The sequence below is a fragment of the Capricornis sumatraensis genome, chromosome 4 (genome assembly GCF_032405125.1).
Source record: "Capricornis sumatraensis isolate serow.1 chromosome 4, serow.2, whole genome shotgun sequence".
In the NCBI taxonomy this organism is placed as follows: domain Eukaryota; kingdom Metazoa; phylum Chordata; class Mammalia; order Artiodactyla; family Bovidae; genus Capricornis; species Capricornis sumatraensis.
Genome location: NC_091072.1, coordinates 91,405,873 through 91,961,965, shown reverse-complemented (window position 1 = coordinate 91,961,965; position 556,093 = coordinate 91,405,873). Strand labels below are relative to the sequence as shown.

General features: G+C 40.5%; 2 protein-coding genes and 1 non-coding gene across 6 annotated transcripts; 1 reads left to right on the top strand and 2 right to left on the bottom strand.

The window, feature by feature from the left end:
• The first annotated feature begins 38,445 nt into the window (after nucleotides 1-38,445).
• HELB (DNA helicase B) lies at nucleotides 38,446-74,125 on the top strand. The gene is made up of 13 exons (XM_068972091.1): nucleotides 38,446-38,632; nucleotides 41,140-41,547; nucleotides 42,570-42,739; nucleotides 44,811-45,689; nucleotides 48,145-48,322; nucleotides 49,717-49,858; nucleotides 52,420-52,574; nucleotides 59,766-59,847; nucleotides 60,376-60,435; nucleotides 61,902-62,130; nucleotides 62,944-63,087; nucleotides 66,257-66,751; nucleotides 73,982-74,125. The coding sequence occupies exons 1-13, from the start codon at nucleotides 38,446-38,448 to the stop codon at nucleotides 74,084-74,086; spliced, it is 3,234 nt and encodes a 1,077-aa protein (XP_068828192.1). The 3' UTR covers nucleotides 74,087-74,125.
• A 7,990-nt stretch (nucleotides 74,126-82,115) lies between these two features.
• GRIP1 (glutamate receptor interacting protein 1) lies at nucleotides 82,116-548,580 on the bottom strand. 4 transcript variants are annotated; one of them, XM_068969892.1, is made up of 25 exons: nucleotides 548,448-548,580; nucleotides 301,491-301,571; nucleotides 255,179-255,314; nucleotides 251,665-251,810; nucleotides 244,203-244,286; nucleotides 237,595-237,670; nucleotides 235,122-235,267; nucleotides 202,098-202,245; nucleotides 200,145-200,314; nucleotides 192,207-192,362; nucleotides 191,376-191,531; nucleotides 182,037-182,223; nucleotides 181,216-181,361; nucleotides 169,691-169,771; nucleotides 157,883-157,952; nucleotides 156,120-156,265; nucleotides 141,622-141,766; nucleotides 138,932-139,071; nucleotides 138,572-138,763; nucleotides 115,277-115,433; nucleotides 113,399-113,510; nucleotides 113,241-113,285; nucleotides 108,017-108,250; nucleotides 84,800-84,946; nucleotides 82,116-82,343 (listed from the first exon to the last, which is right to left on the bottom strand). In XM_068969892.1, exons 1-25 carry the CDS (start codon nucleotides 548,578-548,580, stop codon nucleotides 82,116-82,118), a joined length of 3,462 nt encoding a protein of 1,153 aa, XP_068825993.1. The 4 variants fall into 4 exon arrangements, with proteins under 4 accessions (XP_068825993.1, XP_068825994.1, XP_068825995.1 ...); XM_068969893.1 differs by lacking the exon at nucleotides 192,207-192,362; XM_068969894.1 differs by lacking the exons at nucleotides 113,241-113,285; nucleotides 192,207-192,362.
• LOC138079451 (U1 spliceosomal RNA) lies at nucleotides 184,757-184,921 on the bottom strand. Its single transcript, XR_011144917.1, has one exon. It is a non-coding gene; the product is annotated as a U1 spliceosomal RNA (small nuclear RNA).
• Nucleotides 548,581-556,093: the final 7,513 nt, after the last annotated feature.

Below are 556,093 nucleotides of genomic sequence, written 5' to 3'. Positions count from 1 at the left end.
AGAGTCATCATTTTATACTAGCTGTCACTGAGCTTGCGGATCTATGAAGGCCTTGACGTGTTTTTCTCATAAACTACTGACAGCACACTTCTCCTTCATCCTTTCCCTGTGTAATTGATTTTTATGAAATAAAACCCAAAGTGTATTACGTTTGTATTTTTATAACACTCTCCAGCCATTTGTAAATGACTTCATAGCATCGTGCTTCAGTGCCATCTTCTTTGTTTGATTTATTGATTTCACCTTTTGAAGAAGCTCCTGACTAACGTTCCATTGCTTCTCACTCTCAGTTCTCATCACGCCCCCTTTCAGCATTGACTCCAGCCTTTCTAGCCTTTTCACACGCAAGGCTCATTCCCCCGCAGGACTTTTACCCTAGTAGTTCCCCTGCCTGGAACTCTCTCCCCAGAATTTCTCCCTCTGTAACTACTTTCTATTGCCTTTTACGTTGTGTCTGTTTTCTTCAATATATTTGTCAGTGCATGGCACTATATTATATATTTATTTGTTTATCATCAGGTTTCTCCAGTGTATAAAATCCAGGAAGTCAGAGACTTTCACTTGTTCACACCTAGATTCCTACCGACTTAGAAAACTTCCTATAACATTGCAGATGCTCCATAAACATTTCTTAAATACAAGAATTGTCTTTAAAGAAATTGATTGATTTACAATATTGTGTTAGTTTCAGGTATACAGCAAAGTGACTCAGTTATATATACATATATATATACACACACATATTCTTTTCCATTATAGTTTATTTCAAGATACTGACTATAGTTTCATGTGCTATACAGCAGGACCTTGTTGTTTAAGCTATATATAGTAATCTGTATTTGCTAATCCCACTAATTTGTTCCTACCTCCATCAGTAGCCACAAATTTGTTTTTTATGTCTGTGCGTCTGTTTTTATTTTGTAAATAAATTCATTTGCCTTATTTCTTCAGTTCAGTTCATTTCAGTCACTCAGTCGTGTCTGACTCTTTGCGACCCCATGAACTGCAGTACGCCAGGCCTCCTGTCCAACACGAACTCCCGGAGTCCACCCAAACCCATGTCCATTGTGTGGGTGATGCCATCCAGCCATCTCATCCTCTCCTCCCGCCCTCAATCTTACCCAGCATCATGGTCTTTTCTAATGAGTCAGCTCTCTGCATCATGTGGCCAAAGTATTGGAGTTTCAGCTTCAACATCAGTCCCTCCAATAAACATCCAGGACTGATCTCCTTTAGGATGAACTGATTGGATCTCCTTGCAGTCCAAGGAACTCTCAAGAGTCTTCTCCAACACTACCATTAAAAAGCATCAATTCTTCTGCACTCAGCTTTCTTTATAGTCCAACTCTCACATCTATACATGACTACTGGAAAAACCATAGCCTTGACTAGATGGACCTTTGTTGGCAAAGTAATGTCTCTGCTTTTTAATATGCTGTCTAGGTTGGTCATAACTACTTCCAAGGAGTAAGCGTCTTTTAATTTCTTGGCTGCAATCACCATTCACCGTGATTTTGGAGCCCAGAAAAATAAAGTCAGCCACAGTTTCCACTGTTTTCCCATCTATTTGTCATGAAGTGATGGGACCGGATGCCATGATCTTAGTTTTCTGAACATTGAGCTTTAAGCCAACTTTTTCACTCTCCTCTTTCACTTTCATCTTTAGTTCTTCACTTTCTGCCATAAGGGTGGTGTCATCTGCATATCTGAGGTTATTGATATTTCTCCTGGCAATCTTGATTCCAGCTTGTGCTTCCTCCAGCCTAGCGTTTCTCATGATGTACTCTGCATATAAGTTAAATAAGCAGGGTGACAATATACAGCCTTGACGTACTCCTTTTCCTATTTGGAACCAGTCTGTTGTTCCATGTCCAGTTCTAACTGTTGCTTCCTGACCTGCAGACAGATTTCTCAAGAGGCAGGTTAGGTGGTCTGGTATTCCCATCTCTTTAAGAATTTTCCACAGTTTATTGTGATCCACACAGTCAAAGGCTTTGGCATAGTCAATAAAGCAGAAATAGATGTTTTTCTGGAACTCTCTTGCTTTTTCCATGATCCAGCAGATGTTGGCAATTTGATCTCTGGTTCCTCTGCCTTTTCTAAAACCAGCTTGAACATCTGGAAGTTCACGGTTCACCTGTTGCTGAAACCTGGCTTGGAGAATTTTGAGCATTACTTTACTAGTGTGTGAGATGAGTGCAATTGTGTGGTAGTTTGAGCATTTTTTGGCATTACTTTTCTTTGGGATTGGAATGAAAACTAACCTTTTCCAGTCCTGTGGCCACTGCTGAGTTTTCCAAATTTGCTGACATATTGAGTGCAGCACTTTCACAACATCATCTTTTAAAATTTGAAATAGCTTAACTGGAATTTCATCATCTCCACTAGCTTTGTTCATAGTGATGCTTCCTAAGGCCCACCTGACTTCACAGTCCACAGGTGAGTGGGAATAATCACACCTTTGTGATTATCTGGGTCATGAAGATCTTTTTTGTACAGTTCTTCTGTGTATTCTTGCCACCTCTTCTTAATATCTTCTGCTTCTGTTAGGTCCATACAATTTCTGTCCTTTATTGAGCCCATCTTTGCATGAAGTGTTCCCTTGGTATCTCTGACTTTCTTGGAGATCTCTAGTCTTTCCCATTCTATTGTTTTCCTCTATTTCTTTGCATTGATTGCTGAGGAAGATTCCACATAGTAGTTGTCTTATAATTTTTAGTTTGATTATCCAACCTTTAAGTTCCTTTCAGACTTGTATCATTGGCCAGTTTGATGAGATTGCTTTCTCTTTTCAAAAACTGTTGATAAAAAGTGCTCTACAGGATAAGACCAATTTCAGAACCACGTGGCACTCCACCAAGTACTTTCTTTGAGGTTAATGGCTTTAAACTCAACATCCAAAAAGATCATGGCATCTGGTCCCATCACTTCATGGCAAATAGATATGAAAACAGTGACAGACTTTATTTTCTTGGGCTCCAAAATCACTGCAGATGGTTACTGAAGCCATGAAATTAAAAGATGCTTGCTTCTTGGAAGAAAAGCTATGATAAACCTAGTGTGTTAGTCACTTAGTTGTGTCTGACTCTTTTTGACCCCATGGACTGTAGCCTGCCAGGCTCCTCTGTCCATGGAATTCTCCAGGCAAGAATACTGGAGTGGGTTGCCATTCCCTTCCCCAGGTGATATTCCCAACTCTGGAATCGAACTGGTGTCTCTTGCATTGGCTGACAGATTCTTCACCACTTAACCACCTAGGGGAGTGTCTCCTTCATTGCAGTCAGATTCTTTACTGTCTGAACCACCAAATCTAGACAGTGTATTAAAAAGCAGTGACGTTACTTTGCTGACAAAGGTCTGTAGAGTCAAAGCTATGGTTTTTCCAGTAGTCGTGTATGGATGTGAGAGTTGGACCATAAAGAAGGCTGAGTGCCGAAGAATTGGTGCTTTTTAACGGTGGTGTTTGAGAAGACTGTTTAGAGTCACTTGGACTACAAGGAGATCAAAGCAGTCAATCCTAAAGGAAATCAACCCTAAATATTCATTGGAGGGACTGATGCTGAAGCTGAAGCTCCAATTCTTTGGGCACCGGATGCGAAGAGCTGATTCATTAGAAAAGACCCTGACGCTGGGAAAGATTGAGCGCAGGAGGAGAAGGGAATGACAGAGGATGAGATGGCTGGATGGCATCACCTACTTGATGGACATGAGTTTGAGCAAGCTCTGGGAGATGGTGAAGGACAGGGAAGCCTAGGGTGCTGCAGTCCATGGGGTCGCAGAGAGTCAGACACGACTGAACAGCAACAAATGTCTTTCCAGTATTTTTTTTTTTTTTTTTGCCACACCACATGGCAAGCAGAACTTCTCTGACCAGGGATCAAATCCATGCTCCCTGCAATGGAAGCATGGGGTCTTAAACTGTGGACCACCAAGAAAGTCCATCTGTCCATAATTTTTAAAAACTAGGAATAAAGTCAACCAACTCTGATTTCATGTCATATTTAAAAATACTTCATCTTGAATGCAAGATACGATCCAAAATTCTTTAAATAGAACAAGAGGAACTTACAAACTTGTCCCAAACTGTTTTTCCATCATTTATATCTCATCACTACCTGCTTGCTATCTCCTTTCTATAGACTTTGTATCTTTTGTTCTAGTCCCACTAAATTTGTTATGATTCCTGAAGCATACCACATCCCTTCTCATCTCCATGTCTGAGCACATGCATTCCAGCTATCTGGAATGCCCTCCTCTCTCCACCCCACCTCCAGCTTGGCGCATCTTTAGATACCATTCATAACTTAGCTAAGTCACTTTCCCATGAATTGTTCTCAAAGTGTCCCGAGTGATTAATTACCTACTCCTCTGGTCTCCTTCAGTAATTTAGATGTTTCCACTTTCATCTTTTGCTATTGTTTATAATCATAGCCACTTTTTTCAGTGTTAAGATGGTGACCTCCTCCAGGTATGAAGTTAGGTGCTCATTGCTATTTACTGAATAAATTAAAAACATAATGAAATATTTAGTTCAGTATTTGTTGCAGTTTAAAGAAAGCAGGTCACCCTCAATAGGACTGACTTCAGCAAGGTTGGCACTGACCATGGTGAGTTTTTTGGGATTTATCTTAGCCTTGACATCTCAGAGACCTGAATTCATCAGTCTCTTTGGACTGGACTTACTCTCAGTGGCAGAACTGCATTGACCAGGTTCATGGAGGTTTATAAAAATCAGCATAATCCTTCTCTACTTTCTAATGAAAAAATATAACTGTACAGAGAACTGAAATTCTCAAGGCAACCTATTAGTGCATTGTGCCCCTACAGGCGAGTTATATTTGCAGCAATATGATATGGCCCAGGGGAATTTGTTGATCTTAAGTGTTTCTCAATGAAGCAAGCTTGAGACTATCTCATGCACTAGAGAAATAGTCTCGCCAACGAAACTTCATGCTTAACCAAGACTGCCACCCCCTGGGCAGGGCCTGGGTGAGCCCCTTCAACTTGTCTGCTAACTCTTATTTCCTGTGCAGCTGTGGTCAACCAACATTTCTTGGCCCAGACAGGTCTTAAAGAAATTTCATTAAATGTCTGATGACAAGGTTCTGTTTGTATTTGCGTTTCCATTCTTCCCATTTATATAATCATGGGTACTCTCTTGGTTTGTTCCTGTTCTTATTTATTGTATACAGAATTAACTAATTTAACTCTGTGGACAACTATATTTTCACCTCATTGGCAACCCTGTTTAATGACAGCAAGACCTAAAAAGGCTGAGTGACTAATCAAGGTCTTAGAACTTGCCAGTGGACGAGGCAGACATTCACCCCTGGTATTGTGGCTCTAATCTTTATGCTTTCTATTATTCTTTTAATGTGGAAATTCCCAGTAATTATGCAAGCAGGCCTAGTTCTTAGCCTTTTTTTACCTGATTAAACACATAGTTTTTTGAAAGGCTAACACATGATTGACACTTCTGTGATTTCTCTGGAAATCATATCCCATGGAGGTGCAAGAATTGTAACTAGAAGGATGTTCATTGCCACGTGGTTTACAGTAGTAAGCAGCTGAAAAGAACCTAAATGTTCAACGACAGGAAATTTGTGAAATAAATTATAAAAGACCCTGATGCCGGGAAAGATTGAAGCCAGGCAGAGAAGGGGACGACAGAGGATGAGATGGTTGGATGGCATCACTGACTCAACGGAGGTGAGTTTGAGCAAGCTCCAGGAGATGGTGAAGGACAGGAAAAGCCGGGGGTTCTGCAGTTCATGGGGTCGCAAAGAATCAGACATGACTGAGCAACTGAGCAACAATAGTTACTAACATTTTTATAAAGAATGTTCATTTTACAATGTTAAGTGGGAAAAGGCAGATTACTCAATACTATATAAAACAGGATCCTACTTTAAAATAAATAAATAAATAAATGTTTTGACTGTGCCCTGCAGCATGTGGGCTCTTAGTTCTCCAACCAGGGATTGAACCCATACCCTCTGCACGGGAAGCATGGAGTCCTAACCACTGGACTGTCAGGAAAGTCTCAGGATCCTATTTTTTGCAAAAAGCAACTATATGGATACATAAATGTAGAAAAAGGACTAGAAGAAAACTAACAAAAGTACTAAAAGAACATGGGTAGGATTATAATGATGGTTCTCCGTATTTATTTTTTCTACAATGCATATGTATTACTTTAATTTTTAAAATGATTGCCATTATTAAGTAGTTGAAAATTAATTTTTATAATCTTATTTGATGGGATTTGAACAGAAAAGAAAACCATATGCAATAATATATCAGTATTTTTATTATGTAGCTTTCTGTGTAAGAAAGCTGCTTTTATCTTTCTATTTCACATATTATTAATTTCCTGTAGTGACGTTCCACTGGTGAAGCCCTTTAAACTTATTAATTGCCTGTATTTCTATCTGTATAAATGCAGACAAGTCTTTTGTTGTTGTTGTTCTTTAGGAAAAACTATTAAAAGATAGTGAGGATAATGACCCCCAAGCAAATAGTCAAGGGACTCAGCTGAATTTGTTACAGTACCACAGTGATGTGATAACATTTTGTTTCTAATGTGGAGATAGTAGATTGTCTATGAAAGCTGCAGAATGTACTTCTTCCTAGACCATCCCCCGCAGATATTGCTTGATTGGAAGGGAGACCACAGGAGAACACAGGATAGACCAGCATGAAATATCCTCCCACTGATCCATCAGTCATGCTCTGTTTGTAGGTGAAGTGCAGCAGCAGTTGGATCAAGGAATGTTAATATTTCATCATCATTCAATTAAAATTTAATTCAATTTCTGAATTCAGAGGATTTAAAACCAGCATAATTAAAAGTAATAAAATGTACAGTCCTCTGATTCTCTTCTCTCTCATCCTCCTATACTCATCTTCCCTCCAGGCTTTGTTTGCTCACTGCCCACCTCCCTCCCAGACAGCCCCACTTCTTTCTGATGGAATGTTCATTTGCTTGCAAAGAAACATCTTTTTATTTTCAGCCTGCTCAAGATATTGTCACCCTTCCCATTATCTTCACAAAAGCTGGCTCTCACAAAGAATACTGCTATGCTTCTTTTACAGTTTGGTCCAGGGAAGGGTGCTCGTTCTTCCATGAACCAGACACCTCCAGGGCTGGGAGGAGGAGGTCCCACCCTTCCAGCTGCTCACTGCGGCTCTCAGCCCAAGGAGTCTTCATAGCTCTGTGTGCAGTGTGATCTGATTGGGCCCCTATGCACAGAAATGTCCCAGGCTTGGGGTCATTTTGAAATTCTAAACAATTGTTATGAGCGAATTATACTTCCTTCCAATTTATATTTTGAAATCCTAATCCTTAGTATCTCAACAATGTGCCTGCGTTTGAAAATAGGACCCTTTAATGAGGTCATTGGGGTAGGCCCTAATCCAGTATGATTGGCGTGAAAAGGAGATGCCTAATCTTATAAGATTCATTAAAAGAAGAGATAAGGACACAGGCACAAAGACTTCATAAAGACACAGGGAGAAAATAGCCATCTCCAAGCCAAGAAGAGGGGCTTCAAGATAAACTAAACCTGCCGGTATCTTGATCTCAAACATCTAGCCCCCAGAAACATGATAATATGTCAGTTGTTCAAGCCATTCAGTCTATAGTTCTCTGTTATAGCAACCTTAGCAAACTAACTGAACAGTCTCACCTTTTAATTTGTATTTTGTAAGTGAGGTCTGATGGAACAGGGGAGCCTCCATCAGGGGCTCGGAACCTTGGCTCACGTGGGGTTCCACCTCCCGCTGCCCCCACACCCCTGGTTAGCTTCTGGCCTCCCAGTCTCCCCTCCCGTGACTGCCAGCACCCTGGGCCCCACCTTCCCTTCTCTGTCCTCTCCCCAGGGCAGTGGCTGGGTCATGTCAGCAGAACAAACCCACCTGTGCCCCCCTGCTGCCCTCTGCCCATGGTGAGGGACAGGATGCAGGCACAGGCAGGGTGGGGCTGGGGGAACATTGCCTTGTGCCATCTTCAAGGAGGGCGGAAACACACCTCTCTCTAGACTGGAGGGGCCACAGTGTGTGTTTGAATCTCTTGCCCATGCAAACCCAGGCACCAAGGATGGGGTTGTCCTTCTGCTCTGGGGTGGGGTGTTGGGCTGAGGGAAAGTGAAAGAGTAAAGTGAAAGTGTTAGTCCCTCAGTTGTGTCCAACTCTTTGTAACTCCATGGACTGTAGTCCACCACGGTTAGGAAGATCCCCTGGAGAAGGAAATGGCTACCCCCTCCAGTATCTTGCCTGGAGAATCCCATGGACAGGGGGCTGAGGGAAGGGGAGACTGATTTTTTTTTTTTTTTTTTTTGCCTCCAGCTGGAATGCAGCATCTCAAGTGGAATTCCAAAGCTAGTGGACCATGCCCTGAGTCATGGGACAGAGCAGCCACTGGGCATCTGTGAGGGTCTGCTCCCACTCTGCAGGTATTCCCTGTGGCCAAGGGAGCAAGGCATGAAACAGTAAATAAAAGCAACATGACTGGTCAAGAGAGAGCGACTACAGAAAGGAGAGAGTTTTTAATATTTTGGCACTCAACACGACTGAGCGACTGAACTGAACTGAACTGAACTGAACATCACTGTATTTGAACAAAAGCTCCTACATTTTCATTTTGTACTGGCCCCTGCATACAAAATGATCAGCACTTTTAGGGCATGTACAGTCTGGCTATTTCACCCTTCTCCTCAGTACTCTGACTTCTATTCACACAGTTCGCTTCCTTGGCTAGCGTCTTTATCCCCACTGCTAGCCATCACGGTGTGGCAATCCATTACTAATGTGTGGACCCATCTACACGCTGAAGTCTGGTCCAGGAGAGGGATTTGCTCCTGCAGTCCATTCTCCTTTGCGTTATCCAACTGCTTCATGTCTCAACCTCGGAGTCCTGATTTAATCCATAAACTCTGGGGCAGATCAGTCAGCTGCATGACATTGAACACGTTAGCTGCTGTATTTGAGCCCCAGTGGCCTCACCTGTAAAATAAGGAGAATGCTATTAACTTCATAGTTTTGCTGTGAGGTTAAATTAAAACAACACACACGATGCACTTAGCATGGTGCCTTGGTCATGGGTGTTCACATGGAATGGCTAGCATCTTCCTCTGGGATCACGCCTTCCTATCCTTCTGGCTCTCACCCATCAAACCGGCCTCCAACACTAAGAATTCCTGACTCTCAACTTCTCCCTTTTCTGTCAGGTTTCTTATGATACCTGCGCTCATCCCCAGGCTTCACTTCTCTTAAAAAATCTTGGCAGCACTTTCATTCTTTTCTGCCATAGTTGATCTGCAAAGTGTCTGGTCTGTGACACACTGCCCAGCTCCTCAGCAGTTCCCTGTGATGGGCTTTCTCTGCACCTGGACCCAGGTGTGCAGGGGACGGTCCAGGGCAGCACCGCGCAGGCCGCCGCCGCTCCCGCTGCTTTGCTGTAGCTCCGCCCGGTTTCGGAGTCTCAGGTCTACCTAGCAGCACTTGTTAGAAGGCTTTTCTCCAGGCTCCCTTTCCTTTCTGTCCTCTGACTCTGAGCCACTGTCCTCAGTTCCTACTTCAGAAGGAAAAAGCCGACAGCGGGCTTGCCTCTGCCTCCGTCCTCTGACGGACAGCCCGCGTACCCTCTGCTCTCCATGGATCTTCTTGGCCTCTTCTTTCTGGGCTCTAGACCTCCTGCCTCTCCTGCGTTTGGTCAGCTAGTCTTTACCATCAGGCTCTTATTTCCCATGTCTGCTTCTCCTCAACATAGAAACTTGATTATGTAGTTTTCCCCGTGTTTAGGAGGGAAACCCCTTCTTGATCATGTCTTATCTAACTTCCTCTTTTTCTCAGCCGGGCTCTTTAATAAAGGAGATAGCACTGGCTCACTCCCCTCCTTTACTTCCTGTCTGTTCCTCAGCTCCTTGAAGAAAGGGTTTGCCCTCCATTGCATGAAAATTTCTCTCTCTGAGACAGTTACCTTCTAAGGGCAATCCACAGTTAGTCTTCACCACTCCTCTGATTCCTCTGCAGCGTCCGACATTGCCAAATTCTGCTTCCTTCTGGAAGGGCTCACTCTCTCACTCTCCATCTCTCTCCCCTTCTCTCCTGGTTATATTTCTACCGTTTTGACTCATCCCTCTCTTCTTTCCTTCCTTCTTCTCTTTCCCCCTCCTCCCTACTTCAGAAGGAAAACTAAAAAGACACTCTCCTTTCCCTCAGGTTTCCCATCCTCTGGGCTTCCACCTCCACCCTTCTTTTCTCCTGTCACAGCCTCCCTTGATGAATTCACTTGCTCTCCTGGCTGTAACCGCTCTGCATTTTCTGGTGAGCCCACAGGGCCAGGCTCCAGGCCCACTGCACCGAAGTAGCACAGCGGATTCAACATTGATCAGTCACTCCTCGGACCAGCTGAACGGACTGGGAGCAAATCGGTTAACCTCTGTAAGTCTCAGCTTCCTCGTTTGTACGATAAAATGAGTAATGTATTTCTTGAAGGGCTTATTGTGAGGATTCAAATAATGCAGAAACAGCACAGTTCCTGGCACATAAAAATGACTCAGTAAATGCCAGTGACGCTGCTGTTGCTAATGGTGATGCTATTTAAGGGTAACTGTTATTCAAGCCTTGCTGGGTGTTTGTAAGATTCACCCACACCTGCTCTCTCCCACTGAAGAGACCGTGGACACTTCTTTTGCCCAATGGCACCTCTTTTTGTCTCTAATCACAACATCTGGAGCTGCTGCCTGCTCTCTGCTTCTTCTCATGTCTAACCCACAAAGAGAGGGGTGCTCTATCTTGACTTCCTGACTTGAATAATCTCCTGTCTGACTTGGTCTTTCTGTGGGCTGCAGAATTTAAAAAGCCTGTTTTTAAAACCCCATAGTCTCCCATACTATGTAAGGCCTAGTTAATACTGACATGCTCGATGTTTTTTGGTATGTTATTTGTTACAGCTCTGTTTGTACACATCAAACACAGTGTGGGGGACCCTATCCAACAGGATAAAGGCCTGGTCCTGGCCTACTTTTCTACTTTATCCACTCTGCTATAAGAGCTCATGCTTCACCGAATGGAACCACTGACAGTTTCCAGAAGCTACCATACTGCTCCAGCTTCTCCATTCGAGTAGCTTGTCTCCGTTTCTACACTCCTTTGTACAACCACCCCTGACTCTCTCCCCAGCCCCTTGCCAAATTAGCTGTTTCCACTTTGTCTATCTGGACACAGCTCTGGTTGGTTCTAGGAATGTCTGCCTCTCTCAGCCACACTGAACTTCACTTTCGATCATGTTTTTTCCCCAGAGCCTAGCTTGATGCCCGGCACACAGCACCAGAACATCTATGCTGTGTTATGCTTAGTCGCTCAGTCCTGTCTGACTCTTTGTGACCCCATGGACTTGTAGCTTGCCAGGCTCCTCTGTCCATGGGGATTCTCCAGGCAAGAGTACTGGAGTGGATTGCCCTGCCCTCCTCCAGAGAATCTTCCCAGTCCAGGGAATGAACCCAGGTCTCCCTCATTGCAGATGGATTCTTTACCATCTGAGTATACAGAGATCAAAGAGATCCATGAAAAACACTGGAGAAATGCTTCCTCAAAATCCCACTAGGGGTCACTTTCTGTACGTTTTAGAAAGAAACAGGGCAGGCACTTAGTAAATCAATTCTCTATGAAAAATTCAGCTTTGTGTTTAAATTTTAAAAGTCATTTGTTGTTTATTTAATGGAAACTGAAGCTCTGCCATGTACAAGCCTTGAAGCACTGTACGAAGGCCAGCTCTTTCTGGTTGTATGGATAATGTCAATATTCATGTTTGTATAAAAAACAAAATTGAACATGGCATTTAATTTTGCATATTAAAAATTCAGATCACTGAATTTATATGAGAGTTTCTTTCATATTTTTAGGTTGATATCCTTGGACAAGGTTAATATTTAGATAGTTCATTTCAAATATTTTTTTTATAGATTATCTCAAAAGCCTGATCTTCTAAACCTTTATTTCTTTACTAGACTTATTCTCATCTGATCTCAGTTGCAAAATTAATGGCATATTCCTACTGATTATCTTGATCTGCTTCATACCACAGAGATTTTAATAAGGGAAGCAAAAGAGGGGGAAACTGATTTTACTAGCAGTTAAGAGCCACTTGAATACAGTGCAAATACACTTATCATAGATATAATGCTTTAATATTTTAGTTACTCTCAAATATATTAATATTATACTTGACTGGCCTCCAAAGAGCCCTGGTATCAAGATTTTGTTCTTAATGGAAAATATTGTTCTTAGCAACTCTGCAAATGTAATATCACAGCTCTTGGTCAAACATTGAATTTGTATTGACTGTCAACCTTCTAGTACACAGAAGCATCAACAAATGATTACCATGAGGTGGTTGTATTGACCACAAGCACTGATGGATCACAGGGGAGGAATTAGCGGAAGGATGGTTGCTTAATATAACAGGAAGGACTGCAAGGAGTATTTCTGGTTAGCTTGGGGAAATTTCATGAAATGTCTTCATCTGCTAACAGAAGTTTCCTTCTCTAATGACTACATATGGATGTGGGTTATTTCTCCATACTGTCAGGGAAACTATCCTCTCAATACATTAAGTAAACATAACATGTAGTATAAGTACATTTCATAGGGTGTGCTTATTCATTTCGGGAATGGTCATATCAATTTGTTTATATATATATACACATACAATTTCCTTCATTTATTTCTTTTTGGCTGTGTGCTGGGTCTTTGTTACTATGCAGGCTTTTCTCTAGTTGAGCCAAGCAGGGACTCCTCTTGGTTGCAGTTCACAGACTTCTCATCGTGGTGGCTTCTCTTATTGTGGGGCACAGCCTCTAGGTGCCCGGGCTTCAGTAGTTGCATTTTCTGGGCTCTAGAGCACAGGTTCTGCAACTGGCACACTAAGCGCGGCCGAGAGGAGCTGCTCCACGTCCGAGGTCAGGGGCAGAAGCTGGGAGGACCCCATGCCCGAAGGGCGGTGGCCAAGAGGAGTTACCCCACGTCTGAGGTCAGGGGCAGCAGCCGAGAATGCCAGGCTACTATGGCGCAGGAACGCCCGAGAGGAGCTGCCCTGTGTCCAGGTCAGGGGCGGCCAGGAGGAGAAACCCCACGTCCAAGGAGCGGTGGTTGCGTGGGCACAGGAGGGCCTAGAGGATCCATCCCACGTTGAAGGTCAGGAAGGGCAGTGGTGAGGGGATACCCTTCGTCCAAGGTAAGGAGCAGCAGCTGCGCTTTGCTGGAGCAGCCATGAAGAGATACCCCACGCCCAAGGTAAGAGAACCCAAGTAAGATGGTAGGTGTTGCAAGAGGGCATCAGAGGGCAGACACACTGAAACCATACTCACAGAAAACTAGTCAATCTAATCACACTAGGACCACAGCCTTGTCTAACTCAGTGAAACTAAGCCATGCCCACCAGGCAACCCAAGATGGGCAGGTCATGGTGGAGAGGTCTGACAGAATGTGGTCCACTGGAGAAGGGAAAGGCAAACCACTTCAATATTCTTGCCTTGAGAACCCCACGAACAGTATGAAAAGGCAAAATGATAGGCTACTGAAAGAGGAACTCCCCAGGTCATTAGGTGCCCAACACGCTACTGGAGATCAGTGGAGAAATAACTCCAGAAAAAACGAAGGGATGGAGCCAAAGCAAAAACAATACCCAGCTGTGGATGTGACTGGTGATAGAAGCAAGGTCCGGTGCTATAAAGAGCAATATTGCATAGGAACCTGGAATGTCAGGTCCATGAATCAAGGCAAATTGGAAGTGGTCAAACAAGAGATGGCAAGATTGAATGTCAACATTCTGGGAATCAGCGAACTAAAATGGACTGGAATGGGTGAATTTAACTCAGATGACCATTATATCTACTACTGCGGGCAGGAATCCCTCAGAAGAAATGGAGTAGCCATCATGGTCAACAAAAGAGTCCAAAATGCAGTACTTGGATGCAATCTCAAAAACGACAGAATGATCTCTGTTCATTTCCAAGGCTAACCATTCAATATCTTTTTGAAAGTGCTGCACTCAATATGCCAGCAAATTTGGAAAACTCAGCAGTGGCCACAGGACTGGAAAAGGTCAGTTTTTATTCCAATCCCTAAGAAAGGCAATGCCAAGCATGCTCAAACTACCGCACAATTGCATTCATCTCACGTGCTAGTAAAGTAATGCTCAAAATTCTCCAAGCCAGGCTTCAGCCATATGTGAACCGTGAACTTCCTGATGTACAAGCTGGTTTAGAAAAGGCAGAGGAACCAGGGATCAAATTGCCAACATCTGCTGAATCATGGAAAAAGCAAGAGAGCTCCAGAAAAACATATATTTCTGCTTTATTGACTATGCCAAAGCCTTTGACTGTGTGGATGACAATAAACTGTGGAAAATTCTGAAAGAGATGGGAATACCAGACCACCTGATCTGCCTCTTGAGAAACCTGTATGCAGGTCAGGAAGCAACAGTTAGAACTGGACATGGAACAACAGACTGGTTCCAAATAGGAAAAGGAGTACGTCAAGGCTGTATATTGTCACCCTGCTTATTTAACTTCTATGCAGAGTACATCATGAGAAACACTGGACTGGAAGAAGCACAAGCTGGAATCAAGATTGCCAGGAGAAATATCAGTAACCTCAGATATGCAGATGACACCACCCTTATGGCAGAAAGTGAAGAGGAACTAAAAAGCCTCTTGATGAAAGTGAAAGTGGAGAGCGAAAAAGTTGGCTTAAAGCTCAACATTCAGAAAACGAAGATCATGGCATCCGGTCCCATCACTTCATGGGTAATAGATGGGGAAACAGTGAAAACAGTGTCAGACTTTATTTTTTTGGGCTCCAAAATCATTGTAGATGGTGACTTCAGCCATGAAATTAAGACACTTACTCCTTGGAAGAAAAGTTATGACCAACCTAGATAGCATATTCAAAAGCAGAGACATTACTTTGCCGACTAAGTTCCGTCTAGTCAAGGCTATGGCTTTTCCTGTGGTCATGTATGGATGTGAGAGTTGGACTGTGAAGAAGGCTGAGCGCCAAAGAATTGATGCTTTTGACCTGTGGTGTTGGAGAAGACTCTTGAGAGTCCCTTGAACTGCAAGGAGATCCAACCAGTCCATTCTGAAGGAGATCAGCCCTGGGTGTTCTTTGGAAGGAATGATGCTAAAGCTGAAACTCCAGTACTTTGGCCACCTCATGTGAAGAGTTGACTCACTGGAAAAGACTCTGATGCTGGGAGGGATTGGGGGCAGGAGGAGAAGGGGAGGAAGAGGATGAGATGGCTGGATGGCATCATCTACTCGATGGACGTGAGTCTGAGTGAACTCCTGGAGTTGGTGATGGACAGGGAGGCCTGGTGTGCTGCGATTCATGGAGTTGCAAAGAGTTGGACGTGACTGAGCGACTGAACTGAATTGAGAGTGCAGGTTTAGTAGTTGTGGTGCACAGGCTCAGCCGCTTCGCTAGCACATGGGATCTTCCCAGACCCCATGTCTCCTGCATTGGCAGGCAGATTCCTTACTGCTGAACCACCAGGAAGCCCAGTCATGAGCTGATTTTGGAAAGAATTCTTGGAGTACCCTGACCTGCACGAATGCTTCTGGCAAGCTCTACTCCAGTTCCCCAATCCATGCGTTTTCTGAAATAATGGGAAGACATTGCTGTGTCCTTTGCCTGGAACGCCCTACCTGCTCACAATGAAATGGACTCTTCTTCCTCTGAACATTAACAGAAGGGTTGACCCCTTGGATTAGGTCCGGCTTCTGTTTTCAAACGTTCTCTGTTAGCTCTAAATACTTCTTTTTTGCAGCCCTTATCACTGTTGAAGTTTTGCATTACTTTTCTCATGTTCAAAGATAAACTGAAGCATATTAAACATTTTAAGAGTTTCCTCAAGGAAAAATTGGTTAGAATCAGGCAGCCACAAACTGGAAGTGGCTAGGAGAGCTCCACCTACAGGAGGTAGAGATTTTTTAAGAGAAAAGGTGGAAGCAAAGTATGGGCTGGAAGAAGCACAAGCTGGAATCAAGATCGCCACAAGAAATATCAGTCACCTCAGATATGCAGATGACACCACCCTTATGAAAGAAAGTGAAGAGGAACTAAAAAGCCTCTTGATGAAAGTGAAAGAGGAGAGTGAAAAAGTTGGCTTAAAGCTCAACATTCAGAAAACAAAGGTCATGGCATCTGGTCCCATCACTTCATGGCAAATAGATGGGGGGAAACAGTGGCAACAGTGTCAGACTTTATTTTTTGGGGCTCCAAAATCACTGCAGATGGTGATTGCAGCCATGAAATTAAAAGACGCTTACTCCTTGGAAGAAAAGTTATGACCAATCTAGACATCATATTGTAATGCAGAGACATTACATTGCCAACAAAGGTCTGTCTAGTCAAGGCAATGGTTTTTCCAGTGGTCATGTATGGATGTGAGAGTTGGACTGTGAAGAAAGCTGAGCACCGAAGAATTGATCCTTTGAACTGTGGTGTTGGAGAAGACTCTTGAGAGTCCCTTGGACTGAAAGGAGATCCAACCAGTCCATCGTAAAGGAAATCAGTCCTGAATATTCATTGGAAGGACTGATGCTGAAGCTGAAACTCCAGTACTTTGGCCACCTCATGTGAAGAGTTGACTCATTGGAAAAGACTCTGATGCTGGGAGGGATTGGGGGCAGGAGGAGAAGGCGACGACAGAGGATGAGATGGCTGGATGGCACCACCGACTCGATGGACGTGAGTTTGAGTGAACTCTAGGAGATGGTGATGGACAGGGAGGCCTGGTGTGCTGCGATTCATGGGATCGCAAAGAGTTGGACACGACTGAGCAGCTTAACTGAACTGAAAGTATGGAAGTTATCGATTAGCTATAGCGTACAGAGTCGGACACGACTGAAGTGACTTAGCAGCAGCAGCAGCAAGGCCTAGTTGGCTATTTGTGTTGGTTTGTCATTATGTTTCAATCTTTTATACTGAGGCATTTCTAGCCTAGATTTTTGTTTTTGTAGTCTGCCATGGCATGAGAATCCCCTCAATCTAATGTTTCCCTTGTTTAACTAAACACTGGTAATTATTTGATTAATCACTGACGTTCAGACTCAGCTGGCGTTCCAGGTATAACTTTACTCACCATTATCCAGCCATGTCTGGTGCAAAATAAGCATTCAATAAATATTTGTTAAGTAAACAAATGCACTTCGTTTCAATTTGGCTACACAACCCCAGATTTCTATTTCTAAGACCCTACGAGCCTAGCACTGTTGTCTGCAACTTCCTTTATTAAGGACTGAAGGATATAGAGCAGATTTACTCAGCAAAATAAAAAACTTCAGGTTTAGAAAACCAGACATTTCCTTCACACTGTTGGCCTTACAGGTGCACCTCCAGGGCCTTGCCAGCTGCCATATTCCTACTGTGCTCTCATGTACAATGCATCTCCCATCTTGTCCCCATTCTTTAGGAACCCAACCCTTTATTCCCAGCCCCTTTCCAAACCACTTATTCAAAGAAGGCCTCCCAAGGACGATGCCCTTTTCCAAATGATCTACAGCAGTTTTATCAACTTAGGTTTAATACTTCTGATTCTTGCTAAGCTTTGCTTAGCCAAGAATTTCCCCAAAGCTGTTCACTCTCCCAGATGAAGTCTGCTACACTTTTCAAACAGTAAAAATTTTCCTTCCTACTGTCTACATTCTATTTTGATGAGAAAACAGAAGCCTCCAAATCCTCAGTGAATTCAGAGTTGCATAGCTTGTCAGTGATAGATTTTAAATCAGATTTTTTTTCTTTTTTGAGACTTCTGACTTTGAACCCAGTATACTCTCTATACAGATCACTTTCATCTTCTAGCCTGGGAGTTCCTTGGGGGTGTGGAATTGTTACCTAGCTTAGCACAGTACCTGGAATAAAGTAAGATTATGCTCCATGACTGTTTGCTGAATGAACAAGCTGATCCACTGTCCCTCAGCCTTCTTTTAGACTTAAGCTCCTTGGCTTATCCCTCTGGTGCCAGTGACCAACGGTGACCATTAGAGGTACAAAAAGCCCCCTAGAGGGGATGGTTGAAGTGTTGCAACCAAGTCAGAGTCAGAAACCTCAGAAACAGAAACGTTAAGGAGTACAAAGTGCAGCATTGTTAGATTTAGCAAATAAAAATACAAGACCTCTGAGAATACTTATATTTTAAAAGTATTCATATTCATTGTTCATGTGAAATTCAGTTTATCTGGGTGTTCTGTATTTCATCTGGCAACTCTGTTAAGTGCCATTGAACATGAACTAAACTGATGCTCAAGAAATGACCTTGGTCCTTAGTAGGAATCTTTGGGGAGGAATTGGATGGGAAAAGTGTTGGTGAGCTTACCAAGGTCAAATGGACATGCTCATCACACGGGGATTGGCTAATTCGAGGTCAGCCAGTATTAAAAAAAGACTTTGTACCTGGAGTGATCAGGGTGACAGGCCTTTCCTCTGTCCCTGCCTGCTTTGTGATGGAAACAGATGGTAACAGTTGAAAGAGGATGTGCAACATCTTGATTTGTGGGCATAGACTGAGTAATAATTGTTTAACCCCGCATAGTGTGACGGTGGTAACTTGTATCCATTCACCTTCCCTTTTGACCTGTGGTCTCTTACCCTGCATAACTATCCAATTCTCTTATATTTCAGAATCTGCCATTTTCCACATATTTTTTCCTATGACATTTCCTCTCCCCTAAGACTCATTTTCTTTTTTTTGGCCTCTCCTGAAATTTGACTTCTTAAGTGTATCTTTCTCTAATTAAAGTGGAGACATCCATTCTTAATCCAATTGTTAAACATGAGAACATTGAATAATTCAAGATGTTCATTTCAATACACATTTATTGAGAGCTTACTGTGTAGCAAAAGTTTCATCATTAAGAACCTCATAATCTAGTTAAGGAAATATAACATTAGAAACCAGAGGGGAAACCCTCGCTCTGAGAAGTGATTGATCCAGGTTGCCAGAGAACAACTGGCCCCTTTGAAAATCACTGTTCCCATGTTCCTATAAATTTACTTTTGGAAGTGTAACCTCAGAGTAAGAGAATTCATGAGTATGTTACAAGTGATCCATGAAATTGGGCAAGTTAACAGTAGGGTCTTCTTTAAGTTCCTTCATTTCTCAGAGAGCAGTTGTTTGCTTCTTCTTTTGATGTAGGAAGAACTAACAAAATCTAGCCTAGTTATTATTCTGGATATAGAAGTGATAGAAATACATCCCCCCCCACCTCCATACACACACTGCTGCATGGTTTCAGGAAGAATGGGCAATAGTGATAACCCGCTGGAGGAGGCGGCTTTTAAGAATCCTAGGATGTCAGTACTTCAAAGGGATCAATCATGTGATCCAACCTTCTTACTTACAAATATGATACCCAAGGCCCAGAGTTTAAAGACTTGTATAAGATGGTACACTAAGCTTGTGCCAGGGTTGGGATGTGAGTCCAAGTCTCCTGAATATGTCTAAGATTAGGTTCTGAAGGACTAGATATGATGCTCTGAGATGTTTCACTAGTAACTACATTTTCCCTAGGAGACTCTTGTAGGTCTTGTCTTCTGTGACCATTTCCCCCCTAAACTGTCTCCTCCCTTTCCTGATACTCTTCCTCTGCTGCTGCTAAGTTGTTCAGTCGTGTCCGACTCTGTGCGACCCCATAGGTGGCAGCTCACCAGGCTCCCCGCTCCCTGGGATTCTCCAGGCAAGAACACTGGAGTGGGTTGCCATTTCCTTCTCCAATGCATGAAAGTGAAAAGTGAAAGTGAAGTCGCTCAGTTGTGTCTGACTCTTAGCAACCCCATGGACTGCAGTCTTCCAGGCTCCTCCATCCATGGGATTTTCCAGGCAAGAGTACTGGAGTGGGGTGCCATTGCCTTCTCCAAAAAGGAATGTTCCTAAGAGTTCACTCCCTCACCTTCCCTCCCTGAACAGTCAATCAACTACCAGTGTTGCAGTTACCTTAAAAACCACCTCTTTGATTCACAAATATTTATCTTTAGTTCTGATCATCTTCCTGGAATCTATGTTTTCAACTGTTATCAGAATATCTTTTCCCAGATGGTCTACAGATAATTAATCCAAAACTGAAACCTCATCTCTTCCATCATTCCCCCACAAACTGGGTTCTCTCTTCCTGTGTTTCATGTCTTAGGTAGTGACATCATCATACTTACCAGTCTCCTGGTCCCTCTCCCCCTCACTAATTGGTCACCAAGCCCTCTCATATCTGCCCCCTTAACGTTTCTTTACTCATCACATCCTCTCAGCCACACGACCCCAGCCTTAGGTTAAAATGTCTCCAGGAGAGAAGCCCATGAGATAGGACACGTGCCAGTAACAGGACAGTGAGGACTGGGATCCGCTGGAGACAATAGGCCTCATTTAAAGAAGGCCACGGAAAACAGTATAAGCAGATTTTCACCATAAGGGAATACAGTCCCAGTGTTGACATATGTTCTCAATTTAGGAGAGGTCAACACTTGTAAATGAAATATTCTGATTTTTAAATTGGAGCAAATAACTTAGTTTTTTAAGAAATCCCAAATATTGGATGGAAAACAAGCACTCCCTGTCCCCCGCCCTCATCCTTTATTCTTCCTGTGGCTCTGCATGCAGCTTGGTGCCTGACACACAGCAAGTGATCAGCTGTTACTTAAGTGAGTGGAAATGGAGAGAGTGGTCCTGGTAAGCAAGGTATTACTGAGTGGTTTGCAGTTTAAAATTTCTCATTGTAATTACTGAATTGTTATGTGCCCATTTTATTGAATGAAACAATGTGGAAATGTCTCAAGAAAAGGTCAGTTTTTTTCATACTCCATCCCTATATCCTTTAGGTAACTGATGCTAACAGCTTCATGTGTATTCAGCTACACTTTTCCCATGGTCTTAAAGCAGGTACTTAGATTTTTGTTTCTGTTTTTCAAAAACGTAGTAATACTTTACATGTTACTCTGCAACATGCTGCTTTGGCTTAATTATGCAGCATTGCCATCCTTCAGCTTAGTAACAATATATCAAACTTCATTCTTTTTAATAGCTGCATAATGTTCTTTAATATGATTTACCATAATTAATTCAACCATTTTTCTATTGATGAGCAATTAGATTGCTCCAGCTGCTTTTTAGCCTATGAAAAATGGTGCAATAACTATCCTTATAAATGGATACTTACACAGTGGTGCTTCTGTGCTTTCTGTTTCAATGGGAGAGATTCTCCCAGTGGAATGGCTGTACTAAAGGATGCAGCTATGGATTTTAATAGGCACTCTGCAGTTACTTTCAATTCACATTTCCATGAAAGGCCTCTGGCAGGGTGGACAGGGAAAGTCCCATTGAGAAGATGTTAAATGAGCAAAAACTTAAAGATGGTAAAGGAATTTGTCACACAGATCCCTGGGAAAGACAACTCCAGACAGAGAGAAGAGACAGTTCAAGGACTCTAAGGCTAAAACTCATCTGATGTGTTCAAGGAACAAGGATCATTCTCTGAGGCAGAATGATCAGAGGGGAGCCTAAGAGGAGAGAATGTCAGCAAGATTGATGGGCAGGGCATGGAGGAACTTCCAGGGTTTCACTGTCATCATGAGGGTGACGTGGAGCCATTCCAGGTTTTTAAGCAAAGGAGTGATACACCAAGACCTTTTATAAAAGGATCTCTGTGGCTGCTGTGTTGCTCCTACAGGGAGCAAAACCGGAAGCAGGAGGCCAGTTAGAGGTGTTTGCAATAAGGTTGGGCAGAGAAGGGAGCAGGATGAAAGCAGTGGCAATGTGCTGGATTTTAGGTGTGTGTTGTAAGTGGAGCCAATGGGATTTGCTGATGGGTGGGGTGTGGGGTATTTGGAGACAGAGAAGAGTTGGAGATGAATCCAAAGAGTTTGGCTAGAGCAACCAAAGGACGCAGCTGCCAACAACCAAGGTGGGAAAGTCTGAAGGTGGAACAGATTCAAGCAGGGAGAAAGATCAGGAATTCACATTTGGCCATGTTAAGTTACAAATGCCCATTAGAGACCTAAATGGAGGTGCTGAGATTTAATCACAGCTTATAGATGATATTTAAAGACTTGGATGAAGTCTAAACAGAGAGAAGACCAAAGACCAAGTGGTCAGGGAGAATAGGGGAGACCAGCAAGGGAGACAACTCAGAAGCAGCAGCCACAGCAGAGGGAGATACTCAAGAGGCTGTGATGTCCCCAGAACCAAAGGACAAAAATTTATCAAGGCAGGAGAGATCAAGTGCACCTAATAGGTCAGGTGAAAAGGCAACTGAGAACTGAGTGGAAAAGACCCTGATGCTGGAAAAGATTGAGGCCAGGAGGAAAAGGGGACGACAGAGGATGAGGTGGTTGGATGGCATCACTGACTCAATGGACACGAGTTTGAGTAAACTCTGGGAGATAGTGACGGGCAAGGAAGCCTGGTGTGCTGCAGTTCATGGGGTCACAAAGAGTCAGACACGACTTAACAACTAAACAACAAGAAGACTGAGAAATAGCACTGCCACCGCACCCTACCCCCACCTCCCTGTAAGGATATTCACATCCTAATCCCAGAACCCTGAATATGTTACCTTACATGTTGATGTGATTTTGTTAAGGACTTTGAAATGGAAAGATGGGCTTAGTGTAATCACAGTGTCCTTGTAAAAGGAGGCAGAGGGTCAGAGATGGAGGCAGAGAAGCATACGTGATGATGGAGGCAAAGGTTGGAGTGATGTGTAAGAAATGAGCTGTCCCCTCGAGTCTCCCAAAGGAAATCAGTCCTGATCACCCATTTTGGACTTCAGTTCAGTTGCTCAGTTGTATCCAACTCTGACTCCATGGACTGCAGCATGCCAGGCTTCCCTGTCCATCACTGACTTTAGAAGCTTACTCAAACTCGTGTCCATGGAGTCGGTGATGCCATTTAACCATCTTATCCTCTGTTGTCCCCTTCTCTTCCTGCCTTCAATCTTTCCCAGCATCAGGGTCTTTTCCAATGAGTCACTTTTTCGCATTGGGTGGCCAGAGCATTGGAGCTTCAGCTAAAATGAGTGAGACTCAATTGTGCTGTTTTTAAGCCTCTAGTTTTGTGCTTACCCCCATCATTTCACAGTTGTATGGTTTAGCAAAGAAATAACAGGTGGAGATTCCTGAAGACCATTGTGCGAGATGTAAGAAAGTCGTTTTTCTCAAAATGTGAGGTCATGGTCAACTATTATGGGGAAGGTGTCAGCCAACAATGATCTCTCCAAAACAAAGCCATCCAGAAAAGCAATAAGGAGGCATTTACTTTCTCCCACATGTACTATTAATCTTAGACCCCTGAGTATAGAGTTCTTACAGCTTAATCCAGTAAGCTATGTGAAAAATAAGTAACCTCCATACAATTTGAGTTATTTATCACTTACCGATGACATCAGGCTGTAGGTATCTATTATAAAGTTTTAAATCTACTCTGAAATCTCAGAGAAGTATGTGTACATTTTACAAATCTCAAACAAACAAAAGAGAGGGAACAAATCAAGGAGTTTTATCCTGCTGCACTGTGAGTCTGCATACAATCCCAGAGCATCCTGGGTACATGCACAGAAGTTGAGAACCCAGAGCTGTGCCTGAACACATAGCAGCAAAGAGCATGAGCACTAGAGTCCCTGGGTCCAATCCTGGCTTGGCCACTTTTGACTTTAGTCAAGTCATTTTACCTCTCAGGAGCACTTTCCTCATAATTCATATGGTCTATTTGAGATTTTCAATGCAAGATTTTAAATCCTAGTACAACTACAAAATGAAATGGACATTTTCACGTTACCACTTCATAGGGCTGTCGTGAAGAGTAAATGAGCTAATTCACAGAAAGCACTTTGTGGCTGACACATCATAAACACTCAGGATTAGCCATTGTTATTGTTTATCATTAAAGAAAGATAAAAATACATAAGTGTTCTGCTTTTTAAGTTTGAAAGAATTTTCTTTGCATTCTCCACATTCTGTTTTTTTTTTTCCATCAAAAATGGTCTTTTGGAGATTTTATATCCTTTATGAAATCTGCCATTGAGAAAATGAGGTGGTATTACAATAGTATGACTTGCTCTGCTTCCTAAAGGTGACTATTCTGGCTGCGTGGAGCCTTGTTGCCACGTGTAGGCTTTCTCTAGTTTCAGCGAGTGGGGACCACTCTTCGCTGCAGTGCTTGGGCCTCTCATCGTTGCCTTCTCTTGTTGCGGAGCATGGGCTCTATAGTGCCCAGGCTTCAGTAGCCATGGTGTACAGGCTTAGTTGCCCCAGGGCATGGGGGATCTTAGTTCCTCCACTGGGAATCAAACCAGTGTCCCCTGTATTGGCAGGCAGTTCATAACAACTGGACCACTAGGGAAGTCCCCATGACTTGTTCTTAAAGGAGAATTTGAAAATTCTTTTCTTTCCTGTTCTGCATCTGCTTCCTTTATCCTGAGTTTGGTCTGTCTAGTCAAAGTTATGGTTTTCCAGTTGTCACATATGGATGTGAGAGTTGGACTATAAAGAAAGCTGAGCGCAGAAGAATTGATGCTTTTGAACTATGGTGTTGGAGAAGACTCTTGAGAGTCCCTGGGACTGCAAGGAGATCCAACCAGTCCATACTAAAGGAAACCAGTCCTGAATATTCATTGGAAGCGCTGATGCTAAAGCTCAAGCTCCAAAACTTTGGCCACCTGATGCGAAGATGACTCATTGAAAAAGACCCTGATGCTGGGAAAGATCGAAGGCAGGAGGAGAAGGGGATGACAGAAGATGAGTTGGTTGGATGGCATCACCGACTCAATGGACAAGACTTTGAGAAAGCTCCAAGTGTTGGTGATAGACAGGGAAGCCTAGCTTGCTGCAGTCCATGGGGTTGCAAAGAGTTGAACATGACCGAGCAACTGACCTGAATTCCCTTTCTGCATCTTACTCCTTGTCTGTCTTTCAGACATTCCTTCCTTTTTTGTGCCCTATCATTGCAACCTATTTCTTTATATCTAACTTTTCTCTTGTGCTTTATAAGCTTATGGGTTTTTTGTCCTTGGGCAGAGGTACATGTTGTATGTGAATTCACCTCACAAATGGAGGAAATTTTCTAGCCATTTAAAATAAACCCAGGAAAACACACCTGCTAATCTGAAGGCAGCTTGATTTCTTAAACAAGGTGGCACCTATGGAATATTCAAATATGTTTCTATCCTGTGAAGTCAATCTTCTATTGCTGATTATGAGTTGCATGGGCATAGTCCTTTTTACTTGTTCTCTGATTTGCTTTCATTTTGTTCGGTAATTCATCCCATAGCCAATATAACATTGTCTTATCAATGTCAATTTAATATTTGTGCCTCTATTTCTGTCAATCCATGTCTGAAACAACAAGCCTCCACGCTAATCTTTATTTATCTATTTGGCTGTGCTGGGTCTTAGATGTAGCATGTGGGACCTTGAGTTGCACCATGTGGGAACTAGTTCCCGGGCTAGAAATTGAACCCAGGCCTTCTGCATTGGGAACATGTAGCCTTAGCCACCAGGGAAGTACCACTCGAGACATTCTCTATCCTCTTACTCTTATTTTGCTCCTGGTTCTCATCATCTCTTGATATTTATATTCACTTACTCTTGGACTGTCTCCTCTCACTAGAATATAGAGGCTTGGTCTGTTTCATTCACTGTTCTTTTCTAGTACCCAGAACAGTGCACGTGTGCATGCTCAGTTGCGTCTGACTCTTTGTCAGACTGTAGTCCGCCTGGCTCCTCTATCCATGAAATTCTCCAGGCAGGAATACTAGAATGGGTTGCCATGCCCTCCTCCAGGGGATCTCCCTGACCCAGGGATCGAACCTGTGTCTCCTGCATTGGCAGGCAGATTCTTTACACTGAGTCACGGGGGAGCCCACCCAGAACAATAACTGTCCTGAAATCTATATCTACTGAATAAATGAGTTGTAATCTTTTTACAAATACTTCCCCAAATTTGCTGTTTTTATTTCACTTATTGTACAAGATTAGATCCATAGTTTTCATAAAAAGGCTCACAAATGAAGACCAATATAGCTGGCTAGGGCTGGACTCCCAGCAGCACCTCCCTGTGGTAACAGAGCTGAACGCTTTTGCTTTGGTGCTTACCTTACTCAGTGTGTGTTAGTTTGGAAAGAAGCATCTAAGGAGGCAATAACTTTTTACCAACATTTTCTCCTACAACTTAAAATCTCATATACTGAAACAGAAATAGAAGGGTATAGATTTAGCCCTACAAATATTTTAGCTTCAGCAAAAGCTTATATAATAATACAAACAAAATTGAATTGCAACTGGGGTGACTGGGGCCATTTCTTTGTAGAGTTTAGAGACAAGGGTTTAATGTCAAATTCAGTTAACTTCATCAGCATTTCTACTGAAATGCCCATATGGCAAAGAAGAGGGTTTAGATACCTTATGGGATCTTGAGGTATTGCACAATCTGTCCCCAAAAGGTGACGTTACTCTTAAGTTTTATCTTTTACCTCAAAAATTGATGCCAAATTTTCATTCTATATAATGCATCATTACTTTTAAAAAATATTAGAACAGTGTATCAAATAATATTTTGTGAGACAATTGGACATGTCAAAAAGACTTTTTCCCCCAGAGCTTTTTCTCTTGAGTCTTTTTGTCCATTTCTGGCATATCACCACTTACCTACCAGAAGTCTGGATTTCTGATCAGAGAACTATGGAACTAGATGTCAGCTCACTGTGAGTCTTTTTTTTTGTTTATTAAAGTGTAGCTGATTTACAACATTGTGGTTGTTTCAAGTGTACAGAAAAGTGATTCATACACACACTCGTGGGCTTCCTTGATGGCTCAGCGGGTAAAGAATCAACCTGCAAAGCAGGAGACACATGTTCAATCCCTAGGTTGGGAAGATCCCCTGGAGGAGGAAAATGGAATCCCACTCCAGTATTCTTACCTGAAGAATCCTACAGACAGAGGAGCCTGGTGGGCAGCAGTCCATAGGGTCGCAAAGAACTGGACATGCCTGAGTGACTAAGCATGCATGCATACTTTTTCACATTCTTTTCCCTTACAGGTTATTATAAAATATTGAGTATGATTTCCCTTTTGGCTTCTTTAAATACATTTTGGGACTGCACAACACCATCACAATGCTTCAGCTTTCCAAACTCCTTTGAATCCATCTCCCAAAATGGTGTTCCAGCTCTGTGTCCCATTAACTGCAAATCTGCATACCTGAATTAAATAATAGAAGCTTTTGGTAAGGACCATTATTATTTTCTTATGGCTCTTGCTTTATTTGCCAAACACATCATCTAGTATGTGATGGGTATCATGTCAGGAAGGATAGGCTAGGTTCTGCTGACTTAAGAAAGAGCTCTATTGTCTTAGGGGATTAACACAACAAAGATTTCTTCTCATTTATTCAGGCCCTACAGCAGGTCCATGGAACTGTCCAGAGCAGCTGTCCATTAGATAATGGCTCTTTGTTGACTTCACACCCTCACGATCACCAAAGCAAGGAGAGTTGAGACCTAAAGTTAAATGCTTCCACCCTAAAGTGCACATTGCTATCATTTTATTGGTCAAAGCAAGTTAGATGGTTTCAATCAACTCCAAATAGGTGAAGTACAGCCCTGCTGAGGGCCTGGAGAGAGAGGGGAAGGAGGTATCAGTGGACAGTAATACTTCCTGCCACACAGATACATTTCTCATTTTGTTTTGTTTTGGCTGCACCCAGGAGCTTGCAGGATCTTAGTTTCCCAAGCAGGGATTGAACCCACACCCTTGGCATTGAAAGAACAGAGTCCTAACCACTGGACCACCAGGGAGGTCCCTGCATATCTCCTGACTGAATGAAATCTAGCACATTTTAAATTAGGATTTCTGCTCTGTATATAATTGTCAATCTCTTTGGTAATCCTATTATTTAATTCATTTCTTAATTCTGCTCTTCCCCTTTGGGCCCCAATTTAATAAACAAAACAGACGAAATGCTAATTTAAACATTCACCTGGATAAATTAATTTGAAGTGCTTTCCCATAACTGCGAAACCATCATTATCATGACTACATCTTAACTGCATGCTTTACCTCATCATGTTAATTAAACAGGTCACTAAACCTTATTCCCTCCCTACTCTCCTAGTAAAATGTTTAGGTTTTATTAATGACAACTTCACAGTGTGTTAGCTGCCTTAATACCATCCAGGCACACTAAAACAAATGGATTTCCAATGTAACCAGAAAACACATCGTGGGTAACTTAAAAGAAAAAAGCCTTGCACGTGAGAAGTGATATGAATCACATGCCGAAATCCTTTGCTTGATGATGCAGGTTAATTGATTTTTTAACAAGCATTGCCTGGATTTCAAGGGGATATTGGAATGAAAGCTGGGTTTTTGTGAGACGAGTAGCCATGTTTTCAGAAGAAAATGGTTAAATTTCTCACTATGGCCTCCCAAAGTGCTTCAAGTCCTAGCTCCAGCCCAGCTCTCTCTGGCCTCATCTCCTACCCTCTCCCCCTACTCTTGACTTCAGCTAACAGTCCCTGTTAATCCTGGATCCATTTAGCTCTTTCCTGCCCTTTTCCCACTGATTTTTTTGAAAATCCAAGTCAGTTGTCTTGTAAAATGTCCCAGATGCCAGACTGACTGTGTGCATGTTATGGCCTGTTGTTGTGCAGCCCTAGAGCTAAGAATAGTTTTTACATTTAAAAAGGTTTTTTTTTAAAGAAGAAAATAAAGAAAAAAGGAAGGGGAGGGGATGAGAGGGAAGAAGGGGAAAAGGGGAACTATGTGATGGAGACGCTATGTGCCCTTGAAAAGCTGATGCCTGACAGAATGAAAATCACAATCACAGAAAACTAACCAGTTTGATCACACAGACCACAGACTTGTCTAACTCAGTGAAGCTATGAGCCATGCCATGTAGGGCCACCTAAGACGGACAGGTCATGGTGGAGAGTTCTGACAAAATGTGGTCCACTGGAGACCACTGGAGAAGGGAACAGCAAACAACTTTAGTATTCTTGCCTTGAGAAACCCATGAACAGTATAAAAAGGCAAAAAGATAGGACACTGAAAGATGAACTCTCCAGGTCAGTGGGTGCCCAATATGCTACTGGAGAACAGTGGAGAAATAACACCGGAAAGAATGAAGAGACGGACCCAAAGCAAAAACAACATCCAGTTGTGGATGTGACTGGTGATGGAAGTAAAGTCTGATGCAATATTATAAAAAGCAATATTGCATAGGAACCTGGAATATTAGGTCCATGAATGAAGGCAAATTGGAAGTGGTCGAACAGGAGATGAAAAGAGTGAACGTTGACATTTTAGGAATCAGCAAACTAAAATGGACAGGAATGGGTGAATTTAACTCAGGTGACCATTATATCTACTACTGTGGGCAAGAAATCCCTTAGAAGAAATGGAATCGCCCTCGTAGTCAACCAAAGAGTCCGAAATGTAGTACTTGGATGAAATCTCAAAAATGACAGAATGATCTCTGTTCGTTTCCAAGGCAACCCAGTCAATATCACAGTAATCCAAGTCTATGCTCCAAGCAGGAATGGTTCTATGAAGACCTCCTAGAACTAACACCCAAAAAAGATGTCCTTTTCATTATAGGAGACTGGAATGCAAAAGTTGGAAGTCAAGAGATACCTGTAGTAACAGGCAAATTTGACCTTGGAGTACAAAATGAAGCAGGTCAAAGGCTAACAGAGTTTTGCCAAGAGAATGCTCTGGTCATAGCAAACACCGTCTTCCAACAACACAAGAGAAGATTCTACATATGGACATCACCAGATGGTCAATACTGAAAGCAGATTGATTATATTCTTTGCAGCCAAAGATGGAGAAGCTCTATACAGTCAGCAAAAACAAGACCGGGAGCTGACTGTGGCTCAGATCATGAATTCCTTATTGGCAAATTCAGACTTAAATGGAAAAGAGGAGGGAAAACCACTAGACCATTCAGGTATGACCTAAATCAAATCCCTTACAATTATACAGTGGGAGTGAGAACTAGATTCAAGGGATTAGTTCTGATAGACAGAGTGCCCAGTGAACTATGGACGGAGTTTCATGACATTGTACAGGAGGCAGTGATCAAGACTATCCCCAAGAGAAAGAAATGCCAACGGCAAAGTGGTTGTCTGAGGAGGCCTTACACACAGCAATGAAAATAAGAGAAGCTAAAGGCAAAGGAGAAAATGAAAGATATACCCATTTGAATCTAGAGTTCCAAATAATAGCAAGGAGAAATAGGAAAGCCTTCCTTAGTGATCAATGCAAAGAAATAGAGGAAAGCAATAGAATGGGAAAGACTAGAGATCTCTTCAAGAAAATTAGAAATACCAAGAGGACATTTCATGCAAAGATGAGCACAATAAAGGAAAGAAATGGTATGGACCTAACAGAAGCAGAAGATATTAAGAAGGGGTGGCAACAATACACAAAAGAGCTGTACAAAAAAAGATCTTCATGATCCAGATAATCACGATGGTGTGATCACTCACCTAGAGATAGACATCCTGAAATGTGAAGTCAAGTGGGCCTTAGGAAGCATCACTATGAACAAAGTTACTGGAGGCGATGGAATTCCAGTTGAGCTATTTCAAATCCTAAAAGATGATGCTGTGAAAGTGCTGCACTCAATATGCCAGCAAATTTGGAAAACTCAGCCGTGGCCACAGGACTGGAAAAGCTCAGTTTTTATTCCAGTCCCAAAGAAAGGCAATGCCAAAGAATGCTCAAACTACTGCACAATTGCATTCATCTCACACACTAGCAAAGTAGTGCTCAAAATTCTCCAAGCCAGACTTCAACAGTACGTGAAGCGTGAACTTCCAAATGCTCAAGCTGGATTTAGAAAAGGCAGAGGAATGAGAGATCGAACTGCCAACATCTGTTGGATCATGGAAAAAGCGAGAGAGTTCCAGAAAAACATCTGCTTTATTGACTATGCCAAAGCCTTTGACTGTGTGGGTCACAACAAACTGTGGAAAATTCTGAAAGAGATGGGAATACCAGACCACCTGACCTGCCTCTTGAGAAACCTGTATGCAGGTCAGGAAGCAACAGTTAGAACTGGACATGGAACAACAGACTGGTTCCAAATTGGGAAAGGAGTATGTCAAGGCTATATATTGTCACCCTGCTTATTTGACTTATATGCAGAGTACATCATGAGAAATGCTGCACTGGAGGAAGCACAAGCTGGAATCAAGATTGCCAGGAGAAATATCAATAACCTCAGATATGCAGATGACACCACCCTTATGGCAGAAAGTGAGGAAGAACTAAAGAGCCTCTTGATGAAATTGAAAGAGGAGAGTGAAAAAGTTGACTTAAAAGTCAACATTCAGAAAACTAAGATCATGACATCTGGTTCCATCACTTCATGGCAAATAGATGGAGAAACAATGGAAACAGTAACAGACTTTATTTTGGGGGGCTCCAAAATCACTGCAGATGGTGACTGCAGCCATGAAATTAAAAGATGCTTGCTCCTTGGAAAAAAAGTTATAACCAACCTAGACAGCATATTAAAAAGCAGAGACATTACTTTACCAAAGAAGGTCCATCTAGACTAAGCTATGGTTTTTCCAGTAGTCATGTATGGATGTGAGAGTTGGACTATAAAGAAAGCTGAGCACAGAAGAATTGATGCTTTTGAACTGTGGTGTTGGAGAAGACTCTTGAGTCCCTTGGACTGAAAGGAGATCCAACCAGTCCATTGTAAAGGAAATCAGTCCTCAATATTCACTGGACTCAGGTTGAAGCTGAAACTCCAATACTTTGGCCACCTGATGTGAATAACTGACTCACTGGAAAAGACCCTGATGCTGGGAAAGATTGAAGGTGGGAGGAGAAGGGGACCACAGAGGATGAGACGGTTGGATGGCATAACCGACTCAATGGACATGAGTTTGAGTAAACCCTGGGAGTTGGTGATGGATGGGGAGGCCAGGTGTGCTGCAGTCCATGGGGTCGCAAAGAGTCGGACACAACTGAGTGACTGAACTGAACTGAACTGAGAGGTATTTACTTTCTCGCCTTTGTTCTAGATCTTTTTGTTTCCACCTGGTATTATTCAGTTTGTACCTCAGTTCCTTGGATTTGGGGCAAATGGAAAATTAGTTCTAGAACTGTGGTGCCCAGTATGACAGTTGCCACCCACATGTGGCTATTGCGCACTTGAAATGTGGCTCTGTTAAACTGAGGTGTGCTGTAAGGGTAAAATACATATCACATTTCAAGGATTTGTGATAAAGAGTGTGAAATATTTCATTAACAATCTTTATGTTGATTGCCACATTGAAAAAATAATATTCTGGATATATTGGATTAGATAAAAGACATCATTAAAATTAATATCACCTATTTCTTTTTTTAATGTGGCCACCAAAAGCTCCTACATTGCCTATGTGCTTCACATTATATTTGCATTGGACAGTGCTGGTCTAGAGACTTGATTAAAGTAAGGTTAAGTATTTTTGACAAGAATACTTATAGCTGATCTTATGTACTTCATATTGCATCACAGCATGAGACACACACCGTTCGTCCCATTATTATTGACACTAAGTTTGATAGCTTGATTAAGGGGTGACTGACAAGCATCTCCACTGTAAAGGTCGATTTTCCCCTTCACAATTTGTAATTTCTTACAGTCATTGGGCAATCAGTTTCCTAGTGGATTTGCACATAGTGGTTTTAGTATTCTTGGGTGATCTTTGCTTGAGTTAGTTATTACACTAAAGGTTGCAACATCATGTTTTGTATTTTTGGAATTTCTTCTTACATTTCTTTTATTTTTTATTACTTTTTCAAAACAAATGGCCTTTTTACTGAAGTATGGTTGTCTTAGTTTCTGGTGCACAGCAGAGTGATTCATATATATATATATATTCTTTTTCAAAGTCTTTCCCATTATAGATTATTACAAGATAGTGAATATTCTTCCCTCTGCCATATAGTAGGTCCTTCTTGTTTATTTTATTTGTTTTATATATAATACTGTGTATCCGTTAATTCCAAACTCCTAGTTTATCCCTCCCCCTCCCCTTTCCCCTTTGGAAACCATAAATTTGTTTTCTCTGTCTATATTTCTCTTTTGTAAAAAGTTCCTTTGTATCATTTTTAAAAGGTTCTATATATAAGTGATATCATATGGTATTTGTTTTTCTCTATCTGAGTTCAGTTCAGTTCAGCTGCTTAGTCGTGTCCGACTCTTTGCAACCCCATGAATCGCAGCACGCCAGGCCTCCCTGTCCATCACCATCTCCCGGAGTTCACTCAGACTCACGTCCATCGAGCCGGTGATGCCATCCAGCCATCTCATCCTCTGTCGTCCCCTTCTCCTCCTGCCCCCAATCCCTCCCAGCATCAGAGTCTTTTCCAGTGAGTCAACTCTTTGCAGGTTCATCATGTTGCTGCAAATGTCATTATTTCATTCTTTTTCATGGTAGAGTAATATTCCATCCATATGGGGATGTCCATATATATGGATATATATTTTTTGAGTGGTTCCTTGCCTTCTGGTACAGGAAATACTAGGGCCACCTTGTACTTCCCTGTCCCAGAGATGGAATCAGTCACTTCTCAAGAAGCCTCCACTTCTTTTAGTAAGAAATGGTATTCCAAAATCAAGATGAGGGTGGTAGATGTGATCAGAGTCACTGGGATGACATTACTTTCAGACCCTTTCAGAAGACAGAGCTAGGAAATACATTGAAGAATCACAAGGTCATATTGATATTTCTAGCTCAGGTATAATGCTGTAGTTTTCTTAACTTTTTTTTATTCTATGTTTCTACTTCTTTTCACGTACACTAAAAACCTTCATTTGATAACACTGAGGACATTTACTTGTTTGCTTTATCATACAATGCATATTGTATCACTTAAAAACAATATTAAAATTAGCTACGTGTGTGGTAAAGTTTTATGTTACTTTGCAGGTCTTTTGTCCTCAGAACATAACCTACTATGGGGATATAGTCATGATAACTTAAAGTATTTATTCCAAGTATTCAAAAGTATATATTCTTGAGGTAACTTTTTCCCTGAGAGGTTATGTTATACAACTGATAGTTTCCTTTGTTTCTGTTTGTGTTCAATTTTAGGTTTTGATTTTGTTTATTTTTGAATATGTGAAACATTTACATGATTCAGAAGTCAAAACCATTACAAATAGTTAGAGATCTTGTTCCCATCTTTTTCTCCTTTACCCTGTTTCCACTCTATCTGTGGGTAACTATTTTCATTAAATTCTGGTTTATGTTTCCTGTCTTTGTTTGCTTGTTTTTGCAAAAACAAGCCTATGCAAATGCAGAAAACTATTTGCCTTGTTTTATGTCTTGTTTTTTTCTTACTGAACATAATATCCTGGGAAATCTCCCTATCAGTTCAAAAAGGTATTCCTCATTCTTTCTTTTGTGATATTACTAAAGAATACTCCATTGTGCGGATGTACCATAGTTTATTCACAGGTCTTTTACTGATGCACATTTCTGCTCTTTCCTGTCCTTTGCTGCTACAGAAGTTATACAGTGAATGACCTTATGCCTATATTGTCTTATATTTGAGGAAATGTAGCTTCATGGTACATTTGGAGAAGGAAATGGCAATCCACTCCAGTACTATTGCCTGGAAAATCCCATGGACAGAGGAGCCTGGTAGGCTACAGTCCATGGGGTTGCCAAGAGTAAGACACGACTGAGCGACTTCAGAGAGAGAGAGAGCTTCATGGTATATTCAGGAGTCATTATTGTAGAAACATCCCAGTGATTCTGATACACAGAGAGGTTTAAGTATTGTTACTTACTGTAGTTCAGTTGGTAAAGAATCTGCCTGCAGTGCAGGAGACCCAGGTTCGATTCCTGGGTTGGGAAGATCCCCTGGAGAAGGAAATAGCAACCCACTCCAGTATCCTTGCCCGGAAAATCTCATGGACAGAGGGCTGCAGTCCATGGGGTCGCAAAGAGTCGGGCATGACTGAGCAACTAACACTTACTGTATACTGTAAAAATGGTTTCCAGGAGTCTAGAATTGTTAACATTTTAAAAATGAGGAATCAACAGGTAAAGAAGTCTTGACTTAAGAAAAAAAAAAGCACAACATGAGAGTTGCAAGTTTAGTATTATTTGGGGCAAAATGAGGACTGCAGCCCAAGAGACAGCACCTCAAATAGCTCTGAGAAACTGCTCCAGAGAGGCAGGGGAGAAGGTCAGTATGTGTGTGATAAGGTAAAGGGGGAGTATATGCAAGCAAGCACATATTTTCCCAGAAGGTTTCTGTGAGTCTCATGAAGCTTTCTGCTAGTCACGATGAATAGTCGTCACCATGAAGGATTTAGTACTTTCCTAGATATGAGAAGGTACAAGAATTGGGCTCATAAAATAGGCTCCTGATAACATCTAACCAGCTGAAGACTTGGCTGCCAGTTTTCCCCTGAACCCACGTCTCCTGCACTGGCAAGAGCATTCTTTACTGCCTGAGCCATCAGGGAAGCCCACTTAAAACCTGTTTTGCCAATTTTTCCCTGAGCACAGAGTGCCTCATTTTTGCTCTAACTCCGTTCATGGGGAGTTGAAAATCAGCAGCTGCAGATTGTAGCTTGTAGCAGTATATCTACAAGTGTCAATTTATAGCTGACAGAAGTAAAGTTCTCATCATCCTGAATCCTAACCTACACTGCCTGCTGCTGCTGCTGCTAAGTCGCTTCAGTCGTGTCTGACTCTGTGTGACCGCATAGACGGCAGCCCACCAGGCTCCCCCGTCCCTGGGATTCTCCAGGCAAGAACACTGGAGTGGGTTGCCATTTCCTTTTCCAATGCATCAAAGTGAAAAGTGAAAGTGAAGTCGCTCAGTCGTTCTGACCTTCAGCGACCCCATGGACTGCAGCCTTCCAGGCTCCTCAATCCATGGGATTTTCCAGGCAAGAGTACTGGAGTGGGGTGCCACTGCCTTCTCCCTATACTGCCTAGTAGAATGCAATTGAGTTATAGAAACAGAAGCTTAGTATCTGGAGTCTTGTGCCCAAATCATCGTGTTGGTAAAAAAGTTATCTTATGAATACACACATATGTGACCCACATTTGGGCAGTGGATACCTTTCAGTTTGGATACCTGAGTCAGGGGAGCCACGGGGCATCCAATCCTGGCATCTAATATGCAGTTGTTTGCACAGGTTTGCAGGTTAGACTAGGGGTCATTAGCATGGAGGTGACAGTAGGTGAAAGATGACTGAGGGAAGGATTACAGAATGAGAAGGTGCTTAGGATGGAACCCTGGGGAACACCGTTACTTCAGAGGCCAGTAGAGAAACCCAAAGAAGCTATAAATGGCCAGAGAAATAGTAGGAAAACCTGAGAAGATGAGTTACAAAAGCCTAGGAAGCAGAGTGTTACAAGAATAGTTGAAAAGTTATCTATGTTAAATACTGTTGAGAGGTGAGGCAAGACAAAGGCAGCACTGTATCCACTGGATTTAGCAACAAAGAGATGAGTGGTAAAACGTTTGTCAGGACAGATTCCATGTTGTGGTGTAGCTATCCTGAGTATTAAGGAAGGCATTCAGCCTCATACAGACATCCTTGGAAACACTGATGCAATAGGGTGTGTTTCTAAAAGCAACAAAAGTTGACACTTATACCCAAAGGAAAAGAAAATCAATTCTAGCATTTTCTCCCATAAGTTTTTTTTAAAGAACAAAATAACCTTATTGAAGTATAAAGTATATTTGATTTACAAAGCTGTGTTAGTTTCATGTGTATGGTCCTATAAATTAAAAACTTTGGAGGGGGCAATGATTTATCTATATTCGAATCTATACAATAAGATGCTTTTGGATTTAGCAAATAATGTATGCTTACTTTAGGTTTACTAATGAGTAATTTCATAATAGTATCAAAATAGTAATGTAGTCGTATATTTTATGCTGTTCGTCAAAAAGTACCATGACTTTCAAACATATGGGAACCACGGCTCCAGAATAACTTTTAAATCACCTCTTTCTCTTCTACTTGCCTTCCCCTATTCTTGTCTATACCCTGGGCTATAACTTCTTTTGCTCCACTGTGAGCCTTCCCCGGTAGCTCAGCGGTAAAGAGGTTCTTTACCTCTTTGCCTGCAATGGAGGTTCTTTGCCTTCAATGAGGGTTCGATTCCTGGGTCAGGAAGATCCCCTGGAGGCGGGCATGGCAGTCCACTCCAGTATTCTTGCCTGGAGTACAGTCCTTAGGGTCGCACAGAGTCGACACCACTGAAGCGACTTAGCACGCACTAGCAGATGGCAGCTCAGCCTAAAGTTTGGGAGGCCAGGGTATACTCACAGAGGAAATGAGGAGCATTGTGAAAGTTATTGAATCCACTGCTTTCCAAATCTGGAAGCATCAAAACGAACAACTTGAGACGTGCGTTAAAAAGAATCCTGGGTCTCAGCCCTAGATCCCGATACAATGGGTATGGAATGAGGCCTAGAGATCTGTACCTTGAATAAAGTGCCTTTGATCTTACAAATTCAACTTCTGAATAAAAAACAAGAGGCCCAAAGCAGTCACGCCTAGGCGGGTCTCCTGGCTGGAGATTCACGGCTTTGAGCTTTGGGTGTTGGCGGAAGGGCATTTGGATTTTTGTTTTCGAGTCGTTGGGGAGGGCTTGCTTTTCCTAGCTCTTTAGGCTTCCTTGGTGGCTCAGAGGTTAAAGCATCTGCCTCCAATGCGGGAGACCTGGGTTCGATCCCTGGGTCGGGAAGATCCTTTGGAGAAGGAAATGGCAACCCAATCCAGTATTCTTGCCTGGAGCATCCCCTGGACGGAGGAGCCTGGTAGGCTACAGTCCACGGGGAGGCAAAGAGTCGGACACGACTGAGCGACTTCACCTTCACCTTAGGTTCAGTAGATTGACCTTCCCTCGAGTTTCTCTCTAGGCAGGAGACGCGCTGAGTTAGCGGCTCTGCAGGTGCTATTTATGCCGCGGCCCAACCAGCTAGCTTCCTCCCAGCACCCGGCGGAGCCTGGAGTTGGACTGTGCAGCGGGGGCGGGAGAGTGCCCCGCCCCCTGCCCCGCCCCCTCAGAATTTCGGCGTTCCATCCTATCCCGTTCCCGCTGGGAACTTGAGGCGGAGCTTCGCGCAAACTAGCTTCCGGGGGAGGAGGTACATTTGTGAAAGCGCATGGCCTTTGTCTTTTAAAACAAGTTTCAGGCGTACAGCATTATAGCTCAGTGTCTGTGTATACTAAAGCATGATCATCACCACAAGTTTAGTTGCCATCCATCTCCATACGGTTAACTCAAGTCGCACATTTCGCCCACCCCCGGGAAGCCGAAGGTCCTACAGTCGCGGAGCTGATTGGCTGACCATAGGCGTCTCGCAGCCCGGGGTTTTCCGGAATTGGGGTCGAGCTCGGGACAATGGACTATGGCCTCGTCGAGTCAGCCCTTGCTGGAGCTGCAGGGACCACTGCTCCCACCCAAGGACATGGTGGAGGAGGAAGACGAATATTTAAGGGAGGACGCGGAGGAGGACGAAGACACGGTGTTTCTAGACGCAGAGGAGCTTTGCAGTGGGGGCGTAAATGCTGGTAGCCTCCCTGGGCTGCTCCGTGGTGAGGAAATAACTCGCTCCTCGGGGGTGGGATCGGCGGATTAATGAATTGTTTCTATTATGGCCTCCTCCAAAGTACTGCACTCCATCGCTGCTAACAGACTTCCTTTGGAATCGCCTAAGTGCCTCGTCCTGTTTAGAATAAAATAACAATAATAGCAGAGACTTGAGCAAATACTTTTTGTTAAGCTTGGGCTTCACGTGAATCTCATTAATGTTCACAACTTTTTGAGGTAGTTTTATAAACAAGGAAACAGTGGGTGTCCAGCCAGTATTAACACCCCGAATCAGGGCTTTTAACTATTTCTTTCCTGGAGTCGAATATGTGGTTGCTGTTCAGCTGCTTAAACACACATACACGTGAAACACCACAAGCACTGTTGACTCATTAACCTGTTAATCTTGTGATCTGTATTTATCTTGTCTAGTTTCCTGTCCTAAGAATTACACCTATTGTGTGTTCCTGGTGACTGATGTTTAACAATGTTTGAATGTTCAGACCAGTTGCTGTCCAGTAGAATTTTCTGTGATGGGATTGGTGTATATTCGCACTGTCCTATACAATAGCTGCTAGCCATGAGTGGTTATTGAAAACTTCAAATGCAGCTAGGGCACCAGAGGAGCTGAATCTAAAGTTTTAATTTTAATTAAATAGTCACAGGTGAGTAGGCAGCGCAAGTTTAGACAGAAAATGTTTAAGTTTTTGTGGAGGGTTTAGTTATTCATCCTGCAAGTGTTAGCGACTGGCTAAGGTGTTCCGAGCGAGATAAGTTTGTTGTTGGGGTACCCTGGAGAGATTAGATGATGAGGTTGCTGTCTTAATGGAGCTTCCCCTCTAAGTGCATTAAATAGGTATTTTACAAATAATCGCAGCTGTGTATGCTATGTGTGCTAAGTTGCTTCAGTCATGTCCGACTCTTTGCAACCCTATGGATCATAGCCCACCAGACACCTCTGTCCATGGGATTCTCCAGGCAAGAATACTGGAGTGGGTTGCCACGCCATCCTCCAGGGGATCTTCCCCATGATCCAGGGATTGAACCATTGTCTCTTGTGTCTCTTGCATTGGCAGGCAGGTTCTTTACCACTGGCACCACCTGGGAAGTAACTATAATATCAGTGCTTAATAGAAATTGTATGAAGTGCCATGAGGTTATATTTATGAGTTCAGGGAAGGTTTTCTGAGGAAGTGACAGTTAATCTGAGTTCTGTAGTAAATGTAAACAGTAAGGAAGAAAATATTTAAGGCAGATGCAACAGCTTTTGCAAAGACTGGTAGGAGGGACCTTGACTTTTTTTTTGATTGGAGGATAATTGCTGTACAGAATTTTGTGGTTTTCTGTCATACATCTACAAGAATCAGCCATAGGTACACCCATATCTCCTCCCTCCCAAACCTCCCTCTCGTCTCCCTCTGGATCCCACGCTTCCAGGTTGTCACAGAGTCCTGTTTGAGCCACACAGCAAATTCCCACTAGCTATCTATTTTACATATGGTATTGTAAATTTCCATGTTACTCTCCCCATACATCTCATACTCTTCCTCCTCCCCTGCCCACATGTCCATAGGTCTGTTCTCTATGTCTGGTTCTCCGTTGCTGCCCTGAAAATAAATTCATGAGTACCATCTTTTTAGATTCCACATATATGCATCAGTATATGATATTTATTTTTCTCTTTCTGACTTCACTCTGAAAAATAGGCTCTAACTTCATCCGTCTCATTAGAACTGACTCAAATGCGTTCCTTTTTACGGCTGAGTAGTATTCCATTGTATTTATGTAATGTACCACAGCTTCGTTATCCATTCATCTGTCGATGGACATCTAGGTTGCTTCCATGTTCTAGCTATTGTAAATAGTGCTGCAGTGAACACTGGGGTACATGTGTCTTTTTGACCCTGACATTTTTTTAAGATACTCCTTGGAGGTCAGTATTGGCTGAGATCAGAGTAGCAGAGAGGGAACCTCTTTTAGGAGAGGAACAACAGACTTGCCAGGTACCAGGCCTCCCTCCTGGAATACAAAGACAAATAAGAGATTATCTTATTCTAGAAAGCTTACAGTGTAGTAGCTGCTGCTGCTAAGTCGCTTTAGTTGTGTCCAACTCTGTGGGACCCCACAGACGGCAGCCCACCAGGCTCCTCCATCCCTGGGATTCTCCAGGCAAGAATACTGGAGTGGGTTGCCATTTCCTTCTCCAGTGCATGCATGCATGCTAAGTAGCTTCAGTCGTGTCCAACTCTGTGCAACCCCATGGACATGAGCCCACCAGGCTCCTCTGTCCACAGGATTCTCTAGGCAGGAATACTGCAGTGGGTTGCCATGTCCTTTTCCAACAGTGTAGTAGAGGAAGACAGATAAACAGGTAAGTGGAATATAGACACTGCAATAGACACCTGTACGGGGAACTGTCCCGGGATTAAAGAGAGTAGTGGAGTTGACAAAACATTGGGAAAGATTTTAAATTATCCTAAATTAACATTTCCTTTTTCTTTTTTTTTTTAAGTTTCTGTGTTTGATGAAAACACTCAGGAGAAATGTGACGTGTTTGGACGTTTTCCATTAACTGATGCTTGGTGGCGAGTGAAGGTACAGGTAAAGCCAGGAGGATCAAGGAACTATCGGGTTCAAGGATTTCCATCTTACTTTTTACAGTCAGATATGTCACCACCAAATCAAATCCACATCTGTTCCCTCTTTCTTAAAGAGTGTAATGTCTCCAGTGAGCAAAGAATTAAGTTTTTTACATGGTTAAATAAGAAATCAAGGTATAAAGACCTCAATTTTGAAAATCTTATGGAAAACTTAAGAACATGGCAAGAGGAAATTAAAGGGAATAGTCAAAAACAGTCTACGCAGAAAACACAAGAGTCACCACCAGGTCATGAGATGCTGCTTCCTCTGGAATTCACATGTAAGTGATTTTATCATGGAGTTTTAGTGTAATTGAGATACTGGATGACTAGTATGTTTTAAATATCACCACTACAGTACCTTACTGTAGTATTCTTTTTTAAAATCAGGTTTGATGAAAATGTATTTGTATTGCTTTTGGAGTATGTTATTAACATTGCTGGTTTCTCATCTATAATCTGAAGATATGGGGTGAGATGGGAGAAGGAAATGGCAACCCACTCCAGTATTCTTGCCTGGAGAGTTCATGGTCAGAGGAACCCGGTGGGGTACAGTCCATGGGGTCACAAAAAGTTGGACACGACTGAGTGACTAACGTGGGGTGAGATGATCTTGAAATACCTTTCAGTTACTGTCTTGCTCTAAAAGTGTGATTCTAGGTGTCTCTCTCTAACTTTTGTGTCCATAGGATTACCTTGAGTTGTTAAGAAAAAGTTCAGTTGTCGATTATTCTGTTTAAAAAGGCGGAGAAGAAAGGCAGGAAAAGAACAATCCATTTTGGAAAGATTTCAGTTCAAAATGATTTAAAATAACTTTTAAATATGGTTTGTTATCTGGACATTCACATATATGGAATGTTTTATTTCTTAATTCTATCAAATGAATTTGGCAGTAAGTACATCATTGAATGACTTCCAGGATGAAAGAATCATGACTATAGTAAGAAAAAAGATTATAAAGTTTAATATGTAAATAGTTTTTAATGCTTAACTTTGAATTTATCTATATATCATTTAGTCGGAAATTTTATTCTGTTGCAAGTAGGAGGAAACAAAAGTCTAAGAGGTAGTTATCTAAGCATTTGAAGAACATAAATTTTGATGTTAAACACAAGGAAAGCCATCTTGGTACAAAAACAGTTGTTATAATACAGTCAGTTTTCTCCTGCTTAAAGTAAATGTGTTACTCTCTTTTTGATTGGAATTTCTTTAACTAGTTGTGCTAAATGAGAAAGTCCATCAAATCAGTTGTTTTATGAGCTCATTTGTTAGCTTGGATTTGTTCTTTTCTGATATCCTGTAGTTCCATTTAAAACGGTGATGAGAGCTTTGCAGTTTCCAAAAATAATGGAATTCCTTCCAGTTCTTCTGCCCCGACACTTCAAACAGCTCATAACCTCAAATTCTATAGAGGTGTTGGAAGAGATAGAAGAGATTTTAGGTACACAGCCATGGAAACTTGGATTTCGTAAAGTAAGTAAGACTTTTGCTTAGCTTTTTGTAATCTTATACAAGGATATCTCAAACTTGACAATTTTACATCTTCTTCAAAGGAAAGAAATTTGTATGACCTCAATGTTGATGTATTCTCCTTTCAGTGTTACAACTAAATGTAAACTTTTTATACCTATCCTCTTATTATACAATAAATTTTCAAAGGAAAACAAAATAACAAAATAAATGATATTCATATCATCAGTACTTTAGTTACATAATTTAATTTCATGACTTTTTTGGTAACTAAGTTGCTGTTGCACCTTGAGTATAGATCTCACTGAAGACCCAAGTTCTTAAAGAGTTTGGCAAGTCCATTCTGCTATGTAGCACAATTCCTCACTTTCTTATTTGAACTTTCAAAAGCCTTCATTATTCATATGGTACATCGTGATGTCATTTGATTTTTTTCTTTGGCACAATAATGTCATTTACAATTTCTTTGGCACTTCTGTTTTTGTTATTAGATGCCAGGAGTAGTAAAGCGATACTGTGAAGCTCCAGAGGTGTTGAAAACCAAATGTGGCACTTAAATCAGTACTTGGTTATGAGTGGTTTTCCAAATGAAAATACAGTTTAAAGATTCTGATATAATTCGTGGGTTTCCCAAGAATGTTTACAGATTCCATCCCTCTTGAGAAATACTGGAATAATGAATTTATTCCCTCTGTAAAATGACTATGATTTCAATATGCTTGGAAAAAAAAAGGACTCTGGAGCACTATTATCTATATTTATTCAGGACAGAGGCAGAGCAGTGAACCTTCTGGGGTCAGGTGGGAAAAGGAGGCTTGGAGTCCCCTGTTCAGCAGGTAAACCACCACCCAGAGTAAAGATTTTTGTTGAGGTTTGATGTTCGTTTGCTAGGACTGCTGTAACAAGTAGCATAGACTGGGTGGTGTAAACCACAGAACTTCTATTTTCTCACAGTTCTGGAGTCTGTAAATCCAAATCCAATCAAGATGTTAGCAGGGTTGGTTTCTTCTGAGGCCTCTCTCCTTAGCTCATGAGCAGCTATCTTCCTGTGTCTTCACACCACCTTCCCTCTGTGCTTGTCTGGGTCCTAAAGTCTTATAAAGACACCTGTCATCTTGGATTAGGGCCTATGCCATGTCTCATTTTAACTTAATTATCTTTTTAAAGACCCTGTCTCCAAATAGGGTCACATTCAGGGTTCTGGGTGTTAGAATTTCAACATATGAATTTTGTGGGGTACACATTTCAGCTTTGTATGGAGGGCTCCAGGGGTGATGTCTCCATGAAAAAAAAAAAAAAAATGGAGCTAGTAGATGACCTACTGAGTGGGTCATGATGAGGAAGTTCTACACCTTTTCAGTAGAGTTTGGGCAGAATTGTTGATAGGCACACGGAGAACTAAACAAGTCAAGAAAACGAGGCCGTCATTAACTCCACAGCACACACAAGAGTTCCATACAAAATTTATGTAATCACAGCACATTATGTCACTCAATCGTGGATCCCATTTATACTGATTTAACCAAAATCAGTTTTCAAAATGGTACTGTAACTTTTTCAAAGATGGGAGACGTGTGTGTTTAGGTGATAGTATAAAAGAGCAAGTTCCATGAAGAAAGACTTTCCAAAGTAAGGAGTTAACACGAATTATCTAATTTTTTTTAAAAAATTAAAGAATAGTGTAAACAGTACGTAGAGGAGAGATAAATTTTGGAAGAAATAGCTAAAAGTGTTGGAGGTGTTTCCTTTAGAAGTCATGGAAAGGGTAAGTCAAAGGATTCATATATTTTGTGATAAGGCTTTTAGTGTTATTTGACTTTTAAAACTGTATATGTATTGCTTTGAGAAAATATAATTTTAAATAGAGCATTATATAGATCTCTAATCACAGTAAAATTAATTTAAAAAATAGTGATGTGTCAGGTACACAGATTTTCTCCTCCAAATTTCATTGAAACACATCTTCTGGAACTTAGAAATTATTAATAAATGGCATAGTTTTCACTGTAATTCTCATAATAGTTATCAGTCTTTATCACTCTTATAAAACAACATGACCTTTATTTTCTTAAAGATAACCTACAGAGAACTGAAGCTTTTGCGATGTGAAGCAAGTTGGACGTCGTTTAGTCAATGCAAGTCTCTTTTCCAGTTGATGACGGATTTGGAGAAGAATGCATTAATAATATATTCTCAACTGAAGCAGATATGTAGAGAGCAGGGGCACACGTGTGTTGAAGAAGCTGACTTAACTTTTCAACTATCAGACCTCATGTCTTTTCACGATGCTTGGCAGTCTCTGAAGTTCTTGAAGGATATTGGTGTGGTGACGTATGAGAAGGGCTGTGTCTTTCTTGATGACCTTTACCAGGCTGAGAGAGGCATTGCCTCTTCAGTCTGTGACTTGATGACCAGGCCCCCATGGCAATTACAGGTCGATGTCAAAAAGGTGCTTGCATCTATTCGCACCCCAAGACCTGAGAATTCAGGAAGTGATGATACACTGAATAAAAGTAAACCCAATGAAACAAGATTAGAAGATCTTGTGGATATTTTGGACATGCAAGACAGCGGTGACCATATTTGGGATGATAGTGAAAATGAAGTGAATGCAGAAATGAGTGAGGGTCAGCTGGATCAAGACCAGATGACTGCTCTGGACATGATTTGCTCCAATGCTGTGACAGTCATAAGTGGGAAAGGTGGCTGTGGGAAGACCACAATTGTTAGCCAGCTTTTTAAGCATATAGAGTTGTTGGAAGAAAGAGAAGTGAAAAAAGCTTGTGAAGATTTTGAACAAGACTGGAATGTACCAGAAGAATGGATCACCTTCACCGAGCAAAGTCAGCAGAAACAGGACAAGGCTATAGAAGTTTTACTTACGGCACCTACAGGGAAAGCAGCTGGCTTACTGAGACAGAAAACTGGTTTTAACGCTTATACGCTTTGTCAGGTAAAACCTTTTACATTTGACTTAATGATTTAATTTTTCATTTCTTCCTGAAAACAATTAGTGGGCATTTACAGAATGTTTTCTAGACCCTTGCCTTGTGGTAGCTAATCATGAGATCAGAGATTCCCCAACCTCCAGGCCATGGACTGGTACCTCCTATCTGATCAGCCACAGCATTTGATTAGAAGTAAAGTGAGAGGTAAATGTAATGCCCTTGAATCTTGGATCATCTTGAAACCATCACAACCTCCTCCTGCCCCCATCTGTCCATGAAAAAATTGTCTTCCATGAAAACAGTCCCTGGTGCCAAAAAGGGTGGAGAACGCTAATTTAACTCAATGCTACTCAAACAGCCAGTCTATAAACTGTTACTGTTTACAGGGAAATAGGTGTTCATGCTATCACTGCGCTGCTTCCTTCTTTAAGAAAGTCTTATTATGAAAAAAAAAGTCAACTAAAGTGTATGCTTAATGCTGTAGTTGGTTTTGATTTTGGCATATGGCCCCGTTTCTCCCTGGGACTGATTACAAACATGTCAGAGTCCACATTTTGTGGAATGAAAGCTCTGTAAAAGTGAAAAAACTTGGGTCATCTGGTTTAGTGCTTTATCTCCTCTGCCTACAACAGTGCCTGGGAAATAGCAGTTGCATAATCAGCATTTCAAATGAATTAAGATGCTTGAAAAAAATAGCTGTGACTGTAGTTGAGAGTTGTGAAGTTTCAAAGTTATAAAGAGTTGGAGAGTTTCCTTTAGCCCTGACCTGGCATTTTATAGATCAAGGAACTTAGTCCTTGGAAGATTTCTGAAGGAAAAAAGAATTGGAGTCTAATGGATGATGAAGCTCAGGTAAGAAGAAGGTTTTATTTAAGGGAAAGGCCTTCCCAGAGGCATTGAGGTAAATCATCAAGTGGGTGTAGAGATTTTGAGGGGACTTTGTTGAATGGAATGAAGTGTGTGTAAAATAATGGAAATTGCACTTGGTTTATACTGGGAATTTGAGCTTTAAAGCTTGTATTTTCTTGTTTCATAAAGTCCTTGACAAAGGAGTAAAGTGGGAAGATGATGTTATCTGCATTTTACAGAAGAGCCAGTAGAAATTTGAGGGTGTTAAACAGTTGGCCCCAAACTTAACCAAGGGCAGAGCTCACCCTGGGATTCACATGTGTAACCTCCCAGCTTGCTACTCTTTCCACTGTGCGGTGATTCCCTTATTTACTACAGACTTTGAACACCTAACAAACAAGCCTGGACTTGATTACTGGGGAGTCATTTAGGTTCCCAGGCAAAAGAGTGGAATGAAGAAAGCAGTTCTGAGGAAGGCTACCTAGAATCATGGGATTCCCTGCTGGCTCAGATGGTAAAGAATCCACCTGCAATGCAGGAGACCCGGTTGTGATCCCTGGGTCAAGAAGATCCCTTCGTAGACCCACACGCCATCTCAGAAATGACTTTTGCATTACATTTATCACATGAGTGAGCACAGTGCTCGAGGAGTTCAGTGTAGCTCATTGGTGGGAGAATCTTCTGATCAGTTTATGACCTCCTAGAAGAGGGGAGGCCAGAGAAGGATCGTTACTGAATTTCCTCTTATATTCCAACTCTGATCAATTAGTAGTATCTTAATATTGGGTTGGAATGCTGGGAGGACATTTCTGAAGCTATGTTTAGGCTCAGGAGGGCCCTGAGGTGGTTGTTATATCATTTATTTATCATTCTTGGGCCGGGGTACCACCAGATAATGCAGGTAATTTTTTAGTGACAGTGAGCACACACACACACACACACATACATTGCACATATATATATAAACAACATAGAAACATTTTTTGAATGATATACACCAAAATATTTAACATTCTCTGGTTGTAAATTTTTTTTAATAGTAAATATTTTTACCTCTGTAATAGGGTTGGTTTTTTTTTTTTCAGTTGTCTTGTTGCTTGTAGTGGTGGTAGTTTTTCAGTGTTGGGGAAGTACTTGAAGAAAAATAATATTTTTATAGGTAGTTCAGGCAGGCAGCCCTTTATTTCCAGAATGGAGTATTCTAGTTGCGAGAAGAGTGAGGCTTAAGTGTTTGGGCTATCTCAGAAGGCCAAGAGAAGGTTTAATTGTGGTTGGAAAGAACAGGGAGCTCACTCTGGTCAGGAGTGGTAAGAAAACCGTTGGGACTCTGGTGGTGGAAGAGTGCTGTTTGTTGAATTAAACACATTAAGTGCTTCCTAGTGAGTACTAAGAAGCAATTTTTTTGAACTATTTCCTCTATCTTTCCATTCTATAACTTTTGTGTTCTCTATTTCTTTCATCTTTTCCCCCATGTTATTGTACCTATATCCTCCCCATCCCTTCCCCATTTAAGAGTTTTATTTTAAAAGATCATGTTGAAATTTTTTGATTTTTTTTTTTTTTTGGTGAATTTTTTAACCTGAATTTAGAAATGTCATACTTTGCTTGTAGGTCAATTATAGTTTCTATTTATGGAAGGAAAAAATAAAGACCAAGAACAGGCCATGGAAATTTTCTTCGGTTAGAGTTCTGGTTGTGGATGAAGGGAGTTTGGTATCTGTAGCAATCTTCAAGTCGGTTTTAAATTTATTGTGTAAGCACTCCAAACTTTCTAAACTTATTGTCCTTGGTAAGTTAAAATATTGTTGGAATCCTAATTGTTTGGTTCAAATCATTGTGATTAGTAGGTTGTTCTGGGGTTTTCCAGGTGGTTCATTGGTAAAGAATCCACCTGCCAGTGTAGGACTCTCACCAGAGACATGAGTTCAATCCCTGGGTTGGGAAGATCCCCTGGAGAAGGAAATGGCAACCCACTCTGGTATTCTTGCCTGGAAAATCCCATAGACAGAGGAGTCTGGCAGGCTACTGTCCATAGGGTCGCAAAAAGAGTCGGACACGACTGAGCATGCATACGCACACCAGACACACACACAGTAGCTTGTTTATACCATTTCACTGTTTTAATATCCATATCCTACAGGCGAGAAGGCATTTCTCAGAGCCCACACTAAAGGCACACTGAGTTCAATTTGACCACCTCCATCAGCTCAGTGGCTTCTTGTTTTGGTTAATTATTAGCAAGCTAGGTTGTGAATGAAATAGAGTTGTGAGGGGTTACAGTAATTACCTAAATGATGACTATTAAAGTAGTAAAATTGTCACAGACTCAGAGTAAATCAGGACGTAGATCATTTGGAAATAAGTCTGAACGATAGACCACTTAAAAGTAATTTTATGATTTTAAGCTAATAGTGCAAATGAAACCTCACTAGCTTAAGTCCTTTCCAATTCTGGTGAGATTTAGTTAGATTCTATTGGGTAGTACTGATGTGTAGACTATATGATTTAATGGAGGAGAAAATAAAATTGCAATGAGAGAATCAATATATTTATAAGTAATTGTTTTAGGTATTTGAGAATATTGTATAAGCAGTTGATTCCATTAATAGTTAAAGCATTCTCTCAGTTTCCCAGAAAATAGTTTCTCTTTTCTCTAGGATTTGCTTGTTTGTTTAAAGTAAAAAGATGCGTAATAGAGCAGAACATTATCATTACATTACTGAAATTTATCTATTATCAAATGCACTGGATTTATTTCACATTTTAATGTTAATTTTATTTATTTGAGGCCATAGATTTTTCTATGTTTAGAAAGACATTGAACAGGATTGAATAAATGACTAAATTATAGATACCTAAGACCTGTTTTTTTCTGTACATGTTGGTGAAAATATATACCCCAACACATATCTGTAAACATGAAAAAAGTTCAATTCACATTTTACCTTACCATGTTATCACTGTTTTTATACTTTATATTGTTTAATTGGAATGGCTTTTGTTGTTGAATATTTTTGAAGACTTGATATTCTTAAGTAATTTTAAACAAAGATTTTTTTTCTTTTTTTCTCATAGTAAGTCTTTATAGCATTTATCAGCAGGGAGAAATAAAAGTAATTTCTAAATTTCAAGATCCTAGTTACTTAAAACCTACTGACTGTATCTACTTTTCCCCGTCTTCAGGTGATGTTAGACAGTTACCCAGCATTGAACCTGGTAACTTGCTGAAAGATCTTTTTGAAACTCTTAAATCAAGGAATTGTGCTATTGAACTAAAGACAAACCATAGAGCAGAATCTGAATTAATTGTGGACAATGCTACCAGGTATATTATGGCTAAAATTCTGCGTTTTCTTTCTGTTGTATTGGAAATAAAGGAAAAATACAGGCTTTTGAATTAAGGTGATTTGGTGCAGTGTGTTTACTATACTCTTTTAGCAAAACTTTTCTATCCTTCAGTATATGTATATCTTTTGTCCCACAGTTAGAAAAGCAAAATTAATATTTTTCATTATTGAAAACAACATAAAGTGTTGTTGAAGTTTAAGAATAAATATGTTTTCTTAATTTTAAAAGTCTATTTGTGAAATAAAATTGCATCAAGCTTAGATACCAGAATAAACCCAAGCGGAACAGAGAATTGGAAATGAGTTCATTAGAGTTCAAGGGCCAACTGGGGAATACATTCCCTGTAATTTTTATAAGGGGAGAGCCCAAAGCATAAAAAGATGTTTTACTCCTTGATGAATCCTGGTGGTACCTGTGGCATATGACTTTAAGAGTAGGAAAGAATCCTTCTGTTCTTGTAATCTTTGCATAAGCCTTTAGAGTGATCCTCTGTAATAGTTGTGATGGGGCTACAGAATATTAAGAAACTGTTTTATTCTGTGGGCCACAATTTATCTTTGTTTCTGACTCTTTCAAGGTGCTATTTTTCTCTATGTTTGGTGTTTTTTATTATTTTTTTTCCAGGTTTCATTTCCCTTTTATTGGCTGTAGTGCATCCTTTATTTCTGTATCTGCGTGGCATTATTTTCGGTTCTACTTTATTACTAGCCATTGCTTAGGAAATTCTTGAGATCATGGGGCAATCTACTGAATGGCAGAGGATGATAGTTGATTGGCGTAAAAATACAGCATGGGTCCTGAACTGTTGCTATGATCACAAATTTAGCATGAAACTTCATTGTCTTAGGTCTTCTTTGTGCAACATTTTTTGGACCTCTGTCCTGCCATTGGACCTGGTATGTATCCATCTGGGGCTTAGGATCGGGAACTAAATTTTTGACTGTACCTGAGGACCAAAAATGACTTACTAATTAATGTAGAATTAAATTGAAAGGTAGAGTTTGCTCAAAGAAGTCCTTTTTTTTTTTAAAAGAGTACTTTCTTTATGATGATTTGTTTTCTGTCAGAAGAATTCCTATCTTTTTAAATGATAGATTGAAAACTTGATAGCTTATATGGAGGTCTTTGCAGCTATCTGGTTCAGATATTCAGCAGGACAGGATATTGCATTAGACTACAAGGTGCTGTTTTTGTTGTCTAAACATTTTCTTGCTTGGATGTCAGCAAAAACCATCTCCCTGTCCCTGTCTACCGTGGAGAGAACAGAGAGGAAGAGAAAGAATGGATAGGAATAGTGTAGATGATACAGATGCATATTGAGACAGTAAGAAAAATAATGTAGTTGAGGTGTAATATTCTTTACCTATCACTCTTCTGCCCCTACATAAAGGCAACCTCAGTTTTGGAATATTGGTAGATGATTGGTTATTGTAAAGTCTAGAAATCTTTGGGAGAATACGAAGCACATTAGATGTCTTAGAACTCAATTTTCTCTGAAATTTAGGAATTCCTTTTAGTAACTTTTTCAATATCTTTTGGGCTGTGCTCCTTTCATCATTTCCTCTTGGTCATCATCACCCTGTGATTAATGACAGATGAGTCCCAGTGATACCATGAACAGAGATACAAGTGTTACATGTCCTGGATCAGAAGCAGAACAGGAAATCCATGGTGATTCTCAGCACCCCAAATTAAACCTGGGATAGTACAGCAGGGCCAGCCTTCTCCTCTCTCCTTTCTTCTCTTTCCACCATTTTGGGAAGGGTTGAAGATGACACACAGTAGGGTTCTAGACCTTTGATAGCTAGGCTGAGGTTGGTCTTTACGGGGAGTCAGTTTTCTAACGGATAGCCAAGGAGGGACTCTAGTGTGATAATGCCACTGGCCCTTACTATGTTTTCTGTTATGGCTTGCTAATCTTGGGGTGTACAAGAATAAAAAAATGATTGAGAAGGGAACAGAAGCAAAGAGAAGATGTGGATACTTGGTTCAGTTGAGAAGATGAGCCCATAGGTATGATATATAATAGAAGGAAGGAGAAAAGAAGGAGTGTGATGTATATGTATGGAAAAGCCCCTGAAGAGTCTAAATTAATTTAAACAGAAATATGGAGCCCATTGGGTCCAAATTTCCATCCTAGCTCTTCTGCTTTCTACCTCTGTGGTCTTGGACATCCCCGCTGTAGTTAACTAGGCATCACGCTGCTTTATCTATGAAATGAGGATAATACCTACCTTGTGTGGTTCTTTTGTGGTTTGGAGAAAAGTAGATCAAGTTCTCAGAATGTTGCTTGGTAAATTTTTTCTAATACTTTAAATGTGCTAGGAGTAGGGGACTGATGGATAAATGTAACATTGTGGTCTTGGCTAAGTCTGTTTTGAAACTCCTTTAGTATTTATAATGCATGTATGGGTGGCCTTTTCACCCTGTTTATGACCTATTCACAGATATTATTATAATGACATTATCTCTGCTCGTATATGAAGACACATTTTTGGATGCTAATATTCTTGGTGTATTATTTTATCTTTATTTAAGAATCTCAAGATGCCAGTTTCCAACATTTGATGCAGAGTTGAATATCTCTGATAATGTGACATTCTCTGTCTCAGTACAAGATAAATCATTTATTTTTGTCAGACTCCCAGAAGAAGATGCCAGTTCTCCGTCCTCAAAAAGTAACCATCAGTCTTGTAAGTATAAACTTTTATGTTTATAGGGTTAAATATTTCAGTTTTATAATTCAGTTATTAAATAACTACTTGTAATTTTATTTGATAGTAGTAAATTGCTAGTAAAACATTAGGCACTAAAAATAAATTTATTTAATGTATTAATTTAATAAATTTATTAATCATCAAAAGCAGATTACTTTTGAATTTTGTAAAGAAGTAAGCTCATGCATACTAAAGGACTTAGTAAATATTTGTTGAGTACATAAGTGGATGTAGATGATTAGTTTGGTGTGCTCAGTTACTCAGTCATGTCTGACTCTTTGTGACCCCGTGGACTGTAGCCTGCCAGGCTTCCTCTGCCCATGGGATTCTCTAGGCAAGAATACTGGAGTGGGTTGCCATTTCCTTCTCCAGGGGATCTTCCTGACCCAGGGCCGAAGATGATTAGTTTACAATAAAGCAAGAGCCCCAGTAATCGCAAGTTTATTCTTAATGAATGAAGCTTTTTTTTTAACAGCAATTGGAAACATTTGTTGTTTTGAGGACATTTGTGAAACAAAAGTGATGGCTGTCAAACTGTTGCTAAGCTGAGTTCCTAACAGTTCTGTTTCTAATAAAGTGGACAAACGTCACTTCTAATTAGGGGTATTAGGATAACAGCATGATAGGATTGAGAAAATGCATGGGACAAGGGACTCTTCTCCCTGTGTGTATGAGTCGTGTCTCATCACTCCACCATTGGTAAAATGGGGGTCACAGTGACAGTATGGAACAGTTGTGAAAGTTGAGGGCATTTGTCAGTTTTGAGGAGCTATGTAAATGTTATTTTTTTGTAAATCAGTTCAGTCCAACTCTTTGTATCCGACTCTTTTCGACCCCATGGACTGCAGCACGCCAGGCCTCCCTGTCTATCACCAACTCCCGGAGTTTACTCAGACTCATGTCCATTGAGTCGGTGATGCCATCCAACTGTCTCATCCTCTGTCGTCACCTTCTTCTCCTGCCCTCAATCTTTCCCAGCATCAGGGTCTTTTCCAGGGAGTCAGGTCTTCACATCAGGTGGCCAAAGTTGGAGTTTCAGCTTCAACATCTGTCCTTCCAATGAACATTCAGGACTGATTTCCTTTAGGATGGACTGGTTGGATCATGTAAATGTTATTTTTTTGTAAATAATAGATATTAAGTTATTACTCCAAATGAATTTATTTAAATAGATTATACCTTTGAATCTTTATATTATAAACTTGCTTAGCAAGCTTTTAAAAATAGTGTAGTGGTTTACTCAAAATTGAATTGGCGAAGATGTAAATGGTTATTATTGAGAATTTCTTGTAGTTGCCACAGTTCTTCAAATTATGTGCTTCTTACTTAGCAGCTTTCACTCGACATGTGACATTAATTGACATCCAACTTTGTATGTAAGCCTCTCCTCTTCTGTGTGTGTCCCATCTTAGTTCCCTTGGGTTAGTGTTCATTCACACGTTACAGTATTCTTTTTTTAAATGAGATCATGTAATAATGGCATTCTATGTATGTGTTTTTGGTGATGGTTTTTTTTTTTTAATTATAGAAATCATTTATATTCCTTAACAGAAGTCAACTGATACAGAAGTGTTTGAAATAAAAATTAATATTTCCTTTAATCATTCCCACTCCTCTTCCCCAGAGTCAACTCCCATAAAAGTTACATCCATAGGAAGAGCTTGGTGTTTATCTTTATAAAACTTAATTATATCCATGTGTACATGCTAAGTCACTTCAGTCATGTCTGACTCTGTGCAACCCTATGGACTGTAGCCTGCCAGGCTGCCCTGTCCATGGGATTCTCCTGGCAAGAATAGTGGAGTGGGTTGCCATGCATACACAGACCAATTTAGTTTTATATAAATTGGATTATAAGCTGTGTATTGTTTTTTGGCTTGTTTTTTATTCCACATGTTGTGAATAATTGCCTGGAAAATCCCATGGGTGAAGGAGCCTGGTAGGCTGCAGTCCATGAGGTCGCTAAGAGTTGGACACAACTGAGCGACTTCCCTTTCACTTTTCACTTTCACGCATTGGAGAAGGAAATGGCAACCCACTCCAGTGTTCTTGCCTGGAGAATCCCAGGACAGAGGAGCCTGGTAGGAGGCCGTCTATGGGGTCGCACAGCGTCAGACACGACTGAAGCGACTTAGCGGCAGCAGCAACAGTGAATAATTTAGATAATGTTTATCCTCACCAGAACTTAGTTCATAGTAGATATTAGTACAGTCGAAGAAAATGAGACAGCTATCGTTAAGAACTTTCTTTCTCTGCTGTTCCATTTAGATCTACCTGAAATAAGTTTAGTTTTATTTCTGGCACCCATTCTTTACATTAATGAGAATGTACTTTAAAAAGTTTCAGAATGGTAGCAGAGCTTAGCTGATGCTGTTTCTCTATCTTAATTATATCTTAATTATAAACTTCAGCTGGAAAATGAGTCTCTTCTTTAAGAGAATTGAATAAATACTCCTTAGAGAGGCATATAGTACTTTTTCATGAATAATTAAGTATTATTACTTAACACTTAAGTAATAAGTATTTCTTAATAAATTACCCAGTTATTCCCATTATTGCAAGATACAAAGCCCTGAGACAGGCTTCGTAGCTGGGCTGGAAGTCCAATGATGTTAAAATGAGAAAAAATGCACATCTTAGAATCAAGGAAATACAGTGTGTATATTGATCTGGAAGATGTAGGGAGAGTGAACAAATCAGGGAGCAGAACAGCATGATTTGTACGTGTGAAACCTTTGCAAGCAGGGCTTGGCTGGAGGTGAGCTGAGTGTTGGCCATGTTTTACTGATAACCCTTTCTTCATATGAAAAATGAAGGGCTCCGTGAGCAACTAATTTGGTTTTCCTAGAGCAAGGCTTACAAGTACTGGGCTTTTTCATTCCCTTTTCATTTATCTATGAGGGAAAGACCTAAAAGCCTGAGATGTTTTTCCCCCAATTTTTATATCTTGTCCCTTTCTTGAGAAATGTTCCCTGATTTGTAGCATTGCTAAGAGAGATGAGAGGAAGCCAGCTTCTCAGGCTGTGAGGAAGGACAAGTTGTAAGTGGGCATTATCACTGTCAGTGATCTGAGTGCTAAAAGAGGGAGGCTGGCTACCCTACCCTGTTGGAAAACTTCTTTTACTTTCAAGGGCCTCAGTTTCACTTTCGTAGCAAGGATGTAATCAGTGGTGAGAGTTAAACTATTTAATAGCTGCCAGAGTCTGGTCACTATTGGAATAGATGCCCTTCCTGTGTCAGGGTTAACCTATTAGTTGTTGAATCATGGGGAGATCTGGGGATTCTGGAGGAGGGAAAGACATGGGTGGGGTTTGAGGGAGGGCTTTGTGGTGTTTGGGGAGTAGCTGTTTTCTAGTCTAGATATTATAAAAACATCTCCCTATTTTATACAGGTCTGTGTCAGCTAAATGTCAGCTCTGGGTATAATAATACATGCATTATATGCATATTGTGATGATTAAATTAAAGATGAAATCACAGATGCGAAGCATATAGATTCTCAAACTACAACTGATGACCACTAGTGCCACCAGAGCTTAAAACAGAAGTCGTACATTAGTAATTCTGTTACATATTTTGTCCTAGAAACCATCAATAAATATGCAGTGATGATACTACAAATTAGGAGCTGTCTGGGCTAGTGACTGAGAAAGAATGGCTGGAAGACATGCCTTCATTCTGGTTTCTTTTCTTCTGGCTGATGAAGCAAATAAGGTTGATGCTCCTGTGGTGAACCTGTATCCTGTTTGATGAGACCCCTTAGCAGGAATTCTGAATTAGTTTCCCCTCAGTCAGTCTCTCCCATCAGGAAGCTTCCATAAGCCTGTTATTCGTACCCACCAGAGGGCAGACAGAATGAAAACCACACTCATAGAAAACTAATCAAACTGATCACATGGACCACAGACTTGTCTAACTCAATGAAACTGTGAGCCATGCCGTGTAGGGCAGCCCAAGACAGACAAGGGTGGAGAGTTCTGACAAAAAGTGGTCCACTGGAGAAGGGAATGGCAAACCACTTCAGTATTCTTGCCTGGAGAACCCCATGAACAGTATGAAAAGGCAAAAACATAGGACACTGAAAGAGGAACTCCCCAGGCTGGTGGGTGTCCAGTATGCTACTGGAGATCAGTGGAGAAATAACTCCAGAAAGAATGAGGGGATGGCGCCAAAGCAAAAACAATACCCAGTTGTGGATGTGACTGGTGATAGATGTAAAGTCCAATGCTGTAAAGAGAAATATGCATAGTACTCTGGAATGTTAGGTCCATGAATCAAAGCAGATTGGAAGTGGTTAAATAGGAGATGGCAAAAGTGAACATTGACATTTTAGGAATCAGCGAACTAAAATGGACTGGAATGGGTGAATTTAAGTCAGATGACCATTATATCTACTACTGTGGGCAAGAATCCCTTAGAAGAATTGGAATAGCCCTCACAGTCAACCAAAGAGTCCGAAATGTTGTACTTGGATGCAATCTCAAAAATGACAGAATGATCTCTGTTTGTTTCCAAGGCAAGCCATTCAAGTCTATGCCCCAACCAGGAATGATTCTATGAAGACCTTCTAGAACTAACACCCAAAAAAGATGTCCTTTTCATTATAGGAGACTGGAATGCAAAAGTCGGAAGTCAAGAGATACCTGTAATAACAGGCAAATTTGACCTTGGAGTACAAAATGAAGCAGGTCAAAGGCTAACCGTTTTGCCAAGAAAACGCTCTGGTCATAGTAAACACCATCTTCCAACAACACAAGAGAAGATTCTACATGTGGACATCACCAGATGGTCAATACTGAAATCAGATTGATTATATTCTTTGCAGCCAAAGATGGAGAAGCTCTATACAGTCAGCAAAAACAAGACCGGGAGCTGACTGTGGCTCAGATCATGAATTCCTTATTGGCAAATTCAGACTTAAATGGAAGAAAGTAGGGAAAACCACTAGACCATTCAGGTATGACCTAAATCAAATCCCTTATGATTATACAGTGGAAGTGACAAATAGATTTAAGGGACTAGATCTGATAGACAGAGTGCCCAGTGAACTGTGCACGGAGTTTCATGACATTGTATAGGAGGCAGTGATCAAGACTATCCCCAAGAAAAAGAAATGCAAAAAGGCAAAATGGTTGTCTGAGGAGGGTTTACAAATAGCTGAGAAAAGAGAAGCAAAAGGTAAAGGAGAAAAGGAAAGATATACCCATTTGGATGCAGAGTTCCAAAAAATTGCAAGGAGAGATAAGAAAGCCTTCCTCAGTGATCAATGCAAAGAAATAGAGGAAAACAATAGAATGGGAAAGACTAGAAATCTCTTCAAGAAAATTATAGATACCAAGGGAACATTTCATGCAAAGATGGGCAGAATAAAGGACAGAAATGGTATGGACCTAACAGAAGCAGAAGATATTAACAAGTGGTGGCAAGAATACATGGAAGAACTATACAAAAAAGATCTTCATGACCCAGATAACCATGATGGTGTGATCACTCACCTAGAGCCAGACATCCTGGAATGTGAAGTCAAGTGGGCCTTAGGAAGCGTCACTACGAACAAAGCTAGTGGAAGCAGTGGAATTCCAGTTGAGCTATTTCAAATCCTAAAAGATGATGCTGTGAAAGTGCTGCACTCAATATGCCAGCAAATTTGGAAAACTCAGCAGTGGCCACAAGACTGAAAAAGGTCAGTTTTCATTCCAATCCCAAAAAAGGGCAAGGCCAAAAAATGTTCAAACTACTGCACAATTGCACTCATCTCATACACTAGCAAAGTAATGCTCAAAATTCTCAAAGCAAGGCTTCAACAGTATGTGAACCGTGAACATCCAAATGTTCAAGCTGGATTTAGTGAAGGCAGAGGAACCAGAGATCAAATTGCCAACATCCGCCAGATCATCAAAAAAAGCAAGAGAGTTCCAGAAAAACATCTACTCCTACTTCATTGACTATGAAGGTCGCTTCTTTGCGACCCCATGAATCTCAGCACGCCAGGCCTCCCTGTCCATCACCAAATCCTGGAGTCCTGGAGTTCACCCAAACCCATGTCCATCAAGTTTGTCATGCCATCCAACCTCACAACAAATTATGGAAAATTCTTAAAGAGACCACCTAACCTGCCTCCTGAGAAATCTGAATGCAAGTCAAGAAGTAACAGTTAGAACTGGACATGAAACAACAGACTGGTTCCAAATAGGGAAAGGAGTACGTCAAGGCTGTATGTTGTCACCCGGCTTATTTAACTTGTATGCAGAGTACATCATTCAAAATGCGGGGTGGATGAAGCACAAGCTGGAATCAAGATTGCCAGGAGAAATATGAATAACCTCAAATATGCAGATGATACCACCCTTATGGCAGAAAGCGAAGAAGAGCTAAAGAGCCTCTTGATGAAAGTAAAAGAGGAGAGTGAGAAAGTTGGATTAAAACTCAACATTCAGAAAACTAAGATCATGGCATCTGGTCCCATCACTTCATGGCAAATAGATGGGGAAACAATGGAAACAGTGACAGATTTTATTTTCTTGGGCTCCAAAATCACTGTAGATGGTGAGTGCAGTCATGAAATTCAAAGACGCTTGCTCTTTGGAAGAAAAGTTATGACCAACCTAGACAGCATATTAAAAAGCAGAGATACTACTTTGCCAACAAAGGTCTGTCTAGTCAAAGCTATGGTTTTTCCAGTTGTCATGTATGGATGTGAGAGTTGGACTATAAAGAAAGCTGAGTGCTGAAGAATTGATGCTTTTGAACTGTGGTGTTGAAGAAGACTCTTTAGTCCCTTGGACTGAAAGGAGATCCAACCAGTCCATCGTAAAGGAAATCAGTCCTGAATATTCATTGGAAGGACTGATGCTGAAGCTGAAACTCCAATACTTTGGCCACCTGATGGGAAGTACTGACTCACTGGAAAAGACCCTGATGCTGGGAAAGATTGAAGGCGGGAGGAGAAGGGGACGACAGAGGATAAGATGGTTGGATTGCATTACTGACTCAATGGACATGAGTTTGAGTAAGCTCCGGGAGTTGGTGATGGACAGGGAGGCCTGGTGTGCTGCAGTCCATGGGGTCACAAAGAGTCAGACACAACTCAGGGACTGAACTGACTGATTGAAATAGTGTTATAATTCAGTGCTTTTCTGTGTTAACCTTTTTCTCTTGAATTATCAGATTTATATTCTGCAGTTAGTACTTTACTCCAAGAAAAGGACCTAGAAGATGTGAAAACATCACAATTTATTGCCTTTAGAAGGTAAAGCATTTACAATATTTTATTGTTTTTAAAAGTGGAACTTTTAAATTTCATACCTTATTAATCTAGATGCTGTTGAAATGGGAGACTCTAGTAGTTCATCACTGTGAATCCTCTCTTATTTTGAGGTACTTCTTTGGTAGACCCAGTGGAAGGCAGCTTTTAAAGAGGGCTGTTCATTCATATGTTCATTCATTTATTGGTCACACTGCACAGTTTGTGGGATATTAAATCCCTGACTAGAGATAGAACCCAGGCCCATGGCAGTGAGAGTACTGAGTCCCAACCAATGGACCACCAGAGAATTCCCTAAAGAGGGCTCTTTCTACCAAATATTATATTTGGTAACTAATAGGAAATCTGAATGGAAGAAATACTTCTATATTTAAATCAAAATTACCAAATACCTTTTCCTGAGGAAAGTTCTGGAAACTTTTGATAGAACCCCATATATCATAATTGTTGGTAATAGAAATCTACACAAAAGAGATTCCATTAAAGTGACCCTTGCATTTTCCTGTGTTGTAGGCAGGACTGTGACGTGATCAACGCCTGCTGTTGCAAGCACTACACAGGACGTCTAATCAAGTAAGGACAGTGCTTCCTGGATTCACTGTACTTTTGTTTGTTTATCATTGTAGTTGCATATTTAAAAATCTTTATTCTCCATTGTTAAGTCAGCTGATTTCTTCAATTAAGTATGATATAGATCCTTAGGAATTTTTGGTAATCAGCGTAATGAGAAAAATAAGGAATAAAATTATCCTTGTAGTTTCCTACTTCTAGCCTCTGCAGATTGAGCTTTGAGAATTTATGGCAATTTTTCAAATCAGATATGTGTGGAATGTATTCAAGAACCTTAGCAACAGGATGCCTGCAGAGAGCACCTTAGGTGAACATCTGTCGGGGAAATAAGCGAATAGAAAAGCCATGCTGTTCACACGTAGGACAGGCTACATAACTTCTCTTGCATGTATCAACAGGGCTTCCCTTGTGGCTCAGCTGGTAAAGAATCCACCTGCAATGCAGGAGACCCCAGTTTGATTCCTGGGTTGGGAAGATCTCCTGGAGAAGGGAAAGGCTACCCACTCCAGTATTCTGGCCTTGAGAATTCCATGGATTGTGTTAATCCTGCTGCTGCTGCTAAGTTGCTTCAGTCGTGTCTGACTCTGTGCGACTCCATAGACAGCAGCCCACCAGGCTCCCCCGGCCCTGGGATTCTCCAGGCAAGAACACTGGAGTGGGTTGCCATTTCCTTCTCCAACGCGTGAAAGTGAAAAGGGAAAGTGAAGTTGCTCAGTCGTGTCCGACTCGTAGCGACCCCATGGGATCACAAAGAGTTGGACACAACTGAGCGACTTTCACTTAATAATAATAATACCATTTATGAAGTGTAGAGAATCCAGAAATGTGTAAGTTACTAGAGGATCTCCTTGTCTATTGAGGGAAGACAGAAAATACCATGATAGGTACCCCAACACCATCGAGTCTGGGTCTCAGTCTTGAGCAGGCAGTTTCACCCTTCCATGTACGTAAGAGCATACTTACTTAGAATCTCCCTCATAAGTTGTAGTAAGGATGAAATGAAATAACATGCCTAAAGCACTTACCAATTTGCTGCTATTATTCTGATATAGTGTCATAATTATTATACTAGAAATATGTATAAATGTGTGAGACTTGAATTGGAGTAGTGGTAACAGAAATTGAAGAGGAGAGGATGAATTTAAAAGGGAGAGTCGATAAGATTTTTGGTAACTTTTGGAATGTGAAGGGAAAGACAGACATCAGCCTTTATGCCAAAATTTCTAGCTTGAAAAAAGTCAGCTGGGAAATGTCGTTGAGTTTGAGGGGTTGCAGTGAGTATAGGTAATCAGACCACAACCGTGGGAGCCTCCTCATTTCTTGGTGACCTTTGGAGAACAAAAGTGATATAAAGAGTCTGTGGAAATTATTTTGAGAATTGGATCAGATCTGAGTGGGAGTCAGTGCCTAAAGACAATGAAATTGTGGTTTTCCAAATTCTCATACTGTATTCTTATTTTCTATCTCAGAAACCATCAGAATAGGCTTGAATTTGGAGTTGGTGATAAAATTTGTTGTACCAAGAATGCATATCTCTCAGAGTTACTCCCTGAAAATACCTTCAACAGTCAACAAAATAATGAATTAAAAGCTAGTGGTGAAGACTTTAATGGTGGTACTCCTGGTTTTGCCAAAAATAAGCATGACTTTGAAAGTGGTACTCGACTCTGCAATGGAGAAATATTTTTTATAACAGCGGTAGGTAATAACAGAAAAATAGTACCTTTTTACCTATGAGGGATAGATTTGGTTTTCTTTTTATTGCCTGAGGATTGATTCAGAATCTAATCATATGAGAGCTGACATTTTTCTTCCATAATTTTTTGTTAAGAACTTTTGGCTTTGTATCCATGAGGAATCTTGATTTGTAGTTTTCCAGTGACATCTTTTCTGATTTTATGAGGCCAACTAATTCTGGCCTCATAAAATTAGTTGGGAAATGTTCCTTTCTCTTACATTTTCTGGGAGACGTTGTGAAGAAACACATTTTTTAATAAGTTTGAAGTGCTCAAGTAACAAAACCAAGGGACAAGTGACACACTTATTATGTTTTACAAAGCAGCATTTCCTTGGTTGCTGCTTAAGTACAGAAGCTATAGAAGTGGTCTCCTTGAATTTGCCCTCATTGTATAAACACCTTTGTAAACTTAAAGTTTATTCTTAAAATTTGTAAAGAAAAGTGAACTCTTTGCCAGAAATATATGCAGACTTATACAGTCACTGCAAGAAGTAAAATGTATAGTCTTCAGAGCAAGAACAGCAATACAGACTGTTCTCCAAAGAGTCAAATGAAGGTTAAATTTCAATGACCAAAAACTTCCACTTATGTTTATTAAAATATTTGGGTGTGTCTGTATTCAGTTGGTGCTCAAGCATAGATTTTAAACTCTTTGAAATTCTTAACAATGATTCATGCTATTTATAAGGTGGCATTTTATGTTCAACCCCAAATAGACCTTTGCAGAGTACGTATTTGAAAACATAAAGAGCAGTTATTTGTTTTGGTGACAGGATAAAACTGATGTAACTTTTGGAAAGAAGAGATTTTTGACCATTAATAATATGGCTGGCCTGGAAGTAACTGTGGATTTTGGGAAACTAATGCAATATTGTCACATAAAACATGCATGGGCAAGAACGATTCATACTTTTCAGGTAAGAGTGGACTTTTATAAAGTGATTTAAATAGCTTGCCAAGATGGAGTACATTGCATTGTTTTCTTCCTAATTTTTATTGCTTTTATTATTTTTTAAATTAGTAAACAAAATACACAGTAGCACAGAAACTACTGTATAGACGCTAACGTTTTGCTCGTTCTGCTTCAGCGCTATCTATATTTTCCAGATCTAAGACACTGTAGTAAAGCCTCATTCTGCAGGTGTTCCTCCTCCTTCTCCCAGGGGGAGGGATCAGGACTGGGAGGACTGAATTTCCCCCTTGCTCTGTCTCCAGTGTCACTTGGCATGGCACTCTTACTTCAGTTCAGTTCAGTCGCTCAGTCGTGTCCAACTCTTTGCGACCCCATGAATCGCAGCATGCTAGGCCTCCCTGTCCATCACCAACTCCTGGAGTTCACTCAGACTCACGTCCATCGAGTCGGTGATGCCATCCAACCATCTCATCCTCTGTCGTCCCCTTCTCCTCCTGCTCCCAATCCCTCCCAGCATCAGGGTCTTTTCCATTGAGTCAACTCTTCGCATGAGGTGGCCAAAGTACTGGAGTTTCAGCTTCGGCATCAATCCTTCCAGTGAACACCCAGGACTGATCTCCTGTAGAATGGACTGGTTGGATCTCCTTGCAGTCCAAGGGACTCTCAAGAGTCTTCTCCAACACCACAGTTCAAAAGCTTCAATTCTTCGGCGCTCAGCTTTCTTCACAATCCAACTCTCACATCCATACATGACCACTGGAAAAACCATAGCCTTGACTAGATGGACCTTTGTTGGCAAAATGATGTCTCTGCTTTTTAGTATGTTGTCTAGGTTGGTCATAATTTTCCTTCCAAGGAGTAAGCGTCTTTCAATTTCATGGCTGCAGTCACCATCTGCACTGATTTTGGAGCCCAGAAATACAAAGTCAGCCACTGTTTCCACTGTTTCCCCATCTATCTGCCATGAAGTGATGGGACCAGATGCCATGATCTTAGTTTTCTGAAGGTTGAGCTTTAAGCCAACTTTTTCACTCTCCACTTTCACTTTCATCAAGAGGCTTTTTAGTTCCTCTTCACTTTCTGCCATAAGGGTGGTGTCATCTGCATATCTGAGGTGATTGATATTTCTCCTGGCAACCTTGATTCCAGCTAGTGCTTCTTCTAGCCCAGCATTTCTCATGATGTACTCTGCATATAAGTTAAATAAGCAGGGTGACAGTATACAGCCTTGACATACTCTTTTTCCTATTTGGAACCAGTCTGTTGTTCCATGTCCAGTTCTAACTGTTGCTTCCTGACCGGCATACAGGTTTCTCAAGAGACAGGTCAGGTCGTTTGGTATTCCCATCTCTTTCAGAATTTTCCACAGTTTATTGTGATCCACACAGTCAAAGGCTTTGGCATAGTCAATAAAGCAGAAATAGATGTTTTTCTGGAACTCTCTTGTTTTTTTGATGATCCAGCGGATGTTGGCAATTTGATCTCTGGTTCCTCTGCCTTTTCTAAAACCAGCTTGAACATCTGGAAGTTCTGTAGGAGCCATATTAAGGAGTTAGGACTTTTTTGAGAGCCCAGGGAGCCATTAATGGGTGTTAAGCAAAATCTGATGTGGCTGGGTTTGCATTTAACAGATGTGACTGCTTGGAGGACAGTGTGTTGCAGTAATGTGGGTACGGGGAGACTGATTACAAAGCTGTTAAATTTTTCTCAGTGAGACTTACAGGATACTTAAGAACTCAGCTAAGTTTAGGTAGACATTTACCTGTTTAGGAAAACACAATATAAAGTACAAGGGCAGGGTGTTGGTTCTGTATATCTGGCAAATGTATTTAGTTTTCGTAGAAATAAGGATCATTTAAATTCATTTCTGAGATTCAGCAGCATTAGAAGGAAATGTTTATCAAACTTTTGGGCTTCCCTTGTAGCTCAGTCGGTAAAGAATCTGCCTGCAGTGCAGGAGACCTGGGTTCGATCCCTAAATTGGGAAGATCCCCTGGAGAAGGAAATGGCAGCCCACTCCAGTATTCTTGCCTGGAAAATCTCATGGACACAGGAACCTGGTAGGCTGCAGTCCAGGGGGTCGCGAAGGCACAACTGAGCAACTAACACTAAGCCATGATCTGAAGTGTTGATTCAAACTCTCTGTGTCCAGGAAGGTGGAAGTGTTTGGTGTATACAGGGTTTGTTTTTAAGTGCAAATGTGTATTTTCTACATGCTTCATCTTGTTCTTTGTCTTTCCACAATTCCTCTTTCAGCAGAGGAATGTGGGAGCATTGGGAGAGAGAATGGTTCCAACCCTTTCTTAGTCTACATTGGCACTGAAAACATAGGGATTAAGGATAGCCACAGTTTGATATTGTTTTCTTGAAATTGTTTTCTCACAGTTACTTGGTGACATTGGGCATTTTTCTGGCCTATACAGTTCTTGGTTGGCTAAACCCCCACATCAAAGGTTTGTTGTTCTAGTTTGTTTATTTTGATAAACATATCAATAATAAATGGTTCAACATCAGAAAAATACGGAAAATGGAAGGAAAAAAAAAATCCATAGGTTTAACAGACTGGTTACATTTTTGGTAGAATTTCCTTCCTGTTTCATTTATCTTGTTTTTGTTACATATTTATGTTCACTTTGTATTTTTTAGATCAGAATAATTTTATTTTGTGTTACATGGTTGATCATTTTTATACATGTCTCTAGTTTTTAAAAATCTTGTTATATTGTAAAGCATCTTTGATATTTGCAACATATATAGATACTTGATGTAGAAAAATATGTTCACCTATATTTATTTATCTGTTGTCCTGTTACTGGATATTTCAGGTGTGTGCTTTTGTTGTGTAAGTAACATACATAAAGCCCATACGGCCATTCCAAATCCTTTTCTTAGGGAAGCTTTAGCACTGCATGCATTTTGAAGTGTATTGCTGGGTTTCTGTAAACCAGTTGTGGGTCTCTGACACCTAAACTTAGCAGCATAGTTGGAAAATGGGAGTTCTGGGATAATTAATAAAATGGAACACCTCAGGGGGATTCATCTGAGCACTCTGGCCGGGTTGAATGTGCTTGAGAGCACTTGGAGGACTTGTCTCCTTTCTACCTTTGTCGACTGTCCGGGAAGTAAACCCACTGTGCAGTAGTAAGACTGCCCCATGCATTCTTTCCTCTCAGGGGTCGGAGGAGAAGACAGTTGTGTACGTGGTGGGGAAGGCGGGCCGCCAGCACTGGCAGCACGTGTATACCGCCGTGACCCGGGGCCGCTGCAGAGTGTACGTCATCGCAGAGGAGTCTCAGCTTCGGAGTGCCATCACGAGAAAGAGCGTTCCTAGGAAAACTCGTTTAAAACATTTTCTGCAAAACAAACTTTCCAGGAGCTGTACGTCTCCAGCAGAGTTTGCTTCCTCATCAAAGAATCCTGAAGATAGCAGGGGACCCGGCACACAGCCGCCAGCATCTCCACTCTCTACAGTCACAGCTGACACGGTGACAAATGACAGCCCCGGAAGCGGGGACCCTGTGGCTGATGACACGCTGCTTGCCTTTGCTGAAGGATGGGAATTATCTTCACATGATGAAGTGGATGCAACTAAGGATCCGTCACAACTGAGAGGGTCCAAAAGAACATGTTGCTTGCATGATGCTGAAAGTCCAAGCAAAATTCTTATGGTAGGACTGATATTCAGGTTTTATTTAAATATTGCTGGCCTCAGTGTGCTTATAAATGACTGTGTGTTCTTACTACTGCTACACAGTGCTGCAGGACTTACAGAGCAACTGTTGCTCTCATGTCTGTCAGATTCCTATTCTGCTTCTATATCCAGTTGAATCTTAGTTTGATCTTGGTTGGATGTTGCTCCCTCTGCTTGAGGCTGGCACTCTGGATAGTGTTGATGGATTGATGAGTGGGGCTGGCACGCCAGGAGGATCTTCCTAATCTTCCGTCACCTTCTTTGCTCATCTTCCTCATCACCTTCCCCTCCCTTCCGTAGGTGTGGTCTCACTTTGTTCCCCACAGCTCCATTGAAGTGGCTGGTCCCAGTCATCTTGCCAACTTCAGAGGTCTTTCCTTAGGTCTCATTCTGGACTTTTCCCCCTGACAGTCCATATTTTTAACTGCAATAGCTATTTCCATGTTTCCTTCTCTTGGTTTCAGTGTTCCCTGATTTAATACTTCCCCTCTGTCTCTGGCTCATCTTCCCTTCATTTCTTCACTCCTTCTCTTTTCCTTCTCGGACCAGAGACATCTTTCCAAGGTTCAGTTCTCTTTTCCCTTGAGAGCTGATCTTGTTCTCAGTTTTAGCTGTTTAGCTTCTGCATTAGTGATTTGTTCAGCAAATAGTTTTCAGCTGTCAGCTACATTCCAGGCACTGGGAATTCATGCCTAGGTGGTCCGTGGTGGAGATGGACAGGCTGTGTAAGAAACTTGGTGTTTCAGTAAGTGTTTCACCAAGTTAAGTGTTTCACTGAGTGCTGTTAATGCTGAAAGTGAAAGTGAAGTCACTCAGTCATGCCCGACTCTTTGCAACCCCATGAACTGCAGCCTACCAGGCTTCTCCGTCCATGGGATTCTCCAGGCAAGAGTACTGAAGTGGGTTAATGAACCACCCTCCTAACCACCCCCCGCCCTCAAAATCTATGTATTTGTTCCTAGAGATTGACTTTCTGGAGCCTCAGCCCAGCCTCTTCCTCTCTTTCCTAACGTCTCCATTTTAAACATTTTTCCGTTTTCCCAGTTGAAATCTTGGAGTCTCTAGATTTGCATTACTTTCACCCTTTACCTCCAGAGAGTTGCTGGGTTTATTGCAAAATATGTCTCTTGGGGATTTCTTCCATCTCATTAAGTCTGTGCTGTTTTAGATCTTGACCTTCTTGGATGATTGCTGACCTGCTGCCTTCCCTTCTCTTGTTCCCATTCTGCTGATGTACCCTGCACCTTGTTACCAGATGCACCCCCTAAGTGCTGAGCTCATCCCTTTGTTCAGAAGCCTTCAGTGGCTCCTTAGGACCTGCTGTGTAAATTCCACGTGCTGTAGCTCAGCATTTGAGGCTTTTCTCTGTTTGATTCCATCTTTCCCAACATCATTTCTTTTCCCACTATTCCTTTTTTACTTTTGTTTTTGTCACTCTAATCTCTACCACATTCAACCAAACTTATTCATGTCTCTTCCTTTTGGATTTTGTTCTGCAGCTTGGCTTGGATGCCTCCTTCTCTCTGCATCCCCTCATTCAGCATTTAGAAAAAAAACGGTAGCTCTTCTGTTGGTCACTGATCTAAGTGATCTAGAGGGGAAAAAAGCAGGTTCTTGGCTTCATGGCCATTACGTTGTGCCCTTTGTTCAAAGGCAACCCATACCAGAGAAAATAAAATTTCCAGAGTAAGAAAGATCCTATAAAGAAGATACAGGTGATGAGGTAGGCAGTGGTCAGGAGGGGTTAAAGGGGCAGGAGGTGGTCCTGGGCTATGATGGTCTGGTAAGTCCTCTCTGAGGAGGTGATGTTTGAGCTGAGCACTAAAAGATGCAAATAAGCCAGCCAGGTGGGGCTCCAAGGAAGAGTGTCCCAGGCAGAGGGTGTAGAAGATGCAAGGCCTGAAAAGGAATGACTTCATTAGAAGAGGAAGAGAGACCTGTGTGCCTAGTGAGTGAGAAAGAGAGAGTATGTGATGTTAAAGAGAGAGGCAGAACCACGGAAGGCAGCTAGGATTTCATTCTACTTGCAGTGGGAATCCATTGCTGGGCTTTTAGCAAAGGTGTAATACCATCTAATGTATGGTTGACAACCACCCCTCCAGCTGCTGTGGAGAGTGACCTGGGGAAAGGAAGGTGGAAGCGAGAAGGCCAGTCATCCCAGGGAGAACAGTGAAAGAGCAGGGAGGGGGATGGAAAGTGGTTGGATTTTTTTTCCCTTTAATTTGGCTGTACTGTGCAGTATGTGGGATCTCAGTTCCCACAGGGAGCAGAGAACAGGCTCGTGGCCCCTGCATTGGAAGTGCTGAGTCTTAACCACTGGACTGCTTGGGAAGTCCCCAGTGGTTGGAGTCTTGATACCCATTGAAGATGGGGTCTGTCTGATTTGTTGATTGGATGTGAGGGAGTAAAACGAACAGTAACCCAGGATGATTCCTCGATTTCTGCCTGAAGCAACTTGGTGAATTGTATTGCCGTTTCTTGAGATAGGAAAGACATGAGGACAACTGGGTTTGGGGAAATGAAGAGATCTCTTTTGACATGTTGTGTTTAGGTTATCAATTAGACGTATATGTGGATTCATTGAGAACGGCAGTGGCTGGTAGAGAAGTTTAGAGCCTCAGGGTGGGTTAGGAAGTTGTTCAGTCGTTAAGTCACGTCTGACTCTTTGGTAAGCCCATAGACTGTAGCCCGCCAGGCTCCTCTGTCCATGGAATTTCCCAGGCAAGAATACTGGAGTGGGTTGCTATTTCCTTCTCCAGGCGACCTTTCTCACCCAGGGATTGAACCCATGTCTCCTGCATTGGCAGGTGGATTCTTGACCACCGAACCACTGGGAAAGCCCAGAATGTCCAGTTAGGAGTCATTAGCATATAATGGTGGACTAACTTGAGACACCAGAGGTAGAAGAGACTTTAAAGCTTTTTTTGGTTGGATACTCCTGACTTTCAGAGAGCTGGCGGAGGAGACTGAAAAGAAGTGTGAGTGAGAGAGAAGGGAGACTGGTCGTGGGGAGGGGACGAAAGCCTGCCCAGAGCGGCTTGGTCAGGGACTAGGAGGTGAGGAGCAAAGGGCAAGTAGGGGCAGGGCTCTAGAGGGAGGCTGCTGTGGCGAGGAGCAGAGAGGTGGGTGGTGTGTGGATGGAGGACTCATGGCCAAGGAAGGATTTATTGGCTGATTTGTTTTGGGAGGATCCTGGGGTATTAACGGAATGGTTCAACGGAAGACAGGAAATTTGTGATTGAGAGAGAGGGGATCATTGCAGGCATGGAGCCCTGACGTGGGTGAGATGGGGACAGTCCAGAGCATGAGCAGGTAGGGCTGGCAACAGGGGCTCCTGCTTCCATTGCACTTGAAGGGAAGGAGTGCAGTGCGTTGTTGGGTTGTGTGGAGGGAAGGTGAAGCAGTTCTTGTCGGGTTGCCTTCTCCCATCCTTCCTCTTTCCCTCACAGAGTCCAGCTCAGTTTCTGGTTTGTTCCTGAAGTGGCTGCGGCACAGTGTGTCTCCTGTGCTGCGCTGGGAGCCGCCGTCTGCTTGACTCTTGAGGACAGCGTCTGTATCACATGATTGCTCGTCACATGATAACACTTTAAAAATGCACAGCGATTAAAATATAAACTGATTATGGCAGGGAAGCCTCATTTAAAAAAAAGAAATCAGACCTCCAGCGTCTTCTTTCAGGTTCAGGCTCAAAGCCGTACTTGTTCTGGTAGTGCTCCCTCCTTGCTTTAAGAATTCCTTTGAGAATCACTTTTAGAGACAGTAAAAGATCCTTTTGAATGTTTATAAGGGAAGCAAACTTCTACTGAGACCTCTTTTGGTTTTTAGAAATAATCCAAAATCATTGTTTCCTAGTTTTAGAAGTTAGACGATCCAAGTCGGTGATGCTGTTTTGTGTAAAAAAGATGGGATTCTAAATTAGCTCCAAGTGTAGTTCTTACACAAGCGTTAAGAATTGCTTTATGTGCCAGCAGCAGACTTGTTAAGGGTGAATCTTTAGGCTTCCAGCATGGTGACAGTTATAAGAAGGGGCTGCTGTGGGAACTCAGAGGAGAAAGTGTTAATGTAACCTGCCTTTACCAGGCTGAGCTCTAAAGGAAACTTCTCTACTTGTGAGCCCACATGGATGTGAGATCTTCAAAAATTCTCAAACAGGGTGCCCCACAAAAGGGTCTCTAAGGCATATTAGACAACAACAGGTATGGAATAGCGTGGGTGGAACACGGCATACAAATGAGAAGTTGAGCTGAGGACACTTGGGAAAGAGACCAAGGCTCTTCTGAAAACATTGTATATTCTACTGATTGCAGTGGAGAGCACTGGAAGCATTTTAAAAGCTCTGTGAATTGAAATTTATGAAGCTGACTTTGCAGTTCAGTGGATATGGTTAGGGAGAGACTAGGGGCTGAGTTCCCAGCAAAAAGATGATTTCAGTAGGTTGGGCAAAATGACTAGGTTCTAAAGAGATAGTAGAGATGCTAAGGGATAGAGTCAGTGGACATAATGGATAGTTGTATGTAAGGTTGAGCCTCAGGATGATTCCTAGGCTTCGGCCTTGGACATCTGGGTGGCTCCAAATAACATTAACCAGAATTGGGAAAGGGGGCCAAAGGACAGGTTTTGTGTGGAAAGTGATGAAAGTGGACATAGCAGAAAAAATATTTTTTTCTTCTTCTTCAAAGTAGTAAGATCACTGCTGATACTTTCATTTGGTGCGCATGCTCAGTCGCTAAGTTGTGTCCAACTCTTCGCGGCCCCATGGACTGTATCCTGCCAGGCTCCTCTGTCCCTGGGATTTTCCAGGCAAGACTACTGGAGTGGGTTGCCATTTCCTCTTCCAGGGAGTCTTCCTGACCCAGGGATCGAACCCAAGCCTCCTCGGTCTCCTGCTTTGGCAGGTGGATTCATCACCACTGAGCCACCTGGGAAGCCTTTGTTTCATTCTGTACTCGAGATCAACTCGGCTGAGATTGAATTTCCGTCTCAGCTAAAAATACTTAAGAAAACAAAACAAAACTGTGTTACCTCATACAGAGACCCTGGGATAAATAAAGCTTTTGACCTGGAGCAGAAAGCAGGCAATTCCAAGGAAAGAAAGAATCTTTTTCTACAAGTTTCTGCTTTTTATTTCTTAGCACCAATGTTGGAGGGAGGAATTACGGTTTGTATGATGGTGCAAAGAGAAACTGGCAGCACTATTTATCTTCAGTTTTGAGCTTGCCAAGGCTTCTAAGCTGCGGGGGAGGGTAGCGTCGCAAAAGGTGTGTGAACACAGAGAGTGACGGTAGGGGCTGCCCAGCGCTGGCTGTTAGCACTGCATGATGGCCGCAGCATCAACAAAGTTGTCTCCGTGAAAAGGATCAGTTTCTCACATGCTTTGCCAGACGTATGTGGCATTTGCAAGAATCCCTAGAAACAAGGAAACTAGAATTCAAGCATCAGGACTGATAAATTAAGGACTTCTCATGTTTTATAATAATATACTTTCAGGTGCATCGAGATGTGTCATTTGTAAAAGATCGAATTCAATGACAAGGGCTGCCCACATTCTCATCCTTCATATTCACATTGCTGCCTGAGAGCCAAGTCTTTAAATTCTACATATACCAATGACTGAAATGCCCAAGCCCCTCCCTTCTAGATGAAAACGTTTGCTTTTTCATCGATTCATAGCTCTGAGTTTTTAAAAGAATCTTCAAAGAAAATTTGACCTGTTTTTTTCTTCTTTTTTTTTTGCCTAACCTCCCACCACTGAACAAAAAAAGTGGGGGGACAAAAATGAACCTTAAAAACATATATGTAAAATACTGCTAAATTTTATCTGTTTAAAGCATTGCTTTCCAGATTTTTCTGAAAGCAAATGACATTTTCACTTTAAAAAAAAGTTAGGAAAGATGTCCTGTAGTCCCTGAATAAAGATAGTCCTTGTATTCCTCAGGGTTCCTTAGAGAAACAGAACCAATAGGGTGTGTGTCTATATCTGTCTATCTAATCTGTCTAATCTATCTTTTGGGATTTATTTTAAGGAGTTGGCTCATGCCATTGTGAGGGCTGGTGATGGTAGAGTCCAAAATGCGCAGGTAGGCTGGCTGAGAGGACACTCAGAGAAGAGTTAATTTCATGGTGCTCTACAGCAGAATCCCATCTTCCTTGGCGGAGATCAATTTTTTCTGTTTAGGCTTTGATTGGATAAAGCCCACCTAGGCATACTTTGGAGAGTAACCCATTTTACTTAGTCTACTGATTTAACTGTCAGTCTCAAGTAAAAAATACTTCCCCAGAAACATGTAGAACAGTATTTGGCCAAATATTCGGGTACTGTGGCTTAGCCACATTGACACATAAAATTAACTACCACAGTTTTCTAAACTGAACAGATTTAGCAAGATGAATGAATTTAATTTTATTTTTCTCTTTCTCTGCGGTGAAGCTTTTTTGTGACTGTACTGGTCCATTGACTAGTGCTTGGGAATCCTAATAGTGCCAAGAGTTGCAGCGTTTCAACTTAACCACGCCTATGGCTGGCATCATGGACGGGCATCCTGGGCAGTTGGTCATACAGGGCTTCCTGCTTAGAAGGAACCCTATGCTTGCAATGTTCTCTGCTTGTCATCTTGAAATTCCTAATTTTTGAACAAGGGGCCCACATTTTAATATTTTTTAAATTATGTATGTATTTGGCTGTGTCAGGTCTTTGTTGCTGTGTGCGAGCTTTCTCTAGCTGTGGCAAGCGGGGGCTACTCCATGTTGCCATCCCTGGGCTTCTCGTGTTCTCTGGTTGCAGACCACAGGCTCTAGGCACGTGGGCTTCAGTAGCTGTGGCTCACAGGCATAGTTGCCCTGTGGCATCTTCCCAGACCATAGCTCGAACCCGTGTCCTCTGCACTGGTGGGTGGATTCCCATCCACTATACTACCAGGGAAGTCCACCCACATTTTACTTCTCCACTGCACTGTGGACCCTGTCCACACTTTTAGAAGTTAGATATATGTACTTATTCAGCAAAAAGTCACTTCTGTATGCCAGTCCTGGAGGTGGGGACTGGGGTTTTCACAGTAAGCCTAAGCTGAATGACCACTGATTGTTCTGGTGTGCTCAAGAAGTGGGAAAATGTATGAAGTTCCTGCGAAGCAGTCAGAGGGAATAGAAGTACATAGGGTAGGCCAACTACATTTCTATAAAACTAATGGTATTTTTATTGTTCCAACAGGTGGAAGAATCATCTCCACAAGTGTCTTCTAAGCTTCAGAATCTGAGACTAAATAGTTTAACCCCCAGGCAACTTTTCAAATCCACAAATAATCAAGAAAGTTAGTTTTACTTCAGATTGCTCAAAGTAATTGTCTGTTTTTTCCATTCAATACAAAATGAAATCATGGCTTCAAAGGATTAAGACAAAAGAGGACGTCTGTTAATGAGTTCTATTTTAAGGTATTTGTATTAGCAACTGTTTTCAATTTATTCATCAAAGAAAATCTTAATGATACTGACCTCTGTCATCAGGAGAACTGGTAGCACTGGTCATATATGACGGAAAGATACGTTATATATATATTTTTAAAAGCTCTGTACTTCCGTGTTCAGTTGCTCAGTTGTGTCTGACTCTTTGCAGCCCCATGGACTGTATATCCTGCTAGGCTCTTCTGCCCGTGGAATTTTAAAAGTGTTTTAAAATTGTTTTATTTTTAGAATAATGCCTTATTAACTTCCATCATCATTGTGGGTGATCTTTGCTAATGGGTTGAAGCAATGGTAAAGATAAACTAATTACATCTCTTAAATTGTTAGCACAGATTCTAGGGTATTTTGCGTAAACTGGTCACCTCACAAGGTTGCCACTTGCTCTATCACTGCTGCCTGGTTCTCGTAGGTACACTTTCCTAGAAATTCCTTCTGAGCAGGAATTTCGTTGGTTTTTGTGTAATTTAAGATATAATATGCATCATGTTGGTTTAATACTTCTATATTGCAATATTACCACTGTAGCATTAACATGTCTATCATGTCACACAGTTATTATTATTGTTTTAAAAATATTCCACTTTGAAGATATTTTTTCTCGCAGAGAGTGATTCAAATTTTTTTTGAGAGTTTTCTATATTTCCCTTCTCCAATGGAATTATACAATATATGGTCCCTTGTTACTGACTTCTTTGACTTAGAATAATGTTTTCAGACTTCATCCACATTTTAACATGTAACAGTGCTTCATCTCTCTCTCAAGATTAAAAAAAAATGATGTGCAAAGAACTAGCATTATTTCTTTTATTGGCTATGTATGTCTTGGATAATCCATTCAAGAAGTATCACTCCATCCAACTTGATGAAGCCTATATCCCTTGTGTACTGAAGGAAAAACTGGTGGTGTGTATTGATGCCGTATATCCAGGTGAGACCGTGCTGGTTTGAGCTGATGTTGTGAGATCAGGAACCATGGCTGAATTTTTGCAAGTGGCTCTAGTAGAGCTGCTAATAACCCTTCTTGCTTTCAGTAGTGCAGTGAGGCAAATCCTTTCATTTCTTTTTATTACCAAATATTCCATTGTTTGGATGTGGTACATTGAATTTATCCATTCATTAGTGGATGGACATTTGGGTTGTTTCCTCTGTTTGGCTATCATAAATAACGCTGAGTACAAGGTTTTGTACAGGTATATATGTTCACTTCTTTTAAGTATATACCTTGGTGTGGAATTGCTGGGTCATATGGTAACTCTGTTTAGCTTTTTGAGGAACTGCTAGACTTTTTCAAAGCAGCTGTACCGTTTTATGTTGACACCAGCCGGGTGTGAGGGTTCCAGTTTCTTCATTCTGTCCAACATTCACTGTTACCTGACTTTAATTGGAGCCATCCTAGTGGATGTGAAGTGACGTATCACTGTGGTTTTGATTTGCATTTCCCTTACGACTAATGATGTTGATCATCTTTCCATGTGCTCACTGGCCGTGTGTATGTCTTCTTCCGGGATGTGTCTGTTCAGGTCCTTTGTCCACTTACAAATGGGGTTATTTTTCTTTTTATTATCGAGTATGAGTTCTTTATATATTCTGTATACCAGTATCTTATTAGAAACATTATTTGCCAAAAATTCCCCATTTTGTAGATCTTATTTTCACTTTATGGTATCCTTTGAGACACAAGTTTTTAACTGTGATATTGTCTAATGTATGTATTTTTGTTGTCGTTATTTGTGCTTTTGGAGCTATATCTGGGAAACCATTGCTTATCCATTATGAAGACTTCTGTTTTTTTCTTCTATGAGTTAAATAGTTTTAGGTCTTACATTTAACTCTGATTCATTTTGAGTTAATTTTTTATACGGTGGAGTAAGAGCCCACCATAAAAAAAAAAGTCTTTTTTAAAAGTCTGTTTTGTCTGATACAAGTATTGCTACTCTTTTTCTTCCTTTTCCATTTGCGTGGCGTGTCTTTTTCCACCCTCTCACTGCCAGCCTGTATGTGACTTCTGATCTAAAGTGCGTCTCTTGTAGGCAGCATATATTCAGGTCTTGTTTTTGTAGCCATTCGGGCAGTCTGTGTCTTCTGATGGAGCACTTAGTCCCATTACCCTTGATAAGTGTTGATGTGTGTATTTTGTTAGTTGTTTCAGATGTTTTAGGAGGTCTTTTTTTCCCTCCTTCTTTTGTTTTCTTATGATTTGATGGCTATTTTTAGCGTTATTATGGACTGCTTTTTCTTTTTTGCGTGTATATCTAGTATTCAGTTTGGGTTTGCTGTTACCATAAGATTTCCATAGAGCAGTGTGTATATAAGTGTGATTGTTTTAAGTGGCTGATCTCTTCATTTCAAATGCATTTTAAATACTCCTCCCTGCATTTGCACTCCTCCCCTCATGATTACTGTTTTTTGAGACCATAATTTACACCTAATTGTTTTTTGTGTCCTTTACCTGTTTATTATAGACACAGGTGCTATTACTGTTTCTCTCTTTTAATCTCTCTACTGGCTTTGTGTGTGGATACTTTCCTACCTTTACTGTATCTTTGCCTTTACTGGTAGATTGTTTCCTTCCATAATTTTCTTGTTTCTGGTTCTGGCCTTTTCTTTTTTGCCTAGAGAAGTTCCATCAACATTTGTAGTGAAGCTAGTTTCGTTGGTGCTGAATTCTTTTAGCTTTTGCTTGTCTGTGAAGTTTTTGATTTGTCCATCAAATCTCGATGAAAATCTTGCTGGGTAGGATATTCTTGGTTGTAGCGTCTTCCCTTTTATCACTTCACATATATTGTACCACTCCCGTCCAGCCTGTAGTTGCTGCTGAAAAATCAGCTTATGGGCTTATGGGAATTCCCCTGTATAATATTTGTTGCTTTTCCCTTGCTGCTTTTAGTATTCACTCTTTCATTTTTGGCATTTTGATTGCAATGTGTCTTGGTGGGTTTGGTTCTCTTTGGGTTAATCCTGTATGAAGCTTTGTGTTTCCTGGATATGGGTTGACTGTTTCCTTCTCCAGGTTAGGAAGGTTTTCAGCTTTCATCTCTTCAAATATTTTGTTCAAGTCCTTTCTCTCTTCTCCTTCTGGCACCCCTATAATGCAAATATTGTGTTTAATGTTTTCCCAGAGCTGTCTTAAACTGTCCTTGCTTTTTTTCTTTTTTCTGATCAGCAGCAGTATTTCTACTGCTGTCTTCCAGCTCTCTCATACACTCTGCTGTGTCGTTTAGCCTAGTATTGATTCTTTCTAGTGTGTTTTTCATGTTAGTTGTTATATTCATCTCTGGTTGTTCATTATATTTTCCAATTCTTAGTTAAAAAGTAACTTCTTGCTCTGTGCATCCATTCTTCTCCCAAGTTCTTGGATCATCTTTACAATCATGACTCTTTACTGTTTCTTGAGTAGATCATGTATCTCTTCTTCTGGAGTTTTATCTTGTTACTTTGTCTTGAATGTAGTCCTCTGATGCCTTGTTTTGTCTGTTGCTATTTATATTTTTATGCATGTGGTAGGTTAGTTATATTCCTCAGCCTGGGAGAAGTGGCACTGTGTAGATGTCCTGTGTGTCCCAGCAGTGAACTCCCCTTGTCACTGAAGCAGTATTCTCTTGGAGTTCCCTTAGAGGGTTGCCTGAATCTTTCTTTTGTGGCTGGCTATGTGGGTGGTATGGTAGGCTTGGTTGGTTCCTAGTCTGGTTGTTTGCCTGGCCTTGCCTTGTGTATATGCTGCTGGCTGCTCTTTAGCTGGGCTTGGTCACAGAGTGGCTGGTCTTGGAACCCTAGGGGACCCTGAGGCTAGTGCTGGCTCACTGGTGAGCTGAGTCAGGGTCCCAAAGACTCTGGGGCTATAGGTGCCCACTGACAGGTGAAGCCAGATCCTGGGAGTAGTGCCAAGCTACTAGCAGTTAAGAGATGTTTTCTGGAGTTTGGCTGCAGGACCCAGAGATCCTAGAATGCATTTTAGATTGTTGTTGTTGGCGGGTCCATTCCAGACTATTGATCATGGGGTCCAGACTGGAGGGTTGCGTTCACCTGCTAGTGAGCAGGACAAGGGCCCAGCTAGTCCCAGGGTGGAGTCTGGCCTGTGTTGCAGGATCATAGTTGTCTTCTTTCTGGTGTCTGCACCCTGGTGGGAGAGGCTGGTCTAGAGCACCAATTTGTGCTCTATGGACCAGCACCAGTTTGTGGCCTGAAGGAATAGGGCCACACAGCAGGAGGTGAGTGGTGGGTGAGCAAGCAAAGCTTCACCTGTATTTATAGCTGCTCCTCATCAGTTGAATTACTGCCTGGGCTCCACTTCCAGTCAGATCAGCAGCAGCATAATAAATGTAATGTGCTTGAGTCATCTCAAACCTGCCCCCATCTGTGGAAAAACTGTCTTCCGTGAAACCTGTCCCTGGTGAGAGAAAGACTGGGGACCGCCGCTCTAGGGGCTTGTGTGGGCTTCCTGTCAGGTTGGGCTGATGCCTGCCCACTGGTGTGTGGAGGTGAATCCTGGCCCTTGGTGTGCAGGGCCATGCCTAGCTATATGTCTAGAGGTGGAGTCAGGTTGTCTTTAGGCAGACTGTGCTGTGTCCCTGCCCAGCTGGTTTCTTGGCCTGAGGTGTCCCCAGCACTGGAGCCTGTAGTCTGTTGGGTAGGGCCAAGTCTTGGTGCTGCTGACCCAGAACATCAGCCACCAGGAGTGTTCATGCAGTTGAATGCTCCCCAACGTCTGACACCAGTGTCCGTGTCCACAGCTCTCCTCTCCAGGAGTCTGCAGAACCAGCAGGTAGGTCTGGCTCAGGCTCCTGTCAGATTACTGCTTTCAGTCTAGATCCTGGTGTGTGTGAGATTTTGCGTGTGCCCTTTGAGAGTGAAGTCTCTATTTTCCAGTCCTGTGAGGCTTCTGCAGTTCCAGCCTTGTTGTTTAGTCGCTAAGTCGTGTCTGACTCTTGGACTCCATGGACTGTAGCCTGCCAGGTTCTTCTGTTCATGGGATTTCCAAGGCAAGAATACTGGAGTGGGTTGCCATTTCCTTCTCCAGGGGGGTCTTTCTGACCCAGGGATTGAAACCGTGTCTCTTGACTAGGCAGGCGGATTCTTTACCCACTAACCCTCAGCACCAGCCTGCTGGCCTTCAAAGCCAAATGCTCTGGGGGCTTGTCTTCCCGGTGCTGGACCCCCGGGCTGGGGAGCCTTATGTAGGGGATTAGAACTCTCATTCTTGTGGGAGAACCTCTGCATTATAATTACTCTCCAGTTCATGAGTCACCCAGCAGGGGGATATGTGATTTGATCATATTGCCGAGCCTCTCCTCCTTTCTTGTTACGGTCCCTTCTGATCTCTTCTGGTAGGTTCTAGTCTTTTCCGTCAGTGGTTGTTCTGCAGATAGTTGTAACTTTGGTGCTTGTGAGAGAAGGTGAGTGCAGGGTCTTCTACTCTGCCATCTTCCACACCTACTCTGTACTTTCATTACATTTATTCCTAAGTATTTTATTTTTGATCCTTTGAGAATATAATTATTTTCTTAATTTGTTTTTGTTCATTAATATATATAGAAATTCAGTTGATTTTTATATATTGATCTTGTATCTTGCAACCTTGCTAAAACATTTATTTGAATAGGTTTTTTTAGCAGATTCCTTAAGATTTTGGTATATACAAGATTGTATCATCTGCAAGTAGAGTTTGTTTTACTTCCTTTCCAATTTAGTTGCCTTTTATTTCGTTTCCTGGTTATGGTGCCCTGGCTAGAACCTCTGGTACCCTGTTAAGTAGAAGTGGCAAGAATGGACATCCTGCCTTGTTCCTGTGAATTTACAAAGCCTGCTAGGCAACTTGCAAAAATGAAAACGTTGGGACTATAAGGTATAGTTTTCTTTTTTTTTAATTTATAAATTTTAATCCTGCTACTAGTTTTTGAAAATATATTTTATGGAGTACATACAGTGTTCTCAGGGGGTAGATATGATCCTTAAGTTAGATTCAAGATCAAGCTTTGTTACCTAATATAAATGTATCATTAGTCTTAGAGGTGTTACCTGTTTGCCAACTGTTTCAGCATTTTTACATATGTGTCCCACTTCTCATGAAAGTATTGGAATGTAGATATGACCCTCAGTATCACAGGAGGGAAGACTGACTCAAGAAAGTAAGTTTCATACTCCCAGTGAGTATCAGAGCTGGAATTCAAACCCAGATCAAATATCAAAACCATAGTTCTTCTCTTCCATGATGCTTTTCAAGTTTATGGCAAAACCTTCCTCCTTTAGAAAATTGTGCAACCATTAGTGTTGTGTAGGGCTCAGTATAGAACACTAAAATATATCCAAAGCACCAAAAAAGAAGGTCATTTTTTTTTTTTTTTGGCTTTTTAAAATCACTGTTTATTCCATTTGGTAGAGGGTTTTTTTTATTCCCATACAAATATTTGCAACAATTTTGAATTCCCCAAAACCATACATAGACGATAAATACCATGCTATTAAAGTATTAAATTTGTACAAAAATACTTTACAGTTTAATACTTGTTTGTTACAAATAAAAATACATATTTAAGTGACTCATGATCTTTTTCGTAACATGATTCTGCTTTATACTTTCTTGCCCTGGCGGTTCTGAAATATGATTGAAATAATATATTTCTTTGCACAGAAACAAAAGGTGAACTTTTTCCTTAAACAAAGGACACAGTGTTCAGTTTACTTAAGCAGTTGTTTTAATTATTGACCAAAATAAAAATGTTTGGAAAATAATTTTTCAGTATGGAGATTCTACAATCAATATACAGATCTATTTTTTTTAAATATTCACCAAATAACAGTTATTAGTGTAACTATTCAAAATAGCTGAACAAATGAAAACAGTTGCTGACAGACATTAAAAGCAACTGTCACAGTTTATTGCTTTGGGGGATGGTAATAATTGGCAATGCATTTTGTGAAAATGTATTTACAATTTCAGTCAGTGGCATGGCTCAGCACAAAAGACAGTCCAGAGTCATTTACGTACATGTGCTGTACACCCCTCAGTATGACCAGTGTTCAAAACATGTCAAGCAGTATGAGTTTCATTTGCCTATCCTTAAGATAAACCTCATTTTAATAGACTCTTCATTTTCTCTTAAATTCTTAGTCTTGAATTTTAAAAATAAGATAATTTAACTAATTCTCAGTGTTACTAAACACCCTAATTCATTGCCAGAGAGTTTTCAGCTATTAAAAAATGTGTCCTTAAAAAAAAACAAACCCCAAAACAGGTCACAAGACATATCCTGTTTGATGATTTGTTGCATAGGGAATAACTTACATCTTAGTTAAAATCATTCCTATACGCGGGCAAAACATGTACCACCACCTATTATGGTCTCCTACGTGCACCGTTGCTGAAACGTCGTAAGATAATTTTATACCTGTACCCCTCCCATAGCAGCAGTCCCAGCAGCTCACCAGACTAGTTCTAGCAGAGCCAGCTTTATGAAAAGCCTTGTCAGTTAAATTCTTCCATGAATAACTTTGTAGTAAGAAACTGATTTCAAAGTGAATTAAGGAAATTAGAGAATATTTTCAAACAGACATTTCTCTTTTTAAAAAGGAACAGGAAGATGGACTTGTGAACAAATGTCCTCTGATGTTAACTGTAGAGAGGGGTGGCCTGTTTTTCTTTTTTTCCACCATTGGGTTTGGCAGGGGATTGCCTGGCATTTACCAGAGTGATCACCAACAAAGAAACCTCTTCAACTTGAAAAGGGAAGTGAACATGAGCCATGAGAGATTTAAAAGACCCCTGTGCTTGCAGTTAATGCCACGTGATTATCTGTGCTTCAGCTGTCACAGAAATCTTAACGGGATTTTTTTTTTTTTAGCACCATGTAGATATCGTCTTTTGTCCCGCTTTATAAAAAGCGTTGCTATAATGTATTAGTGGGTTCTCGTATCTCCAAATTACCACCGTGGCTCGGCTGCTGGAAAAAAGCACTGTTCTGCTCGCTCCATTCTCCTCCTGGTAGAGTGTGTTCTAAGGACTTCTGTGAAGCCAGGGGGTTTCTACTAATCACCAGGTCCAGCTTATTACCAGATTCCGCTATGAGGGGTACAACAAGGCAGCAGTCAAAGTCTCTCGTTCGGACATGGTTAACCTGAAATGGCAAGAAGCACCATGGTGAATTACTGTTATAATTCCCAAAACCCAGAGTAACATTTCAGATATAACAGGTTGATAAAGAGTCTCGAAAGTGCTTAAATGAGCACTCTGTACAGAAAGTCTATCCCAGCCCTGAGCACACTGTAAGAGGGGCATAAGCTTACTTATTCTCTGCTACTAAACTGTAAGGCCCTTGATGGCAGGGAGCAGGGACACATGTAACATCCCCCAGCTGAGCAAATAGCCTTACTCATGGCAGGTGCTCCAAAGTGCTGTCATCCCCAATTTACGGACGAGGAAAGTGAGGCACATAATGGTTAGGAGAAGTGCCTAAGACCAGCAGTTGGTAAGTGGTCCAGAGAGGATGTTGGTGAGCGGTCCAGCAAAGATGTGACCTCAGGCAGTCTGGCTGATTCCGAAGTTTGTGCTGTGCTTTGTTTTTTGTTTTCTTTCTTTTTAAACATTTTTGGCTGCACCCTGCAGCATGTGGGAGCTTAGCTCCCAGACCAGGCACTGAACCCATGCTCCCTGCATTGCAAGGCAGAGTCTTAACCAGTGGGTTGCTGGGGAAGTCCCCCACAACTCGTGCTCTTGATGATACTGAACCACCTCTCTCCGCAGTTCTTATGATCCCAGCCCCTTCTGAGCTTGTACGTGTGCTCATCTTTCACGTTTCCTTATTCTTCCCACCCCCACTGCAAGTTTAAAAACCATCTCCATGCTGCTTCCTCCCAGTCCTTGACTTTTCATTCTCTCTCCCATCTTCTCAGTTTGGGACCTGACCATTATATTGTATTGTTGTTGTTTAGTTGGTAAGTCATGTCCGACTCTCTTGTGACCCCATGGACTGTAGCTTGCCAGGCTCCTCTGTCTATGAGATTTCCCAGGTAAGAATACTGGGGTGGCTTGCCATTTTCTTCTCCAGGGGATCTTCCCGACCCAGGGATTGAACCTGTGTCTCTTGCATTGGCAGGCAGATTCTTTACCGCTGAGCAACCAGGGAAGCCTTATATTGTATAAATGACCCCAGTTGTTCAACATAGGAATGGTGTTTTGAGTGCTCATCCCCTTTAGCCACTCTTGACACCTACTCATCCTGAAAACTCCTTCCTTGGCTCTGATGACACCACATTGCTCTGACCTTCATACCATTTTAACTGCTCACTTTCAGTCCTTTCCCGCCTTTACTTCATCCTATCCTTTAAATTTTGTTTTCCTTAGAGTTCTATCTTCAGTTCTCTTTCTTACTAGAAATCCACCCTAGGCAACTTTATCCAAATCCATGTGTTCAGTATTCCTAATCTTTAGTTTTGGCTCTAACATCTCTCTTAAGCAACAAATGCAAACTGTAAGCTGCCTTACAGACTGCTCCACCAGGATGCACAGAAGGCATTAAAGGGTCAGGTCTGGTACAAACATCTTACCCTTACCCCCCTGGTCTCCTTTCTTGTGGTCCTCCCCTTCTTCACCCTACAGCAGTCCACCTATGACATAATTGTATTGTCTTTCTGAATTATGAACTATGTCATTCTGCTTAAGAAATTAATATACCTCCAGAATAAAGTCTTAAAAGCTTGGCATTCAGTGCCCGTCACAATTCTGAGTCCAGTCTGCTTCTATAGCCTCAGCTTCCACAAAAGTAGGTATGTCTCTAATTTACAGACGTCAAATCATTTGTCCATCATTATTTACTCAACAAATAATGGAGTATCTATGAAAAATCAGAGTGTCCCATAGTCTTAGAACAAGTCTAATTGTTATATTGCCATGGTAAAAAGATCATCCGAATTGGTTTTAAAACTGTCTAATGAATCAGTGTAAACTTGCTTCGGTGAACACGTGTCTAAAAGCCAACCATCAGAGCAGCCTCATGCTTTGAAAATCAGCTATTTAGGGACAAACTCATTCTATTTGAATACATGTTCAAGACTGATGGCGACGCTTCTCCTGTTCCTGCAAAATGCTCTTCCTGAAAACTGGACGTAAGATTTAGGAATTTGCTTTCCTCAGTAAAACCAAACCTGATCATGATATTACTCCATTAAGTAAATATGGTTCAGCTTTTGGATTTTAGATGCTGTGTGAGATGAGCTATCAAACACTGCAAAATGGGAAATGGGAGAATAAGGTAACAGCACGGCAGTGCACCCCAGTTTTCTTGCCTGGAGGACCCCATGGACAGAGGAGCCTGGTGGGCTGTAGTCCACAGGGTTGCAGAGAGACTGACATGAAGCAAGAGCATGCACACATGCCTGTTCTCAAGTTTAGAATCTGCTGGGGAATGTATTCAGGGAAACACACTGTTTCGGTAACTGGTAAATTCTACTAAGGGAAAAAGTGTCTATCCTCTCTAGGAGGGCCTCTGATCTGGTCTTGAGGCAAAGGAGGATGTGTGAGCACTGGTCAAATAAGACTTTAAAGAGTTAGATAAAATTTCATCTGAGGTCTTACCTGTAAGAGCCTATCGTAGGGCTTTAGGCCACCAAGATCTCCTGGCCCAGCTGGGCGAATGTTTTTGACATAGACTCCTTTCTCCAGCAAGCCATCTGCTACACTGAATCCGAAGTCCTCCATGTCAGAGCCCTTGTACAGGGTCACCTGGAAGGTGAGAAAATGGGGGGGGGGTATTTAGGTAGGTTGAGGACTTTTGCCTGTGAAACTTCTTGACGAACCATCTTTTCAAACTAATTTCAGTAACATAATAGATTTGTAACAGATTAGGCAGCTCCCCCAAGTCTTGGCTAGTGGTAAAGAATCCACCTGCCAATGCAGGAGACTTGAGTTCAATCCCTGGGTCAGGAAGGTCCCCGGTGGAGGAAATGGCAACCCACTCTATTGCCTGGAAAACCGCATGGACAGAGGAGCCTGGTGGGCTATAGTCCATGGGGTCGCAAAGAAGCAGCCATGACTGAGCATACCACACACACACACACCAATCGTGAAGATTTTTCTATTCTTCAAGAACATCCTTGGAATTTCCAAAGTCCCACTCAGAACTGGAAAAGGAGGTGTTTGTGTTTTTTTTAACTTGCAATCATCAGGTGTATATAGGTGAGAATTTCCCAGGGGCACGTTCATGTCTCTGTTCCGGAGCAACCCCAGGTGTTGGGAGAAGCCAGAGTTAGCCCTTTGCAGCTGGATATTAGGACTAAGCCAAAGACCTTTCCTTCCTGCTCACCATGCCTGGTGCTGTGCTGGGTACAGTGCTCAGCATATTCTCTGCCTCTAAGCAAGAGCCAGGAAGCCCATCACTGTATTTTCTCTGCTATATCAGTGCTTCAGTACTGTAGGCAAAAAATATTGCGAAAGGGAGAGAGGCAAAGATGGCAGAGTAGAAAGACCCTGAGCTCACTTCCTCTCATGAGCACACCAAAATCACACCTATCTGGGGAACAACCATCGACGAAAAAGACTAGAACCTACCAGGAAATACCTACAACTAAAGGCAAAGAAGGAACCAGAATGAGATGGGGGGGGGCGGGTAGGGTGGACTGGTGATATAATCAAATCCCATCCCCCCCTGGGTGGGCAACCCACAAACGAGAATAATTATACTGCAGAGGTTCTTCTACAGGAGTGAGCGTTCTGAGCCCCACAGTCTGGCTCCCCAGCCCAAAGTTCAACATCAGAAAGATAAGCCCCAGAGCATTTGGCTTTGAAACCAAGTGGGGCTTAACTGCAGGAGCCCCACTGGATTGAGGGGGACACAGACTTCACTGTCATGCACACAAAAATCTCATGCACACCAAGGGTGCCCACAAAATCTCATGCATACCAAGACCCAGGGCAAAAGCATCCATTTGACAGAAGGCTAAGCCAGACCTGCCTGCTGGTCTTGGAAGGTTTCCTGGAGAGGCAGGAGCTTGGCTCACTCTGGGTACATAGACATGGATGGCAGACACACTGGGGAATATTCAGCCACATGAACACTCCTGGCGGCTGCCGTACTGAGTCATTAGCACCAAGACCTGGCCTCACCCACAGGCTATGGGCTCCAGGGCTGGGACACGTGCATGCTTGGTCACTCAGTCATGGCCAGTTCTTTGCAACCTGATGGACTGTAGCAGCCAGGTTCCTCTCTCCATGGAGTTTTCCAGGCAAGAACTCTGAAGTGGGTTGCCGTTTTCTCCTCCAGATCTTCCCGATCCAGGGATCGAACCCATGTCTCCTGTGTCTTGCATAGGCAGGTGGATTCTTTACCACTAGTGCCACCTGGGAAGTCCCCAGACTGGGATGCTTCGGGGCAAACATCCCCGAAGGGCCCTTCCCACTGGAGAGCCAAGACCCAGGTCCACTCACCAGTGGACAGGCTTATGCCTTTCTCTTCAGGAAGCCTGCACAAGCCTCCAGATCAGCCTCACCCACCAGGGGACAGACACTAGAAGCCTGAAAACTATGATCCCACAACGCAAGATGGACCCTACCCTGGTGCCAGCTGAGCCCTGGCCCTGCCCACCAGCAGGCCAATGCACCCTTCTGGATACCACGAACTTCATACCCAACTGTATTGGGAAACTCCCCACCCTCCCTCTGACCCCCTAAATCACTGATCTGAAATGAGCTCTGAGACCCCTGGGCCCTCCAGCCAGACTCTAGGAACCAGCTCTGCCTGCTAGTAGTCCAGCACTAACCCCAGTATCTGATTTCACCTGTCAGTAGGTGGGCAACAGCCCGAGTCTTTGGGACTCTGTGTCTGCCCACCAGTGAGCCAGCACCACCTCCAAGCCCTCCCAGGGTTGCACAACCAACCAACTGGTAACCTGGCCCGACTAAACAGTACTAGCAGCATCTGCATAGAGCAGGGCATGTCAACCAACCAAGCCTACTAGACTGCCTGCATAATCAGCCCACCACAAAGAAGGACCCTTGCAGCCCTCTTAGGGGAACCCCTAGAGCATTTAGCTTCAGTGATGAAAGGGGAGTACACAGCTGGGACGCATAGGACATCTCCTACAGAGGGCCACTTGTCCAAGGTTGAGAAATATAACTAATCTACAATAGACATAAAAATAGAAACAGCAACTGAGACAAAATGAGGTAGCAGAAGATTGTGTTCTAGATCAAGGAATAAAATTCCAGGAGAAGAACTAAATGAAGTGGAGAAAGATGATCCATCTGAGAAAGAGTTCAGAGTAATGATCTTAAAGATGATCAAAGAACTTGGGAGCAGAATAGCTGCAGAGTGAGAAGTTAGAAGTTTTAAATAAACAATTAGAGAATACAGAGAACCACCCAGCAGATGAAGTATACAATAACTAGAATGAAAAATACACTAGAAGGGATTAATAACAGACATTTAAAGAATAGGTAACACCTATTCTTCTGAAACTATTCCAAAAAATTACAGAAATTCCAAAATTTCTGTATTCCAAATTCCTAATTCCAAAAATTCTGTGAGGCCTCCATCACCCTGATACCAAAACCAGACAAAGATATCACACAAAAAAGAAAAATACAGGCAGATATCACTGGTGAACATAGATGCAAAAACTTATCAACAAAATATTGGCAAACTCAATACACTAAAAGGATCATACACCATGATCAAGTGGGACTTGAAGGATTTTTCAGTATCCACAAATCAATCAGTGTGACATATTACATTAACAGGATAAAAAGCATATGATTATCTCAGCAGGTGCAGAAAACACTTTTGATAAAAATTCAACATTCAAAGAAAAAAAACTTAGAAATAAAAATCAACATCCATTTATGATTTTAAAAGTCTTCAGAAAATGGGCATAGATGGACTCTACCTCAACATAATAAAAGCAGTATATGACAAACCCATGGCTAACATCATTTTCAATGGTGAAAAGCTAACAGCATTCCCTCTAAGAACAGGAAAAAAACAAGAATGCCTACTCTTGCCACTTTTCTTCAACATAGTTTTGGAAGTCCTAGCAATCAGAGAAGAAAAACAAAGGGAATCCCAATTGGAAAGGAAAAAGTAAAACTCACTGTCTGCATGTAACATGATATTATACATAGAAAAATCCTAAAAGTGACATTAGAAAAGTACTAGAGCTCATCAATGACTTTGATAAAGTTGCAGGATTCAAAATTAACATACAGAAATCTGTTTTATTTCTGTATACTAACAACTATCAGATATTAAGGAAACAATCCCATTTACCATCACATCAAAAAGGAATAAAATACCTAGGAATAAACTTACCCATGGAGGCAAAAAACCTGTACTCTGAAAACTACAAGACATTGCTCAGAGAAACTGAGGAGGACACAAATAGATGGAAAGTGGGCCATGTTCTTGGCTTGGAGGAATCAATACTGTGAAAATGACCACAGTACCCAAGGCAATCTGCCAATTTAATACGATTCCTATCGAATTACCAATGGCACTTTTCACAGAACCAGAAGAAAACAATTTAAATTTGTATGGGAACACAAAAGACCAAAAATAGTTAAAACAAGCTTGGGAGGAAAACACAGGCAAAACACTAACATAAATCACAGCAGGATCCTCTATGACCCACCTCCCAGAGTAATGGAAATAAAAGCAAACATAAACAAATGGGACCTAATTAAAAGCTTTTGCACAACGAAGGAAACTATAAGCAAGGTGAAAAGACAGCCTTCAGAATGGGAGAAAATAATAGCAAATGAAGCAACTGACAAAGAATCTCAAAAATATACAAGCAGCTCATGTAGCTCAATTCCAGAAAAATAAATGACCCAATCAAAAAATGGATCAAAGAACTAAACAGACATTTTTCCAAAGAAGACATACAGATGGCTAACAAACACATGAAAAGATGCTCAACATCACTCATTATCAGAGAAATGCAAATCAAAACCACAACAAGGTACCATCTCATGCCTGTCAGAATGGCTGCGATCCAAAAGTCTACAAGCAATAAATGCTGGAGAGGGTGTGGAGAAAAGGGAACCCTCTTACACTGTTGGTGGGAATGCAAACTAGTACAGCCACTATGGAGAACAGTGTGGAGATTCCTTAAAAAACTGAAATAGAACTGCCATACAACCCAGCAATCCCACTGCTGGGCATACACACCGAGGAAACCAGAACTGAAAGAGACACGTGTACCCCAATGTTCATCACAGCACTGTTTACAATAGCCAGGACAGGGAAGCAACCTAGATGCCCATCGGCAGATGAATGGATAAGAAAGCTGTGGTACATATACATAATGGAATATTACTCAGCCATTAAAAAGAGTGCATTTGAATCAGTTCTGATGAGGTGGATGAAACGAGCCTATTATACAGAGTGAAGTAAGTCAGAAAAACACCAGTACAGTATACTAAAGGATATATATGGAATTTAGAAAGATGGTAATGATGACCCTTATATGCGAGACAGCAAAAGAGACACAGATGTAAAGAACAGTCTTTGGGACTCTGTAGGAGAAGGCGAGGGTGGGATGATTTGAGAGGGTAGTGTTGAAACGTGTATATTATCATATGTGAAGCGGATCACCAGTCCAGGTTCGATGCATGAGACAGGGTGCTCAGGGCTGGTGCACAGGGATGACCCTTGGGGATGGAATGGGGAGGGAGGTAAGAGGGGGTTTCAGGATGGGGAACACATGTGCGCCCATGGCTGATTCATGTCGATGTATGGCAAAAATCACTACAATACTGTAAAGTAATTAGCCTCCAATTAAAATAAATAATTAAAAAAACAAGCTTGGGAAAGAAGAATGGAATTGGAAGAATCATGCTCCCTGGCTTCAGACTACACTGTCAAAACAGTTTAGTACTGGCACAAAAACAGACAGATATATCAATGGAATGGGATAGAATGCCCCAAGATAAACCCATGCACTTATGGTAATCTATGACAAAGGAGGCCAGAACAATGGAGAAAAGACCATCTCTTCAATAAGTGGTGCTGGGAAAAGAATGAAATTAGAACGTTTTCTAACACCATATACAAAAACAAACTCAAAATTAATTAAAGGCCTAAATGTAAGACTGGATACTATAAAACTCCTCGAGGAAAACAGGCAGAACATGCTTTGATATATAAATCACAGCAATATTTTTTTTGATATGTCTCTTAGAGTAGAAACAAAAGCAAAAATAAACAAATAGAACATAATTAAACCTCAAAGCTTTTGCACAGCAAAGGAAACCATAAACAAAATGAGAAGAAAACCTACAGGAGAAAATATTTGCAAACAATGCAACCAACAAGAGATTAATTTCCAAAATATATAAACAGCTTATAGAGCTCAATATCAAAAAGAAACAACCCAATCAAAAACCAGGCAGAAAACCTAAATAGACATCTCTCCAAAGGCAATATACAGATGGCCTACAGGCACATGAAAAGAAGTTCGATATTGCTTATTTTTAAGAAATGCAAATTGAAGCTACAATGAGGTATCGCCTCACACCAGTCAGAATGGCCATGATCAGAAAGTCTGCAAATAACAAAAGCTGGAAAACACTATGGAGTTTCCTCAGAAAACTAAAGACAGAATTACCATATGATCCTGCAATCCTACTCCTGGGCATGTATCTGGACAAAGCTATAATTCGAAAAGATACACGCACCCCAGAGTTCACAGGAGCACTACAATGGCCAAGACATGGGAGCAATCTCAATGTCTGTTGAAAGATGAATGGATAAAGAAGTGGCACGTATATACAATGGAGTATCACTCAGCCGTTAAAATGAATGAAATAAGGCCATTTGTAGCAATATGGATGGACCTAGAGATGATCATATTAAGTAAGTCAGAAAAAAACAAATGCCATGTGATAGCACTTAATGTGGAATCCAGAAAAACTGAAACAAATGAACTTATTTATGAAACAGATAAGACTCACAGACACAGAAAACAAACTTGTGGTCACCAAAGGGGAAGTCACTGTAAGAAGAGGCGATAAATTAGGAGTTTGGGATTAACAGATACATACTACTATATATAAAATAGCTCAACAACAAGGACCTATTTTATAGCACAGAAATTATATTCAGTATTTTATAGTAGCCTATAATGGAAAAGAATCCAAAAGAGAATATATATATATATACATATAACTGAATCACCTGGCTGAACACTTGAAACATTGTAAGTGAACTACAGTTCATTTTTTAAAGAAGTCTTAGAAGACCTAGAAGTACTCCTTTAAGGAACACCCGCCCCTGGGGCCCGGCTTGAGTAGCTCCCTCACTCCTCTTGGGTTTGGTTTCGCAATTCCAGCCATTCACCCTTCTCAGCTATGGGCCTCAGCCTGTTCTCTCTGCATTAAGGCCAGTGCCACCAGCTGAAGTTTTCCCCAACCCCCAGGCCTCCTCCTGACCACCCACAAGAGATAGTCTGAGGTTCACACGTTCATCAAATGTATACTGAGTCTTTCCATGTTCTGAGCACGGTTCCAAGTGCTGAGAAACAGCAGTGAAAGAGAGAGGGGGGCAGAGAGAAGAGGTTGCCTTCCAGAGGGAAACACATTCATGTGCCATGTCCACCGAGACCCACTGTGCTGGACACCAGCCAGTGTGCTCAGCAAGTCACACTCATTTAACAATGTGACTGCTTTTTTCAGTAAGGTTTGCGGCACACCCTCTGCAACAACCAGTGCACATATCAAGCAATGATTGTGGTTTGCTTTTTAACTCTGATTATTTTAAAATGCTCTGGAAGAGGAAATAGCAACCCACTCCAGGCGTCTTGTCAGTCCATGGGATTGCAAAGAATTTGGCATGCCTGAGCGACTGAGCACATTTTAAAATGTATATTTCTTTTAACACACATCATACCCGAAATACATTCTTGCAAAGGAGTAAAACAGTTTAGAGGTATATAGGGCAAAATGTGAAGATTAATACTCTCTAAGCAGGAGAGTATTATTATTCTATACCCAGTTATTTCACTTCAGAGAAGTATGGAATGATGAAGGAAATACAAAGTGGTCATTTGTGGATTTTCATGTCACTGGGCAGAGAACTAATATATCAAGCTGGCGGGGTCAAGTCTAATCACAGGCAGCCTTGGTGGTTTCTGCCGTGTTGGAGGTGAGGAAATTCAAGCTCGCCCACAGTTACAGGGGTACTGAATAGCGGGGGCACCTCTGTCTGACTCCAGTCACTCAACTATTATATTCTAATGCCACGCAAGTGCCTCATTTCATAGATTCTAAGATGTAGTTTTTTTTCCTTCATGTTTTCAGTTCTCTGAAATCAGGCTGTGTTTTATAGGCAGAGGTATATTCAGTTCAGTTCAGTCGCTCAGTCGTGTCCGACTCTTTGCGACCCCATGAATCGCAGCACGCCCTACGAAATAGGGTATAGCAACATCTCACCCCACCTGCCTATTTCCCACAATACACTAGAAGGGAAGGGGCCAGAATTTTGTTACATCTTTGCTTTATGAGGAAAAAAAAAACCAGCCCTGTCCTGAACAGATGCATCGCCATCTCTTAGACTGGTGAAACTGCAGTGTCTTGAACCCCACTCTGAACTGACATCTGCCAAGTTCTGAGCACACTGAAATTTGCTCTCCGTGGTACTTCACACACCAGAGGGGCTAGTACATGTTCTGAAAAGGAAATGAGGGGACTAATACTACTTCATTTAACATTGTGTTTCTTACCCATCTTGCAGGATTGTTAGGGTCAAGTCAGATATCATCACTGGTAAACTCATGATGGCTGTGCTTTATTGCTGTATTGTTTTTTCACTGCTATATCCTCAGTCCTTCAAATAGTACCTAGCACACCGTAAGGTTCACCTGGCCCTTACGATGTGCTAGATGGGTAAGAAACACAATTTTAAATGAAGTAGTGTATGTGAAGTTTTAAGACCTGAAATAACCTGACATATGTGGAAAGATCACGTTCGTGGCACTCACTCACACAATCAGAAAGTCCTACCTGACTACAGAAGAGGTGCGCGAGTGTGTTAGCAAAATCCAGTCCCCACATTTGACATGTACCTTCATGATGCATGCGTGCTCAGTTGCCAAGTCATGTCCTGATTCTTGTGACCCCGTGGACTGTAGCTCATGAGGCTCCTCTGTCTGTGGGATTACCCAGGCAGGAATACAGGAGAGGGTCAGGTGATCCATGGGGAGAGAATGAATCCATGAACGAGAGAATATCCATGAATGAAAGAATGATCCATGAGTGAGAAAACATCCCCTCACCCAAAGCGAAAGTCATCAGGAGGGGAGGATGTGTTTTTGTTGGTAACCTGGGCTCAGATAAAGGCCTGACGGGAGATGTGGGAGGTGTCCACTTCCCGAGTCCCTTGAGGGGGGCAAGGATCCTTGGTTTATTCACTGATATATCCCAAACGCCTTAAATGGTACCTGCTACATTGTAGAGCTAGTATTTTGTTGAACAGATGAAGTGACTGGTTCTGACATACCACGTGGTTGAGTTTGGAGACTAGTCAGAACTGGCCATGATGTGCTCTGTGTGTGAACGGAGAGGGATTTAATTCTGAGGGTCAGGCCACATCCTGCCTCCGTGGTCCCAGGGCCATGCTGGAAATGAGCAAAGGCAAAAAGCTGCAGGGTGGCTGGGACTGGGCAGGACAAAGCTCCACAGTGACATCATGTGACCTATGACATTGGAGCCAGGTCTGTCTGCCCTCCCTTTGAGCAGAGGAAGCCCCAGTCTTGTACAGGGAGTAGGGTGGGACGTGTGTGCTAAGTCGCTTCAGTCGTGTCTGACTCTCTGCACCCTCATGGCCCATAGCCCACCAGGCTCCTCTGACCACGGGATTCTCCAGGCAAGAATACTGGAGTGGGTTGCCATGCCCTCCTCCAGGGGATCTTCCCCATCCAGTGACTGAACCTCCATCTCTGACGTCTCCTGCATTGGTAGGTGGGTTCTTTACTATGAGCACCATCAGGGAAGCTCCAGGGTGGGATGTAGGGTTCTCCAACTTGAGATGCAGGATTTCTTGCTAATAAAGCTGTGGGACTTGTGTGAGTACATTGAAAAGCAAACCAGATGCTACTTTTTCTACCAAGTTTGTGGAACAGATCATACGGTTTGTACAAGAAAGGCAAAATGAATGCCAATTCTTTCCTTTCATTTTTAAAATAGAGAATTAGTGGACTAAATATTTCCAGTGGTGGCCCAAGGAGGTTTTTTCCAGTGGGGAGGGGAGTGACCTTTTAAAAGTACATTATCAATATGAATCTATGGGTCTTTTTATATATAATGTGTTACAATCAACTGCAACATTCTTTTGTAGCTCAAGTTTCCTCATTTTTGGCCAAGTGGAGTCCTTCATGTTGATGTCATGTTGATATCATGATATGACCCACTTGCTCTGATAACGTCTCTGCTTTTTGGCACAAGATATCACAGACTAATAGAAGCAACAGTTAGAACACCAGACATGGAACAACAGGCTGGTTCCAAATTGAGAAAGGAGTACATCAAGGCTGTATATTGTCATCCTGCTTATTTAACTTATATGCAGAGTACCTCATGCAAAATGCTGGCTGGCTGAACCACAAGCTGGTATCAAGATTGACCATAAAGAAACCTGAGTGCTGAAGAATTGATGCTTTTGAACTATGTTGTTGGAGAAGACTCTTGAGAGTCCCTTGGACTGCAAGGAGCTCAAACCAGTCAATCCTTAAAGAAATAAGTCCTAAATATTCATTGGAAGGACTGATGCTGAAGCTGAAACTCCACTACTTCGGCCACGTTTTATGAAGAACTGACTCAATGGAATAGACCCTGATGCTGGGAAAGATTGAGAACATGAGGAGAAGGGGGTGACAGAGGATGAGATGGTTGGATGGCATCACTGACTCAATGGACATGGAGTCCACTGAGTTTGAGCAAACTCAAACAGTGGAGTTTGAGCAAGCTCATGGAAGCCTGGCATGCTGGAGTCTATGGGGTCACAAAGAGCCAGGCACGACTGTGCGATGAACTGAACTGATCATAGACTCGAGCTTCCTGGTGGCTCAGCAATAAAGAATCCACCTGCAATGCAGGAGACGGGGGTTCAGTCCCTTTGTAGGGAAGATCCCCTGGAGGAGGGCATGGCAACTCACTCCAGTATTCCTTCCTGGAGAATCCCATGAACAGAAGAGCCTGGTAGGCTACAGTCCAGAGGATCGCCAAGAGTCAGACACAACTGAAGCAACCGAACACACACGCACCTCATAGACTCGCCATGGATATTTCCTACCTCGAAACACTTCAGGTTTATTTCTAGGCCCTTCCATCTTTCATGTTCTTTCATCGAAGGTAGGAAGAGGAGGAGTAGGGGGAGATGGGTGCAAAGGAGGAGGGGGTGGAGGTGACAAACAGCTAACATGCTTGGTGACCATCTGTTACTCTTGGGACTGGTTTACTAGTGTATGAAGTGTCTCTACCCAAGGCCCCAGCTTTTGCACTGCTCTTTGGCTCTGTCTCTGGGATCTCTCGTCCTTCTGCTCCCTTTCCACGTTTGTTCCGAGTCATGGTCTCTCCACTGACAAGCAGCTCACCCATAGGGGATGGTGGCACATCATAGTTATCTCTGTTGTATTAGTAATTAAGTATAGGCTTGGAGAGCAGTCCCGTGGACCCTCTGGCTGGTTGCTAAGTGGGCTGGCGTTTTCTCTGCAAGCCTAGCCACGCTCTTCAGTCATATCTGACTATGAGAGTCACAAAGCCTATGTTTGCAATGGACATCAGGAAGCCCACTTCAGTCTTAGCTCTGAGACATGTTTCTCAACACAGTGAACTAGAATCCCTGCAAGGGGGAAACATTTGTTGCAGACCTAGAATAACAGTAAAGTTCTTCATTGCTCAACTGGCCTGTGATTCTCGGGTGTTTCCTCCACAGTATGGAACCCAGAAGGGGCAAAAGGGTAAGTGTCACTAAACACTGCCAACACCAGGCAGTGGGGATACACTAACCGCAACAGTAGAGATGGATGTCGACTAGTGCCAGGCTAGCAGATTAGCTCATTAACTGTAAAGTCACAGTTGCTGGCTAAGAGGCTTGGCTCTCCTGAACCTTAGACTTGATGTATCTCTATGGCAAACTCCTCAGGATGAGAGACTAATATATGGTTTAAATATGAAAGTAATCTGTTTCTCTAGAAAGATTTCCTAAGGTTAGAGGAGACTGAATTTTAATAGCCAGTTCTATGATTCTCTTCGAAGTAGCAAACAACAAAATGAAGCTTTAAAATGATACAGACGTAAGACTCCAGGAATCAATAATTCACAGAAATAGGACACACAGCTGGCTGGTCTCAAAATCAGCTGCAATAAATTGTGCCATGTGGCTGCTGCTCTCCTGCTTAGCTGCAGACAGGTAGCGGTTACTTCTGATGTATTTCCTGTCCAAAAATAATTCTAAGGATTGCAAGGTTTAAGTTGCATTTCCCGCCCCCCACAGATGAACCCCTTAACCAGGCACTTTCCGATATATGATTGCTTTGATCTCCCAGCAACTCTGTGTGGCAGAAGCATGCCTTTCCCACTAATGAGGACACTGACTTTTGAACTTGACGAATGGACTTGTCCAGGTGGAATACAATAAGCCTGAGGATTTCAGTATTAGAGTATCTGACCTCATCTGCTATGTTCCTTCCACTGAATCATGATTTTTTTTTTTTTTCTTGACACATACTCTCCTAGCTGGTCAGGCAGTTCTTATCCATTTCCAACTGCCCAAGAAACTAAAGATGAATCGTTTATCATGTCTGCTGTATTTCTTCTCATCAGAGCTCTTCTGTGGTTTTCCCCCAGCATCTGTGCACACTGCTCCCAGCTGCGCTAGCTCTTCACGCTCCAGCTCTTTGTGCTCCACCCTCACCCAGGAAAATCAAGATTTTTCTTGTAAGGTCTCTATTCTGTGCCAGGCTACCTTGGGGGAATCTGGATTATGAACACAATGCTAGATTTTTCTGTTCCAAAAGGGCCAACGAGCCTCATGAAACAACACTCTGGGTAAGGATACAGTTCTACAAAACTCACTTCAGTTTTAACCACTTGTCAATACATGCTGCAACTGCCTCTAACCCTCCTGAGAACGGAAGCCTTAACAGAAGGTGCAGGACTTCACCATAATTCAAGTTGAGCTTTCATTGGTATTTCTAAGCAAGTTCATCCGCAGGTCTGAATAACGTCCTTGAGGCAAAGATCAGAAACTTAATGCTGTGTTTTCAGTTTTGAGTCCCATGAAAAGCCTTGGCAGCAGAGCCAGGTCTCTGCACTTGGATTTTAAGGGCAAGTGTGTCTAGTGTCTTGGCCATGTCATGGTGAGTGATCGCCACCCCAGAAGCAGTTCCTATGCCCTGGCAGCCTCCCTGTGACTCAGCCCTTTGCTTGATGGCCTTTAAGGACCAAACCAACACCTACTTCAGAGACGGTTCCAGTTTGCCCACAAACCACCGGGTACTTGGGTTTATTCTTCCAGACACCACTGGGGTAGCCCTGTTCCTTTAAACTTGACAATTCAAGGCATGAATTGACTTTGAGGACAATCCTATACTACCAGTGGGGCTGGAAGAAAATAATAAGGTATGGATTTTCTAGTTAGTTACCATCAGCTCTGCCCCTGGGCCTTCCCACTTGCCCAGCCAGCACCAAGTCAGCCCAGCTTGACCAAAGACCGTTCCTGCATGTCAACTCAGGATGGCCTGCTGGCCTCCCCACACCCGCCCCTGCTCTCTGGCTCCTGCGCCCTCTCTAGCTTGGCTCCCCGCCAGGTCTCAACTCAAGCCCCCAGTTCTCAGTTCCACCAGGAGCCCACCGACCTCCATAACCTACAGACCCATGTGGGCAAAATGTCGTTGCATATGTCGAGGGTAGGGAGTTCCCCACACCACCAAACAACTCTGCAACATTAGATGGCTGTCCTACAGTTCAACTCAATTCTGAAATTATCCACACAGCGGCCGTGTCAGATCCCACAGGTTAAGGGTTCCATCCTACATTACCTGACCCCTACTCCACCATTTCAGACAATGGTCTTCAGACCCAGGTCATCACTCATACCTTTGCCCAACCGGCTGTATCTCAGAGGTTCCAGCAGCCTCCTCCTTGGGTTTGAGTAACCTACCAGAGTGGCTCACAGAACTTACCAGATCACCAGTTTATTACAAAATGGTATAATTCAGGAATGCCAGATGGAAGAGATACCTTGGGGGCAGGTTTTGTGGAAAGGCTGTAGAACCTCTATGTTCTCTTCAGGCCCTGATTGCAACCCTCCCCAACCCCATCCCTACATCCCATGTGCTCACCAACCTGGACGCTCCTGGAGACCCATCCTTTTGGGGCTTTACAGAGGCTTCACTACACAGGAATGACTGTTTAAGCCATTGGCCATTGGTGACTGATTTCACCTGTAAACTCTCTCCCTGGAGGTCAGCCGTGGGACTGAAGCCTCCAAACCTCTAATCACAGGGCTGGCTCCACTGGCAATCAACCCCCACCCTTAAGTGCATCTAAAAAGCAACTCATTCAGTTCAGTTCAGTAGCTCAGTCATGTCCCACTCTTTGAGACCCCATGGACTGCAGCACACCAGGCCTCCCTGTCCATCACCAACTTCCAGAGTTTACTCAAACTTATGTCCATTGAGTCGGTAATGCCATTCAACCATCTTATCCTCTGTCGTCCTCTTCTCCTTCCACCTTCAATCGTTTCCAGAGTCAGGGTCTTTTCCAGTGAGTCAGTTCTTCACATCAGGTGGCCAAAGTATTGGAGTTTCAGCTTCAGTGTCAGTGCTTCCAATGAATATTCAGGACTGATTTCCTTTAGGATGGACTGGTTGGATCCCCTTGCAGTCCAAGGGACCCTCAAGAGTCTTCTCCAACACCATGGTTCAAAAGCATCAATTATTTGGCGCTCAGCTTTCTTTATAGTCCAACTCTCAGCAGTGACCACAGGACTGGAAAAGGTCAGTTTTCACTCCAATCCCAAAAAAGTCAATGCCAAAGAATGCTCAAACTACCGCACAATTGCACTCATCTCACACACTAGTAAAAAAATGCTCAAAATTCTCCAAGCCACACTTCAGCAATACGTAAACTGTGAACTTCCAGATGTTCAAGCTGGTTTTAGAAAAGGCAGAGGAACCAGAAATCAAATTGCCAAGATCCGCTGGATCACTGAAAAAGCAAGAGAGTTCCAGAAAAACATCTATTTCTGCTTTATTGACTATGCCAAAGCCTTTGACTGTATGGATCACAATAAACTGTGGAAAATTCTGAAAGAGATGGGAATACCAGACCACCTGACCTGCCTCTTGAGAAACCTGTATGCAGGTCAGGAAGCAACAGTTAGAACTGAATATGGAACAACAGACTGGTTCCAAATAGGAAAAAGAGTAGGTCAAGGCTGTATATTGTCACCTTGCTTACTTAAGTTATATGCAGAGTACATCATGAGAAACTCTGGACTGGAAGAAGCACAGGCTGGAATCAAGATTTCCGGGAGAAATATCAATAACCTCAGATATGCAGATGACACCACCCTTATGGCAGAAAGTGAAAAAAGAACTAAAGAGCCTCTTGATGAAAGTGAAAGAGGAGAATGAAAAAGTAGGCTTAAAATTCCACATTCAGAAAACTAAGATCATGGCATCTGGTCCCATCATTTCATGGCAAATAGATGGGGAAACAGTGGAAACGGTGGCTGACTTTGTTTTTGGGGGCTCCAAAATCACTGCAGATGGTGACTGCAGCCATGAAATTAAAAGACACTTACTTCTTGGAACGAAAATTATGACCAACCTCAGTTCAGTTCCGTCGCTCAGTCGTGTCCGACTCTTTGTGACCCCATGAATCACAGCATGCCAGGCCTCCCTGTCCATCACCAACTCCCGGAGGTCACTCAAACTCACGTCCATCGAGTCAGTGATGCCATCCAGCCATCTCATCCTCTGTCGTCCCCTTCTCTTCCTGCCCCCAATCCCTCCCAGCATCAGAGTCTTTTCCAATGAATCAACTCTTCGCATGAGGTGGCCAAAGTACTGTAGTTTCAGCTTTAGCATCATTCCTTCCAAAGAAATCCTAGGGCTGATCTCCTTCAGAATGGACTGGTTGGATCTCCTTGCAGTCCAAGGGACTCTCAAGAGTCTTCTCCAATACCACAGCATCAATTCTTCGGCACTCAGCCTTCTTCACAGTCCAACTCTCACAGCCATACATGACCACAGGAAAAACCATAGCCTTGACTAGACGGACCTTAGTTGGCAAAGTAATGTCTCTGCTTTTGTCAGCAAAGATCCATTTAGTCAAGGCTATGGTTTTTCCAGTGGTCATGTATGGATGTGAGTGCTGGACTATAAAGAAAGCTGAGTGCTGATGCTTTTGAACCGTGGTGTTGGAAAAGACTCTTGAGGGTCCCTTGGACTGCAAGGAGATCCAACCAGTCCATCCTAAAGGAGATCAGTCCTGGGTGTTCATTGGAAGGACTGATGCTAAAGTTAAAACTCCAATACTTTGGCCACCTCATGCGAAGAGCTGACTCATTTGAAAAGACCCTGATGCTGGGAAAGATTGAGGGCAGGAGGAGAAGGGGACGACAGAGGATGAGATGATTGGATGGCATTACTGACTCAATGGACATGAATTTGGGTAAACTCTGGAAGTTGGTGATGGACAGGGAAGCCTGGCATGCTGGGGTTCATGGGGTCGCAAAGAGTCGGGCATGACTGAGCGACTGAACTGAACTGAACTCACATCCATACGTGACTCCTGGAAAAACCATAGCTCCGACTAGATGGACCTTTGTTGGCCAAGTTACCACCTACCAAACTTTCACTGCGCTGAGCACTAACAGTGCTGGTTTAATTTCCTCATTCCAAGCAATGCTGTGGTATGGCACTACACAGGTCCTCAAATAAGAATGAACTTCGTGCTTCATCTAAGGGGAAGAAAGAAAGCAGCTCTAGGCTAAACCGCTATCAATGTGATCCTCACTGCAGCCCTGTCAGATGCTCAATAGACATGCAATGGAGCAGAAGGATGTTGGAAGAAGAGCTTCAGCAGGCTTCTTTCCAAGGGCCTGGAGAGAAACACAATGACCCTCAGGGAGTCACCCTATTTGTAAGTGAACATTCCGTAGATAACAGAATACAAACTATTAATAAATGCATTTGATCACAAAAGAGACAAGCAAAGCCATCAGAAGAAGAAGAATGATCCCCAAGCCAGGGCTAGACTTAAGGGAAATTATTTCTGAAGAGGGATGGTGGTGGGTCCTTGACAGAAACGAGAGATCAAAGACTGGGAAATCAGGCACACTGCAACACTGCCTAACAAGCCCGCCTAAGGGTCATCTGAGTCTAAGGTACTGCATCTCTGTTTGACTTAGCATTTCTATGGCTCAGAGCTCAGCCTCTGTAAAAGTGGATGGCAACTTGAAGAGAAGTGATAGGATGCAAATAGAGTTCTGTCCCTTAGAAGAGAGAAGTTCAAAGGCTTTGCTTTCATTTCACTGTAAGTCACTGAGCAGCTTTCATTTTAACTAGGAAATCTTATTCTGACATTCTTTTTCTCCTCCTCCTTGGACTGATAAATATATATTATTTTCTTTATCTTCCCTTTGAACAAATGTTTTTATCCTGCTGTCATTCCTCATTAATGAGCTAAAAAACTTTTCTTTTTTCCCCCAAGAGCCAATCATTTGTATATAATTTTGTTCTTTACATTTTTGAGAAGTATGTCTTAGAATTTCAGACAAGGGAACCTGATGGAAACAATCCATTTTAAGGGCTGTCAGGGCTGGATGGCATTGCTCACATAAAATGTACAACCTAAATTCCAACCCTTATTCTACAATTCCACATTGATTGTCAGCTGCCCCTGGTTTTACAGGGAGAGAATATGCTTGTCACACTGACATAATACACGTCCACTTCTCTTTGTAAAGAGCATGTTATTCCAGTGGACAGCTCCATCTGTGGAGGCTCTAAGACGGCTGCCTGAATCATCTTTAAGGCTAGGATTCTGAGGAGCTCTCATTCCCTGGGTTTCTGTCACTGCAGAGTTGAGGTAAGACTGAAAGTGACTTCGCCTGGGAAATGCTATTTGTGAACTCTCTCGTGATAATGAGTGATCCAGCCCCTTTCTTGGTAAGGGAGCAAACTGAGGTTCAGAAAAGTGACGTGACTCATGACTGGCAGGTTGTGGCCAAACCTTGGCCTGACAGTTCATTTAATCTTAAGTACCAACTGCAAATATTTGGTGAAGAGTCACATTCAAAATAAGATATGTATTTCCATTTCATATTTCCTCCTAGGGTTCAGCTTGTTCCTGACTTGAGAATATTGAAAAAGACATGGGTACTAAACACCCAAAACGACACTACTTCCAAGAAGTAAAACAACTCTATCATATAAAGAAGAACAAAAGTACACTCTCAAAACACTCCGATATATTGGAATTGCAAAGTGAACTTGGCTGGGAGGAAAGCTGATGGTAGCAAATGCAGCCATAAGAATAAAGGTTCCTTGTGAGTGACTCAAATGTTCAAGAGTCGAGCCATCCGCAGCTATAAATAGATTCTGGAAAATAATTTTTAAAAACTTTCTGTAAAAAACAAAACAGTTGCATACAATAAAGGAATACAGTCTTATTGAAAAACACAAACAATAGGACAAAAGGAAATGATTTTTTAAAGTTCAAATGCTCTGAATGTGAATCTACAGAAAAAAGATTTTTTTTTGCCTTAAAATATGCAAAGAGAAGTGAAGCTAGAATTTATCTCAGAAATATATTAAGCAGACACTAAAGAATATTTAAGCTTCAGAAGGAAAAGAGGGGTTATCAATGAACTGCAGCTAAGATCACAGGCTCCTTATCTGCAAAGAGAAAAAAAAAATCTATGATAAGCTATAATAGTGATACAAAGCAGAATTAATTTTAAAGATAAAATTTAGAAGCTCCAGGGTTAACAATGGAAACTCATTTCCTCTTTGCTCAGCCACTCAGCTGTTGCCTTCGATCTCCCTGACACAAAATAACCACCTCCTGCTAGCAAAACCTACAGGAGTGATTCCCAATCTTTAGGTGCAAAAGAATCCACTAAGAGGTTGCTAAAATGTTGATTTTTTGCCTCAACTCCCAGAAAATGCTGACCAGGTACATCTGGGTTGGGCTTAGGAACCCACATTTTAACAGGCACCCCATGTGATGATGGTAAATGTCATCAGAGGCTCACATGCCAAACTCTTCTCTAAGGCTAGAGTCTCTAAACTTGTAGTTACTACCCATTAATAAGTCTTGAAATCAGCTCAATATGACAGCATTTGAAAAGAAACAAAAGAGAAAATATTAGTGTATACTGTGCAGTCAATTTTTGGATTCATTTACAATACCTATTAGGGTGGCCAAAAAGTTTGTTGAATTTTTACATAAGATCTTACAGAAAAACCCAAATGAACTTTTTGGCCAACCCAATATGTAAGTGTGAGTGTATGTGTATACTGAGTTGTGAGGTAAGATGTATTTTGGATAACATCTCAGCCAAAAAAGTCTGAGAGACACCAGGATCACTTCCCTGTGACGCCCTCACTGTCCCTCCCCTGCAATCTAAGCACCAGATCATCACTCCAGCTCCAATGTCTTCCTCCAACCACAGGGCCAAAAGGGGAAGTGAGGCTTTGTTCTATGTTTATTCTCAAGTGTCAGGAAGGATAACTAGTCTTTGGGGTTCAGGAATGAAGGACAGAAGACTTGTTAGGATATGGAAGACCCTTGGACGCAGTAGATGCTGTGAAATTTTAAAAAATGTAGCCTCTCACCTGAGCTCAGCATTTTCGGAAGGTCTGAAGGAAGAAAAGAGATTGGCAAGGAGGACTGGGTGGAAAATGAGGGGCAGATAATAGTTGAAACTCAAGAAACCGCAAGATTAAGCCCATACTTTATTCTTTTTGTATGAGGATTATGCTAGTAACCCATCGTCAGGAGGTGGTGTGGCTTTTGTGTTTCGTTTGTTCTCCCCAGGAATGGGGATGGATACTGGCCCATTCATTCCTATCCTCTTGATGCAGCTTCTAGTGACAGTAAGAGTTTGAAGGTACCGGCTTGGACACAGACAGAGCCACAACTTGTTCTCATGGAGACAGCTTTCACCAAGTGGCACACAGCCCCGAGAAAGATGGCAACTGGAAAATAACACCACATGTTTTCAGAATGGGGTGCTATTGACCCTGCCCAGCCTCTTTACTCTGGTCCTGCAGTCCACCCAAGGGGCTCAATGAGAATCAGCCTTCATTCCGCTCGGCAAGCTATGCATGCGGTCTGACTTCGGGTTATTTTCAACTTGAGGAAGGGATGCTTTTCCCTTTCTCTGGCCCCATCTCCACACCACCCCCCAGAGAGTGCCTTTTCCTACTTCTATGAAGGTTTGGTCCAGGCTAATAGCACCCTGGGCTTCCCTGGTGGCTCAGAGGTAAAGACTCTGCCTATCAATGTAGGAGACGCAGGTTCGATTCCTGGGTCGGGAAGATCCCCTGGAGAAGGAAATGGCAATGGACTCCAGTATTCTTGCCTGGGGAAATCCCATGGACAGAGCAGCCTGGCTTGCTATAGTCCAAGCACCCCAGTGGGAAGATAATTCAATTCAATCAACAAGGCACTTGCTTTTTCATGTGTCAGGTAATCTTCACTCAAAGGGAGCCCACAGTCAAGACACAAATACAATTACCAGTCTCTGCTCTGAGGAAAGTAACTCTTCTAATCACCATTTCTCCTTTCAAGTGTTTTGAAACTGGAGTGTGGGTTTAGCAGCAAACGTGAATGGAGTATCAGGGTAACTGAATTCACACACACACACGCACACACGCACACACACATGCACACATGCACACACACACACACACACACACACGGTACCTGAGATGTGAGCACCCACCACTCCCGCAATTCCATACCGTCAGGCTGCAGGCTCCTCTGCTACAGTCTCACTTCACAAGCTCATTTCAGGTGTCTTATAATGCCCAGGACACCGTCTACTTCTGAGCACCTTATTTTGTTTGGCACCAATTTGGAAGAAGAGTGAAGCCACATGGGAAATGCACTTAGTGCCACGATAGAGGGAAATGACTAAAGAGAAGGAAAAAAGCAGCAACCCATTCACTAGGTCAAGTGAAATGTTCCAACCAGTCCATCCACTGCCACTCACTGTGCTAAGTGCATGATGCCTTTAAAAAGAGAGCTCTATTTTCAGCACATTTTTTAAAATGTCAGCTATAACAACTTGCATAGCCAATTTCCTGTCATGATCTTTGCTGACTGCTTTCAGTACAGGAGGGATGGGGAGACAAGCCTTCTGCATTGCTGGGCTACCAAGGAATCTTCCTTTGAAGAGACTGCTTCACTCCAGAAGGAAAAGCGGCTCTCTTCTACACTTGCTATTTCTCTAGCCTGTTGTTTAATCACTCAGTCATGTCTGACTCTTTGCAGCCCCATGGACTGTAGCCTGCCAGGGCCCTTTATCCATGGGGATTCTCCAGGCAAGAATGCTAGAGTGGGTTGTCATTTCCTCCTCCAGGGGATCTTCCTGACCCAGGGATTGAATCTTCTTCCTTGGCAGGAGGGTTCTTCACCACTGAGCCACCTAGGAAGCCCTTCCCTATCCTGTAGATGGGGAAAATAAATGCTAAGACATGCTATTGTGAGGGGCTAAAAAAGAGAAAAAATACAGCACGCAGCAGGCACTGATTGTTGCCCTTTCCCTTTGGTGCTGAAGGAAGGTGAGTTACCAGAACACTTGTTTTCCTGGGCAGCAGACTTTTAGAGAAGACGGGAAGGCAGTGTTCCTAAATAACTGAGGGAATCAGGAGGGCAGCCCTCCTCACGGTACAGCAGAATTAGCAGTGACTATGCAGCTTCTGCAATTTAATCACCAAGGGAGTCCTTACAGCCTCCTAATGGTGTCTGTCAATTAGCCAATTAGGATATGTGACAGGTGGTGAAGCCTGATGTTTACCAGACAGACACATCAATTCAGGGTAACTGGATAAACTAACTTGTGGCAACAGGCTAAAGCTGGGTCCCCACCCTAAAATACCAGAAATGTCTTGACTTTTCTGTAAAGTCTGTAATGCCTGTTAATGCCCAAGGCTCTAATCATGCTGGCATATTTGCACTCTCTCAGTACACTGCAATCTTCAACATCCTTCTGTGTATGTCTCTTTCTGTGCTTTGGAATGCTTTCCCATCCTCCACCTTCCTGCAGAGTCAACACCTACATCTAGGAAGCATTTCTCATTCCTCTGTAGTGGGTTAGTGTCAGTCACTCAGTCGTGTCCAACTCTGCGGCCCCAAGGACTGTAACTCATACAGTTCCCCTGTCTGTGGAATTCTCCAGGCAAGAACACTGGAGCAGGCTGCCATTTCCTTCTCCAGAGGATCTTCCCAATGCAGGATCGAATCTGGGTCTCTTGCACTGCAGGCAGATTCTTTACTGTCTGAGCTACCAGGGAAGCCCTTAGTGGGTTAGGGTGCCCCCCATCTCCAAAGACAGTCTAGTCTTGTGTCTGTCATTGTACTAATCCCACTTTCTTCCCACTATTTCCTGGACTGTCTTCCCATTAGACAATGTGCTCCTTGGAGATTTACAATACATTCTGTAAGTAAAGAAATGCACAATCTATGTACTGAATGAATGAATCAATGAGTAATGAAAGAATGAACCCAGGAATGGAACATGAATTCAGAATCCAACCTCCCACACAATCCTTTCTTTCACCATATCCTTTGTCAGCAGCAAAACAGCTACTTTCAATAGGTGGGTAGGGAGATGAGTTGGTGATGGACAGGGAGGCGTGGTGTGCTGCAATTCATGGGGTCGCAAAGAGTCGGACACGACTGAGCGACTGAACTGAACTGAGGAAGACTAAAGTCTTTAGAGGAAAAGGAGAGTAGTTGGCCTGTTACCCCTTCTTAACCTGACATTTATTTGCTCTTCTGGGTAAGACAAATAACTTATCTCTAGTTAACAGATTATTAACGACAGATTTTCTCTGTGAGAAGAATGGAGTGAGACTGTTACTAACTATACCTCCTTATGTATTAACTACAACAAAAAGCGAGTTCTACAAAAGAAAACCAGAGAAACCTCCCTTCCATTGATTTCACTGGCCCTGGGCTCCACAGATACTGTCACCTACACCTGCCTTGTTTAAACTCTGCCAGCAGGTTGAATTCAGTTATGTTTGCAACTGTGAGTTTTCATCCATGAAGCAAAGTGAGGCAACCGCCTTAGCAGAGATGAAACATAACCAGGCCTTATCTTGTCCTGACCAGGACATCTAAATTATGTCTTAAAGAGAAGTTTATACTCCCTGAATAACATAACCGTCTACTGAGAAGTCTGTAATTGATGATTAATCCTTCCAACATCACCTCGGAAACCCCTTTTCAGTGTAGCTAGGAGTGTACAGCATTTAGAAAATCTTTCCCCCTTCTAATCAAGTTGAAATAATAGAGCTTCTGCAGGAAGATTTTGGCCATAAATACATTTGTGATCAATTCACTACTTGAAAGCCAAAGTTCTCTGTTTTATGAGATCACCTCTTAAAGATCATGTTTTGAGAACCATCCATCTCTGATGATCTGCCCTCAAGCTCTGGTTTCTTTCCTCGGCTGAGCCCACATTTAGAGTGTCATGATCATGCTCAAATCAGGGCACTCGGGCTGAGCAGAACGGCTATGAAACATAACCCCCAAGGGAAGAGAAGAGAGTTTCCTGACCTTGTGCAGCTCCACAGGAGTTGGGGACATGATCTCCTTTATTTCCTGCTTCATTTTTCTCAGGGTGACAGATTTCCTGCCCACATCTGAGGGCAGAGTGTTGCTGCGAGTGGTCTGGCTATAGTGTGGCCGGGAGCTGCTCCGTTCCTGGAAGCTGGCCTGTCGCCCCAGCTGACTGCGAGATGAAGGGGCCTCGTGATTCAAACTCATCGTGCTCCCCGACATGATCGTTGCCTGCGGCAGTGACAATTTTCAGAAACAATTAAGCCATCGAGTAAGAGGAAGGTTTGGCTGCTCAACATGAAGCACATTTCTCCTTCTGCTCAGTCAAAATACAGTCTCTTCAGGGCATAGCCAAAGGCTGGAGAATGGAGGTACTGACTGCACCATGAAAGTCTGGGAAAATGCTTCGCAAGTGACATTTACAATGCACATAACAAATCCAATTTAAGTACTTAAGCCATTGAGTTTATTTAAGCAAATACCACCCCTGGCAGTTTGGAGGCACACTGAAGAGCTCTACCATCTGCTTACTGCAAACTACATTTTTAAGCAGAAACTTTCCACTGAGTGGGCTCTAAAGATGGGATTTATCAGGCAACCTTCAATTTATCTTACAGAAATGAACTAAGAACTTCTTATTGGAGATCAGGCAGCCCCTATTGGCAATGGCACCTCCAGCCCCACCTGCAGGTAACAACGGGCTGAAATGAGGCTACTGTACAAAAGCGAGGGCTCCTACTCAATGCTGCCTTCTTAGCTTTGGTGTACTGTCTTCCCTTTGGCCACGTGGCCAGCCCGGGAACTAAGCAGATGAGTTAGGTCTCCACATCACTTGGTGTAGGTCATTGTTTCTTAGAAATGACCCATGTGTAAGATCCTCAAAGAGGTTAAGGAATAATCATATAACGTGCTACTGGAATCAACACTTTGCCCCAAAACAATGGGACTTGAATTTTACCAGTGAATTGAGAAGTGTTCAAATATATTGTCCCTGTATAACACACAACAAATGGCAAGATTAGCTCTCAAAAATGACTGAGTCTCAGCAGTGGAACAAGAAAAAAAGCATTTGAAAACAATATCATGTTGGGAATGTTCATTTCTCATGGTTGGAGGATGCTAAAATTCTGCAACTATGCCTGTAGCCAGCTCTGTATTCTTCCATATAACGGTTATATAATGGTATACCAGCATCAGTGAATCTGCCCCCAAATAAATTCCACATGCCATATGACTGGTGGTGATCTAGTGGTTTATATTGATACTGATGCTAAAGGTGACAGAAGTGTAATGTGAGTCCTTTGAATGTATGCACACATTTAACAACTTTATGAGTTAAGTGCTGTAATTCCTCCTAGTTTACAGGAGAGGAATCTAAGGCACAAAGAGACTGACCTACTTGAGGTCCCATAGGTAGTAAATGAGCCAAGTGCACCATCTAAAATTACTGATCAGGAGGGAACCCTGCAACGTGAGTAGAGTTTTTATTTGTTACCTCACTGCTGCTGCCAAGTCGCTTCAGTCGTGTCCGACTCTGTGCGACCCCACAGACGGCAGCCCACCAGGCTCCCCCGTCCCTGGGATTCTCCAGGCAAGGACACTGGAGTGGGTTGCCATTTCCTTCTGCAATGCATGAAAGTGAAAAGTGAAAGTGAAGTTGCTCAGTCGTGTCCGACTCTTAGCGACCCCATGGACTGCAGCCCACCAGGCTCCTCTGTCCATGGGATTTTCCAGGCAAGAGTACTGGAGTGGGGTGCCATTGCCTTCTCCATGTTACCTCACTAAGATGTTATAATTCCAAGCTTCACCTGGTGTTCGGCAATATACATGACACTAACAAGATTTCTAAATGACAGCCAAGTACTGGCACACAGATATGTAGAAAAGAAACAAAATGTGAACTTACCAATATCTTGACTACAGGTTATCTTACTGATAATTTTGAAAAAAAGAAGTTAGAGTGTTAATATGTGCTAAGTACCATATATGTGTGTGTATATGTAGAATACCATTAAATACTTACAATAAGTCTATATGATAAAGTATTATACTTATTATACCTCCTCATTTCACTTAGGAAGGGGATGCCTGGATCAACGAAGCAACTTGCCCAAGAGTCTGGGATTGCAACCCTACCAATGTCTCCAAAACCTTTAATCTTGCCTACTAGGCTATATTCGGAGAAGGCAATGGCACCCCACTCCAGTACTCTTGCCTGGAAAATCCATGGACGGAGGAGCCTGGTAGGCTGCAGTCCATGGGGTTGCTAAGAGTCGGATACGACTGAGCGACTTCACTTTCACTTTTCACTTTCATGCACTGGAGAAGGAAATGGCAACCCAACTCCAGTGTTCTTGCCTGAAGAATCCCAGGGACATGGGAGCCTGGTGGGCTGCCGTCTATGGGGTCGCACAGAGTTGGACATGACTGAAGTGACTTAGCAGCAGCAGCAGCAGGCTATATTGATTCTCAGTCAAGTATGAAGTTGAAACATTTAAAATTGGCTTTTTTAGTAAATAAAAAAAGCTTAGTATTTATCCAGTGTGAATTATCCATATTATGGTTTATTTCAGATAAATTTCTTTTAATTGAAAGCTTTTTATTACTAGCTTGTTGGTAACAAGGGCCATCCTTTTATTTTATGGTACTTAACTCACATATATCATTCCTTGTTTAATCTGCTGTTACTGAAAGCATTCAACGATTATTTTCTTGCTGTGGTGAGCATCCACCTACTGTTTTTACCTACTTAGACTAGTTATTTGCTTTGTTAACATTTATTTTTTATACTCATTTTTCATTAGACTGGCAGGAAGCACATTGGAAATCAAATAATCACTACAGCGGGAGACAACTGTTCTACTTTGATAAGCCTTAGCCATAACAGAAGTTATAATCTGATCTAGAAATGGTTCTGATGGAAGCAAAGACACAGTATCAAAAGGTCTTCAGATAAAATTTTCAAAGGATGAATTGATTGCTTTGTTTAAAGTGAATATCAACTGAATTAGCGACACCCCTACAGGAATATTAAAATTAAAACACAAACACAAAACTAAAAAAAAGTAATTATTTAAAGTTTCTTAAGACTTGTTTTTGCTTCACGAGTATGTACCACCGATTTTCATTTTGCACAATTTGTAATTTATACATTTTCAAAATCATCAGTGAGATTACTGATATGCATACAGCTTAGAAGGAGTATGTCCAAAAGTTCTTTATTTGACATTTAGTTAAACCTTCTTCTTATGTTATACTAAGGAAAAAATAGTTAAGACAGTATTCATCACTGAAAGAAGTAGCAAAAAAATAATTTCTATTGAGCATTTATGAAGTGCCATGTTCTGTGTTGTGTCATATAAGCATTAGTCATTATAATCCCTGTATTTTAAAGAAGAAATAACTGATAAAAGAGATTAAGTAACTTGTCTAAAATCTTAGTTTGAACTTCTCTCTCTTGTTAAAACTGTACATTTTTCAGTACTAAAGCTGAACCTAAATTATTGCTAGCAATGGGGAAAGTGACTAGTATAATTTTCATTTTCATTTCAATTGTAATCATTTTTTATCTTAGCTAATCTACACTTGTTACATTTATAGTGTGCTTTAACTTTTAATGCTAGATATAAATTTCATATGCAGGAACCTAGCTCCAATAATATTTTTTGCATAGTAGCACTTGAAATCAAGGGATCAGAGTTCATTCAAACTAATAAGTGAATATTCCTTGTGCTAAGTGTGAATAAGACTCTAATTTATGGATCTGTCAATCATTCTTTCTAGTTGAAAATGTTATTTCTCTTTGACTATTAAATTCAACCCATTTTTTTTTTCCTGGATATATAATTTCAAGGGCCATACCTGTCTGAAGTGATGTTAGAAAAAAATCTATTGGCTGTTGCAACATAAATTCTATACTGATGGATGTTGTTTTCATCAGGTAACTCAATTTCTAGGTGAAAACACAACCTGACTGTATTACTTTTTACATCATCTTCACTTTGTTAAGACCTAATGTAGAAGAGGCTATGAGAAGAAAAATGGGTTCTTCAAATGAGATTTCAAAATGAAAAATGCAAAAGGCATATAAGCCAAAAATGCTTTTAAAAGCAGTACTATGTTAAAAAGAAATGTGAACTGAGATCTTTATTCAATTTGGTACAGTGCTGATCATTCTCCATACAGGAAGTGGTAAAAGTTTAAATAAGCTACCTGATACTTAAGCATTCTATATTTTTTGAAAGTTGCATGAAAACGAATCAATTGCTAACATCTTAATTTATTTACATTTTGTAGGATTATCCATCTCCAGGTCCTTTAACTGTGCTCTGAAATAGAAATTCATGCCAGGTAATACCATGATGTTTACAAATTCAAACTAATATTTTTCTTTATAATTCTCTTTGCAGATTCACAAACATTAGAGTCACATAAAATATCCACACATGCAACTGAGAAGCAAAATAATATAAAGATGAGTCATCATTTTAGAACTGCAAGAGTTCCACCCAGTTAGGCCATTCACATTCCTTATGGTGACTTGGGGACCTCATATGACATCAAAATAAAAATGAGACTTTTGCCACTTTCTTTTTTACAGCTCAGAAAATTTAAAAGAACATAAAAGGAAACAGTCCAGGACTTCCCAGACCAAAGTGTGAATACTGTCAGCAAATTTACGGCTTTGATTAAAGAACTCACCAGGAGTTCTGCTATTATACCCCATCTCTCTTGAAAGTCCTTGAATTCACACTAAGTTAGCACAGAAGCAGGATTTGCAATTAACAGCAACATACTCTGTAATATTTTGGCTGCTGATCAAACAGACTGGCCTTTTTTACCAGCCGCATTGTCATCTACTTTAAGGGCAAAATGAAGTAAAATCAAATTTCCTCTTATGTTCCTCTTCACGATCAAATTAATGTCTCTACCAGGTACAAATGAAAACATGCCAAAGAAACCTTTCTAAAGCAAATCAGAGAATGAGAGACGCCACTGCTGAGACTGAGCTCGCCTGAGCGATCCGGTGGCAAACAGAGACAGTCAGGGTTAGCAAGGAGCAATGGCAGAGAAGCCACAGGTCAGTAAGCTCAGGGTGGGGGCAGAAATGGGGAAAGAAATACTTTTAACTGCATTGGATAAAATCAAATCACTGTCCGAAAGGCAAGGGGGCAGGGAAGGCAGCTTCACAAGCAAAAATATAAACAGAAAGGGTAGCTACCAAGAGATTCATGTTTCTCAAAGACACACGCCTGTCAGCTTTCTCCTGTGGAAAGGGGTTAAAGCTTTTAAATGAACTGGTGTGACCAATGCCAACTCAAAAGGACCAAAAAAAATGAATGTCGAAACAATGAGAGTAAGTGGCAGGACCAAGGCTACCTCGAGTTCTCTCAGAATCCCAGATTGTCCACAGGTTTCCAGATCCTCCAGCGCTTGGGACCAGAAGTTCTCCTCTTGCTCGGCCTCGGTACTGTCGGGAGCCCCTGTGAAGCTGCTGTCCAAAAGCACAGTCTTAGTTAAGAACTTGCCAGATATATATGTATATATCCATTTATATACGTGTGTGTGTGTGTTCAGTCACTCAGTCATATCCAACTCTTTGCAATCCTATGGACTGTAGCCTGCCAGGCTCCTCTGTCCATGGGATTCTCCAGGCAAGAATACTGCAGTGGGTTACCATTTTCTTTTCTAGGGCATCTTCCCAACCACAGGAATTGAACCTGAATCTCCTGTGGGCAGATTCTTTACCACTGCACCATTTGGGAAGTCCAAATACATACGTGTGTGTGTGTGTGCACATGTGTGTCATGCTGTGCTAAATTGCTTCAGTTGTGTCCAATTCTTTGAGACCCCATGGGCTGTAGACTGCCAGGCTCCTCTGTCCATGGGATTCTCTAGGCACGAATACCAGAGGGGGTGACCATGCCCTCCTCCAGGGGATCTTCCTGACCAGGGACTGAACCTTCGTCTCTTATGTCTTCTGCGTTGGCAGGTGGGTTCTTTACCCTAGCACCACCTGGGAAGCCTATATATATATATATATTTGGGTCCAGAATCTCCCTCCCCTTCATCTCACACACAAAATAGAGTTTCATTTTGGATCTGGCTTTCTTTCAGTTGTGGCCTCCAAGTCAGGCCAGTTCTAACAGAAAGACACTGTAGGAAATTCAAAATGTCTCAAAGACTGGAAGGACCATGGTCTTACTAACTGAATTCACAGATATTGCTGAGTGAGCTGCGTCAACATGGCACTGGTGGGGATATCTTTCAGCCACTCTATCTGAAGGGAACGAGAAATCAAACTTTTCCTTGAGAGAGAAAAACATGTTTTCCCTATTCATTATAAACATCAGTATAGATCAGTTAAATGCTATCAGATTTATGAGTTTCCTTAAAATATTTTGGTAAGGAGCACACTGCTAAAATAGATTCTCAGTTAAAAATATCGGGGAGGGAGGAGGGAGGGAGGTTCAGGATGGGGAACATGTGTATATCTGTGGCGGATTCATGTTGATGTATGGCAAAACCAATACAATATTGTAAAGTAATTAACCTCCAATTAAAATAAATAAATTTATATTAAAAGAGATATTTTAATGCAGAAGTATTGTCCTCCTAATAAAGTATTTAAGACTTCAGTTTGCAAAAAAAAAAAACAAACAAATCGAATCCTCAGTTAAAAAAAATTTTTTTTTCATGTAATTTTATGTGAAGCTGGGCTTCTGTGGTGGCTCAGATGGTAAAGAATCCACCTGCAATGCGTGAGATCCGAGTTCGATCCCTCAGTCGGGAAGATCCCCTGAAGAAGGAAATGGCAAACCCACCCCAGTATTCTTGCCTGGAGAATCCCATGGAGAGAAGAGCCTGGCAGGCTACAGTCCATGGGGTTGCAAAGAGTCGGATACAACTGAGCGACTAACACACACACACAGTTACACACACACACAGTGTGAAACCACCTTCTAAATGAAAGGAGAGGGAACCAGGCACAGAGTGAGGATATGGCTTATAGAAGCAGATTTTCCCCATGTGCTACTGTCGTTCTCATTTGGGGAAACTTGTGTGTGGTAGAGCCCAGATTCCTGCTGGGCAGGCTCAAGTCTTTGAATCAGCCATGTGGCCAGCATGGACGGTGACAGTGGCTTCATGAATCCTTCCAACGCGAGCAGGAGTTGCTACAGGAAGTACAGAAGTTCACATCTGGCCCAAATGACCCGGAAGCAGTTGGGACAGGGCAGCACTTTGTGAAAACCTTACCCACTGATGGTGGACCGGTCCCACTCTTCGTTACTTAGTCCCACATCTGGGTAAGTCTGGCTTCGAGGCTTAGTGACTGGGGACAAACTGCCTCTTGGTTTGGGACTTCTCCAGTCATAGGTGTTGAAGTTGTAGCCTGAGGCCTGAAAGCCAGTGCCTGCAACAAAAACAAGGCATTCATTATCTAGTAACTTGTCTTTTTTCTGTAGTTTCCATTTGTTTATTCAAGGGGTCAGACTTTAACTGAATTTGGGATCATTAAGGCCATCAAGGCAACACTTAATTCTTACATTAAGGACACACTCATGTCTAATCCCAACTGATTATATACAGGGCTCCTGCCCTCCCCTGTCCAGCTGAGAAATCTGCTAGGAGGGGGGATATATAAAAATCTGTATCCAGCCCTTTCTAGAGCAAGCTCCAGGAGGTCAGAACCCTGATTTGCCTGCCCAGATACCCTGTGTCCACCTGCAGGGTGCAAGAGGGCTTCTTACCCAAGTCTGTCTTTCTGGGAGTGGAATCTGCCACCAGAGGTGGGGTCTAGGTCCAAGGAGTCACCAAGGGGTGCTGGTTGCAGGGTGTGGACCGAGCACAGAAAAACTGGCTGGGGCCCACAGATGTTAGGCATGAGCCTGAGGATTACTTCATCTGCATTGTTAATAGAGGGGTCAATTACCTACAGCAACAGCAATGATACTAAACCCAGAGCAGGAGTTAACTATGCACCCAGAGCTTCATTAAGTCCTTTACTTGGGGCTTCCCTGGTGGCTCAGTGGTAAAGAATCTGCCTGCCAGTGCAGGAGACGTGGGTTCGATCCCTGATCTGGGAAGATCCCACATGCCTTAGCGCAAATGATCTTGTGCACCATAACTACTGTGCTTTGCCCTAGAGCCCGTGCTCTGCAACAAGAGAAGCTACCACAATGAGAAGCCTGTGTACCGCAGCTAGAGTGTAGCCCCTATTTTGCCACAACTAGAGAAGAGTCTGTGCAGCAATGAAAACCCAGCACAGCCAAAAATAAATAAACAAACAAAATGATTCAAAATCCTTTATTTGTATCACCTTATTGATTCTGCATAATTAATTATCTTTGAAGGTAGGTACTGTAATTATTTTCATTTGAGGACCTAGTTGGTACTTGCAAACCTTCCCAGGGGTTCCAGTCCTAATTCCACAGGCAGGTCTTCCTAAAATGACCTCGCTGAGAAAGCTCTGGTGGGAGAGGGTAGATGTCTAAGATCAGTCAAGGCTCCCTTCTCACTTCCCAATTCACAATTGTTTTCCTGTCCCTTTACAAATGAGAGGCATATTTCTCATCCATATCAAATCTTTGAACGAGCTTGACCCTGGGATATAAAAGCTCCCAGCCATCAGTCAAGAGATAGATAATTACGGAAAGGCTCGGTCCTGAGGGAAGGTCTTGGAGCGGAGCCTTATTTCAACCAGGCACCGACTCAGTGCAAAGCTTTTAACTCCTCTCATCCATCTATCTCCCTGTGTCTCAGAATTAGAATTCAGAAGGACAGTTGTCAGAGTAAGGAGGTGCGCACATTCTGATGTTTATTTGGCCTGCAAAACAAAGACTGACTTCCTTTCTGACAGGGAGTTAAGTCTGATTAGCTTGATGAGAAAGTGAGGAATGGCTTTGACAATCAGGTTACATAATAGACAATTTCCCACAAATCTGAGCTAAATCTGTGGCTTCATATTTTGATAAGAATATATTTAAAGCGTATTTACCATAGACTAGAAATTACGTTTTTTTGTTAAGTATCATAATTTGGGGAGGGAAAAGTTAGGATGACAACCTTTAAGTGTGAGGTAGGGTCTGCAGTGTTTCAAAAATTTTCAGGGGGCTTCAAATGGAAGAGCAGGGGCTGATTGGCAGGTCTGAGTCTACGTTAGTGCTATAATCACCATATGTGACTTCAGACATCACATCAGGTTGTGACTCATTACATGTGTGTTTGCTTACGTGTGTGTGTGTGTGCTCTGTGTTCAGCCGCCAAGTCATGTCTGACTCTTTGTGATCCCATGGACTGTAGCCTGCCAGGCTCCTCTGTCCATGGCATTTTCCAGAAAAGAATACTGGAGTGGGTTGCCATTTCCTCCTCCAGGGGATCTTCCTGACCCAGGGACTGAACTCGCATCTCCTGTGTTTCCTGCACTGGCAGGTGGATTCTTTACCACTGAGCCACATGGGAAGCCCACATATGTGTAGTGGGTTGCAATATAATACTTATTTCTTACTGTGGTTAAAGCACATCATCTAGCAAACAGGCCTAGAGCCACAATTTCACATTCATTTAAATGACCCAACAACCTGAGGGCACTATCTCCCTGCCATTCCTATGCTTCACCTTCCCCCTTCACTTTCCCTCTACTTGTTTAGTACTATAATGCTATCCTTACTATTAGTTAGAGCCCAGAGAGAGCGGGACGTCCCAGGATAATGCTTTTTGATCAAGAAGATTTAACCTCCATCATACAGGGGAAAGCCCACAGCCGCATCATGGAAATACCCGATGCATCTCCTGTTTTAGGACACCAGGCATCAGAACTCCTCAGTGCAGAGGCAATATTTACAGTTCCATACCTCATTTGCTTTCTTGGGTAACTGCAAGTGTGGCTAGACATTCGGGGAGAAGTTTTGCATGATGAATGTTCAGTTTTCTGTCCAAAGTGTTGAATTATGGGAACCCTTGAGTCTCTTCTTAAAGGGGAGTGATAGGGCAACACTACATTTCACCTGGCTCCCTCTGCCAGGCTATCCATCTTCTGAAGCAAATAAACCAACGCCCAAATATGTGACATCTCTTAAAAAGAGTTAGAGGGAAGTAAGTCCACACCTCACTTCCCCTAAAGGCTTTAAATTTGCTAAGAGCAAAATGCTAAATGGTGGTGTCCTCCCAGGGGCATCCTTCTCTGATAGGCATTAACCTGTAACGACCATTCAGTCCCCAAGGGAAATTCCAACCTGTTTTAAACTGAGCAGATTAACTTTCTGATTTTTCTTCCGATTGATGTAAGTAGTTCTTGGTGACTTGAGCAAGACTGTAAGGATGGGCTTGAGCAGATATGAAGCATCATTACTAGGAAAATGCCTCTCCCCACAAAAAGGCATGTCTGTCTATATCAAGGAAGACTTGTCTTAAGAAGTACTATTAAAGGATTATCTGTTACAATGAAGCAGGGCATGAAAAGAGGATATACAATTCAAGTATTTGGGGCTTGGGTATAAACTTAGAAGACCTGGTCTTGTCCATGCGATGCTAGCACAAAGAATGAAGTAAGAAAAACCCAGGTTCAAATCCCAGCTTTGCCACTTGCTTGCTCTGCAGTCTTGGCCAATTTGCCTTCGTGTAAAACACGGATAGTGCCACATGCTTCACCAGGTTGATATGAAAATTAAAGAGAATAATACGCATAAACATTTATGGACATGCCTGGAACACAATGAGGTTTTAATGAAACCTCATTCAATGTCCATTGCTTTTATTATTTACTAGGCAACTCAATTTGTCAAGATCTCAGTCTCATTATAAAACAGGTAAAGAAGGAAATTAGCATTTTTGACTTAGTAAATGTTCCAGGGGCTTCCCAGGTAGACTAGGGGTAAAGAACTCATCTGCTAATGCAGGAGACATAAGAGACATGGGTTCAATCCCTGGGTCAGGAAGAACCCCTGGAGGAGGACATGGCAACCCACTCCAGTATTCTTGCCTGGAGAATTCCATGGACAGAGGAGCTTGGCGGGCTACAGTCCATGGGGTTGCAAAGAGTTGGACATGACTGGAGTGACTTAGCCAGCATGCATGCACCAGCACCTCTAAGGCTTGTCAGGTGCTGCAGGAGGAGCTGAAATACGAAGATAATAAAACCAGGTTCTTGTCTTCAAAAAAATGCACAGTTTAGTATAGCTTTGGGAGAAAGAGGAAGAGAAACAGGCAGAGATAGAAAGTGAGAGTTCTATTAGCATGTAAGAAGTGTTACCCTTTCCATCTGAACACACTGATAGAAAAGAACAGAGATCTGTCTGGGGATCAGAAAGCAGGTCATGAAGGGGGCCAGTGGAAAGGTGACATACGAGCTGGGACTTAAGAGGCTAAGCAGGCATTCACCAGTGGAAGCACAGGGGAAGCTGAGCAGGAGGAGAAGCTGAGCAGGAGGACTGAGGAGGTGCCCTCACGGCAAACCTCGCTGCCTAGCCTTATGTTCCGCCAGTGGCTGCCTGTTTCACTCTCAAGGCGTGAGCAGTAGTCCAGGGATCTTCTGGTCCCTCTAACCATCTGTACTTATTCCTCCCCAGAGGATGAGCATCGATTTACCCAGTTGGCCCAGCTCTGGAAAAGAGCCCTGGGAATGTGACCTTGGGCCCTTTCCGGCTCTCCTCGGACTCATTCTCTCCCACTGCTGTAGCACCATGAGGTAAGTCAACCTGAATTCCACTCCTGAGGCTCACTGAGCTCAAAGGTGGCAGGAGGCCAAGACTGCAGCTATGGCTGTGGCAGACGACTAGTTGCCTGTCAAACTTCCACTCTTCCTTTCATCTTTTTACCAGTTTTGAGGGGGCATATTTTGGGGGTGCTCAGGGAAAGACTTATTTCTTAGCCTCTCTTGAAGTTAAGTGTTCATTTAACTATGTAAAAAGTTCTGGCCAATGACCTGTAAATGAAACTTCTGGAAGGGCTCCTTACAGCCCTCTTTTCTGCTGCCCAGAATGTAGATGGAATGTAGATGAAACAGCTGCAGCCCCAACAACTATCTTGGGCCATGGAGTGAACCCAGGGATGGAAACCAAGTGCTCGGCATATTAGAGAAGAAATATTTAAGAGCATGGGTCCTTCATGACACTGTGGAGTTATATACTAGCTCTGAAATGCCTATTTCTTTATGATTTAAGTCACTCTGATATCAGGGTTTTTAGTTCTATTCAACTAAGTCAAATCCAACTGACAAGCTGGGGTTACAGTTTGCTTCATAGATCCGAAAAGTGAAAGTGTTAGTCAATCAGTTGTGTCCAACTCTTTGTGACCCTGTGACCCTGTGACTCACAAAGAGTCACCCTTTGTGACTCTTGTCTATGGGATTTCCCAGGCAGGAATACAGGAATGGGTAGTCATTCCTGTCTCAAGGGGATCTTCCCGACCAAGGGATTGAACCCGGGTCTCCTGCATTGCAAACAGATTCTTTACTGTCTGAGTCCCCGGGGAAGCACTCGTAGATCTGACTTCCCCCTTATTAAAGTCCCAGCATCAGACTCGGGGTGGGGTAGAGAAATAGGAATCCTGAGTCTGGCTGTATGTTCAATCCAGCTTTTCTAACAACTCCCGACTCTGCCAAAAAATAAAAGTAAAAAGTTGATACTTTAATCCACTGCTGACTCCAGTTTTTATTTCCCAACAGATTTATAACTGATAAAGGCATCAAATACCTTATGATTATACAGTGGAAGTGAGAAATAGATTTAAGGGCCTAGATCTGATAGATAGAGTGCCTGATGAACTATGGAATGAGCTTCGTGACATTGTACAGGAGACAGGGATAAGACTATCCCCATGGATAAGAAATGCAAAAAGCAAAATGGCTCGCTGGGGAGGCCTTACAAATAGCTGTGAAAACAAGAGAAGCGAAAAGCAAAGGAGAAAATGAAAGATATAAGCATCTGAATGCAGAGTTCCAAAGAGTAGCAAGAAGAGATAAGAAAGGCTTCTTCAGTAATCAATGCAAAGAAATAGAGGAAAAGAACAGAATGGGAAAGACTAGAGATCACTTAAAGAAAATTAGAGATGCCAAGGGAACATTTCATGCAAAGATGGGCTCGATAAAGGACAGAAATGGTATGGACTGAACAGAAGCAGAAGATATTAAGAAGAGGTGGCAAGAATACACGGAAGAACTGTACAAAAAACATCTTCACGACCTGGATAATTACGATGGTGTGATCACTCATCTAGAGCCAGACATCCTGGAATGTAAAGTCAAGTGGACCTTAGAAAGCATTACTACGAACAAAGCTAGTGGAGGTGATGGAATTCCAACTGAGCTGTTTCAAATCCTGAAAGATGATATTGTGAAAGTGCTGCATTCAGTAGGCCAACAAATTTGGAAAACTCAGCAGTGGCCACAGGACTGGAAAAGGTCAGTTTTGATTCCAGTCCCAAAGAAAGGCAATGCCAAAGAATGTTCAAACTACCACACAATTGCACTCATCTCACATGCTAGTAAAGGAATGCTCAAAATTCTCCAAGCTAGGCTTCAGCAATATGTGAACTGTGAACTCCCTGACGTTCAAGCTGGTTTTAGAAAAGGCAGAGGAACCAGAGATCAAATTGCCAACATCCACTGGATCATGGATAAAGCAAGAGAGTTCCAGAAAAACATCTATTTCTGCTTATTGACTATGCCAAAGCCTTTGACTGTGTGGGTCACAATAAACTGTGGAAAATTCTGAGAGAGATGGGAATACCAGACCGCCTGACCTGCCTCTTGAGAAATCTGTATGCAGGTCAGGAAGCAACAGTTAGAACTGGACATGGAACAACAGACTGGTTCCAAATAGGAAAAGGAGTACGTCAAGGATGTATACTGTCACCCTGTTTATTTAACTTATATGCAGAGTCCATCATGAGAAACGCTGGACTGCAAGAAACACAAGCTGGAATCAAGATTGCCGGGAGAAGTATCAATAACCTCAGATATGCAGATGACACCACCCTTATGGCAGAAAGCGAAGAGGAGCTAAAAAGCCTCTTGATGAAAGTGAAAGAGGAGAGTGAAAAAGTTGGCCTAAAGCTCAACATTCAGAAAACGAAGATCATGGCATCTGGTCCCATCACTTCATGGGAAATAGATGGGGAAACAGTGGAAACAGTGTCAGACTTTATTTTGGGGGGCTCCAGAATCATTGCAGATGGTGACTGCAGCCATGAAGTTAAAAGACGCTTATTTCTTGGAAGAAAAGTTATGACCAACCTAGATAGCATATTCAAAAGCAGAGACATTACTTTGCTGACTAAGGTCCGTCTAGTCAAGGCTATAGTTTTTCCAGTGGTCATGTATGGATGTGAGAGTTGGACTGTGAAGAAGGCTGAGAATTGATGGTTTTGAACTGTGGTGTTGGAGAAGACTCTTGAGAGTCCCTTGGACTGCAAGGAGATCCAACCAGTCCATTCTGAAGGAGATCAACCCTGGGATTTCTTTGGAAGGAATGATGCTAAAGCTGAAACTCCAGTACTTTGGCCACCTCATGCGAAGAGTTGACTCATTGGAAAAGACTCTGATGCTGGGAGGGATTGGGGGCAGGAGAAGAAGGGGATGACCGAGGATGAGATGGCTGGATGGCATCACTGACTCGATGGACGAGAGTCTGAGTGAACTCCGGGAGTTGGTGATGGACAGGGAGGCCTGGTGTGCTGCGATTGATGGGGTCGCAAAGAGTCGGACACGACTGAGTGACTGAACTGAACTGTTTAACATTGAAATATCTAGTGCTGTCAAGGTACTAAAAACCAAAGCTTGCTTAGAGAAGAGTGAAAAATTCAAGATGTAGAGTACAAGATACTGCAAGGGACTATCAGGAGACGAAATCCATAAAACAGTTGGGGACTAGACTGAAAGAAACTCTGTGTTTTAAACTAAGGATTTTTGGTGTCATCTAAAACAGGGAATCATCAAAAGGTGGTGTTTTTTTTTTGTTTGTTTGTTTCTTTGTTTTTAGAGAGGGACATTGTTTGAGCGGTGGCTGCGCGGGTGCAGGAAGGCCGAGAGGAGCTACTCCACGTTCAGGTCAGGAGGGGCGGCAGTGAGGAGATACACCTCGTCCAAGGTAAGGAGCAGCGGTTGCACTTTGCTGGAGCAGCCGTGAAGAGATACCCTACGTCCAAGGTAAGAGAAACCCAAGTAAGACTAAGTGTTGAGAGAGGGCATCAGAGGGCAGACACACTGAAACCATAATCACAGAAAACTAGTCAATCTGATCACATGGACCACAGCCTTGTCGAACTCAATGAAACTAAGCCATGCCCTGTGGGGCACTCAAAATGGGCGGGTCATGGTGGAGAGGTCTGACAGAATGTGGTCCACTGGAGAAGGGAATGGCAAACCACTTCAGTATTCTTGCCTTGAGAACCCCATGAACACTATGAGAAGGCAAAATGATAGGATACTGAAAGAGGAACTCCCAGGTTGGTAGGTGCCCAAAATGCTACTGGAGATCAGTGGAGAAATAACTCCAGAAAGAATGGAGGGATGGAGCCAAGGCAAAAACAATACCTAGTTATGGATGTGACTGGTGATAGAAGCAAGGTCTGAGGCTGTAAAGAGCAATATTGCATAGGAACCTGGAATGTTAGGTCCATCAGTTCAGTTCAGTCGCTCAGTCGTGTCCGACTCTTTGCGACCCCATCAATCGCAGCACGCCAGGCCTCCCTGTTCATCACCATCTCCCGGAGTTCACTCAGACTCACGTCCATCGAGTCCATCCAGTCATCTCATCCTCGGTCGTCCCCTTCTCCTCCTGCCCCCAATCCCTCCCAGCATCAGAGTCTTTTCCAATGAGTCAACTCTTTGCGTGAGGTGGCCAAAGTACTGGAGTTTCAGCTTTAGCATCATTCCTTCCAAAGAAATCCCAGGGTTGATCTCCTTCAGAATGGACTGGCTGGGTCTCCTTGCAGTCCAAGGGACTCTCCAGAGTCTTCTCCAACACCACAGTTCAAAAGCATCAATTCTTCGGCACTCAGCCTTCTTCACAGTCCAACTCTCACATCCATACATGACTACTAGAAAAACTATAGCCTTGACTAGATGGACCTTAGTTGGCAAAGTAATGTCTCTGCTTATGAGTATGCTATCTAGGTTGGTCATAACTTTTCTTCCAAGGAGTAAGCGTCTTTTAATTTCATGGCTGCAATCACCATCTGCGGTGATTCTGGAGCCCCCAAAAGTAAAGTCTGACACTGTTTCCACTGTTTCCCCATCTATTTGCCATGGAGTGATGGGACCGGATGCCATGATCTTCGTTTTCTGAATGTTGAGCTTTAGGCCAACTCTTTTGCTCTCCTCTTTCACTTTCATCAAGAGGCTTTTTAGTTCCTCTTCACTTTCTGCCATAAGGGTGGGGTCATCTGCATATCTGAGGTTATTGATACTTCTCCCGGCAATCTTGATTCCAGCTTGTGTTTCTTCCAGTCCAGCGTTTCTCATGATGGACTCTGCATATAAGTTAAATAAGCAGGGTGACAATATACATCCTTGACGTACTCCTTTTCCTATTTGGAACCAGTCTGTTGTTCCATGTTCAGTTCTAACTGTTGCTTCCTGACCTGCATACAGATTTCGCAAGAGGCAGGTCAGGTGGTCTGGTATTCCCATCTCTTTCAGAATTTTCCACAGTTTATTGTGACCCACACAGTCAAAGGCTTTGGCATAGTCAAGAAAGCAGAAATAGATGTTTTTCTGGAACTCTCTTGCTTCTTTGATGATCCAGCGGATGTTGGCAATTTGATCTCTGGTTCCTCTGCCTTTTCTAAAACCAGTTTGAACGTCAGGGAGTTCACAGTTCATGTATTGCTGAAGCCTGGCTTGGAGAATTTTGAACATTACTTTACTAGCGTGTGAGATGAGTGCAACTGTGTGGTAGTTTGAGCATTCTTTGGCATTGCCTTTCTTTGGGATTGGAATGAAAACTGACCTTTTCCAGTCCTGTGGCCACTGCTGAGTTTTCCAAATTTGCGGGCATATTGAGTGTAGCACTTTCACAATATCATCTTTCAGGATTTGAAACAGCTCAATTGGAATTCCATCACCTCCACTAGCTTTGTTCGTAGTGATGCTTTCTAAGGCCCACTTGACTTCACATTCCAACATGTCTGGTTCTAGATTAGTGATCACATCATCATGACTATCTGGGTCATGAAGATGTTTTTTGTACAGTTCTTCTATGTATTCTTGCCACCTCTTCTTAATATCTTCTGCTTCTCTTAGGTCCATACCATTTCTGTCCTTTATCGAGCCCATCTTTGCATGAAATGTTCCCTTGGCATCTCTAATTTTCTTGAAGAGATCTCTAGTCTTTACCAATCTGTTCTTTTCCTCTATTTCATGAAGGTCCATGAATCAAGGCAAATTGGAAGTGGTCAAGCAGGAGATGGCAAGAGTGAACGTCGACACTCTAGGAATCAACGAACTAAAATGGACTGGAGTGGGTGAATTTAACTCAGATGACCATTATATCTACTACTATGGGCAGGAATCCCTTAGAAGAAATGGAGTAGCCATCATGGTCAACAAAAGAGTCTGAAATGCAGTACTTGGATGCAATCTCAAAAATGACAGAATGATCTCTGTTCGTCTCCAAGGCAAATCATTCAATATCACAGTAATCCAAGTCTATGCCCCAACCAGTAATGCTGAAGAAGCTGAAATTGAACAGTTCTACGAAGACCTACAAGACCTTTTAGAACTAACAGCCAAAAAAGATGTCCTTTTCCTTATAGGGGACTGGAATGCAGAAGTAGGAAGTCAAGAAACACCTGGAGTAACAGGCAAATTTGGCCTTGGAATATGGAATGAAGCAGGGCAAAGTCTAATAGAGTTTTGGCAAGAGAATGCACTGGTCATAGCAAACACCCTCTTCCAACAACACAAGAGAAGACCCTACACATGGACATCACCAGATGGTCAACACTGAAATCAGATTGATTATATTCTTTGCAGCCAAAGATGGAGAAGCTCTATATAGTCAGCAAAAACAAGACCAGGAGCTGACTGTGGCTCAGATCATGAACTTCTTATTGCCAAATTCAGACTTAAATTGAAGAAAGTAGGGAAAACCACTAGACCATTCAGGTATGACCAAAATCAAATCCCTTATGATTATACAGTGGAAGTGAGAAATAGATTTAAGGGCCTAGATCTGATAGATAGAGTGCCTGATGAACTATGGAATGAGCTTCGTGACACTGTACAGGAGACAGGGATCAAGACCATCCCCATGGATAAGAAATGCAAAAAAGCAAAATGGCTGTCTGGGGAAGCCTTACAAATAGCTGTGAAAGGAAAAGAAGCGAAAAGCAAAGGAGAAAAGGAAAGATATAAGCATCTGAATGCAGAGTTCCAAAAATAGCAAGGAGAGATAAGAAAGCCTTCCTCAGCGATCAATGCAAAGAAACAGAATGGGAAAGACTAGAGATTTCTTCAAGAAAATTAGAGATGCCAAGGGAATATTTCATGCAAAGATGGGCAGAATAAAGGACAGAAATGGTATGGACCTAACAGAAGCAGAAGATATTAAGAAGAGGTGGCAAGAATACACAGAAGAACTGTACAAAAAACATCTTCATGACCAAGATAATCACGATGGTCTGATCACTCACCTAGAGCCATAGATCCTGGAATGTGAAGTCAAATGGACCTTAGAAAGCATCACTACGAACAAAGCTAGTGGAGGTGATGGAATTCCAGTTAAGCTATTTCAAATCCTGAAAGATGATATTGTGAAAGTGCTGTACTCAGTAGGCCAACAAGTTTGGAAAACTCAGCAGTGGCCACAGGACTGGAAAAGGTCAGTTTTCATTCCAATCCCAAAGAAAGGCAATGCCAAAGAATGCTCAAACTACCACACAGTTGCACTCATCTCACACGCTAGTAAAGTAATGCTCAAAATTCTCCAAGCCACGCTTCAGCAATACATGAACCATGACCTTCCAGATGTTCAAGCTGGTTTCAGAAAAGGCAGAGGAACCAGAGATCAAATTGCCAACATCCACTGGATCATGGAAAAAGCAAGAGAGTTCCAGAAAAACATCTACTTCTGCTTATTGACTGTGCCAAAGTCTTTGACTGTATGGGTCACAATAAACTGTGGAAAATTCTGAGAGAGATGGGAATACCAGACCACCTGACCTGCCTCTTGCGAAATCTGTATGCAGGTCAGGAAGCAACAGTTAGAACTGGACATGGAACAACAGACTGGTTCCAAATAGGAAAAGGAGTACATCAAGGCTGTATACTGTCACCCTGTTTATTTAACTTATGTGCAGAGTCCATCATGAGAAACGCTGGGCTGGAAGAAGCACAGGATGGAATCAAGATTGCCGGGAGAAGTATCAATAACCTCAGATATGCAGATGACACCACCCTTATGGCAGAAAGTGAAGAGGAACTAAAAAGCCTCTTGATGAAAGTGAAAGAGGAGAGTGAAAATGTTGGCTTAAAGCTCAACATTCAGAAAACTAAGATCATGGCATCTGGTCCCATCACTTCATGGGAAATAGATGGGGAAACAGTGGAAACAGTGTCAGACTTTATTTTTGGGGGCTCCAGAATCACTGCAGATGGTGACTGCAGCCATGAAATTAAAAGACTCCTTGGAAGAAAAGTTATGACCAACTCAGACAACATATTCAAAAGCAGAGACATTACTTTGCCAAGAAAGGTCCGTCTAGTCAAGGCTATGGTTTTTCCAGTGGTCATGTATGGATGTGTGAGTTGGACTGTGAAGAAAGCTGAGTGCCGAAGAATTGATGCTTTTGAACTGTGGTGTTGGAGAAGACTCTTAAGAGTCCCCTGGACTGCAAGGAGATCCAACCAGTCCATTCTAAAGATCAGTCTTGGGTGTTCTTTTGAAGGAATGATGCTAAAGCTGAAACTCCAGTACTTTGGCCACCTCATGCAAAGAGTTGACTCATTGGAAAAGACTCTGATGCTGGGAGGGATTGGGGGCAGGAGGAGAAGGGGACGACCGAGGATAAGATGGCTAGATGGCATCACCGACTCGATGGACGTGAGTTTGCGTGTATTCCGGGTGTTAGTGATGGACAGGGAGGCCTGGCGTGCTGTAATTCACGGGGTGGCAAACAGTCCGACACGACTGAGCGACTGAACTAACTGAACTTATTGATTTAGTTTTTCTAAAGCTCACTGATAGTAATACAGAATGGTAAGATGCTCAAAGTAAGATGATCGAGGAAATAACTGTTCAAGCCTGATGAAGGCTTTATAACAAAGGCAATGGCAGTGAACGGAGAGACGAATGAAACAGAGCAGGACCCTATGGTTTTTGGCGCACCCCTCCCACCTCACTCCCATGTCCTCTGCCTGTCTTTTATCTGTGGAAATCTGTAGTCAAAGAATAAGTTTAATCAGAGAAATGAGAATCTGCAGAAACAAAGGAAAACAGTCAAAGGAGACCAAACAATAATAATGTAGTCATTAAGCATCAATCATTGGCCCTCATTCTTCTTTATGGTCCAACTCTCATATCCATACATGGTTACTGGATTTGAACTGCCGTGCTGGAGAAGACTCTTGAGAGCCCCTTGGACAGCGAGGAGATCAAATCAGTCAATACTAAAGGAAATCAACCCTGAATATTCCTTGGAAGGACTGCTGCTGCAGTTGAAGCTCCAATACTTTGGCTATCTGACACAAACCCAACTCACTGGAAAAGACCCTGATGCTGGGAAAGATTGAGGGCAAGAGGAGAAGGGGACAACAGAGGATGAGATGGTTGGATGGCATCACTGACGCAATAAACATGAGCTTGAGCAAACTCCGGGAGACACTGAAGGATAGGAAAGCCTGCCATGTTGCAGTCCACAGGGTCGCAAAGAGTCAGATGTGACTAAGTGACTGAGCAACAACATTAAGCATAGTCGAGGGCCTTTAGTTTCTTCTCAAGGGCTATAGATCATACTCTGAGCCATATCCTGTGAGCTGTCTTATAGATACTGAAACCCTCATCAGATGGAAGAAGTTAACTACATGACAACCAGACTATACCCATGACATAAGCTGCCACAATTCTGAGAATTGGCCTCAAAGAAATGGAAACAATCTGAGCCTGGAACTGAAGCCTGACCACCTAAAACAACCAAGGGGACACTGGTCAGATGGCCGACGACCAACCTGAAGATGACAGTCAGAGCCGACTGTGCCGCTTCTGCATGTAGCAGCCTCCCTCTGCCTAAAAGTTTTGGTCCCACTGGCTGTCAGTGGAGGGGAGTCGGCCTTTGGACAGATGCTCACCCTCACCCCCTCTAGTTGCCAGCATCTGACATAAAGCAAACTTTCCTTTCCACCAACCCGGCCTGTTTATTGGCTTTGGAGTGGTGAGCAGCCGGACCCCACATTTGTGATAACAGTAAGAGATGTCAAGATAGTAGAAAGCAGGAAGATGTGGGGCTCCCTGCCTTCCCACGCTGTTTCCAACAGTGCGAGAAAAATAACCCTCTATCTTGTTTAGACACTGTCCTTCTGTTTTCTTTTCTATGTAAGTGAATCTACTCCTTAACTGATGCAGGCAGATGATGACAGCATAATTTAAACTAGAGACTATCTCAGGGAAATTAGGTTTGGGTAAAGGCAGGCTGGTTTCCATAGCTGAGAAGATGTTAATAGGCTCTGAGGAATACACCTTTACACCGGACGCCAAACTTAAAAGCCATGACAAGAATAAAATAAATGAGGCGGCCCAAGTGTCAGAAAAATCAATTGCCAGAAGTATAATTAGCCCTTGTTTTTATTGAGTGATGATGTAAGCACATAAAATTAACAGGGATGATACTGCAAACTAGTTTTAAACTGCAAAATCACTTAAACAATTGAAAGATAGAAGTAATTAAGAATGCATTTCCTAAGTAATTATTCTTTTTATTTAGAACTGGAAACCGTTTTCATTTTTCTTTTTTCCCCTCCTCTCCCTTTGGCCCTTCCTTCTTTGTTTCTTTCACACCCAGGTTTCAGTATCTGATCTTATACTTGGTATTGTAATATGAAGGATGTTATGGACTGAATTGTGTCCCCCCAACTCATAAGTTGATGCCCTAATGGGACTTTATTTGGAAACTGGGCCTTTACAGTGGTAAGTAAGGTTAAATGAGACCCTGAGGGTGGGACCATGGTCCCATGGGATGCGTGTCCTTATGAGGAAACGTGGACACACACAGGAATGCACGGACACACAGGAAAGGCCATGTGAGGGCTCAGTGAGAAGGTGGCCATCTGCAGACCAAGGACAGAGGGGCCCTAGGAGAGAGCAAACCTGCCAACACCTGATCAAGGATTTAAAAAAATGAACTGCTGTTGCTCAAGCCACCAGTGTGTGGTGCTTTGTTATAGGAGCCCAAGCAAAGTAACACAAGGTATAAAATTCAATTTGGGCAGCAGTCCCCAATCTTTTTGGCACCAAGGACCAGTTTCATGGTAGACAGTTTTGGCGTGGATGGGGAGGGGGGCAGGGATGGTTTCCTGATGATTCAAGCACATTATATTTATTGTGCACTTTATTTCTATTATTATTGTATTAGCTCCACCTCAGATCATTAGGCATTAGATCCTGGAGGTCAGGGACCCCTGTGGTCTAGCAGATAAGACTCCATGCTTTCAGTACAGAGGGCACTGGTTTGATCCCTGGTCAGGGAACCAAGATCTTGCCTGCTTTGAGGTGTGGCCAAAAGACAAAAAAAATCAGTCTAGATTTTTTTCATTAAGAGTTTAATTTTAGTGTTTTAAGAGTTTAATTTTATTCACTTGCATGACGAAAAGTAGGTCTTCACAAATGTAGGTACTTTTGAATGTTGATGGAATTTTGGTATAATAGTTTTTATTTTTGGGCTTCCCTGGCAGCTCAGAGGTTAAAGCGTCTGCCTCCAATGCGGGAGACCTGGGTTCGATCCCTGGGTTGGGAAGATCCCCTGGAGAAGGAAATGACAGCCCACTCCAGTATTCTTGCCTGGAGAATCCCATGGACGGAGGAGCCTGGTGGGCTACAGTCCACAGGGTTGCAAAGAGTTGGACACGACTGAGTTTTTATTTTTAGTGCAACTACACCTCAGAGAAATTTGTAAAGTTTGGATACTCCAATATTATACAACTTTGTTTTTAATACCACAATACTGTGCAGATAAATATCTTCAATTTGTAGCTATTAATTCACATTCCTATTAATTTAGGAAAGTGAACTAAGCAATGTTGGTTCTTATTCATAAAGTTTAAAATCCGAAAAAGGTTTTGAGGATCAGTCTTCAACTACAATTTTGTGATTGTAGCTCCTGCCATTAATTTGATTTTTGGAAGCCAATTTTAGCATAGGAGAGTCAGCCAGATAATTTCCTGCCAAATTTATTTCCTACAGCCCCCATTTTGTTAAAAATGAGAAAATCCAATCATACTTTTGTGTAACTATTTGCAACTGCACGTGCCAAGAAATGTTCAAAGTGTTTAGACGAAACTGGAGTGAACTCTGGCTTGCTCTCCAATGCTAGAAAGGCAGGGCAAGAATAGTTCTACCTTCTCTTAGAAATCACCTCAAAACAAAAATGGATGGCAAGTAACAGAATGTAAACTCTATCTTCAGCAAACCTAGAATACTGAACCATAATACATAGGGAAACTTAACTAAGTTCAGTGAAAGGCAAATGAGCGGTGGTGTTGAGAAGCCAAGTTTCTCTGACCAGAAACTTTTTTTTTTTGGCCACACTACACACAGCATGTGGGATCTTACTTCTCAGACCAGGGACTGAACCCGCAGAACGTGCGGTGGAAGCACGGAGTCCTAACCACTGAACTGCCAGGGAGGTCCCTGTCCAGAGATGTTGGAGAAAGTCCAGTCCTCCAAAGCAGGGGCCCCGGCATGAGGCAAAACAATGTTTTGTTTGGAACACTAGAATGGTTGCAATGACTGGTGGACAGAAAGTGCCCTAGAGCCCATTTGGCACCAAGGAAAAGCCAGGAAGGTGGGCTGAGAGTACCTCCAGACGAGCCAGACTGCAGGAGGCGATCTTAGTGAGGCAGGGTGGCAGAGAGAAATTCTGCATTGTGATTGGCCTGAAGGTGCTGCCCTCTGCTGGCAGAGAAAGAATGCACTCATCACAGGAACTGTGAACGGGGTAAATTTTGCATCCTTCCAGTTCATGAAGGAGACCTTCATGTAGGAGACCTGGGTTCGATCCCTGGGTTGGGAAGATTCCCTGGAGAAGGGAAAGGCTACCCACTCCAGTATTATGGTCTGGAGAATTCCATGGGCTTGCAAAGAGTCGGACACGAGTGAACGACTTTCACTTTCACTTTTCACTTTCAATTCATAAAGAAGTCACTGCATTTAAAGATAAGCAATAATTTAAAGGGAACTACTATAAGGCGGTAAAGCGTCTGTCTACAATGAGGGAGACCCGGGTTCGATCCCTGGGTCAGTAAGATCCACTGGAGAAGGAAATGGCAATCCACTCCAGTACTATTGCCTGGAAAATCCCATGGACAGAGGAGCCTGGTAGGCTACAGTCCATGGGGTTGGACATGACTGAGCGACTTCACTTACTTACTTACTTACTATAAGACATATACTAAGTTAATATTGCAAAAAGAGAGGGAATAGAAAAACAAAGAAATAACAGATGAAGGATACTTGTGAGAAAAAGACTGTTATAGAGCAAATGATAAATATGACCAAATATATTATCACAAAATTTAAAAAATACATGTCTCTGTAAAACAAGAGATGATAGACATGAGAGCTTAAGAAAAACTGGGTGTATTGGATTCATGTCAATGTATGGCAAAACCTATACAGTATTGTAAAGTAAAATAAAGTAAAAATAAAAAGAAAGAAAAAAAATAAGAAAAACTGGGCAAGGCAAGATCACTGAAGGAGATGAAACATGAGTTCATAGAGATAAGGAAACAAATGGAAAAGAAAAATGCCCCTTCTCTTCCCACAATGGAGAAAATCCTGCTGAGTTTCCTGCTCTGTGCTACTCAAGTACCATTTTGTGTTCCCTGACTAAACAGCATATTCAAAAGCAGAGACATTACTTTGCCAACAAAGGTCCGTCTAGTCAAGGCTATGGTTTTTCCAGTGGTCATGTATGGATGTGAGAGTTGGATTGTGAAGAAGGCTGAGCACCAAAGAATTGATGCTTTTGAACTGTGGTGTTGGAGAAGACTCTTGAGGGTCCCTTGGACTGCAAGGAGATCCAACCAGTCCATTCTGAAGGAGATCAACCCTGGGATTTCTTTGGAAGGAATGATGCTGAAGCTGAAACTCCAGTACTTTGGCCACCTCATGTGAAGAGTTGACTCACTGGAAAAGACTCTGATGCTGGGAGGGATTGGGGGCAGGAGGAGAAGGGGACGACAGAGGATGAGATGGCTGGATGGCATCACTGACTCGATGGACGTGAGTATGAGAGAACTCCGGGAGTTGGTGATGGACAGGGAGGCCTGGAGTGCTGCGATTCATGGGGTCGCGAAGAGTCAGACACGACTGAGCGACTGAACTGAACTGAACTGAACTACATTCAAGGAAAGTTGGACTCTGTACATATTGGTGTTTTTTTCTGACAAATCACCATCATCTTTTATGAAAACTATAAGACAGTATGGAGATAAATGAATCATAAGCAGAACAAAATCTGCTTAAGAAGAACAGAATAAAGTTAATCAAATTAAAAGCAAAGACTTATTTTTAAAAAATCAGAGTGAAATTAAATAAATGCAAGAGCCAGTTCCTTGTACGAAAGAAAAGCTAAATAAAAATAAACCACTACCAATATAATCATGGGGAAAAAGAATAAAAGGACAGATACACTGGATACAGAACCATATTGGGAATATAATTATAGAAACCAAGAAAAAATGACAAGACCCAAACAAGAGATTATGTAATTATAAGCAAATACATTTGAAAAACTGGATGAAATGGAGTTGCTTTCTTTTTTCTGAGAGAATACAAATGATCAAAATGACCTCAAAAAGGATCTAGCAATCCCACTTCTGGGTATATATCAGAAGGAAACAGAATCTGTATAGAAGAAATGGCTTTACTCCTATGTCCTTGGATTCTTATTCACAATAGCCACGATATGGAAACAACCAAAGTGCCTGCCAATGACTGAATGGATAAAATGTGGGATATATGTATATATGCAAGGGAAATTCCTTAGCCATGACAAAGAAGAAAATCCTGCCATTTGCGACAACATGGATGAACTTGGAGGAAATTATGCCAGTGAAATAAGCCAGAGAGAAAAAGACAAATACTGTATGAGCTCACTTATCTGTGAAATCAAAAAATAAAGCCAAACTCACAGAAACAGAGAGTAGAATGTGGTTGCCAGGGATTGGGGGGGGGCGGGTGGGAGAAATGGAGAGATATAGGTCTAAGGATGAAAACTTTCATTTAAAAGATGGATAATTTCTGGGGATCAGAACTGGCATAGTGCTATATTGTATATGTGATGCAAAGAAAGTAAACCTTAAGCCTCTCACCAAACACACACACACACACACACACACACACACACACACACGGGAACTATGTGAGGTGAGAGATGTGGTAGTCAACTTGGTGGTAATCATTTCAGAATATACATAGATATCAAGTCATTATATTGCATATCTTAAATACATATAATTTTGTCAATTATACCTCATTAAAGCTAAAAAAAAATGAACTCAAATGACAGAACTATCTAAAGAATATGTACAACAGGATAAGACTGCCTGACTTAAGCATCAAGAAATACAGACATCACAAGAGTCTCACTATCTAGGAGTATGACAGAGCCCAGGTTCCACCTTTTTGTCAGTCTCCTCTTGTATTGATTGACCTTTGCAAATTCTAAGGAAAGCAATTATAGGCTTTTCTTAGAGTTTGAAGGAAGAGTAAAGGGCTATAAGGGGCCCATAAGCATAAACTCTTGATAAGGCAAAAGGACATGAATATAAGGGTCAAGAGAATGGGGTGTGAAAGAAGCTGGTCCCCAGAGGCAGGTCAGAAACAGTCTGCATCAATAGAATTGAGAGTCATCCCACTGTGAGACTTCTTTAAACTCACTCTTTTCTCTACCAGCTTTGATTATGCCATCCTTTTTCCCTTTTCATTAATTAAGTAAAAATTCACACTGTTGGTACTTGTTAACTGTCTGGTCCTTCAGCTGGGTAACGTCTTCCACAAGAATCAGGAAGCTGTCTCTTTGTGCGACCTTATACCCATCATGTACCTTCTATTATACCAGTCATTACATATTTGCTGAATGAATGCATGCGGCAAGCTTGCCATTTTTGGACTAGAAGCAGAGACCAATAAGAAAGGTGCCCACAGAGAAAAGAATTCCTGGCCTGTGGAGGAAGATGTGTGTGATGGAGGTACAATATCCTATTGGTAATGGGACAACCGTTATAGACTTGAAGGTAAAAGTCTTCCTGAGATATGGTCTGCCGAGAGGCTGCGCAGACAGGATGGAGAGAGAACATCTCACAATATGATATATCACGGGGGGAAAAGGTCTGCTTCTATACCTTCCTTTAAAAAGTCAGTTTCACAAGCATTATCTGGAGAGATCAGGTTTCAGCTCAATATCACGAGGAAAGGGGGAAAAAGACAGACTTTGAGATCTTGGTAAACAACAAGCTCAAGATGAGCAACAAACAGGGGACTTCCCTGGGGGTCCAGTGGTTAAGACTCTGCACTCCCAGTGCAGGGGCACAGCTTTGATCCCTGGGCAGGGAACTAAGATCCCACATGCTACAAGGGGTGGCCCCCCAAAAATGAGTGACAGGAAGTGATCGCCAGAATTCTTATGCTGAGGTAGACTGCGCTGATGGGTTCTACAGTCTCCAGGGATGAAGCTGACAGACTTGAGTTACTTGAGTGGCTCTGGACTGCCAGACCGTAGTATGACTTTCCTTTCTGAGCACTACACTTGTACAGAGTTAAACTTGAACATCGTCAGAAGAGAGGCTCCCAGGATGATAAAGATGTTCAAAAGTAAGTCACGTGAGGAACAGTGAAAGGAACCGGGGCTATTTTGCTCCGAGAAGGAAAAGTTCTAAAGAGGCACGAGGGCTGTCTTTGAGCAGCTGAGGGGCTGTCAAGTGGAGAAGGCTTTAGTTCGGAATGACCTTGAGGGCAGAACTGGAACTAATAGGCCGAAGCTACATGCTGACACATTTCAGCTCAATACAAGTGAGAACGCAAGCCGTCAGCTCTTGGTACAGGGAGCTGGGAGAGCTGCCTTAGCAGTTAGGGAGCAAGCTGTCACTGCAGGCCCTGCAGCCCACGCCGTGTAACGGTGGGCAGCCAGGCTGCATAGACCATCAAGGGCTGCCCGGGTGTCAGACCAGCTGACTTCAAATTCGCTCCTAACATCGAAATCCTGTGGTTTCAGCTTCCATGGTCCTTACGAGAATCACTTGAAATGAGTGACGTAAAAGTGCTTTATAAACTCTAAAGCATTATTATTAATTTTTCATCATCTTGTAAGATGTCAGTTCTGTTCCAGTTGCCATTTTCTCTATATATCTGTTCTCTCGCCTCAAACCTGTAGTGATTTTTAACTTATAAATGCCAAATTTCTTATTATGATGACTACTATTCCCCATCTAGGATTTCAAATTTTCAAAATCTCTCCTAAATAATAAATGGTTCTTCATCTTTTATAAATGAGGGAAAAGCCTTACATTCCACATGCTAAACCTGGGCCTGATCTTATTGTGTATAAGTATAGAGTAGCTAAGTTCTCACACATCACTTAGAGGCAGAGCTCCTTATAATCAATAGCTCACTGAAATCTGTGCAACAAAAAGTTTCCACATTAGTAAATAAACAATAAACAAACACATTAATAAATAAACTTCAGTCTACACTGACAGAATTTGAGTTGGGTCCTTTATCCAGAGTGCTCTCTGGGATCTCATGAACTCACCGGGAGTAATAATATCTGTTATTTGGTGGCATAGCTAACTTTTCACAAGGTATTTGGACTTGGAAAAATTACTTGCCAGATAAATGAAAGCCCCAATCCTCTTTTGGGTCTTCACAATATTTTTTCCACCAAGCTCCAATATCATCTCTAACAAGTAATGACTTGAAAACTTTGAAATATCATTTCTTTTCTTTCTTCTCCACCCTTCAAAGGATTTAATAGAAAGTGACACAAGCAGAAGTGGGCTGAGAGGAAAAAACTAGAACCAGGAAGACAGCAAACTGGATACAGATTCTCCTCAAAAGTAGTTACCTAATGTACAAAGCAACTCTCTCATCCACACATGTGTTCTCCAAACCATTTATCTATTTGATTCTTTGACTGAAACCTAGAGCAGAAAAGGAGGCTGGAATTTATACAGAGCATTAGAGAGACGGTAAGGTCGCAGAGTCGGACAGCACTGAATGATCAGCGCAACACACACACAAAGCTTAGATGAGAATACAGAGAGGTTTTGACTCACTTATCTTTGGATGGTAAATATCATTGAGAAGGAAACATATTTTTAAAAGAAGCCTTTACGGACTTCCCTGGTGGTCCAGTGGCTACGGCTCTGAGCTCCCAAAGGAAGTAGCAAGGGTTCAACCCCTGGTGAGATAACTAGATCCCACATGCCGCAACTACAGATCCCGTGTGCCATCACTAAGACCCGGCACAGCCAAATAAATACATAAATATTAAAAAAATAAATTAAATAAGTGTTTATATTCTGTCTCCTAACGCTTTTTGGTACTCAGAATCTGTTCTGAGGTTTAAATTTTCATACAGGTTACACTTCATCACATGAAGATGAGGTTTGTGAAGAAAAACGACTATATATCTTTGCATACTATGATTAGGGCTTCCCTCGTGGCTCAGCTGGTAAAGAATCTGCCTGCAATGCAGGAGACCTGGGTTCACTCCCTGCGTTGGGAAGATTCCCCTTGAGAAAGGAATGGCTACCCACTCCAGTATTCTGGCCTGGAGAAACCCATGGACTGTATAGTCCATGGGGTTGCAAAGAGTTGGACACGACTGAGCAACTTTCACTTTTCATACTATGATTAACAGTATAGAAAACTCTAAGGATGAGTATTGGAGGAAACCCCTACAAGTTGCTATGAAAAGTCAGGAAGAGGCAGGAATAAATGGGGTCACAAATCTTTGGCTCATCTCCTTGCATGCCTCCAGCATTCTCTATTCCATCTTTGTGCAGAGGTTGCTGAAAAAGTAAGAAAATGCAGCTGGTCTTCATTGACCCAACATATCGTGTCGTTTGCCTCATATTAATCTATGCTTGAAGAACAAGCCCTGGATCGAACACTTGGACAGCAGTAGATCTAATGGGGGTCTCCTAGCGTTGAATAGATGTTCATAACCATTTAGCATTAAAGAGGAGGAAATTCAAGGCCACGATATTCAATGTGTTTGCTATGTTTGCATTCATGTAGACACAAGTAGAATATTCTTTTCTTGGAGCAAAAGGTAGATCTTTGAGAAACATGAGCTTCACCAATGATAAATCTCCGGTTCCCGATGGCTAGGACATACCTTGATTCCCATAGCTGCTTTCTATTCCAGAGCCATCCCATGAATCCACGGCACTGTCCACGCTGGGCACAGTGGAGGGGTATGTGTCGCTGAGTTTGCTTGGCTTCTGTGCTGGAGATGGGTCCTCCACATCTCCCAGGTCACTCAAGTGGCTGGCAACAGGGAATTTCTTGGGACTTGATGCTGATTGGGCTTTAAGGAAAAGAGCTTAAGTATCAGAGTAAATATAAATACAAAGATATGCCAACACCCCCTGGCTGAAGAGTCATTTCCCCAGAAATACACGTGTAGATATTTGTACATTCTTTTAGGGAAGGAAATGCACTGGAAATCCTTAATTGTGGCTCTTGATCCACTCACCATCTGTCTGCTTCTTAATTTTCAAGGTGACAGTCTCTCCCGCCATCTGTAACAAATGGATGGCTTCACTCAGAGGCTTCCCCTTTAAGCTGCTGCTGTTGATGGCTAGGATCCGGTCTCCTATGTGGATCGCACCAGTTCTGAAACACCAAATAACAATAGGAAAGGCAGAAATAATCCCTGAATGCTACTGAATGCAAATTCCCTGACATGCTTCAAATATTCACAACAGTAAAGACTTGGCAAGGGTCTTTCGACGTCACTCCTTGCTGTCTCCTGGGCAATGTTATAAGATGACTGCTTCCGTTGTGAATTACTTTTCAGTTTCAAACACAGTTTAAAAAAATGTTTTAATTAGTTTTTTAAAAAGACTTGTGTGTTTTTAAATTCCAAGAAAGTAGAGTTAGCTGATAACACTCTGCAAAACCCCAAGGAAACAAACAATATTGGTCAATCAACATAGTGATGTTTAACATGGAGCAGTCCTTCTTTCTACAGACTTAGAAATGTTGAACACAATCAGTGTCCCAGCTTACTGGAAGCAAGGCTTAGACAAAAGACCCTGGTGGCGATTCCAAGGATTGAAAAGGTTGAACTCAGGAATCAATACATTTTTTTCTTTCTGTGGCCATGTCACGTGGCTTGCAGGATCTTAGATCCCAGTTCGCAGGGATCGAAACTGTGCCCCCGGTAGTGAAAGTGCAGAGTCCTAACCACTGAACTCCCAGAAAGGTCCCAGGAACCAATTTGTTTGATGACAATTCTGTCACCTACCAGCCGTGTGACTTGGGCACTTTATTTTCACCTGTCTAGGTGTCAGTTTCCTCATCACTACAATGAAGAAAATCATCTCACAGGGAAGCTCTGAGGACTAAATAGGAAAACACATGTAAAGGCATTAATGTTCTGCTTGAAATGTGGAAAAAGAAAATTAATTTACTGATCAGCAGAGAAACCTTTAATGTTTCCCCTTCTCTTCCCATCCTCACTCAATTCTGAACTAGCAGACTGGAAGCTATAATTCTGATGTTCACTATATCTATCTTTGTTTGGAAGCACAGGGAGGGAAGGAACAGACTCGAAGCAGTCAAACTCAGGAAAGGTTCAGTTTTATTTTTTGGCCACCATGCGGCATGTGGGATCCTAGTTCCCCAATCAGGGATTAAACCCACGTCCCTTGCAGTTGGAGCTTGAAGTCTTAACCACTGGACTACCAGGGAAGTCCCCTAGGAAAGGTTTACGCTTTCAGATCTCTTGGGCTGAAGGACATACAGTGGGAATCCCATGTGCTAGCCTCTGTGGTGCTGGTTCACTTGAAACACACGAGTGAAGGAAGCCAACTCACAGGCTGCTCGTGCCTGAGTGATCTGACCCCAGCCTGCTCTGGGGGTGGTGGGCATCGCTGGTGACACTGGGTCACACAGATTATAAGGGGCTGCCTAACAAGTCTACTGATGCATCTACTCTTGAGAAATATCTTTTTCCTGAAAAAAAAAAAATCAATTCATTCTTTCATAAAGAGTCTCCAGGGAGTTCCCTGGCAGTCCAATGGTAGGACTCACACTTTCACTGCTGTAGCCTGGGTTCAACCCCTGGTTAGGGAAGTAAGATCTGACCAAAACAAATCTCCAGGTTATGGAAGAGCCATACTGTAAGCCATAGAACACTTGACTAGGAGGTTGCCAAACCAGGTCAATATTAATCATTCCCTCTTGTCTCTCTTAACAGATGAAACCTAGGACGGGGGGATGGCTGGAGGGTACCATGTCACAGGTGTCTCTGTCAACATCAGAATGCAAAATTTCATCAGACCAAATGGCAACCCACTCCAGTATTTTTGCCTGGAGAATCCCAGGGACAGAGGAGCGTAGTGGGCTGCCGTCTGTGGGGTCGCACAGAGTCGGACACGACTGAAGTGACTTAGCAGCAGCGGCAGCAGCAGTGCCCTCACCTACCAGATGAGGATGCTGGATGAGCTGATTTCCGAGGTGCCTTGCAGCTCCAAAATTCTGTGCTGCTGCACCTCTATTTTGCAAACCACTGTCTTCACGTGTCAGCAGGAGCAACGTATGTGTACACCTGAGCTAGGTTACTGGAGGATAGATCTGGTTATGGCGTTTGGAATTATGTCCCTCAACATTGTCTTGGAAAGAAAGAAGTGTGAGAGGTGGTGGTGGGACGCATGCAGACAGAAGCAAACTGCCAAAGGGACAAATGGGCATTCCAAACTTCAAGATCTTCTTAGGTCCCCACACTGCTGTCTGAAATCTTTGAAGACGAAGCTTATGCCAGTCATTCTCTCAGCAGCTAAGCCGAGTACCTGTCAGGTAACAGAGGCTCTGTAAACACTGGCTGAATTGAATCAGACAAGCCTTTTAACCTCCTTGAACTTTAGTCTCCTCTTCAAAATGGACACAAGATAAATTTACCTCTAGTCGATTGTGGTTAGTTTATAAGTTTCTGGAGACTAATATCAAGGCTAAGCCCAGGACACTTTTTAACTGCTTACAAGATGCCCTTCAAGTCAGAGCTCTGCCTGAGAGTTCTCAAACTCTAAAATCAATCCTTTGTGCCGATTTTAAAAAGTCAACAGATAAACAAGCAGGAGAGGGAAGCATGCTTTTATGCGGCGGTGAGGAAGGAAACCCATTTCAGACACAAGTAATTGTAGCAGTTGATTCAAACGGTACCTTTCAGCTAATCCCCCTTTAGTGAGGCTTGAAATGATTATAGGATCAAACGGCTCTTCAGTTCCTGAAATTGTGATGCCAAGAGGCCCCCCGTAGCGCTTCAGCTCCACGGTGTAAATAATTGCTCCGGAACTTTCTTGTTCATCTGCAATAAATGCCAATGAATCATAATTGGTTTCTTTGGAAGAAGCACAGTAAAAAGACACATATCTTCATACATGAAATAAGAAATTCAAAACATCATCATCAAAGCATTATGTCTCAGAAAATAATTATTTTGGGAAGTAGCATTTCCTTAGTTGGCTGTAAATTCTAATATAGGGGTGCTGCTGTCATCAAGGGTCTAGGAAGGGGTTCTCTGCCTAATGACTTATGTTTTAAACCTGTGAGAGAGCTACCCAGCTGGCACTGCAGGCCTTTTAATATGGTGCTCCTGCCTTGCACAGTGCTTGCCTAGTGTTTTGTGAGTGTGTCATAAATATCTGGGCACTGAACACATAGCTAAGGAGGCAACATGGGTGGAGAGAGTCATGCAGTAAACAGAGATTGGGCCATGCAATCCCTGTTTTCAGGCTTTACAAGCAAGCTAACTCTCAATAGAGGAAAGTTGATTTTACTCATGGTTAGAGCAAACTTTAATATATGCATGGCTAAGTGGGGCTTGGAAATCTGCAGCCCCTTATCTATCTTTTCATTGATTGTGTCTTAAAATGTGAATATTCACAAATACACAGATATTCAAACAGAGGGTTTTTTAAAAATTGTTTGTTGTAGCTGATTCACAATGTTGTGTTCATCTCAGTTGTACAGCAGTGATTCAGTTAAACATATATCCACTCTTCTTTAGATTCTTTTCCCAAAATACAGGTTTGAATGATTTTTCTCCCCTCTGTTCTTGAGACTAGGAGTCATGTAAATAACATTTCAGTAGTATATACCATGTTACCACACTGTAGTGACCTAATTTTTACCATTTAATGTTAGTATGAAGGAAAATATTTGTGAGTATGGTCTGCTTGAAGCCTTGGCTTGAAAGATATCATGGGACACCTTCAACATGGCTGGGTGTTTTGACAGCGTCAAGGTTGCAAATATGAAGTCTCAGAATTCAGAGGGTTTTATTTGCTGATGACATGCTGAAACAAGACATTCTTGAGTGTTTCTTGTTTTATTCCTTGGGCCTGGGAGCTGTGAATGGTTAAGGAGTTGTTCATTGCTGTACCAAAGGATACAATGAAATGGTTCAGTAGATACTTTAACAAAATAGTCAGCTTTTATAGTCAGGCTGTATCCCAGTGAAGCATTAACACAGTCACATTTCTGCAATGAGCAGCTGTTCACTTATGATATGAGGCCCTAAAATAGGAGGAATAGAAAAGCTTGAATTAACAATTCAATTATCTGTGTGTGCAGTGAAGAATTACAATGAATATAAAATAGAAAGGTCTGTAGAAAAATGTAGGAAGCGATGTGGACTCTCCAGCCAGCACTGTCTTCACTTCTGGCCAGTTTAGGAGTTTGGGGATGTACCCATCACCTCTACTTCCTCACTGCTCCATCTACTCAGAAGAAACTCTATACCAAGAGAATAAAAACCATCTCCCACACTGCAATGCTTAAATCAACATCTAGGGTATGAACATCTTCAACATTAGACTCAAATTTATACTGGCAGCTGAGAATCCTCCACATCAAGCCTTCAACAGCTCTATTTGGTGGTTTACACACTTCTTCCAGGGTTCTATTTCACTTGTGGTCTATAGGCTGGTGATGGCCTGCCGAGCAGCTGCTGAGAGAAACACCAGGATACAGAGTAACCAAAAACGGAGGCAGAGTCACAGGTCTAACTTTTTCTACACTGTGACATATCATTACCCATCAGAGCTGGGTTTTACATAAACGATTAGGGTATTACTGGAAGAGTACACATACTTTGCTGTCTCTGCCAACAACTATATTCTGCATAAAATTCTAGGTGAGTCATTTGATTAGTAAACCTTGGTACAATAAATGCTACCGAGGAGGCACTCTGATGTGCCTGCCAGTGGGAAGATCTGGCCGTTTTACTCCCCTTCTTCCTTATAGGGTAAGCATGAACACTGGCATGTCAATGGGCACCAAGCATTCTGGATCTCAGCTCTTTACGGGAGTTGTGGGAAATGCCAGTTACCAAGTACATGGAACCCAGCTGCCCAGAGCCCAGCAATCTGTGTGAAGTTTCCACTGAAACTTCAGTCCAGATGAAACCAACTGCTGGCCTGTAGGAAGCTGAGCTGGGTGCAGTCCCACTCTCTAGGAGGTTGGAGAGAAACTGACTCCAGTTAGCTTGTTCTTCAGGTAACCCAGTTATCTGAACCCACGTAATAGCGAGTGCCCTGTGTTATTTCTGGACAGTTTTGCAACTTGTATCACTCAGATGACAAACTAACACCAGGAAAGGAGTAAACATGTTTAGGACAGTTTCAGGCCACTTTATGTAGGGGGACACTTTTAATCAGGCAGCTGAGGTGTTTCAATAACAAAAGGCACTTATTAGGGTACTCAATGAGTTTAAATAGTGATGAGATGCAAGTCAAGAAAATGGCAGTATATTAATGAAGATGGGATGCTATATTTAGACAATGTCAAGAATGTAGCTGATTTCTGATTTATTCAACAAATAAACCCTTGGAAACAAAAGCTTGAAAGATTTAAGAAACATTACAACCAAACGCAATGAATACATCTTTTTGGATTCTAATTTAGACAACTGTTTTTAGAAAAACTTATCTATCCATGTATATGAAAATCAGGGAGACAGGAACATTGAGTAAAGACTGGCTCCAAATTGGGAAAGGAGTACGTCAAGGCTGTATATTGTCACCCTGCTTATTTAACTTATATGCAGAGTACACCATGCAAAATGCTGGGCTGGATGAAGCACAAGCTGGAATCAAGATGGCTGGGAGAAACATCAATTATGCAGATGATACCACATTCACGGCAGAAAGCAAAGAACTCAAGAGCCTTTTGATGAAGCCTCTTGATGAAGGTGAAAGAGGAGAGTGAAAAACTTGGCTTAAAACTCAGCATTAAAAAAACTAAGATCATGGCATCCGGTCCCATCACTTCATGGCAAATAGATGGGGAAACAATGGAAACAATGAGAGACTTTTATTTTGGAGGTCTCCAAAATCACTGCAGATGGTGACTGCAGCCATGAAATTCAAAGACACTTGCTCCATGGAAGAAAAGCTATGATCAACTTAGAGAGCATATTAAAAAGCTGAGACATTAGTTTGCTGACAAAGGTGTGGCTAGTCAAATCTATGGTTTTTCCAGTGGTCATGTATGGATGTGAGAGTCAAACTATAAAGAAAGCTGAGCATCGAAGAATTGATGCTTTTGAACTGTGGTGTTGTAGAAGACTTTTGAGAGTCGCTTGGACTAAAAAGGAGCTCCAACCCAGTCAATCCTAAAGGAAATCAGTCCTGAATATTCATTGGAAGGACTGATGCTGAAGCTGAAACTCCAATACTTTGGCTACCTGATGCGAAGAATTGACTCATTGGAAAAGACCTCGATGCTGGGAAAGATTGAAGGCAGGAGGAGAAGGGGATGACAGAGGATGAGATGGTTGGGTGGCATCACTGATGCAATGGACATGAGTTTGAGTAAGCCCCAGGAGTTGGTGATGGACAGGGAAGCCTGGAATGCTGCAGTCCATGGGGTCACAAAGAGTCGGACATGACTGAGCAACTGAACTGAAAAATTATTGCTATTGTGATGATACTAAGTTATGAATTTTAGAAGTCTTTTACAAGAGTATTGTTTAGGCATACATTAATAATATTTGCAACATGCAATGATATGATGTCTAAAATTTCTTCAAAATAATTCAGTGTATGGGTGGGATGAGGAAATTAGGGTGGGAGTAGATCTAAAGCAAGGTTGATTCCAAGTTAATAGCTATTAATGCTACGTGATGTAGGATGGTTCATTACACAGTCTTTATTTTTAAAATACATTTTCATATTAATTTTTAATTTACTTTTAAAACTTTTTATTTTATATTGAATTATAGCTTATTAACAATGCTGTGATAGTTTCAGACGGACAACAAATTGGATTCAGGCATACATATACATGTATCCATTCTCCCCGAAACTCCCCTCCCATCCAGGCCCATCCAATTAAGGTTTTGGTGGCACAACAGTAAAGAATCTGCCTGCCAATGTAGGAGACACTGGTTCGATCCCTGGGGAAGGAAGATCTCCTGGAGAAGGAAATGACAATCCACTCCGGTATTCCTGCCTGGAAAATCCTATGGACAGAGGAACCTGGTGGACTACAGTCCCCAGGGTCACAAAGAGTCAGACACAACCTAGTGACTAAACAATAGCAACCAGATCCTATGAGCCACCTGCCCACCAAGCAGGGTGCCACGTGCTCTTCAGGAGGCCCCATCTCAGCTCTGCCCAGTTGCTGATAGCAATGGCTTTTCCCTAAATTGTTTTCCTACCTAAGATCCAGTCTTTGTCCTTCTCTGCCACATCTATTTTCACCAGCCCTGTCAACACTGAATTCTTTCTTTTTCCTTCTCAGAATATTCTGAAAGCGATAAATCTGAATATGTGGCTCTCTCTTCCTTAAAGCTTTCCATTAGTTCCCCGATTACTGAAGAATAAAATGCAACCTCTTGGCATGAACAGGGCTGAAGCCTCTATGTCTTCTGCCATCCTTTCCCATTCCAATCCAATCTAATTCTCTCCCCAATGGTCCCTTTGAAAAGCACTTGTCTTGCATCTTTAATCTTGCACATGTTACTCCTTGGGCACAGACATCTTCCTTCCTCTGGAGAATTTTATTCTCACTTTCTACAAACTTTTAGGCTTTTTATTTTGTATTCGGGTATAGCTGATTAACAATGTTATGACAGTTTCAGGTGAACAACAAAGGGACTCAACCATACGTATACATGTATCTATTCTCCCCCAAATCTCCCTCCCGTCCAGGCAGCCACAAACATTGAACAGAGTTCCATGTGCTATACAGTAGGTCCTTGTTGGCTATCCATTTTAAACATAACAGTGTGTACATGTCCATTCCAAACTCCCCAATTATCCTTTCTTTCCATCCCCCCCACCCCTAGCAACCATAAGTTAAGTTCTCGTAAGTCCGTGAGTCTCTTTGTTTTGTGAGTAAGTTCATTAGTATCATCTCTTTTTAGACTGCACATATAAGGGGTGTCATATGATATTTCTCCTTTCCTGACTCACTTCACTCAGTGTGACAGTCTCTAGGTCCATCCCGTGTTGCTGCAAATGGCATTATTTCATTCCTTTTAATAGCTGCCTACCCTCACTTTAGAACATGGCGTAGCTGTCTTATCTTTCTGCAAACCTTCCAGGCTCTTTAGCTGAGACTAGAGACCTTTTCCATGAGATCCTACAGCCCTTAAGTATTCTTGCAGTGTTCCCATACTTCTTTATAATTTTTTTTTGCCTCCTCTCTTCCCACTGAGAAGAAAAATTGAATTTAAATTCTTCCTAATTAAAGAACTTAAACAGAAAGGAATAAGGTTCATTCAGGTTGAGCTTTGGAGGGTCACACACCATTGTAATGTAATATTTAAGATTCTTTGCTCCCTGAAAACCAATTTAAAAAAAATCAAATATAGCTCATTTACAATGTTATGTTAGTTTCAGGTGTATAGCAAAGTGATTCAGTTATACATACATATATATCTTTTTTGTTCAGATTCTTTTCCTTTCTACCTGAGAACCAATTTTTGCCCCCATTGGGAACTCATGGTCTAGTATATACTTTCCACTCTGGGTTGTAATTCTCTCTCTACATGTCTCCTTCATCAGAATAGGATCACCTTAAAAATTCATGTTTGCTTTTTTTTTTACTGGAATATAATTGTTTCACAATGTTGTGTTAGTTTCTGCTGTACAACGAAGTGGATCAGCTATATGTATACATATAGCCCCTCTCTCTTGTGCTTCCCTCCCACCCTCACCTCCCCACCCACCTAGGTCCTCACAGAGCACTGAGCTGAGCTATCTGTGCTACACAGCAGGTTCCCACGAGCCATCTATTTTACACATGGAAGCAACCTAAATGTCTACTGACAGACGAATGGATAAAGACGATGTGGTACATATATGTGATGGAATATTACTTAGCCATAGAAAGGAAAGAAACTGGGTCACTTGTAGAGACATGGATGGACCCAGAGTCTGTCATGCAGAGCGAAGGAAAGCTGAAAGAGAAGACCAAGTATCCTATGTTAACATATACGTGCTGGATCTAGAGACCCACTGCAGAAGAACCCACAGGCAGGACAGGAATAACGACACAGATGAAGAGGACACAGCAGGGGAAGGAAGGATGGGCTGAGCTGGGAGATTAGGACTGACATATACACTAGCATGTGTAAAGTATTTTTCATCCTCACGTGCCCAGAGCCTAGAACTATGCTTAGCATCACAGAGACTCCAGTAAGTGCCTGAACAAATGAGCAAAAGGACAAATACCCGTTAGCAGCCAGTTACAGGTTCCTAGCCTTGTGAGTCACCCTTCTGGCTGCTCCAAGGTCTAGTTTCCTTCTCCAAGGTGATGCAAATGCAATCAAGCTCATTCAAAGAGTGAGAATAAAGCCTGAGCTGCTGGAGTTAGCTGCAGGCTGCACTTCCAAATCCATCTGCCTTCTCGGGCAGCGGCCCAACTGGCAGCTGTTCAGCCCTGCAGCTTGCGAAGAGGGTGATAACTGCCATTTATGCTCAGACCATTTTGGAGGTGGAAACCCTCCAAGATACTCTCTCCTTGAGGCTGTTCCAGCTAAGAAAGGAGCAACTGGAGTGTTAAACCAGAACAGAAACTTTCTGAGAAGGAAGAATGTGGATCACCAGGAAGTTGCAAAGAGAGCCTAAACAGATGTTAATGATATTATAAACGGCTTCTATATCACAACAGAAGGTTTACCACTATTAATGAAAGACGTGAAAGAGGGCCAGCCAACTTGTTTGTTCTGCTCAGCTCCCTAGTTAAGGAAATTAATGGGACCATGGAACAGATGCAAAATTGCAGCATTACTTATCTGCAGTGTTATTCCCAGGCTTCTTGAGTGCCGTCTGTTTAACAAAACGAGCACTATCTAGCTTGAATTCATCATGGCATCTGCTTATGTGGCCAAACAGGAGTCTTGGATTTGGGAGAGGGCCTTTGGAATGCATAAGTATACAGGTCAAGCAAAGTTCACTTCAACTAAAAATGATGGAATTCATGTCATCGAGCATGGCTATATTTCTTGGAGGGGGACAGACCTGAGAAAATGAAGCATTTAAAAAATATCCTCTACAGCTGCCTGTACTGGTTTTTCTAGTAGTCATTTATGGATGGGAGAGCTGGACCATTAAGAAGGCTGAGTGCTGAAGAATTGATGCTTTTGAATTTGGTGCTTGGGAAGAATGTTGAGAGTCCTTTGGATAGTAAGGAGATCAAACCAGCAAATCCTAAAGGAAATCACCTTTGAATATTCATTGGAAGGACTGATGCAGAAGCTGAAGCTCCAATCCTTTGGCTGGTTGATACAAAGAGCCGATTCATTAGAAAAGACCCTAGTGCTGGAAAAGATTTAGGGCAGGAGGAGAAGGGGATGACAGAGGATGAGATGGTTGGATGGCATCACCAACTCAATGGACATGAGTCTGAGCAAGCTCCAGGAGATGGTGATGGACAGGGAAGCCTGGCGTGCTGCAGTCTATGGTGCTGCAAAGAGCTGGACATGACTGAGCGACTGAACGACAACAACAATCGTGGAATTAAATGACGAAATCTGAAAAAGATTCATTTGTGAAACAACAGATTATGACAAGATTGCCATTGAATGCAATGAGAAAAGGTCAATCTTTTCCATAAATAGTGCTGGTTAACTTAGAGATTCACATGAAAAAGAAACATTGTTCCAGGATAGGGAAACCTGGCGTCCATGAGGTCACAAAAAGTCGGACATGACTTAGCCACTGAACAACAGCTGCCTGACTATTGTGTAGTCATGTGACCTGGCCTTATCAAAATAACGTTCCAAGGAATTGGTGAGTGTTTAAGAGTAGAATTTTAATTTTTTTTTTGTTTGTTTGTTTATTTGGCTGTGACTGGTCTTAGTTGTGGCATGTGAGCTCTAGAGCACGTGGGCTCAGGAGTTAGGGTATGTGAGCTTAGCTGCTCTGTTGCACGTGGGATCTTAGTTCCCCAACCAGGGATTGAAACTGCATCCCCTGCAAGGCAAGGCATATTCTTAGCCACTGGACTATGAGGGGAGTTTGCTAAATTTCTTTATGTAAGTGATCATTTATAAGTCTCCAAATTAGGTTGTCTCATGACAGTGCTTCTCAAAGTATAGTTCTGGGACCAGTAATTTCAGCATTATTTGAGAATTTGTTAGCAATACCAATTCTCAGCTTTATCCCAGACCTGTAGGAATCTGAAACTTTGAGAGAGTGGACCCAGTCACCGGTATTTCAGCAAGTCCTCTGGGTGATTGTGATGTTGACTTCAGTTTGAAAGCCATTACTGCTTTGAGATAAAGCAGAAACAAGGGGAAGAGTATTAAAAAAAAAAAATCTATCAGGAGTTTTTTTCCTGCAGCCAGACTCTTGCCCTACCACTGTTCCTTGCACAGCCAGGATCATTCTTGGTTGCTTATGATGGGGCATTCTGTTATTTCAATCTACACTTGATGGGAAAAAAGCTGCTGAAAATTACTTAGCTGGCTTAACACTGATGAACTGAAAAAGTGAAAAATGAAAGGCCAAATCTTTGAAAGGCAGATTTAACTGGTACTAAGGCTATATTTGCATAAGACTCTATTTGGAAATGTGAAAAAGTCATTTGCTTTGGATAGGACAAGTTGCAGCCTGGAAATGTTTCTCTATGCAGATTAGAGCTGGTGAAGGGAAAATACTGAATTTATGGTCTCTAGAAACATGCTGTATGTTAGAAGTGAGGTGCTTTACATCAAGAGAGATATCATTAGCAGCTATGAGTTTGACTGGCACAAAGGCAGTGACACAAAGCAGACCCTTATAAATTATCTGGGAGGGATTTGGAAGCCCCCATCTATTTCTTGCTACAATTTCCCCCAAATTCTCTCTCAGAGCTCTAAACTCTCCCCTCTTCATACACATTTGGATCTAGATGCAGACAAGGCTATAGATTTTCTTTCAAAGGGGTTATTGCATCTTTGAGGTCTTGGTAATTAGGTAACAGCCGTTGTTTTAATGCTCAGACCCAGAAAAGCACCCATTGGCTCTGTGTTCCATCGCTTAGTTGTGTCTGCGTCTTTGTGACCTCACTGACTATATCTTGCCAGGCTTCTCTGTCCATAAGATTTTCTAGGCAAGAATACTGGAGTGGGTTGCCATTTCCTATTGTGCTTAAATATATCACCTCCTTTGATCCCTAGAACAGTCATGTGAAGGAGACATTCAATAGATGTTATGGATGAGGACACTAATACTCAGAGAAATTAATTTTCCCAAGTTCGCCAGCTTGTCACTTGTGAAGTCAGTCTAGTGTTCTTAGTCATTATATTCTACAGCTTCCCCCAGCCTGGGCTAGAAACAGAGTTAATCCGGACTCTCCTAAATGCATCTTCAATACTTCAGTAAGTGATTGCAACCACTGGTCACTGACAAAATACTATGGCCTCATTCCTCTGCTCTTTTGTCTTTTAATAGCTTCCCATTGGCTTCTGGGGTAAAATTCAAATTCCTTTTTTAAAAAAATTAATCTTAATAATTAACCCAATGTAGCAAAGTACTACTTCAACATATAATCTATCTAAATAAATTATTACTGATATATTCTATATTTTTTGTACTAAGTCTTGAAAAATTCAGTATGGAATTCTCCAGGCAAGAATAGTGGAGTGAGTGTCCATTTCCTCCTTCAGGGGATCTTCCTGATCCAGGTACTGAATCCACAACTCCTGTGTCGGCAGGTGGATTCTTTACCAGTGAGCCACCTGGGAAGCCCATTTTATATTTACAGTGTCTCAATTTGGATGCTAAATTTTCCACACTTAATAGGTGAAATGTAGTCCAATGGGAAAAAAAATTGTGTTTAATGGAATAATATTTTATCTTGCTTTCATTTTAAAATTTAAACTAGGTTAGAAGGACCATAATGATCTGGCTTCAGTGTATCTGTCTCCTCGCCTACTACTGAGTCCTTACACAAACTTTCTGCTTTTGGTGTATGTGCTACTAGGATGTGCCATGCTCTCTGGACTTCCTTTGGTTCCTACTCTTCCTCTTGTTAATTGTTAATAACACGTCCCAAATACCTTCGAGATCAGGACTGCTAGAAACATTTACGTGAGCTCCCCAGTCTCAAATGGGTGCCTTCATATTCTCTTACCATTTTGTACACACAAGTAGAACATTCATCATATTGCTAATTACTTTCTTTTGTTTCTCTATAAGGTGGTAACTGATTTAAGGGCAGAGATTGTGTCCTTTTTAATCTAAGGACTGCCAGTCCCTAGTACCTTACAGACACTAAATAAATGCCAATGGCATGACTGAATGAGAAATGAACACTTTAACAATGTTTGAAAATAGCTCTGCCATCTCCCTGGGTAAAGTGCAAGGCAGAACAATGAAACTGGTGCAGCTGGAAGACACTCTTACATTTTGAAGCAACATCTGTTAAACTCAAGTGCAGTATTACTAGTTTAGGAAACCAAGTTATATCAAGTACGATTATAAATCTTCTGTAACTGATGACAGAACCAAGGATGGAGAGGAGCAGACAGTTAAGGAAAGAACTGGGGACTTCCTTGGTGTACAGTGGATAGAAATCTGCCTGCCAGTGCAGGGGAAGTGTGTTCGATCCCTGGTCTGGGAAGATCGCATGTCGTGGGCAACTAAAGCCTGTATACCACAACTACTGGAGGCCTTGAGCTCTAGGACCCCCGAGAGCTACAACTAATGAGCCCCTGTGCCACAGCTACTGAAGTCCATGCCCCAGAGCCTGTGCTTTGCAACAAGAGAAGCCACTGGCATGAGCAGCTTGTGCACCACAACCAAGAGTAGCCCCCGATCACTGCACCTAGAGAAAGCCCACATGCAGCAACGAAGATCCTGCTCAACCGAATAAGACAAGATAAACAAACAAACAAAAAGAGAATTGGAAGACTCTGGAAGTCCACGGGTATAGAAAGTCCAATATTCGTGTAAGTAATATTTTAGAGAGTGAAGAATATATACTGTATATTACCATTCTGATTCTAATTCAAATATTGAGACAAAGGATTGAGACAAATATTGAGACAATTTAAATCACCAGCTTAATTTCAATTAAGCACAGTGTCAAACTTTCAAAATCAGTGACTATTGTCATGAACAGTGCTTATTTTCCACTCATTTATATCTTGACCTAGGATCAGAACTAATGTGGGGAAACGCATTTCAGAATATAATAATAATAAAAAAATAGTCCCAAGTTATTGAATACTGACTGTGCCAGTAAGTCTCTCAACAAGCCAGAGCAGCATCCCGAGGGGGGTATTATTTTGCACATATTACTGAAAGTACAACCAAATCTCAGGCAGGTTAAGTAATTTGCCCAGACTCATGCAGCTCAAATGCAGTAGAACTGAACTTTAAACACAGGTCTGATTTAAAAGTGTGCTCTTTATGACTACGTAGTCGGCCTTGAACTAGTCGACATCCAAGTTTTGCATTGAATAATCCCCTCCTTGCTTTGCTCTGAATAAAAAAGAACTTGGTTACTCAAATTATACTTGTATTCTCATGGTGGAAAAGGATATGGAAACACTCAAATTCTTCCAAATCAATGATCAGATGATAATGTTCAGTTAGTGGTCTGTTGTAAAAATGTGAGCATAGGTTTCAGTATGCTGACTTGAGAAAATCTAGTTTGGGTAAATATCTCTTAACACCTATATTTACAGTCTTATTTTGGTTAGATGAATGGTTTTCAATGAAAGATTTTAAGATTTAAAAAATTGAAAACACTTATAAATTTTTAAAAAGTACCTAACAAGCATGATCCTTACCATAGTATTAGGCATAAGGATTGTAGGGGGAAAGAGCTAAAAGGGGGGAAAATGAGCCAAAGGAAAGAAGCAACTGAAGTAAGATGCGGATCTCCAAGTGCTCAGCTGTCTCTGAAACTTCTCAGCGTGTGTCTGCACTGCCTGGCTTTGAAACTGGGAACACTGCCAGCCACAAACATCATACATATTCATCTCTGGCTTGGCTTCTGCACTCTGCAAGGAACGTAGCTAAGATCTGCTTAGCTTGGCAAATCATGCGAAATGGGTTTCTCCACAGGGTTTTGCCTCTTCACTAGGACAGAACCCAGCCTGATGCTGAAGGCTTCATCCTTCTTTTAAAACAAATCCTCCCCCAAAAGTACCATTGAGGTATGCTTGTTAGGAAAGAAATGCAAATGGTGGTGAGGAAAATCAATTGCTTGTGAAATAACTAGAAGAAATCTGTGCATCTTTTTAAAGGTTCATTATAAAATATATTTGGATATAATTATCCTTACCAGTGGTACCGATGGATGTAACTACCAACTTGTTTTGGCTCTAAATAGTAATCACAAACACATGGCCTGACGTGACCGTGAACTCTGGATCTAGAGAATTAGATTCCAGGAGATTGCAGGACATTGACAACTGCTCATTATTGGTTGGGATGAAATTATTCAGTAGAAACTCTCTTAACCATCTCCCTTTAACCAATTTACTGCATTCATTGTGACTCTCCATCCTCTTTGTAAAATATACTGACCAATGCCATTTAATGATTCAGAATAATGTTTCCCTTTGTATCAATAGCACCCCATGTACCTCTGTTTCTGCTACCAATGGAATCAAAGTGAAATGAAGTGAAGTCGCACAGTCGTGTCCGACTCTTTGCGACCCCAAGCTTCTCCCATGGGATTTTCCATGCAAGAGTACTGGAGTGGGTTGCCATTTCCTTCTCCAGAGGATTTTCTCCACCCAGGAAGATCGAACCTGGGTCTTCCGCACTGTAGGCAGACACTTTACCATCTGAGCCATATATGTATACAACTGAGTCAAAAGCTTAACATTCAGAGTCAATTAGGTTTATTCCCAAGCCTGTTTCTGCCGGTTTCACTTGTTATTTTAACTGTATAATTTGATGAATCTTATATAACCTATGAAATATGAGTATATTGGAACTATGAAAAAGTCAAATGCTTTGGAAAGATTCAATAAGGGGGATTATTAGGCAAAATAATAATTAAATAGAGGGAAAACTTGAAAACATTAGGGAGATAAAAATCTAGTTGGAGTAAGCATTCAGATTGCTTTAAGTTCTTTAAATTCTCACCGTATTAAAGCAAAATAACACAACCCCCCCTCCAAACCTAGAAATCTTAAACTGTGTATTGTAGGTATGACCTAGGTAAACAAGTTGAAAGATTTATGACTATAGTCAGCAGAAAGTGTTGGCTTCACCCATAAGATTGGTACATTTTTAAATCAAATGTTTATGTTATAGATATATGTCACTTTTTAGAAATCCCCATGTTAGTTGGCTCTTGTTTTGATTAGCTTGGGTTCTTATCCAAATCAGATAAAAGGACATCTGCAGGCGGCTACTCAGATTACTGAGTCTTGGCCACAGCAGCATCAAAATGAAGTTTGCTAGAAATGATAGTCTCAGTCCCCACCTGGGGTTAGCGCTCAGGGACTGCATTTTAACAAGGTCTTCAGGTGATCTGAGGCCTTCTCAAGTTTGAGAAGCACTGCACCTCTGTATTCACACATTACTCGAAGCACTAAAATGGATATAGCCCTTTAAGAAAGCAACATGGCACAAGACTCATCAGGAATCATAAAAATTCCCTTTTTATTTTGACTCAGCCATCCTACTATTTAGGAATATTTCCTAAAGAAATAATTCAAAAGAAGAAAAGTTGAATAAAGATATCTACACATGAAAATATCCATTATTGTGCCACCTACAGTAATGAAACAAATGGGAGCAATCTAAGTGAGAAGAAAAGAAAGGCAAATAAATTATGGGCAGTAAATTAAAATAATAGCTGTTAAGGATTTGTAAAGTGGTACCATGTATATATAGCTACATAAAAAATAGAACATGCACTGAAGTTATTATTATGTAATATTACATCAACTAGCAAATGACTACTTCTATTCTATCAGGGTGGTATCAGGTGATGATTTACTTTTCATCTTTAAAAATTATTTTAATACAGCTGTAACATTTATATAATGTAAATATCTTAATTATATCATTAAAAAGCCCTATTATTTAAAATTCAAACTACACTCTTAACGCCCAATTTAAAGACTCTCTTAACTATAGAAAACACTGCTGCAATGTCACTAGCCAGCTGTTGTATGTAAAACACCAAGATCTAATATCTTTGGTGACAGATGGGCAGTTAGAGAGATCAGTCTTAACTGCGGCGGTGATCAATACCTGAATTATCTTCATCTTTGCGGATTTTGAGCTTCACCAGGTCTTCACACTGCTGGAGGATCTGAACTGCATCTTCCATGGAACAGTTGTCCAGTCGGATGTTATCTATGGCGAGTAACTTATCCCCAAGTTCCAAGGTTCCTGTTCTGTTAGTAAAGGCATAGCAAATGCATGCTTAATGATGAACACTTAACTAGGTTATTTAAAAGGCATTCAACATAAAGTAGCATTATGGTAGTCTTTAGGGGAAATATGATTCTTCAACTTCGAAAAAATGCATTTTATTGATATATCCCCTTTCTGCAGTCTTATTTTGGATGGCTGCTGTGACATTCAATTGCAGATTATTAAGAAACATTTTTATTTACTTTCTTTAATTAGATCAGGACAACCATTTAAGTGTCACTCAGGAATTCTGAGGTTCCCAGGAAGGTGTGTAATGAGCCTGGGTTTACACGGCCCAGGTGTCCTTACGCTTCTTTGCGTTGTTGCACCACCTTTGGTCCTTGGCAGTCCAGATATAGGAGAGGGTAGAGGGAGTGGGGGGAGTCAGGTGGGATGGACTTAGGGGAGGTCAGGGTTTTGGTGTCTCTGCATTTCCACCTGCACCAGGGAACTCACTGTGGCTGCAGTGGGGAGAAAAGGTGAACTGGAAAATGGCCAGGGGGTCTCATACTGGTTAGGGACTGCTGCAGGTCTTAAAGTTTTTAAGGCCATCATGAGATAAGAAAAAACAATGAGAATGTATATTTGCTTATAGGTGCTTCTATATGTATATGCACACATATTTGTAAGGAAGGTTATGTTTAAGAACCATCCTTTATGCATTATATCTATGATTCTGATTGCTAACTGCTTCCTAGTCTCCATTCATCCTTTCCTTCTTCTGGGTCATCCCCTAAAGATGCACATGCCAGACTCTCTGGGCACTAGCCCTGCTCCCCTCTAGGGTTGGAAAATCACAACAACCAGAGGAAGCTGGAAAGGGCTGGACAGGCAGATGTGCTTCTCCAGCCCTGTGTTGCCTGCCTACCTGCCAACTGCTGTATGAGAAACAAACTATTTATGAGTTTCCTTATCACAGTATCTGAACCTATACCTATATACCTAAAGAAATGCCCTTCCTACTTTTTGAGTACTAAAATTTTCCTCTAATGAAATGACTGTAACAATAGATGAGATCTGTAAAATCCTTAACTGATAAACAAAAAGAAAGTTAATAGTCTTACATCAATATTTCTAATCAATTAAAAATATTTTGATCTGTGAAATTGCAAGTTTGAGAGTCCTTGATTTTCAAGGTCAATGGATCAAATAGGAGACATACACATTGTTTGAGGCTCAATGGAGGATGTTGGCTTGACTAGGGAGGACCTTATAGGATCTAGTAAAACTCTCCCCAAATCTATTATTTGCATTGAGGTGACTCTCATAATTGGGGCCACTTTCATTTTTTTAGCTGGAAAAGTGAAGGGTGGAAGATGATCAGTGAAGGAATGTCTATGTTGGACTCATGAAAGACCCTAAAAAGCATCTTTAGGTGATGGTTATCTGCACTAGGTGCAAAAATAAAGTGACACTGAGGAAAAGCTCTACATGCCATTGACATTAGGGATGTCAAATATGATCAATTAGTTGTGGCTGCCTGGAAAATACTGAGAATACCATGGCCCATTAACAAGGTTGTCCCTTGTGTGGAAGAAGTCATTCCTGCTGTAATTAAGAAATACCCTGGGATGAACCAGTAAACCCACCTTTCTTACCTGTGTGCCACACTGCCTTTCTTGATATCTGATATAACCAGGGGGTCTCCTGGTTTTCTACTGGATGGTGCTGTAATAATGAGGATAGAACAGTCACACCTTTATATTCATGATTCACCCATTACTGTACAAGTCTCATTTTATAGCAACCGTTAGTGCAAGCTCAATTTGTATGCAAAGCAAAGAGAATCAGTAAATGAATTTAAAAATGTGCACATTATCCCTTCTTGATATAAAAATATGTTTGTGTTAAAGTACTTAGAAACTTGAAAATGCAAGCAAAGTTATTTTAAATTTGCAACTGGAGAAAGCAAGTGAAAAGCTGTCCATCAGGATTAAATCCGTTTCATTCTGTGATTCTCAGCAGAGTGAAGAGTGAAGAGTCCAACAGTATAGTATTAAAAGCAATTTGGGGGTCCCCATGGACAAGGGAGCCTGGCGGGCTGCAGTCCATGGGGTTGCGAAGAGTCGGACACAACTGAGCGACTTCACTTTCACTTTTCACTTTCACGCATTGGAGAAGGAAATGGCAACCCACTCCAGTGTTCTTGCCTGGAGAATCCCAGGGACGAGGGAGCCTGGTGGGCTGCCGTCCATGGGGTCACACAGAGTCGGACACGACTGAAGTGACTTAGCAGCAGCAGCAGCTTGATGATACTTACATGTAACCCCTTCTCCTACCACTTTTTTCACTCCTCACCAGTGAGGAGATGCCACTCTTTTATGGGACCCTGTCATACTACTCAAGTGTACTGTGTGGAAAGTGGGTGAGAATCAATGATGTAAATTTTTTTTTTTCCCCAGAAGGAAATCTTCTGCTAGACAGACTGTAAATCCTAAAGTTTTGTTCACAAATTCATACCTAGAGTGCTCCAAAAATGTTCAGAAATGTGAACTGATTCTACATATTTTTATATACATTCATAGTCTAAACATGTACTTTTATTGAGTTTAAAACTATTATTCTGCATGGGGTCAGTTATGGGCTTATAACCTTTCTTATGAATATTTCCACTTGGTGATAATGAAATAATAATAATGAAAGTAATTAGGAATTAATCTTAGAATTAATCCTCAAAATGAATTATAGTACATGTAAGAACAAAAGTATCATCTTGACCTAGAAAATTTACATTTAATTTAGGAATTCTATGATTAAAATGAACCATACCAACATTTGTAAACAACAATATGCCTCCAAGAGGAGATGTTTTGCCAACATTGAAGCCTGGAGTGATTTCCTTTTAAGGATCATTAAAAGGCCCCTAAAGTAAAATTTTATTATAAACAGTCTGATCACCCCATAATAATCATAGAACCATATTATATCCCATAATCCCCTATGAATCCCAGGAAAACGTTTATGCACAAGAACAGATGGTTTAATATCTCAACACATCATTGCAAGAAAAAGCAAACACATATACCAATACCTTACCCACTGTCTGAGTTAGTCCACAGTAAATGTTAATGGGACTTCATCCAATCATTATTCTTAGCTTCTAGCAAAGAATGCAAAACATTCTGTTCACTATAATTAATTCATGATTTAAACCTCTACTCAACGATTTGCTATAATTTCACCAGAGAAATATAAACACTCAGCAGTTTTACTCATGTTATATTTCAGAACAGCAAATTGTTCTGGGCATAGAGCACAAAAACAAAAACTTTGACCAGTAAATACAGCTTTCCTACCATCTGCCAATGAATTTATACAGTATTTTCCCAAGCTTTAGTGACCATCAAAGAGCATCTGATATTTCCTTTGGTTTTTTAAAAAATTCATGGTCCATTGAAATGGGCTAAAACAAAACAATAGTATAGGCAACAAAATACATCAAACTCATCTCTGTCATCGTTCTAACAGAGGAAAATAACACTGACCTCTGGACAAACCCACACAGCTTTGCAGAGAGGTTTGAAACTTCAAATGATCTACAGACATTGGAGAAGGCAATGGCACCCCCTCCAGTACTCTTGCCTGGAAAATCCCATGGACGGAGGAGCCTGGCAGGCTGCAGTCCATGGGGTCGCTAGGAGTCAGACATGACTGAGCGACTTCACTTTCACTTTTTACTTTCATGCATTGGAGAAGGAAACGGCAACCCACTCCAGTGTTCTTGCCTAGAGAATCCCAGGGACGGCAGAGCCTGGTGGGCTGCTGTCTCTGGGCAAAGCGACTTAGCAGCAGCAGCATGTATGGCGGCCATTTCATGTTTACTACCTTCTTCTGTTTCTCTTTTAATCAAGTTCCAACTTGAGGTTTGAAAGGTTCATCAGAGTGGATGGCCACCGGAGTGATGAAACTGAACCCAGAAGTGGGTCCAAATCTGTAAGAGCCCCTGACACTGTCACTCCCATGCTTACTGTGCCCGTTTAAAGGTGGCCATGGATTTGGGCTTTGAGGGCTCAGCCATGGTTTGCACACCCTAGCATCATGTTTTTCCTTTTTAAAAACTTTTATTGAAGTACAGTTGATTTACAATGTTGTATTAATTTCTGCTATACAGCAAAGTGATTCAGTTATACATATATGCACATTTTTTCTTAATATTCCTTTCCATATGGCTTATCACAGGTTGTTGAATATTGTTCCCTGGGCTATACGGTAGGACCTAGTTTATTCATCCTATATATGAAAGCTTACATCTGCTAACCCCAACCTCCCATTCCATCCCTTCCCCAGCCCTCTCCTCACTCAGCAACGACCAGTCTGTTCTCTATGTCCATGAGTCTGTTTCTGTTTCATAATAGGTTCATTTGTATCATACTCTAGATTCTATATATAAAGTGATATTGGGCTTTCCAGGTGGCACTAGTGTTAAAGAACCTGCCTGCCAAAGTGGGTTAGGCTTAAGACATGCTGGTTCGATCTCTGGGTGGGGAAGGTTCCCTGGAGAAGGGAATGGCAATCAATTCCAGTATTCTTGCCTGGAGAATCCCATGGACAGAGGAGCCTGGCGGGGTACAGTTCATAAGGTCACACAGAGTCGGACATGACTGAAGCGACTTAGCATGGCACATAAAGTGATATCATATCAGTTCAGTTCAGTCCCTCAGTTGTGTCCAACTCTTTGTGATCCCATGGACTGCAGCATGCCAAGCTTCCCTGTCCATCACCAACTCCCAGAACTTGCTCAAACTCATGTCCATTGAGTCAGTGACACCATCCAACAATCTCATCTGTCTTTCTTGGCCCATGGAAGCCAACCAAAATCTAAGCTTTTACAAGGTTATGAATCAAAATACTAAGGACAACCAGTCACAAGCAGCCAACTAGGTTTTATAGCCGATCAAATCATTTCCTTTCTTTGCCTCCATTCTTCCTGTATATGTCTATCTCCGGACTCCTGTTCGGAAAGCATTTCTAACTACTTCTGGTTTGACACTGTAAGATATGAATTAAGTTTTTGCTCAAATAGACTTTAAAAATTTTAATATGCCTTATTTTATCTTTTAACACTTCCCTCTTGTATCCTTGAAGCCCTTGCCTCCTGAATCCAGGTCTCCCACCTTCTGGCTTTACTCTTTTGGTGATTGGTACACAGAGGAGCCCGGAGGGCTACAGTCCACGGGGTCACAGAACAGTCAGACATGGCTTAGGGACTAAACAACAACAACGCATTCTCTAATAGCTTCCCGAGGAAGAGCGCAGGGGAGGAGAGTATTTTGAATCCTTCATAGTTGTCTTTGTTGTATTTTCAAATTTGCTAGATGGTGAATTCTAGGCTATAAATTCCTTTTCTGCAGAACTTTGAAGGCACTCTTCCATTGGTTTCTAGATTCCAGAATTGCTATGGGTTGAGAGGCCTGTCATTTTGGTTGTTGTTGTTCAGTCGCTCAGTTGTGTCCAACTCTTTGTAACCCATGGACTGAAGCACGCCAGGCTGGACAATAAAAAAGGCTGAGCACCAGGCTTTCCTGTCCTTCATTATCTCCCAGAGTGTGCTCAACCTTTATTACTGTCCAGCTCTCACGTCCCTACATAACTACTGGAAAAACCATCAGTTCAGTTCAGTCGCTCAGTCATGTCAGACTCTTTGCGACCCTATAAACTGCAGTATGCCAGGCCTCCCTGTCCATCACCAACACCCAGAGTTCACCCAAACCCATGTCCATTGAGTCGGTGATGCCATCCAGCCATCTCATCTTCTGTCAGCCCCTTCTCTTCCTGCCCTCAATCTTTCCCAGCATCAGGGTCTTTTCAAATGAGTCAGCTCTTCACATGAGGTGGCCAAAGTATTGGAGTTTCAGCTTCAGCATCAGTCCTTCCAATGAAAACCCAGGACTGATTTCCTTTAGGATGGACTGGTTGGATCTCCTTGTAGTCCAAGGGACTCTCAAGAGTCTTCTCCAACACCACAGTTCAAAAGCATTGATTCTTCGGTGCTCAGCTTTCTTTATAGTGCAACTCTCACATCCATACATGAGCACTGGAAAAACCATAGCCTTGACTAGACGGACCTTTGTTGACAAAGTAATGTCTCTGCTTTTCAATATGCTATCCAGGTTGGTCATAACTTTCCTTCCAAGGAGTACGTGTCTTTTAATTTCATGGCTGCAGTCACCATCTGCAGTGATTTTGGAGCCCAGAAAAACAAAGTCAGCCACTGCTTCCACTGTCTCCCCATCTATTTGCCCTGAAATCATGGGGTTGGATGCCGTGATCTTCGTTTTCTGAATGTTGAGCTTTAAGCCAACTTTTTCACTCTCCACTTTCACTTTCATCAAGAGGCTCTTTAGTTCTTCTTCACTTTCTGCCATAAGGGTGGTGTCATCTGCATATCTGAGGTTATTGATATTTCTCCCGGCAATCTTGATTCCAGCTTGTGCTTCTTCCAGCCCAGCGTTTCTCATGATGTACTCTGCATATAAGTTAAATAAGCTGGGTGACAATATACAGCTTTGACGTACTCCTTTCCAAGTTTGGAACCACTCCATTGTTCCATGTCCAGTTCTAACTGTTACTTCTTGACCTACATACAGGTTTCCCAGGAGGCAGGTAAGGTGGTTTGGTATTCCCATCTCTTTATTTATTGTATTCTGATACACTGTGCGAAAACATCCCCCCACCCTCAACCCCTGACCCTGGAAGCCTGTAGGATTGTCTTTTTCTCCCAGTGTTTTCAAATCTCATGATGATGTGCCTTGGTTGTGGGTCTGTTTTCATCCATCTTTTTGGAAACTTGTATCCACCAATTCTAGAAAACTTATGATAATATTTCCTTTTTTTTTCCTTCAATTTTTGGCCACATCACTGGGTATATGGGATCTTAGCTCCCTGACCAGGGATCAAACCTACACTCCCTACAGTGAAAGTGCAGAATCTGAACCACTAGACCGCCAGGGTAGTCTCTGACAGTATATCCTTGTACTTTTGTCTCCTCTTTCTTTTCGTAATGCCCATTATTTGCATATTGTGTTATTTGGGCTCATTTTGTATAATTCTCCTGTCTCTAGTCTTCATTATTTGTTGTTTCATTCTAATTTCTAGAAATCTTCGGCATTACTATCCAATATTTCTGTTGAACTTCATTATCTCTGCCATATTCTTACTTTTCAAGAGCTGTTTGTTCCCTGTCTAGTGGCTACTGACTAACAGTATTCAGTGCCACCCATCCATCGATACAGATGATGTTAATGAGTGTTTTTTTTGTTTTCTTTTTTAAAGTTTTTTTCTTCTTGCATGTGCTGTTTCTGTGTTTTCTCTTTGTTTTTGGTGATGGTCTTGCATCTTAGATTCTTTCTTCCAAGTGTTTGTGTTTTTCTTAGCTGTCTGCTCACATTACAGATGGCCCTGCACAGTGGCTGTTTGAAAGCCTGGTGCTCCAGAGTGGGGCTCCTGGAGTAACGGCAGTCACTCTAGAGTCCTGGCCAGATTGTCTCTTTGGGTCAGATGGCCTTGGTTCTTCCTTCTGCTCAGAGGGGATTAAGCCTGGCTACCTGGCTTCTTAGAGCTTCAGGGAGAAGAATAGCAGCCTCCGCATTCAGTGTTTCACTGGGTCTCTGCTTTCAGAGCAGGACTGGGACACTCAGCTATGCCTCCCCATCCAGAGACCCTCCCGTTCACATTTTCAAGAGGATAAAACTGGGCTTGCCAGGAATGGGAGGGATGGTTGGTGGTTCTGAGTCGGGGAAGGCATCTAAGGGACTCATTCATTCTGTTCATTTTTTAAGACTTTTTTTTTTTTTTGATGTGGACCATTTTAAAAGTCTTTATTGAATTTGTTACCATACGGTTTCTGTTTTATGCTTTGGTTTTTTGGCTGCAAGGCATGTGGAATCTTAGCTCCCTGACCAGGGACTCGACCTGCACCCCTTGCACTGGAAGGAGACGTCTTAACCACTGGACCACCAGGGAAGTCCTGGGACTCACTGATTCTTGACAGAGGTTCAGTCAGTCCCCTTGTCTTCTTAGCTCTCGCATCCTGATTCCACCACTCAGACTTGTCGGGAGTTCAGAACGCAAATCAGGTGCATTGTCAGCTTTTCCTTCTGCTTCTTTAATCTTTTTCCATCTTCTTTGCCACTTTCAAATTTGGTTGTTGTTATCTATTTTTTCACTTCCTCTCCACCTTATGGGTTTTTGCCTCTTGAAAAAGCTTACAGTGCCATTTTAAAATGAAGATATGGGGTAGGAACACAGCTAAATGCATGTGGTCAAGCTCTCATCTATTGACTCCTCAAGTTTTAAAATCACTGGTTGTCTGTCACTGTCAGAAAGAAACTGGTTTTTACAGTGACTGTGGCTTCTTTTCTTCTCAAACAGTTGTTGGAAGAGGTAGAAAATGATAGTTCCTATCTTTTGTTTAAAATACTTTTTCTGTATCTGAAGATAGGTGAAATATCTTGAAGTCCGAAGCTAATTAAACGTGAATCATTCCAAGAGCATTCTATAATGTCTAGTCATTCATGGGACTTACTCTGCTAGTCAAAGGACTTCGCTCAAAGGGCCTGATAAACTGTCCAAACTACATTGGAGATGTAATCACACACACACACATACTCACACAATCATTCAGTTTTAGTTTCATTATAATCATATATACAAATACATTAAAATATATACTACCTAACAAGAAAAACAAGTTATTTGATTCGAGATGGAGCAGTGAGGAGAGTTTTTAGCAAAATTGGCCAAAAAACATGAACTTTCTCTTCTAAATACATTTGAAATTTAAGGCAAAAATGACAGATTTATTGTGCTTGTAAGAAAAGCCGCTTTATGATTTTACAAAAAATAAAGCAAGCCTTTGCTCCTACAAACACTCTAGTCAACTAAAAAGGAAAGTTGACAAATTAACTGTGCTCCCCAAATGCTGTCTTTTGCTTTTGTGATTTAGGATCCAGGAAGATTCATCAATCAGAGGGCGACAGGGATGGGTGGTAGTCTGACAGCACAGCCAACGTGAAGTCAGACAGAAAGGGTTTAAATCCCTGTTTGGCCTTTTATTAGCTCTGGGTCTTTGGGCAGGTTATCCGGCCGAGTCTTACTTTCCTCTTTGTAAAATGGGCACAGATGTTATAAGGCCACTTTCAGGATGAAATGAGAAAACACACATAAACTATTTACTGCCGTGCCTGGTACAAAGCAGATAAAACTCTTATGTAATAAAACCTCAAAAGAAAACATCCATACCAAAAGGTCTTTACTGACAACCAGACGTGGCAGAGACAACCAGAGATCTCTGACTTGAAGGGCAGGTGAGCTGTGTTGAAAGGTATGGGCTCTGGTTTCTGATTGGCTGAGGTGTCAGAGCTTTGGGATGCTGCTTTGGGTCCCAAACTGCACCCTTCTGCTAAGCTGTTCTGCTTTATTTGCCATTATAAATGACTCCATATTATAGCAATAACATCAATAAAAGTAATGCCTGATGCTAATGTGCTATGAATGGCTCATCAGGAACTTAAGAAAATTAGTCTAAAACTGCTCACCACATCCAAACTCAGAGGGACTCATTTCTCAGTCAATTAGGTATGAAGAGTGAGCCTTAAGCCAAGTGAGAAGGGTCTGAAGGCATGTCTCCCAAGAAGGAGTCCTGCTTCCCACTACTCAGAGCTTTCACAAGATGCAGATACAGAAAGAGGACTTTGTATAAAGATAGTGAGAAACACCCATGAACCCCTGTAGTGCCTTAGTTTTCCTACCATGCCTACGTAACTGTATGACAGGAGGGTCCTTTGATTTCCTATTCAGGTAGGATAATTATGATCAGCACTAAATTTTGTGAGGTAGTGATTTGTTTAAAATATTTCATGAGGTTCTATGAGGAAAAGAAAAATTGATTATTATAATAAGTAACATTCATTACGGTTCACAATGTATTCTGGGTACCTTACATGTAGCAACTTATTTAATCTTCACAATAATGCTACAGAGAATGTACCGAGTACTCCCTGTTATAGACAAAGAAACTCAGTACAGAGAGGTCAAGAGGGCTGGAAAGTGGGGCACTTGGGGCTCTGAGTCCTTGCTAGTGGTCATTTTCTACATTCTCGCCTCTTCGGTTCATGCAGTAGCCTCGGCATATACGTCTGCATTCCTCATCTCCGTCAGAGGCTCATGTCCTGGAGTGCACACGGGTTAGAACAACACTGTGTCCAGACAGACTCCTCATTCACCCCCTCAACAAAGACAGGAGTTAAACAAGCACCTTGTGTGTGCCAGGAACTGTGCTAGACCTCAGGAATTTGCTATTCCATAACAAGGAAATGGATCCCGTGTTTTTCCTTTAGCAAATTCTGCTTTCTCAACTGGCAAAATCTGAGTATTTTCTACAGGAAGACACAAACTCAGGATGGTGACGATTAGCTGTGTAAATGGAGCTGGAGCTCTGGAAGGGCTGATAGGCATGTGCGACAAACTTATGTATCATTTCTCCATCCAGGAACAGCACAGGACTTTAGCTTCCATGAATAGCTTTAGTTCACCACTGTTAACCGTGAACAGCTTTAGCTCACAGCTGCTAAAATTCAGGAAGTTCTTGTCTGGGTTTTGGGTTTTTTTTCATGACGTATTAAAATCAGTTTTAGAAGAAGTAGTAATTAGTACATATATAACATCATCATAAAGTATAATTTTATATGATTCTCTATGTGAAAAAAATATTTTGTAGTTGTGTGTACATGGCCACACCTGAAACAAACTGAGCATGAAAAATACTGACTTAAAAAAAGAACTTATCACAGGATTAGTTTTTAAAGGGATACTCTCCTTTATAGTTAAATTATATTTTTACGTATATTAATTTTTAAGAATAAATCTACTGTAAGTTGCCACATGATCCTGCAGTCCTACTCCTGGGCATGTATCTGGGCAAAACTCTAATTCGAAAAGATACATCCCTATGTTCATAGCAGCACTAATAACCAAGACATGGAAACAACCTCAATGACCATTGATGGATGAATGGATAAAGAGGATGTGGTGTATATACACAATGGGATATTGCTGCTGCTGCTAAGTCGCTTGGGTCGTGTCTGACTCTGTGCGACCCCATAGATGGCAGCCCACCAGGCTCCCCCATCCCTGGGATTCTCCAGGCAAGAACTCTGGAGTGGGTTGCCATTTCCTTCTCCAGTGCAGGAAAGTGAAAAGTGAAAGTGAAGTCGCTCAGTTGTGTCCGACTCTTCGCGATCCCATGGACTGCAGCCTACCAGGCTCCCCTGCCCATGACTACTACTCAACCATAAATAAGAACAAAATAATGCCATTTGCAGCTACATGGATGGACCTAGACCTTATCATATTAAGTGCAGTAAGTCAGAAAGAGAAAGCAAATACCACATGATATCTTTCATATGTAGAATCTAAAATACGACACGAACTTATCAATGAAACAGACTTAAAGATGTGGAGAACATACTTGTGCTTGCCAAGGGCAATGGGGGCTGGGGGAGGGGTAGATGGGGAGTTTGGGATTAGCAGGTGCAGATATTACATACAGAATGGATAAACAACAACAAGGCACTGCAGTATAGCACTGGACACTATATTCAATACCCTGTGATAAACCATAATGGAAAAGAAAAATAAAGTTGCTCTTCAGAAAAAGAATACATCTATTGCATTAAAAAAGACCATTCTCTTAAGTAAAATTTGAGAGTGAAATCGAGAGTAAAATAAGTGTGTCAAAACATGTGGTAACAGCAGCTTCCGAGGAGTAGGTGTCTTCTGTATGTGCACCAGTAGTGAGCACTTTTAAGACTCGAAACAGCCTGGGCCTCAGCACTCAGTATCTTTGCTGAATGATGGAGGGGAGGAAAGACCGTGGTGAAGGCAGGGCCTCAGCATGCAGCCAGCAAGCTATGCACTGCCCAGCTCCCAGGAGTACCACTTGCATGGCTAATTAGATGGACTGAACGAATGGAATGGAATAAACACAGTAAATGAGAGCAGGGTTAAAGTTACATGGGGGGTTGCAGAAGCCACCCACAGCCCCAAGTATTTTTAGAGTAGTAAGTTCTGATGAACTCTCTCTCATTCTCAGCAAGCACAGCTGTTGACAGAACAACGGCACACCATCTTTGCTTCGTAATGAATAAACTGAGGGGTTACTGACCCAAGGAAAAGCACAAATGACTTTAGCGGCACCTAGAACAGGTCTGGAGTCTCCGAAATCCTCTTTCATCTTTCTGCTTATGCTACAGAGACACACCACATACATCAGTCCTCCTTTTCTCTCCATTTAAGGGCACTGGGGGAGATATAGGCTCCCATATATATGGCTTATTGGTCTTAACATTGATTCTGTATTACAGTAGTGCTATTTCTGGTGCTGCATGCATTAGGTATGTGTGATTTATCACTTATTAGGAAGGCTTCCTTTTCAGTGTTAAATTTATACTGTTAGCATTGACTTGGACAGATCCCATTTCATGCGGCCATTTGAGAGCTCTTTGTTTTTGCCTTAGCCACTGATGTAAACGCTATCTGACAGAGCACAGTGAGGTGCCTTTATTGAGCCCCATCACGCTCTCCGGTGCGGACACCCCTTGGTCACATATGTTGCTTCTAAGTCTCCTTTGGTCTTCATGACTTAATCATTCCCTTCATTTTCTTGGAGCATTTATGGATGGACTTAGCTTATGGATATTAAAAGCACAGAAACCTCAATTTCCATTCTATAGAATTCCAGTGGGGCTGAAATTTTTGAAGTTGTTTTACCAAAGCAGTTATAAATCTAGAGTCTGAGAAAAAGAGGGAATTAAACACATTTATATGTTCTGCTTTTCTTTTTGGCTTGGTTACCCAGGCACCTTGTGCCATGGAGGAATTCAGGAAGTTACTGAAGAAAATGACATGATTTTATTCTTGCGAATGGATTACAGATGCATAGTGGACAGATGGAAAGAGAGTCTCAATAGATTATTGTGAAAACAATCTGCAATATACTAAAATATAGAGAGCCTCTATGCCTTCATATGCTCATGTAATTATTCATGTGGTGTGTGTGAGTCACATATTATTGGGTACTTACTGTTTGCCGGGGGCTATATCAGGTATATAAATATGTTATTTTATTTAATACTTTGAATAATTTACAAAATTAGGATATTTTGCAGATATCCTTATTTCCATTCAACAGGGGAAGAAATCTAAGACTGAAGAAACCTAGTAACTTGCCCCATTCACACGGCTATTAAGTTTTGGTGAGTGAGTGACTGGCTCCACACTTTTGCATCATTAGGTGAAACTTGGCAATGATGCTTAAGATGCTGGCCACACCTGTAAACCATTTGACAAGACAACTTTCTAATGTCTCCTTAAAATTCTAAATTAAAAAAAAAGTCACTTCTACTTACAGCTTATGGTTATTCCAAGTTCCACACTGTGTTTCTTAGGGAGCTTTACGTGAAATGTTCCACTACTGGGGATGACAGACTCTGTAATTTCAAAATAAGAAAGAAGGTGTTTATAGAAGATGAGGAAGAATGGAGCCGCAATCAATGATAAGGCATCAGGAATACTTGTATCGTCATCATCTGTAGTTAAAGCTGTGAGAACCGATGTAAAATCCTGATAAACTAAGCTTCTGGTAAAGAACAGACATCCTACCCACAGGCAACAGTGTGTAATTCACAGTAACAATCGAGTTTGGTATCTCTTAAGTGTGATTCGGATAGCATCTCATCAAATTTACCTAGGAAGCAAGTTAAAAATATAGATTTCTGAAACATCCCAGATCTATGGAGTCAGAATTGCTGAAGATAAAGACTAGAAATCTACATTTCAGACATATTCTCCAGGTAATTCTTAGGTATAGTAAAGTTGAAGGATCTCTTTTTTCCCCAACTTTATTTTTTTCCAGAGTTTATTATTCAGCAGATTTTATTCTCTGGGCTCCAAAATCACTGCAGATAGTGACGGCAGCCATGAAATTAAGACACGCTTGCTCCTGGGAAGAAAAGCCATGACAAACCTAGGCAGCATATCACAAAGCAGAGACATCATTTTGCGACAAAGGTCACTATAGTCAAAACTGTGGTTTTTCTAGCAGTTCATGCACGGATGTGAGAGCTGGACCATAGAAAAGGTGGAGCGCCGAAGAATTGATGCTTTTGAATTGTGGTGTTGGTGAAGACTATTGAGAATCCCTTGGACAGCAAGGAGATCAAACCAGTCAATCAGTCCTAAAGGAAATCAACCCTGAATATTCATTGGAAGGACTGGCGCTAAAGCTGAAGCTCCAATACTTTGGTTGCCTGATGCGAATAGCCAACTTGTTGGAAAAGACCTTGATCCTGGGAAAGATTGAGGGCAAGAGGAGAAGGGGGTGACAGAAGATGAGATAGTTGTATAGCATCACTGACTCAATGGACATGAGTTTGAGCAAACTCTGAGAGATAGTGAAGGACAGGGAAGCCTGATGTGCTGCAGTTTATGGGGCTGCAAAGAGTTGGACATGACTTAGTGACTGAATGACAACAATTATTCAGCAGGTTTTTTGTTTTTCCATTCATGGCTGGCAGTAATAGATTTCAGGAAAGACTTCAGTTAGCTGTGATGGCTGTTGACATGGAGGAGGTGGCAGGTACCTTAATTTGTAAGGTCAGTGGGTAAAAAGAACACTTAAAGGCGCAGTAGTAGGATTGATATGCAAAATATCTCACAACCAGAATGGTCTTGACCACAACCAACTGGACTGAATGCTGAGCACAGAGTTGAAACAGGGGGACCCAAGAGGTCCCAGCTGCACCAAAGATGACTCTACTTTCTGGATCATGTGGCGGATTCAGAGAAGAGGAGGAGAATAGGGAGTGCTGGAACAGAGAGAAGGTGGGTTCAGATGTTGGCCAAGCAACAGAGAAGTGAGCTAGCCTAGCAGTAGAGAGGAAAGCACTGTGTACTACTTGACTCTCAACCCTGTAAAGAGCTGTGATTTGACTAGGACTGACTAATTTTTGAAAAGCAAAGAATCGCTATTTGTTCTTAAATATATTCTTAAAATTCCTTCAACAGTCTGGGAAGCCTTCAGTTAGAGATGAGGTTAAAATGGAAATAGCCTCTGAAGAGATAGTATCTATTCATACTAAGTAGCTAATGACTATAATCCTTTCTGGAAGTTTTAGAAAAAGGTGGGAAGGGCTAGCTAGGAGCAAAGAAAACATAAGCATTAGGGGAAGTTTGTGGGATGGCTCAGTGAAGTCACTTTTTTCTGCTTGATTCTGCCCCACGGTGGCTCCCCAGCCTGCACACACACAATTAGCTACAGCTGCTGTGATGTGGGTAGAACTACAAGGTCCTCAGGCCCGAGTCCAATTTGTTAATCACATATTTAACACATTTTGAGTCTCTGTAGAGCTGAAAGTTGGGATGGCCCCATAGAAACCCAGTAATTCCTTCCTGGTTCTGCCTTAACTTGATCTTCCTGGTCTTCTCTACTTTCCCAAGAGGAATCTGGGCAGTAAACCTTTTACAAAAACTTGATCTTCCAACTCAGAATAATCACCATAGACAATCTGGAGAAGACAGTAAAATTTTGATTTCTCTGGGCCCTCTGGGCTTCTAGAAATTCATGTGTGAAGAAGGTTCCCCAAACAGCCCTGGTCAGTTTCAGCTGGGGCCACTTGATAAAGGCAAGCCTGCCCTTTCTGGGCCCTTCCTCTCCTCCCAGCTCTTTCCACACGTCCCAGGCAGCACCGGAGGAAATCTGGTGCCTTGTCCCACTTCCTCCCTCTCTTCTTAATGCTCCTGGTGGGTCAGCTGTGGCTCAGGCAGTGTCATAGACCCTGAGCTCCTATCTTTGGCCTTGCTGTTGTCCTCAGTGAAGACTCAACTAAGAGGTCCCAGGAAGGAACAACATCCATTTATTTGCTTATTTATTCAAGAGGAATCTGTATCCTTCCCATTTCCCATTTGAGGTAGAGAAAATGATTTAGGTGTGTCCAGCTCTTTGCGACCCCATGGACTGTACAGTCCATGGAGTTCTCCAGGCCAGAACACTGGAGTGGGTAGCTGTTCCGTTCTCCAGCGATTCTTCCCAACCCAGGGACTGAACCCAGGTCTCCTGCACTGCAGGTGGATTCTTTACTACCTGAGCCACCAGGGAAGCCTGTAGATTTCGAGATGACCAGCCAGTTTGAATATACTGGGGCAGATAAAGAGAAATGCAGTTAAGTATCAATAGCAACCATTGAGGTGTGCTTTACTCTCTTACTTTGGGTGCTACAAGTATCACCAATATTTATTTCTAAAAGATTTCTCAATCTCTTCCTCTCATCACTTTCCTGAGTGTCTGTGAAGGCTAATTGTTATCTTCTTCCCACCACTAAAGGAGAAAGTTTAAGAATCTAGAATTAGCATGCAGACTGGGGGCAAAGAGGGCATTTGGAAGAAGCTCATTTAGAAGAAGCTCAAATGCCCCAACAGCCAGGCTGCTATTGGAAGAAGAAAGAAACAAATGTACTTGAGGAGATGTGTAAGGTCTTGGAGACAGTCAGTGATTGGCCTTGACAGCTCCTGGTTCTAGCCCTCTTGGGGACTGCCTACATTCCTTGTCCTCAAAGGCTGTGAAATACCTGTATGCGTCTAGGAAACACCTTTTCCCGTCTAAATTAGCTTGTGTGCATTTTCTGTGGCTTGCAACTGGAAGATCTCTTATGAACACGTTGACCCAGTAGAGGAAATAGGATGGGAGCCAAACAGACAGCCCCTACCTAAGTGTTCATGAGTGCAACAGGAACAGATTAATCTATTACTTGGATAAAGTACACCAAGTGGTTCATAAGTAAATGTCCTAGAAGCTTTAGAAGAACAAACAGCTTCACTATTTATAAAACTCATTTCATGTATGTTTGTTTTAGTGTTGCTGGTTTTATGAAAACATTCTCTGTGAAAGGAGTTGTTGTTCAGTCGCTAAGTAGTATCTGACTCCTTGCAACCCCACGGACTGCAGCACACCGGGCTTCCCATCTTTCACTGTCTCCCAGAGTTTGCTCAGATTCATGTCCACTGAGATAGTGAAGCTATCTAACCATCTCATCCTCTGCCGCCCCCCTCTCCTTTTGCCCTCAATCCTTCCCAGCATCAGGATCTTTTCCAGTGAGTTGGCTCTTTGCATCAGGTGACCAAAGTATTGGAGCTCCAGCATCAATCTTTCCAATGAATATTCAGGGTTGATTTCTTTTAGGATTGTCTGGTTTGATCTCCTTGCAGTCCAAGGGACTTTCAAGAGTCTTCTCCAGCACCACAGTTCAAAAGCATCAATTCTTTGCCACTCAGTCTTCTTTACGGTCCAACTCTCATGTACATCCATACATGACTACTGGAAAAACCACAGCTTTGACTGCATGGACCTTTGCTGGCAAAGTGATGTCTCTGTTCTGTGAAAGGGGTGGGGAATATAATGTTTGTATATATGTGTCCATGCATGTCTACAACATCTTGCCCAAGATGCTATACAGTGAGTCTTTAATTCATAAGGGTGGAAAACACAGATCTAAATTAGTTACTATAGCAACATTTTGCTTTAAATTTTTAATGCAGGGAATCTTGACCAAGATTAATATTGTTAATGACATGGGAGGAGACGTTATCACTTCCTGGAAAACAGTAATAGATGACTTTTGACTACATAAGATTTGAAATATTTATAATGATGAACAAATATCAACAAATGAATCTCTTTGATCAAGCTGTGGCTTCATTTTAATCTTTAAATGTCAACATGATTTATTTTCTATTTAGTAATTTTTCCCCCCATACAATTATTTGGCTGTTAAAGTGAAGGCACATTTAATTTGGGGTTTCTTAAGGAAACACTAATAAAGAAGAAAAAGAGCCAATATTTAGAGAAACAATAGGTTTAGAATAAGTAAACAGGATGTTTATTTTCTTAGACTCCCATGTGGTTATTTTGTGCTTCCCTGGTTTTGCTTTATCTTTGTTAATACTATAATTAAAAACACATTTGGGTAAACAAAGACCTCCTTCTTTCCAATTGGTCTGCTTTTTCTGCCTGAAGCATTGATTATTGGCACAGTAAGATAACTACCACATCATAATTCATCAACCAAGACACCTTGTGAGATTCAAAAAAATAAAGGGACTATAAGGTGGGTAAATGTGAATGTTTAAGTCCCACTCACTCAGAGAAAAACACTGGGGACTCTAGTAATGATGGCAAACATCATTTGATAGAATTTTTCGTTGAGGCTTCTTTCAAAGACAAAACTGTATTTTCTTCAACAAAATAATTTCAGCATTAAAGTAGAAACTTCAAGAATTCATGATAGTGTACACTGGCATTTAAAAGATAGTACTGAAAAAGGCAAACTGTAAATTGTGCATATGATTATAGCTTCACAAAATTATATGTATGGTAAAGGACTTTTGTAAAGACATATAAAAATTTTTGTTTATTAGAGTGATGGGATTATAAGCATCTTTAGCATAAGAAAAATTCCTTTAATGTTACTACAATTTTTTTGGATGGTGGTGCCCATGTAAAGAGATAGATTTAGGCAAAAGTGTAGTCACAATCAAGTTTTTTAACCACTGTCTGCATCACTTAGGATGTTTATAAAACAGACATAGGTAGTCTCTGAGATCTACTAGTTTGGGAATTAGTATCTGGGTATATATCTGAGGAAGAACTGGAAATGGATGGTGGTTCACATCCAGACAATCAGAAGTGAATCCAAAAGGGCAGGGCAGTCTTGAAATAGCTCATATCTCATGCAGTGATATCTTACAAATATTCAAGTTCTTAAATGGCTAAAAAAGATTATCTGGATTTCAGCAATTTCAATACATACCAGTAGATTGGTAATGAGTAATTAGAGTGTTTTATTGCGGTTCTGATGCTGTATCTAGGCTCAACAGAAATCAACTAGTGATGTCTGCCATGAGCAATGGATAGAAAAATATTTTTCCTGGCCCTGTTTTATATCATTTCTATTCATTTGAAATGGGTTGATTTCTGGGACAATGGAAGACAGGGGAGATGGCCTTAGGTCCATTTTTCCAGTCCCCTATTTAGCTAGCTGGAATTAAGCAGAGTGGGTTTAATAGTTGTTCAGTCACTGTCAGACTCTTTGCCACTCCAAGGACTGCAGCACATTAGGTTCCTCTGTCCTCCATTGTCTCCTGGAGTTTGCTCAAACTCATGTCCACTGAGTTGGTGATGCCATCCAACCATCTCATCTTCTGCCACTCCCTTCTCCTTTTGCCTTCAATCTTTCCCAGCATCAGGGTCTTTTCCAATGAGTTGGCTCTTTGTACCAGGTGGCCAAAGTACTGGAGCTTCAGCTTCAGCATCAGTCCTTCCAATGAATATTCATAGTTCCTGTTTTTTAGGAGCTTAAACCTAAGACCTAAATACTTTAATTAACATATATATACTTATATTTGTATATACATTACATATATAATGGATTAGACATATATAATGGATTAAATAAATAATGAACAAATATTGAGGATACACATAAAATAAAGACACACGTATAGCACAAGTAAATACTTAGTGGATATTGCTATGGAGAAAGTCAGTTGTGCTGGCCATTCCACTACTGGAATGTAGTGAGTAGATGCTGCTTAACATCCCACAGTGTGCAGGATAAGCATCTCCATTCAACAAACAATGTCAGCAGGGCAGAAGCTCAGAAATCCTGCTCTTTCATGCTGGGAACCTTAATATCTCTTTGAAGAGGCAGTGTAATATGATATAGAAAAAGACAAGTGCAAGTCAACAGACCCAGGATCTACCTAACATTCACTTTGCTCTATGACCTTGAGTTTCCGCCCTTGAGTCTCAATTTTCCCTTCACAAATATATGAAGGTAGTGGACTATAATAGTTTTCCCATCATAAATGTTCTATGATTATAGTAAATACATTTTGGGGCCACTGGACAGCCTTATTTGAAAACTGGACCCTCAGTGTATCTGACTGATCCTTACAAGGTCTTTTACTGACTGTTGGCCACTATGGACAAGAAAGGGAAGATGCTACACCTAGGCTGTGCCAATAGATGCTCTCTCTTGGGAATTAGAAATTAAAACTGGCTGGTCCTGGCTGGGCACGTTAGCAAGGATGAGGCAATTACATACAATCAGAAAAACTTGAGAAAATCAGAGAAAACTTGTACAAAGGGAGCAGACATGAAGAAACAGAGAGCACAGGAACGTCAGAGATGCAACGGGTATGAAATCAATCTTGGTGCAAATTGAAGTTTCTGATCCTAGTCCCTCAGGAGAGCCAACTGTACTTCATTCATTCATCAACCAAATATTGGCCGAGAGCTTCCTAATTCCAAGCACTATTCTGCATGCTGTGGTATATTCTTGAACAAAAGGCACAAAGTCTCAGACATCACAGATATTTCTACTGGAGAAGACAAGACAATAATAATACTTGTATACAACATAACAATAAGTATGTTATGTATACGACATAACATCAGGGTATGAGAAGGGCTAAGAAGAGCTACAAATCTGGGCAAGGGGACTGAGTGTGATAAATGTGGAAGGCTTCTTTGAGCAACTGATGTTTCAGCAAAGATCTAAGTGAAGTGAACAAACCACCCAAACATGCTGGGGAAGAGCTGCCCAGGCAGAGGAACAGCAGCTGCAGAGATTCTTTGATGGGATTGTGCTTGGATGTCAGGGGCAGCCAGTTCACACGCCTTCCTCATCCCAAGTCCTGCCCCCCTTCTGAGAGATTTCACCAAGTAGTGCTCCTCCCATCACACTGCATGCCCAACACCCAGACCTCTGGGTTGAATAACTGCCTCCATTCTGCTTTGCTTTAGCAACTCACTACCCTGGAACTTTGCTTTACACTGAAATCCTAAACTCTAATATGCCATTTGATCTCAGTCTCCCAGCTGTTAGCTCTCACATCCCCTTTCTCTCACTCCCCCACTTTCTTCTCCCTGAAGACTCCTAATTCCTTAACTGCGCCCTTTCCGTCTGGTCTTTCATGCTGATCCTATATTGATTTCCATGTCTCCCTAACCTATTATACATTCTCTCAAGCACAAGCTGTATATGTAGTGCTTAGAATGTGGTCTTTGGAGCTGCACTGCCTGTGTTAAAATCCCAGCCCCACCATTAATGTAAACCTCTGTTTACTGGGGATGTAGGAATATTTGTGTGGCCAAAAAGTTCATTCGGATTTTTCTACTATAATATGGAACAAAAACTCAAATTTTTTGGCCGGCCCAATAGTAACCTTCTCCATTGCTGTTTTAAGGACTATGAGCTAATGCACACACAGGAAAGTAACAAACCATAGAGTAAGCATTTGATAAATATCATGATAAATTTTCATGTGATTACCAAAATTATCTCTCTGCTCTTTCTGCGATGATTTGAAACTCTGTGACTTACGTGCTCCTTCTTTGAAACTTCCCTGGAAATAGTCTCTGGATCAATATAATCATCTACTATCTCTGTTTTTATTCTTGAGCAGCTGAGGTCTCCTGACAAAAAACTACTTGACCACAAAGACCGATGTTGCTATAGACTGAGAGCTTCTGGATTCTGCTTGGTCTACCACCCAGCTTGAAAATCCCTTTACATGAACCCTGGTTGGTTATCTCATTCATTTCCCCATTAGCTATTCTGAACCTTCATTGTTCTTTTTAACTCCCCAAGGTGCTGACCCTTTCACCCTTGCTTGACAGTTCTTACATGATCTTCCTAAGCACAGCTAAAATGTAATTATATTCTCACATCCTTCTCTTCACATTCCTAGGCAAAGGTCTTCTACTTTCTGCCTTAGACGAATTACCTACTTATGCTCTGGATAACTTCCCTTCTCATCCCTTTGGAAACTCATAACTATCACTTATCTCTTTTTTCTCTCACTTATTTTGGGCCCCAAACATGCTCAAATCTCTCCAATCATAACAAAACAAAATAACACCCATCTGAATTTGGAATCCCCTCTATCTCCTTTCATCTACAGCTAAATGTCTTCTTTTTTTTCCTTTAATTTATTTTTTACTTTTTGGCTGCACTGCATGGCCTGTAGGATCTCAGGCCCCCGACCAGGACTGAACCCATGCCCTTTGCAATGGAAGTGTAGATTCTTAACCACCGACTGACAGGGAAGTAGTGAAGTGAAAGTCGCTCAGTCGTGTTTGACTCTTTGTGACTCCACGGACTATACAAGTCTCCAGGCCAGAATACTGGAGTGGGTAGCCTTTCCCTTCTCCAGGGGATCTTCCCAACCCAGGGATCAAACCCAGCTCTCCTGCATTTCAGGCAGATTCTTTGCCAGCTGAGCCATAAGGGAAGCCCAGTCCCTACAGCTAAATCCCTTGATGTGGCCAAATGTCCCCTGGGGCAAAACTGATCTTGATTGAGAGCCACTGATTAGAAGATAAGACAGTATAAACTAGAGCACAAAGTATGTAACTAAACGCTGCAGAAGTTCTCCAAAGATGAGCCCACAATGGCCTCCTGCCCTTTTCCTCTATTCACTGCATCTGTCCTGCCAATCCGTCTTCTAAAACCCACTTTCTCGGCAGACAACAAGCATAGCTTGTCTGTACTTCCCTACCCTTTCTTTCCTCACCCCTCAGCTCCCTGCAATCTGACTTCTGTCCCCTAATTCCTTGAAACTTCTCTGCCATGACTTTCTTCCTAATTGCCGAAGCCGGTGGACATTTTCTTTCTTGCCTCTGTTGCGTGAATTCTCCATAGCCTTTTTATGCTATCGACCATGACTTTTGCCTTGAAACTCTTGCTTTGGTTTCCAAAATGCCAGCATTTTTGGTTCTCTTCTTACTTCTCCTATATCATTTTCATCACCTCCTTTACTAGCATCCTTTCCCTTTAAATCTCAGTATTCCTCAGACAGAATTCCCACCTCAGTCCCCCTCTTATCGCTACTCTTTCCTTAGTGTTGTCCTTTATTCCAATGACTTTAACCATCACCACTGTGTTGGTCACTCCCTCAGTCCTGCTCTTTAGCACAGACCCCAGTCCTAGGCTCTGGGAGGTACAGCCTGCAGTCTCTGGGCACTTCCTTCTGCACCCCAGTGGCAAAACGCTTCTAGCAAGTCTGTTCTTACCTTCTGCAGTTCTTTCTCATGTCTAACTGGCTACAAGGTCCTTGAATATGTCGAGCCTTTCAATTGTTTCTTTCAATGATCTGAACATGGCACAGTGCCTAGCACTTAGTACTGGTTTATGGGAACTGTCTTTTGAGTAAGCAACGGATGTGCTTGTTCTCTTTTCCCCACTAGGATGAGTAGGATTTGTCTACTCGTGTTTAAAATAGAACTCTCTTTGTAATCCCCAGATTTCTATGCTTCAAGTCTTCTCAGTTTAAAAAAGATCATCATCTACTCAACCGTTCACACCCTCATAACTCAGAATCATTAGGATCTTCTCTGATCTGTTATGCAAGCTCTGCTTCAAGCCATGTCCTAAATGCCACTCTCTATCACCATATCTAGCACTACCACTTTGGATGCTGTCCAAGCCATCATCATTCCTTACCTGTTCAATGGCTAAACCTTTTGTTTGTTCTGATTTTGCTACTGTCCCCCCTGCACTTCATAAAGATCTCTCCAAAACATCCATCAGGTTATCTCACTCCTCTCCATAAAACGCTCCACGACTTTATTACGCTTGGACTATAATCTAAAAGTTTACCAAGGCACTACATCATTACTTGGCCCCTTCTGACCTCTCCTAACCCATCTCCAAAACCAAATCCGATTCCTATCCCCAACTCCTTTATATGCTCCAGCATGAGCCTTTTTTTGCCTTTTGCTGTCGCTCCTATCCACCAAGGTTATTATTCTGGCTCAGGTTTTTACACTGGCCGCTCCTTCTGCCTGCAATGTTCTTGTTGCACCTTCTCAACCTTCAAATCTCTGCTCAAATGTCTCTTCCTTAGAGAGTCACCCTATGAAAATAAACCCCCTACCGTCATTCTCTAACTCCTGTTCTGCTTTATTTCGCTCAGAGTATGACCGCCAACTAAATTTATATTAAAAAAATGAACTTCTGTCCTGCTGTTTGCCGTCCCTGTCTTCTGCTGCATCTCTGTTGTACAGTAGAATAACTGGCCTATGATAACCATTCAGCAAATACTTGTTGGCATAATGCGATCCCTACGCCCAAAGGCATATCTTTATTGACTGCTAATGTTATTAGGTCTGTGAGATGGTATTAACACTTCACTAAGAGAAGACAACTTTCTTAAATGAGAACTAGCACCTACCTCTAAAACCCGTATACCTATTAGCTACTGACAAACACCTCCTCCACGACTAAACATAAACACCCTTGCTGTTTTTGATGTTAAGTTCACCCTCTCTTTCCTATGGCAAGTTCTGATGACTATGGAAATAGTCTTGAATAGAGTCTTCTTTGTCATTTTTAACAAGTGTCTGGTGGCAACATCTCTTTAACACCAGAGACCAAATATTTACCTACTTGGCCTACATAAATTCATCTAATGAATTTTCATTGTTCCCTACAGAACTTTCTTTTTTTTTTTTTGCAGTAGGAAGAGTCAAAGAGAGGCATTTCCTGTCCTCATGACTGAAGACTATGGTTTCTCTAGCATATATGGGAAATGTCAGGAAGAATACAGCCTACATGATTTTTTTTTTATCACCTTTACAGAAGCTATTACTTATTCATTTTGTCACATTTATTTTCAATTGTTCTTGTGGTGACATTTTAATGAATAATACAAAAGCAATGCACAACTCAAAATGACACCCCAAGCCTCCTAAACAAAAACACATTCAGTATATAAAAAATGATCATTCCTCCCACATTCTGTGCCAGATAGTCCACTTAATTCACATGCAGTCCACTCCCAGCTATGCAGCTGACTTGAGATTATATGATCATACCTGCAACATCAAATTCAATTTCCAGCGTGACCTTGCTTGTGATTGAAGAGTCTCGGAGGAGCTGATTGGCTTCCTCAAAGGTGCTGTCTTCAGTTGGGATTCCATTAATGGCCAGCACTCTGTCTCCAATTTGAAGCACCCCACACCTAAATTTAGAACCAGACATTACAGGCTGTAGACAGAGTGAATGATTTTCAAGTTGACATTGCCAAGATCCTTTCAATATAGCATTTGTTCTTATTCATTCAATGCTGTGGGGCATCCTCTTAGGTCAACTGCAATGTCCTACATTCTTTTTTTCTATATAAAAATATAGTTGATTTATTATCCTGTGTTACTTTCAGGTATACAGCAAAGTGACTCAGTTATATGCAAGTCCTACATTCTTGTATTTCATGGCTACCAATGTGAACAAAGGAATCTTGAACTATCCCAGAGAAGTAATGAATAATTTAGCACCATGATATTATTATAATCTGATGTGAACCAATATACAGTAATGATGAATGTGCATTGCCCCATGGCAGAGAAATTATCATGAAGTTTTGACTTCAGAGAATTTTTTTTTGTAATGGATTTTTTTCCTTTTTAATTAATTTAGCCTCTAGTCCCTGATGGACAAAAATCTGCTAAAGGCACCACCAAGGCTCGCTATCTTTCTCAAACGTGATCAAGAACATAAAATTTTATTGTCAGAACAGGGAGTTCATCCCGTCTTGCATTTCCTGCATTGAGCACTGTTCCATAATTTATTAGCCAGTCAAAGATAGCCAGCAAGAAATGCAGGGCAGAAAATGATGCCGTGAAAGAAAGGATCTCACCTCTCGGCTGGGCTGTCAGCTTCAATATAGGAAATCAGAGGTGGAGAAGAGAGGGTCTCTGTAGCAAACACACTGCCCTGCAGTTGAATCCCAAATCCTGTGACAGGATCCGCGGTCAGCACAACCTCTGTGGTTTCTGTGTGAACAACCTGCCCAGCCAAGCCCACGGTGCTAGAGGCTAATGACACTAGAGGAACAAACACACACACAGCAGAAATGACTTTAAACTGGAACAGGCACCAGGAAGGCCAGTGTTTCTGAAACAGATCATGTCTCTGAAAAAAAGAAAGCTCACTGTTAATGGTGGGACATGAGGTTTTGGCCTTTAAGCAAAAGTTTAACTAGAGCTGAATGGGGTAAATGAATCTCCCAATACCTGTCACATCTAAGTCATAGCATCAGTGTAGCCCCCTCCTCACACCCACCCCTAATATCAAGGACAGCTGGGCAATTGTAGGAAGAGCATGGTCTTGGGGTCAGGGTACCTGGGATCGAGTCCTGGCTCAACCACTAAGAAACCAGCTGGGTGACCTTGGGACTAAGTCGTTAATCTCTTTCCTATCTAGGAGAAAGGGGGTTGGGCTAACTGATCTAACTTTCCCCCTCTACTTTAGATATTTGTACCTAAGTTGCTAACTTTTTACAAAAAACTTGACCTTCAGCTTTGAAGAAACAATTGATCTAAGTCTGGCTCCTGAGGGGGTAAGGATGTACTGGTCATCAAGCTTCATCTATCATTAGCTTGGTGTGATGGAGTCATTTAAATGACTTTCTACATTTCCACTTTTCTAATACATGGTCCTATTTCAGCATTTATCAGTTTTTTATTTTCCTTCTTGTCTCTTCCCTAGACTCTTGAGTTCCTTAAAGATCGGAACCAGATCTTTTCCCCTCAATTCCAGTGCCTGGAATTTCCATGGCTAAAGCCATGTGGGATGAATCCAGTTCTATAACATCAATATTTTCCTTTTTGGAATCAGCCCTTAGTCTGCTGAGTTAAGGAACGCGATGCTGGTCCTTCAGGACCCCGATTTTTCTATCATGTGGATCATTCCAGCATTCAGGCTGACACTGCAGAGGATGGTGAGATGGATCCTTTTCCCATTAGGAGTAAGGACCATCTACTTCTTCTTAAGAGGCACTGTCAGTGTTCTTTCCCAGCAGGATTAATGTCACTGAGGTTAAAGTGGCCTGCTTTAGGGGGTGAAAGTAGCCTCCAACCCTCATCTTTCTACAGACGGTGGCTTACAATCCCAAGATCTGACACGCAAACTATCAAATGTCAATTCAGATCGTGATTTCCAGTGTGGCTTTGTTAATACCAACTGTACTCTGAGTGCTCTCCAGATCACACATTTTGTTTATTGGTGGCACAAAACCAGTAGAAGATACCATTTCATGTCAGTAAAAATCTAGAGGGTTGCATTTCTTTCTGGTTAGTACTCATAGCAGGTGGGAATAAAATATTAGAACAGCACCCTTGGGCAGATGACCGGCACTCCGTCTTCTGAGTGAAGATTTTTGGATTTCAACAAGTATACTTTATTTTATATGGAACTTTCTATAGGTCCACATTAATATTTTTCCCATTTACCATCCCAATTTGGCATAGGTTTTTGGACTACTCAACTGGAGTTAAAAGTCATTTTTGAATTGTTAAGTCAACTGATTACCATTTCCACTAAGAAAGAATCATGAAGGAATAGGTCAATTTAATAGTAATGGGGGGATTAGTTTAGATATAGCAAAGACTTTCTGAGGGAAAAGACATGCTATATTTTTCTAAAACAGAAGATAGTTGAGGAATTTCATTTTCTAGAAGGTTTTGAAAACAGAAATAAGTATTAATTCATATGGGTATCATTAAATCTATAACCTCTACCTGGAGGCAAGCTGAGATGATAGAAATTATGAGGACATTTAATTTAGAATTAAAAATGTGTTAAACATTGGTTTTATAATTTTATGAAGAGTATATTAAATAACCTAGGATTTTACCATTAACTCTGAAAGTCCTCTGACATACTAGAATCTGTTCTTTGAAATAGTACAATTTCATTGGAAATTGCATGTACTGATTACTCACACATATTAAAGTCTTGAAAATGACCAACAGAGATAAAGAAGATAAACTACCAATTTAAAGATGATAGGCCAAAAAAAAAAAAAAAACCAACTAATATTACTTGGAGGAGAAAAAGATGTTTGATTATCCTGCTTCATTAATGTGGTCAAAAAGCAAGAGAAAATAAAAGTTATTTATGAGTTATAACCTGGTAGTTTAAACTTCTGTATAATGCATTCTCTCCCTCCAGCAGCAAAGCAGCAAATACTCCTGCCAGGCACTGGCTCTGGTCTGTGGTGTGCCCGCTCCTACTCACAAGTGAAGACGGAAATGACCACACTGCTGACATGCTGTGTTTGAACACTGCTAACGCCTGTGTGCCAAGGCTGTGTTCAGGATTTACATCTGTTCTGTCCTCTTCTCACTCCTTTCTGGAGGGTTCTGCAGGAGTTCACCCTGTGTTTTTGTCAATCCTTGTTTTTCCGACTGTAAAGGAAAGGTCAAGTAATGGGAGGCCAAAGATGACTTCTTAGCTCTGAAGTTTAAAAATCTGCCAAATGTCTCCTTAATTTAGACAGCTGTGAAATTTGTTGTCAGATACAAAAAGCATCTGAAAAGTACAAAGAGAAATGGACCTCAAAGATTCTCTTTTTAAAAAGGGAAAGCACAAACACAGTCCCCCTACTATCACAAATTATGTAGTAGAATTTCCCTCATTTGGGGAAGTTGCAGGGGTCAGTGTATGTGAACTACAATGGTTAAGCCCCACCCTGGGAAGGCCACCTTCATGATCATGATATCTCCCCTGCCAGGTAATTATCAAAGGTCTATTCATATACTGTGCTTACAATTACTGGATTTTGTAATTGAAGACCTATATCTCACTAAGTGTTCCACATTAGCGTCCACATTGTACATCACATGATCTAGTTGAGCAGACAGTCGGAGTGGTCAACAGCTCCCTCCTCCAAATAGGGGTGGGCAGCTCTTAAGCTGACCCCTTCGAGAGCTCTGTGCATGGTCATTTTAAAAGCTTACCATGAGCTGCCTTTGAATTCCGGTTGTTTTTCGGGGGCTGGTGGCAGGCACAAAAATTATTAGGTTGTTTCATTCTCTTCCTTTCAGCTCTTTTCAGTGGTGCCCTCCCTAGTAGTAAGTGATGACCACAGAAGAGGCAAGGGTCATTCTGAGAGCGTGTTCTAAGGTCTACCCTTTGCTGCAGTTCAGGCAGACTGGAAACAGGAAAGCGTCTACACTGGCCCTGTGTACCGGAGCAGGAAGCTGGGGGGAATAGCCAGATCCACTCCTCAGTCATGCCCCGCCATCACAGGGGGTGATGGGCTTCTGGGAGGGGCCTTGATCCTCTGTGGCAGAACAAGGGGCAGCTCACAGCTGTGGGGGAAAGGTCAGGAAGAATAGGAAGAGGTGACAAGCGGGTTCCCTCTGTGACATGGCTCTGCCACCCTCCCAGGGCTTTGTGACACTGCTGGAGGCCGATGTGGGGGGTACATTTTCCCTGTGACACAAACATGACTTTCCTCTTTTAATGCTTGTAACAGGATGTAACAGGCTTCCTGTATTTTCCTCCTTGGTCAGTAACAGAGAATGTTTTAATATTTATGTGAGAAAATGTCATTCTTTTCTGGCCATGACCTTCCTTTGTATTAGAAACATAAGTAAGAATTTTTTTTTTCTTTCTGTTTTGCTCTGGCCTCAACTGATCACCAATACAGCTAAGAGATTTTTATTATATTTGTTGTGACGTTACCATGATTCACCATCCATACAAATGGCCTGGTTGCTATAGGAACGTTAAGTATTAGAAAAGGGGCAATAAATGGTGGCACCAAATAAAGACATAAATAAAGTGGTGGAAATAAACCTTAGTGTAGTGAGAGCACAATAAAACTTTTATTATCTGTTATTTGGGAAAAACCTTTACCTCTAACGTGACCATACCAAGATCAAGCAAAAAATAAAGAGAGAGACAGAGAAAGAAAACCAAAACAACTAAATCCTCAGTTTTCTTCTGATTTTGGAAAATTAACATTAGTTTTGTAGGTCTTTCTGAAGTGGGAATAAAAGCTTATAGCTTTCTGAATCTCCTTGTTTGATTAAAATATAAAATGTATGATTTCCTGAGATATACATGAATTCTGGTAGATATATGGTCAGGGGTGCTCTAGTGGCTAATGTCTTCAGCGACTGCTAAGAACAGATTTCTAGAACCAGGTTTCTGCTGATACTTCTATTATGTTGGAGAATAACGTGCTGTTTTAAGAGAGAATTTATCACTAGCTTACGGGTACTGGTGACAGTGTGGCCTTGGCCTTGTTTCCTCCTACAAAATTCAAGATGTATAAATATCAACCTGCAATAGCCAAACAGATTATCATTTATTTGTCATCACTAATGTCCTTAATCAACCTAGCAGTCTTACCTAATACAAACAAATGTTTAGCCATTAAAGCAGAAGTGCAAACATGAATGCATTTGTTTTAATTGCTCTTCCTGTTGAGGGCTGTTAGCCTGCTTTCTCAGTAAGCGGTGCTGCACATGAAGCCACTTTATGTAAAAATTTCATCTACAAATATCCACTACAAATCGTGATTCATTACATGGGAAGATTCAACTTATATATTATGCCTAAATGGAAATGCGGTGAAATATGCCTGTCTTGGAGCAGTGTTAATATTTCAAATTTAGGCATCATAATAGCAAACACGTAAACTATTCAAAATAGCTAACAATTAAATAGTGCTTACTATTTACTACATATTATTGTAGCATATATATATATCATATTATATATTGCATATATATAATTATAATACTTATTTCATTGGGTAATTGTGAATATTATATGAGAATATATCATTATTCATACATACACATGAACATATCATATATATATGAATATACAGTCTAGAACTTCCAGATGTTCAAGCTGGTTTAGAAAAGGCAGAGGAACCAGAGATGATATTGCCAACATCCTCTGGATCATCGAAAAAGCAATAGAGTTTCAGAAAAACATCTATTTCTGCTTTATTGACTATGCCAATGCCTTTGACTATGTGGATCACAATAAACTGTGGAAAATTCTGGAAGAGATGGGAATACCAGACCACCTGACCTGCCTCTTGAGAAATCTGTATGCAGGTCAGGAAGCAACAGTTAGAACTGGATATGGAACAACAGACTGGTTCCAAATAGGAAAAGGAGTATGTCAAGGCTGTATATTGTCACCCTGCTTATTTAACTTATATGTAGAGTACATCATGAGAAACGCTGGGCTGAATGAAGCACATGCTAGAATCAAGATTGCCAGGAGAAATATCAATCACCTCAGATATGCAGATGACACCACCCTTACGGCAGAAAGTGAAGCAGAATTAAAGAGCCTTTTGATGAAAGTGAAAGAGGAGAGCAAAAACATTGGCTTAAAGCTCAACATTCAGAAAAGTAAGATCACGGCATCCGGTCCCATCACTTCATGGCAAATAGATGGAGAAACAGTGGAAACAGTTGCTGACTTTATTTTTGGGCTCCAAAATCACTGCAGATGGTGACTGCAGTCATGAAATTAAAAGACGCTTACTCCTTGGAAGAAAAGTTATGACCAACCTATACAGCATATGAAAAAGCAGAGACAGTACTTGGCCAACAAAAGTCTGTCTAGTCAAGGCTATGGTTTTTCCAGTGCTCATGTATGGATGTGAGAGTTGGACTATAAAGAAAGCTGACCACTGAAGAATTGATGCTTTTAAACTGTGGTGTTGGAGAAGACTCTTGAGAGTCCTAGGACTATAAGGAGATCCAACCAGTCCATTCTAAAGGAGATCAGCCCTGAGTGTTCATTGGAAGGATTGATGTTGAAGCTGAAACTCCAATACTTTGGCCACCTGATGCGAAGAGCTGACTCATTTGAAAAGACCGTGATGCTGGGAAAGATTGAGGGCAGGAGAGGGGGACGACAGAGGATGAGATGGTTGGATGGCATCATTGACTCAATGGACATGAGTGTTTGGACTCCGGGAGTTGGTGAGGGACAGGAGGCCTGGCGTGCTGTGGTCCATGGGGTCACAAGAGTCAGACATGACTGAGTGACTGAACTGAACTGGACTGAGAATATATTTCCTGTCCTATATGTCTCTTTTGGTGGCAAGAATATGTATATATATATATATATATATATATATATATATATATATATATATATATATACACACACACATAAACATTTTCATATAATCTTCACAGTTACCCAATGGGGTATGTACTATAGTTAGCCTCACTTTGTTGCTAAGAAAGCCAAGGTACGGAAAGCTTAAAACTCTTGCTCAAGGTCCTACTGCTACGAAGTAATGACACCGGGATGAGAAGAATCTGGGCTCATCACCAGTTCACTATGCTGCCTTCAACTTGTCTCCTTCAAGAGTAAATAATTTACCCTCTAGTGTTAGCTAAGAAACATCTAGAAGCTCCTTGTTTGCATTTTGACCAAACTCAATCTTCCTTCCATTTACCTATATTAAAGATGATAAATCTTATATTTGAAGGGATATGCACATCAAAACCAGGAATACACCACAGCAGTGGTTAGCCATGGTTTCCTTTGTAAGGAAACCTTTGCGTTCCTGTAACATGAAGAGACCATTTCCCAGTATGGGTGATGGCCGGTCTCCCACACTGCTGGTGGTGCTCGGAGGCCTCGCCACAGACCCACTTTTGAAGATGACTCTCTGGCAAATAAGCTGAAGAACCAATAGATCCAACCACCTCTCTTCACAGGAATGTTTTCTCTTTAACACCAGTCTTGAAGAACTTGGGTTTAGCTGTCTTTAGGTAGCTACAGAGTGTTCCTTACTTTATCTCTATAGTAAACACAAGAAGGGATCCCATCTTCTTTGAGTTGTTTTATGGGATCACAATCATGGCCACCAGAAAAAAAAAATACAAGAAACACTTACCTCTCTCTACACTGGTTAGACCTGGCTGGAAAACTAGGTGTTCTCTTTCTTTAAAACTTACACGATTATGATGAGAGATTATGTTCTGCCCTCCCACTCCCACAAAAGAAAAATTCAGGAGTGATGTGTTTCTTCCCTTTTCGCCTAAGGCATTAGATCACCCTTTCTTCTCTACATGGACAAGCAGCTATCCAGAAGCAGGCTGCCAACCACATCTTCCTAGTTTTGCCTAGCCTATAACACGCTTGGCTGTCCCAGAAGATCATGGTTCTAAGAGCTGTAGTTGAAATTCCTAGTCTTTAGGATACCTGTTGTAAAGATAAGCATCCTTTCCATCTTCCTGACACTTGAGTGGGTAACAGATATCTGTTAGGGCAGTGCTTATCAGTGGAGCAGGTTCCTTCGGAAAGTATTAGAATAATGAGGTGTGAAATACAGATTGAAAAGGCACATTTAAGGGGAATAAGCTATAGTTTGAAAGGCATGTTTTAATCTCAAAAATATACAAGCAACTTATGCAGCTCAATTCCAGAAAAATAAAAGACCCAATCAAAAAATGGGCCAAAGAACTAAATAGACATTTCTCCAAAGAAGACATACGGATGGCTAACAAACACATGAAAAGATGCTCAACATCACTCATTATCAGAGAAATGCAAATCAAAACCACAATGAGGTACCACTTCACACCAGTCAGAATGGCTGCGATCCAAAAATCTGCAAGCAATAAATGCTGGAGAGGGTGTGGAGAAAAGGGAACCCTCCTACACTGTTGGTGGGAATGCAAACTAGTACAGCCACTATGGAGAACAGTGTGGAGATTCCTTAAAAAACTGCAAATAGAACTACCTTGTGACCCAGCAATCCCACTGCTCAGCATACACACCAAGGAAACCAGAATTGAAAGAGACACATGTACCCCAATGTTCATCGCAGCACTGTTTATAATAGCCAGGACATGGAAACAACCTAGATGTCCATCAGCAGATGAATGGATAAGAAAGCTGTGGTACATATACACAATGGAATATTACTCAGCTGTTAAAAAGAATTCATTTGAATCAGTTCTGATGAGATGGATGAAACTGGAGCCGATTATACAGAGTGAAGTAAGCCAGAAAGAAAAACACCAATACAGTATACTAACACATATATATGGAATTTAGAAAGATGGCAATGACGACCCTGTATGCAAGACAGGAAAAGAGACACAGCTGTGTATAACGGACTTTTGGACTCAGAGGGAGAGGGAGAGGGTGGGATGATTTGGGAGAATGGCATTCTATCATGTATACTATCATGTAAGAATTGAATCGCCAGTCTATGTCTGACGCAGGATACAGCATGCTTGGGGCTTGTGCATGGGGATGACCCACAGAGATGTTATGGGGAGGGAGGTGGGAGGGGGGTTCATGTTTGGGAACACATGTAAGAATTAAAGATTTTAAAATTAAAAAAAAAAAATAAAGCAAATGCAGGCCACCTCCAAAAAAAAAAAACAAAAAAACAAACAACAACAAAAAATAAACTTATTATCGTCTTTTTTTGCAGGGGTGGTTCATGAAATATGATTTATAATGCTGCCGCTGCTGCTAAGTCACTTCAGTCATGTCTGACTCTGTATGACCCCATAGATGGCAGCCCACCAGGCTTCCCCGTCCCTGGCATTCTCCAGGCAAGAACACTGGAGTGGGTTGCCATTTCCTTCTCCAAAGCATGAAAGTGAAAAGCGAAAGTGAAGTCGCTCAGTCATGTCCGACTCTTAACGACCCCAAGGACTGCAGCTTACCAGGCTCCTCCATCCATGGAATTTTCCAGGCTAGAGTACTGGAGTGGGTTGCCATTGCCTTCTCTGGAAATTTATAATAATCCTACACAAATATATGGGACTCATATTTACCCAAAGGGGATACAGTTTTCAAAGTGAATAGGTGGACCCAGCTTTAGTCAATTAGAAACAAAGAACAATGGCTTCATGTTCAAATGTACCCAGAATATAAGGAAGGAGTCTTAAAGAAAAAAATTATATCTTTGATTTTATCAGATCAAAAGAGCAAGAAAAAAAATTCAAATAAAACGTTGTAGGCAAAAGTAGTACAAACTAACTAACCCAGTCTGAAATTGTATTTGGTGCAATTGCTATGTCGATAAGGGATAGATATCATTTCAATGGTCTTTGGTACAGGGCAGTGAGCTACTTATCTCCTTGTAAAACACTCCTCCTATAGGCTTCCTTCCATTCAAGATGCCAATGGACCCACGGGTGTTTTCAGGCCAAAAGACACTGGTTAACATTTCACTTACGTGAGCTTTTGAAGTCTTTCTTCTTCAGTCTCCTCCTCATCATGGTCCCACGTGGGCTAGTGGAGTAGAGGCTTCGAGGCAAAGTCCCCATGTTCAGGGAACTCAGGCTGTATGCGCTCATGGAGGTGGGAGAGAAGGATGAAGACACCAAAGCTGCTGTAAGAGAGTGAAGACTTGGCATAGAGCATTCTCAGGGGGCGTGTGAGCCTGCCACACCTGTCAACCAGTAACGCTCCAGAGAGACACACAAGGTGCACAGCAATGGCTAGTAGGTAGCTCCAACCAACCAGAGACCAAGTCTCAGGAGCCATGGAGACAGTGCTTTAGAATGAATCTGTGCTATAAGAGCCCAGAAGTGCCTGAGGAGCAGCATCGATCCCCGTAAGTACAATGCAACACAGAGAGGCTCTACGAGTTTTGCTTTAGACAAAAAAAGAAAACATTAAAGCAAGTTTCTCCATAAACAACAACTCAATGCTTTGGATACATAATCTCATTTTCATAGACAGCTTCTGGCATGAATTTCACAAGTGGTTCCATATACACAAATAAGGTCTGAGAACATTTTCTTCTATGTAATATTTTGCATTGCTATTTCCCGACCACACATAAAGCATTCTGAACATTTACATCCTCTCTTAACAACAAATGCTTTCTGATGGAAAAGACAGACTTAAGAGATGACAGAAATGAGAAGTTGCTACTACAAAAAAAAAAAAAAAAAAAGGACACCACACCCATGAAACCAAATATGGTATGAATCAGATGAAGAAGGCATGAGAAGAGTATAATTTAAGTAAAAGACCAGGAGGAGAAAGCCTGGAACATTACGAGGGCTGTTTGGAGGAGGCGCTTTCATGAATGCCAGGGCCGGCGCTCTGCAATGGTCAGGGTGGTACGAATTATAGTGATGGTACGTGTGAAGGCTGCAGTGGTTGCTGGCCCAGGAGTCCCAGGGAAGTTGCCTGTCGCTCCTCTGAATTTTCACTGCCCACATGAAGTGATGATGAGAAATAAGAAAAAACAAACAAAGAACCAAAAAAGAGGAAAAAGTAACTGAACTGCACAAATAAAAAGTAACAACAACAAAAAAATGAAGGCTGCTTGCACAAAAAAAAGGGAAAAAAAAAAAAACTGGCTTTGCCATTTTCTCAGTGGTCAGCAAAACCTATGATTAACACCAGGGATGGTAACTTTTCATCTTCCCAACAATAATGCATGTCTTTCCCCAGCCCATTTTTTTTCTCCTTTTAAGATGACTACTGAATCAATTTCTAATCTCCCCCTGTGCTTCAAAGCAGAGATTAAAACATTTTTTTTTTTAAACTTAAAAGTCAACCCCACAAGATCTATGGCACAAGATTAGTAATTAGAGATTTGCAAATCTTGGCCAGTTAGTAGCTCTTGTTTTGAGAAAAAGAAAAGAATGAAAGATAAATCATACTGGCTCCTGATTCAAAGGATGTACTAGTCACACATCACAATTTACTGCTCTGACATTTTAATTACACTACTATTCATCACTTGAACTACAATAAACTACTCTATCAGGATCTTATCCATACCCTAATAAGAAGATGCAAGTGTCAATATACTTTACAAATTGGGGGGTATTTTTAAAAGCTGTGTTTATATTTGAAAGAAGGCATTTACTTATTAAAAATATTTCAAATATTCTTGTATTCTTTAAGATGCCACAAAATTTTAATAAAGCCAATTTCAAAATTCTGGTGTCCTCTTTATGGTTTAAAAAATGTATATCATACTTCCATTCTAACTTCAATATTGTTTAGATTTGATTTTCTACTCAGGGGTCTGAAAATATGAGCACTTTTATGTTTGTTACTATATTGATCTGAAAATTTTCATTTAAATTAAAGAATGAAAAATTAAATATGGACATTTATCTCTATTGTCATTATTGTAAGATTAGGTGCCTTACATATGAATGAATTTGCAGTATTTATTCATGGAGTGAGGTCAGACACTCTGTAAGTATTTAAAGGAGAGCTCTTTGGGTAAGAGCTTAAATTACACCAGTGACATCAGCCTCATTGACCACATCTCAGCCTTTCTGGAATGAGACAGATCATGGAACAAAAGCACTAACATGAACAGGTCACCACGGGCTGAGGCCACCTGTATTTCTGTCCCGGTTCCAACCCATCTTCTCTATCTGACCTTGACCGGTTACTCAACCTCTCTAAGCCACAGTTTCCTCATTATGTCAAGTAGAGATCACAAAAGCATCTATCCCAGAGGCCAACTGCTGAGAATATGTACCTCAGGTGCTTAGCATGGTGCTGGCACACAGAATAAAAACTAGTGACAGTTTATTTAATAACATTGATACCATCTACTATCTATCTACTTGCCAATGAATACTTTTTCTTTTTTTTTTAAGGAAACAGGTATATCTCTCACTCGACAAATTTCATTCTCTGGACACAAGTTAAGAGACTGAGAAATCTGCGGCACACTTGCATGTCCACCATCGTTTTGTGGTCCTGAACACACGGTCCTTTGCTTCTATATACTTCAGTTTCTAGCTTTGGGGCTTATCTCCCTCTCCACTCGTCTACTTTCAAGCTACCAAGCTACCACCTCCTTTGCCTCGACCACTGCCAAATCTTCAGACTTGGCTCCCTGGTTCATCTCTTACATACCTATCTTCCAGGATGCATAGTACAGAATAATATTTTAAATACATAAATCAGATGATGCAACTCCCATTTAAGGTATTTCAGTGGGTTACAATAACAAAGACAATCAAATGTGAGCCCTACTTATCTCTCTAGCTTCACCCCTTCTCACACTTTCTACTTCTAATATTCATCTCCTATTTGTTTACATGGCTGGCTCAGGTGCCAAGTCATTCTGACCTCCCTGGATGAAGTAGTTGTCTCTCCTATGTTATCCCATTGCTTTTTTATTAATATATTCTTCATAGTTGAAAGGGCTTTATTTGTTTAATATACTTTTAATGCTTGTCTCTCTATACTGGAATGTAAATTCCATGAGAATAGGAATCTACTTTGCTTGCCTTGCTCACTAGATGCACTGTGGCAACTGAACAGAGCCTGGCATATGATGACTGATGAATGAATGAATGAATGAGTGAATGGACACATGCATGAGTGAATAAGAATATCAGCCAGAGGGTTCATGTACACACTGTAGCAGCATTTCCCTTGTGATAAAGAGCATTTCGAGGCAAGTCTCTATCGCCATCCTCATTTTACTTTTGGGTGTACTAGAAGACTTTTTAGCAAGATGCAGTCAGTGCTGGGTCTGGCTAATCTACAGCCATAGCCACTTATTGAGCTCTGTAAAGTATCATGTGTTTCAAATGATGTACAGTGAGTAATGGTTAGACAGCATCACTGATTCAATGGACATGAATCTGAGAAAACTCTGAGAGATAGTGGAGAACAGAGGAGCCTTGCATGCTACAGTCCATGGGGTTGCAAACTGTCTGACATGAGTTAGTGACTGAACAACATAGTGTGTGAACTTCACAATCCTCCTGGGTCATTTTTTGACCCAGTTCTTTACGGAGTGCTGTTAAAATTACTGGGCAGTTTTGAGTGCTGTCAAACCAAACTGATAACTCAGTAAGGAAGATTCTGACCACCTATGTATGTCTGGCTCTGTGACATCTGTGGCAGGTTACATGTAAGTCATTTAATTCAAGGGATTAGATCTGAAAGACAGAGTGCCTGAAGAACTATGGACGGAGGTTCGTGACATTGTACAGGAAGCAACAATCAAGACCATCCCTAAGAAAAAGAATTGCAAAAAGGTGAAATGGTTGTCTGAGGAGGCTTTACAAGTAGCTGAGGAAAGAAGAGAAGCTAAAGGCAAAGGAGAAAAGGAACAATATACCTATTTGAATGCAGAGTTCCAAAGAATAGCAAGGAGAGATAAGAAAGCCTTCCTCATGATCAGTGCAAAGAAATAGAGGATAACAATAGAATGGGAAAGACTAGAGATCTCTTCAAGAAAATTAGAGATACCAATATTTCATGCAAAGATGGGCATAGTAAAGGATGGAAATGGTATGGATCTAACAGAAGCAGAAGATATTAAGAAGAAGTAGCAAGAATACACAGAAGAACTGTACAAAAAAGATCTTCATGACCCAGATAATCACGATGGTGTGATCACTCACCTAGAGCCAGACATCCTGGAACGTGAAGTCAAGTGGGCCTTAGAAAGCATCACTATCAACAAAGCTAGCGCAGGTGATGGAATTCCAGTTGAGCTATTTCAAATCTTAAAAGACAATGCTGTTAAAGTGATGCACTCAATATGACAGCAAACATGGGAATCTCAGCAGTGGCCACAGGACTGGAAAAGGTCAGTTTTCATTCCAATCCCAAAGAAAGGCAATGCTGAAGAATGTTCAAACTACTGCACAACTGCACTCATCTCACATGCTAGCAAAGTAATGCTCAAAATCCTCCAAGTCATGTGTCAACAGTATGTGAACTGTGAACTTCCCGATATTCAAGCTGGATTTAGAAAAGGCAGAGGAACCAGAGATCAAATTGCCAACATCCGTTGGATCATCAAAAAAGCAAGAGAGTTCCAGAAAAATATCTACTTTTTCTTTATTGACTATGCCAAAGCCTTTGACTGTGTGAATCACAACAAACTGTGGAAAATTCTGGAAAAGATGGGAATACCAGATCACCTGACCTGCCTCTTGATAAATCTGTATGCAGGTCAGGAAGCAACAGTTAGAACTGGACATGGAACAACAGACTGGTTCCAAGTCAGAAAAGAAGTACATCAAGGCTGTATATTGTCACCTTACTTGTTTAATTTAAATGCAGAGTACATCATGCTAAATGCCGGGTTGGATGAAGCACAAACTGGAATCAAGATTGCTGGGAGAAATACTGAAAACCTCAGGTACGCAGATGACACCACACTTATGGCAGAAAGTGAAGAAGAAAAGAGCCTCTTGATGAAAGTGAAAGAGGAGGGTGAAAAAGTTGGCTTAAAGCTCAACATTCAGGAAACTAAGATCATGGCATCCAGCCCCATTACTTCGTGGCAAACAGATGGGGAAACAATGAAAACAGTGAGAGACTTTATATTTTTTGGCTCCAAAATCACTACAGATGGTGACTGAAGCCATGAAATTAAAAGATGCTTGCTCTTTGGAAGAAAAGCTATGACCAACCTAGACAGCATATTGAAAAGCAGAAACATTACTTTGCCAACCAAGGTCCATCTAGTGAAAACTATTGTTTTTCCAGTAGTCATGTACGGATGTGAGAGTTGGACTATAATGAAAGCTGAGCACCAAAGAATTAATGCTTTTGAACTGTGGTGTTGGAGAAGACTCTTGAGAGTCCCTTGGACAGATAGGAGATCCAACCAGTCCACCCTAAAGGAAATCAGTCCTGAATATTCCTTGGCAGGACTGATGCGGAAGCTGAAACTCCAATACTTTGGCTATCTGATGTGAAGAATTGAATCATTTGAAAAGACCCTGATGCTGGGAAAGATTGAAGGCAGGAGAAGGGGATGACAGAGGGTGAGATGGTTGGATGGCATCACTGACTTCATCAGTTTGACTGAGCTCTGGGTATTGGTGATGGACAGGTAAGCCTGGCATGCTGCAGTCCATGGGGTTGCAAAGAGTCATACACGAATGAGCGACTGAACTGACCTGAACTGAAATGTAGATCATAATACTTACTTTGACTTGAACTATTATTGGGGACTAAATCTTCATATACATAAAATAATTAAGAGACAAAAATTATATAATTAATGCACAAAACTGCCTGCCATGTATAATTAATTTAAAGGGCATTCACCAAACAATGTAGGCCAGAGAAGATAGCTGTAGCCTATTTTGAACGTGCACTCTAAATCTATTCTGTTTTATGGTGATGTATTTTATACTCATATGTTAGGCAAGGATTTCAGTTTAAAAATAAGATGTCACATTTTGGACATACTCTTTCATTTTGAAAAAAAATTCATTTACATTCTCCCCCTTAATGGTCCCCATAATATTAATTACAGTCAACTTTCACTGAGTCCTCACTATATACCAGGCACTGTGCTAAGTGACTTTTACATGGACTATCTCAGATAATATTCATAATACATCTATGAGGTATGTACTATAATAACACCCATTTTACAGATGAAGAAACTGAGGCATAGAAAAGTTGAGTAACTTGCTAAGTTCCCAAGTGGTGGAGCCAGAATTAAAGTTCTGAGAGTCTGACTCTGAGTCCCTGCCCTCAGCCACCACACTGTTCTTGCCTCTTCCTATGGATGTTCCTAAGTCCTTTGTCACAGATAAATAAACAGTAAGGAAAATATAACGTTTTTTCTATCATTCCATGGTGACATTGCTGTTGAAATCTTGAGGTATCTGACACGGGAGGTACTTTTGTTCTCTTCTCTAACTATACCCTCTTATCTAGTCCAGGAGTTCAAAGGTATAGGCAATAGGTACGCTGTTGGTTGCTCAGAAATGGTGGTTCTCCTGGTACTGAATTATAGAACCTCAAGACTCTGCTCACATTTTGTTTTCCAAAGTCTTTTCCAAACTTTCCTCCAAGCAAGACTGTCTCCCAAAGACCCTCAGGGGCACAATTTCTGACCTTAAAAACTCATTCTTATGGATTTTTGAATGCTGCTATTTCCCAGCAAAAGGCATAGCAAGTCTATTCCTGGTTGATGTGTCCATTTCTATATTTCCCTGAAAATACTATTGTGAATGCTTTCTCCCTCAGCAAAATCTGTGAAATGTTTTATTTCCATCTACCCATGGGATGAGAGACACGCTGTTTAAGCATCAGAAATCTTGAAAACAAAAGAAACAACTAGAACTTTCTTATGGAAAAAGGTGAAACTATATAACAATTCTACTGCATCTCAAAACAGAAGTTTGAGAATCATAAACATTATAACAATTTTGGGGTATATTTTCTCTTCTTAATTGGGATTTAATTATGTTTAAGACCCATTATTTATTTCCTTTTGGAAATACAAGTCTGATTTTAATATAAAATGTAGGGAGATACTTGCATGTTAGATAAAGAAGGTGGTGAACAATTTTCAACAATAGTGGATGACAGGGTCAGAAGCGGGAGTTAGAACTACTAAAATTACCAGCCCTTCACTCCTCTGCAAAACCACAAATGACATCAGCTTTTCCGCAGTGAAGAAAAAAAAAGTTAGTTCTTGGTCTCCATCCCCTTTATATATAAATTCATCTTCTCGGACTGTCTTGGCAGATAAAAATATTTAATATTTCATGAGTGGAAACTATTTGAACTAGGATTTGTTTACATGGCAAATAAAAGGCAGGGAAAATGAGGTTGCTAAAAACAATGACATTTTTATAGGGTCTGTTCACATTTCTGATTCTGATACTAGAATTTACCAAGCAGAATCTCATGCTGAAAAAGCACTAGGCAGTGTGTACTGTTATGCCTGTTGGGCTCCAAATCCAGTGGCACCTTCAGATTAATTTAGAAGAAACTTAACAGCTTTGGAAATCTCCCTTCTCAGTCAGTGAGCAGGGAAGGCCCGCACATCCTCCTGACAGGAACGGAACAGTCCCATGAATCGTACCCCCTTATCATTTCTATTCAAACGAGGCAGAATTTCTGTTCATAACCTGCCTCAGCTGCCTCATTTCTCCAACTCCAATGTGTAAAATTAAAATCTGATAAAGGGAATGCTGTACTGGAGATTTTCATTAGCTCCAGAGCTGTCTAAGCTCCATTTAATTAAAAAAGGTTGCATCCAGCTGACTCATTCAATATGAAAATTATTTCGTGCCTGTTTTTTTCAAACTGTGGGAAAGTGCAGTGTGTTTTAGAAGGTTGGAGACATAGGAAACAACCTCCTCAGAAGAAAAATTTTGGTTCCAGAGAAAATTCTGTCTCTCTAAACATAAAGAAATGTGTTCCTCACCTCTAGGGAGCCTGATAGTACTAGTGGGGCTTCAGAAGTTGGTTTCAAGGAATAAAAAAGGAGAGTGCTTGATTTAAGGAAGAGGAGCAAGGGACAGGTTAGAACAAAGACCCCACTGGAGAGTTGTTCTTCATTTGATTTTGGGCTCAAAGTCCTTTTTCTTGCACTGGGTTTTATTTAAGGATGCCTAGGTGGGACAGTGTATAAACACTCCGCAAAAGATCTGTAAGCTTCAAGACAGTGAAAATTCAGGTTCCCTCAGGTGAAACTTGTGACTGCATAATCCTAGTCAAATATTCTGACACTCTTAGGAGAAATATTTGGTCAGAAGTTTGTTTTCCACCCTAAGGAAAACAACTACTCTGAAAAACAGACAAAATCTCTCATGAAACTGTTTTCCCCCTGAAATATTTGAAGGATCTGGCATGAATGCCCACTTCATAACTATTTTTAAACAATGGGAGTTTTAGTATTTGCCTTTAAGGAAGTTCAATGCAAATCACAGGAAGTCAAATTATTTCCTTTCTTTCCACACTCAATTTGTCCCAAAGGCTTAAAAAAAACCCAACAGTACAAACATGAAAATTCTATTTCAAACAGTGTTTCCTCAATTTGGGGATTTCAGGTAAAACACCTGTGGCTTGATCAAAGGGATTGGGAAGATGGAGCGGAGTAAACAAAGATTGCCTGTTGTTTGAAAAGAAATGATAGAGGCAGAATTAAACTTGGCCTCTCTCTGCTTTCTAACTCTGCTGGAGAAGCAATCATTGCAAGGGGAAGACAACAGAGGTTTATCTGGACGGATCCTCTCACCATGGTCCGGTCCCTTCAGGGCCAGGCGGGTCTGATGATGGGGAAGAATCTCAAGCTTGACCTGGTCGGTGGTGTTGGCTAGGAATTGGGTTGCTTCTGCAAGCGTGCAGTACTCCATGCTGGTGCCGTCGATGGACAGGATGTGATCACCCACGTGCAGAGCACCACACCTATGAAAAGGAGAAGATGATGGCGCACCTTCCTCTTTGCATTATGACTTTCACGTCCTCATACTTAAAACTTCACAGTTTTCATTTACTTAAGGGAAAAAGGAAACGCTTGAATGTCATGGGAAACACTACCTGTCAAATATTAACTATCTTGGGTATGAAAAGAAATGTAAAACCTTGTAGAAAATGCAGAAAAACTCAAGGAAAGTTTTTCCCTTGTCCTTTATAAAAAATATATTATTTTGGGGGTGGCAGTGCTGAAAGTTGAGGGGAAGTGAGCAAGCGAGGAGAGGATAGGAAAATGTTTTCTTTTGACTTTTTTTCTGTGACTTTTTTTTCCCCTGAGTTTTTATATCTATAAATACGAGTTGGTAAATATTCAGAATGTAAAGATGGGACTCGCAGGATGGGAATTGGGCCATTTACAACTATTTTCTTGGGAGAATAACTTGGGAGAAAGATTCAGCTAGTGCTTGCTCGCAATCATCTCACACATGCTCCCAGATCACCAGTTCTTGATTATTTTGTTATTCTGGAGATAAACATTTATTAGTGCAAAAGCTCTCAAAGATGATGGAAATGAGGCAGGCGTCAAAGAGTAATCAAAGGAAGCCTCTGTGGTGAGTGAGGAGGAAGCTGGGGAGGCGGAGGGGCGGGCTGCTGCACCTTGCTGAACTCAAGAGGCTGAGTGAGTGGAGAACAGCACACACAGCAGTCAGCATCTCGAGGTGCCAGTCAAGTGGACTGCTGCTTAAACTGCTTACCCTCTGCAGCAGGAGAGAAACAGAGGGAGAACGTGAAAGCATCCTGCACCACTGAACGGGAGGGCATCCCTGAATCCATTACCATCGCTGTCAATGGCCTGAATGGAGCTACGAGCACAGTGGAGCTGTAGACTGGCCAGTACAGGGGTGGCTGCAGAGCATCAGAGTCAGTTCTTCAGGAAGGGGAGAAGAGGGCTGGAGACATGCAGGGAGACGGCGTTGCGGTAGATCTAAACACTTGCATGATGACCGCAGTCTACTTCTCAGGACAAAAGCATTCCAAGTCATCCCTCCCATCTAAAAATAAAATTCCACTTGGGTGCACCTGAAGTGCTTCAGCCACGGGAGGTGGGGTTTCTTACCAGGAGCGGTTAAATAATTTATTAGGTGGTAAGGTAGTCTCCCTCCCCTCCATTTGTAAATCTATCAGAAGAATTCTGAATAAAAGACTGGCATTATGTCATGAGAATGAATGATGTTTTGGGGGACCCTTGAATATAATGAATCTCTAAGATTAACATACGACAGTGGAGGGCCTTTCTTTAAAGACTGTATGATTTTTCAAATGTTGTTTTACTTCCTGAAGAAAAAAGGAGTAAGATTGTATGGTGGCAGGATTTAATTGTTCACAATTCAAGAAACCACAGGACTTCTCTGCATGGAGCATAATAAAGATCTGCTTAGCTCCCCTCAACCAAAAATGGGCTATTACTCTAGGACACAGTAGGTGAATGAACATAGTTGCTTGACTTTTTCTCATTTCTAAAGGCCACACCAAACATTTGGGTGAAGCAACATTACTTCACGGGGTGGCTGATAAGGAAGGTACAATTTTAAGCTCTAGAATACTAACTTGTTTTGTATATGAAGCTTGTATAAACTGGCAGAAGAGCTGTTTTGCTTCACCTGTGTGTGCATGTGTGTAGGTATTATGTATGTATGTTTCATATATGAATATATCTCTACATAGTTTAACACGCATACAATTTGGGAAAGTAGGCACTTTCTATGACACTCACCTGTCTGCAATACTTGCAGATTTGATTTTGTCTATGATAATGACCTGCTTGTTACAGCACATTGAGGTAGTTAGGGCCACCCCAAGGCTGGCACCCGGAGTTTTGGCAACTTCAACTAGTAGTGGTCCGGATGCTGTTGCCACAGAATCTATGGAAGAAAATTTCAGAAAACAAAACAGAATAAATAAGCAAACAGACACAGAAAAAAGGTGGAGAAGGTTCAGTCTGGTGTTGATCTGTTAATGTTATTGTGAAAACTTTAGATTTCCCTCCATTTAACGTCTCCACGTCCAGTGAGTGGTAACTTCTTAGGGCATCTTTTAGGATGCCTGTTCTATCCAGCTTGTATTATAGCAATATGTGCATGGGTTTACCTCTTCAATTAAAATTTAAGCTTCACATCAGTTGGGATAATGTCTTATGGTTCTTTATGCCGTCTACATTGATATGTGTGTGCATGCTAAATTGCTTGATACAGTGCCTGACAAATACTGGGTCTCTGAAGAAAGGTATTAAAAATTAATTAACTCAACAAATATCTTAGCACCTTCTATGGATGGATGGATAGATGGATGGATGGATGGATGGGTGGGAAGGAAGGGTGAATAGACAATGTCTCTAAGTAGGCAAGTAGTAGGAAGGCATATGCTTCCCAAGTGGCGCAGTGGCAAAGAGTCCGCCTGTCAATGCAGGAGACACAGAGATGCAGATTTGACCCCTGGGTGGAAAGATCTCCTGGAGTAGGAAATGCCAAACTGCTCCAGTATTCTTGTCTGGAAAATTCCATGGACAGAGGAGCTTGGCGGGCTATAGTCCATGGAGCTGCAAAGAGTCGGACACAACTGAGTGACTAAGCACACACATACGAAGGAAGACATACACCAAGTTAAATTCGTGAATCCTCTGGGATGTCCTTATTCTGGATCTGATATAGGGTCGTCTCTCCCTCAGGTGCATGCTTTATTTTTAGCTTGGAATGCTCTTCATTCCTTCAACTGGTCCTCACCCTTGGGGGTATAAACTTCAATTCCCCTGGGAAGCCTCTCCTGACTTATGATCTGGTGAGAACCTTTTCTCCTGCTATTTTCCTGCTTTGTTGCACAAACCTCATTCTTTCTTAATGGCTAGTGTGGATGGCATTCCTCTGATCTCTGCCGGACAGCAAGCTTGCTGTAAGGACAGAGCCTGTGTTCTGTCCACCATAGCCTCCTCAGTGCCTGGCATAGAGACTTGGGCATATATAGTTGTTGAATGAATGTATGGATAAATGAGACAATGCATGATGCTAGTTAGAGCTCAGAGGAGGAAGAGATCATATGGGAAAGAGCCTTGGATGTGGATGTATAATACCTGTACTTCTTTTCACAATATTTTTGTCATGGTAACATAGACCAGTTATGAACACTAAGTCTGCTCGCTTACCTAGAAAGTGTTATCTTTACCTCAGCGTTTACTACAATGGGAATCAATGTGTAGTTAAAGCATTTTACAAAGTGCTGTACACACAGAATATTATTATTGCATATTATGACCGCAAGCCTTTGAATCATCTCATTTTTTAAGACTGTATATTTTCAGTAGTATTTTTATGACTTTCTCCTACTCTGGTGTTTGGTACTAATACAATTTTGTCTTCCTGAAAGTATATCTTCATATCAACAAGCCAGCACTCAGATACGGTGAACTAGAAAATGTATTCCTATAGTGAAGCTCAGACAGTATGTGCTGACTCTGGAAGCTGAAGGACCCCTGGGACTGAGTCATCTTCAGTCCCAGATGAAGCAAGATAGTTGTTAAGTAAGGTGAAGATGAGAACAGTCATGCCAACCACATTCATACTCCAGGCCTAAGGATTCTTGTATGCGCTGTGTTTCTTAAATATCTAGTCCTAGAAAAAGTTAAGAGGCCATTTGGGCTTATATTTCTTGCTGTCAATTCCAGGGGAGAGTCTCACTAATAATAGCTGGGAGGAGCCAAGGGTCTTAGTCCGCTAAGAAGACTTTGTGATTCTGAGGTGTGCTGGCTATAATTTTCCCATGAATCTAACTCTATGGTGGGGGCTACTCTGTGGTTCTGCTCACCCTGCTGTGTTAACAGCCTGACCTCGGGCCATTGATAGCATCTGGCTTCTCTTCTCCCTTGTTTCCCAGTTCGTTTCTCTCCAGTGCCTCTCTTAGTCATATGCTCCCCAGGGTTCTGCCTTCCTCTCACCTTGGAGTTTATAGAGAGCAGTCCCCAGGCCAATCTGAAACAGTGGTTTGCACCTCTCCTGCCTCACTGGGACCTCCTAGTAAAGAATTCTGGTCAGTCCTTGTCGCCCCTGTTTGAGTTATCCTTCCATCATGAATACAGGTGGTTCTTCTACTTCTCAGCTCTACTAGTCAAAGTGCTATTGCTAAAACAAGGGCACATAATCTGATGCCTGTGGCTCCACTCCCAGGATTGTCGTTCTGCTCTTCTTGGAGTTTGCCCCGTCGCAATGCCTCTTCCTGTTCAGGCTGAACCTCACATGAGCTCTGGCCTAGTGGACTCTTTTCCCACATTATCTTTACAGAGGAGGATTAACCTTTGGGAGGACGAACTTTAGAAGGACAGATATCCCAAAGACTTGATGGATTTTAACAGATAGGTTTGTAAGGAGACAATCACTTATATTCTTCCACACGCTTTTCTGTCTAAATATAAATTCATGGGGCTTCCCAGATGAAAGTAATACACTTTTCTGTTACTTATAACCTAACCTCTAACAAATGACAGAAACTGAGAACTGTTTCTTGGTATCCCATTTTTCCTTCTTTCTTAGTAATAAGCTCTCTAAGTTTTAGCTGACTGGATGGCTGCCCAGCTAAGGACAACACTTCCCAGCCTCCTTTCTGGTGAGGCGCAGCCATGTGACAAAGTTCCAGCCAACAGGAAGTAAGCAGAAGTGAGACCTGATACATTCTTAAAAAGAATGGTGGTGCCCTCCTCTGTTTCATTTTCCCCTTCTTCACATTGCATTGTGGGCCCAGAACTGGTGACCATCTTCCACCATCAGACATGGGCATGGTGCCACCAGAGAGAGGACCTTAGATTCCTGAAATCATATCTCCAGAGACTATTTACTCTCCCGAGAAATAAACTATCACATTTAAGCTCGTAGGGTAAGTGAGAATTTTTGTTGCCAGCTGAATCTTTATTCTGACAGGCCTTTTCACTTGAGTCTATCCCCCCAAAAATACCTTTCTTGAATTTTTATTCTAAGAAGCTACTATTAATAGCTATTTGCAGACATAAATTTTATAAAGCCACAATCAACCATGACCCAGTACACACACGAGGTTTTCATGTTTCTTAAAAGTATTATATCAGGATTAAAGATCAGTTTGTAAAGAGGTTTTCAGCAGAGGTAAAAGTTTTTTAAATATAAACTCTTACAGTGCTATTCTTTTTTCCTGGCCTACATATTTGTCAAGGTGTTAAAAATTATATTTTTGTAAGGTTCTAATGCTGAAGCTGAAACTCCAGTACTTTGGCCACCTCACGCGAAGAGTTGGCTCATTGGAAAAGACTCTGATGCTGGGAGGGATTGGGGGCAGGAGGAGAAGGGGATGACAGAGGATGGGATGGCTGGATGGCATCACTGACTCGATGGACGCGAGTCTGAGTGAACTCCAGGAGTTGGTGATGGACAAGGAGGCCTGGCGTGCTGTGATTCATGGGGTTGCAAACAGTCGGACACGACTGAGTGACTGAACTGAACTGAACTGAACTGAATGTTTCAGTTACACTGAAGAATTAATATTAATTTTTTTCTCATAGGAAGAAATGATAGGAATGGGAACATTAAGAAACATAGCAAAAGGGTATCATATTCTCTGCCATCATTAATTTAGAGGGGGAGAGAGACTGTACTCACAGCTGTTCTGGTGCACCTCTGGAATGGAAACTATTAGTAGAAATAAGTCTCTCTTTACGTAGTACTTGCCCCATTAAGGCTTTGAAGGAACAATAAATGAAATATTTCCATTTAGGGCAGCCTAGTGTGCAACGAATTATTATTTTTTAAAATTTAAAATGGGACGCTTCAGAACTCTGAAAAGAGAACCATAAACTCATGGTTAAAGGAAGAAGCAGTGTGATTCTAAGCTGGGCTCAGGTCTGGGGGCCTGCAGGTGTGGTCCTAGTTATGCCACCAACTTACCATGTGGTCCAAGCCATCATCTCCCCTGGACCTCATTTTCTTCTGTAAAATTAGGGGACTTCAGTAAAAGCTCCTTAATCCTGACAATCTATGTCTCTTCAGAGAAATAGCAATGTTAGGCAAGGAATAGCCTACTGGGAATCAAAAATTAAAGAAACTTAATAAACTTTATGAAAATATACAATCAGTTCAGTTCAGTTCAGTTCAGTTCAGTTACTCAGTCATGTCCAACTCTTTGCGACCCCATGAGTTGCAGCACACCAGGCCTCCCTGTCCATACCAACTCCCGGAGTTCACTCAGACTCACGTCCATTGAGTCAGTAATGCCATTCAGCCATCCCATCCTCTGTCGTCCCCTTCTCCTCCTGCCCCCAATCCCTCCCAGCATCAGAGTCTTTTCCAATGTGTCAACTCTTCCCATGAGGTGGCCAAACTATTGGAGTTTCAGCTTCAGCATCATTCCCTCCAAAGAAATCCCAGAGCTGATCTTCAGAATGGACTGGTTGGATCTCCTTGCAGTCCAAGGGACTCTCAAGAGTCTTCTCCAACACCACACTTGAAAAGCATCAATTCTTCAGCACTCAGCTTTCTTCACAGTCCAACTCTCACATCCATACATGACCTCTGGAAAAACCACAGCCTTGACTAGATGGACCTTTGTTGGCAAAGTAACATCTCTGCTTTTCAATATGCTATCTAGGTTGGTCATAACTTTTCTTCCAAGGAGTAAGCATCTTTTAATTTCATGGCTGCAGTCACCATCTGCACTGATTTTGGAGCTCCAAAAAATAAAGTCTGATACTGTTTCCACTGTTTCCCCATCTATTTCCCATGAAGTGATGGGACCAGATGCCATGATCTTCATTTTCTGAATGTTGAGCTTTAAGCCAACTTTTTCACTCTCCACTTTCACTTTCATCAAGAGGCTTTTGAGTTCCTCTTCACTTTCTGCCATAAGGGTGGTAGCTAAATTTCAATTCCAGTATCTTACTAATGAGACTTCCCAGGTAGTGCTAGTGGTAATGAGCCTGTCTGCCAATGCAGGAGATGCAAGTGACACGGGTTCGATCCCTGCTTTGGGAAGATCCCCTGGAGGAGGGCATGGCAATCCACTCCAGTATTCTTGTCTGGAGAATCCCATGGACAGAGAAGCCTGGCAGGCTACAATCCATGGGGTCACTAAGAGTCGGACATGACAGAGGAGACTTAGCACAGCACATCCTACTAATGGGTAGAAGAGGGGAGCTACAAGATATGAACGTGATTCCAGATAATTATTGTTTATCAAGATGGGATGCAAAATCTCAGACCCTTAAATATTTTGATGACAGTGATAACATCCTTTAAAGACCAAGTTCGAGGGATTGTCTCTCATTGCATAGTATGAAGGACTTCTTAGGGCACAACTTTTAACTTTCTATCAAAACTGTGTCATACTGAGTTCTTAACTTATGCAGATAAAAAAAATGATGAGGGAAAGAAAGTGCTTATCTTATGTAAAGATGATCATAGATTGTTGATAACAGTTTAAGGAAAATGAGCTCAGCCCTCTGGTCTCTGTCTTTAGCAGCCCAGAATTTTACTTCACCATGATCACTCTCAAATTCATGTGTCCAGCACACATTCGGGCTTCCTTTGTGGCTCAGATGGTAAAGAATCTGCCTGCAATGTGGGAGACCTGGGTTTGATCCTTGGGTTGGGAAGATCCCCTGGAAAAGGGAAAGGCTACCCACTCCAGTATTCTGGCCTGGAGAATTCCATGGACTGTATAGTCCATGGGGTTGCAAAGAGTCGGACACGACTGAACAACTTTCATTCACTAGTTCACATCCTTCACTGACACCTTGAACAATTCCCGAATGTCTCATAAGCCCATCAGACACAACATACCCAAACTGGCTGGCAAGTCCACCCCACTCCACTGGTTCTTCTCCAGGTCCCCTCCTAGTGAATGGCTCATATTCTATTCCATTATGGAAACCAGAAATTCAGGAGTTGTCCCCAACTCCATCTTGTCCTCACTCTCACAGATCTCTCTTGATTCTAGTTCCTAAACAGATCTCAATTTCATTCTTTCTTTCCATCTCCACAATCACCATTTCCATCCAAGTGCCATTGTCGAATATATCCCAACCCTCCCATGGCTCCCACCTTCCCCAATCCAGATTCAGTTTTTAAAAAAAGTGCAGATCTCATCATGCTAGTCTATGCTTTAAAACCCCTCAACAGCTGTTTTTATAACAGGGTAAAATATATTATCATCATCTTCAAGGACCTACAGGACCTGGCTCCTGCTTACCTCGCCTGTTTTCTTTACCGCCATGCTGTTCTTGTTCTCTCTGCTCCACCTTCCTACTCCTCTTGCAATTCTTCAAAAACATTGCGTACTTTCCTGCCTCTCATCCCTTAGATATACTATTCCATCTGGAATTCTCCAACTCCTGGTCCCTGCATCACCTGCTTCTTTACCACTGCTCTGCTCAAATGTCACTTGTGCAGGAAGCCTGCCCCGCCCTGCAAACCATGTCAACCTGCCTGCTATATGCTTTAATAGCATCCCTATGCTTTCCCTTCACTGCACATCTAATAAATGTGACTCAATAATTAGTCGTTCAATTACCTCTTTGCTCTTTGATGAATAATGTAAGCTCCATGCTGTAGGGGTTGTGTATGTCTTGCTTATGACTGTGACTCTCTACAGTATCTATATAGCATCTATGTACACAGTAGGTGGTCAATGTGATCTGTGGATGGAATGAGTGAAAGAATGAAGGCCTATTATTTTATTCAAGAAGCAATGCTAGCAATAGTCATGATTCAGACATTTAAGTCACATTCTTGTGCTTGAGAGTTCTTAGTGTGGTTGAAATCATGTTAACCCCATGATTAAATCCTTTGAATGGCTGTTTTTGTAACAGAGTGCCTATGCATACCCGGATGATGTTGATGAGGAGGGATATTTTTCTTTTGTCTAAATTCTAACCTGCATAATGATCTGTATTCAATGCCTCATAATATTGGACTGAGAAGTGTTTGAATTTATCTGATAGCAAAAGAATTAGAGAACAGCCTACTGGAAGAAAGGTAACCCACCTTCTTCCAGATGGAACTTGAACGTATTGGTCATTTCCCATCTGTAAGTGCGTAGTATAGCAAACTCTGGGAGTTGGTGATGTACAGGGAAGCCTGGAGTGCTGCAGTCCATGGGGCTGCCAAGAGTTGGACATGACTGAGCGACTGAACAGCAACATAGCAGCTAGAAATGGCCAAGTAAATGAGCTACCCCTAGGATTATGAGCTCTTAAAAGAGACTGGTGTCACTCAGGGATGAATGGTTCTAGAGGTTCAAAGGAGGGTATCCTTATTTGTACATATCTCCACTCAACTTCTTTCCACAAAAGTCTGGAGGCTGGTTGCTTTAAACAAACAAAAAAACAAATGTAATATAAAGGAGCAATCAGGAAGAGTAAAAAGACCTATGAACACCTTGCCCACAAGGGTTAATAGAGATGCTTTGACTGAATTACAAAAATGACTTTAAATTACAGGGAAATCCACAGAGACAGAAAGTAGACTGGTAGCTGCCAGGGATTGGGGGCAGACAGGACTAGAGAGTGACTGTTTAGAACCAGGCAGAGCTGACAGTAGCATGACACTGTGAACGTACTAAACGCTACTGAATTTTAGACTTTAAAGTGCTTAATTATACATTATATGAATTTTGTTACAATTAAAAAATATGATTAAACTTCCTGGGAACCACGGTCAATCCTGCACTGCTGGTAAAGAGGAAGTCTTCTAGTCCCAACAGTGGAAATAAAGATTATTGTAGCAGGGAGCTCTAAGAGAATCTTTCCTGTGGAGTTTTGTAAGTGTCAGTTGCTCAGTCATTTCTGATTCTTTGAGACCCCATGGACTGTAGCTTGCCAGTCTCCTGTGTAGATGGAATTCTCCAGGCAAGCATACTGAAGTGGGTAGCCATTCCCTTCTCCAGGGGATCCTCCCCACCCAAGGACTGACCCTGGGTCTCCTGCATTGCAGGCAGATTCTTTGCCACAGAGCCACCAGGGAAGCCCATATGTGTTAATAGGTGGTGCTGATATAATAGGGTGATATCCTCAATGTATTTTCATAATGGCTGTTTCTTGAGGCACATGATTAAAAAGCAAATCAGTGATGCTGTCTCTATTACGAGACAAGATAATGTGATGGTCCGCTTGATCAAAAGACAGACCCCAGGGCAGACAGATTGGCTGTCTCTCTAGGGACCTACCTAAATAGCAATCTTTTATCTTACTTCAGGTTTCCAGCAAAAGCTGGATACTAGATAATTCAAATGGTCCTCTGTGAGAAGACCCTAGTATGCTGGCTTTCATATAAATGACTTAGACCAGATCCAAATGCTCTGGCCATTGGATGAGTCAGAGGAAGGATTCATGTAGTCTCAGGAGGCTGGGGAAACCTAACTAACTCTTGCCAAGATAGAAGATCACCCACGTCATATTCTCACACAAATGGGCTTTCTAAGTCTGCAGGTTACATCATCATTCCTGCAACAACATGAATTTTAAAATACATTTATTGAGTATATTTATATATTCCAGGAACCTCAGAAGGCACTGGGGACTCAAACATGAAAATATATTATCCCTTCTTTCACATAACCCCTTAGGGTCCATGCCAGTAAGACAGAGGGGTGGGCTAGAACTTTTGGATTCCACTATGGAAATTTATTCTGATGAACCTCATGAAGTTTCTACTTTTTCTTAAACTACAGGACACATAATGTTTGAAATTCTCCCAAGCCCTATGAAAACTTTAATACAGTAAGAGTCAAAATGCTTATAAAATACTGGGTTATCTAATAGGATATGGTTTCCAGCTTTCTAGGAAGATTTACTCAAGTATGTCAACAAGTATATCAGGTATGACACCACTCACAGAAGGTGGTTGAAGCTTCCTGTCCATAGAAAGGCAATTATTACCAAGGATCTGTGGTACAGGGCTTCCCTGGTGGCTCAGATAATAAAAAATCTGCCTGCTGTGTGGGAGACCTGGGTTCAGTCCCTATGTTGGGAAGATACCCTGGAGAAGGAATTGGCAAGCCACTCCAGTATTCTTGCCTGGAGAATCCCATGGAGAGAAGAACCTGGTGGGCAAGAGTCCACGGGGTTGAAAAGAGCTGGACATGACTGGGTCACACACACGCATTTATGGTACAAGTCAAAGGAATGGCGATGGTATGAGACCTATGGGGGTCTGAGGAGACTGCGCGTGGTGAGCTGGAATGCTCAAGATGAGCTTCTTAGTTGAGAAGCTGAATGCTTCTCAGCTGCCTTCATCTTAATGGGCTCTAGGAAAACAAAACCATTTTAAGTGAGTACTGCTTTCCAGAATTACCCACGTGGCAGTTACTCTCCGCATCACAGAAGAGGATCTACAAATGCTCACGTTTAATTGATCATTAGCCTTTTCTAGCAATTGCTTTCCATAATACATATTTCCACACAGCAACGTCAGGAAGCTCATACTGCCTTGTGGTATTAAGCCTTGTTTCCTAGCTGCCATCCTGTTCCATCCACAGACGGTCTGATGAAAAGCTGGAGTCCAAAAGCCCTGGCTTTATTCCAAGATGTCTAATAAGATGCATAGGAAGAATAAAAGCGTGCAGACAGGGTAGATGAATGGGGCACCCTTATTAAAGAAAGTGCAAGAGAAAAAAATGGACTGTGTCAAAATGAGAAAAACTAACAGAAGAAAAATCAGGAAGAAATAATCAAGAGCCCATCCCCTGACAGAAGATTAGTTTATTCTGCTGAAGTGAAGCATGGCTGAGAAAAATGGATCATGTAGATATAAATTATTCATGGTTAAAGACGTCTCAGTCATTAAGATATTTACACCCTGAGTGAAGCCCTGGCACGCTGTGTTGATTTATGGGCTACATAATTACATAAGATACGCTGATGACTGTTTGCACGGGAAACACTTTGGATTTTTTATTTTGTTAATCAGTTTTCCCACTTTGAGCCCAGCATTTCAATCAGAGCTCCAGGCTTGATTAGAACCTCCCAGGGGTGACAGAAAGACTGTGCTTGGTAACAGTAGTTTTGTCGGCTGTACATTCCTTCAGATAAAAAGTACCTTTGGGGGGCTTTTCAAATTACCCATTAGTTAAAAGTATTTTTTATCAGTGATATCCTCTTCAAATAATGCTACTAATAATTTCAACCCTTTTCAGATGAGCAAAACTCTAACAAATATTTCTTAACTTAAAAAATTGCTGGTTTAGTTTTGTCAATTGAAATTCACTATTCAGAAAATACACCCATACAACAAAAAGTATACCTTCTGTATTCAAATGAGCTTTATCTGAAATCCTAAGTTTTTCTGGGGAAGTTAAAGGGACCATCTTGAATGCAGTTATTGTACTGAAAGAAGAGTCCAAACAACGCAAGTGGAATTCAATAATATACCCATGTTAACCTGAGTTTGACTAAGCATGGTTGATGATTACTTTCATTCTCTGCAGCAGCCTCTCCCTAGTAATTTTATTAACTTTGGAATATCTTGACACTGCCCCTTCCATTTTATGGGACTCATCTTTCTTTTGCACCTTGATTATTGGCCTATACTGCTTTTAAATTTTTTACTGAAGTATAATAAACATAGGGCTTCCCAGGTGGCACTGTGGTAAAAGATCTGCCTGCCAATGCAGGAGATGCAAGAGAAGTGGGTTTGATCCCTGGGTTGAGAAGATTCCCTAGAGGAGAAAATGGCAACCTGCTCCAGTATTCTTGCCTTGGAGATTTCATGGAAAGAGAAGCTGGGTGGACTAGAGGCCATGGGGTTGCAAAGAGTCGGACACGACTGAGGGTCTGAACACACAGCACACATGACAAACGTATGGAGAAATTCATCAATCTTAAGTTTGAAGCCTGATAGATTTTCATAAACTGAACAGATCTGTGTAATCAGACCTAGAAATAGAATAATACCAGCATCAAAGACTCCCTGCATCACATGTTCCTTTAAATCACCTCCCTGACCCACAGGTAGCCACCATCTTGACATCTAGCAGCATAGGTTAGTGTGTATATGTGTTAGTTGCTCAGTTGTGTCCGATGCTTTGCGACACCATGGACCCTGCCAGGCTCCTCTGTCCCTGGGATTCTCCAGGCAAGAATACTGGAGTGGTTGCCATGCTCTCCTCCAGGGGATCTTCCCAACCCAGGGATCGAACCCACAGCTCTTAATGGCTCCTGCACTGGCTGGTGGATTCTTTACCACTAGCGCCACCTGGGAAGCCTTCTTTTACAAATTGCACAAATCTCTCTGTTTCCAACTTTCTATTAGGTTGTCTGGCTTATTGGTTTGTGGGAATTAAAAAAACAAACAAACAAACATAATCTGATATGAGTCTTTTTCTGGATATTTGTTGTACAAATATATCTTCCCTCTCTATAACTTACCATTTCAGATTCTTAATGGAGTCTTTTCATGAAGAAAAGTTCTTATTCTTTTTTTTCCTTATGGTTAGTACTTTGTGTTCTCTTTAAGAAATCTTTGCTTGTTGTAAAGTCATGATGATGTTCTCCTAGACTTTTTTTTTTTTTACCAGAATTACTATTTAATTTTCACATTTAGATCAGCAATCTATCTGGAATTGATTTCTGTGTATGGTGTGGGATAAGGAGAGTCACCATATATTTTTTCCACCTGGATATAGCTTACCCATCATCATTTTTTGAAAAGATTGCTTTTCCTCAGTGTGTTACAAAGTCACTTGTGTCATAAATTAGATGACTACGTACCTACAGTGCTGTTTCTGCTCTGTTTCATTGATCAATCTATCTGTCCTTATGGCAGGATGATGCTGTCTTAATTACTTCAGCTTGTTAATAGATCTTGGTACCTTGTAGTATAAGCTCTCTGGTTATTTTTCTTTAAGACTGTCTTGGCTTTTCTTGGTCTTTTATAGAGTGATGTATTATTATGTATTTAGTTCAAGGGAAAATAGAACACATTAGTTAAATAAGTGAGAGAGTTAAGGCTCCTGGCTAAGTGAGTAATAACATATGAAATAATCACATTAGAATTTACATGGTGGGTTTCAGTATTAAAATTGATAGTCTGACTTAGTTTTTATAGATATTTAAGAATACTAACAACATCTTTTTTTTTTTTTTTTAAGAATACTAACAACATCTTCCAATTTAAATTTCTAGGGCTCAGTACTTCCCTGGTGGGCCAGTGGCTAAGATTCCATGCTCCCAATGCAGAGGGCCCAGGTTTGATCCCTGCTCAGGGAACTAGATCCCACATGCAACTAAGACACCCAGTGCAGCCAAATAAATAAATAACTATTTAAAAAAACTTCCTAGGGCTCTAATTTTATCCTACAGAGAAAAATGATAAAGAGTTTTTATACTTTTAAAAAGAGGGTGAGAAAAATCAGGTCACACAATTCCTTACAGAGATTTTTGAGCTTAGGCTCAGTGACCTGGGCACTCCTTGTAAACAAGGTTGTACCCCTTTCCTGCACAAGCTCTGGACATTTCCATTGTCAGTACCAATGTGAGGCTTTTTTTTTTTAAGAGCATAATTCTGTCTACCAGGAGCAACCTTTCAGGAAACTCAAAAGGTTTACATCCTACTTGCTGTAAAAAGCATAAACAGCCAGGCATTTAAGCGACTGATACCAATGGGAAAATAGAAACATCAGTCACAAAGTGAAAAATCCTTTGGCCTGGTTATTTAAATGATTTGGCATATATACATGGCTACTGCACAATCATCATATTCCATATCATCGTTTTCCAGAAAAGCCTGATTCCTCCTCCATCTAAAAATAGCCAGTGTCAGGTTTTTCTGAGTTGGATAAGTGATCCTCACAGAAAATGGGATGAGCCTCCACTAGGCTGTGCTGAGGTAGAGAAACTACTTAAGCAGGAGTAAGTGCCTGCAAGATAAATAAAGAATTCTTACTACTAAGGGTTCTTAATCTCCCAAGACTGGGAGGGAACTGTCAGTCAGGAAGAGTTAATGGCTTAATGACAAGACTCAGGGTCTCCTTGGCATCCTGTGCTAGGTTTGGCTTTATGGTTACATTTGAAAAAAGCATTCTAGTTCTCTAGGAACAGATCTGAAATAGACAAATGAATACAAAGTATGCAGACATCCTAAAAGCCAATTTACTTGTAAGGTGCCAAAAATAATGGACTATACAGTCCATGGAATTCTCCAGGCCAGAATACTGGAGTGGATAGCCTTTCCCTTCTCCAGGGGATCTTCCCAACCCAGGGATCAAACCCAGGTCTCCCTCATTACAGGTGAATTCTCTACCAGCTGAACCAAAAGGAAGCCCAGAAATATTTAAAGCATCTGTATTTCTTGACTGACCTTGAGCTTGACAGGAAGGAAATGCAATATTAAAAAAAAACAAAACCCAACATGGGTAAATGTACAGGTCTAAAGAAATGGCTAGATTTAAAAAATGAAAAATAATTTGATTACTGTGTATTAAAATGACCAATGCCATGTCAATGAAGAAGCAAAGTAAGCCCGATCAGGGCATCAACAGAGCAGAGGCACTAAGAGGGTCCCCAGCTTGGGCCAACGTGACCACTGGATGGAAATATTAGTCTCACTGTCCAGTGTCTTGAATCCTGTAGGTCCTCAATAATACTCATTTATTAGTCATAAAGTAAATGAAATTCTAAATAGAAAATGTGACATATGGTTGGAAGGGATACAAAATAAGTAGGATGTCAGAATCAGGATCTAAAAAAGTTTAGACGGGTTGGAATGATGGGTGGATATTTAGAAATTATTTTTAACAGGATGTATGATGATGTGCCTTATGTTTTTATGGTAAGTTATAGTTGACAAGGTGATTTCACGTATCTCATCTTGTTTTGTTTGTCACAACAGCTCTCTGGTACAGGCCTGGGCATTTTAAATACTCTCCAAGTGATTCCATCATGCAGTGAGGGTGCGGGGCTCTTGTTTGGGGATATAGGCTTCATGGTCAGGAAGATATTGGTTATCAGAGGTGTTCAAGCAGAGCTTGGCAAGCAAAGTCCTGAAGAAATTCTAGCATTAGATAGGTGTTCAAACACATGATGCTGAGATTCAATTACTGTGGGGTTGTCACCTTTAAAGAACAGTGTCTCCTGGGAGCCTTACATGCCTTCAGAAGCATGTTTTGAACATTATTTTTTACCTTTTGGGTTACATAGTATCTTCTGTAGGCATGCCTTTCTTGACAAAGGATGGCATTTGAAAGTTATAAATAGCACTTCACACTACTATAAGACATACTCTTATTAACAGAAATTGAAACAACTCCTGAAATATTTTGAAATGTGAGAGTAGAAAACTTCCCTAAACCAGTACAAACAGCAGGATGGGGAGCTCACTCTTTTTGTGGGAAATTAAGGATTTAATGGAGCCCAAGTAGTTTCTGGACACATCTATAGAATCAGGGAAGGTGAGAGTTTTTGCCAAAGGCAAGAGCTAACAGACTGCTCCATTTTAAACCTTTCATCATGGAACCCCAACTTTGACGATGGCGCCACATCATTCATGGTATCTTTGTTATATTAAAAAGTGAACACAGACCCTGCTTTGGGAGGACACTTGTGGCCTTTCCCTGGACTGTCTATTCCTCCTCTCACTTGGGAGACAAGCTAGAGCCTAACACTTCTGCTTCTCTGCAGAAATCTGGGCTGCCGATGTAGCACCCAGGAATCTCTGATGATGTCTGTCAATATACTCAAGATATTAAGATAGTAAAGAAAAAAGATGTAGGAGTGGACTGTGAAAAAAATGGGACAAATGAACTGACTTACAAAACAGAAACAGAGTCACTGATGTAGAAAACAAATCTGTTCCCAGGGGAAGAGTCGGGGGAAGGATAAATTGGAAGATTGAGACCGACACTTACACACTCTTGTATATGAAATAGATAACTAATGAGAACCTACTGTATAGCACAGGGAATTCTTTTCCATACTCTATAATGACCTATAAGGGAAAAGAATATTTAAAAAGTGGATATGTATAACTGATTCACTTTTTCATACACCTGAAACTAACACAAAATTGTAAATAAATTATATTCCAATAAAAAAACAAAAACAAGAAAATAAACACTGTGTTTCAAATGAAAAAAGTAGGAGCATTTCTGAAACATTATGTCTCACTCCTTTAGTCTGAGTAACTTTACCTGAATTCAAATCAATAAAAATGCCTGAATGATTAAACACCAGTAGATAATTAATTCAGGGTCTCACTTTCTTCTTTCATATTCAGAACTCTCTTAGGTACCTACTGTTAAATATTTGATGTTCTGGGATTTTTAGTGGAGGGGGTTCAATTATGAATTTGGGCCTAAAACAATTTATAATTTAAATGGTAAGATTTCATCTTTAAAGTATTCCCTGTGAAACTTTTATTTTTGAAAGAATATTAACTCAGTCTTACATTTCAATTTCAGAATCTTAAGTTTAGAATAAAACAAAGACATGTTCCATTAGTTTTTCTGCTGCTTTCAGAACTTGCATTCATTCTTAAACCATTTATTGTTTCATAGATTGGCTATAATTAACCTCAATCCTCTGTGGGTACACTATCAGACTTAAGAGGTTGATCCTAGATTTGGGATGGATGGGCGTGTTCTCTTAGTCATGTTGACTCTTTGCGACCCCATGAACCACAGCGTGCCAGGCTCCTCTGTCCATGGGATTTTCCAGTCGAGAATACTGGAGTGGGTTGCCATGCCCTCCTCCAGGGGATCTTCTTAACCCAGGGATTGAACCTAAGTATCCCGCACCGCAGGCAGACTTTAACGTCTGATCCATCCTAGGTTTAACATGATATTATCTGTGTTATTTGGAGCAATTACTGTAATCTCTTCGAGACATTACTTCATTTATGAAAAATAAGGATAATAGTGTACATGTCACAGAGTTGCTATGACAGAGTTAACAAAATATACAAAGTACCTTGTACAACTTTTGGCAGAAACTAACCACATGAATTGTTAGTTCTCTCCTCCTCTACAATTTCTTGGGTTAAATCCAGGACATGCTGATGTCATTAGTATCTATGCTGACTAATTAATTTCCTGGTAGATGTTGAGAAAATTACTTTTTTTATTTGACCAGAAAAACATAGACAAAAACTCTTAAATCAAAAAAAATTAAATGATGATTAACATGCCTCCAAAACGTTTAGTATTTGCATCTATGTAAGATACAGTGATGTCATCAAGAGAATGTTCTAACAGAAAGAGGAAGGAGGACAGGATGAGGGAGCTAGACATCTGTGTAGTGTATCCCTAGTTAGATTTTCATGTGTTGTTCCACTTGCTTAGCTTTAAGTGTTGTAAATGATTTCAATATTAACTCTCTTTGCAATTTCAGATTATCCACACTACACTACTTATGGATTGAGTTTTATAATCTATAACTAATGAATCTATATCTTGGACAGGGTACTAAAAAAACTATACATGGAGGCTTTCAATGACACAAATTATAAAAATTCAATGAATTTTCATTTTTTTCACAGGTGGCATATATAATATTCCTGCCAAATGACATCTTCAACTTGATTGACCAGCCTCAAACCTATCTTAGACCGCCCCCCCAACCACCACCATATGCTTTCCCAAGTGTGAGAATTCTGCTGGCAAGTCTGCCAAGCCTTTACTAAAATTCTGTTTGGATAAAAAGGCTTAAGTGAAGCCGATTCCACAGGTGAATGCAGCACTCAGCACAAAACTGTCTTTTAAGGAGCTCAAAAGATGTGTTCAAGTTATGGAAATCACCTCTGAGGAGGAGGAGGTCCTAGGGTCACCCATTGCACATGTCCACAGGGTGAGACATCTCAAATAATCTGTCTGAAGTAGATCCTCAGAGGGTCCTAAGAAGTAGGCAACCAACAGCAATGAACCAAATCATATAAGGCAAAAGGGCTGGTAGGACTTTACATGGGTGCAGCTGAAATATTACTTGAGTTCTTGTGAATTAATGATAACCACTCTTTCCCACTCTCCGAGAGAATGTGTGTGTGGCTTAGTAGGCTTTTTTTTTTTTAACCTCTTGAGAGGCACAAACTTAAGCCAGAATGAAAGTCTCCAGAGAGTCAGGTCTCAGTACTCTGCTGGTTCAAACATATGATGCTTATGCTTATCTGAAACCATGCCCTTGTTTTGAAGAGAATTTTCCTTGTACCAGTGTTTACAAGGATGAGCCTCTGTGAATGGTCTAGGAATGACAGGGTTTGGACAATGAGTCTGGATGATATAATTGACTTACACTTCCAACTAGGAACAACAGTTGTAACTAAAGAGAAGCTGCAGGTCCTCAAATGAGCTACAAAATACCAAGCTTTCAACCAACCACCATACCATAGCAGGGCAGCTTTCAAAATCCATATATTAGGGACTTTAGTCATGAAGTTGCATATTTGCTGCTTGGTGAAAACAAGGGTTTTCTAAAATAGAGAAGAGCTGGGCACACGATGATAAAGGCCACTTTGTGCTCTGATCCCAGTATTTCCTAAGCATCAAAGACTGGAGAGAAATAATTTGTTTCTTGTACACCAGTGCACCTTCTTTGAGGGAGTCTGGTAAATTCCCTAACAGTCTGGATCTCCAGACTAATGTTTACTGTTAGACTCTACAGTGGTGGTATTCTGGAATCACTGAAAATGGCTAATGAAACTCTGGGCAAGAAAATTAACTTTGACTACGGGCCAGTGATTCATAGAAAGCCCTTCCATGTAGCTCTGTGGGACTCAGGCACCCTGATGCTTTTACTGATAACTGGAGGAAATACTTCTTGAAGGGAAGAGAAAGGAAGGGAAGAGGGTGGGGAGGGGAGGGGAGAGGAGAGAGAAGAGAAGGGGAGGAAAGAAATAAGATGAACAGAAGAGCACTGCAAATTGGTTGCTTAAGGCTTTATTGCATCTTTTACTACTACTTTTGGAGTTCTGCAGAGCAGAGTAAATATTTACCATCAACTTAGTGAACTCAGTGGACATACCAGTTTTAAGCTGTCTGCCTTTCATTCCATCAGCAAATATTTAATGTGCACTTTTCTGTGCCTCCGATGCTGAAGCTGAAACTCCAGTACTCTGGCCACCTCATGCGAAGAGCTGACTCATTTGAAAACACCCTGATGCTGGGAAAGATTGAGAGCAGGAGGAGAAGGGGACGACAGAGGATGAGATGGCTGGATGGCATCACTGACTCAATGGACGTGAGTCTGAGTGAACTCCTGGAGTTGGTGATGGACAGGGAGGCCTGGCGTGCTGCGGTTCATGGGGTCACAAACAGTCGGACACGACTGAGCGACTGAACTGAACTGAACTTTCTGTGCCTCATGCATATACGGTACATACAGTGGTTAAAATATATACATTATCTCCCTTTCCCTGCTGCCCTTATAGTTTAGTGAAGGAGATAGCGGATTAGCTCACCAACAAATTAGCATTTTAATAGTGATAACTACTGTGAAAGGAAAGTAAGAATTCCCTGGGTAAGTGAAACAGGGCGACCTAATTTAGAGAGACTGTCAGAGAAGTTTTCTCTGAGGTAGTGACGTTAAAGGATATGTACAAAATAGCTGGGTAAAGAATGTGTGTTTGTTCATGTGTTGGGGTTGGAGAATCACTTCTGAGGCAGAGAGAACAGAACTTGAAAAGTCCCTGAGGGCAGGAGCTTGGTAGGTGGGAGGAGCTAGGAAAGAAAAAATAAGAGTCTTGGGAATGAGAGAAGGGAGCTCCTAAGAACCCATGGAGAATGGAGATGGGGGAGGCAGCTCTGGAAACAGCAGGTAGGGCTTCATGGGCACTGTATAGAGTTTAATTTTATCTGAGATTTAGTGGATGACATGGGATGAGAGTGATATGATTCCATGAGTGCTATGTAAAGGTCTCTTGGGCTTCTATGTGAGCATGGAGAATGGAATGGGAGTGAGGGGTGGAGCCAGGCATATGCTGGGAGGTGGCTGGGAGAGAGGGTGGCTCTGGGTGTGAGAAGTGAGGACAAGTGCAGAGAAAGTAAAAATGCAGACAAGGAGGGTGGCTGGAAAGAGGAGAGGTGCGCTCTGTAGAAGAGCTAGGTATAAGCGGGGTGAGGAAAAACAAAGGATGACCTAGTCTCTTGATTTGAGAGCTGCTCCAGTAGAGGCACTAATGCCTGAGATGAGGAAGAGGGGATGGGAACAGGCTAAGGGGAGAAGTCAAGGTCAGTTCTAAACATTTAGCTTTAAGAATTATCATATAAATGTTGCATTAGGACTGCTCTGATGGAACAGACTTGTGGTTGCCAAGGGGGAGGCAGGGAGGGAAGGACTGGGAGTTTGGAATTAGGAGATGCAAACTATGATGTATAGAATGGATAAGCAACAGGTCCTACTGTATAGCACAGATAATTATATTCAATATCCTATGATAAACCATAATGGAAAAGAATATGGAAAAGAATATATATAATATAATGTATATATATATGTCTTAATCACTGCCATACAGCAGAAATCAACACAGCACTGTAAATCAACCATTGTTTTAGTTTAGTCACTAAGTTGTGTCTGACTCTTTGCAACCCTCTGGACTGCAGTCCTCCAGGCTCCCCTGTCCATGGGATTTTCCAGGCAAGAATACTAGAGTGAGTTGCCATTTCCTTCTCCAGGAGATCTTCCTGACCCAGGGATCACACTGGTGTCTCCTGCATTGGCAGTCAGAGATTTTACCACTGAGCCAACAGGGATACTTCAATTGAAAGAAAAAAAGAAAAGAAAAGACTGTTCTGGTTCAGTTGCTTTCAGCAAAGCTTCTAGAATCATTCATAACAGTTTGAATTCTGGCTCTCTTCTTTTCTACCTGGGCAAGTTCTTTTATTTTCTGATTGCTGAAATAGGGATACCTACGCCTATCTTTTATGGTAAGAATACAATGAAATAATGTTTATAAAGTTGCCTTGCACATAATAGGTACTTAGACAATGGCAGTTACTATTAATGCAGTTTGCTAATAGCATCATATTATGTTAGAGAAAAGGATGAATTTTGACTCTGACATTTATAAACTCTGTCTCCAGGCCAATAAGGAACCTTACATTTCTAATTTTTAAAACAGCCTTTTATTCTCTTCTCCTACAACATAGCAAATATAAAAACAACAATTTCTACTCTAACATCTTTGATTTAGTCTTGATCTTATAGTTCCACTCACAGGTGATAAGAAGCTTTGGAATCAAAGATTCTTTTTTTTGGTACCATGAGGAAGAGAAGATCAGGAATGTTTGCAGTCTGTGACCACAGGAGCTCTGTGAAAAAACAGCACTGTCTGTGTAGGAAGAATCAATATTGTGAAAATGACTATACTACCAAACACAATCTACAGATTCAATGTAATTCCTATCAAATTACCAATGGCATTTTGCACAGAACTAAAACAAAAAATTTCACAGTTCATATGGAGGCACAAAACACCCTGAATAGCCAAAGCAAGACTGAGAAAGAATGAAACTGGAGGAATCAACCTTCCTGACTTAAGACTATACTACAAAGCTAGTCATCTAGACAGTATGGTACTGGCACAAAAACAGAAACACAGACCAAGGTAACAAAATAGAAAGCCCAGAAATAAACCCATGCACCTATGGGTACCTTATTTTTGATAATGGAGGCAAGAATATACAATGGGGCAAAGACAGTCTCTTCAATAAATGGTGCTGGGGAAACTGGACAGCTACATGCAAAAGAATGAAATTAGGACCCTTCCTAACACCATACACAAAGATAAACTCAAAATGGATTAAAGACCTAAATGTAAGACCAGAAACTATAAAACAGTTAGAGAAAAACATAGGCAGAAGACTTGATGACATCAATCAAAGCAAGATCCTTTATGACCCACTTCCTAGAGTAATGGAAATAAAAACAAAAGTAAACAAGTGGGACCTAATCAAACTTAAAAACTTTTGCACAGCAAATGAAACTGTAAGCAAGGTGAAAAGACAACCCTCAGAATGGGAGAAATAATAGCAAATGAAACAACTGACAAAGGATTAATTTCCAAAATATACAAGCAGCTCATACAACTCAATGCCAGAAAAACAAACAACCCAATCAAAAAGTGGGGAAAAGGACCTAAACAGACATTTCTCCAACGAAGATATACAGATGGCTAACAAACACATGAAAAGATGTTCAACATCACTCATTATTAGAGAAATGCAAATCAAAACTACAGTGAGATATCACCTCACACTGATCACAAAGGCCATCATCAAAAAGTATACAAACAATAAATGCTGGAGAGGGTGTGGAGAAAAGGGAACACTCTTGCACTGTTGGTGGGAATGTAAATTGATACAGCCACTATGGAAGATGGTACGGAGATTCCTTAAAAACCTAGGAATAAAAACACCATATGACCCAGTAATCCCACGCCTAGGCATATACCCTGAGGAAAACAAAAATTGAAAAAGACACATGTATCTCATTGTTCATTGCAGCACTATTTACAATAGCTAGAACATGGAAGCAGCCTAGATGTCCATCAACAGATAAATGGATAAAGAAGTTATGGTACATATTAGTCAGTACATATTAGTGGAATATTAGTCAGCCATAAAAAGGAATGCATTTGAGTCAGTTCTAATGAGTGTGGATGAACCTAGAACCTGTTATACAGAGTGAAGTAAGTCAGAAAGAGAAATACCTATGACTGATTCATGTTGAGGTTTGACAGAAAACAACAAAATTCTGTACAGCAATTATGCTTCGATAAAAAAATAAATTAAAAAAAAGAAAAAAAAAAACCCTAAAAAGCCCCTAAAAACAGCTCTGACAAGAGAAGAGGGAACTGTGGGGAAGGCCTTATTTAAGGTCAGTCTCATGTACGTTCACTGGGAAGGAACAGAAAATGCCCAAGATGTTCAAACATTAACAAGAAAGGTCTTATCTAATTTTCTGGAACTACAGCCTTCAATATTAAACATTAAATGTGTGATGACCACGAAACCAATAAAACCCTTTATGTTTTTTAGGAATGCATTTTGATGTGTTTGATTAAATTGCAAATGAATTCACTAGCCTTGTGTGAACTGACCTATCACAGAAGTCATATAGATTCTTATAATCAGGAAGTGCCAGACTCCTGTGGTCAACATAATCCTTTCAGGTTTTCACAAAAAAACAAGAGGAAGCTTGGTTTCCTTCCAGGTAAGAGAAGGATAAAATAGGATCATAGCAGTGAAGTACACTGTAAAATAAAAGTGCTCTAAATATATAAGAAATTATTTTGAACATTATTAATTTAGGAGAATGATAATCTCAACATCAAATATTCTTCATTAGTTTGTTTATTCATTTATTCAATTCGCCAAGAAATAAAGAGTATCTTCCATGTACTGCAGAGGATACAGTATGGGTATGAAATAGTCCTTGTCCTTGAGGAGTTTATAACCTCATAGAGGAGGACAGTCACGTCTACAAATAACTAGACGACCACACTGATGGGTAAAGACTGAGGTGTATGGACAAGACATTATGGGAGTTAAGATGATAGAGAGTTGCTCTCAGCTGGGCTTACCAGGTCTGGTTTCAAGAAACAGAATCAAATCTGAAAGGCTGTAAATAGGAGACTGAGAAAGCTGACATAAAAACAACAACAACAGGACTTCCCTGATGGTACAGGGGATAAGAATTCACTTGCCAAAGCAAGGGACACGAGTTTGATCCCTGGTCTGGGAGATTTCACATGCTGTGGAGCTACTAAGCCTGTGCGCCACAATCACTGAGTCTGAGCTGTAGAGCTCATGAGTCATGTTTTCTGAAGCCTGTGCTCTGAAGCAAGACAAGCCACCTCAACGAAGAGTAGCCACCACTTGTAGCAACTAAAGAAAATGTGTGCACAGTAACATAAGACCTAGCGTAACAGTAGATAAATAAACAGTAATAAAGACAATGATATTAGAAGCATGTTTTAAAATTTCGATGTGTTCTAGGAATGTGTCAAGTACTTTGAATGTCCTAACAACTTTAAACACCACTGTAACCATGAGAAAACATCACCATGACTAATCCCAACTTAATTGATGGGAAAACTGAGACTTAGAAAGGTCATACGTCTAGGAGGTTGACAGCCAGACTCAAGTCTGGGCTCTTTAACCACCATACTGTAATGTGTCCAGGTAGGATGAAAGTCACGAGGGAAAGCACATACATGGTAAAACACTGCTCACAAATCATCCAGTGTCCAAGGAGGCTGACGCACATGGATTTCCAGGAATACAACAAAAAACCAAACTAGAACGATTGGTCTGGATAAGCTTGGGTAGAGTCTTAGTGTCAGACTAAAGACTTTGGATTTTATTTTATAGTGTGGGGAGACGTCCACACAGAGATGGTGGTGGAAACTGTAGGAACAGATGGCAATGTTGTAAGAGAGTATTTTTAAAGACAGGAAAAGTAAAGTGGTTGAGGGAAAAATTTTGCGAGGGTCCCCTGCAACTTACTTGTTTTAAAATAAAGTAATTCTTTAGGATGTGTGGTCTTTTCAGTAGTTAATTATTGGGTGTTTCTTGTGAATTACTCCATTAGACATCACAGTAATTTCAAGTGGGACTAATGCCAGGATATGGTGCTCCCACCGAGATGAGGTAGAAGCCTACTGGCTTTTCCTTCTCTTTTTCCTTCCTTTTCCTTTCTTATTTTGCTGCTACCAACACATCTGGTGATGAGAACTAGATGCTACAGAAAGAGGATGCTGGGTATTGGTACTTTCTCAGGAAACTTATATTAAGAGTTTGACCTCAATCTGCTTCTGAGAATGCATAGTATAGAAATTCTTCAATCACCTTAAAGTGAGCCAGAGGATCCTTACCAAAGTGCTCTGATCTTCTGACTTCATGAAGACAGATCAAGGAGGTTTCTATCATAATGCAGTGGTTAAGAAGCCTATCATTTAAGATCCAGGGGGCAGAAGGACTTAACAGCGAGTGTCATTACATGAGCAGCGACACCATGTTGAGTGACAGGAGTAGGGCATCTGCTAGCCATTTTCAGTGTCGAAACTACAGAGACCACTAGTGATATACAAGTGACTTAGTCTTTCGATATTACGATTGCTGGGGTCAACTTGACACTTTAATACCTTCTGGTATACCACAAATAATTCTAAAAACGAAATAACTCAAGTAATAATTCTTCTATGAACCAGGCACTGAACAAAGATAACTAACATATGGAGAAAAGAGGTAGAAGAGTTTCATGCTTAAAAAGGAAATCAATGGTCTCTGTTTCTTTGGATGTTATAGCCTATAGTTGTAGACTATAATGGTTAATGGAAGGTCTAAAGAAGGGTAATTTTCCCCAGTAAAAGACTGATTCTTTTCCCTTATAGGTTATGACAACATACTGAGTATAGTTCACTGTACTTTATAGTGGGCCCTTGTTGGTTATCTATTTTGTATATAGTAGTGTGTATATGTGAATTCCAAAGAATCCCCCAAAGAATCTGAGCTTACATATTTATACATATATAGCCTTCCCAAATAGCACTAGTGGTAAAGAACCCATCTGCCAATGTGGGAGACATAAGAGATGCGGGTTTGATTCCTCATTCAGGAATATTCCCTGGAGGAGGACATGGCAACCCACTCCAGCATTCTTGCCTGTAGAATCCCATTGACAGAGGAGCCTGGCGGGCTACAGTCCATAAGGTTGCAGAGAGTTGAACAAGACTGAAGCAACTTAACTCACGCATATATACGTGTGTGTGTGTGTGTGTGTGTGTGTGTGTGTATGTATATGTGTATATAACAGAATATACAGTTTTATATATATATATATAAACCACATATAAAAAAGTTTCAGTTTTATACCTGAAACTAACACAACACTGTAAATTAACCATATTTCAATAAAATTTCTTTTAAAAAAAGGTTGTTTAAGTTCATTTTACAAAGAGGAATATACAGTTAGTATTCAACCACAGAGAAAAGTAAGCTTGACTAGTACTTTGGTAGTACTCTAAAAAGATGGCCTAGAACTGCCCTTACGGTCAGTTGAAGTGCTTGTCTGCTACTCTTCTGAAAAGGAAATGCAATTCTAGTCTACCTAATACATGCACATGACTTCAAAGAAACTTAACCATTCTATGAGAGATTTCCCCTGATGGGGTTCAGTCAGTTTTTCATCTTTTAAAATACACTAAATTAAAGGGCTAATTTTCCCCCTTCAGGGATGTGTTTAATTTTAAAAGTATAATATGTAATCTGAAAGTGAGGGAATTTTAACCAACTTTTCATTAATTTATTAAATGTCTCAGAATGCCAGTATCAAGATCCTTGCAGATAATGATTTCACAGCAGCATGTTGGCCTTATGCCTACTCTGGGAATAATGGAAAATAATCTCTGGGAAATTTGTAACTGGAAGTAGGACTGTTCTGTTTGACATAACCAACAAAGGAAATGACCAACTTTCCTTTTAGAATAGTGGTTTAAGTTTTAATCATTTTGTGTGCTAAGTTGCTTCAGTTGGGTTCGACTCTTTGTGACCCTATGGATCATAGTCCACCAGGCTCCTCTGTCCATGGGATTCTCTAAGAATTCTCCAGGCAAGGATAGTGGAGTGGGTTGCCATTCCCTTCTCCAGGAGATCTTCCCAATCCAGGGACTGAACCTACATCTCCTGCACTGGCAGGCAGGTTCTTTATCACTAATGCCACCTGTGAAGTGAAATGAAGTGGCTCAGTTGTGTCCGACTCTTTGCGATCCCATGGGCTGTAGCCTACTGGGCTCCTCCGTACATGCAGTTTTCCAGATAAGAATACTGGAGTGGGTTGCCATTTCCTTCTCCAGGTGATCTTCCCAACCCAGGGATCGAACCTGGGTCTCCTGCATTGCAGGCAGACGCTGTACTGTCTGAGCCACCAGGGAAGCCAATTTAATTCAGTTTAAACAAGAGTTAAATGTTATTTTAAACTATTTTTATTTATAATATTTTATTTTGATTACATCAATAAAAAAAGGTTAACTTCCGAAATCTTTTAAGAGACACTAGTACATTCAAAGAGCCATAGGATATTGGAGCTGGAAAGACCTTTGAAACGATGTAGTCTAAGTCCCCTCATTTTACAAATGGCTCAAAAGACTGAAAAGACCCTTCTGATTCTATCACACGGATATCACCTAAAATATTGTTAAATGGGCCCTTGAGGAAAAGATAAATATTAACTTACTATTCCATGTCACTCCCACTCTGATACCACTATTCATGCTCTTCATACCAAATGTAATACTAAACTTCTAGAAGTAGCCCCTGAATGATATTCCAAAGTACTCTATTCTTACATTAGTGTTACTCAGGTATTGTCAATGAGTACCTCTTACACTCAAATCAGATTATCTAAATTGCTTCAAAAGAAGCCCAATACCCAAGAAATGTACCATATGATTCCTATTACAGACAGTTCAAGAATTAGGAGAATACATTTAAGGCTTAGGAAGTTAAGACAGGAGTCAAACTGGTAGAAAAGATGTGGTAGCAACTGAGAGGAGTCACAGTGTGGATTCTGGTGATGATGGTTGCTATTTTCTGTTTCTTGACCTGGCTAGAAAATATATAAGTGAAAATTCAGCAAGCTGTACAAGTAAAATCTTAGCACTTTTTAATTTGTGTTACTATACTATGAAAGTAAATTAAAAACAAATCTATTCATTTAAAATAAAAAATCTAGTTTTTAAAGCTTAGGGTAACTTTATCCTTACCTACTTCTTTTATTTCCCAAATAGGACAAGTGGCCCTGAATTCAAATATGTAAAAGTAAGTGAGGTTAGTAGGAATAAGAGGATTCTGCAAAAATTCATTTTTTAGATAAAAATGGAAAAAGTATAAGAAAATCTATTTTTAATCATAGAAAAGTAACATTCTTAATAAACTGCTGCTGCCACTTAAAAGTTAGACTTCTTTTACATAGGAAACTCCCTGGGCTTTTGTTTATGATATTTTCTATGAATAGGAGAAGGTTTCTGTGAATAGGTGCTGGGGACTCACAAGGAAGCATGTGGATCATAAATACTTTTAAGGCCCTTGAAAAATCCAGTTTCTAGTAAATTGAGATGATCTGGAAGAAACTGATTTGCCCCTAGAAAATACAAATAGTGGTCAATTTACTCTTGGTACTTATGACTGAGAAGTGACTAGTGGAAGTTATATATCTTGATCTTCATATTCTGGAAAAATGAAATGCAAAGCACAGCCAAGATTCAGTGCAGTAACACCAATAAACCTATACAACTTTTTGGATGCAAAAAAAGTAATCATCTCTTCTGCAGACTCATAACATTCAAATCCACCCTGATGAAACAATCACTTGAAAATCATTAATATTATTTTATGTTTGCTTAGGTATTTCTAAGAAAAAAGTAACATCTTTCTCAGTATTCTTGATTTTGCATGCTGATTTAGTCCAAGGAAATAGAAGGAAAAATTTGAAGCCAAGCAGAGAAATAGTCAAAAGTCATGAGTTACAGGAACTCAGAAAAATACCACAGGTAGGTTAAGAGGTTTCGTGACTTAAAGATTCATAATGTAATTTGGTAAGGTAAGATGATATCATGAAATAACTTCATTTTACACCTACAAGATAAACACTGATATTTCTATACACACCCACTTGATGATGATTAGTTGTAAGAACAGATAAACTAAACTCTTACTTCCTCCTAGACCCTGTCTTATCAGTCTTACTACAATAAATTTTCTGGAAAATTTTATCACCAACTAAATTCAACTTTAGTTGATAAAATTGATAGCTTCAACAGCTTTCCCAAATATACTACTGAGTATGCTAAAATTTTTGAGCTGAGATTTACTAAAAAATATATCTGATTAATATCAATGAGTCAGAGGGATGATCAATATCTCTGCACACACACACATGCACGTGTTTCCTACAAAATAATTTGTGTATTTTTAGTAGCATATAAATAAATACAATCAATATTTGTATTTATGATTATAGACATCACCTGCTTCCTGAGTTATAATGTGACATCATTTTAATAGTATATAAATAAATGGAAGTATTAAAAGTAAAATTAAAGCATCAAGAATGTTCTGAGTGGCAAATGAAAGGGTGCTTCATATGATTCATCCAGGAAACATACATTCAGTTTACCATGGGATCCCACTACATACCCATCAGATAGTTACTATAAAACAGACTGAGAATACCATGTTGGTGAGGATGTGAAATTAATGAAAATTTTCATATGCTGTTAGTAGGAATAAAATATTTAACATTTGACTGTGTCTTTGAATGGGCATCTATTACTTTCATCAACTCAACATTATCTGCTTTGGGGAAGTGCCATTTTTTGACTCATTCTGTTCAACATAACATTCCATCCTCCCCTACCAAAGAGCAGTTCAGTTGCTCAGTCATGTCCGACTGTTTGAGACCCCATGGACTGCAGTACACCAGGCCTCCCAATTTTTTTCCAAGTATCCTAAAAATACTAGAATTTTTTTCTCAAAAACAAAAAATGAGAGTGGTAAACTATTTTTAATGGTCCTTTGACTTTCAGATAGTTTGAAAGAAATACCAGTTAGACCTCTCAAATTAAGTAGCAGGCTACGCTGTATTAGCCGCTCATTTCACTCCTTTTAAGGAGAAAGAATGACAAAAGCTGCAAAAACAACAGCAACAAAAAAACATGTTGCAAAAACAGGGGGAGTTTTTTGTTTTTATAAAAGGAAAGGTTGGTTAGTATTTGATGAACAGCCATTCTCACTGAAAGTATCTCATATTCTGATTTTCTAAAGGGCAATTTTTACTTCTTTCCACAAATTCTCATTCTTAATTATCTGACCATATCTATGCCTAATGCCATCTTAACATAATTAGTAAAACAAATAGAAAAAGAAAGAAAGAAAAAACAGAGAAAAAGGAGAATAACAGTAGAGAAATATCAGAAAAAATCTAAGTAAGACAATTAGAATAGTGAAAAGTATTGACATGGGAAAAACAGAGTGGAATGCAAAAAAAGAAAGGGATGGCTAGAAACGGAAGGAGGGAGAAAGAGAATGGAGAACAGAATGAGAGAGGAAAGGATGGAGGAAAGAACGTCAGCAGGTGCAAGAGAGGTGAACAGAAAAGAGAAAAAGGAATTTATATAGAAATTTAAAAAAAATCAAAATCAAAGTTTGCTCACCTGCTATATAAAGTTAGCAAAACTTAGAAGAATAATATAATAAGTGTATTATATGAATAAATAATTTTCTCCTCTAAAATGTCTTTTTATGACAATAAGAACTCTTATGCTAAGACTTTCAGTTCAAAAGTCCTATGCTGAAATCTGGTCTGAAACTAGATATAAACAGACTGGCTAGCCCAGATGTGGAGTCCAGTTATATTTAACAACTTAGGGTATGAGTTTAAAAATTAGTGGACATGTGATGGAATCTTTATTAAATAATTCAGGGATATTAGGTAACTTTAGAAAAAATGAATATTTAAATTCTAAGAAAAATACTAGATCTAAGTTTAAAAAAGAAACTTACATATGTCAGAAAGGGCATATAAACAACTAAAAAGAATTTTTACAAAACACTGATAAGAACCAGTATCCTTAAAAGATACATAGCTACACAAACCAATTAAAAAAAAAAAACTCCAATAGGAAAAAGAAAACTAAGCTTGCCTCCAATAGAAAAAAGGAATACAGAACATAAGCAGACAATGCAAAACAAAAATGGCTAGTGTTCCTGTGAAAAAACATTTACTTGCACTAGAAAATTTTTTTAAAGTAAATTAAAATATAAATGCAATTTTTTACTTAAATTAAAAAAATTAAAAACATATTATTCAAAGTTGTATCTGGTGCTCTGATGAGATGGGTACATTTAAAACACTGCTGGCAGTAATATAAAATAGTATAATCTTTATAGAAGACAACCAGAATTATCTATCAAATATTTTAAAAAGGAATATGCCCTTTGACTTAATGAAGTCAGAAATACAAAGATTTGGGTAAAAGAATATTAATTCCAGTTATTTATAATAGCATTCTGTTGGGAAATGGTTATGTAAATAAAGGCTTTATTTTTGGGTATGGTATAAAGTAAGAAATTACTTGAATTTTTTCCCATGCGGCTGACTAATTGACCCAGTATCACTGACTGACTAGCTCAGTCGTTCCCCACTTATGTAAGGCTATACTTCTGCAGTGGTCTGCGACATTGGACTCTCTTCCATTGGTTTATTTATTACCCCATGTAAATATTACACAGACTTAATGGCACAATTTTAGAATGAGTCTTGATGTTGGATGCAACAAGTTTCTCTACTTTTATATTGCTTCAAAAACATTTTGGCTATTTTCCCCCCTCCACTTTTCATATTCCATATACATTTTAGAAATAGCTCTTAAAAGTCCTCTGAAGATCCTTCTGAGATTTTGAACAGAATTTATGGATGCGTTTGAGAGAAATGATATATTTTTAGATATTAAAACTTCCCACTCAAGATTAGGACACAGATCCTTATTAAGTATTGTTTTACATATATGAATATCTGTATCCATATCAATGTTTATATCTAATGGGAACACTCAACTTCTGCTGTGTTTATTTATTTGCTAAGTCACCTCAATTGTGTTCAACTCTTTGCAACCCTGTGAACTGCAGCCCACCAGGCTCCTCTGTCCACAGGATTCTCCAGGCAAGAATACTGGAGTGGGTTGCCATGCCCACCTCCAGGGGATCCTCTTGACCCAGGGACTGAACTCGCATTTCTTATGTCTCCTGCCTCGGTAGACAGGTTCTTTACCACTAGTGCCACCTGGGAAGTGAGGTGTATGAATCTAAAATCTGTCATACAGAAAGAAGTAAGTCAGAAGGAAAAAAACAAATGTTGTATATTACATTTATATGGCATCTAGAAAATGGTACTGATCAACCTATTTGCATGGCAGAAATAGAGACACAGATGTAGAGAAAGGACTTGTGGGCACAACAGGGGAAGGAGAAGGAGGGGCAAACAGAGAATAGCACAGAAACATACACCACCAAATGTAAAACAGCAAGCTAGTGGAAAACAAGCATAACACAGGGGGCTCAGCTTGGTGCACTGTGATGACCTGGAAGGGGCGGGAGGAAGGCTCAAGAGGGAGGGGATGTATGTACAGTTACAGCTTTATCACACTGCTGTACAGCAGAAAGCAACACAACATTGCAAAGCAATTATCCTCCAGTTGAAAATAAAATTTAAGAACAGGAGAATAATTGCTTTACAATATTGTGTTACTTTCTGCTGTGATCACACTTTCTGAGTGTTTGTTTGGCATGTACCTGTTTACTATCTCTCCTTCTTGTCAATGTCAAGATTCATAAAGGCAGAAACCAGGTCTGTTTTGTTTATTTCTATAGTCTTTGTACTTGTCACTGAGCTTAAATATTTAAAAAAGAAATATTTGTAGATTGAATGAGTTAAACATGTCAAACTTTTGCTTCAATTTTTAACATTAATAATACACTGGATCATCACTTAAAATATATCTTATTTGTATAATTTTATTTTATCTTCTTAACTGCCTTTCAAAATAGGCATTGCTAGTCTCCATTTGACAAAGAAGGTAACTTAAGGCACAGGGAAATAAGCTAACATGGTTAAACTAATAGCTAGAAATCAGTAGAACTGAAAACAGAACCCAAATTGTCTAACTCAAAAGACATATAAAATAAAGAGTAAGAAAAGAGGAAGAAAGAGAAAATAAGGGAAAGGAAGAACAGAGGGAGGAGAGCTCATTCATCCCTGACCTTTCCATCTCAAAAGCATATCACACCACTTACTCTGAGAACTCTTTAACTCTCAAACTTTACATCTTTTAGGAAGCCTCATACCTCATACATTTCGGGCCAGCAGACAGATCGAGAACACTTTCCAGCAACATTCTTCTACATGAATCATACAGAGTGGGAAATAAAGGAGTCTGCAGTTAAGAGTAAGTCTCTTTTGCTCAGCTACATTTTACCAACATAGAACTTGCTAGTTAAGTCAGGCACACAATCAGGTCTGAAAATTTTAAGAAGTATTTACAGCATGATTTAAGTTTCAACTTCAGGTTCCAATTCATTATCTCATAATTTCTCTGCCTTAGTCAACATTACACAAAACTTTGACACTCTCTTCCTATTGAAAACGCTTGTGAGAATACCTTTCCAGTTTTACTATAGTTGACAGGGTAGAAATAGAATTACTTTTTATTGGAATCATTATTTCAGGAAAGGATACTGTACTCAACTTCTCATTTTAGTCAAGGATGTGATATGTCCCCTTTCCTTTCTTTGTCCCTAAGTCTGATGATAAAATGGTAATTTCTATTAATTCTGATGAGCTGGCTTCACATTGCGAAGTTACGAGAAGGAAAGGAACCTCCTACTGTTTCCAGTCTCCATGTAGTAAAAGAAAAAGTACCCACCTCTAAATTAATAATACTGTTTTTATGAATTGCAGAGAGAAGATACTTTCCTGCCAAAGGGTAATCTATGTGTAAGAGCTGATTGCTAGGTGAAGCATGCTGACAGAATGAGGTGCTTTTATAGATTCTATCGACATGAGAACTCTAAATTGCTGAGAAGCGACCCTCACCTTTTCCTGAACTCAAACAGAGGACTAATACAGCACTGATGAAATTCTGTCTGCTACAGGAGGACATAACAGTTCATTCTTAATCCAAAGTGGCTTATCAGGAATGGACAGTGACATGATGCGGACTCTGAGATCCCAACCTCAGTATATCTAACATACCCATGACCGAGACATCGTATTCAATCAGCAGCGTTGCTTCTTGCCCACACTGTTTGAGAATACTCATGGCCTCAGCATGCGTGGTTCCAAGAAGTCGAATTCCATCCACACTGAGCAACCTGTCACCAGGTTTGATTGTGCCCTCTCTGAAGAGAGAATAAAGAAACAGTCATTAACTTCGCATTGTGGGGCTTAACATTAATAGTCACTTAGCCAAAGTGGCTCTTCCACACAGTCTACCATCCACACCCTTTGCATTTCCGTCCAAGCATCAAGTGTGACATTAACAGGAGGAACCCTGAACAGAAAATTGCCGCAATATTAAAATCAGTAATAAGAAAATAACAACACAATAGCAAGTACCCAAGTCACCCACGATGAACTCCTGGGGTGCAAGAGTAATAAAGGCACATGTTCTCTTTTCTAGGCTTTTTTTTTTTTTTGCCAAAATGTCTAAAATTGATTTATTAAAGCCAAAGAAATAGCACTCACCTATTTTCCCAAAGCTTGGTGAGCAGAAAAGCCTGCTGATTCCATTCGATTTATCACCAGTGAACCCAAGCTGGAGAAAGAACGCTGGTGAAAAATTTCCCTAGTCTCTGCATTTTCCTACTGATTTATAAGGCCATTTGATGATCATTAAATTGATTCAGTCTCATATTCCCTGGAAAAGGCAGGCAAATACTATTCTCCCTTCTGCAGACACAGACACTCAAGGGAGTGGGAGAAGATGCCTCAGCACAATACTGACACCACTACAGTGCAGCCAGAGAGGCTTCCAGATTATAACCTTCTGGTGAGGGAGAGTCAACAACGAAGAGAAAATCAAATGCGGGGATTACAAGTTTAGGCTTTGGGAAGAATAAAAATGATGTCTTAAACATCTTTCACCAAGGCAACTGTCCATGTAATGTAAGTCTAAAATTTTATCAAAATTTCTGGTTTTCTTTGTGTGTGTCAGTTGCTCGACCATGTCTGACTCTATACGACTCCATGGACAGTAGCCTGCCAGGCTCCTCTGTCCATGGAATTCTCCAGGCAAGAACACTGGAGTGGGCTGCCATTTCCTTCTCCAGGGGATCTTTCTGACCCAGGGATCAAACTTGGGTCTCCTGCATGGCAGGCAGACTGTCTGAGCCCCCAGGGTTTCCTTTAGTTTTACATTAATTTGGTAAAATGTTCACAAACTAGTAGCCTGCTCTTGACATTTCTGCCAACCCCAACTCACAATGTTAATAACAAATGGAAGTATTCTTATTTGCTCCAGGAAGAATAATTCACAAGAAAAGCATGAGAAGAAGAAACAACAACAACAACAACAACAACAAAATACTCTGTATTATCCTCCACAAAGGCAAATAACATGAGCAGAGGGGAGAACCCAAGTGTCTTCATATTTTCTTATTGTATATTAAACTTCAAGTTTTTTTAAAAAGTGAGCTAAGAGTATGAGCTTTGAAGGAAAATAAATCTAAATTCCTATCCTAGCTGGCAAGTCATTTAAGCATATGGTTCCTCAGTTTAGTCATCTGTAAATGTGGATAAAAATATCTCATTTAGTGAATAGTTGTGAGGATAAAATAAGATAATGTCTGCTAAGTATTTAGCACAGTTCTTGGCCCATGGTAATCACTTAACAAGCAGTATTTACTATTATTATTGCTATATCTAGTGTTTATGAAATGTTTTAAAAAATCCATTCTAGGCTGAAACATTCTGTGCAGAGTTGGGGGTAATCAGTGCATTTTCCTCTTCTTTCCTATCCAGTGGCAGGAGTTGTGTTCCCTACCATTATGGAGCAGACTTTTGTTGTGGGAAGTTAATACAAAGATAAGTATCTCTTGAGACATCTAAGGTATGTGTTCATTTGGGACTTCTCCATCCAAAAGGTTTATGTAGGAAATCTTCAAATTAGCAAGGAAGAAACACTAACACCAACAATATTCCTTCCCTTTTACTAAAAGTCATGTCTACTTTGACATTCATAGTCATCATCAAGGCATAATAATCATGACAAGGATGTTGGCAATAGTAAGAGTCAGAACCCCATCATGTATCTTTCCAGGTTAGGACATTAGCAATTGGAAAGGATACATCTCAAGGACCTGCTGTAAAAGGGCCAGATGCTTTTTATTAAATGCCTCCAGTATGACAGGCCCCCTGCAATGCACCATAAATCTCTAATCCTTAATAAAATGAAAAACCTTGAAAGTAGGCATTACCCTCTACATTTTACATCTGGAGGGAAGTGAGCAGAGAACTGTTCAGTCACACGCCAAACATAGGGTGATAAGCACTGAATCTGAGGTCAAACTTACTTCTGATTCTTCAGCCTGAACGCTCTTGTTTTCACATTCCAACATATTTATTTAATATCTATCTGTTACTATGAAAATTTTAATTCATCAAGTTCTCTGCTAAAGTCCCCAGCTTCATTTAGTCCATTTGGATAGTGACACAGAAAGAAGTTTACCTGTCAGCAGGCCCTCCTGGACGAACACAGGTTATTACCACTGGACGAGATTTATTTCTATCGTCATGTGCTCCCCCTAGCAAAGAAAAGGAATACAGCTTTAAAAAGCACTCTTTATTGCTGCCATTAAAAAATTCACTTACAAAATGCCAGTGGAGAAACTAAAATACATTTTATTGTTGTGTGAAGGAACATATATGCTTTCTCTCTGGCACATAATAAAAATCTTATTCATTTTATATAGAATATATTGTTGATGTCAACATTTCCCCACTTCTAAATAAATATGTGGCTGTAATTACGGGTGAGCTATAAAATGCTTAACAGCTAGCATGACAAGAGCATCAAGTAATTACAAATACTAGTCCAGTTAGAGCAGTTGTTGGTTATGGACAAAGTGTAGGTGGGTACACCTGGTGCCAACCAACCTGGGCTATAATATAGGTGAGTCTACAATGTGAAATGAAGCAAAAACTAAAGGAAAAGAAAAAAAAAATCCAAATATTAAAAAAATTCAAGTGGCTAAAGTGGCCTCCATTAAAAATGGGGTTTTCAAAATAAGTATTAGTGCATTCTAAAAGCACTGCCTTTTTAGCACCTCCTACATTTTATGTGTGTTGATGTAACATTTCACATCTTTTTATTTTGTGTATCCCTTAACTAATCTTTGTAGTTATAGCTAATTTTACTATTTCTGTATTTAACCTTCATATTCACTTTATAAGTGGCTGATCCACCACCTTTACCATATATTTGACTTTACCAGTGAGATTTTTTTCTTTCATATATTTTCTTATTAAGGGCCTTTATATTCATGTATTTAGGGCCTTTTTCTAATTAGCTTACAGATGTCTCTTTAACATTTCTTGTAGGGCCAGTTTAGTGGTAATGAACTACTTTTGCTTTTGCTTGTCAGGGAAACTCTCTCTCCTTCAATTCTGACAGTTAACCTTGCCAGGTAGAATATTTTTGGAAGTTTTTTCCTTTTAGCACCTTGAATATGTTACTTCCTTCAGGCCTGCATATTTTCTGCTGAAAAATCAACTAATAGTCTTATGGGAGTTCCCTTGTATATAATGAGTGGTCTTTCTCTTTCTGTTGTTAAGATACTCTCTTTAACTTTTGACCATTTAATTATAATGATCTTGGTGTGAATCTCTTTGGGTTCATTGAGATTCTTTATGCTTTCTGGACCTGGATGTCTGTTACCTTCCCCCAGTTAGAAAAATTTTTAGTGACCCTTTTCTTCAAATAATTTTTTTGTCCCTTTCTCTTTCTCTCTTCTCTTTCTGGACCCCTAGAATGTCAATGCTGCTGCTGCTGCTGCTGCTGCTAAGTCGCTTCAGTCGTGTCCGACTCTGTGCGACCCCATAGACATCAATGCTAGTATGCTTTCTGTTCCACAAGTTCCTTAAATTATCCTCATTTTTAAAAATTTCTTTTTCTATTCTGTTTGAGTGACTTCTACTGTTGTCTCCCAGGTCACCTACCTCTTCTTCTGTTTCATCTAGTTTGCCATTCAGTCTCCCTAGAGTATTTTCAGTTCAGTTATTGCATTCTTCAATTCTGTGACTTCTGTTTGGATCCTTATTACATGCTCTTTCTCTTTGTTGAAGTTCTCTCTGTGTTCTTCATTCTTCCCCTGAGTTTGGTGAGCATCTTTATGTCCATTACTTTGAACTCTTTATCAGGTGTATTACTTCTCTCCATTTCATTAGGTTTTTTTTTTTTTTCCTGAAGTTTTACCTTCTTCCTTCATTTAGAACATTTTCTTCTGTTTCCTCATTTTGCTTGACTCTCTGTTTCTATTATTATGCAAAACAGCTATCTCCTCAGTCCTGAAGGACAATCTCTGTCTTGATATGGCCCTCTTATCCTTTTTGGGGAAGCAGGAATTCAGCTACTTCTCCAGTTCTTCTCAGAGTAAACTATTTTATATGTAATTGTATATTTGCTGTATTTGTGGGAGGAAGTGGGTTCAGGATCTTCTTACCCTGCCATCTTAAACCATCTTCTATCCATTTCCACTTTTTTCACTATTGTTTGTCTGACTTGATTTCCTCATACATCACCTTCCTGGCCACCCATCCGGATGGTCTCTAGTTTGCCAGTATTTGATAAATATTAGTGTTACCATTAAGAACTTCTTCTTTAATATTTGCCTGGTTGAACAGACTGACATTTCCCATATTTGGTACAGGTAGAGAGGTTGACCTAAAGAACCTAGCCTAAGAGAAAAATTAAAAGGCATTCATGGTTCCTGATGAAAGCAAATGTTTCCTTTATGTTCATGTCTATTACAAGTGATTTATTCAGTCTGATTGATTGGTAAAAGCTCCATTTCAGTATTTTTTTTAATTCAGTTTGATGGCTTCTTTGAGCCCCCTTACTTAAAATAGGAAATTCACGACTTTCTCAGAAGAAAATTTTTGATGAAAATTATGACAAGTTACAGCACATGCTTAACCATATTTATATAAATACCATCATGTAACTTCTTTTCTGCAAAGTAATTATAAAAAGATAGGTTTACTTTCCTTTGAAGGATTTTGATTCAGAAAAAGATAAAGGCTAAAGACAGCAAGAAACTTTTCCACTATTTTGATTCAAATGTCCAAATACAAGTATGTTAACTGTGGATACATGTCAAAATGTGAGAGAGGTAACTGTAAGCTACTTGATATGTGACATTTTATCATTATTTGAAATAATCAGCCAAGCTTAGTTTGTGGTTCACTTAGGTGCTAGATGTTTGGAGCTATAAAGCAAAATAAAGACCATTCAGAGCCCACTGGTATTTTAGATCTTAGCTGCTCATTAACATCAACCACCTGGCATGCTTTATTAAAAATATCAATGCCAGGGACACAATGTAGACCAAATCTGAATTTGGGCTCCATATGTTAAATGAGTACACATAGCTACAGTTTTTACAGTTGAAAATGACTAGAGAAATTGCCTCATCCAAAGTGAAGAGCAAATTAGTAGTAGAGTGATTTTTCCTGTTTTTTTTTTAATTTATCACAAAATGTTACCTATTTTTAAAAATTTTTATTGGACTAGAATTGATTTGCAAAGTTGTATTAGTTTTTGCTGTACATCAAAGTGAATCAATTATACATATACATATACCCAGTCTTTTTTTATATACTTTTCCAGTATAGGTCATTTCAGAGTACTAAGTAGAGGTTCCTGTGCTATACAGTGAAAGTGAAAGTGTTCGTCACTCAATTTTCAACTCTTTGTGACCCCACGGACTGTAGCCCACCAGGCTCCTCTGTCCACGGAATTAAAAAATTCCATGGCAAGAATACTGGAGTGGGTTGCCATTTCCTTCTCCAGGGGATCCTCCCAACCCAGGGATTCTCCCAACCCAGGAATCAAACCCAGGTCTCCTGCATTGCAGGCAGATTCTTTAATTTCTAAGCCCATCAGGAAAGCCCTACTGTGCTACACAGTAAGTCCTATGTAAAATAGGTAACTAATACTTTGACATATAGGTAACAATACTCTGGCCACCTGATGCCCAGAGCCAACTCATTGGAAAAGACCCTGATGTTGGGAAAGATTGAAAGCAGGAGGAGAAGAGGACAACAGAAGATGAGATAGTTGGATGGCATCACCAATACAATGCACATGAGTTTGAGCAAGCTCTGGGAGATGATGAAGGATAGGGAAGCCTGGTGTGCTGCAGTCCATGGGGTTGCAAAGAGTCAGACATGACTGAGCAACTGAACAACATTTTCCATATACTAGTGTGCATATATCAATCCCAGTCTCCCAATTTACCTCTCCTGCTTCCTTATGCCCTTGTAACCATAAGCTTGTTTTCTACATCTATGACTCTATTTCTGTTTTGTAAATAAGTTCACTGATTTTCTTCCTGTTAATCTAAACCATCTTCTGCTTGGTGGCAAAGGAATTAACACAAATTTAACTCTCCATGATTTAGGCTGGAACAACATTTTTTATTTTATGGGTGTAAGGTTCTATTGTTTATACAGTCAAGGTTTTTGAATCGTGACATACAGCATGAGAAAGGTAATTCAATTTATCAGCTAAAGGCCTGGCTTACTGTTAAAAGACCCATCCTAAGTGAGTAAGAAGAAATTCTCTAGCACTAAATGAACATGCTTCATCTGCATTATCTCCCTCTCCTTCCTTCTTGAAATGTCCTGGTATTCCCCATTGATCTAAGTTAAGCTCATATCCCTCCTATGCCATAATGTCTTATCTGCCATGACAGCATTTATCCACAGTACTTTTTCATTCTGCAACTCTCTTTGTGATTAACCAATAACTCTTAAGGGATGGGTACTGGCCACCTTTTGAGCATGGAAGACCCTCCAGATGGGCCTCAAATTGGTTTCAAATATAAGTTCTTTATTTATGCTCATTAAACATTTTGCAAAATTTGACAAATTTTTGTGTTCAACCAATACACTAAGGGAGTTATTAAAACCTACAAAAATCTGGTACTCATAAACTAAAAGGCTTCCCTAGTGGCTCAGACAGTAAAGAATTTGCCTGCAATGCAGGAGAACCTGGGGTTTGATACCTGGGTCGGGAAGATCCCTGGAGAAGAGAATGGCTATGCATTCCAGTATTCTTGCATGGAGAATTCCATGGACAGAGGAGCCTGATGTCCACACAAATCTAGGCATCATTCTTCCATTTATTAAATGCCTACGATGCACTAGGTAGGTGTCTAGGCTCATATTTTAAAAACTCTTACAAAGCATGAACGCACAGATATTTGAAATTCCTGCAAACGGTGGGAAGGACATCTGTTACCATCATACCATCAGTTGTCTTGAGGTGACTTCAGATTGAAATTGCTTCTATTCTTTTTAGTTCTTAAACAATAAATCACTGTTGGTTTAGCTCTTTCATTAGCAATTTGATTTGTTATTGATTAACCAGACAGCAACTAGTGATGAATATCTGCACCAGCAGTATTTTTTACTGCAGCATTTCAATAATTAGACATGTAAGCATGTGATTCAAGTGTACCTCTCTTTCATACTCATATTGAAAAACTAGATTTGAATATACCACCCTCCAAGCTAAAATTACTTGTATACTGACTTTTCATTACATTCATCTAATTTTTTACACAGAAATTTGAAAATGGTTAAGGTAAATGATCTTGGGGTTTGTGGCTCCACTTAAATGTAGGACTGGGTCAGTAAAGTATAAAACTATTGGTCTAAATCACTTAGTGGGATCCTAGTTGCCTGTTTTCTCTAAATACTCATGTGGGCATTATATCAACTTATACCTTAAAATTCACTGGACTATAATTCCCTGTGGATCAGGGTTCTGTCTCATGACTTCACAGTACTCTGCCCTATGCCGACATGTTGACATGTCCTTAATGAATATTTGATTGATTGATTTGCTACATGACTGACACAGAATTGAACCTAATGCCTAAAGCTTAGTCATCTAAGGCAAGTTTGTATAATGAATACATGTCTTTCATTCCTTGAGGCATGTCTGTTTCTTAAGATGGTTAGTTAATTTTAATTAATGTCAAAAATGTTGATAGAGTTTTGCTGCTGGTGAAGTACCAAATGTAATAGGTAAAAACAAAAACAAAAAAATAAGGAAACATTAAAAAAAATTCCTGATGCTTACCTAGTTTCTTATTGAACCTCACTGTCATACTAGAAACTGTGAGTTGTTAATGCATGTGTAGACTTTAAGGATGAAATTGCTAATAATAAAAGAAAACATTAAAAGCCAGCATTGTAGCTCAGAATTAATGGTCCTGTAGACAAACTGTGGACAAAATTTCACCTGAAATATTTATTATTAATATCATTCAAAAATAAGATGGACTAAAAAAAAAAATTAAAAAAAAAAAAAAAAGATGGACTGATGTACCAAGGTGCTCAAGGGATTAGATTATCTGCAATTCCTTTTTAGGAAACTACAGTAACAAAATGCATTTTAGGAAAAAATAATTTAAACAAAGTTCTTGAACCCTAGTGTATTCAATCAAATCAAGCAATATTCACCAACATTTTTGACTCAATGATAAATGATACAGAAAAATATATAAGGGAAGCAAAAGACATGTTGACAACTGGCAAAGCAGCAGGATGACTATGAACTGACAAGGTTTACAAACAGTGACTTCTTACTGCATATTAACGAACTGAAATAAATTAGCTAGATCATTCGGACTCCATTTTGATTCCCAATTATTGCGTTATTTCTTTAAAGAAAAATGGATGCAAAATTATAAGGTAACATTGTGTGTGTGTGTGTGTGTGTATTAGTTGCTCAGTTGTGTCTGAATCTTTGTGACCCCATGGACTGTAGCCCACCAGGCTCCTCTATCCATGGAATTCTCCAGGCAAGAATACTGGAGTGGGTTGCCATCTCCTTCTCCAAGGGCTTTCCCTGACCCAGGGATCAAACCTGGGTCTCCTGCACTGCAGGCAGATTCTTTGCCATCTGAGCCACCAGAGAAGTCATAAGGTAACTTTAGACACTGAAAACATCAGTTTTTTTGAAATTACTTTCTAATTTACCCCCAACAGCTCAATGACAAATTCTCCAAGAATAGCTGATGGTTCTATTTTCTAACTGCCACCTACCTCGTATTACAAAACCGAAGGTATTTCCTTCTTTGTGTAATGTGACTTCCACTGTTCGGAAAATAACACTCGATCCTTGAACAGCTGAAAACAGGAAAAAGAGAGGGAAATAAGTCTTATTTCATAATAACATTTCTAAATTTCTAGATAAAACACAACAGATTTTTTGTTGCAAATAATTCTTATTGAGTAATTAAACAGTTAAAAAAATCTGTTTTTAGAGAAAATATCAGAACAAAATTGGAATGACATACAAATATCATAAAATAGTCATCTGTATAAATGACTTATATAATTAAGGTCCAGGTGGAATCAAAACCAGAGATGCTTCCTTTCCTCCTGTGTAGCCAGTTTTTAGAGCATAATATTCACATTGTTAAAAATCTGTATAACAAGACAGACAATCTTCATGTGATAAATAGAATTGTTTCCCCTTTGTATTATGCAAAAGTTATACAAAATTTTTGTAAAACTTACAAAATAATTAATGTTTTATGTTTTTTTTTATTACTTACAAAGTTTTATAGAAAGAACACATCTGAATACCATTCTAATTGGTGATGACAACTGGATAACACTCATAAAACATAACTGTTCTTGAGTAACTAATAATTATCTTTTTTGCAGCTAGCACAAGAAGAAAAGTATTAGTCTCAGATTGCCATTAATAGGTTAAGCTGATGCAAATTGATTTTCTGACATGATGCATAGCAATTAAACAAAGACATCAATAACCCAAATGAAACTTGGAGAGTAAAAGAATTTTGAAGTACATTCAAAATATTACTACTAACTAATAAAATAAAGATCTACTTAATTTTACTTGATACCATCATGCTTAGGTTATGTTTGCCTGGTTATTGGTCTCGTTTCACAAAATGAAATTGCATTGCCAAGTTGCTATCTCTAATTACATTATACACAGTATGAGGAGATAAGTTATATTATGAGCTTCCCTGGTGGCTCAGAAGATAAAGAGTCCATCTGCAATGCAGGAGAACTCAGTTTGATCCCTGGGTCAGGAATAACCTCTGGAGAAGGGAATGGCTCCTCACTCCACTATCAACAAGAAACTTACAGACAAAATTTAAAGGCATCTTTGAAAAGAACATTTCTTTCCACTCATAAGAATAAAAAATAATTTTAATGAAGCATTAATTACAATTACTTTTTAATTATCATAAATTATGAATCCTTAAAGGAGTGGACACGATTATGAACAGCACACAGGTAAATTCACAAAACTGGACACATGCAGCTGGAACACAAAGTACAATAAGAACTTGGATTTGCTGAAAGTCAATATAAACCTACAGCTGAATAAAATGTTTTCGTATACTGCTGATTTAATTAAATGTCATATTCTTGCTATCAGGGGGATTTCAGTTTATTCTAACCAGCTAGGAGCAGTGCATACAAATAGTCAAAAGAATTGAGATACAGTTTTAATTAAATTAAAAAAAAACAACTGAGTTCAAAACGAATGTTTTCTTATTTCCATGACCCAACAAGCCACTTGAATAAATTGGTTAAGAACATGATCTTTCTGTTCCTATTAAGGAAGAAATAGGGAGAAATAAGGGAGAAATAATTAACGAGCATCTACGGAATGTTTTCTCTGGGCCAGAAACTCTGAAAGTGGTTTACAAATTGTATTTAATTTAATCATTAAATCAACTTTCAATTATATACAACCAAATTCTAATTCTGGGCCACCTGTCCTTGTTGGCTGAATATCTGTTCTGGGGAAGCAAAGCACTGTAATTTTAATTTTGCATGAACTAAATCTTGCTGACCACAAAATCTTACAATCAAATCTAAAGTCAATATGAAGACTTTAGGGATTATCTACAGCTTTAAATTATCCACACTATTGCTCTTCATCACGGGCAAAGAAAAATGGGAATCCTGACTACATTTTAATATACTTAATGAAATAGATTTGGTCTTTATCATTTACATTTGTGTGACTCGCTCTTTGTGACTGAAGTTTCACGTTTAGCACCAGACATCTGTTTGGCCATGTGCATTCTATTCATAACTTCACATGTGTATGTGGACACAGAGATGCAATTAAGGGGCTTACCCAAAGAATCAAATTGAGCACATAAAAGGCCGAGGTAGAACCAATTTTATAATGCAACAATACTCCTCAGTATTTTAGTTGTTCTGATGCCCCTTGTTTCTATACGTGCATATGTATGTATTTCTATATCATAAAGTGACACTCTATTTTGTTATGGTAGGTTTGGTTTTTCTAAATTATATACTACTCCCCTGCCTCCCCAACACCTACACCTATAGGAGAAAGGAGTTGTGCACTTTCCTACCTCATTTCGTTGGTTTTGCATTGCTAACTTGCTTTGGCCAATGCAGTGTTAGGGGATGTGAGCAATGTCTGCAAATGTGCTCCTGTGGTTAGGCTTGTCTTATTTGCCTTCTGCAGCTGGCACAGGAAGGGCTTCCCTTGGGTAGCTGATGTTCCCTCAGACTACATCCCCTAATGAACCATGTGGAGAAGACCTGGGATGACCCCTGTCCCCCCAACCATATCAACATCATCACCATTGTCATCATCAACTAGTCTTTCTCTCTCTCTTCGAATTAGACATGAGAAGTAATCAGGCTGTCACAGGGACATGCCTTAACACATTTATTTGAATTATGGAAGGACTCCTTCTGATAAAAAAGCTAGCCTGATTTAGCTGATGGTTTAGTGGCGAGGACTGCCTTTGACAATAAAATTCCATGGCTGACATTTTTCATAAAACAAATGAGATAAATCTATTGCTCTAAGATTTGAATGGAAGTGGTATTTAAAGATGTATAAAATAATCCTCATGCCAAAATTATATGCTGTCTAACTATTAAAGCTTATCATAAAGAATTTTAGGTGTTAACTAAAAAGTGGATGAGAATTAGGTAATATTTCAAAATTCTTTAAGGGTTATGGGAAAAAAAATTTGAAGGCACTCCTCTAGACCAACTTTGAACATACAAATGCCCAAGATACAGTCTGGTAACATTCTCTCTAAATACAGCCTCGACATACCACATAATTCTAAGCTCATGGAGGTCGACTATTTCATTGTCATTAAGAAACTGAGTATCAGAAAAGGGGAGTTGCTTACCCAGGGTCACAGTTCCATTTTTCTTCCATCTGCTCTCTCTCTCTCTGTATCGCTTTCTCTTTTTCTCCCTCTCTCTCATACACACACACACACACACACACACACACACACACACACACACACACACACACATACTCCCATACGGACCTTTCTCCAATTCCTGCTGGACTATGGGGCTGGCTAAGCCTCAGATTGCTGTGATTCTTGAGAGAGTTACAGTCTTGGCCTTGGGTGGCCTATCTTTCACCAGGCAGCTCTCTCCCTGGGGTCTGGCTTGTGCCTGCTCTAGCTGTCTGAGCTCAGTGAAAGGGAGGCTTATTAATCCCTTTGATCTCCCTGAACGCAAAGATCTTATTAATTTATCTAAACATAATAGAAAGAGACAGAGATAATCCTTGGCGAATAGACCTCTGCTATCTGATTTCTACTAAAAACTTCACACTTTTGTGTTTAAAAATATTTTCTCTTTTTCCATCAGCTTTATTGTGTGAGGGAGAAAGGCAGGTATAATCACCAAGTCAGGAGAGGTTTTAACCCCTGGATATTTCTGATGTCCACCTTCTCCTCTTTAACTCTATTAATGCTATATTTATTTGGAGTATCACCTCTCTTTTGGAAAACTGTAACAGCTTGGGGGCTTATAGCTTCCATTTGACCTCTTAAAATAAGTCTAAAAACTCTCATCTAGGGGGCTCTCCTGGTGGGCCAGTGGTTAAGACTCCACGCTTCCACTGCTGGGGGCATGGGTTTGATACCTGGTTGGGAAACTAAGATCCCACATGCCGTGTGGCATAGCCAGAACATAATAATAAACCAAAACCAAAACTCTGATCTGAGGATGCTGCTCCTTGGCCTTAAAACCTTAAAAAAAAGGCCCCTTGTTGTCCACCATTCACGGCTTACAAGGCCCTCCTTCACTTTGTTCCTGTTTACCTCACTGACCTCGTCCCTCTGAGGCCCTCTCTCTCCTTTTGTGTTCCAGTAATTCCAAACTGGAGATTCAACCTGTGAACTGGACTATCTTCATACTTCCTTGCCATATGCTATCCCTGGAATGTTAGTCTTCCTACTGGACCTGCATAAATGCCTTCTAATCTACTGTGAAATCTCTAGCTCTGGACAACCCAAAATGCTCAGCAAATCTCCACAACTGCCTTATCCTGAGAGCAATACTAAGAGTTCCTCTTAGGAACAGGTTGTGTTTAATTGATATGCATGTACACAGTGGAATAAAAATGCTTAATCAGAGAGCATTAACTCTAGATAGTTGACTCCTCTTAATTCCTAGGCAGTGGTTTAAGATAGTGATTTCAAAACAAACTGACTTTAAGTTCAAGAAAACATAGTACTTTCAGTGTAATAATAACAACAACAACAATAATAATGGTAATATGGCTAAGATACATTATGGCTTACGGAGTCTGTGCTTATGATCTAAATACATGGTTACAGCCTTGAAATCTTACAAAAATTCTACATCCATTACAGTCATTTTGTAGCTGAGAAACCTATAGCTCAGCGAACTTGTTAATAATTTCCCCAAAGTCACAAAGCTAGAAAGGGACAAAACTGACACTTAACCAGTGACACAGTTCAAGCTCTCAACACTATTTTACTGCTGGCTCCTACCGAAAATAAAAATGCTGTAGCAAAGTTTTAGAACTCAGATTCCAATTGATTTTGTTATAAAGTCACCATGAGATTTTCGGTGTTAGATTTTTTGTTAAAAGAATAAGAACTGGTGATTGGTGTGTATTATACATTCACTCTCTGAGTGCTATCTCCTAATCCCAAAGCCTCAAACATCATCTCTAGTCCCATTACTCTTAAATTTACTTTTCTACTCTAGATCTTTCTCACAAATGCCAAACTGTATCTCCAGCATTTTCTTGACATTTTCTCTTAGCATGTTAAATAGGCACCTCAGCTGTAGTATTTTAAACAATGAGCTTCTTAAAAAAAATTTTTTTTAATTGTATTTATTTAGTTTGGCCATGCTGCACAGCTTGTGCAATCTGAGTTTCCCCAGTTAGGTATTGAACCTGGGCACTCTGCATTGGAAGCACAGAGGCCTAATCACTGGACCACAAGGCAATTCCCTCCAGCAATGAACTTCTGATCTTCTCCTCACAAGACAGCTCTCCCCACATTGTTATCCACCCCCATTAATGGCAACTCCATCCTTCCAGTTGCTCAGGCTTAAAACCTTCTGATGGTCCTTGACTTTTCTCTTTCTGCAGGTGCTCAGTTGTGTCTGACTCTTGGTGACCCCATGGACTGTAGCCCACCAGGCTTGTCTGTCCATGGGGATTCTCCAGGCAAGAATACAGGGGATCTTCCCAGCCTAGGGATTGAACCAGGGTCTCCTGCATTGCAGGCAGATTCTTTACCAGCTGAGCTACCAGAGAAGCCCCCTCTTTCTGCATAACCCACATTAAATTCATCAGGAAATCTTGTTGGTTCTGTCTTCAAAATAGATGGGGAATATGAGTGCTTTTCACCATTTCTTCCATCATCCTTCACCTGGATCACTGCAGTAGGCCTCCAAACGGTCTCCCAAGCTTCTACCTTTGACTCTGCAGTCTATTTTCAACATAGCAGCCAGAGGAGTCTTTGAAAACGTTAATCAGAGCATGTCACTCCTCTGCCCAAACCATACAATGCTTTCCTGCATCATTCAGAGCAACACTTAAGGTCCCTCCATTGGCCTACATGGATGCTCCATCCTTTACACTTCTCACCACCTCCCCCACTTCTCTTCATGCTTACTCTGTTCCAGCCACACTGTCCTTCTTTATGTTTCTAGAACTAGGCCAGATTATTATTCTAATCTGGCCAAACAAAAGGCCAGATTATTCCTGTCGTTTGATTTTAGCACTGGCATTTTCTTCTTTCTGGAACTCTTTTAACTCAGAAAACCATATAGCTAATTTCCTCACCTCCTTCAAGTCACCGATTAATATCACTTTCTCAATGAAACTGTTCCTAACCACTCTACTTCACATTGCCAATGACACTCCCCGCCCACACTCCCAACCCCTTTCCTTGCTTTATTTTTTTTCCCCCACAGCATTCATGACCCATAACATTCATACTACATACAGCTGATCCTTGAACAACATAGTCTGAACAGTGTGGGTCCATGTACCTGTGGATTTTTTCAATAGTAAATCCTATAGTACTGCACTATACCTCTTTGGTTCAATCTAGGTTATGGAAGAACCTTGGTTTTGGAGGAATCATATATATGGAGGGTCAAATATAAGTTGTGCATTGATTTTCGACTGCAAGGAGGACTGGCACTTCTAACCCCCTCACTGTTCAAGGATCAATTGTAATTAACTTATTTATTGTGGTTTTATTTTATTTTCTGTCTTCCTCTAGTAGCAGCAGTAGTGCTAGTCTCCTCAGCCGTGTTTGACTCTTTGCGATCCCATGGCCTGGGGCTTGCCAGACTCCTCTGTCCATGGAATTCTCCAGGCAAGAATACTGGAGTTGGCTGCTATTTCCTCCTCCAGAGGATCTTCCCAACCCAGGGATGGAACCTGGGTCTCCTGCACTGAGGCAGATTCTTTACCATCTATAGCACCAGGGAAGTCCCTCCTAGAGTGTAAATTCTACTGACATTCATTGAGGGACAGGCTGGAACATGGTAATGCTCAATAAGTCATCACTAAACAAATGAATTATCACCAGTTATTAATAATCAATCTCAGTTCTCAGTAGTACAGAAGAGCAAAGCTCTGACTTTGGTGCCTACTAATTTGGGAAAACGTATTTAACTTAAGCATCTGTAAAATGAGAATAATAATGATAATAATGCCTACCTTATAGTTTTGATTGATTTGTATATGTATTATTCACCAAACATTTTTATATTGCCAGGTACTGTCCTAAATGCTTTACAAACGCTAACTCATTTAATCCTCATAACAGATCCATGAGTAATATTATAGGTTACTAAAATCATCCCCATTTTTCAGATGTGCAAAGTGAAACAAAAGAAGCTTAAGTAACTTTCTCAAAGGCATGCAGCTAGTAAAAACTGGAGCTAGGAATCGACTGTCTATTTGAACTAAAGTTCAGCTCTGATGTTCACAGATGGCTTTAATGAAACACGAGTCCTAGATAATTTCATCATCGTTTATGCTCTTTAACATTCTTCCAGAGTAGGCAATAGAAAATCAGATAATTTTTTAAATATTAAGAAAGTATGCTCTGCCATTCCTGTAATAAGACAACGATGGCAAAAGAGAAAAAAAAAAAGGAGAACCAAGAGTTTGAGGCAAAAACATGGTGCAGCTGTTCTGCCTCAGGCCGTGATGACTTACAGACTGGCGGCAGCTCATACTCCACCTCCAGAACCACTCTTTCCCCGACATTCTTCAGCAAGCTGATGATCTCATCGTGGCGGAATTTGGCCAGGTTGATGCCATTCACTGCTTTGATGTAGTCACCCACATCCAGCTGATCACTTCTGCAAAACAAAGAGTCGCTTCAGTGGAGCTCTCCTCCCCATGGGCCAGTCTGACCGTATTTCCCACTTTGCTATCATGGATAAACTGCAAGCCCAGAAGGACGACACAGCAGGGTCCCTGCCTCCTAGGATGCGGCTGGTTCTAAGGGCAGGAGTGCAGCTGAGGGTGGATGAGACGCCAGGGATCCCTCTCACTCAGGCCGACTGTATGCTTTCCAAGTCCTCTACTGCATCTGCTGCCATCTCTGACTTTTCTCCCTAAGCCTTTACCTCTTTTATTTTTAAAGAGCATCAAAAAGTGAAATAAAGAGAAAATTACCTTTAGTTGCTCTGCCCCTAAAGAGTTGGTTCTCCTGGGGCAGATTATCTGTATCCTGGACACACTAGAAGTTTTCCTTTCTTCTTATTCCCTTTCAGTGTTGCTGCTTGCCTTTTGGACATTTCACCACTTTCGGTATCTTCACTAGAAGTATGTCCAGGCCATATAGAAGGTCATTTTATTTTGCTATTTATTACTTATAGCAGGACTGATTTCAAAAAGTGTCAGTGAAGAAGAAATTACAGTGAAAGCATGGGCATTCAGTAACAGACTCCTCCCTCCTCACCATCATAATAGAACTTGGCTACTTTGGGGCGTTTAGTCAAACTCTACCTCTAAACCAAGAGCAGGCAGCAAGACCAATGACAGGACTTAATCCAATAATATGTTCTCCCCAAATAAGAATAACGAATTCATTTGCTTTACATTAGCCCAGCTCCAATCATCCTCTCTTCAGAGCCTCCATAATCCTCTCTAGTCTACGGTACACATGGGCACTCTTAACTCAGGTTTACTGACTGACACTTTTTTGGCAACTTAACTGTCTCATGCACTGTGACAACTCTTATTGCTTTTTACTATTGTTGTTGCTTTTTACTATTACACAATGTGATTATTGCTCCCAAACTTTTCATGTTTTTTTTTTAAAATACCCTATTTCCCTCAATAGATTATAAGCCCCCAAGGGCAGGTATCTTATCTTGACTTATTTTGGTTTACTACCTGTGAAATGGTAGTGGCTTAAACAATAAATATTTGGTGATCAATAATACTATAACTGGCAGAGTGTTACTTTTAATTATAGGATCAATACATGTGTGAACGACTTTCTCACCCTCTCCCTTGCCAGTCATGCTTGCTTTAGGGGCTACATACAAAGAAACTTTGGAGACACCCAAGGTTCCAGCATCACAAATTGGCTATGACTGTTAAAAATTAAAGGAGGCTATGGTAGAAAGAAATCTCTTAAAAACCATATTGGAAAATAACATAAAAATAATACATATATATGTGTGCATGTATGTGTGTGTGTGCTCAGTTCTGTCTGACTCCTTGTGACCCCATGGACTATAGCCCACCAGGTTCCTCTGTCCATGAAAATTTCCATGTAAGAATACTGGAGCAGATTGCCATTGCCTTCTCTAGGGGATCTTCCCGACTCAGGGATTGAACCCATATCTCTTGTGACTCCTGCATCAGCAGGCAGATTCATTACTACTGCACCATCCGGGAAGCCTTGTATATATATTCATATGTATATATTATGTATTCACTGAATCACTTTGATGTACAGCAGAAATTAACACATTTAAAATTACCTATACTTAAAATTCTTTTTTAAATGCAACCCCCCCCCTCCCCCCGCCACAAACCCTGAAGGAAGACGACTAAGTTGCTTGTGTTGACATCAACTTGGTTTTACAAACAGTACTGCAGATCATGGAGCAATCAATTGGCTTGAGCTTATAAACTGTACAAATAGGTTGATCATTGAAAATGACCACATTTCAGGTGGCACTTAATAAGGTAAGAACTCTAAAACTTAATTTGGGATTCTGTGGACACGAATAATGGTGTCCAGGATTTAAGGGACATTAACCTCACTGCCATGAAATTAAAAGACGCTTACTCCTTGGAAGAAAAGTTATGACCAACCTAGATAGCATATTCAAAAGCAGAGACATTATTTTGCCGACTAAGGTCCGTCTAGTCAAGGCTATGGTTTTTCCAGTGGTCATGTATGGATGCGAGAGTTGGACTGTGAAGAAAGCTGAGTGCCGAAGAATTGATGCTTTTGAACTGTGGTGTTGGAGAAGACTCTTGAGAGTCCCTTGGACTGCAAGGAGATCCAACCAGTCCATTCTAAAGGAGATCAGCCCTGGGATTTCTTTGGAAGGACTGATGCTAAAGCTGAAACTCCAGTACTTTGGCCACCTCATGCGAAGAGTTGACTCATTGGAAAAGACTGTGATGCTGGCAGGGATTGGGGGCAGGAGGAGAAGGGGACGACCGAGGATAAGATGGCTGGATGGCATCATGGACTTGATGGGCGTGAGTCTGAGTGAACTCCGGGAGATGGTGATGGACAGGGAGGCCAGGCGTGCTGCGATTCATGGGGTTGCAAAGAGTCGGACACGACTGAGCGACTGCACTGGACTGAACTGAACCTCACTTTGAATGAAACCTCACCATTCCACCCGTTCTTTCTGAGGCAGATTTCGATTTTGTCCACAAAGCAAACCCACCCCTGGCCAGCACTCAGGATGCTCTGTCGTCATCAAGAATGAGTGCAATCTGCAGTCCAGTAGAAACAAGGACAAAACCAGCCCTTCTCAACTAAGCCTTCTGCCCTTCTGGAAATCATCTATTTGTCCCGATGAAAGGGAAATCTCACAAGTAGAAAAGCTGAGAATATAGAACAAGTAAATTGTTACTGAGACACTTGGAGCTGGGCCTCTCTTGCTGTCTGGGCTCATCATGTGGTAGTTTCCCCTGTCCACAGAATATGGGACACCTACTCCCCGTCAGATGACTGGACTGTCTCACTCCCACTGCAGTAGGGCACATTTGAGAACTAAATCCATTCAGGTGGCTGGGTTTTTTTTTTAAGATTTTTTTTTTTAATGTGGTCCATTAAAAAAATCTTTACTGAATGTATTACAATATTGTTTTTGTTTTATGCTTTGGTTTTCTGGCCACAAGGCATGTGGGATCTTAGCTCCTTGACCAGGGATCAAACCTGCACCCTTTGCACTGGCAGGTGACGTCTTCACCACTGTGCTGCCAGAGAAGTCCAGACACAAGCATTTTAAAGTTAGTATCTTAGGAGGACTTGAGTGCTCTTGAGATGACACAAGAGCTCCCTGGTGACTTTGGCATGGGCCAGAAAAGCCATCATTCTGAAATCTGCCTCCTCCCCACCCCCCGTGCTTCCACCTGGCAGATGGCAGTGTCATTTATCTATTAGTGACCTTTTCTGAGGGAGCTTTAAGTTCTGAATTAATTATACCTTCATTCCTTTTTCTACATTTCCCTGCCATGCAGTTACCTAGCAGCGATTCCTCCTTGCCGCAGATTAGATACTCTGGGTTTGCCATCCTTGTCAATTCCGCCCGAGACCGTCAGCCCAAGGGTAGTGCCTTCCTTCTTCATCAGTTCAACCACAGTGGAGCCCTTGAATTCCTCTGTTAAAAGAAAATAATCTGCTTTAGTAAGTGACCGCAGAAGCACAAGGGGTAGTCTTTGTGGGTGGTGAGGTGATTCCTCCCCATAAACACTCTGCATTTTTTCTTCTGTGGGAGAAGTTCTGCGGCCTCTTTTCCATTGCAATTTGCGGAGTGCCTTGTAAAGCTGAGCATGCAAATAAAACGGAGCAGCAATTCCTCTAAAGGTTATTAAAATGGGTACCAGTGGAGTACTTCGTTCTAGATTCACAATAAATAGTCTGACAGGGCTTATGTACAAGGATAATATTCGCCCTTTGTGTCCTGTCATTCTGAAGTAACTTTCTCTCGTGTTTCTCCTTGTAACTCTAAAGGGAGCAATTGCGAGTCATAAGGTAAAGGGGCTGGAATGGAATTTTAAATAATAATACAGTGCAGCAGCAGACTCCAAGTTTGTGATACCTTTTAGCTGAGGAAGATGAATGACATAAGAGAAGAGCTTTCTACAAGTTCAAGGAAAATATTATTGACTCTAGTTTTTCTTTCTTTTTTTTTTTTGATCTTTCAGAAAACAAAGTACAATAGCATTATTTTACAACTTACATCATTTCTTACAAAATGTGTCACACTATATTAAGGCAAGGTTGGTCCTCAGAATCCCCAGGGAATTCTGTTAATTCTCATTCTCTCCTGAAATTTTTAAATGCTACCAATCTTGTGGGGGTCATATCTACAAACCAAGTATGCATGCATGCTCAGTTGGTCCCACTCTTTGTGACCCTAGGGACTGCAGCCCCACCTGGCTCCTTTGTCCATGGGATTGCCTAGGTTAAGAATACTGGAGCAGGTTGCAATTTCCTACTCCAGGGGATCTTCCTGAACCAGGGATTGAACCTGTGTCTCTTGCATCTCTTGCACTGGCAGGTGGATTCTTTACCACTGTGCCACCAGGGAAGCCCCACACACCAAGAGAGAACCCAAACCTTTTGATTGAAGGCACCACAGAAAGAAAACTTGACTCTCCTTGCTTTCAGAAATAGAAATGCCTCAACAGTTACCCATCCAGAGGTTAACTATGACAAGCATTGTTTCAAAATTCTGTTTGTTATCCCCAACTCTGCATACACTCTTTCTGAATCAGATTATGAATTTCAGGGGTTATGAACTCCTAGGACATCAGAGATTCTCATGTTAAAATGCAAGAATAGGCTTTCCTTTTGAAAGTCAAAAAAGCGAAAAGTATTTGCCCACCTCTGCCCTTTTCTTAACTACATATGTCAGTGTTAATTATCATTTCAAAATTTTATGAGTGCATATCATAAAGGTTTTTGAATTATTGCTGCTGGTCTCCCATCCAATTAGCCAATAAAAAAGTCAAATTGTGTTAGGGAAAGAAATAATTTCTCATCTTGTCTAGTGAGGAGAACAGAGTACCTGGGGAAAGAAGACAGGGACAGGCCACTGATTTCGATGTATTAATGTCAGTCTAGGCTGGGGATTGCCAGCCTTGCATACTTCTCTTTTCATGGCAGTTTCAGGACGCTGCATACCTGAGTTGTTGCTGATTTAAAACAGAACCCAAGGAAGAGCCTGTGAGTGTGAGTGACGTCAGCTGCATTTACTACCTTTTGAATGAGAGATCAAACAATGATTGAAATTCAAGAAGTAAAATTCTCTGAGTGCTGAAGAAGTGATGCTTTCGAACTGTGGTGCTGGAGAAGATTCTTGAGAGTTTCTTGGACAGCAAGGAGATCAAACCAGTCAATCCTAAAGGAAATCAACCCTGAATATTCACTGGAAGGACTGATGCTGAAGCTGAAGCTCAAATACTTTGGCACCTGATGCAAAGAGCAGACTCGCTGGAAAAGACCCTGACGCTGAGGAGGGCAAGAGGAGAAGGGAGTGACAGAGGATGCAGTGGATGGAATGCATCAGCAATGCAATGGACGTGAGTTTGAGCAAACTCTGGGAGATGGTGGAGGAGAGGGAAGCCTGGCGTGCTGCAGTTCACGACTTAGCGACTGAACAAGAAGTAAAATTCTTGTTGAGTATATAAAAGCACTGGGCTTTTTACATCATTGACCAGGTGCATTTGTAACAAAAGTCCATGACAGTGTGCAGTTCACATGCCCCCTCGACACAGAACAAAGCAACCCTCTCTGCACTCCATAAAGGAATACACAGGCACAACTGATAGCTGAAGAGGTCAGCTTAACAAGCAACCCCTGTAAGTCCTCCTTGGCAAAAGGCTAGGTAAAAATAAGGTTAACAATAAAAGAATGAAAATTACAAAATAGATGATGGCTATTCACATTACAGAGACACAATGTGTTCAACAACTCTGCCCAATGAAAGAACTGTTCGCATTTTCTTTAACTATGTAGATTGATTCCCTTAGGTTAAGCAGTTCATTACAGAGCTGTACTTGAGGAGTTGGGAGCCTTGGTTTTTAAGGGTATGTCTTAAAGGTCAATTAGAAATACATAGAGAAGCAAGTCTAAAACAGTAACAAGCAAGTGAGAATTTAGTTTCAATTAATAAGAACTTCACTCCTACTCAGGTTTTCAAGAGCGTACTTTCTGAATAACATGGGATATAGGACATGAAAAGAAAGTGAAAGTTGCTCCGTCCTGTCTGACCCTTTGCAACTCCATGGACCTTCTCCAAAGGATCTTCCCAACCCAGGAATTGAACTGGGGTCTCCTGCATTGCAGGTGGATTCTTTACCAACTGAGTTATCAGGGAAGCCCCATAGATTCAGCCTTATAAGATGCGGATGATGCAATTTTCTCCAGAAGGTATGTAGGTCCTTCCCAGACCTCCGGCTGAATCTGAGAATCTAGAAAAGCTAAATTCAATGAGTTTAATTTGATCTCTGTTAAAATAAAAATCCATCGGGTTACTTTTAAAACTAATAATAGTCAATTACCCTCTTGTTTAAAAAGATTTCAAACCTTTCCCCAATAGTTAGTTCTAATAACACGAAAGAAAACATTAATGTACTGTACCACTTAACTGAGTAATTTGTGTATTCACTGATTCTAGCATTTACTAAGTGCTTACTATGAACTAGATGATGAAACTCAAAGATGGAAAAAGTCAGAGGTTTTTAAAGCGCAGCCACACAGGCAAATGAATCAGAGAGCACCACGCCAGAGTGTGGGTTGTGGGGGAGGCGGCCACAGAGGAGGTGGTCTTGGCAACAATGTGAAATGAAGACTTGCTGTTCCAAATATAACATCAATTTCACAATTTTGTCTTCTGTCTAATCCGTCTGTATTTTTCGATTAGGATTAGCAGAGTAGAACAGACCAAAGGGGGAATCTAAATTAGGCAAAACTCAGGAGTAAGGATAGAATATTGTCGCAAGAAAATGTGCTGAATCACAAGAATGTTAACTGCCAATAAATATCTCCAGACCCTGCAGGACTGACTAAATCATTTATGGGTGTTTCTGAAAGGGAGAGGAGAAAAGCGGCAGTGTGGGGAGGGAGGAACAGGCTTCTTGAGTTGGCTTTCTGCTAACCTGCAAGCTCCACTACACTAATCAATCATTTTATGTCTTTTTTGGTATTTAATGTTTGCATAATGACCTAATGGCGAGGAGAAATGAAGACAGATGCATTCATTTGCATGAGTTCCCTTGTATAGCAAGGTTTACTGAACAAAGCTCACAGTGAAACACGTCAGTATATACTGACAATTTCTTTCTTTGTGATTTAAATTGCAAATGTCCCTCCCCAAATTAAGAGGACTCTGTAGTAAAGATGGCAGTCTCTCCATATTAGCAAGCAGCTCAGGGAACAGATGATACTCAACTGGCGAGGAATGAGCCGGTTGTGGATTTGACATTTCCCGCAATCACCATGTTTAATTATCTTAGAAAAGAAATTGCAGGTTTACATGTATACCAGTACATACTCAACCAATAAGAATCTCACTGCTAGAATGAAATTTAGTTGTTTGCTGTTTTTCTTTGGGCTTGTAATTCAATCCTCTTTAAACTCTGGAAAGTTTTAAGAGAAGTAACAGTGATACCTGGCAAAAACAAGAGAAGTATGAAAAATTCTTGCAAATGAATAAGAAAATTCAATAACATAGGTGTTTAAATATTAATATGCAGAAAACCATAGCCTTTTACAAACAAACACCAACTAGTTAATGTTCTTGCAAAAGAAAAAACTCCATTTACAATAGCCAAAAAACTAAAATCCCTAAGGAAAAAAAAAAGAAAAATAGACACGATCTCTGTGAAGAAAACTTTAAAACACTTCTGAGGGAATACAAGATCAGAACAAAAGAAAAGGTATCCCATTCATTCATTCATTCACTTGGTAAAAACTGAGCACTTACTATGTACCAGGCACTGTTTTAGGCTTTGGAGATACAGAACTCAACCAAACAGAGAAAATCTCAGATATCAAGGAACTGATATTCCATAACCCAATGTAAAAAATATGCCAATTCTCCCTAAATTATAAAGTTCACAATATCAATAAAAATGCCAATAGGATTTGTGGGCACAAGGTGTATTTTACATTATTGCAAAAATGGAACATGCATCCATGCAAAGTTTCTGGGAAAAATGATATTCCTAAAGTCCACCAGCTGGCTGTTTAATGTTGTTATGAAAGAAAAGAAAGAGCCTTCACAGGAAGGCAGGCTACTGAAAGAGATGCTGGGTTATGACTGGATGTTACACCACCAAAGGTATCGCCCCTGAGAGAGAGTAAAGAAGAAAGAAAGAAAAGACGTATCAAAGGCATAGGGCCTACAGAACTCAGATCAGACCATCTCAATGCTTTGTAGTATGAAGATTGCAAAGTTTTGCATAGAATAAACATATAGCATAATCATCTTGTTTTGTTCTGTGAACTCTTGGTGTCCAGAAATTCTTGCCTCATCGATTATTTTAAAAGTACAATTAGGCTTAACAGCAGGAAAAGAGAGTTACTTGTAATTTTTAGAAGGTCCCTAAAATTCAGGGGCTAAATGATCAGGCAATTGCAAGGTGAACAATTGTAGTAACACTTGCTGAAAGCAGGGAGATGGACAAAAAATGACAATTACAACAAAGAGTGATGACAAGAGTAAGCGTAGGGTCACCATGGTGCAGCCTGGGAGGATCCATCACCAGACTGGGTAAGTCGTGCTCTGGACAGTTCCTCAGAGGAGTTATTTCTGAGTAGGGTCTTGAAGGCAGCCTCATCTCAGCAAATGGAAGGGCAGAGTTAAAGGCAGAGGAACAAGAAATGGCAGATGATGACCTAGGATTTGGGACGCGCAGTTCAATTTGCACTTTTTCAATTCTGGATGCATGTTAGAAGCACCTGGGGAGCTTGGAAATACCAGTGTGTGGACCCACCCCAGACCAAATCAATCTGAACACCACCTCCTGGTGGTGGTTCAGTCGCTCAGTCATGTCGGACTCTTTGTGACCCCATGGACTGTAGCCCTCCAGGCTTCTCTGTCCATAGGATTTCCCAGGCAAGAATACTGGAGTGGGCTGCCAGTCTCTTCTCCAGGGGATCTTCCCAATCCAGGGATCGAAGTCAAAAGTTTTAACTGTGAGATATTTAATTGAATCTTTTAAATAAATATGTATTTATTTATTAACTTATTTATGTGGCTTCATTGGGTCTCAGTTGCGGCATGCAGGATCTTCGTTGCATCCTTTGGGATCTTTTTCATTGTGACACACAAGTTCCAGAGCACGTGGGCTCAGTAGCTGTGGCACTTGGGTTTACTTGCAGCATGTGGAATATTAGTGCCTGACCAGGGGTCGAACCCACATCCCCTTCACTGTTAAGGTGGATTCTTAACCACTGGACCAGCAGGGAAATATCTTAAGTGAATCTTAACTGTAAGAGTCACATGCAGTTGCAAGAAATAATGCAGAGAAGCCCCTGATCCCCTTTACCTTGTTTTCCTCTGATGGTAACATCTTGTAGAACTATAATACTTATATTATATATAAATAAGATATTTATCTTGATGAAGTCAAGATATAGGCATTTCCATCACCACAAGGGTCCCACATATTATCCTTTATAGATCACCCACTACGCTCTTACTCCAGTGCTTTTTAAAAACTCCTTACCCTGTTCTCTGTGTTTATAAATTTGCCATTTTAAGAATGTTAAATAAATGCAGTCACACAGTGTAAAACTTTGTGGTTGACTTTTTACACTCAGGATAATTTTCTGGTGAGTTATCCAAGTTGTGCGTAGCAAGAGCTCCTTTTTCTTGTTAAGTAGTGTCCCATGGTATAGACATACAAAGTTGGTATCACCGTCAACCTGTTGAAGGACATTTTGGTTGTTTACAGTTTGGGGCTACTATGAATAAAGCTGCTGCAAACATTCATATATGAGTATCTGTGTGGACATAATTACTCATTTATCAGGGATAAATGCCCAGGAGTACAAGTGCTAAGCCATACAGAAGTTGCATATTTAGTTTTCTAATGAGCTGTCAAATTGTTTCCAAGATAGCAGTACCATTTTGCATTCCCACCAGCAGCTTGTGAATAATCCACTGGCATTCTCGCCAGTACTTGACTGTTCCTGTTTTTATTTTAGCCATACTGATATGTGTGAGATATTTAATTGAATCTTTTAAATAAATATGTATTTACTTAAATAAATACATGGTTGTCAGTGATACCTAACTATGGTTTTAATTCTTGGGTAAGTTGAGCCATTTCTCTAATGGGAAATGTGGAAATTTGTAGTGTGTACTTATTTGCCAGTTGCATATCCTCTTTGGTGAAATGTCTTTTCAAGTCTTTTGCCCATTTTCTAATTAGATTGTTCGCTTTCTTATGGTTGAGTTTTGAGTTTCTTATATACTTTAGATACTAGTCCCCAATTGAATATGTGGTTTGCAAATATATTCTTTCAGTCTGTAGACTTTATTTCATTCTCCTAGCAAGGTCTTCTGCAGAGCCAACAGTTTTAATTGTGATGAAGTCTAATTGATCAGTTTCTCTCTTTATGGGTCATGCTGCTGTCAAGTTTTAAGAATTCTTTGCTGGGCCTTAGATCCTGGAAATTTCTCTTATTTCTTCTACAGTTTCTAAAAGTTCTTATAAGTTCTATAATATTATCTAATAACCATAATATTTACATTTAAGTCTGTTATCCACTTTAATTTTTTTTACATAAGATATGAGATTTAGTCACGGTTCATATAACCTGGGGGGCGGGGAGTAGGATGGGTGTTCAATTACTCCAGCACCATTTGTTGAATAGGCTATCTTATCCACCAAATTGCTTTTGAACCTTGTGAAAAATCAGTCTGTCACTGATTCAGTGGACATGAGTTTGAGCAAACTTCAGGATATAGTAAAGGAGGGAAGCCTGGCATGCTGCAGTCCATGGGGTCAGAAAGAGTTGGGCACGACTGAGCAAATGAACATCAACCACAGTCCCTTCACAGATACCATGCAGCCTTCATTACTATATCTATACAATAAGTCTTGAAACTGTGTAGGCTGATTGCTTCTATTTTATTGTTTATAAAAATTATTTCAGTTCTTCTAGCTCCTTTGCCTTTCCATATAAATATTAGACTGCTGCTGCTGCTGCTGCTGCTGCTGCTAAGTCGCTTCAGTTGTGTCCGACTCTGTGCAACCCCATAGACGGCAGCCCACCAGGCTCCCCCATCCCTGGGATTCTCCAGGCAAGAACTCTGGAGTGGGTTGCCATTTCCTTCTCCAATGCATGAAAGTGAAAAGTGAAAGTGAAGTCGCCCAGTCATGTCCGACTCTTAGCGACCCCACGGACTGCAGCCTACCAGGTTCCTCCATCCATGGGATTCTCCATGCAAGAGTACTGGAGTGGGTTGCCACTGCCCTCTCCAAAATATTAGACTAATCTTGTCTATATCTATAGGAACTTTTGCTGGTATTTTGATAGGATTTGGATTAAAGCTGTCTATCAATTTGGAAAGAATAGACATCTTTACTATGTTGAGTCTTTTGATCCATAAACACAACATATCTTTTTTTTATTTTTTCTATCCTAAATTTAAAATTTATTTATTTATTTGCTTTTAATTTTGAGATTTTTTTTTTAATTTTATTTTTACTTTATTTTACTTTACAATACTGTATTGGTTTTGCCATACATTGACATGAATCCACCACGGGTGTATACAAGCTCCCAATCCTGAATCCCCCTCCCACCTCCCACCCCATATCATCTCTCTGGATCATCCCCATGAAACTTCTATGATTCTTTCATCAGCATTTTGTAGTTTTCAGCATACAAGCCCTATACATGTTTTGTTAGTTTTACACCAAAGTATTTTATTTTGGGTGTAAAATTGAAAATAGTATTGCATTATTAATTTTGATGTACATATGTCCATAGCTAGTATACAGATATACAATTGATTTTTATATATCTACCTCATACATTGTGGCCTTGTTGAACTCACTTTAGAGTTCTAGGAATTTTTTTGTAGATTAGTTAGAGTTTTCTATGTAGACAATCATGTCATCTGCAAGAAAGGATAGTTTTTATTTGTTTCCAATCTATATGCCTTTTATTTCCCTTCCTTGCCTAAAGCACAGGCTAGAACTTCCAGTACTCTGTTGAATAAGAGTAATGAAAATAGATATTCTTGCCTTGTTCCTTATCTTAAGGGAAAAGAATTCAGTATTCCATCAAGTATTATATTACCTGTAGGTTTTCTGTAGATTTTCAAGTTGAGGAAATTCCCTTCTATTCCTTTCTTTTTTTTTCCTGAGAGTTTTTATCATAAGCTTAAATTTTGCCACATTCTTTTTGCACTGATATGATGATGTGATTTTTCTTCTTTGGTCTGAAAATATCCTGAATTACATTGATTGATTTTCTAATATTGATCAATCTTGCATTCCTGAAATACACTCCATTTGCTCACAGTATATAATTCTTTTTTTTTTTATATTGCAGAATTTCACTTGCCAATATTTTGCTAAAGACTTTTTTGCACCTATGAAAGTGAAGGTTGCTCAGTTGTGTCCAACTCTTTGCTGCCCCATGGAATTCTCCAGGCCAGAATACTGAAGTGGGTAGCCTTTCCCTTCTCCAGGGGAATCTTCCCAACCCAGGGATCAAACCCAGGTCTTCTGCATTGCAGGCAGATTCTTATCAACTGAGCTATGAGGGAAGAATTTATATTCATGAGAAATACCATCTGTAGTTTCTTTTTTTCCCTTTGGTTTCGGTATCAGTGTAATAATACTAGCTTCATAAAATGAATGAGAAATGCATCCTTTCCTCTTCTATTTTTCTGGAAGAGATTGTGTAGGATTGCTGTTTATTCTTTTTTAAGACATTTGGTATAATTTTCAATGAAGCCATCTGTGTCTGGAGTTTTTAAATTACAAGTTCATTTCCCTTAATAGTTAAAGGACTGCTCAAATGATCTATTTGAGGTTCGGTGAGTTGAGGCAGTTTGTACTCATCAAGGAATTGGTCCCTCTCAGTTAGATGAAGATCCTTACAGGTGGGGAACTGGGCAACGGGATCTTTTTTAAAACCTCCACAGGTAATTCTAACATGCAGTCAAGATTGAGAAACACTTGTTTAGGTTTAGCCTGTTATTAGGGTAAAGCAGTAGATTTTGTGACGACAACATGAACTTGGGAAAAAGACAGATTTGGGTCAAGAAGAACCATTAGAAGGTCACTGCAGGACTCTAAGATATTAATAACTTAGGCTAGGCTGTGTCAGGGCTGCCCAGGTAGTGCTGGTGGTAAAGAACCCGCCTGTCATTGCAGGAGACATAAGAGACCTGGGTTTGATCCCTGGATCAGCAAGATCCCCTGGAGGAGGGCATGGCAACCCACTCCAGTATTCTTGCCTGGAGAATCCCCATGGACAGAGGAGCCTGGTGGGCTACAGTCCATAGGGTTGCAGAGAGTCGAACACAACTGAAGTGATTTAGCACTCAGGTTGTGCCAACAAATGCAAAAATGAATAATGGTCCAAACACAAAGGAAGCTTATTTCACTCACATAGAAGCCTGAGCGGGGTGGGTGTTCCCGATCAGCAGCCTTCTCTGCTTCACATGGAGATTCGGGGATCTGTGCTTTCTTCCATTTTCTGCCTCTGTCATCCCCCAGGGCTCTGGTTCCCAAACTGTGCACAAGGCGCCCCATGGTTCCAGTGAACTCACAGAACCATGGTGAACTATCTTTACAATGTGAGGGAATTACAGCCATACTTGGTATCAGTTGGATACAATACCACCTACTAGCTACAGGCAGTTTTGGTCAACATTAGCACACAGCCCTGCTTTTCTTGATAGCCTATCTTTCCAATGCTTTTTTCTTTTTTTTTGGTGGTGGTTTCTGTGACAAGAAAGGAAGTTCCATGTGGCACGATGTGGAACAGGAAATGAACCTGTCAATGTTTCATTTGATTTGAAGGTTTGAGAAACTGTGCAATGCCCAACAAACACATATCATGACTAAGTACTTGTGGTTCTTTAAATTTATACATGGTAACGGTTAGGAGATAATATGAATTATATTGCTTGGACCTAGCTACTAGTAAGTGGGGCTACTGATATTTCATTTGACCTAGAAGTGCAGTGAAAAAACTACTGAGATGCCAAGGACCCTGTGAACAAAGAGAGTTTGGAAACTTTCGCCTTAGGACTGTATCTTGTCTGCATTTCCCTGGGGGAAGGAGACAAATAACTCTCTTAACAGCCACCTCTGGCCTGCTTCTGTTCACATCCCAAGGGCAAGAACTGGTTCCATATCTACATCTAATTGCAAGGGAAGCTAAGAACTGGAGTGTGGACAGATGTTAAGGCGAAAAGGGAGGCATGGACTTGAGGGGATGGGTGGGTAACACGAGAGAAACCGCAATCCATCAGTAGCTGTGTGGCTGGCACTAACTCCAGATACACTGTGATGAATTTCCCTGAGTTAGGCACACATTAGTGTGTGGGGAGCGAGGAACTGGGAGGGAGGGTGGATCTCAAGGTTGCCACCTTGTTTGATTTGGGGCGGTTGACACCAGTCACTAAAAGGGAATTAAGGAAAGAGGAAGTTTGTGTTGCTGAGACTGATTGGAGAAGGTAAAGTCACATGATATAATGCTAGTTACAGAGAACTGAAATGAAATTTAAGTACCAGGGAAACCCTAGTCTTAGAATGGTTTTTGTCACATTCCAAACAAAGGGTTTGTAAGACCCTCACCTTGGAGTCGTATCACAAAAAGAGAAAAGACATTTTAAAAGCAATCACTGGGGCTTCCCTGGTGGGCCAGTGGCTAAGACTTTATGCTCCTCCTGTAGGGGGCCCGAGTTCGATCCCTAGGTGAGGGAACTAAATCCTGAATGCTGCAACTGAAGATCAATTAAAGATCCTGCATGCCACAACTAAGATCGGACACAGCCAAAATGAATGAATAAATAAATAAAATGTTTAAAAACCTAAAAAAAGAAAAGTAACCATCATGGGCACACTCAACAAAATACGCCCTGGTGAAGCTCTTTGTCAGTCATTCCGTCGTGTCTGACTCTTTGAAATCCCATGGACTGTAGTGCGCCAGTAGCCACTCCCTTCTCCAGAGGATTCTCCCGACCCAGGGATTGAACCCGGGTATCCTGCACTGTAGGCAGATTCTTTACTGTCTGAGATACCAGAGAGCTCTTTACTTATTGAACTTCCATTCACTAGCAGATTTTAAAAATTATATCATAAACAGTAAGATAGAAATGCTATTGATGAAAACTTAATACACAAAGTCACAAACTTTCAGATGCTAGTGACAGAGATGGTGTTTTCTTCCCACCTGTGTGTCCGGTGCCTAGAATGGCACCTGGCAAGGTGGTAGGTGCTTCCTGGGAGCTGCTGAATGAATGGGTACATCAGTCCCAACACAGGGAATTATGACCTGGAGATGAGCATCAGCTTGTGGCAAACAACTCTTGCTGGGTGGTGCCAAGGCAGAATGATAAAGCAGGAGGACACAATTAATTCCCTAAGCTTCTTTGGTTGATTGTTTTTTTTTTTTTTACCATTGCCTTCATAAAGGGGGATTGAAGCTCACACCAGAATACTATTGGAGAGAATATTATTGCTCACAATACAGTGTTATCTGTATATTACTTTCAGTGGTGCCACTGGGAAGTTTATCCCCCTCAGGAAATAAACAGATGCTTTTTCCAATACTCATTTCATCCCCTGGTTCAGCAAAGCTGCTGGGCTCAAAGCTGGGTTTCTGTGATGAATGGCTGCATTTTCGATCTCAGTTCTTGCCACCCAGACTAGTAGGGAAAGGTCTTCTGGCACTTTCCACCTTTGTTTAGTGACATGAGGGATGTACCAGAATTTTTCTCATCCCCTGGGAATCTGAACATAAGTCAAATTCATGGCAGGGATGTACAACACATAAATACTACCTTTCACAAATATTCATGTGAAATAAAATTATGATCTGTATTTATCTCCCAGGGTGACGGGGTGGGCTAGATTAATATCTGCATGTTTCTCAGGCCACCTCTAGAGAAAGAGGACACACAAATCTGCAGTACCAACCACAAAAATCTGAGACCCCTGAAAGTACATGATGCACAACCAGCGTTTTTATAAAATAGATAAAGCAGACATGTGGATTCTTGGTGTACGTGATTTAAATATGTCTCTTGAAGCATTTAGAAAAAATATCACTGCTTGTAAATTACTGCAATACTAGGATTCTTTCAGCTTTCTATTTTCCCAAAATCGATGATTTAACTGTCAAAATTTGCTACTAAGTTTCCCAGTGTCACAATTTATAAGTTATTTAATTGTTTTGGGGGGAGGGAGTCTTAGCTTCCTTATCTGAAGCAAGGATAATAAAAGTATCTACCTTTAGGTGAAGAAAAAGGAACCCTTCTACACTATTGGTGGGAATGTAAATTGGTGCAGCTACTATGGAGAACGGTAGGAGGTTCCTTAAAAAACTAAAAATACAACTACCATATGATCCTGCTGTTACACTTGCGGGCATGTACCCAGAATAAACTAATTCAAAAAGATCCATGCACCCCAGTGTTCAACTGCAGGACCATTTACAGTAGCCAAGACATGGCAACAATCTAAATGTCCATTGGTGGACGAATGGATAAAGAAGATGTGGTATATATATTTTATACACACATTTTATATATATACACACACAGATATATGCATAGAAGGGCTTCCCTGGTGGCTCATATGGTAAGAATCCACTTGCAAGGCAGGAGATCTGGGTTAGACCCCTGGGTTGGGAAGATCCCCTGGAGGAGGGCATGGAAACCCACTCCAGTATTCTTGCCTGGAGAATCCCCATGGACAGAGGAGCCTGGTGGGCTACAGTTCATGGGGTCACAAAGAGTCAGCTGTGACTGAGCGACTAAGCACAGTACAGCATATGCATATAAAATAGTATTATTACCGAGCTATAAAAAGAATGCACTAACGAAATTTGCAGAAATATGGATAGACTTAGAGATTATGTATTAAGTGAAGTACGCCAAAAACAAATATATAATAACACTTATATATGGAATCTAAAATAATGAAACAAATGAACTTATTTATAAAATAGAAATAGACTCACAGACATAGGAAACACATTTATGGTTCAGTTCAGTTCAGTTCGGTCGCTCAGTTGTGTCTGACCCTTTGCAATCACATGAATCGCAGCACGCCGGGCCTCCCTGTCCATCACCAACTCCCGGAGTTTGAAATGCAAAAAAGCAAAATGGCTGTCTCAGTTCAGTTCAGTCGCTCAGTTGTGTCCGACTCTTTGCGACCCCATGAATTGCAGCACGCCAGGCCTCCCTGTCTATCAGCAACTCCCGACGTTCACTCAGAGTTGCATCCATTGACTCAGTGATGCCATCCAGCCATCTCATACTCTCTCGTCCCCTTCTCCTCCTGCCCTCAATCCCTCCCAGCATCAGTCTTTTCCAATGAGTCAACTCTTCGCATGAGGTGGCCAAAGTACTGGAGTTTCAGCTTTAGCATCATTCCCTCCAAAGAAATCCCAGGGCTCCTTCAGAATGGACTGGTTGGATCTCCTTGCAGTCCAAGGGACTCTCAAGAGTCTTCTCCAACACCACACTTCAAAAGCATCAATTCTTCGGCGCTCAGCTTTCTTCACAGTCCAACTCTCACATCCATACATGACCACTGGAAAAAGCATAGCCTTGACTAGATGGACCTTAGTCGGCAAAGTAATGTCTCTGCTTTTGAATATGCTATCTAGGTTGGTCATAACTTTCCTTCCAAGGAGTAAGCGTCTTTTAATTTCATGGCTGCAGTCACCATCTGCAGTGATTTTGGAGCCCCCCAAAATAAAGTCTGACACTGTTTCCACTGTTTCCCCATCTATTTGCCATGAAGTGATGGGACCAGATGCCATGATCTTCGTTTTCTGAACGTTGAGCTTTAAGCCAACTTTTTCACTCTCCTCTTTCACTTTCATTAAGAGGTGTTTTAGGTCCTCTTCACTTTCTGCCATAAGGGTGGTGTCATCTGCATATCTGAGGTTATTGATATTTCTCCCGGCAATCTTGATTCCAGCTTGTGTTGCTTCCAGTCCAGCATTTCTCATGATGTACCCTGCACATAAGTTAAATAAGCAGGGTAACAATATACAGCCTTGACGTACTCCTTTTCCTATTTGGAACCAGTCTGTTGTGCCATGTCCAGTTCTAACTGTTGCTTCCTGACCTGCATACAGATTTCTCAAGAGGCAGGTCAGGTGGTCTGGTATTCCCATCTCTTTCAGAATTTTCCACAGTTTATTGTGATCCACACAGTCAAAGGCTTTGGCATAGTCAATAAAGCAGAAATAGATGTTTTTTTGGAACTCTCTTGCTTTTTCCATGAATAGCTGTCTGGGGAGACCTTACAAATAGCTGTGAAAAGAAGAGAAGCGAAAAGCAAAGGAGAAAAGGAAAGATCTGAATGCAGAGTTCCAAAGAATAGCAAGAAGATATAAGAAAGCCTTCCTCAGTGATCAATGCAAAGAAATAGAGGAAAATAACAGAATGGGAAAGACTAGAGATCTCTTCAAGAAAATTAGAGATACCAAGGGAACATTTCATGCAAAGATGGGCTCAATAAAGGACAGAAAACTTATGGTTACCAAAGGGGAATATATGGGGAGGGATAAATTAGGAGAATGGGATTAACATATACATACTACTGTAGATGAAATAGATAACCAATCATATTTTGTAATAACATGTAAGGGAAAAATCTGGAAAATATGAATCACTTTGCTGTACACCTGAAACCAACACAACTTTGCATTCAATTATACTTTATTTAAATTAAAAAATATATATATTTTGGAGAAGGCAATGGCACCCCACTCCAGTACTCTTGCCTGGAAAATCCCATGGAGGGAGAAGCCTGGTAGGCTGCAGTCCATGGGGTCACACAGAGTCGGACACTACTGAGCGACTTCACTTTCACTTTTCACTTCCATGCATTGGAGAAGGAAATGGCAACCCACTCCAGTGTTCTTGCCTAGAGAATCCCAGGGACGGGGAACTTGGTGGGCTGCCGTCTATGGGGTTGCACAGAGTCGGACACGACTGAAGCGACTTAGCAGCAGCAGTAGCATATATATATTTATCTTCAAACAAAGTTGTATAATTTTTGCTATAAAACATTTACTGCTTTTCATACACCATTCTCTGTTCTTGCTTTTAGATCAAGCATAAGAATTTGTTTTCAGAATATGAGTCAAGGGCATGGTTTCCAGAGAACTGTGAGGTGGTGTCCAGGATCACTGAGACTTGTACATTCCTGTGCACATGAGTGCCCGGGCACACACACACCTGGCCCAGACAAGCACACACACCACACCACCACATTCATCAGAAGCAGGCCCTGGAAACAAGACAATGCTCTAAACTATACTTCAATTGAAAAAAAAATGACCTACCCTTAGGGTGCTGTGAAGATAAAGTAATAAAATTCTCATTAGGAACTTACTATAGTACTTGCCACATAGTGTTCAATATATAAGCTAGTCATGGTATTACTGTTATCATCATTATTATTATTTGGTTATAGGAAAAATTTCAGGTACGCAGGTTGCTAATCTTCTTCTGTATTTTGATTGTTATGAAGAGAAGATAAAACAATTAGCAGCAGTACTTAACCACTGGTTGAAACATAGATTCCTTTGAGAATCTAATGAAAGCCATGGGTTCTATTCCTAGAAAAATTGTGGCTACCATTTCAGGGGAATTCATGGATATCCTAAACTCCATCCATGTACTCTACTTAAGAAATCCTGAAGATCTGAAGTTAGATTAGATTTGAACAAGGTGAAAATCAAAGAACACCCTCTGGCTGACATTTTATGATCTGTGTGCATTTCAGGTAGGAGTCATGAAACAGCAAATAATGTCAAACCTATCAGTGATATGTTCCTATTGAGTCATTTAAAAATCAAGATGAAACCATATTCAATTTTTCAGAAACAGGAGATGACTTGTCTCAGTGAAACTCCCCTTACTCCTGAGTGGGATGGCCTGAGAGGTAGACATTTATATCTGAGAATGCATAAGGACAAGCAAAAGGCACTGGCCAGGAGAGCCAATAACTGCACTTGTCTCAAGAGTCCTAGGCAATTTTTCTTCAGGAAAACTTCCCCATCTGTGACTTTTTACTTGCAGGTGGTTGTACTCAAATTTTGAAAGTTGTTGACATGATTGAAACCGAGATTCTACAAGTGAAACTAAGCAACTGGCACGGCTAAATTTGAAATCACTCTGATCTTCAATGTTTTCCTAGAGAAGCTAACTTCATTTCCACAGCTACTTGTGGATCATTTTGGTCCAAAAACATTTTGTGAGGATCTGTTATTTTCAGACTCTGCTAGGGGTTAGCATTCCCAAGACCCCATAACCACAGCCTCTACCTTTCTGTAGCTTATATTCTAAACGTCTAAGAGACAAATGTCTATACTAATAATTTCAGTGAAATGTGGCTGGTGCACAGCATGGCCTAGGAGCCTGAAGAATAACAAACAGTTCAACCTTTGGTCCAGGGCAAACTCCCTGCAGGCTATGAATGTGTATTTGGAGACTTAATTTCTTTCTTTAGGTGAAAATAGCTTGCAAATATTACTAGCATTTCGGTCCACTAATTGGAGACATGGAGGTATCAGAATTTGCTTAGTACATTAATGAGATATTGTTGGGGGAGAGTCTTCCATTTTTGCATGTCTTTCAGAATATTGGCTAGTATCTACATTGAATAACTATTTAGATATGAAAAACCAGAGCTCCCATGCTAGGATCAGAGTGATTAGATGGTCTGGTCTACTGAACAACAGGGGATGCGAAGTATGTCTTGTCTAGCTGTGTGAGTGAGAAGAAACACTTGCAAGCAAAGGAAAACCATGAAATTAAAAAAGATACATGCACCCCTATGTTCATAGCAGCACTATTTACAATAGCCAAGACAGCCAACCAATCTAAGTGTCCATAGACAGATGAATGGATAAAGAAGATAAGATACATATTAATAGATACAAAGGAATATTACTCAGCCATTAAAAAGAATGAAATAATGCCATCTGCAGCAACATGGGTGGACCAAGAGATTATCACACTAAGCAAAATAAGTCAGAGAAAGACAAACACCGTATGATATCACTTATATGTGGAATCTAAAATATGATACAAATCAACATACCTACAAAACAAAAACAGATTCACAGACATAGAGAACAGTCTAATGGTTGCCAAGGTGGCAGGAGGCAGTAGGGAAGGGAAGGAATGGGAGTTTGGGACTAGTAGAGGCAAACTCGTACATATAGGATGGATAAACAAGATCCTACAGTATAGCTGCTGCTGCTGCCAAGTGGCTTCAGTCGTGTCCAACTCTGTGCGACCCCACAGATGGCAGCCCACCAGGCTCCACCATCCCTGGGATTCTCCAGGCAAGAGCACTGGAGTGAGTTGCCGTTTCCTTCTCCAATGCATGAAAGTGAAAAGTGAAAGTGAAGTCGCTCAGTAAGTGTCCGACTCTTCGTGACCCCATGGACTGCAGCCTACCAGGCTCCTTCGCCCATGGGATTTTCCAGGCAAGAGTACTGGAGTGGGGTGCCATTGCCTTCTCCGACAGTATAGCACAGGAAACTATGTTCAAGACCCTGTGACAAACCATAACGGAAAGGATATGAAAAAGAATGTAGATATATGTATAACTGAGTCACTTTGTTGTACAGAGGAAATTAACACAGCATTGTAAATACTTAATAAAATTTAAAAACAAAAATATAAAAGGACCAACAAAGGGAAACCCTGAGACACACAGACACCAGGTGAGGCTGCACTGGCAGCTAGTGAGAGTGAGTCAGGGGCTTAGCTAGTGCCCAACACTGGGAGCTAAACATGGCTTAGAGGCGCTGCTTCTCCAAAGACCACTGAAAGAACCATGATTGTGGGAGGCACTCTGCCTGAAAAAGAAATGAAGGGAGGATAAGTTTCAACAGGAAATCAGACGTCTTAAATACTCAGGACAAAATGGGACTTAGAGCTACATTTACTTGGCCTCCTTTTCCCACGGAGATGTCCCCATGAATCTTCCAGGAGGGAGAGCAGGATTGAAGAGAAAACTTAAAACGAAGAAATCTATGACACTATTCAAGATTATCTACCCTTTTAAAGCAGTTAGTACTTTTCAAAATGGTTCACATCTGTCTTCTAATTTAACCTTCAGGATAACCTTGTAAACAGGACAACACTTTCATTTTATAGATTAAGAAACTTGAGACTTGAAGATTGGTTTAAGGAGAAGTTTGCATCTGTTTTAGGTGCATGAGATTGCCTTCTTATAAAACTGACTGCTATACATGTTCAGACAGTCATAAACTAATTGCTACACTAATGGACACAAGAATGTGTAGATGAAACACCACTGAGAAAAGATCTGAAACTGACTCCAAGCCACCAGGGCAACAGTAAATCAGTAAATCTGTCCCTCTCATTTTGTTACAGATGTCAGGGGCATTTACATGACTTTCTCTTGTTTTATGAGATTTGATCCATTTCAAATAAAGGAACAGATGGAAAACTAACAGAGCAGTCACTGCAGATAACCAAGAGGCAAGGCATCATGGGAGCCCTGTGGACTCTCCGTGGAGAAGCCAGGCAGCCTGCTGCAGTCAGCTTCCGTTATGAGAGCCGCACTGCGGCCCCACCGGACCAGAACTGGAGGAGGCTGTGCTGCCCACGTCAAGGACACCTCGCTCGTCCTACACCCACATCCTCCCTTTCAGCTTCCTTTACTCTGACAAGCAGGGTGTCTCTCTTGGTCCAGCGCTTTTCCTTCCTGCCCTCCTTGAGAAACAACCATATCCTTGTCCCAGTGGAAAGGCTCTCTATTAGGGTGAGCAGAAAGGCAATGAGCAGACAAACCAGTCATTATTTCCTTCGCTCAGAGCCTACTTGTATCAGTACATCAACTGCCATATATAACACCACCTTATCCAAGTATCTTGTAGCCTCAATCTGAGTATGAAATGTTTTAGTCCTTTCTACCCCGCCATCTATCCCTCCCCTCATCCCTCCCTTTCTCCGTTCATCCATTCATCTATCCCTTTGTCCATTTACCCTTCCCTTCATTCACCCATCCACCCCTCCACTGGAAAATCCACTGATGATTTGCTACCAGGCATCTTGCCACCAGGCAGTAAACAAGACAAGACTTAATCCTTGCCCTCAAGGAACTTATATTTTAGTAGGAAATACAGATCCTAAGCATTTCAAAATCATAACAAATATGATTAGTGAAACAAAGAGTGAGGGTTCTCGTCTGAGGCTAACTAGGGAACAACTGCTTGAAAAATATTTGCAACTAGTTCACTGTGTCCTGGAAAAGCCAGCCATATTGCCTTGGGCACGTTGCATTTAGTTTAATTCTAAAGAGAGAATTAAACTAAATGGTTTTAGAAGTACCATATTTCATTGACTTCACTGCCATCACTTTTAAGGAACATTGCTGTTTTATTCACCACTAAGAAATGCTGCCAATTAAATTACAACATAATGCTCTCTTTTCACTAAGTTAAAAAAATTTTTTTATAATTACAAAGGAACTCGAAGTACATACATAAGAAGGAAAATGTACATTAAATAAGTTAGTTAAGGGATTCCTACATCTTCTTCACATTCACTCCTAAACTAGCATCGCAGAAGCCCTTACTTGCCATATGACACTGTCCTCTGGACATCAAGAACACTGAAGATGCAGCTAGCCGGGAGAGGCTCTGCTATTGTTTCTTGGTTTTTCCTCCAAGCTGCTGCGACCCTTCCTTGATCTTTCCCCAAAGTGTCAAGAGAATGGTTTAGACAGCAATGCAAGTTCCTACCTGAAATGGTTCTTAAATGATGTATTGCCTGAAACTTCAGTGGGCTGCATTTATCCAATCATATTATCAGGAATTACAACCAAGTAAAAGCAATGCACAGGCAACAATGACTGCAGGTTCAAGACCAATTCTAAGGTACATCCTGGTTTCACAGTAGTTAAAATGAGGGAAGGCATCCTTCAAATAAATGAAATACACTGTTTCTCTAAATTCACTTTCAGCTGAAGCTCTTAGGTACCCACGGAGGAGAACACACAGACACAGTTATAACTAAATTCCTTGTCCTAACTTCAGCTCCTCTTTTCTGTTTTCTCTTCTTTTCCTCCAAGTAAAATTTTGTTTCCAAAGAGGTTTCTTTACCGGGAAAAAACAGATGTGAAGCCCCATCAGGTGGCAGGCGTGGCCACTCCCAACTCTGGCATTCTGTAAGGCTGTAATAATAACACACAGGTAAAGCTACTCACTCGTAAGTTTCCAGGACATTCACTGAGGTGTTCACATGGTCACATGGTCTTGTAAAATTTTTAAAATATACTTTTGTATTTTTCTCCTTAAAGAGCTGCCTTCCCTCAAATTGTATAAGCTTCGTACCAGAAAACCTAGATTTTTCTTTGGTCACAGCACTTTATGTCTGTATACCACTTGAAGAGCTGCCTCATAGAATTACATATTTTCTCATTTGATTCTTACAGAAATCCAGGATCTCAAAGATGAAAACACTGAAGCTTTTTGAGGATAGATGATTTGCCTAAGGACATCCTATCAGGCAAACCATTTTGCTAGAACTTAAAACCAGGTGCTCTCACTATGAATGAAGTCTTCTTCTTCATACACTACCTTGGTTAACAAGGGTTGCCTTGGCTCGGCAAGTTGCCAAAGTGATTCTGGCCAAAATAAAGTTCCACATTCTAACAAAAATTCTTGTTTTTTTTCCTTCTCGAATATAAGTATGAAACATAAAACTATATGTGGTTCAAGCAGATTGTGAAGTCACTTTTAAACAATGGGAAAAGAATATTTTCTGATTTGTAGTGAGTTAGTGACCTGCCATTCAGGTATGACCTAAATCAAATCCCTTATGATCATACAGGGGAAGTGAGAAATAGATTTAAGGGACTAGATCTGAAAGATAGAGTGCCTGATGAACTATGGACGGAGGTTCATGACATTTTACAGGAGACAGGGATCAAGACCACCCCATGGAAAAGAAATGCAAAAAAGCAAAATGGCTGTCTGAGGAGGCCTTACAAATAGCTGTGAAAAGAAGAGAGGTAAAAAGCAAAGGAGAAAAGGAAAGATACAAGCATCTGAATGCAGAGTTCCAAAGAATAGCAAGAGATAAGAAAGCCTTCCTCAGTGATCAATGCAAAGAAATAGAGGAAAACAAGAGAATGGGAAAGACTAGAGATCTCTTCAAGAAAATTAGAGACACCAAGGGAACATTTCATGCAAAGATGGGCTCAATAAAGGACAGAAATGGTATGGACCTAACAGAAGCAGAAGATATTAAGAAGAGGTGGCAAGAATACACAGAAGAACTGTACAAAAAGGATCTTCATGACCAAGATAATTACGATGGTGTGATCACTCACCTAGAGCCAGACATCCTGGAATGTGAAGTCAAGTGGGCCTTAGAAAGCATCACTACGAACAAAGCCAGTGGAGGTGATGGAATTCCAGTAGAGCTATTTCAAATCCTGAAAGATGATGCTGTGAAAGTGCTTCACTCAATATGCCAGCAAATATGGAAAACTCAGCAGTGGCCACAGGACTGGAAAAGGTCAGTTTTCATTCCAATCCCAAAGAAAGGCAATGCCAAAGAATGCTCAAACTACCACACAATTGCACTCATCTCACATGCTAGTAAAGGAATGCTCAAAATTCTCCAAGCCAGGCTTCAGCAATACGTGAACCGTGAACTTCCTGATGTTCAAGCTGGTTTTAGAAAAGGCAGAGGAACCAGAGATCAAATTGCCAACATCTGCTGGATCATGGAAAAAGAAACAGAGTTCCAGAAAAACATCTATTTCTGCTTTATTGACTATGTCAAAGCCTTTGACTGTGTGGATCACAATAAACTGTGGAAAATTCTGAAAGAGATGGGAATACCAGACTACCTGACCTGCCTCTTGAGAAACCTATATGCAGGTCAGGAAGCAACAGTTAGAACTGGACATGGAACAACAGACTGGTTCCAGATAGGAAAAGGAGTATGTCAAGGCTGTATATTGTCACCCTGCTTATTTAACTTATATGCAGAGTACATCATGAGAAACGCTGGGCTAGAAGAAGCACAAGCTGGAATCAAGATTGCCAGGAGAAATATCAATAACTTCAGATATGCAGATGACACCACCCTTATATCAGAAAGTGAAGAGGAACTAAAAAGCCTCTTGATGAAAGTGAAAGTGGAGAGTGAAACACTTGGCTTAAAGCTCAACATTCAGAAAACGAAGATCATGGCATCTGGTCCCATCACTTCATGGCAAATAGATGGGGAAACAGTGGAAACAGTGTCAGACTTTATTTTTTGGGGCTCCAAAATCACTGCAGATGGTGACTGCAGCCATGAAATTAAAAGACGCTTACTCCTTGGAAGGAAAGTTATGACCAACCTAGATAGCATATTGAAAAGCAGAGACATTACTTTGCCAACAAAGGTCCATCTAATCAAGGCTATGATTTTTCCTGTGGTGATGTATGGATGTGAGAGTTGGACTGTGAAGAAAGCTGAGCACCAAAGAATTGATGCTTTTGAACTGTGGTGTTGGAGAAGACTCTTGAGAGTCCCTTGGACTGCAAGGAGATCCAACCAGTCCATTCTGAAGGAGATGAGCCCTGGGATTTCTCTGGAGGGAATGATGTTAAAGCTGAAACTCCAGTACTCTGGCCACCTCATGCGAAGAGTTGACTCATTGGAAAAGACTCTGATGCTGGGAGGGATTGGGGGCAGGAGGAGAAGGGGACGACCCAGGATGAGATGGCTGGATGGCATCACAGACTCAATGGACGTGAGTCTGAGTGAAGTCCAGGAGTTGGTGATGGACAGGGAGGCCTGGCGTGCTGCGATTCATGGGGTCGCAAAGAGTTGGACACGACTGAGCGACTGAACTGAACTGAACTGAGTGACCTGCCAGACCCTCATTTCAAAGGCCACACCAGTCCCAGAAAATAACACCTTCGTGTGGAAGCTGATGAGAAATGCGCCCCGCTGAATTCTGAAAGAAAAAGCTTGCTCTTCTTTTGTTGCTGTTTTGTTTGATCTTTGTTCCACTCAGTGATATACACACACACATAGGAAAATATTTTTCTCATATCTGAAATCTGGATATTTAATTCCTGAAAAAATATTACTCCTGTCTTTTCTTCCTCCACTGCATATTCCTCTTTAACAGATTCATCATGTGGTCAGAAAACAATACCCACACATGTTATCAAGTATGAATATGGCAGAGGACAGTTTCCTTTTAAAAGCATACTGCCCTACCAATGCCTTTAAAATCTATTAAGGAATATCTCACCAAGCCCAGGAGAGCATTACAATAATTGGTTCTCTTACCCAGGTGAAAAAGAACATATCTGTCAACTAAAGAAGTGCAGAAGCAATTAACACCTCAACGCTCTCCCAGGAAATTGCTTAAATTAAAGAAATAACAGGGATACATCATGGTTATTGTATTTCTAATATTTAGTTACTCACATGGCTGTAGAGTGCCTCAGTCACTCCCCCCGCCTCCCCAGCACAACAGGGCCAGGTACTGTTGTCAGGGTGGCTCGGGGTGTTCTCGGGTGCTTGCACATGTAGCACACGTGGTTCTTTGGTCATATTTCTCAGAGGCTGATGCAGAAATCAGGCTGATGCAATTCACATGCAAGGCTATGTACGTCTTAAATCAATACATTCTCAGGCATAAAAAACAGGTTTCTGGGTTCTGTGCTGCCCCAGTGGAACTGACTTATTTGTCCTCTTCCATAGCTGGGCTACTAAACAGAAAGTTTATATTGGAAGGAAAGTTATGACCAACCTAGACAGCATATTAAAAAGCAGAAACATTAATTACTTTGCCAACAAAGGTCTGTCTAGTCAAGGCTATGGTTTTTCCAGTGGTCATGTATGGATGTGAGAGTTGGACTGTGAAGAAAGCTGAGTGCCGAAGAATTGATGCTTTTGAACTGTGGTGTTGGAGAAGACTCTTGAGAGTCCCTTGGACTGCAAGGAGATCCAACCAGTCCATCCTAAAGGGGATCAGTCCTGGGTGTTCACTGGAAGGACTGATGCTGAAGCTGAAACTCCCATACTTTGGCCACCTCATGCAAAGAGTTGACTCATTGGAAAAGACCTCGATGCTGGGAAAGATTGAGGACAGGAGGAGAAGGGGACGACAGAGGATGAGATGGCTGGATGGCATCAACGACTCGATGGACATGATTTTGGGTAAACTCTGGGAGTTGGTGATGGACAGGGAGGCCTGGCGTGCTGCGATTCATGGCGTCGCAAAGAGTCGGACATGACTGAGTGACTGAACTGACTGATTGACATGGCAAACAGCGGAGGCTGAGTTGGGGTGTGAATCAGATCGGTAAAAACCCTTGTTTGTCAGCAGCAAGGTCTACAGACAGCCTAGAAGTTCAATCCATCATTTCTTCCTCTTCTCAATAATGTTACTCTGCCTTTATTGAGTGCAGTCTAGGTATACAAACCTGATGAGGGTTTTGAGGCACCCAGACACTGAGAGCAAGGTCTGCACCTCTGCAAATCTTAGTCAAGGTAAAATGTATTTCTTTCCTTCCTCCCCACCCCACCCTTAAAGCTTGGCTCTTGTAAAAACGACCAAAGTCAACTCTCAGAATTCTCAGAAAAAATCAAACAGGATGTTCCAGTTCCCGTTTACAAAGGGGAAGTCAGGTAAACATGTAAAAGACACAAAGCAAAACACCTATCCTTCTGAAACTACTCCCCAAAACTGCAGAGGAAGGAACACTGTTAAACTCATTCATGAGGCCACCATTGCCCTGATACCAAACACCAGACAAAGATACCACAGAAAAGAAAATTACAGGCCAGTATCATTGACGAACATAGACAGAAAAATCCTCACCAAAATACTAGCCAGTTGAATCCGACATGTAGTGTTATGATTAGAAGGATCATATGCCACAATCAAGTGGGATTTATCCCAGGGATGCAAGGACTTTTCAATTTCTGTAAATCAGTGGGTATATGACATCATTAAGTTAAAAAATAAAACCCATATGATCATCTCAACAGATGAAGAAAATGCTTTTGATAAAATCAACATCCATTTATGGTAAGACAGCATGCAAGGAGAAGAGCAGCAACAAACCCAGGAAGATGCTGAAGGAGCCTCTGCAGGAGGAGAGCAGTTAGTTCACCGTGTCTGGGGCCTGAATCAGATCACAGATGATATTAAAGGTCATCTGGTTCAAGACCTACCTCATTTGATTTTCTTTACAGCCACCATCCAGTCTGGAGTAGCCCCAGTGAGAAACAAATCCTCTCAGAAAGCACCTATGTCTTCTTCAGGCAGTCTGAATGAATACTAACTACATATATTAGGGACCTCATTGGTACCAAGCCTGACTGAGTTTGCTGTGTCAGACAGACGCTAAGGTAGTCATTCATGATGCCTGACTTATTTATTTTTTTTAAAGAAACCAGTTTGCTTTTATTTAAATTAAAAAAAAATATTTTATTAAAAAATTATTTTATTTATTTAGCTATTTTTAGCTGTGCTAGGTCTTTGGTGCTATGTGTGGGCGCTATGTGTGGGCTTTCTCTAATGCCGCAAATGGGTTTCTCATTGCAGCAGCTTCTCTTGTTGCAGAGAACTGTCTCCTGGGCACTTGGGCTTCACCAGTTGCTGCAGGTGGGCTCAGCAGTTGTGGTGTATGGGTTTAGTTGCCCTGTGCCTTGTGGGATCTTCTTGGACCAGGGATGGAACCTGGGTTCCCTGCATTGGCAGGTGGATTCTTAACCACTAGAACACCAAGGAAGTCCATGATACCTAACTTCTGACCATGAGACCTTGTATATCCCCCTTTTGTGAGAGTGGGTGTGGCCTGTGCCTTGTATCTAACCAGTAGAATATGGCAAAGGTGCTGGGATATATGTGATTACATGTATGTGACTATGCACATAGGATGTAGCAACCATTTTTGCTGGAGACTTTCCTGCTTTGTGGGTTTTGGAAAAGCAGGCAGCTGTGTTAGGGTTGAAGGTCTTTGGCTGAGAGCCAGCAAGAAACTAAAGCCCTGAACTGAATTCTGCCAACACTCTGTGTGAGCTTGAAAGCAGACCCTTCCCAATCAAGTCTCAGATGAGGCTGCAGCCCTGGCTGACAGCCTGGTTGAGCTCTGTGAGCACCTAAAAAGGAGAACTGGAGAAGCTGTGCCTTGATTACTAACCCACAGAGACTATGAGATCATGAGCGGTATTGTTTTCAAGCTGTGAAATTTGCAATAGTAAGGTCACACAGCAGTAGATAACTAATACAGATGCTTTATAGGTATTAACTCATTTAGTCCTCATTGCTGTCTCATTTCACACAATGGGAAAACTGATACATGAAGCATGAAACATAAGCAACCAGCCAAAGTTTACAGAGCAGGGCCAAAACTGGCCCTGAACAGTTCTGGCAGGGCCAGAACTCAAATAACTAAATACCGAAGTAGCTACGTTACCAACCAATAAGGTATACTGCCTTTCTGCACTTCTTAGAAACTTCTACTTCAAGTTGCTTCCAAATCTGATTTCTATAAATTATCCCTATAGCATGAGTGAAAAATCCAAACGCAATGGCAAACCAGATACACTAAATGAATGAACAGGTTGTATGCAACCTGTGATCAGCAGGGTGTGACATGAAACAGACTGAAGATCAACAGATGCTGCCCCATGGTATTCACTGGCCAGGTGCATCTAGGCTGCCTTCAACCAGTGGGAGGGTGTTAGCTGGCGACCTCAGACATATGAATTCTTATTATGCTTCTGAGTTCTGAGAACATATGGACCCCTTTTCCATCAGTTCAGTTCAGTTCAGTCATTCAGTTGTGTCCTACTCTTTGTGATCCCATGGATGGCAGCATGCCAGGCTTCCCTGTCCATCACCAACTCCTGGAACTTGCTCACACTCATGTCCATTGAGTTGGTGATGCCATCCATCCAGCCATTCATCTTCTGTCATCCCCTTCTCCTTCTGCCTTCAATCTTTCCCATTATCAGGGTCTTTTCCAATGAGTCAGTTCTTTGCATCAGCTGGCCAAAGTATTGGAGTTTCAGCTTCAGCATCAGTCCTTCCAAGGAATATTCAGGACTGATATCCTTTAGGATGGACTGGTTTGATCTCCTGGCAGTCCAAGGAACTCTCAAGAGTCTTTTCCAACACTACAGTTCAAAATCATTAATTCTTTGGTGCTCAGCTTTATGGCTTCAAATATTAGAAACAAGTGATGGTTCCTGTTTCCAATCTTCTATTTTCTCCTTTAAATGAACAGCAATACCCTCACATCTTTGTTCTCTCTTGAAGATGGTCTTCTTGACACAAGGATAAATATGTACAAGTGTGTTGACTCTCTGTAGTATCAGCTGAAAACTCCTACTATTTATCTCCTTTATTCCTTGTGCATAGAGAGCAGAAGAGTCCTTGTTACCATAATTATGACCACTTTCATCTGGCCTCCTAGAAAGAACAGTTCTTGAATATGCTTTACTAGAACATGGACAAGTTTTATCATGCAAGAACTATAGTGAACAGGAGATGGTAAGGTCAGCTGGAAGAATTTTTCCAAGTTCTCTAGGCCATAACAAGAAGAAGCTGGGGAGGAAGTCTACTTCTAGGAGAAACTGGTGTAAAGTTACTTTTAGCATGGTGAAATGCTGAGCTACCCGATTTCAATGATGCATCTCCAGTAGCTTCTAAGTAGAATAGTCTAACTAGAACGGATAGAATTTAATGTAAGAGGAAACTTATGCTAAATCTAAGTAAAGTGATATTAAAATAACCCCTTAGGTGTTTAAAATATATTTGAGTTTCTACAGTCCAGTAAATTACTTCTCAGAGAATTAAAAAATATGCAGACATAATAAAGAAACAAAGATAAAAATGAAAGACATGCCAAAAGGCTGGGAACAGGTAAGCATCTAGATTTCTACAAAGAAGGGCTTGGAAATTCTAGATCTCTGAGATTGATGGCAGGTCCTGGCAAAATTTTAGAAAGGACTATTATACCACAAGGAAAAGGCGTGCAAACTAACATTATACAGGCATACCTCATTTTATTGTGCTTTGCTTTAAGATTTTACAAACTGAAGATTTGTGGTAAACCTATATCAAGATTTTTAGCACCACTTCCCCAACAGCATTTGCTCATTTCATGCCTCTGTATCACATTTTGGTAATTCTTGAAATACTTTAAACTTTTCATCATTACTATGTTTGTTGTGATGATCTGTGATCAGTGATCTTTGATGTTACTATTGCCATTGTTTTGGGGTGCCAAGAACTGTGCCCATATAAGATGGTGAACTTAATGAATACTGTGTCTTCTGACTGTTCCACTTACTAGCCCTCTCTCTCCCTCTCTTTTGGCTTCTGAATTCCCTAAAACATACAATAATATTGAAATCAGGCCAATTAATAGAATTAGGATAGCTTCCAAGTGCTCAGGTGAAAGGATTCACATGTCTATTGCTTTAAATCAAAAGACGGTTATGGCTGATTTGCACTGTTGTATGGAAGAAATCAATACAACATTGTAATTATCCTCTAATTAATAGAAAATACTCTGTGATTAAAAAAATCAAAAGATAGACATGATTGGAGACTTTCCTGGTGGTTCAGGGGCTAAGACTTCATGCTCCTAATGCACAGGGGCTGGGTTTCATCCCTGGTTAAGGAACTAGATCCTACATGCCACAGTTAAGAGTTCGTATACTGCAACTAAGACCCAGTTCAGCCAAAAAAAGAAAAAGAAAAAAGTTAAAAAGAAATATAGACAGGATTGGGCTTCCCTGGTGGCTCAGAGGTAAAGAATCAGCCTGAAATGCAGGAGTCGCAAGAGATGCAGGTTTCATGCATGGGCTGGGAAGATCCTGGAGATCTTGCCTGCAGAATCCTACGGACAGAGGAGCCTGGCAAGCTACAGTCCATAGTGTTGAAAAGAGTTGAAAACAACTGAAGTAACTTAGCATGTGCACACACACACATAGATATGATTAAGCTTAGTGAGGAAGGCATGTCAAAAGTGGAGACAGGCCAAACACTAGGCCTCTTGCGCCAAAGAAGAATGTAACGGAAAAGTTCTTGAAGGAAATTAAACGTGCTACTCCAGTGAACACACAAATAATAAGGAAACCAAACAGCCTTCGAGTTGATCTGGAGAAAGTTGTAGTGGTCTGTACAGAAGATCAAATCAGACACAACATTCCCTTAAGCCAAAGCCTAACCTGGAACAAGGCCCTAACTCTCTTCAATTTTATGAAGGCTGAGAGGGGTGAGAAAGCTGCAGTAGAAAAGTTTAAAGCTGGCAGAGGTTGGTTCATGAAGTTTAAGGAAAGAAGCATCTCCAAAACATAAAAAATTCAAGGTGAAGCAGCAAGGGCTAACAAAGAAGCAGCGGGAAGTTATCCAGAAGATCTAACATAATTAATAAAGGTGGCTGCACTAAACAGCTGAGCACCGAAGAATTGATGCATTTGAACTGTGGTGCTGGAGAAGACTCTTGAGAGTCCCTTGGACTGCAAGGAGATCCAACCAGTCCATTCTAAAGGAGATCAGTCCTGGGTGTTTGGAAGGCATGATGCTAAAGCTGAAATTTCAGTACTTTGGCCACCTCACGTGAAGAGTTGACTCATTGGAAAAGACTCTGATGCTGGAGGGATTGGGGGCAGGAGGAAAAAAGGGGACGACAGAGGATGAGATGGCTGGATGGCATCACTGACTTGATGGACCTGAGTTTGAGTGAACTCCGGGAGTTGGTGATGGACAGGGAGGCCTGGCGTGCTGCGATTCATGGGGTTGCAAAGAGTTGGACACAACTGAGCAACTGAACTGAACTTAATACTAAACAACAGATTTGCAGTATAGATGAAACAGCCTTCTATTGGAAGAAGACTTCCTTCCATCTTGCATAGCTAGAGAGGAGAAACCAAGGCCTGGCTTCAAAGCTTCAAAGGGCAGGCTGATTCTCTTGTTAGGGGTTAATTCAGCTGATGACTTTAAATTGAAGCCAATTTTCACTTACCATTTCCCAAATCCTAGGGCCTTCATAATGGAACAAAACCTAGATGACAGCAAATTTGTTGACAACTTGGTTATACTGAATATTTTAAGCCCATGGTGGAGAGGCACTACTCAGAAAAAAGACTCCTTTCAAAACATGACTGCTCAGTGACAATGCATCTGGTCACTAAAAAGCTCTGATGGAGACGCATGATGGGATTCATGTCGTTTCCATGCCTGCTAACACAACATCCATTCTGTAGCCTGAAGATCAAGGAGTAACTTTTACTTTTGAGTATTATTTAAGAAATACATTCTGTAACGTTATAGCTGTGGAAGAGAGTGATTTCTTTGATGGATCTGGGCAAAGTAACTTGAAAACCTTTGGAAAGAATTCACCATTCTAGATGCCTTAAATAATGTTCCTGACCCATGAGAAGAGGTGCAAAAGATCAACACTAACCGAGTCTGGAAGAAGCTGATTCCAACCCTCACGGATGACTTTGAGGGGTTCAAGACTTTAGTGGAAGAAGTAACTACAGATGTGGTGGAAGCAGCAAGAAAAACAGAATTAGAGGTGGAGACTGAAGATGTCATTGAATTGCTATAAACTCTGATAAAACTTTCATGAATGAGGAGTTGTTTCTTATGGATGAGCGAAGAAAGTGGCTTCTTGAGATGGAATCTAGTTAGGGTGAAGATGCTACGAAGATTGCTGAAATGGCAACAAAGCATTTAGTATATTATATAAACTTAGTTGATGAAGCAGAGGCAGAGTATGAGAGAGGATTAACTCCAATCCTGAAAGTTCTACTGTGGATAATATGCTATCAAACAGCACTGCATGTTACGAAGGAATCATTTATGGAAGGAAAAGTCAGTTGATGTGGCAAAATGTCGTTGTGTTATTTTAAGAAACTGCCACAACCACCTCAGCCCTCAACTGCCAACATCCTGATCAGTTAGCAAGCATCAACATGGAGGCAAGATCCTCCACCAGCGAAAGGATTACAACTTGCTGGAGACTCAGATGATGGTTAGTATTTATTAGCAGTAAAGTATTTCTAAATTAAGATAGGTACATCATTTAAAAAAGATGTAATGCCATGGCACACTTAACAGACTACAGTAAAGTATAAACATAGCTTTTATATACAATGGGAAACAAAATGTTCATATGATTCACTTTATTGTGATATTCACTTTACTGAAGTGGTCTGGAATAGAACCTGTACTGTCTCCAAGAGATACCAACATATAAACACAATATAATGTGAATACATATTTGAGTATTTCAGTGAGCTTTGAAAAAGAACTCTTCTGATATCTTGCAGACAGTACAGAGTTCTGTGAACTGAAAGTCTGTGGCTTTGAGGCTCACAGAGGATGATATCCACCGTGATATCCTGAAGATCACTGTTGATGGAGGAGCATCAAGGCTTCTGGTCTGGGTGCTGCAGAGCTCTGTCCTTGGTACTGCTATGCTCAAAATTCTCAGCAGTATTAGGTGCTTGTAAAATGTATGGCCAATTCACTGCTAAGAAGAGTGGTAAATATAGGTGATGTGCAGGAATAGAAACGATTTCCACTATGTTGGAAAGACGAGCTGAATCATTTGAGACCTGGCTACAAGAGTGGAAAGGTGAGGGGCTTTGGATTAAAGTAATGTAAACTCAGATATTAGCTTGGTTGTTGGATAAACTTGGGCAAGTTACATGAGCCTCATGAGACTTCAGTTCTCCCATAAAGTTGGCATCATTAAATATCTCTTTTGAACAAATAAGACTGGTACACAACAGATGCTCAATAACTGTTAGTATCCCTCCTCTGTTCCTCTTCTCAAATCTTCCTAGCTGAATATAACTGAAATACATGTATAGACAACTGAACAAAGGGTACTGTGTTGCTCAGTGTTACATGAAGTTCTGTGTTGAAGGGAGGAAGCCTAGGTCCTGAGAGAAATTCATGAGAACAAGGACTACTAACTGCAAGTTCAATGTAAACAAACATCATTTGTTCATTAAAAAATACAATCTTAATTGTCATTAATTGAGTAGAATACCAGATCAGGCAAGGTCCTGATCTTTATGTATTCTGTGCTCTTCAACTGGAAGAAGAAATCAGTTTTCACTGCCACATGCTAGAGAGACTCCCAGGGTGTGAAAAATATTACACAAAAGGCCAGGTTGAAGGGAGGAACGTGGTTTACCTGGTTAAATAACAATGATGACTCAGGGAAGAACTGATAGGTACATTCAAGTGTTTGAAAGACTTTTGGAGAAGTTCAGAAAAGAATTAGAAGAGCTACTGGGTAGAGGTACAAGGTAAAATGCTGGCATAAGGACTATTTCCTAACAGGTAGAGATTTTAACACATTATTGACCAGAGACATATCAATATCATCGGCCTTGGTTTCCATAAAAATCCCCCAGTCAACAATGTGTTAAAAAGCGGGGGCTACCTTTAGTAGATGGTAAATATCCTGTGACTAAAATCATGAAGCAGGAGGAGTTAGATGTGAAGTTTCCTATATTGAAAGAAGAAAATAAAAGGAAAGATGTGCGTGAACATGTGAGTGACTGTGCTAGATTTTGGTGTTTGGAACAGAAAGGGCATGATGCCTCATCATTCCATCTTAGTATTTTGTAAGGTTTGATGCATAACGGTGATCAGATCCTAAAGTAGGTAATTAAGAAGTCTTTAATATAACAATCACAGACCACACCCAGTTATGAACACTTCTGGGTGGGAGAATTTTTAATAAAGAAACATTTTCTTGACTATAAGGAACTCTGACATTAATTCCAGGTGGTACAGTGGCAAAGAATCTGACTGCCAATGCAGGAGATGCAGGTGTGGTCCCTAGGTCAGGAAGATCCTCTGGAGAAGGAAATGGCAACCCGCTGCAGTATTCTTGCCTGGAAAATCACTTGGACACAGGAGGCTGATGGGCTACAGTCCATGGGGTCACAAAGAGTAGGACACAACTGAGCAACTGAGCATGCATTCATACAACCTTAAATTAGAGATACGTCTAAAACAGGAAAATAATTGCAGAGCAACTTGAAACAGGATGAGCTAACCTGCCAAAAGGTTTAATAAAAACACATAATACTCCGGGTGTTCATAAAAAGAAGTGCTTATGAAAGGCCATAGGGGAGATGGAATATGATATGTGGGGATGACATGGGGTATCAGCATCAGATGTGTGAGTTCATTTGATCCCTTTTTGATTTGAAGAAGTCAGGGTTTTAAGAGAGAAGAGGTTTCTATTTAGTTAGGGATCTACAGGGCTGCAGGGTAATCCTGGACGTCGCCTAAGGCAATCCACTCTTCCAGTCTTTGAAATGACACCTCCTCCTCCTCCTCCTCTACAAGCCTGTATCATCTCCTTCCTCTCTGTGATGACTTCACCTATTATTTCAAGAAGAGAACAGAGCCATCAGAAGAGGCTTTATGTGTCTTCTTAGCAGGAATCTACCATAATCCTCCTACCTTCGTGCCCCTGGATTCATCTGCCTTTCCTCCTGTTGACACCTCTGCGGCATGCTGGGCAGCACCCCCTTGAACTTCTTCAAAGATGATGCTTTGGCTTTCATCTCCTCTGCTTCCTGTATCAATTTCTCTCATTCCACTACTTAATCACATCAGCACACAAACACACTGTATCCTCTCCCATATTTAAAAAGAGAGTCTCCCCAGATCACTTGTCCCCTCCAGCGACTGTCCCATTCTCCTGGTCCTCTGGATAGAGGAGTTTTTTGAAAACTTGGAAGTATTGTCCACAGTCTCTGACTCTGCACTCAGGTCCTATTCTCACCTCCACCCACTCAAAGCAGGCTTTTGCTCCCATCATTTCACTGAAACTTCTCTAGTTAGGGTCACTAAGGACTTTCTTCAAACAGAATCCTATGGCCAGTTCTCAGTGCTCATCTTATTCCTCTACCATCAACACCTGACTCATTTATTTCTTTCTCCCTCCTTAGTCCCGTGTGGTCCTTAACTTGGATCCCAGGGCACCACATTCTCCTGCTTCTCCTTGCACTGTCTCTGTTTCTTCAAGTCTTCTGCTGAAACTTCCTTCACGACTGACTTCTGAAGGTTGAACTTCCCCAGGCTCAGACCTTGAACCTCATCTCCATCTATCTGCACTACCAAGATGATATCTATGCCTCATCCACAAGGGTGTCCATACAAACAGCTCCAAAATTTGCAGGCTTCCCAGGTGGCACTAGTGGTAAAGAGCCTGCCTGTCAATAAAAAGGATGCAAGACCTGGGTCGGGAAGATCCCCTGGAGAAAGAAATGGCAACCCACTCCAGTATTCTTGCCTGGGAAATCCCATGGTCAGAGGAGCCTGGCGGGCCTCAGTCCACGGGGTTGCAAGAGTCAGACACGACTTAGCGACAAAACCAGCATCACCACCACCACTGAGCTTTACTCTGAATTCCCCACTCCCTGTTTCCACTGATCCATTTCTTCCTCAGTGGGTTGTCGTCTTAGTAAATGGCATCACCCAGTTAAGAGCAAAAACCATGGATTCATCCCAGACTTCTCTTTTCCTCTCATATTTCACAACTAATTTGTCAGTAAGGTCTTTGGACTCTTTCTTCAAAATAGGACCATTTTTTTCTACCTCCACCTCCATCAAGCTAGTTGGAGTCACCATTATTTCTTGAATGAAATACTGCAACAGCAACTGACCTCCCTGTCTCCATTCCGGCCTCCTTATTTCCACATAGAAGCTAGAGAGACTTTAAAAATGCACAGTACCTCAACTGCTCAATCCCTGCAATGGTTTCCTGTCACACTCAGAATAAAACTCAAGCTCTTACCTTGGCTACAAGTCCTGCAGAACCTACTTTTGTCTCTCTCTCCAACCTCTCTCTCATCACTCTCAGCACTGCTTTCCCTCTCTGGCCATGCTGGCCTTCTGTCAGGTTCCTGAACAAGAAAAGCTTGTTCTGACCTCAGGGCCTTTGTACTTACTGGTCTTTTTGGCGTAGAATCCCCTTCCTCCAGATCATTATGGGTTCATCCTTCATTTCAGACTCACACAATTGTTACTGCCTAATTGAGGCTAAATAACAACAACTAACTGAGGCTATCCTAGACTTTCTTTTCAAACACATGTCTTTCTGTCCAGGACTCTCTTCCTTATACAGTAAAGTGAAAGTGAAAGTGAGAGTTGCTCAGTCATGCCCAACTCTTTGCGATCCCCTCCAGGCTAGAACACTAGAGTGGGTAGCCTTTCCCTTCTCCAGGGCATCTTCCTGACCCAGGAATTGAACTGGGGTCTCCTGCATTGCAGGCGGATTCTTCACCAGCTGAGCCACCAGGGAAGCCCAAGACTACTAGAGCGAGTAGACTATCCCTTCTCCAGGGCATCTTCCTGACCCAGGAATTGAACTGGGGTCTCCTGCATTGCAGGCGGATTCTTTACCAGCTGAGCTACAAGGGAAGCCCCCTTACACAGTAAGTCCCCTACATACGAATCTTCAAGTTTCGAACTTTCAAAGATGTGAATGTGTGTTCCATCGGTGTCAGGCATGGGTGATGTTGCAGCTTGCTCTCCGTCTCCTATTGTTGACAGTCCTTCAGCTCTGCCATCTCCCACCTCATCTCCCTCCTCCAGGCAGTAACTCTTCTTGCCTGTTCATCAGTACCAGCCCCTGTATGCCAGCTGTTGTATAGTACTACTGTACTCTTCAAGGCACTGAACTGTAAGATTAAAAATGCTTTCATTATGCTTTGTGCATGTGTGTTTTCTATATATTATTTGTGTGAAAAGTATTATAAACTTATTATGTAAGTACTATATGCCTGTTAGTTGGATACCTAGGTTAGCTTTGTTGGACTTATGAACAAAATGGACTTTCAAATGGAACCTGTGTGTATGTGGGGGATTTACTGTACTAGTATTTTACGTTATTGCACCTAGCACAGCCTGATCTTATGTTAGGCAGTGAATGTTGAGTGTCTGTCTCCCCCACTAGCAGGCCAACTCCAGAAGGACAGAAGCATGTAGGATATTGCGAGCTTCCGGAACACTACCAGACACATACAAAAAAATAAGAGACGATCATTTAGTTAAAATGGACTTAGGGAGCAAGTAAAAGATTGGCTGGAGGGAAAGAAAAAAAGTGATACCGTGAAATAGGCAAGGGTGAAATGCACGGAATCAAAGCATAAGCAGTTTACATTCTATGTAGAAGGCAGCAAAGCACCAATGGTGCAATCAAACTTCTAAAGAGAAAAAGATCTGCCAGGTGCTATCAAGTATTCCTCCCCTTCCCAATTTCAAAGCAGAAATAATATCAGTTTACCACCTAGCTCAGTAAGAGTCCTTAGAAATGTGCAAGGATGTTTAATAATAAGAGAACTGAAAATGTACATACTGAGCCCATGGCTCAGAGTCATTCTTAACTCACTGAATCAGATAATGGGAGATATATATGATCTGATTTTAGAAATCTCTTCGCAAGATGAAATGCTCTGCTGCAGAACAAAGTGACTCATTTCACCCATTCAGTGCTGTCTTAAAACTTTGTGTTATCCTAAAGTTTTAGAAGGGAAACATGAAGCAGAGAGTCATGGTGCTACTAGCTTAAAAACAAGTATTTAAAAGCCTGCTTGGCCAATTTCAATTTCTTTCCTTGAAAATCACAAATGTATAGAATAAATTACAGCACAGCCTACGGCATAGTATCAGTTTGCCTCCTCAGTTTCTGCTAGCCCTCAGTTACTTAGAGAGACAATGGCGTGACCTTTGCCTCTACTTGCTGACCCAACTGTAATCACGGGACTATCAGTGATGACTGAAATGGATTCTGCAACTTGGACAGGCAGAGCCCACTCCTACCCAAGGCGCCTGCTCACCTGACATTTTCTTATGTTACTTGGAAGCAGAGCGGCCACTAAGAGTCAAAGTCTTTTCACCTCATTTTCATTAAGAATTCTCATCATCCCCTTCTCTTTTTGCTCACTGCTCAGGACTCTGGTGGAAATTCATTGTTATCTAAATGAATTTTGGATAAGATTTTATTTGATCCGCTACTTTCTAGCCCTGTGACCTTGGCCATGTTAGTTTAGCTCTCTGAACTTGCTTCCTCATCTATTACGAGGGAAATGAAGAAAATTCCTGGGGATGTTGTAGAATAAATGTAACATTTGATAAATGGTTAGATCCATACCTGCAGCATGGCATGAAATGAATGATAACAAGTATTTTTCTAATTATCTGTGGTTTCCTTCATTCTCTCTTTCTAGATTAGGTTACTCTTGTGATCACTGCATTCGCGTTATTCCCTAGGGTTTGGGTTAATATTATTCAATCTCCTCTCTATCAGTATTTCTTGTCATTTTATAGCAAAAGCCCCATATGCCTTCCACTCCCGTCCAAATGCCCCATTGTTGCACTATAAATCAACAACCACTCATCAATATACTGACAAACTGGGGTTCTCAATGTCATTTATTTGGAGAAGAATCTCACTCCAAGCCAGAGTTTCCCGAAGGATATTGTATATACATATTGATGGATGTATTTGAGGGAACAAATAAACCTTTAAAAAAACAAGTTTGCAGAGACGTGCATGGACCTAGAGTGTGTCATACACAATGAAGTATGTCAGAAAAAGGAAAACAAATCTTTTATTTTAATGCATATATGTGGAATCCAGAAAAATGATACTGATGAACCTACTTGCAAATCAGAAATAGAGACACAGACACAGAGAACAAGATCCCAAGCAGGGAAAGGAGGGAAGTAGGAGGAATCGAGAGATTGGGACTGACACATATGCACTATTGACACTATATATAAACTAGAGAATTAATGAGAACCTACTGTATAGCACACAGAACTCTATTCAATGCTCTGTGGTGACCTAAACAGGAAGGAAATCCCAAAAAGAGGGGGACACGTGTATCTGCACAGCTGATTCACCTTCCTGCAGAGGAGAAACTAAAGCAGCTAACCGCCAGTGAAGACTAATTTAAAACTGATATTAGAAAAATGCAGTTAGCATATCAAACTGAACATCATAAAGCTAAGGGAAAAAGTGGATCAAGTTACACTCACTTAAAATCATGTTAATTATAGTCAAGGTAGAACACAGATAGATAACAAACGGGAAGACAACACGGGAGTGACTGAAACTGGGAAGTTGTTCTCAGTCATGTCAGCCTGATGGATAAGAAGGGGGTATTAACAGGCCCGGATGCTTTCTGTTCTATAGTAAACTATGTAAGACGGTCCTTCTATTTCCCTAGTGCAGGGACTTCCCTGATAGTCCAGTGGTTAAGATTCCACACTCCCCCTGCAGGGAGCATGAGGCGACCCCTGCTCAGGGAACTGAGATTCCCTAAAGAGTGCACAGTGCAGCCAGCGGGGGGCAAAATATATATATATATATATATATATATATATATATATAATTTCTTTCCCTAGTGTCAATCAATCCACACAACTTTCTTTTCTCTCTCTCTCAGTTGGTTTAATGTTGTGTTACAACACAGGTGTACAACATAGGTGATTGAGTTATACATATACATATATTCATTCTATTTCAGATTGTTTACACATATAGATTATTAGAGATTACTGAGGAGCATTCCCTGTGCTATATAGTAAGTCTTTGCTGGCTATCTATTTTATCCTCCCAGTCTAACTCTCTCAAGCAACTTAGTTTAAAAACCCCCGAATAGAAGGTCTCCCTAACTTGGAGAGCAGGAGAATTCATTTTTCTTCAGTGCCTAGGAGACAGAAAAGACTTTCTCCTTGTGTACATCTCCTTGAGGCTCCTGGTAAAATGTTTTCAGACACTGGAGGTTGTGCTGGCTCGTCAGACTCACTCTGATTACTGTGTGTACCCAGAGCACGACATTGACCAACAGTTACCACTTCTGTAACACAGGGGGACTCGGGGAAGATCCAAGCACAGGACTAATTCATTACACATCATTTACAGTAAATTGCAGGCTGGAAGAATGATTGTTTAAAAATCATTTGCTGCTGATGTACCACTTCATTATATTTCACCCGTGTTTACGAAGGCGGGAGAGAGGTTCGAACATAATAGACTGTCATTTCTTTGAATTGCAAATGAAAGCCGCAGTGCTGAACACACAAATCAAGCTGCTCATTTTTTGCCCAGCGCAATTTGAAAACTCAGTATGTACCACCAGCCACAGAGCAAAGTGGATCAGCTCTCTGGGGGAAAATCCTTCATGTGTACCTGCCATGAGAAGTAATAAGTTTTGCTTTGCATCACTCTATTTATAGACTTCAGTTATTTTCACATATTTTTTGGCCTTTTTTCTATAGCAGCATGCAATCTCAAATGAATCAGTCTCATCTTGTCAATTTCACTGTTAAATTGGGCTTAAATATTCTCTTTAGGTGTTAGAGGATTGCAGGGACATTTTCTGTTCAAACAGGAACAAATGAGACTGAGGCAAGATCTTTGGTCTCTAAAATTCTCTAGCTTCTAACTGACCTATATTTCATTCGTTAGTCTTAGGCAGCAGATGACTTCCTTAGAAATGCCATATTTGGTGCAGCCCCAAGGCCTGGGTGAATAGCTGTTGCTTGGTGTATGATGAATCAGAAAATACACGGTAAATGGAGACTAGGTTGAATTTTTTTTTTTTTTGGTAGCAAAGTATATTAGTCGTGAGGTAACCAACTCAGCACAAGGAAAACCTTCCTGCTGATCTTTGCCTGCTCATTAATTCCACAATTGCTTACTATTTGCTAAGCACTGCTCTATGAGCTGGAGACAATAGTAGTAAACAGGACATATAAAGAACCTGACCGAGGGTATCTTACGTTTTAGTGTGAGAATGAGAAAAAAATAAATGTATCAGTCAGTTTCAGATAGTGATAAGTACTATGGAAAATTAAATAAACGGAGGCACGAGCAGAATCTCCGACATATTTGTAATGCTGCCAAGAGTCTTGATTTGATGATCTTAGAAAGTTGTCTCTAAAGAAGTGATATAGCCTTGACAATTTCTTAAATATTCAGTAATTACAACACGTGTATCACTGTTTTGAGTTTGGTCTTGATGCTGCTCTGGCAGGACACTCTCTATACTGCGGTCCCCACAGTCCTCACTTGGGCCCACTGGGATGTCTTGGAGGATTTGGGGACAGCCTGACTGAGAAGCTGAGGAGCTTGCCTCTTGGCATATTCCCATATGGGTGATCCCCTCACTAAGAGCAGAGTTTGACTCAGCATCTTTGGGCAACATCTGCAGCACCCTAGCACCATTTTTAAAAATAATTTATTTATTTATCATTAATTTCTTTTTTGGTTATGCTGTGTGGCATGCAGGATCTTATTAACAGTCTGCCAATCAGGGATCAAACTCATGCCCCCTTAGTGAAAGTACAGAGTCTTAACTACAGGATAGCCAGGGAAGTCCCTCATGCCTTTTTTTCCTTTAAGTTTTAATTTTTGAAATAATTTTAAAATTGTATGAGAGCTGTAGGAACACTGTAAAGCACTCACTCCTTGATATCCTTCATGCACACACACACACACACCGAGACATTTCTCTCTCTCTCTTTTTTTTTTGCATTGAGTGTACATTGCAAATACCTCATTCCCTTGGTTTTATTGAGATGTAACTGACAAAGCCATAAACCATTTAAAGTGTACAATGTGACCATTTGATGGGCATATGTACTGTGCAGCACCATGCTTTGTATGACATGACACACTTGCTTGAGTCAACTGACTGGTTTCCCATTAGTGAGACATGCTCCATTTCTTGGAGCGGCTCAATGGTGGAACTAGACAGAAAACTAGGCCTGAAAATCAGAGGAAATGCCCTTCACCCACCTGAACAGTATTAGAGCCATAAAATCCTAGTGTAAATGTCACTCTATATATCTGCTCTAATAATGAAAATTTAGACCAATGAAGCGTCAAATTGTATGTTAACAAAGAGGAAAATGCTGAACAGAGAGGGCAGAACTTAAAAAATTCCTGTCCTTCCCTCTTAATTCGAGGTTGCCAGCTTCTGTGTGTGGGGCCAAGGGCACTGTATTATTTTCTACACTTTGATTTTTCAGTAGGTGTTGATGCTTCCTTGGAGAAGGCAATGGCGCCCCACTCCAGTACTCTTGCCTGGAGAATCCTATGGACGGAGGAGCCTGGTAGGCTGCAGTCCATGGGGTCGCTAAGAGTCAGACACGACTGAGCGACTTCACTTTCACTTTTCACCTTCATGCATTGGAGGAGGAAATGGCAACCCATTCCAGTGTTCTTGCCTGGAGAATCCCAGGGACGGGGGAGCCTGGTGGGCTGCCGTCTATGGGGTCGCACAGTCAGACACGACTGAAGCGACTTAGCAGCAGCAGCAGCAGCAGCAGCAGCAGCGATACTTCCTGGATATATTCGAAACAGTGTATGTGTACACATCTTGGGCTGATTAACATTTCAGACTCTCAGTCTGTATACCCTCTGCAAATACTCAAATGTGAGATACAAGAAAGATATATCATCTTTATCCTATTATGACCAAATTGATAAATGTCTTTTCTCATACTCTAGGAGACAAAAAAATTCTCACACAAAATTTTGAGGTCTCATTTTGGCTACAGAGTTAAGATAATTTTCCTGGGGCATCAAGAGTTTGTAAGTGCAGTAGATATGAACCCTTGACTTCTTCCTGCTTTTGTGAATTGCCCAAAGTCTTTGCCATGAAAAAAATAAGCAAAGAAAGCCATCCTACCTGGAAAAAGGAGGTCAATCAAATAAATAATATATTAACTTTAGGCTTTCAGGTCTAGTGTGGTATCCTGTCTTTTCATGAACATTAGATAGACATGATTAAATAAGCCACAAATTATTGTAAAATGTGTTAAAACGAGAGGTTGCAATAATTTGGACAAACCCTCCATGTGGTCAAACTTTGATTCACCAGTAATCTTTCAAACAAAGGAAGATTAGACTGACAGATTTTTTTAAATAACCATAGATGTGGAATAGAATCTGCTAGTTCAAAATACTTATCTTCTCTTTGAAAAAGAATATGAGTAGAAATAAGGTTAAAATTTTTTTAACAGAATGTTAAATTTTTAATCTAAATTTAAACTTTAGTGTCATAGAGACAGTAATGTCATTTCTTTTCCACTATTATCATTACTAAAAATTTTATAAAACCTTATGAAAGACCAAAAAAATCTTTTTTTACTCATTATGCCATAAGAGACATGATTAAAATGACAAGTTCCCAAATAACATGAAAAATGCATTTCCCCTTTATCCAAAGCAAATGCATTTTGCTCCTAAGAGATGTTTAATCTATTCTCTTTTTTGAGAAGAGATAGCAGAGGGATGAAAGGATTTACAGTTCGAATTGTCATTTAATGAAAGACACATATTTGACGTGATTATAAAATAATTGCTGTAACAATTTTGAGTTTAGACAGCAGTAGTGAATTTTGATATGAATGAAAAACAAACTATATTTCTGTTAACATTCAAGGTTACTTCTCTGGGTCAGAATTATGAAAAGTTACCCTTTATTATGCCATGGGAATAGTGGAACCAATGTTAAGAAATCTTCTCTATGTGTATGTGTACAAATATTTATTCCAGGAAGCATTCGGTTTCTATAGAATTAGTTTAAAAGAACCGCTTAATCTTTCATAAAAACTTTTATAAAGAACTTTAATATGCTTTCTACTACCTTATTCTCTTCCTCCAGCCTCTCCATCAGAGAGAGTGCTCACATGAATGGCTAAATTCAATCACCATCATTGGCTCACTGGGAAGAAATGTGAGGAAAAGCCACAGTTCCTTTACAGTTTCAGCTTCTGAGTGTTTGCTTACTCCCTAGCAACTGGGGCACCAAAATGGCCACAGGACTGCACTTGCCCTGAGAAATGCCTTTTACTGAGAAGATCCAGGGGCTAGTAGGGGATCCAAGCCTCTTTAAAGGTCTCTTTCAGTTCGCTGGTACATTTTTTGTCTAGACACATCTTTCCTTGCCACTAGGGTGGTAATGATACTCTTGAGGGAAGTAAGGTTGGGAGGTGAGCACAGAACAAAGGCTGTAAACTTGCACTGTGCTCTGTTGACCTTAATTTATCAGGAGGACATCTTGGGATTTTCTTCCAGCAAATGATCAAGAGGGTGCATTTTCCAGGTCTCTGTGCATTTCTCTCTTTTGCAGTCTCTCTCTCTCACGAGAACAAGAATTAACAAGTATTTTTAAGTAAGACAGTAAAAGTTTAGAACTCCAATTGTCAGAACTCAGTCAAGAAGCAGTTTCCAAGAAGTTCCTAAATTTTCTCCTTAAGATGTAACAGGAAGTCATAATCACCTATTAACCACTTTGGTTTCTTAGCCTTCTGGCTGGTGAACTCCCTTTTCTTTTGAACTGTTCTAAATAATTAAGAGGATGTTGAAGACATCCAACCCTTTTGGCTGATACCTTTTAAGAAAGAACAAAAGTGTGTTTGTTCATATTCAAACTCCAGGAAAATAACCCCTGATGCTACTAAAAAAAAAAAAAGGTTCCTTGATTTCAGTGACTTTAAGATTGATATAAGGGACTTCCCTAGGGAGTCCAGTGGTTTAGACTCTGTGCTTCCAATGCAGAAGGTATAGGTTCCATCCCAGGTTGGGGAACTAAGATCCCATGTGCTGTGTGGTACAGCCAGAAAATAAAAACAAACAAACAAAAAAACCTACCAATTAAAAAAAAACCTGACATAAGGAAGAACAAAAGGAAAAAAAAATCTATTACGAAGAATCACTGTGTGTCATGCACTAAGGATTGTAATTAACAACTTCTGTGTACCTAACATGTAACTTTAAAAACTACTTACCAATTTTAAGGTAAAGCCTGGCCCATAAACCTGTGTTGTAATTTAGTATGTAACACTGGAAAACCCATGAAAGGAAAATATGAGACTAGTTCAGGGCTTCCCTTGTGGCTTGGATGGTAAAGAATCCACCTGCAATGCAGGAGAGCCTGGTTTCATCCCTGTCTCTGGAAGACCCCCTGGAGAAGGGAATGGCTACCCACTCCAGCATTCCAGCCCAGAGAATCCCATGAACAGATAAGCCTGACGGGCTACAGTCCATGGGATCACAAAGAGTCAGACACAGCCGAATGACCAAGCACACATACACACAGTCAGTGCTTTTGTTTAGTACCATATAAAGTGGAAAGGACAGTGGGAAGTCTCTTTATTCCTTCCAGCAGAGGATTACTGAGTACCATCTAATTAGAGAAGCCGAAAAGGAAGTGATGGATAACTGGCATTCTTAAATTTCAAACTTTCAGGACTTCCTTATTGCTGACAAGGAGAAAGCAGAGAAGATGGCCTATAGCTGATTGCAGTAGTTTTTCTAAACATGACTAGCACTAAGAATGAAATTTTGTAGGTTGGAATAGAAGAAATCTCAGCACTGGGTGAAGCCATATAATTAGATGTTTCAAATTACTTTAGAATCTTCAAAGCACACAAACAAGGATATGGATCATTCACAATATGCCTCTTTATAAGACACGTACTTTCATAATAAATCAGTCTTCATAATAAGAAAAAATAACCACATGTAATTCTTATAAATAATAATCATTAACAGGGAAGAAACTGGACTTGTCTGGCTCTTTGCTCAAGTAGAAAGTTCTCCCTTTACTGACAGATTTGCCAAAGCATCCAATTTAATGTTCGAAACACTGCTTTGTTTTATCTTGAGTTGTCAAACTACTGCACTCTAAAATCCTGCCACTAAACTTTAGCTGTACTCAATTTACTTGTAATTAATACAGACAGGCATTATTTTTGATACTAAATGTACTATACTTTTGATACTAAATGTACTTATGTTTTTAACACTTCTCTTAAGGACAGTTGCTACCATAAGAGGTTTTCCATGAATCACCTAATTCAGATAAAGATTGAATAATATTTTCAATTTCCGTCCTACATTTTATTTTAGAATGTATGTCATTCACGAATTCAAAATTTCAAACTATGGAAGTTTGGAGGTAAAGACATTGAAGATATTTCTTCAAAATGTTTTGTGGAGGAAAAAAGGTATTATATATTGTATTACAAGAAACCTCATCACAGCTTCCTAAAGAAACGAAGTCCCAGAATTTTACAAGAATTGCTCAGTGGAAGTAAATCCAAGTTCAAAGAGACAAGAAGAAAGGAGTAATTTGTTATTCAGCATATATATGATCTGCCACAGCAATTTTGAACCACTTTGTTCTGCTGGGTTTGCCTTAGTAAAGGGATAGATGCTGCTGTGAGAATCATTCCCTGAAAACAGAGGTGAAAGTAAGTCAATGAGTGAGAGCTGATATAAATTCAAGTCATTTTACAAAGGATTTGCACACAAGATCAATTTTCACAAGTTGGCAAGCTTTTCCAGAATCTTGCTTTCATGAATGTTATTTGAACAAGTTGTATAGAATGCAGTCTCCATTCTATGAGATAGCATTGCCTTTTTTTTTTTTTTAAACCAAGTTGGAACTATTCAGGTCACCAAATAACAGGGATCAAAAGTAAAACAGCTGAAAAATCCAACAGTCTGGTCTAACCTGGGATGCTCTGTCTCCTCACAGCCAATGCTCCATCAGGCGGCTTTGTCTGGCTGGCGGATTTAGTGTAGGGACTCTCATCTGCAAAGGTACAATGAAGGCTTTGGTTAATTTCCATCCAGCTTCTACTGTAGTGAAGGTCTTTCAATGGACTGCAATCCTTCTGCCAGAGACAGATGGTATGGTATGGTAGAAAGAGTCTGTAGACCTGGGTCCTAACCTGGGTTTAGCCGTGGGACTTGGTCAAGTCATTTAAATATGCTCTGAACATCAGTTTCCTCCCCTATGAAAGAGGGATATGCGTTCGCACCCATCTCTGAGGATTGTCAGGATAAAGCAATAATGCACATGAAGGCATAGAATGGTAAGAAGTTTGTAAAAAGAGTACACAGATAATTTGCCTGTCACCTATATTCATTGATAAATAAATATCCATGAATATCGGTAACAGGAAGACAAGGAAGGAATAAAATGGCTCAATGGGCACTAAGAATAAGCTAGTAGAACAAAGGAAAGGAAAAGAAATATTATATTTCAGAGAAGCAGATGACAGAATATTAGTATTGCAGGGGAATAAAGACACACAGAATTAGTGGGTTCCTACTGAAAGTATGAATGGGCATCCAGTGGAAAATAAAGGGAAAGGGACATTCAGGGTAAGACCACAGAAGCTAGGTTAAGAATAGAGAGGGAAAGATGGTTTGGGAAAAGAAGACACATATTGCAATGAGCTGGTTTGCCCTCTTAGAAAGAGATGAAAATAACTTGGAGAACCAGAGAAAGAGCAACTGAAGAGACAGAAAGACTAAAGCTCAGTGGATCTGTGACAGTTAGTCAAGAAGCTGAATGAGCAAAACACTAGGTGAAAAAACCATACAAGTGATGGATCCATCAGATTCTCAGTAAAATGATTTTGTTTAATCTAGGAAGAGATTTAGTCTGACTTGGAATATAGGAATAATGATTCAGGATGGCAAATATTAGGGTGAAATAGAAAGGAAATATTCTTTTTAGTTGGCATAGGACATTTGTATAGAGTAAAAGAGATGTCTGAGTGACATTAAACATTTTCAAGCATAGAATGTACACAGCCTGAGCAGATATAATGTACAATAATTGCCTAGTAGCTCTACTCAAGCTAGATGACCCAAAGGTTACTTCTGGCCATACTATCGGGTTGCTTTGTTGTTGTTGTAACAAGAAATCATTAAAGGATTAAAAATATCATTATATTAGATATGCAAACTATTAAATATAACAAGGATTTAATTCAGCAACAAGCTTTTATCATCTGAAAACATTAACTCTCCCAACTATAGTTCATGTTGCAAAACTGAGGAACTCAATTCCTCTTTAGGATGTACTTCTGGTTGAAATGATTCATGATTTCTTCATAAAACTAATAAGGTCTTTGTAAGCAATGACAAAAAGGAAAGATTAACACTACTGTAAGCTGCAATTAACTTAAAAAATGGCAGTCATGCTGTTTCATGTTTATATTCCATTTGTCACACAATTCTTTATATTCTTCCAACCATAAAGACAAACTACCAACGTTCAGATACCAGTACAATCAACAGTATCACTTTTGCTTATGAAGCAATATCCTAGGTCTCTGACTCTTCTCTTTGTAAGTGCGATTTTGAGGATAAACCCAAACCACAAAACAAAATGCCTGCCTTATATTACAAAAGTCTTTGCCATTCCATGCCCACCTGAGTATCTGAACTCTTTTCTCACAATATTGATTTAATAACCAGGCCATATGCTTAACCAAACTTACTATATGCTAAAACCTGGATTCTTTATAAAACCAAGTTAAAAATGTACTTCTTTTTATTATCTAAAGCTTTGAAACCATGTATTTGATTACAGAGCACTGAGTCAGGAGATACAGATCACAGCAATCAGTTTCAGGGACAGCATCTTGGAAGCCTAAAGGCTTTCTCAAGTTTTCAATTTGTCTAGACTCTAGCCAATTAAAGTCTTGAGTTGAATCCAGTGTTGGATTTTCTTACAGGGCGGTAAGAGATCTGACCAGGAGACTCTGGGGTGCTTTGTATTTGATGCTCTATTTTAAGGAACCATGTCTTTAGAAATTTACCTAGTTTGCATCATAGGAGTAGTCAACCCTGGCAAAACTGTTTTCTTACTTATATTGGAGAACCATTTCCTTGATTTAGAGCTGAAATAGTCTAGTTATGCACACCCTTAAAAGGTTGAAGCTGAATTATAGATGGCCACCTGGCCAGCCTCTGCTAATCCATTCCCCAGCCCCTGACCGCACTCGTGTTAAGACCGTCCTTACTGAGCGCAGATGGAAGTAAACAATTACCCAGAAGCCAAAATTTGCACTGGTTGAAGGATCAGACCAAAATAAGTTCGATATTATCTAAGAATAGGTTTCTGAAGTCAGTCAGGATGAAGGCAATAATTCCTAATGAGGCAGAATCTTGGCAACCTTCATCAGGAGAGCTAAGGTGAGCACAGCAACAGAGCAGCATGGCACCTTTTAACATTTATTTTTAAAGAAACTTTTCCTAGGAACATCTGTTGAATTTAAACCCCTAGGAGGTAGCATAGGTCTTTTATAAAAACCTACCCATCAGAGAATGGGCATCAGTTCTCTTGATGTGATTTATTCCAAGTCAAATCTTGACTCAAACTTTGAAAATAAAAATGGAGGGAAGACATTGAATGAATCAGTGGCTGATGCCTCCGTAATATTAGGTTGGTACAAATGTAACTGTGGCTTCAGACTGTGAATTTTAAATCATTAGTACTAGGTTCGAACACATATTTATTAATCAAAATAGGAACCATTACAATCAAAACATTTTTGCTGAAGAGAAATAAGTTTGCCTATTCTTATAGTGTAAAAATCGGTGTCCTGGCATTCCAGAACTCTTGGAAAGCATTTTCTGCCTCTTGCTGGCTGTGGAAGCATTTTCCCTGCCAAATGCTGTCAAGATGCTAGAAGAAGTGGTAGTCAGTTGCCAAGAGGTCAGGTGAATATAGTCGAATAGGCGAACCATCGTAGACTAATTTGTTCAACTTTTGAAGGGTTGCTTGCGTGACGTGCAGTTGGGCACTATAGTGGAGAAGAATTGGGCCCATTCTGTTAACCAATTCTGGCTGCAGGCATTGCAGTTTTTGGTGCATCCAACTGATTTGCTGAGTATACTTCTCAGATGTAATGGTTTTGCCGGGATTCAGAACGCTGCAGTGGATCAGACTGGCAGCAGATCACCGAATAGTGACCATGACCTTTTTTTTGGTGCAAGTTTGGCTTTCAGAAGTGCTTCTTCTTGGTCCATCCATTGAGCTAATCATTGCCAGTTGTTCTGTAAAATCCATTTTTCATTGCATGTCACAATTCAATCAAGAAATGGTTTGTTGTTGTTGTACAAGATAAGAGAAAAAAATTTTTTTTGTCTAACATCATTTCCATAGTTTAATAAGTCATTAGCACAAAAACATAAGCAAGAAGTGCACATTAAAAGGATGTATAATATAACCACATTTAAGAATGGATTGTAATATCAAACAGCAAAGTTCAACAATGCAAAACCGCAATTACTTTTGCACAAACCAAATACAATGGAATATTACTCAGCCATAAAAAGAAAAGAAATAGTGCCATTTGCAGAGATGAGGATGGACCTGGAAATTTTCATACAGAGTGAAGTCAAACAAAGATAAATATAATCTGATATCACCTTTGTGGAATCTAAGATAGGACACAAATGAGCCTATCTACAAAACAGAAGTAGACTCACAGACTTGTGGTTGCCAATGCGGGGGAATAGAGAGACGGACTGGGAGTTTGGGGTTATTACATTTAGAACGGATAAACAATAAGATCTTACTGTATAGCACAGGGAACCATATCCAGTCTCCTGGGATAAACCATAATGGAAAAGAATATAAAATAAGAATGTTCATATGTTTATAAATGAGTCACCTGGCTGTACAACAGAAATTAGAGCAACACTGTAAATCAACTATATTTCCATTTAAAATGTAAAAAATAAAATAAATGCCAATACAATTAATTCACTGTTGCTCAGTAAAGGGCTCAGAAGTTTCAGTTAATTACAAGATCTATGTTAATACTTTTCGTTTATCCGGAAGACACTAAATAGGCTTTCAAGTTCCAACTAATTCCATAAGTGGACTAAAAAATAGGTGAAATAACAAAAAAGGAGTCAATCTATAGATAGTTCTAGGACAGTGCGCATCCCATAGTATGCATTCATTAAACATTTGCTGATAGACAAGTAACTTGTGTTTAACTTTTCAAATTAGAGCATTTATTGTAAACAAGCAACCTGGAGAAAGTCAAACACTTGTTATTAACTAACCTCCCTCCTCGCTCTGATTTCTTTTTCTAGATTTACACCTATTCGTTTTAAAGCCATATCACCATCTACTAGTTATTAAGTATTGCCTTATTGCATGTTCAAAATTTGTGACTATTTATATAAATAATATTGAAATATATTTCCTTTAATTTCCATTCAGACTACAGAAGATTTATTGAGTAACCTTTAACATAATGCCTTTAAACAAAAGAATTCCAGTTTTTATACCAGACTCCCCACCTTGACTTTATGGTTATTAACAAGGGATCCTTATGGAAAGTCACTACAGGACAAAGGAGGCATTCAGCAAGTGAGTCAACGTGGCAAGTAATCATCAAGGGCATCACAGGGAATCAGAACTGTCGGCCTTTTAAAATGACATCATAGCAGCTAGATAATCACTGTCACATATGATGGCTGCCCACTGTCACTGGTCATAACAAGAAACAGCATGGGTCCCCTTTATGGTGACACCCCAAGAGGCTAGGAAAAATGCCCTCCATTAAATGGAGAATGGACACTGCAACAGAGACAGAAAGGGCTTAATCAAGCATATACTTAAAACAGAAGTTGAACAATGGGAGGACCATCTGTCCCTCCCATTCCTCCTAATTCGACCAGTCTCCTTATGTACTAAACACAGGAGGGGCAAACACAGATCATTTGTTTTGATTACATGTTCCAAGTGAAGCTGGTATTTACAAACTTGGCAAGCAAACAGCAGGCACCCAAGAAGCAGGGCTTCATTCTGCATCATGACCAAAGCTCAGGTTGGAGCTGGGAGAATCCCATCTTGAGGAATGGACTCATGTCCCCTCATGTTCTTGTAACTTTGAACGGTTGCCTAGCATCAAATATCACCCGTGTGTAATCAGGCTAGTCCTTGTCTCCATCTTCTACCTCTCCCATTCTGAGTCTGGGCTTCTTCCCAGAGGAAACAGATATGACTACGGTTTCAAGAATCTCTAGCTGGGTTCAGGGCTTTGTTGAAAAAAAAAATTAATTTCCTTTGGCTGAGACTAATCAGCCTATGCTAAACAATTTCTAACAACTAATTACGCCCAATCGAGGCACCTGCTAAGCCAGCAGATCCCTCAACTTCTTGATTAGGAAAAAAAAAGAGGCATTTTGTGCAATTACACATTATGACCATTTCCTAGCAGCAGGGAGACAGCCAGCTCATGCCACAATGTGCACGTACATTGTTAAACTGTTTTCCGTGATTGAACAACATGACTTCCACTGTGAAGGAAATAGTGTGTCCATAGAATTCGATTACATTTCACAAATTTTAGTGCCTACTATGTGCAAGCGCTTCCCGGGTAGCTCGGCAGATAAAGAATCTTCCTGCAATGCAGGAGACCTCGGTTTGATTCCTGGGTCAGGAAGTTCCCCTGGGAAAGGGATAGGGTACCCACTCCAGTATTCTTGGGCTTCCTTGGTAGCTCAGACAGTAAAAAATCCGCCTGCAATGTGGGAGACCTGGGTTCGATCCCTGGGTTGGGAATATCCCCTGGAAGAGGGCATGGCAATCCACTCCAGTATTCTTGCCTGGAGAATCCCATGGACAGAGGAGCCTGGTGGGCTACAGTCCATGGGGTCTCAAAGAGTTGAATACAACTGAGCGACTAAGCACAGTACATGTGCAAACTAAGAAAGTGGATATAAGACAATGAGACTTTAAGTAGAATCGTGAGGGAGGAATCCTTATTACTTCCCAGGATTGAGACTGGAGCATGTGCTTCATTAGCTGAGGAGAGAAATAGGCAAGGGCTTACAGTACTGGTGGAGGTGGGAACAGGAGGAGAAAGGAAGCTACACTGTGATGAATTAATGCAGAATTTTGCAATCAGAAAAATCAAGAAACAAGCAATGTAAATTGCCAATTAACCTGGAAGTTTTGTGTGGTGTGGAACCATAATCTTTTCAGTATTGGGGTTCTGTGAACATCTTACTCCAGCCCAGCAGGAATATATTACAGGTTGGCTGTTTCTCTCTTTCTCTTTTTTAAAGTTTAATCAACATGGTCTTGATAGAAAAGATTAAATAGTATAAGGAAGAAAAATTACAGCACCATGCATCTAAAACAGGACAAAAAAAAAAAAAAAAGCTAACAAAACATATTTTAAAAATTTGCCTGGTGCCTCAGATAGCAAAGAATCTGCCTGCTAATGCAGGAGACCTGGGTTCGATGCCTGGGTTGGGAAGATCCCTGGGAGAAGGGAATGGCAACCCACTCCAGTATTCTTGCCTGGAGAATCCTATGGACAGAGGAGCCTGGTGGGCTATAGTCCAGGGGATCACAAAGGGTCAGATATGTCTGAGTGACTAACACATACACACACACAAATCTATAAAAAATTTTTTTAAAGAAATAATTCATCACATTCAATTGGGTTATATTAAATAGGCATACATTGTTACATTGTTAACATTTGAAAATCAGTTACTGCAATTTAGAAAATTTCACAGAATGAAGGAGATAAAGAGAACTACTATCACAAAAGATTCAGAAAAAGCATTTGATAAAATTCAACATATATTCGTGACAAAGAAGCGTCTTTACTCTTGAAAACAGTTGATAAACTGTGGCCCTAAGACAGTGCAGCTCATCCTTGTTATAAAATGGGAGTACATTGCACAGAGCTGCATTTATTTATTTGCACTTCATCTCTGGTTGTTTTTTGGCTCCATTGTCAGTTTTGTAGTAGAAACCGAGATTGACAATGGAGCCAAAAAGCAGCCAGAGATAATATATTTCTCTCTTTTTGACATCAGACCTCTAGTTCAGTTTGCTGCCTTGCTGGTTTGATGGCTTACTCTAAAATTTAAACAAGATTTCCTGAGGGCTGGCTGTCACAAGGTTTTGATCATAGAACTTAATTCTGTCTTTCTCTACTTATCAAAATAAGGTGTAACTACAAGCACAGGGTCCTGCATAATTTAAAGACATGCAAACAGAATCATATGGCCAAATATCCTTCTGCAATCTGAAACAGTTCTTAATTCCTGATTAAAATGACCCTGTTTTTCTAGGGCAAATGAAATGTACACCCTTAATCTTCCCTAGAGTCAGAGGATTCTGGGTGCTACATAGGCTTTAGCGCTATTGCTTTGGCATGAATTCTAGAGAATGAATTGACTTCATTTCCTTCCCTAATGGGATAAAGTGATCCACACAACTAGGTTTAAAGCAGAAGGGAGCAAGAATGATCTGAGCTTGAAGGTAGGAGGCAGAAGGTAGTGTGCTTTTCCATTACAGTCTCTTTCCTATTATGAGATGATTTCCTCTCTCCAACCTTCTATTTCCTCCTCTCTTTGGTCATTTCTTTTGCATCTGAATGGCATCATTGTCTATCCTTGACTCAGCAGGTTTCCTTACACCTAGGTACTTTATATTCTTAAAGGGGATCAGGTCTTTTGATTTTGAACATTAAAAAAAAGAGTCATTCAACAGAACAAATTCATTTTAAAAACGAATGTCTGGTGGTTTCTTCACAATGACAGAATGTCCTCTAAAATTATATTAATCACAGTCACATCACCATCTCAGGAATTCAATATTACAGCTAAAAAGAATATCAACCATACACCCGTATTGCTACTGGCCTGTCTTATAAGACCATCTGTCTCCTTCACTGCTCCATTATCCAGCACCTTGTTACTCAAAATGAGGGTCACAGATGAGGGCATTGGCATTACCTAGGAGCTTATCAGAAATGGAGACTCTCAGACCTCATTCAGATCTATGCAATCAGAGCCTACATTTAATGAAATCTCCAGATGATCTCTACACACGTTAAAGTTTGGTATTTTGTGCTAAGTCGCTTCAGTCATGTCTGACTCCTTGTGACCCTATGGACTGTAGTCTGCGAGGCTCCACAGTCCTTGAAATTCTTCAGGCAAGAATACTGGAGTGGGTTGCCATTTCCTTCTCCATGGGATCTTCCTGACCAGGGATTGAACCTGAGTCTCTTAAGTCTCCTACACTGGCAGGTGGGTTCTCTACCACTAGCTGAAGTTTGGAAAGATCTCTTTTAATTGATTTGACCAACAGCAAAGGCACAGGTAGTGAGGCTCCATCTGTGCTGTCACCTGACTGCGTCACTGGCAGCCCACAAAGAAGCTGGCAAAATGGCTTCAATATTATCCCTAGACCTCAAATACCAGAATTATCAAACTGCTTACGGAATGAATTCCTCAAATGAAAATGAAAACTGCTCCAAGGCTATGGTTTTAAGTGAATTTCATCTTCTCCAGATCCACTTTAAACTCTTTAACAGTCCTAACATGGCTGATTTACCTGGAGAAGTTGATTGATTGTAATAATAATAATTAGTTAATTTACACCTTAAAATGGAGACAGAAAATAGCATTGAGTTCCTACCCCCTAGCTAGTAAAGAACAGCTGAAAATGAAAACTCATATCCCACCTTGAAGCAGGGACATGGAAGAAGAATCTTCTACGGTGGTGCTTGTTTAGTCAGTAAGTCGTGTCCGACTCTTTGTGACCCTACGACCTGTAGCCCATCAGGTTCCTCTTTACATGGGATTTCCCAGGCAAGAATACTGGAGTGGGTTGCCATTTCCTTCTCCAGGGGATCTTCCTGACCCAGGGATCGAAACTGCTTGGCTGGTGGATTCTTTACTGCTGAGCCACCAGGGGAGCTCCACTTTCCAAGGCACTATCTCCTTAAACTCTTTTTACTTCAGACACAAAGTCACTTCCTTACATCTGCAAAGAAGGCCTCCAGCACAGAGCCTGACCTGTGATCTTCACTTGGGAGTAAATAGGATCACAGTGGCCCCCAGCATCTGGTTAACCTTGTGGAGTGGTCTGTGCTAACTGTGCTCTTCCATGATGCCTGCGGGGTTTTTGGAAGAGCTGTATCTGGAGCCAGGTTAATTTGTAAATCCTCTCTGAAATTAATGAGCATGAAATTGCACATTTCCTGCCTCTGGCATTCCTACTGCTCATCTGTCTGAATCACAAATGATAACTCCTATCCTTCTTCCTAGAATTGTTTCCAGCAAGGACAGATGAACAAGAGTCACAGATTGGCCTCATCACTATAAATTTCTAGAGGAATGGACTCTATGCCATTTTCATTACCATATCAGATCCCAATTTAAAACTTAAAAATTTAGTACAGCTTCTATACTTTCTATATGTGAAGAAGCCTATCTGCTTTAAATCCTTGGCTTGACCATCAGATTACGCCAGCTGACATTCTGCATACCTCAACATTATGAAATACACATAGGTCCAGTAAGTTCTAAGCATTAGAATAATAATCTGGATGTGTGTTTGTGTGTGTGTGTTAGTTGCTCAATCATGTCTGATTCTTTGTGATGCCAGGGACTGTAGCCTGCCAGTTTCCTCTGTCTATGGGATTTCCCAGGTGAGGATACTAGAGTGGGTTGCCATGTCCTTCTCCAGGGGATCTTCCCGATCCAGGGATCAAATCTTGGTCTCCTCCACCTCTATTTTGCCCCTTCTCTAGGCCCTTTTTTTGCATTTCTGATGTAAACCACAGAGAAAAAGATGGAGCTTTTTGTAAAATCAGGTCTCTCCAAGAATTTTTCTTTTACAAGATATAACTGCAAATGTTTCTACATTTAGAAATCTTCAGTATGGTGGTTTCTGGAATGGGGCCAAGATTGATGGGAAAATGAGAGGAAGCAAAATGCAATCTGAATGACTTTATTCTAAGAGATGTGAATTTGTGCCAGTGTGTGACTAAATGCTGGGTGTCATTAGAAGACTAAGAATGAGTCACATTTGTCTGTGGAGTGGAACATTCTTGTCTAGGTTTGATTATCATGAAAATAGTCTTTCAAGCCTTCACCTGCTGCTCTGACAATCAGGAACATGACAAAATTTTAACTAAGGTAACTTTCCAACCTGGTTCAGTGGCTCAGCATTTTTCTTTCTTTCTCTTCTTTTCCATTAACCAAGCGTTGTGTAAACAGAAACAAATGTCAACTGCTGGAAAATTACTTTATACAAATAAATGATCAGATACTGCTACCACTGCTGACAAATTCCTAATGAAACTGGAAAAATAAATATTGCCACCACTGTCCAGACTCAGTTTCCAATACAGAAGCTGAAAATCTGTCTCTTTATCTAGCACGCTCGAGTGATAGTTTGGAGCTTGGACCACGGACTCTTTCCCCAGGGTCATTGATCTGACTGCAGAACAAGGACCATGCATTGTCAAAACCCCCGTGTGACCACCAACTCCTTCCTTCATGGACTGATGTGTGCAGTGGTCTTAGAATGAATACTCCAAAGAATATTCTAATATGCTGAGGGAAAGCAACATTTTTTTACTGAGATTCTACTTTCATTAATAATCAAAACACCAAGAGATAAGACTTTGTGGTAATGGAGAAAATGGATTAAGCCAGAAGCTATCAGAGCACAAAGTAGAGGGAAGGAAAAGCAAACCTCAGATTGAAGCCCTGGGTTGTACATGAGGGACACAAATAACATGAAGAAAAAAGCAAACTTGAGTCAACCAGAAGTTTATATCAATAATACTGATACTCCTATACACAATGATGGCGAATACTTACTGAGGATTCCCTGTGTGACAGCACAAACCTAAGTCCTTTATATGTGTATCTATCTTTTTTCATCTCAACCACTCAATAATATGTAAAATTGCAAAAAAAAAAAAGATAAATTCATTTTACAAAAGCAGTCCAGTCCTGGTTTTAAGGAAGAATTGGCCAGGCTAATGGTAGATTCCACGGTGAATTCTAAGTGGCATTGCTATTATATTGCTGCTGAGCAATGTGGCTATACATATACATCCCTAGCACTGTGCTTAGTACTTCGTTTACATTGTCAGTACTTATGACAATGTAATTGCACAGGTATAGGTAGAATTAATGCTTCTGAAAATTTGAGGATATGGAGGTTTAGAGAGATGAAATAAGGTGTCTACATGTTCCCAGGAAGCAAAGGGTAGAAATAAAGCTTTAACTTACATGCTCTTTACCACAATGATATATTATTCATTCAAACTCAATTCACATCTTTTTTTTTTTTTTTTTTTTACAGTGTTTTTGTGTGTGTAAAAACAGGCGCATTTTCATATAGTGGTCACTACTGGATGTACTCTGGTTGACTATATACCACTGATACAGGGTAGGGACTTGGAACTATATTTGAAGAGTCCCTAAATTTTCAGTTGAGAAAACAATGTATCATTCTAGAAGTTTTAAAATCTGCTTCCTTCTCATGAATTCTTGGTTTACTTTATGAGATTCAGTTTTCTTTTCCAGAACATAAACAAATCACTTGAAACAATGCCTTTTAGCCAAGAAGTTCTAAGCATTTTAGGAGATGAAATTTGGCTGAATTTCTCTCTCAAACGCCTTCTCTATGCCCACCATGCTCACTGAGAGAGTATTTATTATGAACTGGCTCCTACAAGTGGCTTATCACCTCAAAATGAACCAGTAGTGGGACCCTTTCTTTTCTCCTTTAGTATTCCAGACATGTTCAGAGCCTGCTGCTTACAGTATTTCAAAACTTTCATTAGTGTTCATGCAGCTAGAGGGGTAGCATAGATCTTAGACCAGGTGACATGGAGCAATGCAATGAAGAAATGGTGGGATAACTTGTGTGGCTGGCAATGGAGATGATTGCATCTGTCTTTCTTCTCCCTCTGGCTCTTACAGCCCACCTCTACAAATAGCTGGGCTCCAGAGTAGGGAGGCTGCAATCTCTGTTCTCAGACTCAGGAGAGGATCTGTGCATCAGAGTCATTGGGCAGATAGGTGCAGACTCCTAAACTAAATTTCACAGAGAACTTTTGGAAACCAGATGAGCACCCATTGGCCATTCTTTCCAAGACTGTCATCTCTTTCAGCTTTGGCTCATTTCAGGACCTACCTCTGGGCTCCCTTTTTGATAGGTTTTTCATTTTGAAAATTCCCAGATTTAAGTTAAGTTTCTAGGTGTGAGCTAGTGTTGCTATAAACTATTTTAGAACCAACACCTTTTTCCACCCAGGGTCGGGAGTGAGAATCACATTTAGATGCCTTGGGAATAACATATTTCATACATATGCCTTGAGTTGTCACATATTTTGCTTTATTAATTCATTGCTAGGTCAAGCAATAGCAGATGACTGCTTATCAAACAGATGACATGTTTTTAATGCATGATTAAAGCAGGATTTATCATGCCTGTCAGAAGCCAGGAAGCCTGTGATTTTCATTATTTAAAGCTGTACTTTAGAGACTCTCTGGTTTTACCTCGAGAGGTGGCTATTACACAGACAAAACCTTACCAGGGTGTTACACGAGAGACAGCTTTTGCATGAAAAACACAAAACCTACTTTTAATACACCAGAATTTTACTATAAAGCAATTTTCGTAGTTCATACAGCACTGCCACTTATTAGTTATGTTGTCTTGGACAAGTCCCTTCTCGCTGAGCTTCAGTTTCCTCACCTATCAAATGGAAATAGTACCTATTTCATAGAATTGCTGTGAGGACTGAATAAAATTATGTAAACAAAGCACCAGGACTAGTTGATTTCAAGAGGGGGTGGTTACATCCCTTTCATCTGGTGAATGAAGAAGCAGAGTGATAGACCAGGGTTACCAAGGATCCCACAGCAACAGTTCTTTATCGTTTGAGCCACCAGGGAAGCCCTGGTGAATTGACGCTTTTAAATTGTGGTGCTGGCGAAGACTCTTGAGAGTCCCTTGGACTGCAAGGAGATCAAACCAGTCAATACTAAAGAAAATCAACCTTGAATATTCATTGGAAGGACTGATGCAGAAGTTGAAGCTCCAATACAGTGGCCACCTGATGCAAAGAGCTGACTCACTGGAAAAGACCCTGATGCTGGGAAAGATTGAGGGTGGGAGGAGAAGAGGGTGACAAAGGATGAGATGGTTGGATAAGATCATCGACTCAATGGACATGAGTTTGAGCAAATTCTGGGCAATAGTGAAGGACAGGGAAGCCTGGTGTGCTGCAGTCCATGGGATCACAAAGAGTTGGATATGACTGAGTGACTGAACAACAACAGTTCAGTTCAGTCTCTCAGTCGTGTCTGACTCTTTGCGACCCATGGACTTCAGCACGCCAGGCCTCCCTGTTCATCACCAACTCCTGGAGTTTACCCAAACTCATGTCCATCAAATTGGTGATGCCATCTAACCATCTCATCCTCTGTTGTCCCCTTCTCCTCCCACCTTCAATCCTTCCCAGCATCAGGGTCTTTTCAAATGAGTCAGTTCTTTGCATTAGGTGGCCAAAGTATTGGAGTTTCAGCTTCAGCATCAATCCTTCCAATGAATATTCAGGCTGATCTCCTTTAGGATGGCCTGGTTGGATCTCCTTGCAGTCCAAGCGACTCTCAAGAGTCTTCTCCAATGCCACAGGTCAAAACACAGAACATCAACACAGCAACAAATACATGTTCTTGTGACATTACTTACTGCACCATCTTGCAATAATCAATCTGCTTATCTCTAAAGTGTGAACTTCTTTAGGTGGGAATTTTCTTCCATAGTCACAGATATTATTATCCCCATTTTTACAGATGAGAAAACTGAATCTCAGGGAAGTTAAAAATCTCAGGCTAAACAGCTAATAAATGGCACAGACATGATTCTACCTGACAGGAAGGACCATTCTTTCCTCATTAGTGTCCCACTGCCTCAATAAAAAGAGTCTCCATGACAAACAGACCTTAGTGGAGAGCAAAGTCTGTTATTGGGCCACAACAAACTAATCTGAGTGTTGCCCAAACCTGTCCCTCCAACCTTCTATCACAATAAAGATGTGAACATTTGAAGTATCTTTTTTCCAAGGCCTTGAGCTACTATTTGCTGAATTTCTGGTTGGAGAAATTCACTGATATTAAATGGTCTATTATGAGTCAATTTGTCAGTGGCAAAATAAAAATTAAAACCTAGGTACCTGGATTTAATAGCCCAAAGATTATCAAATTATCTTCATTTGTTTCTGAGACCAATTATTCAGACATACAATTTCCTCATGAATTACTTGCTTGTCTAACTCTCCTTGGGTTATGTCTACTTCATCAACTTCACGACTTTTCCCCATAAATCTCGCCTGAGCAAAGATTCAGCTTTCACAGTTAATTAGGACAAACAGGGAAAATGCAATTCAACTCTACAAAATGTGAATGTTTAATTTTGAACTGATTTTGTAGCATTATACTCAGTAGGACTCTTCCAATTTTCCAATTAAAGAGTTACTGACATGTACAAACATCTAGAATAAAAGAAACCTTTCCTTCCATCACTGTTTGTCAGCTTCATTATTGAATTTTGGGTCTGCTTTGGGACACTCCAATTATGAAAGTAATCATGTAAAACTATATTGGATTCTATTAGCAATAAGACCTTAGAGGAGTTCATTTATGAAAACTGAAACTTTCTCTGACTCACTCTCATCTATCATGTAATTCACCTTAAGGTATTTTAAAATCACACTGTCAAAGCTTTAGAAGGATACTCCTAAGCATTTAACTTTGAGCCACAGTATAGTTTGAAACAGAGATGTTTTATGAAATTGAATACTGACAGGCAAATCACTCAGCATTTTTCAATGTAAACATTGTTTACATTTTCCAGATCAGTGTACAAAAATGCTACATGAGAAAAGCACAAAGAGCTACAAACACATGCATATACATACATACACATACATACTTCATAGATATATTCATCTGTATATAGGTATCTATTTACAAGCACTACTAGGAATAAGGACACGTAATAACAAGAGATGTGAAAGGACCCCCAACCTAATGACATCCCTCCTTTCCTGTTCTGCAGGGGAAAATATTCAATACAATAGGGAGAAGTTGGAGACCACTATCTTTACCCCAGTGACTTCTTATTTAGCCTTGCAGTAGAATGACAGGAAGCTTAGAATTAATGGCAAGGCCCAAGATGGAAAAGCTTTTGTAATATTGCAGAAACTTAAATCTTCAGAAAATATATGCAAACTTTTGCTTTAATTTATATAATTCATAGACTTTGAAATTCTATTTTTAGGATTGTCGCATTCTAGCAAAAGATGCTTTCAGAGAAACTGTCATTTCTCTTGGAGACAGCCTATAAGTGTGTAACAAAGGTGGACAGCATGAAGAAGAACAGAAGAGCTACGTGAGAAATGAGTTGATCTCAGGGCTCACAAGTGAGTAATGCAAGCACAATATAGGAGGCATTGTAGAGGTGGGCGTGGTTACCAATGGACAAGCACTATCCACACAGTTATTGCATAAAGAAGTAGCTTAGAAAGGTTATGCATGTGTGTAAATCTACTGCACAATTTGGGTGCTGAGTTCAAGCATAGCCTGCCTTCACATTTCTTCACTGTGCAACAGCAGCTTTTATTGGCTTCTAGTTTGCTCAAGACAAGCTTAACAGAACATTTGATATTTATTGTGATAGAAAGTGTAAACAACACGTAACGGCTATTCTAGGGACCATAAAGCTCAGATATTTGCTTCTTTGACAATTAGGGATGTATTGCAAGCATTTGTGCATTATCTGAAAGACACTCCATTTATGCAAACAGATATAATAAAACTGAAATATATAAGCAGCGCTGGTGCTTACTCCTGGCAGCATCTTTCCTGTAAGAAACAATTTCAAAGGACACTTTAAAAAATTCCAAGTATTAGAAATTTTAGCTAAAAATCTATTCAGTCAGAAAAATTCTTTGTTAAACCAAGTAGAAAGCTTTTCAACCTTTCTTAAATATCTATAAACTTAATTGAAAGAAAAAAGACTACTTGGAGAAGTACCAGAAAGCTTCAAGCAATTTGCATAATTAAAACATCTTTTTCTCGTTTCCTTTATCTTTTATTCTTCTGACCTCAGAAATTCCTTTTTGTATTGCATATTTTTGCATAATTGAGATGATATAAAGCAAAGGCTAAACCCTTATCCTATTAGCCCTCAGAATCATTTGAGGGCTAGCTGTGCTGTGAGTAACTCTACCAAACTTCAGGACTGAATACACATCCTCTAAATGAGGATACACACCTCCCTCTTATCACGATTGTGAATCACGAGTCTACTACTAATTTTATAAATAGAAAGAAGACTTCATTGGCCACATTTTCTTTTCCTGCCATAAGCAAAGATAAGCCAATTGGAAATAGGTGAGAGAAGCAATTCTCTATTTTTCATCTAAGACTTTTCTTCTTAAAGTTTATAGTGGGGGTGGGGGGTACAATGCTTTCATTCCATGCATGCAAGGTCTAATGTTTCTTGGCTAACAGAACTGCAAACAATTCGAACAGAGGAATGGGAACTCTTCTGTAGAGAGGAGAGTTAAGGTGGCTCAGCAGTAAAGAACCACTCTGCCCATGCAGGAGACATAAGAAACGTGGGTTCGATCCCTGGATCAGGAAGATCCCCTGGAGAAGGGCACGGCAACCCACTCCAGTATTCTTGCTGGGAAAATCCCATGGACAGAGGAGCCTGGTAGGGTTGCAAAGAGTTGGACGCAACTGAAGAGAATGACCATAACATACAACTTGGAGAAGTAGAAAGCACTACAGACATTCAGATCAGTTCAGTCACTCAGTCATGTCCGACGCTTTGCGACCCCATGAACTGCAGCAGGCCAGGCCTCCCTGTCCATCACCAACTCCCCAGGCATTATGTTCAAATAATGTTCGGTTTCTGTATTTACTTTGGACAAATTACAGAAGCCTTGATTTTATCGTCCCTTAAACCAGGATAACAATATCTATTTTTCAAACTTATGAGAATTAATTGGGAGAACATGCATGTAAAGACCTTGGTATATATCTCATGTTCAATAAAATCAGTTTCTCATGCCATTGGCCTGGTACATTTTCATGGACCTCTTTGGCATTCAATACATATTACTTGATCTTACTTGGTAGAAATCAAAATAATGTGAATAGAGTTTTTAAAAACCTAAATTTTTTTCATATGTTTTTACTTTTTGATGTGGAAAAGACAGAACCCAATAACAGAAAACAAAACCACTGCTGTTCACACATAATTGAATTAATTAGAGATGAGCTCGGAGAGCACTAAAAACGGCTCCTTAAAAGCTTAGCTAAATAATCCGAAAAATACATAAGAAACCTATTAAGTATAAAACATGTCTTTAAAATGTTATAGGGTAAATCCTCCCAGAGGCATAACTCAGTCCCCTAAACCAGACACATCAGGTGGACAAATGCCAATTCTTTTATGGTACTAAGATACCATTTATTAAATTACCAATTTCAGAGCACTCTGGTGGCTTGGAACTAATGCTCCTTGTAAAGGTTTAAGTTAGAATGAGGGAGATGATTTGTTCATCTGATCTTTTATGCATAATTATCACAAACTGCACAAATCGGGTTTGTATTTGTTGCATTAAAGTACCTCCAATGACACTGCTTTGCACACAGCCCAACTCTGAGACGCACTCTCTGTCTACATATGGGAAGTTTCCAACTTGTTACAATTCACTTCAAAATTTTTATTAAGTAGATGAGGAACAATCCAATAGCAAAGAATCCACACCTTTTAAAGAATGAATATGCACTAGACTCCTTGCTTCACATGATAAAAAACGACAAAGGACAGGGTGAAATTCTTATGCAATTTGGCAACAACTGTGGGAAAAAAATAACTTTTAAATTTCTTTCTATAAAACTTTATTTTCAAAAGTGAAATATGGCAAAAAGCGAGTACTCTTGGGTATTATAAATCATCTCTCTCTCAGCTAGGAAAAGAGGTCTGCTGGAAGGCTGCCCAGGCACACAGATATGTTCTTTTCCTTGAATCACTATTAGGGGCAATTACTTTTCATTGGCTTTAGGTTTACTTTGCGCAAGCATTTAAAAAATGCTTCTGCATCCTGGAGTTTAAAACTATAGAATTAGCACACACTTAAAATGGGTACAGGTAGCATTCACTTCCGGTCGGAAGGTTCTCCAGAAATATGTCTTAAGACATATTAGCGTTGATATTATTTTTAAAATAATCCCTGATCTCTTTATTCTTGACATTTTTGGCAGCATTACTGGAGTCACTCTGTTCTCTTGGCTTTGGATATAGCAGTTGGTCTTGGTTTCCCCCTACCTCAGTGACCACACCTTCTCAGCCTCTACTGGTGCCTCTGTCTTTTTTATTCTTCCTTCTTTCAGATCTTGAAATATGGATATGACCCTCTTTGACTTATCTCCACCCTCTCTCCTTAACTCATCCATTTCTAAAATGCTAATGACTCCCACATTTATATCTGCAGCCGTGACCTCCCCCTGAGCTCCAGACTCATAATACACAGCTGTCTATCTGGCATCTCTGCTTGAATATCAGAAAGGTATTTTAATTTTAACTTGTCCAAAACAGAATGATTGATCCCCCTCACCCCAATCCCATAACATCCCTGTTCAACCAAGTACTCAGGCCAGAAACCTCTGAATTATCTTGGATTTCCTCTTGCCCTTCCATTCTACCTTGAATCTCTAAGAAAATGCTTCTGGTTCATTTTTTGACTGTTTCCCCAGTTCATTTAGTTCTTACCACCTACACTGCTACCACTCTGGTCTAAGCCACCATCATCTCTCTGCACTATGCAAACAGACCCTGTAACTTGCCTTTCTACTGTCCACATGGCTGCCAGAATTTTTAACCTCCTCCCCACCAATATCACATTACTCTTTGGCTTTAAAGTTATCCAGAGGCTTCCCACTATACTTAGAGAACTATCCAGACACCTGAGCATGGTGTCAGGAATAATCTGCCCTCTGCCATCTTTCCCACCTTGTCTTGTATATTTCTCCTGTCCACTCTGGCCACGTGGGCACTCCTCCTGCTCCTCAACCATACGAAGGTCATTCTCACCTTAGAGCTTTTCCTTTTGCTATTCCTTCTAACTGTAACATGATTCCACCAGGTCTTTGAACAACTAGTCCCTTCTTCTTCTGATCTTGCTAAAGTGTCATCTCTTCATTCCTGAGCATCCTTTCCCAAGTCCTCTCTTCAAGTTACTCTCTATCCATTAACTTATTCTTATTTTCCTCCCAACACCTAAAATTATCTGAAATGTCTATTTATGTGCTTTTCTGATACCTGTTTCCTCCACTAGAATATAAACTCTGTAAGAGCCAGGGGCCTTGCATATATTGTCTATATGTCTTGGCACATAGTGGATATGCAATAAATTAGTGGTGAATGAATATTCTGAATGCATTCCTGACCATCACATATATCTAATGTAGTAGAGATATACCATATACTAGATTCAAACATAACAACTAAAATTCTTTATAATAGTTTAAAATAATAAAATCATGCTCCTGGGTGAGAGAGGTCAAGAACTGGGAAGGGTCTTATAAATTATAATGAACCCTCTAATTTTACAATGTCATGAGGCTTAGAAAGGGGCAGTGAGCCAAAAACAGTTCACAAAGTGAAAGACAGGCAGAGTCAGGCCTGGTCAGGATCACCTACAGCATCAAATACGAGCTGGTTGCCCTTATTATATAGCACACATGGGTGATTTTATAGACTCAATGACTATACAAAGAAGCCCAAAATCCAGCACCAAAGTGCAATTCATTATGCACAGCAAGTAAAAATATCATTTTGAATCATAAGTTTGATTTATCTTAAATGAATATGTTAGTATTCACAATAAATGGCAACCTTTTAATTAATAGTATGCTTGCATTAAAGTAGCCAGAGCATGGAAACAACTTATATGTTCAATGGCAGATAAATGGATAAAGAAGATGCAGTACACATATAGAAAGATATATTACTTGGTCATAAAAAGGAACACAACTGGCTCATTTTAGAGATGTGGATGAACCTAACATCTGTCATACAGAGGGAAGGAAGTCAGAAAGAGAAGAACAATACTGATATTAATGCATATATATAGAACCTAGAAACAGGACACAGATGAACGTATTTCAAGGGGAGGAATAGAGACGCAGACAGAACAGATATGTGGACACAGGAGGAAGGGAGGGTGGGATGAATCAGGAGACAAGGATTTGCATATATACACTGTGTGAGTTAGTCACAGTCGTGTCCGACTCTTTGCAACCCCATGGACTGTAGCCCGCAAAGCTCCTCTGTCCCTGGAATTCTCTAGGCAAGAATACTGCAGTGGGTTGCCATGCCCTCCTCCAGGGGATCTTCCCAACCCAAGGACTGAACCCAGGTCTCCTGCATTGCAGGTGGATTCTGTACCATCTGAGCCACCCGGGAAGCCCATGACCATGTGTAAATTAGCTAGTGGGAAGCTGCTGTGAAGCACAGGGAGCTCAGCTCAGTGCTCTGTGATGACCAAAGGGAGTGTGACGGAGCTGGGGTGGGACAAAAGTTCAAGAGGGAGGGGATATATGTATACATATAGCTGATTCACTTCATTGTACAGTAGAAACTAACATACTGTAAAGCAACTGTACTCCAATAGAAAAGAATTTAGAAAGTTTTTCAGGGACAACTGAATGGCACATATCTCTTAAAAATATAACCAGTAAAGTTTTAACTAACTTTTATAGTTTTTCTCCAAAGCTGTCCATAAACATCACTTTCAAAATCTGCATAACTGTACTTCATTAACTATGTCTCTAATATGTATATAATGTATACAATATGTATATAATATGTCCCTATTGCATGCCCAGGGAGCCCCTGGAAGTTGAGAGAGGCCTGGACTACTCTAAATATTTGAGACAATAGGAATTTTTTTCAACAAAGAAATATTTAGATGAAGCTACCAAAATTATGGAATATTTTAAATAATTACATTATACATATTAACATATTAAACCCCAAAAGAGTGCCTTATTATTATAGAATTTTTTAAAAATAATTCTTATTCTTCATGTACTGGAGGCTCCAGGATCTACTGTAGGGAAGAAGTGAAGTGAAGTCGCTCAGTCGTGTCCAACTCTTTGCGACCCTGTGGACTGTAGCCCACTAGGCTCCTCCGGTCCATGGGATTCTCCAGGCAAGAGTACTGGAGTGGGTTGCCATTTCCTTCTCCAGGGGATCTTCCCAACCCAGGGATCGAACCCAGGTCTCCCACATCATAGGCAGACGCTTTAACCTCTGAGCCACCAGGGAAGCACACATTTTTAAACTGTAAGGAAATACCTACTTCTTGCAATGCTGTCTGTGACTCTCTTTTTTGGTAAGAAACTTCAGTAGTGTCCTACTCTGTGCGACCCCATAGACGGCAGCCCACCAGGCTCTGCCATCCCTGGGATTCTCCAGGCAAGAACACTGGAGTGGGTTGCCATTTCCTTCTCCAATGCATGAAAGTGAAAAGTGAAAGTGAAGTCGCTCAGTCGTGTCCCACTCTTCACGACCCCATGGACTGCAGCCTACCAGGCTCCTCCGTCCATGGCATTTTCCAGGCAAGAGTACTGGAGTGGGGTGCCACTGCCTTCTCCACTGTGACTCTCTAGGACATATTTATTCAAATAATGATAAACATCCAAGATTACAGTTATTTTTGATGGTGGAATCTGGGCCAAGTGATCCTCTTAGCACCCAGGGTGGATTTTGTGTATCTGATTTCCTTTGCTTTCTACCTTCATGCTAACTGTAAGCACGTGGTGTGAGGATGTGACAGGCCTGGGTCCTGGGACCCTTTGCCGCAGTGCTGCAATGCTTGCGCCTGGACACACCTCTCCTTGAGCAAAAAAGTACAAAGAAACTACATGGGGCTAAAGATAACTGTAAACATACTGCAGTTAGCGCACACTCTGGACCGAAGACACAAAGAGACCAAAAAACCTAACGCCACTTCTGAAGAGTCGGGAACAAAAGCAGGTACCACACATACCCCCTGCATACATCACCCCTAAGCCACCCCTTAGGCCCAGTCCCTGACACACCCCTATCCTCAACCCATATAAGGAACAAGCTTACCCTGCCTTGGGGAGTAAGCAAACAAGGGACCCTGTTATTTGTCCTTGCTCTCCTTTCCTGCAGCAGGGGCCCCAATAAAGCCAGACAGAATTTCCTGCCTGACCTTTGATCAGTTTCTATAGATTAAGGAGGCCAAGAACGCTGGTCAGTAACAGGGAGAGGATGGCAGGTGATGAAAGAGAGCTTAGCCATCAAAAGGCAGCTGACATCTAGTGCACGAAAAGTTGAGGAAAGGACAGAATCTTTCTGGTCTCAGAACTTGAAAACCAATCAACCAAACAAGTAAAAATAACTGACATGACTCTTTTCATCTCTCTCAATCCACTGCCTCTCTGATACTCAGGAGGAAAAATGAGTAGCTGTTTGGGATTAGTGGTTACTGTGGCCTAATCCTGAATAAGGACAATCTTCCCTGGCTGTGGCCATATCCTAACTTGTAAATTCCAGCCACAAATGGAAATGAAAGCAAAATATCTATTTATTAGGATGAATCCCAAAGGATTTTACTGGCATTGCAGAAGTGTGTTCTGAAAGGTCTACAGGGTTCTGAGAGGCAATTGTAAGAGAAAGAAACAAAATTCATGTCCTCAATTGTTAGGGAGCAATTTGACAAGCAATAGGTACAAATGTGTGTGTGTGTCCATCTGTCCATCCGCCTGTCTTTCTGGGGAAGATGGAGAGATGTATAGCCTAAAGTCTGATTCAACTTCAGAAAACCAGCTCTATGGGGGAGTAGGATAACTCAGCTCTAATTATCCAAAAAGACCCCATCTCGAGGTCTGGCTCTTTGTTCCACATAGCCAAAGGGGAAAAAAAATGCTGGTAAATTACTGTGTTGGTGGTTCTATTCATCTTTTTTTAGTGACATTAACATCGAATAAGCTTTAGTTCTTAATTGTTTTTACAAGAATGCTGTTTAATCGAAGCTAATGATGTCAGGGTACTCGAATCACCATATGAATTAATTTAGCAGTATGAATGCTTCATCACAACCTCTCTCTATTTCTCTCAGTATTAATTAGAATCATTTCCCAAAGAAAGTTAAAATCTCAGGGATGGCCTATATATTCCACTTTTCAACCCATGGTGGGCATATTACAAGAGTCTGATAGATCACAGAAAGACTGGTTTGGGTTAGAAAAGAGTTTCTAAGATTTGCCCCAATCTGAGATATTATACATACTTGATTTTAACACACTATAGCCAAAATCCATTAGAAAAATGGGCCTGTGATATCAAGAATTCATACACAAAAAAGGAAATACAGGAAAAAAGGAAAAAAAGGGAAGTGGCTCTTAAAAGTAAGAAAAGGGAAAAAAAGGAAGAAAAGATGTTCAATCTTACTCATAAGAGATGGAAGTTAAGGCCACACAAAGTGTCATTTTTCTTTCATTTCTAAGATTAGCAAAAGTCAACAAGTTGGATGACATACATATTGGTGAGGTTATGGGGAAACAGGCACTGTCATATATTACAGGTAGGAATATGAACCAGGATAACCTTTAAAGAGAACAATCTGGCAATATGGATCAACAATACAAATGCATACAGTCTTTGACCCAGGTTTCCATTACTGTGATTTATCTTACAAATATGGGACTTCCCTGGTGGCTCAGACAGTAAAGCATCTGCCGACAATGTGGGAGACCTGGGTTCAATCCCTGGGTTGGGAAGATCTCCTGAAGAAGGAAATGGCAGCCCACTCCAGTATTCTTGCTTGGAAAAATCCCATAGACGGAGGAGCCTGGTAGGCTACAATCCATGGGGTCGCAAAGAGTTGGACATGACTGAGCGACTTCACTTTCACTTCACTATCTTACAAATATACTTACACATGTATGAAATAATACAGGAAAAGTTATATCCATTATAGCAATTTCATAAGAGCAAAATATTGGAAACAACTCAAAAGTTCATGAAGACTAGAAACAACTCACATATTCACAAATGAGGGGTTGGTTAAATAAATTAGAATCTCTTCCTACAACAGAACATCATGCAAGCTATAAAACAAAGAATGATGAACCACCTTTGTGCCAATATGGAAAGATGCTCAAGATTTATTTTTTCAGTGGAAAAAAAAGGCAACATACAGAAGAATGTGCATAGAATGCTACATTTTGTTTTAAAAAGGAAAGTTATGAATATGAATTTATATTTGCATAAAGAACATCTGGAGGAATTCTAAGAAGTGGATAAATGTGGTTTTCATTTTGTGTACACAGTGGTGAGAACTGACTGGCTAGGGGTTGCGGAAGAGAATAAATCTTTTCATTTTATACCTTTTTATTTGTTCTATGTATTGAACCATCTGGTTGTACCAGAATCCAGTTTATCTGAATCTACCTCTTCAAAAAATAAAGTAAAATAAAGCATTATTGATTAGGATGTCACAATTTCTGGGTTTTCCAAAACCACAGGGCATATATATTCCTGAACATACTGAAATTTTTCTCTGGCAGCTTTCTTTTCCAAGGAAGTCTAATAAATATTAAAATATAAACATTGAAAGGTTACATGAATGCATGTGCAAGATGAAACACTTTTAAGGATCCATTAATGCATGTAGTGAATTAAATTTCTTGAGAATTAGCATTGATTAAATGTCCTACTTATGAAATAATTATGAACTGAAGCTTATCAGATGGAAAATGCTGAAAAAAGACAAGCACTACTATCACCTCTAAGTATAAGACAAAGGATGAAACAGTAGCTATTGCTTTCACATATTATCTTAGACAAATAAAGGATCTGTCTATTTTTACAGGTTTCTAATATGAAGAAGTTACCCTATTGCTTAAAATACCTCTTACCCTGCTGCTGCTGCTGCTAAGTCGCTTCAGTCATGTCTGACTCTGTGCGACCCCAATAACAGCAGCCCACCAGGCTCTTCTGTCCCTGGGATTCTCCAGGCAAGAATACTGGAGTGGGTTGCCATTTCCTATTACTCTTAAAAATGATGTTCAGGCAGATGTGAACCAAGGGTATTTAAAATACTCAGATAAAAGTACAAATGGCATTTCCTCTCAGTTTGTTGTTGTTGCAGCTACTTGAAGTCTTGCCTGGATAATTAAAATTAAAGAAATCTAGGTATCAAAATTAAGACATAAGACAAAATAAGAGAAACTAATCTGTACACATTAAATTCAAAGGAAACATTATGATTAGAGAAACAGCTCAGGAGCCATAGGGCACATAATATATATAATATTACAATATAAAAGCCATATTTTTCTTTTAAAAGAGAATACAACACAGGAAGCTCCTCTCAGTGCTCTGTGATGACCTAGAAGGGTGGCATGAGGGGGCAGAAGGGAGGCTCAGGCAGGAGGGGATATATGAGTACATACAGCTGATTCACTTTGTTGTACAGCAGAAAGTAACACAACATTGTAAAGCAATTATACTCCAATAATAACATAAAATATTGCTTCATTAACTGTGACAAAGATACCACACTAAAGTAAGACGTTAACAACAGGAAAAACTGGGTGTGGGGTATACGTAGACTCTCTGTACCATCGTTATAATTTTTCCATAAATTTAAAACTACTCTAAAACTAAAGTTTAATTTTAAAAATAAATTCTCATGTTAAAAAAAAGGCAACCAAAAAGTCACATGAGGTATTTTTAGATGGGCACATAATGTTCACAACTTCAAAATGACACACTGAGAACTGGGTACTAGCTCACTGGACCTAACGGGCTAGTGAAGAGGAGGAAGCGGATATCAGCAGTGGCAGTCATTAAGAGGTGGTGATCCTTGGTCTCCCTGAATCAGAGGACACATGAGGGGACTCTTGCTTTCTTCCTGGGGGCATCCTGGACAAAAATAGCAGCTCCTGGTATTTGTACCCAAGGCACTTGCCATGCTTTGGGCACAATAAAGAATAATAAATGAACAATGCAGGTGAAATCAATGAAGATGATAAAATGGCCAAACACACAATTTTTTTCATGTTTATCTGCCTATACAAGAAGACCAAAAAGAGAAAGAAAACGAGATTTGAGGGTAAGTATGTAGGAATAACCTTCTCAAAATGGTTACAAAAAGTAGATGACTGGATACTGTCGACCTGATTTTATTCTCCAGTGAGAGCACACATTCAAAGAGAATTCTACATGTACAGAGGATTAAAAAAGAATGAGATTTAAGAAATACTGGCTTAGTATTACACGGTTTTGATGATCAAAGAAGAGTAATTCATTGTTTGGGGCAAAAATTACTATCTCTTACAAACCTCTCACACAAACAATTCTTATTTAGAAGGCGTTTACAATTTCAGTGTAATTTTACGTTGGGTTTTTTCATTCAATGAACTGATATTATCAACCCTTAGTACAGATAATATATAGTGACATATGCTCAGAAGCACTAAGCTTAAGGTAGCACAGGCAGAACATAGCAGAGCAGAGATTCAAACCCTGATCACAACCTGAATTCTGTGCTCTCCGCTCCACAGACCCTCAAGAGTAAGTGCAAATAATCCTTAAAAAATGGAGCATTCACTTTTCCTCTAGAGTAATCAGCCAGGGACTAAAGGTACTGATGTTTCTGATGGTCTTTGCTAATGGTTTGCTGAGAGAGTTCTCAAAAATCGGTTCAGTGATAGTTACAAGATACACTGATACACTACCAGCACCTAGGACCCTCAATTCCCTGTACCCAAAAGGTCAATTGGATTTTGATCCATGAGTTGAGCCAGAAACTGATTTTCCTTTGATTCTAATTCCCAAGTAGGTGGCCCTGAAATCCTGGCAAAGCTTTGCTCTTACCTTCCAGACATCCCACTTTGATATCGGACAGGTGTTAACAATTAGACATGTTCAAAGAACAATAAACAATGAAGGAGTCTGCAGGTTTGATTTTATACTCCAGTAATAGCTCTCTGAGGATACTGTGCCTTTCATGAGAGCGAGAACAAAAATAACATATTCAGAAAGCTGCGAGCCAGAGCTTTTAAAAACATTGGTCTTTCCTGACCTGTCCCACCCTCTACCCCTGCCAAAAGAATCTTTGAGTCTATGGTTGGGAAAAGTGGCATAGGGGCTTCTTCTTCATCCCAAATTAAGAGGCAGGATGTAGAAACTCTTTTGAAGTCTGGAAGGTGGAGCTTGAGATTACTCACTAAAGAGCACAAGCCTCTTCCTGCCCAAAACTCTCTAACTGGCTCAAAGATAAGACACTCCCAAAGCCCCAAGGTTAGCAAGCAAATAATGAGTTGAATCAAAGTTCCAAAGAGATTGTTGTGTAAAGAAAAGTTTTAGCTTATCTTTGGAAAAATATTTTATAAACTGCAGGGCATAGTGACTGCATGTAGTATTGTATTTTCTGTATTGTAGTAAAAGACAAATAATGTAAAATTTATCATCTAAACCATTTTTAAGCAGACAGTTTAGTGATATCAAACACATTCATAATGTTGTACAACCATTATCACCATCTTTCTTAATGAATTTGTCCATCTTATAAAACCAAAATTTTATACTCATTAAATAATACCTTCCATTCCATTCTCCCTTAAGAACCTGGTAACCTCTATTCTATGTTCTTTCTCCATGAACTTGACTCTTTTAGGTACCTGAGATAAGCGGAGATATACAGTATTTCATATTTGTCCCCTTGTGCCTGGCTTATCTCACTTAGCATAATGTCTTCAAGCTTCACCCATGTTGTAGAATATAGTTACAGTTCCATTCCTTTTCATGGCTGAGTAATATTTCATTGCAACCATTCACCACATTCTGTTTACCCATTCATCTGTTGATGAACATTTGGATTGGGCTCACCTTCCGGTTTCTGTGAATAATGCTACTATGAACACTGGTGTACAAGGATCTGTTCGAATCCTTGCTTTCAGTTCTTTCAGGTATACATGTAAGAGTGGAATTGCTGGATCATATGGCAATTCTATCTTTAATTTTATGAGGAACCCGTAAACTATTTTCCACAGTGATTGCATCATTGTATATTCCTACTAATAATGCACAGAAGTTCCAATTTTTCCACATCCTTGCCAATATTTGATACTTATTATTTTCCATTGTTTTGTGTTTGCTTTTGAATAATAGCCATCCTAATGGGTATGAAGTGATTCACTTCAGTTGCGTCCGACTCTTTCCAACCCCATGGGCTGCAGCATGCCAGGCTTTCCTGTCCATCACCAACTCCTGGAGCTTGCTCAAACTCATGTCCATTGAGTCGGTGATGCCATCCAACCATCTTATTCTCTGTTGTCCCCTTCTCCTCATGGTCTCAATCTTTCCCAGCATCAGGGTCTTTTCAAATGAGTCAGCTCTTCGCATCAGGTGGCCAAAGCGTTGGAGTTTCAGCTTCAGCATCAGTCCTTCCAATGAATATTCAGGATTGATTTTCTTTAGGATTGACTGGTTTGATCTCCTTGCAGTCCAAGGGACTCTCAAGAGACTTGTCCAACAACACTGTTCAAAAGCATCAATTCTTCAGTGCTCAGCTTTCTTTACAGTCCAACTCTCACATCTATACATGCTGCTGCTGCTGCTAAGTCGCTTCAGTCTTGACCAACTCTGTGCGACCCCATAGACGGCAGCCCACCAGGCTCCCCCGTCCCTGGGATTCTCCAGGCAAGAACACTGGAGTGGGTTGCCATTTCCTTCTCCAATGCATGAAAGAGAAAAGTGAAAGTGAAGTTGCTCAGTCATGTCCGACTTAGCGACCCCATGGACTGCAGCCCACCAGGCTCCTCCGTCCATGAGATTTTCCAGGCAAGAGTACTGGAGTGGGGTGCCACTGCCTTCTCCCACATCTATACATGGACGACTGGAAAAAACCATAGCTTTGACTAGATGGACCTTTGTTGGCAAAGTAACGTCTCTGCTTTTTAATATGCTGTCTAGGTTTGTCATAGCTTTTCTTCCAAGGAGCAACTGTCTTTTAATTTCATGGCTGCAGTCACTGTCTGCAGTGATTTTGAGCCCAAGAAAATAAAGTCAGCCACTGTTTCCACTGTTTCCCCATCTATCTGCCATGAGGACTGGATGCCATGATTTCAGTTTTTTTTTTTGAATGTGAAGTGAAATGTCTCTGTAACTTCACTCCTTGATGACTAATGATGTTGAGTATCTTTTATCTTCTGTTGTCTATGTTGTCTTTGGAAAAATTTTATTTACGCTCTTTGCCCATTTTTGAATTGGGTTGTTTTTGTTGTTGTAGAGTTGTAGTAGATCTTATATATTTTGGAATATATTCTTTATCAGATATATGATTTGAAAATATTTTCTCCCACTCTGTGGGTTGCCTTATCACTCTGTCTACAATGTCCTACAAATTTTTAAATTTGGATGAAATCCAATTTATCTATTTTTCTCTTTTGATGCCTGGCTTTTGATGTCCTATTCAAGAAATCATTGTAGTGATTCCAGTTGACTAACCTCCAATAGCATCTTTAGGTAGCATTCTTGGGTTACTCTATAAGTCACTTACGATAAATTGATTTATTCCCAAATAAATTCCAATTATGTTGTGATAGGTTAAAAAGCAATAGATGCATGGGTGACTTCATATTGGTTTCCAATCACCCTTAAGATTCAAACTCTGTGACATGAGTCTACCTTTAGGACTCGATCCCTACCTTACTTCTTTAGTCTCATCCTCCCTTGCCATCTAACTTCAGTAATCTGGAATTTCCCGTCTCTGGAATATCCCATATATGCCTGGTGTCCTACTTTACTGGTGTCTTGTGTCTTGAAGGATGCCTTGTGTCATCCTTCAAGTCTTAAGTCAGTCAGCACTTTTAGGAAGTTTCATGATCTGCCTCCATTTCCACCCAATATTCATCTGGCTAGAAGGTTAATATGCTGGTTTTGAGATCCTACAATATCCCATATGATGTCTTTTACAGAATTATTACTTATTTAGCTGTCTCATACTCTCGATCCACAAGGACAGCAACTCTATCTATAATTTATTATTATCACTATATCCTTAGTATTTAGAATGATTCCTGGCACATTATATGCTCTGTAAATAGCTGATGAATTAATGAATAAAGCAGACTAATAGCTTTTCCAAACCAGTGTTCTATTTCTAGCAGTAGTTAAATGCTCTCATGGGAAGGTATATAATTTAGAGATACATCCTAAATTTTCCAGATTTCTATTTCTGAAAAGTTTATTTAACAGACCATTAATCAAGGTACTATTCTAAGCACTTTATAAATATTAATTCATCTAATCTTCATAACTGCCTGATGAGGTAGATCCCATTATTATCTGTAGTTTTCAGGGAATGACACAAGAGCACAGAAATGTTAAGTAACTTGCCCATGGTCACACAGCTACTAACTGGACTTGAGCCCAATTAGAATTGGTCAGCTTGTACCATCTCTTGACTGTGATGAGTTCCACCTAATGTGAAACAATACATATCTGAACATTTCAGACTTACAAGGAAGGTCAAGTTCATAATATTTGTGATGTTCTGAACTTTGCTCACACTCCCCTCAGATTTAGGGTCAATTTATCTCTGGGGGGGTCCCACGTTTCCTAACTGGGGCTCACAAACCTTTCATCCCTTAAATCTTTGAACTTCCTTTCTCAGAACCTGAGCTCACTTCCTCATTCCCTCCAGAGGCTCAGCTGATGGAAGCACTGAGCATTTCAAGTACAGATAGACCATACTCGTTCTCAGAATTAAAAATAAAGCTTTTCACTTGGTTTCTGATACTTCTGTATTTTAAATTTGACTAATGTATTTAAATAACAATCTAAAATGACCCTTAGATCCTTTTCTCAATTTTAGCTGGTAGAAGCTCAGCTTATCACCCTAAGGAATATTAGAACTATTTTTTTTTATTGTTTTTTTTCAGTTGCCTTCAATGAAAGTAATCCAGCCACATTATTATTAATATTACGGAGCAAGGTATCACTTTAAGCACAGTTCCTTCCTTTTCCCCTTCTTTCCCTCATTCATTCAGTCATTCAATCATTCAGTACTGTCAAGGTGCCAGGTGCTACGCTAGATGAAGGAAACAGAACTTTTTCCCTCAGTATTGTCCCATTTAAAAAGGTTTGTTTGGATTTCCCTGGCGATCCAGTGATTAAGACTTGGCATTGCCTATGCAGTGTGTGCAGGTTTGATATCTGGTCAGGGAAGTGAGTTCCCACATGCCTAGCTGTGTGGTCGAAAGATCAAACAAACAAGGAGAAAAAAATACCCTCCATTGAAAAAAAATTAAAAGGTGTGTTCAATATCAAGGAAATTAAGCCATTATATGATTTGAGATACTAGAAAAAACTATAAGAAAATGATTTCAATTGGACCCTCTTTTTCCATACCCATATTTGCCTTTCAAAAGGCTAGAATACAGTGACATAGAAGTCAATCTCATTACCTGAGTTTGAATAATGAAACAAAACACCTCATTTCAGAAAGTACAAAAATATATAACAAAATGATTTAAGTCAAAGTTTATATTAGGTACCATAGTTGTGAATTAATCCCCTAAAAGAGAGAAAAAAATTAGAAGTACAGTAACATTTTAAGGCAAGATGGATGCATTAGAGATTTACCGTTAGATAAATTGCAAAATATCTCTTGCATCTGAATAATAAATATAATTTATTGATTCTCTCTGAATGTATTAGAGAAATAAAGCCTGTAAAATAATCATTTATACTAAGGACATACAGTAAAGAATCAAAATTATTCTCTGCAGCAAGCACTAGGCTAATGGCTAATAGCACATACATTCATTTTCATACCTCTTGCCCTTTTAAATATATCTCTAAGGAAAGACAGTCGTTATTATTTAGTTTTCCTCATGTGAAATTTCTCATATTATGCAGTGAATCTTTAAAAGTTATAAGTACATTTTTCTTTCAGGAATTCTCATTCATGGTTAAGAATGCTAGTGGGTATATTTCATTTAGCATGGACAACATTTCCAGCTTAACTTGTTCCAGAGAATGTAACATTTGCAGCTAATTTCCAACATAACATTTAGAAATAGCTCAAAGTGAAAACCCATTATTGTGTTTTTTTGCCATGTTTAAAAGCCAAATGCAAACAAAAACCAAAACAAGACTATATTTTACTTTTAGAGCATGTATTTCAGTTCCTATTCCAGAAAAATCAGTTTGTTGTAGGTGGTAAGCTTGTAATGTTATTCTTTGTTTAAAACACATGGCAGGAAGGTCTCAGGGAGAAGAAGACACATGTTTACATCTGTCATGACCCTGTACTTATAAATCTGCCATTTGAAGACAGGCCTTCGAAGGGCCAGATGGTGGCCATGTTCCCCAAGTCACATATATTACACTAGCTTCATTTTTTGTTAACCAATATAGCTCAGAAGTTGTCTTTTATGTATCTTATAATCCTTTCATTGTGGATGGCTTACTATATATTCTACCCAAAATGAAACTAACCCCCTGATCTGACTCATGCATCAGATTTGCAAATGGACAGATTTTCAGAGATATACTTTGCCATATGAATTGATGACCAGAAAGATTGAGGGCAAGTGTAGAAGGGGGCGACAGAGGATGAGATGGTTGGATGGCATCACTGACTCAATGCACATGAGTTTAAGCAAAGTCTGGGAGATAGTGAAGGACAGGAAGCCTTGTGTGCTGTACTTAATGGGGTCACAAAGAGTCAGATACAACTTAGTGACTGAACAACAACAAGGTCTTATAACATTCTTTTATGAATAATTATATTATAAATTACTATTATATATTTTCAAAGGGACTCAACAAAGTGACAAAATATTTATAAATTTAGACTGAAATATAGTCATACGTACTGTTACATAAGGAAAAACATAATTGGTATTAGTGATTTTTTAATATAATTACCCTCTGACTATCTGCATAAAACGAAGAAACTCAAAATGATGGAATTAATCTTAAAGCTTGAGTCCATGTAAGCAATTCTCTAAATGTTAGAGTTTGATGGAAAATGTTACTGAGATAGAAAAATTTTGCAAGCATACATTTTAAATGGAGCTTCTAGAAAAGAATAATTTTAAGATAACCTATCAAATTTGAGGAGTCAGGGATTATTTAGATAAGAATTCTGCCAAAAATATACATAGCATATAGAGTATACAGAGACATTTACAAGTTTATCTTCCAAATACAGATATCTGTTTCATGTCTACTAAGAATCTCAGATACCGAAAGTTTTGGGTAAGAGCGAGTAAATGCTGTGACTCAAAGAAGGACAAGGAGCAGCCCCATCTCTGGGGTGGATGGTTCCAGGCAGAGGCCAGAGCAAGCACATTAGACTCAAATATATAAGAAAACTATACTTATTTTTAAACTACAAGCTAAAAGAGTCAAATAAAAGTTCAATTACAAATTAATATAAGTAAGGTGCATATATACTGTGTTCTAACAACATATGTGTGTGTGTGTGGGGGGGGCACAGTTGTATCCAACTCTTTTGTGATCCCATGATCCCAGCAGGCTTCTCTGTCCATGGAATTTTCCAGGCAAGAATACTGAACCACATTGCCACTTCCTACTTCAGGGGATCTTACTGACTCAGGACTTGAACCCATGTCTCTTATGTCTCCAACATGGGAGGTGAATTCTTTACCACTAGTGCTGGAAGTCCACAACATACATGTACAAACATGTGTATACATATGTAATCACACACACACATACATGTATATACTGAATGGAGGTACATAATAGTATTTCTATTAAGAAAGTTGAGGCTATATTTCTTCATTGTTTTGCATATAAGCCAGTAGAAGCTAGGTGTAGCTGGGTAACCCATACCTTAAAAACATTTGCTTATGGTTTGCCCTAATTTATTGGCCTTGCCCTTACTTCTCTCAGCCTCTCTCTCTGCCACTGGCTTACATTCTGTCCTTTCCTCCTGGGAGCTAGAGAAGGTGAGAAGGTGTTCCTGTCTCAATTCAAAGCAGGTATAGCCAACATCACTACACATTTCACTGTTGTGAAATGAGCCTAGAATCCTGATGAGCGAGAGCTGTGCTTCTTTCCAGAGGTGACTCTGCAGGTGGAAGAAAGAAAGGACACTGTGTGGGAACACCCCGGGGCTCAGCACGGATGCTGTTTTGCCAGAAGTCGTGCTCCTATGCTCTCTGACCGTCTCCGCTTGATCCAAGTAATTCATTTGCATGGTTATTAAGCTTCAAATGTCAGTGCACACCATGCCTTTCTATTTTCTGATCACAGCTCAGGCCCTTGGCTGTTGAGCCATTAGCTGTGCTACAGAGCAGGAGGACAGCTGTACTTTTTCCTTCGATGAAGAACACCTAGATGTTCTTCCTCATCTCTCGAGGCAGCTCAATGCCCGCCTTAGGAAGACTGTAATACTATTGGCTCTTCATCAAACGGTTTCTCTATGGCAGAAAGCAGTGTCTAACCTTATGCTCTAACCTAGGAAGGAGACTGCAACCCTGCAATTCAACACAATGACCAAAGTTTGCCAAATCTGTGTCTTGGACCACCAGGCTCCTAACTGGGTTTCCTGGATCTTCTTCAATCATCAGAATTCTGCATGTAAAGCAAAAGGGAAATACCAGGCCATTTGCTTATTCACTCATTATTTCAACAAAAATTCACAATATTTACTGAACAGCTCCCGGGTGTCTTACAAGAGTTAATGTGACATAGCAGGGTTCATGGTGTTGTCAAGAAGGGGTGAATCAGATAGGTGGCGGTAGTGAACAAGTGATGCTTCTGTCTTATTAGCAACCATTTCTCCCTTTTTTAGCACCTCTTTATATAGATGAACTAGGCTTCTCAGGTAGCTCAGACAGGAAAGAATCTGTCTGCAACGTGGGAGACCTGGGTTCGATCCCTGGGTGGGGAAGATCCCATGGAGAAGGGAATGGATCCACTCCAGTATTCTTGCCTGAAGAAGTCCATGGACAGAGGAGCCAGAGGGGCTACAGTCCATGGGGTCACAAAGTGTCGGACATGACTGAGTGACTAACACACAAACACAGATAGATTTGGATATATAGATATATAAATAGATATGGATATCTATGTCTATCTATTTCTCTCTCTAATTAGGTGCTAATTCCAACATTTGAGTGTTTAGACCTCTTTGTGCCCCAGAGTTCTAAGGGCAATGATAGACTCTCTGACAAATCACAACACAAGTGTCAGATGGTAAGAAAGCAACCCTGAAGCAGCTGGGGGAGTGCACATCCACCTGGAACCTCCCTCTTTTTCACTGTTCTTCAATGTCCCTTCACCTTCAAATGTCACCTCTTCAGGGAAGGCTTTCCTTCTCAGAAGGATTACTTGGTACCTTTACTTTGTTCTTAACAGATCGTGAGCTCAGACACTAGAGAACATGGCTTGGTCATATCTGTATCTTTTAGTGCACAGCAGATTAGCACACAGTTAGACTGGATAAACAGTATACCTTTAGTGAAAATTCCTTGAATGCCTCTATATTCCCAGCCCTATGTTGAAGGCAGGTGGGGTTCAAATAAGAGTGGAAGGCTGGCCCTGCCCTTGTGGAATCTGCCAGGATAACAATCACATTCAGAGAACCAGCCTTCAGAAAGAAACCTAATATATATATATATATTTTTTTTTTCCTCATTTTCCCCTTCCCCTCCCCATTACCCTTTTCCCTTCCCCAGCATTTTAGCTTAGCTATAACCTCCTGTTAGAGCTTCACATAAACATTCTCCTGTCAGTTATCAGAAAGCTTGGCCAATTTAGGTCCAGTTTCTCTGTTATATATTCTTAAAACACCTTGCATTTCTCTTTTATAGAAATCAGTGCTTCTCAACCAGGGGTGAGTGGCTCTGCTCACCCTTTCCCAAGATGTATGATGACATCTGGAGATATTTTTGATTGTGAGAGGTGGCCTGCGGCATGTAGTGGGTAAGGACAGGCATGCTGTGACAGAGGGCCGCTCCCCACAACAAAGAACTGTCTGGCGCAGATATCAGTAGTGCTGAGTTTGAGAAATTCTTATATAAATCTTCACAGTTTAGAACTACTGATCTATTTTTGTCATTATTTGATGAATGCATTTTTCCCAGTTGCACCGTAAGTTCCAAGAAGCAGGGACTAAGTCTGCTGTGCACCATTATATTCCCAAAGACTCACAAGTAGTAGAGGCTCAGCAATCAATTATTGAATGTTGTCTTTAAAGAAATGTCAGCTCTACTCTCTGAAACAGAATACAATAATCAAGCGATTTCTCCTTTCCTGCAAGGACGTATGCTAGCAAGACAAATGCAATTCTCTGTACTCAATGATCATTTAGGAAAACAGTTGTCAACTGCATGGTTGTATTTTAGTTTAACTGAGGAGGTTCTGTTCCAAAATGAAAATATTCCATATGAAAATATTGGTTTTAATGTATTAGGAAAGTCTTGGGAAGTTGACAAGATGTACAGAATGTTTGACTCCAGCTACAGTAATAAGCCCTCATACTTCATAATACACAGAACTGACAAGCCTTCATGGCACAAATAGCAGGAAACCTAATGTGTGATGGCTAGCACGGTGTAGAGTTAGCACAGTGACATCATCAAAAAACCCCTGAAGCAGGGCAGAAATAGAGATGCAGATGCAGAAAATGGACGTGTAGACACGAGGTAGGGGAAAGATGGGGGTGGTGGGATGAATTGGGAGATTTGGATTGATATATACATATATACTACCAGTTTTAAAATAGATAGCTAGTGGAAACCTGTAGTATAGCAAAGAGAGCTTGGCTCGGTGCTCTGGGGTGACCTAGATGGTGGGATCTGGGGTGAGAGGGAAGCTCAAGAGGGAAGGGATATATGTATACACATAGCTGACTCACTTGTTCGTACAGCAGAAACCAACACTGTAAAGCAACTATACCTCATGACTAGATAAATAAACATTTATATTTGCTAATATACAGGGGCTCATTATACATATGTTCTTTTGTGTCTTTAAAACTATTTGCAGAAAAAATCATCTTGCCTCTTTTAATCTGTTGCATAGTATTTCATAGCATAGTATTTAGTAGTATTTCATAATATGCATTACAATATTTTATTTAACTGATCCTCTCTTAATAAACACATAGATTATTACTTTTGTCCTTATTAAAAAATATCACTGAAGTAAATGCTAAAACAGCCTCCTATACTTCCCATCTCCTACCTAAGAACAGTAAGCTTGCATTCTACTGAATTGAATCTGCAGTGCCTGGAAGTTCTAAAGCCTCTCATTATAATACTGAGTCATAATATTTGCTTTGCAGCTTTACCTCAAGTGAACATTAAAATGTGACTTTTATATAGAAATCAATTTCTGGAAGAACTACCATGTAAAAACATCAGGGAAAGGAGCCAGTTAATTATTAAAGCAAATCTAAAACAATGTACCGAGATACACTGTTTTTATAAAAATAAAAAGTAGCTAGTTTATAGAGGTGTGAAGTGAAGTGAAAGTCACTCAGTCATGTTCGACTCTTTGCGAACCCAAGGACTATACAGTCCATAGAATTCTCCAGGCCAGAATACTAGAGTGGGCAGCCTTTCCTTTCTCTAGGGGATCTTCCCAACCCAGGGATCGAACCCAGGTTTTCCACATTGCAGGCAGATTCTTTACCAGCTGAGCTATCAGGGAATCCCAATATGTATCAGGGAATATATATGTATATACATATATATATATACACACACATATATATATTTCAGGGAATGTATCAGGGAATCCTAGTTTATAGACCTAGACCATCCTTAAAAATGTGCCACAAAGGCAATCTGGGCTTATTTTCATTCAGAGATGTTTACCTTCTCCATGAGGCAGTGAATTCTTTATTTTATTTTATTTTTATTTTAATTTTTACTTTATTTTACTTTACAATTCTGTATTGGTTTTGCCATATATTGACGTGAATCCACCACAGGTGTACATGCGTGAATTCAGGCAGTCAATTCTTTAAACAAACACAGAACCTGCATTTGAAAGCATACATTCATCTGTTAGATTCTCCTGTTGAAATTTTTCTATGAAAAAAGTTCAAGACTTTGTTTAAAATGATACAAGTTTAATTTGACTTTAAAAAGTTTTTCCTCTTGAAAATTCCTGCGTATCTGGTTCTCACTCTATCAAATAGAAAACATGGGAAACTTTAAGCACCTTTTCTTTTGGTTTTTGTATCCAGCAACTCCAACATACAAGGCCCTTTTGGGCTAGGTACTCAGGAAGATGTAAAAAATTCAGAATTCTTGTCATCAAATCCCAACCTAGAATCTCTCCTATTTTTCCTTTGTTCTTGCTCTCAAGGAGCTTATTAAACTCTTGTGGGACAGAACATGGACTTTTGAATTCAATTTGTGCAAAAATAACGTTTTTGAGTGAAAGAACAGATCTCCTTTGACCAGTAAGAAAACTAAGGCTTATAGAGGTTAGTTTAAAAAGCATCTTAAAATAAAGGATATCTTTCTGGGTCTTTTAAGGCAATACACTGAAAACTGAGTCATTCTATCATTACAAGTCTGCACAGTCCAAAGGAGTCAAGACCTTGGAATGGGTTGGTTACTATCTCGTGAATCACAGAGCAGGACCTGCTTCTGCCTCTTATTGTACTTTTGCACATTGTACTCATTGTACCCAGGAATCAAACTGGGGTCTCCTGTACTGCAGGTGGATTCTTTACCAACTTAGCTATCAAGGAAGCCCCATTGTACTTTCAGATGTGAAAAAAGACATTCTCCAACAGATGGAAGTCACTATGGGAGGAGAAATGTCTGTTTTTAGCATTTTATTGGAATTGCCATGCAGAGAAGAAAAAGCCGAAAAACATTCCTGCAAAATCAAGTTTCCATGTCAGTTCAGTTCAGTCGCTCAATTGTGTCTGACTGCGACCTCATGGACTGCTGCACGCCAGGCCTCCCCGTCCATCACCAACTCCCGGAGTTTACCTAAACTCTTGTCCATTGAGTCAGTGATGCCATCCAACCATCTCATCCTCTGTCGTCCCCTTCTCCTCCCGCCTTCAATCTTTCCCAGCATCAGGGTCTTTTCAAATGAGTCAGCTCTTCACATCAGGTGGCCAAAGTATTGGAGTTTCAGCTTCAACATCAGTCCTTCCAATGAACACTCAGGACTGATTTCCTTTAGAATGGACTGGTTGGATCTCCTTGTTGTTCAAGGGACTCTCAAGAGTCTTCTCCAACACCACAGTTCAAAAGCATCAATTCTTCTGTGCTCAGCTTTCTTTATAGTCCAACTCTCACATCCATACATGACTACTGGAAAAACCATAGCCTTAACTAGATGGAACTTTGTTGACAAAGTAATGTCTCTGCTTTTTAATATGTTGTCTAGGTCGGTCATAGCTTTCCTTCCGAGAAGCAAGTGTGTTTTAATTTCATGGCTGCAGTCACCATCTGCAGTGATTTTGGAGCCCAGAAAAACAAAGTCTACCACTATTTCCACTGTTTCCCATCTGTTTGTCATGAAGTGATGGGACTGGATGCCAGATCTAAATTTCCGTATACATTGGCTGAATTTACTGGGATAACTTTGAAAGTAGTAGACAAAGAAAGTGAAACTACCTATTATGGTAATGATAGTAAGAGAGGTGGCAAAGCTAGTGTTTCCTTGGGGGTGGGCTGGACTGGAAAACCATTGCACCTGGGATGACTTTTCAATTCATTTTTGTTCCCCACAAAATATCTTGTCCTTTTTAGGTGCTTAATAAGTATTTGTTCATTGACTTTTGCTTACTGCTTGGATAAAAGAGATATTACAGGCAATATTCAAATATAAGATGAAAATTTAATAATGAGAAAAAGAAACAGTACCTATACACAACCTGACTACAATAGTAATACTAAAGAAGGGCTTCCCTGGTGGCTCAGATGGTAAAGAATCCTTCTGCAATGTGGGAGACCTGGGTTTGATCCCTGGGTTTGGAATATCCCCGGTAGAAGGAAATGGCAACCCATTTCACTATTCTTGCCTGGAGAATCCCCACGGACAGAGGAACCTGGCGGGCTAAAGTCCATGGGGTCACAGAGTTGCAACATGATTGAGTGACTGAGAACACACATATTGTGTAGCTCTGTTTTTTTTTGTTGTTTTTTTCCTTTCAGTAAGCATTAGAAAGAGGCAAAATTTCTCTCTCTTAATACAAAGCCATCTATTGTGGCCACCTGACTTTCTACGTAACACACAAAAAAGGACAAATGACACTGTTCTTGTCACTGTGAGGCTGGTGACACACCATAGCATGGCGGTTCCACCATGTGAACTGGCTGAATCAGAAATTCCCATCCAAGCAGAGGACTGTCACTGGTGTGTTTTAAGATGACAGAACTAGAGGAAAAGTGGAACGAACAGGGATTAACACTGAAGATGGGCCAATGCCCGGTTAGTATTTCACATGTATCATTTCTATCTCATTCTTGTATAATCTTATGAGGTAGGTCGTCTTTCCTGGAGAAATTCAACATGGAAAATGACATATGAAGTACTGCACAGGGGCAGTAAGTCTCCTGTCTCCTACGAGGCCCTCAGAGGTGGCATTCAACTCCTTGGCAATTTAACCCTGGTTCTCCTTCAGCCCCTCTGTCTTGAAGGTCTAGAAACTTGCTTTGTTAGCTCACCCAGCATGGCCCCCCTTCTCAGAGGTGAGAAGACTGTTTCTAAACTGAGAAGACTGGTATATATTGAGATGGATGTATATATAATGAGAAAGCTGTCCTGAGTGTAAGAATATTCACTGTAAGCCAAACTACATGGGAAACAAAACATACACAGCAGGTTGCTTGGTAAGGAGGGAGTGAAACAAAAGGAACTATATCTAAACGATAGCAACGCTGTTGATAGGAGCCCTCGCAACAGGAACAGCGTGACAACACTCCTCTATGTTAGGAATGATCTAAGTATTGGAGTTGGACCATTTGAAACAGTTATCTAAGATTTCCTCTCCTCCCTGAAACTGAAAGTCACTCTGTTGTGTCCGAGTCTTTGAAACTCCATGGATAGTCCATGGAATTCTCCAGGCCAGAATACTCGAGTGGGTAGCCTTTCCTTTCTCCAGGGGATCTTCCCAACCCAGGGATCGAACCCAGCTGTCCCACACTGCAGGCAGATTCTTTACCAGCTGAGCCACAAGGGAAGCCCAAGAATACTGAAGTGGGTAGCCTATCCCTTCTCCAGCAGATCTTCCTGACCCAGGAATCGAACCGGGGTCTCCTGCATTACAGGCAGATTCTTTACCAACTGAGCTATCAGGGAAGACCGTCTCCTCCCCATGACGGTGCCAATATTTCCTTCTGTGATCCTCCTTTCTGGTCTGCTTCCAGTGAGCACCAAATCCTGTTCTTATGAATACTTTCCTTATAGATATATATCAATATATCTTTATAGATATATATTATTACATTTGATCAGGTTGCAGTAAAGTCTTGCTTTTTAAGTAGTTATTTGGTCTCATCTTGAGGAAGTTGTTTTTAAGCTTTTTGAATCATAATCTCCTTTAAGAGTGTTTTGAAAGATAAAGAGTTTCTTTCCAGAAAAAGCCATGTTCACAAATATACATTATTTCCAGAAGTCTAGAAACTCATGCTTCAATTCAAGGTTTAAAATCATTGCTTAAGATAAATTTGCACAGTGCTCTGATCCATTACATATTGACATCGGGTATAACAGTCAGAGTTCCTGGCATCTATGATCCTTATGAATTGGTATCAATTTCACTTCATAAATAAGAAAACTGAAGCTCAGAGAGGTGCAATGACTTGCTCTAGGGCCAGTAAAGGGCAGATTAAGGAATTTATCAATGTCTACAGTAGGTATAAGACTACCTTTTTAAGATTACTCTTTATAAGTGAAAATCACATCTCAAATTCAAAAAATCAAAAAGGAGGGAGTAGAGAAAGAGGGAAATGGGAAATTTTATAAATTTTGAGCATCTAAAGAGGGTCACATGTTGTTTCTTTTAATCAGTAAAGACTAGATTAAATTATGATTATCCCCATTTTATTGAAGAGTAGAAATTACCTGAAGTTAATAACTTGCTCACATTTTCTTAGCTATAAGAAATGGATGCAACTAGAATTTGAACAGGAAGCTGTGTTTCAGAGGCTGTGCTATTATCTACCCTGTGTTATGTCTGGTCACAGCCTGAGCATCACTGGCTTCATCCATCTCTACTGGGCATCTCAGAGTGCAGTTGCCAGCAGAGTTGAGGATTACTATCTTAAAGGAACTCTGAACCTTCAAGTTCAAGAGAGTCCGAGGCCAGGGTGACCCTCAAATGATGGGACGTAGGAGATGCATATGCTTTCATTCAGTATTTCAAAAAGATGTGAAATGGTTTATATTTTACTTCAGAAATGGTCCATCTCTGCATTTTCCTTTTGGATTGTGCTACATTTTGATTAGGCAACAAAGACTTCTATTCCTCTAGTAATAAGTAGTGATTAATCACAATCACCTGTCACACTTAATTTAGCATTCAATTCCATGAAAAGAACGTGTACACGCTCCAAGGTGAAATTTACATTTTAATGTTCATAGATAAAGAAGTATAGCAGTATGTGTTACATTTTTTCCCACTATGAAAATAATTTTCGGGAATTTAGACTGTTAAATAATCACTCCTTTTATGAGACTAGCTCTAAAGATACATATAAATTTTGAAATCTATAGTATTACTTAGCAATTTTAGTGCTTTACTTTTGCAGCCAATCATGGAAGACTTGCTTTTATAGCTTTCTCTGCAGAGTCATCTTAATTATAGGGAAATTCTTTTACAAATGGCTAATCCATTTACAGTGCTTCAGCTGGAATCAAACATTGGTTTTATTGGAAATGATGAAAAATTACTCTTCCTGGGACACAGAGTTAAGAATTATGATTGGAAGTGAACTGTATTCTTTTAGCTTTAGGAAAATTTAAAATATCCTATTATTTCCTTCTAAACAGTTTATCCCAAGAAGGTGTAGTAAAGCATAAACCTTAAAGATTCTAGAAAAGTTTTCAAGGGGAAAGGTATCATACCAGTTACGTGATTCAATCAACACATTTAACTAATACATGCGTTTCACCCAACTCACAGCAAATAGGGAGCAAGCCTGGATTAGAAGTCCATCTATGGACTGCCATTGTACCCTTTCAGTCTCACTCTGCTTTGAATGTTATTTTCTTCTTCTTCTGTTAGCCAAATAGCTCACAGGGCTGGAAATGTGCTCTAGTCCTAAGGACAGGAACTTCTTTGAGTCTCTGTTCATATTAATAACACTCATGACACCCTGGCACCACGTTACATAGTCACTTGGCTATTGTCTTTCTCCTAGAAAGAATATAAGTTCCATGAAGGTAAAGAATCTGTGGGCTCATATCTCCAAAGAAGACATACGGATGGCTAACAAACACATGAAAAGATGCTCAACATCACTCATTATTAGAGAAATGCAAATCAAAACCACAATGAGGTACCACTTCACACCAGTCAGAATGGCTGCGATCCAAAAATCTGCAAGCAATAAATGCTGGAGAGGGTGTGGAGAGAAGGGAACCCTCCTACACTGTTGGTGGGAATGCAAACTAGTACAACCACTATGGAGAACAGTGTGGAGATTCCTTAAAAAATTGCAAATAGAACTGCCTTATAACCCAGCAATCCCACTGCTGGGCATACACACCGAGGAAACCAGAATTGAAAGAGACACATGTACCCCAATGTCCATCGCAGCACTGTTTATAATAGCCAGGACATGGAAACAACCTAGATGTCCATCAGCAAATGAATGGATAAGAAAGCTGTGGTACATATACACAATGGAGTATTACTCAGCCATTAAAAAGAATACATTTGAATCAGTTCTGATGAGATGGATGAAACTGGAGCCGATTATACAGAGTGAAGTAAGCCAGAAAGAAAAACACCAATACAGTATACTAACACATATATATGGAATTTAGAAAGATGGCAATGATGACTCTGTATGCAAGACAGCAAAAAAGACATAGATGTGTATAGCGGACTTTTGGACTCAGAGGGAAAGGGAGAGGGTGGGATGATTTGGGAGAATGGCATTGAAACATGTATACTATCATGTAAGAATCGAATCGCCAGTGTATGTCCGATTCAGGATACAGCATGCTTGGGGCTGGTGCACGGGGATGACCCAGAGAGATGTTGTGGGGAAGGAGGTGGGAGGGGGGTTCATGTTTTGGATCACATGTACACCCGTGGTGGATTCATGTCAATGTATGACAAAACCAATACAGTATTGTAAAGTAAAATAAAGTTAAAAAAAAAAAAAAAAAGAATCTGTGGGCTGTAATAGTGTCTGGTATATAGTGCATGTAGGCATGCTAAGTCGCTTCAGTCATGTCCAACTTTTTGTGATCCCAAGGACTATAGCTCACCAGGCTTCTGTGTCCAAGCGCTCCTCCAGGCAAGAATACTAGAGTGGGTTGCCATACCCTCCTCCGGGAGATCTTCCTGATCCAGAAGTCAAACGCTTATCTCCTGTGGCTCCTGCACTGCAGGCAGATTCTTTACTGCTGAGGCTGAGTCACCAAGGAAGCCCGTGGTGTATATAGTAGGATTCAGTAAATATCTGATAAAGGAAGTTTTGAATTTAACTTTAAATTTCTCCCATAGCTCATATTTTATTCTCTAAGAGACCATGTTTACTTTACCTAGAATTAAAAAAATTAATATCTTAATATCTTCTAGGTCTAAGATTTCCTAAATAAGAAGTCATAGAAGAAAAAAAATGACAAATTCTTCTACACTTAAATTGTGTTTTGATGACAAATGGAATACTAACAATGGAATATTCTTCAGCCTTTAAAAAGGAGATTTTGACACACGCTACAACATAGATGAACCTTGAAGATATTGTGCTAAGTGAAAACAGGTCAAGCACAACAAGACACATATTGTATGGTTTTACTGTAGGAGGTACATAGTCAAATCCATAGAGATAGAAAGTAGAATGACTCTTGCCAGGGGCTGATAGAAGTGGAGGATAGAAAGTAATTGTTTAATAGGTATGGAGTTTCAGTTTGAGAAGATGAAAAACGTTCTGGAAATGAACTGCAGTAATGGTTGAACAACAGTTCCCTAGTAGCTCAGTGGTAAAGAACCTGCCTGTCAATGCAGGAGATGGTAATGACAACCCACTCCAGTATTCATATCTTAAACTGTTATGCCATTTCCCAGAGCAAGTGTCTATCATATGATATATATCAATGATATCTTTCAGAGAAGTATAGGGGCTTCAGACAATCCCCAATATTGTATATTTTAAGCTGGGTGGTGGGCATGTGGATGTCTTATTATTCTTTAAAACATAAATATCTACTCTGCATACTTGTACTTCACACAGACTATTTATTAACAATTAAATAAATGAAATTAATGACAATATGCAGTACCCAAAGCATAGAGCTTAACTATCTTTCATCCATTTTGGTCCAAAAATTTTGTTAAAAATTTTATGTCTCTCTCCTTGCTAGGTTCTTACGGTTTCTTCTTTTTTTAACTTACAAAAAAAGATACAGAGCTTAAAAAAGTAATTTTACTCAACTTAAAGATCTCAACTTTTATTTTGTCCATTAAAAAGACTGAGCCCCCTGGGAGCCAATCTACCATGAAGAGAGTGAAATCCTCCACTGATCTTAAATTGTTATACAATTTCCCCACATAAGTGTCTATCATATGATAACACAAGAGAGAGAGAAATGGAAGATCATAAATAAATAGAGTATAAAACTTCAAGTTTCAGGGCATTACTGGGACAGATAACTAAGCAAGCATAACTCTGATATAATAAATTACTTGAACTGCTTAAAAGAGTGGGCTACATAAATCTCCATTTTACTAGAGGAGCTGCAGAATCCAAATGTACCATAAAGAGTAAAAAATCTCTTGTGAGTGCTAACTGAAACTCCACATCAGATCTGAAAAGCCGAGGGCCATTTAGATATATGCCATAAGCTTATATACACAAACACCAAGAGCAACCTTTTCCTCTTGGTGTATGAATGTAGCTGTCCATGTGAAAGTAGAGTTATTTGTGTTATGGCTGGATGTGGGAGTGATGGTAAGATGTTAGCAAGAGTGAGGGCCAAGAGTTAAAAAAAAAACACATGAGAACTACCAAGAAATGCCCTATTTTACATTTTCTTCTACCAGGGTAAACAAATTATTCTGGGTACACTGACAATGTGACACACAACTATTTAGTTCATATTCATCATTGTATTTAATACTCAGATAACATCCTTGATAGGTATTACTTTTCCTATTTTATATATGGAGGGAAGGAGGGAAAGAGAGAAAGAAACTTCCCAGAGAGACAGTGCAAGTAAACGGGTCCCGCTGGAATGCAAACCCAGTTCATCTCACTCAAAGTCCAGTACTTTGGCCATCATACTCTTTACGACTGCCTCAAAATATAGTTTCTAAAAAAGACAGAAAAAATAATTAGTAAGACAAGAATCAATCAGCCAGGTTAATAGCTCTCCCCTCCACTTTAAAGGTTTTTCCTATCTTTTGGGCCATCTTCCCACTAATCTACCAGTTCTTTTCTAAGATGAACCAAGGAAATAAAATATGAAACCAATCTGTCAATTTATATTTAAGATGTCTTAGGATCCCTCCCTCCCCTCCCCTCTTTTGTATTTCTCTTCTTTCCTTCCTCCCTTCTTCCTTTCCTTCCTTCTTTCTTTTCTTTCTATCTCAACTGTATTCCTATATCTTTATTTACAACTCACATAAAGCACAGGTGGTATAGTGCTGGTCCAGAGTGGGAGCTTTGGAGTAAGAATGTCTGGTGACAAGTCCAGGGGCAATACTTATAGCTTTGTGCCCTTGGCATTTTACATAACTTCTCTGTGCCTTAATTTCTTTGTAAAATGGGGATAATATCTCATAGTGTGTGACTGTGAGGATTACATATATAATGCATCTAAAGTACTGAGTGGTTTCTGGCACATAATAGGAGCTTAACATTAGGTATTACTATTAGCAGTAAATAAACATATTCACACATACATATGTATTGCATCAGTTCAGTTCAATTCAGTTGCTCAGTTGTGTCCAACTCTTTGTAGCCCCATGAACTGCAGCACTCCAGGCTTCCCTGTCCATCACCAGCTGCTGAAGCTTGCTCAAACTCACGTTCATTGAGTCGGTGATGCCATCCAATTGCATAGATACTAATAAATGTTAGCTATGACTATGACCGATATACTAATGATATATACAACTATTTATATTATTACAATTATTAATTAAATATTATAATTATATAGACAATAACAATTGTATGCAATATGGTTATGTCACTAGTATATTAGTTACAGTCATAGCTGGCATTTATAGCATTCATATTACTTGTTAGTACTTACTATAGTATTTATTAATATTTATACTCTTATAATGTACTAACTGTTGAGGATACCACTATCAGTGTACTCAGGCCTTGGGGGAGAAGGCAGGAGCACAGAGACAAGATCTCTGGGCTGAAAAGGATTAGGAAGACTTTCCGGAGGAGGCTTGAACTGGGTATCGAAGTGGGAGTGGGAGACAGATATACAAAGAAGGCATGTGTGTTGGGGAGTGCAGGTATTTCAGGCAAGAGAGAATGGCATTAGTGAAACTGCACAGCACAAAACAGCAAACTGTACAAGGTGGTCTGAGGGCAGGACATCAGTGTCATGGGACCAATCACAGTGCAGCAATCGAAGAGGAGACCAAATTGAGGTGGGTCCACAGGGACGGGGTAGCAAGGAGAAAATGACTCTTTCAAGCAGGCAGGCTGTGAAGAGATTACGTACTCGTTCTAGGAGTTAGGACCGTAGAAAAGTCGGAGTCATCATCCAGTATAAAATGCCCACTTGAACTGTGATCCAATTCTTCATTTTTAAATGTTTGTATTTTCTAGTTAGGAAAGTCTATAGCTTCAAAGACAAAGAAAACATCTGCACCAATTATCCACACTGCCTTTTTTCTATTAAAATCGCTACATATGAGAATGAGCAAGATCTGCTTCCTCATGACACAAGGAACCGGGTGAATTTTGTACAAGCATACTTATATCAGTAAGAATTAAAGCAGAAGCTGGGACAAACTCTAAGGAAACAGAATTAAAGGGCACCATTCTTTTCCCTGTCAATCCTGAACTACCAGTAACTTGAATATGTGATGTGCCTTTCCACACACCCATGGGCCTCTCTCTAGAATGCCTAGCCCTTCACTCTTTCTGGCCTGATCTCTCCTATTTGGCCTTCAAAATTCAGTTGCAAGGTCATTTTCTCTGAGAGCCTTCTCCAATCTTCCAACCTGCTTTTGCTGCATATTCTTTTCATCTCAGACATAATGCATTCTTTTATCTTAGTACTAGCCACACTGAAGTACAATTATTCTTGAATTACCAATAAACTATAATGTTCTTGAAGGCAGGCATTATGGTTCTTTAGATCAGAGACCCCTAATTCCAACTACATTACTCAGAGCATATTTGTCACCAAATAAATTCTAATAGTTTGTAGATTCACCCTCAGACAAGCATAGTTTGAAAAATAAATTTATCACTCTTAGAATAACAAGAGACTTTAAATAACAGATTCCTTGTTTTTCCACCTCAAAACTATTAATAGATTATGTGGCAAAATGCCCTGAGACACCCAAGGTAGGACAGAAATTCCAGACAATGTTTCTCAAAGTTGCCGTGGGGAGTATTAAGAATTTTTTCTTTCTTCTGTCCACTGAAGCTTTACTTTGGCTTTCCAATCAGACTACCTTCAAATCAATAGTTATGATTTTTCATTATTGTGAAAGGACAACTCTCTCATCCACGAAATAGTCTGTTACAAGCACTGCTGGATCATTTTCTCTACATATGAGCATTAAAAACTAAAAGAGGGGACTATTCAGGGGATGAATGATTCAAGTGAAAGAAGCCATGGAAAGCTTTGCCATTAATCTTTCAAGAGAACCTTCTCTCTGGTTCTCTCAAAGCACATTTTCCATGCTAAGGGAAAAAAAATTACTTGAATTTCAAGGCAAAAATAGACAAAATATTGCCAGGAAATAGTTGCAAATCCCATTGGGAGAAAAAGGTCCTTATATTGGATTGACCAAAAGGTTCATTTGAGATTTTCCATAACATCTTATGGAAAAATCTGAATGAGCTTTTTGGCCAACCCAATACTATAAGAATGGAAGACCATTACAGCGAATTGTGCAATGAAAAAAGCCAGTGCAAAGAGAGGCAATAACTGTATTTTAGAGGATCATCCACATTTTTGTACTGTACCTAAGATATGCTAGAGTAGGCTGAGCGCATATAGCAGCTACAGTCCCATCTCCCCCCTCCTTTTAGACACACACAGCTTTATCTGACACATTAAGGTAGGAATCTTCTAGGGTTGTTTATCAGTTTTGCTCAGTTCACTTAACTATGCCAGGTTCTGTGAAACACTAATAACCGAGAGTGTTGATGCCTCAGAGAACTAACTCAGAAACAGACACTGCAGTCAGACGTGTGAGCTCAAAGAACTGCACAGGTCCTGCCACCAGCTGGTGGGGACTCTGAGAAAACTGCAAAATATGTGAGGTGAGTCCTACATGTGAAACATGTGAAGTGAGTTAACACAGAAGTGACTCGTGCACAGTAACGTGTGAGGTGAGCCTTACATGATGAGCCTAAATGAGGCCCACTGACTGAAGAGGTGGTGGGCATGGGTCTCTGAGAGGTTGTCACAAAGACATCATCAGTTGAGAATTTTGTAAGGATTCCCAGGGGTTTCCCAGGTGGCACTAGTAGTAAAGAACAAGCCTACCAATGCAGGAAGGTGGGTTTGATCCTGGGTCAGGAAGATCCCCTGGAGGAGGGCATGGCAACCCACTCCAGTATTCTTGCCTAGAGAATCCCATGGACAGAGAAGCCTGGTGGGCTACAGTCCATAGCGTTGTAGAGTCAGACAGAACTGAAGCAACTTAGCACACACGCAAGCACAAGGATTCTCAAAGGTGTTGCTGTTATGAGCCATCTCTCTCCCTCATTTCAGACATACCTTAGAAGGTCCTCAGTGTCTTCAAGCCCTGGCAATGTGTAGATCGTGTTCAGGCTGATCTGATGAAGAGGAAGTAAATTGTACCACACTCTAGTCTGAGTGAGAAAATCATAAACTAGATTAATGACAACAAGAAAGATGAAGGGGAGGGCAGCAGTTTCTATACTGTAGATAGGACGGGTATAGCCTAGAACTGGAAGAAAAAAAATCATGGAGTCATAGGTGACACACGATATAAGCAGAGCAGCAGTGCTCCATCCGCTGCGTCATTCTTCAACAAGGGGCGACTTTGCGCCCTCAGGGCCAGCTTACAAGGGGGGCTGACAATGGCAGACAAGACATCAAGCCAGTCTAGCAGGGAGGAGACCAGGCAGTGAACAGGGTCTAATATAGCAGTGCAATGCTGCCCTGGGTAATGCTGCAGGCGCTAAAAGAAGACCCAAGAGGAGCAACTAAGCTGCACTTTAGGAGGAGAGAGAGAAAAGTGAGGTCAGAATGCAGAGTTTACCACAAGAAGGGGAGGGGAAGGAGGAGAGAACTCCAGCGAGAGGAAAGAGCGGGTGAAAGGTCCAAAGGCAAGAAGTGGCGAGGCAGTTCACAATGGGACAAGGAGCGCAGCGTGCGGGCAAGTGTGTGTGTGAGTGTGATGTATGTGAGTGGTGTGTGTGTTTATGACGTGTGTGAGTGGTGTGCATGTGTGGTGTGTGCATATGGTGTGTGTGCATGATGTATAGCATGTATATGTTTTGCGGTGTGTCTGGGGTGTGTGTGTATGTATGTGTGTGAGTGGTGTGCGTGTGTGGTGTGTGCATATGGTGTGGTGTGTGCATGATGTATAGCATGTATATGTTTTGCAGTGTGTCTAGGGTGTGTGTCTACATATGTGTGTGAGTGGTGTGCATGTGTGGTGTGTGCATATGGTGTGGTGTGGGTGTGATGTATAGCATGTATATGTTTTGTGGTGTGTCTGGGGTGTGTGTGTACGTATGTGTGTGAATGGTGTGCATGTGTGGTGTGTGCATATGGTGTGGTGTGTGCATGATGTATAGCATGTATATGTTTTGTGGTATGTCTGGGGTGTGTGTGTATGTATGTGTGTGGGGGCAGCAGAGACGAAGACCTGAAGCTAGACTGGTAGCTCCCGCATTACACGCATGACAGAGGGCAGATCTGTGCTTTCGAAGATGCTTCTAGCTGCAGGGTGGAGAATAGGCTGGAGGGGACCAGGCAAGGCCCAGGGCGCGGTTAGGAATCTAAGTAATCTGAAAACCAGCATTTAGAAATCATCAAGATTGATTTTGAAGTCCATCTGGAAGAATACATGAAAGAGAACAAGCATGACTCCTTCTAAGCCCTCCACCCTCTATTCTAGTCAAGACACAAAGTCCATTTTAAAACTACTGTAATTAGAATAGAGTGATAAAAGTGCTGAAGTGGTGTAGACAGATGAATGGAACAAAAAGTCAAGAAATAGCCTAAGTATAAATGGGAATTAGGTTATTGTTAAGATGGCAAGTAGCATCCTTTTAAAAAATAATTAGAAAAAATAATAAAAATAATCAGGCTTCCACCATATCTAACAACCAAATAGATTCTAGGTAAAGATTTAAAAATAGGTACAGAATTAAAAAAGGTAAAAATAATTACTAAGCAATTCACAAGAAAAGCAAACACTAAATAAACACAGATACCAATTTTTACCTAGCAGATTGGCAGTGATTTAAAAAGCTCATAATATCCACAAACAGTGAGATTACAGGGAAATAAAGATGCTTCTACTCCACTGGTGAGAATATACAAAATTGGTATGTCTTTTCTGGAAGATGATTTAACAGTATAAAACAAATACTTGAAAATATACCATTTTACCTAAACACTCTATTCCTAGGAATTTATCCTAAGGAAATAATTGAATAACCACACAAACATGCGTATACAATGGTGGCAACTGCAACATTTTGAATAATAAAGATATTGTTGCTGTTTAGTGGCTAAGTCATGTCCGACTCTTTTGCGACCTCATGGACTATAGCCCACCAGGCTCCTCTCTGTGGGGTTCTCCAAGCAAGAATACTGGAGCCGGTTGCCCTTCCCTTCTCCAGGGGCGCTTCCCAACCCAGGGATCGAACCCGTGTCTCCTGCATTGCAGGTGGACTCTTTACCACTGAGCTCTCCGGGAAGCCTAGTAAAGATATTAATGACCACTAAAATGTGATGAGAGAGACAATGAATTCTGTAAAGGTAAAGAATTATTTTAATGACATGAAAAAATGACATTCATAATATATTGGCAATAAACAAGGTTGTGGTACTGTGTGGATATTACAATTCTATTATATATTTGTATATAGAAAGGAGAAATTTACATAGACTCACGGACAGTTGCTTTCTCTGGTTTTGGGATTATGGTTGGTTTCTGTTTTTGTCTTAGGTGTTTTATGAAAATTTCTTGCCAAGAGTATATATTACTTTTATTATCATGAAAAGTACAAACTCTATTTCCCTTTGCAAAGAAGTGTCAAGAACAGCACTGAGGGTGGAGTTAATAACTCAAGAGGAGAGCAAGCGCCTGCATCACATTCCCAGCTACTGACAAGCGCCAGCTAGATGGTGTTTCCTCTCTGGATTCAAGGAGAAACACTGACACAGAGCAACTCTTTCTACCACAGAACCTCAAAAGAAGAATGAAAATCCTTGTCACGAAAACCAGCAGCATTACTGAATAAATTACAATATATTTTGCACTTCAATTGCATAGATAATGTAGATACTCAAACCACAGTTTCAGAAGCAGTCCCCACATCATGTCTGCCCATTTATCAAACCATGTCAAATACCATAGCCAGTACAACTTAGCTTTGAGGAACATGTTTTTTTTTCTGGTGTAGGACTATGTCCCATTCATAGGAATCCTCACGTTACTCTGTTTTTTTCACTTATGAAACAATAAGCAGTTGTTTCATGTACTAACTTTACATATCAAGCACTAATATGGTAGATATCTAAGACTGAAATCAATAAATATCACCTTGCTTTTGTAACACAATATTCTTCTGTATACATAACCTAAAGGTTCCAACAAACCATGCTCAGTGGAGAAGCAGGCATTTTTATTATTATTATTCCTATTTATATAGAAAAAACTTCCTATTAGAGTTTATTTTCCCAAGGGTTTCTCAATCAGCCACAATTCAGCTTCACACCCAGTATTGCTTTCATAGTGGCTTTTTTTTTTTTTGGCTGTGCCCCATGGTATGTGAGATCAGCTCCCCAGCCAGGGATCGAGTCCGTGCTGCCAGCACTGGAGAGTCTAAACCACTGGACCGCCGGGGAAGTCCGTGGTGTCTAACTTTTTTCAGCTTCAAATATGAATGACTGTTTTTCAATGAGAAATACTGGAGTTGACCAATTTTATTTTTCTGCCTCGTATATAATATAGAATTGAATACTTATGGAGATGTCAAGTTCAGTCTTCTCATCATATTGACAAAGAAACTAAACCCCAGGGAGACCAAGCAACTCTTCTCACATCTCAAGGGTCATTAGCAGGTTGGGAGCCAGACCTCAGTACCCTTTCTCTATTATAAGCACTCACTGTGCTGCAGAGAGAGCCTGAGCACCCTATAGCCATCGCAAAGTACAGACTGCGCCACACACACTTAGTCCCACAATAAGCCTGAGAGGAATGATGCTGATGATGGTTAATATCATTCTCATTGCATAAAGGGGTAATTGTCACTTGGAGAATTCAAGTGACTGTGTAACACTTTTAGCCACAAAGCCCAAGGCTTTATGCCAAGGCCAGAACTTTCTCCCTCTGAAATCAAGACTGGGATGTGTTTTTTTTTTAGTTAACTCTCAATATGAAGGAATCCACTGCTGAAAAAGTTTTGGAAACTTAAATTTATATAGCAATCTGATAAAAACACTCACATACTGTAAGCGTTATTTCCCAAGGAAGAATATCTTCCAGATCATATATCTTCTCAAAGCATCAGCTTTCTACAGATAAATTAAAAACTGAAGTCAGAGAATAATGAAAGCTTACCCCTGTTTAGTTTAGCAAGAAATTCAAGAGGGCTCTGATCCAGGTTAACCTTTGTATCATTAATTTCAGGAAGCTCACAGCTTAAATAGAAATCATCAATGTAAGCTTCTAGGGCTTCGGAGGCAGAAGAATATGGCTTTTCTTTGTATTGGATGGAGCCATCAACATTAAAAGCAATAGTGTTGAGGACTAAAGATGCTGGAACAGAAGATTCAGAAGTGCTAAAGTGATGTTTCTTAACTGACTTTGCCATTGCTTTCTCAAATGGGCTGCAAGGTCCATTCATTTTCCAAAAATCTCTAGACATAAAAAAAGGTATACATGATTTCAGTTAATACAGGAATGGGCGATAATACTCACAGAATCCTTGCTAATCTTTGTATCCTATATATTTGCTTTTTTACAAATGAAATTATTTTTATTCCTCTTTATGTTTTATGAATAGTACACTCTCAAGCAATGCTTGTTGATTGACAGTTTCACTGCCATGGCCACAAGTGTGAACTGGACTTTAGAAACATGAGGGAACTAAGGAGCGAAGCCTTGTTGGGTGAAGCACAAAACAGAGGGCTTGCCTTCCTGTGCTTTTAGTTTTCCTCAACTGTGTAAGTAGTTCTGGAATCTTGAGATAAATTTATTCACCACATGAAGACACGACAAGCCTTCAGAATCACGAGAGAGTCTTCATTCCATACACTTGTTCCCACCACGTTGATGAGGCAGGGAAAGCCCCATGTGAAGACAAGAAGACAGCCACAGTGGGCCCTGGCACAACAGTGATGGCAGAGACCAGGGAACAAGAGGACGTGAGTGCAGGAAGGAGTAGGATTTAGTGTGGGCATTGGGCCCTGTGACCTTGTCACTCTGACCTCAGTGCAAGATTTTAGCAGCTGTGGACCTCTTTATTATCATCTTGCATGAACCACGTACTCTCTACAATAACTATTAAAAGCAGTACCCTCATTTTCAAAACAAGATTATAGTAATACATGGAGAATAAGCATCTTGTTCAAAGCTAAAGGGAAACAACAGCCAAGGTTAATAGCCAAGGTTGAACCTCAGCAGTCAGATTCCCAGATTGAACTTAACCACTGCACTTGACTACCAGACCATTGCCCCACATGTGCTGAAACGGCCTGTGTAACCTGTAATGTAACTTGTAATCTCTAAATGTCAGCCATATCTAAAGTGCCAGCAAGGTCTACCAAGGTTGGGTGCCTAAATTCTGAGGTCTCTTATTTCTCTAAAATGCTTAGAGAGTAGTCACTGGTGTGTGCAAGGGGAAATGCCATTTATTTGATAATAGTGTATATATATAAGTGTCAAAGAGAGAGTACTCACTTTTTGAGTCTTTGAAATTCAAGTGGATATGCTGAATTTTCAGAATGTTACATTATATGACATCATAATACTTACAATTTTCACCTGTGGAATGTTTTTCTAGTTTCCTCTAATGTACTGGAGTTAGATAGAAGCCTTTGACAACCAGAATAAAACTATGGATCATCTTCCCAAAAAAATGCACGTTAGTAAAAACAAACACAATGGGTTCTAGGATTCCAGAAGCTCACGCATGCCCCTGCCCCCATGAATGCTAAATTAAGAACTTCCATCTAAAGAAAGTGATTGGTGGGGAAAGAAACGGAGGGAAGGAAGGACAGCTAGGAAAAGAATGATCAGAAGATCCTTACCAGGGGTGGAACAAACTAACCTCATATTACACATTCTTGGAGATACAATGATAAAAAATCTTTTGACTTTAAAGGCCCAGCTCAAAATGCTCTTTCCTTGTAAACCATGGTAAAGGTCTCCTTCCTCCTTCACCTCCTCCTCTGGATTGAAACAAAGTGAAAGTGTTAGTCGTTCAGTCATGTCTGACTCTTTGTGACCCCATGGACTGTAGCCCACGAGGCTCCTCTGTCCATGGGATTCTCCAGGCAAGAATACTGGAGTGTGTTCCCCTTCCCTTCTCCAGGGGATCTTCGTGACTCAGAGATCAAACTGGTGTCTTCTGCATCACACGCAGATTCTTTACCATCTGAGCCATTAGGGAAGCCCCTCCCCTGGATTTGTCAGTATCAGTGGACTTTCTAGGTGGTGCTAGAGACAAAGAACCCGCCTGAAATGCTAGACAGCATATTAAAAAGCAGAGACATTACTTTGCCAACAAAGGTCCGTCTAGTCAGGCTATGGTTTTTCCAGTGGTCATGTATGGATATGAGAGTTGGACTATAAAGAAAGCTGAGCGCTGAAGAATTGATGCTTTGGAACTGTGGTGTTGGAGAAGACTCTTGAGAGTCCCTTGGACTGCAAGGATATCCAACCAGTCCATCCTAAAGGAGATCAGTCCTGAGTGTTCATTGGAAGGACTGATGTTGAAACTGAAACTCCAATACTTTGGCCACCTGATGCGAAGAACTGACTCATTTGAAAAGACCCTGATGCTGGGAAAGATTGAAGGCAGGAGGAGAAGGGGACAACAGAGGATGAGATGGCTGGATGGCATCACTGACTCAATGGACATGAGTTTGGGTAAACTTCAGGAGTTGGTGATGGACAGGGAGGTCTGGCGTGCTGCAGTCCATGGGGTTGCAAAGAGTCGGACACGATTGAGTGACTGAACTGAACTGAAATGCAAGAGACTTTAGAGATGTGGGTTTGATCCCTGGGTGGGAAACATCCCCTGGAGAAGGAAATGGCAACCCACTCCAGTATCCTTACCTGGAGAATCCCATGGATAGAGGAGCCTGGTGGGCTACAATCCTTGGGGTTGCAAAAAAGTTGGACATGACTGAAATGACTTAGCACACAGCACAATTATTTACCATTACAGACAATGGGCTCTAGAAGGAGGAAATGGGGGTTAATCTCAATTTTATCCTTTACGAGTTTATGCCTCCATCCTTTCCCTCGGATATCATTTTAAATTTTAAATTCTGCTTAATAACACTTAGCCCATGGGGTGGCTTTTTTTGGATCTTCTGCTGTTTGTACCAGGACGGCCACATCAAGGGTAATATGTTGAAATAATTTCTAAACAACTAGAAAAAGTTGCTGCCCTTCACTTTCATCCACACCCCTCAGCGTGCCTTCTTGCTACTCCAGTTCTAACCCTTTACTCCCCAAAGCCCTCAGACCTTTCCATGATCCAGCAACTGAAAGGGTACTGCCTCGCCCTCCAGGACTCTGCTCCAGGCTATGGTTCATGCCCAATCTATTTGGTTAGTGTCTGGACATACAGAATGCTACATGTTTTGAATTTGACCTCTGAGAAGCTGTTTTTCCTTTCCTCATCCTTGGTGCTTGGCCTCTCCACTCTCATATACATTGTGATTTGACTTACATGATAGCTGGGTGTCTTCTTCCTTCTCTAAGTTTAAGCAAAATAAGGAACAGGTGGTAACGCCGGTTTTCCAGCCCATGACAGTTGCTCGATAGGTGATTGTTGAATTGAATTTCAGTCAAAATGTTCCTTTCACTATCAAGCATTCCTGTGTGACTACTGCAGTTGTGAAAACACTCTGAAAGATGGAGTCCTTTGGGTTTATTAGTAGCTACTGAGATGCAACAAAACAGGTGAATAGAATAATATATTTAAATCAAGGATTTAATGAGAGAAGGTCTAAAATGCACCAAGAGCAAGAAGTTAATGAGAGAGCTGGTGAGACTGTTACCCAGGCTGGGTTCACTTACGGCAGCTCCTTCGCACCAGACTGTTCAATATGTACTAACAGTTCAAAAGCCAGTTCCAACTAGACATTTAAAGGCTTTTTTTTCGTATCATCTAATTTCATGTATAACACTGTAAAGGAGAGTTGATAACTAAGTATTTCTAAAATAAGATATAGGCAAACTCAATGTATAAAATATGTTAATGACTAACAAATGAACACTATAAATTTGAGTTTATTTTGTGACCTTCCTGTTACAATATACACGGCAATGCACAAATTCATTCTCTTAGTTTCTCATCATTATAGACTCATAGAAGTCAAGCAAAGAAAGGGATGATCATTCTTGTTTAAAAAGCAAGAATACCATATGCAATAATTAAGAAAAAAGAATCAATACATTTCCTAACCATAAATCAAAGAAAATGCAGATTGTTCAGATATTTCCCCTGGCAATATCATGTTTGAATTTGGCCTGGCTTGATTCTCTTTGATAGTATTTTTAAAATGTATTCAATCCATAAAATCCTCAGAGTGCATCCATCTACCACCAGACAACTGATTCTAAAATAATAGAGAAGATTATGCATAAGAGGAGTAAAAAAAAGTCATCGGCTCTGTCTCCCTTATCATTTTAGGTTAGACTAGACTCAGTCAAAGCAGTGAATCCCTCAAGCCAGAGCAGAGAGAAAGGTCCAGAGATTTGCACAAAGTTCAGTTTCCCTCTATCATTAGCTCAATTAAACACACCATTATTGATCGCCATTGTGCAAGGGGACACACTTAGCACTGGATAGGGATACAGTGATGGGCTAGATGTTCTCTCCCTCAGAAGGAGCTTGAAGTCCAGCAGGAAAGATAAAAGCAGCGTATAAATGAGTATCACCCAAGGAAGGGCACGCTAACTGCCATCGACTGCCCCCAAGGGCAGCTGGAACACAGAGAAGAGAGAAATGACTTCTGTCTGGTGGAACAGGGGGAAGTTTCCTTTCAGACACAGTACTGAAAACTAGGACTTACAAAAGAGGTCAGTTTCAGGCTCATGGAAATGAGGAAAATGGATATGTTAAGAAGAAAGAATAACAAAATCAAAAGACATCGAAATAGAAAAACCACATACATAACTTGGAGAGGTAGATGCAAATTTCTTGGGCTGTCAGATGGTGACAGGAAAGGGTGGAGATTCTGTATCCCAAACCGTATGGAGCAAAGCGGTGAGTTTTAGGGTTAGGTGTTACATCAATTTCAAAGAAAAGGAACACTGAGCCTTAGAAAGCTTGTAGAGAGCTCTCAAGGAATACTTCTAACACATCTTCATTTGGGCTTCCCTTGTGGCTCAGCTGGTAAAGAATCTGCCTGCAATTCGGGAGACCTGGGTTTGGTCCCTGGGCTGGGAAGATCCCCTGGAGAAGGGAAAGGCTACCCACTCCATTTTTCTGGCCTGGAGAATTCCATGGGCTGTATAGTCCATGGGGTCACAAAGAGTCGGACACGACTGAGTGACTTTCACCTCACTTTCACAGGGAATACACGTAGTGAGTGAGAGATCTGAGACTTAAAGCTTCAGAGCTCATCTTCTTTCTATCACATCCTGGCATTTCCTCTTTGAATGTTTTTCCCCCAACATCTGAGCGAAACCAGTATAGACTCTCCTGGCCACTCCTTTCCTGCACCCCATTGTGGTCAGCTTCACATCCAAGTGAGAGTACCCCATACCACCTGTGCAGCGCCCAGGAATTGGTACCCCAGTTTATGTCATTCACAGACTGATGCTTTTACAGGTCTGCTTGGGTCCTCTAGCCAATGGGATATCTCAATGGCCAAGGTCCACCTATGGATCTCAAGATGATGAGGGAGATAAGAAGCAACAGGGCAGAAATATGCCTTAATTTTGTGGGGTTCCTCCAATAAATTAAGTAATCCAAAAGCACATTTTACGAGAGATATTATCTTATCAGTTGTCAGTCTTCTTCGGAGGAAATTTTGAGCCCTCAAAGAGCAAGCCACAAACACGCTATGGTTTGGAATATGAATTTTAGCAAAAGAGAGTGATGCAACTTCAGTTTTCTCAGTAGAAGGAAGCTAATGGAGACACCTCAAACATTATCTTAATTGCCAGGCAGTATGACAATATCCTTCACTGAAGGATAGTTTACACAAACTGTCACTTAGATCATAGGCTGACCTTAACCACTGAGAAAGAATTCAAGAAGAAACCAATGTTTGAAACACATAGGACATTACATATTAAAGATATTCTCTTTAAGATTTGTCTGCTAGCAACTTCGTGCACAGTATATAGTGGATACCAACATATACTGGTGTGTCCCCTGGGTCCTGCAGTTTTGAGTATGTAATATTTTACAGTAACAGATTTTTAAAAAATCTTTCATTTATTAATTTTTCTGGCCTTGCTACATGACACTTGGGATCGTAGTTCCCTGACCAGGGATGGAAACTTGTGCCCCCTGTAGTGGAAGCTCAGAGTCTTAAGCACTACACCGCCAGGAAGTCCCAGAGTAACAGCTTATCACAGTACTGTATAAAACTCTTCTACAAACCCAACTGGCAATCCCCTATGTACCTGAGGATTAAATGCCTTCCTCAAGCGCTGCCTCCTCCTCCTCCTCATTTATTCAACAAATATCTAATGTAAATATAGGAAGGTGATACAGAGCAGAGGTCAGGAGTCAGGCTTGGGTACCACATGGACTAGTTTCAAAATCAGCTGCATGACTTTGAACAAAATACTTAACTTCTCTGTTCCTACACTTCCTCATCTCTAAAACATGGTCATAATACCTGACTCACAGCACTGTTACAATGATTACAGGGGACAATATGGGTGATGCTTAGAACAATGCCTAATTCCATGGAAAGTGCTCAGGAAACATACTTAGCAGTTTTTATTTTTATTACTGCCCAGTTTATGTTAGCATATATTACCTACATGTGTTAGATCCTCCGGCTACTACTGCTAGAACATTCATTTCCCATTGGGATGCATATATTTTGTGGTTTTCTTGGATTCCACCCTTTCCAGACAGAGTGGTATAGCAACTCTGGAGTATTAAGCACCATAAAAAGAAACCTAGAATTTCACTCAATATATTCATTAATCTCCTTAAATTCACAGTCCATAAATGAAAGGATTATCCTAAAGCAGGATTGATACTTAACTCATTTCACATTCTAGAATCTTCTGTAGAGCCCAGGAAAGTCAGAGGCTGGAGGAGAGGCATCAGCAAAATTTAAATTATTTCCTAAATCTAAAGCTTTAAGGGCTATTGTGTTCTGCTCCAGGGACTGTTTTTCTTCCTACGTCATTTAGCTCCCACACCAAACATTTTCAATTTCTCTTTATTTCCAAATCAGAATGCTCACAATTATTGTTCTTTTTAAAAAGCATGGATATGAGCTCTACAGCAAAAATAGCTGCCACAAGACTTTAAAAGATGTTAGTCACTTTAATACACCATGACTAATTGGGGGAAAACAGCAACAAGCACATTAGGATTGTATCCGTAGGCCTGTAACCATTCCCTGGCTCTCTGGCAACACGCTAAGCAGAATTCTATAATACTGGGTAATGAACAAAAAAATTCCTTTGCTTGGTAGAAACCTCTATGGACACAATTTTAAGGAGGAGGGAGGAGAGCTTTTACTCACTCTTTCTAAAGTAAATAATATCATCCATCACTTCTGAATACAATGTTTTTTAAAGAAAAAGTATTAGAATCAGGGCAGAAGCACATGGGGCTACCCCGATCCATTTCCCACTAAAATGTGCATTGTATTTTAAGAGTTTTATAGCAAAGGTTGTGGTATCTGGAACTGACTGCAGGAAAAATTAAAATACTAAGAAGCAAAAGGAGTTTTGGGTAGCATGTTCAAATTGAATGGAAGAGAAGTATTTCATTTGTGGCGAAAGGTGAAAATTTTTCTTAATGAAAAGTCAAATGATATGAAGCAAGTCTTTATGTCACTACTCTAATATGCAAGTCCTAAAGTAGGGGATCTGGAGGAAATCAGGGGAACAGGGGAGAGAGTTCTTTGCCTTCTTGAATATCATGAAGCAGATATTCATAGCAGAAGAGAGAAAACACGAGTTTGAAAATTAACTGATATTGGGCAGGGAGTGTTGGGTTGTCAGTGAGTAAAGTCAACAATAAGTGGAGACTTTGCACACCTGTGCTTCCCAGGTGGTGCAGTGGTTAAGAATTCACCTGTTAATGCAGGAGACATGGGTTTGATCCCTGGGTCGGGAAGATCCCCTGGAGAAGGAAATAGCAACCCACTCCAGTATACACTTGCTTGGAAAATTCCATGAACAAAGGAGCCTGGTGGACTACAGTCCATGGGGTCACAGAGTTGAAAACGACTGAGTGACTAATACTTTACTTTGCACAGTGGATGCTGGGAAAGCTTCTCACCTACGAGCTGGGGTCCATGTCCACATGCTCTCCCTGAGGCTCTCCCTCTCTGGGACGAGGGCTGATTTGACTCACCAGAAGTCTTACTTCTCTTCTTAGAATGTGATGGAAGATTTCCACTCCACTGACACTTTTTTAATTCAGTTTTTAAAATTGGAGTATAGTTGCTTTACAATGCTGTGTTGGTTTCTGCTGTACAGCAAAGTGAATCAGTTATATGTATACATATATCCTCTCTTTTTTGGATTTTTTCCCCTTGAAGGTCACCACACAGCATTATGTAGAGTTCCCTGTGCTATACAGTAGGTTCTCAATAGTTAATATGTAGCAGTGTATATATACACCAATCCCAATCTCCCAATTCATCCCCCTCCACTTCCAGCCCACCCCCAGCCCCCAGCATCCATACATCTATTCTCTATGTCTGTGAGGGGGAGATATGCTTTATAAATTAAGATGGAGTCAAATCTGGTGATACCGAAGTGCCAAGAAGAGAAGCTGAATTTGCTTTGCAAACATGGGAGCACAACAATGATGTGACGAACAAAACATCAACTGTGTTACACAGGATGGAGAATGGGGGGAATGTGGAGGTCGCCAGGCATTTGGCAGGTGATGAGAGGGTTAGATGATGATGTGTGTGCCATAATGATGCAATAAAATGGAAAGAGACTCATAAAATATTATTTTATATTGGCATATAGTTGATTAACAATGTTGTATTAGTTTCAGGTGTACAGCAAATTGATTCAGTTATACACAGATATGTATCTATTCTTTTTCAAATTCTTTTCCCATTTAGGTTATTACAGAATACTGAGCAGAATTTCCTGTGCTGTACAGTAGGGCCTTATTGATTATCTATTTTACATACAGCAGTGTGCACATGTCAATTATAAACTCCCATTCTATCCCTCCCGCCTCACACCTTAACCATAGGTTCATTCAGAAAGAGATGTTTTGAAGGCAGATTTTGAAAGTAATGGACTGGATTAGTCCCCAGGGATAAACAAGAGGGAAAACTTAAGTATTTTAAGTCTGGGAGGGTAGTGCCACTAAAGCAATGGTGAACATTAGAAAAAGCATTCTCTGAGGAATAAAGGAAAAAATCTAATTTAATCATGTTGTTTTTTTACATCCTTACCTTATTTCAAATCAATTTAAAGTATTGTAAGCAGGATGATGGAGAAAACAAGGGATGCTTAAGTCTCCCATCATCAAGATTTAACAAATGCTTACATGTTGTCAAACTTGCATCAGATATTTTTTAAGAAATAAAGTATTGCAAATACAGCTACAGTCCCACATCTCCATTTCATTTTCCTCCCTCCTCCCCCAGAGGCAACCACTGTCAAGTGAGTGTTGTTATCCTTCAGCTTTGGAGGTTTTTATACTTTTCCTATAACTGTATGTTCCTATAATATATAGTATTGTTTTGTGTGCCTTAAAATATCACATAAAATCATTCTGCATATTTCTCTGCAACTTGAATTTTTTTTCACTATTATGCCTTGAACATGTATTCATGCTGATACAGTTAGTCTTGGTTTACTGATATATCATAGTGGAAGGAAAATAAATACACTATAGGTCAGGTGAGAGACTGGACTTGTAGGTGTTGATTCAAAGCCTATATACTACAGGGATTAATTGAATGATGAATACGGATTTGTTTTTCAGGCTAGGGGGAGGCATCCACGAGATTTAGTCCTTTGGTGCAATGGTCCCATATTTCCTTTATCTTTGAAAGCCCCATAACACTAATCATGATGTAATACTCAATAAAAGTTTGTTAAATGAATAAATGGATGAATAAACAACTTTTTTTTTTGGCTACAGAACATGTAATGCTCAGCTTGGAAACTAGCAACCACATGCAAAATCTGAGCTTTAAGTGAATTTTATTTGCCAACACAGTATTTTTTAAACAGAAGTAACACGTTATCCTTCAGAAAGTGGACAGAATGAAAAGCACAATCACAGAAAATTAATCAAACTCATCAGGGACCACAGCCTTGTCAAACTCAATGAAATTATGAGCCATGCTATGTAGGGCCACCCAAGATGGACGGGTCACGGTGGAGAGTTCTGACAAAATGTGGTCCACTGGAGATGGAAATGGCAATCTACTTCAGTATTCTGGCCTTGAGAACCCTATGAACAGTATGAAAAGGCAAAAAGATAGGACACTGAAAGATGAACTCCCCAGCTCAGTAGGTGCCCAACATGCTACTAGAGAAGAATGGAGAAATAACTCAAGAAAGAATGAAGAGAAGGAGCTAAAGCAAAAATACCACCCAGCTGTGGATGTGACTGGTGATGAAAGTAAAGTTTGATGCTGTAAAAAGCAATATTGCATAGGAACCTGGAATGTTAGGTCCATGAATCAAGGCAAATTGGAAGTGGTCAAACAGGAGATGGCAAAAGTGAACAATGACATTTTAGTAATCAGAGAACTAAAATGTACTGGAATGGGCAAATTTAATTCAGATGACCATTATATCTACTACTGTGGGCAAGAGTCCCTTAGAAGAAATGGAGTAGCCCTCAGTGTCAACAAATGAGTCTGAAATGCAGTACTTGGATGCAATCTCAAAAATGACAGAATGATGTTTGTTTTCATGGCAAACCATTCAATATCACAGTAATCCAAGTCTATGCCCCAACCAGTAATGCTGAAGAAGCTGAAGTTGAATGGTTCTATGAAGACCTACAAGACCTTCTAAAACTAACACCCAAAAAATATGTCCTTTTCATCACAGAGGACTTGAATGCAAAAGTAGGAAGTTAAGAGATACCTGGAGTAACAGGCAAATTTGGCCTTGGAGTACAAAATGAAGCAAGGCAAAGACTAACAGAGTTTTGACAAGAGAACACACTGGTCATAGCAAACACCCACTCCCAACAACACAAGAGATGACTCTACATGGACATCACCAGATGGTCAATACCGAAATCACAATGATTACATTCTTTGCAGCCAAAGATGGAGAAACTCTATACAGTCACCAAAAACAAGACTGGGAGCTGACTGTGGCTCAGATCATGAACTCCTTATTGCCAAATTCAGACTTAAATTGAAGAAAGTAGAGAAAACCACTAGACCATTCAGGTATGACCTAAATCAAATCCCTTATGATTAAACAGTGGAAGTGACAAATAGATTCAAGGGATTAGATCTGATAGACAGAGTGCCTGAAGAACTATGGACAGAGGTTCATGACACTATACAGGAGGCAGGGATCAAGACCATCCCCAAGAAAAAGAAATGCAAAAAAGGCAAAATAGTTGTCTGAAGAGGCCTTACAAATGGCTAAGGAAAGAAGAGAAGCAAAAGGCAAAGAAGAAAAGGAAAGATATACCTATTTGAATGCAAAGTTCCAAAGAATAGCAGGGAGAGATAAGAAAGCCTTCCTCAGTGATCAATGCAAAGAAATAAGAGGAAAACAATAGAATGGAAAAGACAAGAGATGTCTTCAAGAAAATTAGAGAAACCAAGGGAACATTTCACGCAAAGATGGGCACAATAAAGGACAGAAATTGTATGGACCTAACAGAAGCAGAAGATATTAAGAAGAGGTGGCAACAATACACAGAAGAACTATACAAAAAAGATGTTAATGAACCAGATAACCATGATGGTGTGATCATTCACCTAGAGCCTGACATCTTGGAATGTGAAGTCAAGTGGGCCTTAGAAAGCATCACTACAAAGTTAGTGGAGATGATGGAATTCCACTTAAGCTATTTCAAATCCTAAAAGATGATGCTGTTAAAGTTCTGCACTGAATATGCCAGCAAATTTGGAAAAGGTCAGTGGCCACAACACTGGAAAAGGTCAGTTTTCATTCCAATCCCAAAGAAGGGCAAGGCCAAAGAATGTTCAACTATTGCACAATTGCACTTATCTCACACGCTGGCAAAGTAATGCTCAAAATTTTCCAAGCCAGGCTTCAACAATATATGAACCATGAACTTCCAGATGTTCAAGCTGGATTTAGAAAATGCAGAGGAACCAGAGATCAAATTGCCGACACCTGTGGATCATCAAAAAAGCAAGAGAATTCCAGAAAAACATCTATTTCTGCTTTATTGATTGCACCAAAGCCTTTGACTGTGTGGATCACAACGAACTGAGGAAAATTCTTAAAGAGGTAGGAATACCAGACTCACCTGACCTGCCTCCTGAGAAATCTGTATGCAGGTTAAGAAGCAACAGTAGGAACCAGACATGGAACAACAGACTGGTTCCAAATTGGGAAAGGAGTACGTCAAGGCTATATATTGTCACCCTGCTTATTTAACATATACATCATGTGAAATGCTGGGCTGGATGAAGCACAAGCTGGAGTCAAGATTGCTGGGAGAAATATCAGTAACCTCAGATATGCAGATGATATCATCATTATGGAAAAAAGTGAAGAGTAACTGAAGAGCCTCTTGATGAAAGTGAAGGAGGAGAGTGATAAAGCTGGCTTAAAACTCAATATTCACAAAACGAAGATCATGGCATTGGTCCCATCACTTCGTAGCAAATGGATGAGGAAACAACGGAAACAGTGATAGACTTTTATTTTCTTGGGCTCTAAAATCACTGCAGATGGTGACTGCAGCCATGAAATTCAAAGACACTTGCTCCTTGGAAGAAAAGCTATGACAAACCTAGACAGCATATTAAAAAGCAGAGACATTACTTTGCCAACAAAGGTCAGTCTAATCAGAGCTATGGTTTTTCCAGCAGTCATGTATGGATGTGAGAGTTGGACTGTGAAGAAAGCTGAGCGCCGAAGAATTGATGCTGTTGAACCGTGGTGTTGGAGAAGACTCTTGAGAGTCCCTTGGACTGCAAGGAGATCCAACCCAGTCCATCCTAAAGAAAATCAGTCCTGAACATTCATTGGAAGAACTGATGCTGAAGCTGAAACTCCAATATTTTGGCCACTTTATGTGAAGAACTGACTCATTTGAAAAGACCTTGATGCTGGGAAAGACTGAAGGCAGGAGGAGAAGGGGACAACAGAGGATGAGATGGTTGGATGGCATCATGGACTGGATGGACATGAGTTTGATCAAGCTCTGGGAGCTGGTGATGTACAGGGAATTCTGGCATGCTGCAGTCCATGGGGTTGCAAATAGTTGAATATAACTGAGCGACTGAAGTGAACTGAACATTTTTAAATTGGGAGGTTTCCTATTAAAAACCAGATTGCTGGATTTTATCACAAAATCTAAATATGTGTCAATACCAGGCTTATGCTCCTGCCTGGCAACGATCAAGGTGAGGAGCTACAACCACCCTTTAAACAGACCATGTATTTCCGAAGTGACACCACAACTTCCTTCCCACTGTTGTGACACCAAGGCCAACTGTCAGCTACCCACAGATTATTGCCTGCACTGTTGCTTCCCTTTCCTTTGGAAATTTTTCATTGTATCCCAGCCTCTAAGAAAGAGAAAAATACAGATGAACTAGAGGCCACAGTGTTTCATACAAAACTGGAGAAAACATACATCCTTGAAAAGACTGTGTCCTTAGGTGTTTAACATGTAAATAGTGCGTCCAGGTCAGTCTAGGTCTTTGGGGATGGCACTTACTTATTTATTAAATAGAGATTAAATACTAAATAGGAGATTCCTGGCTCTTGTTGTCATTTCAGTCGCAGTTCTCTTTACTCAGATTCTTTTAGGATGCAGTATTTACGAAAGAAACTTTGTTTAGCTTTTTAGTATTTAGTCTCAAGCAGTTTTTAATCCCAAACAGAAACTCCTAATAATTTGAAAATCCTCCTAATCTCTATTTTCTCTACTAGAATAATCCAATAAGTCACTGACTTATTAGGTCATTGGGTCAATAACCAATAGTCATGACTCTGGCAGAACTTAAGAGCACATCTAATATTTCTAAAAATTGAAATTGTAGTTTGGTTTAAAATGAGAAAATATGGGAGTGGTTCACTGTAACTCTAGCCTAGTGTTGCCAGTTGTAGGGAATTAATCGAAAGGTTAGATTTGCTTTATCAAGCTGTCAGCTTTAAATGACGTAAGACAACTCTCTAATGAAAATTTATCCAACAAAGATGTATCACCAGCTAGGGTCCTGAGAAGAAAGACAATGAGCTGTAAGCATGAAGTGTGATCCCTCAGAGAAGGTCCTCTTAGACTTCAAGAGGACCCCCAGGCAAAGAGAAACAGTTCTGTCTTTTGGAGTCGCTTTGGGGCCCAGTCCCAATAGCTGGACAGAAAACAGCATTACACAATGTGATGAGGACACGTAGGCTGTGTTTTTAAGAGGGTATCCTTGTGGCCAAAAATCAAAGTTTTACTCTAATCTGTTCAAATGAAATAAGTCTTTTTAGGTTCTTCATAGCAATAGAAGATTATTTTTATTGAGTTATTGGTCTATAATTAGAAGGTTTTTTTTCCCCAGGTTTAAAACTAAAGGACTTCTAACTGTTTGGAGAAGTAGACTCTGAAAGCTGTGCGTGTGTGCTTCAATAATGTCTGACTCTTTGTGACCCTCTGAGTGTAGCCTGCCAGGCTCCTCTGTTCATGGGATTCTCCAGGCAAGAATGCTGCAGTGGGTTGCCATGCCTTCCTCCAGGGAATCTTCTGGATCCAGGGATTGAACCTTCGTCTCTTAAGTCTCCTGCACTGGCAAGCAAGTTCTTTACCACGAGGGCCCCAGGAAAGTCCCTCTAAAAGCTGCACCATCCCTCATTCTCTGCTAGATGGGTTTGACCAGGTTTATTACCAGCTAAAGCAAGTTTCTTTTTCACTGCATTTAAATATTCCCCCTACCCCATACACATATGTACCAAACTGCCAAGGCAATTAATAAAATCTTCTTAGATGGATAAGAGAAAGACAATACACAAAGCATGATAGCCACAGTCTTCCAGGTAATAGGACGGACTCTATTTTACATGATTTTAAAGTTTAGTCTTTATTATTTGAAAAAGCTATTTGTTTGGGGGATTTAACTTAACAGAAGCAAAAATACTTGAAATTTCATAACAGTTTACAGTCTTCTCTCACCCTTAGAAGGTAATTCCTACCTGATAAGCCTGTAGGAAGGCAAATTCTCAAGTTTAAAACGTACTTATTAGTGAAATTAATGGTATACAATGATTTCAATAGGTAACAAACAATATGCGTGATTAAGAATGTCAATTGACATGTTAATGCAAAAAACAAAACAAAAACAAAAACCCTCAGAGAGGTAGAGACAAAATGAATCAATAAGAACAATGGAAACAATGCACAAGATTCCTGCTACCATTAATTAGCAAATTACTTTGAGAACTTCAAGCAATCTATGCTGACTGTAGATCTGGAAGAGGGCTCCCTTAGCAGCTTGGAACCATCCTCATAAACATGAAAAAATGCCTAGAAAGTAAAGTATGGTACTGAATAACCTTGAAGTCTTATATTCTTGTAATCTGTACTTTTACAGATCCTCAGGACTGCATATGGAGATGATAAACCATCAACTTAAAATCCCTATTTAAAAAGTAGTGCCTCCACTCTTTGCTTGGTTTCCCTCTGCTCTAATGATATTGTCCTCTTGATGAGCTTTGTGTGCCAAGCACATTCTTACCTCAGGGCTCTTGCATTTGCTGTTCTTTCTGTGCAGAACACTCTTCCTCCAGACAGTCACGTGGCTTTCAGGTCTCAGCTCAGATGCCATCTCATCAGAGACCATCCCTGATGAGATGACATCCCCACCTCAAATAGTGCTGTCCCCCTTTAGCTTCTGCATAACACTGAGAATCTACATTTATTAGTGTATTGGTTTATTATCTGACTTTACCATTAAGAGTTAGGCTCCACAGTTTAAGAGAGACAGTTGTTTTGCTCATTGTGGTGTGAACCTCGACCACTCAGCTTTATCTGACATTTGAATGCTCAATAAATATTTGTGAAGGAATGAATGAAGCTGTCACTGCACATTCCTTTTTCAAGACAACTTTGTTCTATTTCTTCAAAATGGAACATTTAAAAGCTACACTTCCACATGCATGTAATACAGTGTCACACAATTCTTGAGGATGTGAATATTAAGGTACTATTTCCATTTTTCATTTACCAGACTCAGAATAGATTTTGATTTAACACAAACTGTATATATATACACTGCATTCAATCTAAGAGAACAATTCTTTTTCCTTTCAAGTCGTTGTTCATTCTGGCGGTGTATCTAGTATGTCCTCTAAACATGGACATTTAAAAGATATATTTCTGGAATGACCCATTTTTGTACCATGTACCCACTAGAGATTCAATAATATTAACTCCTGGTGAATTGTTGCCATGTAATTCTCCTGTAAACTCTTTCCAGTGGAAAAGAAAAAGAAGTTATACTTGGATTTTAGAGCATAAAAATGGCCTTTCACAACACAAACTCCCCAAATATATCTCAAGTTAACACACTGGTTCTATACACAAAATAAACAAAGGATTGTTTTTCTATTAAAAGATTCTGTTTGCTGAACAAAGATAGCCATCAGAATAAACTGATGTTCATGCTTCTTTAGAGAGAAAAACTAAACTATCTATAGCTTTCTAAGATTCTCATACTGGTGACTACACTGCCTATGATTCAACAGCCTCAGCCCAACTCTCCTCTGGTGAACTGCTGGCCCTCGTTGAGGATAAGGAATCAATAATGTATCCTCATTAGAATTTTCCTCAGATATCTTGAAACCTTAGAGATAAACAACAAGAACTAGTGTATAGCACAGGGAACTATATTCAATATCCTGTAACAAACTGTAATGGAAAAGAATATGGAAAAGTATACACACGCACACACACACACACACATATATATATGTATAACAGAATCATGCTGCCGTACAACAAAAGCTAACACGACTTGTAAATCAACTATACTTCAATTAAAAGTACACCAGAAAATATTTCTAGCATTCATACCCTACAATAATAGCTAAATATTAAATATTGAAATCAGTATCATAACATACTACCCACTAAAATGATGCGCCTACACAGTTAAATAATTGCTAGCATCTTAATATTAAAAAAACTATCAAGTTGTTTCTGTTACAGAAAAACATTTAATGTTGTCTGAGGCAAGGAAGAAAAATAATTACATCCCTGAGTTATCCTCTTATTGATATTTTAAGTCAAGGACCTATTCCTCAGCTAATGACCCAGTTTCAGTTGATTATCATTAATCCAGGGTCTATTACTAAAACTATATACGTTGTACAATTATAACATTCCAAATGCTAATATTTCATAAGAATATGATGCTAGACCATATTTATATAAAATTTTACATAGCACTTTCACATACAATTTTCATAAGTCATTTTCACTCTACTATTTCATACCAACACATTTCTGCTTTAGAGGGAGACAGGTAGACAGAGACTAAGAATTTACTATCAATTAAATCTCATGTATTTATATATTTATAGATTGCCTGATATGTTCCAGGCATTTTTCCAAGTGCTGAGGATACCAAGAGGAGTAAGACATGGGCTGTGCCCATTACAGTAGTGACTGTTTAAGTATGAGGGAAAAAATGTATTTTTGCACAGCATCAAATAAATTTGTGTGCACAAATTTGTATATGTATATATGTATATTCAAGTATATGTATTATATATATAAATTATACATATCCATTATATATAAACAAATATATATTACAGATTACACAAACATATATCTTCTGATCTGAGTCATTAGTTATACTCTGGACACATGTTAAGCTCACAAGTTGTAATGAATGTTATAACTTTCAGGAAGATAAAGGTTTAAATATGCAGATATATGGTGGCTTTACTAGAAGCCCAGAAATATGCTCAAGTGTCCAGCTGTGATGAAAGATCTATGACCTTATAGAAACTGAAGAATATTTGAGGAAAAATGGCTTCTGTAGAGTAATCAGGAAGCAGAATTATCTTTTAAGAGTAGAGAGCAATCTATGCAGCGGATTTAACTTCCTGTGTTAAATGTCAGTCCACCAGAGAGGTCAAAGTTCTGCCCCTAAAGATCTGAGTCATAAGCAGATTTTGCTCATCTAGACTTTCGAATGAAAAAAGTCAAATGCGGGAGTGGTGAAACCACTGAAGTCCCTAGAAGTTAGTATCTCAAAGGAGAGACTACGTCTCTTCTAAACAAACAAATACTAGCCCTGAAAGTGAAGTTCTGTAAAAATGAAACCCTGGTGAGATTCTGGAAAATAGGGGAAATGGCAAAGAAACCCAAACCAACCATTCCCACCACAATTTTTCAGTTTGATTTGGGGACAGCCCAGTCCAGAAAATTCGTCATCAGTTCAGTTCAGTTCAGTTCAGTCGCTCAGTCGCGTCCGACTCTTTGCGACCCTATGAATCGCAGCACACCAGGCCTCCCTGTCCATCACCAACTCCTGGAGTTCACTCATAGTGTTCATTATAATCTCAGATGGATTTTATTTGAATATCAGACACTATATAACATATATTTTTCACTCAGCATTGTCTAAAATTTCACCAAAGTGATGGAAAAGACAACTGAAATATTTTCTTTTCCCCACACTATTTTTCTGAGTCCTCATTTAAGTTTAAGCATCATATAAAGCACCCTCTCAAGGCTTTACAATGACCAGCTTCCTATTTATACAATTACCCATCCACTGTTTCTATCACTCTGCTCTTAAAGATATTTTAAGGAAAATGATTAATTCATCCTCAAATTAATATTTAGTACTTCATATAACTATTCTAAGATTTGACCATATGTATCAGTTGAACAGTGAAATTTATGACATATAAGGTTCAGTTCAGTTCAGTTCAGTCACTCAGTTGTGTCCGACTCTTTGTGACCCCATGAATCGCAGCACGCCAGGCCTCCCTGTCCATCACCATCTCCCAGAGTTCACTCAGACTCACATCCATCAAGTCAGTGATGCCATCCAGCCATCTGATCCTCTCGTCTCGTTTTCCTCCACCCCCAATCCCTCCCAGCATCACAGTCTTTTCCAATGAGTTAACTCTTCACATGAGGTGGCCAAAGTACTGGAGTTTCAGCTTTAGCATCATACCTTCCAAAGACCACCCAGGGCTGATCTCCTTCAGAATGGACTGGTTGGATCTCCTTGCAGTCCAAGGGACTCTCAAGAGTCTTCTCCAACACCACAGTTCAAAAGCATCAATTCTTCGGTGCTCAGCCTTCTTCACAGTCCAACTGTCACATCCATACATGACCACAGGAAAAACCACAGCCTTGACTAGACGGACCTTTGTTGGCAAAGTAATGTCTCTGCTTTTGAATATGCTGTCTGGGTTGGTCATAACTTTTCTTCCAAGGAGTAAGCGTCTTTTAATTTCATGGCTGCAATCACCATCTGCAGTGATTTTGGAGCCCCCCAAAATAAAGTCTGACACTGTTGCCACTGTTTCCCCATCTATTTGCCATGAAGTGATGGGACCAGATGCCATGATCTTCGTTTTCTGAATGTTGAGCTTTAAGCCAACTTTTTCACTCTCCTCTTTCACTTTCATCAAGAGGCTTTTTAGTTCCTCTTCACTCTCTGCCATAAAGGTTCAGATGAAGCAAAATCTTTTCTTTCTCATCAGTAACAATGCAGCCTTTCCCACTCTGGGCTCAGTGAGAGAAGTAAGCCCTAATATTCTAAGGACCCCTGCACATGTAGAATGACACTAATTGTGTATCATCCTTGTAAGGATTAAGAAAATAAATACTCAAAATATATTCTGTCTTCTGTGTTTCAGATGAGGAGCTAGGCTGAGAAAGATCCAGATTCACTCCATTCAAAATATTTTTCTGGAGAGGTTTCCCTTCTAATCACAGCTGACCCATATCTTCTCACCTTGATGGCCCCTTTGTTATTTTTCCGTTGACTGTCTGCTGAAGTCAGGAAACTTCCTTCCTTCCTCTCCCTCTTCTTTACCAGGTTCTCTGCCCAGTTCCCCACTCTACTCTCCCATCAAAAGTTTGGACAGGTTAAACACAGTTTGGAGGGTATCCTGCATAAACTGTTTAACTCTGAAATCTTTTCAGAGAAACATATTCCCTTGAAGTTGGGGGAAGGATTTTAGTAAGTTCCTGTGAAAAATTCTGACTGAGAACTGAGGTTCTTATGTATTGTCATCTGAGTTATAATGTCCCCAGAAGGAAGAAGAGAAGTACAAGTTTCTTTAGATAGTTGGGTGAATTATTTCATGATGATTTCCCCACATTTTATAGTATACAGGCCTGCCTCTTCCTAAAATTTTGTTAAAACAAACCAAAAAACAAACAAACCAAAACCTATTTTACTTATGTATTTATTATTGAGGGAACACTGGTTTATAATATTACATAAGTTTTATGTGTATAGTATTTTGACTTCAGTGTGCTCATACCAAACATTAGTTTCCATCTATTACCATACTCTTGATCCTCTTCACCCATTTCACCCTCCTTCCTTCCCTCTGATAACTACTATTCTGTTCCCTGGATTTACGTGTTTGTTTTTGCTGGGTTTGTTTTGTTCATTTGGTTTGTTGTTGTTTGTTTCGTATACGTCACATAAGTGAAATAATGTGGTATCTTTCTCCATTGGACTTATTTCACTTAGCATAATACCTTTTAGGTCTATTCAAGTTGTTGTAAATGGCAGATTTTATCTTTTTATAACTGAGTACTATTAAAACTCAACATTCAAAAAACGAATATCATGGCATCCGGTCCCATCACTTCAGTGCATATAGATGGGAAAACAATGGAAACAGTGACAGACTTTATTTTCTTGGGCTCCAAAATCACTGCAAATGGTGACTGCAGCCATGAAATTCAAAGATACTTGTTCCTTGGAAGAAAAGCTATGACAAACCTAGACAGCAGATTCAAAAGCAGAGACATTACTTTGCCCACAAAGGTCTGTCTAGTCAAAGCTATGGTTTTTCCAGTAGTCATGTATGGATGTGAGAGCTGGACTGTAAAGAAATCTGAATGCTGAAGAATTGATGCTTTTGAACTGTGGTGTTGGAGAAGACTCTTGAGAGTCCCTTGGACTACAAAGAGATGAAACCAGTCAATCCTAAAAGAACTCAATCCTGAATATACATTGGAAGGATTGATGCTGAAGCTGAACCTCCAACCCTTTGGCCACCTGATGCGAAGAGCTGACTCATTGGAAAAGACCTTGATGCTGAGAAAGATTGAAGGAGGGAGGAGAAAGGGACGACAGAGGATGAGATGGTTGGATAGCATCACCAACTCAATGGACATGAGTTTGAGCAAGCTCCAGGCGATGGTGCAGGACAGTGAAGCCTGGCACGCTACAGTCCATGGGTTCTGAACAGCAAGAAATATTCCATTATGTGTGTGTGTGTATGTGTGTGTGTGTGTGTGCCCTAAGTCACTCAGTCATGTGTGACTCTTTGCAACCCCATGGACTATAGCCCACCAGGCTTCTCTGTCCCTGGGATTCTCCAGGTAAGAATACTGGAGTGGGTAGCCATTCCCTTCTTCAGGGGATCTTCCCGACTCAGGGATCAAACCCGTCTCCTTGCACTACAGGCAGATTCTTTACTGTCTGAGCCACCAGGGAAACCACACACACACACACACACACACACACACACACACACACACACACACACCACATCTTCTTTATCCTTTCATCCATTGATGGCTGCTTAGGTTGTTACTGTATCTTGGCTGTTATAAATAATGCTGCAATGAACATAGGAGCACATATATCTTTCTGAATTAGAGATTTTGTTTTCTTTTGATAAATACCCAGTAATGGGATTGCTGGATCATATGGCAGCTCTATTTTTGATTTTTTGAGAAACCTCCATACTGTTTTCTATAGTGGCTGCACCAGTTTACATCCCCACCAAGAATATACGAAGGTTCCCTTTTCTTCACCTCCTCTCCAACACCTGTCATTTCTTGCCTCAAAAGCCTCTTTACAATTATTCCATCATTTCCCTAATGTTGAAAAAGATCTCAGGATAATACCTTTTTCTCCAAGAATTATTATAATTCTGTCCCATGTGTCTGTGTCTTTTCTATCAGGCCATTTGCTGTATGACTTTCTTGGCACGTTAATTCCTTCCCTGTGGGCTCTCCTTTCAAAGTGGGAAACCACCTTGTATTTCATTCACAGTGCAAAACTATGACTCATTTTCTTCACAAAAACAAAGAAAAATGGTAAGTCTGGGTCCCTCAATCTACTACCTTGCACTAAAGAGTCAGTTTTTCATTGTTGATTACTGCTCTCCCCTTGCTCTATCACACTGAGACGAGGTAAGACTTTGTGTCATGCTCATTATCTTTTTTGCCTTTGATTCCGTGAACAGGAACTATCTATGAGTCAAGCTGTACACTCTTGGATTACAGCCCATGCTATTAACACTTTTTCAAAGGGTATACTATAATACCACTGTCAGAATCAATGTGGATAAGAATGCATGTCTGACAGATCAAATTCTAAGTCTAAATGGTGTAGCATCCCCCTTCCTGTTAACCTTTATCAAGGTAACTTGATAATGTCTTGAGCTCAATTAGAATTATGCCCATAGGTTCTCTGGACTAAAAGTTGATCATATGCCACTGTTTCATGATCAAGATATATTTATTGATTTTTGCTATGAAGAATTTAGCATAAGATATAATAATATGTATTATATTATTTGGCAGATATTCTCTCCTATATAAATGAAAAACTGAATCTCCACCCCAAAGTTCACTCGTTCAGCATTCTGAGGAAGGGCATACTCTGTAAAGAACTCAATTTGCCAGATTCCTCAGGAAGTTGTTGCTGTTGTTGTTTAGTCACTAAGTTGTGTCCGATTCTCTTGCTATCCCATGGACTGCAGTCTGCCAGGTTGCCATTTCCTTCTCCAGGGTGATCTTCCGGAGCCAAGGATTGAACCCACGTTTCCTGCATCGGCAGGCAGATTCTTTACCATTGAGCCACTAGGGGACCCCAGGGGAAGTAGTTACAGTCAAAACTAGACCATGTTCTGCCTCTTTCACTGTCTGGGTGGGCCAGCTTATAAGAGTGCCTTTTCAATGCTATGGATCAAATCATTTATCTTGTGCTCATGACACAGATCCTATATTGACTTGAAATGATTTGACAGATTCAAACCACAGACAGCTCTGCACTTTGGAGGGGGAAGGAGATGGGGAGGGAGTCTCATCCCTGAGCTACAGACATTCCTGCATTCTATTTCCCTGTGAAAGTGGGAGGAATATGTTTAGGAAAGAATTTGTCAGGCTCCTAAGTTTTGGTAACAGGACACAAACTGTTTTCTACACTTCTAAACTCTGTATCATATTGGTCTAATTTTACAAATGAAGCCGGATAACACTGGCACCTGAAGCAACTCTCATGGGCTTCAGAAAATTCATCTTCCAGCACCTGCCAACAGGGTATCTGAAACAACTAGTTTTGAAAGCTGCTATCACTGGTGCTCGTATGCTTGCTGTCTTCCAACCTTTACTGAGTAAACAAAAGTTTTCCAGACTCTGGTATCTGTAGTGTTAGTGTTTCTTGAGCAAGTGTTAGTTGCTCAGCTGTGTCTGACTCTTTGAGACCCCATGGACTGTAGTGCGCTAGACTCCTCTGCCCATGGGATTCTCCAGGCAAGAATACTGAAATGGGTTGCCATTTCCTTCTCCTGGGGATATTTCCAACCCAGGGATCAAACCCAGGTCTCCCGCATTGCAGACAGATTCTTTACTATCTGAGCCACCAGGGAAGCCCCAACTTGAGGAAAGGGCTCATCATTAAATAAACTGGGGAAAAACTGGGCTAAACAAAATTATTTAGCTCTATTTTCTATCAAACTTCTAAGTCTCTTTAATATGTTAGTATAATTTTGAATCTATGAAAGAACAGATTTACAGTTTATTGTATTTTCCAAGACAATTTACCTTGAACTCATTAACATCAAGCGTAATTATTTTTCTGAAGAACAAAGATTGGGAAACTCTCCAGAAATCAACATGTCTTGACACTACTAACCGCATTTCCTGAAGAAATTACTTCCCTGCATTATGATATAATATGATGCCCTTGCCTTTTATAGTGAGTCAATAAGAGAAAGAGTTTTTAAAATAAGCTTTCTTTTTGCCATAACATAATTACAGCATCTATCACACCTTAGATAAACATTCATAGTGTTCATCCCTTCCAGAATTTGTTGCCAGCCACTGATTATATCTACACATTTTTTAATGGGCAATGAGACTAATAAACAAAAAGAGCTTTCCCCACCTTCGAATGCTAGGAAGCTCAAACTCAAATGCACCTAATCTTCTAACATATTCTAGGTTGCTGAGATTTGTTCTTTTTAAATAATGTTTAATGTCTTTGTATTATAATTGGGTATCTTGATGCTTGGCTTATATAATTATAACTGGGTTAATAAATTCTACCCTAATCAATGCAGTGCAGAATATCAAGTGTGAAGATTTAATTCAGATAAATTGTACAGAATATCTTGTTCAGTATCTCAGTCATGGTAAACAGGGTAGCCATGATTATTATCTATGTTAATATCACTTTTGCCTTTCTCTTGTTAATGTTAATGGTAGAGAAGAGTAAAACATAAAAAGTAAAAGTTACCTTTCTATTATTTCTCATCCTCACTCCCAAACCTCAATAGGAAACATTTTTTTTTTATTGTTTCAGTTTCCAAATTTCTGAAACTACCAAAATGAATGTTACCGTTTCTTCATTTATCATTTTTAAACAGTGTTTGTTAATGTTGTCTATAAAAGAGGGAGATTTGCATGGTCCACTTCCTCCTCCTCTCATATTGGTAGTTCTTGTATCAACTATATTTATGAAATATAAATAGTGTATTCTTCATCTTTGGTTTTTTAAAATAAATATTTTATTGTACAAATAGAAAGTACAAGATGAAAAAGTGAACAGCTACATGAGTTTTCACAAAGTAAACACACCCATGTAACCACTGCCCAGATTAAGACACAGACCTGTACCAGTGTCCCATAAATTTCCCTCTTGTCTCCACCATCTTGATTTCTATCCTCACTGCTTGATTCTGAGTGTTTTTAAACTTTTTAATAAATTAATCGTATATTTTTTGTGTTTAGTCTCTTTCACTCAAAATTATGCTAGTGAAATCCATCCCCTTTATTGAATATATTAATAGCTGTAGTGCTGTATTTTTTATTATGTACAGAATGCCATTAAATATCATAATATATTTATCCATCAAGTGTTAAGGGATATCTGGGCTGTTTCCAGCCCTACTAGTGTAAATACAGCTACAATAACCATTCTTGTGCAAATCTTTTGAATCATATATATTATGTATTTTTGTTGGGTATTAAACTAGGAGTGAATTGCTGGGTTAGATGATATATAAAAGTTATACCTCAGTAGACATTACTAGTTTTCCAAAAGTGGTTGTACCAACTTATACTTCCTTGAGAACTGCATGAAAGTTTCAATTGCCTCATGCAGGCCAACATTCGATAGTTCCAGTCTTTTTAACTGTGGGCTTTTCCCCCCTTAATATGTCAACTTCACATAATACCTTAAAATATATTCCATATAAACTGAGGAAATTAGCAGCCCTACACTTCCATTTTTTCTTTCTTCCACAAACCTCCAAGCCTATTAAGTGTATAATTATCTTTATATTATAAAAATTTAATTTACATTCTCTTCTCTAATTATAACTTTATTTGTGCTTTCTCTGTACAGCTAGACTATAAAAATTTAAAACCCAATAAATGACAATTACAAAATTATGATTATATAAATATTATTCACTGGCCAAATGAAATAATGTGATGGAATCCCTACAGCAGGGAATGCAGTTCTATGTTACTGGATCTGTGCTACTCAACTGAATGGAGAATCTTCCAAGTATAAAGGTCAAGGTCATTCTCCAACAACTGTTGAAAATATGACACATTTTACTTTGCTTCATATTTGGGTTCTTAGTTTATTTGTCCAGCTTTTGTACTGTTTAGGGCTTCTAATTGCCTTTCTTTTTCTTGCTGACAAAAGAAAAATGTGTGTGTGCATGCGTGTGTGTGTGTGTGCGCACACGTGCTCAGTTGCTGTCTTTGACTCTTTGCGACCCCATGGACTGCAGCCCACCAGGTTCTTCTGTCCATGGGATTCTCCAGGCAAGAACACTGGAGTGGGTTGCCATTTCCTCTCCATATATACATGCATACATACATCTACATACAAATACATATATACACACACACACATATATCTACACACCTATATATATTTCACCATTAATTTTATCCAATTTATGCATTAATAATAGTAAGAAATCCATTCTTTGGAAGATGTTTTTCTTCAGGACCTCTGATTCTGGTGATACGTCCTAATTTGAATTGACTGCTCTCCACTACATAACTGCCATTCTAGGAAATGTTTCTACTGTACTCTTAAATTAGATGCACTGCTTTTCTACTTTTACACTTTCCTCTTTCCTAGGTGTCCTCTCTCTATCTCTCCATGTGTATATGTGAAGTCACTTAGTCGTGTCTGACTCTTTGAGATCCCTTAAAGACTGTAGCCTGCCAGGTTCCTCCATCCATGGGATTTTCCAAGCAAGAGTACTAGAGTGGGTTGCCATTTCCTTTTCCAGGTAATCTTCTTGACCCAGGGATCGAATCCGGGTCTCCCACATTGTAGGCAGACGCTTTACCATCTGAGCCACAAGGGAAGCTTGAGCCACAAGGGAAGCTTGAGTACCAGGTGTATATAGACACACATAAATAGATGTACATATTTTTTCTTTGCTTAAATATCTCAGCATGTTTTTTCTAAAAGGACATGTAGGATATAAATCATCTGAGTCATCATATGTCTAAATATGTCTTTATTTTATGCTCACCCTTGTTGACAGTTCTGGGCTTAAAAGCATACCTTTTCAGAACTTCGAAAGCATTAAAAAAAATTCTAGAATCTAGTGTTGATAATGGAGAAGGCAATGGCACCCCACTCCAGTACTCTTGCCTGGAAAATCCCATGGACAGAGGAGCCTGGAAGGCTGTAGTCTATGGGGTCGCGAAGAGTCAGACACGACTGAGCAACTTCACTTTCACTTTTAACTTTCATGCATTGGAGAAGGAAATGGCAACCCACTGCAGTGTTTTTGCCTGGAGAATCCCAGGGATGGGGGAGCCTGGTGGGCTGCCATCTATGGGGTCGCACAGAGTTGGACACAACTGAAGCGACTTAGCAGTAGCAGTGTTGATAAAAATTCTGATACCAAGTTGATTCTCATTCCTTGAGAAACTCTTAGGATTTTCTCTTTTTCATAATGTCCTAGAATTTCAAGAGGATTTGTTTATCCTGCTTAGGATTCCATGGATCCTTTCAATCTGAAAACATTCTTTTATTTCAGGAATTTATATCAATCATATACATTGTAGTTTCTTTCTCTTTGCTCTCCCAATCCTTCTGCTGTGTCTTTTCAATTGATCTTCTGGGTACCTACTTTTTTCAAACATCTGCCTTTACTTCCTCAATTTTTTCTATTAGTGAATATTTATTTTGGTGTCATATTTTTATATTCTAACAATTCTGCATATTTTTGGCCTTTGTATCATTATAGCTGGTCTTGTTTTATGTATGTAATATCTTTCTGAGTATTTCTGAGGTTAATGATTAGAATGTTTAAAAATGTATCTTTTGTTCTTAAATTACTTCTTCTTTCTTCTAGTTAGTTGGCCCTTAAACATCAGTGGTTGTTAGCTTGCATTTCTTAATAGAGAACTAAGTTGAGAATACAAGTAGCTAGTGTGAGTTATATAGATACGGTTCTTCAATCAACCTTTCCTTCCTCAGAATGACAGGATGTGAAAACCGGCGGGGTTTACCTGAAGGCCTTGGGCCAGGAACAGACAATGAGGTTAGCTAGGCATGTTATACCTGCATATTTCTCACTAAGTTAATGCCAAAATGGGGAGGGTTTTACACTGAGGGTCATCATCACTAAAGATTTATGAACATCTCAAAAGATTGGTTTTATAGTTTTAGATTAGGGAACGATACTAAATGGAGAGTGATTAAAGGGTAGTAGGGTTAACCTTCCCAGGTGTTTCATCCTTCAAAAAAAAAAAAAATCACATTATTTTCTACCCCCTTCTTCTTGATCTCCCAAATCAACACTAATCTGGAGCGTATCTGTGCCTCCACTACAAGGAAGCGTATCTTCTCTTCCATTTTTCTTGTATTTGTTCTGGATTATAATTTCTGCTCTGGTTTATCTACTTTCCATCTTTCAGAAACTTCTGAGAATCTCTGGCCCCTTGGTATCCATTGCGTCCATTTTTAGAACCGTCCTTTTTGCTTTCATGTTGACATTTGGGATACAGCTGAGGGAAAGCTTTTGGTCGGTGTGACTTGAGTCTCCAATCCTTATCAGATTTTAACATTTTGGAGGCATATATCTAAAACAAATAAACATCATCAACATAAAAATATCATTAGGAATTAATACTCTTGAAGACTGTCTTGATTCTAAGACTTTATAACTGAGTCTTCAACAGTTTAGGGACCAAATTTACCAACAAAGTATTTAAATACAAAGGCAATAAATGAGCTCACTTTTGATCTGTATGAGGTCACCTTGCTTTACAGAATAGGAAAGATTCTATTCAATCAGAAACTCTGTGGGGTCCTAGATATTCCCCAGACTGAATTTGGTTGGGTTTTCTGTCATGCAGAATTTAACAGCAGTTTGTCCTTCAGCCTCCAGCTCCCAGGTGCTGTTCCTGGCATCCTGCCAGAAACTTCCTCCAGCTTGCCGAGAGTAGGCTTCCAGAGGAGGAGGGAAAGGAGGAGGGTGCGGAACACCCCTCTTGTTAGGAGGCAAACTGGAAAATCAGCAGGTGTTAGAGGATGCTGAAAGCTCCTTGGAGTGGTCCTATGGCTTGCTTCTTCATGTGATATGAAAACTTGAAAAAATATTTTCAAAAATCAAAGAAGGGGAAAGAATTATTTGAAACATGCCAAGTCCAAAATGAACATGTGAGATTGGTTAATACCAGATACCTTTAGAAATTAACACTATCCCTTCAACAGGGCATTTTCTTTGCACCAAATACTCTGTACTTGCTGGGGATATAATGACAAGTAAAGCATATATACTAATTTCAAGGAATTCACAGTCTGATGGTTGTATTCACAGATAATCACAATCCCATTTGCAAAATATAAGGAAAGATATCTATACATGCTTTATGAATACATAAAGTAGAGGTACCTATCAGTTGTGTGTTGGTAAATGTTTAACAACTGGATTTCTGGGGCTTACGGGGAAGCTCTGATTTATTGTATTTGCCAATCTCCATGGTGTAAACACACCATAGCCAATTTTAAGCTATTAATGTGACAAAGGATGAGATGGTTGAGCTCAATGGACATGAGTTTGAGCAAGCTCTGGGAGATGGTGAAGGACAGGAAAGCCTGGCATGCTGCAGTCCACAGGGTCACAAAGAGTCAGATATGACTGAGTGCCTCAACAACCATGTGATGTCACTGACTATGGAACTGGGGAGAAATGTGCACACCATTGTATAGCATTTCCACCATATTGATACACTAGAGCTTAAGAGTACAGATAATAAAATGCTGTAAAATAATAATTAGGCAATAATTAGAAGTGATGAAGTTTGGGCATTTATTTTGTTTCTAATATAATCTAACTGTAAATTTATATAAAATAATGTTTACTAATAGATGTGCTTAACAACTGGCTTGCAAAACTTGAAAATTTAACCAGTACAGTACAAGCTGGCTTCACATGCAACCACCCCTAACTGGGGGTTGGGGCAACAGATTTCTGACAGAACACAAATGAGGGTGGAATCCTTTACCATTTGTGTGTCTATGTCAGAATCTAAAGGAGAAAGGTACCAGAGGGGAAGAAGGCGTAATGGGAAGAGCTGATGATGCCCAGAGAAATAGTCTGCTCCATGGAGTTAAAGCAGCACAACTTTAGAACTCTGATTTTTAACCATGCTCTTGTTAAAGAATCACATTCTGCTTAGTGGGGAGGGGAGGACAGTGGAGGCGAGGGGAGGAATTAGCTCCCTATCTGGACATCCCTTCTAATAGCTTATGCTAATGTGGACCAGCGAGACAGTGGGAGTGGGGGGGTGCACTTGATCAGTGGTCCACTAAACAAAATAATGCAGTGGAAATCCTAAATTAGCAGTGGTGCTCAGCTTGGAGCTAGCGGACCAAGACCTAGTGAGGCTGCATGGTGTTCTGGGGAATGTGATTGATACAGGAGGCCACAAGTAGTTGAGTCAATTGTCGTTTTTAAACTATATCTTAAAAGCTCTTATCAAACTGTGTACTGCTAAGTCGCTTCAGTCGTGTCCAACTCTGTGAGTCCCCACAGACAGCAGCCCACCAGGCTCCCCCATCCCTGGGATTCTCCAGGCAAGAATACTGGAGTGGGTTGCCATTTCCTTCTCCAATGCATGAAAGTGAAAAGTCAAAGTGAAATCACTCAGTCGTGTCAGACTCTTCACGACCCCATAGATTGCAGCCTTCCAGGCTCCTCTGTCCATGGGATTTTCCAGGCAAGAGTACTGGAGTAGGGTGCCATTGCCTTCTCCAAAACTGTGTACTCTCAACTGTTATCGCCCATATATTAGGCTTCTTTTGATTCCAAGTGACTGAAAAAAAACCTGGCTATAATTAGCTCAGGTGTTGGGGGAAATTATTGGCTAGTATAATGTAAGAAGGGGCTTCCCTGGTGGCTCAGTGGTAAAGAATATGCCTGCCAATGTAGGAGACGCAGGGTGGATCTCTGGGTCAGGAAGATCCTCTGGAGAAGGAAATGGCAATCCACTCCAGCATTCTTGCCTGGAAAAACTCCATGGACAGAGAAGCCTGGCAGGCTGCAGTCCATGGGGTCACAAAGAGTCAGACACAACTTAGTGACTAAACAACAATGTAAGGAAGAAGTCTAGGGCAGAGCTCAGAGCTTACTTAAGGCAGTTCTTGAGCAGAGGGGCTCAGGTGATGATGCTGGGACCTGGTATCTCTTTCTATTGGCTCCACTTCCATTCCAGATAGCCTCTGCTTTCAAAATCACAGGGATGGGACTCTGCTCAGTATCTCCCTCCCAGCAGCCAAACAAAACCCCAGGTTTGTTTTTGGTGAAAGCATGTCTGATTCCCAAGGACCAGCATGATGTCCCTATGGAACCTAAATGGTTAGGCTGGTGGCTTCCAAATCACCTGCACAGTAGGGCCACCTGGGGAATCTTGAAAAATTCCTAAGCAGAGACCACATCTCCAGTCAATTAAATCACAAGCTCTGGGGTTGATGCAGGTGTCATTATTTTTTAAGCTCCCAGGTGATTCCAAGGCAGAGACAAATTCAGAAACCCCGGAACTGGGAGCTCATAAGAACATGAATGTTTCAAATCTCCTTCTAATTTATTAAGAAAGTCGAGTTAGGTTAATTTCCTTAGTGTCTACCTCAAAAGCTTTCTTCCCGTGCTGCACCATGTCTATGACAGAGGCATTCATTCCTGTCACTGGCCCAGTCTGGGGCCTCCTGTATCCTCCATCTGCATGCGGCTCTCACTCCCTCCTCTCAACTTGCCTTGCCTTGCTCTGGAATCATCTCTCCTCTGATCTGCATCTTCAGGTTTCACTTCTCTGCTGGCTCTTTCCTTTAAAATAAAAAAATAAATGTTCACATCTCTATCTCATCATACCCTTCCGTATTCCCTGTGGCCTCAGCTTCCACTACCAGAGGCTGCTGCCCAGCTGCAGCCTAGCTTTCACTGTGCCCCTTTGAAGAGTGGTGGGTACTCACAGTCTTTGAGGGTGCCTGAAACCCTTATAATCCAGTGTGGACTTCATTACTCTGCTGAAACTGTTCTCTCAAAGGTCAGCAACCACCCACTTAAAAAGCTGAATGGCTGTTCATCTGTTACTCTCTTTCTCAATAAACGCTGCTCTCTCTCTCCCTGTTTGAAATATTATCCTTGCTTTGCTTTTTGGATATTATGGCACATAAATGCTGCTTTCCTCACTGTTTTACTTTCTGCCTTTGAGAACATACATGGGGGGTGTATTCCAAACACATTTCTGCTGCCTTCGTTAGCTTTAAAATGCCTTTGAGAACAAATGTGGGGTATATGGATCCTAAACAGTTTCTCAGGAGATATGTGTCAGGAGATTTTAAAGTGAAAATATACTAAGGCAACAATTTAGAACACAAGAGAAATTCTTTTTTTTTTTCTGTCATCTCTAATTCCTCTTTCACTTTTTAATTGAAGTATAGCTGATTTACAAAGTTGTATTAGTTTCAAGCATACAGCAAAGTGATTCAGTTATACATAAATAAACATCTTTTTTCCAGATTCTTTTTCCTTATAGGTTTTTATGAAATATTGTGTGTAGTTCTCTGTGCTATATAGTAGTTCCTTGTTGGTTACCTATTTTACATATAATACTGTATATATGTTATTCCTCAATTCCTAATATATTCCTCCCTCCTCTTCCCCTTTGGGAACCGTAAGTTTATTTCCTATTTCTGTGGGTCTGTTTCTGTTTTGTATATAATTTCATTTGTGTCATTTGATTCCACACTCACACTTCTAGGCATATAGTTAGTGCAAAATATAATTCAAAAAGATACATGCACCCCAATGTACACTGCAGTACTATTTACAATAGCTAAGACAAGGAAGCCACCTAAATATCCATCAGCAGATGAATGGATAAAGAAGATGTGGTATATTCATTGTATACAATAGACTATTAGCCATAAAAACATGAAATAATGTCATTTGCAACAGCACGGATAGATTAAGAGATTATCATACTAAGTGAGGTAAGCCAGACAGAGAAAGACAAGTATATGATATCACTTATATGTGGAATCTAAAAAAATGGTACCAAAAAATTCTTTAAAGATACCTATTACCATCATTTGTTAGAGTGAGTCAATAATATTTCCTTATGGAAATGGTGTGCTAATATGTACAAGTAGGTAGAATTTTCAGAAGTAAATGTTGGCAAAAATATGTTTATAGACAGTATATCTTAAACTCTTATTAAAAAGCACATAAAACAGAATAAATTATAAATTAACTTGCCATGCACCCCCCTATTATAACACTGGCAACATATTTTTAGTGACAATATTAGGTTTTACCTTTCCTCCTAATTCATCTTTGCTTTGAAAATTAGGTAGAAAATTTACTCAGTATGAATTTTAGTTACTGTGCTTTTCCTACATATGTTCAGCTATTAGTAACCTAGTTTGAATTATTAATAAGAATTAATAATAGTAATTAATATAAAAAATCTTTCTCATTTTCTAATAGCCAGAGAAGCTTTGTCTGAATTTAGGTGGTCACCACTGACTTGAGAAATATAAGACCATTTTGTTTCAACTGCTTTTGTAATGGCAAGGTCAAAGTTTCTCTGCATTTGGAAAGTGAAGTAACATCCTTCAGTTCAGTTCAGTTCAGTTCAGTCACTCAGTCGTGTCCGACTCTTTGTGACCCCATGAATCGCAGCATGCCAGGCCTCCCTGTCCATCACCAATTCCCGGAGTTCACTCAGACTCGCGTCCATCGAGTCCGTGATGCCATCCAGCCATCTTATCCGCTGTCGTCCCCTTCTTCTCCTGCCCCCAATCCCTCCCAGCATCAGAGTCTTTTCCAATGAGTCAACTCTTCGCATGAGGTGGCCAGAAGCTAAATGTACATGGCTTTTCTTTGACATATATGAGGTATTGAAACTTTAATAAAGCAATTGCCAAAGAAATTTTGCAACAATAGATTTTCTTCTGTAGATTTAATAAGGCAAAGATGATTAATTTTTAGGTGAACATATAATTCTCGTGTATATGAGCAGAATAATGCCAAGAAACTGAACAAAAGAGATGAAAAGAAGAATCTAAACATTAACTTCTCCCTTATATTCCTAGAAATTTTCAGAATACATATTTGCCTTTTCTCAAATAAACTAAATTATGTTTTCTGCGAGAAAAAAGGGAATTTACTAAGACAAACTTTCAAAATCAATTAGCAGTAGAAAATTAAACAATTTTCTTATGGCTAACATATGACTTTTAATTTATAGATGAGGAAACAGATTCAGTGAGGAGGTTCAGTTCTTTTTTTTTTTTTCCTGCCATACAGACAAAAAATAGAAGAGCTGGATCAGGGTCACAGGTCTTCCACTTCCAAGTCAACTCTATTGTCCCTATATTGAATACTGAGGGATTAGTGGTGTGTTACCTTGGTTGATTTTCTGTTAATATTCTACGTGACTAGGTATATGGCTCCCATCCCCTCCTACATTAGAAAAAGAGGGGCAAAGAAAAAATATTGGGTCTCATTTTCTCAAGGTTAGAATGTCTATTCTAAATTGGACTTCCTTTCCCCAGTAACGGATCAGTTTTTCCTTCCTGAACACACATGATCATATCAGAAGGGTCTGGACTCCTACTTCTTCATAGGAGGTTATATGAGGACCAATTACTCCATCATAAGGATGGGTGACTCCTGGAAGGAGAAAAAGAATTTCTAGCATGCAATTCCCATCCAGAAAGTGGGGAAGAAATAAAACTGCAACTATGATAAGTCTAGCCAGTTTTACAAAAGAGAAGATTCAGACCATGAAGAATAAGATGGTCCAAGCTGCTGTTCCATGTAAACTCCCTCAGAGCACTGGCGGCAGAATTGTCCTATTTAACTGGGGTCTCCCCACTTGTGAGAGAAATATGCCCTGTGCCCTAGCAACAGATGACACTTCAACAAAATGAGGCAATCTGATTTTGTGCAACAACTTTGAAGGGCATGGAACTTTTAAAAATGTATAGGCTGGAATGATGAATGAGCAAACCAGCTTTGATAGTATGAAATTAAGAGATAGAGGCCAAGGAGAAAAGATACGTTTTCAGGTGAGATGTGAAAAGGGATGGAAAGTTAATGAGGTAGAGAGAGAGACAGTCAAGCTGTTCCAGATGGCAGGATCTGACAGAGGAGGCCAGTGTGGGTTAGCAGGAGAAATGAAGATGGGGAGATGGGAGAAATAAGGTCCAGGAGAGAGACTATTCTTAACCCAGATGATAATCAATTCTGAATCATATCATAGAGTGGATAAGGAGCTATCAGAGGAGAATGCCGGAGGAGCTGGGAGATTAGACACAGACAGATGGCAAGGTGCAGAGGGACCTGAGCAGAAAATTTGAAGACATCAAAAGAAGAACAATCACACTCAGAGCAACGACACTGAACGCAGTGGCTGATACAGAATCTTTAGATTAAAGAATATTGCAGAAGGGAGCACAGGGAATATTTTTCCTCTTCCATTAAAACCAAAAATAACTCGATGTATTGTTGAAGTTGATGGAAATTACACATAGAAGATGAATTTCTGAACAGAAAAACTTTTAAACACTGGATGAGTGTCGAAGAGTTTAAAAAGACTCAGAAGTCACTTGAATAGTCCTCTGAAAGATTACCAGACACAGGGTGAGATTGTTCATCTTGGAGAGACTTAAGAAGATTGCTGGCTGTCTAAGATGGTGGTTTCACTTCCCTCAGGAGACAAGTCCTAGATTAATGTCTGACCTTCCCTTTCAAGCACGATGATTCCATGACTGGAGGAAGACTGAGGGGAAGAGCCTTTAAATTCTGTTTGGTGCCAGTGGATCAAGTCAGGCCCATGAGCGCTCAGGCAGGAGAAGAGACGAAAGGCTACCGAGGTTGGGGGCAGAAATCAGGAAGGAGAAAGAAAGCGTGCACAGCAGGGGGCAGTGGGGTGCCAGCCACAAACTCAGACACCCCGCTGCGACTCAGGTCAGTGTTGCTGCCTGGAGCAAGCTGATGGGAAAGGGACAGGGAAAGTTCACTTTATTCTATGCCACATGCATGTGTGGGACGAGAGAGGAAGAGGAGGCGAGAACGTAAGACGACACTTAGGCCAGCTATGGTGAAAGATCTTGACATCTACACTACAGTGAAGGCAGAGATTTGGGGACACGAGACCTGAGCCAGTACAGAGAAGATGAGGACATGAAGTGAATGGAGACCGAAAACAAAAGGTGACCAGAGCCACGTGTTCCCTGAGGAATATCAGTAAACATGTGTTGGCTCATGTTGACTTCAGCAGACAGAAGAAAATGTGTGAAGAAAAATGCCATTGCCTGTGGAGCATTGAAGCTCTGATCTCCGAGCTAAAAACAGTGGCACCTGAGAAAGAAACGGGGTCACAGCAGTCAGTGCTACAGAAAATGGTTCTTTGCCTCAGGAAAGTGAAAAAGTGAAAGTGTCAGCCACTCAGTCGTGTCTGACTCTTTGTGAGCCCATGGACTGTAGGCCAACCAGGCTCCTCTGTCCATGGAATTCTCCAGGCAAGAACCCTGGAGTGGGTAGCCATTCCCTTCTCCAGGGGATCCTCCTGACCCAGGGCTTGAACCCAGGTGGCCTGCATTGCAGGCAGATCCTTTACCATCTGAGCCACCAGGGAAGAAGCCCTAGGAGGCCAACCCATTTTAAGGAGAAGGAAAGGATACAGTCATGACCTGAGAAAAAGAATAAAGGCTGTAGAAGCTGTGCAGATATATTCCCTTCTCCAAGAACACGTTCACTTCTCTTAAGGTACTGTATGTAGCCCCTGGCAAAGAAAGCAGGAGTCACAAAGGTAAGCAGTTGTGAAGATAGGTGCCAAGGGCTTGAGAGAAGCCCTTCGTCAGGTGTGGCTGGGAAGCTGAGAAAATGTTATTTTTGGATTTGGCTCCAAGGCTGAGTAATCAGTAGGCAGTCTCAGTGGGGAGGAAAAACAGAGGCAGAAGACAGCATCTCTTCTCTAGATTTCAATATTAGACATAAAAGAACACTTTGGACAGTTTTAGTCTCTTAATGATCCAAAGTTCCTATCTTAATGGCAGGGGCAGCCTTTTGAAAAAAGATTATTTTCTTGTTCTTTAATTATTATTATTTTTTTAAATTTTCCTGCTCTTGAGCTACCCTAGAGGAGGCCCATAAGGCAAACAAATCAAAACAGTCACCTGAAGCCTTAATAAGAAAACAGACTCAATTCCCAAGTCTGAAAAGTACTAAGTTCACCTAAAATAAGTTGTACCATAAACCTGCAGGTCATGCCTCTATGAAGGATGATCAAAGGATTTGCCTGTAAATGTGTATTTTACAGATTTTTAAAAATCATTTCACAGAAAAGAACAATTTATTTATTGTTAAAAATATATTGATTTAAAAATGCTTTCTATCCTTAGAACGTGGCCCAGCCCAGGATTTTAGTGCCAAAAATGGCAGTGCCTGGCACACACAGTAGATACTCAATAGCTATTTGTTTAATGGATAATAGATGGATGCCTGAAGAAATCTAGAACACAAGTAAAATATTAAGAATGTACACATGTGTAGAAAATAGTTTGCCTTTAATTGCATCCTTTTTTTTCAATAAAATTTAAAAGATACTATAATTACCATATTGTTTTTTCTAGTATGTGGCATCAACCACAAATAGCAAGGTGGTTTCAGAAACACAGAGCAAATCTTCACTGACCCACCTAGGAGCTGGGTGAGGTTCAAGTCACAAGGGGTTCAATAAAGAACTGAAAGCATTTGCCAAAAATTCACAGAAAATTTGAAAATGCTACCACTGTGAACTAGGCGAATCTGATTCCTTTTAACAGACAAGTTGCAGGGCACCGTGGTAAATATCTGGAGGAGGTGCATTAGGGGCAGCCTTCAGTGGGCATAAAGAAATACGTGTGTTTCGGGGTTGAGGGTGAGGGTGTGGGAGCTGTGTGGGGAGACAAGGCAGGAAAGAAACTTCATTCAAGTATATATCCACATGCTATTCCTGACTCCACCCCCAAAACACAAAGAAGGGCCATTTAAGATTATAATTACATGTAGTTCTTGGTTTCATGACTACAGCCTAAGAAAAATAGCATGACAGGTAGGGGTGGGTTGCTGGAACTCAATGCACCCGTTTGGAACACTAGGAAGCACTGGCGGACTTGAACTTTGACAGGATGATAAGGAGATGACGAGGTAGCTGGTATATTACTCAGACCCATTCCTGGCCAACACTTGAACATCCAGGTAAATGCCCAAAGGATACAAATAACAGCAAATTGACTCCACACAGAGATTTTATTTCATTCGTCAATTGGCAGTCTTCAGCCAAATGCCAAAAAGAAAAGAGCACACATAAAGATTCAGGGGAAAAAAAAACGGAAATAGCAACTGCAAAGAAGTATCAATACTTTCCTTATTTATCTAGATTTCTAGCAACTCTCTTAGTAAACATTTAAATCTCCTTTCTTTAATGGAGATCAATACTTCTGTAAAACATAGGAAACTGGACAAAGTTTAAAAACATTTGTAAGAACTAAAAATTGCTTAGGTTCATTCTGGTATATAGGATTTGAAAAAGAATCTCCAATATACATGAATAGAAAACACCAATTGTTTCATGATTATAATGTAATGAAGGCATCAACTTTTCAACATCAAGACGAGTAAATGCTGAAATCAGCTAAGAAAAGAACTTTTTAGAATAAGACAGCTTATTTTAGAATAAGAGAGCTTGGTCCTAGCCCAAACCATCATATAAAAGATAGTCTTTTAACAGTTTTTCATAAACAGAAATGGCACATTTGTACCAAGTGCCTAAAGTCAGAACAGAATTTACTACCCCATGCTAACAGCCTAATTTAAAATGGATAGTCTTTCCTATATTTTCCCCAAAGTACCTTTTAAAGGACTTGCTCTGCTATCCAAACAACTTGCAAATGCATCCAGTAAGTTGTGCTATAGTATTTATTCTTTCCTGTTATTGACTCAAGACCTATTTCTCACTATTTGCTTTGTGCTCATTCTTCTGCCAAATAAAATATTAATTGCATTTTTAGCTGCACTGCTGGTGATCAAAGAACTCTGATATGTCAAGCTAAACTGATAGAAATAGCATCCATTAACATATTTATAGGTTCAGAGTTCCTAGAGCATAATTACATCCATTAATTACTTGACAGTACTCTTATGTTACATGCTGAAAAAGAAAGGCATTTGCAGATACACACTTTTAATCAGTGAAGTTTTTTTCAAATAATAAATTCTCTCTAAAGAAGATACTATCTAATGGAAATAAGGCAAAAAGGCTCACATCTCTATCTGTACCTAAGGCAAGATTTTTAAAAGCAACATTCACTAACTTTGCAAAAGAATGCACACAAAGTAAATGAGCTGACACAGAGAGAGTGATTTCAAAGAAAAGCATATTTAAAATATTACGGAGAGATGTAATTAATATTTTAGAGTTCTAAGAAAGACAATCACAAGCCAGGAATTCTAGAAGAGAGGATACAAAGCAATGATTTTTTACTTTCAAATAAACTTCTTCAAATAGCACATAGGATCAAAGTATGTCAAATTACCTACATTTCTGAACATGAAATCCTAAAAAAAAATTAATAAATTAAAGCTGTCCTAGGAAAAAGCTCATGATATGTTGGAAATTAACAGAATAAACAATGATTCTGTGAATTCGCCAGCTGTGCGGGTCCTGAAGCTGCCAGCTGCATTTAACACATGTGTCATGGAAAGGACAGTGACACACACGTGAATCCTCATGCCCAGTTAATCAGCATGCGAAATGACAGGTTCCCATGATAACTTCAGCACCGGACACAAACACATTTTCTTTTCAGCAATGAATGAAGCCACTATGAAAAAACACCCGTATACACACACACACGTACATACACCAGTTGGGTTCATGATTTCAGCACGCACACAATCAGGATCTAAGAACAGAAAGCAAAGCCCAGTCTACCTGTCCATATCTGTCTATCTGTACATATTCCAGAGTTCTTTGTTGCCTGACAATCAATTGTAAAGGCAGTTATATTTGAAAGTAAAAATAAAAACAAAACCCATTAACCTGAGTTTATAGGCTACTGCAACAGACTTGAGGAGTGAATAGCAAGGAAATTACAGTACCTTTAGTAAGTCGCCTCAGAATTTGACAACGGCATTTAAAAGAGACAGCTATCATTCTTGCTCACTGCTTGCCGTGGAAAAGAGTACTCAGGGCTGTGCTCTGGTGGCTGCAGCAGCAGCATATGAATTCCTTGCGCACATACCAGGAGAAAGGTAGTCCCAGCGGGGAGTGACAAAGCTTAATTCCTCTTGGCTGATGCAGAGGTCCCCTACATGTCATCTGGCAAAGCTGTGTCATTCACAACTCCGAGCACCCCTGCCCGCCACAGCCTCCTCCCTCCTTGCACCATCACAATGGCTTAGAAAGTGAGGCTGTTTCGATAGCAACAAAGCACCAAATTGTAGAAAGCAGGGACGACGCGGGGAGAGGAGCCATGCCATAAATCTAATACTCAACACTGAGCAATGCCTACAGTTTTAGGCAAAGGGCTCCGTTTTCCAGCCAGTTCAGCCCCCAACTCCTTTCCCTTTCCGCCTCAGCATCAAGTCACTGTGCTTAGGGGTGTCATGTAACTGGAAATGCAAGTAAAATGCTTGCACTCTTACCTTAGGGTGGAACGTATGTTTCATATACTATGTTCTTTTAACAACAAAAAAGAAAGGCAAAGGAAGCAAGCAGGCCATCCCTGGGATGTAGGAGAGAGTAGTATTTCTGCCTAGAGAAGAGAAGCAGCCCTGTGACAGGGTCAGAAAGAAAGGACTACGTGGCACTTTACTCATCTATGGGGGTCAAGCCAGCCTAGATGGAGAGAGGAAATGCAAGAAGGGCTCATACAAGGCGATCGCCAGGCAGATGGAGTCCCAGCCCCTTAAATCACGCTTTCCAAAAAAGGACTTGGCTGGAGAGCAACGCAGTCAAGATAGTTTCTAAAGATACTAGGAACAAAAGGAAACAAGGCCAACTATTTCTATTTTTAAAGTACCTTATTATCCCATTTGCCAAACAACCCTCCCCCAAGCTCGTTCTTCTCGTTATGCAAATAAAACAGTCTTGTGGCAGAGAAGATATTGGGGAGTATCTGCTTCAGTGGAGTGCAGAGCAAATGAACAGACCCATTCACAAAATGACAAGAAGGCGGAGCACAGTTCTTCCTCTGCCAGCACCAGCCTACTCACTATACAGTCAATACAAACTAACATTTGGTATGGAATTTTAATTCAAGAACCTTGATGAACATTCAGAAAACAAAGGGAAAAAAATCATAGCTGGCCAGGAACTCAGTCAATTAGTCAAAACAAAAAGATACATCACTGCCCAAACTATTTGATTAGTATTTCTAAAACTATACAAATTATTCATGCAGTCTTATTCTCTACTCTAGAGCTGCTAAAAAAAAACAAACCCACTTTCAAGCTGGTTTCTAAAATAACTCCCAATAATCCAAATTGAAAGAGCTTTTTCCTCTCCATTCATAAATGCCATAATAAGTCAGTTTCAACCAACTGAAACTGAAATGCATGTGCTTCCTACTTGGCATCCAGTAGACTAGTTTAATAAGTACCTACTTTAAAGGCCTTTGACATTCTCTTACCAAGGATGGTCTAGCTAGAGCAGTCAGCCACCACTAATCAATAGGAAAGTATATTAAATGGATTGTATTGCAGAATCAAATTTTTATAACTGTTCCAATGAGCATAAATCTGTTTTTGAATTTCAACCCATCTCATTTTTGTCTCTATTAGGTCATTCCCTAGTAATAGTTTAGCCTCCTTGATTATTTTTTCTTTCAATAGAGATGTACCTTAGTGGTAGAGAACTGGGTTATTAGTGAAAATGAGATAAACATTTATAGTTAGCTCTTTAAAAAGATCCTTCCCCAAATTTGTCTCTTCAAAGCCAGGCACTCAGAATATGCAGCTGTCAAATAGCATTAGTAAAACCTTGCCAGTGGAACATCACCACTCCAGCCCATTTTATTAATGTCTATTCAAATAAAACTCAAAATCATACAGAAATCTCTTGCCCCCTGCTATTATGCCTACTCAGATCTAATTTGCTTTTTCCTTAAGGCTAAAATAATCAAATATTTCCTCTTTTACTAGAACATTCAATTTTTTCTTTTTTTTTACGGCTCTGTTCTCTGGCCCTAGAAAGATCTTTGTAACTGCTAAAACATTGTTTTCTGGCAGGAGAAATAACCCATACTAGAGCCATAAACGGCTTCCTAGGTGGCGCCAGTAGTAAAGAATGTGCTGGCCAATGCCAACGCAGGAGACCTAGGAGGCACAGGTTCGATCTCTGGGCCTGGAAGATTCCCTGGAGAAGGAAATGGCAATCCATTCTAGTATTCTTGCCTGGAAAATTCTATGCACAGAGAAGCCTGTCAGGCTACCATCTACAGGGTCACAAAGAGTCAGATACAGACTGAGCGACTAGCACACACACGGCTCAAATTAGTTTTTTTTTGGTCTCTTTGTATATCTTGCTTGCTAATCCCGCTGAGCTTATGCTCAAAGCTCTAGGAATCTTACAGAAATAGAGCCATCCTGGAGGAAGCCTTTGCCAGGGAATGAAGGGATCTGCCATGTGTTTTCTTCCATGGGTGGCATCTCTAGTCCTCAGAGATTTCCCTGGGAGTCATTCCCAGCTCAGTCTACTTGCCCTAAGTTCCTCCTTCACCTGTCAGCTACTTTGAGTCCAGCCTCAGATCCGGAACAAATGCTGGCAAAATGCCTTCCATTAGTGTGAATTTTTAATTTTATTTTTAGTCTCTAAATTTACTGACCTGCACGCAAAGGTCCCAAGTGGCTCAAGGCAGCTGGTAGAACTAGACCGTAGCCTCCTGCCATAAGCCACTGCTGGGGTGGAGGAACCTCCCTTTCTCAGTCACAGACTAATGTCAGCAGGTGTCTCTGGAGCCCCATAATCAACCGCATTCCTTATGGTGACTCAGACTTAACAACACACTCTTAGAGGGTCCACAAGTGAGGACTATGGAAATATAAAACCAGGCAAAATTATACAAAATATATCTCTGATTAAGTTCCAAGGTGATCTGCAGAAGAGTTCTTTCATGACGTTTACTCCTCTTTGAATACTCCTATTTCAATATATGAAATGCTCCTCTTTGCTTCTATTTACTCCTATTTCAATATACGAAAATACGAGCTTGCTGGATTCAGGGTTGAATATTATCTTAAAATGATAATTCTTATATATAAGAAATATGATATATAATAAATTATATAAATATAATAAATAATATATATAAAACAGATTACTAAGTATACCTACACATAGTGTATCATTACAGCAACTCTGTTACAGGTTTTTGTTCCAGATAAGGAACTTAGTTCTCAGAGAAAGGATTTTTCATCACAGTTACTCAGCTAGCAAGTGGTAAAGAAAAGGAAGGAATCCAAGACTTCTCAACCTGGATGAATATGCCTTCTACTGTTTGCTTTTTCACTGTGTCCCTTTTGCATTGATAGAAAATGTGATCCCTATTACAGGGGTTACAATTCAATTAATAGAAAACTTTTAAGTGCAATTACATTTTATGCTAGAAGGCTAAAGTCCATCACTTCTTCCACCTCCCCTTTTCCCCTGCCTGTGCCCACACAGGCGAAAAGCAAAGAAGAAAAGGAAAGATATAAGCATCTGAATGCAGAGTTCCAAAGAATAGCAAGGAGAGATAAGAAAGCCTTCCTCAGTGATCAATGCAAAGAAATAGAGGAAAAGAACAGAATGGGAAAGACTAGAGATCTCTTCAAGAATATTAGAGATACCAAGGGAACATTTCATGCAAAGATGAGCTCGATAAAGGACAGAAATGGTATGGACCTAACAGAAGCAGAAGATATTAAGAAGAGGTGGCAAGAATACACAGAAGAACTGTATAAAAAAGATCTTCATGACCAAGATAATCACTATGGTGTGATCACTCACCTAGAGTCAGACATCCTGGAATGTGAGGCCAGTGGGCCTTAGAAAGCATCACTACAAAGCTAGTGGAGGTGATGGAATTCCAGTGGAGCTATTTCAAATCCTGAAAGATGATGCTGTGAAAGTGCTGCACTCAATATGCCAGCACATTTGGAAAACTCAGCAGTGGCCACAGGACTGGAAAAGGTCCGTTTTCATTCCAATCCCAAAGAAAGGCAATGCCAAAGAATGCTCAAACTACCACACAATTGCACTCATCTCACACACTAGTAAAGTAATGCTCAAAATTCTCCAAGCCAGGCTTCAGCAATACGTGAACCCTGAACTTCCTGATGTTCAAGCTGGTTTTAGAAAATGCAGAGGAACCAGAGATCAAATTGCCAACATCCGCTGGATCATGGAAAAAGCAAGAGAGTTCCAGAAAACCATCTATTTCTGCTTTCTTGACTATGCCGAAGCCTTTGACTGTGTGGATCACAATAAGCTGTGGAAAATTCTGAAAGAGATGGGAATACCAGACCATTTGACCTGCCTCTTGAGAAACCTGTATGCAGGTCAGAAAGCAAAAGTTAGAACTGGACATGGAACAACAGACTGGTTCCAAATAGGAAAAGGAGTACATCAAGCCTTATATTGTCACCCTGTTTATTTAACTTAAATACAGAGTACATCATGAGAAACGCTGGGCTGGAAGAAGCACAAGCTGGAATCAAGATTGCTGGGAGAAATATCAATAACTTCAGATATGCAGATGACACCACCCTTATGGCAGAAGGTGAGAAGTGAAGTGAAGTGAAGTGAAGTCTCTCAGTCGTGTCCAACTCTGTGACCCCACAGACTGTAGCCTACCAGGCTTCTCAGTCCATGGGATTTTCCAGGCAAGAGTACTGGAGTGGGTTGCCATTTCCTTCTCCAGGGGATCTTCCCAACCCAGGGATCGAACCCGGGTCTCCTGCATTGCAGGCAGACGCTTTACTCACTGAGCCACCAGGGAGGGCAGAAGGTGAAGAGGAACTAAGAAGCATCTTGATGAAAGTGAAAGTGGAGAGTGAAAAAGTTGGCCTAAAGCTCAACATTCAGAAAATGAAGATCATGGCATCTGGTCACATTACTCAATGGAAAATAGATGGAGAAACAGTGGAAACAGTGTCAGACTTCATTTTTGGGGGCTCCAAAATCACTGCAGATGGTGACTGCAGCCATGAAATTCAAAGATGCTTACTTCTTGGAAGAAAAGTTATGACCAACCTAGACAGCATATTAAAGAGCAGAGACATTACTTTGCCAACAAAGGTCCGTCTAGTCAAGGCTATGGTTTTTCCAGTGGTCATGTATGGATGTGAGAGTTGGACTATGAAGAAAGCTGAGTGCCAAAGAATTGATGCTTTTGAACTGTGGTTGGAGAAGACTCTTGAGAGTCCCTTGGCCTGCAAGGAGATCCAACCAGTCCATTCTGAAGGAGATCAGCCCTGGGATTAGATCAGCCCTGGGATTAGATCAGCCCTTGGATTTCTCTGGAAGGAATGATGCTAAAGCTGAAACTCCAGTACTTTGGCCACCTCATGGGAAGAGTTGACTCATTGGAAAAGACCCTGATGCTGGGAAGGATTGGGGGCAGGTGGAGAAGGGAATGACAGAGGATGAGCTGGCTGGATGGCATCACTGACTCGATGGACATGAGTTTGAGTGAACTCCGGGAGTTGGTGATGGACAGAGAGGCCTGGTGTGCTGCGATTCATGGGGTCACAAAGAGTCAGATACGACTTAGTGACTGAACTGAACTGAACTGTGCCCACACCCCTCTGAAGCACAGGTGATGTGTCCAGAACCACAGAGACTAGAAGGAACCGGAAACCAGAGGCAGTTAAGACAAGTACTCCGGGAATCACACCAAGCCTTTACCACAGGAGTCCATCGTGACTGGACATTTTGTCCATCCTGATTGGTTGCTGTCTTTGTCATGCTCGTTTTTAAACATTATGAATATCACTGCCAATGACAGTGTGATACCAATTTCATCCTAGGATAGGGGAGGGAAGTGAGGACAAAATAACCTTTCATGCTGGGCTCAAGCATTCCAAGATCTTCTCAAAACCATTCCATAGCACCATCAGTAGGTGGGAACAACCTGCCGTTCACACACATACACACACATACAAATCTTATTCTGCTAATTTTTTCATCTCTTTAATTTTTCTCCATTAAGTTCATTCTTCTATATAGTATCTCCACTCCAGGTTTAAACACTGCTGTTTGCAGATTCTGATTCTTAGCAAGAAAGAATCATCATAAAACATAAATTTCCTGCCATATACCTACACCTGGGGAACTCATTTAAAAATTAAAAACATAACAATGGGGTTAACTCCACAAATCAACACCACACGATTTTACTTCATTAGAATCAATTTGACTAAAGTACTGAAATAATTTGTAACTTCTTCTTTGTTTCAATTTATTTTGTAACACACTCTGTTACAAAACATACTTGATAGACTTCATTTGATTATTTCACTTCAAAATGGTAAGCATGTTGAGGTCATTATTTAAACAGCACAGGACATCCTGAATTGACTAGTACTGAATACACTGATTTTTTTCCATCACAGTTAATAACTATTAGGCATTTCCAAGTGTTCAGGGTCTTAGAACACAGTGTTCATGGAGGTCTTCAAATGTGGCCAGAATGCCCTTTTTAGCTTCTTATGGTCAATCTCACTGACTCATTGTAAGCTTATTATAATCTGCTGCCATAGATAACTAATGAGAACCTATTGTATAGCACAGAGGGGGAAAAAAGGTATAACATGTTTGTAGGACATATTAAGTTAATCTTAAAAATGTATTCCAACATATATTAGGTACAGACAAATACTTTGATTTGATTCCACTTACACGAGGTACCGAGAATAGTCAAATTCATAGAGTCAGAAAGTACACTGGTAGATGCCAGGCGCTGGGGGTGGGGGTAGGGAAGGATAAGAGAGAATTCATGTTTAATGAGGACAGAGTTTCAATTTGGGAAAGTGAAACATTTGGGAGAGTTGTACAACAGTGTGAATGTACTTAGTGCCCCTAAACTGGACAGTTAAACATGGTTAAAATAGTGTTTTATGTGACTTTTACCACAATAAATTTTTTTTAAAGCAACGATGAGCCTCAAACTTATGTTAGAAGCCTGTGACCACTGCTTGTCACTTTGTTCATGGAGTGTGTCAAGATAAACCCAAATAACAGGATCCGGATGCACACAGAAGGTGCCACCGCCCTGCTGCAGCAAAGGGCGACTATGAGAAGAAGGAAGAATGAGACCTAATTTGCTGACAGCAGTGCAGAGGGTGTAATTGCCCAAGACAGGATTTATTAGGCATTTTTAACAAATATTTTATGAGAAAACATTTTTGTAGAAGTAATGATGCCCTTTAGGAAGTGTCATTAGGACATACTCTTGCAAATCTGAGGTGATTAAAAAGCACTTAGTGGCTCTGAGCCTCTGGAGTGTTGTGATACTAAAGAGAGGGTATAATCCACACTCCATGCTTCTGTCGTCCAGGCTTTAATGCCCTTCCTGGTGCCAGGGGAAGAAGGTTGCTTCCACTTAACATGAGAAGGCCAGGAAAGCTCCCACTAGGGTAAGGACCTTGGACATTCGTCAGCTAAAAGCATCTGGTGGAAAATGTTAAAGCATGGAATATATAGAAAATGAGAAATTCCATACAAGAGGAAACCTGCCAGAAAGCATCCTCCTCAGCCCAGGTTAAATCCAACTATTTGCTGGGGCATTATGTAGAGAGAGCTTCCCTGGTGACTCAGTGGTAGAGAATCAGCCTGCAATGCAGGAGCCACAGGAGGTATGGGTTCGATCCCTGGGTCGGAAGGATCCTCTGGGGGAGGGCAGGGCAACCCACTCCAGTATTCTTGTCTGGAGAATCCCCATGGACAGAGGAGCCTGGCAGACTACAGTCCATAGCGTTGCAAAGAGTTGGACATGACTGAAGCGACTTAGCATGCATGCACGTATGTAGAGAGAAGGCAGTATAGTGGCCAAAAGCCCAGGCTTTAGAATCAAATTGCCTGACTGTGAATCCTGCTTTTACCACTAAGTGGCTGTATGACCTTGACCAAGTTTCTTTCCCTTTCTGTTCATTTGTAAAGTGGTGAAAATCATTTCTAGGTTGCTTTAATGACTGTGTTATTTATATAAAGTGACTTGAACACAGACAGTAAAAGGTTTTATAAGTCACTAGGAATTTGGTAGAGAACACAATCTTATAATCTGGCCGTTGGTTACCGAGCCCAGTTTCTCTAGATGGGCTGGGGATTCACAGCTAAAACGATCCACTTTCCATGAAGTCTTCCAGGATCACAATGCGACAAAGTGATCTCTTTCCCTCAACTCTCACAGCCTTTTCTTGCTCTCATGCCCCCACATTCTGTCAGAGCATTTTGGTCTTTTTCTTCAGCATTTGCCTACTCCCAGGACTCTAGTAATCACCTCTAACTTTTAACACCAAATCTCCATCTTAAGCCCCAAGTTGCTCTCTTATTTCAAAACCAACTTCCCTGATCCTTGCCTCCCAGATCTATGGACACCCTTTATCACTATCTCAAACTAGACTTGAACCAGATCTAGCTCCTTATTTTATCCCTAACAAGATGCTTGCTCCTCCTCCACGAACTCCTGGCATCACCACCTTCTTCCTCAGTGGTCCACTCCTTTCAAGGCCACCTTTAAAATCCTTCCTGACACATTCCCATTCTGATTGGCTGGTATCTTAGTCCAAATCTGGATGGTCACTGTATGCAGGAGTTTTTTCTCATAGACATTTATCAATAGTTTTGTTCTGGGCACTGGGGCACTGGGCCCCATGCGGGAATACTTCCTAACTTATCCCAGAATCAGTGGCCAATACTTGTTTTGATTTTTATTAATAACTGAATAGTTGTTTAGGGGCTTCCCTGGTGGTTCAGACTATGAAGAATCTGCTTGCAATTCAGGAGACCCAGGTTCAATCCCTGGTCTGGAGAAGGGAATGGCTACCCACTCCAGTATGCTTGCTTGGAGAATTCCATGGACAGAGGAGCCTGGCGGGCTACAGTCCATGAGGTCACAAAGAGTCGGACACAACTGAGTGACTTAACATTTTCAGTTCAATAGTTCTTCAAGTTTTGTAGTGCCAGTCAAATTTTGTTCTTTTTAGGTTTAAATTAAAGGGGACTTTCATATAAATAATCTCATGATTAGGATAACATGCAACCCATGTTATGTCAAATATTGGTAGCTAGCAATTTACATGTGTACGACTAATGATTGTTAAATGAGGTGGAAAATTTAACTGAAGGGAAACCATTAATTTGAATGAACACAGAATCAGACAGTTTTTGGGTTTAGAGATGATCTTACCTAATATAGCATTGTGTTTAAGAGGTCAGGCTGATTTTGGTTTACTTTCTGTAACTATAAATGAGGATAATCACCTGGAAGATAGGTATTAATATATTATTTGCAGAATAAAGAAAAGTGGGAAATCCAATAGAGAGGAGTTCTTTACTTTTTTAATTGGAGTGTAATTGCTTACAGTGTTGTGTTAGTTTCTGCTGTACAATGAATGAATCGGCTATATGTATACACAAATCCCCTCCCTTTTGAGTCTCCCTGCCACCCCCTTCATCCCACCCCTCTAGGTCATCACAGAGCATGCTGAGCTCCCTGACCTATACAGCAGCTTCCCACTAGCTAGCTATTTGACACATGGCAGTATATATGTGCCAATCTGTCCTAGTTATTAAAATAAAAAGACTAACTGTAGGAGCACAGACTAAAGTGATTTAAAGGAATGTTCATATCCCACATCCCCAGGATGTGTTCATAAGTTTATGTGTTACTGACAAGGCAAGATACACAACTAATCCAAACATCTACCTGTAAGGAGTGGTACATACACAGAAACCAACTCAGAATAAGGGAAGAAATGAAATTGTTGTGGGACGAAGTGGTTATTCTCAGTACACCCTCTACACCCAATCTATTGGTTTATTTTTTCCCAAATCTAAGCACCATCTAACATTATTTTAATTATTTATTAATCTGCCTTTCTGTACCTGGAGATACTTTTTCTTCTTTTTTTTTAATGAGGGTGGGGGTTTTTTGGTCTGTTTTTTGTATTACCTCAAAGTGTGAATAGCACATGGCCAATGTTAAATAAGTTTTGTGTTAAATAACTAAATTCGGGGAGATTTCTCTTCTAGTGGACTTCTTTTATAAGCAATTCTACTTCTAAAGCTCTTCTACAAAAGATGAAGTTAACAAATTACTTTTTAAAAAAAGTCTCAGGTTGAACTTTTTTAAGTTCACATTCTTTCAAACAACATGTTTCTTGAAGACTGCTTGTTTGCAGACGAAAAAAAAGAGATGCACCATGTACCCTCCTTTTCAGAACACATCTCAGCTTTATTGCTGGTGCTTCTGACAAGATGATTCATAAAGACCGTGTCCTTTTCCAAATACGAAGAAACACACAGCCAAGCTAGTTTTTCACTGAAGTCAGAGGCAGCAAGAGTAACACAGGAAAAGGCAAAGTAAAAGATGCTAAAATTTAAAAGAATTCTATCTTTGGCTTGACTCTGTGAGTAAAGAAAGTAGTAAATACATACTCATCCTGATAGTAGATTGTGGGGTAACAAGCATGATTATCGCCTGTCAAGGATATAATGCATCTCTAAAGTAACAGGATGCATCTGTTTAAAAGTTTCTATATGCAGTGACAGATGGCGAGAAAACTTTGAAATTCCATCTTCAACAGAGCTTTGTACTATAACAATTAACCTCCAAACTGACCTTGTTGTTGTTTTAGCTGCTATTTTACCTTCTTTCCTTTACTGAAGTACAGCTGATTTACAGTGCTGTGTTAGTTTCACGTGCACAGCAAGTGACTCCATTTTCTGTGCAAATATATTTTTTCAGACTACTTTCCACTATAAGTTATTATAAGATAGTGAATATAACTCCCTGTGTTATACAGGAAATCCTTTTTCCTATCTATTTTGTTATAGTAGTTTGTGTGTTCATAGCAGCACTATTTACACAACCAATCATGAAAACAACCTAAGTGCCCATCAAAGGGTTATTGGTTTAAGAATATGTGGGTGTGTGCGCAAGTGTGTGTGTGTGTGTGTGTGTGAGACTTCCCAGGTGGCTCAGTGGGTAAAGAATCATCTGAAACGCAAGAGATGTGGGTTTGACCTCCAGGTGGAGAAGATCCCCTGGAGGAGGGCATGGAGACCTACTCCAGTATTCTTGCCTGGAGAATGGACAGAAGAGCCTGGCGAACTACAGTCCATGGGGTTGCAGAGAGTCAGACATGACTGAAGTGACTGAGCACGCGTGTACTTGTGTGTGTGTGTTCAGTTACTTCAGTCATGTCCAACTCTGTGCGATCCTATGGACTATGGCGCAACAAGCTCCTCTGTCCATGGGATTCTCCAGGCAAGAATACCGGAGGGGGTTGCCATTCTCTTCTCCAGGTGATCTTCCCGACCCAGGCATCAAACCTGAGTCTCTTGTGTCTCCTGCATTGGCAAGTGGGTTCGTGTCTGTGTGTGTGTGTGTGTGTATGATGGCGTATTAACCATAAAAAAGAATGAAATGTTGCCATTTGCAGCAACTGAATGGACTAAAAGAATATAAGAAGTGAAGTTAGACGGAGAAACATAAATGTCATATCACTCATATGTGGAATCTAAAAAGTTATACAAATGAATCTACGTAAAAAACAGCAGCAGGCTCAAAGACAGATGGTAAACTTGTGGTTCGGTTCAGTTCAGTTCAGTCGCTCAGTGGTATTCGACTCTTTGCAACACCATGAATGGCCGCACGCCAGGCCTCCCTGTCCATCACCAACTCCCAGAGTTCACTCAGACTCACGTCCATCGAGTCAGTGATGCCATCCAGTCATCTCATCCTCAGCCGTCCCCTTCTTCTCCTGCCCCTAATCCCTCCCAGCATCAAAGTCCAATAAGTCAACTCTTCACATGAGGTGGCCAAAGTACTGGAGTTTCAGCTTTAGCATCATTCCTTCCAAAGAAATCTCAGGGCTAATCTCCTTCAGAATGGACTGGCCGGATCTCCTTGCAGTCCAAGGGATTCTCAAGAGTCTTCTCCAACACCACAGTTCAAAAGCATCAATGCTTCGGTGCTCAGCCTTCTTCACAGTCCAACTCTCACATCCATACATGACTACTGGAAAAACCATAGCCTTGACTAGACGGACCTTAGTCGGCAAAGTAATGTCTCTGCTTTTGAATATGCTATCCAGGTTGGTCATAACTTTTCTTCCAAGGAGTAAGCGTCTTTTAATTTCATGGCTGCAATCACCATCTGCAGTGATTTTGGAGCCCCCCAAAATAAAGTCTGACACTGTTTCCACGGTTTCTCCATCTATTTTCCATGGAGTGATGGGACCAGATGCCACGACCTTCGTTTTCTGAATGTTGAGCTTTAAGCCAATTTTTTCACTCTCCTCTTTTACTTTCATCAAGAGGCTTTTTAGTTCCTCTTCACTTTCTGCCATAAGGGTGGTGTCATCTGCATATCTGAAGTTATTGATATTTCTCCTGGCAATCCTGATTCCAGCTTGTGTTTCTACCAGTCCAGCGTTTCTCATGATGTACTCTGCATAGAAGTTAAATAAGCAGGGTGACAATATACAGCCTTGACGTACTCCTTTTCCTATTTGGAACCAGTCTGTTGTTCCATGTCCAGTTCTAACTGTTGCTTCCTGACCTGCATACAGATTTCTCAAGAGGCAGGTTAGGTGGTCTGGTATTCCCATCTCTTTCAGAATTTTCCACAGCTTATTGTGATCCACACAGTCAAAGGCTTCGGCATAGTCAAGAAAGCAGAAATAGATGGTTTTCTGGAACTCTCTTGCTTTTTCCATGATCCAGCGGATGTTGGCAATTTGATCTCTGGTTCCTCTGCATTTTCTAAAACCAACTTGAACATCTGGAAGTTCACGGTTCACGTATTGCTGAAGCCTGGCTTGGAGAATTTTGAGCATTACTTTACTAGTGTGTGAGGTGAGTGCAATTCTGTGATAGTTTGAGCATTCTTTGGCATTGCCTTTCTTTGGGATTGGAATGAAAACGGACCTTTTGCAGTCCTGTGGCCACTGCTGATTTTTCCAAATTGCTGGCATATTGAGTGCAGCACTTTCACAGCATCATCTTTCAGGATTTGAAATAGCTCCACTGGAATTCCATCACCTCCACTAGCTTTGTTCATAGTGATGCTTTCTAAGGCCCACTTGACTTCACTTTCCAAGATGTTTGGCTCTAGATGAGTGATCACACCATCGTGATTTTCCAGGTCATGAAGATCCTTTTTGTACAGTTCTTCTGTGTATGCTTGCCATCTCTTCTTAATATCTTCTGCTTCTGTTAGGTCCATACCATTTCTGTCCTTTATCGAGCCCATCTTTGCATGAAATGTTCCCTTGGTATGTCTAATTTTCTTGAAGAGATCTCTAGTCTTTCCCATTCTGTTCTTTTCCTCTATTTCTTTGCATTGATCGCTGAGAAAGGCTTTCTTATCTCCTCTTGCTATTCTTTGGAACTCTGCATTCAGATGCTTATATCTTTCCTTTTCTCCTTGGCTTTTCGCTTCTCTTCTTTTTACAGCTATTTGTAAGGCCTCCCCAGACAGCCATTTTGCTTTTTTGCATTTCTTTTCCATGGGGATGGTCTTGATCCCTGTCTCCTGTACAATGTCACGAACCTCATTCCATAGTTCATCAGGCACTCTATCTATCAGATCTAGGCCCTTAAATCTATTTCTCACTTCCACTGTATACTCATAAGGGATTTGATTTAGGTCATACCTGAATGGTCTAGTGGTTTTCCCTGCTTTCTTCAATTAAGTCTGAATTTGGTAATAAGGAGTTCATGATCTGAGCCACAGTCAGCTCCTGGTCTTGTTTTTGTTGACTGTATACAGCTTCTCCATCTTTTGCTGCAGAGAATATAATCAATCTGATTTCAGTGTTGACCATCTGGTGATGTCCATGTGTAGAGTCTTCTCTTGTGTTGTTGGAAGAGGGTGTTTGCTATGACCAGTGCATTTTCTTGGCAAAACTCTATTAGTCTTTGCCCTGCTTCATTCCATATTCCAAGGCCAAATTTGCCTGTTACTCCAGGTGTTTCTTGACTTTCTACTTTTGCATTCCAGTCCCCTATAATGAAAAGGACATCTCTTTTGGGTGTTAGTTCTAAAAGGTCTTGTAGGTCTTCATAGAACTGTTCAACTTCAGCTTCTTCAGCATTACTGGTTGGGGCATAGACTTTGATTACTGTGATACTGAATGTTTTGCCTTGGAAACAAACAGAGATCATTCTGTTATTTTTGAGACTGCATCCAAGTACTGCATTTCAGACTCTTGTTGACCATGATGGCTACTCCATTTCTTCTGAGGGATTCCTGCCCGCAGTAGTAGATATAATGGTCATCTGAGTTAAATTCACCCATTCCAGTCCATTTTAGTTCACTGATTCCTAGAATGTTGACGTTCACTCTTGCTATCTCCTGTTTGCCCACTTCCAATTTGCCTTGATTCATAGACCTGACATTCCAGGTTCCTATGCAATATTGCTCTTTACAGCATCAGACCTTGCTTCTATCACCATTCACATCCACAGCTGGGTATTGTTTTTGCTTTGGCAAAACTTGTGGTTACCAAAGGGGAAAGGGAAAGGATAAATCTGGGGTATGGAATTATTTTGATGGCTTTCAATTTGTGGATATTGGAGTTAAAGTTTTGATAGTGAGAATGTATTACTTTGAAAACAAACTACAGCAAAAGGCTCCTCAATTCTAAGACACTTGACTCATCCAAATAAAATTAACTGAGAATATTTTAAGACATCTTATAGCTACATAAAAATCTCAATAATTTTAATGAACTGAGGGAAAAGTAAGCCTGGATATAAATGCCATATCTAATATGATAAAATGAACAAATGTTTCACTCCTTCAAACAATGAGTACTGTGGGTCCTTAAAACACATGCTATCGGATAACAAAGGTCACCACCCATTAGAATACTTTAATTAAAAAACATGGAATGATGACAGGAGTATTAAAAAAAAACACAGGAAACAGGATGGCAGAATCAGGAGGCACCCTAAGGAGTCAGAAGTCTCAGGCTGAAGTTCTGATGCAGACCTGACTGGCCACTTCTTGGATAAAAGGTGATCCTAAACACCTCTCTCATACTGACCACCATGATGAGCCCTGTGAGTGCAGAGGTGAAGCAGACACAGCATCTTTGCCATAAACCTACATTCATGGTGATAAATTCCAACTTGGGATACACAGTCCAGAATTTCAACGAACAGACCATGTAAGCACTTTACACAAAATGTGACATAGCCTTATAAACTCCTCTGGCCTATGCAGCACCAAGAGCCCCTTCCCCCTTTAAAGAAGAGTAATACTCCGAATTTCTTTTGAGGGCCCACTCTTTGTCCATGTGATGGGAGTGCAGCACACACTCCCTCCAACAGTCCCCTCAGGGCAGACCACATAAACTGGTTTAAAATTAGGCAGTCATATAAACCAAGTTGATGAAATGCAATCCTAGGATTTTTGCTAAAACTGTAAGAAAGAAGATACTCTCAGTCAACCAAGAATGGTAGGTATGTGCCCAGAGCTGCCGTCTCGTCACGACTTTGGGAGAAGCTCTCGTTGAACCAAGCCAGCCATGACCGAGGAAAAGAGAATCAAGAGATGGAGAGTAACAGAGCCCTGCAGAGTTTGTTGGAACAGCTGGAGCCATCCTCTCTTGAAACCATAAACCCTGAACTTTTTGGTGATATGTGCCAATACTGTTTGCCTTTTGCTAATTTAGCTTGACTTGGGTTACTGTCACTTGGGATCAAAAATGTCTTGACTAACTAAACGTCTTTCTGGGCTTCAGATACTTGACCTGTAAAACAAGGAGGTTGTCTCTCTCAAGTACCTTACAATTCTGCCACTCCTATTACAATACTGTATCGCCTATCTTACAGGGTTACTGAGGTGATCAAATGAGATAGTGTCTAGGAAAGTATGTTGTCAGTTAAAAGAGTATGAGGGTTTTTGAAAATAATAATATTCGTGTGTGTGTGTGTGTGTTGGAAAAACATTAGGCTCTGGAATCTATCCATCTATAACACAATTATGTAAGGAGCACAGGGCTTCCCTGTTGGCTCAGTGGTAAAGAATCTGCCTGCCAATGCAGGAGACGTGGGTTTAATCCCTGGGTCAGGAAGATCCCCTGGAGAAGGCAATGGCAACCCACTCCAGCATTCTTGCCTGGGAAATCCCATAGACAAACAATCCATGGGGTTGCAAAGAGTTAGACACAATTTAGAGACTAAATGACAATAACAATAAGGAGCACAGACTCAGAAAACAAAGGCAAGACAGGTCTTGCTCTCCAAGGAAATGATGGTTTATTAAATACAAAGGTTTATACTAACCACATCCTGTCTTCCTAAGTTCATTACCACACTTCTTGTTTAAAAAAATAGTGTCCATTATTTTTGACATTTTTTCCTTGTAAAAATAACATTAAAGGGCTCCTTCGGGATGTTTTGCAAACACTTTCAATCACTGATCACTGACCCAGGAGGAAAGAGAGTCAAGGTGTTTCTTTAGGAGGAAACAGCCTTCTACTAATTCTTGATGGGACAAAGGGGCTTTATAAAGATGGAAGTGGGCTTCCCTGGTGACTCAGATGGTAAACAATCTCCCTGCAATGCAGGAGACCAGGGTTCAATCCTTGGGTCAGGAAGATCTCCCAGAGAAAGGAATGGTAACCCACTCCAGTATTCTTGTCTGGAGAATCCCATGGACAGAGGAGCCTGGTAGGCTATAGTCCTTGGGGTCACAAAGAGTCGGACATGACTGAGTGGCTAATACTTTTACTTTTCAAAGATGGAAGGAATACAGAAATGAACAAAAATAGAAAAGAAGTCTGTTAGAGGGTCATTCTAAATTTGATCTCTTTCTCTCTTCAGGCATCCTAACATTCATGAGGATGAATGATAAAATAATAAAATTAACATAAAATTAGAAAAATTAAAAGATCCAGTTTTGTGAGTCCCCTGCAGAGAAGGATCAGCTTGTGCTCTGGATGCTCTATGGGGCAAGGATCTGCTGGAAGGCAGCAATGGATCAGAAATGGGTGTGCAGGGTTCAGGCAAGCTGGTTGGAACTCAACAGGTGACCAAATAGGCCAGCAGCCTAGAGAAGACCTTGGCCCGGCCCATCATAAGATAGGGAGGATTAACTTGCAGGGGCCCCTCAAAGTTCTCTATGGCTCATGGCAAAGCCTGTGTCGATAGTAATGCAGGATATTGCCTAAGCATCCAGTGACAGGAGTACAAGTAAAGAGTCACCAAGAAACCAGGGATGTAGGGACAGACCATGGGGGAGCCAAAGTCAAGGGAAAATGGGGAGGGGGTTAGGGGAACGTGAGTCTGGCTTATAATTCAGGGAACCCATTGTGTCAACTGGTCATGACAACTGCTGTTCTCTTCTTCATCATCATTGTCATTATCAGCAGCAGCGGCAGCATGGCAAGCATTTCCATGCAACTCCCTACATGCTGGCTATGGCCCAAGCCTAGACTTACATGTCCTTATCGAACCCTCATAAAAAGTCAGTGCAGGGAGGGCAGGGGGGACTACGATAATCCCCTCTGGCAGTCGAGGGAGTTTCTTCTCTATTTACCCACTGTACTTTGGAGCAATGATGGTGAATAGGTCTGGCCAGCTCTCCAGGGTACTGAAAGCTTCTGGAGGACAGATGCAGGCTTTTCATTTTTGAGGATTACAAGGTCTAGCACTTGAAGAACAGTAAATTCTTTTTTAAAAAACTCTTAATTTATTTTTCTGGCCAATTCTCTGCAAGGCATGTGGAATCTTAGTTTCCTGACCAGGGATCAAACACGTGCCCCCTGTATTAGAAACGTGGAGTCTTAACTGCTGGATCACCAGGGAAGTTACCACAGAACAACAAATTCTTGATAATGATTTTTCCCTGAATGAATGAAGGGGGACAGGTGAGGAAAGAACCAGGAGAACCAGCATGTTCTATTTTGAAGTGCATGGTCAATAGACATGGGGATCTTAGAGGCTGAGGACTAACCAGAAGAGTGGCTGCTCTCAGATTTGTGTGCCCAGAAAGCGGCTCTAATGGGGGTACCTCAGTCCAGGAAGTGGGGTTTCATCAGAAGATTCTGTTTTCCTAGCTAGCTCTGGACACTTTCTTTCTTTGGGCCCTTCTTGTACTAGAGAAGCCGAATAAATGGACACTTCAGGGAACATCATAGTAACCAAGAGCTGGGGGCAGGCACTGCGAGTATCTGACATGAAGCATTCCAATGGCCTGGGGCTTTCTGGTGTCAGGTCACCTGAAGGGTGAGGATGCTTCTGGAGCATCTCTTGGCTAAGAAGGCTCTGGAAAGCTGGATCAAGGCAAGGGCCTCTCTCCCCGTTTCTCAGACTTTGTGTTCCCAAAGGTTTCCTATATCTCTGCCTCTCCTCTCAGCAAACTTTTCGGGTGTACCAACTCCCAGTCTCTTGGGAGTTTTCTTAGAAAGTTTTGGAAACACACCCTGGCTTCAGGATACACAGCAGAAGGACTTTAGGGGCCAGCAGATTCCAAACACACCCAGTCCACTCTGGGCTCAGATCTTAAAATTATCCTGAGGGATCACAGGAAAACAGCCTCACATACGAGGCACATGTCAGGGGATCTAAGGTGCTGTTCCCAAGCCCTCATGCCCTAAGCTTTTCAAAACATCTATTATCTGCTGATTTTCAAGGTAGTGCCGTTCAGTTTAAACTTAATGCAAGCTTGAAATGCAAGATCACTTATAATTTCTTCCTTTCCAGTAGCCACAGTAAGAAAAGATAAACAGATGAAATAAATTCATAAAACATGAATACTAATATATTGTATTTAACCTAATCGATCTCAATACTATTATTTATCATGTAATCAATATAAAAAATTATCCATGAGAGTTTTACATTTTTCCACATATTTAGATCTTGAAATCTGGTGTGTGTATCACACAACACATCTCAACTTGGAGAAGCTCTATTTCAGGTATCTACTAGCCACGTGTCACTATCGCATTGAATAGCATATGCCGAATGCACACTATTATAACAATTATGAAAACAATTTTCATGAGGATACAACATTTTGTTGTGTGACAAATCCTGTTTCTTGTCCTCTACCGTATCTCTTATCCTGGTAAATGACACATCACCCCCAGTCCAAACGCCTCGCTGCCATCCTGCCCTTATTCATTCAGTCCCACACCCTATTGCCCACCAATTCCTTCACATGCTAATGGCTACTGCCTCCCTTTACAACCACGTCATGTCTTGCTCTAAACTCTGCATTTGTCCCAGTGTTAACTGTGCATTAGACTTCTGTATTCTCATCTCACACTCCCTTGATCCACCTTTCTGATTTTGCTTTTTAAAAAGCAAAATCCCCCATTAGAGGCCTCTGCTAATTCTTTTCAATCCCTGTAGCATTGCTAAGGATCTTCGTGAAATGATCTGCAGCCTGCTTCTCTAGCCTTGTCTCACCACTCCTGTTTGTAAAGCTCCAGCCACACAGAACAACAAGGAGAACCAGAACATCCCAGTCTGCCCTGAAATCCATGCCTTTGCTCCCTGTACCACTCTTGCCCAGGATGCTGTGAATTGTCATTAGTTTACCTGTTAATCTCCTCTACTGCACTGAGAACTCCTTAAGGAAGAGATGGGTCTTGCTGGTCTTTGACTCTGTAACACTGAACAAGTAACTGAACACTGAAGGCACACAATGAATGAATGGAGGAATGAAAAGCTAAATTCAAGAAACTTTAGTTTGAGATGTGACTTCATCATTTTCTAGTTACATAACCACAGACAAATGACTAAACCTCTCCAAACATCAGATTCCTCACCTATAAAATTGGAATTATGTTTGTCCTACTAATTGCACATGCCTATAAATTGCTATATAAATTATCATATATAAATCTATATAGTTTGTAAAAATACTTATATAATTTATATGTACTTATGTATAAAATGAATATATACATGTGCGTGCATGCGTGAGTGCATGTTCAGTCGCTTCAGTCATGTCCACCTCTTTGCGACCCCATGGACTGTGGCCTGCCAAGGCTCCTCTGTGCATGGGATTCTCCAGGCAAGAATACTGGAGTGGGTTGCCATGCCCTCCTCCAGGGGATCTTCCTGACCCAGGGTCTGAACCTGTGTCTCCTGTGTCTCCTGCTTTGCAGGCAGGTTCTTTACTGCTGAGCCACCAGGGAAGCCACATACATCTATCTATCTATATATATATCTATAGGTTTCCCAGGTGGTACATCTGAAACATATATATATATGTTTAGAGAGAGAGAGAGAGAGTGGCCTGGCAAATCTCTAAAGCCATTCCCTTCCTCCTTCCTTTTCCAAAAAAGGCTGAGATTTTGTCCAAAAAAGTTAATCAACACCAGTTATAAAAGCATTAACCATCTGGACCACTTAGCTGTTACAGACAATTTTCTTCAGGTCAAGAGATTTCTCAATATAACTCTCAGCTGTAAACTGTGAATTAAGTCAAAAGAAGTGTTCAGATACAGAATGCAGTCTACATGAAAAATACTAATTGAAGAAAGAGATGGGGATATCTTTAAATACAAGTCCCGAACTAAAGATGTTTAGTATTGAGTATAATAAAAACATTCATTGAATGACACACATTGTCTTATGATAAGCATGTTGATATAAAAGACAGAAAACAGACAAAAGCAGACAGGGGTATCTGCCTTGAAGAGTTTAAGATCATGATCCAAATAAATGAATCAAGAAAGAGTTCTCAACAGTATATATCTACTTATCCATAGTGAAGTAAATATAACTGGGGTTTTGAGTCTTTTAGGCAGGCTTCATGGAAGAAGCAAGGTTTGGAAGACAGCACGCAATTTGCATTTGTAGTTAGAAAAAATAAATCACTACATGCTGGATCAGAAATGCAATAGACACAAAAGTTAACTGAAAATGGATTAAAGACTTGAATGTAATACCTGAAACCATAAAATTCCTAGAAGACAACAGAGGTAGTGACCTCCCTGACATTGGTTTTAGTGATGTTTTGTGGATCTCAATCCCAGACAAGGGAAACAAAAGCAAAAGTAAACAGATGCGACCACATGAAACTAAAAGGAAAGGAAAGGTTTGCACAGCGAAGGAAACCATTTTTCAAAAAGAAAAAGCAACCTACTGAGTGGGAGAAGTTATTTGCAAAAGATATATTCAAATAGTCATTAATACCAAAAATATATAAAGAACTCATGTAACTTAATAACAACAACAACAGCCCACTTAAAAAATGAGCAGAAGATCTGAATAGACATTTTTCCAAAGAAGATACACAGATAGTTGAAAGGCACGTGAAAGCATGCTCAGCATCACAATTATCAGGGAAATTCAAATCAAAACCACAATGAGATATCACCTCACATCTGTTAAAATAGATACTATTGAAAAGACAGGAAATAAATATTGGAGAGGGTGCAGAAAAGGAAATTCTTGTGTACTGTTGCTAAGAATGTAAATTGGTGCAGCCGCTATGGAAAAAAGACTATGGGGACTCTCCAAAAAATTAAGACGAGAACTACTATATGGTCCAGTGATTCCACTTCTGCAAATTTGTCTAAAAAAACATGAAAACACTAATTCAAAATATACACATCCTATGCATCCCTATGCTCACTGCAGTATTATTTACAACAGCCAAGATACGAAACAACCTAAGTGCCCATGATGAATGAATGGATAAAGAGGATGTAGAATATATACAAAACAGAATACTACTCAGCCATAAAAAGAATGAAATCCTGCCTTTGCTACCACATGGATGGATCTTGAAGATAGTCAGTGAAATAAGTGAAATAAGTCAGATGAAGAAGGACAAATACCATATGATTTTACAAAACAAATGAACACATAAAGTAAAACAAAAAAATCCATAGATACAGAGATGAGATTAGTGGTTACCAGAGGGAAAAGGGATTAGGGGGGCAAGCAAAATGGTTGAAGGGAGTCAGCTGTATGGTGAGGCGTGGTAACTAGACTTGCACTGGTTATCACTTTGGAGTGTATACAGATTTCAAATTGTAATTCTGTACATTTGAAACTTATATAATTAAAAAATGCAATACAGTGGAGTCGATTTATGTTACAAATTTAACTAACATCATTACAGCAACTTTGAGTTCTCACCCTCCCCCTCCCTTCCTCCCTCTGTCTCTCATTCTACAGGAGTTCTCAGTTCTTGTTTGATTCTCATCAGGTGAACACTTTACCATATTGAAGATGATTCTGTATTTGATTATAATCCAGCCCCTATGTTTTGGCTGGCTATTTTATCTGGGAAGCCCAAGAAATAAAAGATTGGTCAGGGGAAATTTTGAGTTTATGAGATTTTTGCCTCACCTTCTAAGTTCATTTTTTTTTAATTTAAAAAAAATTTTGCCTTATAAGGAAAATAGTCTATTTTACTTAGTGGGATTTGACCATTTTCTTTCTTTTTGGAGTACAATTGATTTACAATGTTGCTTAGTTTCTGCTGTATAGCAGAGTGAACCAGTCATATCCACTCTGTTTTAGATTCTACTCTGATATAGGTCATTACAGAGTATTGAGTAGAGTTCCCTGTACTACACACTGGGTTCATATTAGCAACCTATTTTATATATATATAGTGACTTCTCTGGTGGCTCAGATGGTAAAGCATCTGCCTACAATGTGGGAGACACGGGTTCAATCCCTGGGTCAGGAAGATCTCCTGGAGAAGGCAGTGGCAACCCACTCCAGTATTCTTGCCTGGAGAATCCCATGGATGGAGGAGCCTGGTAGGCTACAGTCCATGGGGTTGCAAAAAGTCGAACACGACTGAATATCTTCACTTCACTTCATATATATACAGTAGTGTGTATATGCCAAGCCCTATTTCCCATTTTATCTCTCCCCTGCCCCACCCTCCACTTTCCCCCTTGGTAACATTTTAGAACTAACTTCACATGCTCAGCTCCAGGCACTTTCTAAACCAATTCTGAAAATGTCATTTCTGACCATAAGGGCTTTCTTTAAGCAACAGGCATTCAGTTGCTTGCATCTGTGGTCCTGGCTAAATAAAGACACAAACTAGTAGAAACATTAGGTTTGTGAAAATCCTATAACGTATGTTTAGGCCCAATAGGAGAAAGTATCAAATGGACACACTAGATTTTTCTTTCATAAAAAAATCAAAAAAGCCTAAATATTTAATCAAAAGTAAAATAGGAAAAGTTTGCTTTCAAGTCCTTACAAGATTTAAGAGAATATATACACTTTCAAAAGGTAGTTAGATCCATCAACTTCTGCCTTTCCCAATGGTTTTTAATGGTTGGCTGTAAAATCAAGCCTGGAATTCTACAATGCCCCAGAATCCCCTTGCTCACTCATTCGTTCATATTTTTGGTTGTGAGTTCCAATGGTCAATAAAAGTTCTCTTTCCTGGCATCTTTTAAATTCCAAATTTACCCTCCTCTTGGCTTCATATCTCAGAAGTGATATGAAGTTAAAGTGAAATAAAATATAGTTTAACCTCAGAAGTGACAGTAAAGGTAGTCCCCAGTAAGAAAAGGTTTTCTGCAGACCTGCTCTCTGAACTTGTCTGGAGAGGGAATTAGAGGAGCTTAATTGACCAAAAGGGAGCCACAGAAGGAGGAAATATTTCACAGAAGCATAAGTTAATGGATGTGCACCAACTAAGTCCTGCTGCTTACGGGAAGCATCACAAACTGGTGAGCTGATGGAAATGCAAAGTTGTAAAGCAACAGCCAAATCTAAGGGGCATCTTCTAAGCAGGAAATTAGAGACTCATTGATATAATTCACGGCATATGACAGCTCTGGATAAATTCACACCCTGTCCTTTCCCTCTCTCCCTCCCTCTGCTTTCCATTATCAGTCTCTCAGCAGGGTTTGGATTTCAACTTTGGCAGCAATAGACAGAACTGGAGACGAGTGTGCATTGCAAATCAGCATATGCCCTCATGTCATAATCTCATCCTTGTACATCAGACATAGATTCCATGTATACTGCTGTACTTAAAGTCAATTCTCTGTCATTACAGCTATAATTTCTCACCTATTTCAGGAGTTTATTTTGTGTAAACTTTCAGAAAGCCTCACTTGTTTGAGGAGGTTTAGATGAAACAAAAATCTGAGTAGAGAGCTAAGTGGGTGCTTTCTTCTCTGGCACTGCAATCTCACTCTCATTCCACCCCTTCCACTGCTCAGATGATGTCAGTCAGGGCTCAACTTGTTGAGAGACAAAATGCAAAGCCATCTATCACCATTACTTAGAAATCTCATCTAGCAAAGGATTTACGATCTGCTCATTTCAGAGGAGATTAAAAATACTCCAAAGATTGAATAAAGCACGTCTGGTGATGCATAAAAATGAGATGGATTTCAAAAAAGACCCAGGGCTGAAAGCACTTGGTCAGAAATGCCACATTGCCATGCCAACACGGACTGGGTTTTTCTGGGACAGCTAGGCACCACAGCTGAGAGGTATTTGAAGAGTGGCCAGCTCCCAGAGCACTGCAGAGGCAGTCAGAACAGCATAGCGGTTAAGAGTTGCCGGCTTTGGAAACAGACTGCCAGGGTCTGAATAAGGGTATGACTGGGACCATTTATTAAGTAGCCCCAATGTGCCTAGTTATTCATAGGATTATTATAAGGATTACATGACTTAAGGCTTATACCTAGAAGCCCCTAGAACAGTATCCAACATATAGTAAAGCTATATGTGTGTGCTGTACGAAGTCGCTTCAGTCATGTCCAACTCTTTGCAGCCCTATGGTAGCCCTCCCAGGTGCCTCCGTCCATGGGGTTCTCCAGTCAAGAATACTGGAGTGGGTTTCCATGGCCCCCTCCAGGGATTTTTCTGACCCAAAAATCGAACCCGTGCCTCCTGTGGCTCCTGCATTGCACGCGGATTCTTTACCACTGAGCCACGGGGGAAGTCATAAATATCTGCAAAACCAGTAGTAGCGTAACTCACAAGATTTCAGAAATGGTAAAAGGAGTTACTGTGAATCAAGTCTTTAGAGTAGTGCTTAGTATATGTACATGCCAAGAGCCTTTGCTATTATTCTTTAAAAATATATTTTATTGAAGTACAGCTGGTTTACACTGCTGTGCTAATGTTGTGTTAATGTTTTCTGCTGCACACTGAACTGGTTTGGTTATATATGTGTATATAATATACATATATTTTTTCATATTCTTTTCCATTATGGTTTATCCCAGGATATTGAATACAGTTTTCTGTGCTATACCTTAGGACCTCGTTGCTTTTCTATCCCATTATAATGGTTTGCATCTGCTAATCCCAAACTCCCACTCCTTCCCTCCTCCACCCCCCTCCCTGGCAACACAAATCTGTTCTCTACGTCTGTGAGTAATAGATAATAGATAATCTCTAAGTCCATCCACGTTGCTGCAAGTTAGTCATTGCTATTACAGATGTTATTGTTAGAATCATAACAATAATCAGTAGTAGTACTGCTGCTGCTAAGTCGCTTCAGTCGTGTCCGACTCTGTGTGACCCCATAGACGGCAGCCCACAAATGTGGTATGTCTCCCATCCCAAGAGTCATGTCTTCAGCTTACCAATCACAGGCTGACATCTCAACTCAGGTTGAGACAAACTGGCAACTCAAGGGTCACACACGACATGTAGGTACACCCGTTTTGCCTCAACTTTGTAGAACTCTGAATGAGTTCCACACTTTTGAAGTTTCTGCAGTTCAATTAAAATTATGGATTTGTGCAGAACATTTTAAACCAACTAATATTCCATTAAAAATTTAAAAAAATAAAGTGGCAAATTGAGAACTTATTAGATTAAAAAAGCGTTCATTGTTCTATGCAAATAGATTCTTCCCTAGTTTAAAAATGTCTGGAAATGTTTTACTTTCTTCAAAAAGAATATACGTTTTCCTTGCAAAAAAAAAAGAATTTGTGGCTCTTCTTGGAAGAGCGAGAGGTCATCCTACACTGGCTCTGCACTCCTGCTGACTCTCAGCTGGGGCTGAGCAAGAGTGGCCTCCTCAGATGTTTGCTGCATAAATGACGCAGCTTACCCCAGTCCACCCCCCAACTAGGTTGCCTTCTTTCAGTGTTATCTGGCTGATTCTGTGCACACTTGTGTTTGCTGCCCCTGCCACCCTCCAATCTCTTCTAGGACTCCTTGGGTACTATGTGCTCATAAAGACTGCTCCGCAGTCACCTGGATGAGGGCCCAGGTCCCTGGTGATGCCAGCCCTGAGCAGATAGCATCTGATTGATCTCACCCGCCTGTCCTGAGCACACCTCGCTGCTCTCATCTTTCTGAATGTAGTCGGGAGGGGGGCAGGTCCGGCTGTCCTATTCTCCGCCTGTACTTCTCCCCGCTTTGCCCTGTGCGCCCCCTCATCCCCTCTGCCATCACCCCCTGCCTTCCCTTCACAGCCGATCAAGTGAAGGCTCGATGATTATCTCTTCTCTTCTGTGCTTTTATCTTTTTTGTTTGGTTTCAATTAATTTAAAAGTTTCTAAATTTACATTTTCATAGGGTATTGTAAATAAAAATAAATTGTATACTTGAAAAAAAAAAAAGAATGTTCCTTATGACCTTTACTCCATCTGAGAATCCAGTTAAAGTTAGGGAAACTTTCCCCAGTAAAATACACACAAATTCATATGCTCACACCACATGATAATTCCAGAGGGATCATGGACCCCCTGCTCATGGGAAAACTTCCAGTTCTAAGGGTTTACTCATGGACAAGAAAAGTCCACCAATCCTCACTCTTCTTAGATGACTACTGTGTGCTCCAGGGGGTTGGGTGGTAATGTGTTTAAAATAAGGTAAGCTATGCAGATGCATAGACTGAAGGATATGCTTAGGAAAGGAGAAGGCAACGGCACCCCACTCCAGTGTTCTTGCCTGGAGAATCCCATGGACGGAGGAGCCTGGTGGGCTGCAGACCATGGGGTCGCGAAGAGTCGGACACGACTGAGCGACTTCACATTCACCCTTCACTTTCATGCATTGGAGAAGGCAATGGCAACCCACTCCAGTGTTCTTGCCTCGAGAATCCCAGGGACGGCGGAGCCTGATGGGCTGTCGTCTATGGGGCCGCACAGAGTTGGACACGACTAAAGCGACTTAGCAGCAGCAGCATGCTTAAGAAAATTAAATGCTTTGAATTGATGGTGAGTTTAGTGGTTGATTTGATTTCAGTCAAATCTGACATCTTTAAAATAAAATCATCATATGAGTTTGCTATCTCATTTCACCTCCTAAACACGTCTCAACTCCATCCCTTTTTCTCCACGTCTTGTCTTCTCACTGCCAGGGTCACTGCTAGCCCAAAGGGTAGCACTGTGTGCATCACAAAACCACATCTCTTCTTCAAGACATTTTACTGCCATCTGCTGGGGGAAAGTGCCATACTAACTATGTACTATTCACCATGTATAATATGAGAATGGCACTACCTGAACAAGGGGTCCTGAAGTTCTGTGAAGCTGCATGAGAGTTTCCAGCATGATCTGTGTTGTAAGCCTCCCTAACTTGTGTTGGTTATTATTACCCCAAGGCTGTTCGTTACCCTAGTGGGGCAGCAAAGAGCAGTGCTGATGAGCTGTGTTGTTCTAAGATTTTTTTAAAAACATTATTTTGAACTACTTTTGGAGTCCATGAAAAGCTGCAAAAATAAAACAGACTTTCCATGAGTCCCAGACTTCCCCGAAAGAGTTTTGGTTTTATAGCCATACACAGCAGGGTGTCAATCATGGTTCCGACAAGATTTTGGCAGATGAGCACAGGTCATAGTCAACGCCCAACGTGCATAAGTTGTTATCATCTGGTAGCACTGGTTTCCTTAACTATTAACAAGGATAGTATAAAATCTAGTATAAGAGAAAGTAGCTAAGTCGTGTCTGACTCTTTGCGACCCCACGGACTAAAACAGTCCATGGACTTCTCCAGGCTAGAATACTGGAGTGGGTAGCCGTTCCTTTCTGCAGGGTATCTTCCCAACCCAGGGATCAAAGCCAGGTCTCCCCCATTGCAGGCATATTCTTCACCAGCTGAGCCACAAGGGAAGCCCAGTATAAAGATTATATTAAATTTCATAGAAAGTATTCAGCATACTGCTTGACATACAGAAACATTTATTGTTGATACTGGTGGTGATGTAACCTATTGTTACTATTTCTGTGGTCTAATGTTCTCCCCTAAACCACAGTTCTCTAGCATACTGTCATTCCAGTTTTCTAGGTATAAAACCACAAGTAATCATTACTATGGGGAAGGAAATGGCAACCCACTCCAGTTTCTTGTCTGGAAAATCGCATGGACAGAGGAGCCTGGTGGGCTACAGTCCATGGGGTCACAAAGAGTCTGACACGACTGAGCAACTAACACACACACACACAATCATTACTAATGAGATGTTTTCATACCCCAGGAGGTAGATGACATGACATGTGACCAATTTTTGGATGACTGTACTTAGCATGCCAATGACCAGGACATGCCCAGAAGCTAAAGGCAGAACCAGCTCCAGTATGACTAATAGGGACCTTCTACTTTTCAATCTCATCTGAGAGTTGACATCCCTCTGGAGCTCCGAAGTCTTATTGGCTATTACTGTTGCTGTTTTAATTGCATAAAAGAAAGTCAACTCTTGTTAGAATAAGAGAGAAAGGCACCTCCCAGTCATCCATCCCTACCCAAGCCATAAAGTCCCAGTGCAGTGAGAGGTGTTAGACTCAACAGGAGGAATGAGCAGCATAAAAGATTGGTTCCAGGAAAAGGCTCTGATCCCTGGAAGCGGGGGCGGGGACAGGTCACAGGTGAAGAGGAGCCTTGCTCTTAGAAGGGAAGACACTCCTTAAGCATTCCCAAACTGCTGACATGGCATGTGATCTAAGCTTTTCCTTTAGAGCATCTGTTTACACAAATTCTGACCAGGTGGCCAACTCTTTTCCTCTGCTCTCAGCAATAGTATGCAGGACAGAGAACACCTGTTCTGGAAATGGACTGATTAACCGGAGGCTGGCACACACAGCATGGGCTAGGGGCCACACGTGTGGAAGAGATCCTGCCACCTTGTCAGCATTTGGCTGCAACTCCTCCTCTTGGCTCTAGTTCACGTCCACCGCTGATGGGGATTGATCCATGAGCATAAATCTGAATGACCTTGCTAGGCATGTGAGAGGTTATTCCATCTCAAACTGCTACTGTGTGCTCCTACTAGTCTAAAAGCAAATGTTTCAAATGCTGGAGAGACTACTGGAGGTACAAAAGGAGCATGATGATCCTTGTTTGTAGGGAGTTTCTTAGACGGTTACTGAAAATGATAGAAAGCAATGCACGTACCTTTAATGAACACCTTTTCTGCAATGTAATTTACATTTGCAGGATCACTTGAAACAAGCAGCAGTAATTCAATGGGATACATGTTACATTGGTGCCACCACTAGAAAGTTGTAGAAGCAAAAAGGAGGAAAGAAATTAGGGACACGAGTAGAAACTGGGAACGTTTCCCAGAGGATGTGGAATTGGAGCTGGATCTTCCAGGCTAAGGGATTCTCTGGTGGCTCAGATGGTAGAGTATGCCTGCACTGCGGGAGACCTGGGTTTGATCCCTGCGTTGGGAAGATCTCCTGGAGACTCACTTAGCTTCAAGGCTAAGGAGAAGTTGGTCCACGAAGGAGGAGGCAAATACTTAAGGTAGAAGAAACAGCACGCAACCTGGGGCAGATAAAAATTAAAGAACTCAGTGAAGAGTTCAAAACTGTAATTTAGCTAGTAAATTTTGGAGAAGCTAAGGATAAGCAAACACACAGAGCCCCATTTTATTATGAAGACAATGCACCACAATAGCTCCCCTCTGTGGGACTCTTTACAAATTTAGGTTACTTCCATGTCTCAGGAATGGTTCCTTGACTCGTTGTACATACAGAAATAGAAGTCTACCCCATTCAGTTTCCTAAACCTACAGAAAATTGCATGCTCCTTGTCATTAAAAAATTTTCTTCTCTGAGTAAAAGAAATTTAGAATACTAATCTAAATATTATTATGGCAGGAGTAACTAAAAAAAAAGAAATTCTGCAAGTTCTTTATTCCCAATAGTCATAAAGGTCAGACACCAAAAGAACATAAAAAATAAATAAATAAAAGGATAATTACAGAAATTTAGATCTAAGAGGGATATTGAACCTTTAAACAAACCATTTTTTATGACATCTCAAATATCTTCATCTAGAACAGGTAATGAGCTACGTGTCAGTAGAGAAAGCTGTTAACAAAACACAGCCACCTGGTCCTCAGCCTTGGACTCACCAGGGCTCACTTTTGGTGGCAGGCATGCGTGCTAGGTCACTTCAGTCATGTTCAACTCTTTGCAACCCTATGGACTGTAGTCCACCAGTCTCCTCTGTCCATGGGATGCTCCAGGCAAGAATCCTGGAGTGGGTTGCTGTTCCCTTCTCCACGGGACCTTCCCCGTGCAGGGATCAAACTCCCATCTCTTATGTCTCCTGCATTGGCAGGTGGCTTCTTTACCACTAGCGCCACCTGGGAGGCCTCACTTTTGGTAGCGGCGATCATAAATTAAAGACCTCACTTTAGGTTGTGTGGTGAATTGCTGGGAAGTGTGCTATCAGCCTGCACTGAACTAAGTGGAAGGTGAGGATGAAAGGCATGCATCTTTCTTTGTCTACTGAAAGCCCTGATTTTGATCTAACTTCCTGGAGAGAGGGTGTACGTGAAGCAGGAAAGGAACAGGCTGAGATGACTCCATCTTGAAAAAGAAGGAAGCTCCATCTTACATTCCCAGTGAACTCTGGACTATACGCCACTTGTGTTTTCAGTGAACTCTGGACTCTGTGCCTGGTAGCCATGGAGATAACATACCTACAACTGAACAGGCCTCCTGGACTGATAAACACCAGATTCCATGCCAAGATTTCCCATCTCCAGAAAGAATGGAATAATCCCCTATGCGGTTAATCACCTTCGTAACCTTTATGGTACCCATTGGTGTAGGCTACAACGTATAACCAGCGGACCCTTCTGGTTATGAATCATGGCTGTAACCTAACTGTATTTCCCTTTAAGATTTTCCAGGTTAGGTTTAAGGAATTTGGGGATGGGGGCTTGAGCGCGTACACTTAAAGTATACAAGGTTTTCACAAAAATCAGTCGGGGTCCCTGGCTAAAGAGGAAACTCTGCCTCGGGCCCGCTGGAGTAATAAACTGCACTCCACTCTCCACACTGTCCTTCTGAGTGGATTTGGCTTCCTGGAGCGTTTGGCTATAACATAAGGAATATGAAAAGCAATGGGTTTGCAGATATTTTAAGTGACTTATTCTCTTTATAAGAAAAGTATTGACCCTTTTCAAACTACATTTCATGTTGACAGTGCCGACAAATTAATCAGCAGGCAAATCAAGATCCCTCAGTAAAAGGAGGTGGAACAAAAATAAAAGCTTATTGACACACACACAAGGTGAGAAATCCAAACAATCTAATTGAGAATACAGTAAAAATTAAGTCCTCCCCCCAGGTCCTTTCTCCAGAAGCAACTACCTTTGAAAAGAGCTCTTTGGCACCTTTTGTGTTTCCCTATTTCCGTTCCCCTCTAACTCTGAGAGAATCTAATTATAGGAATAAGATCACTAGGTAATTTCAACTAACTTCTGATTTATGCTCTCCTAAATACACACCATGCATTGGGCTAAATCCGCTCTTTTCCTAGATAAAAAGAAGAAAGAATGAAGAATTAAGTAGTTAAACAATGACTACCCCCAGCAGCCGCCTAGGCATCCTACAGGCAGATCATGCAGACGAGATAACATCTGAAGATAGAGTCAGCCAGTCTGCACACAATGAAGGATGCAGAACCCAACCTCCTTTCTCAATGATGCACAGAGATTCTCCCTTCTGCCACTTCAACCCTTTTCTCTTTAGTAACTGCGTTGGCTGAGCAGAATCTTTGGAGTTGATCTCAGGACACGAGTTTACCTGCTCCCCAGATTGCCAGCTTTTCTGATTAAAGCAACTTTCCTTTCTACTGACACTTGCCTCTTGAATTATTGGCTTTTGAGCGGTGAGCAACTGAACCTGGGTTTGTAACACTGTTATCAGTTTATGGCCTACTTCTGGAAAGACATACAGGACATACATAAACATAAATAGATACAGGAGCTTTGGGCTGCCCATAAGAATATTTCTTCATCTCCTGCCTTTACTGCTTTCTTCTTCATCTGGATTCCTCCTATTATCCATAAAGCAGTGCCCCACAGTTAAGTACACAATTCACCTCAATTGTTAAATATTAGCCTTGTCTCCTTGAGGGCAATGGCTTTTACACTCACATCAGAGTGTCAGACACACAGTAGGTGTTCAATAAATACCTGCTGATTAATTACACTTCCTTAAATTAACCTCATGCTAGCTTAAATGGTGCATCTCCTGTAAACTTTTAATAGAACCCATTCACATAGCTGTTACATAGTTACTTTTGCACTAGCTATCTACTTAATTGGTCATCAGTCTCTCTTTAGAACTCCCTTGCTACTAGTACTTGAAAAAAATTATTACTATGGATGCTGGTATTACAGCAAATGCAATCATTCAAAAATCTAAATCTCCAGACATTCAAGTGTTACAATGGTCCTGCAACACAAATTCCAACTCCATTTGGAGAAGTCTGGGTTGTAAACAGATGGAGAAGAGGGGGTACAGATCCCACCAGCAGTACCCCAACAAGGGTATTACTTTTGCCATTTCTACCTATTTACACCAGACTGTATACTCAGTCAGATTAAATTTTAAATGCTGGCAGTATTACGTTCATGATATTCCATTAAAAGGAGACCACCAGGCTCATTTAATTTACTCTTCAAGGGAATGATCTGATAGAGTGACTGAAGAACTATAGATGGAGGATCATGACATTGTACAGGAGGCAGGGATCAAGACCATCCCCAAGAAAAAGAAATGCAAAAAGGCAAAATGGTTGTCTGAGGAGACCTTACAAATAGCAGTGAAAAGAAGAGAAGTGAAACGCAAAGGAGAACAGGAAACATATACCCATATGAATGCAGAGTTCCAAGAACAGCAAGGAGAGATAAGAAAGCCTTTCTCAGCGATCAATGCAAAGAAATAGAGGAAAAGAACAGAATGGGAAAGACTAGAGATCTCTTCAAGAAAATTAGAGACACCAAGGGAATGTTTCATGCAAAGATGGGCACAAGAAAGGACAGAAATGGTATGGACCTAACAGAAGCAGAAGATATTAAGAAGAGGTGGCAAGAATACACAGAAGAACTGTACAAAAAAGATCTTCATGACCCAGATAATCACGATGGTGTGATCACTCACCTAGAGCCAGACATCCAGGAATGCGAAGTCAAGTGGGCCTTAGAAAGCATCACTATGAACAAAGCTAGTGGAGGTGATGGAATTCCAGTGGAGCTATTTCAAATCCTGAAAGATGATGCTGGGAAAGTTCTGCACTCAATATGCCAGCAAATTTGGAAAACTTAGCAGTGGCCACAGGACTGGAAAAGTTCAGTTTTCATTTCAATCCCAAAGAAAGGCAATGCCAAAGAATGCTCAAACTACTGCACAATTGAACTCATCTCACATGCTAGTAAAGTAATGCTCAAAATTCTCCAAGCCAGGCTTCAAAAGTACGTAAAGCAAAAACTTCCAAATATTCAAGCTGGATTTAGAAAAGGCAGAGGAACCAGGTTGGCTCATCAAAAAAGCAAGAGAGTTCCAGAAAAACATCTCTTTCTGCTGTATTGACTATACCAAAGCCCTCGTATGGATCACAACAAACTGTGGAAAATTCTTCAAGAGATGAGAATACCAGACCACCTGACCTGCCTCCTGAGAAATCTGTATGCAGGTCAGGAAGCAACTCTTAGAACCGGACATGGAACAACAGACTGGTTCCAAATCACCCTGCATATTTAACTTATGTGCAGAGTACATCATGATAAACGCTGGGCTGGAAGAAGCACAAGCTGAAATCAAGATTCCTGGGAGAACTATCAATAACCTCAGATATGCAGATGACACCACCCTTATGGCAGAAAGTGAAGAACTAAAGAGCCTCTTGATGAAAGTGAAAGAGGAGAGTGAAAAAGTTGGCTTAAAACTCAACATTCAGAAAATGAAGGTCATGGCATCCGGTCCCATCACTTCATGGCAAACAGATGGGGAGATAATGGAAACAGTGACAGACTTTATTTTTTTGGGCTCCAAAATCACTGCAGATGGTGACTGCAGCCATGAAATTCAAAGACACTTGCTCCTTGGAAGAAAAGTTATGACCAACCTGGACAGCCTACTAAAAAGCAGAGACATTACTTTGCCAACAAAGGTCTGTCTAGTCAAAGCTATGGTTTTTCCAGTGGTCATGTATGGATGTGAGAGTTGGACTAGAAAGAAAGCTGAGCGTCAAAGAATTGATGCTTCTGAATTGTGGGGTTGGAGAAGCCTCTTGCGAGTACCTTGGACAGCGAGGAGATCCAACCATTCCATCCTAAAGGAATTCAGTCCAGAATATTCATTGGAAGGACTGATGCTGAAGCTGAAACTCCAATACTTTGGCCACCTGATGTGAAGAGCTGACTCATTTGAAAAGCCCTTGATACTGGGAAAGACTGATGGCAGGATGGTTGGATGGCATCACTGACTCAATGGACATGAGTCTGAGCAAACTCTAGGAGGCCTGGCGTGCTGCAATCCATGGGATTGTAAAGAGTTGGACATGACTGAGGGACTGAACTGAACCGAACCAGGATCATTTAATTGACTCTTCAAGGGAATGAATCTCACATACTCTGCCCAGGAAAGACTGAAAGCCTCTTTTCACTGCGATTCAATATTTTCATCTAATAATGCTCTGGAGTTATGCTATCCTCCCCTAACTTGGGATCTCTTGTTTTGTTCTCTTGACAGCTTCCAATCACAGTTTAAATATCCAGAGTGCTGCTTTCAGGGTAGCAATTTTTGATTCTATTTTTAATGACAACAAAAGTTCTATGAAGGAGTTTATGTATACGGCTCGCTCTGTGCACTTTACAAGCCTAAAGAAAATTACATTTCAGAGAAGGTACATATCCAATTACTTGGAAATGAGTTACAACAAAGTGGCCGTAAGAGCCAGTGTAATAAAGACAATCTCAATTAAAAGTCACCATAACAAAGCAAAAAAAGAGACATAATACAATGTACATTAATAGCTTATTCAAAAGCTAAATACAGAGTGGGTGGTGGAAAATGGAAGTTTCCTTCATGTAGAAGTTAATGAATCATTCTATTTAACAAGAGGTGGACTAGGAAAGGGAAAGGGACTCTTCTATGATGAGGAAGCAGCAGTTAGAATTCAAGGAAGGAAACAACTCCCAGTTACCTTGTGAAAAATTATTTCAGACAAATCTTGTTAACCTCAATCAGTTTTAAAGAAACACTGAGATGAATGAAGTGAGCCCATGCATACACTTATACCCTCATTCTGGTTACATAAATATTTATTGTGCCACAAACTAAGCTCCTGAGAGACTGAGGTCCTACCAGAAACCTTAGGGGAGTGGACACAATTCCACAGCAATGTGGTGACTTCAGGGGCAGGAGGCCTCACAGTCTGGAGGTGCTGGTGGGGATGGAGAGGCGAGGAGGGAGGTAGAAAGAAAGGAACAGGCCAGGTTTCCAGACTTGAGCAAAGATATGGAACCTTGACAGAGGTTGGCCTTCCTGGATTGTGAATGCAATTCAGTTAGTTTTAAGCTTGCTGGCTCGATTTCTCTCTGTGTGTGTGTGTGTGTGTGTGTGTGCTCACGCGCACATGCTTGCAGTGGGGAGAGCAGAGTCCTCTCTTAGAGTGGATTTCTAAGGCTGTGCCAAAGAATCTGAACTTGCTCTTGAAAGTCATGAACTTCAGGAAGATTTTTAAGCCACCACAGTGGCATGATCACACTTGCATTAAAAAGACAATCGGGTGGCACCAGATCGAGGGGTGGAGGCGCGGGAAGAGAAGGTGAGGCAGTGATCCCTATGGCAGGTAATGAGGACCTGAATAGGAGTAGGGCCTGGGCGGGGGAGAAACAAAGTGGAGGCTCAAGGAATATCAATGATAGAGGATCAAAGGGACACTGATGGTTAGGAGGAGAGAAGAAAGAACAGCCTAGGATGACACCCAGAGTTTTGGCATGAGTGATTGCTGGAGGGCGGAGCCACTCACAGGATAGGCAATAAACCAGGAGAAACGACTCAAACAACAGGACACATATATAAATGAGGAGTATCAATTTCAAAGAGAAGCCACGGGCTGGGTGATATTCTGCCTATTAGACATTAATATGCTACAATCTATGATAAAATCATGTTGCAGGAGAAGGGAATGAGCAGTTGTTGTTGAATAAGTACAGAATTTATGTTTAGAGTGATGAAAAACTTCTTAAAATGGAAGGCAACAATGGTTACACAACATGGTGAACGCATGTAATGCCACTGAATGGTACACTTGAACTGGTTTAAAAACAAAACAAAAACTAAACCACATGACAAAAGGTATGAGAAGTACACGTGTGTCAATGAAAGGAAATAGATCTAAAGCAGATCCCAATTCAGAAGGCAGTAGATGGCAACCATACATCAGTACCAAAGAAACAGGTGGTAAAACTGGCTAACTCCTCTAAAATAGTCAATTTAAATACATTGCACAAACATCAAAATAAACTCCTGTTTAATAAGCATAACATATAAAACTAAGAACAGAAACTATCTAGAAAAACACTTAGGTGAATATTGAATCTGGGGATAGGGAAAAATTTTCAAAGCATAAAAGCAATGGAAGAAATTAAAAAGAAAAAAATCAACAAATGTTCATATTTTAAAATATTAATGTTAAAAGAAATAAAAGGTAAATCAGAAAGGTAAAGAATTTAACATCGATGTGAAAAAAAGGTTACTCTTACTCCATAAGAATTCACGAGGATCAGTAAAAAAGTCATACCATTCACCCAAGAGACTCCTTAGCCAAGTCCCTGTCGAGTGACTTTACGAATGAATGAATGTATCATTGCTGAGAAACAGAATTACAACTGTTAGGTAGTTAGAATAGGAAAGAGTCCAGAATGGCAGTGGCTAAAAGACAAGGAAGGGAAAAGCCCGCGAAAACAGAACAAAAGAAGGTCCGAGGACCAGAGTGAGGACCTCGGGTAGAACAATCCACACTCTTGGCTACTCCAATTTACTTAGGGCAGGCCCAGGGGGAGGAAAAGACATAAACAGAGGAGGCAAAGGGCCAGGGGTCTCTCCCTCTCTCTCCAGCGCGTGCGCACTCTCTGTGTGTCTCTCTCTTTTCACAACTTTTGGGTCGAAATGCTCTCACGCCTCAAGCATGTATTTTCCTTTATTTTCTAAATTAAACTGATCAATCTGAGAACTATAACACGGACTGTCCAAGAGCTGTGACCTGCCGAGGGCTTAACGTCTGTCACTTCAAATTTTTGTTGAGACGACACAGAACCAAGGAGATTACATTCCCCTGACACAACCATGCTTACGTTTCTTTTTTCTCCTAAGATCCGAAGTTGCTCTTACATGACTTTTCCATTCAGAATACCTACAATAAAAGCTATTAAAAAAACCAGCATCCTTCCATACAATTAGCCTACTGCACTGAAAACTAATGCTATAAATAAACTGTGAGATACTACATAGGATTTAAAACTAATGAAAACATCTGTTTCAGATTCATATTTAACTTTTCGATTGGGGAAAAATGAAAACACACTGAACTACCACTTGAAAGGTGGTTCCCATGCATGAGACTGTTCATGCTCTGACAACTCTGGAATCTTCTCTCTGTCCCAAAGTCCGCATGTTTTTAGAGATGGCCAACATCAGAGCCTGCTTGCTGCGGTTTCTAAGCTGTAGCTGCTGCTCTGAGCACGTCCCAGATTTAGCCATCTCAGGAATTATTTATTACTTCTGCAAGTTTACACACTTATTTTGATGTATTAAAACATACCATGTAAATAGCAATGTGGATAAAACTCACTTATACTTTCCAACATCTGATTTAAAAGAGTAAACATCATTTTTCTCTGAGAAGCAGCAACCTATGATTTTATGGCCAACTTCATGACTGATTTTTTTTAAAGTGTGCAAATTTGTTCTGGCCTATTTAGAGCAATTGATATTGTCTTTAATAACCCTCTTGGGCACTTCAAATACTATTTATTTTAAAAAGAGGTAGGCTTTTTTGACTCATTTCTCCTTCACAAAGTTGTATAATAGTGAATATACCCATAATCAACCACTCCTAAAATTTCTTTCAGTGCCCTGAACTGAATGCTATCCATTGAAAATCCGTGCATTTTTGCTAAAACAGTCTTCCATCAGTTTTAACATGGTTCCACCTCAATTTATACTATAGTGTTACCTTTCCAGGTCTGGCTTATTCACTTAGTATAATGCCCTCCAAGTTCATCCACGATGTTACAAATGGCAGCATTTCCTTCTTTCTCATGGCTGCATAGTATTCCATATATAAGATGCACATATCCTCCTATTTATCTGTTCTGTACACTGAACAACAAAATACATGCTGTGCTTGGCCGCTCAGTCATGTCCAACTCTGCGACCCCGGGACTGCAGCTCTGCAGGCCATTCATCCACTGATGGACATTTGTTTCCACACTTAGGCTCTCGCGAATAATGCTGCAATCAATAGAGGAACACAGGTGTCTCTTTTAGATCATGTGTTTGCTTCCTTTGGATATGTACCCAGAAGTGGGATTGCTGGACCATGGGCCAGTTTTAATTTCTTGAGGAAACTATACTGTTCTCCATAGTCACTGGACCAGTTTACATTCTCACCAACAGGGTCCAACACTGCAAGATGTCACTTATATGTGGAGTCTTAAAGAAAAACCCAAATTTCTAGAAATAGAGAGTAGAAAGGTGATTGCTGGGGATTGGAATGAGGGAAACAGGGAGAGGTTGGTAAAGGGGTACCAACTTTCAGTTTTAAGAGACTGTCTGAGGATCTAAGCTTTAATATGGTGCCAGTTGAATTTAAATGTTTTTATCCCAAAAGGGGGAGGGTATAAATATTCCAGGTGATAGAAATGTTAATTAATTCGATGGAGGGATCTCTTCACAATATACTGGATGTCAAATCATCATGTTGTATAGCTTAAATATCTTACAGCTTTATTTGTTGGTTACACCTCAATATAACTGAAAATAGAAAAGAAACAGAGAGAAGCAATAGCTATTAGTATAACAGTCCGCATTCTAAGAAAGTTGCTAACAGTTTAAAGGGCATGTTTTCAGGATCCTTGTTACTGCTTTTTAAAGCATATTCTTCCCCATCCATGCAGCAAATTAAAACGAACTAATCTGAAAGAGGCCTATGCTGTTACAAGGAACAGGTACACAGGACAGCAGCAGAGGGCAGTGAGAAGAAAGCACAGAATGGCTAGCTTTTCTCACTGATACAGAAGTAGTGCAGACTGTGGTGACTACACACAGTAGGACCGGTGAACAGTTTTTAAGGAAAACCAACAACGACATACTTTTTCATAAGGCATTGTAACAGTTTTTAAAGTTCCTTTGATAATGATTGATGCTCTTGAACTGTGGGGGTGGAGAAGGCTCTTTGAGAGTCCCTTGGACTGCAAGATCAAACCAGTCAATCCTAAAGGAAATCAGTCCTGAATATTTATTGGAAGGACTGATACTGAAGCTGAGGCTCCAATACTTTGGCCACCTGATGCAAACAACTGACTCATTGGAAAAGACTCTGATATTGGGAAAGATTGAGGGCAGGAGGAGAAGGGGACGACAGAGGCTAAGATGGCTGGATGGCATCACCGACTCAATGGACATGAGTTTGAGCAAGCTCCAGGAGTTGGTGATAGAGACAGGGAAGCCTGGTATGCTGCAGTCCATGGGGTCACAAACATTTGGACATGACTGAGCGACTGAACTGAATTTGGTAACGATAGTCACAGGTACAAAGATATGATTTGATACCATTATACTTTAGGGCAATAATATTACTCTGTGTGTGTGTGTGTGTGCACGCACACACGCTCAGTCATGTCTGACTCTTTGCAACCTCATGGACTATAGGCAGGCAAGAACACTGCAGTGGGTTGCCATTTCCAGGAGATATTCCTGATCCAGGGATCAAACCCACATCTCTTGCATTGGCAGGTGGATTCTTTAACACTGCGCCACCTGGAAAGCCCATAATATTATTACTTCTTTGAACTATTAAGATAAATTAGATTTTATATAGCCCTCAAACATAAACTCATGTTTTATATGTTCATTTAACATTCTTATCCTTTTAATATTTTGTATTAAAAGAAACAATGTTAGGCAGAACAGAAGAATAGACGAATATGCTTATGGATATAAAAAGATAAACTTGTAGCCTGGCCACAATGAAAATATATGAAGTTAGGTTATGTTTATGCTTAGATTACATGTGTATACTTAAAAATTTATATGACTATATATCTTAAAATTTCACAAATTAAAGTCTATATATGCTCTTTCACTCTGACTGTGGTAAACTACATTTAGTTGTACTTGACTCCCTCTACTGGCTGATAATATTTTTGATGAAAAAACATCTGTCAAGATTCTGACAGATAAAATAATTATAATTTGTAAAATATGACAAATGAATAACATTACCATGAAACATGAATTTAATAGCTAGAGGGAAATTAAAAGATAATATAACATCAAGAATTAGAACACAGACACACAAATAATAAAAAATCTCCTGGGGCAATAACTATACAGTAAGTAAAAGGAAATATGCGAAATAAAGTATTTTCAAACAACTTTTAGAGTCTAACTGAGTATTTGGTAATTATATTCAAGGACAAATAACTTCTTTAAAAACTGAAGTAGAGTCCATTCTGAAGGAGATCAGCCCTGGGATTTCTTTGGAAGGAATGATGCTAAAGCTGAAGCTCCAGTACTTTGGCCACCTCATGCCAAGAGTTGACTCATTGGAAAAGACTCTGATGCTGGGAGGGACTGAGGGCAGGAGAAGAAGGGGACGACCGAGGATGAGATGGCTGGATGGCATCACGGACTCGATGGACATGAGTCTGAGTGAACTCCGGGAGTTGGTGATGGACAGGGAGGCCTGGCCTGCTGCGATTCATGGGGTCATAAAGAGTCGGACACGACTGAGCGACTGAACTGAACTGAACTGAGAGCTGATTTACAATGTCATGTTAATTTCAGGTGTATAGCACAGTGATTCAGTTATACATATATATGCATATCTGTAAATACACGTGTATATATGTACACATACACAGATATATATATATTATTTTCCAGATTCTTTTCCTTATAGTTTATTAAAAATATTGTTCCCTGTGCTATATTAAAAATACAGTTCGCTGTGCTATACAGTAAGCTCTTGTTGGTTATCTGATTTTATATATGATAATGCATGCATGATTAATTGCTTAGTCGTGTCCGACTCTCTGTGACCCCCTGGACTGCAGCCCACCAGGCTCCTCTGTCCATGGGATTCTCCAGGGAAGAATACTGGTGTGGGTTGCCATGGCCTCCTCCAGGGGATCTTCCCAACCCAAGGATTGAATCCAGGTCTCCCACATTGCAGGCAAATTATTTACCGTCTGAGCCACTAGGAAAGCCCAAGAATACTGGGGTGGGTAGCCTATCCCTTCTCCAGAGGAGCTTCCTGACCCAGGAATCGAACCACGGTCTCCTGCATTGAGGGTGGATTCTTTACCAACTGAGCTACCAGGCAAGCCCATATGTATACATTAATCCCGCCTCCTAATTTATCCCTCTCCACCCCACCTTCTCCTTTGGCAATCATGAGTTTGTTTTCTATGTTTCTGGGTCTATCCTGTTAAGGACAAATAGCTTTTTTAAGCAAATGAAAAATGAATGTCTCAAGATCTGGTCAGACCTACAAGAAAAAAACAGTTTCTCCTCATTTCATTTTTATCATACTGACTTGAAAATTATATCTATAAAAGTATATCTATAAAATTTTAAAGTATATCTATAAAATTGTTGATGATTCAGAAGGAAGGAACATTCATGTACTGTTGATGACTGACTCTGGACCAAAGTGATCTTCAAAGGTGGCCCATGGATTGACTGAAGTTAATCTCTTGTCTACAGATCCCAAACCAAGAGCACCAAAAACTAAGCATTGTTTTTAACCCTTTTGGTGGCAAAATTTGACTTGAGCTAATAAGAGGCAATGTAAGTCTTTATTAGTCTCTAATAAAGGGACTAAGTGTGAATATGTACATTTCTCACTGCAAAAGTATTAACATACTTGATTGGGAAAGGAGTACGTCAAGGCTGTATATTGTCACCCTGCTTATTTAACTTATATGCAGAGTACATCATGAGAAACGCTGGATGAAGCACAAGCTGGAATCAAGATTGCCGGGAGAAATATCAATAACCTCAGATATGCAGATGACACCATGCTTATTGCAGAAAGCAAAGCGGAAATCAAGAGCCTCTTGATGAAAGTGAAAGAGGAGAGTGAAAAAACTGGCTTAAAACTCAACATTCAAAAAACTAAGATCATGGCATCCAGTCCAATCACTTCATGACAAATAGATGGGGAGACAATGGAAACAGTGACAGACTTTATTTTCTTGGGCTCCAAAATCACTGCAGATGGTGACTGCAGCCATGATATTCAAAGACGCTTGCTCCTTGGAAGGAAAGTTATGGCCAACCTAGACAGCATATTAAAAAGCAGAGACATTACTTTGCCAACAAAGGTTGGTCTAGTCAAAGCTATGGTTTTTCCAGTAGTCATGTATGGATGTGAGGTTGGACTATAAATAAAGCTGGGAGCTGAAGAATTGATGCTTTTGAACTGTGGTGTCGGAGGAGACTCTTGAGAGTCCCTTGGACTGCAAGGAGATCCAACCAGTCCATCCTAAAGGAGATCAGTCCTCAGTGTTCATTGGAAGGACTGATGCTGAAGCTGAAGCTCCAATACTTTGGCCACCTGATGCAAAGAACTGACTCACTGGAAAAGACCCTGATGCTGGGAAGGATTGAAGGCAAGAAGAGAAGGGGATGACAGAGGATGAGATGGAAAAAAGCTAAGACATTACTTTGCTGACAAAGGTCCATATAGTCACAGCTACAATCAACCTAGACAGTGTATTAAAAAGCAGAGACATGACTCTGGTTGGATGGCATCACCAACTTGATGGACATGAGTTTGAGCAAGCTCCAGGAGTTGGTGATGGACAGGCAAGCCTGGTGTGCTGTAGTCCATGGGACTGTAAAGAGTAGGACACAACTGAGCAACTGAACTCAACTCAACTCAACTTGATTCCAGGGAGTTATTCCAGAATAAACCTAGGCAATGGGCATATCTGATAACATGCAGGTAATTCAGGGGCCACTGCATTACCTTCTAAAGGCTGGTAATTCAAAACACATCTTCCTCATGGGTTTCTGATGAGAGATTGTGAATGTATAACAAAACTAAACTAAAAGGAGCAAATAACAATATGCACAAAGGACCAAAAACTCCACAGCACAAGTGCAGAAGAGGGACTGAGTGTAATAAGGAACATAATACAACATATAATTTCCTTAATAAAACAGAGTCAGTCAGTTTATAGTGAGCTGCTATTTTTTTTAAATGTCTGCTATTTGCCCAACCTTTTACTACTCATTTTATATAAATTATATCTTACTTTACAATAACTATGTAAAGTAAAAATTTTACTCTCATTTTACAGATGAGAATACTGAGGCTTAACGTAGTCAAATAATGGATGCGAAGATCATAGCTATTAGGTGGCAGAACCAGGATCTGACCTCAGTTCGTCCTGACTTTCATGACTGCACTTTTACAACTACAGCACCATCAAAAAAGGATTGCTGGGCATACACACCGAGGAAACCAGAATTGAAAGAGACACATGTACCCCAATGTTCATCGCAGCACTGTTTATAATAGCCAGGACATGGAAACAACCTAGATGTCCATCAGCAGATGAATGGATAAGAAAGCCATGGTACATATACACAATGGAGTATTACTCAGCCGTTAAAAAGAATACACTTGAATCAGTTCTGATGAGATGGATGAAACTGGAGCCGATTATACAGAGTGAAGTAAGCCAGAAAGAAAAACACCAATACAGTATACTAACACATATATATGGAATTTAGAAAGATGGCAATGACGACCCTGTATGCAAGACAGCAAAAAAGACACAGATGTGTATAACGGACTTTTGGACTCAGAGGGAGAGGGAGAGGGTGGGATGATTTGGGAGAATGGCATTGTAACATGTATACTATCACGTAAGAATCGAATCGCCAGTCTATGTCTGATGCAGGATACAGCATGCTTGGGGCTGGTGCATGGGGATGACCCAGAGAGATGTTATGGGGAGGGAGGTGGGAGGGGGGGTTCATGTTTGGGAATGCATGTAAGAATTAAAGATTTAAAAAAAAAAAAAAGAAGAAACTGCCATAAAAGAAAAAAAAAACAATACTGTAATTATCCTCCAATTAAAATAAATTAATAAAATAAATACAGTAGAAAAAAAAAAAAGGGATTTGAGTCTAGATCCTGTTAAGAATACCTAAAGGAACTGATCACACTTAAGGAGTGAGGAGTATATGTTCCACCTCAGTAAAGTGTTTTTAAAAATAGAAGAGGGTCAAATTATGTCTTAAGAGAGAAGAGGAAAAGCTCAATAAAGTAAATAAAATACTCTCACTCTTTGGGTAATTGTAAACGAGCCCTGGGAACTCTTAGAATAATAAACAGTCTTTTAAAGAAATAAGTAGAGCCTCTATGTCCAAGACATTTCTAGCTGAGAAGTATGGTTTTCCTTTCCTTCCTCTGGTTTTCCTTTCCCCTGGAAATAAGCAGGTCAAACATGATGCTGTTTTCATCTTCTGTAAGTCTGTCTTATTCTTATAGGAAGTTAATATTTATTTGCTGAAACACATGAATGTGGTAGATGGGTATTTCCAAGCCTAATCAGTTTGTTTCCAAACCTTTACGAGAACTTTTGCACCTCTATAAATAAAATGCAGAAAAACCAATGCACTTACCTTGAGAATTTATTGTTGCTATAGTCCCTGAGTTAATGACCTCAAATACAAAGAAGCAATTCACCCCACTCTCCCTGTCATACACTTTTCAAGTCCTTATGATTAAAGAGAATTTTAACATAAATAATGCATGATCAATAACACAGTACACCAAATTACATTTTAAATATTCATGCAATTCTTTTAAAAAATAAAACCACAAGTTGCAATTCAAACTAAGGCTTCTGAAGAGGAAGGGATAAAATATATGAACAAGTCTAAACAGTTCTAAAACGAATTTACAGAATCTACCATAGCTTTCTGTCCTTTTAGATCACTTCAGCATAGTTTACGACAGTAGTACAAAGGACATAAGTTTCTGAAAATCCTAGATAATATGGTGTGTTTGGCTCAGATATGGTAGATTTGTCTCTAAAACCAATCTGTTGTGACTTTATAGAGGATATCTTTTTCTTCATTCTTCAAACATAGTGTTATCATTTACTAGACCAGTATAGAAATAGCTTTGGGTATTGATTTAGAGCTCAGATGGATAACCTCCTCTGCAGCTTGCTTGCTCTGATTCCTGCTTTAAGAACATGTCTTTTCAAAATGTTTGGTTAAACGTGTATTTAGCAGGAAAAGAAGAATATAGGCTCTTAATGAAGGGTATTCCTAAAAGCTTCCATTTAAAAGTAAAAAGCAAACTCCCTAAAGATGGATTCAAAATTGATGCATCTCAGTTATTAGTAAGTGCATGTCCTTGAGAAACACAATTTTATAAATGTCTATATAAAAAGCTAGAGATTTCTAAGAATTTATGAGCATAATTAAATGATCAAGAAGGTTTTCTGAGCAGGGTAAATTTTATCTCATCATAGATCAACAAAAGGTTTTGACATCAAGAAAATTAAAATTTGGCTAAGCCTTGAAATACATCAATAAAACAAAATTCACTGTGCTCCTAAGATACTAAAAGCCTAAAATATGATAGGTGAAAACACATATTTATATTCAATGTTGGGGGGTTTTCTTACAATAATTGAGCTTACCCTGCTGCAAACCTTGGTAAATTTATAAGTCTTATAAATTGAATGACTGTAAATCCAAGGGCATTACACAAGTAATGGATAAAATAAAAATCCACCTACCAAAAATGCCCTTTTGGAACTAGAACTGGCCTATTTGAATCTGCTTCAATTGGTTATACATGAGAAAGTATAACAAATAACATACTGGTTTATGGACTGAGTTTGAGAAAACTCAAAATTATCTGCCAACCTACACAGCAAGGAGTCAAAGATCCTTAGTGCGTAAATCAAAGCTGGACCAGTAGCTGCTATGAACAGAAAAAAATCTTAAGTGGTTTAGGACTAGCATCATTTTAAAAAATAAATATTCATGTAAAAATGGGGACTTCCCAGGTGGCACAGTGGTAAAGAACCCGCCTGCCAATGAAGAAGTCTCAAGAGATGCTGGTTTGATCCCTGGGTTGGGAAGATCCCCTCAAGGAGGGCATGGCAACCCACTCTGGTATTTTTGCCTGGAAAATTCGAAGGGCATAGGAGCCTGGAGGGCTATATAGTCCATGGGGTCACAAAGTGCTAGACATGACTGAGTATGCATGCACACGTAAAAATATCACATTAGTGAAAAATCAACTGAATTGAGTTATCCGAGAACCGTAGTTTATTTTTTATCTTAGCGTCAGGTTTTCTTTTTAAAAAGTAATGATTTTTTAAAATATGGGTGCTTTCAAACTTTAAAATTTAGTACAATCCTATCCATCTCTTACTTCACAAGCAATGAAATGCACTGTATCCAAGCAGTCTGATTTCTGGCCACAATTGTCATTTTTTCATTTTAAGTTAACCTTGGTACTTACTAACTGGGAAAATATTTTATATTAATAAAATCATCATGCAGAAAATGGTACTTTTGGTAAAAGAAAATGGACATTATTCATGGCTAAAATCTACTAACATTATTAAGAGCCCATAAGAGTTGGACAAGTGGCAAAACCTAAATTTTCAGCATAATACACATTTGGACTTTGAATACAAGGACACGAAAAGACTGATTGAGGTCAGATAGCATATTGAGCATATTGATATGACAGAGATTCTGTTTCCTCTAGGATATCTTTCCATTTCAAACTTGAATTTTGAGGAAACATGTTATCGATACAGCTCAATTATATTTCCTGGTTATTTGGGCATGAACAAATAAAACCAGCACAAACAAAAGGAGGGTATAGTGATGGAGAAATGCAATGAGTAATAGAAACACGCTTTTACAGACCCTGAATTCAAGTTATGGTTTCAGCCCTTGCTACCATATTATGTGAACTGGGGTGGATCACTTTACTCTAAGACACAGTTTCATCATCTGAAGAATATTGATCTTAATAAGGTTCTCAGAGTAAATGAGATGATAGCATACAGGAAGTCCTTTACTCTGGCACTTGCTCTGTAGTCCCTAGCATGTGTCACTGTGTAGAGTAATTGAGTTTTGCTTGTTTGTCTTCATCTCTAGCTTGACTGCTTGCTGAGGGCAGTCTTTTTCATCTCTATATTCCTAGGACTTTATCAGCAGATGATTAAATGAAAAAAAAAATGGTGGCTGGTGTGTGCTGAGAGAACACTACATATTCAAAAAGTTGAAAGTACTTTCATAGACAACTTTTCTTATCTTTATTTTAAGCCTTTGAAGCAGAAAAGACAGAAAATAAACCAGCAGCCTAATTTTTCTTCCACTAAAATAACCTAATTCTGTTCTACTAAAAATTTCCTTCCCTAATTTTTGTCTTTATGACAGTCAATCCTCTTGTCTCAAAGGGGAATGAGACAGGACTCACTACTCACCTACTTACAGTCGAAGCAGAAAGTAGCTAAGAAATTGACTAGGAATTATTTCTTATGATTCAAATGTTTAGCAACTGGTCTTGTTCCTCAGGATACATTTGTTGATCACCTACTCTGTGTCAGAGAGTGTTAGGTACTATGGATCCAGTGATAAGTATGGTGATCCAGGCTCAAGTAATTTAACATCTAAGGATGCACTGAGGTAGACTATAGTCTGCCTAAGAATCACCTGGGGTACTTGTAAAAAATGCAGATTCTTGGGTTCTTTCTCAGAACAATGGAATCAGAAGTTAGCAAGCTTGTCTCCTGAACTCCCCACTCGGTGCCTTTGCCCAAAGCCCCCCTCCCCTGCCCCTGTGCTGCAGGGCTCATCCAAAATATCTATCACTTTTAGCACCTTCCTACTCACTCTTCATTGGCTCAGAGGTTAAAGTGTCTGCCTGCAATGCGGGAGACCTGGGTTTGATCCCTGGGTTGGGAAGATCCCCTGGAGAAAGAAACTGCAACCCACTCCAGTATTCTTGCCTGGAGAATCCCATGGACGGAGGTGCCTGGTGGGCTACAGTCCACGGGGTCGCAAAGAGTCAGACATGACTGAGCAAGCGAGTTAACTCACTGTTCATTGTTCCACTCCAAGGCTACCTCCTCCAGGAATCTTTCCTGATTATTCCTGTCCCCCGAGAATTAATTATAGAGTTAATTTCTTCTCTTTCTGACTCTCTGTTTACTTTGAAACCATTCTATCAATTACAAGCTGACCATGCTGATGTGTAATTTATTATTCTACTCCTCCGCTTGCTTTAGTGGTCCACAGGCTCCGTCAACAAAACTAAGTCCCACTCATCTCTTCTTCTCAGGACCTAGCACAGAAACAGTATGCAATGGATGGTAAGAGAACACTTACTGAATTATAAAATGGAACAATTGAAAGATAGGTTCCAATTGAAACATATTGAACAATTGAAAGATATCCCTGATAGATATGTCTGGGACTGTCCTTCATCAGAGACTGGCAGGCATGAAAAAATTCACTGAAATTCATCCTGTTGCCAGCTCAGTGACCCTAGACAGTCAAATTTCCCCAACTACAGGGTTGTTTTGACAAGACCTAGAATTGTATTGTTATTTTAGACTTCCCTACAAGATGTCTTCAGTTGTAATTTCTGAGTTCAGGACTCAGTATTCTAAACCAGTGTGAAAATATATCTTTGTTTCTTTCTCTAAATCTACCCAATGGATCAGTTTGGTCTGATTTAAATCTAATGATGACTTTTTTAGAAAAGAAAATTAGTAACTTAAGGATTTGTGTTTTTAGGATGTGAAGTGCTTGAAGCAAACATTTTCTATTCACCCTATATTTGTTTAAAATGACAATTTAACTCTCTGAAATACTATGAGCACAAGAGGCTAGAAGAATTAAGGGAAACACATAAGCAGAGAAATCAGTAAAGAATATCAACTGGCTTAATTATCAATCTGACTATCACATGTGTCCTTCAAACCTTTCATTTTCTATTCTGTTACTATAAAATTTATGTCAGACTCTAACCTAATACATCACATAATCTTAGTTTGTTTGTAATTGTACCAAATAATGTCTTCAAAGGAGATGAGCATAAAATGTTTACTTCTTTTATAGTTATGGTAATTATTAAACAGTCACTGCATTTTTCATGCATGGTTTACAATGAGCATTATCTTATTCAGTATACTATGAGAAAATTGTACATCAAGCTTTATTTGATGAGCAATTATTTATATGACTTCAAGTGTGACTTCTTCAAGTGTTTCTTCTTCTATATTCACTTGATAAACAGTGTTATCAATCTTCCAGGTGATTAAGTAAGAAAACAGAGAGTGAGCCTACATTCTTCCCTTACCATCCGTCCATCCATGCATACCACCAACCTCACCCATCAGTTAAACTGAGGTTTCATATTTCACAATCCATAAATATCTCACCTAACTCCCAGCTCTCTCCTATGCCTACTTCTGTTGCTCCAGTGCAGGCCTTCCTGTCTCTCTCTCCTCCCTCCTCAGCTGTGGCCAGTGATCTTTCTAATTTCCCAGCTAAAAAGTCTTCAATTCTTTTTAATTGACAAGGGCATGAAAATCTGAACTCTTCAGCAAGGTACACAGAATCTTTTATGATCTGCCTCCCAGGCGAAATTCATACTTGGCCCTAGTCCCTCAGACAGCGCTCACTGCACTTGCACTTTCTGGAACTTGTCACTTGGCCTCACTCCTCCTTAGACAGAGCACACGATCCCTGTCTCTAGAACCTTCTCGCTTAATGGACTGACAAACTCCTATTTTATCCATCAGATCTAAGCTTCAGCACAGTTCCACACAGCAGTCTTATGACAGTAGTTTTTGTGTCTCTCTCTCCTCTAGATTAAACACCTTATGGCTATGAGTATTTCTTTTCATCTTTGTTGCCCTCAGGTCAAGAGGAGTGCCTGGCATAAGAAAGAAAACCGGTAAACACAGGTTGAATAAATGAACAGCAGTTTACTTCACCCATACCTAAAACTGGTCCTGCTTCACAGTTGTGCCAGAAACTGAAAACACGAAAACATGTAGTAAGTGGGAATACAGGCAGGGTTATAAAGAGCTTATTATACCCATCTCTCATCATCTCGGCTTCCCGGGTGGCTCAGAGGTTAAAGCGTCTGCCTCCAATGTGGGAAACCTGGGTTCAGTCCCTGGGTTGGGAAGATCCCCTGGAGAAGGAAATGGCAACCCACTCCAGTATTCTTGCCTGGAGAATCCCATGGACAGAGGAGCTTGGTAGGCTACAGTCCACGGGGTCACAAAGAGTCGGACACGACTGAGTGACTTCACTTTCACTCAGCATCTCTCTCCTCCTTGCCTGTCCTCACTGATTCCGCTGTGGGAGTTTTGATGAAGACACTGTAGATCTTAGAGGCTTCAGAAGGGAAGAAATGACCATTTGAAATGACTTAACAGGGTTTTCCCACAGAAGAACACTCAATAGGCCCAGTCAGTCTCTGGGTATCCCTGTGACCAAAAGGTATATTGTTCAGCTGGTCTGAAGATCTCACTCTCTCATCTATAATTCCTATCATTGATGATGATTTTGAGAAAGATTTATGTTTATTTTGTGGTAAGAAAGATTTGCTATTGCTGATATACAAGGCAAGTTTCCTTATCTAAAAAATGATGATAATCTTTTTTCCCCCTCTGGTATAAAATTCTAATATGATGAAGTGAAACTACTTTGAGAAGAATTAAAAATATCAAATATACTTTATTATTTTTACTCCCAGCTTATGTGAGTTTATTTAATTTGTATTTTTGTTCCCTTTGTTGAGTTTAACTGATTTGAGCAAAACAGGATTTTTGATCAGCAAGGAAGCGACTTAGATGTTTTGATTATTAGTTTTGTGACCTGGATATTTAATACAGCCTTCTGGAGACATAGAGATGCTCGGGTCACTTCTGATCTTGGAAATCAGGCTCCGAAAGAAGCTCGGGAATCTGCAGGTTTATACAAGCTCTGGGGGGCTCCCATAACCTACGAGGTGGAAAATCTGTTTCAGGATCACATCTTTGAGAAGGCTCACCTCTAAGTGGACGCATGTACGATGAACACAGACATTTGGATCCCAGACAGGTAAGATCTGGGAGGCTAAACATGCCTCCCCCACTCTTCAGGACTGCAATCCTGGGAGTCTGACTGGGAGGGATAGTGGAAGAAAGGTGACAGCCTCATAAACTCTACAGTCCCAGCTCTCAGGACAGGAATCGCAGGCTTGTCTGAGGTATTCTATTTCAGCTATTTTAACAGTCTTTCCTTCTAACCGTTCTCATAGCCAAACACACAGCCTAAGCAAGAAATCAGTAAACTTCCCGAGAGCCCGTTTACTATTTAAATAGCTCTGTTTTTAAGACAGAATCAGAATATGTTCCAAGTTCCAAAATCCTTAGTCACAGTGATCTTTATAGAAACAGAACTTATCCTTACATCTGAAATGGTCTTTGTTACCCTATAAATACAAGTCCAGCAAGTTACAGAACACATGTACTTGGAACAGCCTGTTCTCACTCGACAATTTAGGACAGAATTTTACTTTTCTTGATTTTTTGTAGACAGAGGGCAGCATGCACAAGCCAACTGTACCAGCAAAAGCCTGTGTGTCAATTTTACAGAAAACACTCTAAGACGTCTTTGCAAAATGGTCCTTTTCAACCTCTAAATATTGTTTCGTTGTTTACTAATACAATGGGCTATATGACCCAGGGATGTGTTCATTTCTTTGGTTCATAAAATGTATGCATATAATGTCACTCTGGCCTTGGAAAGGGAATACACACAGATGTGATGACAAGCACCGTGCCAGAAAAACCAGTAGCTAAAAATGATAACTAATCTTGCCGTACTCTGTCATTATGCAAATCCAAGAAATGTATTGCCAGAGTGATTTATGTCAGTGCAGTTGAAAGACAATTAAAAATGTAATCTTCAGCACATCATTTTAAAATTGCCTCTCTATGGCTGCCTCTGCCTTGTAAGGGTGATGCATATTCAACAGTAATTGTGTTGGTCTTTTCTTTAATTATAAATGATATTGCACTTAAATCCAATGTACCCAATTGACAAAATTAAATTAGTGGGCTTTAAAAGGTATTGATTTTAAAACCAAATAAGACGTCTTAGATGTCTATTTCCCACTTTTGTTTTGGTTAACAGTTATTCTTGGACTAGACAATAACAAATCCATGATTCTCTAGTATAGAAGACGACTAGAAGGTGCTACCCTGTGTCCTGGGGAAGAAGTGTTCCTGGAGATAACAGTGCTGATGGAATCAGTGCTGATGGGGTCATAACAACATGGTTTGCGTGGAGCTCTGCCTCTGACATCACACTTGGGTAACTGCTCTTCAATTTTCTTCAAATCCCCTGACTAGTTTCCAGTTACCATTCACACAATGGTCAATCTGCCAGGCTACAATGATGCTTCTCATTAATGTCAAAGGATTGCCACCATCCCAATGTCCCACTGATGCTGAGTTACCATAAGTCACTAAAACTGGAGAAATAAGATGAGGGAGGTCCTTCTCTGATGGTTGCCAAGGTTTTTCTACCTTGTTGAGCTTCAGAGCCCACTGTCATTCCCTCCTTCTACAGATAGAAAACAAAGAGCTAGTGTGGTTAATATTCTGGGGAAAATTGTCTAAGAATTTGGAAAAGAATCTTAAAATAATTGGAATTAAAATTCAAGATTCACCTAAGCTCTTGTTCTAAAGGAGAAAATTTTAAGCTGTTTTCTTGGAGCAATAGATATTTCCATGATGATTTTTAAAATTTGAAAAACAGTTAGATAAACAAAATAAAACAGATCTCCTTCCTCCAGGAATTCTCATCAATGTTCTTTGTAAATCTATAAAAAGGGTGATGACATATGCAAATGATTCCTAAATATTTTTTCCTCTTTCCTCATACAGAACTCTTGAGATCTAGAAGCCTGCAGAATAAATTTGGTAGACAGTATTACAGAGACATGGACTGACTATATACTTTATTGCTTTATTAGGAAATTTTTGACATTGAAAAGAAATGCCATTAATATTTATGCTAAGGAAATAGCATAAAGTGAGACTATCCTGAATGGGATATATGGTCCTAGCAGCATAAAATAAAATGGAGGGCTAAACATAACAGGAAGGCAATCATAAGACTGTTCCCCAACTTGAAGGCTATAATATTTAAGAAAGATTGGTATTACTTTGTTTTGCTCTAGAAGATAATGATAATAACAACAAAAACAGCAGTAGTAATAACAGCAACAGGAACAATAGGAGTTGAGCGAAATTAGATGGAGAAAGATGGTTACACAATGTAAAAAGGAAATTTCTAGACATTTGCTGTTGTTCAGTCATTCAGTAATATCCGACTCTTTGTGACCTCATAGACCGCAGCACGCCAGGCCTCCCTGTCCATTGCCAACTCCCGGAGTTCACTCAAACTCATGTCCATTGAGTCAGTGATGCCATCCAGCCATCTCATCCTCTGTGGTCCCCTTCTCCTCCCACCTTCAATCTTTCCCAGCATCAGAGTCTTTTTAAATGAGTCAGTTCTTCACATCAGGTGGCCAAAGTATTGGAGTTTCAGCTTCAGCATCAGTCCTTCCAATGAGTATTCTGGACTGATTTCCTTTAGGATGGACTAGTTAGATCTCCTTGCTGTCCAAGGGACTCTCAAGAATCTCCTCCAACCCCACAGTTCAAAAGCATCAATTCTTCTGCGCTCAGCTTTCTTTGTAGTCCAACTCTCACATCCATACATGACTACTGGAAAAACCTAGCTTTGACTAGACGGACCTTTGTTGGCCAAGTAATGTCTCTGCTTTTTAATATGCTGTCTAGGTTGGTCGTAACTTTTCTTCCAAGGAGTAAGCACAAGGCTTTGGTTTTAGACATTGGATTCATCCAAAAGGGGAATAAATTCTGTTGGGAAGATGTGCCTCCGCTTTGCTTCCCAAAAGGTGTCCCAACAGACTGGATGTTGATGAATGATGGATACCCTTTGAGTATGAAGCATATGCATTCTAAGAACCAACTAATTTTTATAATTCTTTGATTTCACTAATAGGAACTTATTGCAAGGTCCTGAGACATCACCACAATACAATCTAAGTAAACATGATTGTTTCAAGGGAGGACTCAAAATGTATCATAATCCACCTTTTTCTACAGAACCATTTTCCCAAAGGCATACAGAGAAACCAGTACTAAAGAAAGAAACATCTGCAAACTTGAGTAACTGAATTTCACACAAGTTAAATCACACCGACACTTTGCCGTGAGGTTTTGGGTTTTGAAGGAACCTCTGGATTTATGTAAAAATGAAGACTCTGAAAATTCCTAGAGGCAGAGATGTTAAAATTAAAGAATTGGGAGGTTCAGATTTAGGTACAAGCATGAGGAAATTTGCAGGTCACTCTAATTCAATTTGTTCATTTCTTCATAAGGACACACACCTAGGGATACATAAAATGTCTTGTCCAATATCACACAGTAAATTAAGAGCATAATTGAAATCATAATCTAGCTATGGATCTGTAGGACATGTACAGAAAGTTAAAGTTATTTTACCTATTTTCACATTAGAAAATAGCACATTAACAAATTAAGATGAACTTTCAGGCACTGCGAGGTGCTAAATTCTCTCATTTTGTCAAAATAGGTAGTGATTTATATGGTTTATATGATAAATCTCTATCCTTCTAGTTTCTAGAAAAGGAAATTCAATATAAGGAAATAATACAGAAGTAATCATTTCAATTTTAATACTCTTTACTAATGATAAATGATAATATAGGATCAAAATGTCTCATTTTACAGGTGGCAAGGTAAATGACAGGACTCAGGTCAAACAACTAAAATGAGAAAAACTGGAATTCTAACCCGTCATGTCACTTGAAGACAAGTACAGTAGTTATTTCCACTTTGTCTGCCTGTTCCCACAATAATTTTTGTTTTTTGCCAATACTATCTTTGACATTTCATTGTTTTGAAGTACTTTCATTGAATCAATAAGGAGAAACAAAACAGGACACCCTACATTTTTAAGATCCATTTGTCCTTAGGCAAACTGACCCTAAATCAAGTCTGGGGAGCCACAGGTCCTAGGGCAGCACAGCTTTTGGAAAACAAACAAATGAAAGAATATAATCAATTAAATTTTCACACATGGGAATCCCCCACCAAATAAGAGTTTCTCCCTTTTTTCTGGTTTGAGAATGCACACAAGAGTTCTGTACACACACCCTCTTTACCATGGAGGGTTTTTTTGAGGCTCTAGAAAGCCACACAATAGCAACGGATCTATGGGCAAAACAATCAGAGATCTTTTATACCAAGAAAAAGGAGAAACAGAGAAAGCAATTTTCTGAGACAGCTTTAGCACTAGGAATTGAGCACAGCTACCCACTTTGGGGGTCATTCTGCAAACACACATCTGATGAATAAAATACAGTGGTTCCACAAAGTGAGCATTTATTTTATGAGGTCAGTGGGCTATAGATTAAGCTGTGATGTGGCAGGGAGAAGATGGGTTAGGAAACAGAAACAAGATGAAACCGGGAAGTGGCACTTTGTAGAAATGATAGGGGCAGGAGAGCATCAAGCCTGTGTGTCCTAACACCGTGACACTCCTCCAGTCCAAAGTCAGTCTGGGAGTCAAGCTAGTGCACAGTTACTTTCAGGAGGCTCTGGGAATTCACACTTGAATAGTGAGAGAAGACGGCTGTACAGAGCTCTGTTAGGTTGGAAATCACTTTTTGGAAAGCTTCTTTTGGATCTCCCACAGTCAGTTTCTGACACCCCTCTGAATAGGGAGGGTGCTGGCAGTCCTCTCTTAACACAAAGCAGCACTTTTTAGCAAACTGTCCCCATGATGGTTTCATGAAAGTGGGAGCAGATTGTGCCTCTGATACCCAAGGGAACAGACCACTAGGGTGACCTTCCCTCTGTCAGCTCCTGGGCAGGCGGCTCACAGGTGCTGAGCTGCACTGTTATACTGAGTGTTTCAGGCAACAGAGGCAGAGAGAAATTCGCTTCATCTCAGTTCCTTCTTTCTTCCTTGTCCTACATCATGCTTGTCAGTTAAGCAGAAAACATTTCAGAGAAAAGTTAGCTGGTGGCCTTCAGCTGTTTACCTTCAAACTGATCTCTCAATCACTCATTCAGGGGGCTTTGGTCATCTGATGTGCAAAATGGAGACAAGACTAACAGGCAGCTTCACTGTCACGCTGGTGACCATGTGGTGCTCTGCACCCTAGAACTTTTCCTTTAGAAATGATTTCCTCTTCCGATGCCCCTTAGTAATAGATAAGTAAAGCTACCGCCACTCTGGGTTTCCCACATCACCATTTGCTGCTTCCCCCCAAAATTCTGGGGAGTTGAGAGAATCTTGGCCTTCAGAAGTGGAAGGGACCATGTCAGAGCAGAGTCCTTCCATGACCCTGTGCCACCCACTGGGAGGACAGCAGGCATGTCCAGCTCCTGACTGCAAGTTACTCTTCCCCATACGTGTGTGTGGGCTCAGGCACTTCAGTCGTGTCCAACTCTTTGTGATCCTATGGGCTATAGCCCGCCAGGCTCCTCTGTCCATGGATTCTCCTGGCAAGAATGCTGGAACGGGTTGCTATTTCCTTCTCTAGGGGATCTCTCCAACCCATGGATTGACCCTGCATCTCCTGCAACTCCTGTGATACAGGCAGATTCCTTACCGCTGAGGCACTGGGGAAGCCCCACACTTCCCCATACCATGCACCTATTTCTCTCTGCTTTGTCACTGAATGGAAGTTCACCAATTAGGGATTCCTTTCAGAACAAGAAAATCTTTTAGAAGTACATTTTAAAAAGAAGTAATACATGAGTATTACATAATGTAAAGGCAAAGAAACTAATAAGTTTTAAAATATCAGCTGGAGCTAATCTTGGTATTTGCAGTTTTTTTTTTTTTTTTTCTATTATCAGTTCAGTTCAGTCACTCAGTTGTGTCCGCCTCCTTGCGACTTCATGGACTGCAGCATGTCAGGCTTCCCTGTCCATTACCAACTCCCAGAGCTTGCTCAAACTCATGTCCATTGACTGGTGATGCCATCCAAACATCCCATCCTCTGTTATCCTCTCCACCTGCCTTCAATTTTTGCCAGCATCAGGGTCTTTTCTAATGAGTCAGTTCTTTGTATCAGGTGACCAAGGTATTGCAGCTTCAGCATCAGTCCTTCTAATGAATATTCACAACCGACTTCCTTTATGATTGTTTTTTTTCTATTATCCATATACATATATTTTTACTATACATACACACACACTCACACAACATGTATATGTACTGCTTTTACAGAAGGAAAATTTTTTCACTTAGTATATTACGAATATCTTTTCAAACTACTAAATTCTGTATGTGCATATGTGCGTGTGTAAAAATTCACAGAATCAAGGAATGTTAGAGACGGAGAAGATGTACGAGATCATCTGTTCAAACCATGACTGTATATTCGTGTGACTTTGTGACTCCATGGACTAGCCCGCCTGACTCCTCTGTCCACGGAATTGTCCAGGGAAGAATACTGGAGTGGTTTGCTATTCCCTTCTCCAGGGGATCTTCCTGATCCAGGGATCGAACCTGCGTCTCCTGCATTGCAGGCAGATTCTTTACCATCTGAGCCACCAGGGAAACTCTCCCTATACATTCTAGTAATCTAGCTGGATCCAGCAATCCTTGGTATTTACCCAAAGGAGTTGAAAACTTATGGGTACATAAAAATCTGCACTCAGATGTTAGGGCAGCTTTATTTGTAACCGCCAAAACTTGGAAGCAAATAAGATGTCCTCTGTAGGTAAATGGATAAACTGTGGTCCATTCAAATAAACTGAAAAGAAAATGTGCTATCAAGCCATGAAGAGACATGGAGGAAACTTAAATGCATATTACTAAGTAATAAAGCCAGTCTGAAAAGGCTACCGACTACATGATTACAACTATAACATCCTAGAAGAACTATGGGGATATTTAGCTAAAACAGTAAAAAGTTGTTAGGAGTTGTGTGCAGGAGGAATGAAAAGGAGGAGTACAGACGATTTTAGGGCAGTGAAAGTACTCTACAGGTATCATAATAATGAATACACGGAATTACACATATGTCCAAACCCATAAAACGGATACAACCAAGAGTGAACCCTAAAGTAAACTATGGACTTCGGATGATTATGATGTGGTCAGTGTGGGTTCATCAGTTTTAACAAATGCACCACTCTAGAGGGCGCTGCTGGTAATGGGGGAGGCTATGGATGTGTAGGGGAAGAGAGACTATGAGAACTCTTGTGTACCTTTCTCTGAATGTTGCTGTGAACATAAAACTGTTCTAAAAAAGTCTTTTAAAAATGCTGGTAGATATCTTCTGTAGATGTATAACTCATTACTTTTTTGGGGCTCAGTTTGCAAAAAACAAAATGCTCATCGAATTAAACCCCTTCTCTTAAGAAGAAGAAAACTGAGGCTGACAAATTGTGTTTTTCTACGATCACAGAGTGCATAACTGGCATCATTAGGACCAGATCTCCTTGTTTCCATTTTGCAGCACCTCTGCCTCTCCTAGACACGGTGAACCACTAACCGTCGATAGACAGAGACGTCTACGTGTGGGTGTTGTGTGTGCACGCGGTGAGGGTGACGACGGGGGAGCACACAGCACCCCAAAATATAGAGAAAAATGATCAGCGCTTTCCATAAGAAAAACAAAAACTAAAGCTAACTTAATGTTTACGACTAAATTTTCTCACACAGTTTTATCATTTTCTAAGGTGGCAGGTCCAATGAATTTCTACAAGTGAATAAAAATCAAGCTATTACAGATACAAGTCAGTAGTCAGGATAACTATAACCACCATACTGTAGAAAATGTCAGATTATCATTCAGTGGATTGGATTTGGATTATCACCCAAAATATATTGACTTTATGAACTTCAGTCACTTTATATCTGTAAAACGGAAAGAACGGCCCTAAACACCTGAAAGAATGCAAGCCGTAACTCCAACAATCCTTTATTCCTTGTCTGCCAGTCCTAGAGCAGCTTGAGTGAGCACCCGAAGTGACTGTACCCCCCACGGTCAGCCCATGACCCAGGCTGCTTCAATCTTGTGGTATGACCACCTCCACATGTGGCTTTCAAGTCAATACAGGAGGAGAAAATGAGCAAGAGGGTGGCACGCTGGTTCTTACCACCGGCCCAGCAGATCACAACAATTACCTGCTCCCCGATCACTGTCTAGATCCAGTAACTGGCCCTACCCAACCGCCAGGGAGCCAGAAAATGTGAGGGTACACAAGGATATGGACAGAGCAGTAAAGCTCTCTCCTCTCCTGGCGAATGATGCCAAAACTGTTAGAAACCAACCACCTACACTGAACCACTATAATTTTTAGAAACCAACTAACTATATTGAGCGATTCTATAATTGTTAGAAACCAACTAAGTATATTGAGCTATTTTTGTGCATATTCCTCAGCTTCACAAGTATAAATCTGTAGTATCCAACATATCATCATGATTGGTGTTTCTCTTTTTCAAACTGTGGTCTGGGGGCATGAACGATAAATTTTCAAAAACTTAAGCACCTATTTATAATTGGCCTGACCTCTAACAACCAATGAAGCAGACTATCATAGAGCTATAATATTTTATGTCCACAGAGGCACCAAAGTATATCACAATCGTATAGAGAAACTACACTCTGTTCAGCAGAGTATTTTTAGCACAGTTCTCAAAGCATCACTGAGCTGGAAGAATCTGAGGCAGTAAAGTTAGCTTCATTACTAGCTTCATTTTGTCCATTAAGTAAAATCAGCTGGATCCTAAAATGAAGTGACACCAGTTATCAGAAGCAAAAGCAAATTTCCTCAAGAGACCCAATGTGCCCTTCAGGATACTGGCTGATAGCCTTGGCCTTTAGAATCTATTAAACATATACCGTATGTAGTTTGGTGAACTGACCAACTCATTTATATTTTAATACTAACTTATGATTTATTACTAAATATAAAATGTAAAATACCTCTCCCTAAAGACTATAAAAACAAAGAGTTCTCTAAAATACAGCTCAAACCTCCCAAAGTACATGTATTCCTCTTTGGATTTCTCTCCATGTAGATCTCTTTTTTTGAATTGGAGTATAATTGCTTTACAAAGTCGTGTTAGTTTCTACTGTACAGCCAAGTGAATCAGCTATATGTGTACATATATCCCCTCCCTCTTGAGCCTCTCCAACCATCCCACTCCTCCAGGTCATCACAGAGCACCGAGCTAAGCTCCGTGCTATAGAACTGCTTTCCACTAGCTATTCATTTCATACATGGCAGTGTATGTATGTAAAGCACTAGCTACAATCAGCAGGACATCGAAGCAACCTAAATGTCCAAGGATAGACGAATGGAGAGAGAAGATGTGGTATGTATATACAATGGAATATTACTCCATCTAGAGCTTAAAGTCAGAATTAGACGATTCTGTGCTTGTGTGTGTGCGTGCGTGTGGGTATCAAGGGAAAGCATACATTCACTCACAATGGTAGCATAAAATATTACCTCAAATTTTCAGTTTTCTGTAATAGGATTATAGATCTAAACCTTCACTGTTAACTGCAATGCATCTCAGTGGAAGAGGCGGGATAGACACCCCAGCCTCACTGACTTTGCCCAGTGGAATATGTCAGAAGTCATAGGATGACAGTTCAGAGGTGAGTCCGTAAGATGCTCAATCCTCTTGCTCTTCCCCACAGTGGAAGAATATGACCCGGGTAGCTGCCAGGTGCAGAATGAGAGCCACATGGAGCAGATCTGACCCAATCTGCATCAGAAGTAGAGCTCCCCACCACACCATACATCCAGGCGACAGAAATATAAATGGAGATTGTTGTAAGCACTGAAATGTTGGAATTGTCTAATATGCTGTGTTAGTGGAGAAAAACCTAACTGGTATAAATGAGGAAAACACAGAAATAGAATCTTTAAAAAATCTGTTTCCCAAACTACTTCTACAAATTCTCCACTCTTTAAACATATTAGACTCTTGAAAGACAGTAGAAAAATAATAGAAATACCCGGGAAATTAAGAATGGTTATCTTGTGAAATCAAATATAGAAACTAAAACAGACAAAATGGGTATAGAGATGTGTATGTAAACTCTGAGGAGCTGCTGATATACTTAAAAGAAACCCGGGGAAATTCTATATAAACAGAAGGCCAAGAAAAATGTTAACTTTTTAAGCAGTGCTGTTTAAACAAACAGAGATGTTCTTGACCTAAAAGTCCACACATTCAAACAGGTTGACTAATACTTACAGATGTTAGGACTCTGTAGAAGAGACTAGGAACCTGAAACGTGAAAACACCACAAGAGACATACTGCCGAGAAAAAAAGATCCACCTTGAGGGCCGACTTGTAACAAAAATGAAATGGAGGAAGAGAATTCAGGTTTTAATACAGCTCATATTCTACAATATATAAAAATTTCCCCATGTCACTTTTAGTTTATAGGATTAAGTCTGGTTATGAGGGACAGATAATCTAAATTAATGGTGGCATGAACACAGCAGGATTTCTTCTGCCTTACAAAAAAAGTTCAGAGCCAGTAAACTTAGGGCTAGATTGTCTCATCACAATGCTCCAGACTCAGGGTCTTTTTCATTTTGCCCCAGAATTCTCAGCACATAAATCTTCCTTTCAGCTCTCAAATGGCTTCCTGCTCTCCAGCCATCATATCCATAGCAAGGAAGCAGAAGAGAGGAAGAGACAGAGAAGATAATACCATTTCTTTGCAGGGCTCTTCCAAGACACGTCATGATACATTTTAGCTTATGTCATATTATGTCAAAAAAAGAAGATCAAGGCATCCAGTCCCATCACTCCATGGCAAACAGATGGGGAAACAACAGCAATAGTGACAGACTTTATTTTCTTGGGCTCCAAAATCACTGCTGATGGTGACTGCAGCCATTAAATTAAAAGATGTTTGTTCCTTGGAAGAAAAGTTATTACCATCCTAGACAGCATATTAAAATGTAGAGACATTTTTTGTTGGCAAAGGTCCATACAGTCAAAGTTATGGTTTTTCCAGTAGTCATGTATGGATGTGAGAGTTGCTCAGAAAGCTGAGTGTGGAAGAATTGATGCTTTTGAACTGTGGTGCTGGAGAAGACTCTTGAGAGTCCCCTGAACTGCAAGGATACCAAACCAGTCCATCCTAAAGGAGATCAGTCCTGAATATTCATTGGAAGGACTGATGCTGAAGCTTCAGCTCCGATACTTTGGCCACCTGATTCAAAGAACTGACTCATTGGAAAAGACTCTGAAGCTGGGAAAGTTGGAAGCTAGGAGGAGAAGGGAGCAACCGAGGATGAGATGGTTGGATGGCATTGCCGACTCGGGCATGAGTTTGAGAAAGCTCTGGGAATTGGTCATGGACTGGGAAGCCTGGCATGCTGTAGTTCATGGGGTTGCAAAGAGTAGGACATGACTGAGCAACTGAACTGAACTGAATATTAACTGGAGCTTAGATTCACAGGCAGCTTTAGAGAAATGCACCCAGGTTAAAGACAAACAAACAAATGAGAGCGGGGAGATCCTCTATTAAAGAAGGTGGGAAGGATGGATTTAGGGAAGCAGTAGCCTCTTTTACAGTTTTTGTTTTGTCAAGTTTACAACATATAGACAAGAAACATGGAGGACTTCAATAGTCTGCCCTAAGTCACAAGGCAAGCCAAGGACAGAAATTTCCAGAAATAACATAACAGCATTTAATTTCAAGAACTAAACAAAACACTGCAACACTAAGTTACAGTATCCCAGCATACATAAAACTAAGGTGATATCTATAAACTTTCTTCCCTCCCTCCTTCCCGTCTTGCTTCCTTGCCTCCCTCCCTTCCTTTCTTAATGCTGATTAACATCCAAAACCCAGTAATCTTTAACATTATCCAAAACATTTTACCAGTCAGATCAAAAAGGGCTGGTGAATTAACTGGATTAAGTTAAAGCTTTACTAATAAGGATCAAACGTAAAACATGGTGACTATAGTTGATAACACTGTATTGTATAACTGAAATTTACTGAGAGTAGAACTTAAATGTTTTCAGCACACACACAGATGGTGATAGACTTGTTAATTAACTCAACTGGAAGAATACTTTCACAATATACATACAGGAACTTTTCTTCATGTAGACTTTAAATATCTTATAATTTTATATGTCAATTACACCTCGTTAAGATGGAGGGGGAAAGGAAAGAAAGCTTTCTTCAAACAAAACGTGTTCATCTTAATCACTAGCATTAATGACCTAAATTTGATGAAAATGAGGCACATAATATCATTTGTCTTCTGATATCATTTATCTGGAAGGGTTTTGGTTAACATTAAGATAAACCATATTAACATTAATCTTTTTCTGTATATAGAATGCTTATTTTGAATGTGCAGAATAATTTATATATGTTATACTCAGCTTTTTCCTATAAATAGCCTGTGGCTTTTCTGTAATGACAATACAAAAGTAAACAGTGAGCATGCTATGGATATTTGATACGTGCCAGGTATCATGCTCTGAGTCTGACATTACTTATTTCACTTTATTTCCTTATCAAAAATAAACCTAGAAGGAGAGACTACTGTATTTGCCAAATTACAGAACAGAAATTTGAAGTGGGCAATTAGCTTATGGTCACACATTACTAAGTGATGAAGGTGAAACCAGAATACACATTTAAGTGATTCTGATTGTTAGACACAAGCTTCACCACTGCTCAACTGCAGCACATATATTAACAAAAATGGTATACATTTTAGAGATAACTAGATAACTGCATATTTGCCTTTATTTTTATATTTTCTGTCTTACCATCTCACTAAATGAATATTCAGAAAAATCTGTCTCTAATTCATCACAAAACCACCATCCAGGAAAATAACTCATATATAATAGCCACAGGATAGATGTGGGATGATTGAATGAAATGTGAAATTATGGCTCAGATGGTAAAGAATCTGTCTGCAATGCAGGAGATCCAGGTACAAATCCTGAAGTCAGGAAGATCCCCTGGAGGAGGAAATGGAAGCCCACTCCAGTATGCTTGCCTGGAGACTTCCAAGGACAGAGGAGCCTGGCAGGTTACAGCCCATGGGGTCACAAAGAGGCTGACACAACTGAGCGACTAACTTTCAGACTTTCACTTTCATCTACTTTCTAATACGTTTACCATACTAATGCTTTTTGTTATTAAATAACACTTGAAGTCACAAACATTTTCCACACCATATCTAATTTCACCACTCTGAATTTTTACTATAAAATATCATCTATCACTAATGGTTAGTGGTGGTTTTAGAATTTCATCAGTTCAGTTCAGTTCATTTCAGTCGCTCAGTCATGTCTGACTCTCTGAGACCCCATGAATCACAGAATGCCAGGCCTCCCTGTCCATCACCATCTCCTGGAGTTCACTCAAACTCACGTCCATCGAGTTGGTGATGCCATCCAGCCATCTCATCCTTTGTCATCCCCTTATCCTCCTGTCCCCAATCCCTCCCAGTAGCTATAGTTATAAATGCCTTAATAGTTGAACTATCTGCACATAGTTTGCTGAAACATTTTAGAAGAATGAATGATTGGTAATGCATTATTTATGGTTTATGATTATATTTGAAAAAAGTGAAATTGAAAGTGTTACTCACTCAGCTGTGTCTGACTCTATGGGACCCTGTGGACTATAGCTCGCCAGGCTCCTCTGTCTATGGAATTCTCCAGGTCAGAATACTGGAGTGGGTAGCCATTCTCTTCTCCATGGGATTATCCTAACCCAGGAATCGAACCTGGGTCTCCCACATTGCAGGCAGATTCTTTACTGTCTGAGCCATCAGGGAAGTCCATGATTATACTGACATTTTCTGTTATTAAATATCAGCAGCAATCTCCTGATGTTACAATATTTATAATTTTTTGTCCTAAAATAGATGATTACTTTCAAAAATACATGTAAGTTACACATCTTTTTCCCAAAAGTAGGTTACCCAAAGAAGATACAAATTGCTAACCTAGAATACGCTTGTTCTTAACAACAAGGCTCAGACCTTAACTGGATGCTAGTCTAAGAATAAGATCCCATAAGGATCATCAAGAAAGAAGACATACATGTATGATTTCCTGTGTCCATTTCCCATGCACAGAGCACAGCGCTGAGCTGATATGCAGAGAAGGTGGCTTCTTATTCCAAATTTGCAAAAAACTTATATATAACTTCTGTTTCTTTATGTGTCTTGAGTTGCCAGATCTATCATGGAAAATTTGGAAAATCAATGTCAAAATACAATATTCTGTACTCTTGAGAAGAAAAGGCACCAAATAAATGTGGAAAGCATGATTAACAATGTTAAAATTCATCATTTTTATCCTTGCTTAAACAGCAACAGGAGACTATAAGCCCATTCTTCCAGCTCTGGGGTCAAAAGGAGCCCATGAGGTATTCTATACACATATCTTTCCCCTTAGGGAGAGTTCACTAGATATTTTCTCTGCTGGTGGATTTCATTACTTTAAGGAGAACCCATTGGATCATAGAAAAAACAAGAGAGTTCCAGAAAAACATCTACTTCTGCTCTATTGACTATGCCAAAGCCTTTGACTGTGTGGATCACAAAAAACTCTGCAAAATTCTTAAAGAAATGAGAATATCAGACCACCTCACCTGCCTCCTGAGAAATCTGTATGCAGGTCAAGGAGCAACAGTTAGAATTGGACATAGAAAAGTCGACTAGTTCCAAATTGGGAAAGGAATATGTCAAGGCTGTATATTGTCACCCTGCTTATTTAACTTATATGCAGAGTACATCATGTGAAATGCTGGGCTGGATGAAGCACAAGCTGGAACCAAGATTGCTGGGAGAAATATCAATAACCTCAGATATGCAGATGACACCTCCCTTAATGCAGAAAGCAAAGAGGAACTGAAGAGCCTCTTGATGAAAGTAAAAGAGGAGAGTGAAAAAGCTGGCTTAAAACTCAACATGCCAAAAACTAAGATCATGGCATCCGGTCCCATCACTCCATCACAAATAGATGGGAAACAATGGAAACAGTGACAGACTTTATTTTCTGTCAAAATCACTGCAGATGGTGACTGCAGCCATGAAATTAAAAGACACTTGCTCCTTGGAAGAAAAGTTATGACCAACCTAGACAGCATATTAAAAAGAAGAGATATTACTTTGCCGACAAAGATCCATCTAGTCAAAGCTATGGTTTTTCCAGTAGTCATGTATAGATGTTAGAGTTGGACCATAAAGAAAGCTGAGTGCTGAAGAACTGATGCTTTTGAATTGTGGTGTTGGAGAAGACTCTTGAGAGTTCCTAGTACTGCAAGGAGATCAAACCAATCAATCATAAAGGAAATCAGTCCTAAATATTTACTGGAAGGACTGATACTGAAGCTGAAACTCCAAAACTTTGGCCACTTGATGCGAAGAGCTGACTCATTGGACAAGTCCCTGATGCTGAGAAAAATTGAAGACAGAAGGAGAAGGGGACAACAGAGGATGAGATGGTTGGATGGCGTCACCAACTCAATGGACATGAGTTTCAGCAAGCTTCGGGAGTTGGTGATGGACAGGAAGGCCTGTTGTGCTGTAGTCCGTGGAATTGCAGAGTCGGACACAACTGAGCACTGAAATGATTGGATTGCCAAAGATTAAAAGAATAGATTCTAATAGAATAGATAGCTAAAAGCAAGAGAGAATGAAATAGAATATAAGAAAAACAGGTCTTTGTTATAATGCCCATTAAAAAGATTAAAAATAAGAAACATTTCTGGACTATCATTAAGTGAGTATTGTAAGATATTGGACTCAGAAAACACTTTATTCTCATCATAATGATGATCATAGTCATTTGGAGTTTCCCGTGTCTTAAATTCAGTTTTATAGATCATGGATGACTATGCTGTAGCTGCATAAAATTACCTGTGCACAGTTTTGGATAAAAAATTCACTGTTATGGAGTATATTGTCCATTTAGACCCCATTTGTGGTCATTTGTAAAGTCTTTGCCTTATTTAATAACTGGAATCCCTAATAAATAGGGTGGGAACATGTTACCTAAAAATTTATGAACAATTTATAGAACATTTCTTTGTGCAATAAACTACAGTAGACAGGAAAATAATCAGGTCATAATAGAGAAAGAAAAACACAAATGGATTGCCATAAGCTAATAACAGCAATAGAATTTATTCATATTAGTGCATGAAATGTGTTAAGGAGCTTTTTATTTTTTAAACATACATGCAGGGGATTTCAGCTTTATAAGAATCCTGTTTTAATTCAAAGGATTAAGAAGTGTAATGTGGAAGAGAATGAAACATTCTTTTTAGCTGGTACTCAAAGTGTCATACCCAAACATCCCACTATCAAATAATTTAAAACACTAAAATACCATAAAAATGTATTTTAAGTATTCAATGATTCTAAAATTATTAAGCATTGTGCTAGGGCTAAATTTTATCATGATGAAGAGTCATTTTCCTATCAACAGAAAAGAATTACGGCTATCTGCTTATTTATATGCTGAATAAATATTTGCTGTGGAAAACACAACATGAACAGAGAGGAATCTACTGTTTCTATTTGTTTTCTGTACAGTGCCAATCATTGCTAACTGCCCAAGCAGTACCACTTCTCTCCTTCTTCCTTAACGTAGAACACTGCTTTTTCTGTAGAAATGGTATATTCAGGTGACAAACTGTATGTTTCCTATGTGACTAAGCTCTGGCTAGTACGATGTGAATGAAGTTTCTGAATGGGACTTCTGGTGAAAACTCCTTAAAAAGAGGGCTGATTTAGCTAGGATGTGACCCTTTCGTTTAACGTTCTTTCCTCCCTGGGACTTGGATGAGATGGATGTAGCTCTGACGGTTGTTTGGGGGCCACAGAGAACCACCACATGATAAAGATGTCCAAGCTGAAAAAATGAAAGCTGTCTGGATCCCACTGTAGGCTATGGTATCTTCATACATGAATCGCCAACTTCTAAAACAGTTTTCCTCTCATCATGGGGGAATAAGAATTCTCCCAGTTAACTTTTTTAAAGCCTACTCTCGTTGGGTCTTTATAACCAGCTGCTGTGCTGTGCTCGGTTGTCTGACTCTGTGACCCTATGGACTGCAGCCCACCAGGCTCCTCTGTCCAGGAGATGTTCTAGGCAAGAATACTGGACTGAGTTGCCAGTTCCTCCTTCAGGGGATCTTCCCGACCCAGGGATCGAACCCACATCTCTTATGTCTCCTGCATTGGCCTGTTGGATTCTTTACCACTGTGCACCTGGGTAGCCTTTAACTAGAAGCTGTATAAAATTTCTAACTAATTTATTAGGTAAAGTATGAATAAAATGGATACGACATCCCATGGAAAGAAGAGAGCCCTCTTCAAATTGTAACCAAAATAGCCTGTAGGGTTTTGATCTCACAGAACAATAGGTAAACATTTTATTCTAGGGGAAATCAAAGGAGAAAGAAGTAGCTTCTGTGACATTTCAGGGTTTAGTGTATTGAAAGCCATGGCACTATCACCGCAGGGCATCATTCTGAGCACAGATGCTTATTGCTATTTGCCAGGTTTTCTATATAAGCTGCAACTTGGAGAGGCACAAAGGCAACGTGTGGCCCATGCAGCAGAACAGCAAGAATCAAAGTTGCTTGCTTCGTAAATCCTGAGATCGGAAATGGCATACGCACTAATCTCTCAGAGGCCTAGGATAATAAAATTCCTATTTTAATTACAGCAGCATACTTAAAGTGCCGTCATTAAGGTTGTGTCAGCAATTACTTTTTTACAACCTTATTTTCCAGAGAATAATAAAAACATGTGAGGGACTGATAGCTTGGCCCGAGAGGAGGCATTCCGCTCTCTGCCTCCATGTCTTCTCTTGCTTCTGATAAATTGGAAGAGAGTCTGAGCCATGCTCCCTTGAAACTGCAAAGGAGAAAATTCTAAATGAGCGGACCTCCAAGTTACTCTCCTTTGACTGTCTGAAACTCAGGTCCGTGAACTGCTATCACGCTTTAGGATGACAACTGTCATAACCAACGCTCAAAATGATTAGTGCTTAGGAATTAAAACCGCCTCTCTGAACTGTACTTTAAAGAGGGAAACCAGAGTTATGAAATAGAAGTGCTAATTTTCTTGGTCCACAGATCTACGATGCAATGATTTGTGAGAAAAACAAAATAAGTGAGAGATTTAAGAAGGGATCAATTCAGATCAATTGTGAAGAGAAAATGACTTCAGAAATGGAACTCCCCCAGACGGGTGGAAATTAACATCTGAGTTTTGTGAAGGGTGGAAAGAGAGTTATAAATACACAGCAAAAAGGCAGTATTAGCAGATTCTCTACTAGGAAGAAACATCAGTAGAGGAACTGAGGATTAAAGAAGAGTGAAATCTCTCTATAAGACTGATGGTATGTAAAGGCTGCCTTAGGAAGCATCACTACAAACAAAGCTAGTGGAGGTGATGGAATTCCAGTTGAGCTATTTCAAATCCTGAAAGATGATGCTGTAAAAGTCCTACACTCAATATGCCAGCAAATTTGGAAAACTCAGCAGTGGCCACAGGACTGGAAAAGGTTAGTTTTCATTCCAATCCCAAAGAAAGGCAATGCCAAAGAATGCTCAAACTACTGTGCAACTGCACTCATCTCACACACTAGTAAAGTAATGCTCAAAATTCTCCAAGCCAGGCTTCAGCAATACATCAACTTCCAGATGTTCAAGCTGGTTTTAGAAAATGCAGAGGAACCAGAGATCAAATTGCCAACATCTGCTGGATCATGGAAAAAGCAAGGGAGTTCCAGAAAAACATCTAACTCTGCTTTATTGACTATGCCAAAGCCTTTGAATGTGTGGATCACGATAAACTGTGGAAAATTCTGAAAGATATAGGAATACCAGACCACCTGACCTGCCTCTTGAGAAACCTTTATGCAGGTCAGGAAGCAACAGTTAGAACTGGACATGGAACAGACCGGTTCCAAATAGGTAAAGGTGTACGTAAAGACTGTATATCATCACCCTGCTTATGTAACTTCTATGCAGAGCACATCATGAGAAACGCTGGGCTGGAAGAAGCACAAGCGGAAATCAAGATTGCCAGGAGAAATATCAATAAACTCAGATATGCAGATGACACCATCCTTATGGCAGAAAGTGAAGAAGAACTAAAGAGCCTCTTGATAAAAGTGAAAGAGGAGTGTGAAAAAGTTGCCTTAAAGCTCAACATTCAGAAAACGAAGGTCATGGCATCTGGTCCCATCACTTCATGGCAAATAGATGGGGAAACAGTGGAAACAGTGTCAGACTTTATTTTGGGGGGCTCCAAAATCACTGCAGATGGTGACTGTAGCCATGAAATTAAAAGACGCTTACTCCTTGGAAGAAAAGTTATGACCAACCTAGACAGCATATTCAAAAGCAGAGACATTACTTTGTCAACAAAGGTCCGTCTAGTCAAGGCTATGGTTTTTCCAATGGTCATGTATGGATGTGAGAATTGAAGAACTGATGCTTTTGAACTGTGGTGTTAGAGAAGATTCTTGAGAGTCCCTTGGACTGTAAGGAGATCCAACCATCCATCCTAAAGGAGTCCTGGGTGATCATTAGAAGGACTGATGGTGAAGTTGAAATTCCAATACTTTGGCCACCTGATGCAAACAGCTGACTCATTTGAAAAGACCCTGATGCTAGGAAAGATTGAGGGCAGGAAGAGGGAATGCCAGAGGATGAGATGGTTGGATGGCATCACCGACTCAATGGACATGGGTTTGGGTGGACTCTGGGAGTTGGTGATGGACAGGGAGGCCTGACGTGCTGCAGTTCATGGGGTTGCAAAGGGTCGGACACAACTGAATGGCTGAACTGAATTGAACTGAATGGCTGCATATTATGTCAAGTTTCAATATTTAATAAGTTTAAGTATAATAACTAAAATTTATGAGCATTAGCTGTGAACAGGTGTTTTGATAGCATTTTTACAGTATAAACTCATTGAATACTAGTGACAATCCTAGAAGGTAAGTACTTTTATTATTCCCATTTCACAGGTATGGAAACTGGAGTGAAGAAATGCTCAAACACTTGTCTTTGGAGAAGCGATAGGCAGGAAGAGATGAACCCTTCTGCCATCCTTCCTGATTCTATTTAAGAGAACATAATTTCCATGGGTTGTGTACAACTCTACTAATAGTAAGCTTTACTATACCAGACTTCCATGGTTTTATGAAAGAAAGATAAGCAGATTTTCAGATACTCATACAGATATTAAAAGCCATGCATTCACAATGTTGAAACAATAATAAGAATTCTCTGAGGCACAGAAAAGGGACTGGAAGGAGGAAGAATTCTAGACTAAAGTTAAAGGAACAAAATCATTTGAAGAGACTGTGGAGTCAATACTAAAAACTCTCAGTAGCCCAGTGGCCATGTTGACAGGGGAGCCTAGAAGGATAACAGGCCCAGAGTCCAGATATAAATTTCTGACTTGCTCCATACTCCCCAGAGTCATTCTAAGAATCCTTTATGACAAAGGGGAAAACCTGATGAAACTTGGCGGGAAGATAAAAAGTTTAAGTGGCAGCAGGAGGGGAAAAAAGATAGAATAGAGGTGATAAAAGAGGAGAAAGCCTGAGAACAAAGGTGGCAGGAAAGTGGAAAGTAAGGTGTCAGGGGAAAGAAACCATCAAGAAGGGGTCTGAGAAAACAGGCCACATAGGGAGGCTGCAGGAAGACAGAGGCAATCCATCATAAGTGGCGGGCCTTCCAGAAACAAAGGCTGCCATTAGCAAGACAAATCTTTTCATAATCCCATTTCTTATCAATTTCAGCATGAATCCATCCCCAGGGAATAGGCTTCAGCATTAAACAGTCACTCCAGGCTCTCCCCTCCCTTCTTGCCAGGAAGCAAAGCTGGTCCTTAGGATATGACACAGTTAAGTAAGAAGAGGGCTCTTGAGACAGACCTGCATAGGGCACCCAGGAAAAGGACAGCGAAGGTGAACTCCATTCTAAGTACTTGAATTGCTACTCCCTGCTGCTAAAAATCCCTAGCAAGAAAAAGTTACATGAAAAATGTAAGGAGATACTGGGAAAGAGGTCTGCTAAGTAGATGAATTGGTATCATAAAGATGCATCAAAATTGGATGAGATCCATTATAGTGTTTAATGGGAAAAAAGTCTTCAAACTGAATATATATCAGTGCTTGCTTTGGCTTTCCCTTGCTTCTCAAGTATTTTTGGTGCTGTTGTTGAAACATTCACAAACATCTCAACATTCACAGAGTTTCGCAGACAGACTATTCATTAGGAATCTTCAGGTACATCAGCAAAGAAGTAGCAAAGACTAAGGTTTGAAGAACTGGCCATGATCACACTTACATCTCAGTGACTTAAATAAAGCACGGAGCTACAACAAAGGTCAGTGTTCTTCCTTTTGGTACCAAAGGTTCCCAAGTCATTATCCTAAGCTGCACAAGCCTCCTTGTCTGCCTAGCTTGCAGTCCATGGTGACTGACTGCCTCTTTCCTTTCCAGGTTCTGTGATACATTCTCTATTTTACCTCTAGTGATTCCCAGGATACTCACCTCTCTTTCACACACTCTCTAGTTTCTCCAGCATAACTTCTATCTCCCGCTTCCTCTCCCTTCAACCTTGTATCCCTTTGAGATTATTATTAAAGGCTAACAATATTGCCACATCTCTTTGCTCTGACTTGGACTTTTTTTTACTCTTGTCCCTCCTTAGCTCCAAAATCACTGCAGATGGTGACTGCAGTCATGAAATTAAAAGACTCTTGCTCCTTGGAAGGAGAGCTATGACAGTGTATTAAAAAGCAGAGACATCACATTGCCGACAAAGGTCTGTATAGTGAGAGCTATGGTTTTTCCAGTAGTCAAGTACAGATATGAGAGTTGGATCACAAAAAAAGGCTGAGTGCTGAAGAACTGATGCTTTTGAACTGTGGTGCTGGAGAAGACTCTTTGAGAGTCCCTTGAACAGCAAGGAGGTCCAACCAGTCGATCCTAAAGAAAATCAGTCAGGGACTTCCCTGCTGGTCCTGTGGTTAACACTTTGCCTTCCAATGCAGAGGGTGCAGGTTCAATCCCTGGTCAGGGAGCTAAAATCCCATATACCCTATGGCCAAGAAACCAGGACATAAACAACATAAGCAATATTGTAACAAATTCAATAAAGACTTAATTAAAAAAAAAAGAAATCAACCAACCCTGAATATTCACTGGAAGGACTACTGCTAAAGCTGAAGCTCCAATACTTTGGCCATCTGATTCGAAGAGCTGACTCACTGGAAAAGACCCTGATGCTGAGAAAGATTGAAGGTGAGAGAGAAGGGGATGACAGAGGATGAGATGATTCGATAGCATCACCCACTCAATGACCATGAATTTGAGCAAACTCTAGGAGATAATGGAGGACAGAGGAGCCTGGCAGGCAGCAGTCCATGGAGTCACAAAGAGTTGGACACAACGTAGCAACTGAACAACAACAACAAATATTTAATAGGCATCACCATGTGCCAAGTGACATGTTAGGCATTCAGGATATCACAAGAAATAAGGCTGCCTAATTTTATGTCCTCATAAAATCTAAATTTTATATTTGAAATTTTAATTTTAAATGTGTAAATCTAGTTGAGAAGGCAGACACCAATTAGGTGATTATTTCACCAAGTTGTGATGACATACTGCAAAGGAGAAAGGTAGAATGCAAAGAGAGTGCCTAAAACCAGTTCAAAGAAATCAAGGAAAGTTTTACTTGAGAAGAAGGACAGGACAGGGAAGAGGTGGGTGAGGCGGATCCATTTCTGGTCCCCAGGGTTCCTTGGCTGGAAGGTCTCAAGACAGCAAGAAGCACAGATGTTTGAAGACTGGAAAGAAATGCAGAGAGGGACTTGGAGGAGAGGGAACAGAACAAGAGAAGAACTGGTGAGGCAGGCAAGGCTTGGAGCATGACAGCCTTGTAAGTTAAAGACCTGATGTGTTTTATTCCAAGAGAGGGCTTCCCTGATAGCTCAGTTGGTAAAGAATATGCCTGCAATGCAGGAGATACCAGTTCGATTCCTGGGTCAGGAAGATCCCCTGGAGAAGGGATAGGCTACCCACTCCACTATTCATGGGCTTCCCTTGTGGTTCAGCCAGCAAAGAATCCGCCTGCAATGTGGGAGACCTGAGTTCAATCCCTGTGTTGGGAAGGTCCCCTGGAGAAGGGAAAGACTATCCACTCCAGTATTCTGGCCTGGAGAATTCCATGAACTGTATGGGGCTGCAAAGAGTCAGACACAACTGAGTAACTTTCACCTCACTATTCCAAGAGCAATGTGAAGCCACTGGAGGATTTTAAGCAGGAAGGAGAGGCAAGGTCCAATGTATGTTTTGAGAGAGCATTTTTGTGACATGGAGAAGATGGATCAAGAGAAGCAAGAGAGGACACAGGGGACTGAGCAGGCTAGGAGATCACAGAGGCACTCCAGGCAAAAGACAAGGTTGCCAGCAGTGGGAATGAATGGAAATCTCAATTATGGAAAAAACAGGCAACTAATAAATGCCCTTGATGTTTCTCCTACTGCAATAACATGAAGGTGTTAAACTCATGTGGATGGAGGTTTAGTTTCCTACATTACCTCTCAGGCCTCCTAAAAATCCATACTGCCAATTCCTCCTGTACATATTCAGCATTCTTCTGCCTTTTGTTTTGCTCAAATGTTCCTCAAGAACTTTAATCCTGGACCAGAAGAGACTTCAATGTTTGTTCACAGATTGGCATGAGTAGTCAGTGTATTTCCAATGATTACAAACACTTTGCTTGGGTCACGATAAAATTCTGGGCTAAAGGGATCATTCTATTGAAGTCATCAAAGAAGTACACTGTCTACTGTAATACCTGTCAATGGGAAAACTAAGATTAGAAAGTAGATAATGCAAATTATTATTAATGTCTACTGAGCTCTTAAAAATATGCCAGGTATTCTAGGTAGATAATCTAATTTAAGCTTCACAGAGCTCCTATAAAGTGGATCCTATATTTCCATTTTACAGATGACTAGACTGAGGCTTATAAAGTAAAGGAATTTGCACAAAGGCACAGAGAATGATGGAGCCAGTAATTCAATTCTGCAACTCATTTATCTATCTGCTAAAGTACTACACATCTCACAAGAAGAGGCTATTCCTTTTAAAGGAATCTATGGCTACAAGTCCCATCGACCAGTTAAAAAGGTGTTACTGGGATTTCCCATAATCTCGGAGATTCTCACATTTGTCAAACCAACTATTGAGATTATCGTAACTTGACTACTTCTTTGGATGAGTTCTCTTCCTGGAGAGGGAGTCATTTAATAGTCCCCTACTCAGTCCTCTCCCCAACCCCCACTTTCTTGTCTGTAAACTCAACCTCATTTCAGTTTCTGAAACTCAGGGAAGAAAGATTTAAAGAACAATATTGGATCAGCTTTGGAAAAATCAACATCAAGTGAATCTTGCAACAAGCCTGTTGAGGCTCAGTCCTCTGAGCTTGCTGAAGCTCAGTCCTCCGAGCTAGTTTTTACCTGCTATCGGGGCTCTCATTTCTTCATACACAAGTTCTAGTAAACAGATTCCTTCCTGAGTTTCTTTCCCAGCAGCAAGTCCTGTATTCTTCGGATGGTGATCCTGTCTCTTCCAGTTCCTCTTTGCAGTACTGAGTCTGGCATTTTTATCTGAGCTCTTCTAGTAGACATCCCTGATGTGAATAAAAAGATCTTCAAATATTTCCAGTGTCCAGAAGCCCAGTGACTGGGTGTGGTCTGGTGAAGAGAGGTCCTTGTTAACAACGCCTCATATGTTGGACCACGAATGATGAATATAAATCTGTTTGTTGCCATAACCTCTGATCTGTGTTCTGCCTGGCCTTACGGTCCCTACCTCCACCCTATTGTGGGAAAGATCTAATCCCGGGACACGTTCCTCTGTTTTCTCTAGGTATCTAAGTTTAACTGGGTCATCCCCAGCCTGTCAGTGCCTGTGAGGTGAAAGTGATAATGAATGAACGACAGTGTCAGCATCCATGTAAGGTCCTGACTTCAGCCCAGGGATGTCAGGCCTATAGCCATCCTAGCATCTCTCCCAGAATCTGAACTGTAGCCAGTAACAATTTCTGGCTGCTGGCCCAAGGCATAGAAGGGTTGAAACTTGAGTTCTAATGCCAAGAGTGCTTTTAACTCATTAAAAGCACTCATGGAAAAATCACTCAGCCTTCTGTTGATTCATCCCATTCGAAGACTTCAGGGCCAAAACATGGGGAGGTAAATGAAGATGGTGTTTGCTTAAAGTTATAAAAGCTGTTAATATTTATTAAGCACTTATGTGCCAGACACTGTGCTAAATACTTTGAATAATTATCTCATTTAATTCTCACAACAATCCACTGAGTAGTTATTATAATTACCTTGATGTTAACATTTGAGGTAAGTTAAGACTTGGAAAGAGAACTTGTCTAAGATCACAGAGCTAGGACATGAGTTAGGAGCCAGCCAAAGCCCTCATTCTCAATTCTGGGTGGAAGGGTTTATACTTTCTCTCAGCATGGTTGCAGGTACTGAAGATATGGATATGGACACATATGTTTTAAATGTATGTAATTTTGAATTTCAAAGTTAAAAATGTAACTGAAGAATAAAAAACCAATTTGACTAAGTCTTCTGGAATCTATGAGAAAGAAAGATGAATGATGAATGGTGAAGAAAGCTGCTCAGAAAAACAGCCCCACTCGTCAACAAATCATTCACAGCTCTCTTTTTCAAGAAAGATGCAACACCTACTCTTACTAATAGGACTAAAGAGAATTATTCTAAATCAATTTATTCTCCTAGAAGAAACAAATTGCTTTTGTGTGGTATATCTAACAATAATGAAAATCTGATAGGATTTTTTTTTTTTTTTACTTAAGAAGTACTTAAAAATCCCTTATTTCAGAGGATTGTCTCCAGGGCCTGTCCATAAAAATATTTCTCCAGTTATGCTGTTCATTCTGTTTACCCATATCCATCTCCTATTTGAAAAATAAGATTTCCAAAACAGAAAAAACAACCTCTTTCTTATTTGCAAAGGAGAAATAGAGGCACAGATGTAGAGAACAAATATATGGATGCCAAGGGGTCAGGGCGGGGTTGGGAGGAACTGAGAGACTGGGAATGACACATACACGCTACTGACACTATGCATGGCTTCCCAGGGGGCTCCCCAGTGATGCAGAATCTGTCTGCCGATGCAGGAGACATGGGTTCAGTCCCTGGGTCGGGAAGATGCCCTGGAGGAGGAAATGGCAACCCACTCCAGTATTCTTGCCTAGGAAATCCCATGGACGGAGGAACAGGGCAGGTTATAGTCAATGGAGTCACGGAAGAGTCAGACAGGGCTTAATGAGTAAACAACAACCGTCAAACAGATAGCTAATGAGAACAGGCTGAGTAACGAGTAAACAACAACCGTCAAACAGATAGCTAATGAGAACAGGCTGCACAGCACAGGGAACTCTACTCCATGTGCTGTGGTGGCCTGAATGGGAAGGAAGTCCAAAAGGGAAGGGATATATGTATACTTATGGCTGATTCCTTTTACTGTATAAAGAGACTAACACATTATAGAGCATCTATACGCCAATACAAATTAACTTCAAAAACCATTAAAAAAAAAAAACCAAACACACGCCCAGGACAAATGTGAAGAGAAAGCAAAATTCATCACACAAGAAAGTTAACTGTGGTTAAAATATCAGATATACAAGACAGTCATATTAACATGGTATAGGGCTGGACCAGTCCTATCCAACAGAAATATGATATGAATTACATATGTAAATTTTCTATAGCCATATTTAATAATTCAAAAAACTAGTGAAGCTAATTTTAATGCCATTTTATTTAACCCAATGTATCACAAGCTATCACTTAAACATGTAATCAGTCTAAAACCTATTGAGAATATAGCTCATATTAAAGATTATATATATACACACATGTATATGTGTATATGATGCTAAGACTTGGAATCTGGTATGCATTTTCTACTGAGAGCACATTTCAATTCGCATTAACCACACTTTACGTATTCTGTAGTCACAAGTGGTGAGTGGCCATGGTACTGGAGAGCACAAGAGCTGAACTGTGACAAATCTGAATATTTGAATTTCAGAGCATCATAGTTTCCAAACTTCAAAAAGCAGCTAGTTCCCTCCTCATCTTTTTCTTTCCGGGCACTTTTCCTTTCCCTGTCCCCCATCATCTCTACCAACTCTGTACTCAGCTCATACTGGAGAGAACAATTTCTTGTCAACAGACCACAACGCATAAATGTAAAATTATACACATTGTACCTTTTCTTCCCTCTGTTTTATACAGTACCTAGGTTATTCCCCTACATTTGTATTATTTTACTTTCATATATCTTGCATTTGATTTCTAAGGGCTGCCACTGCCAGTTTTTCAGTGGGTTTTCAGCTGAAAACTCCATGAAGAATTTCCTCTATGAGAGTCTGGTCTTACTTTCTGATGGTAACTTCCTGTTCTCTATTGGCATTTTTACCGCAAGCCTCCTCAACTCATCTTTTCTTTCAAAAAAGGTGGGATGTTTGTTACAAGTGCAATACTAATAAAATGGTTTCCTTAGGAAAAAGTGAGAAGGGGGAGAAGAGCGAGACAAAGAAAGAACAGAATCCAAGTGAAAACAGACACCAGACAGAAATGTTTGGTTGAGATCATCAAAGAACTGGCATGAAGCTGCCTAAAGCAGATATTCTGCCCAGAAGGGCGTCCTGACAAACCCACTGAACCCTCCAGAAGTAAAACATACATTACAGGAGGAGAATTGGAAAGTCAAGAGAAAAATCACCGCAGCAGTTCCAAGATCGTCTTGAAGAATGGTGAACGGAAAATGAGGTGAGAAATAGATTAAAACCATTTAGATAAATGGATCTGTGGGCATGTCTGGTGTATCATGCCATACACTTTTTACCCAGAAAAATACAAAAACACTGCACTGTCAAATTGCTTCAAGTGAGAAATGGAACAGGAAAAAGAAATAATAACATTTCAGGAACTGGCTGCATTTTCCCCAGATGATAATATAAGACTGAAAGCTGTGAGAAGAAAAGAGCAAATGAAACATGCTGAAGCAATAAAACATAAAGAGGGAATGTCAGCCCGACTTATACCTTGTATTTTGAAAATTAAAAAGAATGGTTAATTCAAGGCAGTCAGTGACTAGCACAATCCCTAAAATAACTTACGAATCACCATCATATCTAAAAAAAGAGCAGGATGCACCAGAACAGACCAATTAACGTCGAGCTGACAAAGAACCTTTTCAACATACCACGGTGCCAGCAGCTTTTCCAGACTGGAATGTGCAAATAAACAGGCCAATAAGAGATGTCTACTTCTCAAGGCAAACAAACAGCCCCTGAAAACCCACTGACAGTAGACACGAAAGAGACCGGCTCTGAAGCTAGAATGCAGAGTCTGCATTTTATTCACTGTTCACCCCGGGGCTTAGTGTAATGCTGGGCACACAGCAGGTACTCATTAAATATTTGCTGAAAATATTCCCCGGGCAATGGCTATAGCTGCAGGTTACTGGTAGGTACAGTTCTATTCCCAAATATGGTGAGGTAGAAAAAATTGTTGAGAACTGCTGGGTCAGTGGCAACCTCTCCCAAAGTGGAAGGGCTAAGGCTGAGTAGCAACAGGGGCCCTGCTATTATCTGAGGTGGTAGAAAGATCCAAAGGAATTTTACTATGTATGCCAATGAGCACAGGATCCCAATGAGAGGACAAAGAAGCCTGGTGTGATACAGGCCACGACGTCACAAAGAGTCGGACATGACTTAGCAACTGAGCAAGAACAAATGAGAATAGGGGTTGTGAGGAAGAACTCTACTGGGAAGCCAAGGTCTGACTGACTCATTCCATGAATCAGGAGCCAGAGACCTGGAAGATATGAATAAATCCATCAGCTGGTACAGACCAGGGACCATTCTCTCCATGGAGCAAGTTGAGTACACAGTATCCACAATACATACAGATTTTTTTTTTTGTAATCAGGCACTTGACCTTTACCAGGACTTAGACGTGTCTAGGATGTTGCACAAGCTCCCCAAAGTACGGGAAACAAGGAGGGGAAAAAAGTTACCATTCTATAAAACCAGACAAAATTATGACGGGTGGTAAGGTTAGTGTGGCAACGAGTTAACCTATCTTCTATTCAAAACTACCAGTTCCCCACGGATTCCCACAAGGGCTGCAGGCATGGAAAGACTAAAATCTTTGGAGGACCTTTCCTTCTTGTGCATGTTCATGTGGAAGGAGGCAAATTCTCATGACCAGTGGCCTCCATACCTTCCAGTCACCAATACAGACATTTGAGCTGTGCAGACCTCCTTGCTGGGACTGATGATAACAGTTATCCCTTTCTCAGAAGGTGCCTTCAGTGTTTTTCCATTGCTTCCTATGTTGGAATTAAAATATTATCTTCATTCCATGGGCATATTCCCTAGAGATCTACCTGGCTTTTATTCTTCCAGATGGTGGTAGTGGAAAGTTACTGGAGTAAGCGGCGCAGTCAACTAATACACAAAGGAATACACAAAAACATTAAAAATGAGAGTAATTAAACTCTGCTTAACACTAATCTTACTTCAGATCCCCCTTTCTCCTTCATTCTTCACCGATGCATTTATCAAGATGGTCCTCTGTTCCTGAGGAAACAATGGTCCGTTCCTGTAAGAGAAGCCTTCTTCACCCTTCTCTAGTCACTCCATTCCTGGGGCACTGGTGCCTGCGAGGTTATAAAGCATGGTGCCCATCCCTCCTGGACAGCTTTTGCTGAGTTTCGGGTTGCTCTTGCTCCTAGACTGCTCAGGACGATCCCTGAGGGATCCTCAGGAGGATGTCTTGTCTGTCTTCCTAGGTTTGGCAGACTTCAATACTGACCATGTGTCTCCAGACCCTCCGGAGGCCTGGCCCCCCACCCTCTGTCTCTCCTGTCTGCACCACAGCCCAGCCTCCGGTGTCTCAGTCTGAGACATTCTGCTTAGACAACCTAGCACCACCCAGGCTCTGATACAATCTAAAGGTGATTTTCCCTTATCCTTTGAGTAACTCATTCATCATAATTTAGTCCCATACACAGAAAACCTCCCTGATTATGTTACAAACAGTTCTATTAGCAGTGTAAACAATGACAAAATTTGGAGTACTGTACGGCTATGTAATCTACCACCAGCAGCAGATTAACAAATCGGGCTACCAGTTCTAACAAAGTCACTTTGGAAATAAAAGGCAAACATAGGAAGTAGTGCATTGCAGGCCCACCTGAACGGCAGGAACAAAGCATTCAGTGAATCACGTGACGACTGTAACTGAAGCACTGCCCCTTCACATGAGGTCCATAGATGCTGCTGCTGCTGCTGCTGCTAAGTCGCTTCAGTCGTGTCCGACTCTGTGCGATGCTATAGATGGCCTCCTACCAGGCTCCTCTGTCCCTGGGATTCTCCAGGGAAGAACACTGGAGTGGGTTGCCATTTCCATCTCCAATGCATGAAAGTGAAAAGTGAAAGTGAAGTTGTGCAGTCGTATCCGACTCTTAGCGACTCCATGGACTGCAGCCTACCGGGCTCCTCCGTCCATGGGATTTTCCAGGCAAGAGTAATGGAGTGGGATGCCATCGCCTTCTCCACCATAGATGGTGAGTAACATCAAAGCTTCTACTGCTCCCAGGTGGCAAAGCTGCCAAAGTACCTCTACAGGAGGACTGACTATAATATATATAGACTAGTCAATGGAAAGGACGGCAGCTTTACAGACTCAGCATTCAAGTAGTCAGTAAAGCCCAGCAGAAAATAAACAAATGACTTATGGATAATTTATATCATTGGTTTGGCTAAGACTGTAGATAAATCAACGCTGAGAAAAGGCAAGTTTTGTGAGGTAAATGATAAAGGGGGAATCAGACAGAGTAAATGGTAAGAAAAAAGAGGCTGACCCACAAATGTATTCTGCTTATCAAAATAAGTAATTCAGACAAAGACAAATATCATAGGATATCACTTATATGTAGAATCTAAAAAAAAAAGATAAAAAAGAACTTATACACAAAACAGAATTAGACCCACAGAATAGAATAGAATAGAAAACAAATTAGAGTTACCAAAGGGAAAAGGAGGTAGGAGGGATAAATTAGGAGACTGGGATTAGATAACTAACAAGGGTCTACTTGGAACGATACTCAATATTAGTAGTGACTTATAAAGTAAATGAACCTGAAAAAGAATACACACACACACACACACACACACGTGTCACTTTGACATACACCTGAAAGTAACACAACATTGTAAATCAACTATATTTCAATAAAAATATCAACACATTAAAAATAATAGATGTATTCATTCATTTACCATTTATTCTGTGCCCAGCAGGCCCTAGGTATATCGTAGGCAGATTCTTTATCAGTTAAGCTACCAGGGAAGCCCAGGTGTTACACTAGGAGTTACAGAAATAAAAATGAATAAGATAATACTTTTGCTCTTGAGAGCCTCACATTCCAGTGCTAACACAAACACATAAATAAAACATTGCAGTAGCTGGTAATTGCTCTAGTAGAATTATGCAAATCCCTCTACAGAGCAGAGAGATGTAATCAACTGCATGGAGCAGGTAGGAATAACCTGTCTTAAAAGTGAGTACGACTTGACATGCAGAGAGAGGTACAGGGACATTTCAAAGTGTAAGAAAAGGCTGGAGACACCCAAGGGGGTCAAGACAGCAAAATGCCCTGAAAAGGACCATTTAGGAGCAGAACACAGAGGTGTTCCAGAAGACAGGGGAGGGCAGATGTTCAGTGACACACAGTAGGGCCAGCGGTGGCAAAGCTGGTGAGTGCTGGTGGCCTCCAGCTCTCAACCACACCCAAACACGTGGTGCGTTGGCTGCTGTAGAGTATATGGGAAGCTCACAATTTAAGAAAGTAACGTTATTTACTTGAAGTTAGTTTTCAAATGTATGAACTTAGAATAGTTCTCAGAATAAAAATCAAAGGAAGGGCCAGTTCAGTCATAAGAAAAGATAAATTCTGCACTGGTAGGACTTGTTAGGTTCAGTCACTCAGTTGTGTCCGACTCTTTGCAACCCCACAGACTGTAGTCCACCAGGCTTCTCTGTCCATGGGATTCCCCAGGCAAGAATACTGGAGTGGGTTGCCATTTCCTTCTTCAGAGCAACTTCCCAACTCAGGGATTGAACCCGTGTCTCCTGCACTGGCAGATATTTTTACCATTGAGTCACAAAGCCCACTGGTAGGATTTACTGGCTGTCAAAACTGAATTTTAAAAAAAGGGAAGGAAACATCAGAAATCTTGTTAGTTGAAAAATAAAATAACACTGCTGAGAGCTTAGAAGAGAAATGAATCTCTGTAAGAGAAGCTAAAAAGTATTTAGAAATGAAAGAACATCTAAAAAATCACTATTTTTGAAACCTTTCTTGGACACATTTTATAACCTTGTGACTGAAAATGTCAGCCAGACCAGCAGTATCAGCATTGCCTGGAAACCTGTTAGAAATGTGGCGTCCTGGGCTCCACCTCAGAGCCACTGAGTCAGAATCTGCAGTTATTAAGATCCCAGGATGAATCACATGCACACTGACGGCTGAGAAGAATTGTTTTATAGAACTGGGGAAACTGTTCATACTACACAGAGGGCAGCGAAGCTACTGCTAAGTCACTCAGTAGGGGCACGCCCTTCTCCACCTCTGCTCTTCAGCGCCCCCTTGTGGATGTCTCAGTTGACATCCCACAGGTATGTCAGAGGTTTCCCTTGTGGCTCAGCTGGTAAAAAATCCACCTGCAATGCGGGAGACCCGGGTTGGGAAGATCCCCTGGAGAAGGGAAAGGCTACCCACTCCAGTATTCTGGCCTGGAGAAGTCCATGGACTGTATAGTTCATGGGGTCGCAAAAGGTTGGACACGACTGAGTGACTTTCACTTTCACATGTCTACAGCATAATGACTGAGCTCAACCAGGTACCAAGGGAAAAAGAACATGATTATCTCATTAAAGTGATATCTATGCACTAAGGTGTGAAAGGCTAAATTGGGTAAACATTCTCAGTAAGCATTGACATTATAAGGGTATGTGTTAATTAATTCAAGTGGATTTCTAACTCATAATCAATGGGAAGGAGTCGTTTTTGAGCTGGGAATCCTTCAGGAATATATTGTTCCTATCTACTGCAGACTACTAACTAGCAGAACAAATTTTTAGAATTCATTTATGGATCAAATACTGTTACAATAAATTAAACCATATTCTTCGGAGCTATGGAAATAATGGTGATGACAGCTAAGCAGACTAGCCAAGACTAAATTATATACTATGACTAAATAAGACAGCTTGTGTACATAGGACAGTAAACTGGGTTTAGGATTAGAGAAAATGAAAGAATGTGTTTAGGTAGGAGTGGAAAGAAGGGAACTGAGAAGGAAATTAACAGATTATATACTCGATAAAAAAAATCAAATTTAAGATGATATCTAGAAAAAAAATATAAGGGATAAAAAAGGCTGAGGAAATAGAAGTTATGTACAGACTGTCTGGCCATATAAATTATCTTAAAAATTGAAACCAGAAAAAAGGGGGGTATCAAATGGTGGCATTTCTAATTTGAATAATAATCACAGCATTACTGCCTACACAATCCAAGAGGCAATTGTATACAGGGAAAGAGCAAACTTCAGCAGATGCTCCTAAAATCAGGCAAGCTCTATGTTCTTGACAGAGGTCCAACACTTAAATTATTTAAAATAAATGTGAAGCAAAAGAAGCATCTCTTTCTGTACCTTCTCATTGGGTGACTAAACAGGTAGGCAAGGCTCAAGAGAAAAATAAAATTATTTCAAAAGTAACTTAATTTTGGACAATAGAGAACGGAATATTGTACAGTATCACAAACAAAATAAGAAAAGCTCTGCAGGTACAATTCTGTCTTGATTTGAGCAGAAGCTTACACACAGCAAAAGCCAAGTTACTCAAACTTTCTGAGACTTGATTTCTTAATTTGAAAACTGACTTTAACCATGCCTACACTTTTTTAGGGTTGTCTCTGGGACTTTGTGAAAAGTGTAGATTGTTTTGCCCAGAAATAGTCAATAAATGTTTGATCTTTTCATTCCACAGAGAATGAAACTGAGTTACAATAATATTTTGAGGATAATAAGCTGTAATTCATATTCAATAAAAGCTCAAAAATTATCAAGAAGAGAGGAAGAGAAATTTATACATATTAACAATTATATGTATAGAGCATCCCAGGTGGCGCTAGTGGTAAAGAACCTGTCTGTCAATGCAGGAGATACAAGAGATGAGGGCTTGATCCTGGGTTGGGAAGATCCCCTGGAGGAGGGCATGGCAACTCATTCCAGTATTCTTGCCTGGAGAATCCAATGGATAGAGGAACCTGGTGGACTACAGCCTATAGGGTCGCAAAGAGCTGGACACCACTGAGTCGACTTAACATGCATGCACGCACGCATGTATATGTATATATCTGCTTCTTTGATATACATATTTATTTTTTCCTTTTTATTTTGCATTCTTATTCTACAACTTCCCCAATACACTAAGACATCATTATAAATTACTTGTACCAAGGCTATAAGCAGCAGAGCCAAATTGCCTGGGTACAAATCCTAGCATCACCATTTTTAAATGTAGGATCTTAGAAGATATACTTAACACTATGTGCTCAGTTTCCTCATCTGTAAAATAAAGCTAAGCACAATCCCTGTATCTTACATATTTCCTGTGGTATCTGTTCTTGCTTGGTTGTCTTGCTACCATCCGTACTCAATTAGCAGCAGTTCATTCCTTTACCTCCCAGTTGCTGATGACATGTACTCCAAAGTATCATCAGTAATCAGCCAAAAGTTATGTCAAGAATACCGCGTGTGTAGCAACCTTATGATCCACAAAGACTTAAAGTCCAATTCGATCTCTGTTGTGTAGAAAATTTTAATTTCTTTGCCTCCACTGACGAGCCCTGAGTCCACAAATGGTCTGCTGTTTCTTGGCTTGTATGGACTTCTCGTGTGTTTTTTCCTAGCCAGATTTTCCTGGGTATTTTGATAGTCTATTTGATAGCTCCAATTTGTTTGCTACTATTTAATACCATTTTAAAACCTGATGGTTCAGCAGGTAAAGAATCTGTCTCCAATGCAGGAGACATAGGAGACATGGGTTTGATCCCTGGGTCGGGAAGATCCCCTGGAAGAAAAATGACAACCCACTCCAGTATTCTTGATTGAAAAATCCCATGAACAGAGGAGCCTGGCTGGCTATAGCCCAAAGGGTTGCAAAGAGTCATATGTGACTGAAGTACACACACACACACACACACACACACTCATCATTTTAAAATAATTTTTAAATTATATGGATAAATATATATTCTGTAAAATGTTTATCCCCTATAGAAGTGTATCCATCAGCAGAGGTGATGACTCTTGTAGACTTAAGAGTGTGTATAAACTCCAGACTTTTCACTGTGCATAGATACAAAGATAGACAGATCACTACTGGAGCTCTGCCACCTACAGCAGAGCTAACACATAGTAGACAATAAATAAATATCTGTTGGATACACTAATTACTATACCAACTGTCTCAGAGACTGCTAGTTGCTGATCAGTACCCCTTCTTTCCATTCTCCCTCCTTTTACAGAATCTCTGACTTTATCTGGGTATATCCATCGTAATATTTTAATTACATGCTTCTCTCTCTCATTATAATATAAGCTATTCAAGAACAAAAACTATGTCTCCTTCAATCTCATTGTCATAATTCCTACACAGTATCTGGCACCTACGTGGCATAGAGCAAATGTTGGATGAACGACACCATTTTTTGGTCCACTTGTTTTCCCAGATTGTTTAGTCAGCACACTTCATGGAAGAAATAAGTTCAAGTCTCCATGGTCCTTACCTTGTCACTCACCCCAGATTACTGGCTTTTTCCCAGCCGCATATTAGGCAATGGCTCACCTATGAGAAAACTGATGGGGCTCTCCCTGTTCTCTAACTGAATTTCCATAAGCCATTTGCTCATTTTGGGTGGTGTTTCACCGACTCTTCCTAGATGCCAATTTTGTAAAATTATAATCCTTTTTTACTGACTAGTATATGGTACAGTCAGATATCCTGTGGAGGTAAATTCAGCAATGTGGCCACCTGAGGTCAGTAGGAATGACTCCACTACCCATCTGCTCCTCTCTAGCAGAATCCACGCGTGCATCTCCTAACTGGCCCTCTCTGCCTCTCTCACCCTTCCTGTTGGCTGAAATGCAGATACAGTGGTGGTGTGATAGCTTGGATAAAGATAATGCCCTGGGATAAGAGGGCAGCAAGGTAGAAGGATCCTGGGTCCCTGTTGCCATAGACTGCTCCTGCCTAGAAGGGTACATGAGAGAGAAATAAATTTGTACCTTAGTTAATGTCTTAACTAATAGAAAAGCAGATGATCTCATGGGGTTACCCCTCTATACTCCTCTCACTTCTCAGACAGACAACCAAGTACCAGTAGAGGTATTCTTTATGGATTCCACCACTGCCACAAAGCCAGTCCCAACAAAGCAGGGGTGATGTGGGACAATTTATATGTCCATTGGCTCTTCCACAGGGACTGTTCATGCCTTTTTCTCCCTAATGGGCAGAGATTATATCAGCTTACTTTCTTTTGTCCAGTACTGTCGGACGAGATGAGTCCCACCTGTCAAGCACCAAGATCTGGGGAGAATTGTTCAACACCACGTGGCATGAGTTAAAGAATAGGCTTTATTGGGAAAATTAATGTAAGCCAAGGGTCTATGCTTTTGTCGACCCACAAAGAAGCATGCTGCTGGAGGGGGGTGGTGGTGGTGTTGCTGTTGCCACAGCGTGAGTCTGAGTTCCGGTGGAGGAATCTCGCTCGCCTGCAAGCCTCCACTTTTTAGGACAAGCATGAGAAGCAGCCGCATCAGTGCTCAGGGCTCACTGTCAGGCAGCTGCAATGTAGGGTGTAGCTGCTTACATGAAGGGCCAGAGAAAGCCAAGCATCTGGATGGTACGATGGAGCTATCTGGGGAAGGAAGAGTCAGGTCCTGCAGGAAGCTGAGCTTGGTATAACCTCACTCACCAAGAGGAAGAGGCAGCCCTTTCTCCTCCACCAAGCTGCCTTACTGTCCAGGAAAACCAGGACCAACAGGGTCAAGCCAGGGCTGCCACTCTTTGTCCATTGCTAAGGTCACAGAGTTGCTTTTGAATAATGACTTTGAAAAAAATCTGTTAGATCTGATCAAAGTACCAAAATACCTACAGATAGCAAAGGGAATACAAATCTAAAATCACCCTTAAACGGCACATACTAAGAGCAATAGAATTTCACAAAATCAGCAGAAGACTTGTGAAACTGGGGTTCCGTCACCAAACTACAGATCTCAGAGAATATAAAAGAAATTCTTTACAAGTGACTGTTAAAACAGCATAGGTAATGAGCTGCAATGCATCTCCTAAAGTAATAGGCAGACTGAATTAAATTAATAAAGACTAAAATATTCTAAGGTTGCTATAATTTCATTCTCTGTCACCTTCAGACGTTTATTATGATAGCTTGCTTTGCGGGGGGTAGCAATGATTTTAAGAAAGGTTTTAGGTTTAAAAAAAAAAAAAACTTTCAGTGAGAAAGGGAGAAAAATTACAGGTGCAGCTTGTGGAACCCAGAGGTCTTATGATTAGACTTTGATGCTGGAATGGTTGTCAACAATATTCCATTGTGGAACAATTTTTGCCTCTATGACTTCTAGCTGCAATGGAGAAGGAAAAACAGAAAAGAAAAAAACAATTAAGAAAACTGAAGCGCAGAGAGGAACTGGGGAGCAGGAATCTAGGAGAGATGTGCCTGTGGATGTATGCACAAAAGTAGGGACAGAAGAGAAGTGAACAGCAAAATGGGAAATTATTCTCTTTCCCCTTATTTTGTATTCCATAGCTCCTAGAACCCCCACCCTAGTCCACACACTTTGGAAATTAAAGGCAAAGGAATATTCAGGATTGTCTCTTCCAGAAGGGCAGGGTGGAGCCCATAGAAGAACTACTGATTGCTTGGTTTGGTGTTTTGCAATCCTGTGTGTGTGCTCATTCAGTCGTGTCTGACTCTTTGCAACCCCATGGACTGTAGGCCACCAGGTTCCTCTGTCCATGATGTTTTCCAGGCAAGAATTCTGCAATGGCTTGCCATTTTTTCCTGCAGGATATCTTCCTGACCCAGGGATCAAACCCACTCTCCCCTGCATCTCCGGCAATGTCAGGTGGGTTCTGTGCCACTGAGTCAAGTGGCTCGAAAGTCACCTCCTCCTTGAGGCCCTTTCTCCCCACTGGGTTCGCTAAAGGGCAGGACACAGAGGACTTCTCTTTGCGATTCACAACTGGCTCTCAGGCAGAGGATCCCTGAAGGAGCACTGAATTAAATAAGAAGGTAGATTTAGTGTAGTGTCTTCAGTAACCCCAATGAGAAACAATTCACAGTTTGTTTAGTTAAAATGAATAAATTTAGATTTTGTACCAAATCTGCCTCACTCATAAACTTGGCAAATTTGCTTTTAAGTTTCCCACGTAATCTGAGAGTGTTGACAACATGTGTCTCTGGCTTAAAGTCTCCATTAGGCTCTGAAAGTGAGCAGTGAAATCTAAAGTGACTTAAATTACCCTGCTGCAATTTCAAATAAACGCAAAGCACAGAGCCATCAGAAGGAATGATCAGTAAGCAATGTCACAAATCCAAGAGGCCAACACAGTGGGTGCAGAGAGAGCCAGCACTGGACTCTCATTCTCACAGTCAGGCCCTCAATTTCTCAACAAGTCACTAATGAGACTGCTTCTAGGATAAAGGAAATGTTTATCCACATAACGAAGTCTGACATAACAATTTATTATGGTTAGACGCTTCCATTTAAGTGGCAATTGAGGCTATCGTTATAACAGCCTTGGCATGGAGTGAATGAAGTGGGCTGGTTGGAGGAGCGAGTACTTTTATAAACACCTGCATAATCCTCCAACTGACAGCCGCATTAATCTACTATTTTCAGGGTGACGGAGTTCGTAAGTCTATTTTACATGTTTTTCTGATGGAGGACTAAATACTCTCAAAAATATCATAAAGATTTCCCAAGGAAGATATACATTTTTGTTCATTAGAAATCTTAAATACCTAGAGAATAAGAATAGTTTTCATGATTCTGTCCCAACTTAAAACCTTGGACACTCGGGCAACTGACATGTTTGATCTCATGATTCAATACAGATGCCCATTTGTTGCTAGTCCGTCTAAATCGAATTATTTAGAAACAGTACTATGGGCCAGTGACAGTCCTTTCTGATATTTAAATAAAACCCATTTCTGTGATGCTATTATCAAACTGTCAGAAAACACTGAGTGCTTTTTTACCTCAGTGGTCTGGGAAAACTATTGGGAAATATACAGAGTATGAAAGTGGCCCTTAATTTCAAGATTATATTCCTATTGTAAAAACAACACTTAATTGTTTAAAAATGAAAATATAGTGCCTCCAATCTGAAGCAATAAAGTCTACTTCAAAAAATTTTCAGCCCAGAAAATCAGTCAATTAATACTTATTTACAATGTTAAAACAACAGCCATTTCCTTCTCCAGGGGATCTTCCCAATCCAGGAATTGAACCAGAGTCTCCAGCATTACAGGTGGATTGTTACCATCTGAACCACCAGGGAAGTCAAAAACAACAATGAAGAGCTATATTTCTAAAAGGAGTGGAAACTTCTCGGAAAGGTATTTATGAATTCTTATAATCTAGCCCCAAACTACCACCCTAGCGTTGTTTCTCACTGCCCCCCACCTGCCTACTAGACTGCGCCTGGAGCCGAAAGAGAGCATTCCCTCCTTCCAAACTCAGATTGCAAGTGTGTTTCTCATGCGATTCTCTCCGGTTTCTATTCCTATCCAACATTACTGGTTTTTCCAGTTTTTACACTGAAGTATAGTTGATTTGCAAATGTTGTGTTAGTTTCAGGAATATAGCAAAGAAATTCATTTATATATTATATATATTATTCAGTGATATGTTATATATAATATATATACATACATATAAACGTTTTTTGATTCTTTTCCATCACAGATTATTACAAGATACTGAACACAGTTCTCCGTGCTATGCAGGAGGTTCCTGCTGTCTATCTATTCTCTATGTAGTACTGTGTATCTCCATCCTTACTCACTGTAGTCAGATTACTAGCATTGGTTAGTATTTGTGTTCTCCTCTTCTCTTTGGGCATCTGGCTGAAATACGTTTTCCATTTCCCTTGCACTTGGATGCGGCCGTAAGTCTGAGTCTCAGAAAACAAAAAAATGTGAATGGAAGTGATGGGGACGCTTTTTTGGTCTGGCCCGTAAGAACTTCTGTCTGCAGACCTCAGATTCTAAGGATCTGCAAGAAAGTAAAGCAACCTGTAGAAAGGATCCAGGGTCCCCAAATCACTGTGTGAAGCAGAGACACCTTTTGTCACTGCTTTGGCTTGTTGGCCTATGATGTGAGTGAGAAATAAATCTCCTATTGTGTTAGGACGTAGGAGTGTAACAGCAGCCAGCATTATTCACCTTAACAAATACACCTACTTATCTTTCAGTCATAGATGAAAGAGTCCTCCTCTGCGAAGTCTTTTCCATCCCCTCAGGTGGAATTAATTACCTTCTTCCTTGTGTTCCCAGAGCATTTATTCTGTATATTTATTATTTATTGGTGTCTAATTCATCAGCTAGCTTGTGAGCTCCCTGAGGGTAGATCCTGTTTTATTCATCTGGGAATCCTTAACACCTCGTTCAAAGTAGTCAAAAAAATGTTTATTGAAAGTTCTTGAACAATGGATGATATCGGAGAGCATTGTTTAATTTTACTAGAATGTTTATTCATGAATTTGATTTAAAACGCAAAAGAAAACACTTTTATAGTTGGTGAGAAAACACAACTGTTGGATCCAACAGTGTATTCAATTTGCACTTGAATGCCATGCTTAAACAGTAACATTTCTTTGGATAAACGTGCTTCATTTATTCGTCTCCTTTACCATGGGTAGCAATTCAACCACCAAATAAAGCTATCAAAATGTGCTTCCTCTTACTCTAACTCTTAATTGCACCCTAGGGTTTAAGGGACAACAGGCCGGTAAATAACAATGATTGTTGCAATTTTTAGAGTAGTTTTTCTTTTCTCTTTGACAAACAAAAAGAGATCATTGGAAGGATACCTTTGGTACTCCTTCAAAAATAATCTAGCCAGAAATCATTTTAAAGGGCCTGCAAAATGAATGTTAATGTAAAACTGAAAACATGTAAAGGCTCAATTTATAGTCTATAAAGTCAAAATTAAAACAAAAGCCATCCATTTCCAAGTTCGTAAGTATTATGTGTCTGCCTCTCTCCCCAGGCTGCACTCCCATACTGCAGGATTTCTTGGAAATACAAATGGGATGGAGCAAAAGCTCACACATATGCACACAGACAATATCACTGGATTCAATCCCTGGTTTAATTAATGAAAGAGACCAAATACTGTATCTCAGAGCAGATTCTCAGGGTAGGGTCTCACAGGATCCAAGAGCATAATTCTTCCTAAACCACTGCCCTTGAAAACTCAGGCACCTACCATTATCCCAGAAAGGTAAGCCTAACACAGTGTTCTCTTGACTCTCAAACTCTCAGGCTGAAGACAGTCGCATCTGAGGATGCAAGTGAAGGCCAGAAAGCAGTAAACGGAGGAAGGGCCCAGACAGTCCTCAAAATAACCTTAGGGAGTCCATCTCCAGAGTCTGTCTCATTCTAAAATCTTTTTGTCTGCTTGGCTGCCATATGAGTTTGGGCTGAGGGTTATGATCAAAACTTCATTTCCCTACACACAAAACTACACCACCATTTATCAAGAGGTAAATAAGCATGATTTTCACATTTTCTAACTGTGATTTTTTTTTTAATGTGAAGTATTGAATACTTACACATTTTTAAAATGCAACTATATCTAATTTTTTCCTAGGAGATATTGACTGATTTGTCTCCCGTAGTGATGATTCTAGTAAAGCCAAAGAAAACTGGATCAAAAGTAAACATACGGGAACCTGTGATATTTATTAGGGAAGTTTCCTATGAGAAAAAGCCCAGAGCAGGAATTCAGAGCACAATTGCTAATGATGTTTGCTAGTATTTAGAACATTAAAAAGGCCATGAAGAATCCAGACTTTCATATTTTTCAAAAGAATGTGAAATATCTTAAAATTGCTCCCTCTTTCATTGCATTATGTGACAAATAAGTAACTAGGATAAGTAATCAGGGCTCACTATTTCCAAAGGCAAAGAGGGCAAAGAACAAGAAGAACAATCATGTTCTGCATCCAGCCAAGTAATAATGATATATTGGTTTCTAATACAAGGCATACAGACTCACAGCAATGCTTTTATGTTATTAAAAAAGAAAAAAAGTAAAGAAATGTAGAGTGCAGAAACCATTATTTCGTTAACACAAAAAGGGAGACCACTGCCATCTGCAGACTCCCTTGGTCTGCTCCCTGCTACCTGGGGGGCTCAGTTTGCATCAGCAGCATCACCTGCCCTGGGAGGGTCGAACGTTCCTGTGGCTGCTGCTGGGCAGCTGGCCCCATCAGTCACCCACCTGGAGCATCTGCCTTCTCTTTCTACTTACAGATATGGGGGCTGGCAGCCCACATAACAGCTGGGGAAGTCCAATGTAACCTGCAAATGTGGGTGACTTAACTCCCCAAGGGGCAAACTCTGACCTACGGGTGATGGGAGGGAAGGTAACTGTCCGGTTTCCCTTTTCAAACTGTGGTAACAAGCATGACACAAAATTTACCATCTTAGCCGTATTTACACCTACAGTTCAATAACATCAAGTATATTCACACTGCAACTTTTATTCACTCTAGAAATTTCTAGAGTGAATTCACCCAAGTATATTCACTCTAGAACTTTTTCATCTTGCAAAACTGAAAGTGTGTACCCATTTAGCAACTCCCCATTTCTCCTCCCCCTATCCCCTGGCAACCTCCATTCCTTCTAAGTTTGACAGCTTTCCATAGCTCACCTGTCTTTTCGTGACTCCCTTCAGTGCTTCTTTACCTCACTGGCCTGGCTTTGTATATCCCAAATAAATCACTAATATTTCAATCCTTGCTTCAGGTGAGTCTCTAGAAAATTCTGGCTAGAACACAGTGTTCTGCACCCCTGAGAATTAAGTCAGTGGAGCAGTAAACCTATCTCTTGGAGATAAATCCAAGACTTGGATATTAGGACTAGTCTAGAAAATTATATCATATAATAACATAATATTTCATAAGTACTCTTTTGTAGTAAGTACCTTTTGGTTTTTAAAAAAATACCTTATTTATTTGGCTGTGCTAAATCTTAGTTGTAGCACGTGGGATTTTTGGTCTTTGTCGTGGCATGTGAATTCTTATGATATGTGGGATCTACTTCCCTGACCAGGGATCAAACTCGGGCTCCCTGCATTGGGAGCGTGGAATCTCAGCCACTGGACCACCAGGTAAGTCCCCAAAGTACCTGGTTTTTAATCTTAACTTTTTATTGTAGATATTAAACCAGCCACAAAAGCCCCAGTAATGGTGGTAGCAGGGCTATAGAGGTGAGGCAGATGGCAGCAGTGTGATTAGTGTAGAGACCATTAACCATTACTGAGATGCTTGGGCCAGACGCTCTGTATCATCTCATTTAATCCCACCTGTGGTGATGTAAGTCTTGTTATCACTGCAGGACAGATGCACAATGGAGGTTATCAAGAGGAACAGAGAACTCGGCTTGGGCCACGGAGCTAAGAAGTGGCAGAACTGGGGTTTGAAATGAAGCCTTTCTGCCCTAAGAGCCTGGCCCTTAACCATATGTCATAGATACCACCTCTCTTTCAGTCAAATCAATCTGAGTCCTCCTATGTGCCAGGAACTTTGCTAACACTTTATGTTTATCTTCTTGTTGTTAAAGTCTCCAAAACAATTCTATGAAAGGAAAAAGCCTCAAAGATGCATAAAATTCTATCATTTTCCCAAACAAATCTAGGAAGCAAATAAACCTTTCTTGTATACTTTATTATAGGAATAAACACAGAAAATTTATGGAATTGTGAAGAAAAATACATATTTACAAAATGTAGTTAGTTTAGAAAAATAAAAAGTAAGAAGTACTTCTAGAAATGGGAGTATTGTGAAATTAATTTGGAATAAATATCCACACACAATGAAGATTATGCACAATCAATATTTTGTCCATCCTTAATCTGATCTGGAACTTGTTTCAATGTTAGGGCCTCATCCTGTTAGTGAGTATCCTTTATTGTTTTCCCCAAATAGTCTGGGGCCCCTGTCTGTTACCATGATTCTGGCAGGATGCCAGATAGGTAGCATAATTCAGTGGAAGGTCTGAGCTCTACAGAACATCCCAAATTACCACCCTACTCAACCAAAAGCTTCTGGAGGACAGGTGTGTCCTCTTTATCTTGCTTTTTCCTTTGAAGTCTATCACACAGCAAGGCTCATTAAATATCAGTAAGTTTTTAATGGAAAAAGGAGTTTTAAGAAATCAATCTCAAGGGTTTGGGGTATTTATAAGCTGAATTTTAAAGAAATCCTAGGGCACCCCACTCCAGTACTCTTGCCTGGAAAATCCCATGGACGGAGGAGCCTGGTGGGCTGCAGTCCATGGGGTCACCAAGAGTCGGACACGACTGAGCGACTTCACTTTTACTTTTCACTTTCATACATTGGAGAAGGAAATGGCAACCCACTCCAGTGTTCTTGCTTGGAGAATCCCAGGGACAGGGGAGCCTGGTGGGCTGCCGTCTATGGGGTCACACAGAGCTGAACACGACTGAGGCAACTTAGCAGTAGCAGCAGTAGGGCTAGAAGAGTCAAACCTCAGCTGCCTTAAGTCTTTGTGTTTCATTAAACAGCTGAACAAAGGTGAAGCAACCCATCTCAGCAGGAAAGAGCACAGATTTCTGTAGCTACACAGCCTGAGGGTGAGTCTCAGCTCTGCTACTCACTGGCCATGAAGTGACATTGGGCAGGTTTATTTCTTTAGTCTTTATTTTCCACTGCCTCAGTTTCCTCATCTGTAATAGAAGGGTAATTACAGTGCCCACCCTAGAGCGTTATTAAGAAAAATAAATGAGTTAATATTTGTATAGCAGCACTCAGCTCTGTGCCTATACAGAATAAATTAAAATAATATTAAAACTGGGTGAAGGAAAGTTACACCGCTTAAAATAACCTGGAGTTAAAACTCCCCTCCGGATCCTCCCCACCATTCTATGCAAAACAAAGAACTCTCTCACCTGAAGCAAAAAATGGACATTAAGCCAGCTCCCAGCTGGTCCCAGCCTCTGGTCATCTCAGAATTCCCTGTCCCAGCCATTTAAGAGATAACCCGAACAACCTTGGAGAACAGGCTCCCTTAAGACAGTGGATTTCCACATATATGCCTATATATACTTAACTCTTTTCTTGGGTTAGTGTAGCAGCTCACTAATCTGACTGCTGCCCCTTCCCGCCTCATTAAAGGTGATCTGTTCCTGTAAAGTATTGGTTGCCTTTTTCTGAACCTCGCCTTCTCTAACTCCCTTACCCTACGCTGGGTCTCCATGCTTTTTGTTTTTTTCTGTGATGGTCAGTCACCTTCTAAATATTTTCAGAGCATGGTTTTGTGAACTTGGACAAAACTTCTCAGCCCTTTATACTGACTTGGTATGAGCTTTCAGTTCAGTCAGTTCAGTTGCTCAGTTGTGTCTGACTCTTTGTGACTCCATGGACTGCAGTATGAGCTTTACGTAACATTAAATGTCAAAGTATAATTGTCAACAAGGAGATTCCAGACTGTAGGCAATTCACCTGGCCTGGAGGAAGCTTTCTGCTAAACAGCTGTGTTGACAGCTTTATTTCCGCCTGATCAGAACAGGCTGTAGGGCACCCCCATCCCTGGCCATAGTTGCTGACAGTGAAGAAAAGGGGGCTGGAGGGTGGAAGCTTGTCTTCTGTCTTCCACTCTAGTCTCATTTTCCTATTACTTGTTGTTAATACCCTTACTAGTTTCCCCTTGTTTTTTTTCCACAATGTGTGCTGTGCAACTTAAGATCTGTAAGTAAACATCTGCTTAAATTTTTCAGTAGATAGAGGCAATATTTGGCTCAACATTTGGTTCCATTCAATTTCCCAAACACCAGCAGCAACATTTTGTGCTGGGCATTATGCTGTGGAATCCAAGAGAAATGAGGCCACATTCTCTTTCTGAGACGGACTGACATGGAAACACACAACTGTAAGTGTGTTGAGTGTCTCAACAAGAGATTAGACAATGCGCAGTGGTTACACAGATTGAGTCTGCCCTGGGGATTGGCTTTATTAAAACAGACTCACAGAGAATGAACTTATGGTTACCAGGGAGGGGAAGTGTGAGGGGAAGGGTTAGTTAGGGAGTTTGGGACTGACATGTACACACTACTGTATTTAGAATGGGTGACTAACAAGGACTTACTATATAGCCCAAGGAACTCTTTTTAATGTTCTGTGGCAGCCTGGATGAGAAGGGAGTTTGGGGGAGAATGCTGCTGCTGCTGCTGCTGCTGCTAAGTCGCTTCAGTCCTGTCAGACTCTGTGCGACCCCATAGGCGGCAGCCCAACAGGCTTCCCTGTCCCTGGGATTCTTCAGGCGAGCACACTGGAGTGGGTTGCCATTTCCTTCTCCAATGCATGAAAGTGAAAAGTGAAAGTGAAGTTGCTCAGTTGTGTCTGACTCTTTGTGACCCCATGGACTCCAGCCTACCAGGCTCCTCCATCCATGGGATTTTCCAGGCAAGGGTATGGAGTGGGGTGCCATTGCCTTCTCCGTGGGGGAGAATGGGTGTGTGTGTATATATATTGTTAATTGGCTGTGTATGTGTTATTAGTCACTCAGTGTCTGACTCTTTGTGACCCCATGGACTGTAGCCCACCAGACTCCTGTCCATGGAATTCTCCAGGCAAGAATACTGGAGTGGGTTGCTGTTTTCTGCTCCAGGGTTAACTGGTTGTACTCCAATATAAAACAAAATATTTAAATAAGTAATATAACAAAAAACACTGGTCAATTTCATTTCATCATTCCTTGTATTTCATGCATTTTGTCTATGAGGCTGTTACCAGGGGCTCTTGAGCTGAAGTACAGAGAATAGTCACCGATCATCATAGTCTTGAACACTGTGTTTACAGATGCCATGCTCACACTGTTCGGTTACTGCAAACGCAAATAAAAGTCATATGAGATACCTTTTAAAAACCTGTAGCTTTAAAATGAGATCATTAGGTTTCTACTACTACACCAATCCTTGCTGTCCTCGAAACAGGACTGGGTACATTTCTTCCCTGTGGTGCCTCCATCACCAGATTTAGAAGTTGACCCCTGAACTACATAAAGGCCACTGACTGTAATTGGGTGGTCTCTCCAGATCAGTCAGCCTGGCGACCCACTCTTCTGCACCAGTTCAGTAGCTCAGTCGTGTCCGACTCTTTGCGACCCCATGAATCACAGCACGCCAGGCCTCCCTGTCCATCACCAATTCCCGGAGTTCACTCAGACTCACATCCATCGAGTCAGTGATGCCATCCAGCCATCTCATCCTTGGTCGTCCCCTTCTCCTGCTGCCCTCAATCCCTCCCAGCATCAGAGAATTTTCCAATGAGTCAACTCTTCGCATGAGGTGACCAAAGTATTGGAGCTTCAGCTTTAGCATCATTCCTTCCAAAGAAATCCCAGGGCTGATCTCCTTCAGAATGGACTGGTTGGATCTCCTTGCAATCCAAGGGACTCTCAAGAGTCTTCTCCAACACCACACTTCAAAAGCAGCAATTCTTTGGCGCTTAGCCTTCTTCACAGTCCAACTCTCACATCCACACATGACCACAGGAAAAACCATAGCCTTGACTAGATGGACCTTAGTCGGCAAAGTAATGTCTCTGCTTTTGAATATGCTATCTAGGTTGGTCATAACTTTTCTTCCAAGAAGTAAGCGTCTTTTAATTTCATGGCTGCAAGCTTTCCTCAAATCAGCTCACTGTCTGCAGGCTTAGAGTGATGTCCCATCTCACCTCCCCGCTGTGCAGGCTATGTAGTCTTTAGAAATGAGCTCCACCTCAGAAACGCGTTCTGACATAAAATTACAAACAACTGTCAGGCTGACCACAGTCAAGGATAACTCCCCAGGACTCAGCTTGACAAGGTAAAAGAATGGAATGGAAGAAAACTAGATGCCTGCCAGCATGACTGTTAAATGTCAGCTATTTTGGAGTTTATCCCCACATGAGATATTTCTTTTGTGCTGTGAGGACGATCACTGAGAAAACATGACAACATAATAAAGCCACAGAAGACAACCCTGTCATTACTGCTGCAGGAAATAAAACACAGATTAATGTCACCAAAGCCCATGTCAGGAGGGATAATGATGATGTATACAAATGAATCTTCTCCTGGATAAAGGGCTTAAGTGCCACCTAAAGCTGAGTAATAATTATATACAGATCACCCACGACAATGCTATCTGCTAAGCATGTATTATGTTCTCACATTTTCCAAAAGTTTGTTTTATATTTTTCTCTGAAAATTCTCTAAAAGTCTTCCCACTTGTATTCAAGTGACATAAATTACAAAGTAGCACAGCAAAGCACTTATATTGCCTAACAAGGCAAATGCAGCCTGCCACAGGCAGCTATGGGACATCAAGCCTCTCCATTCTATTCCATGCGCCAAGAGGACTGTGCAGCTGTGAACAAGAAGGGCAGGAGTGATGTGAACCATGCAGAGAGGCCATTTGGCTGTCCAAATGAAAATGGCTTATAAACAATCATTTGGAAAATAGATTCCATTTGTGCTTCTGGCCACAGAAAAATTGGGCGGAGAGTGAAAACTAAATGGGAAAGAATCAGAGGCCACTAATACAAGGAATGGAAGATCCAGTGTAAACATTAAAGATAAAAGGAGCTGCCATCCCCTGATCTTGGCTTTAGGCCACAGCCATTTCACTATTAATTAGTAGACAATGTAGCTTGGCTAGAGCACCTCCATACTGACAGTAGCCTACTGCAACCTCAATGGATGCCTTAGGAAAACTTCAGAGATGACAAGACAATGTTGTTAATAGTTACGGCTTCAATTATACTGAGATCTTTTGACCAAAATTTAATGTAAGCTAAACTTTTCAGGGATGTGCTTTATTTTATAATAAGAATTTCACCTACAGCTCACAGAAAATGAATGGGTTATAATTACCGAAATGCCATCTAGTCATGAATAAATTTTAGAAGTCTTGTACACTTATTAAAACCAATTATTAGCAGTTCTTTGAAAGAATGAAGGGTGGGAAAGAAAATTTTGTTTTCTTTCTCCTTTCTTTATATTCTTCCCTGTTGGAGATGTAATCAGACACCAAGAAAGTCACTTGAATTTGAGCAAAGCCCTCTCTCTCTTGTCTTCTCTACAGAGTCACTACTATATTCACCTACCTGTTAGAAGGAGAGCAACTTACGAAGACTGCCAAACGTAACAATATGACTGATGGCAGCTAATGCTTAAGTGCTTCCTGTGTTCTAGACACTGTTCTAAGATCTTCACATGAATTAACTCATCTAATCTTTATCACACAGTATGAAGTAGGCTGTATTAAGATCCTTATTTGACAGAGAAGGAAACAAATATATGTATTAATTTTTTTCTCATAAGTTACTTTCTTGAAACATCAATAGAGTACATGACTAGAAAAAAGATGGAGTTCTTTACCTCATTAAATATACATCCATCACTGAAAGCATATTGGTCTTAACTGGCTGATGGGATAGGCCCTTGGTCACAGCCTATTCATCTGATCTGACGATGATACTTCATAGACTCAAACACTCTTAAAACTGAAAAAGATGCTGGAGTCATTTAGGGCAATATCCAATCCACTGCAAAACCATCCATTTGGAATGGCTTTCAAGCTCTCCTCTGGGCACCTCCAGTCCATCTTGTGGGTGAAGTGCGGATGTCACACTTCTGTTGATTCACACCCCTGACACTCTTTGAAATGGCTTTTCTTAGTCAATCAAGGACTTCTTCCTTTGTAGGGTTACTCCATGCAGATGAAATAGTCAAGAGCAATGTCATAACTTGTTTTCCTTTCATTTTAGTGTTTGTTTTATTTTAGGTAATAATTGCAAGATAATATCAGGTGCCATAAAGGGCTACTTTAGATGAGAGGTTAAAGGAATGGTTAAACATATACAAAATAATACCCTACTAAAAATATATGATGAATGATGCAAGATATATCAATTCTTCCTTTTAAAGTCTCTCTATCCCAAAAGGAGTTTCTAAATATACTACTATATTCCTCAGACTACCTCCTGTTGTTTTAAATATGTTATATGTAATCCTCATGGTTTTTTAAATTTCATAACTTGTTCTTAAAAATAGAACATAGCTAAAATCAAGAGTTTGATATCACAGAATTACATATAATGTAAGGAAGGTGGCTGGTCTCCATTTGTGAGTTGGGAGACTGATCCTCATTCCTGGTGGTCATATTCTCCTTGCTTCCTCTGGCTGCTCCACTGGGGAATGTGCTAAGTCTCCTTCACATTGCCTTAGTGAAAACACACTAAGAATTACGTTGAGTAGGAAGCTCTTGAAAAAGTGAAGTTGAAGCAGTTTTTCTTTTATAAATGGTGTGAAAACTCACTACTCCATTCTATTTGAGTGAAATAACTATACACTGGGTTTGAAGGAAGAGGCAGATGGAGAAGATAGGGGAGGTAGGAGAAAGTTGGGGTGGGGAGGGACAGGAAGAGGAGATGACTGCAGGAATAGGACCTCTTTAAGGGAATGGTGTGAAGGCATAGTAATCTTCAGAACTTTCAGACCACACAAGTATACTCACTCTTCTGGGGCTACTAGCCAGCTTTCTGAGCCCCTTTATCCATCCTTCTCTAGAATTCACTGCACTGTGGCTCTGGTTTTTTCCCTTACACTCTGAAAACATGCTCAAAAAAAAAAAAAACAAAAAACCCCCACCTCAAGATCATCCATCGTTGTTCAGTTCCTAAGCTGTACCCATCTCTTTGTGACCCCATGGACTGCAGCAAACCAGGCTTCCCTATCCTTCACTATCACCTAAGTTTGCTCATCCATACTAAGATCATCCATACTAAGCCATAATTGATTGGTGACAACTGAAGTATTAGTACCATCAAAAGAACACTTTCCATAGGAGTTAAAGCCTTATATAGAGAGCTGAAGTGCCGGTCCTGAACTTAGTGTATCCATCAACAAGTGGAAAAGATATTTTGGATGTCAGTGGTCCTTTCCTTCAATTCCTGAAGCTCCCCTTGTATTTTGTATAAAAGCTCATCTAAGTTTCTCAGTTCTCTGTACATAGAATCTCTTTTCAGAAGGTGGCTGGCATTTTAGGGGGAACTGTCAATTGTTTTTCAGCGCTTTTGCTAGCACATACCACACATACCTCCGTGAAATTATCTGCCCTATCATACTTCGAGTTCATATGTCTGTCTCGCCCATACCAGACTGCTAGCCCCTTAAGTGCAGAGACTGAGTTGGTCAACCTTAGATTCCCAGCACTTTATATCAGGCCTGCCTGATCATCCATCCTTCCTACATGGCTGACTCATGAGGGATGAAACACGAGAAAAAGCTATGCATGGGCAGTCTTACATTTAAGGAGATGTAATAACAGTGAACTCCGGGAGTTGGTGATGGACAGGGAGGCCTGGCGTGCTGCAATTCATGGGGTCTCAAAGAGTCGGACACGACTGAGCGACTGAACTGAACTGAACTGAGTAACAGTACAGGAAGTTCTGACAATACCTTGCTGGGTATGGACAACACCTTGACTTAAAGATCAACAATCAAGGCCAAGACTGGTTAATCTTTTCATTAAAATATAAACTCACTAATGGTATACTTGTGATTTTTATTTAATGGAGTTCCAACATTCTCTTTCTAATACAGAGTTCATGCAAGCATATTCTCATCAACTGAAGTTTTGAGTAATACCTACTAAAGAATCTACCCGCCATCAAGCAAGCACTGACTATGAATAAGAGAATGAACGTGTGGATAAGGAAATCACTCTGGTTTCCCCTTTCCACTGCAATTTGTTACCCAGTAAAAACAGGTTGGGCTTAATCATCTTTAAGTTACAGGAGATGAAAAATTCTGTGGTTCAAGGATATAGTTTTAAGGCATTTAAATAAAAATTTGAAATGACTTAATGAACAGGACACCAATAGCTAAAGGAAGATAAGCCTGATGATTGAGCAGTAGATCAGGTGACCTAATCGCTTTGATAATTACTCAAAAAATGACCAGAAGCACAAATACCAAAGAGTGAAAGTCAGTTTGGCATGGCTTGGCTTAAGTAACAACCGACAGTGGGGAAGTGGAATATCTTTTTAATATTGGTCTCTAATTTGACAAAAATACAATCAGTCATTTTAAATGAAAATCATTCTTGAAATCCATATGTTTGACTAATAAAAAGAACTGCAAAACGATTTTTATAATTAATCAGAAGTGAAATACACTAATTGCAGTAAACACACTTCCCATATCAAAAGGAATGGTGGTTTTTAATTGAATTTCATTATGAAAAGTGCATGTATAAAAGCAAAATTAGTAAGTGAGTCTTAAAATTCTTATGTTCCTCAAGGACTAAAGGAACTCTCAAACAAAACCGTACCCTAAAAGTCACTGGCTCAAAGGCAGGTCATAACACATCTTTGCCTCAGTTTCTTCATCCATGAAACAGGAAACACTTTGACAAACTTTGAAGTGATGTAGAATTTAGCAAGCAACTGCCTGAGGTGTGCTTGCATTACACCCCCTTCACTAAACCTTGTGTGTGTGTGTTTCCAGGTAACAGGCATTCAAGCAGAGGTTTAAAGAATGGCCCACAGTTTCTTGCGATTAATTTCTTTAATCCTGCTACCAATCTAATCATCTTCACATCTCAGAAAAGCCTTTGTACAGCTTTTGAATATAAATGGTTTAATTTGATTTGCTTTAAAAATTCAGTTTAAGCTAGTCTTATTGTTACAAAGAGACACGTTTAAATTCCAGATTTAAAAGTACTTCACATTAACAAGGTATTGCCAGACACACTCCAAATCAGAAGAATTCAACCATCTCTGGGGGATAAGGAGGAGGGGAGATGGGGGGCGGGGGGAGAAATTCCCAGAAGATGCATCTAAGGATAAGGGACTTGGAAAACAAACAAACAAAATGACTTTCATTCACAGCATCTGGGCTTAGATGTTGGAAGAGTTATTTCAATGGAAAGGTCTCAGACAAGATTAAAGACACTAGACTTTTCTGATAGATCTAATTAAGCAGTAGAAGCTGAAGAAGAATGCTGTACAACACCGTTTTTGCCTTCCCAGTAAGTGGTAGTCTCTATCTTAAAAAAATAGCTTTAATCAGTATAACTGATCTTTGACGGGATTAATAGCCTACCAGGCATGATTTCTCACAGTAGGCTGAAAAATCGCAACTAGCATGAGAGAAAACTACATAATCACTGAAGCAGAAGACAACAAATAATTTATACATGAGTCAATTGAGATGGAGCAGCCCTGCCAGAATGTCAGTTCGCCTCTCCTCAGCTTTATCCACCAGAGACGTAAGATGCGTACATGTTTTGGTGCATTGTGAGGTAATGTCTTAGAACAAGATAATAGCCTTGGGTTGTTCCTTTGGAACAACACTGAGGTCCAATGACTCATTTGTGCTGTGCCTTGTTAAAACAACCACAGACCTCATAACAGGAAGAACACAGGGTTAAGAATCAACACAATTCCTGTCACACGCTTATATCCTGCAGGCTTATAAAAGGTAGAATCAATCTGCTCCAGCAATGAGTAATAACTTCTATGTCCTTGAAGAAGCACTTTGAGAAATGCTGGAGTCACAGAACTATACATTCAGTGACACTGATTAAATGCTCTATTTGCTATATATTGTATTGAAGATGGAGGTGGGGCAGCACATTAATACTGCGTGCCCGGGCTGCGTGCCCGGGCTTAGAGGAGAAAACCAGGTAACGGGGTCTTCCATCAGGGAATGCCACTTGCAAACTGCTGGCACTTTCTAATGAACTTCACTGAAATTAGTATTTTATATAATCTTGGTTTAGCAGGCATCTTCTTCCCCAAAAGAGATTTATTTTACTATCACGATCACTGACGTATTCGTCTACAAATGCACACTCATGTACAGTCACATGCAGCTGGGGATGCTACCGCTTTGGTTGGTTTGGACTTGCAACCTTGCCAACTGCTTCTATGGTAATAAAGATGAGACTCTGCCAACGCAGGGGACGCTGCACCTGCGGGAATTGAGGAAGTCGGTGATGTGAGAGTTTATGTGGCCCGGGGGTCGGGCGAGCAGGCTGAGGGAGTGAAGGCAGGAACACTGGGTTCTTATTTCATCCTGGAGAAAGTTTTGTGCCTTTTCCATGCTCAGTATAAGGGTATATTATGGAAAACAAGCAAGTCAGCTAGGCATTGTTTATACATAATAAAGTTTATCCTTTTCTTGATACATGGGCATTTTATTGTGACCACAGACAAAGGCACTTCCATTAAAGAGTTTTCACATTACAGAGTGAGAAAAATACTCGCAACCAGAGCTGTAGGACAGTGGTTCTCAAACTTTGTTATACATTAGAGCAGCCTGGGGACCTTTGGAAACGTCCTGATATCCAGCCTCCATCCCAGACCGACTCAATCACAATCTCTGGCAATGTGACCCCGTTTCTAAACCTCCCCAGGTGATTCCAATGTGCAGCTGCATCTGAGAACCAATGGTGCGGGATTCTACAACAGCTCTTGGCTTGCCTGCAGCCAGCAGCTCTTGCTCAGAATCCCCTGGAGTCGTTGTTAAAACACAGATTGCTGGGCCCTACTCCCAGAAGTTTTGGCTCAGGAGGTCTGAGCTGGCTTTCCTAACAAGTTCCCAGGTGATGCTGGGCTGTTCGGGGACCATGCTTTGAGGATCACTGCCTCAGTGAAATAGATTCTCTGGCTGGAAACGTGCTTTTACCCTTTCTGTGAGTGTAGTCCTCAGGCCACTGTCATTGAATTCCCCTGGTGTGCCCATTGAGAATGCAGACTCTCAGGTCCCGTTCCAGATGTGCTAGGTCAGAATCACTCTGGATGAGACCCCAGAAACTTCACTGTACTACCTGCTCTTGTGATTGTGGTCAATGAAGTCCGAGAACCACGTCTTTACTCCCTCTTCCTGTATGTATATGAAATGCTGTGCTTAGTCGCTCAGTCGTGTCCGACTTTTTGTGACCCCATGGACTACAGCCCACCAGGCTCCTCTGTCCGTGGGGATTGTCCAGGCAAGAATACTGGATTGGGTTGCCATGCCCTCCTCCAGGGAGCTTCTCAACTCAGGGATCCAACCCACGTCTCCTGCATTGCAGGTGGATTCTTTACCACCTGAGCCACCAGGGAAGCCCATGCATATGAAATAGTGCTCCCCTAATAATCAAATGAATCAAGTATGGAAAGGCCATTGGGCCCCAACGGAGAAGTGGGAAAGAATGAATCCCCTGAGGTGTGATTTCTTCACTGCATTATTCACAGGTGTCATTTTCAGAACACAGCATCCGAGAAATTGACTCTGTCATAGAGAAAAGTCTCCAGCATGCTGAGCATCTCTTCATTATCTTTTTCTAAAATTATTATTTTATATTGGCACATAGTTGATTAACATGGCTGTGTTAGCTTCAGGTGTATAGCAAAGTGACTCAGTTGTATACATCCATGTATCTATTATTTTTCAACAGAATCATTCATTATTTTCTGACTGCCGCAAACCTTTTGAATCTAAGAAGCAGAAAATCCTCCTTTCCAGCAAGTTCATCATAACAACCAATAATTTTTTGCAGTATTACTTTACGTTTTCTTGGCTGCATATATTCCTTTCTCTGTGTCCATTCCTGAGCTCACAAAAAATAACAGAGTATTAGGAAAGGAGATATTTCCTTCCTGAACTCACCATCCTGACACTCTTGAGTTTAATTAGTGAGGGCTAAGAGGGCTGGATCGGAGAAGGCAATGGCACCCCACTCCAGTACTCTTGCCTGGAAAATCCCATGGACAGAGGAGCCTGGTAGGCTACAGTCCATGGGGTCGCTGAGAGTTGGACCCGACTGAGCCACTTCACTTTTCACTTTCATTCATTGGAAAAGGAAATGGCAACCCACTCCAGTGTTCTTGCCTGGAGAATCCCAGGGACGGCGGAGCCTGGTGGGCTGCTGTCTATTGGGTCGCACAGAGTCAGAGATGACTGAAGCGACTTAGCAGCATCAGCAGCAGCCGCAAGAGGGCTGGATAATAGAATAGCTTCATTGTTTATAATTTAAAACTGCTCTGGTAACCTAGTTGAAGACTGGGTGTTAGAGCCATTCAAATGTGATACACACACACACACACACACACACACACACACACACACACACACACACACACTGGAATATTCCTCAGCCATAAAGAATGAAAAATGCCATTTGCAGCAACATGAATGGACTTAAGAGATTATCATACTGCTGCTGCTCCTGCCGCTGCTAAGTCGCTTCAGTCATGTCTGACTCTATGCGACCCCATAGACAGCAGCCCACCAGGCTCCACTGTCCCTGGGATTCTCCAGGCAAGAACACTGGAGTGGGTTGCCATTTCCTTCTCCAATGAATGAAAGTGAAAAGTGAAAGTGAAGTCACTCAGTCTTGTCCGACTCTTAGCGACCCCATGGACTGCAGCCCACCAGGATCCTCCATCCATGGGATTTTCCAGGCAAGAGTACTGGAGTGGGGTGCCATCGCCTTCTCCCGATTATCATACTAAGCAAAGTCAAATACAGAAAGACAAAATATGATATCATTTATGTGTAGAATCTAAAAAAAAGAGACGAATTTATTTCCAAAACAATTTGGGTTTAACAAATACACACTGTTTATACAGTATAATATAATATATACAATAAAAACAAGGCCCTACTATATAGCACAGGGAATTATAGTCAATATCTTACAATAACCTAAAATGTAAAAGAATCTGAAAAAAATATATATATATATAAAAACGTGTAATATATATAGCACAGCACCTAACACATAGGTGTTCCATAAATAGGAGCTTCTGTTTTTACTATGACATACTGGATGCTCAACAGATGTTTAACAAAACATCTATTCAAGCAAATAATCAAACCACAGAGTACATCATAAAATAAGTCCCTCTCACTGTCTGTTGCTAGTATTTGTAGAATAACTGAATAAACACATGACTAACCAAATAAACAACAGGAAAGGCAGTTTAGGTCAATCAAACTTCAAATTCAGACTAAGTTATTGCTCAGAGGATCTAAAATTTAAGAGTGCCTGGATGAAGAGTTTGATTCAGTATGAAGTACGTTCACAGATGTGGTATGCCATTTATTTTTATAGCTGGGTCAGGTCCAAGTTTACTGTGTGGAAGTGATTTTGCATTCCATGGAGCAAAGAGTTAACCAGGACAGAACAGCACACAGCAGAATGGGAAGTGATGTCCGGAGGCGGACCCACTGGATCAGCCCAGGGGGGAGCTGAGGCAGGGCAACAGGAAGAGGGCCATCAGACGGCTAGAGAGAAGCAGGTGACCAAGCTATAAGCACATGGACAATGAAGCTTGCAGAGTTGACCTGGATGGACCAGGGGTCTGCTTTCGCTTTACTAAGTGTTTGGGATTTCTTCCTTTATGTTAATAAACATAACAAGTTGTATTCTCTATCACATGGTACCAACATCCTTAATTTATCAGTCTATCCCACAACACAAAACTCAGCAGCTGGCCTATGTGTTGTGGTTTACTACTCAGACATGTCGAAGATGCAACACCACAGGCCATTTCAGCTTTTAGAGTCCTAATCTCACACTTAAATTCAGAAAATGCTTATTTAAAGAAAATTCATTTTAATAATGATACTTTTATTCTCATTATGACATTTTTCCAACCTGATACTCAAATCTAATATAGCAACACAATGCATCATTAAGTTTCAACTGTATTAAAATATACATATTGGGCCATAAGCATACAGACCTTGCACACACACACACACACACACACATACACACACACACACACAACTCACATAGATGCAGCCAGTTCTATACAAGCAAATAATCAAACCACAGAGTACATCATAAAATAAGTCCCTCTCACTGTCTGTTGCTTTGTATTTGTAGAGTAGATATTAAGGCTGAATTAAATTTGGGACTCATTTTGGTCTAAAGAGCTTCAGATACAATCTGCTTCTAGCCACTCAGGGCCAGAGTTCCCCTCAAAGAACAGGTGAATTCTAAGACTCACTCAAATTTACTTAGAGGGTTTCACAACTTTGAAGACCTGGCTCTTGGAGGGGCTCTTGTGAACAAGGGTCATCTCAATGCTAAATGGTTTTGGAAAAAGTAACTCCTTTAAGCCTGCAGTAAACAAGAAAAGTTATCTTACTCGCTCTGAATAGAACCCTAGTCTTTACTATTCAGGCCACATACAGCAAAGCTAGGATCTACCCCAGAGGGTAAGACCAGGAAGGAACATTGCAGGTGTCAAAACTGGTAGAAGGGTCTTCAGCTTATTCAGACAGGACCTATACATATAAATGACATGTAAAAATGCTTGAATGGCATTATAGAAGTGATAATAATACTGGTGATAACTAAATTTGTTGTTTTTGTTTAGTTGCTAAGTCGTGTATAACTCTGTGATCCTATGGACTGTAGCCTGTCAGGCTCCTTTGTCTGTGGGATTTCCCAAGCAAGAATACTGGGGTGAGTTGCCATTTCCTTCTCCAGGGGATCTTTCTGACCTGGTTGCTGCATTGGCAGGCAGATTCTTATCACTGAGCCACCAGGGAAGCCCAATAACCAAACACTGAGACTTATTAAGAGCTTAATATATTCTAGATACTGTGCAGGTATTTTAAAGGATTATCTCACTGATGCTCCAATAACCCCATGACATGGGTACTGCCTCATCATCCCCATGTTATGGTTTAGGGAACTGGGCTTAGTAACACTGAGTGAGTTGCCCGAAGTCATGAGCAAAGCTAGAATGTCACCCTGGGCCTGGGAAGTCCAGAGTTGGAACCCTCAGCCCTACCCCAGTTTGCCTCAGTGGAGAGCCCCTGAGCAGGGAACTCCTCCATGGCTCTCGATCTTAAATGATAAATCATGCAGCATGGAAGAACTGGCACATAATCAAGAAAGAATATTAAAGTGAGGTCCCAAAGGCCAGTGTGGGGAGCTAGAAGCCCAAATAAGCCAGACCTTTTGGCATATTATTGAAAATGACACAAAAGGACATGTTATTGATGGGATTCAAGATTGAGAACGTTCATCTGCAAGCGCAGCTGCAAGCCCCAGCTGAGCAGTCTGGAGGGCTAATGGGGTTAGGTCTTTAACAGAGGAATGAGAAACCACCAAGGGAATAATATATCCTAAGAGAGAAGGCTGCTGCCATGCAAAGGCTTAGTCTAAAAGGCTAATAGAGTCAGGTTAGAGAGACACCTGATTCTGAGTCATTAGTGTGTGTTACTCTCAGCCCCTAGGCTTGTGTCAGAACTCTGGGGACTGGAGACAGAACACCACCGCTTCTTTTTTTTTTTTTTTTATAGTTTTTTATTTTTTTAATTTTAAAATCTTTAATTCTTACATGCGTTCCCAAACATGAACCCCCCTCCCACCTCCCTCCCCATAACATACTGCTTCTTTAAAGCCCCTTAGACTTTGAAGAGCGGTTCACTCTAACGTCCATGTTACAAGGCATAGCACAAGTGGGAGGAAAAGAGCTTTGCCCATTTGGGTGGATCCTTGAAGCCGACTAGAGATGCGAATGGGGGCTGAACACAGGGACAGCCATGCCTCAGAGCTTTCGGAGTGGGAGGAGACCCACAAAGCTATAAGATAGGCTCCTAATCACATGGCTGCTGGGAAAAAGAACTTCCTAGACCAAGTGAACAAAAGACTTCCAAAACAAACTGGAGAGTTGGTATGTGGAGGAGATTTAAGGGGAGAAGGAATTCTTGCAATTCTGTTGGTGGTGGCAGATACAAAATGAAATCATGATAGAGAGCCAGCCTACAAATGACAATTTAATAGTTACTGAGGCCCTCATATACAGCCAGGTTTCTGGTACCTTGGAAAGCTCAGGTTGATTATATTAATATAAGGTCTGGTCTTGGAAAGAACAAAGAAAGGGACCAACTCATTGTTTGCCACTGTTCTTGCTTTTGTACAATGTTAAAAGAGTATCAAAATAAAAAATCAGCACTGACCACCTTTTTTGCATTCATAGTATGGTCAAGTTTTCCACAGCTCTGCAGAGATTAACCACAATAGTTCCTGAATCCAAGAACTACTGTGGTTAACTCTGCAGTCATAGTAAACTTAAATGGTGTTAGAAAATGGGAGCTTAAAAAAATATATATGTATATTCAAAAACTAGACAACAGTATATCTGAGTTATCAGTGAGATGCTTAGAGTATGCTTCAGAGTCATCAATTATTCATAACCTTCTTGCCTCTACTTTGCCACCCATAAAGACAAAGATCAATATGATCATTAGCTTCATCCTCACAGTTTAAGGGATGTTCAACTGAACTATGTTTTCTTGTGAAAATGCTCTGAAAACTGAAGCTCTTGAAGCTTCCATGTCCCACATTTCTATCCAGTTTGTATAAAGGTACAGAAATAAAACTAACCCAACATGAAGTGACACAACTGAGTTAAAGCAAATGTGTTGAATGGTGATAAAATGAAGATTCACAAAGCACTCCACTTGCATGAGCAAAACCAAGGTGGAATGTAACAAGGACATATTTTTCATTAACAAAAAATATTTTAACTGCACAGGTATAAGAAAGTGGGGGATGGTACAGCTTTAACCTTGGAGCATTTGATGTAGGAAAAGCCTTGGCAGTTTCATCTTACCATGAGCTGCATATGAGTCACCAGTAAGATCTGGATGCTAAAAGGAAATGGAACCAAAAGCTGCCCTAATGGTCTGTGAATCCTATAGAAGAGAGTAGGACTGTTCCTTCTCTTCAACTGGAAATCAACTTGTACCAATGCAGCTTCCATGAAGTGTTTGTAACATGATTTAGACACACTAGGGTTTAATGCGGAGAAGGCGATGGCACCCCACTCCAGTACTCCTGCCTGGAAAATCCCATGGATGGAGGAGCCTGGTGGGCTACAGTCCATGGGGTCACTAAGAGTCAGACATGATTAAGTGACTTCACTTTCACATTCATGCATTAGAGAAGGAAATGGCAACCCACTCCAGTGTTCTTGCCTGGAGAATCCCAGGGACGGGGGATCCTGGGGGGCTGCTGTCTATGGGGTCGCATAGAGTCGGACATGATTGAAGCGACATAGCAGCAGCAGCAGCAGCAGCAGCAGGGTTTAATGGCTTTTTAAGGACTAGTCTAGATTCATAATAATCATGAGCAACATTTTCCAGTAGGAGGAAAAAAAGTGCTCGAAGTCGCAAACAGTCAATTTACAAATACACTATGAAACTCAACTGATTTGCAAAGCACGGTTGGGTGGGAGAATGCAAGTACTTGGGGCTATGTCTCAGACACACAGCCACCCCTCCTGGGGGTGAGACTCTCATTTCACAGGAGGCGCTTGCTCTCTCTCAAAAATGATTTGAAAAGATGGAAGTAAATTAACATATTGATTTCCCAGCACTCAAAAGGCCAGAAGCAGCACGCACTCGGTCATGTTTCAAATGATGGAATGTGAAATTAAATTAAAGGCTGCATCTGTGCTCAGTCCCTAATTGCCAGTCTAGTGAATGTTTTTAAGGAGCACAGAGAGGGGACAGAGAAATGAGAAGAGGAAGAAGCAAGCTGAGTGCATTAGACAGCCTGAAAAACACGAGCTGTAATACAAGGAAGGGAGGCCCATTTAAGAATTTCCATACACAAATTAAAGTTCTCAGTCTGCTCAGTTTAGTCGTTCAGTCATATCCAACTCTTTGTGACTCCATGGACTGCACACCAGGCTTCCCTGTCCATCACCAACTCCCGGAGCTTGCTCAAACTCAAGTCCATCGAGTCGGTGATGCCATCCAACCATCTCATCCTCTATTGTCCCCTTCTCCTCTTGCCTTCAATCTTTCCCAGCATTGGTGTCTTTTCCAATGAGTCAGCTCTTCACATCAGGTGGCCAAAGTATTGGAGTTTCAGCTTCAGCATCAGTCCTTCCAATGAACATTCAGGACTGATTTCCTTTAGGATTGCCTGGTTTGATCTCTTTGCAGTTTGTTAAATCTCCATAATTTAAAATACAAGAAAAATTGGTCATCAGTTGGCCTCTTTGACAATACAGGCAGAAGTTAGCCTTCCTCTGACATCATTTCAGGTATCTGAAGATCTTTAGATCTTTTATTCTTAGGAGAAATTAATATCTAGGTTTATTTTCTTAAATTATCACTTTCTTCATTACCCATTTTCAGGCTTACACCTGTTCCTAAACAACTCTCAGGTTAACTTTAATGTTTCTAATTAGTCTTAGGATGTAGTCTATTTATAAAATAGATTGCTAAATTAATGTTCAACTCCTCTGTGGCAATTCCCCTGTTGTCAACAGCTACAAACAAGTCCTTACTAGATGGCTACTCTTCATTTGATGAATATATGCTCTGAACTGACAATAGGTATATTTAGTGATAAATATGATAAATTTCTATAATTATTTCTATTGGTACAAAATGTGAGCAAACTCCAGGAGATAGTGAAGGACAGAGAAGTCGAGTGTGTTGCAGTCCATGAGGTCACAAAGAGTTGGACATGACTTAGTAACTGAAGAACAACAACAATAAAAATGGGAAAAAAAAACCAACAAAATGATTTCTCATGTTTTTTCTCCAACTCTATTCTGTGGAATACTGATATCCTGATAGGTGTTACTAGGCAAAAGATAATTTCCAGTTGTCAAATCAATTTGAGAAACACTGGGATAAACAGTTTTCTTTACCGTGTGGCTTCTCAGAACCCTTCATATGATTCTGTGTGTGGAGGAGAGAGATTCAGTATAACATTTCCAAAATAGAACATTTGTTACTCTCTCTAGGGACACAAGTATGCAGGGAAGCCCAGCCCAGGAACATGGCTCATCTCCCTCAGCCCACACAATTCTCTGCCGAAATCCATTTTCAAATCACATTTTAAAGATTCTCAAAACTAAGTGACAGTATAGCCAGTGGCCTCATGACCTCAGCAGCCAGATGCCCAAGGCTACAAACCAGAAAATGCTGCTCGGTTTCAAGATAGCGAGCTAGATAGAAGCAGACGAAACTACAGAAATCTGATTGAACTGTATATACTGTCACCTACATACGGACCCAATTCAGTCCCACTCAGTTTTTTGTATATTTAAAGAAATGCTTACTCTGGGGATTAGAAATAAAATCGTGCATTGACTATTTCCATCCTGAACACTACAGGATGGAATACATAATTTTTCTCAGCTAGCAGTCAGAAGCATGCAATCCAATAAACCAAAATGTTTCAGTGACAGCTACTGCTATCATTTTAATTATCAAATTCATAAGTGTAAGTTATATAGCATAATTCAAAGAGAATTATATCATTTACTCATTAATCAATGAAGATATAAAAACTGCTCCTTGTGAATTAAGTAAAGTTCTATGCATGGGGGGGGTATAAAACAATAAGACATTAGTCCGTCTCTTGAGAAGCTTATAATAAAGAGACAGGATGCAGGGACATAACCAATTAAAATACAAAGCAATACATGCTATGAAGAGATGTAAGTACAAAGTAGTTGGGAGCCATGAGAAATGGAAGAGGAGCAGAATATAATCCACATTATTATATGATTTAGAGTAGAGGAGGAGTCATCCCCAAATCATGCCAGTAAGGGAACACTTTTACTCACAGAATTGGCAAAAATAAAATTGTTGACTAATGGATATAGTGGTAATAAGAAAACAGCACTCCCCTACACTGTGGATGGCAATAAAAATTTGTACAAGCTCTTCAGACAGCATATTAGCAATACCTAGGAAAGTTAAAAATAAGCATCTCCTCAGCAAGTTATTTCATTACTAGGAATTTATTCTACATGAAAGTTCACGTGTGAGCAAAAAATACAGGTTCAAAGATATATATCACTGTTTAGAATATCAAACAGATCAGAAACAAGCTAAGTGTCCCTCTCAATAGGAGACTGGCATATGGCACCTCCAAATGCTGGACTGCTTTGTGGCTGTCAGGAAGAACCTGGTGAACTTCCTTACTCTCAAAGTCAGATTTCTAGGGGTTATAGGAGCCTGCCAAGCAAACAAGATCCACTGCCCTCAATAATCACTTCACCCCACTCCACTGGCCTTCTCACTGCTCCTCAGGAAAAGGCACGTGGACCCCAACGTTCACTGCAGCATTATTTACAGTAGCCAAGACATGGAAGTAACCTACATGTCCATCAAGAGATGAATGCCTAAAGAAGATGTGGTGCGTGGATACAGCGGAATACTATGCAGCCGTGAAGAGAGTGAAACTATGCCACTTGCAGCAGCAAGGCTGGACCGAGAGACTACCATACTAGGTGAAGTAAGTCAGACAAAGACAGATATCAAATGATAACACTTATACGTGGAATCTTAAAAAAAATTGATACACATGAATTTACTTACAAAACAGAAACAGACACACAAACTTAGAGAACAAACTTACAGATAAAGGGGAAAAGTGTGGGGATAAATTAGGAAATTAGGACTGACATAAACATTCAGTATAAAATAGATAACCATCAGGGTCCTACTTTATAGCACAGAGAATTATATTCAATACTTCAACCCATATTGGAAAAGAATCTGAAAAAAGACTATGTATATACATTATATATATAATATCTATACACATAACTGAATCACTTTGCTGTACATCTGAAACTAACACAACATGGTAATTTAACTGTACTTCAATGAAAAAAATTAAAAATAAAAAACATGCCAGGAATCCTCCCATTCTGTGCCTGTGAACTGCCCTCCCTCTTCTTGGAACACTATCCCCCTAGATTTACTCACAGATTACTCCTCACCTCCTTCAAGACACTGAGCAAATCTCACCTTCTCAATGAGGTTCTCTTTAGCACCCCATGTGAAATGGAAATTCCTGCTCCCACAACTTTTCCTTTTCCTTTTTTCCCACAGTATTTATTCAGTTCCACTCAGTTATTCAGTCATGTCAGATTCTTTGCAACCCCATGGAATTGCAACCCCATGAAGCACACCAGGCCTCCCTATCCATCACCAACTCCCAGAGTTTAGTCAGACTCACGTTCATTGAGTTGGTGATGCCATCCAACCATTTCATCCTCTGCCATCCCCTTCTGCTCCTGCCTTCAATCTTTCCCAGCATCAGGGTCTTTTCCAAAAAGTCAACTCTTCACATCAGGTGGCCAAAGTATTGGAGCTTTAGCTTAAACATCAGTCCTTCCAATGAATATTCAGGACTGATTTCCTTTAGGATGGACTGGTTGGATCTCCTTGCAGTCCAAGGGACCCTCAAGAGTCTTCTCCAACACCACAGTTCAAAAGCATCAATTCTTTGGCGCTCAGCTTTCTTTATAGTCCAACTCTCACATACATACATGACTACTGGAAAAACCATAGCTTTGACTAGACCAACCTTTGTTGGCAAAGTAATGTCTCTGCTCTTTAATATGCTGTCTAGGTTGGTCATAACTTTCCTTCCAAGGAGTAAGTGTCCTTTAATTTCATGGCTGCAGTCACCATCTGCAGCGATTTTGGAGCCCAGAAAAATAAAGTCTGTCACTGTTTCCATTGTCTCCCCATCTATTTGTCATGAAGTGATGGGACAAGATGCCATGATCTTAGTTTTCTGAATGTTGAGCTTTAAGCCAACTTTTTCACTCTCCTCTTTCACTTTCATCAAGAGGCTTTTGAGTTCCTCTTCACTTTCTGCCATAAGGGTGGGGTCATCTGCATATCTGAGGTTATTGATATTTCTCCCGGCAATCTTGATTCCAGCTTGTGCTTCATCCATCCCAGAGTTTCTCATGATGTAGTCTGCATATAAGTTAAATAAGCAGGGTGACAATATACAGCCTTGACGTACTCCTTTTCCTATCTGGAACCAGTCTGTTATTTCATGTCCAGTTCTAACTGTTGCTACCTGACCTGCATACAGATTTCTTAAGAAGCAGGTAAGGTGGTCTGGTATTCCCAACTCTTCATGAATTTTCCAGAGTTTGCTGTGGTCCACACAGTCAAAGGCTTTGACACAGTCAACAAAACAGAAATTGATGTTTTTCTGGAACTCTCTTGCTTTTTCAATGATCCAATGAACGTTGGCAATTTTTGTATTTATTACTTTCTATTATAACATACTAAAGAGTTCACTAAATTAAGTGTTTATTGTCTGTCTCTTTCTTCTAAAACATAACATACAAAGGCAGAAGTGTTTATCAGTTTTGTTCACTGATAGAACCTAAGTGCCTTGCCCATGTTGCACATAGTAGCTCATCAATAAATGTTTGTTGAATTTAAATGAACACACACAGACACCCACAAGCATACTGGCACACATACATAAACATATACACACACTTATACTATTAAGGAATAACTTCCAAATTATGGTGTTAAGTGAAAAGCAAAATATAAAAGTGTATATATGTATGAAAGCCACTCAGTTGTATTCAACTCTTTGCAATCCCATGGACTATACATCAGTCCATGGAATTCTCCAGGCCAGAATACTGGAGTGGGTAGCCTTTTCCTTTTCCGATAAAAGTGTATAAGTGTCCTTTTCCCCACCCCCCCAAGAAAAATGAGGAAAAATATATCTGGTGTTCAGAATAACTCTGAAAAGTACATAAAAATTCTGTTTGCCTTTTGGGAGAAAGATGGAAGAACTGAGGCTTAGAAAGGTAGGAAGTCTTATTTTGCACCTCACAACCTTTAATATGTTGCTTTCACCCTTCCTTCCTCTGTGCAATACAACATGACAGCCAAAAGCCATTCACAGCTAATGAGCACTGAACGTGTGGCTAGTCCACGTTGAAACATACTCTAAGTGTAAAACACATGCCAAAGTTTGAAGAACTGTACAAAGAAAAAAAAAAAAAAACAGAATGTAACATAGCTCATTAACAATCTTTATATTGATTGCATGTTGAAATGATACTAATTTGGACACACTGGTTTAATAAAGTACATCATTAAATTTAACTTCACCTGTTTCTTCTGACTTTTAAAAATATGGCTATGAAAGTGAAAACTGAACATGAAAGTCACTCAGTCATGTCCGACTCTTTGTGACCTCATGGACTATACAGTCCATGGAATTCTCTAGGCCAGAATACTGGAGTGAGTAGCCTTTCCCTTCTCCAGGGGATCTTCCCAACCCAGGGATTAAACCCAGGTCTGCCACACTGCAGGTGGATTCTTTATCAGCTGAGCCACAAGGGAAGCCTTTTAAAAATATGGCTATAGTAAAATATAAAATCGTGTATCTGACTTGCATTTGTGGATCATATTATATTTCTATTGAACAGTACTGCTCTCTCTCCAAAAACAAATAATATAGATATCCACATAACACACACACACACACTAATAAGAACTGTAAAGAGACTTTTAAATAGGGGTGCATGTGTGGGTGCTCAGTCATGTCTGACTCTTTTGAGACCCCATGGACTGTAGACCACCAGGCTTCTCTGTCAATGGAATTTTCCAGGCAAGAGTACTGGATGGGTTGTTGTTTCCTACTCCAAGGGATCTTCTGACCCAGGGATCAAATCCATGTCTCTTGTATCTCCTGCATTGGCAGGCAGGTTCTTTACCACTGCACCACCTGGGAAGCTCTTGAGTGAGTCAGATCTGTAAAAAAAAATCAGTTTTGCTCTTCTATTTAACTTCCCTGAGCCTTAGTTTTCTTCTGCATTGGCAGGCGGATTCTTTATCACTGAGCCACCAGGGATGTCTTTGAGCCTTAGTTTTCTCTGAGGATATGATCCCTTGCTCTGCAGGATTATGGTAGAAATTAAGAAATAAGTAAAGCACTTAGTATAGTGCTGGGATTTGTGTATCCAGAGGAAAAGTTCATAAGCATTGTATGAAACCACGAGCCCTACCATCAAGCAGTGGGCCAGTTACCACATTTCTGCATTGTTGTGCAGATTGCATTTCCTCGGGGAAAGGAAAATTAAAGACACAATAAAGATTTACATCTTACACAGAAAAACACAAGCAGGAAATGAATGAAGGAATGAAGGGCTGAATTTTCAGTACAGGATTAGTGCCATATTTCTATATGCAAATAGTTGCATAATATTCAGGAGGTGCCAAATTGCTCAACAGTGAAAATTGCAATGATAGGAAAGGGAAATTAGAATTGATGGACAGACAAGGAGCATATACCTTCATTCCAAACATGAGGGCGGGGTCAGACCTGGCTTTACCTCCAAGCAAGAGTTGATTTGAAAACAAGAAGAAGTGCTCTATAAAAGCCTGAGAGATTTTGGGCAGGGGACACATCAGCTGACGGAGTCCTTTTGAAAGCCTATCTTCCCAAAACATAGGAATTCACAGAGGACCAGAGGGAGAAACCAGAATACCCATTCAAGAGAAATGAAGTGCTATATTTGAAGATGCCTTGTTTAACATTTTTTAAAAAGTGATAATCAGATTTCAGGTGCCCAAGGACAGTTTGTCTTTTCTAGTCCAGGTCAATATGGCAGGTTTTCAAATTAAGCTGGACTTCACTATCTGCCAGATCAGAGGGCATGGAGGAGAATAATAAGCATCTCTTGAAATAAAAAGCTTGTGTAATGTAGTGTAGCATTTATGTTAGTGGCTGGATTTATTTTAAAGGCTTTAGGAATGATTTTAGTTCTGTATTCAAAGAAACATTAAGAGGTCACTTACATTTTTTTAGTTATACTTTACTGCATTTTATGGAGGAAATTTTATAATATTTGTGTGTTTGTGGAAACAAGAAGGCCCCGGGACATATTCCCGACGAATGTCACAGGTTAAGAGTGTCAGAGACTATTAGAGATGGGAAGGCTATTCAGTAAACTGAGGTCCTTAAGACAAAGCAGCTTAGAGATCATAATGACAGCTATCATAGAATCAGGGACTCTGGATTCAACATTCATTAGAGTGGCCTGAGCACATTAGTGGAGGGGACATAAAGTCCTGATGCACTGAAATGTACAAGGTAAGACATTTGCATTTCATGCTCATTGCAGTGCGATGTTATTGGAGACTTTCAAGTAGCACTGGCACAATCTGATTCACATGTTTAAAAGATCACTTTGGGTGAATTCTGATAAAATGATGGTAGTAGTGGCAGCACAATTTTGGATCTCCCTAGATCCCCACATAAAAACAGAGTAACCAGTCAGCCAAGTCTAAACCCTCGAGTCTGTCATACAGAGTGAAGTAAGTCAGAAAGAGGAAAAAATACATCATATATTAACACATACATGTGGAACCTACAAGAATGCTACCATGAAAGTTAGTCACTCAGTCGTGTCTAACTCTCTGCGAGCCCATGGACTGCGGCCCACCAGGCTCCTCTATCCATGTGATTCTCCAGGCAAGAATACTGGAGTGGGTTGCCTTTTCCTTCTCCAGCGGATCTTCCCCGCCCAGGGACCAAACCTCGTCTCCTGCATTGAAGGCAGATTCTTTATTGTCTGAGCCACCAAGGAAGCCCAAAGAATAAGCGGCAGGTGGTAATGAAAGGGAAATTCGCTCACTCGTGTCCGACTCTTTGCGACCCCTACAGTCTTTGGGCTGTAGCCTGCCAAGCTCCTCTGTCCATTGAATTCTCTAGGCCTGAATACTGGAGTGGGTACCCTATCCATTCCTCAGGGGATCTTCCTGACCCCAGGAATCAAACCAGGGTCTCCTGCATTGCAAGCAGATTCTTTACCAGCTGAGCTACCAGGCAACAGAAGAAGGGTACAGATGAACCTATTTCAGGTCAGGAATAGAGATGCAGATATAGAGAACAGATGTATGACACAGGATGGGGGTGGGGGGCACAAAGAGGGAGATTGGAATTTACATATATACACTACCATGTGTAAAATAGATGGCTACTGGGAACCTGCTGTATAGCACAAGGAGCTCACCTCAGTGCTCTGTGATGACCCAGAGGGGTAGGATGGTGGTGAGGCTGGGAGGGAGGCTCCAGAGAGAGGTGTGTGTGTGTGTGTGTGTGTGTGTGTGTGTGCGCGTGTGTGTGTATAGTTGAGTTACATCATTGTATAGCAGAAACTAACACAACATTGTAAAGCAACTATGTGCAGGCGTGTGTGCTAAGTCACTTCAGTCATGTCCAGCTCTGTGCAACCCTATGGACTGTAGCCTGCCAGGCTTCTCTGTCCATGGGATTCTCCCGGCAAGAATACTGGAGTGGGCTGACATGCCCTCCACCAGGGGATCTTCCCCACCCAGGGATCGAATTCCCGTCTCTTACATCTCCTGCATTGGCGGGCAAGTTCTTTACCACTAGCGCCACCTGGGAAAGCCCAAACCTCTAATGACAACACTTATACAAAACTGGAAGACTATGTAGTTCACAGACTTCCAAATTCCAACCTGGTGAGGACAAACTGCCAGGAGACACAATATCAGTATCTGTGCAGGAGAAAGCAGAGTAGTGAGGCCTCTGGTGATCTGACAACAGGAGGCCCCTAAAGAGCCAACAGGTTCACTCGAGAGTGCTGCAGACCAGTTCAATCATAGTGGCCGAAACTGCCCAGTCCAAGAGCCAGTGAGGCGAGGCCTGATCTGAGGCAGACTAGCGCCCATGACCTTCTAAATCTGATCCATCCAGGCATCCCATCCAGGACAGGATCCCAGACTCAGGAGAAACTACTGGGAGTGGAGTCAAACCCAAGCAAGAGAGAAACAGTGATGAAGGAAGCAGAAGATCCAGGTAAGTGGAAGGCATATTTTCCAAAGATGCACCCCACAAAACTCCCACACTACATGTTCTTATTTCATGGTGACCGTGACACCCCTCCCATCAAATGATTAGGTCTATGTCCCTTCCCCCCGAATCTGGGCAGAATTTTGTGACAAACAATAAATAGGGTAAAAAAGACTCCACCTGGCTTTCAAGGCAAGACCATAACAATGCCATGCACTTTTACCTTACTCTTTGGGGATGCTCCTTCTTGGAACCCAGCTGCCATTTTGTGGGAAAGCCCAAACAAAGTCACGTGTAGAGTCTGGCTGAAAACTGAGCTGATGTCCCAGCCGATAACAGGCTTGGGTCTTAGAAAGTATAGAGTGGCCGGGCCACCCCTCGTGTGCTCTATCTGAATTCCTGGCCTGAAGAATCCAAAGGCATGGTGAAATGGTTACTTTCACTCTTGAGTTTTAGGGTGGTAAGTTACCTAGAAATTGGAACAGAGCATAGTTTAAATTAAAAAGTTTGACTTCATAGCCAAACTTTAAGGCATGTATATTTTTAAAAAGTCTTCTTTAATTTTGGTAAATTTATAAAATAAACTCAATGCCAGCGGAAGGGTTCCCCTTTCAAAAGAATAGCTTAATGGGTTAGTGCAGCATAATCAATTTTCCTTTGCTTTGGGTGGCATCTCATTAACAAATGCTTATAAAACCATGCCAGGAAGGTTTGTTTTTTACACAAGAAGCAGCCAGACATGTTAATTTTATTTCTTTTTTTCTTTATCTTTCCGCTGAAAATGGCAGAAATGGGGTCAAGTAGAATGACCACATTATTTATCATCCAAACTAGACAAACTTCTCAAAATAGCTTTCAGTTCAGTTCAGTTCAGTCACTCAGTCGTGTCCGACTCTTTGTGACCCCATGAATCGCAGCACACCAGGCCTCCCTGTCCATCACCAATTCCCAGAGTTCACTCAAACTCATGTCCATCGAGTCAGTGATGCCATCCAGCCATCTCATCTTCTGTCATCCCCTTCTCCTCCTGCCCCCAATCCCTCCCAGCATCAGAGTCTTTTCCAATGAGTCAACTCTTTGCATGAGGTAGCCAAAGTACTGGAGTTTCAGCTTTAGCATCATTCCTTCCAAAGAACACCCAGGACTGATCTCCTTTAGAATGGACAGGTTGGATCTCCTTGCAGTCCAAGGGACTCTCAAGAGTCTTCTCCAACACCACAGTTTAAAAGCATAGTGAGATATTAATTCACACACCAAAAAATTTGCCCATATAAAATACAATTCAATGTTTTTAGAATTACAGTCACAGGGTTCTGCAACCATTTGTTGTTGTTGTTCACTTACTAAGTCATGTCTGACTGTTTGCGACCTCATGGACTGCAGCATGCCAGGCTTCCTTGTCTTTCACTACCTTCTGGAGTTTTCTCAAACTCATCTCCACTTAGTCAGTGATGTCACCCAGCCGTCTCATCTTCTATACTCCCTTCTCTTCCTGCCCTCAATCCTTAGCAGCATCAGAGTTTGCTATTCGCATCAGGTGGCAAACGTATTGGAGCTTCAGCTTAAGCATCAGTCTTTCCAATGAATATTCAGGTTGATTTTTTTTAGGATTGACTGGTATGATCTCCTTGCTGTCTAAAGGACTCTCAAGAGTCTTCTCCAGCACCACAGTTAGAAAGCATCAACTCTTCTGTGCTCAGCCTTTTTATGGTCCGACTCTCACATCCATATATGACTACTGGAAAAACCATAGCTTTGACTAGACAGAGCTCCATCGGTAAAGTGATAACTCTGCTTTTTAATACACAGTCTAAGTTGGTCATAGTTTTTCTTCCAAGGAGCAAGCATCTTTTAATTTCATGGCTGCAGTCATTACTAAAATCTAATTTTAAAACATTTTCATCCCCTCAACCTAAGACAATTTAAAAGTGAAGGGAGCACCAGTGAAAATTATACAAGGACAACAGGTATAAATTTGGTCTATCCAGGGTCTGTCCAGGGCAAGTGAGAGCATATTATCACCTGAAGTGGAGGGTATAAGTGTTAGGAAGAAATCCATATAACCTAATTCAAAACAGTAGCTTGCTTTAAGAAACATGATTTTAAAACAGATAAATAATTAGAAATGGAATTCTCTTCCCTTGTAGCTCAGCTGGTAAAGAATCCTCCTGCAATGTGGGAGACTTGGGTTTAATCCCTAGGTTGGAAAGATCCTCTGAAGAAGGGAAAGGGTATCCACTCCAGTACTCTGGCCTAAAGAATTCCATGGACTGTATAGTTCATGGGGTCACAGTCAGACACGACTGAGTGACTTTTACTTCACTTCCTTTCTGAGGCTAGGCATGGGGTGGGGAGAGTGTAAAAACTGTGGAACCATTTTGGAAAACTCTTTGGCAGGATCTATTAAAGTTGCACATATGCATGTACTATGAGTGAAGAAACGACTACTTGCTATATGATTTCATTTACATAAACTTAAGTAATCTACAATAGCACAGATCAGGACAGCAGTTAACTGTGGACAGGAGTTAGTGATGCAAGGGGGCATGAGGGAGACTCTGAGGTACTAAGAATGTTCTGTTTCTTGATTTGGGTCCTAATTACATGAATGTGTTCACTTCGCCAAGTGATCTCCAAATGGCTCAGATGGTAAAGAATCCACCTTTGATGTGGGAGACCTGGGTTCAACCCCTGGGTCGGGAAGATCCCCTGGAGGAGGGCATGGCAACTCACTCCAGTATTCTTGCCTGGGGAATCCCCATGGACAGAGGAGCCTGGTGGGCTACAGTCTACGAGGTAGCAAAGAGTCAGACACAACTGCGTGACTAGGCACAACACAGTTCATGTCACCAAGATTCCGCAAGTTGAATGTTTATGATTTGTGTACTTTTCTACATGAATGCAGACTTTAATAAAAAGCTTACCCAAGGGACTTCCCTGGCAATCCAGTGGTTAAAACTTTACCTTTCAATGCTAGGTGGATAGGCTCAATCCCTGGTCAGGGAGCTAAGATCCACCAAAACCCCAACATAAAACAGAAACAATATTGTGAAAAATTAAATAAAGACTTAAAAAATGGTCCACATTAAAAAAAATTTATTAAAAAAGCTTACTCAGAAATGGATAGATTTATGTTTGACAAAGAAATATTAAGAATATGGACTGAAACAGAATTTCCAAGCTCATTAATTGATAGCCACCTTCAAGAGAGCAGTGAAGAAACTTAAGAGTTCAGGCAGCAATAACAAGGTGTTAATTTTCTCCTTAACACCTTTTCCTTGAACTAGAGGCACTGAAACTCCTAGGGAAACAGAGGTGGGAAAAGCAAAAGGTCTTCCCCTCACATAAAGGAATGTTTAAGTAAAGACTGAAATAATTAACTACCTCTTAGGAATAATGGAAGCTTTTTGCTTTAGAGGTTTTAAATGCTTCTGCTAACAAGGATATACTTTAGAGTTGGAAGCAATATTTAAGGTTATTCAATCAATTTCTTTCGCTTTACAGTTAAGGGAACTGTACAGTTAAGGTCCAGAGGATTGACAGTACAGTTCAGTTCAGTTGCTCAGTCGTGTCCAACTCTTTGCGACCCCATGAACTGCAGCACGCCAGGCCTCCCTGTCCATCACCAACTCCCGGAGTTCACCCAAACCCATGTCCATTGATTCGGTGATGCCATCCAACCATCTCATCCTCTGTCGTCCCCTTCTCCTCCTGCTCTCAATCTTTCCCAGCATCAGGGTCTTTTCCAATGAGTCAGCTCTTCACATGAGGTGGCCAAAGTACTGGAGTTTCAGCTTCAACATCAGTCCTTCCAATGAACACCCAGGACTGATCTCCTTTAGGATGGACTGTTTGAATCTCCTTGCAGTCCAAGGGACTCTCAAGAGTCTTCTCCAACACCACAGTTCAAAAGCATCAATTCTTCTGTGCTCAGCTTTCTTTATAGTCCAACTCTCACATCCATACACAACTACTGGAAAAACAATAGCCTTGACTAGACGGACCTTTGTTGGCAAAGTAATGTCTCTGCTTTTGAATATGCTGTCTGGGTTGGTCATAACTTTCCTTCCAAGGAGTAAGCGTCTTTTAATTTCATGGCTGCAGTCACCAGGATTTGCCCTAAACTGAGCGACTAGTTAGTGATAAAGCTGGGTTCATGACTCTGAGTTCTTGACTCATAAACTACTTCTCCTACTAGTAATGCTTATTTCTCTATGGCTTAACAGGCAGCAAACTCCTTTGGATCTAACAAAATCTGCACAAGAGACAGCAAGTATCATGGTTTCCCTCTTCTACAGAGGAGAAAACTGGAGATGCTTAGAAAAGTTCTTATATCTTGACAAGGTTAAAAATTAATAAAACAGAAGAGACAGGATTTAAATTCATTCTAGCATCTGAGATTTAACCAAGGGACAATACTGCTTCATTGAATTAACAATACATTACCATATTTCTGAGCCGGAGTGTAAATGAGTAAATACGTGTATTGTTCCTTAATCATTATGTCTTGGGGGGAGAAAAAAACACAAGTAAGTAGGTAGTTTACTTCCATGTTAAAATCTAGCTTTTCTCGTTAATTCATATCTGAGGAAGACACATCCATTGGATAAAGGCTGTCTTCAGTAGGCACTCACATTTTCTCTTGATAGTCATTTCCAGATGAAGCGGCTATGTTTGGTGTTCTAGAAGTTATCCAATATCTGAAGAGATGACCATGCATCACCTCTTTAATGACACATCTTTATGTCCTTAGCAACGTTCCTGACAATATACAACAGGCAGTGTTAAAGATTCACAGCCAACATATCAATTTTACTTCCCTGGTGGCTCAGAGGTTAAAGCGTCTGCCTCCAATGCGGGAGACCCGGTTCGATCCCTGGGTCGGGAAGATTCCCTGGAGAAGGAAATGGCAATCCACTCCAGTATTCTTGCCTGGAGAATCCCATGGACGGAGAAGCCTAGTAGGTTACAGTCCACAGGGTCGCAAAGAGTTGGACACGACTGAGCGACTTCACCTTACCTTACCTTCTTAAGTAACCATGGATGCTTAAGATAAGGTACTCCAAGTGGAGTTTAATTAACTATTCATATCCTCAAGTGCTGAAAATATACTATTTTGAGTTCAATACAAGTAAAAGTATAGTCAGATAAGATGCATTTGATTTGGCAAAAGATAGCTTGCTTTCAGGTTTGATTTCCCTCAGATTCTCTCCAAATAGATAATGTGTAGTAGGGCTAAAGCATTTAAGAAGTACAGGCTCATTCATTATGCATTGTAAAGTGTATTTCCTTTCAATTCATTCATGTGGCAAGACTAGCAAGGCTAACAGAACAGTAAGAACAAAAATTGTATTTTCCTTCCTGTCATAATTTCAAACCTATGAAATACAAATGGATACGGAGGGAAAGACAGGAAATATGCATGGGAGAAGGTCCCTAATTTAAGTCAATGACCCTTCTAATTTATTTTTTAAGATGTAAGTAGATAATATGTAACATAAAAATAAAATATGACTGAGTATAAATGATCATTTCATTCTAACTATACCCCAAAGATGATAAATACACGGGGTACTTTCTTTCACCCCCATGGCTGACATCACTGATCAGGGCTTGCCTTCTCATATAACATGCTCTCATAATCTTTCCTTTTTTGACCTTACAAACTTTTTCAGTGCTACCATGTACTACTTATCATGTGTAAGGTGCTATACTAACTGCCTTACATGTATCATCTCTTTTAACAGCCTCACAATATACCTAGTGATCTTCCCTGTAGCTCAGATGGTAAAGAATCTGCCTGCAACGCAGGAGACCCGGGTTCGATCCCTGGGTTGGGAAGATCCTCTGGAGAAGGGAATGGCAATCCACTCCAGTATTCTTGCCTGGAGAATCCCACGGACAGAGGAGCCTGGCGGGCCACAGTTCATGCGGTCGCAAAGAGTCGGACATGACTGAGAGACTAACACTACCACTACTACTACTAATATACCTAGTGAGACAGGTATTCCCCTTCTCGACATGTGGACACTGAGAGTCTGATGCTAAGTCACACAAGTGGAAGGGGCTGAGCTGGCATTCAAAGCCAAGTTCATTATACTTCTATGCTTCATTACAGCCAGCTTCCACCAACTGAGTGGGGTTAACACATAATATGTAAGTTAGATGTAGCCACGGTTCTCTATGGGTACCTTCCTCCACAGCACTGCTAACAGTAGTCATAGACAAGATGCTGCTTTGCTTTCTGAACGAAGACCCTTTCCTCAAAGCTACACCGGCTCTAGCCTTGTCTTTAAAGGCCACATACAGCAAATGCTGGAGTTTCACTTGCAGCACTACTGTGCCTCCAACCTCCTCTGTGGTCTTTTTCTGCAGCGTCTCCTCTTGACTAAGGTAAACACCTTCTGTTCTTCCAGCTTGCCCGTATGTGCCATTCCTGTGTCTAGTCACTCTTCTCTGGCGCTGCTTCCATTTGCCCACATCTCCCCAAAGCCCACAGAGTGTTTCTAGTGAGATCTGACCAGCCCAAGTGCAGCAGGGCCTTCCCTCCCTTCCACATTCTGGCTTTCGTGATCACACCCGAGGACTGATTTTTAAACCAACTGCATAGCCCTGTGGTCTTAGGCCATTTCATATTCTGCTAAGTCAGCACAGGCCTCAACTGTCAAAGAAGCTGGATAGGAGAAAAGGAAAGTAGAGAAAAGCTAAGTACTGGTTGAAGGAAGCAGGGTGTGGAGATGGAATGGCTTCCAGAAGAGGCTGAAGATTCTTGTATCAGGGTGTCCTGATTGTTACTGTTCAGTAGTGTTCAACTCTTTGACACCCCATGGACTGCAGCACGCCAGGTTTCTCTGTCCTTCACCATCTCCCAGAGTCTGCTCAAACTCACATCCATTGAGTTGGTGATGCCATCCAACCAACTCATCTGTTGTCCCCTTCTCCTCTTGCCTTCAATCCTTCCCAATATCAGGGTCTTTTCCTGATATTGACAGCTTCTGATATTGACAGTCGGCCTTCACATCACATGGCCAAAGTATTGGAGCTTCAGAGCTTCAGCATCAGTACTTCTAGCGAATATTCAGGGTAGATTTCCTTTAGGATTGACTGGTTTGATCTCCTTGCTGACCAAGGGACTCTCAAGAGTGTTCTTCAGCACCACAATTTGAAAACATCAATTCTTCAGCACTCAGCCTTTTTCACTGTCCTGCTCTCACATCCATACATGACTACTGGAAAAACCATAGTTTTAGCTATATGGACTTTTGCAGGCAAAGTGATGTCTCTGCTTTTTAATTGCCTGGGTTTGTCATGGAGAAGGCAATGGCACCCCACTCCAGTACTCCTGCCTGGAAAATCCCATGGACGGAGGAGCCTGGTAGGCTGCAGTCCATGGGGTTGCTAAGAGTTGGATATGACTGAGCGACTTCCCTTTCACTATTCACTTTCATGCATTGGAGAAGGAAATGGCAACCCACCCCAGTGTTCTTGCCTAAAGAATCCCAGGGACGGGGGAGCCTGGTGGGCTGCCGTCTTTGGCGTCGCACAGAGTTGGACACGACTGAAGTGACTTAGCAGCAGCAGCAGCAGCAGCAGGTCTGTCATTGCTTTTCTTCCAAGGAGAAAAGCGTGTTTTAATTTCATGGCTGCAGTCACCATCCACAGTGATTTTGGAGCCCAAGAAAATAAAGTCTCTCACTGTTTCCATTGTTTCTCCATCTACTTGCTATGAAGTGATGGGACCAGTTGCCATGATCTTAGTTTTTTGAATGTTGAGCTTTAAGCCAGCTTTCTCACTCTCCTCTTTCACCTTCATCAAGAGGCTCTTTAGTTCCTCTTCGCTTTCTACCATAAGGGTGGTGTCATCTGCATATCTGAGGTTATTTGGCATTTCTCCAAATCTAGTGAAAGCAATATAGTCCAAACACTCTCTCCTACTTTGCCTGAAGTCCAATCAGCTGAAGATTTATTGACTTTAATAGGCAAACTAAGTGATTTCCCTGGTGGTCCAGTGGTTCAGATTCCATGCATTTCAATGCAGGGGGCATGGGTTCCATTCCTGGTCTGGAAACAAAATCCCACATACCACAACGAGCCAAATAAATAAATATTTAAAAAATAATAATAATAGGCAAATTAAACAAAGACAAAAGGAAAAGGCCTTCCCTGGTGGTCCACTGGTTAATAATCCACCCTGCCATGCTGGGGACATGGGTTCAATCCCTGGCTGGGGAAATAAGATCCCACATGCTACAGGGCAACTAAGCCCACACACTACAATGAAAGATCCCACGGGACACAACAAAGACCAGAGGCAGCCAAATAAATTTAATCCTGACATTTAAAGTCTAAAAAAAATGTTTTAAAAAAGCATAACATGAAGCTCATTCACAATCCTGTGGGTTACCAAACAATCATACACGTTGGGAGTTTTAAAAAGAAATCAATTTGACTTTAGCAAAGGACAGTACACTGTGGTGCTGAGATGATAACTTCTGCGCTGGGATAAGCATTAGGGAGAAAGAAGGTAAAGGGACCGTGGGTTTGGGAATGGTTGATTGGAGTGGTGTGGAGAAAACCAGAGTCCTCTCTGAAGGATGACCTTGTTTTGCAAAATAAAAGTCAGTACTGGTAGATAAACAGAGGGCAGAGGACTTTTGAAGTGGCACAGGAGACAAACGCCTGAGACACACAGAGGTCATAAGTACTTTGTTGGTGGGCAGACCTGGAAAGAATATCATGAGGGATGCCAAGGAGCAAGCAGGGGACAGCAGAAGACTGTGAACGGGGCTTCAGGAAGCAAGTTCCCCTTCACGGCCATTTAACCCAGGGCCAGCTAAGAAGCCGCTTTCTTCTCTCCTGACCCCCAGTGCAGATGTTTTGCATTTCTTATCACACATGGACAAGGGCCATGTCCTGTTTTTCTCAGCATCCCCACTGCCTCACCCAACAAGCACTCAAGAATGAATGTTTCTGTCTCCCCACCCAATGTCCAGCCTTTGAGGTGCTACTGCTTGAGGCCCAGAGGTGTGAGAGCCTCCGTTGGCTGGCTCTCCAGGACATGCTGACTTCCAGGGGTCCTCACAAGACTAGCAAGCGGAGGAGCCCACAGCTTATGCCAAGCAAGGTCCCATTTAAACGGATTCACAGGGTTCCAAGGTCCGAATATGAGCACTGGTTTTGCTAACAAATTTACGCACAGTTTAACCGAATCACAATGGCAGTCTAATAATTCCACTTTCTTTCTGAAAAAGAGCACAGCTGACACCTCGGTTCTGATCTTTTAGATACGTGAAAGAGGTAGGAGGGGGAGGAAACCCAAACAAAACAACAAGCTGTTATAAACCATGGATACAGCTAATTAGGTTTAATTTTACACACCAACGACCTTGGATGCCTAGTATTTGACCCCTCAATGGCCCTAGCTGACCCCAATTAATATCTGGGCACATACACACCTGTGATCTCTGTGAGTCAGCATATTAATAAGGCTTTACATGCATGCTAAATTCCAGACAGAAGGACTGGATTCAGCCCCAGGGAGGTGCTCTGTTAATGATGAAAGGTGATACAAAGAAGTTTAAGAAATATTTTGATTCCAGAAGACACACACTGCAGAAACTATGGATTGCCTTTTGTTAGTTTTACACAATTATTGAGCATGAACTCTTTCATTCAAGAGCGTAGTTCTTATTCCTGCCACCAAAGTAAGATGCGCCATTCTGTACATTTTTATACCCTCCACAGGCATAGTAAATTGCATAAATGAGAATAAGCATGGGTATAACGGGGATGGATGAGCTGCAAATAGTTTTGCTTGCCCATGAGCCACAGTGCTTATCGTGGGAAGGGCACCTCAGTTTTTCTTTGCCCAACTGTCAGCGCATACAAGTCGGACTCCTGTGCCTGTCACTCTTCCCCAGGTTCCCGGGGTGGTAGATGACCCAGGACGGGTCGGTTGGAGAGTTCCATTCCTGATGGCCACAGGGATGAGCATGCAGCGCAAGGCAGGCCAATGGAATCCCTTCCAGACTATTTAAGAAAGCAGAGCTGAGTGCCGGGACAACAGGATCCTGCTGTACCTGAAGTCAGGGCAGCCTCGTGACTTTTATTCAGTAAACAGACTGATTTTAGAGGGGTGGGTCTAAAGCCAGTTTGAGATGGGTTTCTTAACTTTTTCCTTAAAATGTCTGAACAAGGTGAAGGTCACTCTACCGGAATTTTACATCTTATGATTTAATCTGTTTGAACAAGAGCATTTCATACGAATGGACTACACAGCCTTAAGATGCCTCCAATGATTCATACTCTTACTGTTCAGAATCTGGTGTAATCCCATCCTCTTCAGTGTGGGCTGACCTTGTGACTCTCTTCTAATGAATAGAAGCAGGAGTAATGGGTTGTTAGTTCCAAGATTAAGTTACAAAGACTGTAGCTTTTGTCCAGCATGCCTTTTTATGCTCTCTCTCTGCTCACTTGCTCTAAGGGAAAGTAGCTGCCATTATGAGCTACCTAATAGATGGCCCACTTGGGAAAAAACTGATGTCTCCAGTCAACAGCCAGCATGGACCTGAGACCTAGGCACAAGAATGAGCTTCGAAGAGGATCCTCACCCAGCCCAGTCTATGCCTCGATTACAGCTCCATGAGCCCAAGGACGCAGCTAAGTTACACAAGATTTCCAACCTACTGGAATTTTAATAAAATAAGTGTTTGTTGTTTTAAGCTGCTATGTTTGGGGATAATCTGTCATGCAGCCATAGATAAGTAATAGAATACAATTAACCCCAAATAGATTAAAATACTCATCCTTTGCCTCTTTATGTCTCCCATGACAACTCTCAATTTATAAAAAGTACTTTATCTAGAGGACCTTAAAAAAATGCAGTTTCAATGGTTTTAAGTGCTCGGCATAATTCTGTTTGTTAGGTAGATAAAATACCATATTTGAGCAGTAAGATTCTTTAAAAGATTGACAGTTGAAATTTCACTCTGGTGTAATCTTCAACAAACACATTTTGTGTACCTGTTATGTTGCAGGCACATTCATATAAATAAGACAGGGTAGCCTGTTTCAACAGAGCTCAGAGTTCATTCAGAAAAGAAGAGAAGTCCAGAAGAATCAAGAGGAGTGCCATTACTCATTAACTGTGTGACACTGGACAGCCATTTAATTTTCCAGCTAATTTATCAACTCATAAAATTTCTAGAAGGATGACAAAGTAAAATGTACATAAAAGTATCTCAAAATTCTAAAATAAAATAAAAGTATAATTACTGCAGTGGTTATTATCAAAACTGCAATATTCAGACTTTACTATAGAAATAGATTAGAATGATTCATAATTATTTTGTTGTTTACTAGCATGTGAAATTTCTTTTCTATTAACAACTTAAATATATCCTTAAATTTGTAATTTGCATTCTAAAGATGGCTTGGTCTTGATCATTCTTTCTAAAACCATGTAATGTGAATTACTTCTCTCCTGAATTTAAACTTCTCAGATTTTCCTTTAAATTTATTCTCTGTGAGAAAATACTTACTGTAATTCTTTTAAAAACCTGAGTTAGAATGACAAAGAACTTGAAAATTCTAATCATTTTGGTTAACTAATGATTTTTGTAAGCAAAAAAGTTTCCATCCTATAAAAAAAGAGACAAAATTTTCTTTATGTTAAATTTAAACAATGTTTAGAGCTACTACTTAGAACCAATTAAATGTTCTCATTATTTTTATTGCCTTTCTTCACCAAACCTCCTCTGACATGCTCTGTGATTTATTAGATCAACATTTTGAGGTCACTAGAAAACACTTTATTTTTCAAATTTTCAATATACCCCTACACTTCGATTCATTATTCCAGTCCAAATAGCCAATGCGTTAATAAAAATGCACTGGCAAGAATAATTTATTCCATTTTAGGGGAAAGATATCAACAATAAACTCTTTGGGCTGAGGCAATCAATGGTTATTGAATTCTAGACTCCAAGCTAATATTTCCAGCTACACGGGTCCTTGAGACTCAAGTTGGCCACTTTACTTGTAATGAACAAGGTCAAAATCATGAACTGAAATACTATGACATATAGAAAACATTACCTCAGAAAAAGTTTAGCCTCAGGGCATCATAAACTGCCAAGTATCTTTCTAGCAGGCCTAAATACGAATATACACATCAAAGCTGAAAACAGATAAGTCCTTTGGAATCCACTATTCTAGCTGTCTAAATTTTGGTATGAAGTAAAATATAATTAAACATTTATTAAGTTCTATCTATGTGCTAGCCCAGGTGCAGAGGGAACACAACGAGGAAATTTGATGTAGATAAAATATAATTGAAAAAAGTAGAAAAGGTAAGGTGAGGAATGATTTTGAGCTTTTCTGGATAAGATTTCAGAAGACTATGCCTTAAAAGAGAGAAGGAAGGTGGAACAAACATGTGGGTGGACGATAAGTTTACTGAGTAGAGTTTAGGAAATGCTGAAATCTGAGGTGATGGAGTAGCCAGATGACAGATGGCAATATGGATCTCATGCATGACATCTCAACTACACAGAAGAGGAAGGCAGAGATGCCCAGGAAGAGTTTATAAGAAGGGGTTAAGCAAAAGAGCCAGGAAAGCAGGGAGCAGAAGTAGGTGATCAGAAAAGAGGAGGACCAGGAAAAAGATGGAACCACAGAAGCCAAAAGAGGAAACAAAATATATAATGATGACCAACTGTCAAATGCCACAGAAAGATCAACAATGTTAAGAAATTTTAAAAGCTGCTAACTATACATTGACCGATACAATGAACATGAACTTGGGCAAACTCCGGGAGAGGCTGAGGGACAGGGAGGCCTGGCGTGCTGCAGTCCATGGGGTTGCAAAGAGTCGGACATGACTGGGCAACTGAACAACAATAACAACCATACATTCAGGAGGTCACCAGCTATCTCTGCTGGATCACTTTCAGAGAAGTGGCAGATGTGGAAGCCACAGGACCTGGAGGCATCTATCAGTCTAATATTAACTGAGCACCTTTGTGCTTTAGGGATGACAACGTCCAAGGTGTATATATGGAAGTTTTCTTTTTGGTAAAAGATATTTGGGAGGTTGGGGGGAAGTGCAGAAGAAGAGTTAAGAGAACTGAGAAGTGGTCTACGTCTTTGGTTGAGAGAAGGGAGGAAGAGAGCAGGTTTGGACTTCAGAAGAGAGGAACAGCAGCAGAATAATTGCCTGGGGAAAGGGGAAGAGAGTGGCTAGAGACAAAGACTGATGACCAGCGGAGAAAGCCCAGCTGAGGCTGGAACTCACAATTCGTAATGCAGCCACCATCCATGGCTGTACACTCTTTTTCTTCCAATAACATCAGTAACCTGGGAACAGGAGTAAAGACCACGGATGGCTTGGCGGCACTAAGGCCATGCCCTGGCAGGCATGTGAGGCTGTGGTCCAGGGGAGACAGGTACTCAAGGGGGCCGGTGATTACACAGGCAACTGGACCCTTAATGAAAGAATAAGAATTCAGCAACATTCTGACAGGTGGATTCTTTAGGAATTTAACAAGACTTCTGAAAACGTAAATGATCTAAAAATAGAAAAATCTGATACTATTAAAAGTTATCCAGTGTCTGAATTCAAAATGACCGATTCATCACCTTAAAAATGATACACTTCCCTATAACTTTTATCTTTAAAATTTATACTTTGCTTTTGACATTAAAGAAATCTAAGTAAATAGGTAATTTCTGAGGTTTCTTGTTATATTTTAAAGTAAGAGATCCCTATCAAGTTAAAGTATTGTAGTTTCTGATTAACTGGGAAACTTGCATTTAAAGGAAAAAAATTTAAGTAAAAAACAGGAAACTTCCAAATCAAAAAAGAATAAACAGCGAAATATTTGAGACATTTACAAAACTGTAAGGAAGATACTTCAATAAAGTCAAGCTCAAACTGGAAAATATAAATGACATAACCTGACACTGAGAGTTCCTTGATCACAGTTGTCAAGTATTAGAATATTATCCACTCTTAAAATTCATACCTTAATAGTAAATAACTTCACTCTCCTTGATTACTATTTCCCATCAGCAAACTTGACAAGTGAGCATTTTATATAGGGTGGATATGATTCACGTGTGACTCAGTAATAGACAAAATAAATAAAGAAGACTAGTTCTTATATAATTTTCTAACTCTCATGAATTCTAGGATTTATTTGCAACCCCTAAGAGAACTCTTTGTTTTTATGATAGATTTATATTCATATTCACATTTTTGATCATATAGATGCTTTGGTTTTGAACACTTGAACTTTTAATAATCTGCATTTTGGGTAGCATACACACCACATACATCCCTGTTCAGATGACCAGATGTGTCCCAGTCCTTCTGCTCTCACTCCCGTGTTTTTGTGGGATCTCAAGGACCCAACCCTACATTAGATCTGCTTGCTCACCTTGGTGATCATAAATTCTAATCCAAACATGCAGTTAATTATATACATTGTTTCCTAATTTTAGATTCAGTGGGAAAGAATACACACACACATACACCACAAAGTTACACTAGAATGTAATACAGCAAATTGTCCTGGTCAAAAGCACAATGGATTTCAAAATAATTGAATTAAGAGGATCGAGAAGAAAATTTATCTTGTTACAAAAATAGCCATAACAGCAGTTGTTTCTGCTGTCTTTATAACCTAGGAGACTTGCAATTGTGCCCAACATAACCCAGGAGGTCATCGACCTGTCAAGAGGGTAGAGGCTCCTATCACACGAGTATCCCTGAACAGAAATATGGCGGGGAAGCACACAGCACGGGAGTTGGGAGATGTGGCGCACCACTCTCAGCACATAGTAAACGCTTAATGAGTGCAAAGAAATAGAGGAAAACAACAGAGTGGGAAAGACTAGAGATCTCTTCAAGAAAATTAGAGGTACCAAGGGAACATTTCATGCAAAGATGGGCTCGATAAAGGACAGAAATGGTATGGACCTAACAGAAGCAGAAGATATTAAGAAGAGAATACACAGAAGAACTGTACAAGAAAGATCTTCACGACCCAGATAATCATGAAGGTGTGATCACTCAACTAGAGCCAGACATCCTGGAATGTGAAGTCAAGTGGGCCTTAGAAAGCATCACTATGAACAAAGCTAGTGGAGGTGATGGAATTTCAGTTGAGCTATTTCAGATCCTGAAAGATGATGCTGTGAAAGTGCTGCACTCAATATGCCAGCAAATTTGGAAAACTCAGCAGTGGCCACAGGACTGGAAAAGGTCCGTATTCATTCCAATCCCAAAGAAAAGCAATGCCAAAGAATGCTCAAACTACCACACAATTGCTCTCATCTCACACGCTAGTAAAGGAATGCTCAAAATTCTCCAAGCCAGGCTTCAGCAATATGTGAACCGTGAACTTCCAGATGTTCAAGCTGGATTTAGAAAAGGCAGAGGAACCAGAGATCAAACTGCCAACATCCACTGGATCATGGAAAAAGCAAGAGAGTTCCAGGAAAACATCTATTTCTGCTTTATTGACTATGCCAAAGCCTTTGACTATGTGGATCAAAATAAACTGTGGAAGATTCTGAAAGAGATGGGAATACCAGACCACCTGACCTGCCTCTTGAGAAATCTGTATGCAGGTCAGGAAGCAACAGTTAGAACTGGACATGGAACAACAGACTGGTTCCAAATAGGAAAAGGAGTACGTCAAGGCTATATATTATCACCCTGCTTATTTAACTTCTATGCAGAGTACATCATGAGAAACGCTGGACTGGAAGAAACACAAGCTGGAATCAAGATTTCTGGGAGAAATATCAATCAGCTCAGATATGCAGATGACACCACCCTTATGGCAGAAAGTGAAGAGGAACTCAAAAGCCTCTTGATGAAAGTGAAAGTGGAGAGTGAAAAAGTTGGCTTAAAGCTCAACATTCAGAAAACAAAGATCATGGCATCTGGTCCCATCACTTCATGGGAAATAGATGGGTAAACAATGGAAACAGTGTCAGACTTTATTTTCTTGGGCTCCAAAATCTCTGCAGGTGGTGACTGCAGCCATGAAATTAAAAGACGCTTTCCTTGGAAAGAAAGGTATGACCAATCCAGACAGCAGATTCAAAAGCAGAGACATTACTTGGCCAACAAAGGTCCATCTAGTCAAGGCTATTGTTTTTCCAGTGGTCATGTATGGATGTGAAAGTTGGACTGTGAAGAAAGCTGAGCGCTGAAGAATTGATGCTTTTGAACTGTGCTATTGGAGAAGACTCTTGAGAGTCCCTTGGACTGCAAGGAGATCCAACCAGCCCATCCTAAAGGAGATCAGTCCTGGGTGTTCATTGGAAGGACTGATGCTGAAGCTGAAACTCCAATACTTTGGCCACCTCGTGAGAAGAGTTAACTCATTGGAAAAGACTCTGATGCTGGGAGGGATTGAGGGCAGGAGGAGAAGGGGACGACAGAGAATGAGATGGCTGGATGGCATCACGGACTCGATGGACATGAGTTTGGGTAAACTCTGCGAGTTGTGATGGACAGGGAGGCCTGGCGTGCTGCAATTCATGGGGTTGCAAAGAGTTGAACACAACTGAGAGACTGAACTGAACTGAACTGAATGAATCTTTGCTAATAACATCTAACAGCTCAGAGATTTAAGCTTGTTTCGTCTAGCTCTATGGAAAATAAGGATGATATTATCTGTCTCACAGAGCTGTGAGAAGTGAGTAAGATAAAGATAACTCATGCAAAGTGCTTAGCACACAGCCCAGCATGCACTAATCTCAGAAGACCAAGTCTCAAGAAGTGTGTAACAAATATGTGTTGAAAAAAGAAGGTACGTCTATAAAACATTGTAAGGTACAAACATTTCATTTCCCCTTTTATTTTCTTTGTATTCAGATTCTCTTAAAAATCTGTCGTAAGAGCTGTGTTCTTTTATGCTACATGGAGAAATAGGGGAAGGGCAGTATTGGAATTATGGATAGGGCGAATGCAATCTTTTCCCACCAAAGAATACTTTTTCTAAACTTCCTCATCATTTTGGATATGCAAATAAGTGACTATAAAGTAGTAAGAGGAGTATCTGTGGGTGGCTCATGGGAATCAGTCTGGACAGATACTCAAGCAAGGCCCAGCATGAGCCAGGCAGCCAGGCACTGTCCTAGGTGCTGGAATATAAGGCCTGGTACTCACAGGAAAGATATATAGGTAATCACAAAATGACAGACTAAGGGAGGCATCATTTGTATGTGTCCCAGATCTAACCTTTCAGATTGGGGTGGAGTGGAAATTCACTTGAAGATAGTATTTGAAGCAACAGGAACGGTTTAGAGGGAAGATAAGGTTTAAAATACACCGAGTTCAGAGACTTAAATACTTATGTCAGTTCTATTCTTAGCTATGTGTCCCCTCTCCTAAAGAGTGTTATTTCCTCTCTTTAAGCCTTAAAAAACAATTACTGAGCTAACTCCTATGTTGTTAAGGATATTCATCATATGTAATATTAGAGGGCTGGACTAGAAGATCCCAGTAATTTTTCTTAGCTTTAGAGGTCCTTTTATGCCTGATTATCTTCCAAATGGTCCAAAATATACCATTACACTAAAACTTTGCGATTTTTAAGAAAGAAAGAGGTACCTGTCCTTGTAAATCATGAAAACTTGATATTGGTAGATAAAACCAGCCATAAACAACAGTTCTTAAGTGCTGGGAATTCCCCAACTCTATTCCAATAATGAAAGGCCACTGTAAATCCATAAGTGGAAATTTATAACCAGCAACCGAGCAACTGTATGTCTCACCCTAAATTTTGACAGCTGCTCCCAGAAAAGTGATCATGATTCAGGAAGGATGAAAGTCACTGAGCAATGTAAGTTCTTATTCATATCTTCAAAATACTTGCAGAAATTATTTTTTCTACACGTTAATTTTTTTGCCAATCACGGTTTATAAAAACAAGTGTTAACCACAACAGCAACTGTTTGTAAAACTCTCCACTGTGGCTATTTGTTAACCTACTTCTCATTTTTAGAATCAGCAAGATGCCACTGTTGACTTCGCATTCTATATCAGTTACATTTTACGTGTAACCAGTGCATATGACACGTCTCTAGTTTCATCTCAAAAATGGGGCTTCATAAATCAAATATTTTCCATACCTGCAAATTCATGAATCACATACTACTGCCAGCAGAAGAGCAACATGAAAACAAGGCCAGCTCAGCAGTAATCAGAAGCACCTATTTTCACAATACTGAAAATAGGCGTAATTTTTTGTTTGTTGGATAGACACATCTCCAAAAAAGCAATTCAGACAATCACCAGAAAACAAAGATTTTTAAAATTTTATACTGAATTTATTTCTAATTACAACAAATAGTCACTGATCTAAAAAAATAATATTCCAACAAGCAATATAAAATTCCCTGGTTATCTATTGCTAGTAAAATAATAAATAACAAAAACGTAAAGGGTGCAATTCTCCATAAAGTACAGAGACTGGCAATGCTATGGGCTATAACCCAAAGAACCTGTATGACTGCTCACTCTCCAGAAAAAATTTCTTTGACATATAATCTTTTCTATAAAATGCACAAGCCATTAAGAGTCTCTACTGTGGTGATTTTCAAAGATTTGGGAGAAGTGGGATATATTTTGGTCTTGCAGGGAAAAAGAAAAAAAGAAAGAAACTAAAAAAGAAGCATACATTTTAGTACCCTCTGATTATATGAGAAGTACACTTTTAGCTTAAGAAATGTGCTCTATATATGTTTAGAACAGCTGACACTAATCTAAAGGTCAGTAAACCATGTTCTCATTCTTCCAAAACCCCACTGCCACTCTAAAGATGCCCTAACTTGACCTTCTAATAGAAGACTCTGATATATAGATGAAAGGCAACTCCAGCCCTATGTTTTTCAGCAAAATTAAGGTTTTCTCCAGTAACTAAGCCTCATTTGGCCATAGCTATATTTTACCTGTTAGTGAAATATTGCAAAAGTCTTTATATTCAGGCCTGGCTTGAGATCCAGGAGAAAATGCATCCGCAATTCTAAACAACTGATTTTACAAATGAAGGCAAAGGAAGCAGCTTATTCAGAAGATGCCAATGCAAGTGCCATATGGAGAGAATAAATATATTTCTCACTCTGGTAGGTTTTGTGCCCTGACTCCGATGCAGATTACTCGTGGTGGCTCTGTGTTTTCTTTCAGAGTCAGCCCAAACATCTAGTTCTCAGAGAAAGACCACCGGAGCTAAAACACTCACCCCCTTTATACCACCTCTAACACTCTATCCCATGAAGTTTTGACTTTCTCCACTGTACTGGACACGATTTTTTATTCAGATTGTTAGATTCCTGGTTTCAGGAAAGCAACAACCCTCTTTCTTCGGTATCACTCAAACTCTAGCACCTAGAATGACTCCTGACACGTGAAGAGTATCATCAAGCAAATTTGGTGAATGAATAAAAATGGTGGGGTGCTTACCACCAACTGTCTTCCTATTCTTGGCAGGATAGGGAAGTAAAGGAGAAAATTCAAGCATTACACTAGCGCTTATATTTGAAATATTACTTAATCTAAGTAAATAAATTTAAAATTATTTAATTATGATAATCTGTTTAGCCATAATATTTTGGATGCAATTCAAGCAGTTTCTAGAATAGAGGTCTTCAAAGGTATATTAATAAGTAAATCACTTCAAAGATATATTAGTAAGTTAACTGAAGTTCAATTCAATTTCCACCTAACTATAGACATAAGTGCTGATATTTACTTCATATCCACTGATCCAAAGAGCTCAGTTCTATTGTTCAATGTTTCAGAAATGCTTCTTGGCTTTAAGCATATGTAACAGTTAATGAGAAATCAGAGCGGAATTCTAACACTTCAAATAAAAAGGCATATAATCAATTCTATTATATATTCTAAAATACCACTGGGAATGTCTCCCTCTTGCACCATGGTGAATCATTCTGTATTCCATATTTTACTTGATTTTTTTTCTGAGTTGGTACTTAATAAACACTTCCTAGCTGACCTGGTGCCTAGGACATTCCGCAGTGCAAAATAAACTCTCATTACTTATTCTGGGAGCTGCTAAAACAATACCAAAAACTTTATGTATATTCACTTGCACACCTATTCCTCCATCCTTTTAAAAAACAATTTCATAATTTTCAAGCAATTTACAGAATGATGCAACCATTATCACAATCTAATTTTTAAAACATTTCTATATAAGATGATGGATATTCACTAAACTCATTGGGATAATCATTTCACGGCGTAAGTCAAATCATTATGCTGTACACCTTACACTTACATAGTGCTGCATGGCAACTGGGCTTCCCTAGTGGCTCAGTTGGTAAAGAATCCACCTGCAATGCAGGAAACCTCTGTTCGATCCTTGGGTTGGAAATATCCCTGGAGGGCGGCATGGCAACCCACTCCAGTGTTCTTGCCTGGAGAATCCCCATGGATAGAGGAGCCTGGTGGGCTATAGTCCATGGGGTTGCAAAAAGTCAGACATTACTGAGCGGCTAAGCACAACATGGCAGTTATATCTCAATAAAATTGGAAGAAAAAATATTTTAATAAAATTAAAAAAAAATTTTATCCTCCCATAAGGATATGCAGATTCCACGTGCCCATCTGCATCAGTACATGGTCTTTCAAGTCTAGCTTTTTCATTTAGCATATTTTGCAGTTCCTCCATATTGTAGCATATACTAGTCCCCTCTCTTTCTAAAGTTATTTAGAAGTTGCTTTCTCTCCAGGACATCACAACCAAATGTACAGCACTAACAAAAAACCCAGTGTTTGAATCCTAACACCTATTTTGAGTTGCATTTCCCTTTGCATAATCAACTTGCATTTAATGCTTTTACATCTGCCGTGTAAGAAATTAATCAAATGGGCAATCCATTCAGTACCCATTGTGAATTCCCTTATTAAGGTATCCACAGAACTGATTCCTCTATCTGTTGACCCTCTCTCTTACATGATGAGAATTGTATGTTTAATCCGTTTTCCTGGTTTAGCTCCAAGAATATTCAGCACAAGACAACTGAAAGACTGCTTTCTTACTAAGTTCATCTTGTCCCATGACTTATCCACCAAATCTATATACCCTTTTCTTCCAAATCTCTTGAATCCTTTCCATAACTCCAGCTTCCACATTTCAAGCTGCTTCCTTACAGTTCTCCTTAGACATCTTGGCAATGCAAATTCAGTGTGTTGAATATATTTTTTTCTGTTCACACCTATACTTTCCTACAACTGCCATATCTACCCTTTTCTTCGTCTCCACCTCTAATCCCTTTTATACACTAATACCATACTAATCTCCCTAAAGTACATCTCTGTGCTGCTAAGTCACTTCAGTCGTGTCCAACTCTATACGACACTATGGATGATATAGCCTGCCAGGCTCCTCTGTCAAAGGAATTCTCCAGGCAAGAATACTGGAGTGGGTTGCCATGCCCTCCTTCAGGGGATCTTCCCGACCCAGGGGTCATATCTGTGTCTCTTATGTCTCCTGCACTGGCAGTCAGATTCTTTACCACTAGTGCCACCTGGGAAGCTCTATCACTACCCCTACCACCGTGCTCCGGTGCCTGCATAATGCATGTAAGCTTCTTAGCCTGCTGTGCTTTACTTAGAAACTGAGGCACAGGCAGATTTACTTGCCAAGTTCATTCCTCAGTGAAGAGAGAACTCCAGAATTCCAACTCAGGTAGTCTCACCCAGGTCCTACATCCTTAACCAGCAGGACACAGCTGCCTGGAGAAATAGGTATGGCCTCAGAGTAAGGAAAGGGTGTTATTTTTTGTCTCACATATACCTATATAAGTCCGGGGGCAGGGGTGGGCAGTGGATACATACACACAAGAGCATATGCATGTCCTTTTGGAGGGCTAATTGTCCTGTACTTGGTATTCTAAAGCACCTAGTTCTAGCACATATACTGATGAAAAAGAACTGCCTTGTGTATGTCCAAGCCCTCGTTTATGCCACTGTAGATAGTGGTGGCAGAACCCCGGTGACATGTGGATGGGGAAGTCATGTGGCCCCCTCTCAAATGAGATTTAACTCTAAACAGGAAATGAGGACAGAGAATGTTAAATAGATAGCAGTTTGTCTGCCAATTGAAATCAGGTCTTCTGCTCAAATCTGTCTATGGCTGTCTTCCTCCAGCTGCCTTGGCTGTGTGAAGCCCTAAGAGACACAGCTCTAAGTACTGGATCTAGACCCTTCAATGGTTCATCTTTGAGGGTCTCTGGCTCTTTGCACTGGGATGGAGGCCTTCATTTTACAAATAAGAAACTGAAGCAGCATAGAGATCTAAGAAATTGCTCTAAAGTCAGGGTTCCTTAGCCCCATTAAGAGAATTACTATTTTGGAGGGTAAGTGAGTGAAAGTCGCTAAGTCGTATCCAACTCTTTGTGATTCCATGGACCATACAGTCCATGAATTCTCCAGGCCAGAATACTGGAGTAGGTAGCCTTTCCCTTGTTCAGGGTATCTTTCCAACCCAGGAACTGAACCCAGATCTCCCACACTGCAGGTGGATTCTCTAGCAGCTGAACCACCAGGGAAGCCCAAGAATAGTGGAATGGGTAGGCTATCCCTTCTCCAGCGGATCATCCCAACCCAGAAATCAAACCAGGGTCTCCTGCATTGCAGGTGGATTCTTTACCAGCTGAGCTACCAGGGAAGTCCGTTTTTGGAGGGTAGGAACTTAAATTGAAAGACTCTAGTTTTTCTACCTCTGGCATCTATTTCTATTAAATGAAAATACCAAACAATAGTTTCCAACTTAAAAAAAAAAATTACCCATACTCTCAAACTAGAAATGAGCTGATCTGAGTTCCAGTGTTATTTTGGTCCTTTCGAGCTACATGAACTTCAATGTGGGCAGCCCTAGAGACTCCACGGTCTGGACTCGTGACTGTAAAACTCTGAGAGGTCTCTTAATCTTTCATTCTCATCTCTTGTACAGGTTGACTTGATTCTCTCCTATTCCAGACTGTTTTTTCCCATGTGGTAGAGGGCACTGAGTTGAATTTACAAACCCCCAGGGGAGTGCTCTCATTGACCCAGCTTGGTTTATGTGTCCATTGCCAGACCCATCACCCATAATCAAGGCAATGGAATAATATACTTATGGCAGTTTTGATCAATCAATGCTGACCAAATTGGAGTGAAAACAGGGATATTTTAAATATGAGAACTGCTCCTCTCAGGGGAGAATAAAAGAGTTTCAAGGCAGAAAAAATAGATATCTACTACATCATGGAGACACAAAGCACAGGATATATTTTTTATTAAATAAATGGGAGATTTGATGACCTTCAAGAAAAATTTTTTAAATGAAAGAAAAAAAAATTACCAAATGGATGTAGGTCCAATGCAAAACTCTTCTGGGTTTGTACAGTTAAAACAAAAATAGCATTGAAGGAATTACTCACCTCCACATACCATATGTTACATCGGCAAAAGAATAATGTGAAGAGAGGGAAGGAGTGAAATCTTATTGCATATTACATCTAACAAGGTCTATGTTTATCTGGGTCAAGATAAAATTTTAAGCATATTAGTGTATTTGTTGGAATACTCAAACAACTTCACATAAAATTTACAGCTTGATTAAAAGAGACATAGGTATATTCAATGACTTGCTTGATCTGGAAGTGAAAGTGTTCATACTGGAATGATTTAAATAGAAGCTCGAGGTTCACACAGCAGGGATGTTGAGAAAGGACTTCCTATATTAAAAAGCAGGCCTCCCTAACTAAACTCTAAGGATCCTTCCAATTCTAATATTCCTGATAGACATGCCATTTTAAGTCTCCTGAGGGGATACTCATTAACAGAAGTGACGGTATTTGCAAACCACAGAGAAAATAGGAGGTGATACAAAAAATATTTTTGGCTGATTTTTGAGTCAATGTCAATCACTGTTATTAGCATCATCTATAAATAAGATTCGGAGAAGGCAATGGCACCCCACTCCAGTACTCTTGCCTAGAAAATCCCCTGGACGGAGAAGCCTGGTAGGCTGCAGTCCATGGGGTCGCTAAGAGTCAGACATGACTGAGCGACTTCACTTTCTCTTTTTACCTTCATGCACATTGGAGAAGGAAATGGCAACTCACTCCAGTGTTCTTGCCTGGAGAATCCCAGGGACGGGGGAGCCTGGTGGGCTGCCGTCTATGGAGTCGCACAGAGTCGGACACGACTGACGCGACTTAGCAGAAGCAGCAGCATAAGTAAGATTGGAGAAGGAAATGGCAACCCACTCCAGTATTCTTGCCTGGAAAATCCCATGGACAGAGGAGCCTGGCGGGCTAAGGTCCATGGATAGCAAAAGAGTTGAAAAGGACTCAGCAGTTAAACAACAACAATCAATAAGACACCATGCTAATTTGACTTGCAGTATTATATTAGGCATTAGTTTTTGTTCAAGAGTTTAGTTTAAGATAAGACAACTCGCTGTTCAAAAGAATAAAGATACCTACAAGGGAAATTAGGATTCCAGTTCACATGTAGATGGATCTGAGCCCTTAAATATCAGGAGAGTCATCAGAGATCCAAGAGAGTCTGGAATAAAGGATAGAGGCCACACTCTAAGAGTTCTGCCTTCTGGAAGGACCAGTGGAGGTGCGTATAAGTCACATACATTGTTTGTATCCTACTTTATTCATTTAAAAAGACTCAGGTGGACAAATGAATTCTTAGGTCCCATTCAATGCTAATATTCCTTTAAACTATTCCATGTGGGAAAAAATACAGTTTGAGATAATATAGTTGATGATACAAAACATCCCAGACAAATGGAACATGGTAGGTAGCCAATCAATTTTCAACCAACAAATGTACTAGAGATGGAAAGCAATTTTTAGGAAAGAAAAATAAGCAGTGTAGTCCATAAACAAGCAAGTTTACCCTGTTTCTGAAATATAATCAATGTTTCTGGTTTGGGAGTTTGTGAATCAAACTAAGCACAGCTAAGGTTTGAATCGTCCAGGATCTTACATCCAAGACCTGCCAGTTCAAAGATTACTGTTTTTAACATAGAAAGAAATGGCTTTGATGCTTGGAAACCTTGGAGAAGTAAGGTTGACCAATGAAATGTGCTACCCTCTCTTCCCTTCCTTTCCGCCCCACCCTCCCAACCCCCTGTGATTGTGTGTTCAGCTTTTGCACACAGAAGAGCAGGGACAAGCCATCTGTCCAAAGTGTGTGTGAAAGTTCTCACTCTAGAGAATCCGAATCTGTCAATTCCAGGAAGCAGAGAGGATGTGGTTGCATGACTTTACAAAAACCAAACTTGTAAAGGAAACTAGTGAGAAGAAGTTACTTGAACTAATTACACCAATTCCTAAAAAGTCTCACACTACAAATACCCACTACCAAAATTGTTTTTTTCTCCACAAAAACAATGCAGGACATTTTAAAATGAAATAAAAGAAAGTGAACAGCTCTATAAAAATGCAGTTTGAACATCTCAGGCAATTTAAGGCCTTACTTGACTAACTCCAGACTTTAGATGCAGATATTATTTAATAAAGTGACTTTTATGGATGCACATCACAATTGTTGCTCAATATGTATTAGAATAGGCAAAAAACAACAAAAGAACAAAAAAAATTGTTAATACGAAAGATCTAAACTACATTCCCGTTCCCCCTCTTTCTTTGATTTTCCTGAAAGAACCTCATCTGGAAAGGTGAATGGGTCACTGAAGACTGCCCTGAGCAGCTTCACTGCACAGCTCTCACCTGCCCAGGTGAGTGAGGATGAAAGCAGAGAAGAGTGGTTAGCTTGGAGGAACTCCATGACTAATTCAAAGGCATTACACGTCCAGATAGGTGCCAGGGCCACAAGTGGAAGCGGCTCACATACTTTAATATTCAAAAGAGATAAACAAATTCTTCCTTTTTAAGTCATTCAATAACCCTGCCCTGCCTGGATCCTGGCACGTCAGTTAAGTCATTCAATAACCCTGCCCTGCCTGGATCCTGGCACGTCAGTATCTCTAATATGGATATGAATAGCACTTAGAGAATGCTTATAAAATGCATGTTATCTGTCTCACAGCTTGAAAATTATCCAGTGTGGCTAAGTAAAAATATACATAAAAATAGAGTCAGGATTTATATTTTACATGATAACAATCAAAATATGATCTATCAGAGTCTTTAAAAAGGCAATACTATAACCAAGTATTTGGTGGAAAACAAATAAAAGCACCAAGTATCATGAAATTGAATTTCAGGATCATTTTTTAGCTTTTTGTTGCATTAAGGTTTATAAATCAGTTCTGTCATCAGTGCCAGGTCTTCTTAAGTGAAAATACCAAATGAATCATCTATGTGAGAATTTCAGAATAAATGGTGGTTTGGGGTAGATTAGATTATATAAAAGATGAAATCTGGGACTTACCAACATGTTCAGAATTTTGTAAGTTGATAAATACTCTACAAAACTCCTTGATATTCAGTAACAGACTATTAACTTAGAGGAACAGGAATTTCCCTACTGACAATTCTTGCCAGAAAAACAATTTCCTCATGACAGAGGTGAATTTTTTGGTTGAAATCCTTCACTAAGTACCTTTACCTGAATTATTTAAGAAAATAAAACAAAGTTTAAAACCACAGAGTTCTAGAACTTGAAAAATCTTAAGAAATTCACCTCCTGTTACATTTTATGAAATAAAACCCCAGAAAAGTATGGTGATTTTCCCAAAACAATGTTTTACTTTAAACTCTCACTTTAGAATTATGAAAGGATGATGAATGAAGAAATCAGATTTTGAAAAGCTAAGCAAAGTCATCCTAGGCACAGAGATATTCACTATGTCAACATAAAATCAGGGAATATTTAAAATCAGTCTATCATCATGATCATTGCTAAAACTCGGTTTTGATGGAGTTACAGAAAAATTATCCACTGTTAGAACAACTTCTCTTTCACAGCATCAGACCCTACTGACGTTTTAATTCAAGTTTTTGCATTTCATGAAATTATAAGCTGTGTTTTATCGAAGATGAAGGAAAGATGGTAAAATTTGAAACCAGAACCCTACAGTAGAAGAGACATTATCTGGGATAAAGTTAAATATCAGCAAAGACTTGAGGACGTACTAAAGGAAGGGCAGACTTACTGAGGAATTTTCTGGGAAGGTCTTTCTAGTTCAATCGGTCATTATTCCTTGTGGTAGTCTGAACCATTGGATAAATTGACAAAACAGAGAGGTATGTTTCTTTCAAGAAACAAACATCACAGTGAGAAAAATAATAATGATACTTCTGGTTTACCAACAGCACCATTACCTAAGATGTGAATGTCATCAGTATATTTCACTAACTTGTAAATCTCAATATAAATAACTTTTCTAAGCCATCTAGGGAAATACAGGGCATAAAATTTTCAAATTGTGCCAAAGACTAATTAGAATAGATATGCTGCAAATGTAATTGAATCCAACCATATTACCTACTTCAGGACTGGTTTTAAGACAATTGTCACTGTTTTCCTACAACTGTGAAATATAAGGGGATGTCTCTCCTATCCCATTCAGAGAGGCCTTGAAATTGAAGCCAAGAGACGCAATGAGAGGTCATTATGTTATATGACAGGACTTCTTTAAAAGCCCTGGCTATTTGACATCTGATGAAACGTCAAATCCCAAGTGTCAGAGCCCACTGTGACACCTTCTATTTATTACACAGCAGTTTGAAGTTGGGGATTCAATGTACATCAAACTCCACAAAGTTATATGTTACATACTGGGTACTTTTTGAGAGAGCATCAGGGAAAACATGTCAGTTTTGCATCTAAGGCAAATGACTTTTGATGTTCAGTATTTTATTCTTAAAATTTGTCTTTGACAAATCAGATTAAGACATGATTCTCTTTAAGAAACTGCACTTAATATATGATGACTACTGTCCTTGATATATCATTTTCCAAAGTCTAGTTTAGGGATATTTCTTAGATATCTCCATAAATATTTCTCCTCAAAGGTACATTTTGTAAACTTATAAAGTACTTTTGTTTTTCAATTCTTATCAAAACAAGCAGGCATTTGAGACTTGATTCTATCTGCACAAATACATCATAATATAAAAACAAGAAGGTGTGAATTTGACTTGGTATATATTGGTTGTAAGAATATGCACCATGAACACCAAGGTAACTAAAAGTTTCTAAATTCCCTTTTTTTTCAGTCTCCAAGTTTTCAGAATTATGTATGAAAACTGATAGCACTTTTTGATATGACACAAATCTTAGTTAAATTCAATGGAAACTAAGTTCAGGAAACATAGATTGTCACTACAATAGAACAGACTATCCATGTAAAAAGATAAAAGAAATATCTCTAAAACTCAGGAATTACTGTGGAAAAGCAACACAGCCATATTATTTAAGCAAATATCAAAGAATTATAATTTTGCATTTTTATGCTTTTGCTACCACATGAATTTTCAAATCTCAACTTTCATCAGCCACAACAGGATTTTTGGCATTTAAAACTAACTCTCATGGATTTCAATATCACTGATACAGAATCTAAATTATCAGTCAACACTCAAAAGTTGTGAATGGTATATATTCATGGTTAGACATCAAAAGGTCAGGACAAATTAGAACTGAAATACGAGTTTATAAAGATTCTTATTCAAGAAGATAAAAATAACTTAAATTTTGTAAATGTGGAGCATGCATAACTGCCAATGTCTCCCATTTAAGATACCTCATAAATCATGTAGCTGCTCGCTCTCTCTGCACCTTTAGGCATTTCTGGGCACTTAAAAACTATTGGGACAAGTCCAAATCTCACAAGGAACTTAAAGCAGCAATATGTACAAGACAAAATTCCAGTTCTCTGCTATTTAGAAGCTCATTTACAAATACCTTAATATGGATATATTCTTTTTTTCTTAAGGTATCATTGCTTCTAGCTGACAGCAAGTAAGAGTTCCCTTAATAATAAAATTACAAACATGCATCAGAGAAAAGCATTTGAACTTCCTTCTACAAACAACACCTTGGATTAATCATAGATAACTGTCTACTAGAAGTCTGCATGATGAACAGTAATTATCAGCATCAACTTGAACAAGAACATTTATTTCTTCCAAATAAATTAGTCTCTCTTACTCAGAACAACAACAAAAACAGTTATCTAAAAGCAACAATTACAACAGAACATATTCTAACCACCTACTACATTGACTTGCAAGATACTTTTTTGAATGACTCATTAAAATACTAACATTATAAATTAATTGCACTGAAAATATAACATTTTAGAGAAAAACCTGAATGAACCTTTTAGCCAATCCAATATTAACCTGTGTAGAGATCTGGACCCTTTATACTGTTTAGATGCTGATAGCTAACCTTGCAACGAATCAAGCAAAATGTAGCACTTCAGTACTTACAGAACAGCTCCCAGAGAACACCATCTGGAAAACCTTTTGCATTTAAGATTAAAGCTGCACGCAAGGTTTATTGTGAGCCCCAGCATGCGAGAAGGAACAGGAGGAGGGTGGAGGGTAAGCGCTTACTTCGAAAATGCTCTGAAGCGTAATAATACACATCCTCGTAGCCCTCGTGGTAATCCTCTTCTGGTCGGTACTTTTTCCCCTTTCTTCTCCTGGATCTTCTTATCTGCTTGACAAATCCCAGGAAGCGGTCCATCTCTCGCTCCCCGCACCACCTGGCTCAGCCAGCACAGGAGTGGAGCAACAGCCCAGCTGCTTGGGAGTCGGTGGAGCATGAATGCCCAACACCGAACCTAGGGCTGGGGGACGCGCTACCCTTCCATCTGCCTCGGTGCCACCAGCAAGGCAGAGATTTTAGCCGGGGTGAGGAGGGAAAAATAACGGTATGAGTTTACCCTGACCAGATTTCTTACTTTGCTCAATAACCTTTCAAGTGTGTAATTTAGAAAGCATTTAAGAAAAAGAGAGAGAAAGTGAAATGATCATGAAAGACTAAGAGAAAAAAATCAAGGGCAAAGCGTTGAATTTCAAATCGCTTTAAAACAAAACAAAATAAAGTTCAACCAGCGATTCCGCTGAGACTCGAGGAGTCCCAGCGCTAGAATTTCACTATCCAATGTCTCCATCATCAGGGACGGGGGTGTAGGAGGAGAGAGGGGCGGGGAAACTTGTTAGTCAATGGACTGAACCAAAGCTGGAGACGGAAAATACTTTTTCTTACCTGCTCATCCCTCCCCAACTACCCTAGAGTCCAGCACCCAAGCACGGGCTTGGGAAAAGTCTTGGCAAACTATTGTTTCCATGGGGCTGATGGATTAACCCTTAGTTCTCTCTTGCATATCATATTAATGAGCTGCAAAGTGGTTTCATCCATATACACTGCCTCTTGCTGACAAAAGTGTGCAGTATGTGTTAATTGGAGCAGCAGGGAGAAGGCTCAGCAGCTGCTTTCAAATGACACATTTACCCACTGGGCATTAATGTATTCGAATCGCTGTTTGATCTAAATATTAAAATGCACTTCACAGAGAGGTTTCTCATAGGCCTAGTAACACCATACCATAATCAGCAAATAAAGGAAACTGCATGCTTTGGTGAAAGAAATACAAAAAATCCAACTCTGCTTACTCTGAACTCAAATATAAATCTGGCTGGGTTTTTACACCTTTTTAAAAAATATGAAAATGAATGGGCTAAGTAGCAAATAAAATTTACTTCTTAAGTTAAGATGTAAGGAGGGAAAGTTTTGAAAAATGCTCATACCTTATTTGTCCTTTGTTTCCATAATCTCAACCCTTTTTTGTGCGTGTTTGTTTAAGTATGACAATCAGAAACACCTCAGACTAGAAAGTAGAGGTACACTAAAGACTAGACAGGTCAGTGTTAATCAGGAATAATCTTTTTCTCTCCATTTTCTTTTTCAGATCTTTCAATGAAGGCGAATTTTTAACACCAGGAAAAATTTGATTTGTTTACACTATAATGAATCAAATCATGTCAGCATATTACCTACTAAATTAATAATATTCTGCAGCTCCATATTCCCAGAAATGTAATTTTTAAAAAAGCTCCTTACTGTATAAAGACATTCAATATCTATGCAATATCAAGTCTGTAGGAACACCCCAGAGGGTCTTCCAGAGGAAAGTGACTGCACATTGCATTATCTGTTCTTAAGATTCACAAGCAATCTGTCTCACCTCTAGATTGTGACAGCTCTCTATTTCCAGATATTAATTACTAATGATGGAGTAGGGAGACATTTACTCAAAGAGGTAAAAATTAGTCAACCAAGAATATTTTGGCCCTAACATGTGTAGTTAGATTTACAGTTAGACTCAGTGATTACATGGATCTCCCCTATTCCTAGAGATTTCCCTTTTTTATGTCCATGAAGAGAAATACAAACTTAATGATGCTGACATAAAGATACTATAAAAGGTTTTATGAACAACTTTAAACAAAAAAATCACCTGTCTGGTGGTTTCAAATCATTTATTAATCTGACACCCTCAACCAAAATAAACTAGAATGATTTAGAAATGGTGAGCTAACAATTTGAAGATCTGGAGTCAGGATCTTGAGTAGGTCACTAAATAAATGATAATAATAACAATGCATAACCTTTTCTTTCAGTTAATCCTAACAACCTTTATAAGGAGGTGATACCTCTATGGATAAGGAAAGAAGGTTCAAAGGTGTTTTTACTGGTTTATCCAAGATGGGGTAACACTGCCAAGTGTTATCTAGTACCAAGTATTTTATCATACAAATTCAGAGATTTTTATCTTGCACATCCAAGAAGTATTTTTCATTCAGTGATTCAATTTTTCTTTCTGTGTACTTGTGATATTGAAATCGAGTTTGAAAATAGTTGCTGACTTTTCTTTTTAATTGAGCTAAACATATATCCTGGGTTATATGACTATCAAATATACTTTCCCCCAGAGACGGTATAGGCAATAAATTTTATACAACTACCTCTGACTTATTATAACTCCTAAATTTGTGGTGTCCACATTAGGTTTTATAGTTATTAGCTCCCAGTTCAGCCTGAAAGAACTGACAATACAGAATAGATGATACTTTAACAAAAGAACCTCTTTGCAGAAATCAATCTGAAAACACTCCACTATCGCTTACTGATTTTTAATTCTACTATTTAAAGAGACTGAGAGTTTCCCAAGCAATGATAAACAACCATTTTTTGAACAAGAACCAACACAAAGTAAAATTATCTACATATGAGACTGTTCTCATAAATACACAGAAATCACGCTTAGGCACCTTTCTGTTATTTTCCTAGATTTGTAGGATTTTGAGAGGTTAACATTCTGGCATGTGATTACAATAACAAGAGTATTATAGAAGATGAGATTTGGTGGAGCTACAGAAGAGTTTCAAGTTCAGCCACAGATGTGGAAGAGAGTGGTAGAGGAGGTGACAGCCCTATTAAAACAATCACAGATGCTTGGGAAGCAGGAATAGGGAATCCGCTTTATTTAGAGGAGGTCTACTTGGGTCACAGAAAATGAAGAAAGGTGGGAGTGAATGACATGAGGGAAAGGGAGCTCTGTGTATGTGTCACAGTCCAAAGGACAGAAGGCGAGACACCTGCTATCCTGCCTGGAGGTGGGGTGCTTGAAGTCAGGATCCCTTAATCCATCTTCCTCCAGCCCAGACCTCTGGGCCCAGAATTCTTCCCTCATTCTATCCTAAATATCCCATGCTTAGCAAACTAAAATCTAAAAGAACTGATGCTATGCAATAATGAACTAAGATTCCACAACAACTGGCAAATTAGTGAAGTTCAAATACATTCAGTTAAGTACAGGACTGTTTCTGTAGAGTCGCTCTTTCACCCCAGACCACAAACACGGCTAAGTGGTGCTATTCCCCAGTGACTGCACTCTACAGTCCGAGCAGATGGGAAGGTTTAGAGGTTGCAAATGGCAGTTCACAGAACAAGCAATCCCCACAAATGTGTTTGGTTTGGCTCACACTGGAGTTTTTTTTTTTTTAATGGGCTAACATCTAAAAGTTAGGAATTTCACAAAGACATTATTTTTTTCCTTGAAAAATCAAAAGATCTGACAGCTCTGAATCCAGTTCCAACATTGCAACCATGGACTAAAACTGAGTCCATAAATAAATAAACGTGTGCTTTCCACTGAGCCACAGTCCCTCCCCTGGGCCCAGTTCACTCATCCAGTTGCCATCTGCCCCCTGCAGGCATTTATACTTGTGAGCCTTGGTTGAGGTATTATCCTGCCAGTTCCAAAGCACTAATTTAAGAGAAATTTCAGCTCCCTTATATTTTCATGTAAAGAAAGCAGATTATTATGACAAATTGGTTTTAGTTGAACTAAATGTTCACTAAATTGTATAATTAAATGTCTCAGACAAAAACTTGGGAAGATGGGAAAATAAAGCAGATTGAATTATTCAGCAAAATGTGCTTCAACCGAGAAGCAGATACATGTTAGCCAGTATTTTTTTAAACGCTAATTCTTTCCTTTCTAGGAAGTAGGTAATAGTTGCCATGGCTTTCCCACTCTTCTAAATTAGATTCTCCACTGTCTTTCAGGGAAAGAGGAAGAGATCAAATATTGAGATTAAGTCTTCTGACAGTGTTCCCTAGATCTCTGATTAGTTCGGGCCCTTCTGTGTTTATTTAGATTGAGTAGTGGTTAGAGTATTTTCTGAGTAGTAATATGGAACATCCAATCTACTAGAGAAATCTTTGAGACATTAAGTCAGTCTGGCTCTTTTAGGTGCCACGGTTTTTACGCATGATGCCCAACACTGTGGTAGACTCCCTGTTACCACAGGGGAGATGCTCAGACATACTGAAGGGGAGACAGGGAAAAGACACTGTTCCCTGGCAATAAACCTGTCAGACCCAACCCACTTTACTACAGCATGTGATTTGTGATATACTCCAATTAGTCTAAATGAAATTCATAGATCATGTAACTCATAAACATATAACTTCAACATAAAATACCTTAACCAATAATTTTACATTTAAATATCTATTTAATATTAAATTATAATAAATAATAAATTATAAAATTAAATAATAGATATTAAATATATATTTAAATTAGATAATTAAATTTGAGGACACCAGAAGATGGCATTAGATCTTTGCTGCTGCTGCTGCTAAGTCGCTTCAGTCGTGTCCGACTCTGTGCGACCCCATAGATGGCAGCCCACCAGGCTCCCCCGTCCCTGGGATTCTCCAGGCAAGAACACTGGAGTGGGTTGCCATTTCTCTCTCCAATGCATGAAAGTAAAAAGTGAAAGGGAAGTCACTGAGTAGATCTTTGCACCAACTTCTAATAAACAATTTCAAACTTAAGAGATAATCAAAAGCCATTCCATACAATGTACATAAAATAAAAGGGTAGAGTCACAGGTAGACAGCACAGTAAAAATTAGTGTGTTAACTGTATATTAAAATGGTGAAAAATATCTCATGTCAAAAAAAATGAAAAAAGAAATCACGGACTGGGAGAAGATATCCGCACAAGGCACATCTCATAAGTGACTGTTACCCAAAATATACGAAGAACACTTAAAACTCAACAATAAGAAGACAAACTACCCAGTTGAAAAATGAGGCTAAGATTTTAATAGACATGTCACCAAGGAAGATTTACAGTCGACACATAAGCATATGAAAAGATGTTCCACATGATGTGGCATCAGGAATTGCAAACGAAATCAGTAATGAGATACCCACTACACCTACTAGAATGGACAAAATCCAGAACACTAACCGTGAAATGCCTGTGCGGATGTGCAACAGGAACATTCAGTCACTGCCGGTGGAAATGCAAAATGGCACAGCAACTCTGGATGACAGTTTGGCAGTTTCTTACCAAACTAAACATATTGTTAACAAACAATTCATCACTCACACTCCTTGGTATTCACCCAAAGAAGCTGAAAACTTCTGTCCACACAAAAATCCGTATTCAGATGTTTATGATAGCTTTATTCATAATTGCCTAAACTTGGGGTGCTAACTGGCCCTTCAGTAGTAAGTAAATAAATAAGCTTTGATACATCAGATAATGGAATTCGGCATCAAACAGAAATGAGCTATCAAGCCAGGATGAAATGGGGGAATTTTAAATTCATATTTAGATCCGCAAATGTATATTTAGTCCACAAAGAGTCGGACTGACTGAATTGAAAGAGGTCAATATGAGAAGGCTGCATATCATGACGATTCCAGTCATATGATTTTCTGGAAAAGGCAAAACTATGGAGACAGTAAAAAGATTAGTGGTTGCTAGAAGTTAGCAGGGAGGGAGGGATGAAAAGGCAGAACACACAGGGTTTCTGTTAAACTACTCTGAAGATATTACGGGCTTCCCTGGTGGCTCAGTGGTAAAGAACTCGCCTGCCAATGCAGGAGATGCAGGTTTGATCCCTGGGCAGGGAAGATCCCCTGGAGAAGGAAATGGCAACCCACTCCAGTATTCTTGCCTGGGAAATCCCAGGGACAGAGGAGCCTGGTGGGCTACAGTCCACGGGGTCGCAAAGACTCAGGTACCGCTGAGTGAGCACACACACACAGACACACACAGACATACACACACAGAACAACACTCATGCCTCCTTATATAACATCATTAGCTTCTAGGCTCAAATAATTACAAATAAGCCTTCATTTACAGGAATATTTATTCATACAGATATTTGAATGTTGTAAAGATGCGGGATATTTAGAAGAGTTTCCCCCTTTATCAATAAGGATTACTGAACCCCAAGGCCCCATCCACAAAATGCTGGTCTCCCCCTTTTCTCAAACTTTGCCCATCATTATGACAATCCAAAATGTCCTTATGTTTCCAATAGGGACATCTTGCATCTTCTTTCTGACAACCACAGAGCTAAATTATAAATTAACCAAGCAAATGAAGCCCTACTCCTAGAATTCTGACTCTGTGTGTAATACCTACCCCCAACCCCACCCTACCTTTGTTCTCCTTGTTTAAGATACTTTGAAGTGTGAAGACTAATTTTATCACTCAGCTATTTCAGCAGTTGATATTAAAGACAGGTAATATCCTAAGAAATATGAATAGCATAATACTAATCCTTTGTGCCTTCTTGCTCTTTATGAATCTGTGCAAAATTTAAGAGAAACTAAGTTCCAAAAGGAATGCGTCAAATTAAAAATAAGTTCTTCACAGCATTTCCAAGGAATTTAAATTATGATTTTACCAGTAACTGCACTCAGATTTACTAGAAGGAGAACACTGTCTGTTGGTATACTAGAATGAAGCCATTCTAGATAAAATCACCAAAGCTCTGCAATCAACCAGTGTTCTAGTTTGTACATTTATCTCAGTAATGAAAACACTTGTTTTCACTGTTAAAAAAAAAAATGACAAAACAATAGCTCATGGTTAAACCAGCACCAGAGCCTGAAGTAAAATGCTTTCAATGTACAAGTAAATGTTTTCTAAGCTCTCCTCAGGAGTAATATCTGTGGGTAGAGACACATCCACACAGAGACAGGCACTCGCTGAGCAGATGCTCAGCAAATCCTTTTATTCTTTTTGTATTAATGATAGTAATGTGAAGATGCCTTACTTAACAAAAGATAGGTAATCTAATTCCATATATTTTTTAAGAATTTAGATTCACAAAATTTTGATGTTTGAAAATATTTCAGACATCACTCCCAGCTTCTCTATTCCCCATCAACATTCAAACCTGAGGTTTCCATCAGATTCTCCAGAAATCCTACAAGGCCCATTCTTAGATTTATGTCTTTCTTTCTTTCTTTCTTTTGCCATGCCATGCAGCATGTATGATTTTTAGTTCCTGACCAGGGATAGAACCCATGACCTCTGCATTAGGAGTATAGAGTCAACCACTGGACTGCCACAGAAGTCCATGGACCTCTGTCTTCTTGGCGCACCTCTGACCCTACCCTGGAGCAGAATAAATGATGTTTCCTCTACAGTCTGACTACTCTCTGCTTCTGCCTCTCTTAACATAACTCTTGCCTCCTCACAATCTCCCTCCACTCAACAGTCTAGTTAGTTAATGCATGGTATGTAAAATGGCATGCATATTTTTCTTATTTGATCTGCTATCATTGTTATATTTCAGGGAAAATTATAAATATACGTTTCATTTACCTATCACCTTTACCTCCCTTTGCTCTTGCTTCCTATAAGGCT

Bases quoted from the DNA above. Each gene is read 5' to 3' on its own strand.
- HELB (XM_068972091.1), top strand. From the start codon at position 38,446: ATGGCCTCGTCGAGTCAGCCCTTGCTGGAGCTGCAGGGACCACTGCTC. The intron at 60,436-61,901 runs GTAAGGACAGTG...TTTCTATCTCAG, and splicing joins TACACAGGACGTCTAATCAA to AAACCATCAGAATAGGCTTG. The intron at 62,131-62,943 runs GTAGGTAATAAC...TTTTGGTGACAG, and splicing joins AAATATTTTTTATAACAGCG to GATAAAACTGATGTAACTTT.
- GRIP1 (XM_068969892.1), bottom strand. From the start codon at position 548,580: ATGGACCGCTTCCTGGGATTTGTCAAGCAGATAAGAAGATCCAGGAGA. The intron at 244,287-251,664 runs GTAAGTCATCAC...TCCTGTTTTCAG, and splicing joins GTATGAGCTGCCGCCAGTCT to CTGTTCAAGGATCGAGTGTT. The intron at 202,246-235,121 runs GTATGTTAGATA...TTTCTTCCATAG, and splicing joins ATACGATGTCTCGGTCATGG to ATTCTGTGGCAACAGCATCC.